The following is a 576716-nucleotide window of genomic DNA, read 5'->3' as shown; positions in this document are numbered from 1 at the left end:
TGGCCAACCCAACCAGGGTGGATGTAGTCCACCCCCAACAACAGATGAGGAGGTGCTCTATCTTGCTTATCAAATGATTACTTCAGTTTCTAATAGAGATGATTACATTTAAAATAAACATATGTTTATGATAAGTATTATAGTAGCACACAGGGAAGCCAAATGAGACCACGACCCTATTGTGCTAGACACTGTACGATACTTTAGAATAAGAGACTCTCTGCCCTGATGAGCTTACAGTCTAAACAGACACCACAGACTAAAGGTTTGAGGGAAGGGACATAACATAACAGGTGAGAGGAAAGAGGGATGGCTAGCAAATGTCGTGCTAGTGCCATGATTCTGCGATTGTTTGGGTGTGGGATTTTGTTGGGAGGGGATTAGCTAAACAGGGACATAAAGCCAAGGAAAGGGAGGGCAGGTAGAGTTAAGAGAAAGTGAGGAAGGGGGAGGGTGGGCATTGGAGGGCGCAATAGGGGAGAGAATGTCCAGAGTAATAACTGAAAGAGCTGTCGGGCACTCCCTAGGTCCCAGCTGGGTCTCAGTCCCTGGCCACACCCCATGGTCTCAGATTCCTTTCTCTACAGCCAATGGCTGAGTTTCTTGCTGGCTCCTCCAAGCATATCATCTGTATTGTATAACAATCTTCATTTTAAAAGATATTGGCTCAGTTATGTCTCTGAGCAGTGGGGAAGAATGTGTGCCCATACCCACCGAAGGAGGCTGGAGGAGTTATGCACCATATTTTCAAGTGCTTAGTAGCCTAATTGGGACCAGATTTTCAGAAGGACACAACAGGCTCAATGCTTTGGGAAAAGTATGTCTCTATGCCTTTGAAATACATGCCTCCTGGAAGCCAACTGGGAAATGCCCTTTGCTCCACCTTTTCAATAACCCGTGGTGGGATGGGGGTCATATCCTTTCTGGGTATAGCCCCTGTGACTCTTGGTGGCTATTCTTATAACCTCCCCCTTGTTCTTCCAAGTGCCTGTAGCCATATCATGGCTATGTTCTTCTTGAGTGTCCTAGAAGGAGAAGGGCTCCCGATTGTCATCTTGCCTGTCTAGCACAGCTACACAGGACACACAATCTAACCATCTACTCTTGATGTATTATTTTAAACTCAAATTTATTGTTGTTCAGTTTATTTACAAATTTGAGGGCTGTTTTGGAAAACCATGCCCCCCCCCCCCACACCAGATACAAGCTGGCAGGCCTTTCATGCTCATTGCTACGAGAGACTATGCAGTGAGTCTGCCTTCAAGGACTTCCTGTGCAGCACTGAGTGGCTATAGTTACAGAACAGCTCTTTGAAGTGGAAACACCACAAATAGGATGGCAATTCAGCCCCAGCTCAGATAGCCACTAAAGAATTAGAAAATACTATAGGCTATCAATATAGGTCCAGACTCAGAGCACACTTAAGAATCCATTTTAAAAAGGATGCCAAGTCTATGCAGTGTCACCAATACCCACTTCCCAGACAAAGTACATCCATTCAAGTTAGTGGAAGTTCTGCCTGTTGGAGCAGAATCTCGAAGTGCTGGAAGTTAGCAGTTGAGACTGTCTCATATCAAATGGGATCACCAGGCTGCAAGCAGCTCTGTACATTCTAGGAAGCAGCAAATAAAAGGGCAGATCTGGGCTCAAAAACCAGTGCAGCTAAAAGATCCCCAATAGCTTCCAACAGGATACAGGAAGTGTTTTGAGTGTCCCCCTTTAATACTTTGCAAACATCTTTGTTATACCTATTAGACATGCTGTATAAATTTCTCACTCTAACTATGAATGATTCATTGATGAGTGGCTGCTTTAATGTTTTAAATGAAAAAACCCCACACTGTTAGAGATGTAATAGAATAAGCTCAAAAAACATTGTGTGCAATTCAACACTGGGATGTTCATCTCATTGGCTCCTACTGAAGTCATCTGGAACCCCACATGATTATGCAAGGATGGAATTTGGTCCTAAAATTACATTGTCACAGAAAGAAGATGCTACATTAACTCTTAGTTTTGACATTTCAAACCATATCCTCAGCAGGTGTAAATAGTATAGATGTGGAACTTCATTTGTAAGTTTTAAGAAACTCATTATTAAGGATTAATCTCTTTATTCAGGTGCTGAGCCAAGAGCCGTACTGAAAATGAACTTCAATCCTCATTATCAAGACAGTTATGCCTATTTCTGAGAAGGTAATTCATGTTCTTCAGTGCAGTACCTTTCCAAAGCAGTTTTATGGAATTGTACCAAGCAAGTGATTAATATCCAAAATATTAAACACAGACCTCCAAACCTATGTTACTTCTAAATGAGATGAACTAAAATCCAGCATAATATCATCTAAATCAAATACAATTCTGATTTTTATTCATCTTCAGCATGAAGTAACTTCAAAAATATTTACTGAAGAAAATTAATATAATATTGTCACCCTATTACTTAGAATAAAGAGTGATAAATGTAACAAGCTGTATTGCTATCTAGGATTCATTATTTTACACACAAGGATTAATGCATTGTAGCATAACAATTGAAAATTAAAGTTTAATTGGGAGGAGGGGTGAAAGACGATAGGAGGGCTGCAATGGGCAGATGTATGTACTGTCTCTTCAGTATTTCATGGAGTGACAGTGTAGTGAGTGGAGGATGGCTCATGGTTACCTATATTACTGTATTCTGTACTTCTGATTCCTTAAGCCTGATGGTTTTATGGCCACTAGTCTACACTGGACTACAACAACACAGTTTATTCATGGGGAACCAAATCCTGAAGTCCATTCTAAGAAAAAGCCAAGGGCTTTATAGCTTCATAGAGTCGAGGACTGGAAGGGACCTCGAGAGGTCATCGAGTCCAGTCCCCTGCCCTCATGGCAGGACCAAATACTGTCTAGACCATCCCTGATAGACATTTATCTAACCTACTCTTAAATATCTCCAGAGATGGAGATTCCACAACCTCCCTAGGCAGTTCACTCCAGTGTTTAACCACCCTGACAGGAACTTTTTCCTAATGTCCAACCTAAACCTCCCTTGCTGCAGTTTAAGCCCATTGCTTCTTGTTCTATCCTTAGAGGCTAAAGTGACCAAGTTTTCTCCTCCTTATGACACCCTTTTAGATACCTAAAAACTGCTATCATGTCCCCTCTCAGGGCTGGTCTACACTGGGGGGAGGGGAGGTCGATCCAAGATACGCAACTTCAGCTACGCAAATAGCGTAGCTGAAGTCGAAGTATCTTGGATCGAATTACCTGGGGTCCACACAGCGCAGGATCGACGGCCGCAGTTCCCCCGTCGACTGCGCTACTGCTGCTCGCTCTGGTGGAGTTCCGGAGTCAATGGTGAGCGCGTTCGGGGATCGATATATCGCGTCTTAACGAGACGCAATATATCGATCCCGGATAAATCGATTGCTACCTGCCGATACAGCGGGTAGTGAAGACTAAACAAAACAAACCCAATTCTTTCAATCTTCCTTCATAGGTCATGTTCTCAAGACCTTTAATCATTCATGTTGCTCTTCTCTGGATCCTCTCCAATTTCTCCACATCTTTCTTGAAATGCGGTGCCCAGAACTGGACACAATACTCCAGTTGAGGCCTAATCAGCACAGAGTAGAGCGAAAGAATGACTTCTCGTGTCTTGCTCACAACACATCTGTTAATACATCCGAGAATCATGTTTGCTTTTTTTGCAACAGCATCACACTGTTGACTCATATTTAGCTTGTGGTCAAGTATAACCCCTAGATCCCTTTCTGCCGTACTCCTTCCTAGACAGTCTCTTCCCATTCTGTATGTGTGAAACTGATTGTTCCTTCCTAAGTGGAACACTTTGCATTTGTCTTTGTTAAATTTCATCCTGTTTACCTCAGACCATTTCTCCAATTTGTCCAGATCATTTTGAATTATGACCCTGTCCTCCAAAGCAGTTGCAATCCCTCCCAGTTTGGTATCATCTGCAAACTTAATAAGCGTACTTTCTATGCCAATATCTAAGTCGTTAATGAAGATATTTAACAGGGCTGGTACCAAAACAGACCCCTGCGGAACCACACTTGTTATGCCTTTTCAGCAGAATTGGGAACCATTAATAACAACTCTCTGAGTACGGTTATCCAGCCAGTTATGCACCCACCTTATAGTAGCCCCATCTTAATTGTATTTGCCTAGTTTGTCGATAAGAATATCATGCGAGACCATATCAAATGCCTTATTAAAGTCTAGGTATACCACGTCCACAGCTTCTCCCTTATCCACAAGGCTCGTTATCCTATCAAAGAAAGCTATCAGATTGGGTTGACACAATTTGTTCTTTACAAATCCATGCTGGGTATTCCCTATCACCTTTCCACCTTCCAAGTGTTTGCAGATGATTTCCTTAATTACTTGCTCCATTATCTTCCCTGGCACAGAAGTTAAACTAACTGGTCTGTAGTTTCCTGGGTTGTTTTTATTTCCCTTTTTATAGATGGGCACTATATTTGCCCTTTTCCAGTCTTCTGGAATCTCTCCCATCTCCCATGATTTTCCAAAGATAATAGCTAGAGGCTCAGATACCTCCTTTATTAGCTCCTTGAGTATTCTAGGATGCATTTCATCAGGCCCTGGTGACTTGCAGGCATCTAACTTTTCTAAGTGATTTTTAACTTGTTCTTTTTTTTATTTTATCTGCTAAACCTACCCCCTTCCCATTAGCATTCACTATGTTAGGCATTCCTTCAGACTTCTCAGTGAAGATCGAAACAAAGAAGTCATTAAGCATCTCTGCCATTTCCAAGTTTCCTGTTACTGTTTCTCCCTCTTCACTGAGCGACGGGCCTACCCTGTCTTTGGTCTTCCTCTTGCTTCTAATGTATTGATAAAAAGTCTTCTTGTTTCCCTTTATTCTGGTAGCTAGTTTGAGCTCATTTTGTGCCTTTGTATAGGTATCTATACATTTGGGGAAGTGTTGCCCTTGTCAAAATAGTTTTTTTGTGAAAACATGAAAACATCTGTCACAGGTAAATATTTGCATTATTTTTAAAATGGTAGCTTCTTGCAGCTCTAATTTTAGAGATAATGATGTGTAGCTTCAGAACAAATCTAACCAGTTGGCCTATCCTTCTATAAGCTATTAGTGCTCTACTATGCATGTGCCATATATTCAATACAGATGAAAGCATATCCATTCCCTTCACTAAGTATGCTCTGTGGAAGTCTGACTAAACTTCCTAAAATGATCACCATAGCTTTCACTCTATTGAGCATGCTTGCTCTAACAGTGAGTGTAGCGTGTGATCTGTGAGTGAGTCTGATGTCTGTTTCGGGACAGTCTTATGGCTAATCTAAATGTAAATGTCAGTGCTTTATAATCTTAGCATGGGAAATTATACGGCATGAAAATTATTTGTAAGTGTTAGTTAAAAATAGATTTAAAAAGAACACAGCAAGTTATTGTGTTATTTCTTATTATTGGCCAATGATGTTAGAAAATTTCACTTCAAGCAAATGCTGTGCTATAAATGAGGCTGTAGGATCAACAGTGGAGATTTAGGACCTGATCTGCAGCTGATGCAAATTGCATCACTCCATGAATCATTGAAGCGATGAAGATTTACACTAGTTGAGGATCTGGCCCACAATTAATAGCATTGTGCTCTTGAAGCTCTTTCGATGAATGTTATACAGTAGAAATTATGAATGAGATCAATGTGTCTCATTTAGACCTGGCTGGAGGATGGACAGCAATGTCTTTTTGCAACAGATTTTTAGGTTTCAAAATTAGTTTTGCTCCACACTGGAACGAAACCTTTCAAAAAAATGTGAAATGGAGTTGTGGGGAAATATCCATTTTCTGCTTGAAAAGGTCAGGCTTTCAATTTTGGTCTCCTGCTCATCAGATGTAACCAGAAAGCCCTAGACCTCAGAAATGTTCCTAGCAAAAACTTAAGTCAAAATTGATTCAAAATTAAAACATTTTGTGGCTACGTAACAGCATATTATGATGACAAAACATTTAGTTGAAAGTGCTCCAATGAGCTCTAGTCTCATTGTTTCTTTTGATTTAGAAGAGTTATAAGGCTGGATTTTCCTAATACTGAACCTTCCCTCACCACATTTGCACTCAGCACAGGAGTCAGGCATAATCTGCTCCTTACATTCCTGGTGCACAAAGAAAATCTACGGTGATGCTAGACTCCCCATGGAGGCAGGGGCAAAATGAGACTGGGAAGAGCTTTGGCTGTCACAGGCAGGCTAGCATGGCTGGAATGTGTCTTGCAAAAGGTGGGAGCAGAGACCAATCATGCCTTTGTTCCCCACAAACATCACACCTGCCTCATCTCAATACTTCTAGGAACAGCTATTGTTGTGCACAGCCCTTTGTCATCCAAATGCTGGTACTATATTAAAGACATTATCTTGTCCTTAACTTACTATGCAACGATCTGAAGAGAAGTGCCAAGAGAGTCAGTCTGTTTTCACTCATGAACCTATCCAGTGAACTAGCTTTCTTTTCATATCTGGGGCTCAGATACCGCACCCCAGTGGTGAACACATTAGGTATTACCTAGGTAAGAGTAGACCTAAAAAAGTCCTTTACAGAGAACATATTATGACACTGTTATCACTGACCACTTCATGCTGTTCAACTCTTGATGAACCGAGTACTTTCCCTGTTGTTAAATATCTGAAACAGTATCTTTACATCCATTGATTCCAGCATAAAACAAAAGTAGAATTTTCTTCTTGGAGACCACTGGAACATGCTAGCTCCCATCTATTACACAAAGATAGCAATGAGTCTCTTGGTTGATGGAGAGACAATCACACTTCAGCATGCATAATTTAAATCATGTTTGAAAATGCACAAGATGTCACCCCATTCTGCCATTAATAACATAAGAACATAAGAATGACCATACTGGGTCAGACTAAAGGTCCATCCAGCCCAGTATCCTGTCTACCAACAGTGACCAATGCCAGGTGTCCCAGAGGGAGTGAACCTAACAGGTAATGATCAAGTCATCTCTCTCCTGCCATCCATCTCCACACTCTGACAAACAGAGGATAGGGACACCATTCCTTATCCATCCTGGCTAATAGCCATTAATGGACTTTACCTCCATGAATTTATCCAGTTCTCTTTTAATCACTGTTATAGTCCTAGCCTTCAAAACATCTTCAGGCAAGGAGTTCCACAGCTTGACTGTGCACTGTGTGAAGAAGAACTTCCTTTTATTTGTTTTAAACCTGCTGCCCATTAATTTCATTTGGTGGCCCCTAGTTCTTATATTATGGGAACAAGTAAATAACTTTTCCTTATTCACTTTCTCCACACCACTCATGATTTTATATACCTCTATCATATCCCCCCTTACTCTCCTCTTTTCCAAGCTGAAAAGTCCTAGCATCTTTAATATCTTCTCATATGGGACCCATTCCAACCCCCTAATCATTTTAGTTGCCCTTCTCTGAACCTTTTCTAATGCCAGTATATCTTTTCTGAGATGAGGAGACCACTTCTGTACGCAGTATTCAAGACGTGGGCGTACCATGGATTTATATAAGGGCAATAAGATATTCTCCGTTTTATTCTCTATTCCTTTTTTAATGATTCCTAACATCCTGTTTTCTTTTTTGACTGCCTCTGCACATTGCGTGGACGTCTTCAGAGAACTATCCATGATGACTCCAAGATCTTTTTCCTGATTTGTTGTAGCTAAATTAGCCCCCATCATATTGTATGTATAGTTGAGGTTATTTTTTCCAATGTGCATTACTTTATATTTATCCACATTAAATTTAATTTGCCATTTTGTTGCCCAGTCATTTAGTTTTGTGAGATCTTTTTGAAGTTCGTCACAGTCTGCTTTGGTCTTAACTATCTTGAGCAGTTTAGTATCGTCTGCAAACTTTGCCACCTCACTGTTTACCCCATTCTCCAGATCATTTATGAATAAGTTAAATAGGATTGGTCCTACGACTGACCCTGGGGGAACACCACTAGTTACCCCTCTCTATTGTGAAAATTTACCATTAATTCCTACCTTTTGTTCCCTGTCTTTTAACCAGTTCTCAATCCATGAAAGGATTTTCCCTCTTATCCCATGACAACTTAATTTACATAAGAGCCTTTGGTGAGGGACCTTGTCAAAGGCTTTCTGGAAATCTAAGTACACTATGTCCACTGGATCCCCCTTGTCCACATGTTTGTTGACCCCTTCAAAGAATTCTAATAGATTAGTAAGACAAGATTTCCCTTGACAGAAATCATGTTGACTTTTGCCCAACAATTGTTATTCTTCTATGTATCTGACAATTTTATTCTTTACTATTGTTTCAACTAATTTGCCCGGTACTGACGTTAGACTTACTGGTCTGTAATTGCCGGGAACACCTCTGGAGACCCTTTTTAATATTGGTGTTACATTAGCTATCCTCCAGTCATTGTGTACAGAAGCTGATTTAAAGAAAAGGTTACAAACCATAGTTAATAGTTAATAGTTAATTTCACATTTGAGTTCTTTCAGAACTGTTGGGTGAATGCCATCTTGTCCCAGTGACTTGTTACTGTTACATTTATCAATCAATTCCAGAACCTACTCAATTGACACTTCAATCTGTGACAATTCCTCAGATTTGTCACTTACAATGGATGGCTCAGGTTTGGGAATCTCTCTAACATCCTTAGCTGTGAAGATTGAAGCAAAAAGTCATTTAGTTTCTCCACAATGACTTCATCGTCTTTAAATGCTCCTTTTGTATCTCAATCGTCCAGGGGCCCCACTGGTTGTTTAGCAGGCTTCTGCTTCTGATGTACTTAAAAACATTTTATTATTACCTTTTGAGTTTTTGGCTAGCTGTTCTCCAAACTCCTTTATGGCTTTTTTATTACATTTTTAAACTTAATTTGGCAGTGTTTATGCTCCTTTCTATTTACCTCACTAGGATTTGACTTCCACTTTTTAAACAGATGCCTTTTTATCTCTCACTGATTCTTTTACATGGTTGTTAAGCCACGGTGGCTCTTTTTAAGTTCTTTTACTGTGTTTTTTAATTTGGGGTATACATTTAAGTTGGGCCTCTATTATGGTATCTTTAAAAAGTGTCCATGCAGCTTTCAGGGATTTCACTCTAGTCACTGTACCTTTTATTTTCTGTTTAACTAACTTCCTCATTTTTGCATAGTTCCCCTTTCTGAAATTAAATGCCACAGTGTTGGGCTGCTGAGGTGTTCTTCCCACCACAGGAATGTTAAATGTTATTATATTATGGTCACTATTTCCAAGCGGTCCTGTTATAGTTACCTCTTGGACCAGATCCTGCGCTCCACTCAGGACTAAATCGAGAATTGTCTCTCCCCTTGTGGGTTCCTGTACCAGCGGCTCCAAGAAGCAGTTATTTAAAGTATCAAGAAATTTTGTCTCTGCATTTCATCCTGAGGTGACATGTACCCAGTCAATATGGGGATAATTTCACGATTATTGAGTTCTTTATTTTGATAGCTTCTCTAATCTCCCTTAGCATTTCATCGTCACTATCACTGTCCTGGTCAGGTGGTCGATAATAGATCCCTACTGTTATATTCTTATTAGAGCATGGAATTACTATACATAGAGATTTTATGGAACATGTGAATTCATTTAAGATTTTTACTTCATTTGATTCTACATTTTCTTTCACATATAGTGCCACTCCCACCTCCCTCCCTCTCCCCCTCCCCCCGCGCACGACCTGTTCTGTCCTTCCGATATATTTTGTACCCCGGAACGATTTTGTCCCATTGATTTTCCTTACTCCATCTGGTTTCTGTGATGCCTATTATATCAATATCCTCCTTTAACATGAGGCACTCTAGTTCACCCATCTTATTATTTAGACTTTTAGCATTTGTGTACAAGCACTTTAAAAACATGTCACAGTTTGTTTGTCTGGCCTTTTCTGATGTGTCAGATTCTTTTTTATGTGAATGTTTCTCATCTGATCTGGCCCATACTCTATCCTCTTCCATTCTCTCCTCCTGACTAAAACCTAGAGAATCTCTATCAATAGACTCTCCTCTAAGAGAAGTCTCTGTCCAATCCACATGCTCCTCTGTAGCAATCGGCTTTCCCCCATCTCTTAGTTTAAAAACTGCTCTGCAACTTTTGTAATGTTAAGTGCCAGCAGTCTGGATCCACTTTGGTTTAGGTGGAGCCCATTCTTCCTGTATAGGCTCCCTCTATCCCAAAAGTTTCCCCAGTTCCTAATAAATCTAAACTCCTCCTCTCTACACCATCGTCTCATTCACGCATTGAGACTCTGAAGCTCTGCCTGCCTACCTGGCCCTGCGTGCGGAACTGGAAACATTTCTGAGAATGCCACCATAGAGATCCTGGATTTCAGTCTCTTTCCTGGCAGCCTCAATTTGGCCTCCAGGACATCTCTCCTACCCTTCCCTATGTCATTGGTACCTACATGTACCAAGACCACCGGCTCCTCCCCAGCACTACACATAAGTCTATCTAGATGCTTCGAGAGATCCGCATCCTTCGCACCAGGCAGGCAAGTCAACATTTCTCCCGGTCATCACAAACCCAGTTATCTGTTTCTAATGATCGAATCTCCCATTAGTAACACCTCCTTTTCCTAATTACTGGTGTTCCCTCCCCCGGAGAGATAACCTCAGTGCAAGAGGATACCCCAACATCATCTGGAAGGAGGGTCCCAACTATGGGAAGGTTTCCCTCTGCTCCCTTTGACTGCTTTCCTTCCCTGAACCTTTCATCCTCCTCAGTAGCACAGGGGCTGTCTGACCAGAGGTGGGACAAATCTACAGTGTCCTGAAAAGCCGCATCAACATACCTCTCAGCCTCCCTTAGCTCCTCCAGTTCCGCTACCCTGGCTTCCAAATCCCGTACGCGGTCTCTGAGGGCCAGGAGCTCCTTGCACCGAATGCACACATACGCCACCCGCCCACAGGGCAGGTAATCATACATGCTACACTGAGTGCAATAAACACAATAGCCACCACTCTGCTGCTGGGCTTCTGCCTGCATTCTCTCCTACAGCTACCTAGGTCAATGAGAGGATTTTTGTTTAAATCAAGAAGTTTTTATTATAGTTTAGTTTAAAGGTTTTAAAGAATGGCAAGTGTACCTGAAATAACATATCTATATTCCTTATTATTAGATGATTTCACTATTTTCCAGTCATGCTTAGCTCACACAAAAGAATATTTCCCTGATTTAAAAAGGCAATTCTATATTATTAGTGTGTACTAGAAATATTTTAGATACGTAGTTAAACACAATGCAAGATGCAAGATGTATTTTGAAATCTGTCTTATTTTTATCTCTAGTGATCAAGATTATCCTAGGATTTCTCTGTGTGCAGTGAAGGTAATTGAATCTGATCTCTACGTAAAGAGCACCATTTTCTTTAATAATTTCTAGTATTGTAGATGAGTAGTACATTTCTGATACAAAGCTATTTAAGGTATTAATCACTTATATGTATCCCTGAAGAGCTTATAGAACTCTCTCAAACATTCTACAAGATAATGTAGTTTGTGTGTTGTAACATAGCATCTTGTCTCCCCCTGGAATGGAGGATTTGCTACAGGCTATTGACCTGCAACTTAATTCAAAGAGGAAAGGGAATCGCACTAACTGAATCCTAACACGCTCTAAAAAAAAAATACATTTTCATTCTTATTAGTCTGTAGTGACCATCTTAGTTTTCTGTCTGGAACATTGAGGATATTTTTGCCTTTGATCTTTCTTTCCAATGTCACATCCCTGATGCCTCCAAGGCTTAATATCAAAAACTTTAAAAAAAGCCAGGTTGTACCATTTTCTAAGCACCACTGCTGCTGAGGCCCCAAGTCATGCCTTGGCCTTTTCCATTATTGATTATTGCAATGCCTTCCATTTTTGATTTGCCAGTTACTAATCTCGGTTGACTACAACTGCAGAAAAGTTCTCCTGGGAGATGGCTAGCTTATGTTAGTCAGTACATTATTCATAGGTTATAGTTTATACTCACTACACTGGACTGCAGTTAAACATTCCATTGATTTTTAGGGATTTGAATGATACTCATATAGCCTACATCTATATTCATCTCATGTTGCATTGCCTCTGCACACCTCTATGATCTCTCAGTGCTTTGTGTTTCTGAATGTGTCCTGAATGAGTGGCTAGAAATCTACTGATGCCATAATGCCATCTACAGGTTAAAAAAAGCTACCTGTTTCTCTTGGCTGACCCTATTTCACAATTCCCCATAAGACCACCCGCCAAAGACAAACAACCACACCAAAAGCAGAAACTAACAAAACCCCACACCATAACTGTCAAGAAGGAGGAATAGCACAACAACTTTGGTTTTAGTTCAAAAGTGGGTGAAAATAAAAATAGGTGAAAAAAATTAACTAACATCCCAGAACAGGGATAGAGGTTGGGTTCTGCTTCAGTTCCACAAATTAACAAATAATTGGGTGGCTGTGTGCTAATACTAGTATTGATAGGCTGGAAGGTGTCAATGGCTGCAAGCAAGAGTACACGGGCAATTGCTGAGCCTGTTAAAATTGATGGGCATGCAGGTCACCCTCCATTCAGGCTAAATGGAAGAAGTGATTGAGCTCCTTTATGGAGTAAGATAGTGAAAACAACAAAAGCCACTCCCTAAGGTACTGGGCCACATAGGAAAGCTTGAGCAAGAACTCAGAATATGAGGGGTTTCCCTTGGTGGACTGATTTCAAACTGGAGAGAGACCAGAGGAGAACAAGAAAGATGATGAGGTTTAGAAAACCTGACCTGTGAGGAAAGGTTAGAAAAATTTGGGCATTTTTAGCCTTGAAAAAAAGTAGGCTGAGGGGAGACCTGATGCTGTAGCCAGTTCTGGTGCCTACAATTCAAGAAGGATGTTGATAAATTGGAGAGGGTTCAAAGAAGAGCCACAAGAATGATTAAAGGATTAGAAAACCTGCTGTATAGTGAGAGACTCAAGGTTCTCAATCTATTTAGCTTAATAAAGAGAATGTTAAGGAGTGACTTTACTACACTCATGGGGACAAAATATTTAATAAGGGGCTCTTCAAACTAGCAGAGAAAGGTATAACACAATCCAATGGCTGAAGTTGAATCTAGACAAATTCAGACTGGAAATAAGGCATAAATATTTAAAAAGTGACAGTATTTAACCACTGGAACAATTCACCAAGGAATGAGGTGGATTCTCCATCCCTGACAATTTTAAAATGAAGATTGGATGTTTTTCTAAAAGATCTGCTGTGGGAATTATTTTGGGGAACCTTTATGGCCTGTGCTATACAGGAGGTCAGACTGAACGATTGTAATGGTCCATTCTGAACTTGGAATCTATGTTAAAACAGTCTTCAAACATATTAAGAGTTGTTATAGAGAGGACAATAATCAATTGTGCTCCACATCTACTGGTGGTAGGATAAGAAGTAATCTGCTTAATCCGCAGTAAGGGAGATTTAGGTTAGATTTACGAAAAACTTTGTAACCATAAGGATAGTTAAGTACTTGAATAGGTTAGTAAGGGAGATTGTGGAATCCCTGTATTTGGAGGTTTTTAAGAACAGGTTAGATAAATACCTGTCATTTGTGGTTTAGGTGTCCTTGGTCCCATCTCAGCTGGTGGGGGGTGGAGGGGAGGGAGTTGACTAGTTGACCTCTTGAGGTCTCTTCCAGCCCTATATTTCTATGAACAAAGCATTATAAACAAACAGCTTATAGCGAAGGGTAACATGAGATGATACTAAGTATGCAGGCAGGCTAAGTTAAATAGGCTTTCCTCTTCAGTTACAGGAACAGACCAGATCCTTCTTACAGTCTCCTAGCAAGCCCCCCAGATCCTCCTGAGTCTGGGGGTGTCTCAGACTGGTTCTCTGAGTCTGACCCACCCTGTTCAAAGCTAGTGCTATTAAGGCTGTTCACTCTGGCATCATCTCTTAAGGACTGTTAAATAGAAGCTGTTGGGGGCTTAGTAGAAAGGGCCTCTTTCCATACGTGGATTGGCTGTTACCCAGTCAGGCCCAATAGGGTTAAATATCCATTCCATTATGCAGAAGCATCAGACTCGTGACAGATCCAGATGCAATATTAATAATTATTAAAGAATACTCCTTTGTTTGTTATAATCATACACTGACTAACTCAGGATTATTGGCTCTTTTTTTGTATCTCATCCTACAGACTATCAATACAAAGGGAAGATGTATCTTTGTAAAAAAAAAGGAGGCACTCAACACCTTTTGCACAACACAACATACTTCAATTAATAATAATTGCAGTTCTAGTGCTTTCTATGCAATGGAATAAAAGATTTTTTAAATCAATGTTTTTATATACATTTAAGAAACAACCCCTCCCACCTTTCAGAAAAAAAGATGGAATAAAGCTTGATACTAGGCATCTGAGGTGAATTACATTTTAACAAAAGCTCCCCACTCTTCCAGTCCAAAATGTTGACAAGACTGTATTTTACCCCTTTCATTACATAGAGTTGTTAGCATGCAGCCATTATTTTACAATGTCTTGATGTTTTTCCTGAACTCTTTGAAGTGGCTAAGATTCTGCTATGTCAACACGGCATTCTCCATATGCTTCACTACCTGCATGTGGAGGAGAGGAGCTCAGCTACCCCTAATTAGCACAGTGTTGTTTCTGTTGCTTGTTCTGCTTTATTTTAAAGTATTTTTAGAACTTGTTAGGCTTTAAAGAGACTCTCTTTCTTGGATAGGTCCAAAAACTGTTGTGTGGGGGACCATGTTCATGCCAGGCTAGTGCAGAGACTCCTGACCATATGCTGTTGGCGAGTCATGGATGGTTGAGTAGAAGACATGCTGGTGCATTAGCTCCCTGCTGCTGTTGAATAGGAGGACCCTTAAAGGCACCAGATCCATGCTGGTGTAGCTTCCAACAGGAGTGTGGGCCAGCGAAAATAGAGGTGTTTCTTTAAAAAAGCATCATGGTAGTCTGCCACCTATGTGACTTATATCTTGCTGTGGGACAGCAGCTTGGCTTACACAGGAAAAGTGCTGGCCAGAGAAAGGATAAATTAGAAAACAGACTGATTGCTGTTGTTCACAAGAACGCACTTCTACTGATCAACATCCAAATCTTGGGTGTTTTTATTAAAATTGCACTGAATGTTTAAATAAAGAGAGGGCTGTATTAAAACATATACAGTGTATAAAATTCAGATGAGTATCTAAATCCATATTTAGGCACATAAAAAGTGGCCTGATTTTTCAGAGGACTGCCACTCCTCCTCCACTGTCCCCTCCCTCCTGTGAAAAATCGTGTGTGGATACATCATGGAGTTGGGGCTCTGAGTCAATAGAAGGCAAGCATCAGCCAATGTACCCCCTTGAAATCCATCATTGGGGCAGAGACCATATTTTTGTTCTGTTTGCACAGCCCCTAGCACAGTGGAGTCTTTGTCCACGACTGGGGTTTCTACATGCTACTGCAATATATATGAATAATAATAATTAACTAACCCTAACCATGTCCATATTGTGGTATCTCCCCTCTATGAGGATACCTGGGGTAGTGGGTAGTGCAGAGATATTGGCAACATGGCTTCTGAAAGATTTCATTCATTGGAGTCATGCTGAAAAGTAATTTATATTCCATACTATATTGCGGTTGTGCTAGAATAGATGTTTGTCATTTAATTTCAATTAATATCATACCACTCACAGTTTACTTCTCTGTCACCATTTTGTTCAAACACACACACAATTTTCTTGCTGGAAACATAAACAAAATCAAATTTCTGCCTCCTTTTTGTGAGACAGCTTTGCTTGGTTGGATAAGAGCCCATTTTTATTCAGTAAGTTCATCTCTATCGCTTTTTTTTTTTTGGTGACCAGTTTTTATTCTTAAAAAAATATCAATTTTGAGAAGTTTTTCATTTTATTGTGGCAATTACTTACCAAGTGTCTTCTCTTTGCTACTTCCTAGGAGTGCACCTAGAAGTAGGAGTGCTACTTCCTAGTGAGTTTAACTTGTGATGATCTCTCCTGCCCTTGGACAACTGCTTAAATTTAAGCACAACAGTAATTCCATCGATTTAAAGTTAAGCACGTGTTTAAGTGCTTTGCTGAATCAGGGACTTAAATTTCGCTCTTCTTATTTGAGTTTCTTTATTATCTGTTTGCAGCTTCTTATTGGAGTTAGAGACGACAGAATCTTCTGCTCTCAGACCGTGTTTTAGCAGGTTGTAACTTCTGTTATCTGGCACGTGCAAAAAACCCTGCAATAGCTGATGAGTTGTACACTGGAGCTAGATGTGGCAGGTTTCAAAATATTCACAGAGGTTTTGGACAAGTATTTGGTAATTAAAACTATTACCCAAAGGTATTGGTTTGGGCCAAATATTGTATCATTAAAATTCAGCACTAATGCAATAGTACAAAAACAATCCTACAAAAACATAGGGAAACGAGATAAAAGAAGAGCAGTGATAAAAAGGACTCCTGCTGGGTTTTCTCTTTTTTCCTCATCCCTTGTGTGTCCTGGGAAGTATTTCAGATTTAACTTTAAAAATAGAGAGCTTAACTAACAGTAAATGTCAACCATGGACAACATATATTGATGTGTAGGCAAAAACAATTTTTTGATGCAACTGGTCACTGAAGCCTCTAGTTTCTAGTACATTAAATGTTTTTTCCTTTTATTCATGGCTTAACTACTTGTTCACATATCTCTTGTGCTGTGCATGTAGCCTTCTTCAGCTTCCTTTAGATCACAAATGTTTTCTAAGCACAGTGTTAGAAAGTTATGCAGTAGTCTTTCTTTGATCTAAGAATCAAGGTAGCAGAGCAGTACCAGGTCAGTGCTAATTATACATTTGATTAATATTTTTTCCTGCAAAAGGAAGTGACTTAGAACAAGATTTAGCTTTCTGGTGTCAAGGAGTGACATTTTACTTCATGTTGGTGCAACACCTACCATAACAGGGTCTTATCATGACTATGATTTCTAGGCATTAATGTAACACAGCTGTTAAACTGGCAGATGGTAGAACATTGTTTGAGAACTCCCCTTTTGCCACTCACGGTCTCAGCATTGTAATCCTCTCTCTATCTTTTTGGGTATGAGGGTGAGTTATTGAGAAGGTTCTGACAGGTAACTTTGGTATTATCTGAGCTCCTCGGTGTCTTTAAGTCATACAGATTTAGTTTATTCCTCTCAGCCTTGTTGTTCTCTGTATATGACATGGAAAATGCATCAGTCTTCCACTGGTTGATTGCACTCCTATCTGCGAGCAACGGTCAGATATCCATGCCCCTAACAACTAATATCCATGAGTGTGTTTCAAGATATGTCTGCATCCCTTGATATTGTTGACCATGACTTTTTTTTTTAAACACTCAGGCTATGACTACACTACCATGGTAATTCAACCTATACTATGCAACTCCATCTACATGAATAACGGACCTTAGGTCAAGTTATTGCTGGGTCTACACTCCTGTCAACTTACCTTACTCTTCTCATCGGGGTAGAGTACAGGGGTCGACTGGAGAGTGATCTTCACTAGACCCACTAAATCGACCTCTGGTGGATTGATCTCAGAGCATCGATCCCGGCTGTAGTGTAGATGTAGCCTCAGTTGTGGACCATTGCTAGGTTCATTGGGTTCAATGGGATAGAATGACTAGTTGATCTATTTTCTCTTAAAGCACTGATCTTCTGCCCCAAAGGATTTTTCATGTAAGGTCCTTCAGGGGTCAATTTTGTCACCGCTCTCCTATTTAACAATTTTGTTTTTCTTGTAATTGAAGCAAAAAGGAAGCATATTTATATCTATTGTGACAGAGTCTGACTGTACAGCTATAAGAGAGTGATCCTATTGGATTCCAGGGAAGTGGGCAGGCATAAGCCTGCACACAGCTAAAGGACCCTCCCCCAGCCTTTGGGGAGGACTCATTGAGCCTCGAACTCAACTGATTACGGGGGACAACAAAAAAGAAAACAAGGGCAGGTGTGAAGGTCAAAGGGTCAAAAAAAGGGAACCTGAAGGAGACACCAAGCAGAGAACCCTGGATAGCGACCACTGCTCTTTGAAGTTGTCAAGGGAGCCAGTGGACGTCACTCAGAGGAACTCTGCTTGGATGTGTGAAAGGAGGGGGAATTGGAAATAGGCCCCACAGTCGCAAAGAACCCTCTCAGCTAACATCCTCTCCCTAGTGTTGTAGATTGCCACTTTGGCCATCGCCAGGAGGAGATTGATGAGAAGGTCCCACGACTTTGTGGGACCATGGATAAATGAGAAGGTAGGGAGAGAAGTGCAGCCAAAAACATAATAAAAGATCTAGGAGCAGCTGGAATGGGGGCTGTAACCTAGCGCACTCCAGGTAAATGTGCGTCAGGGTCTCCCTCATGCCACAGAAGAGACAGGCATCAGGGACAGAGGTGAACCACTCCACATACACACCCATGCTCATGGCTCCGTGAAGGAGCCACCAACCGATACCCCTGGCCGTGGGACAAAGGTGGAATACAGGCTGGCCCACCGGGGTTTCTGGCATTAGGTCCCACCATTTAGTGTCAGGGTGGGACACGAGGATGAGGAAATGAAGAGTACGGAGCATAAACGTATATAGATGTGCCCTTGGCGCAGTTTGAAAGCATACCAGTGGCAAGTTTTGCAGTCGGCTTGGGGTATATGGATGGGGCGGCTGAGGGGGCTCACAGGGCAGGGGCCCTATGAAAAGGTCCAGAGGGCCTACGGTGTAGGTGGGTGGGGATCACCCTCCTGCAGGACCTATTTGAGGTAAGCCTGAGAAGCGGGCAACAAGGCTGCCCTCACCTCCTGAAGTTCACACCGGGGAATATGAAGGGTGGAGAGCCCTATATGCTGAGCCAGGACCAGCCTCTGGCGCACTGAGGGGGACTCTGCCACCTGCACATGGAGTTGGGGATTGTGTAGCAGGGGCGCCGTAAGAAGATCTGACCCCTCGGCGGCTGCCACAGACCTGGTGGCCAAAGCCAGTTTCCAGGTCCAGAGAAGGAGAAGGAGAAGATCGTCAGATCAGAGAGGTCTCACGGAAGACCTCTTGGATTGAGACAAAGGAGCTGCCAGTCAGTTCGGCGCTCTCGGAAACAGCGGAGGAAGGCGTGGTCCATGCCAGACTACCTGCACCATAAAGAAGTCTTTGCAGGGCCTGGAGGCAGAAGACATGTATCTGCGTGCACAAGCAGGCCCTGTCCCCCTTCCTCCAGGGGCAGATGCAAAACCCCCGCAGAGACCCAGTACCACGGTCCTGGCCAAAAGAACTCCAGTACCAGCTTCTGGAGATCAGCCAGGAAACCCAGGGTCGGGCACAGGGTGTTGAGCTGGTACCGGAGCATGGATAGGACCAGTTGGTTGAGCACCAGTGCCCTCCCCGAAAGGGAGAGGCACCAGAGCAGTCCCATCTACTTCTGCAGCCGCTCAGCCACCACGCCCTCTAAACCTTGCCAGTTTTCTGTCGGAGACAGATGCGTGGCAGAAAGATAGACATGGCCAAGACAGAGCAGTGGACTTCACCAGATGGCTTGAAGTGCGGGTGGGAGGGAGCTCGCCTGCCACCCATCCCGACCACCAAGCCAGAGCTCTTGACCCAGTTGACCCGGGTAGAAGAGGCTGCCAAATAAACCCCTTGACAGGCCTCTGCCCGCACCAGGTCACCCAGGTCCTGGACCATGAAGAGCACGTCATCAGCGTATGCCAACAAGATCGGCCACATCTCTGGCTCACAGAGCACCATTCCCATCAACCTTTTACAGAGGAGACAGAGGAACGGCTGAATGGCCAGAGTATACAGCTGGCTTTACAGCAGACAGCCCTGACGTACCCCTCACCCAAAGCTGACAGAAGCGGTCAGGGTCCAGTTGAGCCTGATCAAACACTCTGCGGAGGCATACAGGACCCAGAGAAAACCCATGAACTGGGGCCCAAAGCCGAACAGCCGCAGAGTGCCCAGGAGATACCCATGGTTCATCCAGTTGAACGCCTTCTCCTGATCAAGAGACAAGAGGGCGAATGACAAACCATCCCTATACCCAAGCTCAAGGAGATCCCGGACCAAATACAGATTATTGAAGATGGAGTGGCCCAGGATAGTGCAGTTCTGGTTGATGTAGACCACATCCGCCAGCCCGGACCCCAGCCGCAGTGAGATGGACTACGCTAAGACTTTGTAGTCCGTGCTATGGAGTGAGATGGGATGCCAATTCTGAAGGTCATGGAGGTCTCCCTTTTTAGGTAGCAAGGCAAGCATGGCTCGCTGGCACAACAGAGGGAGGACCCTGCTCCCCAAGGACCCAGCCCAGATGGTGACAAGGTCTGGGCTGAGAATGACCCAGAACACATGGTAGAACTCCGCGGTCAGCCCATCCATGCCCTGAGATTAATTAGTGGGCATGAGGCAGAGGGCTCTGGTCGCCTGCGCTGACCATTAGGAGTTCACTCCAGAGCACCCTACCAGCATCTGTGTCGATCAGATCCAGGGAGAAGAGGTTGGCGTAGAAGGCCCTGACCCTTTCACACATCTCCTCCATATTTGTGAGGGGAGTGCCGTCCTCTGCCAAAAGGCAGAGGACATACTTCTTAGGCCCCCGTTTTTTTCTCCAGGGTATAGAAGAAGCAGGAGATGTGATCCATCTCCCAAAGGAGACAGATGCAGGATCAAATGAATGGACCCCGGGCCTGGTGATGCTCGAGGGCCCGGAATTCCTCCCGTTTCTCCTGGCATGCTCGGCAGAGGGATGGATCCTCAGGGCTGGTGGCCAGATGCCTCTCGAGCTCCGAGACCTCCTGCTCCAACTGCTCTATCACCACATCCTTCCGCTGGCTGGTGCCTCGGGTGTAGTCATGGCAGAAGAGCCAGGCATGCACCTTCCCCACATCCCACCACCATCATGCTGACGGAAAAGTGCACTTCTACCCTCTCCAGGCCAGCCAAAACTCCCGGAAGGACGCTACAAAGCCCACATCCACCAGCAGGTTATTGTTGAAGTGCCAGTAGGTTGGCCCCAGCCTCTCTGAGGTGAGAATGGAACCAACTGAACACTTGAGGAGTGGGGTCACAAAAGACGATGACGAGAAAAGTAAATGCGGTCCATAGCGTGACCGATTTTCCTCCACCCATAGATGAACATAGAATCGTCATCTGGATGATGGTCACGCCAGAAATACACCAGGAAATGGTGATCTACCATCTCCCGGAGGGCATCTGCAGCAGTCGGGCTCAACTCAGTCCGCATGCAGCCCCGCTCCCCAAGGGTACAGTTGAAATCCCTGCCCAGGACCAGGCACTCATGAGGATCCAAGGAGCTGAGGAAGGTGGACGCCTGCCGGAAAAAGTGCCCCCATTCCAGGCCCAATGTCAGGGTGTAGACATTAATAAGGTTCAGTGTTAGCCCTTCCATATGGACCCGAAGATACAGCAGGCGACCAGGCACAACCTCAGCAACCTCCAGCACCTCAAGCCGTAAGCCAGGGGAGAACGGGGTGGCCACTCCAGCCGTATTAACTGTGAGATGACTAAAATACACTCTATCCCCCCACTCCAGCTACCAGTAAGCTCCAGTGGCCGGAGCCGTATGGGTCTCCTGCAGGAAAACCACAGAGTACCCACCATCCCGAAGGAAGGAGAGCATCTGGCACCTGCGGGAGGCCCATTCTACAGCCCCGGGTGTTTAGTCTGGCGAAGATGATAGGTGCCATGGGGGTGGGGATCCTCATGGGCAGGAACGCCAATGGCCCCCAATGGACCAACCACAAAGCTATCAGGGAGTCACAGAAGCTGCAGGCCTGTGACCAACCACAAAAGCTATCAGGGAGTCACAGAAGCTGCAGGCCCACTGGTAGACCATAGTGGCCTGTCTCCTGGTCCCTTTAACCTCCCCCAAAATGGCCCTCATGGCCTGGAGGACGCAGTGAAAGTCTCCCCAATGCTGGAGAGCAAGCTGCACCTTGTTCCTGGAATCATAAGTGTCCAGGAGAAAGAGGTGCAGCTCGTCTCACAGTGCATTGGAAGAACCCCGGGCATCCTCCGGTCTGGTCCCCACGACAGCCCCTACAGAGGGCTACAGAGATGGGCAAGCAGAGGGCAGACAATCGGCGTGGCGCCCATTCTACCATTGCTGCACAGCCTGTCTCGGACCTTCGCACAGGAGGGGGTGGCAGCTCCTAAGGGGTTAGGAGAGTGGAACACGAAAGCCGCCTCCCGAGGGCCATCTGATCAAAGGGGAAACGAGACGACTTGGTGGTGGCAACAAAACAGGTGGTGGAATGAGGAGAGGCAGGGACAGTATCAAGGATTGGAACAGGATTGGGATCGGGGCAGAACCGGGATAGGGGATGGGAGCAGAATTGGGAACCCTGGCAGCCAGCCCACTAGGGTGTGGCACCTCTCAACCAGCCACAGGGGTTGAGGGAACAGGAATGGAAGGGGAGCCCTCAATGATGCTGGGTTCGGACACCATAGCAGACTCAGCGCCCACAACCACGGCATCAGTGAGCAAGATTTCAATGGTAGGATCCCCAACAGGACAGGATGGCAGCTGCCCTGCATCAACAGGAGGCGCTCCTGATGGCTTGGAGCCTGGCCGCTCGGCACCGACTGTCACCTCGGTAGCCATGATCAAGGTGTCATCTGTGGCTGCCACAACTGCCCCAGCCAGTTCTACTTGTTGGGCCCCACCAGAGGGCGGGCTGGAAGGCTCGGCAGCATCGGTCCCCTTCATAGTTTTATGGGGGGCCTCCTCCTCCTCCACACCGAGGAGAGAAGGTTGAGTTTGTGCCATCCACTTATTCCTCCTCCCCTGAATGAGAACCCAGCCCTCTAAGGTGTTATTGTAGGGCTGGCCAGCAGGCAAGGTGATGGTATCGAGGGTCGAGGAGGCAGTGGAGGGGCAGTGAGGGGAAGGGAAAAATCACCCTGAGACAGGCCTTCTCCCTCGCCTGGCAATGGCTCTGTCTCCCTCTCCTCCATGTGCTCCGCTGAACCGCGTGTGATAGAAGCGAGGCCCACTCGCTCACCTGGGCACACAAGGGGGGCCGCCCCCGGGGCCCAAGAGGAGGTGACGGCAGGCTTTGGAGGAGGAGGAGTGACCGTGGGGGCCAGACAACCAGGGTCACCAGCGATAACAGGGCCAGCGCCCTCCTGGGGTTTCGGGGTCCCAGGTATCCCTCCGTCCCAGGCCAGGGGGCAGTCCCTCCAGACATGCCCCATCACCTGGCAGAGGTAAGACCAGGCCTCTCCCAAGGAATAGAGTACCCAGTAACAGGCCCCTTGATAGGGCACCAAAAGGACCCCTCGAGCTCCTCTTCGTCACACGCCAGTGTCAGCATTTGAATCTGCACATGCCAGCGGAACAAGAGGACGTGATGGAGGGCAGGGTCTTTACAGCCTAACGGGAGAGGGCTAATAACTGACAGGGGCTTCCCCAGGGTGGAAAGGAAAGGCAGAAGGGCAGCATTGGGAAGGAAGGGTAGGACAGAGGTGAAAACCACCCACATGCCCAAGTCCTCCAGGCGCTCAAGGGGGATGTACACTGCCTCCTGGGCAGTGGCCTGTGATGCTAGGAAGAAGACCACCTTCCTGTATACCTTAGAGGCCGCCACCATGGCCGTGGGCACCACTACCCTCACCAACGCCCGCACATAGGTCTCTACATGGGGTGAGGCGGGCACCAGGAGGCAGCGGACGCCGTGCTTCCTGGTTAGAGTGGGAAAGGGGCACCTGCCGCCAGGGATGGAACCGGAGGCAGTGGCTGAGAGAGATGACGAGATGGAAGGTGGAGGGGCCGCAGCCACCTGGGTGTACGCTCTTGAGGTCAAGGGAGGGATACCCCCAGAGCTGGTGGAAGGGATGGCAAGGGGAGTGACAGGAGGGGTTGAGGCCAATGGTGGGGCCAAGGCAGAGGGGACAGTCCCTGCTACAGAGGTTTTGGCCTTCCAGACAGGGCCTTTTACCTTTTTTCTTCCCCTGGCCTTTCCTACCAGCCAGAGGGGTTCTCCCAGAATTGGAGGGGACAGACGACATGGCAGCAACGGGATCCGCACCTATGCCCGCTGCCGCCAGTGGTGCCCCAGCAGGGACGATGGCAGATGGTCTGCAGGGATGGATGGGCAGGGGGCAGGTGGAGGGGGGGTGGCAGGATCTACCCGGGGGGGACCACCCGCCTTTTCCCCTGACATACTCAGAGGGCATGGAGATGAGCAGTGAAGGGGGGGAGGGGAAAGGCCAGCCACTCCTCCCCACTAGGTTGCAGGCAGGGGAGGAGGGCGCTAATGCAGGGGGGAAGGGCACCGAGATGCCTTAATCAGGCAGGGAAGCAGGGGGCACGAAAACTGACAAGTGATGGGAATACTGGCTCCTCCGGCTGCACTGGGAAGGGGAGAGCTACAATATCATAGGGGATGCAGTGAATAAAGGGGTTCAACATAAAGGGGGAAAGGGCACAAGCGCATGAGGGAGACATGGGCGCATGGAACAAGGGGGCTGGACAAAGGGGGATCAGTTGAAGTCAGGCTGGAAAATGGGTCGGGGCTAAGGCAGGAAAGCCAGGGGGACTAACTGTAAGGGTTAGGGCAGGATAGGGAGACCAGCAAACACCTAGGGGCCAGGGTGCTGCAGGCAAACAGCCAGGGGCCAGGGCAGGGCAGGCAACAAGGGGAAGAGGGGAAAAACTGCTGCAAGGAGGCTGGTGGGTAAAACTGAGGGTGGGAAAGTCCACCAGCCGAAAGCAGCAGGGGCGGGCGGGCAGTCCAAGCTGGGGGGGAGACGTGCGCCCACGTGTGCTTAAAAAGCTCCGTCTATGTTGGCTGCTGCAATAGTCCCAGATGATGGAGGAGGGCATGGCAAGCATCTGAGTCCTGGAGCGAGGAATGGAGGCAGATGATAGGTGGGGATGGTGGAGGAGGCAGCGGTGGGGAGAGGGGGAAGGGGACAGATGGACTAGGGGGAGGACTCCACATCAACCCCCCCTCCCCTCCCCTCCCTGTCTACCGACAACAACATTCTTTTTGTGCTACTCGTGCTGTCAGTGATGAATGGCTTTGGGAAGAAGTCAATGAGAATGTGAACACCTCTCCCTTTCTTTCTTACCTTGCCCCTTCCTCTTTCAACTCCTAACTCTACAAAAAGCAATTGTGAGCTGGCCACTATTCTTCACTGTCTTCCAAACTCTGAGATGAATTTTTTCTTTGAAGTGAAGTAGCTTTATTCAAGATTTCACTTCAATTTGCATTCATCATTTTTAATTTCAGCATCAGATTGCTCTGCAATTATAAGGGCTAAAATTGGTAAATGAAAGATGCTTGTATAATGTTTTTTCAAAAAACCCAAACCCACAGCTAGTCGCTTGCACTCACCTCTAATGATTATTGCTATTTCACTATGGCACAGAGGGAGGAAGTGATTTCCCTATGAGCACACAGAAAGAGCTTGGAGTAGAGCCTACTTCCTCAGTCAGCTGTGCGCAGTGTCTACTGAGCAGAACTGAAGGGGAAACCATTTGTGGTTCCCTGATCCTGGAAGTGGGATAGTTTAGTGTCGACCCAGGGCTGCTGTTTCAAAGACTCATATGCCAGGTGCAAACTGATGGATCGGAAAATAGTCTGGTCACGCCGCTTGCTTCCCCCTTGGGTACACCCCTCAACACATCCCCTGTGCTGTGGATGTTAGGTGAGTGGTATAGCACCTAGGGACTCTGGCACTACACCATCTGGAGATGCTCCCAGGCTGTGGGAATTCCCACTTGGGGAGATACAGATACTTTCTGGCTAGTCTGTGCTGTGGAAGTAGCTTAGAAACACCAGAGCAGGGATCACTATTGAGCACAAGATTTTCTGATTTCCATTTCTGAGCAAAGTCCTAGGGTGAGAGTTCTTGATTAAAATTGGGTTTCATTTTTTTTAAGTACGAGCATTAGTGAAACTATAGGGTTGTATGACTGTAAATGGGGGCAGAAATTGGCCCTAAGAAACCAATCATACAGTTCTTGCCTTTTTATAATTTAGGACCTTTGCAGCTTATGTTATGGGATCACAGTACTGTAGTATGCTGCAGAAACTCGTCTCTTCAGTTGTTTGTGTGTTTATATGCAGCATAAACAAAAGTAAATCTCATCACTGTACTAATGAATCACTGTTGAGTTTCCATAGCTACCTGAAGACATATCATCTCAGACAAACATTGCCAGCTGTGTGATCTTGTGTACTAAATAGCAGTTTGGGGCTACTTTCAAACAGTCAGATGTTCTATTTTTGCAAACAAGCTCATTGATATGTTACTTTAAAAAGGCCTTGAGTTGCATTTAGTATCAGAAACAAGATGGTTTCAGAGTAGCAGCCGTGTTAGTCTGTATCCGCAAAAAGAAGACCAGGAGTACGTGTGGCACCTTAGAGACTAACAAATTTATTAGAGCATAAGCTTTCGTGGACTACAGCCCACTTCTTCGGATGCTAAAATGAAACCTCAAGGCTACAGAACAAAAAAACAAAAACAAACAAACAAACAAAAAAGCAAGGCTGATTTTCTGCTCTGAGAACTTCTGAATTTCCCCCATTAAAAGAAAAACTGGTTGGATGGTGTGTCACACATTTGATTCTCCAATATATGCCATTTGATGGAATGTAAGATACCTGTATGTTCTACAATATAGTTCTAAAAAAATAAGGGTTCTTTAGGCATGCTATCACCATGCAGTGCACAGACACTTGGGCCATGTCTATATTGAGGGGAGGCTTTCAAAGGCACAAATGGGAGGCACCTGCCCAACTCCTATATCTGTGCTTTGACTCCTAGGCATATTTAACAGAAATGGTGGTAAAAAATGCCAGAATGTACTGGAGCCCTCTTTGGACTAGGGTCTAACACCATTCAGTTAACACCAATGGAATTTTTTTTCCTGAAAGTCCCTAGTGTAAAAATGGCTTCAGTTTCAGTAATGAAGGGAACAATAAACAGGGTCATTTAGCAAATTAAATTTTGTAGATACTAACATTATATAAGCCTTTGATAATGGTGTTTTAGCTAAGTACCATCAGGAACAAGACCATGCGTTGAAAATGCTGATCGAGAAACAGAGAAGTAGTCTTATTAGGATCATGCAGGAAAATATCTGACAGATATTATAGTGACAAATGCTCATACACTTAATTTTGCTGTTTGCTTCTGAAGATTACATTTGAAAACATCCCAGATAAACTTTTTGCCAATATGTACGTTTGAATTTGTGGTGAAAGTCACCAAAATTTAAAATAATCCAGGAAGAAGGACAATGTTTCATGGAGAATATTTTGTACGAGGACACATACTAGGCAGCACCAGACACAAGAGGTTATGTTAAATGACAAAAGTTTTGAAATGGGGCAAACCTAGGGTGCATCCGGCAAAGTATTGCCATAGAGATAGGGAAGTGTTAGTACCATTCTGCAAGGCACTAGTGAGACTTCATCTGGAATACTGTGTGCAATTCTGGTTTCACACGTTAAATAAATATGATTTTAAACTGGAACAGGTGCAGAGGAGGGCTACTAGAATGATCAGAGGAATGAAGAATCTACCTCATGAGAGCAGATTTAAGGAGCTTGGCTTGGTTAGCTTAACCAAACAAAGGCTGAGGAGAGATATGATTGCTTTCTATAAATATATCAGAAGGATAAACACCAGGGATGGAGAGCAGTTATTTAAGTTAAGGGCCAGTGCTGGCAAAAGAACAAATGGATATAAACTGGCATCAACAAAATTAGGCTTGAAATCATCAGAGGAGTGAAGTTCTGGGACAGCCTTCCAAGAGGAGTAGTGGGGGCAAAAAATCCTAACTGTTTCAAGACTGATCTTGATAAGTTTATGGAGAGGGTGGTATGATGAGACTGCCTACAATTGGATATGGCCCATGTGTGACTGTTGTTAGCAAATATCTCAAATGGCTGGAGATGAGACACTAGATGAGGAGGGCTGTGAATTACTACAGTGAATTCATTCCCAGGTGTCTGGCTGCTGGGTTTTACCTACATGCTCAGGAGGTCAGGAAGGAATTTTCCCCCCAGGTGAGATTGGCAGGAAGCCTGCGGCTGAGGGGCTCACCTTCCTCTGCAGCATGGCACATGGGTCACTTGCTGGTTTGAACTAGAGTAAATAGTGGATTCTCTTTAACTTGATGTCTTTAAATCAAGATTTGAGGACTTTGGTAACTGAGCCAGAGGTTATGGGCCTATTACAGACGTGAGCGAGTGAGGTTCTGTGGCCTGCAATATGCAGGAGGTCACCTGGATCACCTGGATCGATCAGTCTTCAGCTGTCGTTAAGACTGCGCCGATCACAACACGTCTGCCATTCTTCTCGCATTCTTGCCTTTCTTCTCCACGTTCATCCGAAACGTTTAACAATGTCATCTTCCCATCTTCGTGGAGGCTGACCAGGTGGTCTTTTCTTATTATATCTGCTTTCCATGACAATATCTTTCACACCGCTGCATTCTCTAGTTATTTCATTTGGGATACAATCCAGAAGGGAAATTCCCAACATAGCTCATTCCATTGCCCTTTCAGCTACCAACAGCCGCTGTTCTCTCTTCGTCAGTGCCCACGTTTCACTGCCAAACAGCATGGCTGGCAGCACTGTTGAATTGAAGATATTTGTACATGTGGTCTTGTTGATTTTTCCTTTGAGGAAATCCTTGATGGAATTAAACGCATACCATCCTGCCTGAATCCTTCGCGAGAGTTCTCCATTCATGTCTTGGTGCATATTAACTTCTTGGCCCAAATATATGTACTATTCCACTTCTTCAATTTCTTCTCCTGTTACCGTTATTCAGGCTTTTCATAAGACGCCTGATCGCATGTATTTCATTTTGCAGCGGTTCATTTTCAGACCGACCTGACTGCTTTTCTTGTCGAATCTTCATAGCAGGCTCTGCAGTTGGTTGGTGCTTTCGGCAATTAGTATGATGTCGTCCACGAATCTGAGATGAGATAATCGTTCTCCATTTATGTTAACACCACTCCTCCAATTGATCTCATTCATAACCATTTCAAGGCAAGCGGTAAATAGTTTCGGTGAAATCGTATCTCCTTGCTTTATACTTTTCTCGATTGGGATGTGGAGGGGAGTTTCGAGGAAAGTAATGTCTGTTGTACATCCAGTATTCGCTTCGGACTTCATTGATTACTGGTGGGGGACACATTCTTCTGACTCTTGGAGCGTTGGGAGAAGGACTTTGATTCTTGATTTGAACAGTTCTGTATAGAAGACCTTGCAGACCTCCTCCATCCCTGCTCTGTCAATTACTGTCTCTCCATCCTTGTTCTTCAATGCTGTTACACTCAATCTATACTGCGCCAATTCCTGCTTGCATGTCCTGAGGCTCTTGCATGATTCAGCTGTTTTAAGGAGCTTTTCTTTCCGGAAGTTCTCAAAGTCGTTGTTCAGTTTTCGCCGTATAAGCTTGCACAGAATGGAGTACTCAAGGTTGTTATCCGAGCTCCTTTTCATATTTCTCCACTTCTCTAACAAGCTTTTCATTTCATTCGAGATTCTTCCCTTTGCCTTCTTCATTTTTTCAATTTCAGCTGCTTTTATGCAATGTCTCAGCTTGTCAGCAAAGATACTATAGTCCTCATCACACTTTTCCGTCTGGCTCCAGTCAAACCCAGAAATCGTTTTCTTCAGCTTTGCTTCATCAAATGTCTTCGGACGCTGTTTCCTGTTTGCCATCTGTAAAGCTTTCTTTTCCACTACTTCATCAAAAATCAACTTCACTCTAAGCAGGCGATGGTCACTGCCGGTGTTGAAGGGCTGCACCATAGAGAGTCTATTAATCTATGGGCAGGTCTACACTAGAAGCGCTACATCGGCTCAGCTGCACCAATGCAACTGCGTTACTGTAGTGCATTTGATGAAAACGCTCTATGCTGATGAGAAAATGCTCTCCTGTGGGCATAGTTACTCCAGTTCCATGAGAGGTAGAAGCTATGAAGGCGGGAGAGTGGACAGCGCTTAGGTCACTGTAACTTGCATCACTTGAGGGGTGTGTGTGTCTTTTTCACACCGCTGAGTGACGTAAGTTAGATCGACTTAAGTGGTAGTAAAGACCTGCCTATGCTGATTTAGCAGGACATTGGGATTCACCATGGAGCCTGATGTACATAGTGCATTAGATAGCAATGAAGTAGTATGATTTTGAAAATCCTTTGACTTTGTTCAGTAAAATATGCACTTTCTACGAAGAGGAAAATATTCCAGGCCATACATTATCATTCTGAAATCCTACCAAGGTAGTCAGAACTATGTAATTTGCAAAGTGCCATCCAGAAAAGGGATGTCAGATACATATTTACCTGCACATATTTGCAACATAATCTGTGTGGGGAATATAGTGTGCTAGATTGTTCTCAAGCCACACCCACGTAACTCCTTTGATGTCATTGATGTTGGAGGAGTATTCTGAATGAAGAATTTGGCTTGGACAACTTAGCCACAGTATAGTTTATACAGTGATTTAAATAATAAGTTTCATGGTTTTTTCCCCTCCTTTACTGGACAGTCAATGTTTGTTAAAGGTAAAGAAAGGGGGGGTAGGATTGCACTTAGAAGAGCTGGAAACTAGGGTTGTCGATTAATCACAGTTAACTCACATGATTAACTCAAAACATTAATCACAATTTGAAAAATTAATGATGATTAATCACAGTTTTAATCACACTGTTAAACAATAGAATACCAATTGAAATTTATTAAATATTTTGGATGTTTTTCTACATTTTCAAATATTTTGATTTCAATGACAACACAGAATACAATGTGTACAGTGCTCACTTTATATTATTTTTATTACAAATATTTGCATTGTAAAAATGATAAACAAAAGAAATAGTATTTTTCAATTTACCTCCTACAAGTACTGTAGTGCAATCTCTTTATCATGAAAGTGCAACGTACAAATGTAGATTTTTTTTTGAATAACTACACTCAAAAACAAAACAATGTAAAACTGTAGAGCCTACAAGTCCACTCAGCCCTACTTCAATCAATCACTCAGACAAACAAGTTTGTTTACATTTATGGGAGATAATGCTGCCCGCTTATTATTTACAATGTCACCTGAAAGTGAGAACATGGTGTTCATGTGGCACATAGCATTGCAAGGTATTTACATGCCAGATATGCTAAACATTCATATGCCCCTTCATGCTTTGGCCACCATTCCTGAGGACATGCTTCCATGCTGATGATGTTCGTTAAAAAACAGTGTTAATTATATTTCTGATTGAACTCTTTGGGGGAGACCTGCCTGTCTCCTGCTCTGATTTAATTGCATTCTGCCATATATTTCATGTTATAGCAGTCTCAGATGATGACCCAGCTCATGTTGTTCATTTTAAGAATACTTTCACTGCAGATTTGATAAAATACAAAGAAAGTACCAATGTGAGATTTCTAAAGATAGCTACACCACTTGACCCAAGGTTTAAGAATCTGAAATGCATTCCAAAATCTGAGAGGGAGGAGGTGTGGAACATGCTTTCAGAAGAGTTAAAAGAGCAACACTCCGATGCGGAAACTACAGAACTTGAACCACCAAAAAAGAACCTTCTGTTTGTGGCATCGGACTCAGATAATGAAAATGAACACTGCTTTGGATCTCTATTGAGCAGAACCCATCATCGGCATGGACACATGTCCTCTGGAATGGTGACTGAAGCCTGAAGGGACATATAAATCTTTAGTGCATCTGACACGTAAATATCTTGCAACACTGGCTACAACGGTGCCATGCGAACACCTGTTCTTACTTTCAGGTGACATGAAAGCAGGAAGCATTATCTCCTGCAAATGTAAACAAACTTGTTTGTCTGAGCAATTTGCTGAACAAGAAGTAGGACTGTGTGGACTTGTAGACTCTTAAGTTCTACGTTGTTTTATTTTTGAGTGCAGTTATTTTTTGTACATAAGTCTACACTTGTAAGTTCAACTTTCATGATAAAGATATTGCACTAAAGTACTTGTATTAGGTGAATTAAAAATACTATTTATTTTGTTTTTTTACAGTGCAAATATTTATAATGTAATGTGAGCACTGCACACTTTGTATTCTGTGTTGTAACTGAAATCAATATATTTGAAAATATCCAAAAATATTTAAATAAATTGTATTCTATTATTAGGACTACGATTTTGTCACGGAAGTCATGGAAAGGGGAGGGATAGCTCAGTGGTTTGAACATTGGCCTGCTAAACCTAGGGTTGTGAGTTCAATCCTTGAGGGGGCCACTTAGGGATCTAGGGCAAAATCAGGACTTGGTCCTGCTAGTGAAGGCAGGGGGCTGGATTCAATGACCTTTTAGGGTCCCTTCCAGCCCTATGAGATAGGTATATCTATACATTTGGGGAAGTGTTGCCCTTGTCAACATAGGTTTTGGGGGGGAGGGATAGCTCAGTGGTTTCCGCATTGGCCTGCTAAACCCCCAGGGTTGTGAGTTCAATCATTGAGGGGGCCATTTAGGGAACTGGGGTAAAAATCTGCCTGGGGATGGGTCCTGCTTTGAGCAGGGGGTTGGACTAGATGATCTCCTGAGGTTCCTTCCAACTCTAATAGTCTATGAAATCTATGAAACCGTGACGTCCAGAAACCTCCATGATTTGAGACCCCCAGCGCCTGCGAGCTGTTGGTTTACCCCACCACCCCTGGTGGCTGAGAACTGCAGGGACCTGAGTTCCCAGCCTCAGAGGGTGGCAGGGGTTCCCAGAGCTCCCAGGCAGCGGGGAGACCCCAAGCTCCTGGCCACCGGGCAGTAGGGCTCCCTGTAGCTCCCAGCTGCTGCCAGAGTGCTTGCGGCTGCCGTGGGCAGTGAGCCCCTGAGAGCTCCCAGACACCATGGGTGCTCCGCAGCTCCCAGCCATCATGTGCAGCTGAGGCCCTGGAAGCTTCCATCCACCACTGTTAGCAGCTGGGGTGCCCCAGATTCTTTGGCAAATTCTGCAGCATCACACAATCTGAGGCTTTGAATATTTTGAAGAACTTAGGACCTGGAAGAGGATGAATAGCATAAAGGTGGACGTTCATATTTAAGACTTGTTCTGAATTCCTCTGTGGTCACTTATTGTCAGTGTTCTCATGAAAAGCCCCACTTTGAATAGCTTACCTATTTGTACATTCAAAACAATGAATAGCATTTGAAAAGATTCAGGAAAAGCCACAGAGTTTTTGAAATCAAATGATCAAATATGTGAGCAGGTATATTTATTCACACACTTACTATAGTATATAGCGTAGACTAGAAAAGTAGTGATAAGAATAAATCTAACTGAAGGATGACACAATGTGCCCAATTGGTCTGATTCATGGGGAATGCATTGAAAGAGCATGGATCATGTAACTGAAGTCCTTTGATTTTCATGTAGAGATCCTATGTATTTCACCGGAATCCAGCATTATTTTTGAAAACCTGTAGAATTATTTATTGCACAGAAACCCTTATTCATGAGATAGTGAATTAGCTTTTCCAGAATCAGTATTTTTAGCCTTCTACCACAGATAGGTCAAGTGGGGAATTAAATAGAAAATTACAGAAAAACACAGTCATGAGAGATGCCAGAAATAAAAATGATCCATGTGTAACAGCCTGTCGTGCAAGGTTACCAAAGCAAATACGCTGGGGACATAAACTCAAATGTAAGAATTCATCTGGAAGTTATTAAACTGGGTACAATATACTTTATTACATTTACTTCACCCAGGTTGGTGGCATTTCTATAATCTGTAGCATTTAGCTATTCCTTGAGCCTTTCAAGCATGTAGTTGGGAACTCCACTAAATTGACTCTTGTTGTTTCCAGCTCGTCTTTCAAGTGGTTTTATAATATGTCCAGAAAATTGTCTTTGTCCAAGATTTTAAAATGTGACCAGTGATTTTGGGTGCCCAAATTAAGAAGCCTCTAAAGGCCTGATTTTCAGAAGGTGGTGAGCAACTACCCTATGAATATCTGGTGCCTTTTAAATTTCTCAGATTAGGCAACCAAAAATTGAGGCACTCATAATCACTAGTCACTTCTGAAAACCTAGGATACTGTGTCTTTTTGGATTCTATCAACAAAATGTCCGTTATGGTCAAAGATGGTAAAGGTCTATGGCGAACTAATTGTCTTGTAATCTAGACATAGAACTTCTTGAGCCATAATCAGAACCAAATGGATAAATGTAACTTCCTGTAATTTCAGCAGATGTCTTTTATTACATGTGCTGCTCCTCCATTTTCTGTGTGTACCGCGCCGGAATGAGTGTTTGACATGGTAGCCTGCCACTGACTGTCAGGTTTCTGTGTACGTACTCTCACCCTTTCTAGAGAAGAAGGCAGGCTTTAGTGTTCCTTTTGTCATAACTGGTCTGGCAGATTTGTTTGGCCTTACATTTTCCTGAGCTGTAGCTGGACTGATGACTTTTGGCTTCAACTACTGATTTGTGAAAGGCAAAATTGAAGGCAAACAATGACTCAGAGAAGCAGGTGATCTCATGCCACCCACTGATATTCCTGTTCTCCAACATAGACAGGTATGGGTCTCTAGAACTCTGCTTGGTTGGAATTATTAAATATTATTATTATTATAAAAATGATTTATTAGTGTTGATTAGTAGCACTAACCGAGATCAGTGCCACTGTGCAAAGCACAATAAAGAGAATAAGAGTTCCCTGCCCTGAAGAGATTACCATCTAAATAGGCAAGAGACAAAGGGAATATTGCAGATGGGAAGCACAGAGACAAGAAGTGACTTACTCAAGGTTGCACAGGAAGTCTGCAGCAGAGCCAAGAATTGACCCTATATCTCCTGAGCCAACATTCAGTCTCCTCACCAAAACACTACATGTTTGTCTACACCTGTTTGGGACAAGTTCACCAGAAGTCCATAAAGGGTTGATAGACTGAGAGCCGGGCTTGATTTAAATAAGACAATAGGTTTTGGTAGAACATATACTATGGCACAAGCCCATTTACATAAGAGCAAAGTATTTATTCATTATTATATAATCAGAAGTATGTGCAGTCTTCAAGCTTCCCCATGCCTTCAGGTAGCCACAAAACCAGAAATGAGTTTTTTCCTTTGTTATTCAATGAGGCAAGCTAAAGACTGAACTGTGCAAGATACAGACTTCCTGATAACATTCAAATGGAAAAAAATCTTTTGCAGTTTTTAGAGGTTATAAAAACCAAGAATGTCAACCTAAGTTCTAGCTGTTAAAAATGAAAACTCCCAGAACAAACTTCAGCAACTTTTTCCCGCTAGCATAGAAGACACGTTGTTTTGTTTTCTAATAGGCAGTATCACACTTGTAGGCTAAGTAAAGTTAGTGAAAAGAGACATGCTAATACTTGTGTTTTTCAATTGGTCTGGCAACTTTCAGAACAGTTGCCTGGCCTTGAAATTCAACCGTGATCAGTGCAAATTAATGCACACTGGAAAATTAATCCCAAATAGAAAATATATAATGATGAGTTCTCAAAGAGATCATGGAGTCACCATGGGTAGTTCTCTGAAAACTTGAACTTGATGCTCATCAGTGGTCAAAAAGGCTAACAGAATGTTAGGAACTATTAGGAAAGGGATAAATCTTGCCCAAAGTATTCACCTACTATTGCTCCCATTGAAGTGAATCACTTCTTACAATATTTTTTTCCAGTGTGGAACACAACATAAATGTAATGGTAAGGTGAGAACTGAAACCCACAAAGCCAGGAAATTCAGAGAAAATCTAGTTTAAAAATTCCACTATTTTTCATTTTGATAAATTGAGTTTTGAACTTCTGGCAAATTATGTGGAATATTTGCAACTTTTTGAAAAACTTCTAGATATTTTGGTCTCTCCAAGTGCTTTAAGATTTACTTCTACCCGTATAGATTAAAAACCTGGTTTATTATGAACAGCAATAGTTGCTTGATGAAAGTCAATGCAAATATTAGAATAAGGGAGCAAAGAAGTCAGAAACATTATTTGTGTTGATTTGGGGGGGACAATGGGATGAAGACAGTGATGTGTTGTGTTTAATTATATGGATAAAAACCATGCAGAATGAGAAGGAGAATCCTCATTCTCCAGGAGTCTTATTTTGATGCAATTATTAATGTTTGACATGGAGGATAATTTGTAGTTTTAAAATACTGTGCATATACTGATAAGCTTTTTGAACAAACCCTTAATTCAGTTTGTTTTTCATGCCTTATTCATCTCTAATTCAGCAAGGCCCATCTTTCCCTATAAGCCTTGAGTTCACGCAGATAAAAGTGAAACAGGTGCACATCTGATATGGAGGCACAAGGAGTGGAAATGCAGAGGGAGGCTCCGAGTTTACTACAGTCTATTTCTTTAAGCTATAATTCACATATATAGTTTTTTCCACAACAGCTATTGGTCTCTATCTACTACATAACATGTAGTTAATCAATCACTCCAGCTATATGTACCTGCTTGGTGAATTATGGTTACCATGTCTTTAAAAAAGTATGGTACTCAATCCTCAGTGTCATGGGAGTCCTTGCTATGCCAGCATTAGGTGTGGTAGAATAAAGGGATAATCAACTCAAAGTTTTTCAGAGACACTGTACCTGGGAAAAAGAACAGGAGTACTTGTGGCACCTACCTGGGAAATGTCAGTCAGATACTGTGGGATGGCAAAGTAAAAAAACTGTAACAGCAAGCCTTGTACTGGAAAACCATTTGTAAAACAGCTAGACACTTACGTTGAGTGTCCTCTGGAAAGCAGTATTGTCATGTCACTATTTAAAAGCCCTCATGTGCTCATATTGGCATGTTATATGTGGCAACTCTTATCTTGAGACTCAGCTGAATCGTCTCCAATTTCTTCACCCTCAGTTTGCAAAGACTGACAATTTACAGAAGTTCTCAGTTTAGACTTATGGTTTTGATCCTGGTTTTGTTCTTTGTCCTTGATTAAAGTCCAAAGCCAGCACCTTCCACACGGCTATACAACCTGAAAAGGAGGGTCAGCTGCAGAGAGTTCATGCAGGAGAGCTTTGTAGGTGTTCCTTTAGTGGTAGCACAGAGGTGGATTTGAGAAGCAGTTCAGGAATGACTATATAAACCAGGGGTCATTAACCTTTCAGAAGTGCTGTGCCGAGTTTTCATTTATTCACTCTAATTTAAGGTTTTGCGTGCCAGTAATACATTTTAACATTTTTAAAAGGTCTCTCTCTATAATATATAATTAAATTAATATATAATTAAATTTATATTATAATTTCATCAGATGCAAATATTTTGCAACAACTGCCAAACATAGAACATTGTTTATATCCATGCTCTCCTCAACTGCAATGCTAAACACTGCTTGCTGTGTATTTAATGCAGTTGTCTGCTTTTTGTTAATGTTTTCTGCCATTTCACTTACGCGAATCTCAACTGTTCTGGCAGAGATAGGCAGTTCTTTTATTCTAGATATACATCTTTATTTGGCGAATCATTGAACAAAACCTCCAAACTGCTGAGAAAAACTTCTTTTATATATTTCCCGTCTGTAAACGGCTTTTGTTTTTTTTGCAATGCACTGTGTAATCTTGTAACTTCCTTCTGTGGCTTGATTTTTACTTACACTTAAGCATTTAAAAACACTGCTTTGCTTCTCATATCCTGCTACTGCCTTTTGATCGATTCAGTCTTGTCTGCTTCGTCAAGAAAGGTTTTCTCATGCTTCGTTTGAAAGTGTCGTCGAACACTTGATGTGCGACAAATAACACTTTCACAACAGAAAGCACAAACAGCACGGTCCTTCTTTTGAATAAATCTAGATGTGTCTGTCCAAGAAGGCTGAAATGAATGGACATCTAACTTTGCTTTCTTAGGAGCTGACATTTTGTCAAATGTACCCCTCAACTTACAGTGGAAAAAAAATCACAACAGACGGCACGCACAACGTCAAATGCAATGCATTGTTCCACGTGATGTGATAGTGATGTAAGCAGCAAATCTGGATTTAAAAATATCCCAGTACAGTGGTGCTGGGACAATATTTAAGGTGGGGGTGCTGGGCTGCGCCCCCTCTTGCCCCTGTCTGCACCCCTCACTGCCCAAGGCTGGGTCCAGTGGGCCACAGCTTGGGGCAGCTGCAGAGCTCCAGGGCAAGGCCAGGAGCAGAGCCCCGGATCAGCGGCCGGGACCCCAGGATGGCCGCAGAGCCCCCAGGACTGGTGGCTGGGACCCGGGGCCAGCAGCAGGGTGAGCGGGGCCGGCGGACGGGACCCGGGCAGTGTGAGTGCCATTCAAAATCATCTCACGTGCTGCCTTTGGCACGCATGCCATAGGTTATTGACCCCTGATATAAACCTACCAGCCAAAATGCTCTGCTATATTATAGTGCTCCAGGAGCATGGAACAGCCATAAAGTGCCTCAGCCGATACCTGGCAATTGTCAGTGGTTTTTATCTCCTTCAGTCTTACCGTGCATTCTTGAGCCTAGTTCATTAACTCATGCTTTGAGGGAAAAGTAAAATGGCAAAAACAGAAAGTTTTCCCTTTACAATCAGCGATCTATTCTGTAGTTAAAGAACAGAGCTTGATACAGATGGTACAGATAGGTGCCAAACTCCATGAAAGGGGCAAGGCTTAGGACACTCCTCTCACCTACATTCGCCAATAGATGCCGAGGAGGCTCCTTGTATAGCATGCTGACCTTTGTGGATTGCATTCTAATACACCTTTCTCTCACCACTTTCATTGTATAGGGAGCCTAGGAGCCTAACTCAGGCACTATGGATCCCTGTGCTATTCCTGTGATTTTCTAGGTGCCTAAACGTTTTATGGGCAAAAGCCCTCAGAAGATTGGCTTGAGCTGGGGCTTCCTGGCTTTGCAGCAGCCTGTCAGGGAAGCAGGTGAGCTGGCAAGAAACCAGGAAAACCTGCCTCATTTCCATCAGAAGGTTTGATGGAATCAACATGTTCCTATACAACAGTCTGATTTTGTTGAAATGCCATTTTCTGACAGAAAAATGTTGTCAAAAAGTTTCTGACTAACTTTTGTATGGGTCACACTGAAGCATGTTGTATGAGTCTGGTAGTAATATTTTATTTAATTTAAATTGTGGAACAGAAATATAAAACCTTGTTTTATTGCATTTTAATTCATTTCCCATGGGGAAATTCTGTGTGTTGGGGGGGGGGGAGGGATCCAATATTTTTGTAGCTTAAGTAAAAATATCAAAATATTTCATAGAACTTATTAAAACTAAGGCCTTGAAAGTTCTGCCAAGCTAACATTCAGCATGGCTAAGAAAGATATAAATTTTATGGAAAATATTTCCATCAGGTAGCCTACTGAGGTAAAGGGTACCTACTAGTAGATCTTTTGAAACACACTTTACATCTACAGCATGCTGCCCTTACAAAGATAGCCATAAGGTCAAAGTATATAGACAAAAGTGACACCATCTTCCCCCTGAAGCTTTACGCAGCTTCTCTTTAGAACATCTTACACCCATCGCACTTAGAAGAAAAACTTAGCAGATGTAGAAAATAAATAAAAGGGCTTAAATTCAAGTCTCTTGTTTTCTAGGTATGCAGCCTGCCTTCAAGCCAAAGAAGCAAGCCAAGGGCATTCTCTGCTAGCGCAAGCCAAGGGCATTCTTTTATCCTTAACCCTGGCTTTCTTACAATACCTCGGGCTATGTGAATTGGCATTATCTATGTGAACACTTCAGTGAAAAATCGTTTCAGTAGAAGATGCTAATAGCATAAAAACCCATGAGTTTATTTCCCTTATACAGACAGCGTCTGCAGCTCTGACTATCCTTAGCATTTGTACAGCCAATTTATTTTTGATTTTCTCTGATTATACATTATTATTTTCAGAACATGGCACAACAGTATATGTGTGACTCATTTACGTCTACATGAGTTCTCTTCTTTTAAACTAGCTATGGAAAATAATACACAGAGTATCCCCTCTTCTCTTCACCCCTATGCTTTCAAGGTGAGGTCAGAGCTTTAAAATTCCAAGGAATCACTAGTGAAGTTCTAAATAGGAAAACTTAATTAGGAAAGTGGAGTAGTTTTGACTACAGCCTTGGTATATAATCAGTTTGATCTTTCAGCTGTATCCTTTCTTGAACATTTTTGGGGAATTGCATTATCCATGTCACTGTACCTCTAAGTCTCTGGGCAATATCATTTGAATGAGACGGCAGTTTTAATCAAGATATATCATCATTTGGTAATGGGATTTTTAAAAATTGTGGGCTACCTTTTTGAAAAGGCCTCAACCTGACTTCTGATTTGGGGCACAATTAATTGCCCATGGAAATATTAGCACTTAAACATCCAATTACCTGGTCAACAAGCACAATCAGGCAAATGTCTAAATGCTAAAGCATCTGCACCCACAGATTTGCACTCACAAAACTGGAAGATTTTTTTCTAAACAAATAAGACTCTTAATTATCTGACCCTTTTTATATAAGCCACATGCTGACGTATTTAATTTTTATTTACATCTTACATAGGCAAAACTTTCATTGACTTCAGTGAGACTCTTGCCTGAGGCTTAAGGAAGAACTTCCATATTTGATCCAATGGGTAACAGTCACCTCATTTCAAAATGTCTCTCAAATGCCCTGTGCATCGCTAAGGTTTAAGAGGGTTTAAACGGTGCACAGAGCATTGTGGGAGCCCTTTGCTCTGGGATGAATTTTGAAGTCCTCTATAGGCAAGATTGAGAAAATATTCCGCAAGACAGACTAAGCTTGTTATCTTTAGGAATGTTATCGTCTGATTCCCTATTCATCAGTTATGGAAAATGAGAGAGGAAATGGTAAGAATCAGTTCTCTTATCCATTTTTTAATGTAGTGAAAGTTTGGGTCTGTAGGGGAAACAAAAATTGACTTAACTTTTTGAGATTAGCAATTTTAGGCATATAAAATTGTGTGTATTCAACTTGAGACACATGAAAGACAGGGCCAGCTCCAGGCACCAGCCCACCAAGCTTGTGCTCGGAGCAGCACCTGGAGGGGGGCGGCGCAGTGCGGAGCTCCGGCTCCGGGGAGAGCGGGCCCACGGCCGGGGCTCGCCGCCCTCCCTCCCGGTGCTCTGGCCGCCGGGAAGAGCGGAGCCCCGTCCGGGCACTCCGCCCTCCTCCCAGGGCTCCGGCCGCCCTCCCCACGGCTGCCGGGGAGAGCGGAGCCCCGGCCGGGGCTGGCCACCAGGGAGAGCAGAGCCTCGACCCTCCCATGCTCTCCCCTGCCACGCGGGGGGAGGATGTGGCGGCAAAAAAGCCAGAGCTGGCCCTAATGAAAGAGATCTGATGTTTTTCCCAAAAAATGGTGAGTATCTGCTTTCTGAAATCTAGTTCCCTTTAAGGTGTTGGTCACTCAAAATCACTAGTCACGTTAGAAAATTCAAATATAATTTCTCTGTTCTTTGTTCATGAACGTTATAATTGTTGATTGTCAGATGGAGAGGAGTCTATTTATCAAAAGTCTATTTATCTTTTATGTGTAAAAGTGGACATTTTTTTCCTTAGGAAGGCTTTATAAAAATCTGCACTAAGCATCTAATCAAAAGCCCAGTGGAACCAAGAAGACTCCCTGTGACATTTGTGGACTATGAATCAGGTCCTATTGATATCTGGGACAGAATTTTTGTTAATTTCTAAATAAAGAAAGTGTTCATGTTCATAATTTTTAAGATTTTTTTTAGTTCTCCAATTTGTTGCTCATTAAGATTTTCCAAATTGTTTTTATGCAAAACATTTATTGGGTGAGGATCAACAATCGCTGAGTCAGCATTATCTAGCACATTGTCAAAGTCTTCAAAGTAAGAATTAAAGAACTCCACTATTCCTCCAATTTTGTCTTACTTTGTGCATGGATAATTTTGTAAATAATTTGGATGGAATCTGTTGTTTTCTTAATTGAAATACTAGAAGTCTGCTGGCTCAATTTCCTTGCTCAAAGAAGTCATGTTTAATGTAGCAGTATCACTTATCCACATTGTAATTCTGAGCATATTTGTTTCTTTCCTACAGAGTTTTGGTTCATTTAGGTCTTTACTAGATTGTTTTGGCTCATGTTTAGATCCTATCAATGGTCACAGGAGGGGAAGGGAGCCACAAGGGGTCTCTTAAAAAAGGAGTTTGAACTATTAATGTTTGGTAAGTAGTTTAGTAGAGCAAGAATTCAGAGAAAAGGTAGGAGAATAAGGCTGTTGTGAGCATGATCTATACCTTGTCTAGGATCTAAAACTTAGCTGTGAACTAATGTGTGTGATTCAGTTGTTATGCTCCCTACAGACATCTATGGAGAGATGGAAGCACAATCAGTAAGAAGGGACAGGGATCACAGAAGATAAGAAGGACCTTTTTTTGCTTTATTCGCCTTGGCAGCTCTTGGAAACCAACCAGATAACAAATCACTCTTTATAACAGTTGCTCTCATGATGTAAGATGAAAAAATAATGGGCAAAGGAAAAAGGCTCTTTATGAGATCTCTATTGCATACTGCCCTTTAACACTCATTTTAAAGATGTGTCTCTTTATTTGCTTATAAAGGAAGTGATTTTAAACAGTTTTACTATTTCACCGATGAAGAAGGAAATAAAGAAGAGAGATTTCTTATTAGGACAACACACAAAGAATACATATAATTCAGTAAAGCTTTACAATTGGGTATAAACACACAAAAAGCAGTGTCACCTCTAGTGAAATAAAGAATCATATGCTCTCATTTTTTTGAGCTGTTCAGGTCTGTGACTGTCTTCTTTTGTGTCTTGTACAGTGCTATTAGGTTACAGTTCTTTACCTACTAATAGTTTTAATTCAGAAGAAAGCTATGGTATTACACTATTTTATTTTGGTTCCACAAACTAGAGTATGAGACTTTCAGTGAAGGTACCTAAAGGAGGATGACTTTCTCTATCTGACCGCTTCAATAATACATAACTATTCAGCTACATTTTATCTTTCTTAATCAATTTCCTGCCATTGCCAGGGCCTTGGGCATTGGTGCATCTTGGTCCCTTCTATTCTTTGCCTATGACACTTAATAGTTTAGTCTCCTGTGAGCTATAATACCTTGGTCTAATTTCAGTTGCATGGGTGCTGGGTGGTGTTGGTGGTCAGACTAGATGATCTGGTAGTCCCTTCTGGCCTTAAATTTTATGATTCTCTGTGACTCTATTTAGTAACTAAGCAGTCTAGAAGATTCTGTAATGTTTTGCCAGCATGTAATGTGATTGTATGGGTATAAACTGGAGACAGCAGCTCCCCTAGGAACAATTCTTAGTCAAAGAGATTCAGACAGAACAAGCTTTTAGCAGTAATATGTTCCTCATCTAAAGAGGTGTATCACAGCTGATAGTAAGCATTGCTTTAAGATCTAACAAATATATATATATATATATATATATTCAGATAAACAAAATAGAAGGCTGCCTGTACTAACACCACCATGTGACTCCCTATAACAAGTGGTGTTTCAATTTTCAGAATGTTGAAGGGTGGAAATGCTGTTCTGTTGTATGTAGATTCTCATACTTATGTTCATCACTGTAGTATGAGTACCTTCCAGTTGTGCACTGAGCAACATGACTAACCTATATCATTGACAAAAATAATCATAGAAGGAGTATCAGATCGTGTGAGTTACTGGATACACATCCTGATCAGATAAGATTAAGAACAGTAGGGAAGAAAAACAAGTGAAGTTCTGAGGTTCTCAGAGTTGGCTCAAGTTTTTCGGCCAAAACCTTTTTTCATCTGAAAAATACAGATTAAGTCTGCTTGAGCAAAACATTGTGGATTCAGGTCAAATTAGATGAATTGTTTCATTATTTAAAAAATTGTGAAAAAAACCTCGTTTATTGACATTTTTGAAACAAGATGTATTTGAAACATCTGTTGCTGAACTTTTATTTTTAAGAAAGGTTTAAAAAACTAAAAACAAAACTAAATGTTCTGTTTTGGGTAAACATTTTGTAATATCCAGTAGATTATTTACTTCCCCACTCTCCTGCCATATCTTGCCAGTGAGTATGGTTGTTCTATGGGTTTTTTTTTCTTTTTCTCCTGAGGTTTCAGTAGTGGCCATGGAGAATATCCAGAGCCATTTCACAGTCTAATGGAAGAATTCCATCTCCTCAAACCCTATAGAGTACCCCTCTACAGAACCCATTTTATTGGGCTTAAAACAGGAAAGGGTATTTTCAACAAAAAATCAATACAATTAGTTTAAGCCTTTCTATATTCCTTTCTGTCCTTTGACTGTTCATAGGTAAATTGACGGTCTGTTTTATAAGTTCTGCCTTTTTAGGTCTAGACAAGAAATTCTTGTCCCACCCCTAGCCCCAACAATGATAAAGAAGTTTCCCCAAACCACACATAATCCTAGATCTATAAAGACAAAAAAAAGTATTTTTTGTCCAGGTAACCAGGGTTCATTTGTGGCTTTAAGCCACAGACCACAGGAGGAGACTGTATGGAGATGTATGGTCCTCATGGGAGCTCTAGGAGGTATCATGACTAATGATGGCACAATGACTACAATAGTCTTGGATGAGCTCTGCTACTCTATCACTTTAGAAGAAGGCCAGTACACCCTCCTCATCTCCATGATTACTAGTGAATGTGGGCAGAGGGGGATGCTGAGGTAATCTGTTCCTCTCTATCTAATTTAGGGAGGCTAGTTCTGGCAGAAACCTGGAGTAGTCCGCCACAGTGGGGAGCACAAGGGCTTCCATTGTGCCTGGTTCAGACCATTCAGTTCCCATTGATCTTCAGCAGATAAATTCAAAAGAGTCACACATTTCCCAGAACAGCAAGAGCACAGAGACATTTATTCATGGGTCTGATTCTGATCTCACATCAATGTCAATCAGTGAAATGGCATCTATGTAAACTGACATGAAAGAAGAATCATGCCACTGCTATAATTAAACTACTGTTCCATGTCCACACTATGCTCCTTGTGTCGGTAGAGCACATCTACAGTAGCAGCTCTTGCAGCGACACAGAGCAGTGCACTGTGGGTAGCTATCTCACTGTGCAACTGGACTCAGGGTGTTATAAGAAGGGTTAGCAATGCCTCATGAGGGCAAGTTCAGCATCACGTGATGCAGGTTTCTCAATCTCATTATTCCATGGGCATCCTACATGTCCAGCCACTTTTCAACTTCCCTGATAACCTGCTAGCCAGCCATCTGTGTCAGAAAGCATGGATCCTGCACTGCTGTTCAGTATCATGCCGTCTGTTATGAATCATCAGTGATTTAGATAGTGGCATAGAGAGCACACTTATAAAATTTGCAGATGATACCAAGCTGGGAGTGGTTGCAAGTGCTTTGGAGGATAGGATTACAATTCAAAATGATCTGGATAAACTGGAGAAATGGTCTGAAGTAAATAGGATGAAATTCAATAAGGACAAATGCAAAGTACTCCACTTGGGAAGGAACAATCAGTTGCACACATACCAAATGGTAAATGACTGCCTAGGAAGGAGTACTGCGGAAAGGGATCTGAGGATCAGAATGGACCACAAGCTAAATATGAGTCACCAGTGTAACACTGTTGCAAAAAAAGCGAACATCATTCTGGGATGTATTAGCAGGAGTGTTGTAAGCAAGACACGAGAAGTAATTCTTCTGCTCTACTCCGCGCTGATTAGGCCTCAACTGGAGTATTGTGTCCAGTTCTGGGCACCACATTTCAGGAAAGATGTAAACAAATTGGAGAAAGTCCAGAAAAGAGCAACAAAAAATTATTAAAGGTCTAGAAAACATGACCTATGAGGGAAGATTGAAAAAATTGGGTTTGTTTAATCTGGAAAAGAGAAGACTGAGAGGGGACATGATAACAGTTTTCAAGTACATAAAAGGTTATTACAAGGAGGAGGGAGAAAAATTGTTCTTCTGAACCTCTAAGGATAGGACAAGAAGCAATGGGCTTAAATTGCAGTAAGGGAGGTTTAGGTTGTATATTAGGAAAAACTTCCTAACTGTCAAAGTGGTTAAACGCTGCAATAAATTGCCTAGGGAGGTTGTAGAATCTCCATCATTAGAGATTATTAAGAGCAGTTTAGAGAAACACCTGTCAGGGATGGTCTAGATAATACTTAGTTCTGCCTTGAGTGCAGAGGACTGAACTAGATGACCTCTTGAGGTCCCTTCCAGTCCTATGATTCTATGAACACAAGGCCAGAAGAGGGGTAGCCGTGTTAGTCTGAATCTGTAAAAAGCAACAAAGGGCAACTTGCATCTGAAGAAGTGAGGTTCTTACCCACGAAAGCTTATGCTCCCAATACTTCTGTTAGTCTTAAAGGTGCCACAGGACCCTCTGTTGCTTAAGGGCAGAAGAGGAGCTCAACGGCGGGTGGGGGACTAACTAGCTGAGGAAGGCTGTGAAGGAGCATTTTAACAATAAGTCACAGCAATGTTTGTTGCTGTAGTTTGCTGAGCCTGGCATTGTTTGTTTGCACCGTGCTACCTCCTTCCTCCATCAGTAATTTAACCCTGTGCAGTTTACAGCTATATGAAAAAGTGAATACCAGTGGTGCATGTTTTTACTTGTCCAGGGAAAGTTTTAATTCAGTTTCTTTAAAACTATGCCCTCTTTTTCCACAGCCTGAGGCTCAGCACCTTGACCTCCACCCTGATTGCTCCCCCCCATATACCACACCCTGATCCAAGCCTCCAGCTTCTCCCACAGCCCCCACCCTGACTGTTCCCCTGACCAGCCCTCCACCCACACACCACCACCCTAACCCCGTCCTTGTAGAAGCAGCATGTCTGCAGCTCTGCACCAGAGCAACTATTTGCCTCCCTTGCCTTCTGCTATGCCTGCTGCAGCTTTGTAATTTTTACATGGCACCGCTGCATGTCCCTATCTTAGCCCTTCCCCTCCATATCCCGAGCAAGTTCCAGCAGCTGGAGTGGAAATGTGCCTGCACTGCCTTTTCTCCTTACAGACCCAGGAGATCCAACACCTCCTGTGTACTCCAGGCAGGAGCCGGCATGCTCAGCTGGGCAGTTGCTATATGAGCTCTCCACACTGAGCAAACAGGAAGAACAATTTCAAAACTTCCTGGGGATTTAAAACAGGAGGGAAACATGCCTGTGTGCCTGGCTGCAGGGCAGCAGAGTTCAAAATGGTGACCAGAGAGGTCAGGTGGGCATTGTGGGATACCTCCTGGAGGCCAATTAATTCGACATAAGCAACACAGTGTCTACATTGACGCTGCATCACTCTGACAATGTCACCCTAAGCTCTAAATCTCTCGCTTAGGTGACTTTATTATGTCAGAGAGCATAAACTACCTTATGTTGACTTAACTTTGAAGTGTAGACAAGCCCTTACTCTTAATCCCTTCTCCTTTTTTCCACAAGATGACCTCTGATGCAATTTTGACAACTGTATTCTGAGATGAAGTTACATATCCTGCCCTTTGTGCAAAAGAAAGATCTATCAGCATTGTATCCGCTCCATCTTTCATGCCTCAAGGTTATACCAAGAGATATCTTTTTGTCAATCTATGCCTGGTTAAGCTGCTTTGGCAATTACAAGATATTTGTCCCCCTAGGGAAAGTTAAAAAGTCCTTCTGCACGCCTCTCCAAGGTTGCTTATTAGAGCACTTGAAAGCAAGTTATTACTTAAACAGGTAAGTAATTCAGTGGTCTCAGAGAAGCTTCACAAATTTGTTGTGACAAACCAAAGAACCCTTAAGGGGCTCATCAGCCATCAAACTCTCATATTGCAGGCCTAAAAACATCTCTTTTTTTCCACTAAGGAATCAACACAGTGAGCAGACATCCAATTCCTTTGAAATTAGGAATGAGATCATTCACAGAATTATTGATGAAACAAGCCTGCTTAATCCTCCTCTCAGTTCAGGAAATGGCATTTACTTCCTTGGCAGCTCCATCCTCACAGAATTTCTGTGCAGCAGAGCATGAGGCACCAGCCTCGCTTCTGCTCACAAGCCTAACCATCAAATTGTAAAACAAGAAAGGTACAGCAGAGCCAGACACATTTCTGTGCCTGTGTGTTTCTAACCTTTAATTCTAAATCACACATTTCAAAAACCTCTGCAGCTGCTGCTAACATTTATAGGATGTGCCTCATAGCACTGAACACCAGTAACCAGGGGAAAACTATATCACAGCCTCATTTGTGTATGAGGAATTCAGCCTTCACATTCCATTACCATCTGACCATGTGAAATTTGTGCATTAAAACATTTGGGGACTTGGGGTATAGAACTAGATTAAGAGTTGGAAGCAAATATCTGCTTTAGCATGTGCAACTGTATCATCCATCCATCCATCCATCTAGCTATATGTTATTATTTGGCATTTGTGTTGTGGTAGCACCAAGAGGCCTCAGCCTGTCTGGTGTCAAATTGTGTTAGGTTCTGTACAAAGGTATAGGAAGTGACAATCCCTGCCCCAAAGAGCTTACAGTTTAAAAGTTTAGCTATTTGTTGTGGTGCATCATAGTTCATGGAGCTGATCAGAGACTTGCTAGAACAGGGAAGCTGCAAGTTATTTATGGACACCACTTACCTACTGGTTTAGCTGTGTTGATTTTGAGAATATTAATAGTTTCACATTTCTTTTTTCAAATGGTTTGTAATCTGGTTTAGAAATTGATCCTTTTTCATATCAAGATTTAAACATGTAATAAATCAAAGCTTAACCTCCTTATTTGAAATTTTAGTGTGTGATCCAAAGACCGTTGGAGTTAACGGCCAGTGGTGGATTCTCCCTCACTGACAATTTTTAAAACAAGACTGGATTTTAATTCTAAGAGATCTGCTCTTGGAATTATTTTGAGGAAGCTCTATGGCCTGTCAAGTATCAGAGGGGTAGCCGTGTTAGTCTGGGTCTGTAAAAAGCAACAGAGAGTCCTGTGGCACCTTTAAGAGTAACAGAAGTATTGGAGCATAAGCTTTCGTGGGTGAATGCCCACTTCGTCGGATGCATGTAATGGCATTCACTTACGAAAGCTTATGCTCCAATACATCTGTTAGTCTTAAAGGTGCCACAGGACTCTCTGTTGCTTTCTATGGCCTGTGTTATACAGAAGATCAAGATGAGATGATCACGATGGTTCCTTCTGGCTTTGGAATCTATGACGGGTGTCTTTCTGTTAATTTAAATGGCATTAGGATCCAACCCTTATGTCAACCATAAAAATTAACTGGAAGATCTGCTGTATGTACAATAATGCACAAGTCACCATACTTCTTTGTATAATAAACTCTTATCCTAATGGATATGTGGGTCATTTAACAGTGTCATTGTGTTAAATTGAAAAGTCTGAGAGCATAAATTTTCCATCGCACTCTTCACTACCAGAGAGAGGTGTTTCCAAATCTTAGTACAGTTTGATGTGCTGAAGGGAGCTTGCAGGGGCTCCAAAGTTCCTCTTGTTTATATTCCTTAAGTAAATTGAAGGTCAATTTGGGATGATAGTTATGCCTCCGCTGGCATTCATATCCAATACAGATGCTGTTAAATCATTTCTGCTAGAGATGACTGATCCCTGTGGCTCCAAGATATTCCTGAAAAACCTTGGAATGGACCAGATTTCAATAAATGGCACATGCACCCCTCCCTCCAGGATTTCATCACATTGATGGATGAGTGTGTATATTTTATGGGAGCCCCATATTAAAATATTGGGAGCTGTGATCCTGAGTCACTCCTGGGCTCAGGATGTGCCATGACCAAGACCTTATTCCCATGTAAGGAAACAAACGTGGGGTTATTTGGCTGTAACTCCCTTCAGAAAAGTGCACCACTGCCACAGTCTCATCCCACAACTCAAGCAAGGCACTGATAATAAACTACAGGCTCACACGAGGCCTACTCTACCTGCCTCAAGGGAGGCTCTGGTAGGCAGCAGTGTCTCATGCAAGTCTCTGTAGCAATTCTCAACAGTAGCCCTGCATCAGGCCTACCTTCCCTTAGGAGCACTGACAGGTAGCAGCATGTTAAGCAGTTCCTGGCCCCAGCCAGGCCTCTCACAGAATGCAAGCTGGAATTCTGCTCTCTTTCCTAGTCAGCTCCCTCTTCCCCCGCTCCCCCACCCCGTAAGCCTTGCTCTCCCCTTCTAAGCCCTCCCTCCATAGGCACTGATTCCATGGGTGCTCCAGGGCTGAAGCACCCGCCAAAAAAATATGGGGTGCTCAGCAACCACAGGTTCAGATTAATCTTTTGAGGGCCCCAGTGTCTGGACCATGGCCCTGCCCCCCACTCTGCCCATGCTCTGCCCTGGGGCCCCACCCTCACTTGGCCTCTTCCCCCCAAGGTCCCGCCCACTGCTCGCACAGGGGGCAGGTGGCAGAGAGGAGTGAGCAGGGGGGCAGAGGGTGGAGAGGAGTGAGTGGGGGGTGGGACCTCAGGGTGAAGAGGCCAAGTGGGGGTGGGGCATCGGATGGAGCACAGATGGAGTGGGGGGCAGGGCTAGGGTCCGGGTACCAGGGCCCCTTCTTTGTGTGGGCGTAGTACCATGGTGCCATTGAAAACTGCACACCCACAAGCCCAGTGCTGCTGACAGTTTTATCCAGAAAACTACAGTGAGACATAATGCCTTTCAACTGGGACGTTAGTGAACCTAGCTTGTATGTGAGTGCAATGATTTTAATATACTGTAATTCATAATAATGTAATTATGTAGTTCATTATTATTTTAATAATGATTAAATTATTAAGTTACCAATGATAGACACATATTCAATAACTAGAATATGAAAGAAATGTGTAAATATGCTAAAAATAGCCTCCCCCAAAACTGACATCACACACACACCTCTTTAAAAGCACACATCGGTAAAAACAAAATTCAGCCCCGTACCTCCCTCTAAATCTGACACCTACTGCAAGTATGGCAAGGTAGGCTGATTGAGCCCACAACAGCTCATTAACCCTTTCTTGGCCTGCGTGGGGTTTATATACCCGATCACAGCAGCACATCTCTGTTGTTGCAGACACAAAGGATGGGAATCATAAAGGTATTTAACTGCCTAACGCCCATTGATTTCCCAAATACACACTTTCCTACGGATACAGTATGGACATGGTAGAGAAAGACAGGAATTGGTGCTGTATGTGCATGTGGTTTGGGCTAAGGGGTGTTAGTAGGAGCACAGGCTTTTTATTATATCAGATAAACTAAATCCCATCTCTCTAGCATTAAAGCTGCAATAGTGTCATTCAGGTTGCTTTCTTTACCAGCTACCCTGGACCCAAAACACATTCATGGTTGGCCACTGGCTTTCAGTCTCCTGCCATTGGAAATTACTTCCAATGATGATAGTGTCTCCAACTGCATAAGTTCACACAGCTTTTTAATACCCATTTAATTGATTGTCTAAACTCCAACCCAAATTCCAGATTTTATATCTTCCAAATTGCAATTTTCCTTCATCACAAATATTGCGATCCATATGCATATCTCACAGAGAAAATACCTTTAGACACTTCAAGAATCATAGAATCAAAGAAGATTAGGGTTTGAAGAGACCTCAGGAGGTCATCTAGTCCAACCCCCTGCTCAAAGCAGGACCAACACCAACTAAATCATCCCAACCAGGGCTTTGTCAAGCAGGGCTTTAAAAACTTCTAAGGAAGGAGATTCCACCACCTCCCTAGGTAACCTATTCCAGTGCTTCACCACCCTCCTAGTAAAATAATGTTTCCTATTATCCAACCTAGACCTCCCCCATTGCAACTTGAGATCATTGCTTCTTGTTCTGTCATCTGCCACCACTGAAAACAGCCGAGCTCCATCCTCTTTGGAACCCACCTTCAGGTAGTTGAAGGCTGCTATCAAATCCCCCCTCACTCTTCTCTTCTGCAGACTAAATAAGCCCAGTTCCCTCAGCCTCTCCTCGTAAGTCATGTGCTCCAGCCCCCTAATCATATTCGTTGCCCTCTGCTGGATTCTCTCCAATTTGTCCACATCCCTTCTGTAGTGGGGGGACCAAAACTGGACGTAATACTCCAGCTGTGGCCTCACCAGTGCTGAATAGAGGGGAATAATCACTTCCTACAATCTGCTGGCAATGCTCCTACTAATACAGCCCAATATGCCGTTGACCTTCTTGGCACCGAGGGCACACTGCTGACTCATATCCAGCTTCTAGCCCATTATAATTCCCAGGTCCTTTTCTGCAGAACTGCCGCTTAGCCAGTCTGTCCCCAGCCTGTAGCGATGCATAAGATTCTTCCTTTCTAAGTGCAGGACTCTGCACTTGTCTTTGTTGAACCTCATCAGATTTCTTTTGGCTCAATCCTCCAATTTGTCTAGGTCACTCTGGACCCTAACCCTACCCTCCAGCGTATCTACCTCTCCCCCCAGTTTAGTGTCATCTATGAACTTGCTGAGGGTGCAATTAATCCCATCATCCAGATCATTGATAAAGATGTTGAACAAAACCGGCCTCAGGACCAACTCCTGGGGCACTCTGCTTGATACCAGTTGCCAACTAGACATCGAGCCATTGATCACTACCTGTTGAACCAGACAATCTAGACAACTTTCTATACAGCTTATAGTCCATTCATCCAATCCATACTTTTTTAACTTGCTGGCAAGAATACTGTGGGAGACCGTATCAAAAGCTTTGCTAAAGTCAAGATATATCACATCCACCACTTTCCCATATCCACACAGCCAGTTATCTCATCATAGAAGGCAATCAGGTTGGTGGCATTACTTTCCCTTGGTGAATCCATGTTGACTGTTCCTGATCACCTAATCCTCATCATGCTAAGATCAAGTGGCTTGACAGTCAGAAGACTGTTATTTAAGCACAATCTATATTATGTAGGTACTAATGCAGGTTTCTTCTATCTGTGTACTTTCTGTTTCATCTTTCAGTGCATGATGCACAAAAACATGAGTTCTTTGAATTCACCTGTTCCTCCACCCAATATTTCTTCTTTCACAACAAGCAAATACAAAATACAACTATTTTCCAGAGTAGTTACATTTGATGAACAATCTTTGAAATAGCAATGATTTGAAGATCAAACCATAAAATGATGACAAATATCACACAACTGTGACATGCTAACAACATGTAACAGTTTTGGGATATTTGTCATCATGCAGAGAATTTCAGTGTGGGATCATTGAGGTTTTTTCATATGACGTATGCAAAATGTTGGAGAGCGATCAGATGTGTTGATGAGGGAGATATTCATCTCCTAATCTAAATAGGCTAGTAGTTGAGGCCAATTTATACAGCATCAGTTTGGAAAAGTACAGCAACAATCTAGCTATATGAATGTAAATAAAATACTCCCCCACAGTAACAGGGGGTAGCCGTGTTAGTCTGTATCCACAAAAACAACAAGGAGTCCGGTGGCACCATAAAGACTAACAGATTTATTTGGGCATAAGCTTTTGTGGGTAAAAAAACCTCATTCCTTCAGATGCATGGAGTGAAAGTTACAGATCCCAGTCCCTATTCAAGCCCAAATTAATGGTGTTAAATTTGCAAATGAATTTTAGTTCTGCTGTTTCTCTTTGAAGTCTGTTTCTTAAGTTTTTTTGTTCAAGAATAGTGACTGTCCCCATATCTTCTCTGGCAACACCATCAGAGGACCCAACCCCATCAGCCATACCATCAAGGGCTCATTCACCTGAACATTTACTAATGTTATATTTGCCATCATGTGCCAGCAATGCCCCTCTGCCATGTACATTGGCCAAACCGGACTGTCCCTATGTAAAAGAATAAATAGACACAAATTGGACATCAGGAATGGTAACATACAAAAGCCAGTAGGTGAACACTTCAATCTCCCTGGACATTCTATAACAGACTTAAAAGTGGCAGTGCTTTGAAGTGCGAGTGTGGTCCCAGCGCTGCAGATACTCCACCTCCCCGAGGGGATTAGCTTACAGCACTGGGAGCCTGGCTGCCAGCGCTGGGGCACTGTTTACACTGGCGCTTTACCACACTGTAACTTGCTGCGCTCAGGGGGGTGTTTTTTCACACCCCTGAGCGAGAAAGTTGCAGCGCTGTAAAGCGCCAGTGTAGCTAAGGCCTTACCCATGAAAGCTTATGCGCAAATAAGTCTTTAAGGTGCCACCAGACTCCTTCCCCCACAGTAACTTCAGCAGTAGTCCTCTAACTCAGTTAGTTCCCTCTCCCCCCTCCCCGCCCCGGCTACTGCCAGCGTGAGCATTCAAACACCAAATGTCCCTTTACCAAATCCCTTCCCCCTTTGCTATATCCCACTCATGGTTGGCGTCAGTGGGTAGCACGGTCCCAGAGTTTGGGATGCACTCAGACAGGCCTCTTTCCAGACCCTTCAGAAGTGCTACCTGCTACTGCCCTGAAGCTCCACCTCCTAACTTAACTACAGTGATTTCAGCTTTATTTAGTGGCTGGGTAGGAGGGCCTGTTCAGATTTCATTAAGCTCTACTGCTGTCCACATCAACAAAGAGCCCCCCAAGTGGTATAGAATCCTTAGAAGAGGGGAACCAGTTGCACACAGAACCCTTGAGCAGAATCCTTGACACATAATAGAGGCTCTTTTCTCCTCTCGCACTTTGGTTCCCCTGCCCAACCAATTATGAGTTTGTGTGTGTTACAGTGCCTCAGAAAGAGTAATTAAAGGAATTATAGTATAGCGGGGTAGACACCCTCTTCTGCCCTGAGGGGTTTAAAACAGCCTTGGAGGGCTGTGGGAGGAGAAAAGCAGCGAGGCTGATTGGGGGAAACAGCCTCAGCTGGGGGCCACGCCCCAATCAGGGCCCAGCTGGCTCTGTAAAGGCTTGAGCCAGGAGCAAAGGCACACAGTCTCTCTCTAGCTGTAGAGGGAGACGGGCCTGGATGCAGGGAGCTAGAGACAAGGTACCGGCAGTGGAGCAGGGCTGGGGGAAGGCCAAGGGAGCTGGGGACCTCCAGCCAAGAAACGCCCCCAGGCTGTGGCCTAGTATAAGGCCAAACAGGTACTGAAGTTGTAGGGGACAGCCCAAGGCTAGACAGAGGCAGCAGGCCCAACCCCCCTTTGCCAGGATGAGTGGCATACACTGCAGTCTGCCCCAGGGAATGGGGCTAGTTAGTGACTGGCAGTAGCCTTACACTGACCTAAGGTGGGGATAGGGGCTGGGAGTTCCCCTGGGTGGGGAGATCCCGAGACTGAGGGGTTACTGCCAGAGAGGCAGCACCCCAGAGAAAGGGGCACCGGGATCCTGGGAGGGACACGGGGGCCAGCGGTAAGGCGGATCACCAGCCTGCAGAGGGCGCTCCGGAAGCTGGACGAGCTAATTCCTGACAGAGATGAGTAGGAGGTGCCGCAGGGGTGAGTCCCACATCGCTTACACATGGTGGAGAATGTGGGCAGTGCGGTCCACCCTGGAAAAAGGGGCTAGGGCAAGAACTGGGACAATTGCCTGAGATGGTGGGGAGACAGAAAAAGGGGACGATGGATCCCGGGTATGCTGGGGTGTGTTATGGGGAGAGCCCAGGTGCCATCCCTGACTGGGCCCCGGGGTCAATGCCCCAAAGGAAGGGGACTGACATCCTCCAGGGAATCCGGAAGGCCCAGGAGGGATTGTAGGAGGCGTGGGAGGCCCTCCATGGCCAGCTGGCCCAGCTGGCGAGGGAGCAGTGGGCCCTGGTGAAACTCCTCCACCAGGAAGTTAGGAGGAGCTGCCGACAACAGGGAGCAGGGTGTGAGGAGCTGACTGCCAGGGCCAGGAGGCCTGTGGCAGAGCGTCGGGCTTGCTACGCCTGCAGTCGGACAGGAAACTTAAGATGGGACTGTCCCTACACGGCTGGAGGCAGGGAACCTCACCCCGCACTGGGACGGCACCCAATCCTTCAAGCAGTCCGCTGTGTAAGGGAACCCTGGTGGCTACGGGTGTGTTGGGCCTGTGGGCGAAGGGGACACCTAGAGCGGGAGTGCCCCGCCCCAAGGAACACGGCCCAGGGCAACTCAGGGAGGGTTGGCCTGCGGAGGGATGAAAGAAAGATGCCGAGGCCTGGGGCAGCACAGAGGCATGCCTGCTGGGGCTGCTGGGCACCCGGGCATATAAAGAGACACTGCCCCCATAGGGGAACTGAGGAGAGGCTGGAGGAGGTGCTTGTAGGACCAGGAGGGCCAGAACTGGAGATGGTTGCAGCTGGGATAGAGGGGACCCCAAAGGAGGTCGGGACCCAGATCACCCCTGGGCCAGTCTCCAGTGAAGAAACCCAGACTGAGTGGGCTCAGCAAGAGGCTGGGGCTCCGGTGGTCTGGGAACAGGAGACAAAATGGACCCAGACTCTGAGGGAGGAGGGTCTGGGAGACACAGGCCTAAGGGCGTGGCTCCAGGCTGCAGACCAGGCCTGCCGCGAGGCCGAAGAGAGAGCCCTGGACCTCGCTGACGAGTATGGTGCCGTTGTGGAAGAGGAGACCCATTTGCATAAGCGGCTCAAGGAGTTGGAGTGGAAATGGGTGGCTCAGGAGGCACATGGGTGACCGGTCCAGGCCCGAAAACCCCCTCACCCCCAGGGATGGGGATTTTGAGGGAGATGGTGTAGTGGGGTGGACACCCACTCCTGCCCTGTGGGGTTTAAAAGAGCCCTGGAGGAGGGCTGTGGGAGGAGAAAAGCAGCGAGGCTGATTGGGGGAAACAGCCTCAGCTGGGGGCCACACTCCAATCAGGGCCCAGCTGGCTCTATAAAGGCTTGAGCCACTGAGGCAAGGTGGGAATAGGGGGTGGGGTTTCCCCCGGGTGGGGAGATCCCAAGACTGAGGGTTACTGCCAGAGGGGCAGCACCCCAGAGAAAGGGTCATGGAAGGGACACGGGGGCCAGTGGTAAGACGGATCACCAGCCTGCAAAGGGCACTCTGGAAGCTGGATGAGCTAATTCCCGACAGAGACCAGCAGGAGGCACCGCAGGGGTGAGTCCCACATTGTTACATCTGGGTAGAAGACTTATGCAAATAAAGCCTTCACTTAGCTGCAATTCTCTAATTCACCAACAGATGGGGTCAGAGAGGTCCTTCCTCTCTGGAGCTTCAGGCCACAGAGATTACATATATGTAAACCTTCTGCCCATCTAAGTTGGCAGCAACAAGGGCCGGGTTCTGTATCTAGGGGTTCCATTTCAATAACGCAATACAAAACCGGCTCGAGCCCCCACCCAGTGACCTGGGACAATTACATACCACCCCCTGGGTGCCTCTAAGAGGCAATACTTCCCCTCTCACAAGCACGGAGTCTGAGTGTAACAGAAAATGTTTAATAACGTGAGGTAAACGACATCAGCATTAAATTGGAAAAACACCACCACAAACAGGATTCATAACACAAACCATGAGCAAAAAACCCACCCCAACAAATTGGGCTGTGTCCTTTCCCTTTGGTTCTTGAATCCAGCAACCCAAAGATCACCCAGAGTCCCCAAAGTCCAACACCCCCAAAGTCTCTTGGGTCCAGCAACCACCCAAAGTCCCAAAAGTCCAACAGACCCCAAAGTCTCTGTCCCTGGTCAGTGCAGCCCCAGAGTAAAAGGGGGGGGCATGCAGGGTGTTAAGGGGCACCTTACGTGATCCGAGGCTGGCTGGCCGTCTCTCCGTGGGGTTCCGCCACAGCCTTCACCATGAGCCAGTCCACTTCCTGCCGTCCCACAAACTGCTCCGCTCCGCTCCCCGACCTGTGAGCCGCTCCAGCCGTCCCCGCAAACAGCTCCGCTCGCCGTTCCTTGGGCCACTCCAACTGGCCCCGCAATGCTCCGCGCCGCTAGCTGCTCCTCCAGTCGTCCCCACAAATTGCTGCTTAGCAATATAGCTTCAGGCTCCCCCACTAGTTAACACAGCACTCAGTGATCTCAGCTCTTAATAACTTTAGCTCTTTTGTGATTTCAGCTCTTAGCAATTTCAGCTCATAGTAGGGGAGCCCCAGTGCTAGTGCACCATTGGCCCAAAGTGAATTCAGCTCAGCAGCCTGTAACTAGACTCTTAATGCAATCAAAGTTAGCTCTGACATTCAACAGTGGAGAGAGGCGGTAATGCAATTGGTGTGTCAAACCCGCGGGGGGGGAGGGCATACCATCAGGTACAAATACCTGTCCCCATCCTCTCTCAATTCACTGGGTTTTGTAACCCATGCCCCTTGTCAAGCAAGTGCTACTTAGGTAATGGTGAAGGACTCACTCAGTCCTTCTGTCATACAACAGTTCCACTGGCCTTGATTCACAGAATCAGGGTAACAAAACTTTATTCTTCCTGCCCCAGTAACAGAGAAAACTGGGGATACCACACCAGCCAAAGTAACCACTTTGAGTTGCTGTTGTTTCATGCCTCGCGGGTGGGTGTGCCTATGGAAACAAGATCAGCCCCTGGAGTTCTTTTCCACACTCGCCATAATTCACCACCAGATGTCAGGGTAGAGCTCATCCTGACTCTGCTTACATATAGATTTTGAAATGTCATACCTCTATTTTTCATTTGTATGTGTTAGCAAGACGGAATTCTCTTTGTCTAAATGCTCAGCATGTATCAGATGATAATGACCTTTTAAATTAGTCTAGTATTTTATTTCCAATATTTAGTACCCATGAAAATACCCAAGTTACACTGGAGGGTGTATAGAGATCTATCCATAGAACATGTTCAGCATGGACAACAGTAGAGTAGATCACATCCCACCATCCAGATAAAATATCTCACAGGAAAAAATAAACTTCCATCACATAAAATAGAACAGATAATGGCTGGCAAGCTAGTGGGAGAACAGGGGAATAAAAATACACTTAATTTAGCACCATGAAGGTTCTCCCTATTGCACTGTGTTGCCTGGGTCACAGATTCAAATCAGACTCTAATGGTGAAGAAAAAGACACTTGGGGAAATACCATCTGTAGCTATAGAGTAGTTGGCTGAGAGTATTCCACTGTTTGGAGGATACTTAACTGGTTAGCAAACCAACCAGACTTTCCTTAATTTTTCAGACTCAAAGTTCTGAAATAAGAAACGTGCCATGTGATCATGGCTAGAGCAGCTGACAAATTGTGATAACTGCTCCTGATTGGCTAAGATTTACACCTACAGGCCTATTGTCTTTGTTATTCCATCCTCATCCCCTGCTCACTCGTTTGTCTCATCAGCCTGTTATGTCTTCTGTTTTAGATTGCAAACTCTTTGAGGTAGGACTGTCCGTTACTATATGTTTGTACAGTGCCTAGCACAATGGGGCCCCAACCCAGTATAAATGTTAAATAACAACAATAATGATCTTTTTCAATGCAATTCAAAAGTCTTCATTTTCCAGATATTTGCAAGGCACCACAAATCAAGGTTTCAGCTCTATCACATTTTAAATGTAGCTGTATATGTCCTTTTGTGAGGCTTTGATAAAGTGAAATATTTCAGAATAAGCCCAGGGTGTTGACAGAGATTCCACAACATCCCTATGCAATTTGTTCCAGTGCTTAACTACCCTGACTGTTAGGAAGGTTTCCTTAATGTCCAACCTAAACCTCCATTGCTTCAATTTACACTCATTGCTTCCTGTCCTATACTCAGAGGTTAATGAGAACAATTTTTCTCCCTCCTCCTTCTAACAACCTTTTATGTACTTGAAAACTGTTATGTCCCCCCTCCTCAGTCTTCCCCTCTCCACCCTAAACAAACCCATTTTTTCACTTTTTTTTCCTAGGTCATGTTTTCTAGACCTTTAATAATTTTTTGTTGTTCTCCTTTGGACTTTGTCCACATCTTTCCTGAAATGTGGCACAAAGAACTGGACACAATGCTCCAGGCCTTATCAGTGCATAGTAGAGTGGAAGAACTACTTCTTTTTTTCCTTACAACATTCCTGCTAATAAATCCCAGAATGCTGTTTGCTTTTTTTGCAACAGTGTTCCACAGTTGACTTATATTTAGCTTGTGATCCACTATAACCCCCAGATACCTTTCCGCAGTACTCCTTCCTAGGAAGTCATGTACCAGTTTGTTTTCGTGAAAATTGATTGCTTGGTCCAAAATGCAGCAGCAAGATGTGCTGCTTAGGTTTCAGACAAACCATCTCACTATAGTTGATTGGGAAATAGTTTTCCTGTTCTGTGCAAATGTTTGAAATATCAAAAAGTTTTCCCATCCTGAATCAAGATGAAATGTCAAAATCCCCAAATGTTTTGCCCCCCAAAAACATTAAAAACCAGTTTGGGTAAATTGAAATGTTTTGTTTCAATTGTTTTGAAATGTTTTGTTTTGATTTTGATTTTTTTTCACATTTTTTGTAGTTTAAATGTAATAACATATCTAAACAACAAGTTGTCCTTACTCAAAAAATCCTAACTTTGATTTGAAAATGTCAAAATGGGACAGGTAATATAATTCAGTGTGGGAAATTTGGGGGAAGCACAAGAGAGGCAATCTGCAGATGGGAGACATGGTGGTCTAGTCATTCCAAGCTGCCTCAGGTCTCCCCTTCTTGATGGCAAGAACATATTTGTATTTTGATATAATTTGGGTCCTATCCTTAGCCTGTCTGGCTTAAGGGATACATATTCTCCATCATGTTCTGCCCTTTAGACTCTGAAATTTGTGTTTAAGTAGCCACCTGACTTGGGGGATTTGTTTTTAGCAGGTATATATTTTTGACACTTTCCTTTTGCTTTACAATAGGGAGATGGTTGAATATCACAGTAAGCAAAGGAGCAAACCTCACTGAAGTGGGGCTGATGGCTCAGGCAATCAGTAATGGGATATCGAACCTTTCACTTAGAAATCACTGGTTTGAATGCAGCTGTGTTTAGCAGTGTTCAAAAGTCATTATCCTCTGATTGCTGTTCACAGTATGTGAAATGAGTTGGTTGTCAAAGACCTGTTTGCAAGAGACAGGTGTTCACATCACAAAACCACCACTATGGTCATCACAATTGGCAGCCTCAGCAGAGAAGCCAATGATTCCCTCCAAGGCAGGGTTCAGCCACATTAAGGGAAGATTACGGGCAAGTTTGCACTGCCGCAGCAGTCTAAATTATAATGACTCAATCTTCCACCACTTTGAACAGAACAGTTGCTGCTGTTCAGTCTCTAAGGCTGTCAATCTGGCACTTCCCAAACATTGAATTCAGTTTAAAAGAAGGAGAAGGAAAAAAAACCTTTCCATGAGTGCTGCAAAGTTAAACTCTCCATCACTTGAGAGGCTAATGGAGAGCAGGAGCTCAACATTGACACAGGATTGAAAAAGGTAATCCAGCTAGTAGCCCATCAGTAGGAGCTTTAACTCCTGAAAGGGTCATAAAGGTTTCTTTTTCCTCCCTCAAATCCAAGTTAAAAGACAGGGATTTTAGTTTTGTAAATTTGGACAGCTCAGGTTTGCTTTACAAAACTGTCAATGCAATGGCAATTTCTGTGTTCAAAACCATTCCCTGTCCTCACAGCACATTTACTATTCTTGTTGTTTGTATCAAAAATAACTTTTCCAATAGAAAATCATTCTTTAAAGGAATCCAGCCATCTGTAAGGAGCTGCTGGGGAAGCAGCAGCTAATCTGAGGGGGCAAAGAGTCCAAGAGAGTTGGCTGTATTTTAAAGAAGCCTTATTGAGGGCACAGGAACAAACCATCCTGACGTGCAGAAAGAATAGCAAATATGGCAGGCGATCAGTTTGGCTTAACAGTGAAATCTTCGGTGAGCTTAAACTCAAAAAGTAAGCTTACAAGAAGTGGAAATTTGGACAGATAACTAGGGAGGAGTATAAAAATATTGCTAGATCATGCAGGAGTGTAATCAGGAAGGCAAAGGCACAATTGGAGTTGCAGCTAGCAAGGTATGTAAAGGGTAACAAGAAGGGTTTCTACAAGTATGTTAGCAACAAGAAGAAGGTCAGAGAAAGTGTAGTACCCTTACTGAATGGGGAAAGGCAACACAGTGACAGATGATATGGAAAAAGCTGAAGTACTCAATGCTTTTTTTGCCTCGGTCTTCACAGACAAGGTCAGCTCCCAGACTGCTGCACTGGGCAACACAGTATGGGGAGGAGGTGAGCAGCCCTCAGTGATGAAAGAACAGGTTAAGGACCATTTAGAAAAGCTGGACATGCACAAGACCATGGGTCCAGATCTAATGCATCTGAGGGTGCTGAAGGAGTTGGCTGATGTGATTGCAGAGCCATTGGCCATTATCTTTGAAAATTTGTGGCGACCAGGGGAGGTCCTGGACAATTGGAAAAAGGCAAATATAGTGCCCATATTTAAAAAAGGGAAGAAAGAGAACCTGGGGAACTACAGACCGGTCAGCTTCATTTCAGTCCCTGGTGAAACCACGAAGTAGGTCCTCAAGGAATCCATTTTGAAGCACTTGGAGGAGAGGAAGGTGATCAGGAACTGTCAACATGGATTCACCAAGGGCAAGTCATGCCTGACCAACGTGATTGCCTTCTATGATGAGATAACAGGCTCTGTGGATATGGGAAAGTGGTGAATGTAATATATCTTGACTTTAGCAAAGCTTTTGATATAGTCTCCCACTGTATTCTTGCCAGCAAGTTAAAAAAATATGGATTGGATGAATGGATTATAAAGTGGATAGAAAGCTAGATTGTCTGGCTCAACAGGTAGTGATCAACGGCTCGATGTCTAGTTGGCAGCCAGTATCAAGCAGAATGCCCCAGGGGTTGGTCCTGGGGCCGGTTTTGTTCAACATCTTTATCAATGATCTGGATGATGGGATTACTTGCACCCTCAGCAAGTTCACAGATGACACTAAACTGGGGGGAGAGGTAGATATGCTGGTGGGTAGGGATAAGGTCTCATAGACTCATAGACTCATAGACATTAAGGTCAGAAGGGACCATTATGATCATCTGGTCTGACCCCCTGCATGCTGCAGGCCGCAAGACCCTTCCCTGGACTCTACCGTTGAAGTCCCCAATCCTGTGTTTTAGTGACTTCAATCGGCTGAGACCCTCCTGCTAGTGATCCCTGCCCCATGCTGCGGAGGAAGGCGAAAAACCTCCAGAGGCTCAGCCAATCTACCCTGGAGGAAAATTCCTTCCCGACCCCAAATATGGCGATCAGTAATACCCCGAGCATATAGGCAAGAGTCTCTAGCCTGACCCTTGTTGGCCATTATGCTGTTCATGTACCATTGCTTGGTTTTCCTTGGCTACTATGTTTTATCATTAAACCATTCCCTCCATAAACTCATCCAACTTAATCTTAAAACCAGACAGGTCCGTCGCCCCCACCGTTTCCCTCGGAAGGCCGTTCCAATATTTCACCCCTCTGATGGTCAGAAACCTTCGTCTAATTTCAAGCCTAAACTTCCCCCCGGCCAGTTTGTATCCATTCGTTCTCGTGTCCACATTAGTACTAAACTGGAATAATTCCTCTCCCTCCCTTGTATTAACCCTTCTGATATATTTAAACATAGCAATCATATCCCCCCTCAGCCTTCGCTTTGTCAGACTAAACAACCCAAGCTCCTCTAATCTCTTTTCATACGACAGGTTTTCCATTCCTCTGATCATCTTAGTCGCCCTTCTCTGCACCCTTTCCAGTTTGAGTTCATCTTTTTTAAACATGGGAGACCAGAACTGCACACAGTACTCCAAATGAGGTCTCACCAGCGCCTTATACAACGGAAGCAGGACCTCCCTATCTCTACTAGATATACCTCGCCTAATACATCCCAAGACCGCATTGGCTTTTTTCACCGCCACGTCACATTGCCGACTCATAGTCATCCTGCGGTCCACAAGGACCCCTAGGTCCTTCTCCTCTTCCGTTACTTCTAACCAATGCGTCCCCATCTTGTAACTAAAATTGTTATTATTCGTCCCCAAGTGCATCACCTTACACTTTTTACTATTAAATTTCATCCTATTTCTGATACTCCAATTCACAAGCTCATTCAAGTCTCCCTGCAGAGTATCCCTATCCTCCTCCGAGTTTGCAACTCCTCCCACCTTCGTATCATCCGCAAACTTTATCAGCCCACTCTTGCAATCGGTCCCGAGGTCAGTTATAAATAGATTAAATAAGATGGGTCCCAAAACCGAACCTTGAGGCACTCCACTAGTAACCTCCCTCCAACCCGACAATTCACCCTTTAATACGACCCGCTGCATTCTCCCCATTAACCAATTCCCTATCCACCTCTGGATTTTCATATCGATCCCCATGTTTTTCATTTTAACCAATAGTTCCTCATGGGGTACTGTATCAAACGCTTTACTGAAATCCAGGTATATTAGGTCCACCGCATTTCCCTTATCTAATAAGTCCGTTACTTTCTCAAAGAAGGAGATCAGATTCGTTTGGCACGATCTGCCCTTCGTAAAACCATGCTGTAATTTATCGCATTTGCCATTAACTTCAAGGTCCTCAACTAGTTTCTCTTTCAGAATCTTCTCCAGCACCTTGCACACTACTGATGTTAAACTAACAGGCCTATAGTTACCCGGGTCACTTTTTTTCACTTTCTTGAAAATAGGAACCACATTGGCTATTCTCCAGTCTAACGGGACTACCCCCGAGTTTACAGATTCATTAAATATAGTCGCTAATGGGCCTGCTATTTCCCGCGCCAATTCCTTCAATATTCTCGGATGAAGATCGTCCGGTCCACCCGACTTAGTCCCATTAAGGCGTTCTAGTTTTGTTTCTACCTCGGATGCGGTAATCCCCCATCCCGTATGCCCCTCTGTAACGGTGCTAGTATCCCTAGAGTGACCTAGACAAATTGGAGGATTGGACCAAAAGAAATCTGATGAGGTTCAACAAGGACAAGTGCAGAGTCCTGCACTTAGGAAGGAAGAATCTTATGCACTGCTACAGGCTGGGGACAGACTGGCTAAGCGGCAGTTCTGCAGAAAAGGACCTGGGGATTACAGTGGATGAGAAGCTGGATATGAGTCAGCAGTGTGCCCTCATTGCCAAGAAGACCAATGGCATATTGGGCTGTATTAGTAGGAGCATTGACAGCAGATCAAGGGAAATGATTATTCCCCTCTATTTGGCATTGGTGAGGCCACACCTGGAGTATTGTGTCCAGTTTTGGTTCCCCCACTACAGAAGGGATGTGGACAAATTGGAGAGAGTCCAGTGGAGGGCAACGAAAATTATTAGGAGGGTGGGGCATGTGACTTACAAGGAGAGGCTGAGGGAACTGGGCTTATTTAGTCTGCAGAAGAGAAGAGTGAGGGGGGATTTGATAGCAGCCTTCAACTACCTGAAGAGCAGTTCCAAGGAAGATGGAGCTAAGCTGTTCTCAGTGGTAGCAGATGACAGAACAAGGAGTAATGGTCTCAAGTTGCAGTAGGGGAGGTCAAAGTTGGATTTTAGGAAACAATATTTCACTAGGAGGGTGGTGAAGCACTGGAATGGGTTACCTAGGGAGGTGATGGAATCTCCATCCTTAAGGTTTTTAAGGCCCGGCTTGACAAAGCCTTGGCTGGGATGATTTAGTTGGGGTTGGTCCTGCTTTGAGGTCTCTTCCAAACCTAATATTCATATTCTATGATTAGCTAAAACTATACAAATAATAAAACAAACCTCCAATCCTGGCATGCACATGCTTAACATGCATGTGAATTGTTCCATTGATGTTATTAATGTTAAGCATGTGCATCAAAATTTGCAGGCTCAGCGCCTACAGTAGTACAAATTATATAAAAAACAATTGCTTCTTTATAACATCGTTTGACTGTTCCTGGGTATAGTATAAATGAACAATTGGTTTTTATAACATTTATAGTATTGTAGGCACTGAGCTTGCAAACTTTGATGTACATGCTTACATTAATGGAACAATGCACGTGCATATTAACCACATATATTTCTGGATTGTAGCATACATACAATATGCGCACCGTAGCACAGGTATAAATAGCTGTATAGAAGGAGGCACTGTTTAGGTGAATAGAGTAAAGACATGCCTGAACCTTGCGGCTATGTACCCTGTATGGCTCTCTACTCACCCAAGCAGTGCCTCCCCATCTGCACTGCTATTTTTAGCAATGTAGTGTCCCACAGCTACCTCCCTGCTGCTGGAGCCTTTCCTTGCTGCAGAGGCCTGTTGGAGCTTTTCCCCACTACTTCCCCCATCCTAGAACCTTTCACTGACACATGTAGCTGTGTGGATGCTGCCTGCTTGTCACTGCAACGTATAACTACACCGGGGTGAAAGTGAGCCGGTACAGGCCGGTACTCTGTACCGGTAAGAACCAGCACCGACCCATACCCAGCCCATTAAAGCGCTGCCGTGGCAAAGGACCTTCCTTAAAGCACTGCCATGGCAGCACTTTGATGTCCCTGCCTCTTTTTCCTCCCCTGTCGAGGGCCCTGCCGGTAGGGTCCGTACTGGCAGGGCCGCCGCCGAGGCGGGGGGGGAAGGGTCAGCAATGTTAAAGCACTGCCGCGGCAAAGGACCCTGCAGCGCTTTAACATCCCTGCCCGTTTTGCCGCCCCCCCTCCCCTGGCTGCTGATGGGCGTCTGGAGCTCCGGGGCCTTTAAATCAACACGGGATCCCTGCGGGGGACGCTGACCCTCCCCCCAGCCCTGCCCCTTCTGCACGAGGCCCCGCCCCTCCTGGGGGCCAGAGCCACCCCTGCCCCGTACCTGTAAGTGTCCTCAGTTACTTTCACCCCTGAACTACACATACCCTGCACACTATTGCAAGAGGTGTGCGGTGTAGTGTAGCCTTAGACTGTAAGTGCTCCTCAGCTAGGCAGCTGTTCTTTGTCTGACACAGTTCTCCTAATGGTGTAATGCCATGTTCAACTATGACACTATATGAACAATAATGATGTGTCATGGTGAATCACTTGAGTTCACAGCTGGCCCTTTACACGGTACAAAGAGCCATGTATGCAGTCTGCAAAACAAAACTAAATTAATTTGCTTATCACAACAACTAGGTGAACCACAGAAGCTAACCGAGCTGAGCAACAAAATAAACAAAAATTAGCAACAGCATGCCCCTTCCTAGAGCAATGCCCTGCTGCTGCAGGGAGACAGATGGGTCCACATTCTTATTCCATATTCTCTCTACCAAAAAAGTTAGTTATGTCATCGGTATAATAAACGGGACCTTCTATAGCAACTGCTCTGCCACTGCTGTTTGTCTTTGCTCCTTTGTGTGCAGAGTCTGATTGGAGGCACTCATTTGTGCAAACACTGGCATGGAGGAGACAAAAAAGGAAGGAAGCCAGCAGCACTGAATCAGGAGCAGGAGAATAGTGAGATGATTGTTATTTCCACATTTGGCCCGGCCTGTACCACAGATACGCAGCCTATTACCCCTGCATCTTGCTCTTAAACTGAAGCAAAAATCTACCTAGACACGTTCATTTTGGTTCATCGACTCCCTTTTTCATTGTGTGCCTCTTCTTGCTTGCTGGGGCTCACATTCTCCCTCTCACACCTGTAAGTGCCTCGACAGAGCTTTTTGTAAACAAAGCAATATTTACTAATTTCAATAATTTGGGAGTTATATTACTAAAAATTAGATAGACCTCATCACTGTCCTGTGATGTTGGTAAGCGACATTATCCCCATTTTACACTGAGACACACATAGGTGACATGATTGACCCAAGGCCAAAAATTAATCAGTAGCAGAACAAATCATGAGAGTCTGTCTCAGAGACCCGTTCTTGATGAATTAGGACAGGCTAACTGAATATTTTTCTCTTTCTCTACAAAATAAAGCTGTATACAGTTAGTAAGGGAAAGTCATTTTTCCTTGGGCAGTCTAAGAAAACTTAAAAATGGGAAAGCTGTGGACTGTTAGCACTGGTCTGGACATCTAGCTACCAGCTCTGCCACTAATTTGCTGTGTGGCCTTGAGTGATGAAATGGGAATTATCTGTAATATTTTTATGAAGCCAATGTGTGCTTCAGTTTCCCTCTGTGCTTTGCATTGCTACCCAGTGGGGGCAAAAGGGTTAAGTTTGCTTTTGGGGCAGAACAGGAGACATGAGGTGTGTGTGTCACTATCATGACTATGGCTATGATTTAGTCACGGGTATTTTTAGTAAAAGTCATGGACAGGTCACTGGCAATAAACAAAAATTCATGGCCTGTGACCTGTCCATGACTTGTACTATACATATCCCTGACTAAATCATAGCTGGAGGGGGGCAGGGGAGGGCTGCTCTAGGGGGCAGAGGTCCACTGCTGCGGGGCAGGGCAGGGGCCAGCAGCACTAGCTTCAGCCGCCCCCATGGCTGCCCACCCGCCTCTGCTCCAGCTGCTGGTGGCCACAGAGCTTCAGCTGTTCCCACCTCCCCCGAGACCGCTGCTTAGGCAGTCCCTGGGGCCAGCCATGCTGGCCGCTGCTCAGTGGTCCCTGGAGGCAGCTGCCTGGGGCTGCCCAAGCAGAGGCTGGTGCAGCCGGCCCTGGGGCCACTCCAGCAGTGCCAGTGAGGCTGGCTGCAGGGCCGCTCGAGCAGATGGCTGTGGAGCTACTCAAGTCAGCTGCTTGGGTAGCCCTTGGGTCAGCCGCCCTGGCCGCTGCAGAAGTCACAGAGCTCTCGGAAAGTCATGGAATCCATGATTTCCATGACCTCCGGGACAGACACAGAGCCCTAAACATAACCCATCTGGGTCTATAGGAGCAGCTAACGAGGCCAATAAAATCAAGGTGGACCTTCTTGTCAACTGTTGGAAATGGGCGAAGTAATTTTCCCTCTCTTGATATTCACCCCTTCTTGTCAACTGTTGAGAATAAGCCACTTCCACCTTAATTGTATTGGCCTCATTAGCACTGAACCCCCACTTGGTAAGGCAACTCCCATCTTTTCATGTGCTGTAATATTTATGCTGCTTACTGTATTTTTCACTCCATGCATCTGATGAAGTGGGTTTTAGCCCACAAAAGCTTATGCCCAAATACATTTGTTAGTCTCTAAGGTGCCACAAGGACTCCTTGTTGTTTTTGCTGATACAGACTAACACGGCTACCACTCTGAAACCTAATCTCCTTAGACTCTTTAAAAAATCTATTATGTGCTATATGCATTTTTAGGCTCCTAAATACATTTGGAAATCTGGTTCTTAGTGCATATCTGTAAAAATTAGAACAATAATATTTACTTATCTTTGCAAAGTCCTATTCAATCTGAGGATGAAAAGTGCACATATATAAGTTTTATTGTAAAAAATCACCAGCCAGCCAGATAAAGCAGTGGATTAGTCCATCAGGGAATTGTGAGCCTTCATAAAAGCCACTTGGAAAGGTTGCTAAATTATTTATTGGAAATAGACTCAAATACATTTAGGTTAGGATTGTTATGGGTGTCTCAGGTGCTCGACTCCCATTGGCTTTCCATTGAAAATCAGAGCCTTAATTAGTATGAGACTTCCAGGCCTAACACACAAAGGATGCTTCATTTTCACTGTCATGGATTTTCTTTTAATTCACAAGGCACTCGGGGGGATGACCCAGGTCATTATAAACCAGTTAGCCTGATATCAATCTTGGGCAAAACAAATGAAAGGTGGTATGGGATTCAACCAATAAAGAATTGAAGTATGGGGATATCATTAATGCCAGCCAGCACTATTTTATGGAATATAGCTCTTGTCAAACCCTGCTTTCATTTTTTGACAAGATTACAAGGTTGGTTGATAATGGCAGCTGCATAGATGTAAGGCATTTGGTAAGGAGTAGATCTGAAGCCTTAGACTTTTGTAAGGCAATTGACTTGGCACTGCATGACATTATGATTAAAATATTAGCACTATAAAATATTAATCAAGCATATGTTAAATGGATTAAGAACTGGCTAACTGACAGAACTCAAAAAATAATTGTCAGTTAGGAATCCTCTTGGAATAGAGGTGTTTCTAGTGAGGTCCCTAAGGGATCTCTTCTAGGCCTGATGTATTCAATAATTTTTATAAATGATTTGGAAGTAAATATAAAATCATTGCTCATAAATCATATGGATGGCACAAATTGGGTGGAGTGACAAATAATAGTAACAGAACAACCATACAGAGCAATCTGGATTGCTTGGTAAATTCAGCCCTTTCAAACAAAATGCATTTTAATACAGCCAAAAGCAAGGTCATTTTACATACTATATTTTAATATAATACAAGTCAAAATAAAATTAATCTAAATGATAAGTTGAAATGATATGTTTTTACCTCATGGAAATGACATGTTTTAATGTTCCCAAATTGATTAAAAAAATTAATTTCACAGGAAATTTCATCTCTTCAGTCCAGATCCATAATCCCAGCCTTAATTCTTGATTTCAATGGAAATTAGGATCTTAAATACCTGTGTGGATCTGGGCCTGTGGGATGCAATTCAGAATGGTTTCCCTTCCTAAATGTTGGGCTTTTCCCACAGGATGAATCATAGAATCATAGAATATCAGGGTTGGAAGGAACCTCAGGAGGTCATTGAGTCCAACCCCCTACTCAAAGCAGGACCAATTCCCAACAAAATCATCCTAGCCAAGGCTTTGTCAAGCCTGACCTTAAAAACCTCTAAGGAAGGAGATTCCACCACCTCCCTAGGTAACCCATTCCAGTGCTTCACTACCCTCCTAGTGAAAAAGTTTTTCCTAAAATCCAACCTAAACCTCCCCCACTGCAACTTGAGACTATTACTCCTTGTTTTATCATCTGCTACCACTGAGAACAGTCTAGATCCATCCTCTTTGGAACCCTCTTTCAGGTAGTTGAAAGCAGCTATCAAATCCCCCCTCATTCTTCTCTTATGCAGACTAAACAATCCCAGTTCCCTCAGCCTCTCCTCATAAGTCATGTGCTCCAGCCCCCTAATCATTTTTGTTGCCCTCCGCTGGACTCTTTCCAATTTTTCCACATCCTTCTTGTAGTGTGGGGCCCAAAACTGGACACAGTGCTCCAGATGAGGCCTCACCAATGTTGAATAGAGGGGAATGATCACGTCCCTCGATCTGCTGGCAATGCCCCTATTTATGCAGCCCAAAATGCCTTTAGCCTTCTTGGCAACAAGGGCACACTGTTGACTCATATCCAGCTTCTCGTCCACCGTAACCTCTAGGTCGTTTTCTGCAGAACTGCTTCCTAGCCATTCAGTCCCTAGTCTGTAACAGTGAATGGAATTCTTCTGTCCTAAGTGCAGGACTCTGCACTTGTCCTTATTGAACCTCATCAGGTTTCTTTTGGCCCAATTCCAGTTTCCCACCAGCTCTGGACATAATAATACAGACTGAAATTCTGGGACAAGAAAATGGACTTGGGACATCTTCCTTGGTAATTCCCAATAGTTCAACTATATTGAGAGAAAGAAATAGGCTCTATAAGATACTAAGTAACGATACTCAAGAGATTTCTCTCATGCAAGATTTGACTATCATCTCATTCTTAAATGAGACAGAGAAACAATTCTTTTGGGAAAAAAAAAACTTTTATAGCAAACCATAGTATGCTGGAAAAAAATGTGATCTCTTCTTCTGGATTAAACATAGCCAAACTATAAAATGCAATGAGTAAATTCAGAGAGGTTTTCACATTATTTGAAAGATAAGAAGATGGATCTCAATAGGATTTGGTTCTTGTTTCTTGTGTTAGGAGTAATATAATGAATTATTTTGTTAAAATGTTTTCTCTTTAATGATTTGGGCTCAAATCCTGTACTCAGTGTTGCTCACACACTTCCTACTGAAGTCATCTGGAGAAGCATTAGGGCTGTCAAGTGATTAAAAAGATTAATTGTGATTAATCGCACTGCTAAACAGTAATAGCATACTATTTATTTAAATATTTGTGGATTTTAGAGCCTTCAAGTTCACTCAGTCCTACTTCTTGTTCAGCAAATCGCTCAGACCAACAAGTTTGTTTACATTTGCAGGAGATAGTGCTGCCCGCTTCTTGTTTACCGTGTCACCTGAAAGTGAGACCAGGTGTTCTCATGGCACTGTTGTAGCCGGCATCACAAGATATTTACGTGCCAGGTGCACTAAAGATTCATGTGTGCCTTCATGCTTCAACTACCATTCCAGGGGACATGCGTCCAAGCTGATGACGGGTTCTGCTCGATAACAGTCCAAAGCAGTGTGGACCAACGCATCTTCATTTTCATGGTCAGAGTCAGATGCCACCAGCAGAAGGTGGATTTTCTTTTTTGGTGGTACTGCTTTTTTAAGACTTCTGAAAACATGCTGCATAGCTCATCTCTCTCAGATTTTGAAAGGCACTTCAGATTCTTAAACCTTGGGTCAAGTGCTGTAGCTATCTTTAGAAAACTCACATTGGTACCTTCTTTGTGTTTTGTCAAATCTGCAGTGAAAGTGTTCTTAAAGTGAACATGTGCTGGATCATCATCCGAGACTGCTATAACATGAAATATATAGCAGAATGCAGGTAAAACAGCAGGAGACATGCAATTCTCCCCTAAGGAGTTCAGTCAAAAATTTAATTTAACACTTTTTTTTTAACTAACATCAGCAGCATGGAAGCATGTCCTCAGGAATGGTGGCTGAAGCATGAAGGGACATATGAATGTCTAACATATCTGGCACGTAAATACTTTGCAATGCCGGTTACAAAAGTGCCATGCAATTGCCTGTTCTCAGTTTCAGGTGAGATTGTAAATAAGAAGCGGGCAGCATTATCTCCTGTCACTGTAAACAAACTTGTTTGTCTTTGCAATTGGCTGAACAAGAAGTAGGACTGAGTGGACTCGTAGGCTCTGAAGTTTTACATTGTCTTGTTTATGAGTGCAGTTCTGTAACCAAAAAAATCTACATTTGTAATTTGCACTTTCACGACATAGAGATTGCACTACAGTACTCATATGTGCGAGGTGAATTGAAAAATACTATTTCTTTTATAATTTTTACAGTGCAAATATTTGTAATAAAAATAACAGACGCTGATTTCAATTAGAACACAGAATATGAAAATATAGAAAAATATCCAAAATATTTAATACATTTCAATTGATATTCTATTGTTTAACAGTGCGATTAAAACTGTGATTAATTGCAATTAATTTTTTGAGTTAACTGCGATTGACAGCCCTAAGTAGCATCTATGTATCAAAGGAGATAATTTAACCCCTGACTTGTAACACTGTTGTGCATGTGCTGTCCCTAAGCATCTCACATTCTTTTCCCTCCTGTCTTTATACATGTCATATGGAGGGAATCTTTGTGCTTGTGAAAATGAAGAACTGGAAGAACTCACTAGAGAAAGGAAGTAAATCTTGCTACCGGTATATGCAAAAATAGCCACATGTTTGGGAATAGTGGTGAGTAGGTGATCACAATTTGACATATACTACTGTCATTGGACAGGATATCTCACACTCAGTCAATCCAGTGCATAACTAGGACACAGGGAGTAGGTTTTTATTTTTCCAGAGCTGCATGGACTCCCTAATCACCGCAAGCTAAAGCTTGTATGTGGTGGCCACAGAAACACTGTCTTCCTGGGTGGCTGGAAATGCTTTTCTCCTTGTGGATAATATTCTCTTGGAGATGTTGCATGCAGGCCATTAGCTAGGCCTCCAGCCCTATGATAAGACTCTTCCTAGTAGACTGGATGGGAGATTCTCACACCATATTTAGCCTTGCCACTTCTTTTACTTATGCACTTAACTCAGCAGAGGTTAGGATTTAGCCAATAATATGAACAGGCATTCTGCAGACTCCCACACGCAGCAGCAACCAAATTTCAGTCCAGGTTGCCAGAGGAAAAAAGGTTGTTTAGTTAACCCATTGTGGTCAAACGAGAGGTTTTCTGTCACTGCTTCTCTGCTATATTTTTATTATTAAATAAGAATACTTTCTTTTAATATGTAAGTTTATTGTTTTTAATATATGTGTCCTACTCTTAGCATAGGCATGTAATTCCTCTTCCTGTGCGCTGGAGAAAAGAGCTCATTAAGGGGAGCACCGACCCCTCCATTGGACCCTTACCAGAAGAGATATCAGCATTTACCTTCTCAGTCTTGGTGGAATGCACCTTTCTTTTTCACATTTCTCCTAGCAACAAATGCAATGGTTCTCTACATACATTTGCAAGGTTATTTATATTTCTTCTTTTCTTCTGGTAATCAGTTCATGAATAAATGGAGAGAATGGGTGCTGGGGAAAGCTTTAAGAAAATTGATTATTTAAAAATATATACAGTGGCTCCAGAAGCCGTGGAAAATGAGGGATTTATGGAGCAGTGAAAGTAGGATACACTCAGGAATAAAACCCTAGTTAAAGATTTCCTGAATTGCTATTGAAATGAGAGCACATGGTACAGTGGGAACAAGAATGCATAAAGACATCATTCATTACAATCTTCTCAATAATATATTTAAATAGGACTCTCCCTTCCACCTGCAGCATTCTCAGTAGAAAATATTGCACTATCTAAAATCTCCTGGTTTCCTTTAGCCATGGGACTTTAAAATGATTCTGCCACCAGAGGAGCATGTAATGTGCTAGTCAAAGTGTTAACTCTTCTTGGTTGATTTGAAATTCATGAATTAATTTTATGACACACACAAAAAAATCTCAAGCTATTTATGGTTAAAGTTGCATTTCCACAGAGGACAATTATTAAGTTATCTAGGAAAAACAGCATTTTTGTCTCTGCCCCCAGCTTTTATTACAAGAGAGCTCTCTCTCACGTTAAATAATCTGTGCACACTGGTAAACATAGCTGGATAGCTTTACTGTTACATATAGCACTCAAAGCATGTCTTTGCTTTGTGTATTTTCACTTTAAAATTCTGTGGAATTATCTGGGAGGGGGGAAGAGCCCTTTCTGTCCTTTATTTGGACCTTTTCAAAGAACGAAGGTTCCATTAAAACCCTCTTTGATTTTTCTTTCCCACAGAACTGCATTAAACAGCGCTAAAGCAATTAGACTGTCCTACTGAGTGGTGTCTCCTCCAGTTTGCAAACAGCTCAGAAAGGTTACCACATTTGCATAATATCCATACACTGCAGTAACCTTTCCAGATCAATCAGTGACTCCTGGCGTATTCTGTTTTTGTTTGCTGTGTTTTGGAAAGGTTCCATATACGTATATAGCGAGCGGGACACAGAAATGCAGGATTAAGTTCTGGAAACACAGGAACTCCAGTGGAAGGAAGCCCCTCACGTTGTATTAGATGAGATATTTTCCATCATATTATTATGGCACTGGAGTATTGTTAGACATGTTCAAAAAATAAATATAACCCTCTTATTTTATACTTAGTTCATAAAGCTGCAGCCCTTTTACCTCCCTTAGATTACGCTGGTCCCTTCAGATCTCTGTGAGTGACTAACCACCTTCCAGAATAATTGTGCCCAGACAATGGTATCTTTGGAATGTGCTGTAGTTTACCATCCAAAGGTGGAGCTGCAGTATTCATAAAAGAATTATTCTGACCATTCCCTGTGATCATGATTCTGCCTCTTCCCCCCAGGCACCAACAGAAACAAATTGGAGGGAAAGAAAATCCAGCTACTAAAAAATCTGCTAAATGCTTAGAATTTTGTGTACATTTATCTTCCCTCTCCCACTCTCCTCGGTCCTCTGCTTGTTGTCAAGGTAAGAGGACAACTTCCCTCTGGCAACTGCAGTGCTGATCTCCCTAATTTCTCTAAAGACATTGTTACAACATAGCAGCTGACTCTCTCCTGCTGGCCCCCAAGAACAAGCAGCATCACTTCTGCAAAACTCACATTGCTTGCAATAAATGATTGTTACAAACAGACATCAAAAATAAGCAAAAGGCCATTTTGAAAGGCAGAGATGGGTTAATGCACCTCACAGTAATTCAGGGTAAGAAAAAAACAACAACACCTGACTAACCGCCCTTACTGAATTATAAAGCATTGCTCTGGAAGTTCATGTTGTTCATGTTTATCCAGATGAGCTTGCATTTTTATTGAACAAAGCCTGCCAGGGATAGTTGAAATGCCCCACACTAAAGTATTTGGAAAATTGAATTAAACTGTTGACTCTCCTTTTTAATCTGATCAAAGGGACTTAATTAGTTATTGTTGCATTAAGCAATGATGAGCAAGTGAGGGAGAATATTCACACTGCATAACAAATTCAGGCACTCTATTAGATTATGCAATTTCAACAAATGGGATTCAAATCGGATTTGTGGACACCATCTTCATAATCAAGCACTGGTGATAAAGACTGGCTGGCTAAATGCACGGAAAACTCAATTAGTGGCAGTGCTGCAGTATCACTCAAAAAGCAACTTGCTAACTATTGACCTCTTCTGATCACTAGAGGCAAACATTTCTTCCATGGCATATTTTAAGCACCACCTCATAGTTTACAGTTTTATGGCAACTGCTTTCTCTAATGACTCCCCAAGTCTCAGCTCTCCAGACTACAGCATGTGTAGAATGTGACTGTCCACCCCTCATTTATATAAATAAGCACAGCCAAATGCACTTTAATACAGCCATCTGCAAGGTCATAAATGGGGTTGTTCTAGGGCATAATCCAGACCAGTGGGGGGTTGTGTCTCCACGTGCCCTGCAACTCTGGATGCCTTAATGCTCTCCTGTGGTAGCTCCCTTGTCTGGGAGTCTACAAGCATGCACTGAGTGTCTGTGTGGTAAGCAGTCCTGGACCAGCAACTCTGACTCCAGCAGCCCAATTGTTATACCACAGCCACACTCTGGTCTCCGCCAGCCTTGGTCATTATTAGCCAAATGACCCTAACACACCCCAGTCTCGAATTTCCCCTGAGCTGTCTGCTCTAAAATGTCTAGCCCTCTCCTGGACCACTCAGAGAAATAATGAGGTTTGTTTGCTCCTCTAAAGAGATGACACCCAGCATCTCAATCCAAATACACCACTGAGTCAGTTTAGATTAAAATAAAACAAGTTTATTAACAACAGTACATAGGTTAAGTGAGGCCAAGTAAAAGAAATAGAGGTAGAGATGCTTACAAGCAAATAAACCTGAAAAACACTTTCTAGATACTAAGACTTAACAAAACTACAGTATTGGTTCAAGGTAAGATTCCTACTAAACTTCCTTCCAGCAAGATGACTGACCATCTCCTTGGTTAGAATCTCCCACAAAGTCCAGAGTGCTCAGTTCCTTTTTCTTCTTAGGTAAAAGATAACTTGGGGTTCTTTGCCCCTCTCTTTTATAATCCAGTGAACATCTGAAATGGATTCTTCTGAAGGTTATCCCCCAATATAAAGTTTATTCAAGCTATGAGGAAAGAAACAGAGACTTGTGCTAAAGCAAGTTCCATGCTGGTTTCTTCCCCCCACTGGGGTTTGCTAAAATGCAAGTTCCTGCCCTCTCCAATACAAATGAATGGCTACTTGCCATGTGATTACTAATCGACTCTGATGACACCTGGCTGGAGGCATCAGCTTGTCCTTTAGGAGAAAATGTTTATCCACTCCCCAGATGTGTTTGGTAGACACATTTTAGTTTCACATTTCCTTCATAGTTGTGTGGCCCCTGGGGTGTTTACTGTACATACACCACACAATAATATTCATGATAAATGATTATTTCCAATGATACCTTACATGATGCATATCAGATATAGTTTATAATTGGGGTACACTGAACGGGTTAGGGCAGCTGAAACTCAGGACCAGATACCAGTGAGCCCCTTGCCCTCTTGCACTGGGATGCTGTTAGGGTCACGCATACACCTAGGAACAAAGAATACCCAGAGAGTGGGGGACAGTATCCTGGACAGTTGTGAGTCTGAAAATGATTTAAGGGTCATAGGAAATGTTTGCACAGTGAGCAGCAGTGAGTCTCAGAGCCTAGGGTTGACAGACTCAGGCTCACAGGGCTCATGCTATGGCACTAAAAATAACTGTTTAGATCTTGCAGCTTGGGCTCTGAAGCCTAGTGAGTGGGTTGGGGTCCAGCCGGAGCTGCAGTGTCTGTAGGTATTGTAAGGCCCCTCTCCAAACCTTCCAGGAGAGAAAGAAACAAACTTGTTGTGGTGGATTCTGCCAAAGGTCTATCTAATACAGAAGCTGAAACTGTGGCTACTGCGCTATTTACCATTTTTAGCAGAATAAATCTGGTCAGACCATGGTGCAAATTTCATGTCTCTAGTTTTCAAAAAGTCATGGGCATCATGTGGAGTGAGGGACATAAAGGCCATCTCCTATCATCCAGAAACTAATGATCTATTAGAAAGATTCACTGGGCCATTGTAGGCTATGCTGATATGATACCAGGTGAGAGAATGACTGGGATATGTTGTTCCCTTATTTTTTATTCATGTGGAGAAGGGTACCTCAAGAGTCTATGAGGTTCACCCCTTTTGATCTCCTTTACAGGAAACAAGTGAAGGGACTCCTGGTTTTAATTTGATGCTCTTGGGAGGGAAGTACAGAAGAGACAGGACAGCCAGTAGGGGAATATGTCACTCAATTTAAAGAGAATTCAAGACTTAGCACATCAGAACCTTGAAAGGAGTCAGGCATCCCAGAAAGCTTGGTATGAGAGGCATGCTGAAGAAAGGCCTTTGGAAACAGGTGATTTGGTGTTAGTGTTGATTCCAGTGAGGAAGAACAAAATTCAAGGTTGCTGTGAAGGACCATTTGAGGTAGTAGAGAGAGTGAATGAAGTCATTTATGATGTAAGGAAACCCCCTAGCAGGGGAGCAGTGCAATGTCAATAGATTGAAAGCTTACCACAAAAGGGAGGTGGTAGTGAATATGCTTTGTTGTGCTGACGAGGGAACAAGTAATGCCTCTGTCATTGATTTGGTCAGGGAGAATAAGCAAGAGTCTTCTCAGGAGAGCATTGAGATTTGGGAGGGTTTGAACCCAACCTAAAAGCAGGAGATGTTGGCTTTTTGAAACACCACAGGCAGGTTTTTCCAACCAGCCGGTTTAACTGACAAGACTGTGCATTCCATTGAAACTACAGCACCTATCCTGCTCCTATCAGAGGACAGGATTATAAAGGGAAATGCAGAAACAGATTCAAGAGGAAGTGGAAAGCATGCTGGATATGACACTGATTACTAAATCAAAAAGCTCCTGGGTGTCTCCTATTGTGATGGTACCTAAAGGGATAAAACCTTGAAGTTTAGTTTTGTGTGGACCTTAAATGCTATCACCCAACCTAACCCTTACCCCACACCCTAGATAGAGGACTTACCGGATCTATTGGGGGATGCAAAATTCATAAGCATTCTGGATTTAACTTGTGGGTATCGGCACATTACCTTAGAGGTTGATGCCCAGGAAAAATCAGCTTTTATAGTGAAATCTGGCCTGTATGAGTTTATTGACAGGCCCTTGTGTCTCTGTTTCCTCTGAAAGTCCATCTGCCAAGCTGTTCCCAGTGGTGGGAGAGAGGTATTACTTCCTGCTAAGTCATGGGAGGGCAATGTTCCTCTATCAGATGTGTTTAAATGGTGGAGACAGTAATGGTCCAGCCCTCACCCTACCTCTCTCCACACCTTTCATGGTGTGTATCTAGTACCCACCATGTCTCTGGGAGGGAGAAAGGACAATACTTCCCATTGGGATTCTGGCCAGCTCCTTTGCAAGGGTGTGGGTAGCATGGTGGGAGACGTACTTCTTGTCCACTTCTGACCCCAAGTATGTTGTTGCTTCCATTGTTCATGTGATGGTCAATGACAATAGAAAACAGGTGATAAGATTGTGGTTTATAATTCTCCATTCTTTTCTGGGAATTATCTTGAAATTCCTAGTCAGTCTTCAATATCAGTGGCAGGTGGGTGCTGCAAGCCTGCATCTTTAACAAGTTTTGAAAACAAATGGGTGAGGAATTATATTCCTCTGACTCATTTTTCTGTGCTGTGTCAAACCTTTTTAGTTAAGAGTAGAGATGGGCTAATCTAAAAATAGACTATCACCCTGTTGTGCAGTGCTGTCAGTCGGAGCTGCATTGAGTTTTTAGGTATATCTATCTCTCCACCTCTCTTATGGGTTTATACCTCTATCACTGAGCGCTTTCCAGGTAAAATCAATAGCAATAGCGAAGTCGTAGGAGACTTCATGGAGTCTCTGACTCCTCTTTCTTTTTGAGGAAAAAACTCTCCTTGGGGTGGAATCTGAGGTTTTAGTTTGCTTGGTAAGGGTGTAATTGGTAGAATGGGATCCAGTTCTGTGTGCATTGTCCCAGAGGAGTACAGCTGTCTCTGTGGTCATAGATTGAAATTTGGCTTTTAATGTATCAGGGGTGTGATCCATTAATTGCTGTGAAGATTAGGACCAAAGCTGGAAGCTGAGTGGGAGCCAGTGGAGGGACTTGAGAGTGGGCCTGATGTACTCATGGCAGCCTAAACCATAGAAAAGGTGGGCAGCGGCTTGCTATACTAGCTAGGGTTCGGGTTCCATCTTCACATCCAGCTTCAGATACAGTGAATTACAGTAATCCAGCCTGGAGGTGACAAATGTATGGATCACTGGGGCCAGGTCCTTGTCTGAAGAAATGGATGAAATTTTCTAGCAATCTGGAAATGGAAGAAGACACTTTTAAATACTGATGCTACCTGGTCATCCAAGCTTAGCGAGAAGTCAAACAGGATCCTGAGGCCTTACACCACTTTGATGAATGAGGGCTGTATGCCTTCAATGTAAGGTGCAGACAACATCGCTTCAGTCTGGGAGCAGACGGAGCCAGCTGCTCTTCGTCCAAGGGCTGATCTTTTCTAGGCATTCTGATATCTTAGTAGTGGTGGTGGTGGCATCAGCTGAGAATTGAGATACATAGATCAATGTCATCACCACACTGGAGAAGCAGGTACCCATGATTATATTTCTACAGCAGTATCTGTAGTCAGGCAATATTCCACACTGTAAAGCTGTTTTCAGGGCAACCGAGGCAGAAATGGTGGTGTGGAACTGTATTACCAGTGATCATTTTAAATAAAAGTGATATATTCCTTACTTATTCTGCCTAACCTCCTATTACGATGACTCTGCTTAGTGTGCCAATGTCAATGGCACCTTGAGGTATCAGCTGTGTAAGTGCTGATTGCTCAAGTTAAAGCTGACTGGGCCATGTTTTAACTAAATACACAGGCTCTTGAAAAAAAACCTGTATATATTTTACTCCCAGTTTTACGTGTAAAGGTACAACCCTGCCTTGGGGATTATGAAAAGACACATTGCTACAATGGAAACACCATGTGGGATTAGTCACAAGGCATTGCGGAACTGTGGGCTGCACAGGTGGTACGGGGCTGCTATGCCATTATAAAAGAGTGTTCAGAAGGGAAATGGCTCTATGGACCCATCCCAGTCTACTTTGGAGAAACTAAGGTCAGCAATGGTCTTGCATAATCCTTGCAGTTAGTAGTTTGTAAGGACCACATTGCGCCTGGTACCTGCACAGCTAGCAAACATTTACTCTCTCCCCTTATTTATCCTTCCCACTGTGTCAAATATCCGTGCACTCTCGCTGTGCATACTTAGGTGTCTGTGAAAATGTACATCGAAAACTGAGGGTGTCTAAAAACTGAATGTTTGCTGGGCAAGATGTCTGCTCAGATAGGACACACACACACTTATTTCTTCTCTGATAAAACACTGTTTGCCTCATTTGAGGCTTAAATATTTTAAGCAAAGGCTGGAACATTGAGAGGAAAATTGCATCCATTTTGAACAGCATGATGATATGGAAGTTCACAGGATAAGCAAAATGGAGTCTCCTTGCTGCCCCCTATACAAAGACTCCTGATAGGGAAGCAGACAAGCCAGTCGCTGCTGAATATATTGGAACGGAAAGAGTGGATGTATCTCAGCAGATCCCTCCTGAAAATAGAAAAAGGGAAAGGGATAGAACTCAAGGCTTCTTGGAGATTCCTGGGAAAGAATATCAGCTTATGGCTTCATGTGGAAACTATGCAAAACTTCTCAGTTTCCACAGTCTTCCACTTGAAGTTTGCAGTTGCAACTGAAACAGGGACACTTGGGGGAATTAACCCACTGCCCTACAAATCCATGTCACATTATATTGGCCTTTGATCTGCCTTCTAGCTGTTGGGTCACTCACCACGACCTCTCACCTCTTCATGAGCCGCCATGGCATCTGGTGATACATCTTCTTGGACTGGGAAGCAAGCAGCAGAGGCAATGCACAATTTTCCAAGCGGGCAGTGGGGAAGGACAGTTATGAAATTAAGTGGGTGTATCCATGTGGAGGAAGAATAGTCCAAGCTAGACCAAGACTCAGGAGACCCAAGTTCAATTATGCACTTTACCACAGACTTCCTCTGTGACCTTGGGCAAATGTTGATAAATGCAAAGTAACGCACATTTGAAAACATAATCCCAGCTATACACACAAACTGATTGGATTTAAATTAGCTCTCACCACTCAAGAAAGAGATCTTGGAGAGATTGTGGATAGTGTTCTGAAAACATCCGCTTAATGTGCAGAGGCAGTCAAAAAAGCTAACAGAATGTTAGGAACTATTAGGAAAGTGATAGATAAGACAGAAAATATCATAATGCCACTATATAAATCCATGGTGTGCCCACACCTTGAATACTGCATGCAGTTCTGGTCATCTCATCTCAAAAAAAGATATATTAGAATTGGAAGAGGTACAGAGAAGGGCAACAAAAATGATTACTGGTATGGAACAGCTTCCATATGAGGAGAGATTAAAAAGACTGGGACTGTTCAGCTTGGAAAATAGACAGCGGAAAGAGAACATAATAGAGGTCTATAAAATCATGACTGCTGTGGAGAAAGTGAATAAGGAAGTGTTGTTTACTCTGTCACATAACACAAGAACCAAGGTTAAACCATCAGGTTTAAAATATGCATAAGGCAGTACTGCTTCAGAAAATGTACTGTCATAACATCCCCTTGTTGACAGGGGATGTTGTGAAGGCCACAAGTATAAATGGGTTCAAAGAAGAATTAGATAAATTCATGGGGATACGTCCATCAGTGATTATTAGTCAAGATGGTCAGGGAGGCAACCCCATGCTCTGGGTGTCTCTAGGCTCTGATTGCCATTAGCTGGGAGTGGACAACGGGGAATGGATCACTCAATGATTGCTTGTTCTGTATATTCCCTCTGAAGCACCGGCATTGGCCACTGTCAGAGGACAGCAACAAAGAGTCTGACGAAGTGGGCATTCACCCACGAAAGCTTATGCTCCAATACATCTGTTAGTCTATAAGGTGCCACAGGACTCTTTGTTGCTTTTTACAGATCCAGACTAACATGGCTATCCCTCTGATACTTGTCAGAGGACAGGATACTGAGCTAGATGGACCATTGGTCTCACCCAGTATGGCCATTCTCATGTTCTTATTTGATCCCTCAGTTCCCCATCTGTACAATGGGGATAATAGCAGCTCATATAGTACGGTGATGGGAGCCATATGAATACACGAGAAGTCATTCTTCCGCTCTACTCTGCTCTGGTTAGGCCTCAGCTGGAGTATTGTGTCCAGTTCTGGGCGCCGCATTTTAAAAAAGATGTGGAGAAATTGGAAAGGGTCCAAAGAAGAGCAACAAGAATGATTAAAGGTCTTGAGAACATGACCCATGAAGGAAGGCTGAAAGAATTGGGTTTGTTTAGTTTGGAAAAGAGAAGACTGAGAGGGGACATGATAGCAGTTTTCAGGTATATAAAAGGGTGTCATAAGGAGGAGGGAGAGAACTTGTTTACCTTAGCCTCTAAGGATAGAACCAGAAACAATGGGTTTAAACTGCAGCAAGGGAGGTCTAGATTGGACATTAGGAAAAAGTTCCTAACTGTCAGGGTGGTTAAACACTGGAACAAATTGCCTAGGGAGGTTGTGGAATCTCCGTCTCTGGAGATATTTAAGAGTAGGTTAGATAAATGTCTATTAGGGATGGTCTAGGCAGTATTTGGTCCTGCCATGCGGGCAGGGGACTGGACTCGATGACCTCTCGAGGTCCCTTCCAGTCCTATAATCTATGAATCTATGAATACCTTATGTATATAAAGATATCTAGCACTGGACTCCGATCTGATCAGAAGTGGCACTGAGATGTGGGTGTGGGTGCATGTCGTGGACCCTGAGAAGAGTAGGGCCGTACCAGTGTACTCAACTCTACAGCTAGCCAAGCATGTTTGATTTTCGTTGCTTAGTTTTTGTCATGTTTGTGATCGGTGACCAACAGCCTTTTCCTAGCTGTATTACACACAGTGTAAATCCACCTTTCACTTTACAGCCTCATAATGTTCCCCAGTCCTTAATTTTGTTACCCTCGGGATATGGGTAATTTTCTGACCTTTGCAATAATATCAGTTCACTGAATAGTGGTAGGAGGTAATTTGTCTTGGCATAGCCTTCTCAAACATGTTGAGTTCTACTACTACAATCTATACTTATGCTAGACCCTAGCTTGTTCTGAATCCATGTAGCCTGTCTTCAATGATCCTTTCCCCTGGACTGGCATCATCCTTTTCCTACATCTGTACTGCCTTTACCCATGTCTTAGCAGATAATGACCTCTGTCTCACACTCATTCTTTCCTTAGCATAATAAGGATCTGTCACACCAGGTCTGAGAGCTCTGGTTATGTGCAATCTGCTGCACATTGTGTCTGGGACATGAAAAATTCATATAAAGTTTATAGACCACAGAAGCGCTTTGCATGCTGCCCACTTGAAACAGATCTTTTTATTGCATCTTTTAACCCTTTAAACTGCAGAGGATGGTATTGTCATTCTCCAAAAACACTTTATAAAGGATGCTTCAGCATGAAAGGTGCTATATTACTTAAGATTAGTATATGAAACCAAAAGGAAGGATGGTCCAGTGTTTTGGGGACTAGTCTGGGGTTTAGGTGACTGAGGTTCAATTCCTTGCTCTAACTCAGATGTCCCTCAGGCAAGTCACATAGCCCCTCAGTTCTTCTTTTGTAAAATGGGGATAATAACACTTCCCCACCTCATAGGGGTGTTGTAAAGATAAATACATTATGAGGTCCTCAGATTCTGCTGTGATGGGGGCAACAGAAAGACCTAAAGTAGAGTTGGAAGTCCTGTGGCTTGAAGCCCTAGAGGGGAGGGAGCTCACTATTACCATCTGTTGGTGAAGAGGAGGAAAAAGCAGGCAGAAGCTCTGCAGGGAAGGAGCTCTCTGCCAGCATCCATTGGTGAACAGGGGAAGTACAGCTCCACAGAAAAAATTATTTGCATAAGCTTTCCAGAAATCCTCCAGGTGACACTGTGCGCTAACTCTGAATTTGTAGGGTAATGGGATTGAACTGAGGGGGTGGGGAGGAGCTCCCACTTTGGGACAAAGACTGCTTAAGGGTCCTATATGGCATTGATCCCACTTCACTGAAAAATTCATGACAAGAAGCAGCAGGATTTGGGTCTAATTAGGTGGGCAAGATGCTGGGTAGATGCTAGGGTGATGGAAGTTCTCCCCTACAAAGAGGATCTGCAGACCATCCAACGGCTGGACTACCCCATTCATATAGTCCTCGCACTCTCTGACCTCAAAATCACCAACCTCATCTTCTGTGCTCCTCCCATGCAATGTTACACTGGAGGATTGCATCCCATTTCTGTTCTCGCTCAGATACTTGTTTTCACCACTTTCCAGTGCAAAATATTCCCATTAAAAAAGCATGTCTGTCTCTTTGGCTTGTTCCATGCTTTTCAACTGATAAAGCAATATAGAAAGCAATATAGAAAGCTTTTCAACTGATAAAGCTGAGGCAATACCATTAATATTGAGAATTCCCAATAGAATAGGAAGACACCATAGTTACAGGCCAATTAATGGAAACATGAATATTAAACTGCAAATATATGGGCAGTTGTTTCAGTACAAAATAGAGAAAACAGTATCATACTAGTAACACAAGAGTAGGACTCCTGCAATAAAAATATGTCTGGGAAAGAGGGAGATTTATTCCATTAATCTTACTCTAATTTAAGATCAAAGACAACCACTTTAAGAGGTTGGGACATTTCCCATAAAATAAATTTATGTACAAATTGTAAAATATGTAGTGAATTCATAACACCATCCAGATTTATTAAGACATGGTGGCGCTATAGTGGGTGTTGTACAGTATTCTCAATTTTTTTTTTTTAAAGCTATAGGTAGTGCCTGCTGTCCTATAACATGGTTCTGCATGGACTTGAGGCCCCCATTCAGCAAAGCACTTAAACACATGCTTATATGACAGCTTTCATCTTGGTCGACACACCAGATATTGACACCAAGAACTCCAAAATTATAAGCGTGAGCTAAACAATGAGACTCTTTAGCTAAAGCTGTAATAGACTTGTATGTTCTGCAGATCAGGAACAGAGGGGGACCTGTAACATATTCACTAGTGGTTTAGGCTTAAATCCATTAAATTAAATGAGACTTGAGTACATGCTTAAAGTTAAGTTTGTGCACTGCTGAATAGGATAAGCGCCCATACTTTGCTGCATTGAGGTCTAAGGGAATATCCACATAGAAAACAGCATCGGACTGAGACCAATCATTTTGTTACTTATTTTAAACATTCTCTCAGAATAAACTCTTACATAGATATTTGTAAGATAGTTCATTCATGTGCATTCCACAAATAAGCATATGCAGGGGAAATCACCTTCACATTTAACAACTGCCAGGTGTATTCCAAGTAACACCTTTGACTTCCTAGAAAATTAAAATGAAAAAAATGAAAGTTTTGTTCACTTTCTTTGCACCAGTGGATCCAGCTTTTCAAATAAGCACCCCATGTGCTGAGCTCTTTTGAAACTTTATTAAGCCAAAGTTACAATAAAATGTTAACATGCTACATTGTACATTACTTATTAAGGATCGGGGTAATATTCAAAGAACCTTGCTAAAGATGCTGGCTTGTTGGCTGGGGAGCCCTCCTCCTTTGCCCGCGTTTGAAAATCTAGGGTGGAATTCTGTGCTAAGGTGATTTGAATCACCTTTGCAGCCTCTCAATCCTGCTCCAGAGTTATTGAGACATACATTGGGGCCTAAGTCCAGCAGCCTCCCAGACTCTCCAGAGCTCTGCAGGCTGTGGTCCTTCCCAACATGTTCATGTCCTTCTTGCTCCAGCACACCTGCTATGCTAAGGCTTGCAAAGTTTCCTCAGAAGGCAGTCTTCATGGTACCTATGTGAGGGGAATTCTCCAACAGCCAAATCCAGGGCATAAAGGGATGGCAGCAGAGGTGAAGAGCTCTCCCTGATGCATGAACAGGACTTGAACTCTTTAGCTAACTCTGCCTCATAGAAAGAGAGTGACGTTTGAAAAATAAACTTGCATGATCAAAATAATTGGCTGCATCTTGTCATAGCCTTGAGTGTGAGCTTCTTGGGGTGGGGACTGTCTTTTTACTGTGTCTCCATACAGTACCTAGCAATGTAGGCCTGACCCTTGATTGGGGCCCCAAGTTGCAACTGTAATACAAATTGTGAATAACAATAATAATCTCTGATGATCAGTTCTCTCTGCATCTACAGAGACTCAGAAAACTATGTTGCAGTGGGGGAGGTCCAGGTTGGATATCAGGAAAAACTATTTCACTAGGAGGGTGGTGAAACACTGGAATGCGTTACCTAGGGAGGTGGTGGAGTCTCCTTCCTTGGAGGTTTTTAAGGCCCGGCTTGACAAAGCCCTGGCTGGGATGATTTAGCTGGGAATTGGTCCTGCTTTGAGCAGGGGGTTGGACTAGATGACCTCTTGAGGTCCCTTCCAACTCTGATATTCTATGATTCTATGATTCTAAACTCATACGGGGGATCAGCATAGCTCTTAATTGTCCTATTTGTGTGGAACCTTTTGTGTTTTATCCCATTTGGGGGAGCATGTTCTGCCATCCAGTCATTTCCTCAGACTGTACCAACACTACTCCACCTATTCCCCTTTCGGAAACTGTGTTTATACTTCTACCTTAGCTGTGTGCAGGGCCACCTGAGCCAAGGCAGCTGGGAAAACTACACACCTGGCTCTCCCTAGGACTGCCTGGGAAACTCAGTCATCCATCTCTCCTCTGCCAGCACAGACTTCCTCCATTCACTGTCTCCTCCTTTCTGTATGCCCTGCCGTCAATGAGAGCAGTTTGCAACACCACTAGAGATACAGGACAGAGAAGGGATAAGGCAAGGATTTGCTGTTGGACATAAAGATGGAAGGTTGTATGTCTATGTCTAACAATGCAGCATATATCAGGCATTTCTGAGAGGTATGAATTCTTCGGCCTAGAGTGATTTTTTAAAATTTAATATCTTGTATAGGATGTGATGTGTAGAATGTATATTTTAGGTATTGGGACACGTGAAAAGATCTGTGCTTGTCTGTCAAGGAAAGAGAAAAGCCAGGTAAAAAAGTTGGTCAGCAACCTGATCAGGTAAACAACCTAGTCAGCAGTTCAATCCGATGAACAACTTGGTCAGCAATCCAATCAGGTAACCAACTGAGTTAGCAAATTAATCTTAGGGCAGGTCTACGCTACAGAGGGGATCGGCGCTCTGAGATTGATCCACCGGTAGTCGATTTAGCGGGAGAGACCCACCAAATCGACTGAAGATCACTCTCCAGTCGATCCCTGTATTCTGCCCCCGACGAGAAGAGTAAGGTAAGTCAACTGCAGATTTTCTCCCATCGACCCCCCTCTCTCCCCCTGCAGTGTAGACCCCTTGGTAACTCAACCTAAGGTACGTTGACTTCAGCTACGTTATTCCCGTAACTGAAGTTGCGTAGTGTAGGTCAACTTACCGCGGTAGTGTAGACATAGCTTAGGGTTAGGCAGAAAAGTGTTTAGACAATGCATAATAATTAACTTTGTAACAATGTATTTAAGGCAAGCACCTGAATGTGGGTGTGTGCTGGCATTTAACACTATGCTGTGCCCTGTGTCCCTGGACTGATCATTCACCGAAGCAGTGAATAAATGACATACTTCTTCAGCTCAAGAGTCTGTCTGTGTGTTCTGGGTAGTGGGTAAAAGAACCTATCAACATCTTGTTAAAAGGACAGCTTAAAGCTTTTGAGAAATAAAACAAATTAATTATAAGGAATTTGAATGCGGTCATGATATTATTGTTTCTTTCCGTTGTATTTCACTTTTATGATTTAAACATACCATTCAGACCCTGCAGATCTTCAAATTCTGGTACTGTGCTAGTCACCCTTTTTTGAATTATTGTTTGATTCTTTAAGTATACAGCAATGCTTTTTTCTGGGTTTAATTATTCATCAATGTTCCTTGTCTTCTGGGTGTATATGTGCAATATTTATCTGGATCCACAATCTCTATATTTGCTCCTTTTTAGAGAAAACTCCATTAAAATAAACAAAAAGATGATGGTTACAATGAGAGAGACATCGTGATAAAGCTACTATCCTGTTGAGAACAGAGCTGTTCAGATAATGAAGAAATTGTTAGTGCCACCTATTGGCAGAAAATGCAATTAGGAAAAATGAGACCTTAGGATACTAATGCAAAAAATTCTGGTAATATTTCATTCAATATTATATCTGCCTTTCAAAAATCAATCCTTGTATATAAGGATCACACTCTTTCTTGTGTTTTTTCTTGTTTCCCCCCACAAATATTCTAGAGAATATGTTTATTGGCAGAAATATTTGCATAAGGAGGGAATTTTCAGTGGATCTTGGAAAATATATGGGAAGTGTGCATTTTGAAATTGTAAATGCTGCTAATCATACTGAATACCTTATTCTAAAGAGTTATGCTCATTCAGTTTGGGAATGAAAATATACCATGTGCTCTGTATGTCCCATCAGGTGATATGGGATAAAGAAGTTAAAACAGTAAATAATCATAGATGAACTTGTTGTTATGTCCACCTTCTGGGAATGATCCTGCTAAATACCTACTGCAAGGTACTAGTGATATGCTGAGAACTGAAGGTACTCAGCATCTTTCAGAGATGCTCATGTCCTCTTTTTATTCCCGTCTTTTCTTTCTTTAATTAACGTGACATATCAATGTTTATGGAGATTGACTAGGACAAGGGTCAATGAAAGTCAGTTTTGGAAGGCTAACAAAGATTGAGGAATGATTTCAAGGAGCAGACTGAGGTTTTATAGCATGTCATTTCAGGGAGAATATTTCAGAGAGCCCAATCCTGGAAAAAAAAAAAACTTAGCCACATGGGTAACTTTGCCCAAACAAGCAGCCCTATTGACTGCAGTGATTATATGCATGCACTTAAAGTTACAATGTGTATTTGAACATGAAGAACTTGGCCCAGAGAGTGTAATTTGTAAGGCAATGAAAAGAGATTTATCTTTACATTTTAATACATGATACATTTAACAAATGATAAGGTTTTCCTTGAATAATGATCACTAAGTAGTAGTTTGGGATTTTTTCGGTTTGCTACTCTATGGGTTGGGTTATTCATTTGATTATTTGTAAGTAAATGGACTTCTCATATTAAATACATCCTTTTTTAGAAATTATAATCAACTTCAAAGAAAGATTTTTGCCTGAAAATACTTTCCCCGGAATCCTAAAAGAGACTCCTAAGAACTAGTCAGTTCTTAAGTTATAATATGTATCAATAGACATAACCATATTGTCATCTTTCCAATGAGGCAAAATCAATAGGGTCTATTCTCCAATTATTTATCTGTGACGTAGATATTGATGTCCATGTATTCAAAATGAATTTGTTATTCTTAGTCATTATTATAGTTTAGTAAATGTCTTGCAGAGATGGTTACTTTTTCTCGTTTGACGTCAATGGGAGTTTTGCCACTGATTTCAATGGAGCCAGGATTTCCTTCCAAGTACTTAAGTTTAATGACTTATTAAAATACTGGCACATCACCTGAATTATACTACATCAAACAATTGTGTTCATACTATATTCCAGGGACCTTCTATTTATAAAGCTAAACCATATGAACGCAGATCGATATAAGGCAAAGCTACATGGCCCAACTACAGATTGGATCCTATTTTTTCCTAAACATTTTAGAATACCCTGTTCTATGGGGATTTTGTGCTATGAAAAATTTCAAACTTACATTAGAATTCATTATTGCCAGTGACAATTGCTTCCAGCAGATATATTTCAGTAGACTAATTTAGAGTAATCAACTAATTGATCACATCCTCAGGCTCAGTGCTTCCATCACTATTTTCATTTTCCATTTTGGAGTCTCAAACATTATTAGTTTCTTTGCTCCTTCTCTATAAGAGAGATTTCTTTAGCGAGGGCTAAATGCACAAATACTATAACTATTGCCTCAACATATAAATCAGCAGAAGTAAGCCCTTTACTTTTTTTTTGCTTCATCTTTTAATAGGTTACTACGTAAGGAGACCCTTATGTGTTGTTCAGTAGTAATAGTATTTTTCTTAGTTTGGCAAATAGCAATGCTCCCCATGGAACTCTTCCAGACTTACAGCTTTGCTGGACAGTTCCCCAGTGGCACTAGACTTCACAGCTCTCTTAGCACAGAGTTGGTTGATGTTATGGAATCTGTAGAACATTGCAGGACCCATTGCAGTTACTGTGGCCATTAGCTTTCTCCTGAGGGATTTCATTCTTTTTATTGAGAACTTGCAAACTAGTAGCATACTAGTGCTGTAGCTCACACAAATGGGAAACAATTGCAAAAGCAAAGTTATACGGGTAGAGTGTGGTGTAGATAACAATAACGCCAATGCATATAGTGCTGTAATGCAGCATGGCATTTTGTACAGGCTGGTCAATACTAATACAATCAGCAGTGGTAAGCTAATGAGTGAGAGCAAAACAACTTTGACTTTTGATTTGAAGAATGACAGTATCACACAATCACATTTCGTATACATTAAAATTGGAACACTACTGTTGCTCAGAATAAAAATCTAATTAGAAAGCTCAGTCAAGCCAATCGTCCTTTTATTCTAATTGATGTAGCCACCACTTCAAAAACTTTACTCTTTTAAATTCACCATAAACATTGTGTTTCCAGAGGACAAAGACTGAGATACCTGTTTTAAAGAGAGTTTGAAGTACACTGTAATGTTGGCTGGTTTTTTTAATTAAGCAAATATTAAAGAAGACTTTCCTGGCAAGTTGTGGATCAAAATGTTGGAATTCCCTACTGCAGAAATATGTGCTATGAGGCAGATTTATTTTAAGATAATTCCATGAGAGAAACCTTAAACTGAAAACCCTCCAGCGGTTTGCCAAAAATATTGTAATTTAAAATATTCTCAGGATTTTTCACCAGGCAACTGCAGTGGAAATCATATTCACTTGTCAAGACTGATATGTTAATAGATTAATCACAAGACATATTCAAGCACCTCCCATCACAATCCACACCTTCCCCCTCCACCCCAAAAAATCTAGCATTTTAAGAATTACAGTTAGCAGGACAAGAACACATATGATCTCTTTAAATGCTGATATAGTTTCTGATTAAATTTATGGGTGAAATCCCATTGAATTGAATTCTCTGAACCCTCTCCAATTTATCAACATCCTTCTTGAATTATGGACATCAGAACTAGACACAGTATTCCAGCAGTGGTCACACCAGTGCCAAATACAGAGGAAAAATAACCTGTCTACTCCAACTTGAGATTCTACTGTTTATGCATCTCAGCATCACATTAAGTTTTTGGCCACAGAATCTCATCCAGAGCTCATGTTCAGCTGACTATCCACCATGACCCCCAAATCTTTTCCAAAGTCACTGCTTCCCAGGATAGAGTCCCCCAGCCTGTAAGTATGGCCTACGTTCTTTCTTCCTAGATGTATACATTTACATTTAGCCATATTAAAACTCATATTGTTTGCTTGCTCCAAGTTTACCAAGTGATCCAGATATCTCTGAATCAATGACCCTGTCCTCTTCAGTAATTACTACTCCCCTAATCTCTTTGTCATCTGTAAACTGTATCAGTGATGATTTTATGTTTTCTTCCAATAAATATAAATAATAAAAAATAAAATAAAAAATAAAATAATAAAAATGTTAAATAGTATAGATCCAAGAAGCAATCTCCATGGGACCCCACTGGAAACACCTGTTTGCTGTCAATTATCCATTTGCAGTTAAATTTTGAGACCTATCCGTTAGCCAGTCTTTAATCCATTTAATATGCATCATGTTAATTTTATATAATTCTAGTTTTTTAATCAAAATGTCTTGTGGTACCAAGTCAAAAGAAATCTCAATGAAGGCACTGAAATAAGCACTAAGTATACGCATAAGAGTTTACAGGCCAGGTTCCAAATTGTGCTCTTCGTGATAAATACTAAGTTTCATAAAAGTCCACTTATCCTAGCACCTTTTAATTTCATAACGAAACAGCTCTATTTAGGAGTTGCTTTACTAATAATTCAATATTTAACAGAACGCAAGCAGTAGAGTGCAACCTGTGATGGCATTCAGTCTGCAGTAGAAATAATGGCATACAATAGCCTCGTTAAGTGCTGATTAGGGGTTTCTTTAGCAGGAGTTCAATATTTAACAGAAAGCAAATACTACACTGTCTTCTGGAAGTGAGGCACCTATTGTGGCATCCAGTGTGCAGTAGAAAGTACAACAGTCTTGTTAAGTGCTGATTAAAAATAAATCAATCTAATCCAGCAGTTTTAGGAATTCTATCAAAAAACTGGGAGGGCTTTTATACAATGCAGCATTAACTCAACTCCACAGTGTGCTGAAGGAGAATTTTATAATGCAGTTTTAGCACAGCATTCCCCCAAACCTTCTAAATAGGTTTCTTTTGCATTTTTTTCCCTGAGGGAGAGGCCGATAGAATGATTTCTTCTAAGATGTTCCTCATTTTAACTTTCTTCCACAGAAGAGCCCTACTGCAATGGGTTACTGGTTCTTTGAGGCCAGAGGAGATAGTTACCCCATTCCATGTGTCCAGGAAAAGTGAATGAAGGCCTTGAAGCAGTCATTTGGACAGTGGCAGTTGGTCCCAGGGAATCATCAGTGTCTGGGAGAGGGAAGGTATAGGAAAAACCCAGACCACTGTTCCCTTTAAGGGCCCAGGACCTGGAGCCTGTAGAGTGGGCCAGAGAAGGTTCCCCTGTCCTCCAGCTGGCTCAGACAGGTGTTTGGGATAATCAGACACACCTGAGAAGGTCAAGGAGTGATCAGATGACTCAAAAAGGAGCTTCAAGCCCACTTAGAGAGAAAGCTGCTGAAATCACCTTCTAGGAGAAAGAAGTCAACCAGCATACAGTCCCAAGGAGGTGGGCTGTACAACCTCTAAACTTGAGCAGTGAGTTATCGGTTAGGGAGGCAAGAACTTAAAGCCACAGTCCCAGACAGGAGGGCTGTGAGCTCCTAGACTTGAGGGATTATTTAGAGGCTAGGACTCAAAGCAGAACACAGAGGATCTGGGAAGCAGGGCGGTTAAATCCCTGAATTTAAGAGGCTCTACAGGACAGGGAGGCCTGGATTGTGCACACACCAGCCCCTGAAACTAAAGGGGAACTGAGTAATCTGAATGAATTAGCTCCCAAAATAAAGAGAGTACTATTTTAAAGACTCACATGTATGTGAATTATTTTTGAAACTCAGACTGAAACTGAGGCAGGGTGCCTACATCGCCACCCCAGACCACAAGAGGCTGCTTTGGAACCTGTTACAAAGGTCTCAAGGGACATCAGAAAGTTATGTGAAACAAGCTGCTGCAATGTTCCATAAGACCAGAAGTATATGACAGATTGGCCTGAGCCTTGTGTAGTTACACAGAACCAAAGGACTAGACCCAGAAGACAAACTCAACAGTAGCGAAGCTTCTGTCCGTGCTCCAGAAGATATAACCCAATGTGATCTGTGATACAGATGTGATATTCAAGCATGTTCTTTCTTCTCCTGCCACAATTAGCTGACATGGATCAGAATTACAAAAAGTTAATTCAAGTGGGTTGGAAAATGGGAATTTTCCCCACGTGTGGGGGAAAAAAAATCCCTTTTAGATTTTTTCTGTTGGGAAACAATGGCTTTCCCACTAGAAAAACTTTAAAAAAGAAGTATACAAAAATCCATACTTTGTCTTCCAATGTTACCTGTCGTAAAACAGTAAGAAAGTGTTGAAAGCATTACTTTCACAGATGAAATAATGCTTTAGCACTTAAAAGTGAAATTACCATTTAAAAGTGAAAGTGTCACTTTTAAAAGTGAATAACAACACCTTTAAAATGAAAGTGCTACTTTATCACTTTTTTAACATGCCCTCTTTTCTATAGGAGAAAAGTAAAGAATTGGATAAACTAGCTAATTTCCTCCAAATTTGAAAAAAAAAAACTGTTTTAATAGCTGAATTTTTCCTCAACTTCTTTTTTTGAAAAAGCCACTTGTCAGAAGTGAGATTTTTTTTCTGTGAAAAACTTAGTTTTCAACTAAAACCCGACAAAAACTTTCTGCCAAATTTTGATCAGCTCTTGTTAATAACCATGCCATTGCTTCATGTGATTGTTATTATGTGATATAGCAAACTGTCACTGAAGGGGCAAAGGAGAGAATCTAGAAGGGTATCCTACTTCTATTAAAAAAAACCTCTTCCCTGAAGCCTAATACAAAGTTCAAAAAGAAATATAGAGAAAGAAAGTCCAACTGAATGCTGCTAACATGGAAGTTAATCCGGAATAAGGTAGTGTATGAGGCTAGGTCTACACTACCCGCCTGAATCGGAGGGTAGAAATCGACCTCTCGGGGATCGATTTATCGCGTCCCATCGGGACGCAACAATCGATCCCCAAATCGACGCTCTTACTCCACCAGCGAAGGTGGGAGTAAGCGCCGTCGATGGGAAGCCGCAGCGGTCGATTTTGCCGCTGTCCCTACAGCGGGGTAAGTCAGCTGCGATACGTCGAATTCAGCTACGCTATTTGCGTAGCTGAATTTGCGTATCTTAAATCGACCCCCCCCCGTAGTGAAGACCTGCCCTCAGTTTAAATTGGCTTAACTATTCTTGATTAACTCCATGTGTGGATGCTGTTATTCCAGAAATACGAGTGATAAGGCAATAAGAAATAAGGCACTTTTATTCTGGAATAAGAGAATAACTTCATGTATGAAAATCAGAAATAGCTATTTCAGAATAACTTTCCAGGTAGACAAGCCATTACTTTCCTGTTTTCCTGCCTTTTTATTCAGAAGTAGAGACCTTAGTACACTTTAACAGTTAAATTCCTTAGTGCTCTTGATCTTCTCTGGATTCAGAAGAGGCCAGCAATGTCATTTGAAGGCTGTCATCTTGGAATCAAGTGACTAGACTTGCAAGTGCTGTTTGTTTATAGTTTCACTCAGTACCAAATTATGGCAGAAAAGCAACACTGCAGCTTTTCATTGAGATAAATTAGAAGGCTGGTGGGGAAAAAATAGTTTGTGTTTTTTGTTTAGTTCTGTCTTTCAGTTGATCATCCTTCATGCATGCTACTGTCAGTGGCTCCTTATATCCTGTTGCTCAGAAGAAACTAAGAAGGTATTGCAAAGTAATGGTTAAAACCCAAGAGACACTTAGAAAAACTGTGATTGAATTTAGAGCTCAGAAATGTGAGTTTAAAATTAATTTTATTTTATATCAGAAATGTTGACCAGTGGATTACATCTACATTTTTCCACAGTGTGTAACTGGAATTTAGATGAATAAAGGATAATATTTAACTCTTCTGTTTTTTGGCATATTGTGAAACCAAAATGTTCAGAAGTAGTGCTGGTGGGACCGAGGTTCATTTCTATCTGATGACTGCTGTTTTTTGTGAAATGAATATGTGGTATTGGCATCCTTCTTAGCAATTTCTGCAGAAGCCGAGGACAGAACAGGGCATGAACTAACAGTTCTCTTCTCACATCTAGAAATGGTCCTTGCAAAAAAGGATCGAAGTGTGTTTAGGGTGGTGGTAGGAAGCTTGCATTGCTACTCTTTGGTCTCTATCTGACCTGTGGTATTTGCAGGCAGAGCAATTCAAATCTCCAGAGCTCTCAGACACAAGCACTCAAGTTGGGATTTCCTAAAGCATGCGTGTTAGGAGCTCAAATCTCATGGACTCACCAAAGTAGGAAGGGAGCAGTCCCTATGTTCCCAAAGGCCCACAGTGGAATTCTGCCTTGGCCAGTACATGGGCTGTAGAGAACATCCCTCCATCCCTGAGGCATGATGCACACCTGCATAAAGGCTAAGCAGAATCTCACTTTTAGGAAGCAATCAAGGCCTTTCCAACATACATGTGTTGATTAAAATCAAGTAGAATAGCTGGAAAAGTGAAATATTTGTGAATAAGAAGGCCCAGCTGACAAATATCCCTGGGATTCAAAGGAACTAGCTGATGGATTTATGAAACCATTCACAATTAATTCTCAAAAATATTGAGAATGGGGAGGATTCAGAGGGTCTCAATGAAGCAGATATGGTCACAACCTTTAAACAAAGAGGGGAAAACTACCTCTTACCATCCAATAAGTCTGTCTTCAAGTCCCAGGAAAATAATGCACTAAAAATTGAGACAAAAATCTGTAAGTGTTTAAAGGTAAAAGACAAAAAAAATGTTTAACCATCATAGAATATCAGGGTTAGAAGGGACCTTAGGAGGTCATCTAGTCCAACCCCCTGCTCAAAGCAAGACTGATTCCCAGACAGATTTTCGTCCCAGATCCCTCAATAGTCCCCTTAAGGATTGAATTTATAACCCTGGGTTTAGCAGGCCAATGCTCAAACCACTGAGCTATCCTTCCCCTCAACTCATTTAAGGTTGCTAAGTGTTTGATATTGTGCAGTCTATATGGTTTTATAAAAATATGTTAATGAGTGAATATAATGTAACTGGAATATGCTTCATGCAAAAGGTCTCTTGTAAGGTATCATTACAAAGCTTATAATCTACTGAGTGTGATCATCCTAGTTGTATAAATGTACCACTCTTGTATCTGGGACTAGAAATATGAAATATAACTCTGAGGGCCTATTGTAATTATGCAAAGTGTGGGCCATTAATGGTGGTTTGGAATCTTAATGGCTCCCATCAACCAGGACAATTGACTGGGGCTCTGTTTGCAAGCAAACCTTCCTGTGAGTCAGGCTGGAAGGAATGAAGGCTTGGGGTTTTACAGTGACATGTGATCATGTCACATGAACTGTAATCCATCTTTAACCTGGTGCTTTTCCAGTGAGGAGGGGTGGAAACCCAGAGAGAGACAAAGGATTTCCGCCTTATGTAAAAGATATATAAAGGGGTGGAACAGAACAAAGAGAGGAGAACCATCATGAAGAACCCCCTAGCTACCACCTGAGCTGGAACAAGAGCTGTACCAGGGGAAAGAATTGTGTGCAGGCCTGGAAGGTGTCCAGTCTGAGGAAAAAACTTACTGAAGCATCTCTGAGGGTGAGATTATCTGTATTTAGTTTGATTAGACATAGATTTGCGCATTTTATTTTATTTTGCTTGGTGACTTACTTTGTTCTGTCTGTAAAAACCTCAAAGTGAGGTTTTTACTCACGAAAGCTTATGCCCAAATAAATCTGTTAGTCTTTAAGGTGCCACCAGACTCCTTGTTGTTTTTGTAGATACAGACTAACACGGCTACCCCCTGATATTTGTTCTGTCTGTTACTACTTGGAACCACTTAAATCCTACTTTCTGTATTTAATAAAATCACTTTTTAATTATTAATTAACTCAGAGAATGTATTAATACCTGGGGGAGCAAACAACTGTGCATATCTCTCTATCAGTGTTGTAGAGGGTGAACAATGTGTGAGTATACCCGGCATAAGCTTTATACAGGGTAAAACGGATTTATCTGGGTTCAGACCCCATTGGGAGTTGGGCATCTGAGTGTTAAAGACAAGCACACTTCTGCTAGCTGCTTTCAGGTAAACCTGCAGCTTTGGAGAAAGTAATTCAGACCCCAGGTCTTTGTTGGAGCAGATGGGAGTGTCTGGCTCAGCAAGACAGGGTGCGGGAGTCCTGAGCTGGCAGGGAAAACAGGAGCAGAGGTAGTCCTGGCACATCAGGTGGCAGCTCCCAGGGGGTTTCTGTGATCCAACCCATCACAAAGTGATAAGTGTATTTATCTATCACATAACTTACAAAACCCCAAGAACTTGAAAGCAGAGGAAAGAAAAGTGAAGCACTGCCTGGATCTTATGCTAATAAATGGGGAGAGCCCAATGCCTTGTCACCTCACCTGTCCATTGGGCTGGCTGGTGGAGGCTGACCCCCCAAGCCCTGTCCCTTCCACCTAAGGGCCCGCCCATTATGGGGGCCCAGAGCCAGGAACCCATCCTGGTAAGTCTTCTGTGTTACTTTAACCCCTGTTAGTCACCATCTCCTTTCTGGGCTGCTCCTGTGACATCACATCAGTGCCCTGTCCTATACGCAGGGCTCATGGCAAAGCCACAGTTTAGCCCTTACTGGACTATCATGAATATCAGGAAAAATTCATAATAGTGAGGTCTAGTAGGACAGTGGAATAGTTTCTTAAAGGTAGTGCTGGAAACCCGATCACTGGTGTTATTGAGAAATGGACTGGACATAACGCTCAAGAGTGCACTGTAGGGTACAGGCCAGTTGAGAATGATGGAGCAGATGACCTACGGTATTTCCCTAGGTGTTTTCCATTTTCAATTCCCGTGCTTCCACACAGGTTATTATTAATTGTGTGTCTGTCTCAGTGAAATGTGGCTGGTACATGCAGATGATGCAAGTCTAATCCATTTGAATAAGGATTCACATTTGGTAAGTGTGAAAGAGTTGTTTAAAGAGGCGATTTGGTTATTTCTATGGCTATACAGGTTGAAAGCAAAATTCAATGGTAATATATACAACATCTTGCAGGCTTTCGATTTTCTCTCCAAATGCATTTTTATAGCATAAAAATGAATTCCTTTTATCCCAATTTTATGATTACGATTATTTGAGCAAATATGATCATCTGTGACTCCCATGCTATTATGTGACTCCCTTGGTAGTGAGCGCAAAGTCATTTTGACATATGGCTTACGGCTTAGATGGCATTTGGTTTAGTCTTCCCTGTGGAATTTGAAGTCATGCAAGTCCTACTAAACAGTTCTGAAGGAAATCAAGCAGAAAATACTCGTTTACACTAAAAGGCCAGATAAAGTGTATAAATTAGAAAACAATGGAGGAAAAAAGAATATGGTAAACAGTTCACAAAAGTGCAGACTGGGCAGCAGATAATTCTTTCTACATTTAAATTACAAATTTGCCTGGCTTTTGAACTTTTTCAAGTAAATATAGCCCAACAGAATGTTCCCCAGGGAAGATGCTATCTTGGTTTGAAACCAAATGCCATCTGAGCTGCAATATATTTCCAATAAGGCAGATTTATTTAAAACAGTGTTTTTTATATTACATGCTAGGAAAAAATATACATAAGAATTCAGTATAACCAATAGAGCTTTACAGCAACATGTAAGTTATTCTTTCAAATATTGCCAATTCAGCATATTTAGCATGCTCTTCTTTCTAATATGATCTAGGGGATTAGCTTCATGATAGACAGATCAGTATTGTCTTCACTTAAAATACTTTTATTGCAAGGCAAAATTTGTATTTTCCATCCAGTACTGATATTATCATCTTTTATGAGTCATCTATGTTTTCTTTTTTGATATTTTAATTGCTTTTCAATACGAATTCATGTTATATTTTGATATGATTAATAGAGCTCTATAAAGAGGATAATCACTATTTTTTGTCATCTGGCTACTTTCTTATTATTGCATTGCATTTTAATATCTTTTTCAGAGAAGTAATGACATCCGTGTCTGTTTCCTACTGGTGTAAACTGGCATTGTGCCACTGAAGTTAAAAGATTTATGCCGATTTACACCAGCTGAGCTTTCACACTTGCCATTTTCATATAATTCATTCTTTCACCCTAACTTACTTCGTTCCTGTCCTTCACTCAGCAGTCTTCTGTGGGAAATTGTTACTGGTATTAAAGTTAAATGTTATACAGTTTAGGGGAACATAAATACGTGTGTATAGATATTTTAGTCTTTTAAAGTATTTGAATGGATCCGGATCTCTGGAAAAAAGAGTCATTTAGTATTTGCATTGAGGCCCTGCTCAAGGTTTATTGTGATCTAAATATTTAATAATGCTACTGATAATAGAGAGCAATGTGTTGGACAGGATTTTCAGACCTCCCTGGGCACATGAAATACGTAAATAGCTTTAGAACTCCTCAGCTGATCATAAGATTATGGAAAAGAGAAGGCATGGTTTCTGGAGTAGCTAGCTTTGCTTTTTTAGTGATAAAAACAAGTTCTGTTATCATTCTTTTATTGATATCTTACCTGTTATACCAATCCTGTAAAGTCCAATAAAAATGATAAAATAAACTAGCCCCCTATTTTTGACAATAGAAAAGTGAGCATTAACTTGCCACAAAAAGGGCATGACATGGAAGAAAATTATGTCTGAATTATCTATCATACTTGGATGTCCCTCATTACCATAATATCTCAGAACTTCACAGTCATTAATATATTTATCCTAACAACCTCCCTGGCAGGTACTGAAGTGCTATTACTCCCATGTTTAGAGACTGGGACCTGAGGCATAGAGAGGCTATGTCTCAGATCTACAAAGGTACTTAGGCACCTAAACTGCAGACTTAGGCACCTAAGTCCCAGTTTTAGGCTCCATTACAATCACAAAACTCCCTCTTAGCTGCTGCCTAACTGTGCAGGTGCCTAAACTCACTCTGTGCCTAAGTTTTCAGGGTAAAAGTTCCCTAGGTGCCTATGTTACTGCCTCTGGACATATGTACTACTGCCTCCCTTTAGGCATCTGGACACCTATCTCCCTCCTAAGCCGCACTGCAATCCACAAACTGGGGAAAGGGTAGGCAGAGGAGTACCTAACTCACCTGAAGTAGCTCAGAGCCTGCCTACTAGGTCAGGTCAGGTCAGGTCCCATTAAAAATCCAGCCAGAAGAGGAGGAGGAGGCAGTGATGATGATGGTGGTGTCCATTATATAACTTTCAGCCCAGTGGTTAGAGCACTCATGTAGGAGATGGGAGACCCAGAATCCAGTGCCCCTGTTCCAATCACACTTTATTTATTCAAAGGAGAACAGCTTAAGGGAGCCCCATATCAGTATGTTCCATATCCCAGTGGTTAGAGCACTCTCCTGCAGGGGGAGAAATCCATGTTCATACCTCCTCTCTCCCATTGCAGAGCGAGGAATTGAACCTGGGTTACTCCCATCCCAAGTGAATGCTTTAAGTTGGGTGGCATCATCAGTTATTTTGTGTAGACCGTTGCGGGTGCCTAATTCCTTCTTCAAGAAATGCCTTAGGCATCTGAGCTGCCTGGCTACAGGTGGGAGGTTCCCAGTTGTGGATCCCTAGCAGAGACAAAGGCACCTCTTTGCAGATGGCATTTAACTCTGTGAGAGGGGTGCCCTGCCTAAACACCCCCTCTTACCGGCATCTCCCATTGGCTAGCTCTGGTGGCTTCCTGCCTAGCATGCTGGCTTTTGTGGATTGCATTCTAAGGCACTTCTCTCTCCCCATGCATTGTATAGGGAGCTGAGGTGCCTTAATGCAGGGTTTGTGGGTCACAGTGTTGTTCCTGTGATTATCTAGGCACCTGAAAGGTTGGCATGACGATGCTGAATATTGCAACACCTAAGTCCCTTTGTGAATCTGGGCCTAAGTGAATTTCCCAAGGTTACACAGATAGTCTGTGGCAGAGCAGGGAATTGAGCTCATATCTCCCAATTAAGCACCCAAATCCTTCATTGCTTTAGCTTGACCCAAGCCATCTCCTTTGGTAATGCAGTTCCACTGGAGCCATGCTACCAGCAATTCCCCCAGCCATGGTTTCCTCTGCAACACCAGGTCACAGATTATATTATTTTATTCTGTTTCATTTCTTTGAGGATTATGAAGGGGCACTCCCTCACTCTGGTGCTGAGGATACTAACGAGCTCTTCTGGGCCTGTTCAGCACAAACCAGACACACCTGCAAGGCTTGCGATGCCTGGAGGGGAGGATCTTAGAAAGGGAACACCTGCCACAGGAAGGGGTAGTGAACAGGCGGAGGGCTGCTCCACCTCAGAGACTGCTAACCACAGAAAGATCAGTCAAGAGGTTTCATGGGCCAGCTGCAAAGCAAGATGCCCCAAGAGGAGGGGTTGAAGGTAGACCCTAATAAAAAAACAATAGACCCACTGATAGGCCAAGCCCAAAAAGCTGAATTCAGAAAGACTGCCTGAGAGCCAGGCCTTTTTTTGCTTTCACTCAGGTTCCCCTTTCTCATAAGGAGGATAGGACAGTTCATTTGTCTGTTTGTTTTACTTAGACAACCCCTCATATGCTATGAAGTGCCAGGAAGGACATTATAAATGACTTGAAGTAGTCTCTTGATGGGACTCAGGGGAGTCCCTACTCCACATCACACACACACACACTAGGAAAAAATAATGAAAAACACAAAGAATCAGTGGGAGAAAGGTACCTGGAAAGTAGTCATTCTGAAAGAAGTGGTAGCAGACATTACATTTAACAGACGTTGCAATATTTACCAAAAAAAACATAGTCTCATATGAATTTGGGCTGCATGTGTAGAAGAATTACACTCTAGGACAAAGGGGTAGTACTTTCTCTCTAGACAGCTCTGCTGTCATCAGACCAGAAATGTTGGGCCATGACCTCAGCTCATGTTAATCAACATAGCTTCACTGGCTTCAGCAGAGCAACACTGATTTACATGTGCTGAAGACAAGGCCCATTGCGTTTGACTCTGGGCATCTCATTATCAGAAAGATAATCACAAATTGGAGGGAGATCAGAAAAAAGCTGCAAAAAAGATTAGGCTTCTGGAGTGATTGATGTATGAGGATTGATTACAAGTGCTAACTATTCACAGCTTGGCTATGAAATGACTTAAAGGGGGACATGGTAACAGTCTATAAATATTTGAAGGGTCTAAACACCAAGGAGGGAAAGACAATTTTTTAGCATTATACAAGGAGAGCAATGGGCTGAAATTAGGAAAGGAAAATTATTAACTGAATATCAGAAAAATATGTCCTTAAAGTGAGATTTTAGATGTGGAAGGATATCCCAACAGCTGTGGTAGATGCTCCACCACTTGGAACATTTAAAACTAGACTTGACAAAAAGTTTATAAAGATACAGTAGGATCCTGAATTGGTCTAAGTGAAATTACATTATCATACTGGTTCCTTATGGTCTTAACATCTAAGAAGTCATTTCTAGCATTAGCTGCTATGAGTTCACAAAGTGTTAGTACAAGTGAAACCAACAAGTATTACATTTTTATTGGTTTCATTAAAATACAAAAAAATCGGAAGTAGAATGGAAGTAGCTTGGAAGTAGAATGTTTTTACTTTGTTTGGCCAAGATAAAAAGGAATAGGGATGTATAATGTCCTATAGATATTGCCTCCAGATTCTTCACCAGAATTTAGGAACAACCAAGGAAAAGGCTGGCCCTGGAGAAACATACCTAGATTATACATTGAACTGGGGACAGAATGTTGTGAGTTTATGGAGCACATACACATAAACAGAGAGATGACCAATAATGCTTATAGTTTTATACCTTACTAATGCGTTTCAATGAATTAGAGGCATTGTAAGAATAAAATGTGTGGAGGATCTTAAAAACAAACAAGGACATTTTGAACTGGATTCTGCAATGAATAAAAAGCAAGTGAAAGTTTGAGAAAGGGGATGATATGTCCCTGTTGCCAGTAGAAGCTGAGACAGCACATTTTGGACAAATCAATATTTGGAAACCATTGGAGTCATTAGAGGTGATAAGCAGATGAACAACAGCTTTAAATTCAAAACATGAGCGGTGAAGATATATCTGATGTTTCAGAGGTTATATTTAGTTGTCTTCTGGATCTGAGAGATATGGAAAATGAAAGAAAGTATGAATTCAGATAAAAAAATGAGAACTATGGCTATCTGATTCTATTTAACGATGTAACAGATTTTAAGGCAAGAAATAACCATTATGGTCCTCTGTTTTGATATCCTGCATAATACAGGTCATAATATTTTACCAGTGATCCCTGCCCAACAATTTAGGGTTGAATAATATCATCTGTTTTAGAAGGACATTCAGTCTAGATTTAAAGACTCCAAGTGATAGAGAATTTACTACATCTCTCAGTAACCTGTTCCAATGGTTAACTACCTTCTGTGTTTATTAAAAGGTCTATGGCCTTTGCTGTCTTCAGTTTCCAGCCACTGGCTCTTGTTATGCCTTTGTCTGTGATGTATGACTATAGAAGGATTCTGAGATTTGGTTCTAAATATTCTGCTGCCTATAATATCTGAACCTTAACAAAGCCTGCCACATTTAGTCTTCAGAACTGTCAGCCTGACACAGGAGCTGAGCCTTTCCTTGTGTTGGCAAGCTTCACCCACCGCCCCAGGATTTAAATCGGCTGACACTTTTCATAAATGCCGAATTAATATTTAAACAAATAATTTTCTAAAATTGCATGGAATTATTGCCTTTGCTTTTAAAATAAATCATTTTGGAAAGACAAAGGGGTTGGAGGAAGCCTGTAGCAGTACATCATGTAAAGAAATATTTTAAACAGATGTAAATACAGGCTATATAAACATGTATTCAAGGAAGTTTTTAAAATGTATGATATTGACGTGACAGGCCATAGTGACTCCATGGGAGACATTTTGCAGCTTTGTAATATATGCCATATTGCACTGACAGAAAAAAACAACAACTCCAATCACCACCACTCATCATTGTAAATTACATCTAGGTAAACACCAACATCTGCTTCCCATGCAAACCGTCTGTCATCACAGGTCCCATTACATTATTATGATTAGATAAGAAGGTTTAATAACCATTACAGACAGGCGAATAGTAAGAGTTGTCAAGACTGGGACAACAGCGGGCTGACTAGTGGTTGGCTCTGACCAGTAGGTATGACCATCCCTGTTTCAGAGGCCAAAGCTTGAATCAGGAACTAGGACCCGAAGTAGGGATCAGAGTATTGTCGGGCCAATTGGTGGGGCTGGTCATCATCCCCAATCAGTATTCTCTTGGGTGGGTGCCTCTAGGAGGGGTCAAAGTTCTGCTAGCCCCTTATTTCCAGTAGTTGAATGTGGGCTGCCCCGTAGTGGCTAGGGTGTGAGGGCTGCTTGGGAACTCTTGAGCCCAGGTTCAAGATCTGTCAGTCCTTACAAGAACTTGCTCCATAAATGAACAGATGGGTAGTAAATACATGGAGCAAACTGTACCAGCTAACATAGGTAACTTTGCGTATTAAAAGGCTACTAAAATATGGATCTAATATACAACACTATTTAAATACTCATATCAGAAAGCAATACAAAGCAAGCCAGAGAGACTGTGTGTGTTCAGTGAGAGTGTGTTGCTGAATCTTTGTGTGAGTAGTCAGTGAACACACATAAGAAATGTTTCAATGTACCTATAATATGCTGTTTTATTGGTTCTTTGACATGTTTTGTAATTGTTAATGTTGTGTTCTCAGGCCCAGATTATGGCCCAGCCTTATGTGGCCACACAGGACATAGGAGAAACATTAGGACCAACCACTCCCACATACACTCCTCTGCATCTTCCCCAGATCTTGGGTCTGCAGACGTGGGAAAGAAAACCCAGTTTTTGCAACCACCTCCTCTCCCCATCAAGTGGAAAGGCAGGAGGCAGAGAAATTCAGGAAGTAGACGGAGAGTTTATTAAATGCCCTATAATGCACAAGGCAATAGGGCTGACCTGGATGAAAAGGAAGTAACTGTGCTTGGTAGAGTGCTGGTCCAGATAATAGTACTTCCTTCCCACTCCCAACTCCACCCCTTAAGAAAGGGGGAACAGAGATGAAATTGAGACTGAGTTACAATTCTTTCCCTAGGCTGTTCCTAGGATGGCCAGTGAGCAAAAGTTCAGTCTGGCCCTTAACTCCAGCATTATTTTTAACATTTATGTGCATTTAGAAAGGGAAAACATGGATATGCAGTGAACTGCTGTGTGTTTATGTGTGTGAGAGAGAGTGTATGCAACAATTAAAAAAACTGATATTCTAATGGTTTAGAAATGATACTTAGCACTTCTTTCATGCTTTACATCTTCAAAGCATGGTACAGACTTCAAAGGCCATTTTTGTATGCTAGACAGACAAGCTGGGTGATGTAATATCTTTTATTGGACCAACTTCTGTTGGTGAGAGAGACAAGATTTCCAGCCACACAGAGCTGTTCTGCAGGTCTGGGAAAGGTACTCCCAGTATCACAGTAAATGCAAGGTGGAACAGATTGCTTTGTGTATGTAGTTAGCACATATTTTAAGGGACCATTCAAAGTACAGTGGCCAGTTAACACCTCTGAAGTCAGGACAGAAAGAGGGGGTTAGTGGATTACAGATTGTTGGAATAAGCCATAAATCCAATGTGTCTTTGTTCGGTCCATGATTTTTAGTGGCTAGCAGAGTTTGGAATTTAAATACCGAGGCTTGTCTTTTGAAAGTGTTATGCAGGGTTCCTTTGAGCATGAGGACTGATGTATCAGATATAGAGTGATCACTGTGAAAAGTGTTCACCCACACTTTTCGGTGTTTTTGTCTTTTATCATTTTCCTATGTACTTGTGGCACCTTAGAGACTAACAAATTTATTAGAGCATAAGCTTTCGTGGACTTTTTATTAGAGCATATGCATCCGAAGAAGTGGGCTGTAGTCCACGAAAGCTTATGCTCTAATAAATTTGTTAGTCTCTAAGGTGCCACAAGTACTCCTGTTCTTCTTTTTGCGGATACAGACTAACACGGCTGTTACTCTGAAAATTTTCCTATGTGAGTTCATTCAAGAGGAACATTTAGTGCACTGGATGAGGTATACCACATGTTGTGATAGGTATGGGTAGGATCCATAGATCTTGAAAGGTGTGCTGTGGGGGGTGTTGATCATTGTAGCAGTGCAGATATGTTTGCAGGTTTTGCATCTGTTATACTGGCAGGGTCTGGTGCTGCTTTGAGTTGATATGTCCTGCTCTGTGGGGAGCTTGCTTCTGATGATGAGCTTAGAGATGTTGGGGGGTTGTTTGAATGCCAGAAGTGGGGGCTCAGGAAAGATTGCTTTCAGGATGAGATCCCCATCATGTATAGATTGAAATTGTTTGATGATATACTATATGGGTTCCAGTGTGGGATGGTAGATGACAACTAGGGGTGTGTGGTCAGAGAGGGTTTTATTTCTGTATTAAAGTACGTTCTCTCTGGTCTTTGGGTGACCCAGTCCATGATGCAATCTACTTCTCTGATGGAGTGTCCTTGTTTGGTGAAGGTGGTTTGAAGTCTGCTAAGGTGCATATCTTGGACTTTCTCCTTGGGGCATATTCTGTGGTATCGATGTGCCTGGCTGTAGATAACAGATTTCTTGGTGTGTTTGGGGTAGTTACTGGATCTATAAAGGTAAGTGTGGTGATCCATGGATTTCTTGTATATGGCTGTCTGTAGGGTTCCACCGTTGAAGTTGACCATGGAAGTTGATGCTATATGGGAGAGCTCCAGAGAGAGTCCAATGGACAGGTGGTGGTTGTTGAAGCTGTGGTGAAAATCTATGCCATCAGACACATGAAGCTGGATTTTTATTTTATTTATTTATTTTTTTGTTGACATCTGTCTGAATCAGTGGATTGCATGCACTGTGCATTTCAGTCACATCTAAATGAAATTTCCGAGATTTCATTATATTGAGATCAATAATATTTCTATTTATTATTTCTGTGTGTCTAATAACCTTTTAATGATACTGTTTTACTGTGATCCTGCTCATTTTCAGTACAGAAGAGAACTAGTCTCCATTCGATGTGTGAGGGCCCCTGAGGGGTGAAATGCACACATAAATCCCACCATATACACTGGAACATAGTCTCGGTGGGTGTGCATAGTCCCTATTCATGCTAGTGAGAGCTCTGCTCACATGTGGGCAGGATTCCAAGGGCAATGGAACTTACCAAACAATGGGGGTGGGATTGGGGGAATATGGAGAGTGGGTTCAGAATCCCTGTATACCATGAGACCAGATCTGCCAGGGCTTCCTGTGCACCCCCGAGTGTTGTGGGAGCCAGGTAGGGTTAATGGGTCCACTGCTATGTTCCGAAGAATCAACAGGGACAACTGTAGCTTGTGATGCAGAAGAGTTCTACTGGTACCCTATATCCTGAGGGTCAGGATTCCTTCCCTGCCTCCAGCTACTACAGAACTTCTCCGCTCCAAACCTTGCTAGGACACCAGGTCAAGATGTAGCAAATGGAGAGGAGCTTTGTAGAAAAGACCCTTTTAAGTACATGTAACAAGGATACTAACACATGCTTCTCAAGAGAAAAAGGCACTATGATCAGAGCTATTTCAACTACTTAACTAGTCATAAAAATCAGGGTTTGTAGGCAAGAAGCCTGTGGGGTTTGGGTCTGAAAATGTGTTCCCCTTGAGGCTTTTAGAGGGCTATGCTATTTTTGATTGTATTGTTTGGATGTGCTGCTGCTTAGCTCTGAAAGTCTAGCCCTGGCAAAATAGGTCAGGCACCTCAAAGAATCACTTTAATGAAGAGGAATCATGGCTGCTCTGAACATGTGTGTTAGGCTCTAAACAGCTGTTGTGTAACCAGGCCCCCAGAGGCTTTTCAAAGGTTCTAATCAAAGTGCTGCTGCAGTAGCAGACATCAGCTGTTAATGTCTGAGCTATTCCCCCTAGATATTGCCTTATTAATCCACCCTATGTGCTAACGGTATCATCATTCAGAAATTATAGATTACTAGAATTTCAGCTCAGAGTTAGCTTCCCAGGTTGAGAATACTGTAAGAGGCAGTGCGTCCAGCACCATCAAGAGGAGGAATTGTATGTCAGTCTTAAGTAGACCTCTCTGAATCAGAAGAAGCATCCAACCCTCTTTGCTCAAGTGGAAAGACAGATTAATGCAAGTAGGAGGTCAAATATGCTCATTTTTCTGTCCCATTAGCAGAATTCACCTGTGGGTCTATGTGGTGCCCATTACCATGGTATCTCAGTGCCTCACAATCCTTAATGCTCACAGTGCCACTGTGGGGTAAGGAAGTAATATTAACCCTATTTTCCAGGCAGTGAAGGAAGTCTGTAGGAGAGCAGGAACTTGAACCCAGATCCTACTCTAAGGCCCTCATTACTGGGCCAGCCTTCCTCTTCTGCTAGCACAATCAAGTTCAAAAGCTTAGCACTAAACAACAGCCTAAGTTATATGAGCTAGGATGAAATATGTTTAAAAGAAAAGCTCTCATTCTTGAAGTCATTGGCTATCAACTGTGTGGAGTTCAGTTGAAGCTGTATACATTCTTTAATTGCCAACTACAAGGCTTCTTGCACTTCCTCTGAAGTATGTTGCCACAGTTGGTGATGGGAGATGGAAATAGATGGATGATTGTTCTGCTCTGTAATTGCTATGTTTCTGTGCTCTTTGTTGAGTTTCTAACATGTGATTAGAAGCCTTTTTAGGTAGCGGCATTATGTGTATATTTATTGATTTGCTGAAAGATAATTAACAGAGAGGCTTCCCAGATGTTTATGGTTTTATGAATAGACTCATTTTGTGATTTGTCATTTTTACTCTTTAAATTTTATCAGGAAAAATGATTAGGGGAAAATAGAAACTACTTTTTTCAGTCAGTTACATATCAGATAATATTGTACAGAAGAATAAATATCCTCTTTATACCTCAACATTATATTTTGAATGTTTATGACAATGTGCTTTGTTATAAGTAGTTAATTCTCTCCTTTAATATATGCAAATGTTTTCCTTTGACAATGAGAACACAATTATGACACAATTGCTGCTTACCCACATTCGTTTGGCTAGTATATCCATCGTGGCTAATAGCCATTGGTGTACCTATCCTCCTGGGGCTTATCTAAGGCTACGTCTACACTGCACTTTCTTCAGTAAGACTTCTGTCAGTCAAGGGTGTGAACCCCTCCTCCCACCCCCGACCGACAAAAGTTTTACCGACAAAAAGCGCCAATGTGGACAGTGCTTTGTCAGTGGGAGATGCTCTCCCGATGATGAAGCGACTATTCCTCATTTGGAGTCGTTTTATTTTGTCGGCAGGAGAGCTCTCTCCTGTCGATAAAGAGCGGCTACACTGCGGCACTGCTGTAGCGGCACTGTTGTGTGCTGTAAGGAGTGCAGTGTAGATGTAGCCTAATTCTTTTCTGCATCCAGATAGACTTTTGGCCTTCTGAACATCCCCTGGCAACGAGTCTCACAACTTGACTGCATTGTGTGAAGAGGTACATCCTTTTGTTTGTTTTAAACCTGCTGCGTATTAATTTCATTAGGTGACCCTGGGTTCTCGTGTTATGTGAAGGAGTAAATAACACTTCCGTATTCACTTTCTCCATACCAGTCATGATTTTATAGACCTTTATTATGTCCCCTCTCAGCTGTCTCTTTTCCAAGCTGACCAGTCCCAGTCTTTTTAATCTCTCCTCATATGGAAGCTGTTCCAGAGCTTTAATCATTTTTGTTGCCCTTCTCTGTACCTTTTCCAACTCTAATATATCTTTTTTTCAAATGGGACGACCAGAACTGCATGCAGTATTCAAGGAAGGGATATAAATCCTCAGACTTCAGGGCATAAACCAACCTCTGATTATTAGAGATTAGGAGGAAGCTTTCCCTGGGGGCATGTTGCCTTGCAGCTACCTATGGCAGAGTGTCTTGCACATTCTTCTAGAGCATCTGGTACTAGCCACTACTGGGGACGGGCCATGGATGAGGTGAACCAATGGTCTGACATTGTATGGCAATTCCTGTGTTCCTCCCCTGCAACAGGGACTGGGCTGGCACCCACTGAATGCAGGACTGGGGAGCTATAAATATGGTGTTCACCCTTTTACTTCTGCGGATATAGGTCTGTTGTTTCCACAGGGTCTGATCCTGTGTGCTTACTGGGGTCAGATTCTGAAGGCTTTCCTCACATTGAATAATACATCACATGGGGAGTAATCCTGTTGTTTCCAGTAGTTTCCCAGTGACTGTTCAAGTAATAATGTAATCCTCAATGTAAGTGTGGCAAAATTTCACCCTGTTTGAGAGTGCTAATGTAATGCTGACAAACCCCAGTGGAATCGAACCTGGGGCCTTTGGAGCTTAGTGCATGAGCCTCTACCGCATGAGCTAAAAGCTCATTTAATCTCTCTCTCTAAGTGGTCTCGCTGCCACTAGATGGAACACAACACCATACCCATAAGGTGTGTGGGTTACACTAACATGGTGTGAGAGCAGAGGTAGTATGCAGTGCTTTTTCCTAGCCCGCCTTCTATATTTTCTTTAAAACCCCTGCTCAAAGCAGGACCAACACCAACTAAATCATCCCAGCCAGGGCTTTGTCAAAAACCTCTAAGGATGGAGACAAGTATCAGAGGGGTAGCCATGTTAGTCTGAATCTGTAAGAAGCAACAGAGGGTCCTGTGGCACCTTTAAGACTAACAGAAGTATTGGAGCATAAGTTTTCGTGGGTGAATGCCCACTTCATCAGACGCAAGGCATTCACCCACGAAAGCTTATGCTCCAAACTTCTGTTAGTCTTAAAAGTGCCACAGAACCCTCTGTTGCTTCTTAAGGATGGAGATTCTACCACCTTCCTAGGTAACCCATCCCAGTGCTTCACCACCCTCCTAGTGAAATAGGACTTCTGCAACATTTACTATGTACTCCATGCAAACATACCGAGCACTGAAATACAGATTTAATTTGTTGAGTGCTGTGACTCAGGTTATTGAGAGCTCCTTAAATCAAAGCGCTGAGCCTTGAGAGTGAGGTTTCTAATTATGAGCTTTATTGATCATATCTGCAAGACACCAATATCCATGCAGAACTAACTAAACTCCCAAAGTCCTGTCCCATCATGCAATAGGTTTAATTTAACTCCTTGGATGGCAATCTCTTCTTTGGTTGTTCAAAAGTCTTGGGGAAGCATCTGAAGGGGATGTCCCCAGGACAGTACAAGTGCTATTGTACATTAGCTTACATTGAAGCTTACACAGGTAGTAAATGAGTGCTGAGATGTTCAGTGTAGAAATTATTTAACCAGAAATTCACTAGACACACAATTTCAATTCTTTTACCATCCATACATTCATAGAATTGTTAGGGCTAAAATACACCCATAAAGGAGTAGGTCGTATACTCCAACAATCTGCTATTTTTCTAGAGCTCTAATTACCTTAATATATTTAGACCATCTCCAATAATTCCTGCTGTGTAAAGGACAGCTGCCTCCTCCATAATATACACGTTCTTATTCCTCTCTTTCCTGTACTGAACATTACAAGATATTTTTCTCTTGCTTCCAGTTAGTGCTTAGCAACCAAGGTTTCAGAAACCACAAATAGTATAGATTTCTAAGACCTCCCTCTTCTCCTGCCCGCTGATTCTCACTATTAAGACTGTTCCAATGATTTGTTATTGATATCTTAAAAATGGCCTATTAAGTGACATTTCTAGGGATTCGGAATCATCAGACATGAAACAAAATAGCCTCACTTCAGTTCTGACCTCTATTACCTTTAGCAGCAATCTATTATAGAGATATGAAGGCTAAAATAATAGCCGTATTTTCAAGAGTGTTTCTCATTCATAGTGTGCTAGAAAATGGGTTACTGTATCTCTACTTAGCAAAAAGAAAATATGTAATATGAACCTTTCAAGGATTTGGAAGCTCTACATTTGAAGTTCCTCTAGTACATATAGCTTCCTCTACTTACAATGTTATTTTTGAGATGCGAATTCTGTGAGTTATATTAGCATGTTAATTTTGAAGAATGGGATGGCAATAGACTTTGAATAGAGTAGTAATGAGAGTACATAGCGAATGGAAAATAATGGGCTTTTCATTTGCTTTATTTCTTTGGATTTGTACAAAACACTAAAGGTCATCAATGCCCTTAACGTTGGGAATCCATTGTATTGTATTTTTAAGCAGACCTAACTAATACAGTAGCACTGTACAATATTACCTACCACCAGCAAACCAGAAACTCAAAAATTTACCCCATCTCTTTCCACTCTAGCAATTCCATCTCCCATTTTTCAAAAGCTTTGGGAAAAAATGTAAGCTTTGCTATATGCCCTGATGGTCCCCAGATTTTAGTTATTCTGGACCAAATGGTAAGGAGGCAAATTCCAAAGCTGGGAGACCCCTCGTATTGAACACTCCAGTAGCTCTTTCTTATATAGACAAATATTTGTTTCAGCTCAGACCCCTTGGCTGGTCTCAACTGAGGTGGAACCAAACAGTAAAAATGATGTGTTCTCACCAATAGAGAAGGACAGAGCTCCTAAAGTTTGGCATTAGGGGACAGTTGAGATAAGGATCCAAATGTTCAGTGGCCCAGATACTGCAAACACTCCCTCTCCCACTGAAGTCAATGGAAATTCTGCAGGCAGAGCACTTAAAAATCTGGGACTGATTGGGTATCTGAACCTTAGTTACCATCCTTGAATCTTCCAAATGTGCAAAATTCAACTGAGCATCTTGTAGAAGAGACTTTCTTGCAATATTTCTGGCATTTCTGGTTTATCCAGGTGTCCTGTGAGAACAGCTGTTTTCACAGTATTTTGATGCGACCGGTTCAGGTCCTGAACAGAATGTGGAAGTGATGGCAGAGAAAGAAGTAGCCCCAAACACAGATACGTCTATGAACATTTTATAACCACAAAGAGTTTTGATTCAAATTCAGTTCTCACAATGGGCTAAAGTTCAGTGTGCAGCAGAGATGGGGGTCTGGCCAATCTTTCTCTCCATCAATTCCTACTAGATATTTGATTTTAAAAAGCCACTCCAATTTTGCCAATACATAACTTGTTAAGCACACGTGAATTTAAGAACAAACTGTTTGCAAACAAAATTAAATTCTTAACAAATTGTGATCTCCCTTTTCCAGCTGGAAAGAAGGAATATTTTTAATCAGTTCTCATTTGGCAACAGTCTGATCACATACTTCTTGAACAGACGTTAATGTGCTGTTTTTAAAAGATTGGTTAAAGAATATTATGAAGTCAGGAAGTACAATCACATTAAACACACACACAAAAATCAGTAGATGATTCCCCTTCAGACGCAACAATTAGGCTCCCTACCTTGAAGAACACTTATGCAGATTCATAGTTTTAAGCATGTCAGTAGTACCATTGGCTTCATGAGACTACTGCACATGCAGACCTTAAGGTCAGAAGGGGACACCCTAATCATCTAGTCTAACCTGATGCACATCGCAGGCAACAGAATCTCATCCTCCCACTTCTGTAATTGACCCATAACCTCTGGTGGAATTTCTGAAGTCCTCTTTTATTGTTTTAAGGACATCAAGTTACACAGAATCTACCATTTACTCTAGTTCTAACCTACACGCCATGCTGCAGAGGAAGACCAAACACCTCTAAGGTCTCTGCCAATCTGACATGGGGTACCGTTCCTTTTCAGCCCCAAATATGGTGATTAGTTAGATCCTGAACATGTGGAGGAGACCCACCAGTCAGACACCTGAAATAGAATTTTCTATAGTTACTCAGAGCCCTCTTCATTTAGTGTCCCATCTCGAGCCACTGGAGATATTTGCTTAAGTACTTTACAGGCCCTTGGTGCTAAAGAATTAGAGTAGACAGTTAGAGTCTTTGAGCAAATTCTAATTTAAAGATGCATGCATTCCTTTGTTAACATTTAGGAATGTCCCCCAAATCTGGGAAACTATAGAGAAGACCAATCTTAATTAAAAATCAGTTCTACCATAATTTGGTCCTAATGTTTTCAGCCCTTGCTTAGGCAAAATTTCCAAGATGGTAATGGGAGTTTTGCCTGAATAAGGAATGCAGGATCAAGTCTTCATGTTGCTCATAACCTTTCTTCTTCTAAATAAGGATTTGAATTGAGTTAATATCATGTTTCAATGGACAAAGGATTTGTTTAGTAAGTATACATGCTAAGAACTATTTATTTGGCATATGCAATCTGGTCAAGCCATAGTGTTCTTATCAACAATGTTCAGGGCATGAAGACCTCCAGGAAGTTGAGTTATTTTGCAGTCCTCAGCAATGTATGTCATTGTTTATGGCTGCCCACATTGACATAGTGGACTGTCTCTATAACACCATCAAAATTCTGTTGCAGCACAAATTCCATGTCCAGTATGAAATCGGTTGAGAAGGCTCCATTCCCTTCATGTTAAATCAAACTTTGATTGATGTTGAGTGGGGTCTGAGACAAGATAATTATTTGTCACTTACTCTGTGGACCATGAAGCTCACCATGCATCCTCTACCATAAATCCCAATAAACGTATCCACAGTGGGTGCCATAGGGGCAGATGACATGTGGTGGATCAAGCAAGTCTTTAATTAACAGTAGATGTGGCATATCACACAATTTTGTCATGAGCTTTGCTATACTTTCCTCTCTGTGAACACTGGGTGGAGCAATACTGCAGAGAACTGGTAACTATGGTAGGGGGAGTAGATTTAAGTGTGCCTGAAATAATATACATGGTGGAATTAAGTTGTACATTGATCATCCTTGTGTGAGACAAGTGAGCCCATACTGAAGTGTAGTACTCTGCTGCTGAATAACAGAGTGCCAAGACTGAACTGCATAACATTTGGGAGTTGGCGTCCCATGTTGTTCCGGACAGTTTTCCAAGAAGGTTGTTGAATGTTTTGACCTTAGTCACTGTCTTTGCAAGATGATCATGATAGGTGAGAGTTCCATCCAATGTGCCACCTAAATAGAGTGGGTGTGAATCATGCTTTTTTCACTGACCACTGAGAACTATATTCAGCTCTTTGCCCACTTGTGCATGATGTAAATGGAAGATACTTGACACAGTCTTACTTCCAGTTGGTATCAGGTGCCACCAACAACAATAATCGGCCATAGCCACCATATCTGCCTTCAAAAATGCTCTCAAGTATGTCAAGGGAGTGTGGCTGAGTGCCGAGGCATATGTCATAGGCATAAACAAACTTGCGAGACCTAGTATCAGAGGGGTAGCCGTGTTAGTCTGAATCTGTAAAAAGCAACAGAGGGTCCTGTGGCACCTTTAAGACTAACAAAAGTATTGGGGTCATAAGCTTTCATGGGTAAGAACCTCACTGACTTGCATCTGAAGAAGTGAGGTTCTTACCCACGAAAGCTTATGCTCCCAATACTTCTGTTAGTCTTAAAGGTGCCACAGGACCCTCTGTTGCTTTTTGCGAGACCTAGTATATGGTAGGTTTCAGAGTAGCAGCCGTGTTATTCTGTATCCGCAAAAAGAACAGGAGTACTTGTGGCACCTTAGAGACTAACAAATTTATTAGAGCATAAGCTTTCGTGGGCTATTGCCCACTTCTTCGGATGCATATAGAGTGGAACATATATTGAGGAGATATATATACACACATACAGAGAGCATGAACAGGTGGGAGTTGTCTTACCAACACTGAGAGGCCAATTAAGTAAGAGAAAAAAACTTTTGAAGTGATAATCAAGCTAGCCCAGTACAGACAGTTTGATAAGAAGTGTGAGAATACTTACAAGGGGAGATAGATTCCATGTTTGTAATGGCTCAGCCATTCCCAGTCCTTATTCAATCCTGAGTTGATTGTATCTAGTTTGCATATCAATTCCAGCTCAGCAGTCTCTTATTGGAGTCTGTTTTTGAAGTTTTTCTGTTGTAAGATAGCCACCTGCAGGTCTGTCATTGAGGCTGTCTGGAGGTGCTGCCTTCCATGCCTTGCTCATCCACACCTCATTCATTCAACAGGGCAATTGATTAAGAGTGGGGGGGGAGAGCTCTTGTTCTACTGCTAGCAAAAAGAAATGTTTCTTCTATCTTATTCTATCCTTAGGGGCTATAATATTATACCAAGGGCAATGCAAAGTTTCTAAATGAGGTTTTGATACAAAGTCCCATGAAAGCAGAGGTCACACGTGGGTAGACCCACCACAAGGTTATATGAAGAGGCACAATGTAAAGTCATATGAAAATTATCAGAGACTTATCTACACTTCCACTGGTTTTTGAGTATTATGATTCCTGATGTCAGATTTGTGTCCATTAATTCAGGAGAACACTTTGGAATCCATTTTCGATGAAAGTTGTAAGTGCCAGCACTTGATCACATGCACTATGATGATGGCAAAAACCAGCTTGCTCTGGTGCCAGCATGCCTTCCACAGATGGTGAAATTCTTTGCAAAATCAGATGTTCCGGCACATTAAAATATATGCTTAGAAGTGAAATTGGTCTGTAGCTCAAAGGCAAGTGTGGATCCTTCCCAGGTTTCAGCAAGGCAATGACCTTCTCTTGGTGCCAGATTCTAGGTAGTCTGGATTCCTGCAGAACTCTGTTGAAAAACCGAACAAACCATTCCAGAGCATGAGGACCCCAGATGTTTCATGAATTCAGGTGCAATTCTATCATATATGGGAACTGTACCATTTTTAAATCATTCAGTACATTATCAAGTTCCAGACTAGTTAATAGCTTCATATTACTATCGGCTGAATTACTCCTTAGGAAACACCTCCACTTGTCATGTACCTATCATATGACAACTCTGTTAACAGGAGCTTTGGCAACCTTTAACAGATAACTGGCAATTTGATTTGGAGTAACTGCTGGCCTGCTTTGTGCACATGGACATTGAGATGGACCTAGTCAACGAATTAAGCTCCAGCTCTTCTGGCTTGACTGTGTAAAGTCAAACACCACTGTTGCTTCTTTACATCAAGCCTGGCAAGCTGCATCCAGTGATTCTATAAAATGGTCTGCAATCTCCGGATTATCTGGTTCCTCATACTGCCACAGCAAGTCAGCACAATCCTCATTCAAACAAGGAATATACACTGGTCGGAAGCTGAGTGGAATTGTTGCACTTGCAGCTTTAAAAATGGCACAATAGAAATGACAGTTTGCATCTTCCACAGAGATGATATTTAATGGGATGGTTACAATGCTCTCTTCTAAGCAGGGCCAGCTCCAGGCACCAGCCCTCCAAGCATGTGCTTGTGGCGGCACCTGGAGGGGGGCGGCACTCACCCGGGAAGAGCGGGGCCGCGGCCGGGCTTTCCGCCCTCCCCCCGGCGCTCCGGCCGCAAGGAAAAGCGGAGCCGCGGTGGGCTCGCCGCCCATCCCCGGTGCTCCGGCCCATCTGTCTGTACTTGTGCAAGTTTCTAAGCTTTGGTACACTCCTTATAAGCAGAAGACTTGTTCCCACTTGAATCAACGATGGACTATGTTGGCTATGTGGAAAATCATTAAGTACCGTACACATGACTGGCTGCGGATGATTGGCAAACGATGTGAACCAGCACAGGTCAAGGCAATAGTCCCTATTCCAATGTGTTGAATGGAAGGTATCACACTGCGTAGGGACATGGACCAGTGTGAAATCATTCTTTGTTGCCCACTCCAACAGTTGTTCACCGTTTGGGTCTGCTGCCCACTTCTTATTTACAATGTCACCTAAAAGTGAGAACAGGCGTTCGCATGGCACTTTTGTAGCTGGCATTGCAAAATATTGTTTTATTGTTTTGTTGTTTTATTTTTGAATGCAGTTATCTTTTGTACATAATTCTACATTTCTAAGTTCTTGATAAAGAGATTGCACTACAGTATTTGTATTAAGTGAATTTAAAAATACTATTTCTTTTATTTTTACAGTGCAGATATTTATAATAAAAATAAATTTAAGGTGAGCACTGTACACTTTGTATTTTGTGTTAAAATTGAAAATAATATATTTGAAAAAGTGGAAAACATCCAAAAATATGTAAATAAATGGTATTCTATTATTGTTTAACAGTGCAAGTAATCGCACAATTAATCGTCATTATTTTAATAGCACGATTAATCACGATTAATTTTTTAATCGCTTGACAGCCCTAGTCTAAATCATTTACTGTAGTTGCTTACATTGACTTTTTTTATAGCATTCAGATATGAAGCAATAGGTTGCCTCATATTTTAAATTTATACACTGACTTTAAAATGGCATAATACTTTGTGTAAACTATTCAACAAGCAAGTGCATGCTATTTGTAAGAGATTCGTTTCAAAGGGACTTATAGCACCAGTGGTGAATTGATAAGTTATATAAAACATATTTTCAAAAGCAAACACTAGCCATGGGATTTACAGTGAAGAAGGCAAGCTGTTCACTACTGATTTGTGTGCTTAGTGATTAATTCTGTACTCTCAAACTCTGTTTACGTCAGTAACATGTGAAAATGTGAAAAAATATGGCGTTTGGTGATTAATTTTGTGGATTAATTTTTAATGCAACTTGAACTGCGGAATGCAATGCAACAACAAAGGGTTAGATTGTGATTGACATGACTCTACAGGGCCACAGTAGGAGACTAGAGGTTTTGCCGCATTAGGGCTACCTGTTTTTTCACTCCAGGTGTTGGTGGGAGCTATTGAGTGGAGAGGGGAGAACACATTGCTATGGCTCCTCCCCTTCTACTTGCTGCACAATATGGGGGGAAATGCGCTGTCACCTGAAAATGGCTATTGTAAATTACTTCCCCACAGGACAACCAAGGAGTAGGTGACAAACTCTACCTATGAGGAGTATCTCTGAGTCAAAATGCTTCCTGGGGCAGTGCAGCTATACAATCTTTCCCAGGGCGGAGCTGAAGAGTCACAGTCTAGCCCTTCGCAATTAAAATTATGAAATTCAAAATATGTAACTCAACGAAAGGTTTGTCGACACTGCAAACCACTTGTGGTGGCACGTAGGGCATGTAGCTATGTGCCACAGTGACAAGCAGGCTGCATCCACGCTGCGGTGTGTAGCTGCACATGTCAGCGAAAGACTCTGGTGTGGGGTAAAGGCTCCAGCAGCTCCCTGTGGTGGAGAAAGCTTCCGGCAGCAGGGAGGCACAGGACACTACACTAATAAAAAGAGCGATGTAGATGGGGGAGGCATTGCTTGGGAGAGTAGGCATGTCTTGTCTCTACTCTACTAAGCAGTGCCTCACCATCTACAATGGTATTTATACCTGTGCTGGGGAAGCATGTAGTATAGGTACTCTACATGCCTCCAAAAAGAATGTGCAGCGTAGACTACCGTGGGAGATATCACTGCATGCGACTATCCAATACAACTGCAAATGTTCACAATGGTGGGCACCCTTTGGTGAATGCAAGTATCACCTGAAATTGAGTAGTTGCACCTTTCTTTACTTGATTGCAGGTACAGACCAGGTAGTTAGAGATGCAATTACTCTCTTCTGAACCTGAAGCCATTCACTTTGGACCTGATTCTACCAATCTCACACATACTGAATTGTATCTTACTTCATGAGTAGTCCCATCGTACGTCTAACTGCCCTATTTGCACCTTCAATTAGCTAGTGTCACATGATCCTAAATTATTTGGCCCAAAGGCTATTATGATATAACACAATACAGACAAAGCAGATGTTCTTTTATTGGAATTTGGTAGCTTACTTGGTTACCATCCTCTCCCCATTTGAGATGATTACATACGAAATCAGTTCTGATTCTGTATCTTTTACGCCAGGTGCTGCCCTAATATTGAATATCTGTGCCTCTTGATTGAACAAATGCAAACTGATTGTTGACAGCAAAGGATACATTGATATGATTTGGTAACACTGGCAGAAGGCATAACTCTTAAGCTCTCTAGAAAATGCATTGGCAACATGGTTGATCTATGTTTTCAAACACAGATTTAAAAATATACTTTTGCCAGGTGCAGATATAAATCAATGGAAGGATTTTCTTGTAAACACAATGCAAGAGACAAGCATTCATCTTCCTCCTTTTCTGATTTTATGTGTAGGCTAGGTATGTATCAGACAGAAATAACCATCCAAATATAGGTTCCTAAAATGGCCTTGTAAACAATGGAAAGAACAATAAAACACTTGGCTTCCTTTCTAACAACAGTACTAAGGAAACTGTAATGTGTAAAATGGACTATTTCAATTAAACGATTTTACCTCATTCAATGTACCAATATTTCTGCCACATGGATTCTTTAGGTAGCTGAATCCAGTATTTAGTGAACTATTATGGAGAAATGTATTTAGAATTAAGCTGTCAGTATAGTCTTGTTTATGTAGTAACTGTGGTCTATGTCCCCAATATGTTGCGTTATTGCTACTGGACAGCACAGTTTCTGAACACCTATATCCTCAAGTGGTCACTGTTTGGAGCTGCTCCAAGATTTGAAATATTAGAAATGGCCCCACTGAAGATGGTGAATAGGAAGCAGCTGAAGTGGCCAGAGACGCATAAGGGGCCACTGACCTGACCATTTGAGCTGGTGTCTGATTACAGGGTAGAAACTAGAAGGGCGGACGACATACCAGTGGTGGCATCATGGTTCTAGCCAGTGACAGACCTCCTTTGTGGGGTGGCGGGTTGCTAATGGTCAATCCCAGCAATTCTAAAAATGTCCTCATTGGCAAGTGGGCAGTACAAAGGAGAAGCAGGCTTCTTCCTGCTGCACCCCTGTCATTGCAAACATCTCATCCTCCCTGGCATGGCATTGCTGTCCCTATAAGGGGAGTCCGGGCCCATGAGGAGCTAATTTAAGGGGAATAAATCCACATATTCAGTTAATTGAATGATGATCAACTGGTACTGATAAAAGGCCATCAGGGATCTCTTGCAGGAAGATGGTCACAGAGAGAAGCTCTCCTATGGGATGGGATCTCCTGGAGACTACAGGCCCCAAGAAAGAGGACTGTATAACCCCAAGCCCAATGGGAGAGAGACTTTATTTCAAGGTTATTTTGATTTAATATCTGATACCCTTTTGTACTGTGCAGAGTTCTGCTTTGAGAAAAGAGAAGTTGAGGCAGTGAATGCCACACTAGAACAGCAGGGGGTGCTACAGCACAGGCATACCCTGCCACAGTCCCTTTCCCCTCTGTTGATTGGTTGCATGGGTTTGTTAATTTCCTTGGTGTGGGGTTATGCATCATGTGGCAGGTTGGTGCATTTTGTAGTCATTGGGTTGTATGAGTACAAATGAATTTAGAAGTTCATATTGTTAGTATACAATTTAGTTGCTGAATCAGCACAAGTTCATATAACTTATGGTTTATTTCACAGGATCACACCTTTGGATAGTTAATCCTGGCAGCAGCACATAGATTCCACTTGGCAGGGCTAGAATTATTAGAGATGTAAGTTAGGTCTCATGACCCCACTGGAATTGGGTTGAGGTCATACAATATTCTTCCTGCTACTACAGTCCTTGGAATATTGTGCCCCAGTTACAGCCGAGGGTTTAAGTGATCTGGCTATGTCAGGATGATTGGGATTGTAGCACTGAATTGGGGGAAAGACCAGTGATAAGATGGGGCGGTGGTTGTCTTCCAGTCTGATAATGGGACTGGGAAACGTTGCCTTTAGGAGTTAACTTGTTTGATTAAAGGTTATATTAAAGTTGCAGCCACTTGACCAAAATTCCAATGCCTGTCATTTTACTTCTTGCATTTGAACATTCAGATGATCGCACAGCTATGTGTATGTGTATAAATGCATACGCAATATATGGCCAGATATTTAAACACTGGCCTTCCTGTCCACGCAATGTACAGGCACAGATTGTGGACAGAGGTGCACACCCATAATTATTGCTGATGCAACTTATGCCATTTATATTTAAAGTACGTGATTATACCCTGCACTGCATTGCTGTCTTATGTGGGGTAATGCCACATAACTGTAGTAACTCAGTGGTGAATCTGTCCCTATAAGTCTAAATGACACAAATTGTCTGCACAATTATATGTGCTTACAAAATTATTGAAGGAAAAAAGAGGTCCAAATAAGGCTAAGCTGTAAAATCAAGCCCATAATGTATATTCAAATATTTGTTTTTTGTCTGTTGTCCTTTTCTCATTTGTTTCTTCCTATTTTAACTGTCAAAATTTGATCAAATATCTAAAAACTGTATTTTTACAAAATGTTTTCCCAGTGCCTTTTTCCACAACACACACAAGCTTTACCTGGTAAATAGATTTGGATATCAAACACCTGTCAAACTATCTACGTAATTTGAAGGTCAAACAGCCAATCAGTAGAAGCAAATAATGGGTGTTTCAACTCCTGTATATTTCTTTTCACCAATACCCTTTTTCACCCATGTTCTCTTTACTTAGCGAAAGCTGAATATATATGAGAAATTAAACCATTTTTGAATTTGGTTCTTAGCAATTGTAGACACCTACCAATCTGGCCTATTATGGTTTGCAGACTTTAATTATATCTGTTATGAGATATAAGTGCTTCAGTTATACTTCAGGAAAAAGAATGATTAATAGTTTAGGATTTTTTTCATAGTCTTTTCTCTTCTGTTTCTTCCTCTAATAACTCTCGTTATATGATATAGTAATTTTAATCTTCATCAACATTTGTTCAGCAAGCACTGGGCTCAGCATCAAAAATCAATGTGCAGCATGAAAATAATAAACTAATATGTGGACCTTTACTATGAGATGTGTCAAAACATCAGAGGGATTAAAACCATTGGGCCTGATTCTGATCTCACATACATTGTCGTCAAACTAACGCCTGGTCTATACTACAGTGTTAGATCGACATAAAGCAGCTGAAGTCAACCTAATTATGTTAGTGTACACACTACAGTCTTGCTCCCGCCGATGTAAGTGCCCTACTACACCAAAGTAAAATTCCATCTCCATGAGAGGCGTAGGGCTTATGTTGGTGTAATTAGGGCAACGCAGTGTCCCTGTAGACCAGGGGTGGAGAACCTGCGTCCTGCAGACCTGATCTGGCCCGCTGCTTAATTTCATTCGACATGCTGCAAATCTCTGTGCCGTGGGCCAGAAGCCCCGAGCCTCGCCTCCCACCCCCCCATCCACGGGGCTGGAATCATGAATGCCAGCTTGCTCCACTGCAGGGGGCTGCTAGGGTTGCCAGGCTATTAAAAGTCCAGTTGGTTCTGCGCAGCTCCCAGAATTGGCTGGCATGTCCCTGCAGCCCCTAGGCACAGGGTCAATCAGGGAAGCTCCACGTGCTGCCCCTGCCCCCAGTGCCAGCTCCGCAGCTCCCATTGGCTGGAAACAGTGGCCAATGGGAGCTGCAGGGCCGGCACCTGTGGGCGCAGGCAGCGCGCACCTCACAGAGCCACCTGGTCCATCTAGTCTAGTATACTGTCTCTGACAGTGGCTAGTAGCAGGTGCTTCCAAGGAAGCTACAACATACCCCACAGTAGGATACTGTTGAATAATCTGCCTCCATGAAGGTCTCACCTTAATTCCTAACAGAGACTGGTTTGAAGCCTGAGGTTTTATATCCTTTCCAGATTGTTTATTGACATTAACTATTGCCGCTAAAATGTTAAGGCCCCACACTTAATATTTAAAGGCGTGCCGAGAAACTACTTTTGCATACGAAATAAGACAGGGCCTTCCACCCATTAAATTTATGAACCTTGTCCATCCTTGCCAGGTACGTAATAGTCAGCTCCAGGACAAACAGTTCACACACTTGTAGTCAGCATTCCTTGCCTCAATATTTTTCATTAAGAACTATGGATTATTCCTTCTAAGAAGGACCATGAAAATACACTCTTGGGTTGGAATGACTATACTTTCCCATTCTTTCACCATTCGTTCTAACTGGAATAGATCAATGTTCAGAGAGCTCCTATGTTACAAGGCATCCCAGGCTTTGTCAGGAAGAAAGTCTTGGTTTACAACGTTAAATTATTTCTCCCCTTCTTCGAAGTCAGGATGAATTTGACATTAAATGTTTCTCTGCAATATCAGATGTGACTGTTCACTCTGGCTCCTTCTAGCATCTGAGCAGAGTTTAGGTGGGGATCATCTTCCAGAAATGAACAGTGACCAATCTTGTCTCCCCCCTCCCAACTCCAAATGAAAGACATCAGGGGATACATAGGTTCTGTGAAACAGTTCACTTCTTTTAGTAATAAGAAATATAATTGAGAATGGGCTCTAGCCACAAAGTTCAGAGACATATCTGAATGTCACCGGTTCTGGGGGTAACTGAATCCTGAGTTTTGGTTTGGAGTTAATATAAGTGACTGAACCAAAGATAACGATGATAAAAAAAAATTGGACAACACAAAACAACATACCTTGAACAACACTTTTATCAGATACTTTCCCATTTCGATTTACAAAACTTCAGTCTGGGTGAGTTTCTCTTCAGAAAGGGATGCTATTTATCTCTGTGACCTTTACGCAGCCCAGCTAGTATATAAGATTTGTAGAGAACCGATAAGGGCACATATTGTGTGTGTATTGTGACAGAAGTCTGAGTGGCAAATGGTTAGGAGCAACAATCTAGGCTCATTGTATAAACTATATTATATTAACATATTAAGTTATGTAAAGAGCAGGTTATTATGATTATTTATATTAATTCTCAGCAACGTGCCTGGTGCTGTACAGGACACAAAATGTGACACGTCCTGCCCCAAGGACCTATAATCTAAAAAAGCCAGACTTGCAGAAGGCAGATCCCATTGGGAAAAGTAGAGGCAGAAGAAACCTGACGTGGAGGCAGAGTTTGGGATTTTTTAAATCATATTCGATCACTTGGTAGCTCTCATGAAAGATGTGAGCTTTTAGGAGATGCTTACATGAGGATATGAAGATGGCTTGTCAAATTGGGATGCTCAAGGCTTCTAAGAGTTACCCAGGATACAGGCGGCTGATGGGCCAGCCAAGAATCTAGCCATATGCTCTGCTCCACTCTCTCAAACTCTTGGCATATCCCCAGTATCTGCCCAATGCCAAAAGGCAGGATAGGTAGCATTGAACTGGCTACCACTGGCTTTGCATTATCCAAGGAGTTCCCTTTGGCTATCCCTTTAGGGAAACTTTTAGTCTGCTTTGCAATGATTTAACAGCACAAAACAGACAGAGTTTTGCCAAAAATTGAACCCCAGTGACTAGCAGTACACTACTCTGGTGAAAAGTTTGTGTAGTGATACTTAATGACTATATAATGAATAATTTGTACCTTTTTTAATGCTTACCTCGAGGCTAAAATGCTCATCCCAGTTACATATAAAGTATGGTAAAATACAGTCTGTGAAATCACTATGAACTGAACATGGTTTGTGTCAGCCATTTCAAAGTTCAAAGGAGAATTTTTATAATCAAAGGAAACATTTTCATTTTCAGAAAGGAACATTAACATTCTTTCCCCCTCTAAAACATGGATATAACAACACTGAGATGGTAAAGTGAAAGTGATTTTTTTCAAAATATTTTGCTGTCTCATGGTCAAGGATCCGATTCACCCACAAACTATAATAATAAACAGCACTTCTCATTAAAATATTTTACACACTTAAATTAATTAATCCAAACAACAACGTTGTGATGCAGATAAGTATTTCAATCCCCATTTTACAGATGGGGATATTGAGGTATTAATGATAATGGCTTGCAGAAAGCATAGAGTAATCAAAGCCAGGATAAGACTTCTGGAGTTTGTAGCTCCAGTTCTTGTATTCAGACAAACCGACAACATCGCTCTCTCTATTGTTCATTTCTCAAATACACATAAATGCTAGTTTTTGGACCAGCACATATAATAGTGAATTTAGAGATGGAGAATTCCAAGTAGGTTAGCTAGTGCCAGTACACAGTTGCTTCCTACTTTATATTCCCCAATGTTTCATGCAGTCTACTTTTAAATAAATGAATCTTCCTCCACTTCCCACAACTGCTTCAGCATTTGCTACACTTCAATTTTATCTGATATTCAGCCTAAATACTCCTTTGTTTAGTTTCATCCTATAATAAAGTTGAACCGAGGATTCAGATGCTAACTCAGCAGTGCAGGAAAATGCACCAAATTGCATGTACAAATACACTGAATCATCTCCTCACTATGGATCCCTCCAATGAGTATTTCTCATCCTTATTATTGCATTCTATCTATCTACCTCTGAATAGACAAAGGAAGATCTTACTCTGATAACTGTCTGTCAGAGTGATGAACTGTTCACTGTGAACTGTGGAGAAAGTAAATAAGGAAGTGTTATTTACTCCTTCTTATAACACAAGAATTAGGGGTCACCAAATGAAATTAATAGGCATCAGGTTTAAAACAAACAAAAGGAAGTATTTCTTCACACAACGCACAGTCAAACTGTGGAACTCCCTGCCAGAGGATGTTGTGAAGGCCAAGACTGTAACAGGGTTCAAAAAAGAACTAGATAAGTTCATGGAGGATAGGTCTACCAGTGGCTTATTAGCCAGGATGGGCAGGGATGGTGTCCCTAGCCTCTGTTTGCCAGAAGCTGGGAATGGGTGACAGAAGATGGATCATTTGATGATTACCTGCTCTGTTCATTCCTTCTGGGGCACCTGGCATTGGCCATTGTCGGAAGACAGGATACTGAGCTAGATGGACCTTTGGTCTGACCTAATATGGCCATTCTTAACTATAACTTTTTAGCTGTCAGATGAGGAACAATACCCCAAAATGAGAGACATAAGAAATATATGAATTAAGGAAGCTTAATGTTAGATGGCATTAGTTACCTTAATACAAATAAAAAGCTACAATCTCATTTTCCTGAATCATGATTTCTACATTAATAACGTACTGTATTAAAGGTGAGAACACAAGGTCTGGTTGGGTGTTAAATGCATTGAAAATGGGAGACAATTAAGTGTGCTGTGAGCAGCCATCTATTCCTGTAAAACAAACCGCTCACAAAAAGGCAGACGTGCATACAGAAATAGGAAGCCTGTACAATGCTGCCACTGAGAGCTTCAAAGCATTAAAAGGAAACAATCACTTCTCTGTACTCACTTCCCCCCTCCCCAGTGTCTACATGACAGACAGCCACATTTCTCAGAAATGTGTCTGTCACAAGTACAGCCAGGGCAAGGATTGGCTTTTAAAACCTTTTTGAAATCACTTGAGGGTCATTTCCCTACTCAGTAGAAAATATGAAGAAATTAAGCAGGAACATGAGGCACAAGCATCTACACAGATATTAAATGCACTCTCACTTGTGAAATGCTCTAGTTGAGAAACAAAGCACTCAACAGTCAAGACACTCCAAATATCAAGGGGTCTGATTCTCCTCTCATTTACTCCACTATAATCAGGAATGACTGGAGACAGTGAAATTCCTCATTGGTTTTATACTAATGGAGAATCAAGCTTAAGTTTTCTACTACTACTTTTACTCAGCACCATAGCATAGCCTCTATATGTTACTATATGTATTAAATAAATATGGTTGTGAGCTGCCAACACTGCAGTGTACCCATTAATGAGGCATTCTTTAGTGAGGAACCATTAACAGAGAGTACTGAATTCAGGAAGTTATAACAGGTGTTCAGGAAAGCCCTTTTCAGGCCACTTTAAATCACTGTAGACTAAATGCCAGTTTTGATGTTTATTTAATGCATTCTAATAGGCATGAGTGAAAATGTTGTGTTTAAAAGTTTATAACTTTAGAAATACTGAGACAGATTCATTCCTGCATTCTGGCCCCACTGCACTGCTCTGGGCCATTAAACAGCTGGATCTGTTCAGCTGGGACACTCCTCAGCTGAAGCAGACCCAATGTAGCTGACCCTGCAGTCCCTCCACTATATGGCCCTAATATAGGAGGAAGAGAGAAGCATGACTGAGAACCATTATCAGTTGTTGTAAGTCAGAGCACCCTAAACTCACCTCGACATGTTGTAGTACAAGGAAAGCTGGTGCACACAATATATCGACTGCAGAAATGAACTGGTTGAGGGGACCACTGAGAGTTTTGAGACTGCAGATAATAAAAAAACGAAGTGATATGAAAATGGCTAGGGCAAGAGATGACACTGTTATAGAAAAAAAATCAAGAAAGACAATTGTGATGGTTTGGATATATGCCAAGAATGGATTAGGAAAGGATATCATACATGGAGATACAAACCCAAGTGCAAAGAACTAGAACTAGAGGAAGACCAAGGATGCCTTGGATAGACACATTTAAGAATGACACAGAACAAAAAGGTTTAAAGATGAGCAAAGCGGGGAAACTGGTACAAGACAAAAAGTGCTGGAAAGACTTCTTTGATTCCTGTCTGTCAGCTCAACAGTGACAATGGGACCCAATGAAGAAGAAAGAAGAAAATCACATTGGCCCCAAGAATCAGGGAGCTAAAACTGACTCCCTGTTGGAGCCTTGTTCTGCACTGAATGAATCTTTGCATGAGGAAATTCTGGGCTACTATGCCAATTTTCTTCAAACTTGAATTGCTTCCTTCCTGGAGACTATGAAACAGACAAAATCTGAAGTTTCTAACCTACCTAAGAGAATCTGGACCAATCATCCAATAAGACAACATGCTCTGAGAGCCATCTGGGCCACCATACTACCTCCAAGTGTATCTCCATGGTATCACTTACAATGGGATGAAGTTTTAAGCCACAATTTAGCCTTGGTCACTTTAGTTAGAATTTAAAAGCATAAGAACAGACATACTGGTTAGCCCAAAGATCCATCTGGCCCAGAGTCCTATCTTCTGACAGTGGCCAGTGCCAGATGCTTCAGAGGGAATGGACAGAACTATTTCAAGTGATCCATCCTCTGTCATCCAGTCCCAACTTCTGGCAGTTGGAGGTTTAGGAACTCTTGGAGCATGGAATTGCATCCTTGACCATGTTGGCTAATAGCTATGGATGAACCAATCTGCCCAGAATGTATCTAATTGTTTTTTGAACTTTTGGCCTTCAAAACATTCCCTGGCAATGAGTTCCACAAGTTGACTGCATTGTGTGAAGAAGTACTTCATCTTATCTCTTTTAAACCTGCTGCCTATTAATTTCATCAAGTGACTCCTGATTCTTATGTTTTGTGAAGGGGTAGATAACACTTCCTTATTCATTTTCTCCAGATCATTCATGATTTTATAGACCTCTATCATATCCCCCATCAGTTGTCTTTTTTTCCAAGCTGAACAGTCCCAGTCTTCTTAACCTCTCTTCATATGGAAACTGTTCCATACCCCTAATCACTTTTGCCATCCTTCTCTGTACCTTTTCCAATTCTAATATATGATTTTTACAACAAGGTGACAAGAACTGCACTCAATAGTCAGTTGTGGGCATACCATGGATTTATATAGTGGCATATGATATTTTCTGTTTATTATCTATCCCTTTAATGATTCCTAACATTTTGCTAGGGGTTTTTTGACTGCCACTACACCCTGGCAGATGTTTTCAGAGAATTATCCAAGATGACTCCAAAATCTCTTTCTTTAGTGGCAACAGCTAATTTACATCATTTTTATGTACATCATTTTGTATGTATAGCTGGGATTATGTTTTCCCAATGTGCATTGCTTTGTACTTATCAACATTGAATTTCACCTGCCATTTTGTTGCCCAGTCACCCAGTTTAATGACATCCCAGGAAGTTGTCCCAGACAGTCAAAGCTAGATGTAGTAACATAGCATTTGGTAGCGTGTGTTCTCAAGCCATACATGGGAAAAACAGAATCCAGTAAGTAGGGGCATAAATGTCATGGTGAATCTAGCCATTACTCCCAAAGATGTCCTGCAACTCCTTGCATTCTAAAGCCTTGCCAACATATTGGCATGATATGTGTTCATATTAGTTAATATTTTTTATTCAGATGAGGCAGGCAGATATGAGAGATCCACAGTTAAACAGCATTTCATTTATTCAAATGTCAGCAGGTGTAGGAGTCTGGAACTTGCTTATCCTGAGTGCTGTGAATTTTGCTTCACAGCTATGGAGATCCCCTAGTGACTTTTTATACACCAACACAAAATGTCATCTAATTAATGCTGTATTAGAGTTTTGACTCTAGAGCCATATGTACCTTACAATGTTTCAAGGCCATGCTCACCTCTCCCACATGTTTCCTTCTGCTCTGAAGATCTGACTCAGTATAATTTCCTCATGCAGACAAACACATAGTTGCTTTACTAGTCTTCTACTTTAATGGGTCATTGCATTCACATTGCATTTGTATTGTATTTCTGAAATATGCAAACACAATACCCTTTTTGCAAATACAAAACCTAATAGATTAGGAAAAATAATTGAAACTTATCTTGCTTGAGCAGGGTTGGAGTTATTAATTCTAAACTGATCTTGGGGAATGTGTTTATCCTATTCTAGGAACATAGGGATAAAACGAGAGATTAGATATTTGTTGATATAACTTGTCCTTTTGGAAACAGCAATACAATTATGACCCTCCTGCGGCTCTGCACGTTCCTGAGGCTGATGTGGGGCTATACAACCTTTTCTTTTTTAAACTCTTGCAGAGGAGTAACCACATTGTTATATCATGAAGGAGGTTTGGAGATAAATGGCACAAAGGTTGCCAAGCACTTATCAGCTCTTTCTCACCATGAGCTATTCTTATTCATTATTTATATTGCAGTAGCACCTAAAAGCCCCAACCCAGATCAGGGCCCCATTATGGTAGACAGAGATGGACTACAGCATTGGCAGTAAAGGCCCATGCCTCGGGTCCCAGCTCCCAGAGTTGCATGATGAGATCAGAATCTAAGCTTTCCTTTAAAAAAAAAACAAAAAAAAAAAACAATATATTTCTAGACCTCCTGGATGCAAAGAAAGGTTTCAAAATGTGACTCAAGCATAATTGATGCCTGCCTGGCTTTGCAGCCAGGCTGAAGCAATAGCACCAAGAGTTGCAAAATGCTCTATTCAGTCTTAACTCTAAAACCTGCTGCCTCCCCGAGGGGTAGGGTCACATCACAGGGGCCAGATCATGACACCAGGATGCCCTATATGTGTTATGTCTAGTCCCCCAGCTTGCCTTATTTTAACCTTGGTGCTAGGCATTGTACAAACACATAGTAAGAGACAGTCCCTGCCACAAAACTTTTATAATCTAGTACAGAGCCAAAAAAATAATAAAACCCATCTCTTCTAAAAATGAAAAAGAAATGAGAATGAAAAAAAAAGCAAAATCTTGAGGTTAATGGTTGTACATGGTGGTTTTTGCATGCAGAAAACTGTCATTTTTGACAAGCTGTTTCCAAGGTGAATTTCCAGCCTGGGCAAATAAGGACAAATCTAGATTTTCCCCCGTGGCTAGAATTTTCACATGAAAACATTATGCTGTGTCAGCAGGTGGAAAGTCACCATTTTACTTTGGATTAAATACAGTGTGATTCTCAGTGCACAGCTTCACTATGGAGCAAAATCAGTGCTGCTGCATCAATTTAGCAGGCCTGGTGAAGGCGTGGTAAATCAATGGAAGAGCACTCTCCCGTCGATTTCTGTGCTCCACCTCCCCGAGAAGGTAAGTTGGCAGGAGAGCATCTTCCTTCAACATTCACATAACAGAAGTAGCGTAGCTTAGATCGATTTACTGCGGTAATGTAGACCAGGCCTCAGACAAAAATACAGCTCCTTTCACATGCACTTTTACCTTTAAGTTCAGTAATTTTCACAGCACTCTTCTATTCACATTTTAGTGTACATTGATTTTAGCTACAATTGTGAGCAACCTGCTGTGAGATTGATTGGAGAAATCTGATCACCAATTCCTTTTATCATCTGACCCTCATTTCCCCCAAAGGATTAAAATATTATTATACATTCACCTTGCTGAGGGGAGTAGTTCCTAGTGAAGGTAGTGGAACTCATCATGCATAAGGTAAACAGGATGTGGCTCGTGTATAACCCATATGCATTGCAGTATGTGTGTACAAATTTAGTTGTGCTCTAGGGTTCATTTCTTCCTTCTTGTGTGTAGTAGTAAACTACCACATGTGAATCAGAATTAAATCCCACCTTGCTGTTAGTTCCTGAGCATGTAATATATATTAGGTTCGACGGGGACAGGTGAGCAAAGCCCACAGGTAAGTGGGGAACATGGAGACCGGGGAGATGGGTCGGAAACGAGAGGGAGTGTGGGCTATATTGGCAGAGAGAAAGGAGAGTCAGGACAAAACTGGGAGGAAAGATCAAACCAATATCTTAGATGCCTATATACAAATGCAAGAAGTATGGGGAATAAGCAGGAAGAACTGGAAGTGCTAATAAATAAATACAACTATGACATTGTTGGCATCACTGAAACTTGGTGGGATAATACACATGATTGGAATGTTGGTGTGGATGGGTACAGCTTGCTCAGGAAGGATAGACAGGGGAAAAAGGGAGGAGGTGTTGCCTTATATATTAAAAATGTACACACTTGGACTGAGGTAGAGATGGACATAGGAGACGGAAGTGTTGAGAGTCTCTGGGTTAGGCTAAAAGGGGCAAAAAACAAGGGAGATGTCATGCTAGGAGTCTACTACAGGCCACCTAACCAGGTGGAAGAGGTGGATGAGGCTTTTTTCAAGCAACTAACAAAATCATCCAAAGCCCAAGATTTGGTGGTGATGGGGGACTTCAACTATCCGGATATATGTTGGGAAAATAACACAGCGGGGCACAGACTATCCAACAAATTCTTGGACTGCATTGGAGACAGCTTTTTATTTCAGAAGGTTGAAAAAGCTACTAGGGGGGAAGCTGTTCTAGACTTGATTTTAACAACTAGGGAGGAACTCGTTGAGAATGTGAAAGTAGAAGGCAGCTTGGGTGAAAGTGATCATGAAATCATAGAGTTTGCAATTCTAAGGAAGGGTAGAAGGGAGAACAGCAAAATAGAGACAATGGATTTCAGGAAGGCAGATTTTGGGAAGCTCAGAGAGCTGATAGGTAAGGTCCCATGGGAATCAAGACTGAGGGGAAAAACAACTGAGGAGAGTTGGCAGTTTTTCAAAGGGACACTATTAAGGGCCCAAAAGCAAGCTATTCCGCTGGTTAGGAAAGATAGAAAATGTGGCAAAAGACCACCTTGGCTTAACCACGAGATCTTGCACGATCTAAAAAATAAAAAGGAGTCATATAAAAAATGGAAACTAGGACAGATAACAAAGGATGAGTATAGGCAAACAACACAGGAATGCAGGGGCAAGATTAGAAAGGCAAAGGCACAAAATGAGCTCAAACTAGCTACGGGAATAAAAGGAAACAAGAAGACTTTTTATCAATACATTAGAAGCAAGAGGAAGACCAAAGACAGGGTAGGCCCACTGCTTAGTGAAGAGGGAGAAACAGTAACAGGAAACTTGGAAATGGCAGAGATGCTTAATGACTTCTTTGTTTCGGTCTTCACCGAGAAGTCTGAAGGAATGCCTAACATAGTGAATACTAATGGGAAGGGGGTAGGTTTAGCGGATAAAATAAAAAAAGAACAAGTTAAAAATCACTTAGAAAAGTTAGATGCCTGCAAGTCACCCGGGCCTGATGAAATGCATCCTAGAATACTCAAGGAGCTAATAGAGGAGGTATCTGAGCCTCTAGCTATTATCTTTGGAAAGTCATGGGAGACAGGAGAGATTCCAGAAGACTGGAAAAGGGCAAATATAGTGCCCATCTATAAAAAGGGAAATAAAAACAACCCAGGAAACTACAGACCACTTAGTTTAACTTCTGTGCCAGGGAAGATAATGGAGCAAGTAATTAAGGAAATCATCTGCAAACACTTGGAAGGTGGTAAGGTGATAGGGAACAGCCAGCATGGATTTGTGAAGAACAAATCATGTCAAACCAATCTGATAGCTTTCATTGATAGGATAACGAGCCTTGTGGATAAGGGTGAAGCGGTGGATGTGGTATACCTAGACTTTAGTAAGGCATTTGATACAGTCTCGCATGATATTCTTATCGATAAACTAGGCAAATACAATTTAGATGGGGCTACTATAAGGTGGGTGCATAACTGGCTGGATAACCGTACTCAGAGAGTTGTTATTAATGGTTCCCAATCCTGCTGGAAAGGCGTAACGAGTGAGGTACCGCAGGGGTCTGTTTTGGGACCGTCTCTGTTCAATATCTTCATCAACGACTTAGATATTGGCATTGAAAGTACGCTTATTAAGTTTGCGGATGATACCAAACTGGGGGGGATTGCAACTACTTTGGAGGACAGGGTCATAATTCAAAATGATCTGGACAAATTGGAGAAATGGTCTGAGTTAAACAGGATGAAGTTTAACAAAGACAAATGCAAAGTGCTCCACTTAGGAAGGAAAAATCAATTTCACACATACAGAATGGGAAAAGACTGTCTAGGAAGGAGTACGGCAGAAAGGGATCTAGGGGTTATAGTGGACCACAAGCTAAATATGAGTCAACAGTGTGATGCTGTTGCAAAAAAAAGCAAACATGATTCTGTGATGTATTAACAGGTGTGTTGTGAGCAAGACACGAGAAGTTATTCTTCCGCTCTACTCTGCTCTGGTTAGGCCTCAGCTGGAGTATTGTGTCCAGTTCTGGGCGCCGCATTTTAAAAAAGATGTGGAGAAATTGGAAAGGGTCCAAAGAAGAGCAACAAGAATGATTAAAGTTCTTGAGAACATGACCTATGAAGGAAGGCTGAAAGAATTGGGTTTGTTTAGTTTGGAAAAGAGAAGACTGAGAGGGGACATGATAGCAGTTTTCAGGTATCTAAAAGGGTGTCATAAGGAGGAGGGAGAGAACTTGTTCACCTTAGCCTCTAAGGATAGAACCAGAAACAATGGGTTTAAACTGCAGCAAGGGAGGTCTAGGTTGGACATTAGGAAAAAGTTCCTAACTGTCAGGGTGGTTAAACACTGGAACAAATTGCCTAGGGAGGCTGTGGAATCTCCGTCTCTGGAGATATTTAAGAGTAGGTTAGATAAATGTCTATCAGGGATGGTCTAGACAGTATTTGGTCCTGCCATGCGAGCAGGGAACTGGACTCGATGACCTCTCGAGGTCCCTTCCAGTCCTAGAATCTATGAATCTATGAATCTATATGTATGGCTTGATCCTGCAAGATACCCTCAGTTCCTTGGAGGTGTAGTGCTCTTATTATTGCTGTACTGTTTCATAGCTCTCAGGAGTGGACAATGCCCATCATAGTAAATATAAGACCCTGAAGGGTGTACAAGTTAATTTCAGACATGATGTAATAAAAGAGAGTCACTAACACAGTAGGAAGGGACTGAGGGAAGACAGACAAGACAAGAAATATTATTGCATTTATTTAGAAAGGAGTACAGGAGAGTGTTCTGCAGCCTAACACTGAAGGAGCTTGGCTTATTTATACCAGCAGAATATTCGGCCCTCTGTTTAGCATTTATAATTTTGTAAATCAGTGATTCTTAAACTTTAGTCTATGGTCCATTGGAGGATGGAGAACACTTCCAAGTATCCTGCAAAACCATTCTTGTCACAAGGTGAAGTATCTTCATTTAAAATATGGGATTTGATTTCACAAGGAGCTGACCAACAACTGTGACGTACTGAGCATGCTCAAATCTAAATGAAACTCATTTCCAAGAAACGAGTAAATCAAATACATTGTTATTTAATGACAGTTTTATTTATACTGGAAAAGAAATTGCTTCACTATACACTATGTTGGCCTTTGCAGAATAACTACAAAATCCTACTGTTGTAAACTTAGTCCTCCTTATCCCAAGTTGATGGAGCTATGCTGATTTACATCAACTGAAGATCTGACCCAGGAAGAAATGTCTTCCTGGGAAATATATAGAGCTAAAGAAACTGACAAGACTTATTAGATTCTTCATTTCTGAGGGACCTTCACTTTCGTGTTCTGAGATGTGATGCATTTTTATTAAATACACTGTCATATCACAGTGCAAACGTGTATCCGAGTCGCTGCCTCATTTTGAAATAATGTTTTTCCATATATGTCCTTCCTGTTTGAATACAGTGTTGGTATTTTGGATTATTCCCTATGGCATTCTGTACCTCCAAGCAGGACCCTGGAACGCCCGTAGTCACCACTGTCATATAATTATGATATATGCCATACAAAGCATGCCATGTAAGATATCATATGAAAGGTCATAATCTTCTGAAACCAATTGTTCTGTCAAAATATGTATATCATCAGTGTGTATGAAGTTATGAGATGTTGCTATATGATTATAATTGAAATATGTTGTAAGTTTGAGAATTATCTACTGCCAGTTCTCCAATGACAACAAAGGAGGTGATCCACTCCCAGGAGGGTGCTACATGACCATTAATCAGCAGGGGAATTGTAAACAAGGGATTCACAGGGCTGTAAGAGAGGCACCACACAATGGGATTGTTCAAACCTGTGACTCAGCAAAGCCAACCAGGACATGTCTGGGCTAGTGTCCACCAGGCACATGGACTGAGGATATAAAAGAGGGGACAGTGGCATTATGCCTTTGACTTTCTCCTCCCCCACCCATGCTAGAAGCAACAAGAACACTGGAAAGACAGGTATCAGGGGGTAGCCGTGTTAGTCTGTATCTACAAAAACAACAAGGAGTCTGGTGGCACCTTAAAGACTAACAGATTTATTTGGGCATAAGCTTTCGTGGGTAAAAACCTCACTTCTTCAGATGCAACTGAAGAAGTGAGGTTTTTACCCACGAAAGCTTATGCCCAAATAAATCTGTTAGTCTTTAAGGTGCCACCAGACTCCTTGTAGTTTTTACTGGAAAGACAAAGACTTGAACTGAGGAGACTGGTACCAGGCTTAAAGGGGGGGTGAGAAAAACTGCTTGATCCAAATACTGTCTAATAAGGTTTAAGATTTAGACTGTGCGCTTACCTTTTATTTTTTTTTGGTAACTATCTCTGACCTTTTGTGCATACTATTTATAATCACTTAAAATCTACCCTTCTATAGTTAATAAATCTATTTTATATTTTACCTAAAACAGTGTTTTGGTTGGGAAATCTCAGCTCAGTTTACAAAGGCTAGTGTGTGTCCTCTCCACATCAAGGGAGGGGCGGACTGGGTAATAAACTTTTACTGATCAGGTTTCTGACAGGGCAAGGATGGGGGCTTGAGAGATTTGCTGGTGCTTTTCTCTGTGTGATTTGTGAGTGGCTCAGGTAGCATTCATGCAATTTAGATGGGTGTGGGGCTTCACATGCTGTTGTACTGAACGATTACAGTGCCCAGAGGGATTTGCTGCTTGTCACTAGCAAAGCATTGTGAGATACAGCCCAGGCTGGAAATTTAAGGGAACAGAGTGGTACCCAAGTTCTAGGTTGTACCCTGGGAATCCCATCACATTCCCCTTCCTTAACACATCTGCAAATTCCAGATTGAACCATAGTTATATAATAATGCTGGTGAAGACATCACATGATGCAATGAAGCAAATGCAGTGCCATAGAGCACTGGCTTTTTTTCATTTCCTTCCCAAGGCTGTTAGGATTTCCTGAATACTTCACTGTTCCAGCATTTTTACATTCTCTGAACAGACTCTTCTTGACTCAGAAACTTACCTAAAAATATCAAGCAGCAAAAGAGAAAACAACCCACTTGTACATCCATGGGAGTGGGCTGAAACACTGTCAGACAAGCTATTTGCTTGGACAACACTCAATATGCTCAACCACCTGCTGCGTGAATGAGCTCAGACACTGAGAACTTCTCTAACAATGCGCATGATCCTAAAATAAATTTTAAAAGGCAATCTCAGCATTTCTGAACAGATGGATGAAATAAAAGGACATCTCCTCAATCAAGAAATCCCTGGCTGATTTATTCTTAGTAATAATACTTACCACTTACTTATCTTCAAAGTACTTTGCAAACATTAACTAATGCTCACAAAAACCCCTGTGACATAGGTAAGTACCATTATCCCCTTTTCACTGAGAGGTTACATGACTGAAAAGCCACACACAATGAATCCTTTCAAAGTCAGGTTTAGGATTATTGCAACCCAGTTTTATACTCTCACTTTATATGGAGTGAAACATCAGTTTAACAGATGACAGATATGAGCACTAAGGAAATTGAATTGTCGTTAGAAAAAAATGATTATTTACCGTAAGAAGTGCAAGAAATCTATGAACAGCTAAGAACTTCAAAGTTGTCAGAAAGCTGCATACTAGAGGTGGCCAATAATTCACTGTGAATAATATTAGCTGAGAATTTTGGCAATTTTTCCTTGAATAATTATTTGTGAATACATTTAGTGGTGGATTCTCCACTATACTGATACCTTTAAAATCAAGATTAGATTCTTTTCCCTAAAAGGTATGCTCTAGGAATAATTTTGGAGAAGTTCTATAACCTATGTTATACAGAAGGTCAGACTAGATGATTCCAATGGTCCCTTCTAGCCTTTGAATCTATGACTCTATTTTTTTTCCAGTGCATCTGACTGCAAATGAGAAGATAAGGTGTTATTTATATTATGGTATCACCTAGAGGCCCAAGTCAAAATCAGGGCTCCATTGGGTAAGCCACTGTGGTAAGCCATGGTCCCTCCCTCAAAGACTTCATAATCTAATTTATTTTTAAACAAGGCACAACAAGTGAGCATGACAAACCCTAGGAGAGACAGGAGAGGGGAGGACAAGGATATGATCATACACACTTACATACGCAGTTAGCCAGTGCACTATTTCATGCCTCCAAATCATCAGAAAATTATTTTGTTTGGTTCTTATTCATGTTATTACAAGCTATCACTTTAATGGGTTTCCTGGCTGTGCTTGCAGGCTAGGAAGCTCTGTAGGGAAGCATGCAATCTGAGTTAATCTACAGAAAGTGAGCCTAGAGCTAGGTGGGGTGAGTTGTTGCTCTCTGTTTTAGCAAGCAGCCTGCTTTGTCTCTCTTTTTGGCTCCACTCATCCTTAGCTGTTTCCCCCGTTGCTGCCTCTCAGGAAGCCCTTTATATTTCTCAGCGTTAACTGACTGCTGCATTAACCCTTTAGGATCTGGGCTAGGGAGTGCCCTGGTACTCTCACACCCCTCTCCCCCACCCCTCCTGAGAGTTGGGCAGAGAAAACACTCTGGAATCTACGATCACCCCTTCCTGGGGGGGGAGCATGGGGGAAATCTGCCTTTGCATTTCTATGTCCTGGTCCAGGCCTGTGGTGCTCTGCAGAAGAGAATGACTGCAGGCCTAGATATCGGCATGTGAGTCTGGAGTTATGATGTTTCATAGCCTGCAACCATTTAAGGGGGGCATGGTCCATGATTAGGGCAAAGGGTCCTCCAAGGAGTTAATGTCATAATGACTCCACCACCCACTTGACTGCAAGATGTTCTTTTTCTATCACAGCGTAGTTCTTTTCTCGTGAGGGAAGCTTTCTACTGAGATAGAGGATGAGATGTTCTCAATTCTCTGTCATTTGCGCTAGAACTGCCCAAGACCCCCCTCAGAGGCGTCAGTTTGTAATATGAATTATTTTGTAAAATCCAGGCTCAGCAGCACCAGTTTACTGCACGAGGTACGCTTGACTATGCCAAATGCATCTGCACAGGCTGGTGTCCACTAGAGCTTTCAGGGGGCCTGTTCCTCAGGAGGTGTGGGTTGGGGTGGTGGGAGGAGGGCTACAATGGACTAGCCAGGGACAAAATACCAGTAGTTCCTACTAACCTCAGGAATGACTTTGCCTGACTGGGTAGTAGGGATTGGGCACTCTACCAGGGCTTTTACCTTGCTGGCTAAGGATCAGATTTGCCCATTTCCCATGGTAAATCCTAAGAATTTCATCTTGGCACAACCCACCTTGCACTTTCCAGGGTTGGCCATTAAGCTTCCCTTACAGACTGCAGGATGGTGGCAACGCTCTTGAGATGCTGTTCCCAAGTGCTAGAACAGACAATATTGCAAAGATAAATTGCAGTGCACTGCTGATATGGCTGTAATATCCTATCCAGAGTCCAAACAAGAGGGTTCGAAACAGAAATAGGACAAAAGGGGTGATAAAGGCCATCTTATCTTTGGACTCTGACATGAAAGGGTTTTGCCATCAGTCTTTTGTAAGGTCTTATGTGGTAGTGAACCAAGCCCTACCTGACCTCTCCAGTATCTCATCTGTTTGGGGCCTGGGATATGAGTCAAACTTCAATACAGCATTAACGTTTCTAAAATCAGTATAAAAATGAACTCTTCTGTCTGGTTTGGTTAGTAGAATAATTGGACTGCACCATTTACTTTGCTATTCCTCGACTACCTCTAGTTCCAACATAATTTCTAGCTCCCTCTTGACCATCTCCCACATTCATTCAGGGATCTGGAAGCTTCCTGTCTTTACACTGGCACCTGGGATGATTTGTATGTGGTGCTCTATGAAATGAGTCTTCCTAGGCTCAGTAGCAAAGACATCACTAAAGTTGTGAACTAGCTGGCAGGCTTCCTCTCTGTGAGCTGGTGTGTTTGTCTAAAGCGGTCCAGTGGGATAGAACCCCACAAATGGTATCTGTGGGTCTAAGTCTAATTCTTGCTGGACTGGATGTGTGCAATCTTTAGCACAGAAAAAGGAGAGTAAGTGAAAAACAAAAGGCAGAGAGATAGACTTCAGAAAATGAGAACGACTCATTGGGTCACTATCCGACCTTGTAGTATGTAAAATACAACTTTTTAACAATAGACAAAGAAAGATAATGATTAATCTGAGTCCAGCACGTCCTAAGAAAGATCTTCTGTTGAATAAATCAGGACCATAGGTCAGCTCAGGATTATTTAATTTTATGGCCAATATTTTTTTCCATTGGGATACAGTTAAAGTAGTTCACAGCTCAGTTTCCCAAGAGGAGTATAATTTATCTAGACTTAATGCTGCTGCCTTCCTAAGATAAGAATACAATACTATAGCAGGCCTATCATGTTTATCAACATCTTTCCGAGGTTATAACAAATAAGATAATTCCAGAATGGATAACACACTAGGACTGAACTGGTATTCCCACAAATACTTTGTGAAGCATAGAATATCAGGGTTAGAAGGGACCTCAGGAGATCATCTAGTTCAACCCCCCTGCTCAAAGGGGGGCCAGTCCCCAGACAGATATTTTTACCCCAGTTCCCTAAATGGCCCCCTCAAAGATTGAACTCACAACCCTGGGTTTAAGCAGGCCAATGCTCAAACCACTGAGCTATCCCTCACCCCGATGTTTTCTGTAGATGGTATGAGTTTTGCAAGAGCAAAGCTGGTTTAAATGTGCCTGCTTGAATCAACTGGGATCAAGTTAGAGCTCCTTAGGTCACACAGTGTTTCCGTATTATTGATTTTTTTTATTCATTAAGAAAGGCAGAATTTCACCAGATGATCGATCGACTCCTTGTGGAATAAGGGATGAAACGTAAAGGCTCAGCTGAATGTTTCTGGAGGTTTGTGTTGTGTGTTCTGTCTCTTGTTCTTCCCACATTAGATCTTAATGTCTATACCTGGGAACAAATGCACTCAAATTGCTACTGGTTGAGGTCCTGATCCAAAGTCCATTACAATTAATGGGAGTCTTTCAAATGACTTCAGCAGGCACGGGACCAGGTCCTAAATGAGTACTAACTCCATACTGCATTTCCACTGCAGTAAGCAGGCAGTAAATCTGATTAAACTAGATCCTTCTCACAAATAAGCTCCTGAAATGTAACCAACATCTCGCTTTTGTTGAAACTGATCTGTACTGGCCCACAGCTGGGCATATTGTTATCAGTACCAGTGAACATTTGGATTCAATTTGCTCAATGCACAGCAGTTTATTTGAGAAAGAATCACATAAGTGGTAAGAGGTTATATAATATGTCTCCCTAATAAGCCTCAGTTCCCCAAGCATAAACCCTCAGTAACTATGTTGGCCTTACACAGTATTATGATTGGCAAACAAAGCAGGTATAGCTACCAGTCCTAGATGGGGACTTTTTTTCTTCTCTTCTCTTTTCTTCTCAAGTACTTGGTCTGTCAAATGTCATCCTTGGTTATCCCGAGGCCCTATGGTTCAAAAGTCCTACAAAAGTCCCTCGTAGCAGGGTTTTGGCTACCCTGAGACCTTCTGTCTTACAGTGTCATGGACCTCTTCAGATGTTAATTGGGGAATTAACTGACTAACTCTGCTTAGCATTTATACCTCTTGTTCTCAAAGGAGTCACATCCCTGCTTTCAGGGGCAGGAACTGTCTCTTATTCAGTCTTCGTACAGTGCCAACGCAATGGGGCCCTGTGCTTGGTTGGCCCCTAGTCACTACCATAATAAATCAAATACATTCTCTTCCTCCATGTCCTACATCACCTTTTGAAGTCTACTCATGTAGGGACATCATAGCAAAGTGTGAGCTCCTACTGCTAAGAAGTATTTTGGGATTACTCACTAGCACTTGGTCAGTCAGCTAGCCCCAGTTCAGCTCAGAACCAAATGAAGTGTGAATTTGAACTAAAGAGCAGTCTGAAAAGAATTTACAGAGATATTTAAGCATACCAAAAACAATGTGTCAAAAGTTGGCTGGCCATTTTAAAGGGATATCGGTCTCAGCCCACCTGTGACTCAGCTGATTTGCTTCCCCAGGCAAAGAGAGTGAATGAAGTCACATGATAGATGGTCATGTGACTAAACCAGGCCTCTGGGGGCATAAAAACAGAGACCTATGGATGTTCAAAGTTAGGACTGCAAAGCGAAGCTGCCGGATGAGAGAATCTCCTGCAGTGGTCTCTGCTGAAGGATGTCATGGCTTGATGGAAAGCCCTAGCTGGAGGTTTTGTTTCCCTTTTGGGGAGGAGGCAAATGAGACAGGCCAGGCCAAGCCAGGTCACATTCTCTTCTTCAGAGGCTCAGAGAACACTAAGAGCAGTACCTCAGGGAGAAGGGGCTGTGCTGATCTTAAGGCTGGGGTGGAAGGTTTTTTGTGTTTATTTTTTGAAATTTATGTTACTAAACTGGACCCTAAAAAGGGATGTTATTGGAATTGTGGAAGCATTTTTGTGAGTTTATTGAGAAACCCAAAGGGGAAACTGAGACAGGAAGCTGCAGTATCAACTCTGACCATGAGAGGGTGTGTAAGATGCAGCTGACCCTGTTACACAATGTTACCACAATGTCTATATTGAGCAGGCTTAACAATATTTTTGGCACAGATATAACACAGTATGTTCAGTGTTTGTAACACAACCTGGAAAAAAGTCTATGACACTTATTAAACCTGACATCACTAAAGGCCTGATCCTCTAAAATTAAGGTAGGACTTGTTCTGCCAATTCATATTATTTTTGCACAGAAATGGCCCGCACAATTGATCTTTTGAATCACCAAAATTCATTGCACTATTCAACCCTGCATATAGATTTAGGTCAGGGGTAGGCAACCTATGGCACGCGTGCCAAAGGCGGCACGTGAGCTGATTTTCAGTGGCAGTCACACTGCCTGGGTCCTGGCCACCGGTCTGGGGGGGCTCTGCATTTTAATTTAATTTTAAATGAAGCTTCTTAAACATTTTTAAAACCTTATTTACTTTACATACAACAATAGTTTAGTTATATATTATAGACTTATAGAAAGAGACCTTCTAAAAACATTAAAATATATTACTGGCACACGAAACCTTAAATCAGAGTGAATAAATGAAGACTCAGCACACCACTTATGAAAGGTTGCCGACTCCTGATTTAGGCGCTTAGAGCGAGCAGGAGAATAAAACTTGAAAAGATTTATGGGAAATAAGGGGAAATATATTCATAAGTCACAAATGGACTGCAAAAGCCTGGGTTCGTGTCACAGAAATACAAGACAGTTCATTAGCTTGACAGACAGTGCTGGGAATGAAATGGAATGGTCAGGCATCACTAATGTGATTAACTCACTTGATTTCATGGTTTAAAAAAAGTAAATGAGTTGTCCCAAATGTGATTTAGTGTTTTAGTAACTTATGCATCATGGATCAGTAAACACTTATTGTTGAGGGTTACCTTAACCTTGAAATATTTAGGCTGTGAATCAGATTTGCTTTGGGAAGAAAGGTCTTGTTGCAAATTCAAATTCTTGTTTCAAAACCCTCTTGGTTATACATTTTGTATTCTGAGGCAACTGGACTGGTAAAGTTTTTCTTTTCTAGTCTATCTAGCTAATTCACATTCCTATATTACACCCATCACAATGGTATCTGAGGTCCTATAAGTGATGTATGATGCAACGTGACTAGCCTCTGTCATGTGTAGATCTTTTTATAATCCACTTCCCCCGCGTAAGTCACCATCTCTTCTTGCCATTTTTGAATGTGTGAATGTGAGTAGCGAAAGGTTCATTTTTGGCAATAGGAAGCCGTTATGCCCTCTTATTATATGTACTCATATCTCTGGGACGAGTCTGGCATGAGAATTCAAAGCATGAGTAGAGGAAACATGCTCTCCTAGCTGTTAAATTGTCCAGATGTGAAAAGTTACAAATCCCAAGTAAACAATTCCCCAATTCTGGATATCAGTCTCTTGTGTCATATAATCTGATTAGAAATCCCATTGCTTAAAAAATAGAGACATGGCCAATGAGTTCCATGTACCTATCAAGCCATACAATGCTATACTGGCTATTATGACACAGTCTCTGACTGTAGAACAACTAATGCTGACCTGTGCTGTAGCACAAAGAAAGTGTGGAGATCTACCACAGAGGATCATAAAGGAAACCATTGAGGAACCTAAAGCTTGGCCAAATTACCATGTGACTGTGAGAAGTTGCTAAATTGGCCCACAATAGCAGTTAGTTATAATCTTAATTACTAGGGCTGTCAAGTGATTAAAAAAATCAATCATGTGATTAATCGCGCTGTTAAACAATAATAGAATACTGTACCATTTATTTAAATATGTATGTATGGGTGTTTTCTACATTTTCAAATATATTGATTTCATTTACATCACAGAATACAAAGTGTACAGTGCTCACTTTATATTTATTTTTGATTACAAATATTTGCACTGTAAATAACAAAAGAAATAGTATTTTTCAATTCCCCTATTGAAAGTACTGTAGTGTAATCTCTATCATGATGAACTTACAAATGTAGAATTATGTACAAAAAATAACTGCATTCAAAAATAAAACCATGTAAAACTTTAGAGCCTACAAGACCACTCAGTCCTATTTCAGCCAATTGCTCAGACATACAAGTTTGGTGACAATTTGCAAGACATAATGCGGCCCACTTCTTGTTTACAGTGTCCCCTGAAAGTGAGAACAGGCGTTTGCATTGCATGGTTGTAGCCAGTGTTGCAAGATATTTACATGCCAGATGTGCTAAAGATTCATATGTCCCTTCATGCTTCAACCACCATTCCAGAGGACATGCGTCCATGCTGATGACGGATTCTGTTCGATAATGAGCCAAAGCAGAGCAGACTGACTCGTGTTCATTTTCATCATCTGAGTCAGATGCCAACAGCAGGAGGTTGATTTTCTTTTTTGGTGGTTCCACATCGGAGTGCTGCTCTTTTAAGACTTCTGAAAGCATGTTCCACACCTCATCCCTCTCAAATTTTGGACAGCACTTCCGATTCTTAAACCTTGGGTCGAGTGCTCTAGCTATTTTTAGAAATCTCACATTGGTACCTTCTTTGCATTTTGTCAAAACTGCAGTGAAAGTGTTCTTAAAATGAACATGTGCTGGGTCATCATCTGAGGCTGCTATAACATGAAATATATGACAGAATGTGGGTAAAACAGAACAGGAGACATACAATTCTCCCACAAGGAGTTCAGTCACAAATTTAATTAACGCATTATTTTTTTAATGAGCATCATCAGCATGGAAGCATGTCCTCTGGAATGGTGGCCGAAGCATGAAGGGGCATATGAATGTTTGGCATATCTGGCTCGTAAATTCCTTGCCACACTGGCTACAAAAGTGCCTGTTCTCACTTTCAGGTCACATTGTAAATAAGAAGCAGGCAGCATTATCTCCTACAAATGTAAACAAACTTGGCTGAACAAGAAGTAGGATTGAATGGACTTGTAGGCTCTAAAGTTTTACATTGTTTTGTTTTTGAGTGCAGTTATGTAACAAAAAAATCTACATTTGAAAGTTACATTTTCATGATAAAGAGATTGCACTACAGTACTTGTTTGAGGTGAATTGAAAAATACTATTTCTTTTATCATTTTTACACTGCAAATATTTGTACTCAAAAATAATAAAACAAAGTGAGCACTCTACACTTTGTATTCTGTGTTGTAATAGAAATCAATATATTTGAAAATGTAGAAAAACATCCAAATATAGTTAATACATTTCAATTGGTATTCTGTTGTTTAACAGTGTGATTAATCACAATTAATTGTTTTAATCACAATTAATTTTTTGAGTTAACTGCAATGAATCTACAGCCCTATTAATTACTGAACCCATTTTCTGGTTTTCAGGGAGGACAGTATACCGTGTCCAAGCGTTCTATGCTGTAGATCTCCAGAAGACTAGACACAGACTCAGATAACAGTCAGAATCACACTGAATACTTCAAAATTTGCAAATAAGAGAATTTACAATGCTGAAGCTTTGAAAAATAGACCTTATCATTAACTTTCAGAATACAACTGGTGGCTGCTTTGCCCCTCTCTTAGACTTAGATAGGGTTACCATATTTAAACATTAAAAAAAGAGGACACTCCACGTGCCCTGGCCCCGCCCCTGCCCCTCCCCAGCCCTGCCCCAACTCCGCCCCTTCCCAAAGTCCCCGCCCCAACTCTGCCCCTCCCCTGAGCGCCCCGCATTCCCCCTCCTCCCTCCCAGACACGTGAAACAGCTGCCCGAGAGCTACCAGCTTCACAGTTTGCCGGACAGCCCCCAGACCTCCAGACCCTGCGCCCCCGGCCGTGCGCTTCCCCAGCGCAGCAGCAGCCGGCGCCCGAGAGGGGAAGCACCAGGCCGGGGGCGCAGGGTCTGGAGGTCTGAGGGCTGCCCAGCAAACTGTGAAGCAGGTAGCGCTCGAGCAGCTCGGCTCTTCAGCTACACAAGGCTGAGGTGTCTGGGGGGAGCAGCAGCAGCCACCACCGGGGGGGAATCTGCCTGCAGCTCGCAGGCTGCCAGAGCCGCTCTAAGGTAAGCAGAGGACTTGGGCAGGGATGCTGGCAAAACAAAGCTGGGAGTATTTTCCCGGACATGTTCGGCTTTTTGGCAATTCCCCCCCGGACGGGGACTTGAGGACCAAAAAGCCGGACATGTCTGGGAAAATCCGGACGTACGGTAACCCTAACTTAGAGGACACAATAGTGGAACAGCTCTGGGCAGAGGCAAAATACATCATTCATGCCATGAGGGAGAAGGTTGTAGGGATGAGGTTGTATCCAAAAAGGAAAGACTGGGTGACACCAGAGATCAAAAACCTATCAAAAAGAAAAATAAATGAAGTATATAAAGAACACCTGGAAGCTGAAGATTGCCCCCTGAACAGAAAAACAAATACAGACAGCTCAACAAGGAACTAAAAGGAATGGCTAGAGAGAGCAGGTGAAGACATCGAAAAAACACTTTAAAAAAAATCAATGCAAGAGGGCTTTTTCAGAAAATTAGACTACTATCAACGAAGCTGACACCTGTAACGTGTCTGCTAATAGATAAAGATCAAAAGAGGGAAAGAATATTTTCCTCAGTTATTGAATGTCAGTAGTCCTTGAGGCCATCAACTGCAAAGGCAGCCATGAAGAAGAACACATATTGGAAGTGAAAATTGAAGCCACAATCAGGTCCCTGAAAAATAGCAAGGTATATGGTCCACATGGTCTACCACCTGAAGTGTTAAAACATGGTAGAAAAGGCTTGGTCATGCTCCTTTGCAAACTATTTAACCTTATTTGGATGAAGGGTGAAGTCCCTGAAGACTCAATCACTGTCCCACTTTTTAAGCAAGGTAACCTGACAAATAGCAACAACTACAGAGGAATAAATCCTATGAGCATTCCTAGCACGCTATTCTGATTCCTGGCTGATTGAAAGGAAGAGCAGAGGAAATCCTTTCAGTCGTAAGCTGGCATCAGATCTGGATGTTCCACTGCCAATCAGATACTTGTTTTTTGTTAAATCTCAGAGAGACAATGAGTTCAACAAACCCGTTTTGCACATTCATTGACTTTAAGAAAGCACCTGAATACATTAACAGATAGCCTGTGTGGGAAGTACTCAGGTGGTATGATTTTAGAAGCAAGCTAATCCAAATACTGCAGAGTCTGTACAGCACAGCTTTACATGCAGTAAGAGTCATTGGGGAGCTGACAGGGTGGTTTGAAGTGAAAACTGGAGTCAAACGGGGTGCATACTCGGTCTAATACCTTTTGCTCTGTACTTAGAAAACATCTTGTCCTACTCCTTTAGTACCAGTGAAGAAGGCTGCATGATATTAGGGCAAATGATCAATCACCTTGACTTCGCAGACAATAATCCTAATAATGCCTATGGAGGAATACAACCAAGAAACAGCAATTAACCTCTGCACAACAGTCAGAGAATGGGGATTAAAACTGAATGATCAAAAGACCCAACTAATGGTAACATCAAAAATCAAGAAACAGTCTAAACAAGTCATTAACAGTGTAGACACTGAACAAGTAGACAGCTTCTGCTACTTGGGTTTCATTATAACATGATAACTGCTATGAACATGACATCGTCAAGCGGGTAGCTGCTGCCAGTAGAACATTTGTATGCCTGAATCAAAGCTTTTAGAACCTTAAATCGGTGTCCCCAACAACAAAATCCAGATGATATACATTGCTCCTTGTACTCATATTCCTTTGGGGTTGTGAAACCAGTGTAATGACAACACATCTAGAGCAAAAGCTGTTAACTTTTGAAATGAGTTGTCTGTGCCATATCTTAAGCATGACAAGGCTAGATAGACTAAGAAATGATGACATCCATGGAAGACTGAAAGTGCAGTGCATGACTATAATCATCAAATAGAGACAATTACAATGGTTTGGCCATGTTGCTGGAATGACCCGATACTGAATGCCTAAAATTGTTCTTTATGGAAGAATAGCTGGAGAGAGGCCAGGGACTTCCATGGAGACAGTGGTATCATAGGTATATCAGACCATCCAGGCAACCCCCAACAAGTTCCAGTGGTGGCTCAACATAGATGTGGAGGGAATCTCCTCAGAACCTATCCAACTTTAAGGATGGCGCAGGAAAAAGGAAATGATGAATGAAGACAAATGTCCAGATCATGAAATACAGGGATTTTTTATTATTGAGATTCTTCTCTATATTTGACCCAATGTCTAATATTATAAAACTCTCTGATAAGTGAGGAAACAAACCATATGCACTCTTACTAGAATCTGTAATAGATTTTTTTGATAATGGACTTGGTTAAAAAAGCAAGCAGACAGGATTGTAAAATGCTTTACTTTGGCAAGCTTGAACTGAGATGATGGAAGAGCAAAAACTATCCAGTGTACACTCGACAACTGAGTGTGATGTTTTGAATGCTCTTAGACACACTATGTTCCGTTCTCCCCTGCATTAGGAGTTTGAGGCCCAGCTCAATGGGAAGTTAATTGAAATTAATGTGAGTTAGGAATCTAAATATATTTGAGTATCTGGGCTTGATTGCTGTATTGATTGTTACAAGTTTGGTTACTTTGTGAAATGGCTCAGGAGAGCGTATTGGTAAAGGAAGCTGTGCTTGGGCACCCCAAAATCAGTGTTGTTTATTATTACACATTAGGAAATATTTATATTCTTTCCTCAAAGGACATAGTGTTACATCCCTTCACTTCATCCTAACACCAAAATAGTCACAATCCTTACATGGTAATCTTGTTATATGTGTTGGCTGTTTAATTGCATATCAGGAAGAAGGGGTTGAAGGTTGGAATGTAGGATGGATGGGCAACTTGTAGAAGACTGAACAGTGCCATAAGGAGCAGGAATCCTTTACCTATAAAGGGTGAAATCCTAGTTCCACTGAAGCAAACGGGAGTTTTGCCAATGGCTTTAATGGGGGCAGGATTTCAGCCAAAGTGCTTTAGACAGTGCTTTATGGACAGCTGTAATTTACAGAACAGAAAAATTGACACTCACCAAGAAGACAAAGCACAAACGAAAAGCTGCACAATAAAGCATGTAGAGGCAAAACAAACAGATAAGAGAACAAAAGGAGGTGAAGGACATCATGAAAGCTGTGAACAAGTAGTGTTGCAGGCAGGAAAGACAGAAGATGTGCTCTGATGGCAGAATGAATAGCTGAGTTCATCAAGGGCTGTGATCAAGAACAATGGAGAAATAAACTTCAGATATTTACAGATCGTACATGGCTATGATACCCTATGGTAAATTCCTTTGGTAGTTCTATGGTGGCACTTTTGTCTTGCAATGAAGTACAGGTATTTGTGAACATGAGCTAATAATTGCAGTGTTTGGATACATATCGCAGTTTACATATTAATGGTATTGTTTAGATCAATAAATGTGTTTATTTGAATATAGTGTGTGCGTGTGTGTGTGTGTGTGTGTGTGTGTGTATTTAGGTATAGAGATATCAGAAGTTTCACTCAATTTACCAGAAACCATCATCCTGGGTAGTGTGAAGAGGTTCACTCTGCAGTACAGTAATATCCTGTTAAACAGAGAGGTCTGATGACTATATTACTGTATAACTTTTCTCTCATGTTTATCATTTTGTCTCTGATATCTTCATGGCAATGATTTATAAACCCTTGAACTATCTAAGTACATTTTTTTAAAGTGTGCACATAAATATAGGTAAAATATTTGCTTTGTTGTTATATCTGTATATATATTTCCATTACCCAATCACTGCACACTATTTAAGCACCATGCAAAACCCACGGATGTCTTTATACCTTGGAATGCACCATTACCTCCCATATGGAAAGAGAGGGACAAATTCACAATTGGCACAAAGTAAGACAGGGGTCCCCAACTTGGTGCTCGCATACTGGCCGGCAGACGAGCATCCGCCGAAATGCCACCTAGAAACAGCGTCATCCAGAGGCGTCGCAGCCTCTGGATGACGCTGCTTCTCGGCGGATGCTTGTCTGCTGCCACAGTCCTCCGTGTCTGGCACCCACCAGACGAAAAAGTTTGGGGACCACTGAAGTAAGAATTCAGTGGGGTTGCACCTATTTGCCCCAGAATTGGGCCCAGAAAGAGAATTGTACTCTTGAGGTTCGATCCTGAAAGGTATTGAGTGCTCTGGGACTATTCACATGCATAAAATTTAGCACATGCTTAAATGCTTTGCTAAATCTGGGCCAGAGTGCTTAGGATTGTGCAGGACCAAGACACCATCGTAAAAAAAATGCAGTCAGGATTACAGTTTGTACATATGGTCATGGTTTCCATCAAGAATAACTCAGTATTTTATTAGCAAATAATGAGGCATTGCAAATATTGCATCCCTGAGTGCTGTTATGCATTGGAAAAGAATGATAAACCAGCTAGATGATGTCATTACCATCTCCATGGTGCTGTCACAATGTAAAAACTTATTCAATATAGCTGCCTATTTAATAGCACAACCAGCTCTCACAAGTTCAGATGATTATTAGAGCCAGGACAATCACCTGGAGCTGTGCCAAATAGATTTGGTATTCATTTTTGTAAATAATATTACCCATCCCAGTCCTGTGATAAGAGATTGCATTAACTGTGTGATATTGGGGGAGGGGGAGGTGCAGCATTTATAGTGTCAATGGAAAAATCCATGAGAACATAGATGATAAACTGTGCTAAATAAGCCATGACTCTGATGCAGTCAAGAATGCCCTTGGTCAAGCTGCTGAAGAACAAACTTGCTATAGTTAATCCATTTGCAAAGCATTGGAAATGGAAATAAATGCTGAAAGTGAGGGTATGGGGCTTTCCTGAGTCAAAGGATAACAATTAATGATTTCATTCTGGTTGGTATTTCTACTTTAAGAGCTGATCTACACTGGGGAGGGGGAGATGGATCTAAGCTACGCAACTTCAGCTACGTGAATAGCGTAGCTGAAGTCGAAGTATCTTAGATCGATTTAACTCGGGTCCTCATGGCGCAGGATTGACGGCCACGGCTCCCCCGTCAACTCCGCTACTGCCTCTCGCTCTGGTGGAGTTCTGGAGTCAACAGGGAGCGCGTTCAGGGATTGATTTATCATGTCTAGATGAGACACGATAAATTGATCCCCAGTAGATCAATTACTACCCGCCGATCCGGCGGGTAGTGAAGACGTACCCTAAGTCAGCCTGATTTCTCAGCTGGGCTGTAATTTCTATCTGTCTAGATATTTATATGTCACCCCCTTATCACTGTAATTCCTCCATGTCTTGCAAGCAATAATGAATTTATCCGCACAATCAGGCAAGGGAAGCAGTATTTGTCCCCCTCTGAAGCTAAGAACTGAGACTTAAGTGACTTGCCCAAGATCTCAAAGGAAGTCTGTGGCAGACCCAGGAACTGAACCTGATTTTCTGCAGCCCAGCAGAGTATTCTAATCACAAGGCCACCCTCCCGCTTTCTAGGGCACACTAGAAGGAAGACAAAGGAAACAGCTTGTTCCCTTTGCTCCTTCCTGTTGCAGCCTAGCATGTTCTCAGGAGGGTTAGCCCGTGCTAGATTTCACATTTTGCTGTTTGCCTCTACTGGGCGTCCCGGATCAACCACAGTGTGAGAGACCCCACTGCTGGCCAACATTCACTGCCGCTCCAGTGCAGGAGCACTCCTAGTGCTTTGAAGCCCTGTTACTGCCAGACTACCACACTGCTGGCATGCGTAGTTCTCCTCCCATGACATAGGTGTAAGCTCTGACCATATTTTTGTTCTGTGTTTGCACAGCACCTGGCACAAGAGGGTCCTGGTCCATGACTGGGCCTTCTAGGTACTAAATGTAATGATGACAGAGACCCCGGTCGCCGGCGGGGGGGGATTGAACTGGGGGTCTCTGGAGCTTAGTGCATAAACCTCTACCACATGAGCTAAAAGCCAACTGCCTGTTAGCTAAGGCAGTAGAGCAGACTCATTTAACTCTCTCTCTAAGTGGTCTTGGTGCCACTAGATGGGACAGAACACCCCACCCAGAAGGTGTGTAGGTTACACTAAGGTAATACTAATAATTGGTGGATGGTGCTCCCCTGCTGCTTGAAGGTAGCTTGGCCACTGCAAAGAGACTTCTCCCTCCTTTCCTGGCGTTCTGCCAGTTACATTGCCCTCAGGACTGCAGCAGTACAGCATTTGGAAGGGGTAGCCCTGTCTTTCTTCCACTGAGCCCCTGTGATTGCAGTGGACTCCTCCTGTGCCCTCCTCTTTACTCACGTAGCTCCTTCAGTGACTGGGGGTGTGTCTACACTACGAAATTAGGTCAAATTTATAGAAGCCAGTTTTATAGATATCGGTTTTATACAGTCGATTGTGTGTGTCCCCACATAAAATGCTCTAAGTGCATTAAGTCAGCGGACCGCATCCACAGTACCGAGGCTAGCGTCACCTTCCGGAGCGTTGCACTGTGGGTAGCTATTCCACAGTTCCCGCAGTCTCCACCGCCCATTGGAATTCTGGATTGAGATCCCAATGCCTGATGATGCAAAAACAGTGTTGAGGGGGGTTCTGGGTACATGTCGTCAGGCCCCTCCCCTGCCGTCAGAGCAACGGCAGACAATCGATTCGCGCCTTTTTACCTGGGTTACCTGTGCAGACAACATACCACGGCAAGCATGGAGCCCGCTCAGCTCAGCTCACTGTCACCATATGTCATCTGGGTGCCGGCAGACATGGTACTGCATTGCTACACAGCAGCAGCTAATTGCCTTTTGGCAGTAGACGGTGCGGTATGACTGGTAGTCGTCATTGGCTATCTGGGTGCTGGCAGACATGGGGCTGCATTACTACACAGGAGCAGCTCCTTGCCTTTTGGCAGTGGATGGTGTATTACAATTGGTATCCGTCATTGTCGTCGTACTCCTCAGTGAGTTCAATCAGAGGCACCCGGGAAAGTTCTTCAGCAGATTCCTCTAAGAAATACTGCACCAAACTTTCCACGCTGGGCATCTGATTCTTGATGATGATGGCTATCAATCGTAGTACATCATTTTCTGCCAAGCACCCAGAAGATGCTGATGGCTATCAGTCATGCTGCACTGTCTGCTGCCAGCTTAAGATGTAAAAAATAGATGGACCAGATTTGTTCTTTATTCATTTGCTTTCCCCTCCCTCTGTGAAATCAATGGCCTGCTAAACCCAGGGTTTTGAGTTCAATCTTTGAACACACATTCTGTGTGACAGTTGTTTGTGTTTCTCCCTGATGCACAGCCACCTTTGTTGATTTTAATTCCCTGTACCTGTACGCCATGTCGTCAGTCGCCCCTCCCTCCCTCCATCAGTTTCGCACCTTTTTTCAGACCAGACGCCATAGCACTGGGATCATGAAGCCTGCTCAGATCGCCGCGGCAATTACGAGCACTATGAACACCATGCGCATTGTCCTGGAGTATATGCAGAGCCAGGACATGCCAAAGCAAAAGCAGGACCAGCCGAGGAGGCGATTGCAGCACGGCGATGAGAGTGATGAGGAAATTGACATGGACATAGACCTCTCACAAAGTATTTGGACATTTAAAAGTGCGCTGGCGCAGCTAACTGACTCGGATAGACCTTAGCGAAACCAATATCCCCATTGTTATTGCTGCTTGCTGTGCGCTCCACAATATCTGTGAGAGTAAGGGGAAGACATTTATGGCAGGGTGGGAGGTTGAGACAAATCGCCTGGCTGCTGATTACGTGCAGCCAGACACCAGGACGGTTAGAAGAGTACAGCAGGGTGCGGTGTGCATCAGAGAAGCTTTGAAAACCAGTTTTGTGACTGGCCAGGCTACGGTGTGAAACTTCTCTTTGTTTCTCCTTGATGAACCCTCCCCCCCCACCCCCGGTTCACTCTACTTCCCTGTAAACCAACCAGCCCACCCTCCCGTCCCCCTTCGAGCACCGCTTGCAGAGGCAATAAAGTCATGGTTACTTCTCATTCATGCATTCTTTATTAATTCATCACACAACTAGGGGGATAATTGCCAAGGTAGCCTGGGATGGGTGGGGGAGGAGGGATGGAAAAGGACACACTGCAGTTTAAAACTTTAACACTTATTGAAGGCCAGCCTTCCGATGCTCGGGCAATCATCTGGTGTGGAGTGACTGGGTGGCCAGAGGCCCCCACACCGTGTTCTTGGGTGTCTGGGTGAGGGGGCAATGGGACTTGGGGAGGAGGGCTGTTGGTTACCCTGGGGCTGTAGCGGCAGTCTCTGCTCCTGCTGCCTTTCCTGCAGCTCAACCATACGCTGGAGCATATCAGTTTGATGCTCCAACAGCCGGAGCATCGACTCTTGCCTTCTGTCTGCAAGCTGATGCCACCTGTCATCTTCATCCTGCCACTTGCTCTGTTCAGCCCACGATTCATCCCGTCACCTCTCCTCTCATTCAAATTGTGCTTTTTTGCACTCTGACATTGACTGCCTCCACTCATTCTGCTGTGCTCTGTCAGCGTGGGAGTACATCTGGAGCTCCGTGAACATATCATCCCAAGTCCGCCGTTTTCTCCTTCTAATCTTCGCTAGCCTCTGCGAAGGAGAAACATTTGCAGCTGGTGGAGGAGAAGGGAGAGGTGGTTAAAAAAGACACATTTTAGAGAACAATAGGTACACTCTTTCACGTTAAAATTTGCTGTTCACATTACACAGCACATGTGCTTTCGTTACAAGGTCGCATTTTTCCTCTTATATTGAGGGCCTGCAGGTTTGGTGTGAGAGATCACTCACATAGTGCCAGGCAACAGAATTTGGCTTGCAGGCAGCCATGGTAAGCCACAGACTTTTGGCTTTTTTTAACCTTCATAACATGTGGGAATGGTTTCAAACAGCAGCGCCCTCATTTCCCATACCAAGGACCCATTGGGTTGGCCATTTAAAATGGGTTTGCAATGTAAAAGGAGGGGCTGGGGTTTCCGGGTTAACATGCAGCACAAACCCAACTACCCCCCCCCACACACACACCCAATTCTCTGGGATGATCACTTCACCCGTCCCCCCCACCGCGTGGCTAGCAGCGGGGAACATTTCTGTTCAGACGAGCAGGAACGGGCACCTCTGAATGTCCCCTTAATAAAATTGCCCCATTTCAATCAGGTGACCATGAATGATATCACTCTCCTGAGGATAACAAAGAGCGATAAGGAATGGATGTTGTCTGCATGCCAGCAAACACCAGGACCATACGCTGCCATGCTTTGTTATGCAATGATTCCAGACTACGTGCTACTGTCCTGGCGTGGTAAAGTGTCCTACCATGGCGGACGGGATAAGGCAGCCCTCCCCAGAAACCTTTTGCAAAGGCTTTGGGAGTACATGAAGGAGAGCTTTCTGGAGATGTCCCTGGAGGATTTCCGCTCCGTCCCCATACACATTAACAGACTTTTCCAGTATCTGTACTGGCCGCGATTGCCAGGGCAAATTAATCATTAAACACGCTTGCTTTTAAACCATGTGTAATATTTACAAAGGTACACTCACCAGAGGTCCCTTATGTGCCCTCAGGGTCTGGGAGCTCGCCTTGGGTGAGTTTGGGGGTTACTGGTTCCAGGTCCAGGGTAATAAACATATCCTGGCTGTTGGGGAAACCGGTTTCTCCGCTTCCTTGCTGTGAGCCCTCTTCATTGTCTTCATCATCATCTTCCTCGTACCCCGAACCTGCTTCCCTGTTGCATTTTTCTCCATTGACGGAGTCAAAGCACACGATTGGGGGAGTGGTGGCTGCACCCCCTAGCATCGCATGCAGCTCCGTGTAGAAGCGGCATGTTTGCGGCTGTGCCCCGGACCTTCCATTTGCGTCTCTGGCTTTGTAGTAGGCTTGCCTTAGCTCCTTAATTTTCACGCGGCACTGCTGTGCGTCCCTGTTATGGCCTCTGTCCTTCATGGCCTTTGAGACCTTTTCTAATATTTTGCCATTTCGTTTACTGCTACGGAGTTCAGCTAGCACTGATTTGTCTCCCCATATGGCGAGCAGATCCCGTACCTCCCATTCTGTTCATGCTGGAGCTCTTTTGCGATCCTGGGACTCCATCATGGTTACCTGTGCTGATGAGCTGCGTGGTCACCTGAGCTCTCAACGCTGGGCAAACAGGAAATGTAATTCAAAAGTTTGCGGGGCTTTTCCTGTCTACCTGGTCAGTGCATCTGAGTTGAGAGTGCTGTCCAGAGCGGTCACAATGAAGCACTGTGGGATAGCTCCTGGAGGCCAATAACATCGAATTCCGTCCACACTACCCCAAATCTGACCCGCAAAGGCCGATTTTAGCGCTAATCCCCTCGTCGGAGGTGGAGTAAAGAAACCGGTTTAAATGGCCCTTTAAGTCGAAAAAAAGGGCTTCCTCGAGTGGACGTGTCCAGGCTTAATTTGATTTAACGCTGCTAAAGTCGACCTAAACTCATAATCTAGACCAGGCCACAGTGAAGCAGTTTACAAGATATACATAAATGTGGGTAGACAAGTCTGGCAGCATAAGGGCTCTGCTGTCTGTTATGGGAGTACCATCTCATGGCAGGGCCAGGCCTTCTGCTAAGGTAAGTGGTTGGTGCAGCAACCTGTGTTGTGAGCTCAGCACATAGGCGCACCAGCGTTCAGAGCAAATACAAAGGGTTAGCAAAATGGCCACATTTATGACAAGTTCCCTCTGAATGCTGGACAGACTCTGCCTACACATTGACTTCTTCAATTCTCTAACAATTGCATAGGCTAGCCATGTGTTATGCAGCTTGGGTCCCTTTTTTATGCTGTTTTCAGCATGTCCTGCTATGAAATAATCTCCTTCACTGTTTTTTGACTACCCTCTTCACTGAAAACCTGAATTTGCAATTTCTTATCTGCTGCTTTGCAAATTTGTAGGACTTTTGAATTTAACTCTGACTCAGAGCAGATGCTTACGTGTTTTCCCATCGCTTCAGGTACCCTCTAAAAATAGGACCCCATAAATTACACAGAATTAATCTCACTGCTTTTATTCACAAATTTTTTTTCTAAAACTATTCAACCAGTTCGACAACCAAATGCCTCACCTTTCGTAGCGGTGTTGGGTCAAAAGAGCAGTGGAAGAGCTTGGAAGCAGCCTCATGGTGATCAGAATGCTGGGGTATTTTTTTAAAAAAGGGGGAGCATGAAACACCTGTTCTTGGGGCGAGGGATCTGGAGGAATCTAAGGTTTCTGGGACAGTTGAAGCAGGCTGAGCTTAAGCCTGGGATGACTTTTTTGGGGGGGGTAGAGGGAGGCAGAATAAAGAAAAAACAGCAAGCGAGCACAGGCAGCACCTCCCCCCCTCCATGAGCGCTGCTGTGAGCAAGCCAAACGGGCAGTGGTGGAAACAGCTGGTGGAATCTGGAGGGAGGCTCCCCAGCACTGGGAAAGAGGTCAGTAGTGAGCAAGGCAATAACTGGCACTAGAAAAGATTGGACACAATAAATGGGGGTTGGGGGTGAGCAGTGGTTAGGGACCCCAGCATACATGTTGCATTGGAGGGTGCTAAAAGGGAGAAAGCCCAGTTCACAGGGAACAGGGAAGAGATAGTAGGAAAACAGAGATGGCAACAAAAGGATCAGTACCTGGAAAGAGGAAAAGGTAAAGTAAGAACAGTACAGTTACACAAGAGGAAAAATAACTAAAAAGTCTCTAATCTAAGAACTTTATTAGAAAAACATAGTTAGAAAACTGAGAAAAGTAAAACAAGAATGAAATAAGCTGTAATAAGAGAAAAATTGTAATTCAAGAGACACAGATTTAAGAATAAAGGAGACGTGAGCAGTAGCAAAAGAAAGAAAATAGTAAGGCCTGTAAAACAAAACATCTAGACAGCATCTTAAGCTATACAAGGTGAAGTGACAAGAACAGGGAAACTGTCAGAGAGCAAAGGGCCTGTAAACCAGAAAGGAGCAGAGGGATAATTGTTCAATCAAGAAGCCAACACATAGTATCATGGCTTTATTTAAGCTGGAACTCAAAACAGTAAACAGAGATTGCACAAGATGATTGCTCACAACTCGATTGCTATCAGCTCTCCAAACTCAGGGCTTTCAGAAGCTAAAAGCTGAAAAAGGAAAGCATAACAGTGGGATTCACATTCTAGTGTTTTGTGCCTTCTAATTCAAAATTCTGTTATTTCATAAGTGTAAGTTGTTACTTATAAAGTGAATTTAATTAAGATAATAGTTAAAATACAGTAGATAGCAGTAATAGATGATAGTAGTTTATGGTGTAAGCCTAATAGTAGTTCCTACTAAAACTGATTTACTTGTGATTATTCTCCACTTAATTGATTTCTACTTTACCCCCACTGATTAAGATAAAACATAATTTGGCCTCTAGATTGCCTCTGCCTCTCTTTATTGCTCTTATTCTGAACACCTGCCTATCAGGCTTGTTATACATGCATGAAATAGAAAGCATAAAGCCCCTGGCCCAAGAACCTTACAATCTAATTTAAGACATGATGTAATGTGTCAGAGCATTCAACAGTGGGATTGATGACTAGGAATATGGAACAGGGAGGATGAAGGTTGCAGCAATAAGATTACATGTTGACTTGTGATTACACAATTCTTGATGGTTCTGCTATTTAAAAAATATTATTTTATATGCTTTTTATTATTTTCCTTTGCCTCTTCTGTCCTGCACCTGACTGAGGAAGCGAGTCTTGAGGAATGGTCTGAATCTTATAGGTGCAGAACAGTGATTTTGCTCAATGTATTTGTTTAGGAACAAAGTATGGACCCTGAGCCTGGAACCCTTTTCACACACAGTGCTCAAGGCGACCACTCTCTCTTCATCCACATTTCACCTCAGACTAGGGCAGCATTTTTCAAAGTTCGGGTCGCGACCCAGTACTGATCGTGGCATGTCAGGCACTGGGTCACTCTGGTCAGCACAGGGATGGTAAAAGTCCCATCAGCAGAGCTGCCCTCCCATTGGCCAGTTCCCAGCCAATGGGAGGGGTGGTGTCTGAGGGCGAGAGCCACACGGAGCCGCTTGCGCGCCTCTGCCTAGGAGCAGGACCTGCTGCTTGCCTCTTCCAGGGCGCAGCACGGTCCGCAGTGCCAGGACAGGCGGGAAGCCTGCCTTAGCATCCCCACTGCACCACTGACTGGGAACCACCCCCAACCCCACACCGCAATCCCATGCCCCAGCCCTGAGCCCCTCCCAACCCAGAACCCCTTCCTGCACCCCAAACCCCTCATTCCCAGCCCTTCCCCAGAGCCTGCACCCCCAGCCCAGAGCCTGCACCCCCTCCTGCAGCCCTGCCCCAGCCCAGAGCCCCCTTCCACACTCTGGACCCCTCATTCCTGGCCTCACCCCACAGCCCAAACCCCTAATCCCCAGCTCCGCTGAGTCACAGGCATCAACAATTTTCTTCAATTGGGTCCCCAGAAAAAAAGTTTGAAAACCTTTGGAATAGGGTGATTGAATTGCAAGTGTGAAAAATCGGGACAGGGTGGGGACAATAGGTGCCTATATAAGAAAAAGCCCCAAATATTGGGACTGTCCCTATAAAATCAGGACAGCTGGTCATCCTACCTCAGACCACACTTCTGGTGCCAAACTTACCAGATGCCCCACCTTAACTAATTGTGTTATTATACACATCTTAAGAAATACTTGGAATACTCAGTGATAATCTTCTGTTCCCCCAGAGAAGCAGCCCGTCACCATGCATATTTTTGTCTCTCCTTACAGAACCATGGGGAAGGGCAGTGTATTGCTTTGGGTTCTGTACAGAACAGACTTAGCATTTAACAATTACTCTGTGTATCTTATTTCTAAGAGAGTCCATTAATGGCTTCATAGTCATGTTGAACTAGAGCAGGGGTCGGCAACCTTTCAGAAGTGGTATGCCGAGTCTTCATTTATTCACTCTAATTTAAGGTTACGCATGCCAGTGATACAATTTAATGTTTTTAGAAGGTTTCTTTCTGTAAGTCTATAATATATAACTAAACTATTGTTGTATGTAAAGTAAATAAGGTTTTAAAAATATGTTTAAGAAGCTTCATTTAAAATTAAATTAAAATGCAGAGCCCCCGGGACTGGTGGCCAGAACCTGGGCAGTGTGAGTGCCACTGAAAATCAGCTTGCGTGCTGCCTTTGGCACGTGTGCCATAGGTTGCCTACCCCTGAACTAGAGTCATGGCAAGAGAGAAAGCTGGTGTCTCTGAAAGCAGGGTAGCAGAGCCACTCCAGCAATTCCATCACTCCTTGAAGAGACAGATATGTCAACAATGCCACGTGATCAGTGCTGAGGTCAGCTCATATCGAAGAGACTCAAGAGAGGTTTTATCTCCATTCATCACCAGAAGATCATTGACAACTGTATGAACATTTCATTTGCACCAGCTAGTGCTGTCTCTGTCCTAAATCCAAACCTAAAATCATACAGATGTGGACCATTTTGTGTAGGCATGAAGATATCGGACTCTTGGGTGGCCTGATCTGGTGTTCTGGGACAGGAATTTGGTGTCCAAGGGCAGTGGACAAGATATGAGCATGCTCTTCTTCCCCAAACTCTATCGTGCAAGGACACAGACATTAGTTCATAGAAAACAGGGATATTGTCTAGTCCCTCCTTCTTGGTCTTGTGGCCTGTTGTGTCTTTTGCTCTTTATCCACCAAATGAATATTAAGAAACCACACAGGCATAGCTGAGTCCCAAATAACCATACTAACTAAATATACACAAACTGCAAAACCTAGCTACACATGTACTGATGTTCTGGCTGGTTTCTGACTGTTTCTAAACATAAAATACAGTGAGCACTACTAGAGAGCTCACAAATTATTTAAAAAAAAGAAGAACAGGAGTACTTGTGGCACCTTAGAGACTAACAAATTTATTAGAGCATAAGCTTTCGTGGACTACAGCCCACTTATGCATCCGAAGAAGTGGGCTGTAGTCCACGAAAGCTTATGCTCTAATGAATTTGTTACTCTCTAAGGTGCCACAAGTACTCCTGTTCTTCTTTTTGAGGATACAGACTAACACGGCTGCTACTCTGAAACCTGAAATTATTTAAAGCCCCTCTACCAAGTCACTACTTGGCAAAAGAGCAATTTTATCTCTAGATAAACTTAAGAATCTGATTATTTTGTTTCATATGTAGAATATAACTTTAAAGGGAAGAAATATGGATTTTTTTTATAAAAGTAAAGCTAGTAGCTTTTTAAACCCTGACTGTCATTTTCAATGTATATAGTAACCATTTGAAGCTATCAAATGTTGCTGTATTGTGTTTTGGAGAAAATTATTTTGCTCGATTCTTTATTAACAGAAAAGCAAGGCATTAAGTTACCTAAGTAATTACGCAGTGAGATCTGACTTTAAAGACTGACATGAAAATGAATATGATACTGTTAGAGATAAGATTGAGCAGCCAGTAAATGTTATAATTTTATGATTCTTTTGTTTAAAAAAGCCTTATTTTAGGCCTTAGTATCCTTGTGAGATATGTGGTTCAGTGTATCTATAGTTCTAAAAAACTGTGTGATAGAAATTCAGAGTTAGATAATATGAATTAATTAAACCTTTTCAAATGGTACTATGCAGAAAAACATACGCCACAGACTCTTATGTACTGTTGCTCTGAAGCATTGGCATAGAGGTTTAAAAGGTCTTTTAAAAGTCTGATAAAAACTGGGTGTTTTATGGAGAAGGTAGAGAATCCTATCTTAACTTGATCACTTCTGCACACAGTCATAAAACACCAAGAGCAGCACTACAAAAAGGAAGTTAGAAAGATTTTCTGTTACTGTTATTCATAGATTCATAGATTCATAGATTATAGGACTGGAAGGGACCTAGAGAGGTCATCGAGTCCAGTCCCCTGCCCGCATGGCAGGACCAAATACTGCCTAGACCATCCCTAATAGACATTTATCTAACCTACTCTTAAATATCTCCAGAGACGGAGATTCCACAACCTCCCTAGGCAATTTGTTCCAGTGTTTAACCACCCTGACAGTTAGGAACTTTTTCCTAATGTCCAATCTAGACCTCCCTTGCTGCAGTTTAAACCCATTGTTTCTGGTTCTATCCTTAGAGGCTAAGGTGAACAAGTTCTCTCCCTCCTCCTTATGACACCCTTTTGTATACCTGAAAACTGCTATCATGTCCCCTCTCAGTCTTCTCTTTTCCAAACTAAACAAACCCAATTCTTTCAGCCTTCCTTCATAGGTCATGTTCTCAAGACCTTTAATCATTCTTGTTGCTCTTCTTTGGACCCTTTCCAGTTTCTCCACATCTTTTTTAAAATGCGGCGCCCAGAACTGGACACAATACTCCAGCTGAGGCCTAACCAGAGCAGAGTAGAGCGGAAGAATGACTTCTCGTGTCTTGCTCACAACACACCTGTTAATGCATCCCAGAATCATGTTTGCTTTTTTTGCAACAGCATCACACTGTTGACTCATATTTAGCTTGTGGTCCACTATAACCCCTAGATCCCTTTCTGCCGTACTCCTTCCTAGACAGTCTTTTCCCATTCTGTATGTGTGAAATTGATTTTTCCTTCCTAAGTGGAGCACTTTGCATTTGTCTTTGTTAAACTTCATCCTGTTTAACTCAGACCATTTCTCCAATTTGTCCAGATCATTTTGAATTATGACCCTGTCCTCCAAAGTAGTTGCAATCCCTCCCAGTTTGGTATCATCCGCAAACTTAATAAGCGTACTTTCTATGCCAATATCTAAGTCGTTGATGAAGATATTGAACAGAGCCGGTCCCAAAACAGACCCCTGCGGTACCCCACTCGTTACGCCTTTCCAGCAGGATTGGGAACCATTAATAACAACTCTCTGAGTACGATTATCCAGCCAGTTATGCACCCACCTTATAGTAGCCCCATCTAATTTGTATTTGCCTAGTTTATCGATAAGAATATCATGCGAGACCGTATCAAATGCCTTACTAAAGTCTAGGTATACCACATCCACCGCTTCACCCTTATCCACAAGGCTCGTTATCCTATCAAAGAAAGCTATCAGATTGGTTTGACATGATTTGTTCTTCACAAATCCATGCTGGCTATTCCCTATCACCTTACCACCTTCCAAGTGTTTGCAGATGATTTCCTTAATTACTTGCTCCATTATCTTCCCTGGCACAGAAGTTAAACTAACTGGTCTGTAGTTACCTGGGTTGTTTTTATTTCCCTTTTTATAGATGGGCACTATATTTGCCCTTTTCCAGTCTTCTGGAATCTCTCCCGTCTCCCATGACTTTCCAAAGATAATAGCTAGAGGCTCAGATACCTCCTCTATTAGCTCCTTGAGTATTCTAGGATGCATTTCATCAGGCCCGGGTGACTTGCAGGCATCTAACTTTTCTAAGTGATGTTTAACTTGTTCTTTTTTTATTTTATCCGCTAAACCTACCCCCTTAGCATTCACTATGTTAGGCATTCCTTCAGACTTCTCGGTGAAGACCGAAACAAAGAAGTCATTAAGCATCTCTGCCATTTCCAAGTTTCCTGTTACTGTTTCTCCCTCTTCACTAAGCAGTGGGCCTACCCTGTCTTTGGTCTTCCTCTTGCTTCTAATGTATTGATAAAAAGTCTTCTTGTTTCCTTTTATTCCCGTAGCTAGTTTGAGCTCATTTTGTGCCTTTGCCTTTCTAATCTTGCCCCTGCATTCCTGTGTTGTTTGCCTATATTCATCCTTTGTAATCTGTCCTAGTTTCCATTTTTTATATGACTCCTTTTTATTTTTTAGATCGTGCAAGATCTCGTGGTTAAGCCAAGGTGGTCTTTTGCCACATTTTCTCTTTCCTAACCAGCGGAATAGCTTGCTTTTGGGCCCTTAATAGTGACCCTTTGAAAAACTGCCAACTCTCCTCAGTTGTTTTTCCCCTCAGTCTTGATTCCCATGGGACCTTACCTATCAGCTCTCTGAGCTTCCCAAAATCTGCCTTCCTGAAATCCATTGTCTCTATTTTGCTGTTCTCCCTTCTACCCTTCCTTAGAATTGCAAAGTCTATGATTTCATGATCACTTTCACCCAGGCTGCCTTCTACTTTCACATTCTCAACGAGTTCCTCCCTATTTGTTAAAATAGTTAATGTATTATAGTATAATGGTATCCGCTAATAGCTGTTACTAGTATATATAATTCACCCACAGCTGACATTTCATTTCACTGTATCATAATACTTACAATTAATATGTCTCAAGGGGCCTACTTCTGCTATTGACCACCTCCATCTATGCAGAGCCCCAATGACTTAAGGGGCGGGGGGAAGGGGGTTGCATGGGCCCATGCAGGTTTTTTCATAGGACAAAAGCTTAAATTTGCAAAAACTTGACCATGCTCTTGACGCTTCTTTATTTTATTCCTGTTCACCCCCTTTTTCCTTATTGCATCTTAAGGGACTGATTGTTCAGTGTTACTGAACAACCACAATTCTGACTAGTAGTGGCTACACTCAGCACCTCTGAGAATCAGGCCCTTATGTCTACATTAAAAGGTTGTGTAAAAGAACTGTGAAGTTAATGGGAGTGTGTAATGGCTGCACAATAAACAGCTGAACAATTCCTCAAGAAATACATTGTGCACTGCCACATTTTAACACACATGCAGAAAAAAATCATGATCTTGATTCTCTTACACTAGGATCTCTTTACAGAGTTTTGACAGTATTAAAGGGATCTCAGTGTACATGAGAATCAAGACCAAGATGTGTAATTTTGTCCAGCTAATTTGGAATTATACTAATCTCTTATTTCAGCCCTTGCCCTACACTGCAGCTGTTATTGCCTTATAAAGAGTCTAATTAATTTATTCCTGCAGTATCTGTCTAAGGCAATATCATCAGCCCTAGTAATTAATATCTACTTGTATCATTCTATGAATGTCACTTGAATGGAGTTCTTCAGGTTTTTCCATGATTATCATTTCTAGGGAAAACACTTCTTTGGTTTCCACAGTATTTAGCATATTTTTTCATGGGGTTTTGAAGCGATGGCAAGATTCTGTTTGAATTCAGAAAAATGAAGTGAAAGAAATTCTCTCAAAATGGAAATGAATGCATATCTTATACAACAGTAGTGTAATATAAAGTTTCTGGTAGACATGTAATGAGTAAATCCAACAGCACTGAGCAAAACTGTTTGGAAAGTGTCTCACCATGTCCTCCTTCCCCCATGGAAAATGTTGACTTTTCAGAGACAAAATCAAAAACCAAGAACTTGTCGGAAAACTAAAAATTTCTATTTGGAAATATCTTGCAGTGTTTCATGGGAGTTGTAATTAAGGTGCCTCATGCCCCCATTCTCCTGGCTGCACTATGGGCTTCCCTTTTGCTGAGTCACAGCAGTGCATCATGGGAGTTCCTAGCTGTGGTATATCATGGTTGATGAAGTCCACCTGGAGAACCTAGTCCATAGTTCAGAATGGAGGCATGAGGTACCCGAACTACAATTCACATGAGACTGGTTTTGTCCAAAAAAATTGGCTTAATGTCAAAAACTATTTTTGATTTGGGGATTTATTTATTATTTAATATACAAATGTTGCTTTCTGAGGAAAATTTACACACTTTTCACACAAAAATGTTTAGCTGAAAACTCACATTTCTGCTGAAAAACAGTTTTGACAGAAATTTTTCAACTAATCCTAGATGTGAGTGCAGATGCAGAATGCCATTTCAAGAAAGCATTTAGTTTACTCTATAGGATTAGAAACATGCGTTTGAAATATTGGAAAAATAGAAATAAAGAGTAATGAAAATCAGACCTCCAAAACCTTAAAGACTTATAAAAAGAGTCTTGCTTCCTACACGTAACAAAGCCATGTCTCCAAATCTATCCCAACTTCTCATTCTGCAAATGACACCCTTTGGTATCCACCATCGAATACTCAAAAGGAATCCTCAATAATACAGTGAGAAGATAAAATTTGACTCTGTCCTGAGGGTTGCCAACTCATAAATTGGCTGACAAGAGGTCATTTATTTTTATGGACGTTTATGTTTTGCTATTGTTCCAGACAGTGCTTCACTAACAAAAATAAAAGCCATTGTATTATGAATACAATTGCAGCCAATTTTAGTTCTGCATAACATTTCTTTACATGCTACTTAGGTTGTTATTTATTTATGGCCAGATTGTCAACCCCTTACTCCTATGAGTGACTGGGTACTAATGTGAGTATTCCCATTGAAATCAACTGGAGTAGTTGTAAAGAAGGTATCTACTCAATGTTAGTCAAGCACCCAGAAACTTGACCTTCACAACATTTCATCCTTTTCTTGGTAACAAAATATTTTAAGCCATTTTGTATTTCTTTAACCCATCATGAAATACTATTTCAATGTACTACTTTGCCAAATGTACTCAGATTGAGTAATGTCTTATTCCCACTGAAGTCAATGCAGATTCTGCTCAGTAGGAGTGAGCAGAGCAGACTATGGGCCTGAACATTTTGCTATGATAGATCAAGGCAAAAAATTGAGATGATGCTACTTTTATATGTTGATGTATTATAATGCTGGGCATTATCTGTAGTGATCCAACCCCTTTAAAATAAGGCAGGCAGAGTGCATATTAAGTTTCACAAATGTATCCCATTTACATTTGAAATCCCATAGGCCTTTAAAGGTCTGATCCTGCATGGTACCATGTGCCATCGAGTGCCCTCAAGTTCCATTTGTTTTTATGAGACCTAAATGTGCTCAGCACTTCTGAGGAAGCTTCCAGCATCTTGCAGAATTGAGTCTTCGGTGGGAAACTCATTAAAAGCAAGTAAAGAACTGTAGACAGTTTCACAGATCCAAGTCCTTCACAACAATAAAGGAAGATAACTGTGCATCCACAGTTTTCAAAAACCCTTTGTGTGCACTGAAAGCAGGGAATTAGATTAGAAATCCAATAACAGAGTCTTGCATATGAAAGACTGTATCCAGTTCTGTCCCTCAGCAAAATGAAGCTATTCTCGCTAGTCCTATGTCTGACTTTCTGCAAAATAATAAAAATAATCTGTAAAAATAGTAACCCATTTAACTAGTTAAAACAGGATAATCAGAGATGGAGGGAGTTGCCAATCAGCCATTTTTATGGACACCAGGTATTTTTCCAGGGACTTCACAGACAGGATCATTTACTAACCGCTGCCCCAACCCACCTCTTTATCTACTGTCTAATGGACACTTGGTTGTAATTGTTCACCCTGCAAGTACCTTCACCCTACCAACACTACAAATACTAGCTGCAAATCTGTAATAACCTCTTTTACATATTTCAAGTAACAAGATAAAGACCATATGTATTTTACATAGTGTGACCGGGATCCCAGGGGAGCCAGCTGAGGTCACTCAATTAGGGTGAACTGCAAATAATGGGGCAGACAATCCCCAAAGCTGGTGGATATTCCAATACTTAGATTCACCAAGCCAGGACAAAACAGCTTGTGTTAGACGTCACTAGTTACTCAGAAGTCAATAACCCAGTTCCCTTAAATTAACCCAGCCTCAGGCCTCCACCTAGGCATCCAAGTCAGATATGATGAGGATTAATGAAAATCTTATTCACCATATAAAAGAAAAGGTTCTACCAAGCCCAAAGGATCAGACACATTACCTCCCACAGTAATGAATATTTCCGATCTTACCCAAATAACGCTCACAGCAAATTCTTATTAACTAACCTAAAATGTATTAAAAAAGAGGAGAGAGAGAGTATGGTTAAAAGATACAAACAGACAGGAGTTCAATTCTTGAGGTTCAAATTCATATCAGAGATGGTGAGCTTTGTAGTTGCAAAGAGTTCAGACTTTAGTCCATAGGTTATAGTCCAATGTCCAATATCAAATTCAGGTGTTCCAGCTTAACTGGGATCTCAATCTTGTGACTCAAACTTCCCTGATGAAGTTTAAGCAGATCTGAGATTAAAAGGATTGGGACCCAAGAGTCTTTTATACAGTTTTCTAGCATCCACTTGACCATACAAGGTAAACAATAGGCTTTTGATGTAATCTTCTGTTTCCTAAGCACCACCAGTAATTAGTTACAAATTAACATAGGGCAATTTATCCATTAGGCAGTCTATCACAAACTTTAAAGAGACATATAGACAATGACATTATTTCACCCAAGATTCATCTAAATGTTAATAGTCCCTTTTGATCTCTGAATTAATAGTTATAGTGACAGACAGGAACTGTCTGTTTACATGGCTAGCATCTAAGATACACAGAATTAGCATCACTTATAACTTCTAACAATATAGGTTTGCATTTCAAAGTTCTAACCTATCTACCGTGAATGGCCCTAATTACCATTCACATACTTTCTAAGATGACTTTAAAGGTTGGCTTTGGGTCATTCAACCTGCAAGCTTTTTAACCCTTTCTGGCCAGGTATTATACTTTGTATAAGATTTGTTGCAATTATATAACAGTGGTAGCAATAGTGATTTGCATGGTTATATTTTAATTACACAACATCAGACATAGAAAATATAGGAGATTGCATATCTGAATACAACCTACTTCATTTCCAGTAGGTAAGAATTTGGAATAATATGCCACTGACTGATAGTAATAGCTAAGGAAATCCAGATCACACCTCCTTATGCACCATAGACACAGATCAATGTTTCATGCAGGATGGCAGGATACAGGAGCTGGGATTCCTTAACTCTGCATTTCCATGTTTTCAAATTGGCTTTTATAAAAAGTAACCTTAGCACTTCACAACTTTCTAACAACTGTTGTATACTAGTTGATTTTTAACTAGACATCCTCACACTACTGCTGAGAATTTACCTCTCTATGTCCAGCTTAACCAAGGCTTTTACCTGGGAACAAACTGATCTGTGATGTCAGACCTGTCAGTGCCCTTCAGAGATCATACTGAAATTCAGTATCTAGCAGAGACTGTAAAGTGCTGGATTCACATATGCATCTTTCCCACTATGTGCATTAAGTTTAAAATCCACATCCCACTATCCCATAATAGTTGGTCAAGGTGCTGAGGAGATGTGCACATCTTACCTTTGGTCCATGGAACAGCTGCCGAGCTGCTCCCTGGAGACTATAGTGGTCCAATGGCTGAAGTAGCCTATATTGAGCATTTACAAGGGTCCCACTACAGCCATCCCCAATCTTTTAGCTGCATAACTGCAGCTGTGAAGGATAGGACCAGATTTGTCCCTACAAGAGTGTTTCCGCAGACGTGCACAGGCTGAAATTGTGGACAAACAACATCACTTGTCCCATAACCTCAGCCATACAGAACGCAATGCCATCCACAGCCTCAGAAACAACTCTGACATTATCATCAAAGGGGCTGACAAAGGAGGTGCTGTAGTCATAATGAACAGGTCAGATTATGAACAGGAGGCTGCCAGGCAACTCTCCAAGACCACATTCTACAGGCCACTATCCTCTGATCCTACTGAGGAATACCAAAAGAAACTACACCATCTGCTCAAGAAACTCCCAGCTACAGTACGGGAACAAATCTACATGGACACACACCCAGAACCCCGACCAGGGGTATTCTATCTGCTACCCAAGATCCATAAACCCGGAAACCCTGGACGCCCCATCATCTCAGGCATTGGTACTCTGACAGCAGGATTATCTGGCTATTTGGACACTCTCCTCAGACCCTATGCTACCAGCACTCCCAGCTATCTTCGAGACACCACCGACTTCCTGAGGAAACTACAGTGCATTGACGTTCTTCCTGAAAACACCATCCTGGCCACCATGGATGTAGAAGCACTTTATACCAATATTCCACATGAGGATGGACTACAAGCTGTCAGGAACAGTATCCCTGATGAGGCCACAGCAAGCCTGGTGGCTGAGCTTTGTGACTTTGTCCTCACCCACAACCACTTCAGATTTGGGGACAACTTATACCTTCAAGTCAGTGGCACTGCTATGGGTACCCGCATGGCCCCACAGTATGCCAACATTTTTATGGCTGACTTAGAACAACGCTTCCTCAGCTCTCGTCCCCTAGTGCCCCTCCTCTACTTGCGCTACATTGATGACATCTTCATCATATGGACCCACGGAAAGGAGGCCCTTGAAGAATTCCACCTGGACTTCAACAATTTCCACCCCACCATCAACCTCAGCCTGGACCAGTCCACACAAGAGATCCACTTCCTGGACACTACAGTACAAATAAGTGATGGTCACATAAACACCACCCTATACCGGAAACCTACTGACCGCTATACGTACCTACATGCCTCCAGCTTCCATCCAAGACACATCATACGATCCATTGTCTACAGCCAAGCCCTAAGATACAACCGAATTTGCTCCAACCCCTCAGACAGAGACAAACACCTACAAGATCTTTATCAAGCATTCGTAAAACTACAATACCCACCTGGGGAAGTGAGGAAACAGATTGACAGAGCAAGACGGGTACCCAGAAATCACCTACTACAGGACAGGCCCAACAAGGACAATAACAGAACACCACTGGCCATCACATACAGCCCCCAGCTAAAACCTCTCCAGCGCATTATCCACGACCTACAACCTATCCTGGAAAATGATCCCTCACTCTCACAGACCTTGGGAGGCAGGCCAGTCCTTGCTTACAGACAACCCCCCAACCTGAAGCAAATACTCACCAGCAACTACACACCACACCACAGAAACACCAACCCAGGAACCTATCCCTGTAGCAAACCTCGTTGCCTACTCTGTCCCCATGTCTACTCTGGCAACAGCATCAGAGGACCCAACCACATCAGCCACACCATCAGGGGCTCATTCACCTGCACATCCACTAATGTCATATATGCCATCATGTGCCAGCAATGCCCCTCTGCCATGTACATTGGCCAAACCGGACAGTCCCTCCGCAAAAGAATAAATGGACACAAATCGGACATCAGGAATGGTAACATACACAAGCCAGTAAGTGAACACTTCAATCTCCCTGGTCATTCTATCACAGATTTAAAAGTCACTGTCATTGAACAAAAAAACTTCAGAAACAGACTTCAAAGAGAAACAGCAGAACTAAAATTCATTTGCAAATTCAACACCATTAATCTGGGCTTGAATAGGGATTGGGAGTGGCTGGCTCACTACAGAAGCAGCTTTTCCTCTCCTGGAATTGACACCTCCTCATCTATTATTGGGAGTGGACTACATCCACCCTGATTGAATTGGCCTTGTCAACACTGGTTCACCACTTGTGAAGTAACTCCCTGCTCTCCATGTGTCTGTATATAATGCCTGCATCTGTAGCTTTCACTCTATGCATCCGAAAAAGTGAGGTTTATACTCACGAAAGCTTATGCCCAAATAAATCTGTTAGTCTTTAAGGTGCCACCAGACTCTTTGTTGTTTTTGCTTAATTATTGTATCTTTGATTAATTAATTACATTTCTGTCATGTCTGCAAAAGTCCACTGACTCCATAGAGAGCTGTATAAAGTCTGTCATGCATTATAGATCTTGATGGGGCTTGATGGACCCTTTAGACATTCAAAGGGTGCAGCCCTAAAGGTGCCGAATATCTCCTGAGAGATGCTAAGAATCTTCTGCTCCCATTGTATTGAAGATGTACTGCACCTCTCTTGATGTCCTTTGCACCACACAGGGGTGTTCAGCAGATTGCAAGATCAAGCCCTATATTAACTACAGGGCTACAATAAGGAATGGCAAGAACCACTATAGAGAAAGATAGTGGTAAGCAGAAAGAGGGCAAGGGAGGGAAGACAGCAAAGCAGAAAAACATAAAGGCTCTTTCTGAGTCTTGTGTACAGGATGCAGTATATCCTGAGAAATACATATCAGCATTGCATTAGCATAGCTAGGGACAGTTGCATATAAATCACTGGTTAAATGGATTAGACTGGCAAATGAAATAAAACATTGAAAACATTTTATGTCAGGTTCCCTACAACTGCAAGGAGTAGTGTTTTAAAGTCTTTGAAGTGTACTGCACCACAAAATACATACCACAAGAAATATTTCAGCAGCTTTCCATTCAGGTCACATTCATCATGATTAGTTTGAGGGTGCCTAACATAGTCACTCTCATCATGTGACTAGGCTTGTATACAGGCATCAGCTGGAAAGACAGAATTGAGGATGCAACAAAGGAAAAATGCTATATACTTTTTATATACGATCAGCTGAGGGTGTATTTTATTTGTTGTTAATTCACATACATAAAAGATCAGGTCTCTTGCCTTATTTTAAAAGCTAAGGCAACAACAGTCAGACATTTCTATGTATAAAATTTTATAAGCAGCATAATGTAATGCAATGTCAATTATTCTGTACTAGTGCATACCAGAAAAGGTGCCATTATGATTTGAAGATAACAGGCCTAATACTTCCTCCCCATGCAGCCCAACTCAAAACTCCCAATGAAAGCACTAGGATCTTTGAGTCTACTACTCTTTGATACACACATAGCCAGACCCTCAAGATTATAGTCTCTTCTTTGACACTCAAGCAGCACAAGGGGGGACTTAAAGTAGCCTTAAGATAGTAATGAAGGGTTTCCTCTAGTGTAAGGGAATCCTAGGTTGACATACCTGTTCCTGATCCCCTGGAAAATGGGGTGTTCTAGTCTCAGCCAGTGGCAGGGAGAAGGATTGAGAAGCCCAGAGGTTGAGCTCAGCAAGTGGAGCAGTTCTTTGGGAACCATTATCTGCTCTGTGCTAGTTAGAGTGGATGGGGCGGGGGAGACTGAAAGGATTCGTGAACTCACCTATGCCTCCCTCCCACACTTTGGGGTCTGATTCTTAATTTTTTCTTAGGGAGTTAGAGAGTTTAAGGCCAGAAAGGACCATCAGATCATCTAGCCTGACCTCCTGTATAGCACAGGGTAACAATGAAACCAGGGACCTGCACACTACACCCAACTACCAGAATTAAACCAAAGTATAGCATCCCTCAAGAGACTAAACAATTGTGTGCCACAGGCAGAGAACAGGAGGGACTGAGGTCCAAAGCCCAAGGTCCCTGCAATAGCAGGGAATTAATCAAGTGAGATATACCCAGAAAATCCTAGCAAGTGACCTACACCCCACACTGTAAGGGAATGCAAAAAACCCCAAAGTCACTGCCAATCTGACCTGGTGGAAAATTCCTTCCTTCCACATATGGCCATTGGTCAGACCGTGAGCATCTGAGCAAGAACCAGTCAGCCAAGCACTTGATAAAGAGAACATTCAGTACAATCTGAGAACACCAGCCCATCCCGTCTAATGTGCTAACTCAAACTGAGGCCATCTCTGATGCTCCAGAGGGAGGAGGAAAAAAAACAGCCAATCCCACAACATCCAGAATACATTGGGGAATAAAAATTCCCTTCCTGATTCCTACAGATGACCCACTGAAGACATGAAGCATGAGATTTTAGGAATGTAAGACATGAACCAGAAGGGACTCCTACCACAACAAAAAACTCAGACACAATTCCACCCATAAATTTGAGAAGTTGTGTCTTAAAACTAATTAAGTTGCTTCCCTCAACAACTCCTACTGTGAGGCAATTCCAGAATCTCATTCCTCTGATGGTTAGACACCTTTAATTTGTAGCTTAAATTTATTCATGGCCTGTTTATACCCATTTGTTCTTGTGCCAACATTATCCATTTAGATTAAATAGCTCTTTTCTTCCTGACCATTCCCTTCTACTTCAAAGATAAGTGAACCCTGTTTTAGAGCCCATGGTTAATATGCATGTATATTTGAAAATGGTAGCTATGGATTTTATCTGTGAATACTAGCAACTTTAGTAAGATTGTTAGCTCTTTGGGCAAGGGCTTTCTATTTGTTCTATGTATGTATAGTGCCTAGCCGAAGTCCATGACAGTACGCAATACAAATAAAGAAGAAAACTGAGCATTCGTACAAAAGTTATGATAGGTTGCTATTATAAATAACTTACTAATTATGATTGTCTCAACCAGGCATCACATGGGGCAACAAGATCTGTCAACTGAACAATAATAATAATTTACAGCAGGAAGCCCATTTGTTTCCACAATTAGTAGCTTAAACTCTGAGCTTTATTTATATCATGCTTCTAAATACCTGGAGAATTGGTCACTATCAGCAGTTAGGAGTTAGGTTGCTGGTTAGGCTTGCGATGAAGCACAAGGCAGTGGATGCTTTCACAAGCCTCATATTCATTGTTAATAACTAAGATGATGGGGATTAAAATTATTAAACACTGATTATGTTGCAAAATAATGAAATGTGGGTCTCAGGACACAGCTGAGTACCTGCATTTGAAGGAAATATTTATTTTTACTCATCAAATGTATTCAATTACTGAAGAGAAAAATTACCAAAAATTCATCATGCAAACACTCATGATACATGAACAGTTGCAAAATTTCATAAATTATAGCTTTTGTTATAGTGTCACAGCCACTTTGGTACAGGTCTGTTGCATCTTACACGCATTTAACATGCGCGATTGCAACTTTACGCGGTCGGCAAAAACAAAAACAAAACAAAACAAAAGAGAAAAACAACAATTTTAATACTATACCTGTAGTGCGGGCGATTTCGCCCGCCATTGAACTCAATGGGGTTTTGGCTATACGCGGTTTTCGCTTTATGCGCTAACCGCGGAACGGAACCCCCACGTAAGATGAGACAGACCTGTATACATTTTGGTGGAATGTGCACAAAATGAGGTATACAACTGTTAATGATAGAGAGCTAGGCATTAATTCTCTACACACCAGCTGAAAATGCACCTCACAGCTTCTGCAAGGTTTACATGACTTCACCATCCTAAAGCAAGAAGAATTTACTGTCAACAGCTCTAGGAGCGAGGAATTCTGTACACACTAAAGCAGGGCCAATTTATTTGATGCATTTTGCCTTTTTCTGTCATTTTTTTATACCTGTTTTGTTGAACAATTGTGAAAAAACTCTTTGTAGCCCTTATTTTCCAACTAAATCCAAGCTGTACTGAGGCCTGCCAACATTAAGAAAAACTACTGTTTTAACTCTACAAGTATAGGGTTAGTGTTATAGTAAAAGCAGTTGTTCCCTAGTATGGATGGAACTATACTGGTATAAAGGTCCTTATACTGGGGAAGGTGAACAAGTTATATTGGTATCAGGCACCTTTCTACTGATATAGCTGTGTTCACACAAGGGGGCTCGTGCCACTTTAACTGTTTTGGTACAACCATCATACCCCTAACCAAAATAGTTAAAGCAATAGAAAACTGTATGTACACCAGGATTTAGGAGAGTGTCAGCTGCAGGAGGGAACCAGTTGCTGTTCCTTGATTCAGAAGAACCACTCAGTCCTATCACAAGTTAGGGCTGCATAGAGGCAGTAATAACTTATCCCATTGGTATAAGGTTTTATGTGATACTGACTGGCCTTAGCAGATTGGAGATCCATCCCACCACCTGAATACATTTCAGAGGGGTTGTTTCAAATATACTTGTGACTATTTGTTATTTGTCATGTGACTGCTTAGCAAAGCCACATGGTAGTTATTTCTATGCCCTGATTTGACAATGAACTTTTGGGTTGGGGAAATCCAGGAGATATGAAGATGGACGCATAAACTCTTTGGCACCAAAATTTTCACAAACCCATTTGCACAAGTACTTGTGATACTAACATTCTCACAAACAAACAAAATCACTGGTATGAATGTTAGCAGAAATTTCCGTTAAAAGATTTGCAAGTATCATTCATACCAGTGATTTTAGGAGGGAGGGATAGCTCAGTGGTTTGAGCATTGGCCTACTAAAGCAGGGTTGTGAGCTCAATCTTTAAGGGGGCCACTTAGGAATCTGGGGCAAAATCAGTACTTGGTCCTGCTAGTGAAGACAGGGTGCTGGACTCAATGACCTTTCAGGGTCCCTTCCAGTTCTATGAAATAGGTATATCTCCACATATTTATTTTACCATTCATATAGAATGCCCAAGTCACCTGAAAGAGTGCTGGCAAATACTTTGCTGAGCTCTAGCGCACAGATATATTTGTTGTGATATGCTAAAATACACCATGTCCAGACTTACCAGGAGAAATTATCTTTGTGGCTTCACCAGCTATTCGCAGTACAGTACATTGACTAATCTAAGAAAAAGGAAATCAAAGGGTTTTAAGTAGTTTAAAAATTATCCTTGACAGATTCTTATTAGATGATAAATGGCTTTGCAGCAAAGTACATCTTCTCCCAATGGGATAAAAATGGGAACTGTATACACAGATTGAGCTTCTGACTTTTGAAAGTAAAGATTCATCCCCTTAAATTGTAACTTCCAAAAAGCACTACATGGAATGATTTAATTTCACCAACTATCTTCCCCTTTTTAGCCTCCTATTGTGCAGAGCCCTCAAGGGCACTTCCTTCAAATCAAAATCCAAGAATCATGCATCAAGACATATCTGCAAGGTGTTATCCCCAAAACATCAGAATATTAACCGAAAGGGTAAGGGCAGCAGTATGTGCCTGTGCTACATGTTTTCACATCTTATCTTTCTGTGACCTTAAATTGAACCTGAAGTCTGCATTCAGTATAGATTAGATTTGTCCTAGCATGGCTGCCTCTTGGGTTTACTCAGTGTGTAGTGCTGCATGGTTGATACCTGTTTGCTTTGTTGCTATAGATGCTGGCTAAAAAATGTCAAACCTAGGTGCCTAAAATTAGGGTCCTAAATCCAAATATAAGTGACCCCATCTCCGCAGGTCCTGGAACCCATACATTGCATTGAAGTCAATGGTTGCTGTGTGCATTCAGCCTTGTAGAAAATCAGAACGCTTTTATTTATGTTTAAATATGGATTTAGGCACCCTTGTCTTCACTGACACTTTACTCCTATAACTTGTGTAGCTATGATAAAACCTCAGCGGTCAGTGGGGTTTCAAAGGTGTGGGTAAGCTTAGAATGTGCCCCATGAGGACCTCTGGCACAGTGCAGGTGCCTGTCTCTCTAAGTGTACCCCACCCAGTTAGCTCTTGGGCTTCACCTCTCAGGGTGGAATCACACATTTCTTCCACACTCAGACCTGGTCCTAGGCTGCAGTACTGTGTGTACAACTATTCTCTCCCTCCATGAGCTTGTGACCAGTGCATTTCAGTGACCAGCACAGGCTTCTTAAAACAAAACAAAAAAATGTTTTTGTCCATAGGAACAAGGGATTTTGGAGAAAGGAATTAAAACAATGAAAGGCCCCCTTATATTTACAGTATATCTTACTTAGAGTATATCTATCCCTCTACAAGAGGATCCTGGTGGTCTTAGCCCCAAACCCTGCACAACAGCTGCTGGGGTTTCCTTAACTCAGAACCTCTCTCCCGCCTCAAGTCAGTGTGTGTCTTATAACTGACAAGATCTTCGTTCTCTGTCTATAAGCTTGCCTCAGACTCCTCCCCCAACTTGCCAAACTCAGCTGGTTGGTGACACTTGTCTTTAAACTTTGCTGAGAAATGAGTGTCTAGATCCATAAACACCCCTCCTGGGATCCATTTCATCACAACCCTGCTATCAGCTGAGTCATTGCATTCATATCATAAACATCACAATAACACAGTCAAAATACCATATTCATAAATTACTACAGGAAAGTAAAATCTCTTGATAAAATGTAAAAAGAAGAACAGGAGTACTTGTGGCACCTTAGAGACTAACAAATTTATTAGAGCATAAGCTTTCGTGGACTACAGCCCACTTCTTCGGATGCATATATGGGCTGTAGTCCACGAAAGCTTATGCTCTAATAAATTTGTTAGTCTCTAAGGTGCCACAAGTACTCCTGTTCTTCTTTTTGCGGATACAGACTAACACGGCTGTTACTCTGAAACCTGATAAAATGTAAATATTCTTTCCTTTGGCCTTAGAAATCTTTCCTTCTTTTAGTATAAAATCTGTGATATAAAGTTTATTGGTTCCATTCCTTGTCCCTGTAGGAATTTTGCCATTGACTTCAACCCCAATTCAGTAAGGCACTTAAGTACCTGCCTAACTTCAAGCTGAGTGTTACTCCTGCTAACAACCTCAAAGTCCAAGTTGTTGGCTCACTGGCAAGGCCCCTTCAAGGTGGTGAAACAAGTAGGGAAGGTTGATTATGAGATCTGGCAACCCAGGAAAAGGAAGTATATCCAGATATATCATGTCAACCAATTGAAGGTCTGGAAAGGGCGAAAGGGCCTCCTTGTCACCCCATTCCCCCTGACCCGGAGCTTGGATCTCAGACCTCAACATCACAAGACTACATGACAGTATCTGTAGGAAATGGTGTGCAGCCCGCACAAGAGTGACAAATGCTCCAGCTGATCAAATCATTCCCAGCGGACCCATCTGATGATCCACCACATAGACACCAAACATGGGAGGAAGGTATTCAAGAGCATACGGCCACTCCCGAGGAAGATGTGGGAGATGGTTCACCAGGAACTTCAGGCTATGGTAGAATTAGAAGTCATCGAAGAGTCACATAGCAAGTGGAGGAGCCCCATCATGCTTGTGCCCAAACTGGATGCCACAACACAGTTCTGTATCGGCTTCCAGAGGATAAATGCCATGTCAAAATAAGACATGTACCCCATGCCTTAGGTCAATGAACTGCTGGAAAGACTGGGGGCCTGCTAAGTACATATTTCTCCTCAACATGATGAAGGGATAATGTCAGATCCCCTGGACAACCAAATCTAAAGAAAAAAAAAAACACCTTCACACAGTGGGGGCTGTTCCAGTTTAGAACAATGCCCTTTGGACTTCATGGGGCTACCTCCACATTCCAGTGGCTGATGGACCGAGTGTTATGGCCACATGGGGCATAATCCGCTGCCAATATTGATGATATAGTAATCTACGGTGAGAGCTGGACAGAACACATGAAGCATGTGGCGGCAGTAATATGGGCTCTCAGGGAGGCAGGTTTGTTGACCAACCCAGCCAAGTGTTGACTGGCTGCCCAAGATGTCCCCTACATGACCTTTGGGACGAGGTCCAAGCCCTAGCTAGCTGCCCTCTCTTTTCCACAAAGAGGCAAGTTCAGTAGTTTTGGGGATTAGCAGGTTTATCCCAAACTTCTCCACCCTTGCTGTCCCTTTGATGGAACTGGTAAAAGACACTGCAGCTAAGAAGATCCGGTGGACCAAAAAATGTGATAAGGTGTTCAGGGCACTACAAGATCAGCTATCCCAGGAATCAGTATTATTCCACCCAGACTTCTCAAAGCCTTTTGTTCTTCAAACAGACACCTCCAATGTTGGACTCGGAGCACTAAAGAATTTGAAAGAGAAAAACACCCTGTTCTCTATTTTAGCAGGAAGTTGTTTCTGTAGGAAGTAGCCAACTCAGTCATCAAGAAGGAAGCTCTGGCTGCGAAGTGGGCTATGATACCACTTGTGGGGACAGCCCTTCCTCCTGGTAACTGACCACACACCACTCTGTTGGCTGAACTTGATGAAGGACCGTAACTCAATGCATTTTGCAGGGTATTTCTCCCTACAGCCATATAAGTTCCAGGTGGTGCATCATGCAGACATGGAAAACAAAAATGCAGGCTTCTTTTCATGGGATAGGGGAACATGAACTGACCCCAGGACCCCACAACCCAGGTTCTAAGGGGAAGGGTCCCACCACACTGGAACAGAAGGGGTTAAAGGACAATACTGGGACCAGCTAGCCACACCCCTCCAACCCTGCAGAGCATGTTCCAACTGGAGATGAGGTTGAAAAGGGAGCAACCCCACTCAGAAGGAACCTATGCTGCAGGCTCCTGCCAAAGGGGGATAGAGACACCTCCCTCAAGTACCCGGAGTATATGCTGAGCCTGGTTGTGGCTGATGGTTTGGTTTTCTTTTCCCGTATCTGGGACTAGAAGTGAGGGACGCAGTTGTAGGAAGTGACTCAGGGAGGGTAGCTCAGAGGGTCCCCCCCCCCCAGAGGTCAAACACTGCAGACCCTCCTAGCACACTGGGTCAGAGCTCGGTGGAGTGGGTGGGCCTGGATCAAGCCCATAACTTCTGTTTGAGCTAAGACATATCTCTGAGATAGATAATAGCTGAGTGCCTTCTACAGTTAGGATATTAGCCATATTATACAAGACGACTAATGTCTATCAATTGTGGTTTCTCTTTCCCTGGAATGAAATTGTGTTTGGTGAGGGGTTTAATAAGTTAACATGCTGCTTTTGTTCTTACAGAAGGAAAGAGAGGTCAAAGATTCATCATGGTAACTGCACATCTGAAAATAATTGAATTTGATTTGATGTATAACGGTCCCAAACTTCTTAGGTGTAGTTGCAGAATACTATTTGTTAGTATTTGTGAGTAGTCAAATAATGAATACAATATATCATTAATTCTATTTTGCTTTTAAAAATGATTGCCAAATGACAATTATAAATAAATTATTCCGCTAGCTTTGGAACGCTCTGCGGTGGAAGAAAGAAGAAAATGGCTTAAGAAACCCAAATGATCGTTTGGTTTGAAATATTTTACTCACAACTAAGGATAGTGGTTTTAGCATAAACAATGAAAGGCAAGCGTTCTCCGATTCATGTTCAGTATCTTCTGGTTGGACTGCATAGGAAACTGCTTGTGAAAGTCATCGAGCCAGCTGAAAAGGCTGCACCTGAATACCTGAACCTTCTGCCAGACTTTTCAGTTTCAAACACATTCAACAGGACACTTGAGTGCTCAGTGCCAGAGAAGTTCTTTCCTTTGTACTATCTCCTGTAATTTACATGAAGTGTCTCCTTCCCCTGGTGCCCTTTCAAAAAAAAAAAAAAGAAAATCTTGTTGCCTTCAATTTTTAATCTATGGTTACAAATATATTGTAAGGTCAGGTTAATGTACTTAGGCTGCAGTAGTACGCAACTGCACAGTCTGTCTAGAAAAGGGTCTGGAAGGATCTTATCAAAACAGAATAGAGTCAGCAATCTTAGCTTTTGTACATTTTACATAAGTACCTGGGGATCACTCTAGGTTGACTCACTGAATCTTGGGGTTGCTTTTATTTCTGCTTTTGACTAGTGCCTGAGTTAGAGAATGATGGCAGTTAACCTAGGGCTTTTGATCAATCGTCTTTGGAATGCTGTGAGTGTGATTTCCTTCCCTCCCCCACCCCCGTTTCACATCAGTTAACCTGTGATTGGGAAGATAATTGCAATTTCTGGTATTTTTGTAGACATTATTTCTACAGGTATTCATCTATCCAGGGACACTAGTGTCCCATTTACTGTTCTATAAATGATGCCTTTTCTGCTGTTATGTGTCATTGCCTCTGGGCCTGACAGCTCCTTCTGACATGACCATCTTTTACCATATGTCCACTGCCACATTTCTTACACTTTACATTATTTTTTCCTGGTATTGATCATGCCATATAACGTATCAGCTAGTTCTTCAACTTGCTTAATTATTTATCTTTATCTCTTAGTCATGAGGTTTCTTTTGGGTAGTTGATCCATTGGTAAAGCTATACTGGTCTAGATGTCTCATGGCTTTCTCAATGTGTGCATAAACTACATCCACTGTCTCTTTGTTACCTACTTATTTGGAGATGCTTCTAACTGGACTACACATTATTTAATAGTCTCAGGTATATGGCATCCCATGAATATATTAATCAATACTTTTAAATTTATTATTGTGTTCTCTTCATTCACACTGCCAAAAGCATTATCCAAAAGCTGATCATCTGTCATCTCAATCCTTTCAACCTTCTCCTCTCTAATTTCTTACCAAGCTCTCTTTCAATCCATCCAAAAAGTTTCTTTAAAGAAATAGCAACTTGGCCCTTTGCACTTATGTCCAGAGCCTTCTCAAATCCCTTCATGGATTTCCCTTTACTTCTCTCTTCAAATGTAGCCTCCTTGTCTACCCCTTCAAGACCCTGAATAGTTAGCTCCCAGCTAACATGCTACCCTCCTCTCTTTTCATTATCCCAGCACCATTTCTGCCCACCCAAGTGCATGGTTAATCATTTCCTTCATGCCCTTTGTGAGGCTGGTTGACCAGGTCATGCTAGAGCGTATGCAGGTCAATTCACTTGTGTAGATCAAAGTAATTGTTAAATATATACGTCCGTATTCAGATGTTTAAACTTCATGAAAACGAATGGGATGTTACATGTATTGTTTTCACTTATCTGTTCCTGACATAATATAATAGCAAACATTTACAGGGTTAATACCCTTGTAACTAAATTACCCATCAAAGAAATCTTATGAAATGCTAATGAAGGACTTAAGGACTTTAACTGAAAATGCTCATTTCAAAGCAGGTGGCCATTATGTATATGGTCAGAGATCAAAAGTCTAAGTGTATTCCTCACTCTCTGTCATCAAAGGAAAAGCCCACATGGGTAAAGACACTGTCAGCTTGTTTTCTGTGTGAACTTACTATAAATATGGATTCAAAAAAAAGATCCTTTATCTCTGAACTGTCTTGGACTCTTACAGGGAAGTACCAGATGCAAAGCGGAGATCCGCAGAAGTTATTCTGGGTACCCTGAAAAGTCTTTTGGGAGACTGGCAGTTTATTACATCTCTACCATCATTTGAACATACAAACTGTGATTCACCTGTGCATATATTTTACCTGATTTAACCTCTCAATAACTCATTTCTTTCTCTTAGCTAATAAATCTGGTTAGTTTACTATAGAATTGGCTGCCAGCATTGTCTTTGGTGTAAGATCTGGAGTACCAATTGATGTTGGGTAAGTGACTAGTCCTTTGGGACTGGGAGCAACCTTAAGTCCAGTTTGTCTGGGTGGCAAGATATGCCCTAAGGGGACTGTCTGTGACTCCATGATAATACTGGTATAGTGATCCAGGCATTCACATTTTTAATTGGCTTGGTAAAATCTAATTGTAGAACATACCACCAGTTTGGGGTGTCTGCCCTTGTTTTCTAACAGTCTGCTCTGAGATAGGCACTCACAGTTGTAAGCCACTCCAGACAGCGTGACACCCTTATCCCACTTTTATCTTTGTTTCTTCTTCCATGCAGCCCTCTATGCCTGTTACTAGAGCTAGTTGAAATATGGGGCTTTCCCCCACCATCCTCAGAAAACAGAAAATACTTTTAATCAATGTTTCTTGCCAAAAATTTCTACTTTTCATTGGACCCTCAAACTGGGTTTTTGGTTTTCCAATTCAAACTCCATTTAAGGAAAGCAGACACATTCCATCAAGATTTTTGTTGAGTCAAAGACTCAGTTTTAAATTTGGAAAAAATAAATGTTGATGGAAAATTTTCAACCAGCCCTCCCGATAACCAGCTTGCTGCTGACCCATATGAAGCCTCCACGTGCACACCTTTTGAATATCTCTCTTTATAATTCCCTTCCAAAAGGCCTATAAATCCCAGTCTATATCACACAACCACAAGAACAATAGATGGTGTCATATCTTCAAACAAACAAGTAGAACTACAGGACACATACTGATTGTAACTGCTATATCAATTTGCTTTTTTGTTTAGTCCCTTTCCCAATACCCTATTTCTTAATTATCTATTCAGATGGTAAGTGCTCTTGAGTGCGAACTTGTCTGAATATTTATGTATGAAGTGCCTAGCCCATTCTTGGTGTTATATAAGTACTTTGTATTATTTTCAGGATTGGGCCGATGAAGTGGTTTTCAGACAGTACATTTTTGATACACTCATTATAAGGTAAACTACTTGAGTCTCAAAAGCCAGACATATGATTGAAAGTGCATTCATAGCCTGCAAAATGACTATATGAAAATGGCCCTGTTTCACCCTTTTGGAATTATTCCATATCACAGTGAGCTCCATATCTAATTTGCTCACTTTGGGCTAAGCACTATTAAGCTCTGCCCATTGTAAGGGGTACTTACAGGAAGAGAACAAGGAGGCATTCTACCTCAGGGAGGGATGCACACTACTACACTTCAAGGGTTGCAGCCTGCTCCTCCCTGTGAGTCATTTGAGCTCCATGGGCCAATGTGTAAGAAGGATCAGGGCTATATTCCTCTTCCTCCTTGCTCTTCTCCCTTTGGGTAGGGTGACCAGATTTCCCGATTTTATAGGGACAGTCCCGATTTTGGGGGCTTTTTCTTATATAGGCACCTATTACCCCCTACTTCCTGTCCCAATTTTTCACACTTGCTATCTGGTCATCCTACCTTTGGGGCCCTAGTGAAGTAGGAGCAAAGCCGTCCTTGCACTCTAGAGACTGAATTCTATTCAGCTCATATGCAGGCATGGTGTGACCTAAGCCATGCATTTAGAGATGAATCAGAATCAGGTCCTTCTTCAAGTACTAAAATGGCTTTCCTAATTGCCAGTCCTGCAAAGTCAAACTACAAACTCCATCTAAAAATTATGTGTGCTGTTTCTGGCTTGCGCAGCATCACCAGACAACCTGAAGTGGGATAGTTGATGGTTCTTTTGATGCTGAATGAGCCAGAAGAGAATCCAGCTAAGTTTACCAGAGTGGAATTAGTTTTGTGCTGCTCAGAGAAAGACAAAGGAGTGAAAACTTATTTTGCCAGAAAATTAGATCTGCTCCCTGGAGCAATGTATGCTAGCTGCCTGCCATTCCATCTCCTGGTCTCCCTTGCACCCAATCTCATCACCTCCCTTACTCTTCTCCTTAAACTCTCTCTCTCCTCTGGCTCTTTCCTCTCACAATACAAGCATGCTTTAGTCTCTCCCATTAAAAAATACACACAACCAAAAAACCAACCAACAAACAACACCCTTGACCCCACTGGCCTCTCTAGCTACTATCTCGTCTCACTTTTACCTGTAAGCTAATTGAACATGCTGTCTCAGTCAGGGCCGGCTCTAGGTTTTTTGCCGCCCCAAGCAAAAATAATTTTGGCTGCCCCCCGTCCCAGCCCTGGGCTCCTCACTGCACCCCCCTGCTGCCCCAGCTTTGGGCTCTCCCCACCCACCCACCCACACCTCCTGCTGCCCCGGCCCTGGGCTCTCTCTCCCCCTCCCCCACCTGCACCCTCCTTCCGCTGCAGCCCCGGGTCACTGGTAACTCGCTCCCACGTCAGGTCATTCTGCATGAATTTTACATGTGCACGGAACACAGACAGGATTGGTTCCCATATGGTTACAGAACTGCAGTAAAGTGGAACAATTTTCAGCTTTTGTGATTGGAGGATATCTGGATGCATATTATAAGACTGTCCTACATAAATGAGGAAAAGTTGAGGTGCCTTTATTATTCTTTTCTTCCACTCTTTCTTTCTATGGGGAATTTGCCAATGCAATATCACTGTCTTCCTTTTAAACAAACAAACAAACAAACAAACAAACAGAAAGTCAATGGCTGTTGAAAATAGCAATTCCAGTCCTAATAACCACCGGGAAGCATTTCTTGCTCAATTTTATCCTACTTTTTCTACAGCAAGTTACAGTGGATCAGTATATTTGATTTGGGAGAAATGAAGTAACAGCCGCCCAAACTGAGCTTGAGCACTCCTGAATTTGAGGTGTTCAAATCTGGAAGGCAGGTGCTGGGGGGGGCTGTGGCTCCGCGGGGAAGCACGGCAGCATGTATGCAGCAGTGTGTCTGGCGCTGCGTGGAGCCAGACATGCTGGTCTGAGTGGCACGATAAGGGGGCTGGGGGGCTTGGATGGGGCGGAGGTTTGGGGGGGGGCAGCAGGGGCAGGGAGAAGGGGGGGTTAGATGGGTCAGGGGTTGGGGTAGCAGTCAGGGACAGGCAGCGGTTGGATAGGCATGGGAGTCCCGGGGATTTGTCAGGGGACAGGTAGGGGGTGGAGTCCTAGGGGGGAAGTTGGGGACAAGGAGAAGGGAGGCTTAGATAGGGGGTGGGGTCCTGGGGGCCAGTTAGGGGCAGGGGTCCCGGGAGGGGGTGATCAGGGGACAGGGTGCAGGGGGGGTTGGATGGGTTGGGGTTTCTGTGGGGGGCAGTCAGAGGGAGAGGATGGTGGCAGGGTGGGGCTACCCTCCCTCCCTGTGGAGTGTCCTATTTTTTGAATGTTAAAATATGGTATCCCTACTCACAGTGCAGCTCTCCATTCATAGCAGGCTGCAGCATGAGGTCTCAGCTACCTCACTCCCTCCCCCTCTTTCCTGTTGGTAGTGGCCAAGGGAATGCTGGGAAATGTAGTTCTTTCCCTGCTCCAGGGCTGGCTCTATAGGCAGGGAGCTAACCAAGGAACTACAGTTCCCAGGGCCCCCTGTTGGTTCTCAGCTCCCGTGCTGGATCCCTGACGCCCCTGCAAATGGGCTGCCCCAAGCACGTGCTTGCTTTGCTGGTGCCTAGAGCCGCCCCTGGTCTCAGTCGCTGGCTGGAGGAGTTCTTCTCCTCCAATTCCATCCTAGACCTCCAATCTGACTGCTGTCCTTTCACTCCACTGCTCTTTCCAGCTCTCTAATGGCCTCTTCCCAGTCAAAGCTCTGAACCAGTACTCTGTCCTCATCCTCCTTGACCTGTCCCTCACCTCTGACATGCTCCTCTTCTTGAATTGTGTCTTCCCTTGGCTTCTGTGACTCTGTACTTTCCTGTTTCTCCTCCTAACATTCACTGGGCAGTTCAGCAACTTGTGACCATTTTTTAGTAAATTGCCATTCACAGCATGGCCATCTAATAGTTATTCCCAACCTGCATTTGAGTAGCTATGAGCTCTCCTAGGGGAGACCCAAGTCTGAACTACAAGTATGGTTGCTCACTTGAAGGGTGATCTATATGTGTGGATGATGCAAAGGAGTTTAAAGCTACTGGGGCCTCAGCATTTTGAAAATTAGCCCATTTATTTAGGTGCCAAAATCTGAATTTAGGCGCCTAACTCTAGGAACCCATTTTCAAAAATGTCAGTCATAAATCCAAATGAAAACTAAAGTATTGGGAGAGAAGGACAAGGTTTTCCGGGTAAGAAAAACATCAATACACCTCTACCCCGATATAATGCGACCCGATAGAACACGAATTCGGATATAACACAGTAAATCAGCGCTCCAGGGCGGGCGGGGCTGCGCACTCTGGCGGATCAAAGCAAGTTCGATATAACGCGGTTTCACCTATAATACGGTAAGATTTTTTGGCTCCCGGGGACAGCGTTCTATCGGGGTAGAGGGGTACCTGGAAGTTAAGCCAGATTTCCCTTCAAAGGGGCAACAAGTGCAGGGCCCCACACTGCATTGAGGTGTTTGTAGTCAGATCCATGAGCAGGAGGAGAGCCTGTAGTCAGTGAAAAGGCTCCAATTATAAGCACGTCTCTGGAGCAGAGATAAGATGTACCATTGATTGCTTGTACTGTTGATTGCTTGTATCCTTAATACAAAATGACTAAAAGATCTGGTTTGTTCCTCAATAAAGCTTTACTATTAAAGAAACAAAAAAAGCTATCTGATTATAATGAGATTGGGCACTCTTATCCTGAATCACATTTGAACAACTGACCTAAAAGTGAATAGTAAGAGGATGCTGAGCATATCTGCAGAGCCATTCATTAACCTTTATTTCTATGTATTTCTTGTCTTCACGTCATGACTTCTATCCTTGACACAATTATTAGGAATATTGGTACTCAACTGGGTGACTCACTCAAGTCCATTTCTGTTTATTTTTTATCCTCTAAATGTAAGATCTTGTGGGGCTTTTTTTTTTTCCGAAGTACCAAGGATATGTCATTAACATTTTCCCACTCATCATCTAAAACAAGTTGACAATTTCAGTATTCCCCTATACACACTCAGAAATAGTTCTTGAATCATTCATCTAACAACCTTTTAAAATAGTCATTTATTATCCCGTCTTTGCGGGGGGGGGCGAGGGGGGAAGTCACTGGAACACAGCCTCTCTTTACATCAAAATAACATTTATTTGCCTTTCTCTAGTCATTGCAATGACCACCTCATATTAATTTATTTCTAGTTTTAGATATTTTAAGCCACATAGTGCCAAAAAGCTTTTTTTTTATAATTTAGCCCCTCCCCACCCTCCACCACACACAGAGTGTTATTCAGTCCTCTGGCAATACTGAGTTAAATGCAGAAGCAATGTAATGTTTGACAAGGTAAACCGTATAAAGTGCTTAATCTTGCACAATCTATATGATGCATACTTGAAAAAGAGGTGTGGAATCCATAACGGTACTTCCATCAGATCTAAGCACTGAGCACTGGGAAGTTTCCTGTAGGTAAACACAAAGACATAATCCTAGTCTTGTTCTTGCTTCCCCTTAATGCTCAACATTTCATCACTATACATTTAGCTCAATATTGGCCTCTGAGGTTGGGTGTCTCAAGTTGGGCAGCCCAAAATTGTGGCACCCAAAATCAGAGGCTGATTTTGAAAATTTTGGGCATGTTATTTATTTAGCCAAAAAGTTAAAAGACTAAATGGATGGAAAGTCAGTCCTGGAAATCAGTGAACTCGGTGGACAGGGAATGTTCCTCAAGAACTCCTGCTTGTGTAATCTACATGCTTTTATACTACCACATTTTATTTTTCTTAAAGTACACAGAAAGGGAGAGCACCAGTGGGGTGGAGGTAGAGGGGCATTATTAGAATCATCTGTGTTTATGCACATGCATAGGAAGCACAATTACAAGTGGCTAAAAAATAAGCATACAAAACAACCCAAGAAAGGGGAAGGTGTGATGAAAGTTACTGACAGGCTCAATAATTGTTTAAAGCCATGTGAACGTCACCAAGGACAGTTTTATGTCTCAACGTGTTTCAACCCCACTAGTTGAGCCAGACAGAGGGATTAGGGGGAGAAGGCTTTACCTACAGAGGAGATGATTGGAGTACCAATTAACTGAACAACAGAAGATAAAACGCTAGAGTTACATTGGGGTTGTCAGGACTGGGCCTCAAAACCTGTAACCTTTTGGCTACAGACAGGGGTGTGCACAAGGGGGAGCAAGCAGGGGCACCCCCAAAAAGTGTCTGTGTGTCCCTGCAGATGGGGGAGGGAAGAAGCAGCAAGGCTGCTGGCGGAGCTCCTCCTCCCCTCCTCACCATCAGTAGCTTCTGTACTCTTGTTATGCTCTGTGTGTGTATTTGTAAATATTTTATATACTATGGGCCAAATTCTCAACTAGTGTAAGTTGTAACTACTGACATCAGTTTATACCATCTGATGCTATATATACTTATATGCATAAAGCAACAGAGGGCCCTGGGCACCTTTAAGACTAAAGGTGCCACAGGACCCTCTGTTGCTTTTTACAGATTCAGACTAGCACGGCTACCCCTCTGATACTTATATGCATAGTGCTTTCAAAGTAAAGGCTACATTTCTTACAGAGTTTAGTTTGTGACAGCCAGCTGTTTGGATAGGACATCACTTCCTTCTGCTACTCAATGCATTAAAATACTGATGGGAAGAATACCTTCAGGGAAAAGTACTATAGAAATTGAAATTGTACAGTACATTGTCTCACTTCAGCTCCAGTCTTCCTTTCTTAACATTTTTGAGATATACAATGTTAAATTCTAATCCCTGAGGCAAATAATGTTGCACTAGCAAGAAAAATAAATAAAAATACAAATTTAAAGGAAAGGAAATGGTGAGTACTTCTTTGAGCCCTATGACCACTCAGTATGGACTGACCCAAAACCTTATAAAATCAATGGGAATCTTTCCACTGACATTAATGCAGGGGTGCTGGAACAATTTGATTGAAAGCCACTCAATCAAGCTGTAAACCCCGATTATGATGGAAACCACATCAAGCCAGGGGGTGCAGCAGCTCCCCCAGGATCCCTAGTTCCAGCACCTGTGCATTAATGGGCTTTGGATCAGGCCTATTGTACCTTAATAGTGCACTCTGAAAGCAGGTGGGAGCTGGCCAGTTTTACAATAACCTTTCATATCAATGTTCAGCACACCACTGTTGGAAACAATTCTTAAATACTGTGCTCCGATGAAGATCTCACTACACTTGCAAAAATAGCATATGTTGGGATCTTATAAAGATTATTATGGAAAAACTGATCAGAAATTATTATGCTATTATTTATCAATCTTCCAAAACATGGGAGGGAGATGAGCTCTGTAGAATTGAATTTTCCAGCACCACAAATTATTGCTCTATTGCATCAGATAGTAAGTAGGTAACCAAAACTAGTGAGTAATATCATGAATGTGGCAACATTCCTAGCAGTCTTAAATTAATTACCTGGTTAACTATTACAAAGGATTTTTTTTTTTAACTGAGAAGCTCGGTCTCTTAAAAAGAAGTGTAACGAATTAAAAAATGACTCCAGAGGGTAACCCAGAATAATGTTTTAAGAACAGTTGCAAATTAGTATCCACCTGGACTAAGCAGCAGTCCTTGTAAGTTAGGTTACATGTCAATATGAATTAGGAAAAAATCTAAATGTTATCTTTATTTCTGTGCTTAATGCACAACTGCAATTCATCTGAAGCTTAGTGACTATGTATCAATGCATATTTAACCATGGAGTACAATATGTAATTTAGAACTTTCAAAATGTATAGCTCGTGACCACTGCTGATCCTTCCAATTTTAAACTGAAGTGGGCACCAAAGGTGGGGCTAGTACTGGGCATGCCCACAGCCACCATACACAGCACTAAAGTAATGGGAAGCTATATATATTTTGGAAAGCATTTCATTGTTGCATCTGGCTTCTCTTGCTATGACAAATCTTTGACAATTTACCACTGTAGCTTTATATACCATTCTAAAGTCATGACTCTCTCAATAACACAAATACCGCACATTAATCCACAGGATGCATTTGACGATTCAAAGCTAATACTAATCTCTCACAATTCACCCGAAGTTGTAACCACAGCAATCCTTTTCTCTCCCTTCTTTCCACTAAAGCAGCAAAGTGTGACATCACAGCAATTTTTTAAATGTTTCCCCTCGCAAACATAGTGTCAGCTAGAGCAGGGGTTCTCAATCTTTTTCTTTCTGAGGCCCACACAACATGCTATACAAATTCCACGGCCCATCTGTGCCACAAAAAACTGTTTTTTGCATGTAAAAGCCAGAGCCAATGTTAGGAGGTAGCAAGCAGGGCAATTGCCCAGGGCCCCACACCACATGGGGCCCTGTGAAGCTAAGTTGCTCTGGCTTCAGCTTCATCGCCAGGCAGTGGGGCTTCAGCTGTCTGCCCTGGGGCCCAGCAAGTCTAATGTTGGCCATGCTTGGTGGACTCCCTAAAACCTGCTCACAGCCCCTCAGTGTGCCCCGGACCCATGGTTGAGAACCACTGAGCTAGAGGAAAGCTGTATGTAAGTGTAACCACAGCATCATCCTTCTTGGGTAAGTGGCTGCAATTTTATACGCTGACAAATCTATTTCAGGAAAATAAATTCCAACCTTTCTCCTCTCTAACACCCTCTTGCTCTTTCTTTCACTCATTCACTTCCCCTTCTCTCAATTCCACATTCATTTATTCCCACTTGCCTTTCTTCATATGGGTCCTGATTCAGAAAAGCATTTAATTTGCAGTGAAGCATTTAAAAAGCTCAAGTTTAACTTTGAAGTCTTTAGGACCTGAATCAGGGCCCCATTGTCACCTACCAGCCCTGGACAGTCAGACCTGGTGGTGGAAACAAGAGTTCAGCCTACCAGTTAGAGCTGGGTGCAGGTTGGGCAGAGTCCAGGAACAAGCCGAAGGTCAATGCCAAAGGGACAGAAGACAAATGCCAGAGCTGGAGGGTAAACTAGAGTCATAATACAGAGCCAGAGCCTGGGATCAGATGTATCAGATACGTAGATGAACACTGTTTGTGGAGGAAGAGTCAACATGGCTTTTGTAAATCTATTACAATTCTCTGAGGGGTGGAAAAAAGATAATCCAGTGGATGATTCAGAAAGCCCTTGACAAGGTCCCTCACCTAAGGATCTTAAACATAAGAACAACCATACTGGGTCAGACCAAAGGTCCATCTAGCCCAGTATCCTGTCTTCCGACAGTGGCCAATGCCAAGTACCTCAGAGGGAATGAACAGAACAGATTATCATCAAGTGATCCATCCCATCGCTCATTCCCAGCTTCTGGAAAACAGAGACTAGGGACACCATCCCTGCCCATCCTGGCTAATATGAATTTATCCATGAATTTATCTAGTTCTTTTTTTAACCCTGTTATAGTCATGGCCTTCACAACATCTTCTGGCAAAGAGTTCCACAGGTTGAATGTGCACTGTTTGAAGAAATACTTCCTTTTGTTAGTTTTAAGCCGGCTGCCTATTAATTTCATTTGGTGACCCCTAGTTCTTGTGTTATGTGAAGTAAATAACATTTCTTTATTTACCTTCTTCACACCAGTCATGATTTTATAGACTTCTATCATATCCCCTTTAGTCATCTCTTTTCCAAACTGAAAAGTCCCAGTGTTATTAATCTCCCCTCATATGGAAGCTGTTCCATATCCCTAACATTTGTGGGGGTCCCTCTTCTGGTCCTTTTCCAATTCCAATATATCTTAAAGGAAACTAAGCAGTCATGGGATAAGAGGGAAAGTCCTCTCATGGGTCTGTAACAAAGTGTAGGAATAAATGATCAGTTTTCAGAATGGAAAGAGGTAAATAGCAGTGTGCCCCAAGGATCTGTACTGGAACCAGTGCTGTTCAACATATTCATAAATGATTTGGAAAAGGGATAAACATTAAGGTAGCAAAGTTTGCCAATGATACAAAATTACTCAAGACAGTTAAATTCAAAGCACTCTGATGATTTACAAAGGAATTTAACAAAACTGGGTGACTGGGCCACAAAATAGAGGAAATTCAATGTTGATAAATGCAAAGTAATGCATGTTGGAAAACATAATCCCACCTATACATACAAAATGTGGGGTTTAAATTAGCTTTACCACTCAAGAAAGAGAGCCTGGAGACATTGTGAATAGTTCTCTGAAAACATCTACTCAGTGTGCAGTGGCAGTCAAAAAAGCTAACAGAATGTTAGGAACCATTAGGAAAGGGATAGATAATAAGACAGTAAATATAACAATACCACTATATAAATCTATGATAGGTCCACACCTGGAATACTGCGTGCAGTTCTCATTGCCATGTCTCAAAAAAGCTATATTAGAAATGGAAAAGGTACAGAGAAGGGCAACAAAACTGATTAGGAGTATGGAACAGCTTCCATATGAGGATAGGTTAAGACGATTGGGACTGTTCAGCTTTGAAAAGAGATGACTTTTGGGGATATGATAGAGGTCTATAAAATCATGAATGATGTGGAGAAAGTGAATAAGGAGGTGTTATTTACCCCCTTCACACAACACAGGAACCGGGGTACCCCAATAAAATTAACAGGCAGCAGGTTAAAACAAACAAAAGAGAAGTTCTTCTTCACATAACACAGTTAACCTATGGAACTCATTGCCAAGGGATGTTATGAACACCAAAAATATAACTGGGTTCAACAAAGAATTAGATAAGTTCATGGTGGATACGTCCATCAATGGATATCAGCCAAGATGGTCAGGAATGCAATACTGATGCTCTGGGTCTCCCTAAGCCTCTGACTGCCAGATGGTGTGACTGAATGCCAGATGGTGTGACTGAATGGATCACTTGATAATTGCCCTGTTCTGTTAATTCCCTCTGAAGCATCTGGCATTGGCCACTCTCAGAAGACAGGATACTGGGCTAGATGGACGACTGGTCTGACCCAGTATGACCATTCTTACGACCAGTACCAGAGAGAAAGAAGCCAAATGCCAGAACCAAAGGGTCAACCAGATGTATAACCCAGAGTCAGAGCAGGGATCAAAACCAGGAATCTGAATCCAGAGGGGAGCAGGGACAGGAAACAGAGACTGGAACATGTTGGAACAAAGCAGGAGCAAGGTCTAGAACAAGGGCAAGCACAGCTGTAGGCATGGAACACATTAAGCAGCCACTTATCTGCTGTGAGGGCAAGGCTTACAACAGGGCAGCTAACCCCGAAGTCATTCAGGGGTTGTGGCCTCTGTCAGTTCCAAGGCAGTTAAGTTGGGCTCACTGGTTGCCTAGCAGCCAAGTTAGTCAGGGAGCAGGCGAGCAGCTGGTCCTAGTAGGTCTTGTCCCTGATACCTACTTTGCATTCACTTTCCCACCAACCTCATTCAGTCAGACTCTTGTCTCTCACTCCTTCCCTTTCTCCCACTCCAACTCTCCTCTTCCTCATGCATACTCCCACCCCTCCTTTCTTACCTCCTTCCTCTTCCTCTCCACACAAGTCATCTCCTCCACCACCACACAGTTTGGTTCCATTTTGCCTTCTCCCTTTTCTTGTCCTCATTTTTTTTCCTTTCAACTCCTCCACTTCCCTAAAGCCTGTCTACACCTTAGTTTTGTGGACAAAAGATAAGCTGACAATCAAAAACCAAATAATTACATCACTTGTGCATATTCACACTATGCTCCTTCTGCTCGACTGTGAGAGTAATGCACTGTGGGTAGCTATTCCACTGTGTTATTTGCTACCTTTTTCAGCTAGGAGTTGTGGGAAGGTGGAGTGAATTGCAGTGTATCATGGGTGCAGGTTCAACGTTCCATGATGCAGTTCTTTCTGTCCAAGCATTCTATCAGCTTCCGACTGCATTTCACAGCATTTTTCATTGGCCCCCGTTTACTGTTTCCTGCCACCTCTGTCTGAAAGGATGGATCGCACACTGCTCTCTACTATTGTAGGCACTCTTATGAACACATTGTGGATGGTCATACAGTATGTCATGCGCTCCCAATCTGAACAGGAACCAGAGTTGCCTGACCTGCTGTGTGCCATGGAAAGAAATAACACCAGATTACTTTTGGCATTCATACAGCAGCTAAACATAGTGGACCATCGCTTTTGGGCTGAGGAAACAAGCACTGGATGGTGGGATTGTATCGCTATGCAGGTCTGGGATGATGAGAAGTGGTTACAAACCTTTTGGATGCAAAAAGCCACTCTCCTGGAACTGTGTGAGGAGCTCACTCCAGCATTGTAGCACAATGACACCAAAATGAAAGCTGCCCTCTTGGTGGAGAAGCACATGGCAATCACTGTGGAAGCTGGCCACTCCAGACTGCTACTGCTTGGTTGTGAAACAGTTTGGAGTTGGGAAGTCAAACGTTGTGGCTGTATTAAGACAAGTGTTCAGGGCGTTTATTCTTATCCTGCTATGAAGGACTGTGACTCTTAGCAATGCATGTGAAATAATGGGCAGCTTTGCAGCAATGGGATTCCCTGACTGTGGGGGGGCGATAGATGGCATGCATATTCCAGTTTTGTCCCGGACCATCTTGCGATGGAGTACATCAATAGAAAGGGGTACTTCTTTATGGTATTGCAGGTGCTTGTGGATCATCATGGGTGTTTCACTGACATCAACACATCTAACCTTCTCTCACAACCAATTATCCTCTTCAATCAACTCAATAAATCAATCAAATTTCCCCTACCTTCTATCATCACATTAATTCACCTCCATAGAACTAGTTATCTTCCACTATTGAATCTGAAATCATCGGAGACGCTTAAAGTGATCTTTAATTTAATAAATTTAATATTCTAAAATAATGTTAGTTACAATACAATACAATACAGACCAAATAAACTATTTCACACCATCAAATCAATGCAAACCCTTCCACCAAACTAATACATTCACTCCCCAATCAAATCAATTCACCCTCACTCCCTCTCTATTCCTAGTATCCTGCTACCATCTTTCTCTGGTGGCTGAGTCAGACAGAAGCAGCAGAATATGGCTTCCCCAAGCCTTAGCAGGTGACTTCAGGCACATTCCCACTTGTTAGTAGGACCAACCCAGGGAACATAACAATCACGTTCATGGGATGTTCTTGGGATTGACTCTGTCCTTGACTATGTATGTCTTTTAATATCTTCATAGTCATTTATTACATCTGATTCACTTTCTATACTTTACATCACCGAGGGCCTGTCTACACAGCAGTTTACTGTGTTGTAAGCCAGCGAGTGAATCTATAGTGCACCAGCTTGCTGCAGAGTAACAGCCCATGTGAACACTGCCACAGTGCAGCAAGAGTCCTCGAGTGCAGGTTGGTGTAAAGCCCCCTGGGACATTCACGGCACTGTAGCAGTGTCCACATGGGATGTTGCTGCACAGCACTCTGGCTTGACATACAGTTACTTGCCATGTAGACAAGCCCTTAGGTGTCATTTTTTTGTTGTGGGTAGAGGGAAGGGATGTTATCTGAATGCATTTCATATCATCTGAATACAACCCTATATTAATAATCAATTTGTTTAGTAATATTTCATCATATTACTTCAGTTTTGATCCTAGAAAATATTTCAAACAGAATTTCACATTGCAGTTATTTCATTGTCCATAACTCTGAAGTAAAATCTGCTTTCCCCAAAGACCGTGATGCATTACATTTGAAATGCATAATGACATTGATCCTGCTACAAATAGGAGAATGTTCAGCAGAGAATAGAGGCTCAGAACCAAGTATTCTTGATTCCCCTCACATACACTGTATATGTGCTCAATCTCTGTACAAATACATTCATATATCAGAGTGGTAGCAACGCTCTTTCTCAAAAAGGAATAAAGCAATTTTTAAAAAACATGCTTAGCTCAAGAATAAAGTGTCTGAGGAAAATTGCATGCAGCTTGAAATAGAATGGAGGCTAGTGATGAGGTTAAGGTAAAGATCTTTTCCTGGATAGTTATAACGCTATCGGCTAGACACTGGAGACAAGTCACTGTGCCTGACAGGTATGTATTTCAGTTGTGCAACTTTGCATGACCAAACTGAGGTTGGATTTTTTAAGCGTGTAACGCACACAGAGTGACTGATGACGATCTGCCTGTTTGTTAAGCGTAATATCTTTAAAATGGAGGTTCTCCCTGCTCTCATACCCATGAAGATCCATTGTCACTTTTTGGAAGACCAAGGGTGAAGTCCTAGTCCCATTGAAGTCAATGGCAAAACTCTCATTGACTTCAGTAAGGTGAAGATTTCATCCAATGATTTTTTTCATGCTGTCCTGGGTGGAATGGAGTGAACTGTTCATAGCAAATAATATATCAGATGAATGGAGCTCTTAAAAATATCTATGAATTTGTTCATTATTGAAAATTGCTTGATGTACACTTTAGAAGAATGTATTTCAGCGAATGGGATTGCTCAGTTGGATAAGGATACTCACACACATAAGCATAGAAGTGGGCCCTTGGCTGCCTCTTAGCCACCTATAATTACATAACCCTTTTTCATTTATTTTAAAAAATCCATAAGGGTCTATGGTTACTCACATGTGTAAATGTTTGCACAATCAAGGCCTAAAAGAGGACATGCTAGCTGTCCCTTCACTTATACAGATGTAAACCTCCATCAAAGTAAATGGATTTACCATAAAGCAAAATTAGTGTCAGTGAGGGAAAAATCAGTCTCAGAACTTGCACAGTATGGTCTAGATTTCAATTCTGTTGAAATCAATGGAAATTCTACCACCGACTTCAGCCTTTCCCATTAAACCAACTCAGTCAAATCTTAAAGAATCTGCTCTCTGTAATAAGATAAGAACCAGCGAGTATAAATATAACGGAACTTGGTATTTTATATAAAACCATTTGTCACAAAGGACCTGCAAAGCACATGAGAAGAGAAATGAAAGGAAGAAAACAGCTATTCAAAATTAACATCTAAGACCAGTTCTCTCTCTGACAGTTAAACAAACGAGAATGCAGAACTCCAAAGAAGTCAAATATTTCTAGTGCTTAAATGACGTATGTGCTTAAGTGATTTGCTAGATCAGGAGCTTACGTGCTCTGCACTTTGGAGGTTGAACCTCTTATTTCCTCTCTCAAGAAAGAAACAAAAAGTTTTTCACCGAAAAGGCATTGTTCAAATGTATTTCTGCAATGTTCTCATCTTTGTAATGGATAGACCATAGATCTTTCGAGCAATCCTTCATATACTCTTTCATTACAAAGGAAACCAAAAGTTTTCATTTTAGACAGAGCCAAGGCCTCAGTGATTTTTGACCAAAAAAATAATGTGATTAAGTATCAGCAAATCCAATCTATGCACAGCATCCAGAATATCTGAAGGAGAAGATCCCTTTAAAATCCACATCCAAACTGTAACTGGACTGCATTCTTTGAGTAGGAAAGATTTCGCCATTTGATTATCAAATTCATTTTGGATGTGGAAAGATTTAATTGTATCCATTATTTAGGTATAAGGAAATTTCACTGATTGTTTGGACTTCATGAATCAAATCTGAGGTCATAAGAGGGATTTAAGTGGTGCCAGGACTTTATAATTCCCTCTGGATGAGGGTGAAATTCACCCTGCTGGTAAGTGGTGAACAGGCAAATTAGATCTGGCTATTCATCAAGGCAGATGTAAATAGATGATTTTGTACTTCACTTTTCTTCAGTTCTTTTAGGAAGCTCTACTCCCCCCAAGTCCAAGTATAACCTGTAAGAATACAGAGTGCATTAATTAAATCTTTATTACATAGAAAGATAAATGCATCCTTAAGTACCTCCTTGTATAATAATGTGCAAGGAACTTATAACTCTTGGGGACACTAGAGTAGTGAAGTTTTAATCATTTAAACAAGGTCGGATATAATTCAAACACTGCTATCTTGATTTTTTTTAAATGTTTAAAGTTCTAAAAAAATGTATGACTTACTTATGATCGTAAATTAATATTTTTACACTCATTTTCCCTAATGTTACACTAGCTTTTCATAGCATCTTCCCCAAACTGATGAGTACTACAGCAACCTTGTATAAATGGATAAATCCATTAGCGATGGCAGACTTCATATTTACTATAGCATTTAGTTTTGCCATTTATATTATGACATATGGCTTGATGAATGCACCCCGTAAGGCCTAATCCTATGAGGTGCTCAGTGCCTCCATATTGTGCAATTTGATGTAACATAACTTACTAGTAGAGATGGTCAAAGTTTTTCATTCTAAACATTTATAGGTTTTGGGGGTTGTTGTTTTTTTCCCCTCCCCCTGTTCTTTCCAGTTTCTTTCATTTTTTTCAGCCGTTTTAGTGGCAAAAGCTAAAAAATGGGGAGGAGAGAAAGAACAGCAACAAAATGATAATAAATTGGTTTTGATTTTCTCATGTTTATTGAAAATCCACAATATTTTGCCCAAAATTTCAAAATCTAACTTTTTAAAAATCTTCTATACAAATGCTTGCCATTTTTATTAGGTATACATATTATTGTAAAGTTTCAAAGTACTGTATTAACATATATTAATGAATCCTACCAAGATCTGTTGTTATTACCCCCATTTTAGAAATGGAGCAGCTGGGACACAAAGAGGTTGCTGTCAAAATTTTCAAGTCAATGGGACCTCTTGGTGCTTGGCACCTTTGAAAATCAGGCCAGCTATTTAGATGTCTCTTTATGGATTTAGATGACTAACTTTAGGCAGCTGGGTTTTAAAATATTGGCTTGCGTTTCTTTTATCTTTGTTCTATCTGTATTTATAAATGAGATTTGTTGGTGTTTACTTGCAGTAAGTAAAATCCTTATTTGTCTGTCTATTAGAATCTTCCTGGGGGAGCCAACCTTCAAGTGTATTTCTAAGGGCTTGCCTACACTGCCACTTAAAGATACTGCTGGTGGTGGCTCCAGCCCAAGCTATACTTCGTGACTGACATGGCTGAGCAGGTCATTGTTGAGCAATTTGTCCACCCTGATGGAGGGCCTGGGTTCGTCAACATTGACCCACCACCACCCTGAGGGCAGCAGTGGCTTGATGGAAGACTTTCTGGCCACAGAGGCTGGCGACAGAGGCTGCAATGCCAGCCAGGAACCTCTTATGCTCATAGAAAACCCTAGCCCCAAGGCCACTGCATGACCTGATCCAAGCTGTGACAAGGGCTGTAGCAGCAGACACATTCCACAGACCACCCTGGCATCCTGGGGAGCCCCCCCAGCCACGAATCTGAGCCCACTGGATCAGCTGCAGAACCCCAAAACCCAGTCCAGCCCGTTGGATGTTGGGTCCTTTTTTACCTGCAGCCACTTCGTCCACCTCCAGCAACAATGCCTGGCCTTGGACTACATCTTTGGCCAGGACTACACTGGGGAGTCCCATGACTACCAATGGCCTGTCACCCAGGTGACTGTCCGGTGGGCCTAAGTGGGAAACAGGTCCCTGCCCTCGTAGATTCAGGCTGCAGACAGACCCTTGTGCACCTGAAACTCTCTCCTCCAACTGACTTTTCACTAGACAAGATCCAACTCCTGTGTATCCACAGTGACGTGAAGTCCTACCCCAGTGCTCAATTCCCCATAACCATGGATGGAATGACCAGGGTAATGACAGTGGGACTAACCCCAAAGTTTCCCTACCCAATCATTTTTGGACAGGTCTTGCCGGGTTTTACCAGAATCTTACAGGCTGCGAGCCTCCGAGGCCCACGTACCCAGACAGCCCTCGAGGGAGACCCCCTTGAAGACCTCCTCTCTTGGGGGAAGGGATAGCTCAGTGGTTTGAGCATTGGCCTGCTAAACCCAGGGTTGTGAGCTCAATCTTTGAGGGGGCCACTTAGGGATCTGGGGCAACATCAGTACTTGGTCCTGCTAGTGAAGGCAGGGGACTGGACTTGATGACCTTTCAAGGTCCCTTCCCGTTCTAGGAGATAGGATATCTCCATTAATTTAATTTTAAAGGATGAGGGATCTGAGAGGGCCAAGCCATGCGACCCACCAGCCCAACACAGGGGCCCAGATGCCCCACAGAGAGACGGTCTGCACACACAGCCTGTGGAAGAAGCACCCCCAGACATAGCTGCTGATTTCAATTGGGACCAGAGAGAGGACCCCACTCTCAGCTGGGCCTATAAACAGCTGGCCTATGTCAATGGGGGAGGTGACAGAACTTCACTGAGCAATCCAGTGGCCCTGGTTTAAACTGACCAGAGATTGCATTGGGTTGACTGAGACCCTTGAAACCAAGAGCCCGGATTCCAACTGGTCGTGCTCCAGTGTCATGGGCGGGCTGTTCTGAAACTGGCCCACGACTTCTCTGTAGCTGGTCATCTGGGGCAGGAAAAGACCATGGCTCAGATCTTGGCCCAATTCTTCTGGCTGGGGTTGCATTGAGAGGTCAAGGACTACTGCACATTTTGTCAGCTTCCGGGTGCAGAAGGGCTGGCTGGTCCCCCTGCTATTGGTCAGGACCCCCTTTAAGAGGGTTGCAATGGACCTGATGGGGCCTCTCGCCAAGAGTGTCTCCAGGTTCTGCTATATCCTGGTGATTATGGATTGTGCCACCCATTTCCCCAAGGCCATCCCACTAAGGAACGCCACTGTTCTGAACCATTGCAGTGGAACTTTAGAAGATCTTCACCCAGTTGGACCTGTCTCAAGAGATCCTGACCTACCAGGGGACAAATTTTACATCCCAGCTACTCCACCAGGTCTGTGGTCTCCTGGGAATTAAGAAGCTGCAGACATCAGCCTATCACCCACAAACTGACAGGCTGGTTGAGTGATTCAACTGAATACTGAAGGACATGCTCCACAAGTTTCCACACAAGGACTTGTCAGTGGGACCAAATAATCCTGCCGCTGCTGCTTGCCATCAGGGACATGCCGCAATCCTCTGCAAAGTGCTTGCATTTCAAACTGCTGTACAGTTGCCAGCCCCGGGGGGTGCTTGACCTAATGTGGGAAACCTGGGAACAGACACCATTGCAAGTCTCCTGAAATATGTGCTACAGCTGCAAGGGTGTTTGGCTCGCTCCAGAGACCTGGCAAGGGAGAACTTGCAGGCCACCGACGAGCCGCAGGTGAGAACACACAACCAGGGAGCCTGGACACAGACCTTCAAACCCAGTGACCAGGTCCTCCTCTTACTCTCCTTGTAGGAGTCCAAACTTCTAGCCCGAAGGCAGGGCCCATATGAGGTGATCTGCTGGGTGGGGCCTGTCACCTAGGAGATCCAACAACTTAACTGATGGAGGAAGCAGCAGCTGTACCATGTGAACCTCCTGAATCCCTGGCACAAGCAGGAGGGGCTGCTGATCACCTTCTACCCCTCCGAGCCAGACTTGGGTCCCCATGGCCACTAACTCTGAAAAGCCCTTAGTCCGAGACACCCTCACAGAGGAGTGGTGGAAGCAGACGAGAAGCCCGTTGAAGGCCTCTTCCGGGACCTTCATAGCCTTATCGGGACAAACCACCCTGGTCCAGCACATCATCTTGATTAACCCTGGGGAGATAATCTGCGAGGTGACATGACCCCTCCCATGACAAATGCAGGAGGTGGTAGTGAAGAATATCCAGACGATGATGGACCTAGAGGTCATCGAGAGGTCCCAGAGCAAATGGAGCAGCCCCAGAGTGCTAATCCCAAAGCCGAATGGGACCCTTCTCTTCTGCATCGACTTTCGGAAGGTCAATGCCAATAGGGTCTGGCACAGTGTTCCCATTCAGTGAAGGGGTCACATAATTTGCCAGGAATCAAAAATAATCTATGGAAGCCTTGCATTCCCCAACCCACAGATACCCATGTCAAATCTTAACAAAAGATTCAAAAACACATATTTAATTTTTATTACTGAGCTCCCTGGCCAGGGATGTGTGGTGAAATCCAGGTATGAGTGTCATTTCCAAAGGAAATGGAATGAATTCACATCAAGATACAGTGTAGGCACATTGACCTGGCCACCCAGATTATGTTATGCACATTTTAAAACTTGTAACATCCAAACCAGCATGGAATCCCAGATTTCTTTCACCATTCCCAGAAGCTGTGCTGGCTGGACATCATTTCAGAATTCTTTCTAACATCTGTAAAAAAAAATGTAACATATAAAAAAAAATGTTATTCCAAGGTACAGAGGCTTCAGGGACGAAGGACATTAAGTGGACGGTATACCTGAATATCACACAAAGTCTCTTTTGGAAATCCCAGTAATACGGTCCCATGCAAAATGTGAACACCCACATCTTAGCTGATCTCAGAACTGGATAATTTTAAATCAGTCTATGCATCCACTTAGTTCTCTAAAAAGTCTATGCACCTGGTTATTATTTTTAGAACATCAAGAAAACTGCTAAGCACCTTACAAAACAAACAGACACATACTATTACCTGAAGAGTTTACAATTTAATTAGAGAAGATATGCAGTCAATAGGATACCAACCAGTTTGGGCAAAGCCCTATGCATTTCTAGTCCATTCTTTGTATGTGCTGAAAACCATGCATCTAGATCTACACTGTGTATGTATGTTTTCTGTATACACAGAAACAAAGAAAGGTTCAGTTTCCCCCTTATTATCCACTAGTAGAGAGAACATGATCTCCCACTTCTCTAAACAAAAAAGACTTTCGACCAACTTAGCATCAAACCATTCCTTTAGATCCCCCACCACTACATTGTGCTATACCATGTGACAATAGCATTGTTTTCAAGCATCAGAGCAGATCTTAAACTATATGCAACAAAGAGTAGGGGAAGAATCAAACCCCTTGTACCTACACTGACCATGTAAAATCTGAATTTTGGTTTTAAGTGCTTTACAGCATTCAGTGACATTCACTGTACATTAATTTCTCATATGGAATTCTATATTTAGGTTCATTTAAAACTGGTGGATTTTGTCAAGGTAATGGGTCCCTAATGGATTGTACAGATACATGTTAACTACTTTTTATGTGAAATAATTTAGAAAAGAACAGAATATCAAGGGGAATATCTGGAATGCTGAGCTGAATCCAATTGACCCAGAACAAAAAATGGAACATTTTCCCCTAAATTAATTAGGATGATGAAATTTTAGAAAGGGGACCATGTACTATACGAACATAATTTTCAGTGAAAAGAGCAAACTATGTGATCTGTCATCTATTGGGCAGGAAGGATGGTCTAATGGCTGTGGCATTTGACTGTAACTGAAAAGACTTGGGTTTGCTTTGTGGTTCAACCAGATGCTTCCTATACCTGCATAACTTGCTTTATCTACACTTGGGTCTCAGTTTCATGACCATAAAATGGGGATACCCATTCTCCCCCTCACAGGAGTGTTGTAAGGCTAAAACCTATTAATGATTGTGCGGCATTATAAAGATGAAAGTCACAAGCACTTTGCTAGTTTTCCTGCAGAGGATCTATGAGTTCTAGGTGATAAACTAGTTTTAAATTATATGGCCAGAATTATGTAGCTGGGAAGCCCTGTTCCCTAAATGCAAACACACTCCCATGTAGGTCTAGGATAATTGCCTGCATTATTTTAATATTAGATTCATTTGATGTTGCTCCCAATTTTCAGTGTTCTGTAGATTTTGTTAATGAAAACTTAGAAGCTGGGGAGGAAAAACTGGAAATTGAGAGGACTGGGTAGAAGACAACTGAGTGTTTTGGCATCTGGAAAAGCTTGAGAGGCCAATGATATTTCTGGCAATTGGGAAGATGATACAGGACATCTTCTCCCCCACCCCTTTTGGGCAGTGAGCAGAGGTGATGCTGACTTGAAATTTAGGGGTGGTGAAATATGAATTCCTTGTTTCATACCATAGCAACATTTGTCAGCAACTAGCTGCCACATTGCACTCTAGAATATGGGCAATTATACTCACCATGATTGGTCATCTCTTTATCTGGATGTTCCTACTAAAATGACCAGCACTGAAATAGATATTAAAAAACCCTAAATAAATTGTAATCCTTAGAGGTTTCTGAGTTAACATCCCATTGAAATGAAGGGGAACAGTTCCCATGTTTACTAGAGCTAATGTTTCAGGCTGTCTGCAGACTCAGGCAAAAATCACTGCATTGGTTTACATTTGAGTCTCAATTTGAAAAAAATATTTTCACTTTGCTTACATGTATATTTGTTGGTAAGAAAGGAATAGGACTCTTCAAGAATTTTAATGCCCAAATGACATCTGTATCAACCCAGTGGGTTAGAGGGAAACAAATAGAAACAGAGTGGCATAACTTGTCATCATTTCATAGTAGGCAATTTCAAGGTCTTGATCCTGCTAAGAGAATTGCATGGTCAGATCCGTATGCCCAACTGGAACCAGGATGAGGGTCTGTGCAAAGGTAGGCTAAAGCCCACACAGTTGCTGCAGGATCAGGACGTAAGATTCTGGATGAACATGTGTCCGGGGCTGCCTCTCATCTCCTCTCCTGCATGAAGAGGACAATCCTGATGTGTCTATTTTTGAATTCTGTGAATACATATTAGTTGATACCTCTGAGGCTAGGTTTGAGGGATTGTTGGTTACTCCTGTCTTATTTCAGATATTCATGTATTGTTGTTAAAGGGGAATATATTGGTTTTCCTCTTTATATCCAGGGAGATTTTTAGCAAGTGGTACATAGGCCTAATGCTAGCCCCCTACATAGATGAGAATAAGCCACCATTGTCATTCCTATCTCTTCTGTTCTAAGAACTATCACTGTGACTTTTACATCCATTACGGGTAGTTATGCAGGCAGTGTGGAAAGATAAATGATGTTGTAATAAAATAGCAAGACAGCAAGAAAAACTGCACCATATTTAAAAAGATAGTTTAAATCTATGTTTAGAGACACAAGGGGTGAAGTTTTATATTGTAAATGGGAGGGGGACATCATCATAATATTGAAAAACAACTACAAAATAAATTGCACTTATTAAATTGTGTTGTAGCTAGAATATGATCCATATAAACAAAGAACAAATATAACATCTAACATTGATTCTAAAAGGAGTAAGTAAGGGACATGTGCTGAGGGTTTGATATTGAAAGGTAATTCAGGGGCAAAAAAAGAGGGACACAAACATTGGTCTCTGCTACCCAAAGTGAAAAGCAGGTCAATACACCAGGTGATAAAATGAAGAGCTTTCTGTTGCTGAAGACTCCAAAGGAGCCAGCTGCTGTGTAAAATATACCTCAGTGCACATAATGTGTAAATAGCTACAGAATCACATAAAACTCTAGCTGTCAAAGAGGGTCCAAATCCTATCATTTCTTCTGCCACAGCTTTTCTAAGATCACTCTTTCCTTTCTGTTCTACTCCAAAAGCTCTCAGTCCGTGCTCTGATCATCTATTTTGATTATTACAATTTCTGGTCTCCCCAACTACACCACTGAACTCTCTCAGTCCATACAAAATGCAATTCCCAAGGCAATCTTCCTCACCATTTTCTGACTCCCTCAATTGGCTCTCTCTGCTCCATTGTGTCATATTTAAATTTCTCCCTCCCCTTTGTGGTGTATTGAAAATTGTGTTAAAATTAGATCACTTTAATGTCTCAGGGGGTTTTCTGGTCCTGCCTACAGGCTTGTGGGCTCTGTAGGGAAGCAAGTGGTCTGGACCCAGTAGCAGGCAGTCTGCAGACACATAGCTTAGAGTAAGTTGGGGTGAGTTATGCCTGGCTGTTTTAGGGAGCAATCTGCTTTGTCTCTCTGGTTTGGGGCTCTTGTGTGTTATTTTGAATTCTAAACTAAAAAGCAGTGTCACATTACAACCTTACAGCAAGAGTATTTATATTTTAATTTAACTTCACTATGTGTATGCCATGAACATAACACCCTTCACTTTCAAGGCTCTACATAACTCAACCCCCTCCATTTAATTATCCTTGTTTCTTCTTGCATTGCACCAGCAACACTTAGCTCCACCAGTAAGACCACACTCAATTCCCCATTCATCCACTTCTCCTACAGTGATCTCTGGGCTTTTCCCACATTGCCTGCTATGCCTGGAGCAGTCTTCATGACCAGATTTATCAGACACATCTACCATCTCATCACTCAAATCCTTTCTCCCATGAAGAAATTCCACCATGAGAAAAACGTTAAAGATTTTTTTCCCCATTGAAACAAAACAAAAATATGAGAGTGAGAAGATGTTTGCCTATCATTCCTCTGCTCACTTTGCTTTTATGGTAGAATCAGAGTAATAGAAATGGTTTGGTTTGGTTTCCTTTGCTTTTGCTTCCTTTACGATGTTGTTGTCTTTCCCCCACCTGCATCTTTTTTTTTTTTTGCCTGCTTAAGCCCCTCTCCTTCAAAATTTTAGGCATGTGCTTAACTTTAAGCACATGAGTAGTCACACTGAACACGAATAATAAAAATAATAAATGTACGATTTATATTAATGAATAATTTCCCAAAAGCTGATTAATCTATGACTTTAATGGGGTGTATCTACTCCTCAAAATTCTGACATCCTAACAATAGCACATGCAGTCAGATTCTGCAAGCCTTCTGCCCCTGTTCTCAAATAGTTCCCAGTGAGCTAACATGTTACCAGAGTGACACTTCTTAACCCTCCAGCCATGTTTTTGATGATGTAATTCTCAAATGAAGAGCTCAGAAATGAGTGTCATGAGTGCAAGTCATTCAGTGCACATGGTGGAATAAACAAAGCTTCATTAGAGGTGTAGTCAAAAGGGACCCATCTACCTACATGTGTTTTTACACTTCTTGCTGCTACTCTGAGCTCAAATACAAAATTCACTGTTCAGAGAATTTGAATCAGAGTCTTCCCCAGTAAGAAAACCTGGGAATAGCACCATGGTATAAAGAATGGTCTTATTGAGCTGCCTACATAATTCCCCAATCTTTATTGCAATACTTGATACCCGATCATACTAAAAAATTTTAGCCCAATACCATTTTTTCAGTTGATTTGTTATCATACGTGGTTTCTAAGACTAAGCTATAAGCTACTCTGTACCTAGTGCTGCATGGAGTATAACCTGGGAACAAGTTCCAGAGCACAGGGAGTCCCTACAGACTGATAGACATTAAGACTATTGGGTGGTCCTGCATTGTCTAATAGCAATCAGTAAATAAACCTCAATTTCCTCTGTCCTGGTTGACCTATGTTATACTTCATCCAGACATGCATCTGACGAAGTGGGTATTCACCCACGAAAACTTATGCTCCAATACGTCTGTTAGTCTATAAGGTGCTACAGGACTCTTTGTCACTATGCTATATTTGTTATCCCTCTCCACTCCTTTCCATCTGTTCTGGGTAAGGAGGCATATCTACTACTAGTAGTTATGATTTCTGCATTAGAAAGATAACACCAACTGTATTCCCAGCGATCATCCAGAGCAGGGCCGGCTCTAGGCACCAGCAAAGCAAGCATGTGCTTGGGGCAGCCCATTTGCAGCGGTGGCAGGGATCCAGCATGGGAGCTGACAACCAACAGGGGGCCCTCGGAGCTGTAGTTCCTTGGTTAGCTCCCTGCCTATAAAGCCAGCCCTGGAGCAGGGAAAGTACTACATTTCCCAGCATTCCCTCGGCCGCAATTAACAGGAAAAGGAGGGGGAAGGAGTATGGAACTGAAACCTCATGCTGCAGCTTGCTGTGAATGATAGGGACAGAGCCAGCTCTAGGTTTTTTGCCGCCCGCCACCCCAGCCCTGGGCTCCCCCCGACCCCTGTGTTGCCCCAGCCCTGGACTCTCCCCTGCCCACACCCCCTGCTGCCCCAGCTCTGGCCCCGACCTGCACTCCCCTGCTGCCCCAGCCCTGGGCTCTTCTCCCCCCCGCACACACCCACACCTCCTGCCGCCCCGGCCCTGGGCTCTCCCCCAAAGAAAGAATTGGGTGGACTAAATGGACAGTGCACCTCTCTATCTGAAGCCTAGCAAGGGAGATCCCATTAGAATTTAAAATGAAAAGTAAGGGAGGGGAGGCTCTACTAGGACCTGGGCAGCTTTAGATACAGTACCAGGCACGTGGGAGGATTTACACTTCTGAGCCATGGAAGCAGAAATGGACTTTTCTTTTCCAGATTTAGCTAATATTCAGAAAGGGAATCTAGCACCTGCCTTCCAGATTTGAACACACTCAAAATTCAGGAGTGCTCAAGCTCAGTTTGGGGGGCTGTTACTTCATTTCTCCCAAATCAAATATACTGATCCACTGTAACTTGCTGTAGAAAAAGTAGGATAAATTGAGCAAGAAATGCTTCCCAGTGGTTAAGACTGGAATTGCTATTTTCAACAACCATTGCTTTTTTTTTTTTTTTTTTAAGTTTTAGTTTTATTTGTTTAAAAGGAAGACAGTGATATTGCATTAGTAAATTCCCCATAGAAACAAAAATTGGAACAAAAGAATAATAAAGGCACCTCAACTTTTCCTCATTTATGTAGGACAGTCTTATAATATGCATCCAGATACCCTTCAATCAGACAAGCTGAAAATTGTTCCACTTTACTGCAGTTCTGTAACCATATGGGAACCAATCCTGTCTGTGTTCTGTGCACATCCAAAATTTTTGCTGAATGACCCACCCTGGGAGTGAGTTACCAGTGACCCAGGGCTACAACGGAAAGAGAGTGCAGTTGGGGGGGGGAGGGGAAAGAGCCCAGGGCTGGGATGGGGGGCAGCCAAAATTTTTTTTGCTTGGGGCGGCAAAAAAACCAAGACCCGGCCCTGATCCAGAGTGCATCAGGCTGTTAAAGCTGTACTCACTCATTGATCCCCTCTGTAAAAGTCTGAGTAGGTGTATGGTACACTCCTAAGCAGAACATATTAATAGAAGAGTCTCATGCTTTTCAAGCAGAGAATGACATTCAACCAATGTAGTCCTTTGGGACAACCCAGATTTATAGGATACGGCTGTATAAACATTGGGAGCTCTACTGTTTTAAACTTCAAACTTCCAGCTTGTTACACCCCAGCAGCACCTGTTCCCTCCCTCCCCCCCTCAACACACATAGATTTTAGGAACTAACAAGAAAATAGCCTGGGCCCTATTTTCCCCAGATTAGTCGTGAGGACCATTTGTATGTGGATAGTTATTTTTCAGAGATCCTCTTAGTCAATTACTTTGATATATCATAGAATTATCTGGCACAACGCCACCTACTAGAAAAACAGCTCCTAAGGACTTATTAGCATATTGCAGAAAGCTGGGGAAGATAAATACTCTGCAACATAAGGAATCATAAACCATAGAAAATTGATAACTGCTACTTCACTATGAAAGAAAAGTGACCCTACATAATCCTTAAACTACCTTAACCCCATTTTCCCTATCTATGTTCTTCAATCTCTACTACTACCTTTCCCACCAGGTTACCCTTTTATAGGATCTTATTTCCCAGCATGCTTCTGGGATTGGGATGGGGATTGGCCCTTTAAATTTGGCAGACTCAATCAGCTGCAGCCCTAAAGTGACTGTTTTGGAACCAACTGCTTTTTCTCTTTTGCAGCTGGTAAATACCTATATTTTTCCCTTTATTATTGTAATAGTGAAAGCACATTGTTATGTTCCAATTTTCATGCATATTTAGAGTAATTTGCTGGAGAAAATTTTTAAAAATATTTGGATAAGTGTAGAAGTATATATGAGGGGGTGACCAGATTGGACCAGAACCCTGAGGCATAAGATGCAACAAGAAAAGACAGGGATGAAGTCAAGAAACATGGATGACCTAAAAATCTACTTGGCCAAATTTAACAGCTCTGTGATAAAAGACCAACCAACAGTGTTTTAACTGTGACTTTAAAGGTAATTGCATTTCTGGCTGTCTAAGTATCCCTTAAGGAAGAGCAGCTCAAAGTGTGGGACAGTTCATGAAGTGGAAGGTTCTGAACATCACTTCAATTTTGAACATAAAAGTTGTTCTCTACTCAGGGCTCAGACATAACTCAGGGTCTATTGTAAGACAAACATTCTTGGAATGAGCACCACCTGTGCATAATGACATTCAGAATCAGGCTTTTTTTCTGGAAAGTTTTGTGCATGTGGCTAGTATTCTTCTATCAAATACTGGACATATTGACCATTGTGAGAAGAGACAAAATCTTGTTTGAGTAGCATGGTATATGATTGGCTTGGGGCCGTGGGGGCACAAAAAGCAGGAGGGAAGCTACATATGGATAAAAATGCTTCTTGTTGTGGTATGTGTTGGCTTCACTTAGATGGCCAATTAAATCGGTGGGGCGCCACACAGGAGTCAATTGCACAACTGAGACCTTAAATAATGAGGTGGTGCAGAAGGCTGGTTTAGTGGTTGAGGTGCTAGGCTAGACCTCTTGAGAGCTAGGTTCAATTCCCTGCTCTGCTACAGACTTCCTGCGTGAATGTGGCACCTCACTTAGCCTCTCTGTGTTTTGGTTTCTCTAGCTGCACAATGGGAATAATAGCACTTCCGTGTTGTGAATACAAAAACATTAAAGACTGTAAGGTGCTCCGATATGGTAATAATGGGGGCTGTATGCAAAACCTAGGTAGACCGAGGACTGCAGGTAAGGCACCATGAGCAGTATGGATGGACTAATCAGTCTATCATATTGCCCTGAAATGTCTGTTTATAGTAGGAAAAATGTAGATGTGTCCAAGTTCAAGAATTATGGGTACCAATATTAGTGAAGGAAGGTTCTCTTAAATCACCTCCTCCTGCAGAAGTAGAAAATAGATGCAGAGTCAGGCAATCTCACTCCACAGGCATTATCAGAAATATTTAGAAAACAGGCTGTTTTTTTCACTGTACTAGCTAGAACAGCATACGCTGGCGATCTCCAACCAGGCAGATTCCTGCAACCTCAGTCAGCTCCATTGAAGTGAATGGGGCTCTGCACAGATGCAGGGAACTCATGGCACTCATTACAGGACCAGGAAGTATGTCATGTCCACAGCTGAGCGAAGCTATCAGATTCATTTGCAAATCTTTGTATGCAAAAACTGATGTGTGCATGAGCACATTGCAAGTTTGATCCAAAGTGAAATCTCATCATTTCAGACAGCAAGTACAGCTTTTCAGGGTTTGTGGCAAAAATAGTAGCAACAAAATCCCCCTAGGGCAAAACTGTGATGTCTATAAATATGCCCCATTACCAATATGCATTTTTTGCAGAAAAACATGCTTCTACAACCACATGGTTATTTTATGCTTTTCAAAACTAACTTCACCACACAGTGATGTATGAGATACTGCAGTTATTTTCTATGCTAAAGTTCAAAGAGAAATTAGTTTGGTTTTGTACTTTCATTGTTGTATCCCGGCCAGACACACTGGGTGGGGTGTTTGAGGCTGCTTTCCTTTCTTCTCTTGATTCCTGGAGCCTCGTAATGAGTTTCTGGAGAAGGCTTGCTGCAGGGGATCCTCTGTTGCTTTTCGGTTTGGAATCAAAACTGAGGCTGGGCTATACTGACGATCCCACGGTCTCACATCCCATTGTGTGGGGACCACTAATAAATGTTGTCTTTTTCTTTAAATAGCCATTAACATAATTAGAATTGGAAATATGGTGCTGTTGCTAACATTGTGAAGTGTGCATTATTGGAAAATCATTTGTAACTATACTCACTATCAGATGTGACAGGCACCTGCTTTCTCTGTATGTGAAACTGGATTTCGTGGAACTGAAGTTATTCAGCACTTTGCAGGTTCAAGTTATTTTATGCACTAGTAGTGTTTCCAGTAGCACCCACTGCAAGTAAAACTGACAAGTCCTAGCATACTCAAAGCCAGTGCACAGCAGGGGGACCACATTGTTTTTTTTACTTAAAATGGGTAGGCAAAGCCCTGCCTTGATCAGCCTTCATTTAATTTACACTAATTTGGATTTAAGAGATTCAAAGTAGAAAAAAGCATTTGCTTCTCTCTACTTCACTGAGAGCCCTTGCTGCGTGTTTCCTCCTTCAGTCTCTGTTCTAAGAGTAATCAGTCATTGATAACTTCCTGCAATATGTCCATCATGTTGCTGCTTTAAATTCTTCATAATACACATTAAATAAGCAGTGCAGCAAGAATGTCTCTGTTACTGTTTGGAAAATGTCTTTGTTGCAATGATAATTGTTGTCTGAAAACTAACAGTCATGTTTCTAAGTGGGCAGGGGGAAGAGTTCCATTAAATAATCCCTTGGAATACATCTGATACAATATACAGAAGTGTTTGTAAACACATACAACATTCACAGAGCTACCATTGTACTAAAATTTTCTCCACTGCACTGAATGTAACTATTGTGACTGTGGAACAATATTTTAATTTGTCATTAAAACTAAGATAGCAATACCAGAAACATTTTGAGGAATAAGTGGCAGCGGCACATACATAAGGCATCCAAGAGAAAAGCTTGGAAAAACCTTTTGTGTCCTATTTGTAAATAGGTACAGCACAGACTTGCTGTATTTATTTTGTAGCAACCTACAGACTCAAAAAGACAAGGGCAAAAAAAAAAAAAAAAGATAGACATAACAAAACATATTAGCCAGCAAAAAAATCAGTAGCTGAAGGACAAAAGAAAAAAATCTGCTTGGAGGAAAAAATGATTTCCCTGCAAAACAGCATTTTACTGTCTGATTCTAATATTTTCCTGAGTGTTGAAACTTTAGTAAGCAGAAGATTTGCACAATTTTAAATAAAAGACAACTCTTTGCATCAATGTAGATAAATACTTTTCTGCCAAATTCCAGTTCCAGAGACTCCCCTTGACCTCAGCAGGCATTAGATTGTGCCCTTTCTTTGTGTTTTATCTGTTTTTTATTCCCAAATGGAAAAGCCTATTGGTGTGCCTGCTGAGAGCCTAAAGTAATTTTCAAAAGCACTCAGCTTTGGCCTCACTCTGCTCCCACTACAGTCAATGGAAAAACTCTCTCTGATATTAGTGGAAACAGCTGAATCAAGGCTGTGTGCTTTGAAAAATCCTATCCTATTCTGTATGGCTTAAAACTTTGGACATGAGGATCTTGAGCTGGCAGGGTGTGGCTGGCCAAAATAAAGCTACCAGCCGTGAAAGTGCTGAGAAGCAAAGCATCCATGGCGCCTCACGTACTGAGGAGTTTCACATATCTTGCCAGCATGATGCATTTCATGCAGTTGTATGTACAGTACGGGGACACAGGTAGTGGGGAAGTACTTTCTATTGCCAATTTAGGACACTAATGTCTGCTCCCATATCAGGTATAACTGGAACTCTCAGCACTGTCCAACGTGTGCACACATTCTTGTAGAAATCTATGCTTTGCATCCTTGTCATTCTTGGCTGGTGATGTCCACTTGGGAAGTACTGGCTGAGATTGTTAGCACACCCTTTCAGGAGGACGGAATGTTGATTACTTCAAAGCCAATGTATTTAGTGTCTGTTCACAAAGCAATATACACAATCTAGCCAACCATCGGGCAGAATCTAAACTCCCATTCTTGGTTAAGATTATAGAAAAGATGGTGAAACAACTCTCACAGTGTGAGGATACATTTGTCTTCAACTTGTCAAGTGGGTTTCAACTTGGGCATGGCATAGAGACCACATGTGTGACATTAATGGAGAATCTTCTCCTGGTGATGTGTACTGACCAGGTGTCCTTGAAGATATTATTACTTCTGGCAACTGCCTTTGATATAATTCTTATGATGTGGTGTTTGCATATTGGCATTCCATGGCAGGAGTGGAGAGGGCTGCTTTCAGCATGGTTGTCTTCCTTTCTTGCAGAAAAATCCTATAGGGTAATGTTGGACAATTGTTCTTTTAAACTTGTTCTCTTGAGTGAGGTACCACAGGGTTCTTATGCAATGTGTAAGTGAAACTGACAGTTATTGAAAAGAGATGGGTTGTAGCATATTGACTATGGAGACGACACTTAAAATTATAATGCTATCTTGTCCAGGGGCCTTGAGAGTTCAGCTGAGCATCTTTCCTAGTGGCTGGGTGACACTGGGCATGGCAATGAGCGATTTGGGTCTGCACCAGATAAAATATATGTGATTACAGTGAGTTGGGGTGACAACTGGAGGATTTAGCTGAGATTGTATTGGCCCTCTTGACAGAAGTTGTTCAGATGCTGTTTACCGCAAAGATCGCAATTTGGGAGTTGGGAGGATTCCCATTCCTTTATAGAAGATACATTAACAGCAGTGAAAGACTATTTTCCCCATCTGTGTCTGACAAGAAAGCTGCATCCATTCTTTTGATTACCTTGCTACTCAAACCCAAGCCTTTTTCACCTGTAGATTGGATTGCTACATTGGTCTCTATTTGGGACTACACCTTCAATTCAATTAAGTGAAGAATGCAGCAACTCACTGTTTAAGTGAAGTGGCCCACTGTGTGCTGCCTAAAGCAGGGAGAATAACGGATTTTGGAGGTTGCAGACCACTCCAAAAAAGAAGGAAAAAAATGTGTTCAGCTCAAACTGAATTTGAAAGTTCTGAAAAATTTCAGTCAACTGAAAAAGTCCGTTGTGGGTCAAACAAAACATTTCGTTCTCCCTGAAACATTTTGTTTCTGGGAACTTGCAAAGGAGTAGATTCACAAAACAACTGGAGGAAGAGGAGTCTCCTTTATAAGCTTCAGACCAGTGGGAGAGCGGAGTACAATTTCCCCCTCTGTTTCATGTGGGGCTGGAATTTGATCTCGAATCTCCCACACTGCAGGAAAGTGATGGCCGACCCACTGGGCTATGAGATATTTTAAAGTGGGTCATTCTCAAGCTCTCCTGTTGAAGCTATTCCACAGTTCATAAATAGAACAGGAGTACTTGTGGTACCTTAGAGACTAACAAATTTATTAGAGCGTAAGCTTTCGTGGGCTACAGCCCACTTCTTTGGATGCATATAGAATGGAACATATATTGAGGAGATATATATACACACATACAAAGAGCATGAACAGGTGGGAGTTGTCTTACCAACTGTGAGAGGCCAATTAAGTAAGAGAAAAAACTTTTGAAGTGATAATCAAGATAGCCCAGTACAGACAGTTTGATAAGAAGTGTGAGAATACTTACAAGGGGAGATAGATTCAATGTTTGTAATGGCTCAGCCATTCCCGTCCATCTCCCCTTGTAAGTATTCTCACACTTCTTATCAAACTGTCTGTACTGGGATATCTTGATTATCACTTCAAAAGTTTTTTTCTCTTACTTAATTGGCCTCTCACGGTTGGTAAGACAACACCCACCTGTTCATGCTCTCTGTATGTGTATATATATCTCCTCAATATATGTTCCATTCTATATGCATCCGAAGAAGTGGGCTGTAGCCCACGAAAGGTTACACTCTACTAAATTTGTTAGTCTCTAAGGTTCCACAAGTACTCCTGTTCTTTTTGCGGATACAAACTAACATGGCTGCTACTCTGAAACAGTGCATAAATAGTCATTGGAGCCAGTCAAAAGGAGTGAGACTATTTCTATGGCCTGGGGGCTAGGTCCCTCTCCTGGGAGGTGGGTGACCTGAGTTCATGTCTCTACTCTAATGACTAGCTAATTTATAAAAAGCAGAACAGTTTTAACAGGGGAGACTGGGAGACCCAACTCAGAATATCCCATTATACAGTGGCTAAGGCACTCTTATGCAATGTGGGAGATCCCTTCTGCGCAACAGGCAGAGGGAGCAATTGAATCTGGGTCTCCCACAAGAGTCCCATAAACCCTGAGCTAAAGCTTATAAGGATGACACCTCCTCCTCTTCTGTCCATTTTGTGAATGGCACTTCATTTCCCGCAAGAAATGCTTTTGGCTGTAACTAAGTCAGTGAATTTGTGTCAAATTCACAAATAGTTTTTGTGGCACCTTAAATTGCATTTTTGGCAAATTTACTGTTACATACACAGACACTGCCAGAGATCTGTAATGGCTGCCTGTTAAATTCTACTTGGAAGCCAAAGTGTTTTTAAGCTATAATGTGTGAGGGGCTGCAATTGTGATCAGCAGAGATCAGGTGCTGGAGAGAGGACTCCCTTAGAAGAGAGAGGTGTGGGCAGGATGTTCTCAAAAAGAGGCCTTCAGCTCTGTGATTTCCTTCCCACCATCACTGCCCCACTGATCAGGAACAGCCTGGATTTGTTGAACTTTGGGACATGCTGCGACTCTCTCATTCTGAGCAGGCATTTGGGGTTAACTGCGGGGAGGGGGTTGAGATGTGGGTTTCTTTTGGCAGTTTGAAGGAGGGGAAGGTTTAAATTGGTTTGGACTGTGTTGTTCCCTGGAGGTTGATTACATGAGAGGTGGAATGTGCTACTATTTTGCTTCTGAATGATTGTGTAATGTATTTTTAAGACAAAGAGAAGGGTTCCTAGGGCCTGGGATTTGTTTTTCTTTTGTGTGCTATTTCAGTTTAATGCAGTAGAATTAAAACAATGACAGCCATCACCACCTGGACTAGCTAGAAGGTCAGTGTTCTGAGAGACAGCCTCTTAAACCTTTCCTCTCCTACCATCCTCCCTTCTCATTTCCAAATTGGCCTCACAGCTAGTGATGCCCCTTCCTTCCATCTTGCAGAAAAAGCTGCCATAATCCTCCCTCTCCACTTTCTTCATTTAACTTGCCCCTGTGGTGACCATTCTGAATGTACTGACGTAACATCATGCTAACCACAAATTCTACATTCAGGCAATAAAACAAACCAACAACAATGAAAAGCTAAGGCCTGGTCATTAAAATAAAACACACTTTGTACATGCTGTAAAGCCTATCTTTTCTATTAAATGTTTGGGAAAGTGTGGTGCACTGAGGGCTTCAGAAACAGAGACCTTACAGTCTAAGTGTCAGACATGGTGGTGGCAGTTGGATGAGACAAAGGGGATGGGAGATGATAGGAGGAAGAGATAAAACAGCTAAACATAGTTAAGCATAGAGATGGACGTCTCAGCTCATCACTTGCCCATATGCAAAAACAAAAAAAACCTGCCTAATTCAGAGAGGATTTCTAATTTAGCAATATTCTCCTCACTCCAACATGTTCAGATCAGGTGGTCATCTTCATGTGCTGATTTCAGATGCATGAGGCATGTGGAGTGAAATGTATAAGTTTGAACAATAGCAGGCAATGACAGAATAAGGAAGTTTGTATAATGATGTTATGCTACCAGGATCAAGACAATAGCTTCAGACCACTGTTTTCAGGAGCACTAAAAAAAACCCCTAAACTCTAGCCTATTAGAGCAAATCTATGCTTTCACACACAGAATATTCTGCATACTAAATCACATCCAGTATATTTCAGCACCTTGGCCAGCACTCTGTTCCTATCTTGCACCTGCAGCATATGTGTCACTGGAAGCTTGACCTGAAGTCTAATTTCATTCCCATGACTGTACATGCTGACCAGTAACTGATAAATGTAGTAATAGAATTGTTGTCAGCCACAAATGGGGTGCAATTTCAGAACTGGGTGAGGATGGGGTAGGATAAATTGTTTTAATTACATTTGTAGATATTATATTCAATTGGAGTTGTGGATGCTCAACACCTCTGTTCTAATCTGTGCAGGTTCTTATACCACAGTCATCACTGTAGTATCTGAGCATTAAGCAATGAGTAACATCTATCACGTTTTCTTTTCTTTTTCCTGGGAAGAAGCATATACTGTGGAGTGTCTTGCTTAATTAGGGTTTTTTTAAACATACATAGTGCTGTGTGTTTTGTCAGATAAAATAAGTCAAAGAAATGTGCCTTGCATTTGGAGAAGAAGGTTGTGAGGTTTGTGATGATTCTTCGTTCCTGGGGGATTTCAATCTTAGATCAGCCCCCCAAGAATGTTGTCTCCTGCACAAATGAGCTTTAACCTTATTGTAGAGACTTCCAATGTACCAGAGGAGTGAAGTTGTTGATCAGATCTCTGTCCTGGAGCTTTAGGTGGTTTTTTGAGATGTCTTAGGCCCTGTCTCTGGAAGCTAAGGACCGAGACCTGGAACATGATTCAAAATTCTACAGGAAGCCAGTGCAGGGAGTGGAGGGCACTCTGGATGTGCCCCCAGAAGCACCTCTGAAAATCAGGCTCAAGTTGGGCACCCAAAATTTGAGAAACTGAAAATGAATGGCTGCTTTTTAAATTTTTGGGCTATAATGTCAGGATATTTTGTAACATGCTGAGATTATTGCTTTGCCAGTAAATAATGGTGATGAATGCTTCAAATAAAATCATGCAGGTTTAAAATCATTATATTAGCTAACCTATCATGACATTTTTGTACTGTCTAGATTTTTCTATTTCTAACTGGCTCTGATTCATGAATCACTGTAAAAAGAATCAGAAATTGAATGAATTTAAAACCCTCAAGGGAAGGTAAAAATAGAGGTGACAGCCAAGGTCAGCCAACACACAGAGATTTAATTGTTACCTCAGCATAATTGTAGCAGATCTTCTCACAAGAAATCAAGCACACCATCCAAGTGATGTATCAGAAAAAGGGGGAAATTGTAGTTGTTTAACAAGCTGTATCTCAAAATGAAGTGCAGAACATTATAAAGACCAATGTCTTATCTGATGTGTATTGGAGTTTTTGTCTGAAGATTTTTTTTGTCTGGCGAGAATATTTACTATTCTGCCAGTGGTGGCAAAACTGAAAAATCCCAGTGAATACCAATTTTTATACTGCACATGTGCTTTATGGTTTCTTTGATGCATAGTTTCTGTGCAAGTGAAATTTGTTTGCCAAAGATCAAGAGGTGCTTGAACTTATTTTCAGGTTATTATACCATACGCATCATTGTGGTATGTTGATGTCTCTCCTGACATGCAAAAGTTATTTAAAATTCAGTGGAATTTCAGTTCTAGTGTCCTAATATACTCACTGTCCGGCAAACATTAGTTGATAATGTGTTTTGGGAGAGAATGGCATGTGGACACCACTGTTTTTTCTTTCCTCTCTCCATGTGTGCCCCAGTGACATCACTGTTACAGCCCTGGTCAACTCTCCCTGCTAGTCACTCACCAAGTTACTGTACTGGACCAATCCTGGGGTCCCACATGCTCTTGGCTTGCTGGGGCTGCCCAGAGTTTAGGCACTGTCTCTGACCTGGCTTCAAGGCACACACTCCAGGTGCAGACCCCATGTCTGATATGCCCCTTTTAGAAGTTGGGACCTCACAGTCCAACTGCCTAAGCCTTGAAACTAGTGCTCGCTTTCCCAAGCCTCTCTTTACATGCTCTGAGTTTCACAAAGTTTCCCTCTTTAGGGGCTACATCACAGTGTAGGAAAGTAACAGACTCTGGAAAAAGAACAGGAGTACTTGTGACTCTGGAAAAGGATGTCTAAAGACGCACACATTTTATTCCTATAGGGGAAAAATACATATACAGATCTATAGAAAAACAATAAAATCTCTGCCTTAGTTTAACTACTACTTTGAGAACGCTTTGATTTAACATCAGTCCTTTCAGGAGTCCCATGTCTTCCTGCATCCCTCTCCTCCTACTCAGCCTTTGGGTTCTGGTTTCTCTCAAGATGGCCAGGGAGAGAGCCTCCCTTTTATAAAGTTGCAGTCCCCTTTGCCAAATGACCACCCTGGGTCACTTCAGCTGCCTGTCAAGTGATCCATTGCTTGGTTCCTAGCTCACTTGAAAGGACAGGTTTCTTTGGATGTTAGCTAACTCCTTGTCCAAGAGTGCTTGCATTTGAATAGGAGACAGTTCAGTTTAATGACCCTTGATTGCTCCATATTCACCCTTCTGTCAAGTTCAGTCCAAGATGGAGGCAAAATGAAAACAGGGGAGGCACAGTACACTGTTACAACCAAAATGACACTCAGAAAAAATGGAGTTTGTAGATACAGACATACGGTAAATCATCACAATTACTAGTGAATCAGAAATACATGAACATAAACCCTTTTTGTAACACACAATGTAAAATATAATATACACATATTTTCTTAACCCCCCCTCTCCCTGCCATACACATGTCCAGTAGCTTCTTTCTGTAGTCTAATCTGTGTAGCTAATGGAAATAAACAAACAGCTGGTTGATGGTAAGGCAGTTTCAATACGCTCTACCCTTGCTGGCATCCTTTTTGAACTAATGCTTTCATGGGAATAACAGATCTTTGAAACTTTGGTTCTGTGCCACCATTCTGCATGCAGATCTCTGTTAAATCCATGGACATTTTTGATAATCCTCTATGATGATCTACACCCTCAATTATCAAAACTGAAATGCTAGAGACCTAAGGCACTGGTTCTCAAACTTTTTTTTTTCGTGGACCACTTGAAAATTGCTGAGGGTCTCGGCGGACCACTTAATGATCTTTCAAAATGTTGTTTGTACCATTAGCTAACTATTTAAAGTGCTTTGGATAAAAACACTATATAATATATATATATATATATAAATTAAGATAATAATTAAGTTTTTTTGTTCTACAAATAAAAGCACACAGCTCATATTTTAATATCAGTAGTCTTACCTTTCTAATGCGATGGATGTGCCCTCTCTCCCCTACTGCAACAGCCCCTGAGCTAGAGCTGGGAAGGAGGGCCATCTCTCCCCAGCAACCGTGGAGCTGGGAAAAGTCGCCTCTTTCTCTGGCTGCCGCAGCCCTGCACATCCCAAATTCGCCCCACCCCCTCTTCTCACCCCACTGCCCCCTCCCACCTGTCCCTTATTCCCCCAAGGCCACCACCTCACCCTACATGTGCGTCTTCTCCAGGGTTCAGGCACCTAATTAGTGAAGCCACACCTGTGCGGCTCCACTAATTAGGTGGGTGGCCCTTCATTCTCTCATGTGTGGCCACCCAGGCACACACCTTAGAGGGAACTATTCATGGACCATCTGAATAGTCCGTGGACCAAAGTTTGAGAACCTCTGCCCTAATGTATGCAGAACAATCTGTTCCTTTGAATAACACCCCAGCTGCCAATCAGGGAGTGGGTGTACACTGCCTTACCATCGACCAGGAAAGCTTTTTTTCCCCTCAGCTACCCCCTGATTGACAACTGGGGTGTTATTCAAAGAAACAGATTGTTCAGCAGACATTGGAGTGTCTAGCATTTCAGGTTTCATCCTTACTAGCATGCCCAGACATCTGTAGATTTTCACCTTGAATCCGGGAAGAAATGTTTCCCTCTCCGGGTTATTTTGACCTGGGTTGGGAGAAAGGTGGGCCTTCCTAAAATGTACCTGTCAGAGGATATCTCAAACTTGGTAGAATGTGGCTTAGAGCAGAGTTGTACCACACCTGGCATTGCAGCTTTATTGTCTTAAACAAGGCATCAGTTGGTGTCTAGATTCTGGAAAATTATGGGGAGAACTCCTGGGACTAATATACTCTGCCTGGTAACAATTTGGTTAATACTGGACTTTAATGTCATGACATGACATGCCATTACATATCTTAGAAAAGGTATTTTAGATTTTGTTTAGATTTGTAACATTTTTAGTTATTTTCTTCAAGACCTGTACAGTTAGACTCATGGCAACTAAAGCATGTGGTGGAGAGATGAAAAAATAGTTTCCAATACAATTTTTTGAAACGCCTTCATATATTTTAAGGCCATGTAACACAGATGATGCAATCAGAATTCCTAATAGTGTGGCACTGAGGCTATAGTGTTTAACTTTTATAAGAGCTGCAGAGCTCACTCCTAGCTTTGCCACTCATGAGTCAGACAGTTCTTCCATTGTTTGTGCTGAGCACCTCTGAATATGAGACCCTCAAGTCTGCAAGCTAGGCACCCAAAACATAGTGGACGCTTCTCAAAATTTAGGACAAAACTTTTCTATCACACCAAGCCAACATGTATTTTCTCTCCATCTCATTCTCATTTATAACATTATGGCCCCAGTCTTGCAAAGACTTACACATGTGTTTAATTATACTCACTAAGTCATTTCCCTGAAATCAATAGGATTTCTCAGTATTTAAATCTTCACAGGATTGGGGCCTGTATGTCCATACATATGCCATACACAAATACCATCCTCATGATCAGAAAGCTATACAATATAAATCTTTGATTTAAAGCACCAATCAAAATTACTCTAGCTAAAAGGTTTTACCAGACAAGAAATGTGAATGCAGTCATGTGAATGCAGATGCCGCTGTAGCTTTTTCATAATTACTAACATTACCTTATTATCTCTAGTACTCATCTTTGAAAGAAAAACTTTCAACCTTCCAGCAACTATCCCAAAGAGAATAGCTTTTTTGTTTTGATTTTTTCTGCAGCTTAATGCCACCACTCATCCTATATAAAACCTAAGGTGACTATAGCCAACTTCTGTTCCTGTTTTTGGGGGTGGTGCGGTGGGGAATCTTTTTAGAAATTCAGATAAATCAAAACAAATTGCTAAGCAGTTTTTTCAACTATGCATCTGAATGCCCTGCTATTTTATTACATTTCTTAACCTTGACAGCAAAATTATTTTATCTAGTCTAACAAGTTGCCATATTTAGCCACAAATTTTCACTGCGGGTTTTCTTTCTCATTCAGATGAACAGTATTATTCATTGTGTAGCTACGCTGGTAAAGGAACAGGAATCATCCTGTCAGAAGACTAGCTTGTAATTTGCCTTTTCCTAGTCCAGCATTAATTTAATACTTTGTATAATATAGCCATAGATATTGGTTAAAACTTGTCAGTTTTCTGCAAAAACAATGTAGTTTTATATTCACATTAAATGCTTTTCTACTCTGCTACAGATCTGAATTGCTGATTGGGGTTATTTGTCACTTATGACACTTCAAGCAGGAATGATTTGTTTGCATAACGTATGCCAGATTTTGCTGTTTAATAATTAATACCCCTGATAGCATACAAAGCCATCCCCTGCTGAGGCAAGTCCATCAGAGAAGTAAAAAAAGACTCCTAAATCTCTGTGGATCAGATTCTGATTGTGCTTAAATTACGGTACATCCAGAATAACTCCAGTGGATTCAGCTTTAAACCACTCTGCATATTAATTACCTGTAATGAAATGTCTGGTCCTCTTTTAATATAATTCATGCTTTCTTGTTTTTGAATTTGCCACCTTTCCAACAGCTTTATGGCATCCACTTCCTCTATCCCTCACAGAATTATCTATCCCTCCACTATATCCCTTCTTAATTGCTTCTTTTCAAATTAATACTAGGGATTTTAATGTGTCACCATAGCAATATAGCCCATGGAGTCTTTCTCTTACTAGCAGCCATCTTCTGTATCTTTTCTGATTCTTCACTATTTCCTGTAATATGGTAACCCACCCTGCAAACAACATCCCATGTTTAGTCTTAGTAGGTAGCACTTTTGTATATATTAAACACAAAAAATGACATTAAAAAGAATGCTATTTAGGTTACGAAGTCAAGCACTTGCAAATTAGAAAACACCAGATTTACTATTGGGAGGTGAGTTGCTAGATACAGAAAGTGGTTGGGGGAAGCCTAGTCCAGTCTGTCACTCTATCTCCATTCTGTCTCCAGAGATAAGAAAGCTCCTGCTCCATTTGTTGTCCCCAGAGGTAGGGATTGGCCCCAGGTCAACTTCTGGATCTGGAGGAGTTAGTGGAGGACTCCAGCCCATCTCTCTCTTCCCTCAACTAGGAGTTAGGGAAGTGCCTTGTGGGCCCTTGGAGAAAGGAGGAAATGTGCCACTGGGGCATTGGGATGGTTTCAGGGCTTTACCAAAGGGTGGGAATTCAGCTCTTTTACCCTCTCCTCCCTTCCACTATGGCCGATCCCTGGTGTCCTTACCCAGTGTGTGATGATGGTGGTGCTACTGCAGATATATAAGCCTGGCCTCAGAATGTGCAGTGATTTGAGCAGGCTGCCAACATTTTTCTGAGGAACACAAGGGCGAGAAGGGAAATGGAATTTTTCAACATTATATCTCAGCCAAATCTGGATGGAATTTCCTGGGACAAAGAAAAGTCACTTCTGTAGGCCAACGGGATTTCTCCTGCTGAATATCAAAAGCCTGCTGCAAACAATGGAGTCCTGAGAACTTCTCAAAGCTGCCAGAATCCTGTAAAATGGAAAGTATAAAGCAACCTAACATACATCCCTCTATAATAACCAGTGTTTCTTCTAATTGGAGCATTTGGCATGGTCCAGTGCATAAAGTACAAGGTCAGAAGGCCTGGGTTCTAATCCTGTCAAGTGAGGTGCTAAATGGCTGCTTTGTCATGGTTCCTTTGCTTGCTATGCCAATGTAAAGAACCATTATACCAATGTAACTGTGTCCACTGTTAGTGAGATTGTACTATTTTCACTAAACCAGTCTAGTTAGTTTGTATAACTTTCTGGTGTGCACAAGGCCTAGCTGGCAGTTTATCAAGAATGTGGTGGCAGACAATATCAGTCTCTTTTGAATATTTCAAGAGCAAATTTAGCAAGTGAACCATCAGACACATGGAATAGACAATTGTGTGTGGCCATGGGGACATGGGGAAATGGTGCTCCTGGTAGTTTTTCTGAGTTAGCATTCCCAGAACAAAGTAAGCAGGACCTCTCTTGTTCTCAGAGCCATGACTGGCCCAATTCACCTTTCGCAATAATTCTGAGGGCAAAAGTTGCTTAGAAGGACAGTTTGTCAATTTTAAAAAATATGTCAGTAAGTGGCAAATATACGCATTGTCCTTCTTAATTTGTCTATTAGAACGTAAGAACATAATAATGGCCAAAGGTCCATCTAGCCCAGTATCCTGTCTTCTGATAGTGGCCAATGCCAGGTGCCCCATAGGGAATGAACAGAACAGGTAATCATCAAGTGAACCATCCCCTGTCACCCATTCCCAGCTTCTGGCAAACAGAGGCCAGGGACACCATCCCTGCCCATCTTGGCTAATAGCCATTGATGGACCTATCCTCCATGAATTTATCTAGTTCTTTTTTTAACCCTGTTATAGTCTTGGCCTTCACAACATCCTTTAGCAAGGAGTTCCACAGGTTTGACTGTGTGTTGTGTGAAAAAATACTTTTTTGTTTGTTTTAAACCTGCTGCCTATTAATTTCATTTGGTGACTCCTAGTTCTTGTGTTGTGAGGAGTAAATAACACTTCCATATTTACTTTCTCCACACTAGTCATGATTTTATAGATCTCGATCATATGCCCCCTTTAGTTGTCTCTTTCCCAAGATGAAAAGTCCCAGTCTTATTAATCTGTCCTCAGACGGAAACCGTTCCATAGCCCTAATAATTTTTGTTGCCCTTTTTCTGAACCGTTTCCAATTCCAATATATCTTTTTTGAGATGGGGCAACCACATCTACCTGCAGTATTCAAGATGTGGGTGTACCATGGATTTATACAGAGGCAATATGATATTTTCTGTCTTATTATCTCTCCCTTTCTTAATGATTCCCGTACTGTTCGCTTTTTTGACTGCCACTGCACATTGAGTGGATATTTTCAGAGAACTATCCATAATGACTCCAAGATCTCTTTCGTGAGTGGTAACAGCTAATTTAGACCGCATCATTTTATATGTATATTTTAGATTATGTTTTCCAATCTGTATTACTTTGCATTTATCAGCACTGAATTTCATCTGCCATTTTGTTGCCCAATCACTCAGAGATCCTTTTGTAGCTCTTCGCAGTCTGCCTGGAGCTTAACTATCTTGAGTAGTTTTGTATCATCTTCAAATTTTGCCACCTCACTGTTTACCCCTTTTTCCAGATCATTTATGAATATGTTGAATAGGACTGGACCCAGTACAGACCCCTGGGGAACACCACTTTTATTAGCTCAGAGAACTAAATGTCAAAATTTTTCCTAAAATAGAAGGTGCATAAATACCACTTATAAAAGTCATAGGGCAGGGCTTACTGCTTCCTACCCCTGCAAAGGTGAGGAATTGAGTTTCCTCCAGGTGCAGATGAGGTCTGTGTGCTGTTCCCATAGTTCACAGAAGGTGACCTGAGAAGGTTGCTATAAGAACCTGGGGGTGCTTGGAAAATGAGACGTATTTCGGGACTGGAAAAATAGCACTGTCAGAATTGCAATGGAGTTTTGAACTGACCAGCCACCCAGGGGAGGCCTGAGTACCCACCTGCATGCTGTGCACCTCATGAACTATGATTACATTTTCAGAAGACATGAATGGCTTCAAACTACTTTGAAACTTCCCCTGTTTGAGCCCCCCAAACTGGCCAGACAAAACCTCCACTTGGCTGCCTAAAGAAGAAGAGCCTTAGCAAGTTCTCTGCATGCCTTTGTCTCAGCTTCCCTATCTTTGAGGGGGGCAACAATACTTCTGCTCCTTTGTAAAGTGCTTGGGGTGAATGGGTGACGTGTACTATAAGGGATGAGTAGTTGTTATTATCTTTGTGCTCATTTATTGTCTGAACAGACTTTTCTATTTTGTTTGTTTCTGTAACTGCTACACCAGACATTTAGCTGATGGCTTTAAATTCATTTCCCACTCACTCTCACTATCCTTTTACTGATTAGGGTCTTTGCAGCCTTTGACCAATCACAGCATAATCCCTTTAAAGATGGCCCTCATACCAATCCTGGAAGAACTCCGCTTGACACTTCTGTCTTCCTCAGTCTGTATTCATTTTACCACTATCCTCTGATCTTGGTCACTAAGCTAATTTTTATCCAATTGAACATTTCACCATCAATAACTAGCATCATATACTCCCTTTTTATGTAGCTCTATATGAAAAGACTCCTTGATGTCCAAGTAGATTATATCTCTTCCCTCTTTCCTGTCAGCTCTCATTGTCACTCACCCAAAGAAGTTAATCAGATTTCTTGAGCAAGACCATCTTTTCATAAATTCATCTTATCATTGACCAGTCTCTGTTCTCTTTATGAAAAGAATCTGGGGAAAAGAAAACCGAGAAATAGAGAAAACATACAAAACAGCGAGGTAGGGGAAATGGGATAGGTTAGGAATGTGTGACCAGTCACTTTATTTTTGCAGCCAGCTCTGTGTGCAAAATACTGGAGCACTGTTTTAGCAGCTGTAGGCAGTGGGCCATATTGCAGTTTTAACTTAAATTGATATTGGGGGCTGGATGGGCACCACCAGCATTTAGGGTGTTAGGCATTGCCAGAATAATTATGGGGGTTTGAAAACTGGAAACCGATCAACACAGGTTGTCTAGGATTTCTCCTAATATGGAGAACAATCTTACAGGTAAAATCCACATGTAAATCACATCCAGGCCGTATCTAAATCTCAGCAAATTTTCCTGTATAATGTCTCTAAGGTCTGTCTTTTCCTCTCTGACCTCAGAGTTAAAATGCTCCCTTTTGCATATAGACTATAACATTTCATTACATGACCACATACTGTTTTTGACACAGGACCCATGGTTCATTCAATGAACAGCTTGGAAGCACAAATAGGCCAGATTAAGATTATACAGGTAACTGCAGGTCCTGCATTTAATAACTTTTGAGCGCTTGACTTAACAACCTAAATGTTCTTTTAATGTTTTTATATATATTCTGTATATTACATAAAAATATATTGTTTTGTGTCTCTAGGTGCAACTTAATTCAGCCCCCTTGTGTATATGCATTATGAAAGTCTTTAATTAGATTATCCCAGAATATTTCTTCTAGAGCACCTCTGCCTCATTCAGTATATGGATGATTATTCAATATTTCTTTTTAACCTCCCCATTCAATGTATAACTCCAGGCCCTATTTAAGGCACACTATCCACACTGAATGCAAAATGAATTTCCCTCTGGGATTTTATGAAGTGCTTTGACCATAATATCTTAGTGCTTCACAAACCTCTGCCACAGACTTCCACCTGTTGAGCTAATAGAATAACTGTTAATAACAGAAGGCTATTATCTTCTATATCCTCTGTGGTCCAAGGATAAGGCACATTTTGCCAGTAGGTTACACAGCTATTTGCGGACAGCATTGGACTGTCTAGACTGAGGACTCGTGGGTTGAATTCCATCTTCTGTAGTGGATTATGCTCTAGTGGTGATAGACCCTTCTATTCCTAGCTTATCCCCACCCCCTCCCTAGCTGCTGCTCCCTTCCCATCAGTTCCTCTCCAACATCTACCAGGACTCCTGCCCATCCCCCCTCTTTCTTCTTCTATCCACTGCACATCCCCTAGCTCCTATCACCCTCCACCCCATTGCTTTCTTCCACCCTCCAGTTTCTGCCCCATCCCTCTCTGAAATTATATAACTCCAGACCCATCTGCTCCTATCCACCCCCACCCGCTTCTGCCCTCTCCCCCTCCCCCAGCCCCAGGCTCCTGTTTCCCCATCTCTCTGACTTGGCTTCTGCAACACCCTCCCTCTCCCCCATACCCCAACTTCCTTATCCTTATGCATTCCAGTGTGGCTACTTCCTCTTCGCTGCCGGGGTGCCAGCAGTGGGAGCATTGAGAAAAAAGGAGATACAGACTCCCTGCTCTCAATTCTTGTGCCTGGTGCCACACCTGCTCAGAAGCAGCAATTGCAAGGAAAAGCCTGCTCAGCCCCTGCAGTCCCAGGATGAAGCATGCTTAGTACTTCTATGGGGATTGTGCATGTGTACTCTGGTCAACATGTAAAAGCTGTGAGGGGCTGGAGCGTTCCCAGTTCTGACAGAAACTTCAGAGAATTTAGCTGTAAAAAACTCAGAGGTCTCCGAGGAGTATGTGCAAACAGATTTTTGTGAAGGTTAACAACTTGGCCAAATTTGAATGAATTATCACAGAGATGGCAAAATGCACAACACTGACATCCTGGTGACACCCTGCTAAATTTCTCCAAAGCATGGAAGTGTTACAGCTTCTCAGAAAAATGGTTGTAAGAATTTTTTAACATCAGCAAAGAAATGTTTGGGTTTTTTGTTTTCCACCCAATCTTGTTCTTAGAAATGGCCAAGCTATATTAGCTGAAGCTTAAAATAAATAAATAATTCAGCCTGAGACAGACACCCAGGATGGAAATTTTCAACCCAAATAGTTAAACTCTGGCAAAGTTATAAGCAATTGAAAACAGGGTCTTATAACGGGAAGTGTTGAGCAACCTTACTTGTAGGCAGCACTGCCAGCTATGCCTATAACACAGATATCAAGGGGTAGCCGTGTCAATCTGTATCTACAAAAACAACAAGGAGTCTGGTGGCACCTTAAAGACTAACAGATTTATTTGGGCACAAGCTTTCATGGGTAAAAACCTCACTATGCATCCGAAAAAGTGAGGTTTTTACCCACGAAAGCTTATGCCCAAATAAATCTGTTAGTCTTTAAGGTGCCACCAGACTCCTTGTTGTTTTTATAACACAGATGTTTTCCCACAGAATTGTTCTTTTCCCTTTTCTATTCCTTTTTACATAGCCTGTTTCACTTTTGTCTGCTCTTATGTTTTACCCTTTCTCCCTTCTGCTGCTTTACCCCAATCTCTGCTAAGCACAATCCAAAACCAATAATACTTGAGCTGATTCAACCTATGAACACCTGATATTAAAGGGGCCATGGCATTAAATAAAAGTGAGTTCACCCACCCTTAATTTTGGCCATAGACTTGTGCTTTTAAAACAATCCAGTATTTTTAAGTAATCCCAGTTTATTACATTTATTTTTCAAAGCATTCAAATATCCTCTGAGAAATCTTAATACAATATCTCCCTGTCTGTGGGAAAACTTCTGAATCACATATTTTATGATGTTGCAAAACTCAGATTTGGCTCAATACTGATCCCATTCAAATCAATGGCAAAACTCCCGCTCCAGCATGAGCCAGATTTCTCCATTGTTATTTACAAAAATGTCTGTTTACAGTTTACCATTTACAGTGCATTATAATTCTCCCGTTTGGATGCAAATACTGTGATCCTGGCTTTATGCCACTTTCATCCTTTTGGTAATATACCAACTTGATACTTACTGTCTCCATTCAATATTCTTTTTAGGCAGCTAAATACCAAGAACAGTCTACAGCCTTTACATAGTGCTTAGATAAGATAAAACATCACATGTTTGAAAACTGTGTTCAGGACAGAATGACATGTTTATAGCAAAAGACTTTGATAGCATTTAGCTAAACTGGTGAAAATTATTGCACAACAATGCAAGGGAAATTTTTCATCTGTCATTTCAAACCACCAAAATTCTAATATTTTCATGAAAGTCGCGGAAATTGAGGCAAAAATTGAGGCATGCCCGCTTCTGAAAACTTTGGCCAGTGACTTTATCTGTCTTGTCTCCTTTGCCTTGTTTTTAGATGACTGGCTGTGCTGCATTTTATTTGACTTACGAAGTTTTTTCTGCTATTAGCCTCAGTTTTATAACTATCACTCAATTATTGACTTGAAAAGTTAAATAACTCAAAGAAATATTTTCCTCATTCTTAATATTCCCAGTCAAAACCTTTATTTCAAAACATTACATCAATCAACAGTGTCTGTCGGCACATATGTTAGACGCTTGGCAGCAGGTCATATAATTGTCATTCTCTGAACTGTTGCTTGATTTAATAGGCATCCATATATGCTAGTATTTCACGACCAAAGGGTTCAGAAATGCATATTATAGTTGTAAGCTTTTTTAAACCATTTGACATGGTTTACATTTTAAAATTATGTGCAGAATATTTGATACCATTCTGAAGCTTTAAAAATCCCATACTTACATAAAACTATCTATCTAAGTACTTATTTGGTCCCCATTACCAAAGTATCTCAACAAACATTACTGGAGGTATCCTCCCAGCAGTTCAATAAGTCAAGGAAGTGTTAGCCCCATTTTACAGATGAGAAACTGAGGCACAGATTTCAGAGTAGCAGCTGTTAATCTGTATCTGCAAAAAGAACAGGAGTACTTGTGGCACCTTAGAGACTAACAAATTTATTTGAGCATAAGCTTTCATGGGCTAAAACCCATTGCATCCGATTAATTAAGAGTGATTAATTTGCACAAGCTCACACACACACACACAGAGAAAATGTTTTAAACTAGACAGTGAACACAATAGCCAGACTTAGAATGAATCAAGTCTTTCATCTTATACAGTGCTGTCACTCACCAACCCAAGTGTCTCTATGGAACTAGATAGAAGAGGACATTTCAGCTCCTTCCCTGTACGACGGAATGTTCAAACTGTTACTTATTTCAGGTTCCACTGCCCTGCGAGTCAGAAGTCAGTTCATCTGTCCAGAATATCTGACAGTCACTGTCTTTAACAGTGGCCACGCCTGAGTCTGGTTGTTTTATAAATCCAGATTTTATTGGAAATTTATGCAAGTAAAGCATTAAAAAAAGAAGTTGAACCCAGACATGCCTTTGATTAATAGAATTTATTAATGCAACATATCCCAAAATGTTTGTTTTCATTTGTGCAGCTATTGAGATTGGGTTTAATGTAGAGTGAAATTTAGTGGCCTGTGATGTACAGAAGGTCACCCTAGATGATCTGATGGTCCCTTCTCACCTCAAACCCAATTCATCTAGTTGTGTAATTATTTACTTTTAAACATCAGGGTCAATCTAATACACATCAACATTTTCTTTAATTGTGAGCCCAATTTTCAAATGTGGACACTTTCATAAACCATCCAAATCTTGTTGGAGACCCTCCCAGATATCCCAATAAATAGCACATTTGTGCCCAAGTGATAATTAGTCCTCCAAATGTCAAATTTGAACAATTCCTTTCCATTTGTTTAAGGATAAACCCTCTCCTATGCTGATTCATGAAGGATGGGAGCCTCTCTCCTCTGTGGAAGCCTATCCCCAGTGCCTGCAGCAGGGTAAGATCTCTCCCTAGTGTTATGGAGACAGCAGCAGTCAGCACACACAGCTCTGAGAGGAATAGTTTATGTGGGACTGTCCTGGGCCGGCTCTAGGATTTTTGCCGCCCAAAGCAAAAACAATTTTGGCAGCCCCCCCCGCCGGTTCTTTAATTACCCCACCCCTGGCCCCGCCTCAACTCCGCCCCTTCCCCAAATCCCCAGCCCTGCCTCCTCCCCCCAGGCTCTCAAGCCTGAGAGGGAGGGAGGGAGGGGGAGAAGCGGCGCCTGCGCCGCGGCCACTTGGAGTCTCCCCCCCTCCCGGGTTTGAGAGCCTGGAAGGGAGGGCGAGTAGCGGCGCGCGAATCAGCGGTTTCACGCGCCGTGGCAGCAGCAGCGGAGGTGAGCTAGGGTGGCTGGGGCACATTTTTAGGGGTGGCATTCTGGTGCCGGCCATGCCGCCCCTAAAAATGTGCCGCCCCAAGCACCAGCTTGTTTTGCTGGTGCCTAGAGCCGGACCTGGTGGGACTACAGACCCTCAAAGAAGGCTAACAATGAAGAGCAATCAATGATTGTTAGCCTGGAGGGTCCCCCATTCAAAAGCAAGTATCCTAAGACAAGCTTGCTGCTGTCCTGGGCAATCAGTCTGACTCGGTGAAGGTGTTACTAAGCAAGAGGTCACCCGAGAGGGACCCGAATTCACTGAGGAGAATCACCTGACAGGAGGTAGGGGGTGGAGATAGGGAGGACTGGGACATTATGAATGGAAGCTCTCTCACCAGCCCTTAGAAAGAGGGGAGCAGACCAGTGTCAGAAGCTAACAGGCTGGGCAGAAGAAGAGGAATCTTAGACCCTGTGAAAAAACACTGACCAAATCCCCAAGGATACTTGGAGGGTTGAGGAAACTGAGGCAGGGATTGGTGTGCAGAGGTTTGTTGTTTTTCCATAGATCTGTATATATCTTGTGCTGTCTAAGAGAAAAGTGTGTGTTTAGAAATCCCTCTGCAATCTGTGTGTTACCTGCTCACATTATCTTCTCCCCCCACCCTGGTTTCCAAGGGAAACAGTAAATCAGAGGGTCTACAGCTTTGGTGGAACTCTGAGAGCATGCAGTAGCTATGGGGGAGATTGGGAGAGCCAGCATTAGTTTCAGGGTCTAGACAGTTGGACTGTGGGGTCCCCATTGCCCAGAGAGGTATCAGATATGGGGTCTGCACCTGGAGAATGTGCCTAGAAGTCCAGGGCCACAGAGACTGGGCCCATACTCTGCTCAGTCCCAGCAAGCCAAGAGCATGTGACCCAAGAATTGGTCCAGTGCAGTAGCTTGGTGAGTGTCCAGGAGCTCAACCAGGGTTGTAGCAGCACCCTGAAATCCCACACGGGGATGGTGCCTCAAAGAACTCTTCCCCAGATTTAAACAGATGTAAATCCTTTTTCATAAATGTAGTCATTAAAGTGTGCTCTGTGTCTTAAACTCCTGAGAGGCAAATAAGCTGTCAAACTTCTGCTTATCGAGAATGTTCTGTTAAGGTCTGTATTATAATATCTCTGTGGGCAGGGCCGGTGCAAGGAAGTTTCGCACCCTAGGCGAAACTTCCATCTTGCACCCCCCGCCCCCCCAGCCCTGCGGCAGCTCCCCGCCTCCACCCTGAGGCGTCGTCGTCCCCGCAGCAGCTTCCCCCCCTGCCCTGAGGCGCCCCCCCACGACAGTTCCCCCTCCTGGGGAGCCGTGTGACAGCTCCCCACCCCAGCTCACCTCTGCTCCTCCCCGAGCACGCCGCCCCCGCTCTAATTGTCCTCCCCTCCCAGGCTTGCGGCGCCAAACAGCTGATTGGTGCTGCAAGCCTGGGAGGCGGGAGAAGTGGAGCGGCGACCGCATGCTCAGGGAGGGGGCGTAGGAATGATGTAAAAAAAATTGGGGGCACCGCTTTTTGGTGCCCCCAAATCTTGGCGCCCTAGGCAACCGCCTAGTTTGCCTAAATGGTAGCACCGGCCCTGTCTGTGGGGGCGAAGGAAGAAACAAGTTAGGCACCACATAACTAACTTCTAAGAGGAAGATTTATAATTGGCTATAAGGTTGTGGTCCAGACATGAGATAATAATTTGGTTTCAATATTAAGCGACTTAACTGGATTCAAATTATAGATTTGATTGACTTGGGTTAAATTCTTTAGTAGGGATTTATAACCAAACATACAGCCATCTTCTTAGAATTTATATAAGGACTGATTATTTTTGCTATTAATTTGATGATTTCGCTTCAATCCAGTATTGAGTCTACCTTGGTTGATACGTTGATTTGACTAAGATTTGATTTTTAGTAGCAGCAGTATCTGTATAGCCGTAGTGCCTAGACATCCTAGTCATGGACGCTATTGTGCTAGGTGCTGTACAAACACAGAACAAAAAGATGGTCCCTGGCCCAAAGAAATTACAATCTAAGTATAAGACAAGAGAGAGATACATGAAATTAATATGAAAGTAATCAATAGTTTACTCTAATATTATTGATAGTAGTTTAACTCTGATGATACAGTTTCTTGAGTTTATTTTTTGTTAAATAGTTTTAATAAAATTTATAAAAAGATACTGACTCACATTTTTTCCAATAAGTAATTTGAGTCCACAATCTTTGAGAACCTGGCTAGCTAACCGCAGACAACGTAAAAGCCTGACCAGATCCCCCTAATTAATCTTTGGTTCTCACAAAGTTGATCACCACATCATCTTCCCAGGAGCGCATGGTCTGCTGCGTAATGGTCGTGTCAGCAGTCTTTAAGAAACAGATTGTGCAGCAGCTGTGAGGAGTAAGCGGCACAATCCTCCCCTAAACCATCCTGCCCTGCAACTGCAGGAGACAGCATTTAAATCATAAATATTCCACAACTTCTGTCTCCTCCTCACGTGGTCCCCTCAATGGTATTTTCCTATGTCTGCTAAGGTTTGGATGATGGAGAAGGTACATAAATGTTGATGTCTTAAATGTCAACCTTCAGCATTTATATTCTTAGATGTATTGCTTTTCAAGCAGGAGAATTTAATCTTTGTACCCAGCACATATTAAGTAAACGAAGAAGTATAGTTACAGTATTTATAAAGATTAAATGATACCATTGTGGCTGTGTACGATTAAATTTATATAGCTACACGTCTCAGTTTTGCAATCTTTAGAATTTGGTCTCAAGACCTCATTTTAAATGCAATAAAAACTATATTTTATCATCAGAAAGACTAGTCAGTTTCTGATCTTTCTCCCACCCTTTTGCTCTGAGTTACAGTATAAATTGCATATATTCTGTTACATTCTATATATTCCATAACTGTATAAAAATCATTCATCTTGAGTTGCACCGTAAATGTGATTACATTTAATCAAATAAAGATGCTGTACTTTGGATAGCAGCTTCATTAGAACTCATTATAAATAATCTTTAAGTATCTAAATTTTACTGTAGTTCAGACTACTATTTATTTAGTTCCAGTAATGTGTGTAGACCCTTTTTTATGTGCAGAATGAAAATAATATCTTACATTTATATCATGCTATTCATGTCAAAATCATGAGCATTCCTAATCTATAGTGCAAACTAAATATATATAATAAAGTGATTCCCCTAACATTGAAGCACAGTCATGACTGGGCTGTAAACTAACAATTGCTAAAATAAACACATGAAAACTCTGAGTGAAAAGGAAAATGAATTGAAATTTCAGGGAGCATTTACCTCGATTAAATATATCTTCAACCGCCTCATCTGATCAGATCCTTACTTTTATAAATGTTAACTGCAGTTATTACACATTACAGTAATGCCTACTGTCCCAATCCAGGATTGTCACCTCATTGTGCTAAGAACTGTACACATGTAGTAAAAAGTCTCTACACAATCTTTCTATTCCAAAAAATGGAACATCCAATATCACAGAGGAATTGTTCAATCCAGGACACTTGTTCAATCCCGTCTCAGAGGGATGAATACTGATAAAGGAGGGGTGGACAGATTAGATACATAAAAACAAGTTGTAGCTATTTCTCATTACGTGACTATAAAAAGCAGATTCTTGGGTTTCAGAAATTTAGCTTGCAGCATATGTCTCATTAAAGGCTGCACTCTACCCTTGATCTCTGCAGGTAACTTCCATTGACATTAAAGAGAGTTCTGGCACAAAGAGAGGCTTTCAGTGTCTCTTTCAGGAGGTAATGTAGTATAAGGGTTTTCTTTTCCTAACACTTTTCAGCAAATACACTGCAAACGTTGTCTGCTCCTGATCATTAAAATTTGGGACTGTATCAATCTACCTAGGTTGATATATATAAATAGCTATGTTGTCTGAGTATATATCCAACACTGTCTATACTGGACTCTCCGATACCTAGCATTATTCATAAACGTTCCTGTAACTTGATGGAATTTCCAGAAGAGTGGCAGCACTTCTATTGGTGCTGAATTTTGGTGAGTAAAAAATGATAGTAAATATTAAAAATTCTCAGCAAGAAACGATCACAGATTGCAATAAGAGCAGACAGTGTTGCTCAAGGGACACATACCTCCTTCCATGCCGACTAAAGCAGCACTTACAACTGCAATAGGATAGTTTTACACATGTGCCCCTCTGTACAACCATCACAGTGACAGAAAGATGAGTAATTGGTCACCTATTTCCAGCTGCTCATTTATGCCTCCTGTTGCCACATGTTAATAGGGTCAAAGGAGATGTTCCCAGTGCAAATCAGAAGTTATTATAGGGCATAGTGCTAAAGTGAAGAAACTAAAAACTTCCATCAATCCTATTAAATATTTCCATAACATTTAAGGATAGGCCATCAGCTGGGTGTCATTCTGTGGAGTTAGGGATTACCATATTATTGTGGCTAAATGGCACAGAGTAGAAGGAGCAGTGGTAGCAGGTGTTAGGAGCCCCATATAAATAGCTGCAAAAAGGAACTATGCTACATACATTTAAGCTCATCTACTGATACCTTATCTATTAACTATTTACCCATATACAGTCATAGGGCACTCCTGGAAAGTAGTCTTAAAAGTAAAGTCAGCGCCCAATCATGCCCCCTGGATCTGCATCTCTGAGTATTGATTTCCCTCTCCCATGTTTAAGGGGGAATTGGCTGCCCCTATAAAAGCACTCCCCTATAAAAGGCTCTGTAATGGCGGGAGGGATGGGCTGGGGGCAGATTGCGAAGGCTGGTGGGGAATTGGTGTATACTTCCCTCCCATTTGGGAAAATCTTCCTTTAAGGAAGAGATCCCAGGGCAGTTGCTCTTCCTGGCCAAATGCTGATGTGTGTGGATTTCCTGTACTCCACAGAATTTTGGGGTAGGGCCTCAGTGAAATGAATATAGAGAAATCTCACGAAGGAAATGCTTGCTGATATTTTCTCCATTTCCATGGGTTTTCCCACAGGAGGGGTAATTGGGGGCCTTAGTTATACAGAACCCAATCACATGAGGACATTACATCAATAAAACTACTACTGAATTCAAAGGACACTGCATCTGAGTAAGGACTTTCATGACCCTGAGTGTATGAGTGTTGCAAGAAATCTCCACTGAAGAGCTGCTATGAAAGGGCTAGATTCTGCCACCCTGGCTTTCATTGAGTAGTGCCTTTATTGTTGTTTTTGTTATTATATTTATATTAACGTAGCACCTAGCAGCCCAGTCATGGAGCAGGACCCATTGTGCTAGGCACTGTATACACACACACAACAAAAAGAAGGTCCCTGACATTGAGGCTGCATTGTATTTCTGCTGTACATTCTATTAGGTTTGAGAAGACAGAACAACACTTCTCTCTGAGCCCATCCACTCCGTTAAGGAAATCACTGACTGCTCATGGAGTAATGTTCTGCTCAGCCTGAGTAAGAGAACATGACCTACAGTGATGATAAAGGGAGGAGAGTTCCAGGTATCACATGTATACCTCGTACATTAAGATTCTTTCCTCTCCTCCCAGTTTATTAGTAACAGAAGAGGAGGAAAGATCGGGGAAGACAAAGAAGTCCTTGATTCTACCTTGTGCTTCATTGGTTTGTGCAATATATTTTCTTTAGAGAAAAAAGCAGCAATGATGCAACTGGCTATTTTTATAAGAAAAAAAGTCAGAGTATTTTCAGAGCTACTATTTAAAACCTAATGTGTAATTCAGCATGAGAGAAATTGCAGTGCTAGACCATAGAGCATCAATAGTAAAGGAGAATTGAAAAAGGGATAGAAGATTGGGAAGTAGGGCATGGAAACCCCTTCCCCCATGGACTGGAATAACTTCTATTCTCCCTTTCTCATGCTTATCAATATATGAAGCCAAGAAGAGTGTGATCAGGAGAAGTGGTTGTACTAGTTGTAGTATTGTTACAAGCAATATGAAATGTGGGCATACTGCCCATCAGATGGGACAACATATTTAAGAAACATTTAAAGGATAATCAAATACTGCTGAAACCCTCCAGCAGTCTGCATGCTAAATACTGATTGACCAAATGCAATAAATGAATCTCTAGCATCTCATAGATAAGTTCCTGGCCATTTGTCATTTAAAAAAATCCCAGCACGCTTTTTGCAGACCAGAGGTGTTTGCCCAAAAGTCATAATAATAGTTCAGTGTGAGTAATTCCATTCATGCCACCTATAACTCACCCTGCATTTTCATTAGGATACAGTCTTTTACTTCACTTACGGCCCCAACCTCATGTGTGGCACTGCATTCTGTGTACTGTTAAACACAGATCAGCTTGGAGATGGCCGCGTTCATTGGTAGAGGAAGTGGTTTGTAAATTGGTTTTATAAAACCCTCTGGCATCCTTCTGGATGGTAAAACTGTTCTATAAATGTAAGTATGAAATGTTATTGTAGCTGTGTCGGTCCCAGGATATTAGAGAGAAAAGGTGGGTGAGATAATACCATTTATTGGACCGACTTTGGTTGGTGAGATAGACAAGCTTTTGAGCTTACACAGAGCTCTTAAGTGACTCATTGACCACCATAATTATATTAGCAAGGTACGAGAGTTCATTTATGTTGTGGTTGGCATACAGATCTACTTATTGCAAATGGGAGAAGCATTCTGTTCTCCATAGCTCTATTTTGCTTGCATTGGAGTTGGTTAGAAAACTATTAGCCGTTTTCCACCTGATAATGTAGTTCTGTCAAAACTGAAATGCTTCATTAAATCACATTGATTTTGCCAAAATTTCATTTTGGAGAAAAGCTGAGGGAGGGAAGAATTCCAGAAATATCTAAACAGACACCTTTTTGTAACAATGTGTGTATTTTTTTTAATTTTGACATGATTTTTCATATTGAATATTATTTTGTTATATTACATATTTCAATTTTGACTTTATTTTATTTTAAAATAATTTTGTCAAAATAAAACATTATAATTGATCCAAAATGTTTTCTTTTAATTTTCTTTCACAGTGAATTTTGAAATGTTCAGGTTTCATTCTGATTCGGATTGAAGCCAGATTTCAAAATCTTGAAAAAATGGAATCTCTATTCTCCACATGGTTCTAGCTTTCATTCTATGGAGCACGGAAGCCAAGAACTGCTGCTGCCTGTTCACTTCACAGAAAGGGAAAAGGCGTTCTGAGGGTTTCTAATCCTCTGTAATTGTATGTGGTAACAGGAAAGCTAAATCCCATGCCTTGTGAGAAGACGGGATGAATGGGGATTTCTTGCTTTTTTCCTGACTGACCAATTGAGATTTATTCTATTTTTTTTTGTCTGTAAGGAAGATGTAGTGGTATAAATAGTAGAATATGGTGAGGCACAGATTAAGCCAGTAAAGACTTAAGGGGGTGGGTATGTATCTGGAGTACACACCCTACATGTTCTTTGCTGGACCAACCAATGCCTCCTGTCTACAGTGGTTTTTTTAGCAATGTAGTGTCCTGCTGCTGGAGCCTTTCCCCTCTACAGGGTAAGACTCTGGCAGAGGGATGCAATGGGGAAAGGTTGCCAGCTCCTTGCCACAGGGACAGATTCTGGCAGGAGTGAAAGGATCTGGCAGTGGGGAGGCAGCAGGGAAAAGCCACTTTTGTTTAGTTTTGTGGTGGTTGTGGTTTTAATTTCATGATTTCTTTTTGTTTTAGCTGGCTTTTATCCTCCCTCTGCACGACCAGCCCAGGGGGGATAGAGACCTCAGTTTGTTGTGAATCATGACTGTTTCACCCGTTGCTATGGGTTTGCCTCCAAACTCTGCGCCTGTGAAGGGAGTGTGTTTTAGCTGTGGGGAAGGTGACTGGGTTTTTAAATGTGAAGTGTGTCTCCCACATAAGGCAAGGCTATTGTGTTGGTTGCCATGCTTAGCCTGGTTGAGCAGATGGTTGTGAAGGAGATTGTTCTGCCAGGTGATTTTGTCCCCGAGGTACCCCTTTTAACACCTACTGTTAAAGTCACTATCTCTGAAGTAGGGTTGCCAACTTTCTAATCATACAAAACTGAACACCTTAGCCCTGCCCCTCTCCTGAGCCCTGCCTCACACTCACTACATTCCCGCTCCCTCGGTGGTTTGCTCTTCCCCACCCTCACTCACTTTCACTGGGCTGGCGCAGGGGGTTGGGGTTTGTGAGGGAGTGAGGGCTCTAACTCTGGGATGGGTCCAGAAATGAAGGGTTCAGAGTGCAGGAGGGGGCTCCGGGCTGGGGTAGGAAGTTGGGTATGGGAGGAGTTGAGGGCTCCAGCTTGGGGGTGTGAGCTCTGGGGTGGGGCTGGGGATGATGGTTTTGGGGTACAGGAGGGGGCTCCAGGCTTGGGGGTGGGGCCCAAGGGATTTGGAATGTGGGAAGGGGCTGCAGGTTGAGGCAGGGAGCTGGGGTCTGGGAGGGGGTACGGGCTTAGGGGTGGGGATGGGGATGGGGATGAGGGGTTTGGGGTGCAGGAGGTTTCCCAACAAATGGGAGTGCAGAGCCAGTGCATGTGGAGCCCCTTGCCCCCTCCACACCCCCCCCCCTAGGAGCCAGTAACTTGCTGCTGGCCGCTTCCAGGTCGCAGCGTGGTGCCAGGACAGGTAGGGACTAGCATGCCTTAGCCCTGCAGCACTGCTGACTGGACTTTTAATGGCCCGGTCGGCAGTGCTGACTGAAACTGCCAGGGTTCCTTTTCGACTGAGCGTTCCGGTCAAAAACCGGAGGCCTGGTAACCCTACTGTGAAGTCCCTCCTATTTTAGGAAATGAGCAGCTGGCTAGAGACCTGGTGAGTAATGGCAAGATCACTAGCCCGATTAGGAGGATTCTTTTGGGCTGTAAAGCCCCAGAGGTTCAGCATGTTTTGTGCTTTTGTAAGCAGGTTTATGTGATATTAAACCATGCTTACAAAGTGTTAGAAGTTTCCCTTTGGAGTGCACGACTGGAGTATGACTACATTGTTTTTGTTGCCACTGAGGACATGGCCTATTTTTGTTGTAGAAGTCTGACACACTTGGTTAATCAGGGCCCTAAGAGGAGGCAGGCTGCCCCTGAGAATGCTAACCCTGTGCCTGGAATGTGGAGGTTTCTGAGAGTAAAGCGCAGGCATAGACTGGGTCCCAACAGGCTCCAGATGTCTCTGGGGATGTTGGTTCTGGGGGGTTAGTGCTCCTTTTACAATTTGAAGGAGATGCCATTACTGGTTCTGTAGGTCCTGACTCAGTGGCCCCTGCAAAATGGATCCTTAGCCTATTGCTATGGTATCCATGGCCTTGGCTGAGGATTCTGGCTTTCTGGCAAAGCCCCAAAGCAAAAAAATGACCATTGAAGGCTGGGGGGTGGGGCACTCCCGTTTCTGAGGGTGCTGCAAAGTGGGCTAGTTTGGTCAGCGTGGTTGGGAAGCACACTGTTTGGGGGTGGTTCTTTGGCTTGGGGCATAGAGAATTCTCAGGTAGTAATTTTGCCCCTTTGGTCCCAGCAACCCTATCCCTCTGGTCTCTCTGAGGTTCCCCTCTCGAGGTTGGTGTCAGCTCAGAGTCTGAGAGTGTGGGGGATGACAAACGCACATATTCTTTGGATCCTGAACTGTGTGTCTTTGACCAATGGAAACATTGGGGATTAATGGATGTAGGAGAATTTGGTGGCTTTGCTTGAGGTTTTCTGTTTTTATTCTGTCTCTTATTTTTTCTGCTGAGTACTGGTGTGGTGGATAATATTGTATGTGGCTCTTTGAATGTGAGTGGGTGCAAGGACATTAAAAAACATATGGCTCTTTTTGAGTACATGACCCTGGAAAAAGTGGACATTTTATTTTTGCAAAAAGTGCACACAGATGCAGGCAACCATACCAATTGGCTTGCTGATTGGAGACGGGAGGTTTGTCTGAACCATGGTTCCACTGCAAGCACAGGGATTGCCCTTCTCTTTGTGAACAGGGTGATGCCTGATTCAGTGGTTATGCAGGAAGTTGTTCCAGGACATTTATTGATGGTTCAAACTACTTTTGAGCAATATCATCTTTTTTTATTAATGTCTATGCTCCTACTGTAGGGAAAAACAGGGTGTGTTTTTTTTTCAGAGATTGTGTGCTCTTTTGACAAATTGTTTGACAAGTGATATTTTAATTTTGGGGGACAATTTTAATTGTACTCTTAGTGAGAGTTTGGATAGGAATAATTTGGAACTACATTCACTGTTTTTTTCAGTGACTTCAAGGCCATCATCCATACTGGAATTTTAACACTCACCTTTTACAAGATGTTTTCTTTTGGGACTTTGATGGGGTGCCTGCCCCACACTGGGCTCTAAGGGTAAATAGAGCCCTAGGGAGGTTGCGCAGGAGGCAGCCAATCAGAGAAGGATTGAGAGGAGCAGCCAGTCAGGGTCCAGCAGGCCCATATAAGAAGAGCTGCATGGCAGCGCAGTTTCAGTAGCTGCCTGGAGTTTGAGGAGAGAAGATCAGACTCCTAGCCAGAGGAAGGAGCACCAGCACCCTGGACAGAGCAGTGCTGCTAGCAGTGACCAGGGAGAACTAAAGACAGCTACAGATTGGCTACAGGTCCTGAGTCAAGGGTGAAGAGGGTGCTGGGGGGCTGTGGGGAAGTGTCCCAGGGAAATGAACTGAGGAGTCAGAGGGGACGCAGGAAATGTCAGCCATCTATAGAGTCTCTGAGCCAGGAGTAGTGGGCAAGCCTGTGTCTCTCCCCCACCCCCTGCTGGCCTCTGAGGAAATGGCCATACAATTGGCTGCAACTGCCACTGAAGGAAGTTACTGGACAGTGGACTGCAAATCCCCTGGAAGGGGGTAAAGCAGAGCATGACATGGCTGGAGGGCTGTGTCATGAAGAGGATGCTACAGTCCTGGGAGTGATATGGGTCCTGGGGCGGAAGTGACAGCAGCGAGACATCATCAGAAGAGGGTGCACTGGCTAGCAGAGCTAATCCCCAGGACAGCCAGCTGGAGGCGCCATAGTGGTGAGTGAACTCTGTCACAGGGACTGTCAGTTACTTTGGGGGAGCCTGGGTTGTCTCAAAGGATGTTTCCCCTCCTTGAGGCAATGGTGCAAGATGGTAAAGTTAATACCAAATATTTTAGTCAGCAGTACACATAGCAGACAATGCTTAGCCTTTGCCAGAGTATGGCAGAGTCAAAGTTGGGGACTAGAACTTGACAAAGCTTTCATGGCAGTAACGATGCTAGGTTGCATGAGAGCTTGTAAATAAAAACAGCTCTTCTGGGACCTGTTGGATAAAAAAAATTCAGGGTGCACTGGTTAGGGCCCAATTTCAGGGCCTTTCTCAAATGGATACGCCTATTCATTTTTTCTTTGGCATGGAAAAGAAACATGCAGAGTGGAAGATGATTGGCCATTTCAAGATGTCGTCAGACCGAGTGCTTTCAGATCCTGTGGGGATTAGGAACCTTGCTGTGAATTTTTTCTCAGAGCTGCATGCCTCAGAATCTGGGTCCAACTGAGACTTGGTGACTCCTTGAGGATCTTCCTAGGATTTCAGCATGGGATGTGGACAGATTTGAACAGGACCTGACACTCTCAGGATTGATTTCTGCCCTAAATGGCTTTGCTCCAAAGACACCTACTATTGAGGGTTTTCCTGTTGAGTTTTATAAAGCCTTTTGGACCCTTCTTGGGCCTGACTTGCTCCAGGTTTCTCAGAAGAGCATCAGAGAGAAGATATTACCACTTAGCTGTCATCAAGAGCTTCTTACCCTGTTGCCAAAGAAGAGGAACCTTGGTGACGTGAAGAATTGTAGCTTGGTGTCCCTGCTTTGCTCCTACTATAAACTTTTTTCAAAGTCCTTGGCAAACGGACTGAAAACTGTGATTAGTTTGGTCATGCACCCTGATCAGACCTATTGCACCCGCCTTCTGGCTCATTTTTTATGATCTTTTCCTATTATGGAATGTAATTTTGGGATCAAAAATGTTTGAGTTGCATGTTGGGTTGATTTCCATTGATCAAGAGAAGGCTTTTAATCAGTTAGATTCATTTTGCATCCTTTGTGCCAGGGGTCGGCAACCTTCAGCATGCGGTCCATCAGGGTAATCCGCTGGTGGGCCATGAGACATTTTGTTTACATTGAGTGCAGGCACAGCCTCCCGCAGCTCCCAGTGGCCATGGTTCGCCATTCCTGCAGCTCCCACTGGCTGGGAACTATGAACCGCGGCCACTAGGAGCTACGGGAGGCCGTGCCTGCAGATGGTCAACGTAAACAAAATGTCTTGCGGCCCGCCAGCGGATTACCCTGATGGACCGCATGCCGAAGGTTTCCGAACTCTGCTTTTGTGCCCAGCTTTGACTCCTGCATTCAGTTACTGTATAATGATATACATAGTCTACTTAAGGTCAATGGTTTTTTGAGGCCCTCCCCCCCCCCGTTTGAGTGCCCAGTCTGGGTTATTGTATGCTCTTTCTATTGAGCCTCCGTAGTCATGTTGTGAAAGATTCTTTCTGGCCATTCTTTCACTATTCAAGCCTGCACTCCAGTAAGTCTCCATACATGCGAATGATGTGACTGTGTTTATTACTCATGATTGTGATGTCCAAGTTTTGAGTGAATGTCAGCACTCTTTTGAGCAGGCTTCCTCAACTCACACAAATTGGGAGAAGAGTGACTCAATCCTGCTGAGGGTTTGGGTGATCTCCCACCCCCTGACGTGGCCAGACGGGCTATTGTGGAGCCGAACTGGCAGTAAGGCACTGGGAATCATGCTGGGACCAGATGACAATTTGAGTCGGAATTGGGAGAGAATTATGGAAAGGATTGGGAGGACATTGCAAAGGTGGACATGGTATTTGCCTTTACTTTCCTTCTGAGGATGGATATTAGTCATTAACAATTTCATTGCCTCTATGCTGTGGCAGAAGTGTATTTGGATCTCCTTCCACTCTTTTTTTTAAAAAGTTCAGAAGGTATTTTTGGATTTTTTCCCCTGGGACAGCCATCATTGGCTGAGGCAGAGTATTTTGTTATCTGCCTGTTGTGAAAGCGGGTGAAGGTCTCATTGATCTAATTGGGGATTGGTCCTGCTTTGAGCAGAGGGTTGAACTAGATGACCTCCTGAGGTCCCTTCCAACCCTGATATTCTATGATTCGATGATCTTTTGAGCAGAGTCACTACTTCTCAGTTATAGTCTCTGCAGCAGCTCTTGTTTGGGGATGAGCCTGTTTCTAGGAAGCAACTAGGCTTTGCCTTTCTTGGGTGGGTAGGGGATTTGGGTTTGATCTGGAACTTTTTTTTGGTCCCTGAATGACTCAGTTTTAAGGTGTTACCCTGTTTTTATCAAAGCATTTTTAACACTTGGAGATGTTTTTAAGCTGAAGCCTCAGGATAGGTGGCTGAAATTCCCAGGGTTGCTTGCTGAAGCCCTTGTTTATAACCCTGCCTGGAGGATTTCTAGTCTTCTTTCTAGGAGTCTTGTCTCTTTGCTTATTGCAGCTGGTTCATTTAATTGATTTTACTTATTTTCCCTCGGTCTCAGGGGATATCTTGGCTATCAGTCTTGGTTTTCATTCCATTCGCTGGGTTTCTCAGCTTTTACCAGAAGTAGAATAAGCCCTTCCTAGTGGCATTGCCAGGCTAGACAGTTGCCTCCTTGAGCAAGCTACTCCTGATTATAGTAATATTTCTACTTTTTGCTTGTTGCTCCTGCTATGGCTTGGGATGACAAACCTAGCAACTGGCTTGTTTTCAGTGGGTCTTCTGATTTTATTTCTAATAGCTTAAGCCAAAAAATCACTGTATATACTTGTGGTAAAGATTCATCATTTTCAAACACTTATTGATTATCCCAGTATGGTATGGAGACGACAGCTTCTGGTGATGGACTCCAGCCAGGCTGGCAAACTGTATACAATGCTCCGACTGTGAAGAGGATGGGTAATTTCCAGTGGAGAGTTCTTCATGGGACTGTTGCCATGAATGTGTTTGTACATCATTTGACGCCAGAGGTATGTGTGTCATGTCCTTTTTTGTGATATGGAGGAGACTGTTTTTCTCCTTCTTCAAAGTTACAGCTATTTTACTTCAGGGTATTTTTTGGTTATTGTCCCTTGATTTTTATCCCACTGTATTTGTTTTTGCTCCTATGTGTAGGTGCACCAATAGATCTGTGGTATGCCTTGCAAACTTTATTGTGGGTCAAGCAAAGATGGCCATTAAAAAAGCAGACAATGTACATTATTTGGTACTGGGGTTGCTGGTGTTTTGGGTTTTTTTTTAGATTTTTAGTGGGTTTGCACCTTCATCTGGAGTATAGCTATTATACTCTTATAAGTAATTTGGATCAATTTAGTCAGCAGTGTGTCACAGCTGAGTCATGGGCAGCCAGACCTAGTGGTCAGAGCCAGAGTCCACAGTTATGAGTCAGGAACCAGAGATAGGCAGGGTCAGGATACCAGAGCGGCAGAGACAGGAGACAAACTGGAGGTCAGGAACCACAAATCATATGCCAGGATACAAGCTGGGTCAGGATGCCAGGAAATCAAGCAGCAGGAGCAGGAAACACAACAGTCCCAGAGCAGGGTAGGGCCTGGAATTCAGACCGCTTCCTATTCCTGCTGCTGGTTTAAGTGGGGCCAGTGGGCCAATCTGCTGCTCTGAGGCTCTGGCAGTTCGGCCCAATGGGATGGAGCCTTACACTGGGGCTTGGCTTCATTGGTCCTAGGTAAGCCATCGTCAGCAAGCTACCAGGTGTGGACTAGGTTCGAGACCCATAGGTCATGACATGGTGGGTTATTGGAAAGCCACTTTGTACTGTTCGGGATGTGCAATTAGTTTTTAATTTCGAATTTATTTTCTTGGGGGTTTTTTGTGTTTCTGTACTGATTTTATTAAAAGTGTTTTTAAAAGTCAAAAGTTTCTCTCTCACTCTCTCTTCCAGACCCCATGCTAGGAGTGATTTGTGTCATGGCAGATTTGTTATTTTAAATTCAGTGGATTCATGTTGGTGTATATCTTTTTCCATTAGGGCAAAAAAGTGATAAAATATTCTTTGGAGACACATTATCTGGGTATACCTAATATTTTAGGAATCAGCACACGAGGAACAATAATATGGCCAAAGGACAGGTTCTAAATTTCTTGCAAAAGGGTTACATAGAAAAGTGAGACAATCCAGTGGGAAAATATTTTTGCAAAAGGGGTAATTCTGAACTTTTATTATTTTATCTGTCTGAATCCATTTTAATTAATATCACCATGAAAAATTCAAATAGGTTTCAAAGTTTATTTTCTGTTTTAGTTTTTATCATTTCAGTGAGATTTTTATAAAATAAAGCTAAAATTAAACCGAACTCTGTAGCACAACCTTACCTTTGGTGCAGGAACCACTGCACTAGAATGTCAAATTAACTATGTACGTGTCCAGGAGCTGCAGGCAGAAAGCAGGCCTGGGAATCTGACACTGCAATCTTCCTGCCTTCATCTCCAGTCAAGAGACTCCAGTATCCACAGCTTTTCCCACATACAGCTGAATTTAATCATTAGGCTGGCACGTTAAAAGCACAGATTTCAGCAAGTAGTGCAAAACATAACAGCAGCTTTACAGCAGCGCCTGAAAAAGGAGGAGCAATTAGAAGTGTTCGATGCTGACATTTCTATGAAATAGTCATTCTTAAAGCTTTCAGTTGCCTCTAACTAACATTACTGCACTGCATTTTGAATAAGTATTCCCTGTATCAGAGAGCTTCCAGCTGTGGTCCAAGTCCCTTCTGAGTGGTCCACAGGATGAAATAGTTCTATAATGGGGGGGTGGGAATTGGGGATTTTGGAGGAGAGCTGCTCCATAAGGGGATCTCTAGGAGTCTGCAGAACAAAAAGACTAGAGAAACCCTGCCCTGTATTAAGCTCCAGGAAGTTAGGAAATACAATATTAAAAATATCTATCTATAGTACAACAGTAACACAGTTAGGTTTGCAAAGATAATTTTTTTCAAGAGAAAGTCCTGTAAAAGTACCTGCTGTCAAAGTGCACATTTACTATTCCTTAGACTGCTGTTCTAGCGACTTATCCAATCTGAAAGAAGAATGAAGTTGGTTAGGTACAGCATGTGCAAAACCGTGCATGCAGCTACTAACAGTATCAATGCAATAAAAAGAAAATATTATAAGTAGCATATGTTAGTCTTCCATCCACTCATGCAGCATGGCCTGAAAATGAAATTTTCCTTTTGGACTGTAGGAATGAATTTGATTCTCTGTCTCATACTGCCTTGCATGAAAAATTAATGCAAATGGGCTTAGATAGGAACACGGGATTGAAAACTGACTATAAAAGACCTTAACCAAGAGGAAATCATAAACAACTATGCATGGTATGGGGGAGAAATCTCCTGGGAAGCTGTAAGACTGGGTGTCAGGCCAAGTCTTATTTATGTTCACTAGTGTTTTAAAAAAGGGAAATAGCACATTAACAGAACTCTCTGGTGATTCTGCACTAGGAAAGGATACAAACATTTGCACAGGCAAAAAACAAAATGAAAAAGGGATCTTCATATGTTAATAACATCAGAAGAAAATGACAAAATGAGAATCAAGTTGGAAAAAAATACAGGCTAATATGTCTGGGGAATAATAACCCAAACCATTTATTTGCTGAAATATGGGAAGAAGAAAATCTAAAATATTCCCAGAGTGATAGTGGGCAGGAAATTAGATGTGAGTTTGAAATGTGATATGGCAGTAAAAAGTCCAATGTGGTTTTGGGCTGCATAAGCAGAGGCATTACACAGCAGGGAGACATTGGCTCCTTATAGGAATAGTTAGTTCAGTTCTGGGCACCGTACTACTTGGGAAGATACTGATAAACTGCAGGTCATTCAGATAAAAATGCTCATGGGGTTTGAAAGAATGTAAGAAGAGATTTAAACAGCTTAGTATTATTGACTAAATTTTATAGGGTTTGTGTCACTAAATCAGGAAGGAACTTTGGTGCAGGGGGATTTGTGATCTAGTCATGCTGCTATCAGGAACTTCCATTTGCCCATGGCATGCAGCATAAAGACAGCCATGAAGCCATTGGTCGCAGCAGATTTCTTATGCAGATGTTGTAGGATTTGAATTCTTCTGGACCCCACATGCTTGCAGACAAGCTTGATTTATCTTCTGTACCATACAGAATCATCACCACTCAGCTGTGTCGTAGGCCTTATACTACTAACACCTAATGGAAGTGGTCCTTTGGCACAAGTGACAACTGTGTGCATTTGGAACAAGAAAACTGGCATATCGTTACCAAGAAGTTATCAATAGCCATTGTGTGCAGTACATTCCTGCACTGACCACATGCAAACATATTTGTTATTCAAACCAGGCGTGAGCCTCTGGAATGGAATATGGGAGGTGCTGGGCTGTAAAATGAAAGTGTGCTACCCTTTTTCACATTTCCCAATAAAACTCTGACATAGTTAAATTGATTTACAAAACATTTTTATCACAGTATTGTGTTGGATTTTAAAAACTGCTCATTTTTGTAGTACTCTTACAAAATAGATGTTGTATGAACCCTCATTAGGACAAAAGCAATCAATCAAAAGAATAATGCTTGGATAATGAAAACTGTTGGTAGCACTGTATAAAACTGCAGAGCAGCAGGTGCCTGAGCCTAAAGGAGAATGGAACAAAATGTCTGTGCTGTTTTATTTCTTCAAAATGTGGTGCAAATTAACTAATTAAACATACATGTGAGATAGCACAGGTGAGACACTACCTCAGTGTCTGGCTTGCAACTCCACCTCCCCCCGCCCCTTGTAAGCACTGGGGAGTTACAACAACATCCATTAAAACAACGAGGAGTCCTTGTGGCACCTTAGAGACTAACAAATTTATTTATTTTGGCATAAGCTGATGCATCTGATGAAGTGGGTTACAGCCCATGAAAGCTTATGCCCATATAAATTTTAGTCTAAGGTGCCACAAGGACTCCTCGTTTTTCTGATACAGACTAACACAGCTACCCCTCTGAAACCTAACAACATCCATGTCTCCCAACTGCTATCCCTTTTGGGTTTCTTTCGCTTTAGCACCTCTTGATATCCTTTGGGGTAAGGTCTATCTCCTTCGGCCTATGCATAGGAGTGTCCAATACCTTTATTATTTTACTAATGGGTCCTATGCTACTGTAGGCCCCTTGTCCATCTTCAGACTAAACTGTGACTCACTCTTCTTGCTTCTAGACTGGATTCCTATTTGCCCAATGGTTTCTGCTCTCACCTCTTGTGCCTACGTTTGGTTGAGAATCTGGACATGCCCAGAATCACTCAGATACATAGGCCTGAGCACAGTCATTTTTCCACCTGCCCAAGATGCCTGCAGCTGCATTTCCAAGTGGGTTCAATTCCTCACTTTTGCTCAGTTTCACAGGTTGCTTTTTGTTTTAGTTAAAAAAAAAAAGTTTACCAGTGGATTTTGGTGACTGAGTTCAAATAATCAAAAACTTCTGAAAAACCAGCTGTGTATCTCAACGATATTACTTCAAATGTATCCCTTTACTAATGTAATTTGGTGTTGCTTATTGCCTGATTGCTACTTTTGTTACTTTCTACCTAATTCCTTTAACCAGCTTTATATCGGCAATCTATCGATAGCCACATAATTAGATCTGTAACCTGTAGGAAAAAGTCAGCTTACTAAGGTAGGTTGCGTTGTAACTAATTTATAATAAACTTAATATTAACTACTTATACGTACAGCTGTTGTCCCACCAAGCATATTCATGAGACCATACAAATGTGTCCAGATACAAAGATGATGAGAGCCATATAGAAATACTTTTTAAAAAGAACCTATTTCTGGTGTACATTTTTGTTGAACTGAACTAAACTTTTATATATAAAAGTTTTGTCTTTCTTGATTACCTGTTTGCACTGAGGATGCCCCCATGTCTTATTACACATAAATGCATAACCAGATAGCACCATTTGCAGCACTAAAGAAAGAGTAACACATGGTCAATGATTAATTAAATCTTAGAAGTACAGTCCAGTAGTGATCTTATAGTACCACTACAGGAACTATTTATCCCCTGTTTCACACCATAAAGCTGACTTTCTATTAATCAGATTATTATACACATCTGAGTTCCTTTTAGGTTTACCAAGTAACAACAAATCTATCTGTATTTCTTGATTTTAAGTGATTGAAGGCCCCTCTGGCAAATGTTCTGAATTACATGGTGTCGTGCTTCAGGGTTTAAATTACCTATAGTGAACAGTAAGGTAGTTATCACATGAAACAGATGATGGAACCAGATACCTTTTATATAGAGAAAAAAGAAGAACAATATCTCTACAAAAGATGTCCAAAGCAAACTATCCTAGTATTCAAAGGGCCTGATCTTGGCAAGGTCCTAAGTAGTGATGCAGTAGGGTGGATAATGGAGAATAAGACCTTCTCCAAAAGATATGCACTTATCGTTTGCTTACACCTCCCCTGTGTGCATGTGGGTAGAGAAGAGGCTTTTGCCTGTTAGTCCCACCTCATATATGGGTGGGGAAATGGGTGGAATCATGGCTCTGGACTTCAGAAAAGCAGACTTAAACTCCCTCAGGGAACTGATAGCCAGGATCCCCTGGGAGGTTAATATGAGGGGGAAAGGAGTCCAGGAGAGCTGACTGTATTTTAAAGAAGCCTTATTGAAGGCGCAGGAACAAACCATCTTGATGTGCAGAAAGAATAGCAAATATGTCAGGGACCAGCTTGGCTTAACAGTGCACACTTCGGTGAGCTTAGCTTCAAAAAGGAAGCTTACAAGAAGGGAAAACTTGAACAGATGACTAGGGAGAAGTATAAACATATTGATAGAGCATGCAAGGGTGTAATCAGGAAGGCCAAGGCACAATTGGGGTTGCTGCTAGCAAGGGATGTGAAGGGTAACAAGAAGGGTTTCTACAGGTATGTTAGCAAAAAGAAGGTGGTCAGGGAAAGTGTGGTACCCTTACCGAATGGGGGAGGCAACATAGTGACAGATGATGTGGAAAAATCTGAAGTACTCAATGCTTTTTTTGCCTCGGTCTTCACAGACAAGGTCAGCTCCCAGACTGCTGCACTGGGCAACACAGTATGGAGAGGAGGTGAGCAGACCTCAGTGGTGAAAGAACAGGATAAGGACTATTTAGAAAAGCTGGACATGTGCAAGTCCATGGATCCAGATCTAATGCATCCAAGGGTGCTGAGGGAGTTGGCTGATGTGATTGCAGAGCCATTGTCTATTATCTTTGAAAATTGGTGGGGATCGGGGGAGGTCCCAGATGATTGGAAAAAGGCAAATATAGTGCCCATATTTAAAAAAGGGAAGAAAGGGAACCCGGGGAACTACAGACCAGTCAGCTTCACCTCAGTCTCAGTCAAAATCATGGAGCAAGTCCTCAAGGAATCCATTTTGAAGCACTTAGAGGAGAGGAAAGTGATCAGGAACAATCAACATGGATTCAGCAAGGGAAAATCATGCCTGACTAACCTGATTGCCTTCTATGATGAGATAACTGGCTCAGTGGATATGGGGAAAGCAGTGGATGTGTTGTATCTTGACTTTAGCAACGCTTTTGATATGGTCTCCCACAGTATTCTTGCCAGCAAGTTAAAGAAGTATGGATTGGATGAATGGACTATAAGGTGGACAGAAAGCTGGCTAGATTGTCAGGCTCAACAGGTAGTGATCAGCGGCTCAATGTCTAGTTGGCAGTCAGTATCAAGCGGAGTGCCCCAGGGGTCGATCCTGGGGCCGGTTTTGTTCAGCATCTTAATGATCTGGATGATGGGATGAATTGCACCCTCAGCAAGTTCACAGATGACACTAAGCTGTGGGGAGAGGTAGATATGCTGGAGGGTAGGGATAGGGTCCAGAGTGACCTAGACAAATTGGAGAATTGGGCCAAAAGAAATATGCTGAGGTTCAACAAGGACAAGTGCAGAGTCCTGCACTTAGGAAGGAAAAATCCCATGCACCACTACAGGCTGGGGACCGACTGGCTAAACAGCAGTTCAGTAGCAAGGGACCTGGGGATTACAGTGGATGAAAAGCTGGATAGGAGTCAGCAGTGTGCCCTTGTTGCCAAGTAGGCCAACAGCATATTGGGCTGTTTTAGTACAGAGACTGCCAGCTGATCGAGGGAAGTGATTATTCCCCTCTATTCGGCACTGGTGAGGCCACACCTAGAGTATTGTGCCCAGGTTTGTTGGCCCCACAGAAGACAAAATTGGAGCGAGTCCAGTGGAGGGCAACAAAAATGATTAGGAGGCTGGGGCACATAGATTCATAGATTCTAGGACTGGAAGGGACCTCGAGAGGTCATCGAGTCCAGTCCCCTGCCCGCATGGCAGGACCAAATACTGTCTAGACCATCCCTGATAGACATTTATCTAGCCTACTCTTAAATATCTCCAGAGATGGAGATTCCACAACCTCCCTAGGCAATTTATTCCAGTTTTTAACCACCCTGACAGTTAGGAACTTTTTCCTAATGTCCAACCTAGACCTCCCTTGCTGCAGTTTAAGCCCATTGCTTCTTGTTCTATCCTTAGAGGCTAAGGTGACCAAGTTTTCTCCCTCCTCCTCATGACTTTTAGATACCTGAAAACTGCTATCATGTCCCCTCTGTCTTCTGTTTTCCAAACTAAACAAACCCAATTCTTTCAGCCTTCCTTCATAGGTCATGTTCTCAAGACCTTTAATCATTCTTGTTGCTCTTCTCTGGACCCTTTTCAATTTCTCCACATCTTTCTTGAAATGCGGTGCCCAGAACTGGACACAATACTCCAGCTGAGGCCTAACCAGAGCAGAGTAGAGAGGAAGAATGACTTCTCGTGTCTTGCTCACAACACACCTGTTAATACATCCCAGAATCATGTTTGCTTTTTTTGCAACAGCATCACACAGCATCACACATCATATTTAGCTTATGGTCCACTATAACCCCTAGATCCCTTTCTGCCGTACCCCTTCCTAGACAGTCTCTTCCCATTCTGTATGTATGAAACTGATTTTTTTTTCCTAAGTGGAGCACTTTGCATTTGTCTTTGTTAAACTTCATCCTGTTTACCTCAGCCCATTTCTCCAATTTGTCCAGATCATTTTGAATTATGACCCTGTCCTCCAAAGCAGTTGCAATCCCTCCCAGTTTGGTATCATCCGCAAACTTAATAAGCGTACTTTCTATGCCAATGTCTAAGTCGTTAATGAAGATATTGAACAGAGCCGGTCCCAAAACAGACCCCTGTGGAACCCCACTTGTTATGCCTTTCCAGCAGGATTGGGAACCATTAATAACAACTCTCTGAGTATGGTTATCCAGCCAGTTATGCATCCACCTTATAGTAGCCCCATCTAAATTGTATTTGCCTAGTTTATCAATAAGAATATCATGCGAGACCGTATCAAATGCCTTACTAAAGTCTAGGTATACCACATCCACAGCTTCTCCCTTATCCACAAGGCTCATTATCCTATCGAAGAAAGCTATCAGATTGGTTTGACATGATTTGTTCTTTACAAATCCATGCTGGCTGTTCCCTATCACCTTACCACCTTCCAAGTGTTTGCAGACGATTTCCTTAATTACTTGCTCCATTATCTTCCCTGGCACAGAAGTTTAACTGGTCTGTTTCCTGGGTTGGTTTTATTTCCCTTTTTATAGATGGGCACTATATTTGCCCTTTTCCAGTCTTCTGGAATCTCTCCCGTCTCCCATGATTTTCCAAAGATAATAGCTAGAGGCTCAGATACCTCCTCTATTAGCTCCTTGAGTATTCTAGAATGCATTTCATCAGGCCCTGGTGACTTGCAGGCATCTAACTTTTCTAAGTGATTTTTAACTTGTTCTTTTTTTATTTTATCTGCTAAACCTACCCCCTTCCCATTAGCATTCACTATGTTAGGCATTCCTTCAGACTTCTCGGTGAAGACCGAAACAAAGAAGTCATTAAGCATCTCTGCCATTTCCAAGTTTCCTGTTACTGTTTCTCCCTCTTCACTAAGCACTGGGCCTACCCTGTCTTTGGTCTTCCTCTTGCTTCTAATGTATTGATAAAAAGTCTTCTTGTTTCCCTTTATACCCGTAGCTAGTTTGAGCTCATTTTGTGCCTTTGCCTTTCTAATCTTGCCCCTGCATTCCTGTGTTGTTTGCCTATATTCATCCTTTGTAATCTGTCCTAGTTTCCATTTTTTATATGACTCCTTTTTATTTTTTAGATCATGCAAGATCTCGTGGTTAAGCCAAGGTGGTCTTTTGCCACATTTTCTATCTTTCCTAACCAGCGGAATAGCTTGCTTTTGGGCCCTTAATAGTGTTCCTTTGAAAAACTGCCAACTCTCCTCAGTTGTTTTTCCCCTCAGTCTTGATTCCCATGGGACCTTACCTATCAGCTCTCTGAGCTTACCAAAATCTGCCTTCCTGAAATCCATTGTCTATTTTGCTGTTCTCCCTTCTACCCTTACTTAGAATTGCAAACTCTATGATTTCATGATCACTTTCACCCAAGCTGCCTTATACTTTCAAATTCTCAACAAGTTCCTCCCTATTTGTTAAAATCAAGTCTAGAACAGCTTCCCCCTAGTAGCTTTTTCAACCTTCTGAAATAAAAAGTTGTCTGCAATGCAGTTCAAGAATTTGTTGGATAGTCTGTGCCCTGCTGTGTTGTTTTCCCAACATATATCTGGATAGTTGACGTCCCCCATCACAACCAAATCTTAGGCTTTGAATGATTTTGTTATTTGTTTATGACTTATGAGGAGAGGCTGAGGGAACTGGGGTTATTTAGTCTGCAGAAGAGAAGAGTGAGGGGGGATTTGATATCAGCCTTCAACTACCTGAAGGGGGAGTTCCAAAGAGGATGGATCTAGGCTGTTTTCAGTGGTGGCAGATGACAGAACAAGAAGCAATGGTCTCAAGTTTCAGTGAAGGAGATCTAGGATTTTATACTAGGAAAAACTATTTCACAAGGAGGGTGGTGAAGCACTGGAATGGGTTACCTAGGGAGGTGGTGGAATCTCCATCTTTAGAGGTTTTTAAGGCCCATCTTGACAAAGCCCTGGCTGGGATGATTTAGTTGGTGTTGGTCCTGCTTTGAGCAGGGGATTGGACTAGATGACATCCTGAGGTCTCCTCCAACCCTAATATTCTATATTCTCTGCTGCCCAGTGCAACAGCTAGCATGAAGGAGGGGAATTCTCAATTGGCATAAAGCTGGTGGAGCTGGCTCCTGCCCCAGCTTCTTTATGCCCAACCCACTCCTGTTGTATACACAGAAGGAGAAGATGGGAGGCAGTGTGTAAAGTGCTCTGCTCCTCTACAGCAAGCCTCACCTGCCATTTGGGTCCCTTAAAGACCTGTAAGCAGCTTTTGTAAATTACAGCAGCCACTAGGCTGTTCTAAAATCTAACCAGGGCTGTGATTGGACTGGGGGCGGCTTGAGACTAAGGGAACTGTAACCAGCTTCCTGACATCCTCCTCCTGCACCAAGCGTAGGAGATAATCTGTCCCTTAATTTGTTGAAGATATTAGTATCCTTAAGATATGTTAATGGTGTGACAAAGCTCTGTCCTTGTCTCTATGGGTCCCACGTATCCTGGCAGATTTTGCTAGCCTCAGAGGCTCACTGTGACTCTCCATGTAGCCCTTCTCTCTCTCGAGTCAAGGGTCACAGCTTATTGAGCCATTTTCATCATAAGCCAGCAAGGGAGGTGAGGAGAAGCAACCCTCCCTCGCACAGTCTCTGTTGTCTCGCAGTCTCAGTGATTGATCAGGGAGGGGAGGGGGAGCCCGGTCCCGCCCTCTACTCCGGGCTCCAGCCCAGGGACCCTAATAGTAGAAGCCATGGTAGCTGACCTTTTGGAAATAGGATGTGTACAATTCCCTGGGTCGCTTCCCCACAGCAGCCCCCAACTCAATATTTCCTTCACCGTTACCTCAGGGCCTCCTTCCTTGCACCTGATGTGGATTTGTACTGCTTAGTTCCTCCAACAGCGCAGCTTCCTACTACAGCTCCTGATACATGCACTTCACTGACTAACTGGGAGGCTTTTAGCTAGTTCCAGCTAGCCCCTGATTGGCTTCAGGTGTCCCAATCAACCTAGCTATCTCCACTGCTTTCTAGAAGGATCGTAATTGGCCCCAGGTGTCTTGATTAACTTGGAGCAACGCCATTTGGTTACCATGGTACCAGGGATTTGTTTAGCCTGGGGCTAACATACCTGTTCCTCACTACTTTACTATACCCATCTGGCCTTTCTCTGTCTCAATGGTCACTGTTTATAATCCCTGTATACTGACTGAAGAAACCATTGACACAGGGAAATAACTTTGCTTAAAGGAAAATATAATGCAGAAAATAGTCAGAGCAGTGAAAGGGACATTGGCACCTTAACACAGATATATGACACTTTCCATTTAACTCAGAGGCATGAGACCTGAATGTTGCACTCCCGCTCACATTTGTAAAAGCCAATTTCCATTCTGTTGTGTTCTCAAACATGGCATTCTGAAACAGTACGGTGAAAGAAAGAGTATCATCAATATTCTGTCTATTACAGATGACAAGCCTACATTTGTGGGTTACGGTAATCCATCCAGGTCCTCCAGGGAGTATCTAAATCCACATGATGTTGCCGAGTGCTAGATTTTACACTGGGTCTCTGGTTTAGTTGAATGATGAGTAAAACTTCTTCTAAAGGCAGCTTGCTATTTGCTACACATCTGAGAGAGCTCAATAATAGTTTATTCTTTTCAAAGACAATTGTAACTTTATACCTTACACACACTTGCAGCTGGATATTTCAGATGGCAGAATAGAAGTAATTTAAGCATTTTGATACACATGCATTTCTGTCCAAAATCTTTCTGCTTTTGGAAATCTACCCCAATGCCACAAGCAGACCTGATTTTGACACTTCTTGAAAGTTGTAGAATGTCAATGGATCAAAAGTTAATTATAGAATTTCCTTTTCTACATTTCAAGACTCTTGATTTTCTGTAGTTCTTAGAGATCAACAAAGTCTTTGAGGCAGAAATTCCATTTGTTAGTGTAAGATGTGATTCTGGATTGATGGCAGTGTATGGCCCACAATGTAGATGTTAGTTAGATTATGTACTTGGACCTATGAAAAGAGATGTTTTAGGAAAAAAAATAGAGTAGGATCTGAATGTATTAGTATCTTTCTTAAGACCTACTTCTACCACAATGCCCATAAAAAATGATCCTAGCATTAATGTGTGTGTGTGTGTGTGTGTGTGTGTGTGTGTGTGTGTGTGTACACCATATCTTTGAGTAAGGGCTTAATGCAGATCACCAAAATCAATACTTTCCACTGTCTTTCCATTGATTTTAATGGAACTGGAATTGAACACTAAACATGTAGACCCAAACTCTCTTCTTCATAATTCCACAGATGACAATCTTATTGCTGTAACCCCTGCTCACCCAGTAATTTCTTCCCCATGTTATTGTTTTATAGCTTCATGCCTGAAATTGGGCCCTGATCCTGCAAAGACTTAGGCCCATGCTTAGCTTTGCTCACTGTAAGTAGGTTCCATTGAAGTTAATAAGACTTCTTGGTGCATAAAGTAAAGCATGTGTAAGTTTTTGTAGAATTGGGACCTTAGTATCTGAGCTCCTGGGGACAGGCACCATGTGTAATTTACCACTACAATAATTTATCTGAAAAAGCTTATAGTGGAACTTGGTCTCACATTTCTAAATATAATCTTTAAAAAAAAGTAACCTTTGGACATTAAATACGGTCAAATATGTGCACATGACTCACATTAACACTAACTGATGGATTGTTTTGATGCACTGAGACTTTTGTATTCATCTTGAATCAGGGAAAAAATCCCAAAAGCAACTCGTGTAAGCATTGACCATTTGGAAAGCTCTCAAGCACATCTATATCTTTTTATCTCAAGCTATTGTTGTTGTTACTATTACCTGTACCCTCCTTAGTCAACACAAGCTTGTTTCTTTATCCATCTTTTGTCTCTTGCCATAAACCTAGACTGTGAGCTTTCTAGGGCAGGGACTGCATTTGATTCACACCCCTATGCAGTGCTTTGCACGATGGAATCCTGGTTCTTGCTGGGGTCTGCTAGACACCAATGTAATATTGATAATCAGAGACAGTAGAAAACTTTCAAAATTTTGAATTTCTATACAAATTTTCATCAAAACTTCCAAGTTTGATGGAGAAAACTAATCAACATTTCTGACAAATGTTAACAAATATGTTGTCCTGGTTTTGAGCTCTTATAGAGTTAAATGAAAACTCTTAAATTACAATCTCTCAAAGAAATTACATCCTGTTTTTCAACTACCACTAATAATAATAATAATTAATAAATAATTTATCCATATGAAGGTGTTTGTATATGAACATTTTTTCCTGTTTATGGTCATTTAGTTATTGTATTTTCTCAAATATTTCCAGAGCTACCAAAGAAAACCTCTCCTATATTAAAAGTACAGCAGTGCAACTTTGGTTTAATGTAATATGGATGCAGAATGAAATTCATACCTCTTCAAATAATTTTCACTTGATTGTATGATACACTATATATATATATATTGCAAGACTTTTATTTTTTATTTTACAATGTGACTATCTCCAGTTTCAAAATTAGCATAATATATTTGTTCCTTCATTTGAACCTGTTTCATATAGATATATAGATAGGCTTTATTTGCATGCAACAGGCATTCTCCACATGTGAGGCTTGCTTCCCTGGCAAGATGCTGCTCTCTTCCAAAGGCAGTTCAATAAAACCCAGTGAAAACAACAACAAAGGCATTTTCCCCCTTGTTTTACTTCTCTGCCCCCGAATTTAGGAGTCCGAAAAAACAAAATCATCTAATCTATGCTGAATACAATAGGTGGTTCTGCTTTTGCTGAGTTCTTTGCAGAAACTAGCCAACAAGGCAAGAAATCATAGCAGGCTGCTATGTTCAGATTTTCTAAAAGTAACACTAAAATGTACTATTTTCCCCCAAATACTAGTAACAAGTTACTCCACATGTGTATAGATATTTTTTCTCTGCCTTAGCAAGGATATGGTACAAGAAAGGATTGTTTTGAATTCATAATTAATTATTTTTTAAATTTATTTTTTTTATAATAAGACATTTAGCCAACTTCTAAAAACACATTTAGGCAAATTTCAAAGGAATTGATATTTGCAGCTTCTATTGACTTAACTGGAGAATGCAGATGCTCTTCATCATATGGGTGTAAGAAACTATTCTTAAGCACCCTAATTTGAAAATGGTCCCACAGGGAAAAAATGTACATGTAATACTGTTATAAAATATATATCTCCACTAATGTGTAGCCTACATGAAATTTGTGGAATTAGAGATTCTAGAAATGTAAAAGATCTATTGAGTAATATAGTCCATCTCTCTGATAATATGGGTTGTTCCCTAGTGTACATTTTCTAATGTTTTTGTCTACTCTTGTTTTAAATATGCCAAATAATGGTCCCATCAATTTCACACTGGTTAATAGATGTGACGCTCAGGATGTTTTTCCTGACAGTCACCCTACATTTTCCCGTTCTTAATTTCATGCTATTGCTCCTACTTATAGACTCTTTTATCATGCTAAATAATTCTCTGCCTCCTTAGAGATAATAGCCTCCAAATCTTTGTAGGCTGTTAGCATGTCCCGATGTAGACCTAATTTAGCTGAGTTATACATGTTTAACTATTTCATCTTTTTTTGTAAGTCTCAACTAAACACTAAGAACTAAATACGATAATCTAGATGCAATCACACTAGAGTTGCTTACGATGGCTATCTGTCTCCTTGCTGCATGATGTAATGCATCTACAGAGTGTTTGCCGCACAGAAGTGCATGGGCCTTTTTTGATGCTATGTTATATTGCAAAAGCGTGTCTAATCTGCTGTCCATTATCACCCTTCTTTGTATAACTAATTTCCCAGGTTCTCCCAAAATATTTTGTGTTTTGAATTATTTTTCCATGATGGACTACCTTGTCTTTGTCCAAAATGAATCTCATTTGGTTTTCAACCTATGAGCTTCTCAACATGATTGAGTTCTTTTCAAATGGTCAATTTCTTAAAAAAAATATATGGTTCTATCTCATAGAACTGGAAGGGACCCTGAAAGGTCATTGAGTCCAGCCCCCTGCCTTCACTAGCAGGACCAATTACTGATTTTTGTCCCAGCTTCCTAAGTGGTCCCCTCAAGGATTGAACTCATAACCCTGGGTTTAGCAGGCCAATACTCAAACCACTGAGCTATCCCTCCCTCCAAGTAATAACTTTTTATTATTTCTCTGTCTTCAGTAGTAGTTGCAACTCTTTCTAACTAAATTTGAGAACCATTTATTTATTCACTCTTCCAGATTGATGAAGTTACCTAGCACATCCTTGTAATACCAGGGTAGATTGATTTAAATCACCAATTTTAATCATTATTTAAATCATCAGGCAGGAAACCTTAATTTAAATCACAGATCTTAATCTTGTTTTGCATTTGTACGTTTAGTTATTTTCCTAAACAAGAGTTCATTCTCATGGTTGGTAACCATTAACACATGTTGATTTGTAACTAAATTTAGTCTTCAGATGAAATGGAGTACTTCTTTTTGCTAACCAGAAGGACACACTAGATTCATACATGTTTGTTTAAACAATTATATATATATATATATGTATATATATATTTTTTTTACTTGTAACCTCTGTCAAGCTGCATTTTCTGGAAATTGGAATTCAGTTAAAAATACACAAAAACATTTTAAAATTTGTTTTTAGTTAAATAAAACTATCCCAATGTACTAGATACATAAAAAAAAATTATCAAAACATATTTTGCATTTAAAAGCATAATGCTTCTGCCAGGTGGAGTCAGCAGCAACAAGGGCTAGGTTCAATATCCAAGGGGTCCCTCTTAACAATATAACACAGAACCAGCTCAAGTCTCCTCCCAGTAATCTGGATAAATTAAACACTGCTCCTGGGAGCCTCTAAAAGGCAAACTTCCCCACTCACAAGCACTAAGTCCATATATAGCAGAGAAAACTTTTAATAAAAAAGAGGAAAGAAACCTGGCATTTATTTGGGAAACCACAACCATGATTCATATATATCTGGCCATGAACAAAACTCCTGCTCCAGAGTACATTGGGCAGTGTCCTTTTCCTCCGTTTCTCACCTAGCAGTGTGAAAGTCCAACAAACAAATTTCCCTTTAACATGCCACTCCCCTCTTCCTCCACTGCACCCCACTTACAGCTGCTGTCCTTGGTCAGCAGAGACCCAGAGTTCAGATGGTGCCTATAACTCTTAGATAGATCCCACATCACCAGGCAGAAACACCTGTCCTCATCCTCTATCTCTCACTCCACTGGGCTCTGACATCTGAACCCCCTGCTTAGCAAGTTCAGTTCAGTTGAGGGTGACTCCCTCAATCAGGTCAGTGACCGTTCTGCTGCCCTTTACTCATACAAAAAGGATAACAACATTTCAGTACCCCTGCATTCAATAATAGTGATTTGTAATCTAACACCAGGCAAAATTGATCACTTTGGTAACACAGCTCTGGATACCTAGGCAGGGTGGGTGTGGTCATATAAATACAGTCTGGTCCTGAAACCTTTCCCCCCCAACTCATCGTTAGCTGTCAGGGGAGAGTCCATTCAGACCTTCCTTATAAAAGTAACTGATCTATTAAACAAAGGAAGTATTAATTAGAATTTGTGAATTGATGAATTGTTTTTGTTCCCCGTGGGCCCAGATTTTCAAAGGTGTTTAGGCACCTAAAGATACATTGATTTGTATCCATCCTATTTCATATACAATATGTCTAATAGATTCTTAGATTTTAATGCCAGAAGGGATCACTTTGATCATCTAGTCTGACCTCCTACATAACACAGGCCCAGAACTTCACCCAGAAATTCCTGAATCAAGCCCACAGTTTGGATGCTTTATGACCCCAATGTTCTGTTTCAGCTAGGCTCCTTAGCCAGACTACATCTTCTGTGACGCACCATGGTCTTCCCTCTTGCTGAGGGGCTGGGGAGGCCCTGGGCATGGTGAATCATGAGCAAAATATAGTCCAGGTGTAGAACACAGCTCATAGAAGAGAAATGGGTACATGAACAATCTGAACTACTGTTCCTATGAGGTTGTGAATCGACATTTCAGAATCAATTTTTTTCTGTTTTCAGACAAATTTCAAATTTTTGATTTTTTTCACCACAAAGTCAACTGTTCTTTTGCAGAAATATTTTCCAATTAACTTTACTATTGATGTAGAACAGAAAAGCAAATAGAAAATTTGAACATACTATAAACTAGTCAGTTTATCCAACTGGTATGTAGCAACCATAATGCAATTAAATGTAATATCCTTCTAGGGGGAGAAATACCAAATATACCCACCACAGTAACATTTCTTCAAAAAGTGGAACAACACAAAAATGAGAAGGTTAGTTAAATGGAAATTGAAAGGAACAGTCATCACAGTGAAATGCCTGCACGTTGCATGGAAGCTTTTTAAAAACACATGCATACCCCAATTTTTTTTTTAAAAGGACCAAAAATGCCATCATGGCTAAACAGAGTAAAAGAGGTGGTTAGAGATTAAACAATACATCCTTTAAAAACTGGAAGTGAAATCCTACTGAGAAAAATAGAAAGTGTCAAGTCGCAAGTCAACTGTTAAAGTATAATGAGACAGGCCAAAAAATAATTTGAAGAGCAACTATCGAAATTCACAAAAACTAACAGCAATTTTTTTAAAGTGCCCCAGAAGCAGGAAGCCTGCCAAACAATCAGTGGGGCCACTGAATGTCTGAGGTGCTAAAGTAGCACTCAAGGAAGACAAGGCATTGCAGAGAAGCTAAATAAATTCTTTGCATTGGTCTTCAATGCAGAGGATGAGAGGGAGATTCCCACATAACAGCCATTCTTTTTAGGTGAGAAATTTGAGGAACTGTCCCAGATTGAGGTATCAATAACTTTCATTTAGTTGCATTGTTTTGATACTTATTGTATTGTTATGCTTGATGGGTATCAAGATATTAATTGGTTTCAGAGTAGCAGCCGTGTTAGTCTGTATCCACAAAAAGAACAGAAGTACTTGTGGCACCTTAGAGACTAACAAATTTATTAGAGCATAAGCTTTCGTGGACTACAGCCCACTTCTTCGGATGCATCTGAAGAAGTGGGCTGTAGTCCACGAAAGCTTATGCTCTAATAAATTTGTTAGTCTCTAAGGTGCCACAAGTACTCCTGTTCTTTTTGAAGATATTAATTGAAATTTAATACGCCTCCAGAAAAATCTTCCTAAATCTGAAAATTCTTAAGATTGTAGCAACTATTATATTCAATATCACTAAAGGAGATAAAGATGCTGAGCAAAAGAGTTGTCTTGAATGTAATAATGTCCTTTCATTTAAGACTAATCCTTCTCAAATGATTGTTTTGGGTTGTTTTTCTGGGTAGATATCTACAAACTTTTCTCAGGCTAATAAAGTTAGATCAAAAGCTTGTTAAAAAAAATGTTGAGGGTGGGGAGAATTTACATATAACATACTCTATGAAGGCCTTTCTGAGAGTGTTTTCCTTTTACTGGTTACTATGCATTAATGTCTGTTTTCCTTTAGGAATCACTGGACCTTAAGTCAAGAACACTAGACAAATTTTTACTGCATTACCAAATTCCATAAATATTGTTTAAGTAGGTGAATAGCTTTTGCTGAAACTTTCCAGAAATATTCAGATCTAATTACTGACTAAGTTTGTAACATTGTAATCCAATAAAAAAATTTTAGAAAGTTATAAGCAATTACAAAAGAGGATAATAAAATGTGCTTGTCAACCTTAATTGCTGTAGTAGCTACTGCAATTACTACAGTAAAATAAGAAATCCTTACTAGTGCAATCTGAGCTATAAGGAAATAGTTCAGGTAATATTTTCAATGTTCCTGGTCCCTTTTAATATTTGTTGACTACATTTTAAACTACAGTATTGTGATACTCTCTTGAGACAAAACTAGATGTTGATACACTGACACTTATGTTGCATACTCCATGACCACTACTGCTGAATATACCTTAGTATTATTAACCTGTGAAAATACTTAAACATATCCTGCCACGTTGAACTTCATAGAATCGTTCAAATCATTGTTTGTTGCAGGTCATTAAGAAACTAGTAAACAGACTATTTAACAAAGATGCAAATGTAAATTTTCCATGACAGTAGTCACTGGTATCCTGCTGACAAATGATAATGTCATTGCAATGGTGTCCTTAGAGCACAGTAATTACTGTTGTATTCATGAGAGTGTGTGGCTTGAAGTTTACCTGATTTGAATACGAACAGCACTCAGTAAAGTTCACACATGCTCTGTGCACCAGGTGCATGTGCTGCATGAATATGTTAGTAGAAAGTCTCTAAAGAAATAATTCATTCAGCTTTTACTGACCTGGGGGCACTATAATGTGCTCTCCCTGCAACACAAGATTCTTCCTAGAATGCTACATAATCCTACATTATTAAAGTGTTGCTTTAGTTCCTTACCTTACAAGATAATGCAATAAGAGGGAAATGTTTCATGGAGTAGAAAGTGCAGTACTTGCAAGGAATTATAATAACCTTTAATGATACCTTTATAAGAGCTCTGCCTACCTGCACAAAACAGGCCTCTTGTTGTTTAAAACAGGGAACACTAGTAAATCTACAATATTGATGAGGTCTTGACTCCTGAGGAAGCATATTTTGAATTAAAGTATAATTGGATTTTGATCATACTTGCAAGCTTCCCCCCAGCACTTTTCAATTATCTTGAAGGAACACATCTGGCCTTTAGCAGTCTTTAGACATGTTTGACTATAGTATATGCTGGGAATTTAAAAATAGTGCTTTAAGTCACAGAGGGACAGATTCTTTCATCCTTACATTGGGTGGTATCTTTTGCCACAAGCTGTTACACTATCAGTGAGACAACTCATGGATTAAAGTGCCAGTCAGTGTGGTTTCAGAGTAGCAGCCCTGTTAGTCTGTTCTTCTTTTAGTCAGTGTGGTGGAGATGGTAGAATCTGGCCCAAGCCATTTTCAAATAATTATTTGCACAAGCAGATCTATTTATGGTTGGATTACACATATTGGAGCAGATTTTAAAATGATGTCCCAAGCGTACACTTTCCATGAATATCCCTGAGCTCCATAGAATATGAATTGTTTACTAAACACACAGTTGAAAATCAATTGCTTCAGACATTGTAATATTTAATATATTTTAAGGCTAGAAGGGATCATTATGGCCTGATCTTCTGCATACTTTCATCCAGTGATAAAATAGGACATATTCATCTTTATCAGTGGAGGGCATATCATTTATTCCAATTATACAGCTTCTCAGAATGATTAGAACCAGAGAAATAATATTAATCAAAGTATTTTTAAGAATATAAATTTTGTATAAATGTCTTGCAAAGTTATAATATCTAGGGACACCAGTGGGCTTATTGATCTGCTGGGAAAGCTGTTTCTGGCCCTGTAAGGTCTTACCATATGGGAATACCTGATTGACAGAGCAATGATCTAATCAGGAGCTTGGATTATTCAAATATGTGGTAGTTAATGGCAGTTGACCAGGGATGAGATGCACGGAGAAGCTTAAAACTTGTAGAAAGTAAATGTAAAAATAAAAAAGTAGTTTGCTGAATTTAAAATGCATAATTAAGCAGGAATTATATGAAATTAATTTTAATTAGGTAGAATAACAGAACATAGTTTCCATGTTTAAGAAAAGCACTATACTGGTAGTTAGTATAATTAACTGAGAAATATTTTAACATAAATAATACACCCACTGATGACAGGAGGATGTAGTGATGGAATGGTGGCTGCACATTTTTATTTCCTCACATGCCGGTAAGGACTAATTGAAAATAGGAGAGGACAAACTAGACAAGAGAACTCAGGTACATAAAAGTATACTACACATTATTAGCAATAAGCAACACTAAAATTAATTTTCTATGAGCTGTTTAGAAGATATTGATGTGCTCTTAAATGCTGGAATATGATTTTGTAAAAACAGCATTTTGAAGTTTCATGGTCATTGTGCTTCAGTGAATTTCCTAGCAAATGAGACTCATGTTAGTCAGGAAGATGGTTTTCCTACTCCCAGACCAGCAATCTCCACTCAGTTTCTGAAATTTAAGTTGGCTTCTTTTGGGCTTATGCATCATGCCCAGCAATGAAGATTCTGCAGCTAAAACTCAGTTCACAATACTGATGATAATGTTGTATGAGCCAGAAAATAATCTAGGAGTAAAAAAACAGGTAAAAATTTTTGTCCCTAAAAAGGGAGAAATGGGTCAGCACAAAAAGGGAGAATTTTAGGGGCAGGATTGGTTTGTTTTTCATCAAAACATTAGGAAATTTCCATGCAAAATTCAGCTTTCCAGTTAGGTCTAATTGGAACAGCTGGCCACAGCCCCTGTATTAGAACCAAAACTGTAGACTGCAGTAGTGAATAAAAAATTTTTTAATGAAATTTAGAAACCCACAAAAAAAATGTTTTTTCATTGGAAAAATTCTAAAGAATCATTTTTTTCACACATTTTCATTAAAAAAGGGCCATTTTCAGCCAAAATAAACAAAATTAAAAATTCTGATCTCTCAGTCCAACCTTCTGCTCCTGGGTCTTGGGATGTTTTTTCTCCCATTCACAGTGCATACTGATTTCAGTTTCATTGCATAGCTCTTAACAAAGCCTTTGTGACAAGGTACAAAAGCATTACCTTGTTCCTAGTTAACAAAAGGATTCATTCTCTGTGACAGAATATACCCTATGTTCACATCCTGCACAGAGTTGTAATAATGTTTATACAAGTATATCTTGTGAGGCATCATTTAAAATTCATAATTTGCTGATCAATAATATCATGGCAAACTGCATGTAGCAACGTTATATGTGAAGTTATAAGCTGAGATCATGACTAAAAGTATGTTTTCCAGATAAGTCTGGAGAGTGGCCAAACCAGTTCCTCAAAGACAAAGGGCAAGGGTGAAAGTAAATTGAGCTCTTACTGTACAGGGCCAGCTCTCCCCACCCCCCCACCCCCCGGAAGGGGCAGGGCCTTGGGCGGAAGGGCCGGGGCTGAGGGTCAGCATTCCCCAGCCAGTCCATCTGTGCTGCCTGGCCCACACCACCCGGAGCTCCAGAGCTGATTTACAGGGCTTTAAAGTCAGCGGTATGGGCTGGTACCAACAGCCACTACTTACCGGTATGCCGTACCGGTCTGTACTGCCTTACTTTCACCCCTGACAAAGGGTAAACTAATGTGTGAGCTAGGTGTAAACAAAGCGGATGGACCATTACCTGCCAAGTGGCCATTCTTTAGCAGAAAAAGGGGCAAGGCAAAAATCAACATTTCTAGCAAAGAAATAGCATGGAGCTGATACCCTGCTCTCTCCTCTCCTTGCCCATCACTTTCTCTGTACTTGAAAAGAAAAAGGAAGTAGCCATTTTGTCTCAGGGGGAGGAGTCCTGACCTAAAGAGTTTGGTCAGTAAAAAAGCATGTGGTGAGAAACCTTTGCTTTGAATCTAACATTGTTTGTAAGGCATTATTAAACATTTTATCTTTATTTTTCTTGTAACCATTTCTGACTTGTATGTCTCATTACTTGTACTCACTTAAAATCTATCTCTTTGTAGCTAATAAACTTGTTTTATTGTTTTATCTAATCCAGTGTGTTTAACTTGAAGTGTCTAGATAACTATTTACAATAATAAACTGGCATATTATTCCCTTAAAGGAATAATGGACTTAATATACTTCTACTGTTCAGGAGAGGATTAGCCAGTACAGAAGATACATTTCTGGGGGAAGATCCGGGACTGGTAGTGTGTTGGGGTCACACTGCAGGATAACCCAGGCTGGTAAGAGCCAATGTGTGGATGACTGGACGCAGCATACACAGACGTAGCTGGGAGTGACTTACATGCTGGAGGCTGTTTGTGAGCAGTCCAGGTTGGAGGCTGCAGGAGCTAGGCACTGTAAAGGGCACCCCAGATTGCAGGGCAGGGGTGACATAGCTACTCATTAGTCTGGATTGTGACCCTGTATGTCACATTCTCTTTCTCCCTCACAAAGGTGTTTGGGGGAAGGACTGTGAGGCCTTGTCTTCCCTAGGAGAGTCAGAAGTCCTAGTATAGTTAGGCTGTTGCTGGCATTTTAAACACCATTTCAGTTACCTTTGTGAAACAGGTCTAATTTACATGGTACATAGAAAGCTGATAGCAACCGATGATTGGCTAACACTAGAGCTCCCAATCTTGCTACTACTAGTAGAGCTGAACCAATATTAGCAAAATTTCCTAGCGTAGATAAGGCCAGGAACAGGTCACAGGAATAGGGTGCTCCTAACCTAGTGAGTCTTTCTAAATTTTTTCCACCCTCAAGCAGTGAGGAAATTGTCCCATTCTGTCAGACCTGGCAACAACAATCCATGCATTTGTGACATCTAGCACTGGTTACTGCAATGCACTGTACTGTGGAATGAATCCACAAATATTAAAGAAACCGCAGTTGGTTTTATACCAGTAAAATTCCATTGACTTAAATGGAAATTGTCTCAATTTTTATGCCAGTGTAAATTAGAGGAGGCTCGAGCCCTGAAGAAGTCAATGGACAGTTCATGGTTAGAGAATGGAAGCCAAGGATGATCAAAAATTTTGACCACATTGAGGGCAGAAAGTACGGTATATCATACCTATTTGCCTCAGGGATAACATAATACTAATAAGAAATATCATTAAAATAATTACCCATTCTGCTCTTGCATATGGTGAAAGACAAATAAGTTAAGAATAAGACTAGAAACAAAGCACAGGCAAAGCAAAATTCATCCAGCTGTTGGAAGGAGGGAGAAAGAGACCTCAGGTATATTGGTAACCTTCCCAGTATGGCTGATATCATTTTGCCAAGGTGCTTAGAGACCACGGGGAAGGGTACAGTATTAGAGTCCTAGACACATTATTTGTATTTATTATTTATTTGATATTGCCCACAAATGTTAAAGCACTTCACAGAAGATAGATACTTGCTCCAAAGATCTTACAGTTTAAAGAATCTATTTGATGGATGTTTGAAGTATAACATACATCACAAAGGGAAGGGGTAAGCAAGAACAGATGTTATGGATAAAGCAATCCACATATCTTCTTACTGTTTAGCAACTACATTGTGAAGGCTGCACTGAAATTTGTACATGAAGCCTGACTAACTTCTATCTTTTTCACACTTCAGTAACTGAATCTAGTCTCCAGATCTAGCACAATATTACTTCACATGGCATGCCAAGAGGGCGGTGCTATGGGGGAAGTCTTTCATGCTCAAATGCCTCAGCATGGAGACACTGGCTCTTTTGGTGCTGGACTTTAACAAACCCAGAAAACTGGCAGGTAAGGTCCCCTGGGAAGAAAATCCAAGAGCAATAGGAGTTCAGGAGAGCTGGCAGTTTCTCAAGGAGACAATATTAAATTACAAATTTCAGAGTAGCAGCCGTGTTAGTCTGTATCCGCAAAAAGAAGAACAGGAGTACTTGTGGCACCTTAAATTTGTTAGTCTCTAAGGTGCCACAAGTACTCCTGTTCTTCTTTTTAAATTACAAACTATCCCAATGTGAAGGAGAGATAGGAAGAATAGTAAGAGGCCAATATGTCTCCATCAGAAGCTCTGTAATGACCTGAAAATCCAAAAGGAATCCTACAAAAAGTGGAAACATGAACAAATTGCTAAGGAGAGGTACAAAAGAATAGTACAAGCATGTACGAACAAAATCAAAAAGACTAAGTCACCAAGTGAGTTTCACCTAGCAAGGGACATAAGGCGTACATAAAAGTTCTTTAAATACATTAGGAGCAAGAGAAATATGAAGGAAAGTGTAGCTTGTCTACATAGCAGAAAAGGAGAGCTAATAACTGATGACATCAAGAAAGCTGAGGTGTTTAATGGCTCTTTTGCTTCAGTCTTCACTAAAAACATTACTCAAGACAATGTATTCAAGTCACCAGGGCCTGCTGAAATTAATCCTTGAGTACTTAAGGAATTTGCTAAAGAAATCTTGAACCCATTAGCAATTATCTTTGCGAACTCCTGGAGGATGGGTGAATTTCCAGAAGACTGGAGACGGGCAAACATAGTACCTATCTCTAAACAAAGAGGACCCAGGGAATTATATACCTGTCAGCCTAACTTTGATACCTGGAAAGATACTCGAAGAAATTATAAGTAAACAATTTGTAAGCATGTGGAGGATACTAGGGTTATAAGAAATAGCCAGAACAAATCCTGCCAAGCCAACCCGATTTCCTCCTTTGAAAAGGTTATGTACCTATGGGGAAGCAGTAGACATGAACATTCTTGACTTTTAGTGAGGCTTTTGATGCAGTCCCACATGCCATTCCCATAAACAAACTGGGGAAATGAGGTCTAGATGAATTTATTATAGAGTGGGTGCACAACTGGTTGAAAGACCATATTCAAAGAATAGTTACCAATGGTTCACCGTCAAACTGGGAGGATGTATTTAGTGAGGTCCTGTAGGGGTCAGCCATGGATCAGGTAATATTCAATATTTTAATTAATGACTTGAATAATGGAATGGAGAATATAAAATACTTTAAAAATTGCAAATGACATCTGGGAGGGATTGCAAGCACTTTGGAGGACAGATTAGAATTCAAAATGAGCTTGACAAACTGGAGAGTTGATCTGAATTCAGCAAGATGAAATTCAATAAAGACAAGTGGGAAGGAAAAATCAAATGCACAATTATAAACTGGGGAATAACTTGCAAGTGGTAGTACTGCTGAAAAGGACCTAGGGGTTATAGTGGATCACAAAATGAATATGAGTCAGCCATGTGATACAGCTGCGAAAAAGGTTATTATTCTGGCCACTGTCGGTAGACAGGATCCTGGGCTAGATGGACCTTTGGTCTGACCCGGTACAGCCTTTCTTATGTTCTTATGTTCCCAGGCTGGGTGCTGCAGGAAGGGGGGAGAGCAGAGGAGCTGTTCTGTTGTTCACAGATCTTGGAGTCATCGTGGATAGTTCTCTGAAGATGTTCATGCAGTGTGCAGAGGCGGTCAAAAAAGCAATCAGTATGTTAGGAATCATTAAAAAGGGGATAGAGAATAAGACGGAGAATATATTATTGCCCTTATATAAATCAATGGTACGCCCACATCTTGAATACTGCGTACAGATGTGGTCCCCTCATCTCAAAAAAGATATATCGGCACTAGAAAAGGTTCAGAGAAGGGCAAGTAAAATGATTAGGGGGTTGGAGAGGGTCCCATATGAGGAGAGATTAAAGAGGCTAGGACATTTCAGCTTGGAAAAGAGGAGACTAAGGGGGGATATGATAGAGGTATATAAAATTATGAGTGATGTAGAGAAAGTAGATAAGGAAAAGTTATTTACTTATTCCCATAATACAAGAACTAGGGGTCACCAAATGAAATTAATAGGCAGCAGGTTTAAAACAAATAAAAGGAAGTTCTTCTTCACACAGCGCACAGTCAACTTGTGGAACTCCTTGCCTGAGTAGGTTGTGAAGGCTAGGACTATAACAGCGTTTAAAAGAGAATTGGATAAATTCATGGAGGTTAAGTCCATTAATGGCTATTAGCCACGATGGGTAAGGAATGGTGTCCCTAGCCTCTGTTTGTCAGAGAGTGGAGATGGATGGCAGGAGAGAGATCACTTGATCATTACCTGTTAGGTTCATTCCCTCTGGGGCACCTGACATTGGCCAGTCAGTAGACAGGATACTGGGCTAGATGGACCTTTGGTCTGACCCAGTACGGCCGTTCTTATGTTCTTATGGGTTGTATTAACAGAATTGTCATATGTCAGACACGGAAGGTAATTGTCCATGGCACTGGTGAGACCTCAGGTGGAATACTGTGTCCAATTCAGGGTGACACACTTTAGGACAGATGTAAACAAATAGGAAAAAGTCTAAAGGAAAGCAGCAAAAATGGTTAAAGGTTTAAAAAACCTGACCTCTGAAGAAAGGTTAAAAAAAAAAACAAAAACGGGACATGTTTAGTCTTAAGAAAAGAAGATTGAGGAGTGATCTGATCACTTTCTTCAAATATGTTAACAGCTGTTATAAAAAGGATGTGATCAATTGTTTCCATGTCCACTGAACATAGGACGAAGTAATAGGTTATTTTGCAGCAAGGAAGATTTAGGTTAGATATTAGGAAAAACATTGTAAGTATAAGGGTAATTAAGGTCAGGAACAGGCTTCCAAGGGAGGTTGTGGAATCCCCATTATTGGAGGTTTTTAAGAACAGGTTGGACAAACACCTGTCAGGGATAATCTAGGTTTACTTGGTCCTGCCAGAGCACAGGGGACTGGACTAAATGACCTCTCCAGGTCTCTTCCGGACCTACATTTCTATGATTTGGATTCATTAAATATCAATTATTATTAATGAGATCAGCATCCTTCTCTTTCCCTCTCCCTCAGAGTAAGTTGCCCCCTAAACTCTCTATAGTCCACAGGTCAGGAAAGTGTAGGAAAGGGCTACTGATAGCAATAAAGCAGCAGTGACCTTGGTTACCCCCTAAGCCTTCTCTCCCCGTCATCTCTCATCCCCTCTCCTTTCGCCCCCTCTCCAGTTACTTCCCTCTCCAGCAGAATTTGCTCAGTGGATTTTTTTTTCTTCTGCTGCAGTATCTAAAGTCCCACGTTTGCTGCTAGGGCTGTGCCTGAGAGCAGGACTTGGCTGCAAAAGAAGGGCTCTGTTCTCCTGGGGACAAACTTCATTGCTGCTGCTGCTGCTCTAGCCGGGTGTGTATATGCTGGTGGGAGAGAGAAGGCGCATCCCCCTTGCTGTCCTCTGGAGCCTCCGCTGCTGTGGTTGCTTTATTTATCTGTGGCTGGAAAGGCGTTTCGAGAGTGGGGTGCACTGGAGAGAGACCGAGGAAGCCGTGTGTGTGTGCGCGCGCGTTTCTCTCTCTCTCTCTCTCTCTCTCTGTGCTTGTGTTTATGGGGGGGAGGGAGGGGGGAAGATAGCGCATGTCTCATCTCTCAGTGCAGCCACTAGACGCTCCCACCACCACCAAACTCTCCACCATCTTTTGCATGTGCAACATTTGCAGCCGGACAGAAACCTCTCCCAGGGCTATGGAGACTGCGGGAAAAATCCGGCTCAGCAGGATGGATTGCTAAAAAACCATTAAAAAAAATTAAAAGAAAAAAAAAGAAAGAAAAAAGGAAGGAGGGGAAAAAAACTCTTCTCTTTTCTCCCCCTCCCCTTTGAATTCATTTTTATTCTTAATTTTGTTTGTAGCCACCTCGTCCTCAATGCCTCTCTGAGCAGCATCTAGCGAGAGAGAGAGAGAAAGAGAGAGAGAAAGAGAGAGATAAGGAGATACAGAGAGGCAAAAGAGAAGATGAGGATTATTTGCAGACAGCTTGTCTTCTTGTTTTCTGGCTTTTGGGGACTAGCAATGGGAGCTTTCCCTAGCAGTGTGCAAATAGGTAAGCGCTGCATTGGGCTGGGTGCATGTGTCAAGTGTTCCAATCCTTTCCAAAGTGAGTTAGAAACCAGGGGCTGAATGAAGCTGCAAGATTTCTCCCTCTACCCCCTCGGGAAAGCGTGTGTGCGCGGGGTGGTGGTGGTGAGGTTGTATGGAGAGGGGTTGGTTTTCTGTGGAAAAAATCATTTAAACTCCGTGATCCTTGGGGAGGGGGTTGTGCGGTATTAGAATAAGTTGTGAAGATTCTCTTTCCCCCCCCCCGCGCTCTCTTTAATTGAGACCCCTGTTTCTTCTGCTTCCTGGGGGGATGGCGAGTTGTTGGAAAGCCGGTTTCCCATTTATTTGCCATGGGGAGCGAGAGGCTGCCGGCTTTTCCTTTCCCTTTCCATAGTTCGAAAGTTTAGGATTTGGGATTGTGCACCCCCCCCCCCGATCCCGTGTCTCCCTCCCCACCCGTCCCCACTCGCTCGCCCTCTCGCACATTTCCCCTTCCCTTCTTTTCTGACGGGGCGCAGTTATTTGAATTCCTTCCAGCTCAGCTCCATCACTGCATCATTTCTCGTGCACTCCGAAAGATGCTGCTAATAAGCCTGAGCTGCTGCTGCTCTCTGCCCGCACCTGGGCTGCAGAGGAGCAAAGTTCATCCATTACCTGCCTGCTCAGTATAGAGCCTCCTTGTTTCTAATCGAAGAAGCTTCGCTCTCCTTAATCTGCCCGCCACTTACAGCGAAGGAGGATGCTGAGTAGCTGATTTAGCAACGCGTTCAGTATCCTGGAGATGGAGGCTAGATGGTTTCAAAGGTCACTGCAATCATGACAAATCTGGGTATTTAAATATGAAAGGCTAGGAACCGCGGAAGCAGGAATAGAGCCTGAATGCAGCTGGGAGATTAACATCGCTTTAGGACACTGATTTAAGGAAGTGGCTGTGATTATGAATATGATTAGTTCATGTATCCCTAGACGTGCTAGGACCAGTATTACTGAGTAGCTTTGGGAGAGGTAGTTGGCCGGTTTCATAGTATAGTGGTTGGCTTGTAAATAATTGACTCTTGCTTCCTTTGCTGTTTTTGTAGGTGGTCTCTTCATCAGAAACACAGATCAGGAATATACTGCTTTTCGATTAGCAATTTTTCTTCATAATACCAGCCCCAACGCCTCTGAAGCACCTTTTAATTTGGTTCCTCACGTAGACAACATTGAAACAGCTAACAGCTTTGCTGTAACAAATGCCTGTAAGTAAATGTGCCATTGATCTGGTCAAGTTATGAGTAAATTTACAGTGAAATTAAGACGAGACCACATAATTACCTTGTATAAAATAATCTATTTCAAGTCAGCTGCTCTGTTAGAAAAAGGGCGGGGGGAGAATCCTCCTTAGTTTCTAACCTTAGCAACATCCCCTCTCCTGCTTTGTGCTGACTAACTGAATGTGACATTTACTTTAGTGTTATTACTGTAGTTTCTTGCTTTCTGGTTTCTATGGAGATGGATTTTGCAGTTGTAAAGAAAAATTGTGAATTATGAATGTCTCTGATGCTGTTAGGCATGGTGCGTCTTGCCTGCGTTTGAAAAGACACCATAATATTTGTGATCACAAGTGCTCTTCTAATGGCTAAAAGGGGACAGTGAAGCAATGGTGTGCAGGATAATATATTTGAGGAGGTTGACGCTGCAGTTGATCTAGTGATGTCACTCAAGCCTGCCCTGCTCTTATATTCTGGGTTGTAAATGTCTCTTATTATCTCCTAATGCATACATCCTGTGGGTATGTCTCCATGCAGCCACACATTGGTGCCAGATCAAGTTAGTATCCGATCTACTTGATTTCACAAACCACCCCAACTGGAACTATTATTCCCCTCCCCCAGACTGTGCACACTTTCTCATTAAAAAGAGATGCTCTTGCCAAATGGGATACATATTAAAAAAAAAAAGTATAGCTGAATTTCCACATTTACAGCACCTCTGGTTCCTTCAATACTGGGTAGAATACCTGCTTAATGCTGCTTAATGTCTGAGAGCCAGGAAGAATTTGTTTTTCTGTCAGACTTCATAAGAGGTATTCATTTTACAGTGTAGGGCAAAATGATTTAGTGGTACAGAGCTTAATACCTCTAAAATCGCTGCTCCTTCTGTATACATATTTTAGGATTCAAATTCCATGTTTTTTTTCAGTGGTTTCCCAAGAATGAATTGCCCCAGGAACTAAGAGCACTGAGCAATATTGCTTACAGAGAATTTAAAATAGAAACAGATTGGAGAAGGTTTTCTTGTTCAGTGTGCCTTTAAAATGCATACAATATTTCTTTAGTTATCTGGGTTCTCACATCCATCTCTTTCATACTTTTAATATATGTGTATTGTATGCACAGCACATTTCACATTTTAGAACATATGGGCTGCCTGTTAAATGTAGGTATATAATTCTTTGCTACTCCAAGTTTCAGATGACCATGTCACCTCATTTAACACAAAAAGCTTCTATGTTGGCAAAATGGCACCAGTGCATATGTACAGAAAAGATTTATGCCCCCCCTGAGTGTGAATTCTGTATTAAGCAACGTATTAGTTGTTTAATGCTAAAATCAACTCCAAATTAAGTAAAGGATGAAGGAGTTTTAAAAAGTGCTTTTAAAAGTAGATAGAATGATATTAGATCCACCCAAGTGTGTTTCACTGAGAAATAGTGCATTGCATATGATCTTTTGCAGGCGCGGCTCATTTATTATTGAATTAGAATTGATGCAATGGATTTTGAAATATTTTTTGTTTTAGTTTTTGGTTTTGGTTTAGGTTTTTCTAAGCATTTATACTTTAAATTATAACTAAAACCAGTTGTCTGTAAATCTGCCTTCACTTCAGTCCTTTCAAATGATTTTAATGGCTGTTATTAAACTTTGAGCCCAAAACTATTGCTACAGTATTAGGTAGAACAATACTGGGTTTAATAATAACTCTGATTTGCATACATTTAAAACTTGTCTCTGTGACTGAACTAATTCTGCATATAAGACACCAACATTTTAGGTACAAAAAGTATATTCTCTAACTTCCTCTTCATTTAAACTGTTCACAGTTGCTCCTTTAGCTCTCTTTCCACCATCTTCCCCATGTGTTATGTTTAGTTTGCATTATTTTAACTGATGAAAAAACGGTACCTTTATATTTGCTGCCACTTATGGAAAGAGTGATTCAGACCCTGATCAAAATTACAACAAAATGTATAGCGAAGACAGTCTTGCAATTCTAAGCAATTTAGTGATTCATAGATGCTAAATATGGACAATATACAGAAATGAAAAAACAAACAAGTATATGTATATGTAATTATACATATGTCTGTATGCATTTGGTAGCCCCAACTCTGCTGGCCTTATTCAGGCAAATCTCCCACTTAAATCAATATGTATTTTTATCCAAACATTAGTAATTGTATTTATGTCATATTTTACAGTTCTCTATGCCAATAGGTCTAATTGTGTTCCTTGTATTTATTTTTGTCTAAAATATTTGAATAGTGGGGAATATATATATATTTTTAGAAGCGCCCCTCCCAGTGAATTACAGCCAAACTGACTGACGAATGAACATATCGCATGTCCTTTAAGCTAAATTTGAGCAGAATCCTGCAAAAATCAATTGTCTGATAGCTGGAGGACACGGGCGTCCATGTGATTGAATTTGTTGGGTTGACAGAGGCTTCCAAAGCACAGATGTGTGAGATTTTCTAACCTAATTAAAGATAAAAAGTCTGTATTAAGTAATATCATGGCAATCCATATATATATATGTGTATATATGAAATAATACCTCTGTACTAAACCAATGTGGAAATACTGGCTTTGGCTCTTATTGTATAGAATTAAATTAGAGCACACATGCCTCAAAATGATACAATAAAATAGGCTTAAAGCTACTGGACTGAAATGAATATTCATGTGAGGTCAAGCGTAAAGATCTAAGACGTGACCAGTTAGCTTTATTTTCATTTCTATTTCAATGCAAAGGTTACTCATAAAACTGCAGTGTTTGGCCCATTCCATGTATTAAGGACAATAAACAGGACATATTATAGATTTATGGCTTGTATGTTGGTCATGGCAAATCATGGCAAATCATGTGAATATTTTGTTTGTCTTTCCAATAGACTAAAACAGTAGAGTGTCTGCTTCTTATGTACCATGATGTTTATCCAGGAATACTTTTGGAATTAAGATCTTTCTCTGTGTTCAGTTTTATATACATTGTGATGGTCTGTATTTGTTTTGGCTTTTAATAGCCCCAGAACCATCACATTTTTTCTTATAAATCCAGCATTCTTGAGAAACAGGTCATTTTAGCAGACAGATTTTATTGTAGTTCAAATAAAATTGACCTGATTTGCACCAGCATGGGTTTACCCCCTGTGCTCGTGTCTTATTTAAATCCTATTCATTTCTTTTATATTACATGCATTATTCAGAGAATCTCTTTTACTGACAGAAGGAACTGAAATTATTGCAAAACACGGATCTTACAAGATTTTGACTCATCAGAACATACTAATCATAAAAAAGCTGTAATATTTGACTAATAGCATACATTTGTTTGCACATTGTATGCAGACATTTTTGCTTGTGATTAAAGGTCCAACTTCAATTATGTTTCAGATATAAAAGCTATGCATTTATGTTTGGAGCAGATAGTACATATTTATTCCTTAGCTAAATGTAAAAGGACTTCTTTCATTACATGCTATCCTCTATATTTCACTAATGCACTTCAACAATTCTATCAACATAATATGACCATGTTTTAAAGCCATTTGGATACTTTAGAGAAACAGCTCAAGTTGTATAATTCTACAAAAAGCAATTTGTCCACCAGAAGTGTCCATGTCTTATGCTGTGGGTATGGATATTCTTCAGCTGCAAAATTAAAACCTCTTAATGAGTAGCCAGTCTTGCAATGCTAGTGGAGGACAATGCTGAATCAGAAAAAAGTAATATTGAAAAAGTGTGGTCAACATTTTTCTAAAAATAAAGTCTTTCCTGAGTGAGAGCTTCAGGTTTCCTTCACATGCACTCTTAGCCAGATCAATACATTAGTGATAAGTATCATATTTGCCAAATTGGCCACTCTTCTCCTACCAGACCACGTTATTCTGCTCTTAACCATGACTTTAATCTCAGACAGAGACTATCCAGCAAAGGATATAACTTTTTTTTTTTTTATTAAATATCCCCTGGTAAGGAAAAAACAGGAGCTTATTTTCTGTAAGAAAAGTCAATAGGTAGGACTAAATTTCCTGTTTCACCAGGAGTTTTAATTTTTGCCCGTTCTTATTTTAGAATGTAGTGCTCCTGACTAATGCAGAATTGATGGCCCTACAAACAGAGAGGGTCTGATACTGTCTCACTGAAATGAACAGAAGCTCACCATTGACTTCAGAGTGCGGGATCGGGCCCCATACAGAACAGACAGGCAGAGTGTATGCTCCCCTGCTCTCACTGATCTGTGAATGTACATTACCCTGACATGGAGCAGTTGGGGCTGGGCGGGTAGTGTGGTGTCTATGCCCTTTCCATGATAGGCCTTTCTGCTAACTCTTCCAAAAGGATTACCAATCAGATTTAATGATAATGGTGGTTTTAAATTGTGGATATCTGTCAATTTGACTTATTTTACATAAGCCACCAAAGAGCCCTTGGGTAGTATCAGCTTTCATTTGCCAAGCTGCCTAGCAATGAGATTTTCATTAAATTTGCTTATTAACTCAGTTTAAACAATTACACCTCAGTTCAGCATTAGGAGTGTAACCATCATTTAATAATCAACTTTGTTTAAAAACATAGTGGTGTTCTTTAATTAGGGATCAAGGCTGCGTGGGACTGACTGGCAAATTACTTATTTTGCCCTCAAGAATAGTACAATATTCCCAATGGCTAAGATCTGGAGTGTACTGAAAACTAGTACTGTATAGGCAAGCTTAAACTGTGGGGGTAAATATCGTGTCAGATGGACAGAAGACTAACTAACTGTTTCAGAAGGATTAGATCTATTACAAAATCCCATTCCAAAATTATTATTTTTTTAGTAAATGAACTTTATTGTAAGTTAGACCCTTATTACTTAAACTGATCTCTCACATGATTTCTTTAACTATCACTTGCTGATAGATTCAAAGACTTTAAGAGGAGTTATGTACACACATGAGGAGAACAAACTCCTCATAGAGCAAATGTTATAGCTTAAGTCTTTGTTTGCATGCTCTCTGTGAAACAATTCTGCAGCAGACAACAAATCCACCTTCAATCGTTCCATTTTTAAAATAAGGATTTAGTTTTCAAGGTTATTGTCAGGAAAATAAATTATCTGGCCTTCACTAAAACATAGTCAAATTTCCTCAGTGAGAATTCAAAAAGAAACTCTCTTCTGGCATGAAATAAGGCATTCATCATAGCATTCTTCATCTTATTGGATTGACTAAAAGTATAACCTCAGGAGCATTGTTATAGGATACAAAAATCGTTTCATCTTCCTTTTGGAAGATTAGTAGGAAAGATTCAGTTTCTCTATTTCTTCTGCAGATGCCAGTGCAATGCAGTCCCTCTTGCTCAGAACGAACCAGTTTAACAAGTAAATTAAACTGATTCACTTCAGCAATCTCAGGGCACATCTACACTATGGGTGCTACAGCTTCCTGCATTGTCAGACAGGGCCGATGAGAGGGGGTGGGGAAGCCAGTACAAATTACTAGGGCCCGGCGATCCGGAAGGGGGCCCGGGGCCGGCTTCCTCGGCTTCCCCCCCTTGTCGGCCCTGTTTAGCCGGTCCGCCCTTGCTGGGGGGGCCCGAAAAAATGTTTTCACCGGGACCTGAACCCACTCTTGACGGTCCTGTCGACAGAAGGGGTTTGTCCATCAATGTAGGTAAATCCACAAACCAAGCAGCAGTAGCTAGGTTGACAGAAGAACTCTTTTGTTGACCTAGATGCATCTGCATCGGGTATTAGATTGGCTTAACTATGGTGCCCAGGGGTGTTATTTTTTCATGCCCCTGAGTGATGTAGCTATATCAATCTAAATTTTAGGTGCAGACCAGTCAAAAGAGCTCGTGCACTTCATTTTTAGGTCATGATTGTTTTGAGATTGTTCCTGAAAGGGGGAAGCAGTCTGGTTCCATTTCTGAACAATTTGGGATCATTTTGGGTGAATTGTGCCGCTCCCGATTTGAAGCCGGGGAACTTGTCTCGATTTCCAGAATTTACTTCTACTTGATAATATGGAAGCTTCAAATTGCACAGGGGGGAGAATGGGTGCTGAAAGAGCTTAAGCATTTAACTGCAGCATATTTAGCAAATTGCTGCATCACCTTTCTAATCAATGTGAGGCTTTTTAACCATTCTTGCACCAAAGGATGAAATGGGCCAGCCTTGGTGTGTGGAAGGCTTGGAGTGTACTCTTTAATAGTCGTATACACTATTCTTTCAGCAATAGCAGCATCATTTACATTCACCTGTTATTTTTATTATTTAAAAAGGTTAGGCCAAATATTCCTCTTGTTTGGGTCTTGTCCCTGCTTGATGTTAATGGGAGTTTTATCACTGATTTCAAGTGATGGCATATCAGGCCTTTACACCAGACCAAGCCTGATGAAGTCAAAGAGATTACACAAGTGTAACTAAGAAGCAAATTGGAGCTGTGCTGTAGATTTCCAGTCTTGTGTGTGTTGTTGACTTGAGGCTATAATTTTGGACTAGTACTGTACAATATCATGCTCTCTGTTAGCATGTGTAGTACCTTCTACTACTTATACAGGCAAAACTGTACATCAGTTATCTGTATTAATGCGTGAAGATAGAGGGATATATTCTTATTTCATTTACACCCACTGTAAATCAAGGGTAATTCTACTGAACTCAATGGAATTACTCTTGATATATGTCAGTGTAATTGAGACCAATATCTGGTCCCGAAGGTGCAATGTTTGGTTAATTTCAGGGCTAGCCATATCTCTGTTTGCCAAAAATGTGTGTGTCTTTATGTAGTCTTACATTTTAAAATCATAAGAGCTTTCAAGTGGCCTTTAAAAATGGATAATTATTGGTATGATGAATAAACAAGTATTTTATGGTCTGGATTCTCTAAAATGTTGAGTGCCAACAGCTTCCATTGTTAGCCACCTTAGTAAGATGCCAGATTTCAAAGAGAGCATATCTTCTGTTTAATCATCTAAATAGAGACCACATTTTCCAAAGTACTCAGCAGCTCCTATAGTTCTCAGTGAGAGCTGCTAGGTGCTGAGTACTTTGGAAAATCTGGTCCTTATGAAAAGTCTTTGACTCTCTGTAGGTCAACTACAGCATCTTAATAGTGTCACTTCCCTGCATGAGCTTTTGTTTCTTTCATATTCTCCCTGAATGGGGAGGCTCCAGGGGAAGAAGTTCAGTCTGTGTGACTTGCTCACATAACTGCTGATTTTTTTTTTTTTAAATAGAAGCCTGGGGATCTAAGGTGGCAATTGAGTGTCATCTTTATCTTGGCTATACAGCATAGAGACCCAACCTTTCTCCCCTCTTACTAGTTTCTCTTAGAAGTGCTGATTGTGGATAAGTTTTATGTTGACCTCACCAGGGACTATATCATGGCATATTTGTGAGCTGCTACTATTGCTGTTTCTTGGCTAGCTACACTAATATTAACAAATTCCAATATAAAATATTGCCCCTCTTCCTATAGTGCTTATCCTGGCAAAACTCCCCTTGACTTAAATTGGAGTTTTACCTAAGTAATGATTGCAGAATTGAGCACATTACTATTAAGCAATAATATGAATCAGATTTTACACAGTGTAAACAGATTCTCTCTGTTTTGATTAAGTGTTTGTCTACTTTTAAAAATGTGTAATATAGATCATTGTTTTCTTGTGTTCCATAGTCCATTTCACCCCTGTATTCATGTGCAATCATTGCTCCTGAAAAACGCAGTCTGGTGCAGTACCTTTCTGTATTCTAAAGTCATGGACATCGTGAGCGTGACTGCAGATATTTTCTATAAATACAAATAGAGCACAACAGAAATAAAAAGCACTTGAAAAAGAAAACCCACACAAGCTCATTTATTGGATGCTTTGGTGGAAAGGGGATTTGAACACATTGTGAAAACTAACATTAAATATATTAGCTTTTAGCTATTCAGAACTACTGCAGACCTTCTCTGGGAAAGATTCAGCGCCTACTCCGTTTGCAGTCTTACCACTGATATCAGTGTTTGCACAGTAATCTTTCATGCTCTTAGAGTTTGAACTTAGTTGTAAACTCAGTTTATGATTAGCTGATGAATGGCTGTAGAATAGGTATTTTAGGGAGGCAGGGAAGCAGCTTGGTTAAGTTGTTGAAGAGAATTCTGACGTTGGGCAAGACAATTAATATGCCTTTGCCTCAGTTTCCACATATTTTACATGGGGATAATAATACCTACTTTTGAGGTTTTGGGATAAGAGGCAAGTTATGTATGTCCGTATTATTATTATTTATTTTTTATCATATGAGGTACTTACATTTTGGCAAACACGCTCCATTTTCTCTTGTCAACCTTTCACTGATGTAGAATGACCATCCCATCACACCTCAGAGTGGGATCTGTTTCCTCAGTGGGTGAAATGTTTCATGTAATACATATCCTGGGGAAAAGGCTGTCCTAAATCAAAGGCGCTATAAAATGTAAATTATTATTTGTCCCCAACAGTTTATTATTCATCTTTAACACTCTTAATCGGCAGTCCTGGCATTCATCATACTGATAGTTAATGTGATGTATGAGTCTGGACTATACTGAATTCCTGTCTGGGGAACAATATAGGGTATAAGCAAAAATGTCAGTTATTTAAACACAGATACAATCATGTAAAAAGCATACATAAATATCCACAGCATACAAAAATTATATTCAAAATGTACATTGGTCTACTCAGCCCTCCCCTAAGAAGTTGATGGAGGGCTTAGGAGCCAGAGCTTGCAGATCTTCAGATCCTCCCTTAGTTTTTATGAATGAATCAATGGATTTTCACCTTAAGCCTGTCATTAGTGATTTCCCCAGGCCCCTTTGGACTGGAATGTTTAGGAATCTTTTGCTAGCAGTGGACTCAAGTCTTGATCACCACAACTCATTTAAACTCCAAAGTAAACATTCGGAATTTAGGAGCACAAGTCCCAATGAAAGTCAAGGGACTTGTTCTCTTGACGAACTCAGGTGTTTTTCAAAATCATTTTTTTCCCCCAAGTGCCTAAAAATAAGTCAGTTCCATCATGGCTGCTTCCATTTCAGATTGGTAGTGCACCTGATTAAAGATGAGTCTGCCTAGGTCAGGTCCATGCAACAGTGTAGAAATCTGTTGTGGCCCCAGTTGAGAGTGGCTTAGATCATGATTTCTTCAATTATTTTGGCCGTTCTCAGTATCCTTGCTGTTCTCCGTCCTGGGAAATTAAAGCAACAAGATAAGAATTACCCTTTTAAAAGAAATATATTTATATGTAAATGTCTATGGTGTGAGCTCTTATAGAAATAAGATGTCTGGTGGAGGCACAGCTGGTTCAAAGCCAGTATGGGATATGCACCAATAGCTTCTGGCCATGTTCTGCTATCAGCAACACTTCGAACAAAGAAGGGCAATAAAATAAATGGTGGGGGGAGATAGCCATCCACCCTCAAATTATGCTCTTCATAGATTCCTAGATTTTAAGGTTAAAATGGACCATTATGATCATCTTGTCTGACTTCTGCATAAGAGAAGCCAAAGAACTTCACCCAGTAATTTCTGCATCAAGCCCATAACTTCTGTTTGAGCTGTAGCACATCTTTTAGAAATAAATCTGAGCTTGATTTAAACACTTCAGATAATGGAGAATCCATCCTGGAAAAGTTATGTCATCATCCACATGTCATTTTGACACGTCATCCACCATCTCTCCCTTTGCACTGGACATAATGGACATGCACAATAGGAAATCAACTAAAATGTCATTCTGCCTACCAGGTTTGTTATGGGTCTTATATTTAGAGAATTGTAGGTGTCAGCACAACCTTAATCCAGCTGTTGTGGTCCATATATTCTGGACCCTAAAGATCTATAGGTGGTTGGTTGTCTGTATGAATTCCCTGTCAAGAGTCAAAATTGGAGGCTAAGATTTATTTAGTGGCAAGACATTTTTGCCTTATAGTGGAATAAAAATGTTCCCTTGAGATACACTTCCAGTTGGCCCAGAGAATTGATTTTTTTTCTACCTAAAGCAGGAACATCTCCTAAACCCACAGCACAGATTTCTAGACTAGGAACCATGGGAACAAGAGCTGAATGAATGCATCTGAAGGATATGGATGAATACTCTTGCAAATAAAACAAACTGATCCACATCACCAGTATTCACAACGCCTTTTCCTCACTTATTTGCAAATGTAACCCACCAGTCAGGGTGTGTTACACGTCCCCCTCTTTGTCTGATATGAATCTGTTACATCTCGTAGCTACGGAGCCTTGGTATTCAGCTTAAGATGTGAAGACCTATGCATTTAGTTGTGGAGTCCCTTATTTAATCCCTGGTGTGTTGGACAAGATGACAGCCTGCCCTCAAACATTGTGAGGAATGAGATTTTATACACAAGAGTATTTGCAGAAAGCAAAAGCACAAATAATCGAACACTAGAAGTAACCCCATAGCCATCTTCAAAGATTTGTTGAACTATTCTGAATAGCAAACAGTTTTGTAAGTAGGAAGAGGGACTGACTTTTCCTGCTTATATAGCTTAGGTCATTAAATCAGGGAACTGAAATAATAACTAGCTTTGACCATTGATCACATGGCACAAATAGCAAATCACCAACAGCAAATACTGGCAGTGTCCATTTTGCAAACAATCCAGGGCTAAATTATGTTTGCATAAATTATTCATTAAATAATTATTATTAACACATCTGCAAATATCACGATTTGTTCATGGATAATTCATGAACAGAAGAAATAGGCTAAATTAATGAAATAATATATTTACAATGAATAATTCATTCAGCTTTGCTAGAAATTCTGCCTGGAGATCTGGACTCCAAAGCACATGTTGTGGCAAATACTTGTCTTCAGCTCTTTAAAGACCTTGTTACAGTCAGGCCTGGTCATTAGGGTCTAATGAGTCTAAGCCCCACCAATAGTGTCACCTGCATAGTATGGACTGTGTACTGCAGGATGCATTACCACCTGCTGCACAGAGTGGCTCCTGGTGAGGCTGGAACTTCTCCAGTCCCTGGCGGCTGCACGTATATCTGTTCCTACTAGTGAACTTCTGGCCTGTAGCATATAAAGCCCAGGCAGCAGAAAAGAGGAGGCACAAAGGGGGGATACAGACTTTGGAGCTATTTGAGATCATATGCACATGCTCCTTGCTGCCTCTGCTCTTGAATTTTCAGACCCAGAAACAAGAGCGGAGGTTCTGAGCTGGGGGAGGTGAGCTTCTGAGTTTGGTGGGTGTCACATGGGTAGGGAAGGAGCTGTGAGCCTGGGGATGGGTTTTGTGGAAGAGCAGGGGAGAGGGGAGGAGTGTTCTGAGTCCTGGGATGTTGGGTGGGGGAGCATTGTGATGTTTGAAAAGACTAAGGAGAAGGGTGGAAGGGGAATGGGTCACCAGTCCAAAGGGTGATGTGTGGCCAGGTATTTCTGTGCTGAACCAGAGGGATCTGAGGGGATTGGGGAGTTCAGAACTGGACGTGTGGATGGGCTGGGTTGGCAGGTTGAGTGCAGAGGGGAATGGAATGAGCTGGCCAGTGAGGCTGTCAGTTAACAGATATGTATGTCCACGGGGTGGTAGGATCAGAGGTAGACTGCAGAAGGAGAATTTGGGAATTGGCGAGAATGGTGAAGGGGTGACAGAGGAATAAATAATATTTTCTCCCTCTCTTCCCTTTACTGTAAAGGGCCCTAGCTTTTAATTCTGAAATGGGGACAAGCTGTGAGAAGGAATATCAGTGCCCTCTTTACTTCGCACTTCCCCACTGACCTCCCCTGTCCCCCATCAGAATGCTCCCCAGTGGCATCAGCATGTCCGTTTTTCACTTGATCAACCCGCTGAGGATCGTGCATGTGTGTTAGAGAGAATTTGCAAGCAACAACCTCATCATTTATTTTGGGCCCTGGCTGCCAATGGATGCAGCAGAAAAGATTCTTCATGATCTCCCTAATAAGTACTTGAGAGGTGCTAGAAGGTGGCAAAATGGCAGACACCTAGAATTGGTCAAGGGAGGAATTCCCTCTCCCTACACTCCCCCACACACAAACACACACCTAGGAACAGACAGTTCTGTTACAGTTACGGCATACTGTAAAAACATTTTGCAGAATGACATTTTTATTAGGCTTTAGCACAGAGGTCCTATAGAACATATAAACTGAGTCCAGATACCTACCAGTATGATGGCATTAGCCCTTTAAGGAACTGTGGGGGCGGGGAAACAGAGGGTAAAGAATTTGTTTTCCTGTTATGCATCGGAAAGAACTGGGGTCTTTGCAAAAGCTCAGAGAAAATTTGCCTGTTTGTGCTTCCTGTCCTTCAGCATCTCTGATTGTCATCTAATGTCTTAGCTTGCTCCCATCTCAGCCAGTCCACCATTGATTCATCCTTGATCAGTATTTTAATATTTTTAAAGGTGCGGATGGTGGTTCTACCACAAAAGACAATCTGTACAGATGGATTGGATTTCTCTCCTCCATTCTTCTTTGGGATTCTGACAGATATGGAAGGAGTCCTGCATTCTCATTTCCTGATGAAAGCCCTGAGTGCTCATCATTCTTTCAGTTACTGTTTATGATAGGAATCTTCTGCACTTTAGTTCTGCTGGCAAGCAGAGCTTCAGATCTTAATCGCACTTCCTTTGCCAGCCTTTCACATACTATGCTAAATGGGAAACTAGTGGAAAGTCATCTGAGCAATCACAATAACAGGATCATAATTATAATGCTCTATACTCATACACAACCTGAGATTAAAATGAGGTCAGTCGTGACACTATGCATGTGAAAAGGTGCGGCTTTTCCCTATGTTCTGTGGTCAACAGGAGCATCTGATAATGACCATATTGTCTGGCTCCCTCTGGGCTTTGGCATCGTCACTTTGAGCCTAGCTGTCAACTTGTTACACTAGTCAGCATTTAGATGCACAAATAAACTCATTGAAATCAGTGGGGCTACTCACGTGAGGAACTACTTACCAGTGTGAGCAGGGAGGGGGGTTTCACTGCCTGATATTTAAATATGGAGAGATATTAAAGTATATATTGTAACATCTATCTACCTTCATTACAAAGGAGATTCAGTTACAGAAGATATATTTTTCACTCGATTGCATGTGTAATTTCACATTAATGAGAGTTAAATATGTGCACCAAGAGTTGTAACCTATAGGATCAGCTATTAGAATATTGTTTTATTAAGCTATGTATTAAGATGATGCACTTCTTCACCCTTCTGTCCTTTCCCAGTCCTTTCTGTCAAAGTAGTCTCCAAGAACTGTTAGAAGTTATTGACTGTGATAAGCGAGTGGTTTGTACCTACTTCAGTAAGATCCACTGGGCCCTTTCCCAGCCACAAAAGCATTTTCCACAATTAATTAAAATTTAAAAGTGTAACTTGCATCTACTTTTTGTGGTAAACCACAAATGCTTCTCAAAAGTTTGCACCGGTTATTGCAGCAAGTAAACTCAGACGATGATCTCCTTAACAATGTGTGTAATTGTCACAAACTGATGCAATATTTTCCTCTATGAGAAAAGGTAGCAAAGTGATTTAAAGTCATATATTCGTATTGATATTTAAAGGTATTTTTTTAGAATGGTACATACCATTCTATTGGTATATTTGGCCTAGGACTTTAGGGCAACCAGCATTCATTGGCTGGCTCAAGCAGCAGCCATTTCCCCTTCTTATTCAGCCTGTTCAACTGTTTAGTATGGGAGGGGAACAGGACCATGAACCCTAACCCCTCCCTGCATGCTACTTACCTCCAGCAGCACTGATTTGCAGCAGGTCTTACACTAAGGGGAGTACAAGGGCTGCCACCTTTGGGTACAAGAGACCAAAGTGACAGGTCACCCTGAAGCAAATATTATTTTAATTCTACCCAGAGTCCCTCCAGCATTTTAGGAAAGGGTTGTCTGTGGAGTAGGCTACAGGAAAAATTAAGCAAGTAGATGAGAATCCAAAATGTTTGAATACCTTAAAAATTCTTGTGAATCCTTAATTTTGGAGTTATCTTGGACTGATCTAAACATATAGGAGATGCCTTGAAGGAAGAGAATTTTAGAGCATGATGGGTCTTCCATCCATAGGTGTTTGGGAGGAAATCCCTAATACCACGCGAAAGGTGTATATTTGGAGGAAAATTGTTAGATGCAAGTTATTATCAAGTTCAGGTTGGAATTATTGTTGCAAAAAGCTTGTGTAGATGTGTGGCCAAGAGGGAGCTGTCTCTCTGCAGAAGTTTTTACACTTCTTTCAGCTAATTCAAAGATCCAAATACTAAATCTAGCACTCAGGGAGAGCTTGTGGATTTATGACAGTCCCTGAAGGACTTTGGCTCACAACTATTCATATAGGTAATTTATAAAATTTATGATAGAAATAATAATTCTGCGATAATATTCTTCATTTTGCTTTTTCAGCACACAGTGTGTGAGAGAACAAAACCAAATGGAAATTTCTTAGACAAAAACCTGGGCTCAGTTTTGCTCTTGCTTTAATCTAAAGTAGTTCCATTGACTTCCTGGGGGTTATTCAGGATTTATAATGGTGTGATGGAGAACACAATTCGGCCCATAGCTGCAACATGTGTTGTTCAGGTATATTGTATTTTGTGCAGGGATCTCTCTAACAGTTTTTCATTTAAAAAAAAAACCCAAAACTTACCAGTGATGGTGTTGGAACACTGCCCTTTCCTTCTTTCTAATCTCATTCTCTCAGATATCTTACATGAATATTTGGAGCATTGACTAACCCCAGTATGTTATATTCTTCAAAGAGTGTCCAGGATCCTGTGTGGAGAGAACAGGGCTACTAGGTCTAAAAAGGAGCTGTTTAATGAAGGGTTGGGAGCATGGCTGGATCAGGTCTCTTGCCTACAGTGAATCATAGCTGGCCCTACCCTTTCCTTGCTGGGAACCTTCCCGCCATCTCAGACTGCTCTCCCAGCATGACCAGCTTTCCTCTAATATCTGGTTCCTCCCTGGTGACTCCTACAGAATCCAGAGAGGAGGCAGGACTGGCATGGAGTGAGGTAGAAGCAGCAAGAATCCGGTAACATGAGCAGTGCCAACAACATGAACCCATTGGCTTGTTGGAGGTGTGATGTTACTTTGATGCTCCTGAGTGGCAGGAATGGTAGGGGAGGACCTCTCCAGGAGAGGGAAAAATGGAGGAGGACTGGGCAAGAAGATACAATTGCTGGCAGGGAGATGGGAACCATATCTCCCTAGCTCCCACTCCTCATCTTAGAACCCAAAGGAGGAGGAGTCAGTCTTAGGATCCTACGAGTAATAACTAAACTGAATTTGAATTTCATCTGAAACAACCCTAAATAAAACAAATGAAACATTTGTCATGGCACATTAATGACTGAGACAAACTTAAATGCAATCATGAAGGACTTTCTCTACAAGGGAAAAGGGCACTGTTAACAGAGAGTATTTGAATTTGTGGCTAAGGTAGTCTTATTTAAATAGGCAAGCCATGACCAGAAAGAAAATCCTGATGCAGAGGAGAAGGGTGGAAGAAGATATTTAACAAAAGATAATTTGTGTGATTGTTAAATCAGGTAATGAGAGTGAAAAATCTAAAACATAATAGTATTAGGAATAATAGAAAATGCCTCAATATCAGGAGATGGTCAATGGGAGTTTTACTTGAGGTAAGGGCTCAGGTAGGATCTCAGGATCTGTTACATTATGAAAAATACATAGTTTCTATATTTTTTAAAAAATGTTAACTTTTAGAGAAGCTGACAAGCTCCTTTAGGATTCTAAAAATAAACAAAATGGGGGATCGCCGATACACCAGAGATTTTTAATTTCTGCAAGAAACATACTGGGATGAGTGTTGTTCTGGATTGATGCCATTTCATGGCTCATTAAAGGCATGAAGAGATGTTGCTGCTTCACCATCGCACCTTAGATGTGCAGTGATCCAGTGCAGTGCATGTGCCATAGTGCTGCATGATTCTGTTATTGCTGTTTTTGTCCCTAGTTCAGCTTTATGTTAGAATGTATTTACCTATGAATTATGTCCTGGCTTAAGAGTAGTGTTTGTGGTATTATCAAACTAATGGGCCAAATTCTGCATAAGAACATAAGAACAGCCATACTGGGTCAGACCAATGGTCCATCTAGCCCAATATCCTGTCTTTCGACAATGGCCAGTGTTCATTCAGAGGGAATGAACAGAACAAGTAATCATCACCTGATCCATCTCCTGTCACCCATTCCCAGCTTCTGGCGAACAGAGGCTAGGGACACTTGGTTGTGTTGCTGTAAATCCTGAATAACAGCACTGAAGTCAGCAGGAGTTGTTCCTGATTAGGGAATACCAGATCACGACTTAGCTAAAGCCCATATTCTGCCACCCTTACTGGTGTTGAGTACTATCTTACCCTGTGTGCCATCCCACTGATTTCAATGAGCCTGTGTCCAGCATAAGGAGCTACTCAGCTTGAGCCAGGGGTCTACTTAGAGTAAGGTGCTAATAAGCATGCATAAGGATGACAATATCTGATCTTAAATAGGTGCCCTAACCTATAAATACTACTGATCCCACCGTTTACTGCTATGAATAGTCTAATTAAAGTCATGATAGGAAGCACAGGCTGGATAACAAGTAATTACTGAATCAGACCCTAAAAGTAGGTGATTTCTATTACTTGTTTAAGTGATTTGAAATTAAAGGCAGTTAAACAACATCTCTGGGGTTAATATGATGTTGCCATGTCTTAAAAGTGGAGCTGTTAAGTTCTTCTACCAAGATTTCTTGAAATGCTGCCAAAAGACCAAGAGAGCTCTGTACTTTGCCTGTAACACAGAGCAACAGCTTTGTATCACACATTTATTGTGCACTTGCGTAGCGAAGACTGTAAATACCAGCTTTTAATTATCAAGTATATTTATAATTCATTAATATGAAGTAGATAAACAGACAGTGCTCGGTTTGGAATGCAAAAGGGATAAATAGAAAATAGTTGGCTGCATAGATAATAGGCTAGATATTGATGTAGAGTGTGGGAGTTTTATTTCCCGTAATTTTGGTTTGCCGCAGTTACTGGTTTGAGCTCTGAAATGTGACTGAGGGAGAGGTGTTTAGAGTGAAAGTAACTTACACTGCTGTAAATGTTGTCTTCTGAAATTAAGATTTAAATTCTTTGTGAATATAAGAGCAAAAAATGAAAACATGAGTTAATGTAAATAAGATTGTCAACATTTATTGTAATAGATGAAAGACCTGTAAGATTTTATTATATTCCCCAATAAAAATATTTCTTCAATGAACTTTCATTTAAACCTTTAGATATTTTGAATAAAATTATTCAAGAAGAAAATGTTATAGGAGAGTACTATTATGACACAATTCAATTGCCCTTATGATAAATACATATGCCCACATTTACAAATTTGAGTTTCTATAATTTAAGTATCTAAATCCATATTTAGGAATCTAAATAAGGCCCTGATCCTGCAATCACTTAAATACACACACAACTTTACTCACATGAGTAGTGCCAATGCCAATGAAGTGTTTTTTAAAGCTGCCCCAGCATTTGCAGCTGTCACTGATGTCAGTGGGAATTTGCAGGTGCTCAGCTCTTTAGAATATCAAGTCATATAGGTGCCTAAATATGGATTTAAGAGTGAGATTTTCAAAAGCACCAGGGGACTTGTGCTCCTACATTTAGGTGCTTTTGAAAATCCCATCCTAACTGCCTAACTTTAGGCATCTAAGTTGGAAATGTTGACACGGTGAATTATAGGGATTTGCTGCCTCTTTTTCTCACATATATACATCATGGGCTACCTTAACTTTTGAATTAAATTCAAAGCTGTTGAATCAGAATCTGAGGGAAATAATACATGCAATATATCATACATGCAGCTTCTTAGCTGAGCCTGGATAATGGAACATGCTGTTATCTAACCATCAGGCTGGCTTCAGCGGAGCAACTGACTGTAAGAAAATGACAAGTAGCTAATTTTAGATGATTAGAAATGCTCCTTGTGAATTCTTTTTGACCTAAAGATGAATATAAACTGAACCACTGCAATATACATGACCGTGCCTTCAATTATCAGCATCAGCCAAATGTAGTGTTTAACCTGTGAGTAGATAAGGGAGATGGGGATATAAAGTGAAAGCTTCCAACTGGGTTATAATTAAGACTACAATTCTAACATGGAAATTTCTAGTAAGTTTCACTGCAGAGCTATGGGAAAAGTGATAAGTCATGGATAAGTCATCAAATAATGTAGTTTTCATGACAGCAACATACACAAGCATATAGTCAGATACTGAAAGGTTAGGCCTGGGGAGGGCAAGTTGGAGAACAGGCCCACCCTGTGGTTACTCCATAGCAACGGCTCCTGTCCCATGGGGCTGGGCCTGGTTTCCCACTCCAAGTGTTACAACCTGGTACACAGGGTCGCAGCACAACTCGGGTTTGACCTGTCTGCTCCTCTGCCTCCATTTACAGCAGGGTGGATGGGCCAAACCTAATTGGCTCTTCATCTCCATGCTTCAGGTTACAGCGCCACTCAATCTGGGGGCCTAATAAAATGTGGTTTTACAGTTGCTTCCAAAGTTTACTAATGTTATTCAAATTCACAATTTCTGTGACCATTGTTACCTCCATGATAAAATCATAGCCCATATTATAATGTAATGTTCTTCAACAGATGTCTCATGTACAGCATATTATATTTGCAATATCGGATACATTTTTAATGAAAATTACATATCATTTAGAAATTTTCTGTCTGGATTCTCCAAGGAGCCAAAGAGAATTAGACACCTAGTTCCCATTGAAATTCATTGGGATTTGGGAATCTAATTCCCATAGCCTCCTTTGAAAATCCCAACCTATAAAGCTACATTTACAATCTTTGTTACCCTTTGTCTAAGAATGAGATTTTTCCCAATGTGATTATATTAAAAATTGTTTTCTGCTTTTCAAGTATCTTTCATTTGATGATCTCAAAGCTCATTCATTATGTGAGTCTCTCTCTGCGCACGCCAGTCAGGTAGGGATGGGATAGAAGAGACCATCTCACCCACCAAAGAAATCCAGTCAACTGCTGAGTGGAACATAGTTGTTAATGATGCAAAAGAGTACCTAAAAGTTTGGGGCAGGACTTGTGTCTTCCATTTTGGGTGTTTCTGGGTGCTAAAGAACATAATAACATATGACTGGAAGGGACCTCCTGGATCATCAGGTCTGGTCGTCTGCTAATGCAGGTAATCTTTTCATATAATCCCATTCATAAATTTATCAAACTGTTATCAAGTTGTCAGGCAGGGGCTCCAATATTTAACTCCAGGATGATCTGTAGAACTTACAGGCAATAAGATGGCTTCTCCATCCCCACTGCCATAGGAAGCGGTGCAGATCTAGGCCATCTCCTAGGGTTCAGAAACTAGGAGCCTGATTTTCAAAAGTGCTGAGCACTCTCCACTTCATTTGAAGTCCAATGGGAGATGTTGGTGGTCAGCCCTCTGAAAATCCAGGCCTAGATTTTGCTCACAAAACGCATTTTCTCACAAAATGCAGCCACTCCCTATTAAATTGAGCTAAAAGATATCTGGTGACCTATCTAATATGGGGTAGGCTCTGCCAGTCAGGAAAACTGAAATCATATAAGGTGACTTCAACCGTTTGAGTTCTGCTTTAGTTGCAATATGGGAACATAAAACACACTTTAAAACTCACTTCAAAAATGTTAGGATGTCTGGAAAGTTCAAAAAATAAACTGTCCAACTTGACAGGCTGTATGTTCACAGAATCCCCCAAGACACAGAAATAGGCACAATGAGCGTATTTAACTCTGTCAGATTTGCCACAGCTCTACGTGCCAATGAGAAAAATATGTCATCATACCCAGATTTTCTCAACAGCAGCAAGCTGTTGTTGTAATAATTGACAACAAATGAAAAACAGAACAAAAAACCAGTGTGTTTAAACTACTGTACTCAGCTCTGACAGTTATTTCATGTCCTACCTTTAGTCTCTTTTTTCTTACAGCTTTTTATGGGGCATTTTTGTACACCTCTACCCTGATATAACACAACCCGATATAACACAAATTCGGATATAACGCGGTAAAGCAGTGCTCCGGGGGGGCAGGAGGGGGCAGAGCTGCGCACTCTGGTGGATTAAAGCAAGTTCGATATAACGCGGTTTCACCTATAACATGGTAAGATTTTTTGGCTCCCGAGGACAGCGTTATATCGAGGTAGAGGTGTACTTGTGAATTTAAATGAACTGATAGCTATCAAAACTGAAAGCATTGATTTGTCCAAAATAGAAGTACAAAGCATGTGGGTACATGTTTTGCTTTATAAGGAATTACATTGTAAATTTAACTAGGGGTAGCCAGGTGTCTGGTTTTTGACTGGGCCATTAACAGTCTGGTTGCTGAAGTTGGCAGGCTCCGTCTGGCTCTGAGGCGTAGGGGTGGCCAGGGGAGCTCCGTGCGCTGCCCCCACCCTGTGCGCCAGCTTTGCAGCTCCCATTGGCTGGGAACCGCGATGGCAGTGCATACTGCACAAAGCCGCCTAGCCACCCCTGTGCTGCTTCTGGGGAGCCCCCCGAGGTAAGTGCTGCCCACAGCCCACACCCCCACACACACACCAACTCCCTGCCTGAGCCCAGAGCCCCCTCCCACACTCTGAACCCCTTGGCTCCACCCCCCAGCCCAGAGCCCCCCAAGCCCTTCATCCCAGAGCCTGCACCCCAATCCTCTGCCCCAGCCTGGAGCCCCCTCTCACACCCTGAACCCCTTATTTCTGGCCCCACCCCGGAGCCTGCACCCCAAGCTGGAGCCCTCACCCCCTCCTTCACCCCACCCTCCTGACCCAGCCTGGTGAAAATGAGCGAGTGAGTGAGGATGGGGGAGAGCGAGCGACAGAGGGAAGGGCATGGAGTGAGTGGGGGGTAGGACCTTGGAGAAGGAGTGGTGTAGAGGTGGGGCCTCAGAGAAGGGGCAGGTTGACAGTGTTCGATTTTGTGCAATTAGAAAGCTGGCAACCCTACATTTAACGATTCTACATTTTAAAAAATTATATACACGTAAATGTCCTTGAGTTGCATCCCACAGAACATCTGATTTCCTACCTTTTCAACATAGCCTCATTTATAGGCAGTACAGCCATATCATGGTGATAATACTTAGTTCTTACAGGCCTCAGTCAAGCAAAGTATTTAAGCACATGACTTGAAGTCAGGGCAACTAAACACATGCTTAAAATTAAGAATGTGTTTAAGTGTTTTGCTGGATCAGGACTATATATCACTTTTCCTCTTGATGTCTCTGTGATTTATATAGGAAGGCAAGTATTTTACAAATGGTGAAACTGAGGCACAGAGAGGTGTAATGACTTGCCTAAGGTCACACAGCAGACCAGTGGCAGCATCAGAGAAAGAACCCCAATCTTCTGACTCCCTGAGAAGTACCCTGCCAACGGTACCACCCTGCAGAGCCATCCCCTTAACTCAATATATGCTATATTCCCAAAGGCACTTACAGAACTAATTAACCCTTGAGTTGTATGCTTTACTTTAAATTCAGTGCAAAGGTTGGTTTCCGCATTGAAAAACAGGAATGATCAATTCTTTAAAGAGCAAACACATTTTATAAAATGACAAATATTTAAGTACCATTAAATCTATAAATATACATGTATGTATACATGATTTCTTTGTGTATTCTTTTGGTGCACAGGTTACACAAATCAGTATTCCTGGCAAGGTATTTTGTTTGCCATAATGAAATTTAAAAAGTAGTTAGCTTTTAAGTACGTGATGTATAATATTTTATTGTTTGATTATTGAGCCTTCGTCAGTGTTTCCCAAAGTGTATGTGTGTGTGGGGGGGCACTGCACCTGGCATAAAGGACTTGTTGAGAGATGACCTCATGCTGGATGAACCTCTCAATTGTTCTCAAGAGTAAAAGCCAAGAATATTGGTTTTCATTATTTTTTAAAATCTGTTACAGTTGCAGAGAAAACATGAAATGAAAGTATCCGGTGCAGACATCTGCCTGAGCTTGCAGCCAGCCAGAAACAATAGCTCTGAGTGTTAATTGCCCCATTCATTTCAACGGGTGCTAACTCAGATGCCAGTGATGACACTTTAAATGTCAACAATGTTAACTATTTCTCTGCTAATCAATACAAATAAGAAATGAGAGGAAGTATATTAGAGAGATCTAAAATAAGGGAAGGACTTTTAACAATACATGGCGAAGCAGAAGATGGGGTACAGTTGGTTTCATTTTCCTGCAGAGGACTCAACTTTCAAAAGTTTGGGAAGTACTGGCTTAAGTGAAAAGCTGTATGTGGCAAGACTTTGGGCTGGTCTACACTGGGGGAATAGCGTAGCTGAAGTCGATGTATCTTAGATCGATTTACCTCGGTTCCTCACGGCGTGGGATCTATGGCCGTGGCTCCCCCGTCAACTCCGCTTCCGCCTCTCGCTCTGGTGGAGTTCTGGATTCAACAGGGAGTGCATTCGGGGATCGATTTATTGCGTCTAGACGAGATGTGATAAATCAGTCCCCGACAGATCGATTACTACCCTCCGATCCGGCGGGTAGTGAAGACATACCCTTTAATTCTCAGTCATGTGTCCTACTTTACACACACTAATTGGCCTGAGTCTCCCACTGCCTTCTGTCTTAAGTACCTATTTATGCTTGTGCAAAGTGAGTAGTGAAAATGTTTCCCAGTCAGAATGGCAGTGTTTTTTTCACCCACTTTGCAAAGATGCAGATGGTGGCACAAGGTGCAAGGCAGGAGAGCATCAGGCCCTAATGGGACTGTTAATACCTCAGTGCACATGTAATCATTAATGGGAGATGTGCATGTGCATCAAGAGGAAAATATACCCCCTTAAACTCATAAACATCAAAGTCTCTTTAGTTATTACTGATTATGAGCTTCAATTTCTTTTACTCAAGTAAAGCATAGATAATTAATGATTTTGTGTTCTGATTAGAAAATTAACATTGCTAATACCATTACTAGATAACTGAATTTTGGTGTTATAAAAGCCTTTTGAAATGTGATTTGACAGAGCATATATCAGATTAAATTGGATTGATTATGGGAGTTTTGAAGTTGTTGATTTCTTTGAGAACAAATGCTTCTGTTAATGAAGCATTATATTATAACAGTAACCATTAATAGCACTATTTTGCTCAGCCCACAGCCCATTAACCTGAGTGGGTAATAAAGTGTATAGAAGTAGACACAACAGGAGCAGCACAAGGTAGAACACTCAATGTAATCTGCTATGCACCTCATTATGCAGACCTAATTTAGTGGGGCAAAGGGTGTCTGTGTGTACTAGTTAGCTTGCACTAATCAGACCTGTTGCTTTTGGGGCTACACAACACTCCAAAGACATCAGGGAAGAAGCAATGCCATGAATGGCTAGTAACACTGGTGGACAGTAGTGAGAAGAGCATCAAGCAGAGGGATGGTGCATTGCACATATTTTGCTCCAGGAACTCCAGGAGAGATTGAGCTTCCAGAGCTTCCTTGGGGTAAATAGCATGTCCCAAAATGTATTGAGACAGCTAACCACGTGTATCCCTCCACAGTCCCATTTGGACAGCTACATTTCTACCTAGAGGCCCACCGTAGCTGCATTCCATTCTTGGGCGCCAAACAGACAAAAAATGCAACTTCTAGAAAGGTGGTTGTTGGCCTCCACAGCATCTTCTAGAGACTTACTGCACATTGGAGAGTTCTGTTCACTTCTTTCCTCAGCAGTCCCGAAACTTCCCTTTTCTTGAATGCAAACCACAACCCAATTACCCAAAGCCACCAGTGCCTTCAAAGGATGGTTAATTTCGGGGTTAATCTATACAACATCTGTTAGTGTAACATCTACACAGCTGTTCACTAAGTTCTAATGTATTATCTCTGTGAAATCCCATAGATAATATGCAGCGCTTAAACTGTTGGATATAACTGCATAGATATAACTGAGGGTCTGATTTGGCCTGCGGAGCTGTTTTACCGGGGATGATGCATGAACAAAAGTTTGCAGAGCTGGCAGTTGGAAAAAGCATCTTTTGAGAATATTGGATAAGGGAGTCAATACGAGATGACAAATATGGAGCCCCATGATTTTATCTTTAGAATTACTTTTGAGAATAGAACTGCACTATAAAAAACAGGTTTTCCTAAATCAGCAGCTACCCAGCTTGGTATTCTGGGTGATCTGGAAGGGGAGTAGCCTGCAGGAAAAAAACATACTGGTATGGGAGATGCATTAAATTGTTATCATTTTGCCATTTCTGCTCTGCTATATATAGGAGATAAGATGAATTCTCTTATTTTGATCTGTGTATTTTTTGGGGCAGCTGGCAGGTTGGGAATGTGAAAAATAATGCACTTTAAGGAAGTTTCTATTTATTTACTGGTCCCGAGCATCAAGGGCTTGACCCTGGCTGCGGATGGCTGAACCTGATCTCAGTAAAGATTAACAGGGCTGAAAGCAACAACCCGAGTCAACCTTGTGTGCCTGCGTAACACTGATAAGACTGTGTGTTGCTCTGTCCCGTGCTCTTATTGAGAGAATGTGCATTTATTTAATTTCCTAGTTCTATCAGCCAATTTCCTGTTTATTTTATTACGTTCCAATAAACATTTTCTTGGTTTTGTCAAGCTCCTTCCTAACCCACAGCCTAATTCAAATTACTTGCTAACAGGTTGCATTTATGGCCCTGGAGCATTAAAATTCTGCCAGTGCTGTAGCGTAAATGTCATTGGATTACTAGTCCAAAGAGTGCACCATTTTTACAGGACAAGTGAAATACGAAATCTCCATGAAAGTATAGAGAAGGCTTCAGATCAATACCTCCTCTTCAGAAGCATCTGTCTCTTCAGTAATAGGCCTGAGGCCCCTTTCATGAACACTGGCTTAACATTGGCTGCAGTGGCGTTAGTTTGTATTTACACTAGATTGAGAGGGGGAGACTCAGGTCCTATGAGCAGGTCTTGAATGTCAAGAGTCTGTCCTCCATCTTAAAAAGTTCTCTCCAAACACAAAATCAGCACTTGCAGCAGAGCAGGACCTAGAAACACCTGAGCTTTCAGTTATGCGTGCGCACACACATATACTCACACATGGACTTCAATCTTGTTTCCTTCTAGTATAAATGAAAGGAAATTGCTCTAAGGTAGGTAGGGCAAGTGAAACAGGGCAAGGAAAAAAGGTACATGGGAAAAGACAACAAATGCTGGAAGAAGGTTGAATACCCTTCTCTAGCCTACTCTCTCAGAAGTTAAGAAAGGAGAACAAAAGGGGCAGGGAAGGGAACTTGCTGACATAAGCTAAGTAAGACTATAGGAAGAGCAACTCTTCATCACTCATGCCCCCTTGTGCACTTTCTCCCTTGAGTTGCCAAATCTGTGATTCTGAGACAAATAATTAGCTGCTGGTATTTGCCATTTTAAACTTCATACTAAAGGCCTTATGGTACTACCAGTTCCTCAGAGCAGATCCCCAGCAATTTGATTTGATTTATGAGTTCAAAGGTTTGACACCAACACCTGTATCTTGAGTATCCCTTGTGATGCTCCCATCCTATAAAAAGTGGGCTCTCCAGATATATGTATTGTCAGCTCATAAAAGGGGAGTTACCCACCTCTTGGTTAACAGTAACACTATCACAACACTAAGCTACATTAAACCACTGGAAGGATGTGGATCAGAGTGGTTAGCCTCAACTGTAACAACTTGCCCTCTTTACCTGCCTCATCTGTGACGTCATTAGGGAATTGTCTGGCTATTTATGATTTTCTCAACTGCCCATTCCATCAGAAATTCAAATGCAAAATCTAGCACTCTGGAATATTGTTGATCTTTGACATTCCCTGGAAGATTTGGTATTGATAAAAATAGATTAAAATGAGATCTAGATAATGAAGTAACATTGTCTGGGAGAATTTTGCTCTACCTTAGATGAACGATCTAAGCTCCTTATTTTCCTCACACCAGCACTCTGAAATTTCAAAAGATCAGAATCATCTCAGAACTATATTTGACAGCTAATTTGGGATCATCTTTTAAAACGTTGTAATTCTAAGATAAACAAATTGGATGCAATTTAAATGGGTTTTACTATGTTGTGCATGAGTGGATGGAAATTGCTTCTGCAAAAAGAAAGATGCATGTAGCATTTTCTGGCATGAAGTCTGTCATGTCAAATACATTGCTCAGGTGTGATGTAATGTTCAAAACTTACTGTATAATGTTGCAATTAACTATCAGATATATAGTATTGCTTGGATATCAAAAAGGATGTGGAATCAGTTCCCTAGTGAAGTAGTGGAAAGCCCATTGTTTGTTTTAATCTGGACAACCAAAACACTTAATACAGTATAGGAAAAATCATGCATTGGAAGAGAGAGAAGGCAACTGGATGGTCTAATAGTTAGCTTTTATTTATCTCTGATTTGTCACGTTATCCTCAAATAGGAAAATATCCACTTTTAGGGAAGAAAATTACTTGATAGCTAGTTGTGTGTTCTGAGGCCAGAAGGAGCCCCTGAAATTACCAATAAATGTTAAAATCTAGTGTCAGATGTGGGTCTATTTGTTGATTGAATGATGACCATTTGTTTTGGAAAGACAGCTTTGCAAACCCTTCTCCAAGCCAGACCCAAATGGTAAGAAAAATGAGCCAGATCTTCACCTGGTGTAAACTGACATAGCTAAGGCTGTGGCCTCATGTGGTTGTAAATTGGCATGACAGGTGGAAAATCCACCAAAGCCTTCAGCTTCACTCTTTTTTTTTTTCCTGTACAAAACCAGCATATGGCCCTTAATGGAATCTTAATTTTCAGGACTCTAGTGTAAATCTTGAAAGGAATCCTAGCTAAAGATCTTTGCCAATAAGCCGTAACTACTCAGTCTAGTTTTCTGAAAATGTGCATTAAATAGTTGCCCTCCAGTTGTGGTGATTTGTGAGATATAGGTAATGGATTAGTACAATCAGATACAACATATGCCTTGAAAGACCAATTACATCACTTCCAAGATTCCTTGTAACCACATGGGATGTAAAAAAAAAAAGTTTGAATTCTTTTCAACAGGCTAGCTTCTGGTTCTGCGGGCACTGGATAAGCAAGATCTTATATCAAGTCTCAGAAAAATTAGACAGATGTATTAGTAATCTTACTCTAGTCTGTGTGCTGACAAGCAGTGCATGAATAATGAAGAGGTCTTTCCAATGTGACCCTATTAGTGAGCAATAATGAACAAAAATCTGCATTATCAGTCAATAGTAGGTACCAGAATTAGGATAAAGAGAAGGAAAGTTGAGCTGTTAAGTATGTGTATGTAACATTTTAACCAACTGAGGTGGAAGAGAAGGAAATAGGACATCAGAGGTATTCCTTTATATTTGCAATTTAAATGGAAATATTTTTTCAGGTCATATAGTCTGCTGTGTGACTGTAAAGACAGGCACAGTCAATCCTTGAAGTTTTATACATTTTTCTTGAAAAAAAAACAACCCTTCATGCTTTCATGCTCTCCTAAAAAGGTAATGAAAATATTATCTAGAAATAGAAATCTGTTTATCTTTTAGGTATCTGTTACTAACTGCTACCTCAGGATTAATAAGCAACAGATATTGGTCATTGTGAATAAAGTCTGTCCTTTCTCTCTCTGACACATGTAAACAGATCTGTAAATGTTAGCTCTGTGCCTCATCTAATTCTTATAATAAAGATTGCTGTGTTACTGTTCCTTTACAGCTTCCCTAACCTCCAAACAAGGTAAAACATTTTATTGAAACTCTTCGTCAAACAAATAAAACAAATAAAGAAAAATACTCTTCGCTCACTGAAAAGCTTTTTTACTGAAAAACATAAATCTGGGCTGATGAACACCCTGCTATTAACACAGCTTGGAATCCTTGAGGGGTTCTTGTAGGCCAAGTAGGCCTTTTGATTAATGCAACTGAACTATTAAACTATTTGTTCTTGGAGCTACAGGTCCTCCAAAGGAGACCAGTTGAAGGATTTTGGAATTTCCTTTAAGATCCGGTGGCTCTCAGTCTCTGGTTCTGTCCACCTGCCATGCACATGAGCTGAAGCTGAACCCTACTCATTTCTGGAAGCCTAATGGGAGATGTCTTTGAATCTAGCGTTCCCACCAAAAGACTGTGTCTGGAGGCCCAGATCCAAACTTAGCATTAGTTTAATTGGGAGACAACTCTTTTGCAGCTCATGGAGTTGCCATTGCTTTCACCAGGCATAATGGCGGCCCTCAGTTTTACTCTGAATCCTGTGGCATCATTACGGAGATGGTGGAGGAGGTAAGGAACTCTTTAATGCTGTTCTGTATAATTAATTTAATTTAAATTAGTAGATTTAGTCTTGAATAAGTTGTAAGGCCAGTCCTGTGATTTGCACTCAGGCCAATGTCTCGTCAATTTCAATGAGAATTTGGCTGAGTTGAGGCCATGGCCTCAGGCCGTGTTTTATTTTATTTTTTTCCGGTGTGATAATGATTTGTTACTTTGGGGCTTTTCCCCCTATGATCCAGATTCAGACATGACCCAGGTCATTATCTGGAAGGAATGGGCTCCTGGGAAGGCCCTCCAGCCCAGCTAGAGTCACCCCTCACCCTCCAAGTCTCCACTGTCACTTTTGTGGAAGCCATGCCTTAGGAGAGTACAGGGAAAGAACAACTTGAATGCAACGAATGGTAACTCCCTCTCTCCCCCATTTACTTGTGGCTGCGTAGTACTCATGTGTAAGGAAGCATTTACTTTTCTTAATGTGATTTTATTCTAATATTTCTATCTTTCAGGATCCTGGAGTGTGGGCTAGAATATATGAATCTCAGAGTGGGGACATGTAAGTGGCTTGCATCTGTCTCTCTCCTATTTGGTTGTTAGTGTTGGAATATGCTTGTTTTCTTCTCTAATTTTATTTTTATTTTATTTTTCAGGATTCCTGAAGAAACTGGTCCTAGTTGTTTTTCTGTGTTGCTAGAATCTATTTATTACATCTAAGTTATTGAGTTGTCTATTATTATAAGTTTAAAGCCCAATTCTGCAGCCCTTCCTCCCTTATCCCAAATGGGGTTGCCACATAGAGTCCTACTGAAGTCAGTGTGACTGCTCAGAAAAATAAGGGCTATGCTACGTGACCCAAGGCTGCAGGACCAGTCCTTGCATTTCTGTTTTAACCAAAATCAAAGTCAACAGACCTTAAACCAGCCATCTACACTCCTCATCTGCTGTTGGGCCTGCTTAGAAATCATCTGCAGGGAGATTGTCAACTGCAGATGAAGAGGAGGAAAGGAGGGTCTTGTCATAGGCATGTGAGCAGTGTGTGGTCATGGCTCCACACATTGCTGAGCATCATTCAGGAAGGGGAGGACTCAAGAAAAAGAAGCTACGTTTGTTTACATGCCATGGAAGTTCCCTACATCTTAGAGCAGCTGCAAGGGAGAAGAAGCTGGTTCCACCCCTGCCTCTCCCACCTATGAGTGGGGATGAGATTAGAGAGCCAGGGAGGGTTGCAAACCCTCCTCAGTTGTGCTTAGATGGGAACAATCATACTAACACTGACTACTAGTGTTACTGTACCTCTTACCTTGGACTGGCTTCTCCTCCCAAGTCTGTAAATGGTCAGTGAATCTTCCATACCCTATCTTAAATAAAAGAACACAAATCATACCCCATCAGGAAGGCAAACCACAGTCTGGCCACACTGCCTTCTGATACTCCAGCCCTTGTTATTAGACCCCTTCTAAAGAGAGGGGACAAGAGGAGGGCCAGCTCACTGAGTAGACCATGGTACTTCTGTGATTTAAATCACTTTACATCGTATATACTAATCTGAGGCACCAATGACATCATGCTCTTTGGCACGTCTCCTGGAAACATGGATTTTCTGTGCTCTGAAAAGCATGCTAAAATAGTAGGATGGATGATGTGGCTCTGGCAGAGACTAGGGTTAGCCACCCAAGCTTGGACCCAGAGGGTCACACTGATTGTTGAACTCAGGTGGCTAGCCCGACCCACCTCCCATACCGTAATGTACTTTTTGTGTGCTAGCTAGAACAGAGCTAGCATGAGTCTGTCATATGGGCTGGGTGGCTCACTCCCAGCTACACTATAGACATGCCCTAAGAGGTAGTTGTGTGATCTTCTCATTTCATGTTGATTTCCTTGGCTTCTGCACACTGTCCAAAAAGACGTGGCTGTGCCTTTGGACAGTGATAAAGTAGTGTATTATCCTGTGTGCCTGCATGACAGGGAACCAAATCTGTATGTCGTCATGATGCTGATCCTGCAACACTTACACACAGGAGTAACTACACATGTGAGTAGGTCTGTTGAATTTAATGTGCCTTAAACTGGACATGCACAAGTCCATGGGGCCGCATCTAATGCAGCCAAAGGTGCTGAGAGCGTTGGCTGATGAGATTGCAGAGCCATTGGCCATTATCTTTGAAAACTTGTGGCAATCGGGGGAGGTCCCAGACAATTGGAAAAAGGCAAATATAGTGCCCATATTTAAAAAAGGGAAAAAGGGGAATCCAGAAAAATCCAGACTGGTCAGCCTCACCTCAGTCCTGGAAAAATCATGAAGCAGGTCCTCAAGGAATCCATTTTGAAGCACTTAGAGGAGAGGAAGGTGATCAGGAACAGTCAACATGGATTCACCAAGGGAAAGTCATGCCTGACCAACCTGATTGCCTTCGATGTTGAGATAACTTGCTCTGTGGATATGGGGAAAGCAGTGGACGTGATATATCTTGACTTTAGCAAAGCTTTTGATACGGTCTCCCACAGTATTCTTGCCAGCAAGTTAAAAAAGTATGGATTGGATGAATGGACTATAAGGTGGATAGAAAGCTGGCTAGATCATCTGGCTCAACAGGTAGTGATCAACGGCTCAATGTCTAGTTGGCAGCCGGTATCAAGCAGAGAGCCCCCAGGGGTCGGTCCTGGCACCGGTTTTGTTCAACATCTTCATTAATGAGCTGGATGATGGGATTACTTGCACGTCCAGTAAGTTCACAGCTGACACTGAGCTGGGGGGAGAGGTAAATATGCTGGAGGGAAGGGATAGGGTCCAGTGTGACCTAGACAAATTGTAGGATTGAGCCAAAAGAAATCTGCTGAGGTTCAACAAGGACAAGTGCAGAGTCCTGCACTTAGGATGGAAGAATCCCATGCACTGCTACAGGCTGGGGATTGACTGGCTAAGCAGCAGTTCTGCAGAAAAGGACCTGGGGATTACAGTGGATGAGAAGCTGTATATGAGTCAACAGTGTGCCCTTGTTGCCAAGAAGGCCAACTGCATATTGGGCTGCATTAGTAGGAGCATTGCCAGCAGATCGAGGGAAGTGATTATTCTCCTCTATTCAGCACTGGTGAGGCCACATCTGGAGTATTGCATCCAGTTTTGGGACCTCACTACAGAAAGGATGTGGACAAATTGAAGAGTGTCCAGCGGATGGCAATGAAAATGATTAGGGGGCTGGGGCACATGTCTTATGAGGAGAGGATGAGGGAACTGGGCTTATTTAGTCTGCAGAAGAGAAGAGTGAGGGGGGATTTGATAGCAGCCTTCAACTACCTGAAGGGGGGTTCCAAAGAGGATGGAGCTAGGCTGTTTTCAGTGGTGGCAGATGACAGAGCAAGGAGCAATGGTCTCAAGTTGCACTGGGGAAGGTCTAGACTGGATATTAGGAAAAACTATTTTGCTAGGAGGGTGGTAAAGCACTGGAATGGGTTACCTAGTGAGGTGGTAGAATCTCTGTCCTTATAGGTTTTTAAGGACTGGCTTGACAAAGCCCTGGCTGGGATGATTTAGTTGGGGTTGGTCCTGCTTTGAGCAGGAGGTTGGACTAGATGACCTTCTGAAGTCTCTTCCAACCCTAGTCTTCTATGATTCATGTTCATATAGATTTTACTCATGTGTGCATAAGTGTTTGCAGGGCTTGGGCCTGAGTCACCTTTTCACATAAGAGATTGTAGTGGGGTGGACACCCGCTCTTGCCTGAAAGGGCCTGAAACAGCCCTTGGAGAAGGCTGGGGCAGGGGAAGCTGAGCTGATTTGGGGGAAGTGACTGCAGCTGGGGCTACTCCCCAAACAGACTCAGCTGGCCCTATAAAGGCTGGGGAGCCAGGAGCTCAGACAGAGTCTTTCTCTGCACTCAGAGAGAGAAGGGCCTGGCTGCAGGGAGCTTGAGACAGGGCACCTGAGTGGAGCAGGGCTGGGGAAAGGCTGAGGAGCTGGGGAGCTCCAGCCTGGAAAGCCCCAGGCTGCGGCCTAGCATTGGGCCAAGGGGTACTGGGGGTTGCAGAGGGCAGCCCAGAGGTAGGCCAAAGCATCAGGTCCAAACCCTCCTTGCCAGTGATGAGTAGGCTGATACTGCAGACGTGGGGCTAGACGATGACTGGCAGTAGCCTTACACTGAGGCGAGGTGGGATTAGTGGGTGGGGGCTCCCCTGGAATGGGAGACCCAGCGTGTGGGGATGCAAGGGGCACCAGGGTCCTGGGAGGGACACAGGGCCAGTGCTAATGACAAGGTGGATCACCGGCCTGCAGAGTGCGCTCTGGTCTGGATTGAGCTAATTTCCGAAGTAACCAGCAGGAGGCGCCACAGGGGTGAATCCGACCCCTTACAGAGATGCAATACACATTAAACTTTTTTTTTTCTAAACATTTCATGATGTCCCAATTTATCATGTCATTTACATTTTACTTTTTTCGTATGAGGTGATATTTTAACTGATATAAAGGCAATTATTTGGGCATATTTGGATAGAAGCATTCCCGTGTCATTAGAAATGTCTGGCAATAAAATAATTAAACATTTGTGTTAAACATGGAAGTGATAATTAAGCAATTAATTGTAAGCATCGGCTCCTTTTCATTTCAATGTCTGATAAAGCTCAATAATGCTTCTTTTAATGATACAAAAATGAACATTGGTCTATATCTGGTGACATTTGCAAGCAATTTAGACTATCAGCGTGAATGATTTATTTTACTCTTTCAAATATCAACAGTTGCTCATAAATTGCCATTATTCTACAGTTTACCTTACATATTATTACTAATAGAGAGAGATACTTACATTTGTACATTGGCACAGTAGGTCTATACTGAGGAGTTTATCTATGACAAGTCAAATAACAGGTGTTTATGTATTTGGACCAGTGCCCACCGGTACACTCCAAAGTTATGATGTCAGTGCCATATTTAATAACGTTCATTAGCTGAATATAGTTAGAAATGTATATGAAAAGATTCTAGGCAAGCAAGCTCCATGGACAATAACAGTGATGAACTGAAAACATCAGGTCTGTTAAATTTTAATGTTTGTGCCAAACTCTGGTCCCAGAGCTCCAGGAAGAAGCAAGGCAAAGACATATAGTGGTATCCTGTATCTGTCTGTGTCACTTTCCACATGGTGCAGCTTGACTACTGATTGACCTTAGGTTGACCTTGTCATATGTACTGTGGTGAGCTGTTACTATATCTAGCTGTGAATACTTAAAACCAAACAAGAATCGGGGCTAAAACAGCTAGAAAGCCTTGAGAAATATTCTGTAACTCACAAGAAGTAGAATGAAACTGGTTCAGGAACAAGGCATGTTGGAGTGGCAGAAATTAGTAAAATTATTCTCTGAATTAAGTGTATTGGGCCTTTTACAGAAGACAAAGACTAGACAAAATTAAAGATTTTACATCTTTTTATTATTTTGTCTAAAAAAATATGGCTATGAGCCTTTAAAATACAAATTGTGCCATATGTAGAGTGTAACTTTTCACAGTTCTGTCCTAGGCCAGGTTTACTGACTGATTTTAGATAGATAGGTCAGTAGATAGATAATTCAAGTAAAACAGACTGTCAATGTCTGCCAGATTCCCTTTGAACTCAAGCTATAATTAAGTTTAACCCACACACCTCCTGAGGGTGGTGTTCTGTCCCATCTAGTGGCACCGAAATCACTTAGAGAGAGATTAATGAGTCTTCTTTACAGCCTTAGCTAAGAGCCATGTGGCTTTTAGCTCATGCAGTAGAGGCTCGTGCACTAAGCTCCAGAGACCCCAGGTTCAACCCTGCCTGCCTACGACAGGGATCTGTCGGTGTTACATAAGCAACACCCAGTCCAATATATTCCATCTCTTCATTATGATGTGGTACTATTAACTTAGACGTTTACAGTGTGAAAATAGCAGTCACATATAGTGAGTACCAATACAAAGTCAATCTTTACCACAGTGCAATATTCGCCTTAGATATTTATTAAACTTCAAATCATCAGGCACTGGGTGATGGTAAATGTTCTTTTTAAGTGATGACTACTGTCAAAGAAATACAGGTGCGAACACCGTCAACATCTGTGGTTGGCACAAGACTCCTGGAGTCTGCATATGCTCTCGTTATGTGCGCTGTGCCACTAGTGCTGAGTAATGATATCCGAGTGTTTTTCATGCCTGATTCTATGACTAGCAAGTGGTGCCAGGAATAGTGCCTCAGTATAATGTTAGTTTATAAGCATCTAGCTATATATTGTTTGATGAGGAAACTTGGATTATGAATTACTATCATATGTCTACCTCAGTTGGTCCTATACAACTTTTGCAGACTATTAAATGGAGGTGAAAGAGACTGTTAATGTCAGGGGACCTAGGCAATATCAGGAAGGTCAGTGTAATAAAGGAGCCAGAATCTGAGTGTGCACCCAAAAGTTTCTTGCTTATAAAGGTGTAAAATCTTGTTGTCACCAGAGAAAATTCATTACTTGGAGATAATGAGCTAGATTTGGACTTTGATATGGGGATCATATTTTACAAAGAACAGCATAACTTTGTGTGGGGGTGGCAAAGAGTTTAGTGGCATTGACCACTGGATATTCACATTGAATAAAAGTAGCTGTAATGATTAATTAATGAGGAAAACTGATAACACAAAATTAAAGGCCAGATACTATGAGAAACTTGGCTAAAGAGTATAAAATAACATATTCTAATTAGAATAAAAAGAACACGTGAGTTGTTAGAAATATACCAGTCCAGATGCAAAAAACTCATTGACTAAAAATGAAAAAATCTTTTATACATACGTGGGAGAGAGCAGATTAACTGCATCATAAATTTCAGCAATTAAACAAAACACATTTTATAGCAGGTTAGCTAACAGATACTGCAAATAAATCAGTTTTTAAGCATAAATTCATTTTAGCATTGCAGTAACAACCCTATAGTTAAGGATGAAATGACAAATCCATTCTCAATCACAAACACATAAGATATAACTATTGCTAAATAATAATACTTAGAACTTCAGTTCTTTTCTAGTCAGAGCACTATACAAACAAATTAATGATCACATTTATTAAACATAATATTAAAATTAATTTTAAATACTTTGTGGATAGAAACATCTCACCGTTGGTCTGAAGCCAGATGTCAATTTGTTTCAAAATCAGAAGAAACTTTGAGCTACTATGGCGTTCTTCTGGTGTGAAAATAGTTGGTTTGGGTCATTCCAAATAATGTTTTGAAGATTTTTTTTTCCAATCATAACTAAGGAATTATTTTTATTTTAAAGACTCAGCATGTATAGTGTATATCCTTAAATGAAGAAATACACATTTTGTCTTGTTTGAAATTGTTTTAAATATAATATGCCATTTAAACTTTAAAGATAATATATGATGTGTTGACTCAATATTACAGTTAGAGGAAAGAAATTGTTTTATTTCTTTTGTAGCAGCAAAGAAAAGACTTGATCAAAAACAATCAGAAGAACTATGTCACAATTTGAAAAAACTGGATTAAGGTTGTGCTGCCATCTCAGATCCTAAACTGCTCCATAAACTTCACATCAGATATTAAGGAAATCACTTATGAAGGGGTTGGGCTGCCTTTTTTTTTTTTTTTTTTTTTTGGCTCCACTTTGACTCAGGAGTTTTTTGGGGGGATCTGGCGAAAAAGTCCTGAATCTATTGGAGTATTGCCTAGAATCACCACTGCCCCGCTTTCCCCAGAGTAAGAAACAAAAACGGGCAGTTCCAGACTTACATTTTCCTTTCTCTCTCCTTTCTCTTTGCTTCTAATAATGGCACAAGGATTCCTACTGCTCCCATTTTATTGTCCCTTCCTTTGCTCCTGTGTCCCTTCTCTTGCCTTTCATTTTTTATCTAGCCTCTTTGGTGAGATGCGGGATGGGGTTGAGGGGGGGTTCCCTATTCCGTCTTCTTTTTGTGTGTGGCTGCATATTTGCCTTGTTTTTAAAATTAATACAAAATCAAATCAGAAAGATGTGATTTTGGGTTACAATAGTTAGAAGAGTGTACTGCAAGTATACTCTACTTTCCTTATGGATATAAGCACAGCACACTGAGTTCTATGGTCTAGGTGTTCATGGAGAAGATAGATGCTGCTTTGTTATCATGCAGAGAAGGGAAAGATGAGATTACTAGAGCTGGTTGCGATTTTTTCATTGGAATAGATTTTGACCAAAAATGACACACACAAAAAAAAAACGTTTCAACTACAATGCCTGTTTTTGTGGAAGAAATTTATTTTGGTAGAAAGTTTCCAGTTTCCTGATGAAAAACTGGAAATCAAAAACTTTTCAGTTTTGGGTTAATTTTTTTTATCTATTGGTTTTTGAAAACTGAAGTTATGTACCCAAAATGATTTTCAAAAAATTGAAATGTTTGGCTTTCTTTTTTTTCTACTAAAACACTTTTGCAGACCTGTTTTAATTGTATTCTATGTAGATATTAGTGGATTTGATTCTCCATTGCCCTGCACCTTGTGTAGTCATTTACACTGCACAAAGTGTGGGAATAAAGCCAACTCAGATTAGAAACATACTGTTTTTACTCACTTTTCATTCCTACAGAACAAGTACAAATGACTGCAAAGGTGCAAAGCAGTGGAGAATCAAGCCTGGGGTTCTGATGTGGGGATGATATGCATAGCTCTAACTGGAACTCAGCCCCCACATGTTTTCCTTCTAACAGAGAAAGCATTAGACAGTGTTGAGTAGAACTGTCTAGTTGAGATAATATGGCACAAAATGTTGGATAGAAACTTCCAGGATTATTTTTTATTCATATTGTGGTAGCACCTAGAGGCCTCGGTCCCCATTGTGCAAAGCAATGTGCAAACAGAGTGGCCCTCGTCCAAGGAGACCCCCTGAGCTAGACAGCAGTGTGTGTGGGGAGGGCTTTGTTAGTTAGTTAAATCCCAGCAAGAGTTTTCAGAATCAGTTCAGGGAGGCTCAGAACCATAAAAAGAGGCAAGGCTACTTTCAGGTAGAAGTGGCTCTTTAAAAGGCAGGATATATTGTCCTAGAGAAAGAAGAACTGTCCTGTTTATGTGGGTGAGGGGGTGAGGCTTAAGACATGTGAAGAGGGACATGGCATAGACCGTATTAGGCTGTTCTTGTTATGTTTGTATTTGTGAGTATAGGTTACACATGTACCCTCTATAAACAACAATAATAATCCTGAACCCCAAAGAAATGTGTGAGAGGCTTCATTTTTGTTTAACCTGGATATCCTGTGCGTTTTCTCTCTGGACGCTTAGCTCCTAGCCCTGCCACAGACATAATGTGGATTTGTGACTTCCTTGGGAATTTAGTCTATAAACCCATGAAAGATATTCATTCATATACTCAGTTTTCTAAATCTGACAGATTTATTATGGGTATGATACTTCACTGAATAAGTAACACAAGTATATTTTCAATATAAGTTACTGGTATAATTTAAAAGTATTGTTTTAGAAGACCATGTAAGCAGGAAAGGAGATGAATGAGAATTGTTTATATCAAACATTAGGGGGAGACTTACAATATTTTATTAAATGTGTATGATAAAAAGCATGTCACATTCTGCCTTTCCAGCTCACTAATGCCTGCAGCCAAAAAGCCAGATAAGGAAAGTTTTCATGTCACTGGGAGACATGCCACAAAATGTGGCAGCCATGGGTACAACATTTTATTCCTATATTTGTGTTATTTGTATTGCTGTAGCTTCTAGGACCCCATCATCAACATGTAAGTATAAGAAAAGAGACAACAGGTGAATACAGACAGACAGACTGGAGAACACAAGGAAACAATGAAACAGTGTTGGTCAGCATGATAGGCAGCAGTTAAGGATATTGGTCAGGTGTATATATAGGACCAGGTGTAAAGAATTACTGGCCAAATGTGATTTATTATTGTGGTAGTCATAAATATTATATAAGAAAGGATACAAATATACATTTTGGCTCATATTTTCAAGCGTGGGTGCCTGAAGGCAGGCATTTAAATCACCCACTGTTCCTACTGAAATTAATGGGAGCCGTGGCTTCTCAGTGTCTCTCAAAATCAGACAACTTTTATTTAAATGCCTGATTTTAAACACTCAGATTTGAAAATATTAATCTTTTTTCCTGTTTATACATAGGGTATGTTATCTCAACTCTTTGCAGCCTGAAGTTTCTTACAAAGTGTATTTATTTCTCACATAATATTAATCTCAGACAGGGCCGGCTCCAGGCACCAGCCTACTAAGCATGTGCTTGGGGCGGCACCTGGACAGGGGTGGCGCTCCGGCTGGCCGGGGAGAGCAGAGCCGCGGCGGGCTCGCCACCCTCCCCCGGCGCTCCGGCCGGCCGGGGAGAGCGGGTCCACGGCCGGGCTCGGCGCCCTCCCCTGCTGCGCTCCCCGCCGGGGCGCTGGGAGGCTTTTTTGCCTGGGGCGGCAAAAAAGCCAGAGCCGGCCCTGATCTCAGAGTTCTTGTATATCATCTAAGAAAAAATTAAAAAGGCCTTCTGAGGTTGAGCAGTGAGAATGAAACAGCAGACAAGAAGAAAGCTATACCTGCTGATAGGTGTGGATTCAACATATACCACCTTTGCCAGAAGCACTAATATAAAGACCCTACCTAAAGATATGCCAAAACAAATGGAACAGGATGTGATGTCAGCTCTGCTGCCCTTTCAGGGTAAATTCCTGCCCTCTGCAAAGTCTGCTGCAGAGAGAAGAGCGTATGGGGGGTGGGGGTCTCTTCTCTCATGTAGCAACATGACAGGGTTCCAGACTGAATACATAACAAAACACTTGGTTGGGAACTGGCTACTACCCAGCTTGGTGCTCTATGTACTGACCTTTTGATCCTCTGTGAAAGGATAGAATTTTGCCAAAAGACTACTATGTTATTTGGATTTACACGGGTGTAATTCCATTGGCCTAGGTGCAATTACTCTGAGTTTACTCTGATATAACTGAGAGCAGAATCTGGCTCAATGTATATAATGAGACCTTTTTGCAATATTAGATTTTTTTGTAATGTTGTTCTGTGTTGGCCCCAATTCCCAAAGCATAATTATATGTAAGTTAGTAACAGGCTCAAATTATTCATTTTGTATCCTTAATCCCACCTATCCCGAACAGATGGACTGTATGGTGACTGACAGGCAGAGCAATGAATCAGAGCTTATAGATGCCTTTGGCTCCTGTCTGCATTAATGTTCCCTTCGTCTCATTTCCCCAATGTCTCTTATGCCTCTCTTTCTAACAGGCTTTCTTTCATGATTTTATTAAATATTAATTAGATTGTAATGTACTCAAATTAAACTACAGGAAAAATTCCTGTAACTTTCTGCTTTGAGCTTAGCAAAATGCGTCAGAAAATGAATGTAAATGATAGCACAAATTTCATACAGTCAAACCCATTTCTAGCAGGCCTGTTAATAGCACATTCGCCTCACTGTCATGAAACCTCTCAGCAGTGAATATCTTTACACCATGAACCCCGGATAGCCTCATACAAACTAGAGCCATAAAAAATGGTAGAACTTTTTCCTTTATCCCTCTTCTTTTTGCATTGTTGTAATATCACCAGCAGAGGTTCTTTTTTTTTGGGGGGGGGGGAGGTCGGACGGGGGGGGGGGGGGGGAGATCATCTGCAGGTGACCTAATCTGGAAGCTTGGGTTTTGGTAGTGGGCAGGAATGGCCTTTTTATTTTTGAACTATGAATTTTTCAGTCAATTCTTCTGCAGTGGCCTCTGTTCCAGACCACCTTGAAATCAACCAGTGCTCTGAGTGCAACATGGCTATTCAGATGCCTGCATTCAAGAGAGTCAGTGAAGCTGTGCTTCACAAACTGTTTTTCGCTCCTGTACATAAGCAAGTGCACTTCAATAGAGGGGGACCAGGATCAAAACACAGAATCTGAACTTTAATCTATTTTTATAATGGGCCAATACAGAACCCTAGATCTGCACAGTCCCAAATTTGAGTAGCAAAGGAGGAGTGTAAACGGGGTCTATCCCTTTCCAGGATTTGAGGTGTTAAGAGTCAGTGTTCCAGTCTGGCGAATTGTAGGCATAGGTTCAAGGTGTGAACTCAGATCAACCTGGATCAAGGTATTCAGACCCTAACTTTATGCTTTTTGCCCTTCTCAGACTTCAAGATATTGGTACTAGTATATAAAAGGCTAAATGAGTTTCTGTTTCAGAACCATCTGTTGCCTTATGCCATGTAAGAATATCTAAGATAGATACAGTAAGACTGTAACTGTCAATTCTCTAAGGAGATAAGGGAGCAGGTGAAGAGAAATCGGACAATTTTTCCCAGTGGCTGTCTATCAAAGCACAGTACATGACTGACATCATTTAAGACTAGGGCTGTCAATTAATCACAGTTAACTCAAGTAATTAACTCAAAACAAATTAACTTGATTAAAAAAATTAATCACAATTTTAATCACACTGTTAAGCAATAATAGAATGCCAATTGACATTTATTATAAATATTTTTAGACGGTTTTCTACATTTTCAAATATTTTGATTTCAGTTACAACACAGAATACGTGTACAGTGCTCACTTTTTGTTATTTTTAATTGCAAATATTTGCACTGTAAAAAAGATAAGAAATAGTATTTTTCAATTCACTTCATACAAGTACTGTAGTGCAATCTCTTTACCATGAAAGTGCAACTTACAAATTTAGATTTTTTTTGTTACATAACTGCACTCAAAAACAAAACTATGTAAAACTTTAGAGCCTACAAGTCCACTCAGTCCTACTTGTTCAACCAATCGCTAAGACAAACAAGTTTGTTTAATTAATAATTTAATTAATGGAGATATCCTATCTCCTAGAACTGGAAAGGACCTTGAAAGGTCATCAAGTCCAGCCCCCTGCCTTCACTAGCAGGACCAAGTACTGATTTTGCCCCAGATCCCTCAGTGGCCCCCTCAAGGATTGAACTCCCAACCCTGGGTTTAGCAGGCCAATGCTCAAACCACTGAGCTATCCCTCCCCCAACCCACATTTATGGGAGATAATGCTGCCTGCTTCTTATTTACAGTGTCACCTTTGGGCAAAAAGGCATTTGTATGGCACTTTTGAAGCTGGCGTTGCAAGGTATATATGTGCCAGATATGCTAAACATTTGTATGCCCCTTCATGCTTTGGAGGACATGTTTCCATGCTGATGATGGGTTCTGCTCGATAACGATCCCAAAGCAGTGCAGACTGATGCACGTTCATTTTCATGTTTATCATTTTACGGTGCAAATATTTGTAATAAAAAATAATATAAAATGAGAACTGTACATTTTGTATTCTATGTTATAATGAAATCAATACAATTGAAAATGTAGAAAATATCCAAAAATATTCTATTCTGATATACTATTATTGTTTAACAGTGTTATTAAAACTGCAATTAATCATGATTTTTTTAAATCTCATGATTTATTGAGATTATTTTTTTCATCATTTAACAGCCCTATTTAAGACAATATTTTAGTTTTGATTTTTGAGGAATCTTCTGAGTGTTTTTGTCTGTCACCATTCTAATAGGTTATAGGGTTGTTTGTTGCCATTTTAGAACATTACTAGCTCATATGTCCTTATCTATATAATTATTGTACATTTTGCTCAGGCAACTAGAGACATTTGTGTATCCATCACTCATAGCTGCCAGGTTTTGTGCAGCTCCAGCTGTGATATTTCTGGTCAGAGGGAACAAGTTACAGGCTTACCTTTCCGGGTCCCAATGAGGTGTGGAGGGTGACCGGAACCTACACCTTCTCCTCATCCCAGGGTGACGAGGGATGCAGTGAAGAATGGGGTGTTGATGGGATTCTGCAGAATCCTGCAAATGGGTTGCTAGGGAAAAGGGAAATTGAGAGGGGGTTGTTGAGAGGTAGAAGTAGCTTGGGGAATTGTTGGAGGAGGTTGAAACTGAGGGAAGAAAGGATATTGGACAGGGAAGCCTGAGAAGTTATTGAAGAAAGGAATGATTACTGGCCTAGTGCATGTGGAGGGAAGCAGTAGACATGACTGATCTTGATTTTTGGTAAGGCTTTTGACACAATCCCATGTGACATTCTCATAAATAAATGAGGAAAATGTGATCTAGATTAATTTACTATAAGTGGGTGCATAATAACTGGTTGAAGGTTCTCAAAGAATAGTTATAAATTGTTCACTGTCAAACTGGGAGGTTGTATCTAGTGGGGTCCCACAGGGGTGTATCCTGGGTCTGGTACAATACAATATTTTCATTAATTACTTGGACAATGAAGTGCTTATTCTATTTGCAGATGACCCCAAGCTTAGAGGGGTTGCAAGCACTTTGGAGGACAGAATTAGAATTCAAAAGGACCTTGACAAATTGGAGAACTGGTCTGAATTCAGTAAGATGAAATTCAATAACGATAAGTGCAAAGTACTTCATGTAGGAAGAAAAAATCAAATGCATAACTACAAAAAGGACAATAACTTGCTACGTGGTAGTACTGCTGAAAAGGATCTGGGGATTATAGTAGATGAGCCTTCCCCTATTTTGGTCCTTCTCCCCTTTAGCTTCCTCCTATTGGGATCTGTTTTGTTACCCTTAAGTCCCTTCCCCAGATGCTGTTGTCCCTTAATCACTTAATGCATTACTGAAAGGAACTCAGATACTACAGAGGTGAGTAGTAGAAGAAGCTGTTAGAGGCAGGGCTGGTAGCACTGCCAGATATTAAGCTTGCCTAACACTTCTAATAATACGTTGTTTCCAGTTGCTTATAACTTAGCCAAAAGTTAACCATTTGAGCTGAAATGTTACATACCAAGTGTCTGACTTTGGCTGGTTTTTATGTATCTATTTATTTATGGGAAACTTTAATCAAAGTGGTTAATCCATTGCTGAGAATGAGGCTAGGGAAAAATACATTGTTTTGCCTGTTAAAATGTTAAAAAAGAATTCTGGTGATCTTTTCTTTGAACAACTGCAGCACCTCCATACTTTGGAGCAGGAACTTGAAATTTGGCAGGGGGATGGAGACCTTTGTGTCAGGGATGTGTCTTATGCTATCTCTGTGAATGTCCACTCAAAATTGACCAAGTTATGAGCCTCTGAAAAATTGCAGTTTGCATGTACTCAGAAGATACTTCTTAGATTTTAGCACCTTAAAATATCCAAAGAATCTGTACTAGCATGCCCAAGCCTCTCACAGCTCCTGAGGCTGACCAGACTCTGCGTGCATTATTGCCACAGAGCAACGGTGCATGTGCCAGCCCAGAGATACAAGGGGTGAAGCTGGACTTTCCCTGTAATGGCTGCTCTAAGTTGAGGTGGGGCCAGGCTCCAGAAATGAGAGGAAGGAATCTGTTTCAGTACTGCCAAGTTTTGACATTTTATCACAACTCTAGCAATTTGGAGGTGTTTTTACCTGCCTCATGAAAACATGATGAAAACTGCCAACTTGCGAATTTTTTCTTATTCAAAATCCCTGTTACTGTAAATAGGGCTGAAGCACGCAAGATGGCCACTATTGCCTTAGACTGTCTGCATGTGGAAGTGAGGCTGCCCACGATTATGTTGGCTGCAACGAGTTTCAGGCCATTCCCACAAACAAAATGGCTGCCACTCTGTGGTTCAGGGGGCTGGACAGGGCACAGGGACTGTGAGGAGCAGCAGAGACCCTGTGAAAAGAACCTGGGGAGAATGATGGTGAGCAGAAAGCAGCTTTAGGAGTTGCAGGGGAATGTTGGGGGCAAGAGGGGACAGAGCAGCAGAGGCACGGCAGGGAAGTGGAGAGTAGGCTTGTGAGCAGGGAGAGGGAGGGGGAAAGGGTTGCCTGGAGCAGTGCGAGGAAGAGAAGGAATATGGCGGGGTGCTGCCCAGACTCAGGGAGAGAAGTTGGGGAGTAGTCAAGGAAGTGTTGCTTTTTGCAAAAAGCTAAACTAATCCCATATTGTTTTTACTGACACTATCTGAGTTGTCAATGATTGCTATAAGTGTAAAGTTCTTTAATATGTGTCTCTGTAACTCATCAACCCTAAAAAGTGATAAGTTCTATGTGCGAGTGTGAATCATCATCAATTAATTAGGTCAGTATCTCAAACTATTTATCATCCAGTCCATTTTTTATCAAAGGAAATAGACAAGGAGGGGAGATAATCAAGTCAGTCAGAAGGAGTGGATGGCAGTTCCCCTATGTTAGGAGTGAGGAGGAAGCCATCTGATTTGAACTCAGAAGGGACAAAAACAGATGAGGGAAGAGGGGAAAAAGTAGATTGGGACAAGGTGTCTGATGCAACTGGATCTGGAAGGAGGGGAGAGAAACTGTGACTGACTGCAAGGAGACTGGGATTGTGAGCTGGAAGGAGAGGCTGCAGTAGTTGGGCAAGGGGGCTGGGACTGGAAGCTGGGGTGGGGGAAGAATGGAATTGAGAGCTCGTGAGAGAATGGGCTAATGAGATCGGGTTGGCTGGAGGTGGGTGGAACTGAAATCTGACAAGGAGAAAGGGGAGATTTGGGGCTAGGAACCAGTGTTCAGGAAAATGGGCATGGGGAGACAGATTGGACAAATATCTGGAGTGTGCATGGAGGGGTGAGGACAGGGACTGACTGGACAAAGAGACTGGGAGAAGGAGCCAGAAAGGGAAGAGACTGGGGTAAGGAGCCAGGGAGAGGATAAGGGAGAGACTGAGGTTGGATGAAGAGCCCAGATTGGGGAGACTAGGACTGGGAGCCAGTGAGTGGGAAAGGGGAGAGACAGATCAGATGAGGAGCTGCGAGGGGGGAACTGGGACAGTCTGAGGAAAGAGACTGGGGATTCTGGGGATTGAGCTTTTGATATCCTCCTGCCTTTGGTTTTATTGATATTTTTGCTATCTTGTCTGAGCTTGGTCTCTTGGTTTGATTTGCAACATTACATTATTGTGTCAGAACATCACATACTAATGCAATGTCACAGTGTCCTATGTGGAGCAGAAAATGTAAGGGTTTGTGGATTTTAGGTGTGATGGGAGAACAGATTTTTAACTGCAGCCTGAAAACTATCATTTTTGAAGTACTGATAATTTAGATATTTATATGAAAGCAGCTTTAAAAGGGTGCACCCAATCTTTAATCAATTTTCAGACCAGACTTGTTTAGAAAATTGTCCCTGGACAAAAAAATCTTTGTTTTTCTAACTGTGTTAATGTCCCCTCTTTCTGCAGAATCTAAAATGAAATATGGAAATAGTTTGGTTGAAGTATATCGTGCATTTTGTTCAATCCAATGCATGGGTTATGCCTTCTGCTGTGCATACAAACTAGTAGACATGTTCATGAATTTACTAATTACTGATACTTTCCATGGCTAGTAAAGAAGTGGAAGCTTTGTCAGAATGCTGCCCATAAAGGTTTCTGCCATAAAAAGAAAATAGGTACAATTACAGTGTCAAAGAATTTCCTTTTAAACAACTAGAAATACACAAATGTGTGAATTGGACTGAATAATTTTAAATAGTAGATATTCAAAATGAACACCACTCTATCTACTCTATTCCATAACCAAACATGAGGATATTTTCTCTTGCAGACAACTTATTTCATTTCATTGTAACACATGTATAGTACAAGAAAAAAATTGCATCCTGTTACTAGCAAGCTGAACATGATGTGGAATCAGGGAGCAGTCTCTCAACAGTAGACAGGAATAATATTGAATGGCATTATTTCCTCTGTGACATTAATGAGCAGATGAATTGATCAATGCTATTTTTTTCTCTCCCAGTTGTCACTGGATATATCCCCACATCAAACACCAGTCAATATGTCTTATTACCATGTTGTATTATCTGATGTGGATAACACAGTAACAAAGTAAGCAACAGAAAAATATTCCACATGACTGTGCTGAGATGAATTTTTTTTATTAAATTTAAGTAAATGTGTGTTGAGATCCATTCTTGAGAAATAATTTTCATGTCTGATTAACAGAGTCCTCTTACTATGTTTTGGAATCCTAATTCAAGCTGTATGGTTGACATGTTGCCATTTTGCCTGAGGGAAGGAAGTCTGGTCTAGTCAGCAGTTCAATCACATGACATTTACATTTCACTGCATGAGCATGCATTGTCAGTTATCTCTCTAGCCTTTCCACACTCAACTCCTGTTAATCTTGTTGGGAGTTACACACACGTTTCAAAGGAAGTGTACACTTTTAATCTCTAAGACGAGGCTGGAATGTACAGTAATGTAGGTGAATAAAATTAATCTTAAAAATAAAACAACTGCTGACTCAACCTAGAGGATCAAGAGAAGTGAAAATTCAGCAGTGCTAGCTCCTCCTCATCTTCCAGCTGATTGAAAGTATTAACCTTCTCCTACTAATCCCTGGAGACTTGTGTAATATAAAGTATAGGAGATATAAGTGTCTAAGTAAAAAGAAAAATACTACAGTTGGAGACTATTTAAAGAGCAGGTCCTCAGGATATCTTACCATAACTGACAGACGACAGACAAGCTCAGAATGTTAATGTTTACTTTATATCTGAAATCCAACAAGACTATTCAGGCAATAAATCAAACATGGAGATGCTTTATTTAGATTTCCTTCCCTTGGAAAGAGATGACAAGGGTATCTACATAAACTGTATTTTAATATTTGTGTGTATTTTGATTACTTGTGATGAATGGTCCATAGAAGTGGAAAACAGTACTATTTCACTAGATTCTTAAATGAATCAAACTGTACCATACAGTCTCTATGGATAGAAATTCCAAGCTTGAATAATAAGAGTATAGCAGTAGGAATATACTATCAACCACCTGACCGAGATGGTGATGGTGACTGTGAAATGCTAAGGGAGATGTGAGAGGCTACAAAAACAGAAAACCCAATAATTATGGGGATTTAAACTATCCCCATATTGCCTGAAAACATGTCATCTCAGGATGGGATGTGAGATAAAATTTCTCGACACCATTAATTACTGGTTCTTGGAGCAGCTAGTCCTGGAACTCACAAGGGGAGAGGCAATTGTTGTAGCACAGGATCTGGTCCACAAGGTGAATATAACTGAACCCCTCAGTAACTGTGACCATAATGTAATTAATTTTAATATCCTTGTGTGGTGGTAGAGGGGGGGAATACTAAAGAAACCCACCAGAGTAGTATTTAACTTCATAAGGGGAAACTACACAAAAATGAGGAAACTAGTTAAACAGAAATTAAAAGGAACAGTCACAAGAGAGAAATGCCTGCAAGCTGCTCGAGACTATTTAAAAACACCATAATAGAGTCTCAAACTAAATGTATACCCCCAAATAAAAAAAAAAACACAGTAAAATGGATCAGAAAAATGCCACCAAGGTTAAACAATAGTGTAAAAGAGGCAGAGGCAAAAAGTCATCCTTTAAAAATTGAAAGTCAAATCCTCCTGAGGAAAATAGGCGAATAAACTCTGGCAAGTGTAAAAATATAATTAGGCAGGTGGAAAAAGAATTTGAAGAGCAACTAGAAAAAGACAAAAATAACAGCAATTTTTTTTTAAGTACATCAGGAGCAGGAAGCCTGCCAAACAGTCAGTGGGCACTGGACGATGGAGGTGCTAAAGAAGCACTCAAGGAAAACATGGCCATTGTGGAGAAACTACAAGAATTCTTTCCATCAATCTCCACTGCAGAGGATGTGCGGGAGATCCCCACATCTGAACCATTCAATTTATGTGACAAATCTGAGGAACTGTTCCAGATTCAGATGTCATAGAGGAGGTTTCGGAACAAATTGATACTTTAAACAGTAATAAGTCACCAGGACCAGATGGTTTTCACCCAAGAGTCCTGAAGGAATTCAAATATGAAATTGCAGAACAACGAACTGTGGTATGTTACCTATTGCTTAAATCCGCCTCTATACCAGATGACTGGTGGATACCTAATGTAAGGCTGATTTTTAACAAAGGCTCCAGAGGCAATCCTGACAATTAGAGGCCAATAAGCCTAACCTGAGTGCCAGGCAAATTCATTGAAACTATCGTGAAGAATGGAATTATCAGACACACAGATGAACACCATTTGTTGGGGAAGAGTCAACACGACTTTTGTAAAGGGAAATCATGCCTCACCAATTTATTAGAATTCTTTCACGGCGTCAAAAAACGTGTGGACAAGGGTGATCCAGTGGATATAGTGTCAAAAAAGTTAACCATGTTAGGAACTATTAGGAAAGGGTTAGATAATAGGACAGAAAATATCATAATTCCACTATATATATCCATGCTATTTTCTGCACCTTGAGTACTGTGTGCAGTTCTGATCACCCCATCTTAAAAGAGATCTATTAGAACTGGAAAAAAATACAGAGAAGGGGGATGGAACAACTTCCATATGAGGAGAGATTAGAAAGACTGGGACTGTTCAGTTTAGGAAAGAGATGACCAAAGGGGGAATATGACAGAGGTCTTTAAAATCATGAATGATGTAGAGAAAGTGAATAAAGAAGAGTTAGTTACCCCTTCAAATTATACAATAATGAGGGATAACCCATTAAAGTAATAGGCAGCAGGATTAAAACAAGCATAAGGAAGTACTTCTTCACACAACACACAGTCAACCTGTGGAACTCAGTGCTAGGGGATGTTGTGAAGGCCAAAAGTATAACTGGGTTAAAAAAAAAATTAGATGATGGATAGGTCCATCAATGACTACTAGCCAAGATGGTCAGGGACACAACTCCATGCTCTACATGTCCCTAAACCTCTGACTGCCAGAAGCTGGGAGTGGACGACAAGGATGGATCACTCGATAATTATCCTCTTCTGTTCATTCCCTCTGAAGCATCAGGTACTGGCCACTGTCAGAAGACAGGACATTGGGCTAGATGGAGCATTGGTCTGACCCAGTATGGCCGTTATGATGTTCTTACGTGTGCTGATATGCATTCAAATCCTTTGAACATTATACAATGTAAAAGACTACTCAACATTAGTATGTGTAGAAGAATCTGGGCCTTAATAGGTAGGTTAGAAATGGAAAAAAATTGTAAGAGATGCTGTCTTTGATAATTTAAAATCAACATCTTCCCATATAAAAATTAGGTATTAGGAATATGGTGACCATTATGAGAGAGTATAGTTATGGGAGGGATGGTAATGAGATATTCCTATAGATAGTTAATAGCACAAAGGCAAACACATCTTTAACAGCATATAAAGCTCAACAGGGATCCTAGAATCTTCCAGAATCTTTCCACCACTTACAAGATAATATTTCTCTATAGATCTGTGATTTTGTCATTTCCCAAAAATGATACCTTGCTAGTCATTGAAAATTGTTTTGTGAGCCTGACAATTCGGAATTGATTGCAACAGCCAGAAAGTCACTCTTTTTTATTTTTAATTGTCAAGCAAGTGTGTTCTTTTAGTGAGCCATTCACAAACGTTATCTCATGGAAGTAGCATGGTTATTTTAGACTTAATATGAACAACACATTGCATCTTGCTTTACAATTATAAAATCTTTCAAAACACAGACGGCTGTATTTGAAGTATGACTGACTTTCGATAAGTCATTACATAATGCTTTTTAAAATGTATACATAGTCATCTGAGTGCCAAAATCTGACCCTTGTGGATATGCTTTTGGGTTCAAATTATTATTTGCCATTCAGAGAACTCAGTGGATCAGTATTGTGAATAAAATTCCAGAATGGAAATTACTGGGTCTAGTTGTAGATATTGTAGTCATTAAAGGTGTATTATGAAAATGTAAATACAATGAGAAAATACATAAAAAAATGCTCTGTGCACTAAGGTACTCAGGGAGAAATTGCCTGAGTCATTAAATGTCTCATTTCATTCATTGCATAGAATCATTAAAATGTTTTCCTCATGGAAAAGGTAACAAGATGCAGCTGCTATTTTAGTCTACAAATGAAAACAACCACCCCATATACCTTCCTATAATTTAGCATAATTATAACATAACAAATATCCCATTAATACACAATATTTTTATTTGTTTTTGCAGCCTATAACAAAGAGAGAACATCTCAAAAATATACTGTATGCATACCCTCAGAGACCATAAAAACATTTAGTGCCCACCATAAAAGTGTTTATGATGCCTAAACATGTATATTGAATACTGTTCCACAGAAAGAAAAGAAAAAAATAGAGCAAATGATAGCAATAGTTAAATATACCAAAGAAAGGGAAGAACAGGTGGCAAACAGAATATCAGAAATTGTGAGTTCCTGCCAATCACTTCAAGAGCTAGAGTGTTCCAAAGTGATCCAAATGGTACAACCTAAGAGAGCCCCTATAAGCACAGAGACCAGATTTAAAATAAATCTTCTACAGTTCTCAATTTCTAATTATTTTAATAAAAGGACAAATTATTCAGGATTCTCTAAAAGTAGTTAATTTACATAATTAGAGCTGAACAAATAATGGGCAGCAAAAAAAAATTTTAAAAAATCCATGAATATGATCCCTTTTTTGAGAATTGTCAACTTACATACTCTATTCACTTAAATGACTAGAAACATAGGGGCCACTCATCAGGTGAATTAAATTGGCATAGTTGCCTAGGGCCATTTTTAACTCAGGTGTAATTAATAATAATGATTGAACACTTAGTCCTTAATTTTCATCAGGAAAATTCTCTCTAGCATGCCTTTAACCTTCCTAGTTCAAGCTGCATATATATTCTCCTAAATTACATGATTTTTATGCTGATTTCCTCTTTAAAATTATGCCTTAAAACTAATTTCATTTGATCAGCCTTCTAGCACTGACCGTGTATTTGGCACTTGTGACTGCTAATCTGATTTCTGAACATTGTTTGTGTTGTATGACTAATTTAGATTAAAAAGTTTTCAAAGGGAGGGACTCTATCTCTTATGTTTGTAAATGACCATCCACTTGCATCAATAGTGTTATATAAAGACATAATAATAATGACCTATGCAATAAACATACCAGTCTCTCTTCAATCCACTAAAGACTGGTAGAGATGATTATGTTCCCAAGATGAAAGGAGTGGAAGAACTTTCTTTAGATCACACTTACTAATAGAGTAAATAAAGGGGCGGCAAGTTCTACTAACCTTACTAATCCAAATGGTTCCTTCGATTGCAATGGATCTATTTGCATGAGTAAGGCAGGCACTCAACTACCGTTCCATTCTTGGCAAAGAGTCGTTCCTTTTTCAGAGGATGGTCATATGTTCACTGCCCTCCACCCCTTCTCCCTGCTGTCCCCTGACACAAGGATGCTCCACAACCCCACAGATCTCTACACAGGTTCCTTGGGGATAGATAGCAGGGAATGGGCAATTCATATTTTTCTCTCATCCTCTGAGTGGGTGGGAAATTGGAAAGGAATGGGTACTCAAGGGAACAGCTACCTGACTGAGGAGGATACTTGATCCATGGGCAGCTTGCTTGGAGGGCTTTTCTCTACCTTTGCTTGTTCTGAAACACCAGGCAAGCAATAGCAGAGGATAAAGGAGCCACAGCTAAGGGTGGCAGGGAGGCACTTATTGACAAGTGAGTGAGCCCTCCAACCCGTCAGAGACAGAAGAGGCATCAGTGCTCCACTCCGACACAGATCTGCAGGGCCCTTGAGGCAATTACGGTGGCTGCAAGCAGTGGCTGGGATATCCACTTCCAGTTGCTTCTGAGGGACAGCAGAAAGGTGCTGAGGGCTCAGGCTCAGTTGGTGTATCCAGTTGTAGGACTGGGGAGAAAGTGGTCTAGATGGCAAGTGTCTCTTCACTCAGGCAGCATTGCTGGAGGGGGGTATAATGAAGGGCTCCTGGAGGGAGGATTTCCCCTCTGGTGGGACTGCGTGCTTGACGCACATCCCCATGAGATATCTGCCTGGGAACAGGATGCCTGGGTCTTATCTATGCCCAGTCTAGGACTTTAGGGACTACTTGCCCTTATGCACTGCTTTGCCTCATTCATTTGCACACAAGGACGGGGAGACTCTTACTACCCCATATCCTCTTTCCTCTGGCCAATGCTTTTATGTGCCTCTAACCAACCAAGTATATTATAAATTCCTTTAGGGCTGGTACAACCTTTGCAGTTGAATCTGTTGGTGCACGGCAGGCCAAGATTCAGGCTCTCTGTAGATGACAGGCTGATTGCAGGCTGCCCCAGCAGAATTAAGCTGAAGTCACGATGCATTCTTCATGGCTGATAGTTGTTTTATTTCTTTACATGGTTCCCAGCTTTGGGATCCCACTCCTGTCGTTGTGTGGATCTGTGATCGCAACTTTGCATTTTGAAAGCTGGAGGCAAGTCAGGCCCAGGGATCTCAGCTGAGATGTGATATATCCAGATCTTCATCCGAATTGGCATGGCATCAGGAGATTGCTATGAAACCAGCTCATGTCTATAATACTTTCACTGCAGTGAAGATTCAGACAAATTGTAGGAATTGATTTATTGGCAGGGGCGGAGATTTTTTTGCAGGGACCAAAGTTAATGTAAGAGTCAAGTATAACTGGGGTTTTGCTGTATTCAGACAGCCTTGTCTAAGCACCATAATGGTCGTGGTCTGATTCCTTACCTTGACATTTGGCCCACGCAAGATAAATCAGTGAAAGAAGGTATAAAATGGGAGGACACAACATTTCTACTACTTCTGGGTTGGATAGTAAAGCTCAGGAAAACAATGCACCTGTACAGTTCTGTGGCCTGAATTTGCAGTGGTGGACTACAAGGAACTGGTGGCTGGGGGGAAAACAGTTACTCAGTTTGAACTCTCGAGTTGTTTTATTATCTGGTTTAAAATAAAGCTTCAACCAGAGACTTTTAATCATGCATCAGTGGGGGCAGGATGGCACTTGGCAGCTAAATATATATTTTCTTTATGTGAGACTTTTTTGGGCACAGGGCTTTATTTGAAATGTCCCCTTCTCAGTTCATTCTGGCCTTTTCTTTTGTAAATAGTCTGTATGGATTTAAAAAAAAAAAAAAAAAAAGTCATGAGCTACTTTGCTCATTGTCCCAAACAAGTTTGAGGCATTAACGAAATTAGCATTTTACTTTACAATAAGGAATAATTTGATTATGCAGCAACTCCTAAATGTAGCGGCATGCCATGTTTTCCAATCTTTTGCAATATTTCTTAGCTACTATCAATAAAAATAAAATTGAATGAATGATGCATGTAAAACAGGCATGTACAGTAAGTTAACTTTGTATCTCGATTTTCCTTTCACGTCTCGTTATAGAAATAATATTCTTCTTAAGTCACACATATTTCTCCCTAATGCACCAAGGAAACTGCTCCCCATTTCCCGTCTTCATTTTCAATCTTCACATGTGTAGTAGTTTTGGGCCGCGGTTCGGCCCTCAGCGGAGCTGTGGGGTAGCCCACCGCCTCGCTACAGTCAGAAAAGGGCCCCAAGCCCTCAATCAGGGCGGGGCAGTAATCAAATAGTCAGGCAAATACCCAGGCCCTTAAGCAGGGGCTGGGCCAGAGTTTGTAGCAGCCCAGGTCCTAGGTCAGGGCGGGGCAATAATCCAATAGTCAGGCAAATACCCAGCCTCTCTAGGCCAGGGAAAAAGAGGGAGTCTGCCACCCAAGGAGTGAGTGGCGGGGGGGCACAGACCCTCCCACTCCACTGCGTCCCAGCCCGGGGCCCTGGCAGCGACGGACATTCGCTGCTGTCAGTGGGGATCCTGGTCGCAACACACTGACATCGGCTCTGGCAGTGCAGCAGCCAGACTGGGGTCGGCTGCCCCCGGGCTACTTCCACACTCCCCCTCGTATGGTACCTGGGCCGTCTTAGTGTTGTCGGTGCTCTCCACCAGCATGGGCTCCTCGGGGTAGGTAGCGAGGGGCAGGCTTGGCTCCTCCTCGGGGTAGCTGGCATGGGGCAGGCTCGGCTCCTCCTCGGGGTAGCTGGCATGGGGCAGGCTTGGCCAGTCCTCTTCGGGGTACTTGGCACGGGGCAGGCTCGGCCAGTCCTCCTCGGGGTACCTGGCACGGGGCAGGCTTGGCCAGTCCTCTTCGGGGTACTTGGCACGGGGCAGGCTTGGCCAGTCCTCTTCGGGGTACTTGGCACGGGGCAGGCTTGGCCAGTCCTCTTCGGGGTACTTGGCACGGGGCAGGCTCGGCCAGTCCTCTTCGGGGTACTTGGCACGGGGCAGGCTTGGCCAGTCCTCTTCGGGGTACCTGGCACGGGGCAGGCTCGGCCAGTCCTCCTCGGGGTACCTGGCACGGGGCAGGCTCGGCCAGTCCTCCTCGGGGTACCTGGCGAGAGGTAGGTTCGACCGGCCCGGTGAATCAGCAGGCCGCTCGCGGCCTGCGGCTGTTTCCCAAGCGGGAGCTCGGCCAGGGACGTCTGCTCTCTCCGCCGGCCTGGGCTCCACTGAGCTCTGCAGGCGGGCTTTTATACTTCCGGGTCGGGGCCGTGACTTCGGAGGGGCGGGCGCTGGACCCGGTGGCTCCGCCCACGTTGGTAGTATGGGAGGTTCGGCCCTCAGCGGGGCTGTGGGGTAGCCCACCGCCTCGCTACATCATGTCATGTCATTTCCCATATTTCACAAGTTATTTGCAGTTTAACCTTAATCAGATTTGCCTCTCTGCCAGTGAGGATTTTTAAATACATCTTAGATCTTTGAATCCCATTAGGATATTTGTGGCATAATTACATTTGATCTATCTTTCTTTGTTTATGGCATTTTATGCCTAAAGGCTTGATCCTGATCTCAGATCCACCCATGTCTAGCACCAAAATATCTATGTATTTGAGGGGATAATAGCAGTCTCCATTCAAAACAATTATTCTTCTCTCCTTCCAAAAGTGTGCTAGGTGAGAAATTTGTGGTCAGTATCTGTACTGAAATGGGGCGGGATAAAGAGATGGTTTTACCAAAAGTAGGAGATTTTAGCCCTATGCACCAGTAATTTGCATATGCCTGTGTGAAGATAGCATATAAGAAGCACTTTACTTGCTGGAATAAACATGGCCTTTCAGCCCTCCAGATACATGCCATAAAAATTGCCTAGCTACTTGTGCTTTTACAGACCTCTTACCTAACTCCGAGATCCAGATATAAAATCCAGCACTCAGGGAAGTCATGTGGGTTTGGGGACCCTTCCCACAGGACTTTGTTTTCATGAATCAATTAATCAATCACCATCCATAATAGGTCAGGATTTTTCATCCATGACAAATCTAATATGTATCAGAGGGGTAGCCGTGTTAGTCTGAATCTGTAAAAAGCAACAGAGGGTCCTGTGGCACCTTTAAGACTAACAGAAGTATTGGGAGCATAAGCTTTCGTGGGTAAGAACCTCACTTCTTCTAATAATCTAATATGGTTAACCTTGTGTAAGTTTTCAGAGTAATTTTACTGTTTACTCACAATGTTCTTCTTTTTAACACCAATGTTTCAGGACATGTTACATGTACTTTAACACAGCCTACTAGAAACTGTTTATAACCAATGTGAAAGGAAATTATAGCATTTTGTTGCACATGGCTTGTTTCTCGATGAGATGAAAGGCACGTCATACTCTTTATTTTTATGACTGAGACATTCCATTGCTGAAAGGGCAGCTTGTGATATATTTTTCACTTCACTGAAACACATGCCACAGAATGCTACAGCCCTAACTGAAAAAATGTTGCAGTGCATATTGATCAGATATGTAGTGATTAGATTGTTGGGTGATTCATGCTTGCAATGATCAGGAATAGAACATAGAGAAACTGGGGCATATATTATGTTTCCTAGTCTTGCATATGTTGGCAAAACTCTTTAGTCTCTGCAGTTTCAGCAGACGATTGTGCAAGAAACAATGTTAATCTCTGTCACTATGCTTTTCCATCATGTCGGCAATGAAGGCTGGTGACATTTGGGCAAAACTGACACACAAAGGTATACTTAGATACCATTCGTCCATAAATGCTCATGGAACCGCATCTGAATAGGATAGAGAGAACAAGGTATAAGGTGGACAAGACATGAGTGAAAATAGACTCACATTTGTGTAGATATTAGTTGAAATCTGAAAATATATTGGCCTGAAGCATAGAGATGCAAACCCAGCCGGTAGCTGAAGTGGTTCTTATTTTATCCAGGCTGATTTGCTCATTTCTAATTTATACGTGGTATTAATGTCATCCAAGAGTTACCCTTTATTATTGAATATACTTCAGCTTCATAAAAGCTAATTTTGATGTTTCGGCACTGTTAAGACTAAATAAGACTAGCATTTCATGCTTAATCCTCATGACTATTGCTTTTTGGTGGTTTAGTTTTTGATACATATAAAATAAGTCTGGGGAAGTATTTATTTTCAAGCACTCTCTTTGCATGACTTTGTACTGATTTTGTGTTTTCTGAATGAAATGAAAAAGTTCATATGGTGGTACATTTGAATCACTTGTGGGAATAGTTTGAAAATATACAGTAATGGCAAAAAATTGCATGTTTTATGGTGTGATGTCATGTAGCAGTGGCATGCTAGATGGCAATTTGCTGAAATCTGATAACTGTCAATGTTCAATAAACAAAATATAGTACAAGTCTAAGCCATATTTAAAAGGATAGTTATGAAAGGGTGTACCAGGCACTTCTAGGCCCCCTGCTGGAGACCCTGTGGTTTTAGTACACCCCATCCCAGGGAGGAGCAGCAAAGGTGGGTCCTCCATGTCTGCCTGGAGAAGCTGCATAGAAACAAACAGTCAGAGTCTAGCAGGCTCAGATAAAAGGAACTGCACAGACTGAGCAGGTCAGTTCCTGGCTGGGGCCAGAGGAGCAAGGAAGGGTGCTCTGCTCTGCCCTGGCCAAAGGAGCATGATGGACTGATTTACTGTCCCTGGTAGGGTTACCATATCTAATAAATAAAAAAAGAGGACCCTCCACGGGCCCTGGCCCCGCCCATTTCCCCACCCCACAGCCCCGCCCCAACTCCGTCCCTTCCCCGCCCTAACTCCGCCCCTCCTCCCTCCCACTCCCAGCCACGTGGAAAGGGCTGCCCAAGCGCTACTGGCTTCACGGTTTGCCGGGCAGCCCCCAGACCCTGCGCCCCCGGCCGGTGCTTCCTCAGCGCAGCTGGAGCCCGGGAGGGGAAGCACCCAGCCGGGAGCGCAGGGTCTGGAGGCTGCCCGGCAAACCGTGAAGCCGGTAGCGCTTGGGCTTCGGGCAGCCCCCTTGCCTCCGGACCCTGCGCCCCCGGCCGGGCACTTCCCCTCCCGGGCTCCGGCGGCACAGGGTCCGGAGGTGTGGGGGCTGCCCAAAGCCCGTAGCGCTCGGCTCTTAAACAGAGCCGAAGAGTCGGGGAGGAGCAGAGCCGCCACGGCTGGAGGCTCTGCTCCTCCCCTGACTCTTCGGCTCTGTTTAAGAGCCGAGCTGCCCCAGCACTACCGGCTTCGGGCAGCCCCCATGCCTCCAGACCCTGCGCCGCTGGAGCCCGGGAGGGGAAGTGCCCGGCCGGCGGCGCAGGGTCCGGAGGCAAGGGGGCTGCCTGAAGCCCATAGCGCTTGGGCAGCTCGGCTCTGGAGTAGAGCCGCCATTTTCCCGGATATGTTCGGCTTTTTGGCAATTCCCCCCAGACGGGGGTTTGAGTGCCGAAAAGCCGGACATGTCCGGGAAAAAGAGGACGTATGGTAACCCTAGTCCCTGGGAATGAGAGGACCTGAGAACTGTAATGCTAAGTTTATAGGTCAGAGGAAAGGGACTATGTGGAAAAAGGCCCAGGGGACAGCATCAGTGAATTGGAGGCAGTGGTATGTGGCTACTGTGTATAGGGTCTCTGGGTTGGAACCCAGAGTAGTGGACAGGCCCAAATCCCCCCTCTAGCCAGTGCTGGAGAGACCTAAGTCCCGGAAAAGGGACACGGCTAGTTTAAAAATCTGAAGAAAAGGGGCTAGATTTAAAGGACCCAGAGGCAGGGCTGAAGGTCCTAGTGAGGGCAGACAGCTTTGCTGACCTCTTTGCTACTCCCAGATGGGTTTCATTCAGTTTTGATTTGTGACTTAGTGCCAGGACCAGGAAAGATTGCAGCACCACACCCTGCTGCCAGGAGGCACTCATGAGAGGTGAGTTTCCCCCATCACAATAATGCACATAAAACATTCTGAACTTAACACAGTAGTATAGGCAAACATAAAATATAATTCCTTGATATAAGCTTTAGATGTAGATTATTGATTTAATGCTTCAGAGGGGTAGATAATATATAGTTATTTTTAAAAGACTCATCCATTTCTGCTGTACTGGAGCAGCATCTTGACAGTATTGAGAAAGTGTAGGTGTTGGAGTTAATTTTCTAATGATCTGTTTGTTTAAGTGGTTATTAGAGGTTTGCATACGACTCTTATATCACATCTGCAAATTTTCAATTATTATAATGTACAAATAATCTCTACTGATTTATACAAATGAATATTGATTATCACTGAATTATGACATAATGGAAAATGATTAATACAGGATGTCACTTAGACTAGAACAGAGCAAGAATTACTAGTATTGTTTGCATTCCAGTAGTATCTGAAATGTACTAAGCACTTCCCAAACACAGGGGAGTGCACAGTCCCTGCTTTAAAGAATGTACAGTTTATAAAAGGCCGGGGAAAGGGATACAACGCAAAAGCAGAGGGGTCAGGTTGATGATAGGCACATGTCTTATTAATGACAAGTTTGTTCCTTTTTTATTCAAAATTAAACACACTATATTCTTCTTCCTTTGCTCTCCCTCCATAATTCATCTTTCTCCATTGCCAATAGTTTGAAAATACACAGATATGGGAAAAATATCATGTATAATAGCATGATCTCATGTGAGCTTATTCCCAGCTTCAGTTCTAGTATATTTATGTCATTTCCTCCACGTAGATGAGCAGTACAGTAACTGAGATAAGTCACTGAAATGATGACTAGTTTATTGTAGGTGGGGTGGAAAAGTGTAGGGATTTCAGTGAGAAGGTAGAGGTTTTGCAGACCAGCTCATGAAGGGCAATACCTATGTGGGGGCAACATGGAGGAAATTATGGAGACATTTGTGCGAGAAGCAGACAAATGAGGCAGTGAGTTTGGCATCAACGAAGGAGCGGCAAGGCCACAACACATTAGGAGACGAAGGTGGGTGTGGAGGTTTGAGCCTTGGAAGAGATGACAATAAGCTTTACTTTGAGGCAATGGAGGGATTCAAAGAGGGAGTGTTATGGTGAGAAAGAGCAAGGAAGAGGCTCCTAGTGGCTTTCTATTACTTAGACTGGAGGAAAGAAGTGTGCATCCTGAGGAGGCCAATGGGGTGTGTGTGGGGGGGGAATTGCATGAAGAAAGATGGCTTATGGTGAGTACGTGAATGAAACACTCTTCTGCTGGACAGAGAAAAGGTTGGATCTTAAAAATGTTGTGTGAGAAGCAGCAAAAAGAGTCAGACATGGCTTGGGTGTATTGTCATATAGCGCTAGGACTCCTAGCATCCCTCACAGTTATGTCAAGGGAACTAAAAGGTATACTTGGCTTTCAACTTATGTAGGACATGCGCTAAAAGAAATGGAAATATATCTTGGGTATGACCCATTTTCATAACCTATTTGTACAGCTGCATAAGGTAGTTTTTAACCACATCTGTGGTTGTTAGGTTAAATGTGATTGGTTCTGTTACTTGAAAAGCAAGTTATGAAATTGTAACTGAAACTGCAAGAAAGGAATAAGTAGGTAGATGTGTTTGGAGGAACTGAGTTGGCATAGTTATGACAAGAGAAATGGAAAATTACTTGCAAATGAACCTTGAATTGCCTATGGAATATCTGAGGTACATAATTCATCTCGCAGGTGTATAGGAAATATTAACCACAAATGTAACCTATGATTGGATAATGTAAATATATACGCAATGGCAAAATGTAGTGGCCAAGTAAAATATTGTAAACAAGCAGGTTATAAAATCCCAGCTGAGAGAGAGAGAAAGCTGGAACCAAAGTAAAGTTGCAACCTGTCTCCCCAAATTGGGTAAAGTACCCTTTCTGTATCATGTAGATTAATCTTTAATGTATATGTAGCGGGGCGCTCCTAAAAAAGGCTAGGCTGATTGGGGAAGCAACCACAGCTGGGGCCACACCCCAATCAGGCCACAGCTGGCCCTATATAAGGGCTCAGGGAGGAGCTGGGTGAGTCTCTCTCCAGCTTTGGAGGGAGAAGGGCCTGGCTGCCTGGGAACTCAGGGTACAGAGCAGGGCTGGGGAAAGGCAAGAGGAGCTGGGGAGCTCCAGTCTGGCAAATCCCCAGGCTATGGGCCTGGTTAAAGGCCAAAATAGGTACTGGGGTTGCAGAGGCTGCAGCCCGGGGTTAGGCAGAGGCAGCTGGTCCGACCCCCTTGCCAATGATGAGTGGCCTTTTATGGACTGCAGTTTGCCCCAGTGAGCAGGGGCTAGATGACGACTGGCATAGCCACTGAGGCAAGGTGGGTGAGAGGGTTGATGATTCTCCTGGCAGGGGACACTCAGAGAGTGGGGTCCTGTCGGGGCAAATCCCCAAGGTAAGGGGCACCGGGGTCCGAGAGGGACACCGGGGCCCTAAGGCAGGGGAGACACTGGCCTGCAGATAGTGCTCTGGGCTGGACAAGAGCTAATTCTCAGGATGACCAGCAGGAGGTGCCGCACCGGTGAGTCTCACTCCGCTACAGTATAATAATTGATTAATAAATTGACTGTGGTTGGTTATTTGACATCTTATTGATCTATATCTAAATTGAACTTTAACAGGTCTGTGGGCAGAGGAAAAGGGGTAAAAAATGATCCAGCAGGTTACAGGCCTGAGTGAAAAGGAGGATGTTGAGGTACTCCACAGAGCCAGAAAATGTAGGGTCATTCTGAAGGAAAGATCAGGAGTTCAGTTTTGGCCAAGCTGAGTTTAAGCTGATAGTGGAGAAATCAGCCAGAGATGTTGGGTGGACATAGGCTGACATATGGGATTGGAGAGTTGGTTTTGATTTGAGTCAATGGTGAAGAGGTGGTAGTTAATGATGAGAACAAACAGGCTCACCCAGAGAGAGAAGAGAGGGGCTTAGTATGGAGCCTTGTTGGGAAAGTGGGAAGTGGGAGAGAGAGAGCAGGTCCAAGCAAAAAAAAATATATATATATATGCTAAATGTTCAGAGAGGTAGGATAGGAGGAGAGCCAGAAGAAGACAGACTCATTAACTCCTGGGAGCAAATATAAGTGATCAAATGAAGTAGAGATCAGAAACTGTGGAGACATCAGTGAAGGGAAGGCTGGCCCTAAGATGTGGCCATGGAGTTGGTGACAAGAGAGAAGAAGGAGGGGGAGAGCATGATAGATTATGCCTCTCTCTTTGAAGTGCCTCCAAGTCTCATGAAGAGGACCGAGAGTTCTGGGAAGGAGCTAAATATTGCAAACTAGTTAGGGAAAATGTGGGAATGGGAAATCAATGAACGTGAGCGTGTAATACATTTCTTCAGCTATGCCAAATTGTAACTTTTGTACTACACCTCTACACCAATATAACATGAATTCAGCTATAACGCAGTAAAGCAGCGCTCCGGGGGGGGTGGGGCTGCATGCTCCGGCAGATCAAAGCACATTCGATGTAACGTGGTTTCACCTATAACGCGGTAAGATTTTTTGGCTCCTGAGAACAGCGTTATATCAGGGTAGAAGTGTATTATAAGTGTGGGCCAGATTCTCAGTTTGTGAAAATTAGCACAGTTCCACTGGCATCAATTTTCTCCAGTGGAGGATCTGGCTTTCAGTATATAAATATCATAATAGCATTGTAATCTAAAATGTCTTTAGAAACTCAACAAATAACCTTCGTGTATCCTATACCAACAGAGGCCTGAACCTTGTAAATGCTAAGCACCTTCAATTCCCATTGACTTTAGTAGGCAACTTGAATGATCGATCCCTACACAATCATGTTGCTTCAGTCTAGCAAGGAAGCAGCCTAAGATCTGATCTGTCCCATTCATTGAGACATGGCCTGGCTCTCTTGCCCTAGTAACATGTAGCAGCTTTGTAATGATACACAAGAGGAGATTTTAAACAAATTAATGCAAAAGTACTTGTGCCTTCATGGATTCTGGTGATGAAAGGAAGCAAAGACACTTTTGCATAGCATTTCTTAGTAGATTGGGGTTATGAACTCCTGTAGCAAGCATTGTTCTGAGTACAGATTTACATGTGTTTTAAGACACATGCACGCACTGTTCAAAGTAAGAAAAAATGTGAGCCAGGCAAACTTAAAATTAAATTCTAAAATATTCACTAGGAACTGGATTGGTTACAGACTAGAGTCTTTCCCCTCTAGATGTGTTCAAATGCAGACAAAAACAATCGCAACTGGAAGGTATTATAGTCAGTCTGTTTGTCTGTGCATGTGAATGTGTTTGAGGTCTCAGTCTTGATTCTAGTGGAAAGCTGTTTGCAATACAAATCCATGACCACACCTGGCATTCTTGCTGGCAGTGTCAGAGCAGAAGTGTTATGAAGAATGGGTTAGATATTTACCCTGAAAATCAACCCTTTTACGTCAGCATCCAGGCCTATCAGCAGAGTTCTGCCATCTGTGCTTATACTTGTTCTGTGGGTAAATGAGTTTACCAAACAATCAATTGATTCCCAGCCCAATGGCGCCTCCTTTGTCTCAGGGGCAGGCCTTTTTTCTAACTGGGCTCTGGGATTCAAACAGACTGAACATTTAATTAGCATTATAAATATATATATTTTTAAAGTATGTTTAATAAAAAAAGGATTTTAATCAAACTTTTAAAATAAATTCAAAGTAGCATGTTCACATATCCATCCAGTCCCCAGCCTCCTTGAGAGCCCCTGAATGATATCAATCTCAATGGTAGATTTTGTCATGTAGAAATCTCTGAAATAGGGATTTGCTTGCAATCTGGCATGTTTCATGGACTCTAAATTGACGTCTTAAAGATAGGAATGTTTAAAAAACATAAACACGTTTATTAAACAGTTTTGTTTGTTCATAAAGCTTTAGTGCTATTGAGATATATCAGATTAACAGCTCTAAAGACTGAAATTTCTCTCACAGTACTGAATAACCCCTATGTCATAAAAGGTTTTCATCACAAACAGGGTGGCAGGTTTGTCAGGGAGGGAAAATGTCATGGATAACGTGATTTTCCCATTTGTCCAGGACTCTTCCCCCCCCCCCCCCCCCCCCCCACACACACACACCCGCCTTTGTCGGTGGTTAAGGAGTCTGCTGTGAATAGGAGCAATTGAGATTCTCAGACATTGAGAACATGCAGATTTAGTGAAATTCTTTAGACTCTGAGCTTTCATTTCTTAAAAGACTCCTTTATATTATACTGTTGTGAAGATAGCCTTCACTGTGTAAATGATCCTACTACGGTCTGGTTGAGTCCACATCCAGACAGCTTTTGACAGTAACACCCACAGAGGTGTGAGCTTTCTGTCTTCATCTTAATGAAGTCTAAATCTCCCAGAGGCCTAAACATATGATCATTTAAATGCTATATTTAGCAAGCTGTCCAGAGCTTGAGCCATTGAAACTTAATTATAGAACATTTTGAGTTCTTATTGTACATCCTAAAGTAAACTATTCTGAATTTAAAAGTGTGTGTGTGTGTGTAATACTCCTTTTAAATTACTGTATACTGTGAATGGTTCTTAAATGAGCTATTGATGGTGATGAAGGTATATTTATAGATTTATGGTGGCTGAGTTATCAAATCTATCTTTATTTACATAGTTTACAAAGAGAGCTGACTGAGCAGGTAGTGTCAGTCTTTTGAGTGGTACAAGTCAGTCGCCACGAAGCTATTCACTGGGTGCCCTCCGTGTTCAATAGAGATTTTCCTTATATTTGCATAGTGTGTATACATTCATAATTAAAGATTTAATCAATATAATGTATGCATATTGTATGGCATATCTGTGTGTGCATATTACGTATTCACAAAATCTCTCAAAAAACATTTGTACAGAAGATTATTCTCCATTAGGCTCTTCAGTCTGTGGTCCATCTGGTTCATCTCCTGGAGATTATCATTATACCCCAGTAGTTACTGGGCAGAAGAAACAATGTGGGCATCGTAAGGAGCCAGCATCGGATGTAGGTGGCCCTAAACTGAGGCTCATGTTACTCACCTGCAATGAACAAGTCGATCATCGCTCAACACCTGATGACAGATTAAACTCTCAACCTGGAATACATTACTAAAACTGATAGGCTTATTCAGTTGAACTTGTGATGGCACAGCTCGGGCCAGCTGGAAGGAGACTAGATGATGCAGTAACTTAAACACCTTGTGTCGTGGACCAGGGTGTGGGAGATCAGGCCTAGTGGTCATAGCAGTAGCAGTAATATATGCTGGTGGGAGTCGGAGCCAGAGTCAGGCACCAGAGCCAAGTGTCCGAGCCAGAGTCAGGCATCGAGCAGGGTTGGACTTCACAGGAGTACGGCTGGGACAGGAATGATTGCAGCTTTGGGAGTGAGCATTGAGCAGCCAGTGACCTGCCACTGCTGCTGAGTTTACGTGCAGACCTATGGGTTCCTTGCAGCCAATTGGCTTGGCTGGCCAATCAGGTGGTTCAGCCAGAGCCCAGATGAGCTCATTAACTGTCTTGGGGGCTGAGCTGGCTAGTCTTAGGCTGAGCTTGAAGGAACTCAGGCCCATGTTCCTGACACCTTGCATCTGCCTTCAGATCCAAGAGAGACCAGCACTCAATAAGAGACTCATTTAAATGCGCCCATGTTTCATTAGCCAGCTGTGGCACAAAAGCCAAAATACAAATTCTGGTGCTATGTAGAATTTCTTCAGAAGACAACTGAGCTTTCTCACCTCCTATTGGAATCTCCTGCATTCATAGTTGTGGGGGACTTTGACTACCTGGATGATTCTCTTCAACACACAGCTCAATCTTATGGTGGCTTCCATGAGGTCTTTGAACCAAATCACACAGCCAGAAATACTCTGGACTCTAAGTCTTGGACATGGAAATTAGAAGTGTAGTAAATACAGTACTATCATGGTCTAATCATCGCCTGTTTTAGGTGCTCTCATCTGCCTGCCATGTGGTAAGCCAGCGATGATGGTCCACTTTTGGAGACTTATGAATCTTTGATACATAGATTTTTAGGGCCAGAAGGGACCATTATGATCACCTAGCCCGGCTTCCTGAATTACCCAGGAGATATAACTTCAGCCAGTGAGTAATTCCTGTATCCAGCCCAAATAACTTGTGATTGAAGTGGATGAACTAGGTTAAATGTATGAGCCCCATGGGCTTCCAAGCACCTCTGCAGGGGCATGGCACCTACCTACCAGATCAGTGTAGTAATAGCTTGATAAAATATTACAACCATCTGTTGTCCTCAGCCATTATTGTGCTGGCTCCAAGCCACCTACACAGTAGCCACCCATCTGGGCTGATGTGGTTTAGTGATAATCAGACAGATGAAGCGGGGGAGGAGGTTAGTGTGCTGCTGGAGGAGACTGGCTCTGAATCTGATTGACAGTAGAAGATGATGAGTTTGTACAATCATATACTCCAGTGGTAAGGATACTAAGCAATCTTGTACTCTGCCACTGCATCTGTGAAGTCTTAACCCGTGGAAGTCACCTGGATGGAGAATTATCTAACAAATCCAAACTGCCTTGCATCTAGTTTCAGATCCTGTGACCTCCCACTATGAAGAGAAGATGGAAAGCATTATAAAGAGGATGAGCTGCACTGACAGAATAAAATTGTACCTTGCAACATCCATATCAATTGCATCCCAATGTGGGAAAGCAATGTAATTGCACGCCAAAAGTGTGCTATGATTAGAGCTGAGCAAAAAATGGAATTTCTGTCCTGTGGGAAATGCCAATATTTCAACATCTGTTTTCATCCCAAATTGGGTCAAAAAGCTGGAATGTTGACACTTTTCACAGAACAAATTGTCACAAACAATTTTGATTTAGAAACTATCAAACATTTTTTTCCAATTAAAGCAAAACATTTAAATATTCCTGAATCAGAATGTTTATTTCAGTTTGTAAAACTGACCACAAATACTTCATTTTGAGTCACTTCGCTATTAAACTGTAAGTTTCTTATTGCGGGGTATTGACACATGGAAGTGGCAGTTCAGGTTGCCTGATGCCCCATTCTCCCCTGTGTGTCAGGCTTCCTGGAGGACTACATCTCCCATGATTGTACCCACAGCTATGTGACTCCCATAATTCACCTTGCCATTAGTCAGAGAACAGATTCTGTGGCATCATAGGAAAGTCCAGTTGGGGACCCTGCCCATAGGAGAAAATGGAGGGCCCAAAATACAAATCATGAGACAATGCACCAAAATAGAAAATGAAGTTTAATGTTGAATAGACCCGAAACTTTCTGGATCAGTTCAATGAACTGAAATATTTTGATTCAGGTCAAAATCACTGGAAACATTTTTTTCCCCCTGACAGAAGATCAAACATTTTTGGCAAAATCAAAATTTTCCCAAACAAAACTTCTATTTTGTGAAAGCTACATTTTCTGATGGAAAATTCCTGACCAGCTCTAGCTGTGATTCAGTAAGCAAAGATAAGCATCTACTACAGTTTTTGGCAGACTGTTAATCTATTATGTCATACCTGTCTTTGTAGCTATAGTACAGCATTCCTACATATAATTATCTGCTGCCATGTTCAGAGAGGCTCCAGTCTAGTAAACTACTTAACATTTAAAATTAGGCATGTTGTAAATATTCCCATTGCAATAAATGAAATCATTTACTTGGTTAAAACTATGCATGTGCTTTGTTGAATCAGGACGATAGTAGGGTTATTTTTCTGATTATAGTCATGCTACAATACCTATAAGTGAACTTGAAGTTTTTATGTTATTCTGGTGCATCTTATATTAAAAAGTAAAATGTTAATCCCCAATGAATATTTGTCCAGGTATTGCATCTTTTTTTCCCCAGTCCCTGTTTTTGGCACTTGGAAGCTTATGAGAATGGTAGGCCCAAATAGCAGAAAATTATGTCAGTAGGTAATGTTCTGTTCAATTGGACAAGTGTCAGATTTAAAAAACCCACCTAGGTTAAATTTAATTTATTTTAATTATTTTTCTCATGTTAAATTAAAATATTTTAATAAATTTCTTCTGAACCAAAAGTTTTAGCATATTTGCATATGAGCATATGTAACTAGATTTATACCTCTTTATGTGGGTGCTATTTTGGCTGCTACATTACCACATGCCTTGTTACCAGTTAGATATTTAAAAATATATGTGGGGTAGACAGCATCAAAGAGGAGAATGATTTCAGAAATGAAGGGGAAAACATATCCCCTGATAATCTCTTCGCATTCTAACTTGGACAGCTACTCCCACTGCAGCCTGTTACTTTTTCTTAAATAAAGAGAGTCAGAGAAATCATTAAAAATAGTACATAGTGTAACTAGAAACATCCATCAGCATTTTAAAGCAAAAAATGTCCAAAATAACAAATCCTTGAATGGATACATTTTGCACAGAATACCAGTGGCTTAGCACTGAAGTTAAAATCCCACTCTGCCTCCACATAGCGTGGCCCATTAACCATTAAAACACAAATTACAAGCATCCCACACACCAATCTATCAAGATAGACAGAAAAAGAAAAACATGTCAGCCAGTTGGAACGCTCATTGGATTTGATTCTGCTTTCATTCACACTGTATTCAATAGAGTTTCTTCACTAGAAATTGGTGTACCATAAGTGAATTCAGAAACAGGCTCATTGTCTTTCACGCTCACTTTTGGTCCCAGTTTCCCACCTATGCCTAGACTTGTGAACCAGGTATGCGCTTAGGTCCTCTTACTTCCCAGCTTGGTCACATAAAATCAAGTGATATTCTAGTCCTTAATAAATACAGATACTTTCTAGCCCCAACCATGTTATATTTACCACAGCTATAGTCTAAACCAGCTTAATTTGTCCTCTCCCAAGTACGAACCTTGCCTACCCGGCATAAATTTAGAAGCTGCTCTGCTCAGGTGAATAGCTGAACCCACATGGGACATCTATTGATGATTCCAACCCTTGAAAGGGTAGAGCTTACATGACAATGATATAAAGTGGACAGGGCCTTTCATTGTACTTTCTATACTTGCAAAACAGAAGTTATCTTAGATGTAGCAGAAATCTCTATGATACTCCTTGGATGTTAATTTCAATAAGTAAATATTAAAAACAGAAAATACAGCCATGACGTGAAGAGAATTCCTATTAATTCAGTACATTGAATGGTTACAAAAGTAGGCCCAAGTCTTTAAATAACCAGGATATTTGTTAATGAAATTAGCTACTAGGCATGTGCAATAACTGATTTCCATAGTGTATTTTACCATTCACCTTGATGGGTCTTAACATTGTCATAAAGTTTTCAAGACTAATGTCAGTACAAAGCTGTGGAGATGACATTACAATGTCAAAATATGAAATGAACAGATATCAGAGCAAGTCTCTGGAAACAGCTTTATGATGTTTAAAAGAGACGAAACAATATCATCACAAGCTGTTTTACCATTAATTTAAAAAACAAAAAGGTACTTGAGCAGAAGCAGAAAGAATGCTAAAGTTTAGACATTAATCTGGGAGTCATGGTATGAAATCACAAGATAAGGCTTCAGTATGGCACTTAAACCCTATTCTGGTGTGTCTAGACAGAAGCTGCATACAGTACAGAATATAAGAACTGTCTTATTCAAAACATCCGTTGATGTGTATAGTTATTAGAGGGTGATTTTCTGATGTTGAAACATCAAGACCTCAGGACAGATTGTGGCCTTGAATGCACACAAGGAGTTTCCATTGACTTCATGGGGAGCTAGCTACACGCAGCTGGGGATGGAATTTTGCCTCATCTTTTATGGCAATTGAATGATTTATTCAATCTGATTTGTATTGTACTGGCACATGGTCATGGTACTATCCAGTAATAAATCGTCACCAAGTGTTTCCATTCCAACTAATAAGTAACTGGGGATAAAATAGGGCATAAAATTGATTCAGTGGGCCAAATATACTTGTTGATAAGTAGGTACAACTACGTTTGACTTCAGTGGAGTTGCACCTGCTTTTCCCTAGATCTGAACTTGGTGAAATAAAGCTATTAAGCGTAATATCTGTGTACCTTCTGGGCCAGAGTTCCAAAATTATGATGTGTGTGCATTCATATTCAGTTGCTGAAAATGTGTTCATTGATTTACTTTTAACAGTTCTGGGCTGTGTTTGTAACTGTTTTTTATTATTGTGAACACTGTTGGACCTTCTGGTGGGATGAAAAAAATGATGAGCTCATACAAGTCAACCCATATTTTAAAGCGTTGACACTTATTTTGCCCTATTTCTAAATTGCTATGCCCCTTGCCAGACTTTTTAAATTCCCTTTCAGTGGTTGCTCAACTCTGGTCCAAATTCAGCCCAAACAGAAACTGGTATACCTTTATGGAATTGTATCAGCTTCTCCCAAGGCTGAATTTGGCCCAATATGTAAAGCCCTGCAGATACACAGACATCTGCTTTATATTCACAGATATTCACATCCGCGGATGCGGATATCCTTGAGTTATTTTTGCGGATCGGATATGGATACAAATTTTGTATCTGTGCACGGCTCTACCAATATGTCCTGTGATTTTTTTTTTTCAGTGTAGTTTAAATGAGACAAATAACTTAAACATCTGCATTGTTTAAACTACAAGAAATTCCAGCCTGGCAAAACCTTACACTGCCTGAGAGGTCAAGATATGTTCCTTTGGTTGTTTAAATGTTGGGAGACATCTAGCTCAGACTTAATAAATGTCAGACCAGTAGTCTGTGTACTGGAACTAAAGAAAACCCAAAATAAGGGGATTAATGGTCTGGAATTTTGTGTAGCTCCTTCCTTATTTCAGTTTCTGGTGTGGTTAATCAAACACCAACCAAAGACCGCTTTTGGAAGGAGGTCAGATGACCTTGACTGTGGTGTTAGAAACCTGATGTAGGAATGTTTGGAACCATGCTGCATCTCTTCTTGTATTTGTCAGTGATGTTGCTATAGGAGCATAATTGTGAAAACATGACAAACAAACTAGGGAAGAACGTGTGGAAAAAGTAAGGTATTTAAAAAGGCAAACTCCATATGCCTCTATTCAGTGTTTCCCATTTGTGGCAACTCTTCTATTTCTAATCAACCAGGGGAAAGTACTTGATGCTCTAGCTATAGTAGCATCCATGTTCCTTTTTGCTCATAAGTAAAACTAATTCATTATGCCAAGGGCAGGTAGTTTGATTCTCTACCACTGTAGAAAAGAAAAACACTTTATTCCATACATTGTTGCCCAATTGATTGGGTTTAGATAAACATTTTCACAATTTCATTCAAACACCCCATAGTTGGTTAGGAAGTCTTTTCAGAATATATTCAGTATTATGTCAATATACTAGGTATTTTCTAACGTTGAAGACTTAAGTAATTTTGATCTATAATCTATCTCAATGAAGTACAGGATGCAAATCACTGTGGCATCTAGGTGCTAATGATACTGGCCCATGCTAAAAATGTTAAGTAAGACCTTATATTTCTAGGACAGTAAAACATAACATGATATTTGAAATCGGAATTGGCTTGAGGCCACCAGTAACTAATGTGCTTTAATGGGCACAGAAATATGTGTAGTGAAGTCTGTGTGTGTGTATACACAGTGAAAGAGAGTGCCTAATCTTGCAGTTCATGCAGGCAACATTTCTGTTGACATTAGTGAGAATTTTGCCTGAGTAAAGATTGCAACATAGGGGCTCAGAATAAGCAAAGTAAGGGTCAGAAGAAAAAAGGGTTAAATTGGAAATCACATATCCGAGTATTTCTTACTAGAATAATTTCATGTTGTGTGGAAATTGAAATCTTTTTTGCTTGTTTAATAGCTAAATAGATATGATTTTTTAAAACTGTAGCTACAGTGGTCATTCTGTGTGCCGATAAACAACACTAATCCATTATGCTAAGGACAGTCAGTTTGATTCTGCAGAGCACTGCAGAGAAAAAGCAACACATATAGCAGCGTGGCTGCACTTGTACATTTTGCCTGATGGATTTGGTTTGGATGCACATTATCACAATCACGTTTTATCCACCAGCTCTTCAGTTTTATTCATGATATGTTGGGCTTTTTAATAACAAGAAGAATATCTCAGAATTATGAATTAATATATGTAAATTAAGACCATAAAACATTTTAAAGATACATGAACATTAACAGGATTTGAAATTGGAGGTAGCTTGAGGCCACTGTTATAACTAACAGGCCATTTAAAAATTATTAGCATCAGGCCCAGTGGACCAGTAGTAAAGTACAGCTGCATTTGCCGTACAAAATCTAAGCTAGCGGCCCCTAGACCTTGAGTTTTACTCCAGTGATCACAGCTGTGAGCTATGCTGAACTAATTCAGCTTTTTTTTCCTGCACATGCCAGCATAAAAACAACTAGCCTTACATAATGCCTGAGGCAAAATTTACAATATTTTGTTATTTGTAAAGCAGTCTTTACAGCAAAATAATTTTAAGCAGTTCTGAGTGTATCAGAAACGATGTGTTCGTACATTATTTACACCAGGCTGTTAAATGTGTTATTTATTAAATCAAAGCACTTTTTGCAGACAAAGATGGAGATGGAAAGAGAAATATGTATAGTGCAGACAGTTCACTTTTATGATTGCTTTATTGAAGAGAGGAAAGGATTTTGATGTTATAAAAAAGCAGAGGTTTAATTTGAGTGAATAACATGCTACTCTACTTGAGCAGTGAAGAGAATATTAGATAAAATGAAGATCATTAAAAGCACCCTGGGTAACTACAGTATAGTGCAGTATTTCATAATAAGAAACTTCATTTCAATCTGCCTCAGTTACCCCAGCCCTCACAATACACCCTTATTTGGACCATTCATGGAAGGCAGCAGAGGTGCTAGCCAACCAATCACAGCTCTTCTCTTATCTTTGCCCTCTCTTAAAAAAAAAAAAATTACCACCACCAAAGTTCTCAGCACTCTGTGGGTCCCAAATATAGACACACCCTTTCAAGGTGCCTTTCAATATAAGGCCCCAATCCCATAAAAAGTTACTTGTGTAAAGTTCCCTAAGCAGGCATTCCTTTAATGTCAGTGATCTTACTCACATGAGTAAAGTTTATATAAATGAATATGTTTGCAGGATCCAGGCCTAAAATCTTGACAAAAAGCAAACAAGATGTGCTGGGAAATCCAGAGGCAGGAATTAATATAATATGCATTTGCAATCTTAAAACAGGCAAGAAAAGAGATAGCAGGTAGGAAGAAGTGGAGCAGCAAATGTACAGCTGTGTAGGCAAATATTAGGTATGTAAATTTTTCCAAGTAACTCCTCAAGCAAGTCAGTGTCACTTAACTCGTTTTGAATAACTTCTATTTTTTTGTTGTTTCATTTTACAAGTTACTGTTTTCATGAACTCACAACTGGTGAGTGTCACAGAAGAAGCGATGCAAGCAGCACATTGTCCCAGGGGCCAGCAAGGAACTGTACCATCTGCCTAGCCATGTGGTAGCAGAGAATGATGAAGGGATAGTTTCTGGGGCAACAGTTTATTGTTTATATGAAGGGCTTGGTTTATGACTTTGTGCTAACATGTTGCATTTTCATTTTTTCTGTAATGGTTGACATTTTGCAGTCACAGTTCTATGTCCAGGTGCGTTCCCACCTTATTGTATTTCAAATATGCAACTTCCAATGGTGTGAATGAGCATAGCTCCGAGAGAGGTACATTCTAAACCAGTGGTGGGCAACCTGCAGTCCATCAGGATAAGCTGATTGTGGGCTATGAGACATTTTGCAGACATTGACCGTCTGCAGGCACGGCCCCCCAGCAGCTCCCAGTGGCCTCGGTTTGCCGTTCCTGGCCAATGGGTGCTGCAGGAAACCCACCACTGTTCTAAACCATTTCAGACTATCAGAGTGGTGTGTTTGTCTGCCAATCTGGTTGATTGGGAAATGGGGAAATTTGAATATTCCAGGACAAGAAATTATGTTCTCTACCTTACTCATCTGGACCATGTGTATTTATTATTTCTATTGTGGTGACACTTAAGAGCCCCAGTCATGGACCAGGACCCCCTTGTGCTAGGTGCTGTACAAACAGAGCAAAAAGATTCCCCAGAGAGCTTACAGTCTAATTATGTCTCACAAATCAATGTTTTGTGCATGGCTGGGTATGTTTATGATTATGACAACATAATAGCATATTCTCTGCCTGTGGCACAAGCAATTTGATTAGTTTTAAGAGAGAGCTGGACAAATCTGAGTGCAATTTTCTGACGGGGTTATTTGTAATGTTAGGAGGCAGGGCTCAACAGCCTAAGGGCTCACTTCCTGTTTGTCATATGTTTCTAAAAGCTCCTGTTTCAGGGATTCAGCTGGTTACCTGCCAGGGTCAGGAAGGGATTTCATATACACACCTCCTATGTATTCTGAGTGGGTTTTTCTTAATCTCCTTCTGAAGCATCAGGGATGGCCATGGCTGGAGATGGAATGTTGGCCAGGGAGGGCCAGGGCCCTCCAATGACACAGAGCATGCTCTCTCTTAGGTGTTTGGCTGGCTGGTTCTTGCTCCCATGCTCAGCGTCTCCCCGATTGCTATGTGTGGGGTCATGAAGGAATTTTCTTCCAGGTCACATTGGCAGTGCCCTTGGAGATTTCTTCCTTCCTCGGCAGCATCTCAATCCTTCCCCTGCCATTCTTGGGCATTGGTGTACCTTGGCCTGCCTATTCTCTGCCTGTGGCGCATAATAGTCTATTCTCCTGTTGGCTGTAATATTTTGGTCTAGTTTTGGTTGTTGGATTCAGTGTGTGGGTGCTGTGTCCTATGACATACAGGAGGTCAGATGATCTGGTGGTCCCTTCTGACCAAAAACTCTGACTCTAACTTTCCCATCCGCACTGGTCAGACTTTCAACAGCACCTACATTTCAAAGTTGTCCTTTGCTTTTGTGTTGTGATGCATTCAAGTAATAGTTACGTCTTAGTCAAAATTTCAAACTTGATTTATTTTTAAAGAACCAAAAGTAAAAATACATCTGAGCTAACGCCTATCCAGTTTTGCAATGGAAATTTGTCTGTGTTTGAAATAAACCCGTTAGGTGTCCAGTACCAGTTGGACTCATGGTAACTTGAGGTAGGTGGAAAATGAAGGAAAAAATTGAAAGAGTTATTCTTAATCCTCATTTCAAAGGGAGGAGACTCCTGAAAGGGCATGCTCCACACAGGTTCTTTGACTCTGAAACCTGCACCCCAAGTCAGTGAATTAGAGCCTGAAGTCATTAACTTTGTGGGCACGCTGCACAAATTCTTTCTCCTCAGTCTTTTGAAAAGCAAGCGGATTGAGGGTTAGTAGCAGTGGGAGAGGATGGTCGTTATTCTACTTTGGGTGTAAGCTGTCTTCACTCTGCCTCATCTTGGTTGGGTAGTTCATTTGTTATGCATTCTGAATTGTATTTCTATTTGTAATGTTTAATTACTGTGTGGGACCTAGAGCTATGGAGAGAGGTCTTGTGTAGAAAAAGAAAAAACAAATGATTATTTTCCCCAGGTATGAAGATACGGTTTGGTGACAAAAAGGGAAACCAGTCAGAGGTACAGCTCCAGTATGGCATGCTGATAATTTCATTTTAGCATCTCGAGGCTGTCTTATGCTTGGTTCCCATTGGCACAATTGTGGGAGGCTCTGCTACCTTAAAGAACAGAGAACAAATCTAAAGGCACAGGTGTGGGGGGGGTTAGGAGGGAAATGATAGCACAGACCTTAAGCCCTTGTCTTTTGGTCCTCCACAAAGTGCAATTCCCTGATGTTGTTTTGACATGATGTGTCCATAGTAAGTGGAGTCTACATGTCTGAAGAATCCCTTAGCTATGATCATTGCATTATCTTGGGAAAATAGACAAGCTGCAAAATGTGGGGGGAAGTCAGTGAAGCTAGATCATTGGAACAACTGAGTCTACAGAATGGAACAATAATTCAACATAGTGGAAAGAGAAAATATCTGAGTGATGTCTAAACTAACTAAAACCCAGGAGAGAAAAAAAAGTATCCTAGTGAACTAAGGCCTGGAAAAACAGGACAGACCCAGACATTTAGATATGCTTTTCTTCCATTAAATAAAGACTAAACAAGCCATCTACACTCAAGGGAGGACTTGAGTTCTAAATAAAATTATTTTAAAAACCCAAGACGCTGGAGGATTCCTGCCAAATGGGCCAGTAACTGGTCATAAAGATACTTATATTGATACTTGGAATAAATACTTTTATAGTTCAACTTCAAGACTCTTTACAAACACTAACACCTCTGAGGTAGTTAAGCATTATAATCTCTGATTTACAGATGGGAAGCAGAGAAGCTAAGTGACTTGTCCATAGCTAGAGGAAATTGATGTGAGAGCTAGGATAAGAATTTAGGAATCACTGGCTCCTAACCTTGTACTTAGACAATCTGTATCTCTAACAATACTATTTTCAACTTTACTCTGGTCATGTCTAACATACGGAAAGGAATTCTAAAAGCAAAGAAAACAATGAGGTCACACACGTATGATGATGGAATTGCACAAATATAACTGGGAGCATAGTTTAGCTATGAAGGAAGGAAAGAATCCATCTTAATGCTAAGATTCCAAATTTGCAGCGCCAGCTGTAAAAATAAACAACCTGCCCCCCATATTTTTACTAGATAAAATTTGGGATGCAAATAATTGACACAAAAAGCTTGGAATGCTGCAATGCTGTTATTAGTGTCACTTTTCAGAATACAGTCACACTATAAATTAAAAACAGACAAGTAAAATACAACATATCATTACATTCCAACTAGCACATTTTTTTTTAAATAACTCTGATCAGTGATAACTGCAACCTTTCAATAAGTTTTACTGTGTAGGAGCTCTGAACAATTTTATGTATGACTTCTTTGATGTTTTCTCAAATGAGTCCTCCAAATCATGCAATAAACACAATGACTGAACTAGCACGACCTAATTAGAAAACATTGGGCCAAACTGAGCAGTTTTTATTCAGCCCTTCCTCAGGAAAAATTCCCTGGCTGAAATCCTGGCCCCAGCCAAGTCAAGGGGAGTTTTGCCATTGAAGTCAGCTGAGCCAAGATTTCACACCCTGATTTCAATGGGACCCTTTCCTCAGTAACAGAAGTCTGCAGGATTTGGTTATTTGCAAGTTATTTATTCAAGCCACTGAATATAGTAGGTAAAAAAAGTATCGTCACTATTGGCATTGGTCAAATTTCATAGTTTTCTAGAAGTCTTGAAGTCTCCTCTCTCCCATGAACTACTTTTCTGCCAAGAAGCGCCATGCATGCATCCATCCTTTGGCAGTTGTGTAAAGTTATAGGTTACCCAGTGAGGTTAAAAATAGGAGTCTGGAATAGTGATGTTCCTGTGTGCCGATGGTTTTTTTTTACATACATTATTAAAGTTGAAAGCATTTCACTCCTTTCACCTTTGTGACCCCGCATTTTGTGTCATTCATCTTGTACCATGATTCTTTTATTTGTAATTTGGAACACAGATAACTGGGTTGGTAATTGGGGCAAGGACCATCTTTTTGTTCTTTGTACATCACCTAGCGCAGTGGGATCCTTGGCTATGACTTGGGCTTCTAGGTGCTACTACAAGGCAAATAATTAATAATATACTTAAGAAAATCATTTGCACATAGGAACATTTTCCACTTCATGTGTTTTAATCCCTGAAATTCCCTGTTGCTTTTAGAATACTTGTGGTGGGTTTTGTACCTCGCCAACCCCTTAAGTCGGGGAAGGGGGGGGGAGGAGGGTGAGAGGTAACCCCACCTCTCTATAGCAGTTTTTACCACCCCTCCCCAGCAGTCAGTACAGTGTGGCCCAATGGCCAGGGTCCGTATACTGCCTCTCCCCGAGTGGGGTAATGCAGCCTAGCGGCCGGAGTCCATGCTGCCCCTTTTGGAGGCAAAACAGGGGATCAGGTAACTGGGGGCCATCAAAAGGGGCAGCAGCCCTTGGTAGGGGGGCCTGGGCCCACCCAACTCCACCGGGCCCCAACCCAGGGCCCTGCCAGTGGCGGAGCAGTCCCCCACGGAGTCAGCAGGGAATCCTCACAAAACAAGCCGACCTCATCATGGTGGCAGGTACCATGCCCCTACCTTCCCTGGGTCACTTCCGACTGGTTCTCTGGCAGCAGTAGTCCATATGGCATCGGGATCTCCACTTTCCCCAGCACCAGCCCTGATAGCTGCAGGCCTCTGGTCCAGGTTCCTGGCTCTTCAGCCCTATTAGGTAAGGGCTGTAGCGGCTCCTGGGCAAGAGCCTCTGTTGAGCATCCTCCCTCCTCAGCAGCCAGCCCTGACTGAGCAGCTCTGCAGGCTTTTATACCTGACTTCCAGTTGGAGCATGCCCAGCAGAGCCTCAGGGGCGGGGCTTCCTCTGCTAGGAGGGAAGGATTAACCCCCTCAGTACCAGTGTGGGACCGATCCACCCTGTCACAATACTCTTCATTTTGGGATTTATTCACAACAGCCCTATGTCCTTTTATTGCCAGCAGCTGCTTTGGTCTCCCAATTAAAATAATAGAACAGGATGCAGTAGGAAGAAAAAAGAGTTCTGCTTTTATATCTTGTTGGGTACAGTAATATTTTTCCCTTCAGGTCAAGAATCCTTCCCCACCACTGTTTTCCTCTCTCCCCACTAGCCTAATTCTTTCACAGCTACAGTGTCATCATATAGTTTTGTGACATCATAATTAATTGCCGCGGAGGAGAAATTAGACTTCAAACTCTTTCCGTCATTTAATTAGATACATTTCTTGCAAGTCAGCAATCATAGGAAAGGAAATGCAGAAAAAGTACTTGACATTTAAATGTCAGTTTAATCAAATTATACAGTTTTCTAAAATGTGATCAAGTGTAACTGGCTGTAAATTTAAATTGTTTAAATTATTTGATAATGCCCAAAATATAATACTTAGTCCTGCCATCAGTGCAGGGGACTGGACTATATACCTCTCAAGGTCCCTTCCAGTTCTATGATTTTATATAAGATTGGAGTCTTTTAATGTGCTTTTCTAACCTACATTGTCTGGAGGATGACAGTTGACTTTACTGGTCTTTCAACAGGGATCCATTGATCCATTCCTCATTAACAAGAACAGATTTCTTTTAGCATTTTTGTTTTTCAAAACAAAAGCAAAGGAACATCTCTATTTTTACCATTGAAAATAGAAAACTTTTCCCCAAATTCTGTTCTGCCTGCCTACGCTGAATGAGATTAAGAATAGATGTTACTGTAAAATCAAAATATTTTCATTGACATTAGATTGGGTTCTAAATACCTGTGAATCATATACAATTTAAAAAGAAGTAAATCATGTTAGAATCCTAGAATCATAGAATATCAGGGTTGGAAGGGACCTCAGGAGGTCATCTAGTCCAACCCCCTGTTCAAAGCAGGACTAATCCCCAACTAAATCATCCCAGCCAGGGCTTTGTCAAGCCTGACCTTAAAAACCTCTAAGAAAGGAGATTCCATCACCTCCCTAGGTAACCCATTCCAGTGCTTCACCACCCTCCTACTGAAAAAGTTTTTCCTAATACCTAAATCTAAACCTCCCCCACTGCAACTTGAGACCATTACTCCTCGTTCTGTCATCTGGTATCACTGAGAACAGTCTAGATCCATCCTCTTTGGAACCCCCCTTCAGGTAGTTGAAAGCAGCTATCAAATCCCCCCTCATTCTTCTCTTCTGCAGACTAAACAATCCCAGTTCCCTCCGCCTCTCCTCATAAGTCATGTGCTCCCTAATCATTTTTGTTGCCCTCCACTGGACTCTTTCCAATTTTTCCACATCCTTCTTGTAGTGTGGGGCCCAAAACTGGGCACAGTACTCCAGATGAGGCCTAACCAATATCGAATAGAGGGGAAAGATCACGTCCCTCGATCAGCTGGCAATGCCTCTACTTATACAGCCCAAAATGCTGTTAGCCTTTTTGGCAACAGGGGCACATTGTTAACTCATATCCAGCTTCTTGTCCACTGTAACCCCTAAGTCCTTCTCTGCAGAACTGCTGCCTAGCCATTCGGTCCCTAGTCTGTAGCAGTGCATGGGATTCTTCCTTCCTAAGTGCAGGACTCTGCACTTGTACATGTTGAACCTAAGCAGATTTCCTATGGCCCAATCCTCCAATTTGTCTAGGTCCCTCTGTATCCTATCCCTACCCTCCAGCATATCTACCACTCCTCCCAGTTTAGTGTCATCTGCAAACTTACTGAGGGTGCAGTCCACACCATCCTCCAGATCATTAATGAAGATATTGAACAAAACCAGCCCCAGGACTGACCGTTGGGGCACTCCGCTCGATACCGGCTGCCAGCTAGACATGAAGCCATTGATCACTACCTGTTGAGCCCAACGAGCTAGCCATCTTTCTGTCCACCTTATAGTCCATTAATGCAGCCCATACTTCTTTAACATGCCAGCAAGAATACTGTGGGAGACCAAATCAAAAGCTTTGCTAAAGTCAAGGAATAACACGTCCACTGCTTTCTCCTCATCCACAGAGCCAGTTATCTCATCATAGAAGGCAATTAGGTTAGTCAGGCATGACTTGCCCTTGGTGAATCCATGCTGACTGATCACTTTCCTCTCCTCTAAGTGCTTCAGAATTGATTCCTTGAGGACCTGCTCCATGATTTTTCCGGGGACTGAGGTGAGGCTGACAGGCCTGTAGTTCCCTGGATCCTCCTCCTTCCCTTTTTAAAAAACGGGCTCTACATTAGCCTTTTTCCAGTCATCCGGGACCTCCCCCGATCACCATGAGTTTTCAAAGATAATGGCCAATGGCTCCGCAATCACTTCCGCCAACTCCTTTAGCACTTTCGGATGCAGCCCATCCGGCCCCATGGACTTGTGCTCATCCAGCTTTTCTAAATAGTCCTGAACTACTTCTTTCTCCACAGAGGGCTGGTCACCTCCTCCCCATGCTGTGCTGCCCAGTGCAGAAGTCTGGGAGCTGACCTTGTTCATGAAGACAGAGGCAAAAAAAGCATTGAGTACATGAGCTTTTTCCACATCCTCTGTCACTGTCTTGATATTGTGACATGAAAATTCACAGATTATATTAAATTGGCAGGAACTGTAAATACCAGTGAGTTCAGAGGAATATTAAAAAGGGAGCGAGAGAAATTAAAAACTTGATTAGAAAATAATAATGTGATTCAGCTTGGAAAACTGCAAGCTCCAAATGTTTGCGGGGAGGGAGAAAGCTGGAGAGCAGTAACGCTGAAAAAATGTAGAGGTGATAATGGACAACGAATTAAACATGAATTTGCCAGGACATGTAGCAGAGAAAACAGAAGTGCAATTTTAGTGTTCATGTACATAGGCATCACGGGACAAGGTGAAATTAGTGTCTCTGTATACAGTACCTGGAATATTGTTTTCAGATCTTGTCTCAGAGAGACACTTACAAATTGCAGGGAGTTCAGATAAGAGCCACAAAAATGTTTAGGGGGCTGCAAGATATTGAGTGAAGATAAAAGATGAAGGCCCTCATCCAGCAAAACCGTTAAACTGGGGCTGTCAATTAATCACGGTTAACTCATGTGATTAACTCAAAAAAATTAATCGCGATTTAAAAAATCAATTGCAATTAATCTCAGTTTTAATCTCACTGTTAAACAATAGAATACCAATTGAAAGTTATTAAATATTTTGTATGATTTCTCTACATTTTCATATATATAATGTACTCTGTGTTGTAATTGAAATCAATGCACATTATTTTTGATTACAAATATTTGCGCTGTAAAAATGATAAACAAAAGAAATACAGTTTTTCAATTCACCTAATACAAGTATTGTAGTGCAATCTCTTCGTCGTGAAAGTGCAACTTACAAATGTAGATTTTATTTTGTTACATAATCGCACTCAAAAACAAAACAATGTAAAACGTCAGAGTGTACAAGTCCACGCAGTCCTACATCTTGTTCAGCCAATCGCTAAGACAAACACATTTGTTTACATTTACAGGAGATAATGCTGCCCTCTTTTTCTGGTGACATTGTAAATAAGGTGAGAACAGGCATTTGAATGGCACTTTTGTAGCCGGCATTTCAAGGTAATTACGTGCCAGATATGCTAAATGTTCATATGCCCCTTTATACTTCGGCCACCATTCCAGAGGACATACTTCCATGCTGATGATGCTCGTTAATTAAATTTGTGACTGAACTCCTTGCGGGAGAATTGTATTTCCCCTGTTCTGTTTTACCCGCATTTTGACATATATTTCATGTTATAACAGTCTCGGATGATGACCCATCACATGTTGTTCATTTTAAGAACACTTTCACTGCAGATTTGACAAAATGCTAAGAAGGTACCAATGTGAAATTTCTAAAGATAGCTACAGCACTCGACCCAAGGTTTAAGAATCTGAAGTGCCTTCCAAAATCTGAGAGGTGTGGATCATGCTTTCAGCAGTCCTAAAAGAGCAACACTCCGATGCAGAAACTACAGAACCTGAACCACCAAAAAAGAAAATCAACGTTTTGCTGGTAGAATCTGATTCAGATGATGAAAATGAACATGCATCGGTCTGCACTGCTTTGGATCGAACGGAATATCGAACGGATATCGAACGGAACCCGTTGTCGTCATGGACGTATGTCCGCTGGAATGGTGATTGAAGCATGAAGGGACATATCAATCTTTAGCGCATCTGGCACATACATATCTTGTGACACCGCCTACAATGCTGCCATGAGAACGCCTGTTCTCACTTTCAGGTGACATTGTAAACAAGAAGCAGGCAGCATTATCTGTTGCAAATGTAAACAAACTTGTTTGTCTGAGCGATTGGCTGAACAAGAAGTAGGACTGAGTGGACTTGCAGGCGCTAAAATTTGACATTGTTTTATTTTTGTATGTAGTTTTTCTGTACATAATTCTACATTTGTAAGTTCAACTTTCATGATAAAGAGATTCCACTACAATACTTATATGAGGTGAATTGAAAAATACTATTTCTTTTGGGGTTTTTTTTAGTGCAAATACTTGTAATCAAAAATAAATATAAAGTGAGCACTGTACACTTTGTATTCTGTGTTGTAATTGAAATAAATATATTTGAAAATGTAGAAAACATCAAAAAATATTTAAATAAATGATATTATTTTATTGTTTAACAGTGTGATTAATCCTGCAATTTATCACAATTATTTTTTAAACGCGTGATTAATCACAATTAATTTTTAATAGCTTGACAGCCTATCTTAAACACATGCTTAACTTCAAGTATATGAGTGTTCCCTTTGAAATCCATCTCTGAATGAATCAGGACCCAGCAGCCTACAAGTATTTGAACGTAAACACAAAGGAGCGAGGAAAGTTATACAGTGATATCAGTAGGGGTAATCAAGGGAATATAACTGAATAAGAATTTAGGCTGAATATTAGAGGAATCTTTCCAACAGCAAGACCTATTAGGCAGTGCAGTAGTGATTAAAGGAGGAAAGTGGTAGAAATTCCAGCTCTAGAACTCATTAACCCTAGATTGGATGAAACAATAATGCACAGCAGAGAGCAATCCTGCAGCTGAATGGTGTAAGTCTGTAAACCTGTGTGCAAACTCACCGGCTTGGGAAGGCAAAAATAAAATCCCAGTTACTGGTCAGTTGGTCCTCCTGCTCTCAAAACTTTCATTAAATTTAGTAAGTTCCAGTCAATTGTAGTTTTGTCTGGCAGAAGAACTGCAGCATTCCCATAATCATGACTCCCCAAATACGGAGAAATTGCTGGGGATTTTTTTTTTTAATTATAAGTAGTTTTTTCTTTGACTAAGAAAAGCCTGTGATTAAGTTGCTATGTTTAAAATGCTATTTTATGAGAATCAACTGCAGAGTTCATAAGCAGCCCTCCTACTTTAAATAGCACTGATGTTTTGAAAGCGGGGAAAAAAGTGAAAAGAGCCTATTTTCTCCCTTTTCAAGATAAAAGGAAACAGGAAAGCTGACTTTGTAGAGAATTGGACCATTAAAGAATTACTTCTTAAAACAAAATACAGACTTCTCTTTGTTCTGTTTCATTAAAAAAACGGGATGTGGAGGCAGATTTTATAAAAGCTTGCACTCTTTTTGTCAGAAGCAAATGCTGCAGAGAAATGCTGTTAATTTTTCTTGTTGTTGTTCCCTGAACTTTGAATATAGATTGAAGGAAATGACATGTCACACAATGAAATAGATCAGTTCTGAGAGCTAAGTCCAAGTTCTCATGACACCTAATACACATAAACCGTCAAACTAATTGCATCTCAAGATTTGTCCTGTGTTCATGGTGAACCTTGGTCATGCAGTTTTGATGCTTTTACTCAGCGTCGGAGTTGAGAGAGTACTCATCGTTTTGTAAGAGTTCAGAGCACCACAGGTCCTAAATTAGCACTATACTTTTGGGATGAAATCTTGGCTCTGTTGAAGTCAACGGGAGCTTTGCCATTGACTTCAGTGGGACCAGTATTTCACCTCTGGTCTGCAGTAAAATTTGTGTAAGGTCTTTTATGCCTGTTTAGGTTCCAATGCTGCAAGTATTCACCACAGAGTTCTGAAGGACCTCAAATATGAAATTGCAAAACGACTAACTGTGGTGCATAACCTCTCACTTAAATCAGCCTCTGAACCAGAGGACTGGAGGGGCAGATAATGTAATACCATTTAAAAAAAAAAAAGAACTTCAGAGGTGATCCTGGCAATTGCAGGCCCAAAAGTCTAACTTCAGTACTGGGCAAATTGGTTGAAATTATAGTAAAGGCCAGAATTATCAGACACATAGATAAACACGGTATGTTGGGGAAGAGACAACACAGCTTTTGTAAAGGGAACTCATGCCTCACTAATCTATTAGAATTCTCTGAAGTTGTCAACAACATGTGGACAAGGGTGATCCAGATGACATAGTGTACTTGGACTTTCAGAAATCCTTTTGACAAGGTCCCTCACCAAAGGCTGTTAAGCAAAGTAAGCAGTTATGGGATGAGAAGGAAGATCCTCTCATGGATCAGTGACTGTTTAAAATATTGGAAACAAAGGGTAGGAATAAATGGTCTGTTTTCACAGTGGATATAGGCTTAATAATGGGGTCCTCAGGGATCTGTATGGGACACGTGTACTGTTCAACATTCATAAATGATCTGGAAAGGGGGGTTAACAGTGACATGGCAAAATTTGCAGACAATACAAAATTACTCAAGATAGTTAAGTCCAAAGCTGACTGTGAAGACTTACAAGGGATCTCACAAAACTGGTGACTGGGTGACAAAATGGCATATGAAATTCAATGTTGATAAATGCAAAGTAATGCACATTGGAAAACATAATCCCAACTGTACATACAAAATGATGATGGGATATAAATTAACATTTACCACTCAAGAAAGAGATCTTGGAGTCATTGGGGATAGTTCTCTAAAAACATCCACTCAATATGCAACAGCTGTCAAAGAGTTAGCAATGTTAAGAACCATTAGGAAAAGGTAGATAATAACACATAAAATATCATAATGTCACTGTGTAAATCCATGGTATACCCACACCTTGAATACTACACGCAGTTCTGGTCGCTCCATCTCCAAAAAAGATATCTTCAAATTGGAAAAGGTGCAGAGAAGGCTAACAAAAATGATTAAGGGTATGGAACAATTTCCATACAAGGACAGAACAAAAACACTGGGGATGTTCAGATTAGAAAAGAGATGACTAAAAGGGTATATGTTAGAGGTCTATAAAATCAGAGATGATGTGAGAAAGCGAATAGGGAAGTGTTATGTGAAGAGGTAAAGAGAAGAAAAAGAGGTCACCTAATGAAATTAATAGGCAGCATGTTTAAACAAACAAAAGGAAGTACTTCTTCACATAAAGCACAATCTGTGGAGCTTGTTGCCATGGGATGTTGTGAAGGCCAAAAGTATAACTAGGCTCAGAAAAGCCTCAGAGTAAGTTCATGGAAGATAGGTCCATCATTAACCAAGATGGTCATAGACACAACCCAATATTCTGGGTGTTCCTAAACCTCCAACTGCTTGAAACTAGGCCTGGACAACAGTGGGTGGATCATTCAATAATTGCCCTGTTCTGTTCATTCCCTCTGAAGCATATGGCCACTGTCAGAAGATAGGGTACTAGGCTAGCTGGAACATTGGTCTGAACCATTGTGGCCATTCTTAGGTTATAAAAAGATGCAAGTGGATCCTGAGCCCTGAAGGAGTCCCATTTTCTTCACTGGGGCTCTGGGTATGTCCCAGAGGGGGTTGATTTATTGTGTCTAGTCTGGATGCGCTAAATCGACCCCCAAGAACTCTCCCGTCGACTCCAGTACTCCACTGCCGTGAGAGGCACAAGCAGAGTCGGCGGGGGAGTGGCAGCAGTCAACTCACCACAGTGAAAACACCGCAGTGAGTAAGACTAAGGATGTCGACTTCAGCTACGTTATTCACGTAGCTGAAGTTGCGTAACTTAGATCGATTTTCCCCCCCTTTTTGCCTCCCCCAGTGTAGACCAGGCCTCTGTGTGGACAGAAGAGTCCACCTCTGTTTTAACTTTCATTACAAACTCCATTGAATTAGAAAAGCCTTAAGGGTGAGGCCCCATGATCTAATATTTTGGTCAGTTTTCAAAAATTAGATTAGCCTCTGTACCATGTAAGATATGTTTTTAGTCATGCAGGATATGGCAGATATATGTTGCATGTTTGACTCTCTATGGGAAATCCCCTATCAGAACAAGCTTTTGCAGCATGAGCGAAAGGTGTAAGCACAGAACTGCAATGCAAGGGCCCAAAGATAATGGGTTATTTATTGCAGATAGAACTATAAAATACCAAAGAAAAAAATAAAATATTTGTTCAGCATTCAACAAATGTGAATTTCATGAGCAGAGTGGCTCTACCAAGTAGAGGAGCTGAAGCACATCTTAGAGAGAAAGTCGTTCTATCAAGTAATTTTAAAAATAGACTCAGTGGAAAATGTTTCCTTGTGTAAAAGTAGCTCCTTGACTTAAAATTATTTGCAGTTGTACATACAAAATGTTTCTGTTGAAAGGGCTTTAAGGTTGATGCAATTTTCTTCACAGAAATTTCGGAAAATCTAACTTGCTTTCAATTCTTCAGCTGAAAATGTGAGTTCTCATAGACTCATAGACTTTAAGGTCAGAAGGGACCATTATGATCATCTGGTCTGACCCCCTGCATGCTGCAGGCCACAAAACCGTCTCTACCCTTTCCTTGACTCTGCTGATGAAGTCCCCAAATCCTCTGTCTTAGTGACTTCAATTGGCAGAGAACCCTCCTGCTAGAGATCCCTGCCCCATGCTGTGGAGGAAGGCGAAAAATCTCCAGGGCCTCAGCCAATCTACCCTGGAGGAAAATTCCTTCCCGACCCCAAATATGGCTATCAGTAAGACCCCGAGCATGTAGGCAAGAGTCTCCAGCCTGACCCTTGTTAGCCATTATACTGTTTACCTACGATTGCTTGGTATTCCTCAGCTAATATGTTTTACCATTAAACCATTCCCTCCATAAACTTGTCTAACTTAATCTTAAAACCAGACAGGTCCCTCGCCCCCACCGTTTCCCTTGGAAGGCCGTTCCAATATTTCACCCCTCTGACGGTCAGAAACCTTTGTCTAATTTCAAGCCTAAACTTCCCCACGGCCAGTTTATATCCATTTGTTCTCGTGTCCACATTAGTACTAAGCTGGAATAATTCCTCTCCCTCCCTTGTATTTATCCCTCTGATATATTTAAAGAGAGCAATCATATCCCCCCTCAACCTTCGTTTTGTCAGACTAAACAACCCGAACTCCTCCAGTCTCCTTTCATACGACAGGTTTTCCATTCCTCTGATCATCCTAGTGGTCCTTCTCTGCACCCGTTCCAATTTAAGTTCATCTTTTTTAAGCATGGGAGACCAGAACTGCACACAGTACTCCAAATGAGGTTGTCAGCACTTGTGATGGCCATTTGGGTCTTGTTGCCTCACCACAAAAAAACCTGCTACACACAGCTGTAGGAGGGGAGAGACATCTGTCTGAGAGGCACTTAACAGAAGGCCAGTTCCAAAGCCCATTGAAGTCAGTGGAAAAATTCCCATTGATTTCAATGGACTGTGGATCATGTTCAGAATTTTCTCCAGTTTGTTCTGTTGTGAGGGAATGGATTTTGCTCCCTTACCAAGGATGAGCAGGGCTTCAGCCATCCGATCACATCAGTGTCTGCACAAGTGGGAAGGCCCCTCCTTTCCTGTTCCTAGATATCACCCAATATAGACAATTTTAAATAAATTGTCTATATAATTTAGACAAAATACTGTATTACAATGTTCAAATTGATTGTACATTTTTTCCTGTTAAAATCTAATTTGCAGCTAATTCAATTTCCATTTCTATTCAATATACAATTAATGCATTGTAAGTTTTAACTACTTCATGAATTGTCTTAATAGAAATAGTCTTTCAGAGATAATCCACAAGAATTAGCTGTGGACACTTAATAATTAAAATATGTAACACATTTGTTGCTTGCTTTGCAATATGTTCCCACATTTGCATTTATGTAAATAAAACTGAACTTTCCAAATTACCGTACGATCTAGCACACTAAACTGAGGGTTTCAGTGTTTCTAAGAGAGTATGTTTAAATGAGCTGGTAAGCCATTCATGGGGTGAAGTTATAGTTGCATAAGGTGTATTGCTCTGGGTTAAATGTAAAAGATATTCATGTGGATTTTTGAGGCCTAACGTTTTGGTGAAAAGAACTGTTGTCAATCCATATACTGATCTTTAAGTAGCACTTCCTAAGGAGGCATTCCTGTAACACTTAAGCATATGTTTAACTTAATGTGCATGGGTAGTGCTCTTGACCTGACAGGGACAATTGACGTGCCTAGTTAAACAAATGTTACAAAAAAGAACTAGATAAATTCATGGAGGATAGCTCCATCAATGGCTATTATCCAGGATGGGCAGGGATGGTGTCCCTAGCCTCTGTTTGCCAGAAGCTGGGAATGGGCGACAGGGGATGGATCACTTGATGATTACCTGTTCTGTTCATTCCCTCTGGGGCACCTGGCATTGGCCACTGTCGGAAGACAGGATACTGGGCTAGATGGACCTTTGGTCTGACACAGTATGGCCGTTCTTTTGTTCTGATGTTTAAGTGGGTGTAGGATCAGGGCTTTCACCACAGAATTATAAGGCATAGTCCACAAAATATTACATTAATGTTAAAAAAACATACGAAGAATTAGGTTGTTTACCCACGAAAGCTTATGCCCAAATAAATATGTTAATCTTTAAGGTACCACCAGACTCCCTGTTGTTTTTGTGGATACAGACTAACAGACTATTAATTTATTAATAACAATAATAAATTATATTAATAAATTATATTACAGTAGCACATACAGTTCCCAACTGAGATAGATGTCTCAGTTTGTTAAACACGTACAAACACATAGGAAAAAACTGAACCTACCCTAAACTATTTATAATCTAAATAGACAAGGCAGACAGAGAGTGGGAGATGAAACAGATGTGAAATGACTTGCTTCAGGTCACAAAGTAGGTCAGTGGCAGAGGTGGGAATAGAACCTAGCTCTGATTTCCAACCCAACACCTTATCCACTGAATGAAGTTACATTGTAGGAGGTGAAACTTTGATAGGTCAAATATTTGTTATTCAATTTACTTTTTTGGAAAAGACATCTTAATTTAGCCTCTCCCTGCCCACATTTATCATTATCATTATTGTTTTACTGTATTTTTTACAGTATTATTATTTATTTTTTAGTATTTATTAGTATTTAGTTGAGGTGGCACCCAAAAAGAGTTTTCCGTGTTCAGAGGAAGATGCATGTCCTATCCTGGAGAATATATAATATAAAAGACAAGTACAAAGGGTGGAGAGAAGGAATTCAGCATAACAGCAAAATGTTCAGGATTATGATAGGCATACATTTTACCAAACACAATCAGTAAACCTGTAAATAAATTAAAAACATCAAATTCCCTTCCTCCATCCCCAATTTACCTATTTCACCTTTCTTCTTGAGCCGTTTCAGACCAGGGTACTCTCATCCACAAGGCAGTTCATAAGACATTAGACTAGTCCTCAAGAAGATGTAAGGGCTTCATCTACCCATTTTCTCTGACACCATTTTTCTCTATTATGTTCCTATCCATTTTATATCTATTTAATTGATGGAGGTCCCTCATTAGAGCAGTCTTAGTATAGTGGCTATTTGTTAAATATTAGATTGTAGCAATATATTTTAGGATTAGTTATCCTAAACCAGCCCACAGGCCAAGCATATTTTTGAAGTAATGTGCCAAATTCTTACGTGGTATAACTTTGAGGCAAATGGAGTTTAAACCAGGAATAAAATTAGCCCACTTAGCATGTATTCTGTAGCTTCATTGTTCATATATCTGATACCAGAAGTAGAAATCACGTTCCAGAAGGATCCGTTCAATCGGGGTGAAGGGATATGATGACAAAAACAGAGACGTTAGAAAAGAGAAAATGTATGTAGAGCTATCCTATGAAAAATAAACACAAATGTGTTCAGAAATGTTAATAGGGAGCTCTGCCGTATCAAGACAAAACAATTATAAAAATATTGTTTCAAAGAATGTCTTTTTTTCAAGTTAATGCTCCCATGTGTAGTTAGTGAACCATCCCATGAGTGGTTACTGAAAACCAGTTTCATCCGATATAGAGGTCTTCCAACCCCAAGGGATCAGCCATGTAGCCAGGTCAATATATAACTCAGATCTTACCCATTAACATTATGATGTCAATCCTTTAGTAACTAAAATCTAAAGATTTATTAATAAAAGAAAAGCAAAAGAGCATTAAAATGGTTAAGGAATTATATACATACAAGTGATTGCAAAGTCCATATATCAGGTTTGTAGCAGTGATGGAATAAACTGGTAGCTTGCAAAAATCTATTTATTTTTATTATTTGTATTGCATTAGCACCTAAAAACCCCAACTAAGACCGGGGGAGGGGAGTAGTGGGGGGAGATCGCTGAGCTGGGCATTATACTTACACATTTGTCTGAGCTTTCAATTCTCCTCTCTGTTTACATGGGTTTTTCAATGGTGAAACTCTATTTTTTACACTCCATTTCTTTCAGTGGAGCTACTTCACATGTACACTAGGAGAATCGGGCCAAATACTATACAGCACTGAAGAAAAAATATTTTCAGTGCTGTGGAAATTATTTCAAATACACACACACGCTGGGTTCTGGTGGCTTCTGAAACATAGAAGACAATGAAGGCCGCAAGAATGCTACTACCTAATTCCTGCATACTATCATGAGTATTTGCTCTTTCAATGTCCATGTGAGAAACAAAGATTTGCTTATATAGCACAGAAAAATACCTGAGTATATACTACAGAAAGATGGACTTGATGGTCTAATTGACTGTTCCCTTCTGTAACTTCTGTGGTTCTGGGATATATAACAATGTTAATGATTATGTATAAGTTACAGTACATTGTTGTTGTTTTTTCTTATAATGCAAGAGTAGGAAATTATTCATTTTTACTGTAATAAATTGCTAGTGAAGAACTATTATCCAGAGAAAGTAGCTGCATAGACTGTTTTCATAGAATCCTAGAAATGTAGGGTTGGAAGGGACCTCATAAGGTCATCAAGTCCAGCCCCCTGTGTTGAGGCAGGACCAAGTAAACCTAGTAGACCAAGTAAACACCATCATTGATAGGTGTTTGTCCAGCATGTTCTTAAAACCTCCAACGATGGGAATTCCACAACCTCCCTGGGAAACTTATTCCAGAATTTTTTTCCCCTTGTAGTTAGAAAGTTTTTCTTAATATCTAACCTAAATCTCCCTTGCTGCAAATTTAGCCCATTGCTTCATCCTACATTCAGTGGACATGGAAAACAATTGATCAGCATCTTCTTTATAACAGCCCTTAACATATTTGAAGACTGTTGTCAGGTCCTCCCTCAGTCTTCTTTTTTTCAAGATTAAATGTGTCCAGTGTGCTAACCTTTCCTCATAGGTCAGATTTTCTAAACCTTTTATTATTTTTGTTGCTCTCCAATTTGTCCACATCTTTCCTAAAGTGTGGTACCCAGAATTGGACACAATACTCAAGCTGAGGCCTCACAAGTACTGAGTAGATCAGGACAATTACCGCTCATGTTTTACATACTACACTCCTGTTAATACACCCAGAATGATATTAGCCTTTATTACAACTGCATCCCATTGCTGACTCATATTCAATTTGTGATGCACTGTAATCCTCAGATCCTCTTCAACAGTACTACCATCTAACTAATTTGTTGACCATTTTGTAGGTGTGCATTTGATTTTTCCTTCCTAAATTCAAAGAGTTTCACTTATCTTTGTTGAATTTCATCTTGTTAAATTCAAACCAGTTCTTTAATTTGTCATGATTGTTTTGAATTTTAATCCTGTCCTCCGAAGTGCTTGCAACTCCTCAGCTTGGTGTCATTTCCAAATTTTATGAGTGTGCTATCCACTCTATTATCCAAATCATTAATGAAAATACTGAATAGTATCCAACCCACCACTGACCCCATGGGATCTCACTAGATATGCCCTCCCAGTTTCACACAGAACCATTGATAACTACTCTATGAGTATGTACACCCATCTTCAACCAGTTGTGCACCCATCTTATAGTAATTTCATCTAGACCTCATTTGCTTTTGAGAATATTATGTGAAACTCTGTCAAGAGCCTTACAAAAATCAATATATATCACATCTACTGCTTCTTCCAATCCAGTAGGCCAGTAATCCTGTCAAAGAAGAAAATTATGTTGGTTTATTATGATTTGTTCTTAACAAATCCATGCTGGCTATTCCTTATAACCAACCTTATTATCCTCTAGGTGCTTACAAAATGATTGATTAATAATTTATTCCAGTATCTTTCCAGGAATCAGTTAGGCTGACTGATCTACAATTCCCCAGGCCCTCTTTGTTCCCCTTTTTAAAATATGTTTGCCCTTTTCCAGTTCTCTGCGACCTCACACATCATCCATAAGTTCTCAAAGATAATTGCTTAAAGTTTCAAGATTGCTTCAGCTAGTTCCTTATGCAACCTAGGAAAAATTTCACCAGGCCCTGCCAACTTAACTTATCTAAATATTCTTTAACCTGCTCTTTCCCTATTTTGGCTTGTGTTCCTTCCCCCTTGTTAATATTTAATTGTATTGAGTAACTGGTCAGCATTATCCTTTTCAGTGAAGACTGAAGCAAAATAGGCATTAAACACCACAGCCTTATTGATGTCATTAGTTATTATCTCTCCTTCCCCACTAACTAGAAGGCATACACTGTTTGTCACCTGCCCCCTTTGAACCTAGCTTAAAGCCCTCCTCATTAGGTTGGTGAGTTGGTGCGCAAAGTTCCTTTTCCCCTTCTTGTTCAGGTGGACACCATCTCTTCCCAGCAAACCACCTTTCTGTAACAACATCCCATGGTCAAGGAAACCAAAATCCTCCTGCCATCTTGCACAGCCATGCATTCATCTCTAGGATGCACATATCCCTTCCTGGGTCTTTACCCTCAACCAGGAGGATGGACCAGAATTCAGGACCCCTGAATCCTTCAACTTTGTTCCCAGAGCCCTGTAGTAATTGCTGATCTATTGAGGGTCATATGTGGCAGTACCATTAGTGCCAACATGGAGAAGAAGCATGGGGTAGTGGTCAGAGTGATGGATGAGTCTGGGCAACCTTTCCTTAATATTTTAGATGCTGGCTCCAGACATGCACTATGCCTCCCAGGACATCATGTCAGGTTGGCAGATGGATGTCTCTGTCCCTCTCAGAAGGAGTCCCCAACCACCAGCACACTACACCTTCTCCTGTTAGGTGAGGTGGCTATGCACCTCCCAGCCTTGGGTGCAGGTGGCTCCTTCTCCTCAGCCATTGAGATCTGCTCCTCACCTCCTGGTTGCCAGTACAGCATATCTGTTCTTGACCACACAGATGGGGGATTTGGGTGGGGTCAGTGCACTATCTACTGCCTGAGGTGGCCAGCAGCCACTCTATTCCTTGCAGAACAGCCACTCTACTCCTTCCAGAGCAGCCAGTTCTCCTTCCTTCTCTGCTACTGCTGTAGTCAGCTAGCATCCTCCATCCAACAGGGGGGACTATAAGTGCAGGCAGAAGAAGAATTAGCAGTGGTGGCAGGGCAACACACTGTTTTTCTTCCTTTGCGGGTTCTCCCTTGTTGAGTTCCTGCAGATTAAGGAAAGGAAAGAACAACACCACACAACGCTAACTTCCTGCTTTCCTTCACTTGCAAACTCAGCTAGCTAACTCTCAGTGTCCCAGTTGCCTTTATCTCACCAGCCATGTCTCTTCATGTGCATGGATCATTAATGGCCTGATCCAAAGTCTGTTGACTTCAATGGGCTTTGCTTTGGGCCCTGAGAGGGCTTATCAGCAAATCACAATATGCATTGAACATCATTTGTCTTGTCGTTCAGAGGTTGGCAGAGCATAGAGAGAGATGATTTGGGGCAAGAGTCTGATGTCCTTACTTATGCTGAGTTAATACCTTTTTCTAGAAGTGAACTAACAAGTCAATGGGAGCATTCATGGAGTAAGTTGCTATTCAGCATATGTAAGGATGAAGCTCTAATGTAGAGAACAGCTCAATTTATGGAAAAGGAGAATAAAAGTCTTAAATTGTTTCAATTTACAATGTTCAAGTTGCATTTTTGGTTACAATGAACTTCTGCTAACAGTGAAATTGATATGATGAAGGGGAAAAAAAGAGAGACTGCCGCAAAGCACAACCCTCCTTTTCCATTTAAAATAAAATAAATGCTCAGAGTTGCCTAAAGAACTGATATAAATCAGTGAAAAATATAGGTAGAATGGCATGTAGTTTGTAATAACAAGCATATCATTCGCAACGTAAGATACTGCAGATTGACTTTTCCTTTGAATGCAAAATGTTAATTTCTTATTTAATTCATACATGCTGTTTTAATTAGCACAAAAAGCCAGAAATAAATTATCATTTATAATCAAGTGCATCCAAAAGGTTTGGTGCTGTTTTGTTTCAAAAACAAATCCATATAAAAATTGAGGTTGCTTACCTATCTTTAAATAGATAAGACCAAATAAATAAGAATTTTCATATATAAATGCTGGAAAATTATAAATATATGATATATATAATGTGTTTGTTTAAAGGTTTTGTTACTAGTTGAAGTGTGTTTTGTTCTGTTGCAGTTTGCTCCCAGTACTCTAGAGGAGTTTTTGCCATTTTTGGACTGTATGATAAGAGATCAGTACATACCTTGACCTCATTCTGCAGCGCCTTGCACATCTCCCTCATCACGCCAAGTTTCCCCACAGAGGGCGAGAGCCAGTTTGTGCTGCAGCTGCGACCATCTTTACGGGGAGCTCTCCTAAGTTTGCTGGATCATTATGAATGGAACCGTTTTGTCTTCCTTTATGACACAGACAGGGGTAAGTAGCAAACCTTTCTTATCACTTTGGTTTGTTTGACTGTTGTGACATCTGTGCATCTTTATAGTGTGTTAAGCATTTTGAAAATAAAATAAAGTCCATTGAACTGAAATCATTTGAGTGGCTCTGCATCTAAAGGAAGAATTCCTCCATCTGTAAGTGCTGAGCACTTGTGTATTACAAAATGTGTATATTATGTAATACACTGTACTGAGCCGTAGCTCTAAATTTAAAAGGCAAAAATGTTTTAAGTGATATTAACGTCCCACGTACACAGATTGATAAAAAATAATTCAAAAGTAAAGCTTCTTTTCTGTCTCCAACTCTACTCATCTGGCAACAAGTTTTGAATTCAGTGACCACAACGTAAATCTGGACTCATCCCCTTTAAGTCATTGGAGTTCCTCTGGATTCACACTGGTAGAACCTGAAATCGGAGCCTGGCCCATTGTGTATCACCATAGGGGAGGACCAGGTAGTGGAGGGTTCATCCAGGGTGACTGTATCCTGCTGTGCTGGGACAGAGGAGGAATGTTGATGTAGCGGGGGCCCCTACACTGGGGGACACACACCTGGGAGAGTACAGAGCAGCATACCATGTCCTCTTCTTTTTCAAGTATCTTTTAAAATCCATCACAGCCCATCCACAATGTAACATCTCCTTATAATTGTACATTGCTTTGAAAGATGATACCATTTCTAGCAGAATTGCCTATTTATACATAGCTAGAGAATATCACAGGGCACCTTAGAATCTTCCAGAATGATAGATAATTGTAAGTATGCCTACTGTATACTGACACCTCAAGCCTTACTGCCAGCTTGGGGAAGCAAAATGTCATCATCCACAATCCTGGCATTCATCCTGCTAGCAGAGCCCTTCTCCCCCCCCCGCCCCCTCCTTTTGTGAGTGGGGCCAGGATTTGGCCCATAGTGACTAGGCGTCTATGTGAGAGGCTGGACTTTTCTCTTTGTGTTATGGGCTTGTCTACATGGGGAAATTGACCAGCATAGCTACAGAGAAATAATTATTCCACTACCACAATGCCTGTCAGTTTACCTAAATAGACAAGCTCTATGTTTTAGTGAATTCTGAGCTTAGTTCTGTATTGCTTGAAACAATAGTTTGGCTTGTAGTTGGGCCAAAATTAATAATACACACCAAGAAGTGGGTTCAAGCTTTTCCATCGTTTATTATTTGGTCTGAATAGATCTGGTGTAACCCACACACCTCTTGGGTGTGGTGTTCTGTCCCATCTAGTAGCACTGAGACCACTTAGAGAGAGAGATAAAATGACTCTGCTCTACAGCCTGAGCTAACAGCCAGTTGGCTTTTTAGCTCATTCTGTAGAGGCTCATGCACTAAGCTCCAGAGATCTCAGGTTTGATCCCGCCTGCTGATGACCGGGGTCTGTTGGCGATACACTGGTATAAAGCTTTTTGCCCTTTTGTGCATCTCAAAAATGAAGTTCTGAGAACTACTGTAGTAAGTGTGGAGTCATTTAAAATTGTAAGTCTTACTAAATTAAAATCTGTTCTTTGATCCAGGAGCAGTAATAAAGAATCAGACCAAGAAAACAATAGCAGAAAAGTGCAACAATGTTCCATTCAATAAACCAACGACATTACTGAGGCAAAAGTCCACAACCTGAATTCACCCATTTAATCTTTACTTCACATACTTAATTAGATAGACACCATTCTCAAGCACGCAATGTCACACCAAGGTCAGTTTGAGAACATCATTTATAACAATATGCTTAGCAAATTATTCTTAAGGCACTGAGCTCAGCAACTTTGAAATCACCAGTATATTTTTGATATAGAGTTGACATATTTGTCTGCTGGCAGAGTGGGGATATGGCTCTGGAGAATCTTCATTAGAACAGCAGATTTGTTTTTTGTTGTTGCTGCTGTTTAATGTAGGAAAAAAAGAAAATGAATCTTTTCATTTGTAGATGTTTTGGTCAGCTGTAGAGAAGATGGCTCTTAAAGATGGCATATTTCCCATAAGAAAATTCAGAAAATCATATTGTTACCAAATTATTTTCACCATCATTTCATAACAGAAGACGAGCTTCATTGAGATAATGATGCAGAGCCAAGATATGACAAAGAACGAGTAAACCTAAAGAGACAGAGATGAATTCTGCTCTCAGTTTCAATGATGTAAATCTGGAGAAACACCACTAAAGTAAATGGAGTTATGAGGTTTATAATTGGTGTAACAGAGAGCATAATTTGGCTCCATCTCTTTAAGCATAGAGAATTAAATGTAGGTGGGTGGTGTAATTTGGAAGGGGCTACAGCTCTGAAGGGCTGTATGGCAGTGGGAATCAGGCTGGAGCCCCTACATTTTTATTTGCAGACATTGTTTTTATTATAGTGGTGCAAAATGTATACAACATGGAAAAGAGACTTTGTTCATCCCTGTCCATAGCCCAGCATCCCCTTTCCTCCTTTGTCCTGGGACTGGGTGTTTGAAAATCAGTCTAATAATGGGAAAGTGACTTCACTTTAACTATGGCGCAACAGCTTCTGGTTAATAATACATATAGGTGTTAGTAAATCATTCAATATGGTGTCTCTCAAAATTTTATTTAAGAAAATTCATTCACATTAGCTTGGATAAAAGCACTGTCAAATGGAGCTGAAGGACAATAAACACAAGATTGTGCCCTCAGGCAATCTGTTGAGTTAGGGTGAGTTGGACTGTAAGGAGTGGTCCTAGGTCTGGCCTTATTTAGCATCTTTACTAAAAATCTGAATGAGTTTGAAGACATCATCTTAATGAAAATCAGAACACCACAGCAAATGGGGAGATGTTGCAACCAACCGTTAAGCCAGATATAAACAACATTAAGACATCTAGAGATATAGAAATACTGAGATGTCAATAACTACCTAGAAACATTTACATTGATATATCTGGAGTAAAATAATCTGAAACAATTACTCATTGGTAGGAGCATAGAGTACATAGAGAATAGAAATGCTTTAAAAGATCTAGTGAACTTGTAACGCATTACTTCAGCCAAAAAAGGCATTGTACCTCTGAACTGAATATTTAGTAGCACAACTCTTCCGAATGTAACACAAGTGGGCCCATACCTAGAATACTGTTAGGTACCCAGATCATTTTTATTATTATTATTATTTTACTAGCAAAAAATTCTACTTTCTTGATGGAATTCAGAGAAGAATGAGAAAAATTATTAGGAAGCTGGAGTTATTGATATAAAGGAAATAATAGGTACATGGCAATTTCCAGAATGGTCCATTCCCATGGTCTGTTTAGTCCAGAAATCTCTCTCTGACAAAGGCCAGGACTAGATGCTTCAGAGGAAGACAGAAGAAACCCAAAGGAGGCATCTGTCTCCCATGTAGGTCTCATTCTAATCACTGATAATTAGCAGTTCCCTTAACTCCTGAAATTTGAGGTTTTATCTCCCTTCCAATATGCTTCTTGTCAGCATTAATTATTAAAACTCTGGGTATTTGTGTTATCTCTATGAACATCCAATCCCTCTTTGACTCTTGCTGAATTCTTGACCTCAATGACACCTTGTGGCAATGAGTTCCACAGTTTAATTACATGTAAAAAGAAAGATTTCCTTTAATCAGTTTTGAATTTGCCACCTTTCGATTTTATTGAATGTCCCCTTGTTCTTATGTTATGAGACAGGGATAAGGGAAGTTTCCTCACTATATTCTTTATATACAGCATATTCCCAATTATCCAGTTAGCATGCAGGCCATGGATATTGTTCAGCTAGTCGGGAGTTTGGATAATCGAGAGGGAAGGAGCGGCAGTTCAGGGAGCCCTCTGCAGCTCCGCTCTCATGGCCCTATTCACTCACTTCTGTAACAGCAGGGCTGCCCAGGGCTCCCTGTGCTTCCACTCCTGCCCTCTCAAATAAGTGGGACACACCTTGGGGGAGTAGAAGTGGGACACACCTTGGGGGAGTAGAAAAAGTTCTGAAAGATAACCTGAAGGGGCAAGATTGAAGGAGAGCATGTGAGTTCAAAAGGAGTGGCATGTTACAGATGGATAAACAAATGTATCACCTGTGGTCTTTCAGTCCACTGCCACACACATCATGTACCACAATGTCCAGAAATACACCCACACCGGTTGCATAAATAACTTGCGTTCAATAATATCCTCTCAGACATATTGAACAGAATACCTTCCCCTTCTGCTCAATCCCCATGTCTAAAATAAATGACACCAAATTGTTTTGCTGATGTATTTCTTTCAGACTCTGAAATACTTGTAAGTCATTGATCTAAGATCCATTTGGAGGATCTAATGGGAGGATTTGAATCTGATACATTGTCCCTGGAAGATCCTTAAACCTCGCCAAATTTTCCTGAGGGATTAGAAGCTAAAATCTAAAAAGCGCACCTCAGAATTTATGGATCCAACTCCATCAAGGACACTTTGTTTGCGTTAAGGATCTGCCAGGGACAACATGTCAGATTCATCAGAGACTATTAGCCAAATGCTGCTCTCAATTACACTGACTCAAGGGATTGCACCCATGTAACTAGTGAGAATAATCATTGGTTCGAGATGCTGATATTTTCCATTACTCTAGTTTAGATAAATAGCATTTCTATTTCAAATTGTTAATTCTAATAACTTCAGAACATTTAGTTTTATTGAATCTGGCACGTACGTATAAGTGAGTTGCTACCTCCATATCTATCACATCTGTTTAAAAATAGAAATTTGTCAATTGTAACTGTTTACTGTAGTTCAAAAAAGTAGCTAAAATACAGTAAGAAAATCATTTACTTGAAAAACAGAAGAATTGACTGTAGCTTTCTTGTATCCCTGACCCAGTATGTCTAATGTTATTTCTGCATCCTATATGCTACATCCTATATGCAGTGAGAGAGGTATTTTACCATCCTTTGATCCTAAATAAGGAGTTGGGATATCTAGATCAATGTGAGAAAGATGTGTTTTCAATGTACAAAATAAATTCTCTACAAAGAAGGAAATACTACAGGAGAATTGGTGCTGTGATTTATTGACTGGGTACCAGCTGCAGCTTGTTAAATAATCTTTGGGCCAGATTCTGCTCTTTTTTACACTGGAGTACATCTGAACTAATTCCATTGTATAAACCAGTGTAAATCTGAAATAACACAGTTGGCTTCAATGAAGTGACTCTAGAGTTAGACCAATGTAATTATGAGCTTCTCTTCTATGTTTGAGGCTATTCTAGGCTATCACTAAGCTTCGGTCAGGCAGTTGATAGATACAACACCCAGCACTGCAGACATCCAGAGGACTTGAAAAGAGTCAAACAAGGAAGCCAGCCACACATCCAAATATGTCTGCTTTAGAAATTTATTTCATTGTGGACATCTGAGTCCTGCAGCTGCTGTACATAGTCTTTTATGTGGCCACAGGTGTTGGCTTCAATACTGGAGCACAGAGTGGTAGAAGACAAAGGCGAGCATAGTAGAGACTGCCAAGTACTAGACATAGTGCCAAGTTAATGCTGAATGTAAAATAAATACTTGTGACTATATGTTTCTAAATGCATTTTTATTTAGAAAAATTCACTTGTCTCTTGGGAAGCATTATCTATTTATGGATAAATGTTCAAAGTTGTTATAAGGTACAATGCCGGCAATTTTTTAAATCAACAAGAGTGCCTAGAAAAGCATGAGCATTTAAACTCAAAACTTCTTAGTTTTATGTACTTCACCTTGATGTATCTTATGCACACTGTGTTAGCCAAATTCACCCCTGGTGTAATGACTTGTTTGGAATTACAGCAGGAATTAATGTGGATCATTTCAATTTGCTCAAACAGAGGAACAGAGGTATATTTAAGTCATGTCCTTCAGTAATTATGGTTGATTCATATTTTCATATGTATCTATGCAAATATGTTTTTGTTTGCTCTGTTCCACTTTAAAAAAAGATTTCCATGCTTAGATACGTTTAAAGTGACTGAGCGGTGACCACAGTACTACAGATGCTACTTTTGCCTCTGCATTAGTACTTATAGTTAATGGCACCAACAGCTGCTTCTGTTCCCCAACTACAATGAATATTTGAGGGCTCTATTATTTTGCAACTGAAAGGAGAGTTAGCAAGGGGTCTTTTGGTTATAAATAAAAGCTGAAAATCCCTCTTTTGTAGTGCTACCTTTGTGGCCTTTAATATTAATTCACACCTGGACACTGCAGGAAGTCCCTTTGTGGCAAAGGACCTACATTTTCTTCCAACGCCACTTCCATCTTGAATGGCAAGCACAGCATTAATTGTGAATTTGTAGATCTAAGTGTGCTGAGTGGCAGTGTGGCACCAAAGAGAGGTGATGTGAAGGAAATTTTCATGTAGTGTTAGCTGTAGTGTATAACTAAATCTATTGGGGGTAGTTGCTGGGTGAGTTGGCCCTTTAAGAGAGATTCAAGTCCAGCTCTGGCCCTATTCCCAGTATAGCTGAGAACCAAGGCATTTTGGAGTTTGTGGTCCAGCGAGACCATAGGAGCTGGATAAGCTAGGCAGTTATGTATGAGGGAAACTTTGGTAGGAGAATAATTAATTGCAGCATGATATATTCACGAGCAGTAGAGCAGTTTCCTAGGAGCATAGAAGTGTGTATAGGAGGCACAGTTTGGGTAAGGGGGCAGAGAGGTTTTTGGTCACTCCCCACTCCTGCATATCTGTTGGAAGACATCTCTGAACCAGGCACTAAACAACTAGAGTCCATTTCTGTAACCCTGTAAGAGTTCTTAACGGCTAAGAAATGTGACTGCTTGTTTATGAAATCATTTGATTTAGGTTAATGAAATCAAGTGGCAGGGGGGCAATATACTAATGTCAGATTGTTTAAAAATCATGACTAAGGTAATATTTGTTTATTAAATGTAATAATCTGTGAAAAGCAAATTATTCCTTCATTTTAATGGGATGCTCCTAAGAAATCAGATCTGCAGGTGGGGAAGTTATTGTAAATTGTTATATTTGTGTTTAAAACAAAAGCTTGTTTCCTTATATAAGTACTCATTCCACAATTGCTAATTTTGTGAGTGATTTAATCTTTTCTGAAGGGTTATTTTATAAACTTAATCTGCAGCTCAGAATAATTGCTGGGGCAGAATGTTATGTATCCTGGACATGTAGTTACTTGTAATTCAAACTTCACATGTCCCCTGGTAACTAATCTCTAACAATTTGGGCTAATTGCCAACCTTGCCAACAAAAATACCATACTCAAATTGGCAGCCAATGTTAGCAACTGTGGGTAATAGTAGTAACACCTATATATTTACATAGAGACACATAACATAAAATCAGCACTTGTCTGCTAAAATCTGGATGTCACATAAAGTCCACCTTTTCTAAACTGCAGACATCCTTCCTTGTTTGGAACTTGCCTCCACCTGTGAATGATATCTGTGCACTACTTTGCTTCCTATTCTTTAAAGTGGTGTAATAGCATCAAAAGGGTGTGTTGGTTTGTGCTAATGTATACACAAGAGTTACTCTCTTTTTCCAGCTTTCTTGCGTTGCCCTGACTTTTGCATAGCAAATGTAGCAGATTGTCTCTCTGTGACTTCAAGTCCTGTGTTCTTTTTCCCACCTTACCTTTAAAAATGTGAGAACGTGGGAGAACAGTTACTTTTCTATTAGCTATTCCCTTGAAGTGCAAGACATAGTGATATTGTAGAAGGAGCTAGAAGCCCTGATTTTTGTGACAACTGTGTTTTTTAACCATTGGAGAAAGGGAAAAATAATCTCCCTGGTGACCTGTTATTCTGGCAGATATATAGTGGGCTATTGTGATTTACCAGAAAAAAAATATTGCTGTTGGAAGGCTGCAGTGTAGTATTTCAGAGAAGTGTGCAGAGTTACATAAGTTACAGAGTTCCTAGTCAGTCTTTCATTCCATTTATCAAAGTGTTTATGTGACAGCTGCCATCTTGGGCAATATCAGAGCTAAATATGAGAATCTCTACAGTTTGAGCTAAAGAGTCAGGCTCTCAAGCTCTAACGGACCCATATCACTCATGGTTTGGGTACAAAGGAGGCTACATTACACGCACTGACCCGTAGGTTGCATAGTGACTCTGGACAGAGGTAGTTCATCCTGAGCTGCTGAGGCCCATGGCAATTCAGATCAAAATGGACTCCAAGAAAATGGCCTCCTACTATGGCCCGCACGCCAGGGGTTGAACCGAGGCCCACCAGAGCTAAACGTCAGTCTCTATAGCTTCAGTCCAAGAGTCAGACTGTTAAGCTGAGACCCCATTTCATGGGACTGGAGAAAGGGTAAGAAATGTTGAGCAAATCAAGTTAATTCCTATCCAGAGTATTTTCATAATAATGATATGCCAGACTATATGCTCCAGTAGAGCACTTTGTGTAATCTTCACTGCATTGATACTCCATTAATGAAAAAGCTCTGTACAATACCTGTTATCAGTGTAATACTGCAATAGTTCCCTGTAGGAATTGTACAAGATTATGCAAATACAAGGAGTAAAATCTTCCACTGGCATAAAACAAATCAGTTCTATTGATTCAATGGAGAAATGTTGATTTACACCAGTTGGAGGATCTGACCTGAGAATGGGTATTTCAATCTGCAGAATAAGTCAGTTCATGCTGCCCACCTCAGCTCATGCTCAGGTTAAATCCAAGCTGTCTTAGACAAACAAAAAAAATGAAATTAAAAGAAATACATCCAATGGTGGTGATGGCAGCAGGTGTTGCTTGGAATACCAAATATATTTTCTATTGGATGAAGTACCAACTAATTATTTTCCTTAAGAGGGGGAAATCTTTTCTGTGAAGTATTTCTCTGAAAAATGTAATTGATACATAGGATATAAGTTTTGATATCTGTCTTCTAGTACCACTAGTGACTTCGCCTCATCCATCCTCTGTGCCTGTCTTAACCAAGAAACTTGTGGTTTCATCTCAGATTTTATCATCCAAATATGTCAAAGATGAAAATGCGAAAAGATATCCCCTAGTTCAACCACAAGTGACTGGGCTTGAAGCAGGAGTCACGATGAAATCCATAGCCTGAGTTATGCAGATATTCAGAAGAGCTTATTATAATGGTCCTTTCTAGCCATAAAATCTATTAATATATGAAATATCCTCAAACACAACTACACATCAATCTTCCTCCTCAACTCAGAACTATCATTTGTCCCCACTGAACCTTCAACATGAACTCTCTTGTCTCCTCTAGATCTCCTATGTTTTTAGGTTCCCATTACCACCTCTGCATCCCTGACCATGTACACCACTGTAACAACTCCCTCTTTCCTGAAATATTCACCTTCTCCTCCCTTGACCATTGTAACTCTGTTAGACCCTCCCAAATCCCAGCTGTCTGGACTCCAGTATGTGCAGACTGCTGCTGCCCACTTTTTCCACACATGCAGAGTCCTCATTTAACTCCATGGTCTCACCATTCATCTCAGGACCCCGTTCCATGTTGCTCTCCCTATTTTTAAATCTTCCAATGGGCCTGAGCTCTGTGTAATCCCCTCTCTGATCATTTAGCATTGACTTTTTCTGCCCACTACACTATTGTCACTGAGGATGCAAGAGTTTCTTTCTTAGCATCCCCTGTTACCTAGAAAAGCCTTTTTCTGTCTCTCTGTTTCATAAGCTTTCCATCTCTTTCCAAATCCAAAGGTTGTATTGCATTTAACAGCCTATCATTCACTCCTTGGCCCACACTTTCCTTTTCCTCCAGCAAGTTCCAGTAAGCCTGATTTATTTTTCAGAATAGTATTTGAGAACCCTGGAGCATCCTGTTTGCTTCTATTTTTATTTCTACCCTTCACAGCTGTCACAGATTAAGGTTTGTAGTTTGTAAGAACTTTCAGAAATGTGGAATCTGCAGATCGAGGGACGTGATCATTCCCCTCTATTCGGCATTGATGAGGCCTCATCTGGAATACTGTGTCCAGTTTTGGGTCCCACACTGCAAGAAGGATGTGGAAAAATTTGAAGAGTCCAGCGGAGGGCAACAAAAATGATTAAGGGGCTGGATCACATGATTCATGAGGAGAGGTTGAGGGAACTCGGATTATTTAGTCTGCAGAAGAGAAGAATGAGAGGGGATTTGATAGCAGCCTTCAACTACCTGAAAGGGGGTTCCAAAGAGGATGAATCTAGATCAGGGGTCGGCAACCTTTCAGAAGTGGTGTGCTGAGTCTTCATTTATTCAGTCTAATTTAAGGTTTCGTGTGCCAGTAATACATTTTAACGTTTTTAGAAGGTCTCTTTCTATAAGTCTATAATATATAACTAAACTATTGTTGTATGTAAAGTAAATAAGGTTTTTAAAATGTTTAAGAAGCTTCATTTAAAATTAAATTAAAATGCAGAGTCCCCCCAGACCGGTGGCCAGGACCCGGGCAGTGTGAGTGCCATTGAAAATCAGCTCGCGTGCCGCCTTTGGCAGGCATGCCATAGGTTGCCTACCCCTGATCTAGACTGTTCTCAGTGGTAGCAGATGACAGAACAAGGAGTAATGGTCTCAAGTTGCAGTGGGGGAGGTTTAGGTTGGATATTAGGAAAATACATTTTCACTAGGCGGGTGGTGAAGCACTGGAATGGGTTACCTAGGGAGGTGGTGGAATCTCCTTCCTTAGAGGTTTTTAAGGTCAGTCTTGACAAAGCCCTGGCTGGGATGATCTAGTTGGGGATTGGTCCTGCTTTGAGCCGGGGGTTGGGCTAGATGACCTCCTGAGGTCCCTTCCAACCCTGATATTCTATCATTAAAATGTTTCTAAGCCTGTAGTTTCCCAAAAGTGTGTGCATTGGAAGGTGTGATTTGTTCTGTATCCAGCGTGAAAAAAAATCAATATTTGTCCTAATATAGTAACAGTTTAGATTATGAGTGAAATTAGAAATACGTCTGTGAGAGAAATAAATGCTTTAATGAATTCTTTTATTTAAGGTGATTTAGAAAGATAAAATTATATCTTGATTTTCTCCTTGATTTCTGTTAAAAAGTACAGTTGCTTCCTGTGTGCATAACATCTACCAGTCAAAAGAAAAACTGGTTCAGTGCTATAGGTTCTTTCACAAACGCACCGTCAATCACCATACAAGAGAAGTAATAGGAAATGAATAGAAGTGCAGTATTTAGTCTGCTCCGAGAGGTACAAAAGATTGAATTGACAGTTAATTAAAATGCTGAATTACAGAATCTCCCCTCCCACAAGATACACACTTCCAGTATGACCACTACACAGCTGTTAAACTGGGTGTTATCCAATCAGACACAGGCATAGCTTTTTCCTTTCACTTGGATAATTCTGAATTCCTTTCACAGGAAGTAGAATGTAAGCAGAGAAGTTTTTTTTTTTAAATGGCTTATCCTAGAAATGAATCAACAAAAAACAGTACATCTGCGCATCAACAACACCAGAAACCAGTGTACTTTATTTACACAACTGTTCTTACATATTTGGCAATTGGCATGCCTAACTAGATTGTAAGATTGCTGAAAAATATTATTGGTGTACTCTGTTCAGTTTCAAAATATATTAAATATTATGTGTCAGATATATGTGTCAGTTACTGACATAACTCTGTTGATTTCAAAGGACGCATGCCAGTTGACACCAGATGAGAATGCAACCCCAAGTATCTATCTGAAAATCTAGGTACAATAATTCAATGATTATTTTAAAAAGGTATTAATGTAAGTATTGTTGGCAAATGTGAGTGTTAGGGCAATAAAAAAATTCCGTTGATGGAAGTGAATTCGGTCAGAATTGCAAAGAATGGGTTAACTATACAAAGACAGAACCTCAGCTGATTTGAATCAGTATAGCTCCGTCAATAGAACTATGACCAGGTGAGGATCAGGCTGAGTTTCTGTAAAAAAATAGCTTTATAACCTCATTTTAACTTTCCTGCACCATGGGCTAGATCCTGTGATTTATCCTTATTACAGCAAACACCCTTTTTTAAAAAATAGAATAATATTTAAACCAAAACCCTCCCATGGCTGATAAATCCACATATATTAGTAGGAGTTCTCATTTTCAGAGGTGGGCCTAATCTCAGCTTTTGAGTTCACCTGAAATGATTTGTCTAACTTAAGGCTTTAGACACTTAACCTTATTGATCTGCTTTTGATAGAGTATAGGGATAATTACACCAGTAGCATCCTCTTAGCTAAGAGTTGGATACACTGGTGCCTGAGACACTTCAATACATTCCTATTCTAAAAGGAAAAAAATTGCACCACAAATAGTGTTAGGAAATGTTGACCACTGTTCTTTAGTGACATTGCCATTCCAGATTTCTCCCTAGAAGAGAAAATAGAAGCTCTCTTTTACACTGTTAAAATCTCTTGTATTTTACCCATCATCTATCTTGTGTCCAGGTTTCAATATCATGCTGATAATAATGCCTGTTTCTTAGGCAACACTTTTCACCAGTAGATCTCTAAGGAAGTCCATGGCAGAGCATGGAAATGAACCCAGATGTCCCACAACCTCGGGCAGTCCCCTAACTACAGGACTATCCTTCTTCTCAGAGGAGTATGGTAGCTGAGCACCATATAACATCTTTGCTGATCTTTTGTAATTTACTGGAAATCTTCTTACTTAGTAACCAACACTGTTAAATGAAGCCAGTGTGTCACCCCAATCATTCCTCAAAGTCAACTTGGAAACTAGGCAGTTTCCTCGGTAAGCTCTGTATGAAACAACCCGCTTCAACAGTCTAAGTTCTGAGGAAGTGGAGAGCAGCCTTGATGGATGATTAGAGCTGCTGTAAGTCAACATGAAGGATAATTATTTTTCTGTAAGTGTAAAAGAATTTTAGTTTGCACGTCTGCTGTGTCGATACAAAATATTACTGCCAATGCCAAATGCATAAACACCTGTGAAAAGAACCATGGAGAGGATTATCCCTCCCTTTCTTACACATATATTTGTGAAATACACATGGTGTATGGGACTGTCTCCAGTTTTTTTTTTCCTCTTTCTCTCTGCATATCCCTAGCTGTTAAATCAGTTGTCTCTCCTCTCTGCCTGACCTGTGAAAAAAGACATCTGTTATGTATATAGAGGCCAAACATCAACATATGACCTGCTTCAGTTACCAAGTGCCAGCTTGCTTGTATACATTTTTTAACCAATTAGCAGTCCTATTCTTCGGTCTTGTCACTCAGATGTGAAACACACTTTTTTCCTATTCCTTATCCCTAGTCACCAGTCTTCAAAGAGCCATTTGCTGATTTCGGTCCACCTTTGCAGTTGTAATGACATTCTTCCCATAAGTCTCCCTTGCCAGTTTTTAAACATTTCGCCAAGTACAGAAAGTTAATAACAAGGTATAAAACATCTCTTTTATAACCCAAATACCCCTGTGTCCAGTTCTTCCATTATTATGTCATTTTTCTGCTGTCCGGGACTTGAGAAAGAATACATATACTGCTATCAGCTGAAAAGTGTGTTAAGGCAAACAGCACACTTTATATAGGCTACCATTTTGCCTTCACTGCTTCTGATCATTTAACAACTGGAAGGCCAGAACTTCCAGTCCATGTTGTGCTGCTCAGCTGCTGCAAAGTGAATGAATTACATCCATGACCAGTGGAGAATTCCCCTTGTGCTGGTGTAAGGCTGGCAGAGGCCGCAGAGCAAATTCCTATCTCTCCCATGCCCCCGCCGCATCTCCAGCATAGGGGATCGGAGCTTCACTACACCTGTCCTCCACCAATGTAAAGTCCCTCAGCAACCTCACACCAGTGGTATAAGTTAGAGCAGGCTCCCAGCTTTTCTAACTTCTGCTGGGGCACTCCCTTCCTCCCTGGACACCACGGAAAACGGAGCACTTGATTTTTCAAGTGGAAAATGGAAAGACATACACTTTCTATTAGGTTAACAACTGAATGATTGGAGAAGAGATTGTAGCAAATGGAATGAACGGACTAAAACCAAATCATTGCTACTATTTGAAATACTAGATGAAGTAACTCCCCAATTACAGTGCTTCATCTTCGCTGTACTCATTAGACTTCTATACTTCATGCCTTCTCTGTTTGTTATATAATTGTATCATTTACCTGTAATAAAAAGCATATTTTTTTGCTCCATGGTACCCATTTTGCAGAAGTTGACATTTCTAAGCAAAACCAAACCACTCAGGAACACCGCAGAATTTCAAAAACAGACTGTGGAAGACACCTTCAGGCAGGCGCCTCCCTCAATCGGTGTTGTCCCTTTAAGGAATGCCAACAAGCATTTATTTTAGGTTCACAAAGGAACATATGATTTTCTCTCGTTGTGTTTCAGCAGTGATTCATCCCACATAATGTCCTCCTCACTGGCAAGAGTCTATTTGGGTCTACTTCAGCTCTGTCCAAAAGAAAGAACAAGGGGATGGGGCTCGCTTCAGTCAACCACAGTGATTTTTCTTTTACCTGCCCCAAACTTCCCTCACACCCTGTCCCCCCCCGAGCCCCCAAGCCACTCAGAGCATACTTTGGTTCATGTGGCTTGAGTCATATGAAATAAGACTGGAAGGGACCTCCTAGGTTATTGAGTCCAGTTCCCTGCTAGTGCAGGCAACCCCACCACATAATCCCCAAATCCTTTCCTCAGGAATCTCAGGGACAGCTTCCCTCTCCCTCTTGGTTACTCTGGGCCCTCTGGTTCTAGGATTCCGCAAATGTCCCTCGAGGCAGAGTGTCGGTTACCCCAATGACTTCTGTCTCGGTCTTGAGCTTCTTCAGATGTTAATTGGGGAATTAGTCTAACTAATTTACTTTGCTTAGCATTTATACCTTTTTTTCTCAAAGGAGTTGCATGTCCCAGAAATATGCCTTGTGGGCATTTATTACTGGTATATTCTAATTAATATTTTGGAAGGAGGAGCTGCAGAACAGACCCAGACCAAAACTCACTCAACGTTTACGCTCTCATCAATCATTCACTTAGGCTCTTAGCGTGATGTCGTCCAGGAAGGGTCATTTTGACCCATGTTAGCTCACACCAAGCCCACTGATCGCATGTTTTTACGTCTTCTTTATTTTGTGAGCTGGCTCTCTGCTGATATATTTCAAATTTCATTTTTTAAAATACACGCCCATCGAGCCGTTATTAACCATTCAAGTGCAGTTTTAGCACCTCCAGTAGTTTTCCACATCATTTATCTAATGCTAAGAGAATCCTGCTCTGAGACTCCTCTAGCAAGTTCAGGCATACCAATCAAACCTCCCTCTCACCCATGATGTTTAATTTCAGTTTCCCTTTTAGAGCAAGTGTGGCAAGCTGCTAATAGCATTTTAACTACTGGAACAATTTACCCATAGGGGATTCTCCATCACAGACAATTTTTAAATCAAGATTGATTGTTTTTCTAAAACATATCTTTTAGGAATTATCTGGGGGGGGAAGTTCTAGGGGCTGTGTTATACAGGAGGTCAGACTAGATCATCACAATGGTCCCTTCTGGACTTGGAATCTATGACTCTGTAAGCAGGGAGGGGGCATATTTGCCAACCCCCTCATATCCCACTGACACTGGATGCTGCTGCCATAATTCCTCATCACTTATAGGTTGGGCAGCAAGCAACATGCCTGTGGTGTGATCATTAAGTAATTGGTGGATTTGAAACTACTGGCTACTTGAATTTACTTGGTGGGCTCAGGGAGGTGAGCACCCAAGGAGCCAGCTGCTTAGGAAGGGAACGCTCCTCTCACTCAGGCAAATCGTGAAAGAGGTTTTTCTTCCCAGAGTGCCGGAGAGAATATATCTGAAAATGGGGCACAGATATGCAGCTGTTCCTTTGGGTGCATGATTCCTACCACAAGGAAAAAGCAGAGGGGAAGAGGTGATCTGGGGGCATTGTGTCCTCATCAGTTGGGATGAACACCTCTGTATCTCCAGGCATTTGACGACTTCAGTCTGTATAGTGAATCATAGGATCTCATTTTCCAGGTGACAAGTTAATAATTTACTTTTGCTCTGTAGCTGTGTGTTTACTTGGGGTATTTGGCTGAGGGGAAAACAACGTTTGTTTAATTTACACTAAAATAATTCCTGACCATAAATATGAGATTTCCACACATTTTTGCTGAAGAAACTTGTGGTGTGAATAACTGGATAAATGAGACCGATTCTTAGCTGCACTCAGTGGCCATAGACAGTCCAGTTGTTGCTCTGTGCTCCTAAGTTAAGTTCTATATTTGTCCCAACATACTTTTAAAGCAATCCATCCACCAGTGGGGTTTGCCAGAGTGCATAGTGTCCTAATCATGCTCCCTTCTACCCTGACATGCCCAATATGCCAAGGGATAGGGATTGTCCTACTGTCTGGAGTGGCACACAACCATGAGTGCAGACTGTCAAAAAGCAGGGCAGACACCCCAGACTGGTGGTATGTTCTGTAATTAGATTTCACCAGCCCATTACCAAACGTGAACTCCTGGATCACTGTACTAGTCTTGCCATGGAGTCACTTCCCATTGGGCACTGCAGTTTATCTTGTCACCCAGGTGAGGTGGACTTAGTGATAAATGGTCACTTACACCAAACATCACAAAAATTTCAGATTGTTCCCAGTCCCAAGAGACCAATCACTTACCCCAGATCAATTTGTACCTTAAATCTCACACCAAAGACAATCCTGGTAGCCAATCCTATAGATTCACTAAGTAAGAATTTATTAACTAGGAAAAAGAAATGACAGTTATTTACAGGTTAAAGCAGGCAACATATAAGCACAAATAAGTTACAATCTTATGATCCAAAAGGTGACACATGTAGTTGTCTGTCCAGTGAATGTCTTTTAGTGCTAACCCAGGTTGACCATGGGGATCTCTGCTTTTGTTTCTTAGCTCCAGCCTTTGTGAGAGTCCAAACAACAAAGAGAGAACCATTTCTTCTTGTGAGCATCTTTATATGCCCTTCCCCAAGAGTTCAAACTGATGGGATGATGGCTCCTGCACATAACTTCTTCATGGGTGGATGGGGCAATCAACAAAAGTTTTTTGTCCTACAGTGGCCCATTTAGTCTTGATAGTCCTTCTTGATGTACAGGGAAACCAGTCTCTGTTCCTAGGTTAACAAGTTTAGAGCAGGCATTTTTATAATTATAAAGCAAAACTTTCCTATTACCTTATATCATGGGATACAGACATTACAAGTAAGATTAATGCATGCAGCAACTTGCAAGCATTTTACAGTCTAAACACATCTTTACAAATCTAACACCTACCTTGAACAATACAGTGAGCTGCTCTGGTTTCCAGCTATGAAATTGTCAGTGCTTAGCTGATGCCTACAATCTAGGCAAGAGCTGGCAACTGTTTTACCAGCATCACAGAGATAATTAGCTATAAAGAAGTAAGAACATAGTTCAGGGTCTCTCCTACTCTGGCCTTGTCTTCATTAGGGAAAAAAAGGTAAAGTCCTGTTGAAGACAAGGCAGTTTGTAGTTTTCACCTGAGTCAGCAGGTCAAAGTTAAAGAATATGGGGAGTCTAGTCTATAACTCAACCCACTAACTTGTGTGAAAACTACAAACTTTTGTCTTCACTAGCATTTTAACTTGCGTTAAAGTTAAGAACAACAGCCCTTTTTTCCTAGTGAAGATGCAGTCTATGGTGGAGGGGGGAGAGGTTTTTCCATGGATACAGTTAATCTATCTCTCTGAGAGGCAGTAACTAGGTCAATGGAAGATTTTTTTTGTCAACCTACCTGTGTCTATAGTGGGGGGGGGGAAGTTAGGTCAACCTAAGTCACACAGGTCATGAAATTTTCCACAGTCCTGAGTGATGTAGCAAGGTTGACTTAAGTTTATCGGTGTAGACCAGGTCCATGTATTTGAGTTGCCTCTGATTTGCATCTTTTCCAGTCATTTACACCTGTTAAAGTGGGTGTAAAATGCGATCATTCTGATTTGAAAGCATTTTATGCCCACTCAGCATTCAGTTTGCACAAATGTAAATGATGACACAAGGCCTTGCATATTGATTTCATATGTTGGTCATCAAGATTTATTGTCCTCACAATTAAATATTGACTTTGATGTATTGGCCAATCTTTACCTCTTCAAATAATAAAGTCTCGGCATTCAACCTTAACAGAAGTAAATATCTACTTATTATCTCTCTCCTCCCTGAATGGATTGTTATATTACATATGACAATATATTAATTTAATTTGGCCTTAATCTGAAAGTTACATACATTTGAATTTTTAAGTAAGGTATTTGAAATGAAAATGATGTATTAAAGATCTCTGGTGAGATTTAATGGAGTTATAAAAATAGAAAACAGCAAGCACAAACTCATAAATATTCATGGTCAATGTTCCTATCCTGCTCTTACATTCATGTAGAATTACTCTCCTGTCATAGGCTCAGGAAGCTTGGTCTGCTTCAAGTTTATATGAAAGCATCTAATGTCATCCTACAGCAGAACACATGATATATGAAAAGTTCCCTTTAAAAAGATTAAGGCCTCAATTCTGTAAGGTATTTGCGGCTAACATTAAACACATGATTAATTCCACTGAATTAAAAGGGACTGCTTTATGCTGAAAGTTAGGTACACACTTAAATGCCTTGCTGAATGAAGTTCTGAATAAATAGGGGAAAGGAGGCCTTCTAAAATATTAGGGAAGCCGGCATTCAATTTTTTGGATACCACTAGTATAGGTCATCAATCAGTGAATACTTTTGGAGCCTGATTGTCCTCTCAGTTACAATGAAGTAAATCAGAAGTAATTTCACCAAAGTCAATGGAGTTACACTGGTGAAAAATGAGAACAGAATCAGGCCTTTTTTTGTCTAAAATGTGAAGCAAATCTGTTAGTGATGTTTATTTCTATATGGACCATAGCACAGCTTGAACAATGAGAGTAGTTGCAAGCCCTAGGCAGTTGTTATAATATATATATATATATATAGAATGCAGGTAGAGCCATTCTATAATTCAGCACTCCTTCGGTGTGGAAAGAGCACTGAAAAAGTACAAAGAAAATGTATTAGCTGTGTAGATCTTTTAGAAAGCTATTTTCAGTTTAATGATTGGAACACAGTAGTTGCCTTTTTACAAAGGAGCATATAAGGCTATGAAACTGCTGACAACAACTGCCTGATGTAAAACAAATCGGGAAAATACACACTGGAGACTTGCTGAAATGCTCTCTTTTTTGAAGTTACTGATTTTTTAGAGTAATTCAGATTAAATCAGATTAAGATATCTTGCTGGATGTGAACCTGGATGACTGCATTTCTAAGGTTCAGTTAAAGTATCAAACTTCTTCACTGATGAATTGTGGTGGGTTTTGGATTAGGTGCTCGGAGCCAGATTCTAAATTCTGATGGTCAATACAAATTGCTGTGAAACCCTCTAAAATTGCATCTCTGTGTTCTCTCTCACTAACACAGCAGATTTTCAAGTTATGCATTGATACATACCATATCAGACCATAGAGGTGATGGTCTGACACTTAATATACAAGGTTTATTAATTAACCCATGCGTTTTTCTTATTCTTCCCCTTGACATTCCTAGACCTGCTTGTATTTAAATTGTATTTGGCAATTTTTTTTAGCAGAAGAATTGCTGTTATGTGTTTTCATTTTCTCTTCCAAAGATCAGATAATATGCAATACAGACTGAAACTTAATTTTGACTGATAAAAATGTGGGGAACATTTGATTCAAAGGTAGAATGGAAATGGTCAACTGGATTGCAGCTACCTTGAAGGAAAAAGGCATAGTAGGGGGTCAAACTGCTGTTTTGGGGGAGTGGAGTAGTAAGGTAAAGGGGTACTACTACTGATGAAATACAGGGTATTTGAGGAGCTAAACATTCTGAAGAAAATTACTTAAATTAAGACTATGATGACTATGGTGTCTATGGATGACAGTCCCCAGGGCAGAACCTGAGATAGAACATTATTGGTGCAGTGGCCTAGGCTGAGAAACTCCCTGCCAGTGGAGACTGGGATAAATTGAAGCCTTGCCAATTGTAGAGCATGTTGTAAGACATGACTGGCGTGGCTCTAACCTCATGAAAAAAGCTAAGGGTTCCTACAAATGTTCTTGTGGGAGACAAACACCAAAGATATCCTGTTTGAAACCATGACTAACCAAGAGAGAAGTGGAGGGTTTACATCTTATTCTTATTCTAGGGATGAGGAATAATATGAAAAAGTAATGCCTTTATAAGAAAAGAATATAGATCAATGGTGTGGCCTCATCTAGAATACTATGTACAGCACTAGTCACCCCATTTCGAAAAGGATATTGCACAATTAGAGTGGGTTCACAGAAGAGAGATGAGAATAATCAAGGGCCTGGAAAAACTCTCATATGAACAGAGATTGGTTACTTTAGAGAGGAGGTGAATTAGAGGAGACATAAAAATACATAAAATAATTGAGGGTATAGAAAAGATAGGTCGGTAGCTTCTGTTTTCCCAGTCTTATAACACAGAAATCAGGGGACATTCAATGAAATGGAAAGGTGGCAAATTCAAGACTCATAAGAGAAACTTTTTTACATAATATGTAATTAGACCGTGGAACCCATTACAATATGATGTCATTCAGGCCAAAAAGTATTAAGATGCAAAGGGGTTGGATGTTTATATGAATAGCAAGAACTTTCAGAGTTGTTATCATTAATGCTAACAAAAAGAATATTGGAAGGGAGATAATACCATATTTTCAGGTTTTAAATCAATTTCTAAATTTTCAAGATTAGGATGAGACTGGCGTGGTGAGAGATTACTTGACAACTGCCTGCTGTGGGGTTTCTTGCACCTTCCTATGAAGCATCTTTGCAGGTCACTGTTGAAGACAGGAACGTGGATGGGGTAAATGACAGGTCTGATCCAGTATGACAATACCTATGTTTCTAAACAGAATTTGATGTTCATCTTGTTTATGTAAATGCCTCATAGATACAGATATTGAGCCTCTTTTTCAGAGTTGCATGGCTTTTGATATGGTTTCCAAAGATCAGAGGGAAAGATCCTCAGCTGATGTAAATTTTGATAATTACATTGAGTTAAACTCTTCATTCTAGGTATCCAGTTGAAGCAAATAAATTTTACTTTAATGAATTAGCTTCCATGGTCCCTGGTATTAAGTTGTGAGAGTTACGTTCAGGTGATGCCATGGAAGGTTCTTCATATTTTCTTCATCCAGTTAAGATGACTAATGTTTGTGTGGAAAAATGGCAAAGGTTGAATCCTTCAAGCTAAGCACTAAACTACTTTTACAATGATGAAGTTATCCCATTTGGGAGTAACCAAAGATAGATTTTAAATAGACTGATGGAAGAAAGGAGAATGAGTGACCTGTCAACATTGTACCTATGCACCAAAGATGCTTTGTGAAAGTGTCTGCTATGTACGGTGCTTTAAGAGGTCAAACATTGTTTATTCATTGACAGCAGAGTAGAAAAATATTTTACTCAAATATTTTACAGTGGACAACTTAGTGCCCAAACCATGGAACTACTTGTATTTTTCATGGTCAGATTTAGTATGCTCTTGTACTTTGATGATCTGGAAAAATGGGATGACATGTCCAAATATATGGTGGTAGAGGTTCCATGCATTTTATAGCAGGTAATCAGTTATCCAATGCAAAGAGTAAAATGTCTGTCTAAGCCTCCTCTCCCCTATGGTATATCAAAAAGCAAATATTTTGAATATGGAAATCCAAGTATTGATTTAGCAATAGGTGCTTCTAAAAATTGAATACTATAGTGGCAAATATTTGGAAATTTTTATATAAAGTTTCAAAGTGAGATGAACACTTGTTCCCAGCTCTTCTGTTGTCTTTATGGAATCTCATAAATCTATATTGCCTAAAATACAGTGCCTATAATAGAGTCTTAGATTTTAACACAAAGGCCAATATTTGTGTGGAAAATTGGCAGAGAATGATCCTTCAAGACAAGCCTTTAACTGCTTTCAGAAAGCCTAAACATCCCATTTAGGAGGAACCTAGTTACGTTATGTTGAATTAAAAAGTGTGGATAGCATTAAGAATAGAATTAACAAACATTGGCAGTTGGTACGTTGGAGATTCTCTTCCATAGTTAATTCAGGTGTTTGATTAACAATCTGCTGTTCAGAAGTCTTTAAAGTTTGTATTAGCAAGTATTAGTATTAGTGTTAAGCTTAAAGCCTTTAAACAAATGTATTTACGCTCATTTATTCAGAAGGTACTTTGTAGGAGATTTAAAGTTATTGGCCTAAAGTTTTAGACACTACTAGTGATTTTGGATGCAGCTGTTGTGTTTTTTCACCTTAAGGGAGCCTGATTTTCAATAATGCTTAGCAACCACCTTCTGAAAATGAGGATTCTTTTAATCTCTCAAGTTGGGCCCCCAAAATTGCTGGGCACTTTTGAACAGGTAGGCTACTATTTTCAAACCTGTCTTCTTGACAAAAAATAGTTTTATAATTGTCATTTATAAGCATATCCATGGACCTTTCCTACAAAATATTTGTAAGAATCAATTGAGAGGGAAAGAACTTCCAATGGAACATAATGATTATCAGTCTCTCTCTTGCCTATAGGTTAATTAGAATAAGTGAAATGGATGATACTTTTTGCTCAGCGTTTTAGGGATAAGGACATATTCTTTAAAAATATCACAGCTAGTGAACAAAGTAATGAATATTAGAAATAAACATTATATATTTCAGAGAGAACTTTCCTAAGATCAGGTCTGGCAAGGTTTAATTATATAGGGCCACATTCTCCCAACCTTGCTGACATTAAATAGACCTTACTCTGTTAGTAGTGTGATTGACCCTTAAATAATATAGACTTCAGTGAGGCTCTTGGTGGACTGAAGTACTACTCAGTATGAATAAGGGTGAAAAAATGTGGTCCATAATAGTCAGAGATGGGAAAATGTCGAAAGTTTGGAGATTTGAAGCCAGATTAACTAGTACCTTCTATCTAATATCACTCGCTGTTTCAAGGACACAAAGCAGCCATGAACATTTATTATGGGCACCATGTGAATAATAGAATCATAGAAATATAGGGCTGGAAAGGATCTCAAGAGGTCATCAAGTCCTACCCCTTATGCGGAGGCAGAACCAAGTAAACCTAGACCAACCCTGATATAAGTTTGTCCAACCTGTTCTTAAAAACCTCCAATGAGGGGGATTCCACAACCTCTCTTGGAAGCCTATTCCTGACCTTAATTAACCTTATAGTTACAAAGTTTTTCCTAATCTCTAACCTAAATCTTTCTTATTGAAAATTAAGACCATTACTTTTTGTCCTATCTTCAGTGGGCATGGAGACAATTGATACCCATCCTCTTTATAACAACCCTTAACTCATTTGAAAATTGTTATCAGGTCCCTGCTCAGTCTTCTTTTCTCAAGACTAAATATGCCCAGGTTTTTTTTAACCTTTCCTCATAAATTAGGTTTTCTAAACCTTTTATCATTTTTGTTGCTCTCTAATTTGTCCACATCTTTCCTAAAGTGTCGTGCCCAGAACTGGACACATACTCCAGCCAAGGCCTCATCAGTCCCGAGTAGAATGGGACTATTAATATGGATCCTGGACTTCAGAAAAGCAGACTTGACTCCCTCAGGGAACTGATTTCAACTACCTGAAAGGGGATTCCAAAGAGGATGGATCTAGACTGTTCTCAGTGGTAGCAGATGACAGAACAAGGAGTAATGGTCTCAAGTTGCAGTGGGGGAGGTTTAGGTTGGATATTAGGAAAAACTTTTTCACTAGGATGGTGGTGAAGCACTGGAATGGGTTACCTAGGGAGATGGTGGAATATCCTTCCTTAGAGGTTTTTAAGGTCAGCCTTGACGAAGCTCTGGCTGGGATGATTTAGTTGGGGATTGGTCCTGCTTTGAGCAAGAGGTTGGACTAGATGACCTCCTGAGGTCCCTTCCAACCCTGATACTCTATGATGGGCAGGATCCCCTGGGAGAATAACATGAGAGGGAAAGGGGTCCAGGGGAGCTGGCTGTATTTTAAAGAATCCTTATTGAGGTTGCAGGAACAAACCATCCCAATGTTTAGAAAGAATAGTAAATATAGCAGGTGACCAGCTTGGCTTAACAGTGAAATCCTTGCTGATCTTAAACACAAAAAAGAAGCTTACAAGAAGTGGAAGCTTGGACAAATGACCAGGGAGGAGTATAAAAATATTGCTCAGGCATGCAGGAGTGAAATCAGGAAGGCTAAATCACAATTGGAGTTGCAACTAGCAAGGGATGTTAAGAGTAACAAGAAGGGTTTCTACAGGTATGTTAGCAACAAGAAGAAGGTCAGGGAAAGTGTGGGCCCCTTACTGAATGGGGGAGGCAACCTAGTGAAGAGGATGTGGAAAAAGCTAATGTACTCAATGCTTTTTTTGCCTCTATCTTCACGAACAAGGTCAGCTCCCGGGCTACTACTACTACACTGGGCAGCACAGTATGGGGAGGAGGTGACTAGCCCTCTGTGGAGAAAGAAGTGGCTCAGGATTATTTAGAAAAGCTTGATGAGCACAAGTCCATGGGGCCAGATGCGCTGCATCCGAGGGTGCTAAAGGAGTTGGCGGGTGTGATTGCAAAGCCATTGGCCATTATCTTTGAAAACTCATGGCGATTGAAGGAGGTCCTGGAAGACTGGAAAAAGGCTAATGTAGTGCCCATCTTTAAAAAAGGGAAGAAGGAGGATATGGGGAACTACAATCCAGTCAGCCTCACCTCAGTCCCTGGAAAAATCATGGAGCAGGTCTTCAAGGAATCAATTCTGAAGCACTTAGAGAAGAGGAAAGTGATCAGGAACAGTCAGCATGGATTCACCAAGGGCAAGTCATGCCTGACTAACCTATTGCCTTCTATGATGAGAAAACTGGCTCTGTGGATGAGTGTAAAGCAGTAGACGTGATATTCCTTGACTTTTGATACGGTCTCCCACAATATTCTTGCCAGCAAGTTGAAGAAGTATGGGTTGGATGAATGGACTATAAGGTGGATAGAAAGCTGGCTAGATCATCTGGCTCAACGGGTAGTGATCAATGGCTCCATGTCTAGTTGGCAGCCGGTATCAAGCGGAGTGCCCCAATAGTCAGTCCTGGGGCCGGTTTTGTTCAATATCTTCATTAATGATCTGGAGGATGGCGTGGATTGCACCCTCAGCAAGTTTGCAGATGACACTAAACTGGGAAGAGGGGTAAATATGCTGGAGGGTAGGGATAGGATACAGAGGGATCTAGACAAATTAGAGGATTGGGCCAAAAGAAATACGATGAAGTTCAACAAGTTGAAGGACAAGTGCAGAGTCCTGCACTTAGGATGGAAGAATCCCATATACTGCTACAGACTAGGGACTGAGTGGCTAGACAGCAGTTCTGCAGAAAAGGACCTAAGAATTACAGTGGACAAGAAGCTGGATATGAGTCAACAGTGTGCCCTTGTTGCCAAGAAGTCTAACGGCATTTTGGGCTGTATAAGTAGGAGCATTGCCAGCAGATCGAGGGACGTGATCATTCCCCTCTATTCAGCATTGGTGAGGCCTCATCTGGAGTACTGTGCCCAGTTTTGGGCCCCATACTACAAGAAGGATGTGGAAAAATTTGAAAGAGTCCAGAGGAGGGCAACAAAAATGATTAGGGGGCTGGAGCACATGACTTATTAGGAGAGGCTGAGGGAACTGGGATTATTTAGTCTGCAGAAGAGAAGAATGAGGGGGGATTTGATAGTTGCTTTCAACCACCTGAAACGGGGTTCCAAAGAGAATGGATCTAGGCTGTTCTCAGTGGTAGCAGACGACGGAACAAGGCGTAATGGTCTCAAGTTGCAATGGGTGGAGGTTTAGGTTGGATATTAGGAAAAACTTTTTCACTAGGAGGGTGGTGAAGCACTGGAATGGGTTACCTAGGGAGGTGGTGGAATCTCCTTCCTTAGAGGTTTTTAAGGTCAGGCTTGACAAAGCCCTGGCTGGGATGATTTAGTTGGGGATTGGTCCTGCTTTGAGCAGGGGGTTGGACTAGATGACCTCCTGAAGTCCCTTCCAACCCTGATATTCTATTACCTCCCATGTCTTACATACGACATTCCAATTAATCCACCCAGGAATAATAATAGCCTTTTTCTCAGCTGAATTGCAGTGTTGTCTGATACTCAATTTATGATCCAATATCACCCCTAGATCCTTTTCAACAGTACTACCAGCTAGCCAGTTATTGCCCAGGTTGTAATTGTGCATTTGATTTTCTTTCTTCCTCTGTACAGTACTTGGTTGAATTTTGTCTTGTTGAATTCAGACCAATTCTCCAATTTATCAAGGGTCTTTTGAATTCTAATCCCGTTTCCCAAATTGCTTGCAACCCTTCCCAGCATGGTGTCATCTGCAAATTTTATAAGCGTACTCTCCATTATCCAAGTAATTAATGAAAATATTGAATAGTACCGGACCCAGCATTCACCTCTGCAGAATCCCATTATACATGCCCTCTCAATTTGATAGCGAACCATTGATAACTACTCTTTTGAGTATGGTCTTTCAACCAGTTGTACACCCACGTTATTGTAATTTCATCTAGACTGCATTTCCCTAATTTGCTTATGAGAATGTCATGTGCATCAAAAGCCTTACTAAAATCAAGATATAGCATGTCTACTGGTTTTCCCCTACTCACTAGGCCAGTAACGCTGCCAAAGAAGGAAATTAGTTTGGTTTGGCATGATTAATTATTGACAAACCCATGCTGGATATTCTATATAACCCTATTATCTTCTAGATGCTTACAAATGACTGTTTAATAATTTGTTCTAGTATCTTTCCAAGTTAGTCTGACAGGTCTATAATTTCCTATGTCCTCTTTGTTCCCATTTTTAAAGGTAGTGTGACAGACCCAGACCAGTGGGGTACATGAGTCTGGTAGAAGGCAAATACACTGGTAACTGGATGAGTAGTTTTCTGTTCCCTGGGTGACCAGAGAAGGGGCTGCACTAGAGTAATCAGGAACCTGCTAGAACCAGTTAAAGCAGGCAGGCTAATTAGGACACCTGGGTTTTAAAAAGGAGCTCACTTCAGTTTGTGGTGTGAGTGTGAGGTGCAAGGAGCCGAGAGTGAGAGGGTGTGCTGCTGGAGGACTGAGGAGCACAAGTGTTATCAGACACCAGGAGGAAGGTCCTGTGGTGAGAATAAGGAAGGTGTTTGGAGGAGGCCATGGGGAAGTAGTCCAGGGAGTTGTAGCTGTCATGCAGCTGTTACAGGAGGCACTATAGACAGCTGCAATCCTCAGGGCTCTGGACTGGAACCCGGAGTAGAGGGTGGGCCCGGGTTCCCCCCAAACCTCCCAATTGACCTGGACTGTGGGTTCTTCCAGAGGGGAAGATCTCTGGGCTGTTCCCCAACCCACATGGTGAATCTCTGAGGTAAGAAAATCTGCCAATAAGCGCAGGACCCACCAAGATAGAGGAGGAACTTTGTCACAGTAGGTACTATATTTGCCCTTCTGCAGTCGTCTGGAACCTGAGCTGTCCTCCATGAGTTCTCAAAGTTAACTGTTAATGATTCCGAGGTGGCATCAGCTAGTCCCGTATGTACCCTAGGAGGAATTTCATCAGGCCCTGCCAATTTTAATACATCTAGCTTAATTAAATATTCTTTAACCTGATCATTCCCTATTTTGGCTTGCATTTCTTCACCCTTGTTCTTAATATTTATTGTATTGAATAAGTTGTCATCATTAACCCTTTTAGTGAAGACCGAAACAAAAAAGGCATTAAACACCCCAGCCTTATTGATGATATCAGTTATTAGCTCTATTTCCCCATCAATAGGACCTATGCTTTCCTTCGTCTTTCTCTCGCTCCTAATGTATTTAGAGAACCTCTTCTTATTGCCTTCCATGTCTCTTTGGCAGGTGTAACTAATTTTGTGCCTTAGTCTTTCTGATTTTGTCCCTACATGCTTGTGCTATTCTTTTGTACTCTTCCTTAGCAATCTGTCCATGTTTCCACTTTTTGTAACATTCCTTTTTGATTTTCAGGTCATTAAAGAGCTCCTGATGAAGTCATAATGGCCTCTCCCTATTCTTCCTATCTTTCCTTTGCATCAGGATTGTTTGCAGTTATACTTTTATATGGTCTCTTTTAAAAAACTGCCAGCTTTTCTTTCTTTTTCTTTTCTTTTTCTTTTTTTGATATTCTTCCCATGGGATCTTATCTACCATTCTCTGAGACGATTAAAGTTTGCTTTTCTGAAACACATTGTCCTTATTCTGCTGCTCTCACTCCTTCCTTTCCTTAGAATCATAAAATCTATCATGTTGTGGTCACTCTCACCCAAATCACCTTCCACCTTCAAATTTCCTCCCTGTTGGTCAGAATCAAATCTAAGATAGCTGTCCCCCTGGTTACTTTCTCCACTTTCTGAAACAAAAATTTGTCCCCAATACACTCCTACCCCAATATAACGCTGTCCTCGGGAGCCAAAAAATCTTACCGCATTATAGGTGAAACCGCGTTATATCGAACTTGCTTTGATCCGCCGGAGTGTGCAGCCATGCCTCCCTGGAGCGCTGATTTACCGTGTTATATCTGAATTCGTATTATATTGGGTCATGTTATATCGGGGCAGAGGTGTACCTTCCAAGAACTTGTTGGAAATTTTGCGTTTTTCTGTATTACTTTTCCAACAGACGTCTGGATAGTTAAATCCCTCCCTTATTACTTGTGTTTTGGATATTTCTGTTATTTGTTCTAGAAATGCCTTATTCCCTTCTTCATCCTGATTTGATGGTCTACATCAGGGATTCGGCAACCTTTGGCACACAACCCATCAGGGAAATCCGCTGGCAGGCCAGGACGGTTTGTTTACCTGCAGCATCTGCAGGTTCAGCCGATCGCAGCACCCACTGGCTGTGGTTCGCCGTTCCAGGCTAATGGGGGCTGCGGGAAGCAGCGGCCAGCACATCCCTCAGCCCACGCTGCTTCCAGCAGTCTCCATTGGCCTGGAACGGTGAACCATGGCCAGTGGGAGCTGCGATCAGCCGAACCTGCAGACGCTTCAGGTAAACAAACTGTCCCGGCCTGCCAACTGATTTCCCTGACAGGTTGCATGCCAAAGGTTGCCGATCCCTGATCTATAGTAGATCCCTTCCATGACATCAGCCCTAATTTAACTCCTTTTCTCTTTACCTAAGGACTTTCAACTGGACTGCCTCAACTCCTTCTGGACCTCAGAACAAATATGTATATTCTTGATCTATAATGCAACAGCTCCTCTCTTTTTATCCTGCCTGTTTTTCCTAAACATGCTATACCCCTCTATACCAATATCCCAGTCATGAGATTTATCCCACCAAGTCTCTGTGATGCCAATTACGACATAATATAGCTTAAGTACTAATGCATTCAGTTCTTGATGTTTATCTCCAATACTCCTTTCATTTGTGTATAAACATGATTTAACCCTCTGGGTTTAACCTCGTTGTTCAGGATGCTGTCACTTTGATTTTCCTCTAAAATTCCCAAACACAGCTGAGATGCCATCTGAGTAATAAATAATAACACTGAGATTTTTTTTTGTTTTTCTTATATTTTCTACTTTTTATTTTATAAGACTAGGTTAGGTCAATACCTTCTATTTTAACAGTATGTAGGTTATACTTTGTTCATTATTTTTGTTATGTGTTTGCTTCTCTTGTTTCAAAGTGAAAAACATTTTCTCTGCTTCTCCAAAATCTTTCTAATATGGTCATTGCAGGGCAGAGGGAGACTTTCTTGCAGTTTTGAACTTTGTCTCAAGATACCTGTCATTGGCTCTGGTCATCCCCTGCAGCAGAAAAACCCTCAGAGAGGGTCTCAGTGGGAGGAAATTTCCATGAAGATCCCCTCTTAGAATTTCTCCACTTTCTGTCAGGAGTTGTGAGGTTTGCCTTCCCCCATCTCACCCCACCCCAAACAATAAGGTCTGACACACAATCCCACACATTGTATGAAGTCTGGACCAACAGAGCTCCATCTGCAGAAACCAAAATGGAGGGAAATGGTGCTTGTGAAGTGGCTGATTTCCCCTACAAGGTGGGATATGTAGATGCTCTGCATGGATCTAGAGAGAAAATCCAGGCAATTCTTTTGGAATGTTGTGGCAAGTACCTCTTTATTACAAGGAAACTGTGAGTCATTACGATATGAAGCAGAAATACCCACTCACAAGTTCTAGTTAATATAAATATTTTTATATTTTATGTATCACAGCAAAGTGCTTTGCAGTAATGACTTAGAAATGGGTTGTCACAATACCTATATATATTCATAGCAGCATAAAGCAATAGCTCACATACACAGTCTGTTCAGAAATCTCCTATTTGTTTTTATTGGGTGGAGGAACATTAGCCAGAAAATTAACACCAAAGTAGCCATTTTTTAATTTTCTCTCCTTGGAGCCATTAGAAACATACATTTATAAGGGACCACCAACACCTCCGTATTGCATCCAGCATTTAAGTAAGTAACCTATGTGACAAAGTTCTTCCTCTATCTTGGTGGGTACTGCGCTTATTGGCGGATTTTCTTGCCTCAGAGATTCACCATGTGGGTTGGGGAACAGCCCAGAGACCTTCCCCTCTGGAAGAACCCACAGTCCAGGTCAATTGGGAGGTTTGGGGGGAACCCAGGCCCACTCTCTCCTCCGGGTTCCAGCCCAGGGCCCTGTGGACTGCAGCTGTCTATAGTGCCTCCTGTAACAGCTGCATGACAGCTTCAACTCCCTGGACTACTTCCCCATGGCCTCCTCCAAACACCTTCCTTATTCTCACCACAGGACCTTCCTCCTGGTGTCTGATAATGCTTGTGCTCCTCAGTCCTCCAGCAGCACACCCTCTCACTCTCAGCTCGTTGCACCTCTTGCTCCCAGCTCCTCACACGCTCGCACTACAAACTGAAGTGAGCTCCCTTTAAAACCCAGGTGCCCTGATTAGCCTGCCTTAATTGATTCTAGCACCTTCTTTTTAATTGGCTCCAGGTGTCCTAATTAGCCTGTCTGCCTTAACTGGTTCTAGCAGGTTCCTGATTACTCTAGTGCAGCCCCTGCTCTGGTCACTCAGGGAACAGAAAACTACTCATCCAGTGACCAGTATATTTGCCCTCTACCAGACTCCTGTACCCCACTGGTCTGGGTCTGTCACACCAAATATACCAAAATGAAATAAAGGATAACATTCCTCTTGCTGTTTCTTCATTTTGGAGGAATCCACACCAGCTGCAATTTCAAAATTAGAACTTTGGATCCCAAAGAGGCAGATTTTTTCTGTAAACTAGAGGAAGAATTTTTTATTATCTGTTTGTACTAGAAGTACTGATTTGTTCTTCCAAGCTTTAAGCCACTGTTTGGAAGAGACCATTACACCCTCCATTCTTAAAATGCCATAGCTTCGGCAGTTGTGCTCAACAGTGTCTTGCATAATTTATTCCCCCCAGGATATACTTATGCATCCATTCTTTATTTATATTGGTTTATTTTACTATGGTAGGCTCGTTACAATTTTATAAATGGATGCACAGATAAAAAGATAAGGAGAGTTGGTGTTATTGGAGAACAGTATTGAGCAGTGCTCACCATGAGTAGAATTCCCTTAGTTCCATTCTGTATTTTGATTAGAAAGATTTGAAATCCTCTCTTTTGTTCCCCCTTCTCTTCATTGAATTGTAAATAAATACGTTTCTTTAGCCATATGCTGAAAACATGCAGCACCTTACACCAGTAACATGAAGCTAAATTGATATGAATTAATAGATGTTAGGACCAGAAGCCACCACTCTTCTTCTCTAGTTCTGACCTCCTACAGCAGGGGCAGGCAAACTTTTTGGCCTGAGGGCCACACTGGGTTTCTGAAATTGTATGGAGGGACGGTTAGGGGAGGCTGTGCCTTCCCAAACAGCCAGGCGTGGCCAGGCCCCCGCCCCCTATCCGACCCCCCTGCTTCTCATCCCCTGACAGCCCCCACGGGACTTCTGCCCCATCCAACCCCTCCTCTCATTCCTGACTGCCCCCCCAGAACCTCTGCCCCCATTCAACCCCCATGTTCCCCACGCTCTGACCACATCAACCCCTATCCACACCCCCACACCCTGACCACAACCACGAACTCCCCTGCCCTCTATCCAACACCCCCCACCCCCGTGCCTGCCTTCTTACCATGCTGCCTGGAGCACTGGTGGCTGGCGTCGCTACAGCTGTACCGCCCAGAGCACCAGGACAGGCAGCCGCGCCGCCCAGCTGGAGCCAGCCACGCCACCGCGCAGCACAGAGCACTGGGTTAGGCCCTGGCTCAGCAGCTGCACTGCCACCCAGAGCATTGCGCCAGCGGTGTGGCGAGCTGAGGCTGCGGGGGTGGGGCCGGGGGCTAGCCTCCCAGGCCAGTAGCTCAGGGGCCGGGCAGACCGGATGTGGCCCGCAGGCCATAGTTTGCCCACCTTTGTCCTAAAGCAATCCAACCCATAGAATTTCATCCAGTTATTCCTGCATCTAGCCCAAAAATTTGTGTTTGAGCTACAGCATGACAGAGGCAATGACACATCTTTTGTAAGTGATGTATTTTAATCGTGAACAATAAAGTGCCTCACCAATCACCAAAAAATTAATTTGATGCACAAAATTAAGTACAACAAATTTTTACTGTGGTGGATGTGTTGGCCATTTTTTAGATGGAAAGCCATTTTGCTAAAAGTAGGTTTTATTCAGTGTACTCTTACAATGTCATTTTCAACAATGTATAATGTCATAGATGAAAAGAGCCAAATTTTCTTGATTTAAATTGAGCTGCGTCTCATAATTTGCACCAGCAGATAATTTGGCCTAACATGTATTTTCCTTGGGTAGACAAAACAATTATTCCTCACAAAGAGTTAATGGCATGCCAAGCCTCCATTGTGGGGAGGGGAGTGGAATCGAGAGAGAGAGAGAGGAAACTTATTTTGAGTCATTTAAGTATGATAATGACTTTTCTCAATCTTAGATTCAGTGTCATTAGTACAATATTATAATATATAGATATAGGTTCCTTTCCTTTGTCCTTAGTTAACTGGAGAGACAGAAAACGGGTGGAATAGCCATCATGGGTTAAACTGTGCCAGCTACGCACAATCTTAAGCAAGAGCAGAAACAAGCCCTTTGTTCCATAATGTGCCGGGTATTGTGCAGACTTCAATATTTTTTGGGGAGTCCATATCTCCTCACCTTCCCCACCCATCCCTTTGGGGGCAATGGGTGCTAAAATCCTTGCAACCCAATGAGCTTTGAGATTGGGACTGTACTTTTCTCTGGTATGTGGTACACAAAGAGGCAGAAACAGAAGGCTTCTTGCACCCTTCTTCCCCCTATGTACTCACACAAGGGCCAGGGACAATCTGACTGCATGGAAATATCCCCATGCCACTCAGAGACACAAACACCCACAGCTAATGACTCGAATGTGAGCTTATGTGCCTGCGGAGATGAATAAGAGGAATGAAACAAAGTCAGTCACATCACTGTGTATGGGGCTATAGGGGAAACAGTCACCATGGGGCTGCTACTTCTCACTCATGTCAGTGGGTAGGTGGGGCGGAGACTGGACAGAGCCTTGGCTCTTCCCCCCAACATGTTGGCCAAGGCAGCTGAGCTGGCACAGAGGGGGAAATAAAATGCACCAGGTATAGGCCTGGCCAGGGCCGGCTCCAGGGTTTTTGCTGCCCCAAGCGGTGAAAAAAACCAAAAGAACCCCCGCGATGGCGATCCGCGGCAGCTCCACTGCACCGCTTTCTTCTTCGGCGGCAATTCGGTGGCAGATCCTTCCCTCCGAGAGGGACTGAGGGACCCTCCGCCGAATTGCTGCCGAAGAGCCCGACGTGCCGCCCCTTCTCCTTGGCTGCCCCAAGCACCTGCTTGCTCAGCTGGTGCCTGGAGCCGGCCCTGGGCCTGGCACTGCTTATTTCCCTGCAAAGCAAAGAGAAAGCAAGGACTGAACTGTGACTTTGAGTCACACTTCTGCCCTTGGGCTGCCGCTGTGGCAATGCAGTTATTTATTGCCCCCAACCAGGGCTCACGTTAAATGCATGATCTAGTTCTAATACTGAAGCTCCTATCTGTATAACTATGAATAGATGAATTAATGCAGTGACTGTTTATATGTAACTGTAGTGCTATTGTCTGTCTCAGTGCAAGTAACGCAAGCTGCAATGCTTTAGAGAGGATGCTTATCTAATATTTTCTTGAATTCAGACTTGATTTTCAGATTCTAATTTTTATTTCACAAGTGCTTTAATTGGATAATTTTGTGACTGTGGGCTGTGTATAAAGCTTATTACTCGGCTGCTTCTGTAATGACAATGCTAAATTCAGTGCACTGAATGTCTGACTTTTAAGTTTTCTGGTGGGCATGTATTGTAATGGTGTTTATGACATGAATTAACATAATTATTCCTGACATGTTGCTTGTATCATTTTATCTTTTACCCAAAGGAGACCGCTCTTTACTTATTTCTGCTGAAAATTGTATCATCTCCTATATACGGTATAAAATTTCACAAATGGAATTAAATGCTGTTGTAAACCCTGACAGAAAATATATTTTATTAGAGACACGGTATTACTGATTGAGTTATTACGTAGGAAGAACATTTTTGATCTTAGCATAGCTCTTCCAAACCATCAGTGTATTAAACGCAAAAATATAGTGTTCTGAGTGAGATTATAGATGTGCAAACATCAGAAAATTCAAAGGTATAGTTCCGATAGTGATCATAACTCATCCTCCTTGGGCATACATGGTATGTAGTATAGTTTAGTACTGTAGGTGTTAATTTTAGTGCTTTAATATATAGCTGCTCTTATAGTTACTTCAAGAACCATAAATTCAACTTTCCTGACTTGTGTATGTTTAAAATTTATATTTTGGCATTGCATTCATAAAGGGTAGTTTGTTTGTTCATTTATTTATTTTATTGTTGCATCAAGATTATTTTTAAGTGAGGAAAGGAGCAAAAAAAGGAAGGGAGATGCTGGTGTGTTTATACCCTACTTATAAATGGCATCCCAAAATGGCCGACAGATCTAAGATAGAGAAGCATCCCTGGGATTCTGAGGCATTTTTAACCCTGGGATTGTGGTGAAATCAACGCTACAATTTCAAGATACTTGCTTCATGGGTTTGCAAAGATCTGTTCTATGAGGAAATTTGAATAAGGAAGGGTATATATATTCGTACACAGACGTCCTACTCTTACCATTGCTCGTGTGACACTATCACCGCTAGAGACTGAGACACCTGTGTGAACACAAGATAAAGGCACTAGAGAGAAAGATGGAACAACTGCAATTCGTCAATGATAGAGCAACTGCACTGCTGTAATCAGGGCTGGCTCCAGGGTTTTGGCCGCCCCAAGCAGTTTGCTTGACAAACTGGTGCCTGGAGCCGGCCCTGGCTGTAATTTGAAAGCCAATGTGTGGTTCTGGCTCGGATTTGGAGTCACTCGGCTGGGACTAGATTGGTAGAAGGAGGTCAGGGAAGGGGAATGAGAGGAAATCTTAGGAATCTGACTCTTTTTTAGGAATCTGACACACACGTCAAGGCAAAACACAAGATTGAGAGCATCAACTCTACAGAATTAAAACAACTTTCAGCAACAAGAAATAAAAAGCAGAATATCAGAGTACTTAGGGCTTCATTTTGCAGGCTTTATCCTGGTTCACTAGTACATTGCCTTGGGCCAAATTCCACCACCAGAGGAGTATCTATTCAGTAAATAGGCCCATTGAAATCAGGGGAAGGCTTGCAGAATAAGGTACAGCTCCATGTGAATAAGGATGACAGAATAGGACCACTGGGGACAGATTTTTATACCTCTACTTACCTGGAATAGTAACCTAATCTTCTAATGGCTCTTGACATCAACGTGAGTGAGGATATGAGAGTCCAGCCCTTTGTGAGTAAGGAATATATCATTCCCTACATATGTAGAGATAACTGGCTGTTTGTGATTACTTCCATTTAAACTATTTTGTGAAGCACTTAAAACAAGGTATTTCAGTACTATGAGAAAACAGTCCAGTTAAGAAAGGTCCTGTACAGCAAGAAAATGTAGTGCTACCTAGTTAAACTGCTACCAGGAAAGATGAAAGAAGAATAAGACCCTAATAAAGAACAGGTAATGCACAAGGATTTTTGGATGTGTTCAGTGTTCTGACTCTGCTCCCCTTGAAGTCAATGGTAAAACTCCCATTAACTTCACTGGGGTTGAACTGGGCCTGTGCTGTGAGTGCTTTTGAAAATCTCTATCCATGTGTAATTGGTTTACCTGGCGTTATAACGTCTGGAACTTGTGTTATGTCACTGACAGAAAAGTTGCAAAATTATGGCCTATCCCTGAACAGTATTTTCTATCAGTGCAACCTGCCAAGAGTTGGTAAACTAATTCCTGATGAATAATAATTAGAGTGATTACCATTTAAAGAGTCAGCATTTACCCGCAGTTACTGCTGAACAGCATCTGATATACTGCAGTTATTTCACATATCATTCTCTGGTAACTATGGGCAAATGTTGTTTTGATTGGTAACCACTGTACATTGTGCATATAGAATACAACTAAGTGTATTTGACGTATTATAGAAAAAATATGTTCACGAGAAAAATGGTTTCATAGTTAAAGCGCTAGACTAGAAGGCCTGTGATCCAGAATCAGTTACCAGTTCAGCCACAGACTTCCTGTGTGACGTTGGGCAAGGTCCGTAATATCTTTGTGATTTATCTCCACAGCCATAAAATGGGGATCATAACCCCTTCCTTATGCAAAGATAAACTCATTCAGGCTTACGAGGTGTTGAGAAACTGTGGTGAGGGGGAGATTTGAATACCTAGAAAGATTAGATGAGAATGATGGTTCTGGATGAGGGGAAGAAGGAGGTTTTATGATAACCGATGGGAAAATACACAATTTTCCTCAACTCCTGCTTCTTCGGAGGAGTCAGATTCTAGGACCCATTGATTTAAAAAAACAGAAAAAATAGTTGTAACTTCTTCAGATGCTCCCCCGCCAAATACCATGTTTTAGAAGAATAAAGCATCGTGTGTGTAAAATAATTCTTTTTGGATCAAAACCTCACTGTAACTGCAATATTGGGAAGATTCAGTGTTTTAAAGGTATTTGTGTAAAAATCATTTATTGATCTGGGATCTGCAATCAGTATAAGTATAGACCGAATATAATTGTACTGCAGAGACTGATGCTGCTCTTCAGCCCATCAGACTAGCTGTGGAAGCCCTGGGCCACTGTGACTCCACCTTTTCAAGTGCACAGTGAATAAACTACAAGTACAAAGTGTGCTGTTAGACCAGCAGCTGGCAGAAGCAGTGACTATAAACTGGATTGATGTAGCTATTGTTCTGCTGTGCAACTGTATAATTCAGCAGTATGATTTGATACTGACAATGAACTCCTCTCAGCTCCAGATTCTGCAGATGTTCACAAGCATGTCAAACCTCTTATGTGGTAGGGCGCGCTGCACAACAAAATGAGAATATGGAGGTCTAGGCACTGGCATTGATGGAGCAGAAAGGTAAACAGCACTAATGCCTGATGATTCCACTTCCACACCTGCCAAGAATGATTTTCAAAGCATGAAAAAGACAACTAGATCAACAACCCCGCACCTCTGCAGTGGAAACAAATTAATGAATGATATTAACAAGGACATGATACTACGTGAGAATGGAGGGCCACCTGGGTTTCCTCGGCAACTGGTATTTGATTATGTTGTCTCATGGCACCTACTAAAAATAATAGTAATGACAATGCTAACATTTCATTGTTACCCAGAAGATATTTGCATTGGCATTCTAGTGACTGAATAGTCATATTTCCCTCTCATTTGTCCTTTTCTTTTCCTATCCCTTTTTGTCCTGTTACTTTTTTCTATTTGTTCTCTTTTGGATTTAAGCGCTATATTTTGGTTGGCCTTAATTTTGCTGCCAGTGGAGTAAGAGGGTTGTAATAGAGCCACCAGGATTTTCCAGAAGGTTCATTGTGGAGCACAGCCCCTGAGTTCTGGCTATTCACCATTCCCTCACAGACAAGAGGGGCAGGGTGTGGATAGAGTTATGGCTGGACCCTGTGGGAAGTAAGCTACATCCCGTTTGAGCAAAAATCTTTCTCCCTGGGGGATCAGTAGGGGTATGTGACACCACAGTCAGAAAGGAGCCTTAATCTAGCCCTTATGTTACAAGCTCTTTCAGGGGAACTTTTTATTTTGTTGTAAAGCACAGTTTGCATTTAAGGTGCTATATGAGGTGTCTATATCTATCTGTTTCTCTATATATCTTTATAGGCCAGTGGTTAGGGTGCTATCTTGGAGACACAGGTTCAATTCCTTACTTTGCCACAGACTTTATGAACAACTTTGTGTCTCTCTGTGCCTCAATTCCTCATCTGTCAAATGAGGGCAGTGAGACTCCCCAACCTCACAAGGCTGTTGCGAGCATAGTTGCAATAAAGATTGTGAGGCACTCAGGTGCTAGGGCAATGGGGCTGAATGACCACCTAACTTAGATATAAATAGAAATATTTTTTTCAGATTCTGAAATCCATGGCCATGGTGGGTGATTCCACATAATGTATAACCAAAGCGAAGGTTCCTGAAGTTGGACTTACAGATGGGACATAACATTTAAACTGGGGTGGGAGGTTAAGTGATATTTCACATTCTCCTTTTGTCAGGTGATGTGGTTTACTGGCATTTGGCCAAATCTTGCTGGCTAACATCTAATTTCATATAACCTTCTCTTCTATTTCGCTCTTAAAAGTTATGTGGATGATGGTGGTTAAATTATGCAAGCTGAAATGACAAAAACACTAAAAGTTTTAAATACATCATCAGTGAAACAAAGGATTTTGTGTGACCGGTGCCAGAGTAAACTCAGTCTCAGAATTGCAGAGCTGCTTCTGAATTATGTTCCTGTGCTTTCTGCTCTGTCCCAGGCCCTCAAGTTTTGTATTTTGAAAACTGTGTGGGGCACTTGCAAAATTTCAGATAACAGGACCACAGAGGTTTCCAGATCTCCATTGATATCATGTCTTCATTACCGCTTCCTGATAACCTCTTTGAGGCAAGGGGAGAGGGTTCAGGAGTTACACGGGGGGATAAGGAGAGAAATGCTGAGTTAGTTGCAAAGAAAGTCCCAAGGATGAAGGATCTGCATGTGGCTCTCCAGTTATACCATGTGAATATATTTGGATTGCCTACATTCAGTTGTATCTTCTCCACTTCTCTGTGAATGCAGAGGACTCTCAACATAGAAGAACAGGAGTACTTGTGGCACCTTAGAGACTAACAAATTTATTAGAGCATAAGCTTTCGTGGACTACAGCCCACTTCTTCGGATGTATATAGAATGGAACATATATTGAGGAGATATATATACACACATACAGAGAGCATAAACAGGTGGGAGTTGTCTTACCAACTCTGAGAGGCCAATTAATTAAGAGAAAAAAACTTTTGAAGTGATAATCAAGCTAGCCCAGTACAGACAGTTTGATAATAAGTGTGAGAATACTTACAAGGGGAGATAGAGTCAATGTTTGTAATGGCTCAGCCATTCCCAGTCCTTATTCAAACCGGAGTTGATTGTGTCTAGTTTGCATATCAATTCTAGCTCAGCATGCTCTCTTTGGAGTCTGTTTTTGAAGTTTTTCTGTTGTAATATAGCCACCCGCAGGTCTGTCACTGAATGACCAGACAGGTTAAAGTGTTCTCCCACTGGTTTTTGAGTATTTTGATTCCTGATGTCAGATTTGTGTCCATTAATTCTTTTGCGTAGAGACTGTCCGGTTTGGCCAATGTACATGGCAGAGGGGCATTGCTGGCACATGATGGCATATATCACATTGGTAGATGTGCAGGTGAACGAGCCCCTGATGGTATGGCTGATGTGATTAGGTCCTATGATGATGTCACTTGAATAGATATGTGGACAGAGTTGGCATTGGGGTTTGTTACAAGGATAGGTTCCTGGGTTAGTGGTTTTGTTCAGTGATGTGTGGTTGCTGGTGAGTATTTGCTTTAGGTTGGGGGGTTGTCTGTAAGCGAGGACAGGTCTGTCTCCCAAGATCTGTGAGAGTAAAGGATCATCTTTCAGGATAGGTTGTAGATCTCTGATGATGCACTGGAGAGGTTTTAGTTGGGGGCTGAAGGTGACAGCTAGTGGTGTTCTGTTATTTTCTTTGTTGGGCCTGTCTTGTAGGAGGTGACTTCTGGGTACTCGTCTGGCTCTGTCAATCTGTTTTTTTCACTTCAGCAGGTGGGTATTGTAGTTTTAAGAATGCTTGATAGAGATCTTGTAGGTGCTTGTCTCTATCCGAGGGATTGGAGCAAATGCCTCCATATATGCCATCATGTGCCAGCAATGCCCCTCTGCCATGTACATTGGCCAAATAATATATCCAATGTGATGTATGCCATCATGTGCCAGCAATGCCCCTGTATTCAGGAGCTCTTTGGGATGGATGCAGGTGCAAAGGAACCTCCATTATGAAGATCCTCCATTAGGGTAGGTGCAAGGCTCTGGGGCCTACTCTAGTGGTTAGGATGGACTAGTGATCAGGAATGGGTTCTGCTGCTGTTCTGTGGCCTGTGGAGAAAGAAGTTTCCTCCCTCCCTTGGTTCTGCTGAGTTTCCCATCACCCAACCAAGTTACTCATACTGCATACAAGAGGTGGGATTGGGGGCTCAGTGCACATGAACAAGTCAGTAAGGAAAAGAGTGTACTAAGTATGAGCAATATGTTCTTATTCTGTTGTAACTGCTTTTAACCAATTGTTTTCAAGCCTAGTAAAGCAAATTCCTAATTAAGGATAATAAACCTGACAAGTTTAAAGTTTGAAATCTAAACTAGTTTTGAGTGATCTGAGCTCATAAAGTCATCTGGATATTTTCTTAATACATTTTCCCTCATACTTGGATAAAGAAAAAACAACCAAGCATAATTACACCACACTTTCCAGAATCATTTGCCTTTTAGCATTGATGATGATTTATTATTTGTATGACGGTAGTGCTGAGGAATCATGTCACAGATCAGGATCCCATTGTGATGAAAGGCAATCCCAGCCCTAAAAATCTTGCAATCTAAGTGTGACACATGAGGGGTTCACCCAGACCAGTAGGGGGTATATCACCATCTGCCCTGTAACCCTAGGTGCTTCTGTGCTGTGCAGCTTTGTCTCAGAGCCATGGCACCAGCAGCCTGCTCACAGCACCATGGCCTCGCCCTGGCTTCCACTCAGCCTAGTTACTTCTGGCAAGGTGACACCAACAGCCCTCCCCATAACAGTCTCCCCATAACTGTCTCCCCTGCAGTGCTCACCCCTCTCCCTGTAGCACTCACAAAACCTTATCAAGTTCACAACTCCTTTTAAGAGACAATACACAACTCCAGCCTGTTAGTTGTACTGTGGCTGAGGATTTTACTCTTCAGTTTGAACCACTGGACGGACATGGTTGTAAGAAGATAAGATTACGTTTATTAACAAAGAACATGTATTGGGATAGAAATGGTTATAAACAAACAAAAGTAGAAAATACACTTCTAAACTACGAGAGTCTTTTGTTCAGAATAGTTTTCTCACCACAGTCATTCTTCCAGTGCAGCTGGCCAGTCCTTAGATGCATCACGGAGCCCAAATTGTTGGTTTATTTGTTTCCTCAGGTGAAGGAATAGGTCAGGTCAAAACAGCTCTCTCTCTCTTTCTCTGCTTATATTCTCAAAGTTTATCTTTGTTTTCAAAGTCAGGAAATCCTCCTGAGAGCTCAGCTTGCTGTGTCCACCATGGAGTTGATGCCATGTTAATTTTTGCAGTCTCCTTCTCCCGTCATGCTAGTTCACTGGCTATCATCCCCACTCGCTAGTTTGATGGCTTTGTTTACCTTTCATGTAAACATACTTCCATTGGCTCGCCTTCCTCGATTTACTTTGGAGACACATTCAAGCAGACAGAACCACATTCCGTTGTCTAGGGCAGGGTGCCTAAAGTCCTACTTGTTAAACAAATTTTAAGAACATATTTCCAGTTCATATGTATAATTCTTTAAATGTTAACCGTACATACATCAGGCAAGAACATTAATGATCAGTGAGTTACTAATTTTCCAATGATATATTAAAAGACACCTTTTCAATAAATATCATGGCAACAGTCTATGGGTTACACTGAGCTGTTCAAGCCAGCTGAGACTCATTGTTCCATATCAGGGAGCCACCCGCCTTCTGGCATTGGGATGCTCTGAAGGTATAAGACAAGAGACAATAGATGGATACAGACAGCGGGAGTACAAGGAAACAATGAGACAGTACTGATCAGTATGATAGGCAGTGGTCTCAATGCACCAGTGGCTTCACTGATGTCAACTTTTTTGTAGGCATCATGTCAAAGGAGAGTTTTAAGGAAGGTCCAGAAGAAGGATAATGAGGTAGCTTTGTAGATGCTTATGAGGAGCTCCTCCCAAGTGTGGGGGCAGCATGGGAGAAAGCAAGAAGCTTTTTTGAAAATGTAACAAGTGGGCAATGGAGGCTGACATCATTGGCCAATCAAAGGTAGCAGTTGACATCTTAATAGTGAACCTGTCTCTCCCAAATCACAGGAAAGTACTCTAACCACTTGGCTAAAAGTCACAAGGGAGGTGTGTTTCCTCTACCCTCCATCCCCCTGGTGTTTGTCAGTATTCCTTGGCTTTTGAAAATGTCTGAAAGTGAAAAAAATTGAGTCAGGTCAAGGCAAAACATTTTGTTTTGACATTGCTGAAATGTTTAAATTTTTGGATTCAATCAAAACTATTTGGTGAAATCAATATGAATTTGTGAATTGTTTTGGGTCAACAGAAACAACACATTTTTGGTGAAAAAATGTCACCCAGCTCTAGCCCCATCCCATTAGTCATACAGTTAGCTGTAAATATTTCTATTTAATACTACATTTAGAGTATGATATGTAAGAGGACTGGTGCTGCTTTTTCAAAGCCCCCTCTGTTTTATAGAAGTAAAAGATAATGAGAGCTATAAAAAGTCTTGAAATCACATCCAATTTGTCAGGCCCACTATATGAGCTAGTGCCAGAATGGAAATGTACCACATTGACTACTGATCATTTTATTCCACTTTTAATGCCTTGAAATGAAAAAAAGGAAAAGAGAAAATGGAATATAAATCATGTATTTTGGGATATTTTATGTCTTATTTTATTGGTCTTTTTACATGTGAAAAATTCCCAGCTAAGTCAGCAGAGTATTCAGATGACTTGCTTTATCCCATATTCAGGGATTAGAGGATTCTCAAAGACATGCTGCAAAATAATATGTTGTTTTCTGATGTAAATTTAAAGCAAATAGTAATGGAAAGTGGCGTGGTTCAAGTTCCCTTATTTGTAGTGCTTCAAAATACAACTATTAGTTGTTGTTCATACCACTGTAGTATAACAGCATTTCTGTTATGATGCTATTTTTGAAGTTTAAAATTTGCCCACAAGGGTTTGATTTAGTCTGAGAACTGATATACAAAATGTAGACCAAGTCAGCTTGGCTATTTTTAAGAAAAGTAATGGGCGAGGGAGGCTAACGAGAGATGTTAATCCTTTCAGACACATTTGTGTTCTGATAACACAAAATTTAATTTGGTTTCTAATCTGAACTAGAGCCTTTGGGCATAAAAAATATAAAACTTTCCAGTTACTTTGTTTAGCATAACGACTATTGCACATATATACACAATTCTCATAAGAAAGTTGGAGATGGGCTAAGGGCCAAGGCCCCATGTGAACAAGGTTCTTATGCACATGTCTAGCTTTAAGCATATGAATAGTCCCATTGAAACCTTGCTAAGCTGAGACCTGAGAATAGGAAGCCAAGTATTTGGGATTTCACAGGAAGCACCCCTAGCCTATGTCAAAAGAGCTGATGGATGAGAGAAGTCCTGCCTTACCTTGACATCACCGGAAGTCCTGCCTTACCTTGACATCACAGAACATGATGATGCATTGGAAATATTAAACCCTTGTCCTTCTGGGATCTGGTCTAACTCCTTTTGCCCCTTGATCCCCTCAGATGGGAGGCCCATGTAACCTAGGGAGAAATACCAATAGGATTTGATGTTTGGCCTCAAACCCCTATCAGTGCCTGATAAGTAGCTCCACCCCTTCAAATGATAAACAGCTAAAATAAATAAAAGCTGCATGAAAAAAGCTAAAATGTAAAACCAGAGGGAGATGTTTTAAACTATGTGCAAAGAAATCCATAAAGGAAACTGTGTCTGTTTGTAAATTTAAATGTTAACTAAAACTTCCCAATGTGTTTTAATTGGAGAGTGTTGTTGTCATAACTATAAAGGGAAGGGTAATAGCTGTCCTGTGTACAGTACTATAAATCCCTCCTGGCCAGAGACTCCAAAATCCTTTTCCCTGTAAAGGGTTAAGAAGCTCAGGTAACCTGGCTGGCATCTGACCTAAAGGACCAATAAGGGGACAAGATACTTTCAAATCTTGCGGGGGGGAAGGCTTTTGTTTGTGTTCTTTGTTTGGGAGTGTGTTCGTTCTCGGGGACTGAGAGGGACCAGACATCAATCCAGGTTCTCCACATCTTTCTAAACAAGCCTCTCCTATTTCAAACTTGTAAGTAAATAGCCAGGCAAGGCGTGTTAGTTTTCCTTTGTTTTTCTCAACTTGTAAATGTACCTTTTACTAGAGTGTTTATCTTTGTTTGCTGTACTTTGAACCTGAGACTAGAGGGGAGTCCTCTGAGCTCTTTAAGTTTGATTACCCTGTAAGGTTAATTTCCATACTGATTTTCCAGAGATGATTTTTACCTTTTTTCTTTAATTAAAAACCTTCTTTTTAAGAACCTGATTGATTTTTCCTTGTTTTAGATCCAAAGGGGTTTTGGATCTTGATTCACCAGGAGTTGGTGGGAGGAAGGAGGGGGGATGGTTAATTTCTCCCTGTTGTAGATCCCAGGGGGGGGGTTGGAACTGATTCACCAGGAGTTGGTGGGAGGAAGGAGGGGAATGGTTAATTTCTCCTTGTTTTAAGATCCAAGGGGTTTTGGATTTGTTTTCACCAGGGATTTGGTGAGGGTTTTTCAAAGCTTCCCAGGGAGGGAATCCATTGATGGTGGCAGCCGAACCAGAGCTAAGCTGGTAGTTAAGCTTAGAAGTTTTTCACGCAGGCCCCTACATTTGTACCCTAAAGTTCAAAGTGGGGATCTCAGTCCTGACATGGTGGCAGCGGTGGGATCATTTTAAACCCAAAAACCAGTGAGATTTTTTTTTCCTTCTAGCTGCTTGGAAAGCGGAGCTGGAAGTAGATAGATGCATATCTTATCTCTCCTTGCCTGAAGGCAGAGGAGTTAAGTTTTTTTTACAGGTCCTTTGTTAAGAGAAGGGTTCAATTAGCAAATGACTGGTAAAAGGTATTTACAAGCTGAATTGTTTTTTTTTTTTCTTTTTACATCCTCGGGAGTAGCTAGTTAGAAAGTTACTGTTAACTCTGCAGCAGCCAGAGCTGAGAGCTTCCCAGTTTGTCAACTGCAAAGGGGGTTACCCAGCACAAGAAAACAGGAAAATGACTACCAAAGAAGTAGCTAACAAAATAGAACTGGCCAAACTAGAAGCAGAAGAAAATGAAAGAAAACATCAGAGACTGCTTCAATTAACAAAACTTGAGACAGAGCAGAGAGAAAGAGAAGAAAAAGCCAAAGAGGAGGCCCACAAGAGAGAGATGGAGCTGAAAGAAAAAGAGATGGAGCTGAAAGAAAAAGAGATGGAGGAGAGAGAAAAAGAAAGGAAGCATGAACTGGAAGTAGCAAAGGCTAAGCAGGATGCACCAGCCAATGCTAACAACCCCCCTCCAGGTACCACTTCCCATCCCAGAAAATTCCCCATCTACAAGGCAGGCGATGATACTGAGGCCTTCTTAGAAAATTTTGAAAGGGCCTGCCTTGGATACAGCATCACTGCAGACGAGTACATGGTAGAGCTGAGGCCGCAGCTCAGTGGACCCTTAGCAGAGGTGGCGGCTGAAATGCCTAAGGAACACATGAACAGTTATGAACTTTTTAAAAACAAGGCCAGACTCAGAATGGGGCTAACACCCGAGCATGCCCGTCGGCGGTTCAGAGCCCTAAAGTGGAAACCGGATGTGTCATTTACCCGTCATGCCTACCACATTGACAAAAATTGTGATGCCTGGGTATCAGGAGTAAATGTTAAATCTCTGGAAGATCTGCTTTCCCTAGTAAAAATGGAGCAGTTTTTAGAGGGTGTTCCTGAGGAAATAGAAAGGTACATCCTAGATAGGAAGCCCAAAACTGTAACTGAGGCGGGGGAGATTGGAGCCCAATGGGTGGAGGTGGCAGAAAAGAAAAAAACTAGTAGCAGTTGGAGCGAATATCAGAAGGGGCAAGCCGAAACAAAACCTTACCACCGGGGACAACCCAAGGCCCCACCCACATCCCAAGGGAAACCCCAGACGCCTTCTCACCCCACCACACCAGTCTCCACCAACCAACCTCGTCCCGGTGATACCTTAGCAGGGCGATGTTTTAAATGTAATGGACTGGGACATATAAAGGCTCACTGCCCCAAGAACCCCAACCGATTACAGTTCATTACACCCCAATCACACCAAAGATCCCCAAACCCAGATGCCTCTCTCATACCCTCGGAGCGAAGGGAAACCTTGAGAGTGGGCGGAAGGAAGGTTACCGCTTGGAGGGACACTGGGGCTCAAGTGTCAACTATCCACCAATCCCTAGTGGACCCCAAACTCATCAACCCAGAGGCTACAGTGACAATTCAACCCTTCGTGTCACAATCTGTAACCTTGCCTACAGCCACGTTGCATGTCCAGTACAAGGGCTGGTCAGGAATGTGGACTTTTGCAGTCTATGACAATTATCCCATTCCCATGCTGCTGGGGGAAGATTTGGCCAACCATGTGAAGGTAGCCAAGAGGGTGGGAATAGTCACCCGCAGCCAGGCTAAGCAAGCTTTCACCCCCATCCCTGTTCCTGAGCCGTCCACCAGGGCCCCGTCTGTGTTACCGGAGACCCAGACAAAGGTGGTGGAACTGGATCGTCTGCCAACGACTGCAACAGCCGTAGTGGATCCAATCCCAGAGACCCAGCCAAAGCCAGTCCCAGAACCGGAACTGGCAACGCAACCAGCACCAGAACCATTGCCAGCCCTGAGTCCAGCGCTTGCAAACCCGTCTACAACTCCAATGCCAGAGGGCACCAGCGAGCCTGAACTGGCAGAAGCAGCAGATAACCCTACCCAAGAGGCTCAGCCAGAGCCTGAGTTACCACATAGTGCACCAGCGGACAGCGGTTCACAGTCAATGGAAACAGCCCCAGCACCTGCATCACTTCCAGAGGGACCAAGCCCCAGTCCACAGTCCAAGGAGGAACTGATGTCTCCAGCATCAAGGGAACAGTTCCAGGCCGAGCAGGAAGCAGATGACAGCCTTCAGAAAGCTTGGGCGGCGGTGCGGAGCACCCCACCGCCTCTCAGCTCTTCTAACCGATCCCGGTTTGTTGTAAAACAAGGACTTTTATACAAGGAGACTCTTTCTGGTGGGCACCAGGAAGACTGGCATCCTCAAAGGCAGTTGGTAGTTCCCACTAAGTATCGGGTAAAGCTCTTGAGCTTAGCCCATGATCATCCCAGTGGCCATTCTGGGGTGAACAGAACCAAAGACCGGTTGGGGAAGTCCTTCCACTGGGAGGGAATGGGCAAGGACGTTGCTAATTATGTCCGGTCTTGTGAGGTGTGCCAACGAGTGGGAAAACCCCAAGACCAGGTTAAAGCCCCTCTCCAGCCACTACCCATAATTGAGGTCCCATTTCAGCACGTAGCTGTGGATATTCTGGGTCCTTTCCCAAAGAAGACACCCAGAGGAAAGCAGTACGTACTGACTTTCATGGATTTTGCTACCCGATGGCCGGAAGCAGTACCCTTAAGCAACACCAGGGCTAAAGGTGTGTGCCAGGCATTAACAGACATTTTTGCCAGGGTAGGTTGGCCCTCCGACATCCTTACAGATTCGGGAACTAACTTCCTGGCAGGAACCATGGAAAACCTGTGGGAAGCTCATGGGGTGAATCACTTGGTTGCCACCCCTTACCACCATGAAACCAATGGCCTGGTGGAGAGGTTTAATGGAACTTTGGGGGCCATGATACGTAAATTTGTAAATGAACACTCCAATGATTGGGACCTAGTGTTGCAGCAGTTGCTTTTTGCCTACAGGGCTGTACCACATCCCAGTTTAGGGTTTTCACCATTTGAACTTGTGTATGGCCGTGAGGTTAAGGGGCCATTACAGTTGGTGAAGCAGCAATGGGAGGGGTTTACGCCTTCTCCAGGAACAAACATTCTAGACTTTGTAAGCAACCTACAAAACACCCTCCGACATTCTTTGGCCCTTGCTAAAGAAAACCTAAAGGATGCTCAGGAAGAGCAAAAGGCCTGGTATGATAAACATTCCAGAGAACGGTCCTTCAAAGTAGGAGACCAAGTCATGGTCTTAAAGGCAATCCAGGCCCATAAAATGGAAGCGTCGTGGGAAGGACCATTCACGGTCCAGGAGCGCCTAGGAGCTGTTAACTATCTCATAGCCTCCCCCACCTCCAACATAAAGCCTAAAGTATACCATGTTAATTCTCTTAAGCCCTTTTATTCCAGAGAATTAAACGTTTGCCAGTTTACAGCCCAGGAAACAGATGACGCGGAGTGGCCTGAAGGTGTCTACTACGAAGGAAAAAAGGATGGTGGCGTGGAAGAGGTGAACCTCTCCATGACCCTTGGACGTCTGCAGCGACAGCAGATCAAGGAGCTGTGCACAAGCTTTGCACCAATTTTCTCAGCCACTCCAGGATGGACCGAACGGGCATACCACTCCATTGACACAGGTAATGCTCACCCTATTAGAACCCCACCCTACCGGGAGTCACCTCATGCCAAAACTGCTATACAAAGGGAGATCCAGGACATGCTACAGATGGGTATAATCCGCCCCTCTAAAAGTGCATGGGCATCTCCAGTGGTTCTAGTTCCCAAACCAGATGGGGAAATACGCTTTTGCGTGGACTACCGTAAGCTAAATGCTGTAACTCGTCCTGACAACTATCCAATGCCACGCACAGATGAGCTATTGGAGAAATTGGGACATGCCCAATTCATCTCTACTTTAGACTTAACCAAGGGGTACTGGCAAGTACCACTAGATGAACCCGCTAAGGAAAGGTCAGCCTTCGTCACCCAGGCAGGGGTGTATGAATTCAATGTACTCCCTTTCGGGTTGCGAAATGCACCCGCCACCTTCCAAAGACTTGTAGATGGTCTCCTAGCGGGATTGGGAGAGTCTGCAGTTGCCTACCTCGATGATGTGGCCATTTTTTCTGATTCATGGGCAGAGCACATGGAGCACCTGAAAAAAGTTTTCGAGCGCATCCAGCAGGCAGGACTAACTGTTAAGGCTAAAAAGTGTCAAATAGGCCAAAACAGAGTGACTTACCTGGGGCACCAGGTGGGTCAAGGAACTATAAATCCCATACAGGCCAAAGTGGATGCTATCCAAAAGTGGCCGGTTCCAAAGTCTAAGAAACAGGTCCAATCCTTCTTAGGCTTGGCTGGATATTATAGGCGATTTGTACCCCACTACAGCCAAATCGCCGCCCCGCTGACAGACCTAACCAGAAAGAACCAGCCAAATGCAGTTCAGTGGACTGATGAGTGTCAAAAGGCCTTTAACCAGCTTAAGGCAACACTCATGTCTGACCCTGTGCTAAGGGCCCCAGACTTTGACAAACCGTTCCTAGTAACCACAGATGCGTCCGAGCGAGGCGTGGGAGCAGTTTTAATGCAGGAAGGACCGGATCAAGAATTCCATCCTGTCGTCTTTCTCAGTAAAAAACTGTCTGAGAGGGAAAGCCATTGGTCAATCAGCGAAAAGGAATGCTACGCCATTGTGTACGCGCTGGAAAAGCTACGCCCATATGTTTGGGGACGGTGTTTCCAACTACAAACAGATCATGCTGCGCTACAGTGGCTTCATACCGCCAAGGGAAATAACAAAAAACTTCTTCGGTGGAGTTTAGCTCTCCAAGATTTTGATTTTGAAATACAACACATTTCGGGAGCTTCTAACAAAGTGGCTGATGCACTCTCCCGGGAAAGTTTCCCAGAGTTAACTGGTTAACAATTGTTTTTGGAATGAAACATATTGTTAGTTTTTATATAATCAGTAGTATGTCTAAAGGTACATGTGTCTTATTAACTCTGTTTTCTCCTAGAACTCCAGGAAGAAATCACAGCCAGTGTGGAACCGAACATCCAACACTATCTGTGATTTGGGGGGCGTGTCATAACTATAAAGGGAAGGGTAATAGCTGTCCTGTGTACAGTACTATAAATCCCTCCTGGCCAGAGACTCCAAAATCCTTTTCCCTGTAAAGGGTTAAGAAGCTCAGGTAACCTGGCTGTCATCTGACCTAAAGGACCAATAAGGGGACAAGATACTTTCAAATCTTGCGGGGGGAAGGCTTTTGTTTGTGTTCTTTGTTTGGGAGTGTGTTCGTTCTCGGGGACTGAGAGGGACCAGACATCAATCCAGGTTCTCCACATCTTTCTAAACAAGCCTCTCCTATTTCAAACTTGTAAGTAAATAGCCAGGCAAGGCATGTTAGTTTTCCTTTGTTTTTCTCAACTTGTAAATGTACCTTTTACTAGAGTGTTTATCTTTGTTTGCTGTACTTTGAACCTGAGACTAGAGGGGAGTCCTCTGAGCTCTTTAAGTTTGATTACCCTGTAAGGTTAATTTCCATACTGATTTTCCAGAGATGATTTTTACCTTTTTTCTTTAATTAAAAACCTTCTTTTTAAGAACCTGATTGATTTTTCCTTGTTTTAGATCCAAAGGGGTTTTGGATCTTGATTCACCAGGAGTTGGTGGGAGGAAGGAGGGGGGATGGTTAATTTCTCCCTGTTGTAGATCCCAGGGGGGGGGTTGGAACTGATTCACCAGGAGTTGGTGGGAGGAAGGAGGGGAATGGTTAATTTCTCCTTGTTTTAAGATCCAAGGGGTTTTGGATTTGTTTTCACCAGGGATTTGGTGAGGGTTTTTCAAAGCTTCCCAGGGAGGGAATCCATTGATGGTGGCAGCCGAACCAGAGCTAAGCTGGTAGTTAAGCTTAGAAGTTTTTCACGCAGGCCCCTACATTTGTACCCTAAAGTTCAAAGTGGGGATCTCAGTCCTGACAGTTGTAACTGAAACTCCTATGATCTCCCCAAGGCACTCCTTACCGAGGGAAGGAAACCAGTAAGATTTAGTATATGGCCCAGAACCCCGAAAACCAGTGCCTGCGAAGCAGGGTCACCCCTGGAAATTATAAAGGACTACAGCTAAATGCATGAAAAATTCAAAATCCAAAAGAGGGGGTGGTTGTTTAAAAATATGTGCAGAGACTTGTTAAAGGACAAAATGGATGTTTTTTTTTTTAAAGGTAGAATCTAAGTGTTAACCAAAAACACCAGCCAATATGTTTTCCCAAATGAATAATTAGAGAGCAACCTAATCAAGCCCCTGTTAACCCCAAGATCCTTCCATCCTTATCTCATCCAGCAATTTCATTGACATAAGTTAGGGCCACCTTACTACTCACATGATCTGGGTCAGAATTCTGCAGATTCATATGGCAGGGTAAGAATCCACTGACTCTAGCAGATACTGTCAAATGTGTGAACACACAGAGAGCCCTTGAAGATGTGGGCTCCTGCACATAAAAAGTGTGTCCCTTCTGCATCACCCTCCGCAGTGCAGCAGAACGCTGCTGAGTCTCAGACCTGAGCCGGGGCCTGCAGGATTTAATTCTTAGCACATGAACCACCTATATGTTAGATTTAACAAGTGCAGATCAGGAACATTGACTATAGTAAATATGTTTTTAAATACCTGCCTTTAAACATTTTAACAATTTAGCTCCTAATTAAACACTGTCTAAAAAAGAAAAGAGTGGGATTTCCCTCTTTTATATTTGTACAAATGGGGAATTTTAGGGCTTTACTAGACACAAAAGGAAGCCTGAGTGGAAATTGGAAATATTTCCTATGTAGGTAGGCATTAATTTTTCAAAATATTGTATTATATCAATGGATTTTTTTCAGCATTAATTTGACTGGTTAGTAAATATTCTAAAGTGTGGAAAATTAGGGGGTGTGAATCAGGCAGCTCATCTGAAGCCACTGTTCTGCCTTTAAGCTGTAAATTTCCTTTTTCTTACTCTTCAAGCTCAGTTTTCCCTGTATATTAGGGATTTTTCAAACAGCAGTAAGACAATTCTGAGGAGAGTGTGGTTCTCATGAGATAATCACACCTCCGGAGTACTGAGTCTGCCTGGCTACCCTTTTTGCTTCAAGGTACCATAGGATATGATTATCTCATGAGACTCAAACATTCAGCCATGTTAAGATGCTTAAGTATTTCATAGCATGTTTTAATTGTTGGATTTTCCCCCCAAACTTACTACAAATAAATGCTTTGCAATTGTAGCCCAGTGGGCTAGCTTGCCTTAATTATATTTACTGGTTTGCATTATATTCAGCCGTAATGCAAAAAACCTACAGGCCTGTATCCTGTAAGACATTAACTTCAGCAAGTTAACATAAGGCTTGAGGCCTATGAACTTTGAACAGAGAAACTTTGCAAGGATAAACAGCCTAACGAAACCCCCAAGTATTTGGGGAGCTGAAAATAGAGTTTAAGGGAAAGTTCTAACCACAGGTACATAAGTTAACCACAGAAGTGTCCTGGCAACGAAGTGACATACATAACAGGTACATGAGATACATCTAAGGCTAGCCTGCTTGCTTGCCTATACATCTTTCTTATAAGTTTCTTATTTTCTTATGGGTTGGTTTATTTGTTTTATTATAATAGGTTTATCGGTTTATATTATAGTATATTTTGGTTGTAACACATGAATGGTGAGCTAAGGCAAAGTTAGCATACATATGTTTGGGACCTTTCACCTAGATAGATGGTGATGAGCTAAAACATAAGGTCCATATATGGCTGTGATCTTTAACATGGAGGATGTGTTTAAACAGGCTGGTATAGGGGCTTTCCTAAATTCATGCCCTTTTAAACTTAACAGGTACACCACAACTTGGAACTTGGAAAGAACCAAAATAACCAGTTACAACAGAAATAACAAATGTGATACCTAATCACAAAAGGGCCATGGTAACGAATGGACGTATATGATAATAAGTTGAGATAATTGATATACTAACCTATAGGAAAAAGACACTCCAACATCAGTAAGGTGAGGAAATACAAATAAGGTGTAACCCTTCTGCCCATCTGAGTTGGCAGCAACAAGGGCTGGGTTCAGTATCTAGGGGTTCCGTTTCAATAACACAATGCAAAACCGGCTCGAGCCCCCACCCAGTGACCTGAGACAATTACGTACCACCCCCCCCGGGTGCCTCTAAGAGGCAATACTTCCCCTCTCGCAAGCATGGAGTCTGAGTGTAGCAAAGTCCTTTTAATAAAGGAGGGAAACAATGCGGCATTATGTAGGGGAAACACCACAAACAGGATTCATAACGCAAACCATGAGCAAAAGGCCCACCCCCAAGTAAGTTTGGCAGTATCCTTTTCCCTTCAGGGTTTTAAGTCCAGCAACCCAAAAATCCCCCAAAGTCCCAAGATTCCAACAACCCAAAAGTCCCTGTCCCTGGTCAGTGCAGCCCCAGAGTTCAAAAGTTTAGCTGCAGAGTTTTACCTCCCAGCCTGGGTAGAAATGGGGGTGATGGGGATATTAAGGGACACCTTACGTGGTCCGAGGCCGACTGCCCCGCCTCTCTGTGGGGTTCTGCTGCAGCCTTCACTGCGAGCCATTCTGTCAGCCATCCCGCGAACGGCTCCGCTCTGCCAGCCGCCCCATGAGCCGCTCCAGCCATCCCGCAAACTGCTCTGCTCCGCTCCACCAGCCACTCAGCAATATTTCTTCAGCCCCACCGCCCCCGCCATTTAACATAGCACTCAGTGATTTCAGCTCTTAGTGATTTCAGTAAGTAGTAGAGGAGCTTCGGTGCTGGTGCACTATTGGCCCAAAGTGACTTCAGCTCAGCAGCCTGTAACTAGACTCCTAATGGAAGGGACGTGGTGCTGGCCCCTTCTGAGAGCGGCGCAGGGCCCGCAGCGCCACGGGGGGCAATCCTGCGGGCCGGATTCAGCCTGCGAGCCATAATCTGCCCACCCCTGGTTTAAATGGTGATAATCCTGAAATATAAAGATTTTTTGGGGATTTGGAATATGGATTAGACAAACATTTAGTAACTGCATTATTCATTTTTCTCTCAAAGGTGACATGCCAGCCCCAGATACTAATTACTGTATTAAAACTTTTAATTGACCCCTGGGTCTTTAGTTTGTTGCTGCAATCTTTAAAGCTCTGTATGTGGGTGTTTGAAACTATCTGTTGTAGTCCTATTTACTGCAGGCACTGAGTTAAACATCCTAGGAGGAAGTTGCAGGCCACATTGAAAGTAATGTAAAAATGCAAATTTCACCCCCAAAATTGAAGGTGAGGCTCCAGCTGCATCAGTTGCAGAAAGAGACAATAACAAAGATGATTACTGCTGTTAGTACCCTCTAACTGCACATCTTCTCTTCATTCCAATCTCTACTCAAAACACAATTTTTCAATGAAGTCTTTCAACAATAATCCAGCAAGAAAGGAAATTGAGTGAAATTCACTCCGCACAGACACAGTCTAAGCCATTGGGCTTTATCTAGGTGGGGGCTGAAGGATGGAAGCTGTTTCCTAACATGAAGCCAGGATGAAGCCCCTACTCAGCAACTTCTTCATTTTATGGGCTGGAATAATGGCTGCAGTCCTCCAGAGCCGGACTGCCCCTAGTTCTAGCTCATTACAGCTCCGATAGATCCCTGATAGGACTGAATTTAACCCTATACATCATTTTGACATTTTCTGCTTCCTGGTATATTGTATCTATATTGTCTTTCTTTGGACGATACTGCATCACATTTACTGTTCTGTGTCAAACACTGTTGGTATTTGACAAATTAATATTAACAATAATAAGATCCTTGGATAAAAATGGTGCAAACTAGTATTAATAACATAATAATACAAAATATTAATGACTGATGTTTTACAATTATCTATTTTTATCAATTTTGTTCCCTTTTTTTTTACATTTGCAAGTTTTAATCTGAATATTCCAGGTGGAGTCTAGCACAAGTGCAAGCTTTATCCAACACAGTCTTCATGATTCCACTTTTTTTTCAGTGTTACTGGCTGTATTGCAGGTCTACGTAGATAAAGGAAAGATCAGGCTGCTATAAGATAAGAATTCCACTGGATTCCAGGTTCTTGTGTGGAGAGGTGAAATTCTGAAAATCAGCAGACTGCCACTTCCATTCTGCCTTTCCTTCTCCTTTGCTATTCTGACTTCACTGATTAAAGGGAATTTCTCTGTTCCACTCTAGAGGTAGAGTAACTCCACTATGAGACCTTTTTGAGTAAGGAGATGGGCAGACTCTACAGGAGTTCTTTTTCTATTTGTTTTAGTACCTTACATTGCTGGGGTTACATTCTCCCATCCCTGATACCCAAGTAACCCAGTCAGGTGACTTTCTCTCTTCTCACCATCATGTTTTCGATGGGGAAAAAGAAGTGGGTGTTTGATTCAGCAGAAGCAGGGAAAGGCCTCTTTAAGAAATGTGTCCTAGCCATGTGACTTGTTTTTCAGCTAGAGAACCACTTGTTCCATATGAGGATGTTGGGGGATGCAGTGTGCATTACCTGCTTGCATCACTTTGAATCCCAGTTGTTATATTCAGTGGTGAGCGAAGTGGAGCTTGACTGAGCTCAATCAAAAGAGAGACCTCGGATTTGCAGGTTTCACTGGGACTGTTCATGGGGAAAGGTTCCACTCTTAAGCCCAGACCCTGCCATTGATAATATATTTGTGGGAAGACTGTGGAGCCCCATTGACTTCAGTGGAACTCTGATTGAGGAAAAGTCTGCCCACGTGGAACTCCATCGACGTCAGTGGGGCTCCACGTGGATGCAGCATACTGCTCACAGGCTATCAATTGCAAGATCAGGCAAAAGTGCATCAGGCCCTCAATGTTAGTCAAATTACAAGAAAAAGACCCTAGATAAAATGTTCTGTTTTGAGATCACATGGAGATTAAGTATCATAAAAATATTTCTTTCTTTTTTCATAATTAATCTCTTTTAAATGTATTCAAGAACAATAATAGGTCTTTGGAAAATGGAAAGATGTTTTAAGTCAGCATAAGGTACCAGGCAGCATATAGGAATATTTGGTATATTACTACATTTTAATTATGCATCTTAAATACATGGGGGCAGAGTATCTGTAGTTGTCTGTGTGTAAAAGATGTTGGCATTTTACTCATTCTGCAGGACATAAAGCCTTTGGAGTGCTGAAGATGCAGCACAATGGAAAATATGTTTTTTTGGGAGTAATGTGCAATAAAATACAAAGAGTTATTTAAAGAACAGTGTGGTTTCAGATTTGAGTATTACTGTCTTGCAGCATAAAGACCTTTTTTGCTACCAGTGTTGAGTGGCATGAGACCACAAGTTCAATTCCCTAGGGGTTTCAGTAGACATGCGAGCCTGGAGCATGCCTGAAGCAAGTTACTGTACCAACAAAGAAAGTTGCCTATTCAAACTGAATGTTTAAATGTCATTTTGCTGCAATTTTGCCTTAATGAATTCTAACATCTCCCTGGTAAATGTTCTGTAGTGTTTATGACTGCAATAGGTTCTTTTAAAACTTCCTTTTATGCAAAAATATTGACTGTGTCTTAGACTTGTAAGTGACTGAGGATCATCCATGACAAATTTTGCTAGCTCTACTTACTGGATATGTTTATATACACCTACCTGTATAATTCTTACCTGTCAGGAAATAAAATTAGCATACTGGTAATATGAAAATTAAACATCAAAATATCAGAAATTCTAATGGGGGAAATCTGAGATATGTATTTGGTACAATGCTCGGTTATATTTGAATTATTCATTTTTTGAAACAATGCTTATTTAGAAAACAAAAAGCTGCAGTTTGACACTTCTAAGGCATGGTAGCAAAATATATGCAATGCTCCTCCAAAGTATATCACAGCTGAAATGTTGTGACCATCCAGAATTTGTAAAAGTGGATATGAATCATATGCAGGGAAAAGTTAGTGCTGGGAAATCTAAAAATGAAATAAAAATATTTCTGGAAAAAAATTAGCTTTAGTCAGACTAAGGTTTTAGCCTCATTCCACATTACAGGTAAACTCCAGTCTCTGGTACAATTTGGAGCCATGTTTGTGTCCAGCTTAGGAGATAACTGTGCTTTAACCAGGAATGGATTTGTAGCATATACAGCCCTTAGCCCAACACTGAGGAAACTAAACTTACTCTTATTTAATGTGTGATAATTTGGCATGAATAACTAAGGCCTGACTGGATGAGCCAGCTGGCCCTTTGTTAGTTCCTATCCCTCAACTCTCTCCAGATTGAGTGGAGAGAGAATTGGGGAGGTGGAGCAGCTTTGTTATTTCCCTTCAACTTCAAATGTTAGCGGCTTGCTGATCAGCAGACTCATTTGAATGTCTTCAGCCTTCTGTGTTAGTACTGGGGTGAACATAATTTCAGAAGAGTTAAGGTGTAGAAGCCACCTTGTTATACCTAAAAGCTCCCTGATGGATTAAGTGAGTTATTCTCTGATCTGGTGCTGGAGCAACACAAGTTATCAGCACAATCATTAAACACAGAAACAAGGAATTGCACACACAGTCCAATATCCACATCCACACCAACCTTAACTCATATACCTCACTGCCCTTCCCAATGCCTTTAAGCTCTAGCCGTCGTAAGCCTGGAGGGCAGGTTAAACACTTTGAAGATATTTTGAAAAAAATCTGTACAAAACTAATATTTTTGACTTGACTTCTGAGCAACTGGTGACTGATCATATTGCATGGCACCACACCGTAAGGGTTGGTGTGAAGGGTTCGGTCACAGAGATCCCCTTGGGACTGTCACCTGATGTGCTGAAACTACCTCTGAGCCCATTTTCTTTGCCAGTTTGGGACTCCAGAACCCTGTCTTGTTGAACCAGACATGCTAGCCTGCTGCAACACAGACCCAGGTCTGGTCCACACCTCCAAAGCTGCAGACTTCACTGAAAACAACTCAGCAAGTACTCCTGTTTCCAGCACCCAGACACCCAACTCCCAATGGGATCCAAACCTCAAATAAATTCATTTTACTCTGTATAAAGCTTATAGAGGGTAAGCTCATAAATTGTTCACCCTCTATAACACTAATAGACAGATATGCACAGCTGTTTACTCCCCCAGGTATTAATCACTGACTTTGGGTTAATTAATAAACAAAAGTGATTTTATTAAGTATAAAAAGTAGGATTTAAGTGGTTTCAAGTAATAACAGACAGAACAAAGTAAATTACTAAGCAAAATAAAACAAAACACGCAAATCTAAGCCTAATACATTAAGAAACTGAATACAGGTAAATCTCACCCTTAGAGATGTTCCAATAAACTTCTTTCACAGACTAGACTCCTTCCTAGTCTAGGCCCAATCATTTCCCCTGGAACAGACCTTGTTAGTTCCAGCAGGCATCTTAGGTGAAAAGCAGGGGATTTCACATGACTGGGACCCCCCTTGTTCTGCTCCACCCCCTTTTATAGTTTTGGCCCAAGGTGGGAATCCTTTGTCTCTTTGGGTTCCCACCCCTCCTTCTAAATGGAAAAGCACCAGGTTTAAGATGGATTCCAGTACCAGGTGACTTGGTTACATGTCCTGTGAGACCCCAAGCCTCCATTCTTCATGGGCTGACTCTCAGGAACAAAGAAAGGCTTGCAAGTAAACAGAGCCATTTACAACCAATTGTCCTAGTTAATGGGAACCATCAAGATTCCAAGCCACCATTAATGGCCCACACTTTGCATAATTACAATAGGACTTCAGAATAATACTTCATATTTCTAGCTTCCTATAAAAGAATGATACATTCATACAAATAGGATGAACACACTCAGTAGATTATAAGCTTTGTAATGATACCTTACAAGAGACCTTTTGCATAAAGCATATTTCAGTTACATTATATTCACACTCATAAGCATATTTCCATAAACATATGGAGTGCAACATCACAGTGGGTGTCCACAACTTGAGAATAATCACATGGGGCACCTGGAAGCACAGCACCAGGCACAGAAACAACGTGCAGCTCAATCAACACAAGTGGGCAAATGGCTCAGTGGCCGGTGCTGTGAACGTTGTTCTTCCCAACGTTGGTCTATGGAGTCATTAGCACAAACTCTGATTGTCAACGTCATCCTCAAAATTGAGATGTCCAGAAGCATCGTCACCAACACCTACTTGCTTTTGGTCTGACTATATAAATGTTAGAAGCAGATCTCAGAAAGCACATGTATCTTCTTATCCCCTGCTCTTTTGTAGCTCAAACTTTGTGGGAAACAGAAAATACATTGTGCCTGGATAATAAATTTGCATTTCACTCCACTTAGTAAAGATGATCTAAAATCACAATATAGGTAACGTTCTATATCCTGTGGTATAAAACAGCTGATGAACTGAACAATTGGGATCAATAGAAAATATAGTGGCAGGCAATGTATCATGGTGCTCCTAATAGATCGCATACCTTGTGATCATTTAGTAAGCTTGCATTCTCAAGAAACTCCAACACATGCACTGTGAGTATAGTAATAACCCATGGCCAGAGATGAGCAAAGAACAGGAAGGGACAGAAACTGTAAAACTGGAGTTTGTCTTTCACTTACAGTTAACCAAGAATCGGAGATGGTGGCCACTACTGCCTTTCTGCTGGAGCTCTGTCTTGGAAAGCTAAACAGACATTTTTTAAATGGGATAAGCAAAGTCACAGAGCCTCTAGTGCAGAAATACAGGGATACATTAACAGAGAGAGACTGGAATTTTTATTTTCTAGTGAAAATCATCCCCCCTTGGGTTTAAACAGTGGCCCTGCAGTGGACACCAATAAATACCCATAGTATAACTTTTTTGACATTATGGCTCTGATTCAGCAAAACTCCTTAGCACAAGCATGTGAGTAGTCAGGCTGAAGCCAGTGACACATATGCTTAAGTGTGGAATCAGAGCCTGTATACCACTGTCAATTACTTTTTCTAGCAGCACAGCAATAGTTTTTTAAAAATTCAACTCCAATCAGTGCATTAAGGAGTCTTTGAATTCAATGCTCTTTCCTAAATGTTAATTTTGTCACAGTTCAAATATGGGACCAAATCCTGCTCACGTTGAAGTCAATGGGAGTACTTTGAAGAGTAACGCAAACACGACTTGTCCTATAATTCACAACTAATACTAACCAAAGCAGTATTTATAGTATTTTTCTCTTACTCTTCAATGAATATCACTATCTAGAATGTGTTCTATGCACTTTCCCATCTCCACTACTGCAAAAGAAATGACAAAGCACCATGTCAAGTTAATTAGTGACCCAATTGTGCTGTAAAAATTTCTTTTTATTCCTTTACCGTCTTCTTTTGAACCTCCATTTTTGAATAACTAATTCTACTTGAATATATCTGTAGCCATATTTTAAAAACAATTCTTGGTTTATTTTTAAGATAATACATAAATATGGAAAAAATGCTTTTAAAATATGGCATTATCCCTTGACAATTGTTTCTGACCCTTCTTTTTGGATACAGCAGGATTGCGAGGTCTTCTGGGAGAGAGCTGTGTCTTTGGATGTGTTTGGACAGCACCTGGCACAGTGGCCTCTGGACACTACTGTAATTATGTATATAAAAATAACAATTACTGCTTAGTAGGACTATAAAATTTTAACCAAGCTCCCTATCACAAGACATTTTGTACAGACATATTTCATACATTTCATATTTCTTGATAGTTGTCTCAGGCTCAAACTAACCTTTTTGATCATGAAAATGAATTAACACTCTCCAGAAGACTATTCTGCTAAAAATTGACTTATTCATTTAAATTACCATAGAGAGGAAAGTTGAATAGTGAATATTAACATTATTTTCAAATAGAGATAAAACCTAAAAGAAACATTTTATCAAGTAATTACTACCCCTTTTTTCTTGACAGAATATGTTCTTAAATTAAGAAACTGAGAGGTTTTTATGTGCTCATTCAATGATATACACGTCAAGATGCCATCATCAATAATATGCTAAATGCAAGTACAGACAGATTTTTGTAGAACATTTTCCACTAATGAATACAGTACCATCTACTGTATTAAATTAAACTAAGGAGGAATCTCTTCTTATACTGCCATGAATGTCTTTACTGGAGTCACAACATGGCAGCTCAGATGATGAGACAGAACATGGGTGAAATTCATGCCTGAGATAACTCAGCTGAAGTCATTTGGGTGTGACACGAGGGGCAAATTTGGAATCATAACTCAGATGATTGCACCTGAAGTTCACGCTCACAAAACATCTCAAATAAACATAGTGTTCCCTCAAGTTTCATTTGTTTTGTTATCTCATTGATCTATATCTTTGTCCCACCATCCCTTGTGTTCGTGTGGTCTTCAGTTATTCTGTTATATGTATACGGTAGAATAGATAATAAATTCCTTCCTTACTTACTTGCTTTTAGTGCTAGATTAAAAAAAAGAATATATTGAACATTTCAAATGTGTTACAGGTTATAGATTCTGGTCTTATACACCCAGTGCTCTGTAATTTGATTTCTGTTAGCACTGAACATTGGGCCAAAATTCACTAGTTTGTTTACTTTTTCAGAAGAATTATTTCTGTCCTTGGTAGTATAATTAGCATTGTCCTGTGTTAGAATATTGGAAAACCAGTGCCTTTTCCTCTTAAGGTTTCATCATATGGGCTCCAGAAAGAAAGCTGGGAGCCAAAGTGCAACTACTTAGCATTCAGTATATGTTCAACCATTTACAAAGAGGATTTTGCATGAGGAATTGCATTCAGGAATGCATCTGAGGGCTAAGACAGAGCAGTGGTTAGCCACTGTTATAGCTGCTGAGCATTGGATAGCGCTTTGTTACTGACAAACCAGTAATGTGAAATAAGCTGAGAGATGCAGTACGGTAGGTTGGTGTGCCAGCAAGTGCATTGTGCCTAGCATACCTCACAAAGCATTGAGCAGCTGGCTGAGAAAGATAGTTTTCTAGTCAGCCTTGGGCCATTTCAGTGTCAGTGGCTGGAGCACCTGGCTCACCCTCCTATCAATTTCTTCTACATACAGCTCTTTGAGCGCAGTTCTACTCTGAAAACTGACTGCAGAAATGGCATGGCAGGATTCCATATTAATTGTCTCTCAGGGTCTTCGTGATCAACTGTCCTAAGTTTAAAAGTAAAACAATTTGGAGTTTTTTCCCCCTACTGGCCGGCCCTGCAAGCTCAAGTAATCAAGTAACCCTATAATCAGAATTTAGTAGTCAATTCAATGTTGATGATTCATAAGAAGAAATAGAATCCCTCTGACTCCCTCTCATTAGCTATATTGGCTCTCATCTCTTATGTAAAAAGGTGTGCTTTCTACATACTCACTTTCCAGAGTAGAATCACACTTTTAGCATTATCAAATAGGCACCAACTCCCAGAGGGTAGTAGGAATAACTACAATTTCTAAAACAGGTTTCTAGGCACACTATTTTGTTCTCTGGATTATGATTAAGGATATATGCACTGGCCACACCCTGTCTCCACTCTACTTTATACTCATTTCCTGCCCCATTGCTTAAGGGCTATTAACTGACACCAGCAATGGCCCATATATCAGCTGAGAACAGCTGGAGCATAGTACATGCCAGTATCTATCCCTCCCACTCCCAGCAGGCCCCCTGCATTAGGACCTGCGGGGAGTGGCTAATATGCCAGCTGTATGGCTACAGGGCAAATTAGAGAGGTAAGGTGGGTGAGACAATATCTTTTATTGTACTAACCTCTGTTGGTGAAAAAGACACGCTTTCAAGATTACACGGAGCTCACTCCTGGGGAATCTCCAGGCAGGGACCTGGGGGTGGTGTCTGCTTACTTTGCACCTCTCACAGAGAATCTGCCCTGAAGGATTGATTGGTGCCCATGTCACCTTTTTGGAATAACATTTGCCTCTCAGTGTTAAGCAGCCTAGAAAATTCAAATCTACACTGTTTCTCTTGAGAAAAATGGCCAGGAGAGGTAATTTATAGTGTTCAAGATATCCTTTGATAAAATAATTTCTCATCCCTCACACTGAAAAGGACAAAGAGAGCAGAAGCCAAAATAGAAATGAAAAATATCATTAGGAAGCAATTTTTCATAGCAATTTTTGAGCAATAATTATACAGAATGCTGTTCCTGACACAAGTTCATTGGGGGTAGGGTAGCATGGGTCATTCAAGAGGGAATTAAATGACATCCTAACAAATGATAAATTATTGACTGAGACAGATTTTAATCTCTTACACCAGGGCAAATCTGGAGTAACTCTAATAATTTCAGTGGCATTACTTTGGTTTTGTATTGGTGCTACTGAGACCACAATACATCCCGTGAACTTTTATTTGTACCAAAAATTGTACAGAATTCTGCTGTAAGCATTATAAAGGGCTTTTACATTTGTTGAATAGTCATTGACTCTCCACCTCAGATTTCCCTTACATGGGAGAATTCACACCCTGTTAGAGTCAGTGCTTTTCATCTGGGCTCTTGTGTCATCTCTGCTAGCCAGCTCCCAGATTCCCTGGACATGTGTGTTAAAGGAGATGCCTAGAGCCTCAGCCCTACCACTTTACTGGGTCCATGTCAGGAAGGAAGAGTCCAGCACGCTACACAGAGGCCTTAGAGCTGAGCATGAGTGTTACTGAGGGAATTGGTGGCTAGTATTTTGCGGTACTTTTCTTCTCCCCTCACTTGGGTCATGGGAGGGAGTGTTGCCCCCTCAGTTCTTGGATTTTTTTTTTCAGAAATAAATTCCATTACTAGAAGGTTTGATGTACTTCCTCTGGTTTATTTCAATAGCTGGTATTCTCTCTAGTTCTCCTATGTGTATGGTTAGTGTGGAGACAGGCAGCAGCACTAGAGAGAATGCCAGCTGTTAAAAAAAACCAGAGGAAATATGCCAAACCTTCTAGCAATGAAAAGTATTTCTGGACGGGGGGAAACAAATGCTATAGAAAGAGTAGCATAGGTCATGGGGGAATAGACAGGAGACGGAAAGCTATGTGTGGGTGGTAGAGAATTGGAAAGGCCAGTTGGGAGGGCACAAAGAGAAGGGATGAAGTGGAGGAGATAAAAGAAAATGTCAGGGAGTATAAGGGCATGGCAGAGAAAAGTGAGTGGTATGGGGAGGTAGAGGGAAAACCATTTCCATGCAAAATGGCCTGTGCTGTCTGTGTAAGGATCATAATACAATGAAACACCATGTCCACATCATCTTTGGATCAGTTATTGATTGAACAGTGGAGTCTTTTCCAAACATTTAAGACTGAGGTCATTTAAAACTTAGCAGAGTCAAAATCAACAATCCATTGGTATCAGGAATAGCTTGGTGAAAATTATTCCCCACATCTTACTGTGATCTCCATCTTGGTCTCCTTTTATTCACACTAATCCCAGTTCTTAATGTCTATATTCTTCACCTGTTATCTTTGCCTTCACCTGTTATGTATTCTTCAGCTGTTATGCACATTTCCATATTTTCTCCTAAATGTCAGTTCCTACAGCTGAAAGTTAATATGGGACAATTAAATATATTCACTCTACCAAAGCCTTGAACATAAGTTTATGATTACTTTGAATATAGCTTGCCTCAGTAGGACATAATAAATTAGTCTAATCATATGGCGAGTACTTACTTCCTCCTGTGTTTGTTCCTGCTAGGAACTGAAATTGTCTCAGTAATTGTATGCAAATCCCTTCACCAGAATAATCACAAGAAAATTATGTGCTTCTACCCTTTGCTATAGAAGCAGAAAAGTAACCTAACCTCACTTCCAAATCAACTTAAACGAGCTGTTGTGTCTTCCTATATAAAATATAGACAAAAAATTATCATTATTTACAGTACAGACTTTGGTGTGTTGAATGTACCAAGCTAATATTTCGTTAGTATTGTGTGCCGTGTTCATTTGGCACTGCTTTTGTAATATATACAATCCAATATCCATATTCTTCTTTGGATCCAAACTACAAAACAATTACACAGAGGTACTGTTGATTTAAAAGGTGAATGACTGTTTCTGATATCCTATCTAAAACTAGGATTCCACATCTTGTTTATTTCTGATTTAACCTTAAAAAATTACACATTTAGAATTGTAGGTGCAGAGTTTTAAGAAATATACATATGTAAAATGAAATTGGCAATTTGTCCTGCATTGTGGTAAATGCTTCACAAATCCAACCAAGAGCATTGTAGAGTTTTATCAATGCAGTATTTAATGGACACCTTGTTACATACTTATATAAAATAATTTCCTTACTCTGTGGCTAGTAAAAGTTAGGTATTTACTCAAAATGTATAAATTGGTTGCCTTTGCTCACACTGAAAGACTTTGTAAATAATGACAAAAGAGAAAATTTCATAAATATTCATCTCTGACGTTTCCTCCTTCTGTATTTTTTGGAAGGGAAAGTGGTTCAGATATTCATGTGTTTTATTTCCCTGACCCCACCCTTAAGGGTATGTCTGCACTACGGGATTAATCCGAATTTATATAATTTGAATTTTGGAAACAGATTGTATAAAGTCGAATGTATGTGGCCACACTAAGCACATTAATTCGGCGGTGTGCATCCAAGTACCGGGGCTAGCGTTGATTTCCGGAGCGTTGCACTGTGGGTAGCTATCCCACAGTTCCCGCAGTCTCCCCCGCCCATTGGAATTCTGGGTTGAGATCCCAGTGCCTGATGGGGCAAAAAACATTGTCGCAGGTGGTTCTGGGTACAGCCTCACCCCACCCTTCATGAAAGCAATGGCAGACAACCATTTCGCGCCTTTTTTCCTGGGTGAACACTGCAGACTCCATACCATGGCAAGCATGGAGCCTGCTCAGCTCAAGACAGCAGTCATGAACATTGTAAACACCTCACACGATCTCGTGCAGTTTATGCTGAGCCAGGACCAGAAAAACAAGGCGAGGAGGAGGCGGTGACGGCAGCGCAGCGACAAGCGTGATGAGGACATGGACATGGACATGGACACAGAATTCTCTCAAACCGTGGGCCCCGGTGCTTTGGAGATCATGTTGTTAATGGGGCAGGTTCTATCCATGGAATGCCGATTCTGGGCCCGGGAAACAAGCACAGACTGGTGGGACTGCATAGTGTTGCAGGTGTGGGACGATTCCCAGTAGCTGCGAAACTTTCGCGTGCATAAGGGCACTTTCATGGAACTTTGTGACCTGCCCTGAAGCGCCAGAATACCAAGATGAGAGCAGCCCTCACCGTTGAGAAGCGAGTGGCGATAGCCCTGTGGAAGCTTGCAACGCCAGACAGCTACCGGTCAGTCGGGAATCAATTTGGAGTGGGCAAATCTACTGTGGGGGCAGCTGTGATGCAAGTAGCCAAAGCAATCACTGAGCTGCTGCTTCCAAAGGTAGTGACTCTGGGAAATGTGCAGGTCATAGTGGATGGCTTTGCTGCAATGGGATTTCCTAACTGTGGTGGGGTGATAGATGGAACCCATATCCCTATCTTGGCACCGGAGCACCAGGTATCCAGTACATAAACCGCAAGGGGTACTTTTCAATGGTGCTGCAAGCACTTGTGGATCACAAGTGACATTTCACCAACATCAACGTGGGCTGGCCGGGAAGGGTTCATGACGCTCACGTCTTCAGGAACACTAATCTGTTTAAACGGCTGCAGCAAGGGACTTACTTCCCGGACCAGAAAATAACCGTTGGAGATGTTGAAATGCCAATAGTTATTCTTGGGGACCCAGCCTACCCCTTAATGCCATGGCTCATGAAGCCATACACAGGCAGCCTGGACAGGAGTCAGGAGCTGTTCAACTACAGGCTGAGCAAGTGCAGAATGGTGGTAGAATGTGCATTTGGCCGTTTAAAAGGTCGCTGGCGATCGTTACTGACTCGCTCAGACCTCAGCCAAACCAATATCCCCATTGTTATTTCTGCTTGCTGTGTGCTCCACAATCTCTGTGAAAGTAAGCGGGAGACCTTTATGGCGGGGTGGGAGGCTGAGGCAAATCGCCTGGCTGCTGATTACATGCAGCCAGACACCAGGGCGATTAGAAGAGCACACCAGGAAGTGCTGTGCATCAGCGAAGCTTTGAAAACCAGTTTCATGACTGGCCAGGCTACAGTGTGAAATTTCTGTTTGTTTCTCCTTCATGAAAACCCGCCCCCTTTATTGACTCATTCTCTGTAAGGAACCCACCCTCCCCCTTCCCCCAGCTTGCTTTCAAAGGAAATAAAGTCACTATCGTTTAAAAATCATTTATTCTTTATTAATTGATTATAAAAAGAGGGAGAGAACCCGGGTGGGGTTTGGGAGGAGGATCGGCGGGAAGGAAAAGGCCACTAAAAAAGGTTTAAAAATGACAGCCTTTTGCTTGGGCTGTCCACTGGGGTGGAATGGGATGGTGTACGGAGCCTCCCCCCCGTGTTCTTACACTTCTGGGTGAGGAGGCTATGGAACATGGTGAGGGGGGAGGGGATTATACAGAGGCTGTAGCGGGACTCTGTTATCCTGCAGCCATTCCTGAAGCTCCACCAGACGCTGGAGCATGTCTGTTTGCTCACGCAGCAGCCCCAGCGCTGCATCCTGCCTCCTCTGATCTTCCTGCTGCCACCTCTCATCTTGAGCGTCTCTCCTCTCCTCACATTGGTCCCTCCTGTCCTCATGTTGGTCCCTCATGTCCTCACGTTGGTCCCTCCTGTCCTCACGTTCACTGGTTTCTTTCCTATACTTTGAAACCGTGTCCTTCCACTCATTCAGATGAGCTCTTTCACTGCAGGTGCATTCCATGATTTCTGCGAACATCTCGTCTCGCGTCTTCTTTTTCTGACGCCTTATCTGAGATAGCCTTCGGGACGGAGAAGGGAGATAAATTTTGCAGAACAATGCTTATACTCTTTCACGGTGACCAACACTGTTCACATTACATAGCACATGTGATTTCTGTGCAAGGTCACATTTTGCCTCTTAATATTGAGTGCCTGTGGCTTTGCTGCTAGAGATCACAGACGCAGGTCCGGGCAACAGAATTTGGCTTGCATGTGGCCATGGTAAGCCATTGTCTTTCGGCTTCTGCACCCTCCTTTCCCACATACCAAGCAAAAGCCCATTGAGTGCTGCGGTTTTCCTGTTAACCTTCAGCAGCAGAAAACAAACTAACCCCCCACCCCCATCCAATTCTCTGGATGATCGCTTTATCCCTCCCCCCACTGCATGGCTGGTATCAGGGAAGATCCCTGCAGGAACCAAACTAACACCCCCCACCCTGCCATGAATTCTCTGGGATGATCGCTTTACCCCTCCCCCCACTGCGTGGCTGGTATCAGGGAAGATCCCTGCTAGCCAAACGCGAAAAGCTCTGGGCCAATTCCCTCCCCCCCCACGCTTGGCTAACTGCAGGGAAGGATTTCTTTTCAGCCACAGGCAAACAGCCCAGTAGGAACGGCCACCTCTGTCCCCTTAATTAAATTCCCGTATTTCAACCAGGTTACCATGAATGATATCACTCTCCTGAGGATTACACAGCAAGATAAAGAACGGATGTTGCTTGAATGCCAGCAAACACCGGGACCAGACGCTGCCAGGCTTTGTCATGCAATGATACCAGATTACTTACTGCAAGCATGGTGTGGTCAAGTGTCCTACCATGGAGGACGGAATAAGGTTGCACTGCCTAGAAACCTTGTGGCAAGGCTTTTGGAGTACCTCCAGGAGAGCTTCATGGAAATGTCCCTGGAGGATTTCCGCTCCATCCCCAGACATGTTAACAGACTTTTCCAGTAGCTGTACTGGCCGTGAATGCATCCCAAGTCCTCAGGGCAAAGTAATCATTAAAAAACGCTTGCTTTTAAAACAAGTTTTATATTTTAAAAGGTAAACTCACCTGAGGTCCCTTCCATGGGGTCGTGGTCTTGGATACTGGCTTGGGATGGTTGGGAGGGTACTTCAGTCAGGCTGAGAAAAAGATCCTGGCTGTTGGAGAGAACAGAGTGCTGGGTGCTCTCCGCAAGCTCGTCCTCCTCCTTCTCCTCCTCCTCCCCGTCTGCAGAATCCTCAGGTGTAGCTGATGAGATTATCCCCGCCTCAGAATCCACGGTCAGAGGTGGGGTAGTGGTGGCGGCCCCCCCTAGAACTGCATGCAGCTCAGCGTAGAAGCGACATGTCCGCGGCTCTGACCCAGAGCGACTGTTTGCCTCCTTTGTTTTTTGATAGGCTTGTCTGAGCTCCTTGACTTTCATGCGGCACTGATCTGAGTCCCTATTGTGGCCTCTCTCCATCATGCCCTTGGAGATTTTTTCAAAAGTTTTGGCATTTCATCTTTTCAAACGAAGTTCTGCTAGCACTGAATCTTCTCCCCATATAGCGATCAGATCCAGTACCTCCCGTACAGTCCATGCTGGTGCTATTTTTCGATTATCAGCCTGCATGGTTACCTGTGCTGATGAGCTCTCTGTGGTCACCTGTGCTGTCCACGCTGGGCAAACAGGAAATAAAATTCAAATGTTCGCGGGGCTTTTCCTGTCTACCTGGCCGGTGCATCCGATTTCAGATTGCTGTCCAGAGCGGTCACAATGGTGCACTGTGGGATAGCTTCCGGAGGCCAATACCATCGAATTGCGTCCACACAAACCCTAATTTGAAATGACAATATCGATTTTGGTGCTACTCCGCTCGTCGGGGTGGAATACAGAAATCGATTTTAAGAGCCCTTTATTTCGAAATAAATGGCTTTGTTGTGTGGACGGGTGCAGGGTTAATTCGATTTAACGCTGCTAAATCTGAATTAAAGTCATAGTGTAGACCAGGCCTAAAAGCTTCACAATCTATTAGCTTTCTCTCTAGCAAAGGAGAATTGTGGGAGTCAGGTTACTTCACTAATTTAGGCCCAAGTCCTACAAATATTTGCTCATGTGCATTATGTTGCTATGGTATGTACTCCAATTGATGTCCCATGGAATGCTCACGTTAGCAATGTTAGGCAGATGCGCAGATCTTTTGTGGGGTCAGGGCCTTATTTTCCTGTGCATTGGTGTGTTGTGCTGCTACTAAACCATAGCTATAACTCACCTGGCTATATTTTTTAAACAGACCAAAATAATGTAGTAATATTTTTGTGACAGAAAAACCTCAGAACTATCTAAATAAATTGTTAAACTATTTCACATTATAGTCTTATGGTTTATTTAGACTTTCAAAAAGATCAAAACTAGGGTAGTTGTTTTTCAATATATACATATTCATAATCCAAAAGATAAGATTCATCGGTTTTAAGGCCAGAAGGGGACCATTATAATAATCTAATCTGACCTGTATAATACAGGCCATAAAATTTCACCCAGTAAGACATGCATGAAACCCTACAACTTGTGTTTGAGCTAAAGCATAACTTTCAGAAATATATCCAATCTTAATTTCAAGATTTCAAGTGATGAACAATCTACCACATTTTTGGTAAAATAGCCAATGATTAATTTTCCCTTCCCTGCTAAAAGTTTGCACCTTATTCCCAGTTAGAATTCTTCTAACGCCCAGCTGTTGGAACTTGTTAAGGCCTTATCTGCTATGTTAAAGAGCCTGAAATATCAAATATCTTCTCCCTGTGTAGATACCGATAGATTATCACTAACATGCTTCTTAATTTTCTCTTCAATAAGTTAAATAGAGTTAGCACTTCTAATTTCTCATTGTCAAGCATGTTTTACAGGACTCAAATCATTTGTGTGGCTCTTCTCTGAACTCTCTGAAATTTTTCAACATTACTTTTTAAAATGTGGACACCACAAGTGGACCCAGCAGCCAGTGAGTGGTCTCACCAATGTCTCATATAGAGATAATATCACCTCTCTATTTCCTGTTCTCTGATCTCCTGTTTATGTAGTTAAGGATCACATTAGCCCTGTTAGTCATATCATTCCATTGGAAGCTCACATTCACTTAGCTGTCTATGAATGTGAGATGAATAGTGAGGTGGCAAAATCTGCTGAAAACACCCAATGAATCTGGACCAGTCTGGGCCTCTTGCCCCCTCAGCTCATTCACTGGAGTGCTGTTTAGTGAGACATGATTGTTCTCCACCTGTTCTTGTTGTTTATTTGTAAGCTACATTCCTTTCTTTTTGCTCTAACTGGCCTCATTTTTAGTTTTAGTATAAAGGGTAGTGAAATCTTTGAACTTTTGCAGGTACTGTTAAAATGGCTTGTCACCGACTCTTTTTTCCCCTCTAAGGCTTGGTCTACACTACCCCCCTAATTCGAACTAAGGTACGCAACTTCAGCTACGTGAATAACGTAGCTGAAGTCGAAGTACCTTAGTTCGAACTTACCTTGGTCCACACGCGGCAGGCAGGCTCCCCCGTCGACTCCGCGGTACTCCTCTCGCCGAGCTGGAGTACCGCAGTCGACGGCAAGCACTTCCGGGTTCGACTTATCGTGTCCAGACTAGACGCGATAAGTCGAACCCAGAACTTCGATTTCCAGCCGTCGAACTAGCTGGTAAGTGTAGCCAAGGCCTAACAGTCTAAAGCAGCAGAGTGTTGTAGTCTTTGCATAAGGCTCAAATTCTAAGAGAGGATTCCACTGAGGGGATGAGTGCTATCTCCCAGCCTTGTGGCCTGAGAGATCTGGGATTATGCTGTGTCATGGGATTTGAGTGTAAACCATAGTAAGATACCTTTGAAGACTGGTCTGATGCTTCACTCCTGTAGGGTTGGTGCAGCCATTTCTTAATCCTGGTCTGAGTCAGATGGCCAAAACTCAGAAAGCGAGAGGCTAATGTAGTCTTAGGAACATGCAGGAAACCTTAGCATCACCAACCTTGTTACAAATTTGTATTTAATTTGTGTTTTTTCCCTTGCTGTGGGGACTGCTCATTCATACTCATATTTAATCAGACTATGTCTTAATAAAGCTGTAGCCTATATATCATTTTTTTTCTTTAGCATATCCTCATTTGGCAGTTTACAGGCTTTACCATGTTTGATATTATTTTAATCAAGAGACGACCATATTGTGACTATCATGTCCAATTCTTCTTAGTCTCTCTTTCAAGGAGATGTCACGTGTGGGGTTTTTTTTTTTAAGTTAAATATTGAGTGTAGGCAACTCTGAGAGATCTGGACTGTAACCAAAAAATTAAAGTTCAACAAAATGGTTAAATGGGATAGAGGAATATATATTACTGGGAAGGAATAGAATTCTGTTGCAAAAATTGTATTTGGCCATGTAATTACATACTGTATCATAATGTATACTCACAAGCACGTGGAATTAAAGTTTTGGGGGCAGCCTTAAATTGGTATTTTGTTAACTTGAGTACCTGACTTTACAACCTTAAGATTGTTCTTGTATTTTAATTTTTTGCATATACTAGAAATTATGTATGTATGTATGTAACTATGGGCACAGAGAATGATGCCCATAGTTGAGCTTGCCTGACACTTTCTGTTTTAAGACCCTATTTTCTTATAACTTTCTGCAACGAATGAGGCAAGGGCCCTACAGTGAACAACCTTATCCAGTACACAATGTTGATTCATTCCAGAGCACAGTCCTGCCTGTGCACTGAATGAGGCAAGTGTCCTGTGGGAAAAAATAATATGTGATCATGTCATTAAAGACTGTATCATAATGTATACACACACAAGGGGGCTGAATTATGGCTGCACAGACAACCCTAATTCTAGAATGTCAACTTTTGAGTGAATAATTGTGGCACCTTAGAGACTAACAAATTTATTTGAGCATAAGCTTTCGTGGGTTACAGCCCACTTCATCCGATGCATCCAAAGAAGTGGGCTGTAACTCACAAAAGCTTATGCTCAAATAAATTTGTTAGTCTCTAAGGTGCCACAAGTACTCCTGTTCTTTTTGCGGATACAGACTAACAAGGCTGCTACTCTGAAACTTTTGAGTGCTTGACTCTGCGACCTTAACATTCTGTAACATGGTCTTTTTGGATGTTATTTATACAAAGTTATAAGTGCAGCTATTGTAGCTGTTATAAGAGAAATAAAGAAATTGTCCCAGAAATTAATACAAAAATTCCACAAAATTAAGACACAGCCAGAGGTGTCACATATTGGGGCAGTAGGAATCTCTGGCAAAACCAATATTTGCAATTCTAAGTACATAAATTGGGTGTTCTTCTCATTTATCTAAAAGTATTCTCTGGCAATTTACTCACCATGTCTGCTAGCTGTAGAAGAAGGTAAGGTACTTTGATCTTATAGCTTTAGTTAGAAGGCAAAACTTACTGAAGTGGGAAAAGATAATGACATCGGAGAGGTGAAAATAAAGAGCATATGGAAAACAATTAGAGTGCCTTCAACACAAGGTCTCTCGACTGGATCCTCTCAAGTTTTCCCTAACCTTTATCACTTGGTAGATTGATAACTCACCTTCACAGTACATTTCCCATGAATGTTAGCAGCCTCTGAAATGTGAAAAAAAGAGAGAAGAGCTTGCTGCAGAGCAGCTGCAGTGCAAACAGGAACTGACATTGTCTGAATCTTTGATCACAAATTCTAGCTTCAGAGTAGCCCAAGCCACGGTTTGAACAAACTCACTGAAGGGCTTGTAAGGGAATATCCTACTATGTTCTGTAGTTTCATTGAAACCTTTAAAAAAAAAATTGTGGCTGCTCTATATGGATAGCATTTTCTTGTTGCTGTAAGTTCTCCCCAGGAAAAGCAGGTACACCTACTGTACATGAAACTGTGAGTACAGGAATCCTATGAAACTAAGAAAAAAGCTCTGGACTACCAATGAAGCTCATTTTGTATATGTAATGGAACACTGACAAGTGTTGCTCCATCATACAAAGAGACTGCAAACAGAGAAAGGCAGGAATTAGCAGTGGGCCTGAGACATGAAGTTTGGAACTGAAGCCAAATTTCTTGTAAATGTAGAAGTGTTTGGTCAGGCCATTATGATACATACCTCCTTTGTAAAGCATTTTGAGATCTACTGATGAAAAGTGCTATATAAGAGCTGGGTATTAGTATTTAATATTTATTATTACAGAGCGAAGAGTGATACACACAGTTCACATGACGTACTGGATCAAGGTGAATAGTTCCTTGATTTTGGTTCAGACCCATCTTAGAAGGGTGTGTAAAACTATTTTCATGATTTAAAGAAGGAATGACTTAGCTCACAAGTAGAGCTGTACATAACTTGAATAGCAAAACTGGTTTTAGATTTTTGGGCCTACCAGGCAAATTGGACAAAGTTTGTTTGAATCTTTCATTGAATCTTCTGCCTTTGGGTTTCAAAAACAGCAAAAGTAGGGGATTTGGCAAAATGTTCCACCCAAACAATGAAAACATAGCAGGGCCGCCCAGAGGATTCAGGGGGTCTAGGGCAAAGCAATTTTGGGGGCCCCTTCCATAAAAAAAAGTTGCAATACTATAGAATACTATATTCTCATGGGGGCCCCTACGGGGCCCGGGGCCTGGGGCAAATTGCCCCTCCCTCTGGGCGGTCCTGAAACATAGCAATGCAATGCAATTGCTGCTGAAACCACCAAAAAATCCAGGTTTTGTGATAGATCTTACAAATCTCACTGGCTTTGCCTGAAGTTTTGGGATCGTATGTACAGAAATTCAAAACAAAACCATAAAACTGTGTGAACTGAAACCACTGGAAAGGGAGCTGTAACTCTTAAGAGATTAAATTGATACATTTTGTGCAACATTGTGTATAAATGGTGGGACAACATGGAGCCATGGGTCTATCGATCGGCCTACGTATTCATTATATGGCAGTCGTCACCATAGTAACTCAATTTTGCTTAGTCCTCCATACCATGTGATTTAACTGTTCATTGCACACCCCAAATTTATTTCCTAAGAATTACTTAACCAATAATAAATTTGCTTTTAATGGAAAAATCCACTTCTGTGGAGGGCCCTGTGACAGCACGGAGGTCAGAAAAGGCAAGCAGCAGGTGAGCCAAACCAGAATATCTCTGGCTCCTAGCAGACAGGGTAAAAGAGGTGAGGAGGGATGGTTCAATGGTCAGGGTACTAGCCTGGGTTGCGGGGGACCTGGGTTCATTTCTTGCTCTGCCACAGCATCCTGTATGCTCCTGGACTAGTCACTTAGGGCTTGTCTATACTTACGCGCTGGTTCGGCGGCAGGCAATCGAACTTCTGGGTTCGATTTATCGCATCTTGTCTGGACGCGATAAATCGAACCCAGAAGTGCTCCCCGTCGACTCCGGTAATCCTGCTCGGCGCGAGAAGTACGCGGAGTCGACGGGGAAACCTGCCTGCTGCGTCTGGACCGCGGTAAGTTCGAACTAAGGTACGTTGAATTCAGCTACGTTATTCACGTAGCTGAAGTTGCGTACCTTAGTTCGAATTGGGGGGTTAGTGTAGACCAGGCTTAGCCTCTCAGTTTGCCATCTGTAAAATGGAGATAATATCACTTCCCTACCTCAGAGGTGTGTTATGTGGCTACAGCACTCAGACGCTAAGGTGATGGGGGCCACATTAATACCATAGATAGATACAGACTGTGATATGATTCCAAGTGTATTAACCCTGTTTTCCTGCACCAGACAGTGCAATGAGCTTACTAGTTGGAATAACATATGGTGTTAATACGCATAAATTGCACTCTGTATGCTGCATAGTTTTATTAATAGCTTATTTCCTGCACGGCAGCTCCAAAGTTAGAAATAATGCTGTAATTTATATAATTAATAATTATGTTGTAATAATTTCTATTTGAAATGTGTGGCCACTTCAGTGACTGTATCATGGGAAAACAATTCTGAATGAACTGCATGAGTAAAGAGGAAAAAAACCCTTACAGAATAAAAAGTTTCCATGATTTGAATTATTGGAATTCTAATTATAACATAGATAATTGATTACTGGAACATTTTTTTTTAAATATCACTCTCCAACAATGTGCAGTCCAACAGAATGATAGGCAAAGCAAATATCTTCGTGATCTCTTTGATTTATTCTGACATAATCTAGCAGAGTTAGACATTAGATTTTATTTTATGTTTAAATTTTAATAAATAAAATTAGGGAAGTCATGGCTAAGACACATTTATTTTGTATGGAAATAAATATATTCCTATAAGAAACAAGCATTAATCATTGTTCTGTTCTTCATACGGTGCCATAAAATGCATGGCATTTTAAATGACAAATGAGACTTGGGACCCGCTTGGGAAAGCTTACAAATCCCTGGGCTCAACAGTCAGATCTGTGCAGATGGGCACTCAGGCCCACACAGATCCTACATTGCTCAGCGTGGTTTCAGGTGGATCTAGGTGCAGCACACAAGCCTATGTTTAAATTAAACATGATGCAAGACTTTATAGCAGTAGTTCCCAAACTGGGGTTCGCGAATTGTTACGGGGGGTTCTCAGGGAAAAATTCCCTAATGGCGGACAGAGCTGTCCCTAGGGACTCCGGGCAGCATGGGGCCAGCAGGCCGGAGCCCCAAAACTTCCAAGAGCTAAGCAGATCAAAGCAAGCATCTCTCTCACACTGAGGAGACTTCACCTCCCTTTCCATTTCTTATAAGGAGTCTTGAAGGTTGATATTTTTTGCTGTTTTTAAAATTAAATAGGCAGCTAGTATTGTTTTTAAAATTATTATGAAGAACAAGTTTAAGCTTTGTTGTAACATGCGTTGTTTGTCTGGACTTCTCAAGATCTGAATGCTTGTGTAGGAGGAACTCTTTGAGTTGGCTTCTTAAATACCTTCATGCTGTTTCACATCTGATACTCCTTGATGAAACATAGGAGCCTTGTCTTATAACAGGCTTATTCAAAGTGATACAAGCTATGAAAGTGAGATCTTGGAAGAGTGTTGCCGTTTTCATAATACAATAAAAATACTGTAATGATAAATAATAATTAATAATACATAGTGTGTAATAAGCATGTCACAAAAACAAATTTTATATTTCCAAGATCACTGCTTTTATAATTTATACTCAGGTAAAGGAGAAAATCCCTGGAAATATTATTTTTAAGAGGGGGTTCACAAGACTTGACATTTTAGTGAAAGGGGTTCACAGGTTGTTAACGTTTGGGAACCACTGCCTTACAGGAATGTGTTGTGTTGGTATATATGGAACGGGTTAGTTATAGATAGTATACCAGTAGATGGCGCACAAGAATAGGTAGCATAGTTCCTGGGTTTTGTAGGACCAATAAAACTTGTTGGACACTGCAAATAGCTTCCTCTGGCTGCTTTTTGTGTCAACAACAAACCTCATGTCAGTTTTTCTGCTTCAATTCTTCATTGTGGCTGCCCAGGGGCATCGAGTCACAGCAGTAACTGTGTTTAGGAAATGGAGGGAGTGAGAGAACGACAGAGAAGTGTGACAAAACCAAGACTTTAAGTGAGTGCATACATTTGTTATATTTGAATACCAATAGCTTCGCCGCTTTTTTTCAGTAATGTGTTTGTTGTGAATGCCTTTAACTTTTTGTTTTGTATTCCCGAATGTGCGAACTTAGGTAATGGGGTGGATGAGATGGGAGTATAGGAGAGGGGAGAGCATGAGAAATGGGTTGATGCTGAAGTGCAGTTAAGGGCTGGGGAGAGGGGAGCAGAAGAGGAGGATGGAGTGTGAAAGTCAGAAGGAAAAAGACTAGTGCAGATTGCCTGGATGAAATGAATTGACACCATCTGAAGTGAATCAAATGGTGAGATAATCAAACAGTGGCAGTGGAAACACAGATGACCAGTCAGGGATAAGTGTAACGGTGCCTAATGCCAAGAGAGTGGTGTAGTAAGTGTGTGGAGTTTAAAGGCATCAGGAGGATGAAAAGTGTTGACTAAGTTATCTGGCTGTTAGCAACTGTGAGAGGATGCCCCTGCTGCTGGTAATACTACTGAAGAGGGCTTGTCCAATGGTAGACAAGAAGACTGTTCCAGAAGACTGTTACTGCTGCTGAATGTGAGGGAGCTGCTGGGACCCCAGTGGAGGTCCACTGAAGACAGAGAGGGATGCTGGTGGGATGCTCCCTTGCTGTCCTTTTTCACCAGCTAGGACACATACATACAGAGAAGTTAGAAGGGCTACAATAAAAGTATAGCCACATCACTGGAATAATACTTGGTACTTATCTTCAAAACGTATTGCAAACAGTAACTAATTAATATTCAGAACACCACTGCGGGCAAATAAGTTTTATTATCCACATTTTGCAGACAGGAGACGTGAGCAGAGAGGTTAAGACCAATAATTCCAAAAATGTCTGTAATCCTTCTGGCTGGTGGAGTCAGGAGCAACCAGGGCCAGGTTCAATATCTAGGGGTTCCTCTTAACAATACAAAACAGAACCAGCTCAAGCCCCCACCCAGTAGCCTGGGAAAAATAAACACCAGCCTGGGCGTCTTTAAGAGGCAACACTTCCCCACTCACAACCATTAAGTCTGTGTATAATAAAAACTTTTATTAAAAAGGGAAAAGGAGCCCAGCATTAATCTGGGAAAACACCACAACCCCATGCAAAAGCATGTGACCATAAGCAAACATCCACCCCACAGTATGCTGGGCAGTGTCCTTTGCTTCCGTTACCCATCTTGTGGTGTGCAAGTTCAGCCAAATGTGTCTTTAACATGCCACTCCCCTGTCCCTCTGCTGTACCCCACTCACAGGAGGTTGTCCTTAGTCAGCAAAAACCTAGAGTTCAGAGATGCATTCACACTGGTTCCCCCCTTCCAAAAAAGGGATGTGTGCATGCCAAGCAATGCCTCCACTGCAGCCACCTCCTCTGCAGCTGACTCAATGCTGCTGTTATCTCTGCCACTGTTATCTCTGCTGCAGCTGACCACGTCTGCCACTGTTATCTCTGAAGCTGTTATTTCTGCTGCTTGCTGCTACTTCTGCTATGCCACATTTTCAGATTTCCACACTTAGCCCAGATCTTAGTGATTTCAGGGCCGGCTCCAGGGTTTTGGCCACCCCAAGCAGCCAAAAAAAAAAAAAAAAAAGCCAAGATCGCGATCTGCGGCAACAATTCAGCGGGAGGTCCTTCGCTCCGAGCTGGAGTGAGGGACCGTCCACCGAATAGCTGGACGTGCCGCCCCTCTCCAGAGCGGCCGCCCCAAGCACCTGCTTGCCAGGCTGGTGCCTGGAGCCAGCCCTGGTGATTTCACTGGATAGCAGGGAACCGCTGTGCTACTGCCTCTTCATGGCCTTTCCCTGCAACTCTCTCCCTATACCAGGTCTAAGGTTTAGCTGCTAGATCTGCTCATCAGTGATTTTAGTTCTAGTAACGCTGCACTCAAACAAGGTCTCCCAATTGAGTCCAATCAGCTCCGTCTTTAAACACTAGAGAGGAGAGGATCAAATAGTATCTAGGTCTCTTTAGGCAGCACCCACACCATCAGGTAGGAACACCTATCCCCACATGCTCTCCTGTTCAGTGGGATATGGTATCCCTACTCCCTGCTTAGCAAGTGAGGTTCAGCTTAGGGTGACCCACTCACTCAGGACAGGCTAAACACAGTTCTGCTGTCCGTTACACACACAATAACGGTAACGACATTTCATTACTCCTGCATTCAATACAAACGTGAATTGTAACTCAAAACTACCCAAAATTGATCATGTTGGCAAAGCAGCTCTGTCTGCTGAACACCTAGGCAGAGTAGGGGTGCCTATGCAAATACAGTCTTCTCCTGAAATCTTTTCCCCCAGTGTATCACTAGATGTCAGATGAGAACTCATTTAGACCCTGCTTAAATGTCCAAAAATTTTGAGTATCTCCATTTTGTTCAGTGCCCAACTGAAGATAGGTAGGTGTCTCAGGCTGGCCATCCAAAAATGAAGGCACCCACAGTCAGTAGTCATTTTTTGAAATTTTGGGGTTGTAAGGCCACATGGCAAGTCAGAGCCACTATTAGAACACAGAAGTTCCCAGTTCTGAGCACAGACCACAGCATTCTGTGTCACACCCAACTCTGTATCACAGACGCATATACTGACACCAGCCTTCACTTGTAGTCACTCCTGGGTAGAACTGTGTAACAAAATCACAAATTTAGCCAAATTTCTCTCTGTCTCTCTCTCTCTCTCACACAGACATACACACAAACACACGTGCACTCATACACACCTCTTTTCTGGTCAAAATTGAAAATTTTGATAGAAAATGTTTTTGAAACTTGAAAATTTGCATTCAGTTCTATTCCTGATGTACCACATCTAAGTGATTTCTGGAATAGTGCCAGGATTAGTAGTGTCCCTTATCAAAGTGTCTACCTGGAAAAAAATTGCTGGTTGGAAACTGCAGTGAAGGGAGCTCTTTTCACTTGTATTGTAACCATGTCAAAGTATCCCAAAACTCTGTGTATTGCCATTGATCAGACTGAACATGATGTTCCCTGAAGAGCACTTCAATCTGCTTCCTATATATTGCATGTGTTGCAAGTGATCTGGGTATTATGGTGATTTATGAGGACAGAATCTTTTCCTCACAGGCTTTTGAGGAGAGGTGGGCTGAGACTTTCAGGGATTTTTGTGTTTATTTTATTTTATTTTATTCTTCTATGCTGCTGGATATTTATATGCCAGGGTGGGATTAGCAGTCATTTATATGCATATTTTATTTTATGGGTTGGGCACCTAGGAATATTTTAGATGCCTGAGTTAATAAATAGTGAGAGAGAATATTTAGGAGCTACTGTATTGATGGTTAAGAACAAAACATTATTATAACACCCTGATAGGGTCTTGAGACAATGGGCTACTGTCTGGAGATTCCAGGGCTGCTTTATTCAGCCCAAACACATGGGGCTTTAGAGCCATCAGGCCCTATCCTTCTTTGTTAGACCAGTATTTACAGAGGACCCCTTTGCCCAGCTAGGTGAGGCAGGGCCAAAAAGGCTCATGAAAGTATGCATCCTGGACACCATCCTGCAGTAACTTAGGGAAGAGTAGAAACATACAATATCCTCTCCCAATTGGTGGGAAAAAGAATTTAGCCCTCCCAAGAGTGAAGAAGGTGTATCCCCTTCCATCCATGGTTACTTTTATTGCTGCTATAGGGTCCACAGGTGAATCTTGTGTCAGGATTGTTGTACTAACATTCCTGTTTCACACTCCTTTTCCTGAGGGGAGGGAAGAGTAGAGTTAAAGACAGTGGCAGTGTTGCTAGCTCTCACAATATTTAGTGCCTTACTTTAAAGCCCCATCTCCTAGATTCATGTGACTTTGTGAGAATCTCAGCTTTCATCTAACAAAGACAAAGGAAGTTTCTAGCCTTCACTGTTGGAAAGAACATTTTGAAAATGTGAAGCCTCAAGAGAGCAACAGAAGATAAAAGAAAAGAGCCTGACAGTTATTATTTTTTAAAATCTTATAATTTTTGAAGAGTTGGGGTTGGCCATGCAGCCATGATTTACTTGAATTACTCTGACTGCACCACAGCCTTAAATGTTAAAATAATAATAATCTCCTCCGTCTGCAACATTTCCATACAATTCTTGTCCTGAGAAGGTAGATCAGAATGTTCTATTATGGAAAATTATATTGTTCTCTCTGTAAAAAACCTGCAAGACTTGTCACGTATCAAATCTTTTTACTTGTTGCTGCTGCATAGGATTATTTTCAATTAAAACCCCCCACATAATCCAGAGGGATGGGAGGGGGATAACCCAATTAAAAAATACTCTTTTATTTTCAAGGTGCCTTGTTGCAGTCTCATTAACAATGGTCAGATATATCTGTGAACATTATAATGATATGCATGTTCAGCTTTAATTTTCTGGTGGAATAGAGTACAATATAGTGACTCTCCGTTTTCATAATTATTTCAGATAACATTGGTGACTAGGATATCTTTTTGAAAAGCAACATTCGTTTGTTAAAATACCACAATTTCACCTATCTGTAAAATGAAAAAGTAAGGTTGTGTTGAAATGTTAGAGTGTTCTTTTTGTAACCATTCCCTGCATACATTTTTGTTTCAAAACATCAAAGTAGCAGTGCTTTTACTATTCATTGAACAATTGTGAATTGTATCTACATGTCAGGAATGACCTACAGAAAGCAGCTGGCAGATTTTTTAGGAAGCATTCTCAGAGCCGAATGAGCTCACGGAAGAAGGGAAAGGAAGCTTTCTTTACATTTAGGAAGGCCAAAATAGTGGTTTTAGTCAATAGTATTGCAACTAAATTTACTAGTTACTATTCATAGATTCATTGATTTTTAAAGCCAGAATGGACAATTAGATGATCAACCCAGTTACCCCTGCATTGACCCCAATAATTTCAGTTTGACTAAAGTAGATCTTCCAGAAAGGCATCATTCTGCAGTTAGACTGATAGTATGTTAGCTGGTACTTAGTATGTACTGTGCTGGGAAAGTTCCCCTGCATTTCTTTATTTGCTTCTTTCATAAGCATTTTGTAAAATGAAACATCGCCTAGAAGCACATGGATTGGGTAGCTAAAATTGTCACTTAACAGTCTTAATTGTTACGTTTTAAAAAAACAAGTCTTTGTTTTGTGTAACAAATAATATTCTACAATATGTAGAATCGACTGTATCCATATCACAGTATCTCAACAAAATGAACTGTACATTTATGTAGCATAATTTAAGACAAACAAAGAAGTTACAGCTAAAAATAGAGAAGCAGAAAAGAGATGCCTTTTAGCATAGAGCTATAAGATCCAACCCAGCTGTCCTTACTCAGGCAAAACATCCACTGAAGTTTGTGATTTTTGCCTGAATAAAGATGCCAGGTTCAAGTCCTAAATTTGTAGAGATTACCCTGTGGTCATTTTAATCATTTGGAATTTATGCCGCTCTGGGTAGAGTTCATTTTTTCTGAACAGTACATCCAATTATTTTTTGGACAAATAGGCATACTCTTCAATATGTCCAAGTTTGATGCCAGCTGAGGCTGCAAATGCCTGCAGTTCATTCCATTTAAACTCCAAACTTGTCAGCCTGCAAAATTATATTATTTTCCCCTACACATAAAATACACAGCTATGTCATGGATACCATACAAAAGGATTTTGACCTGAATATATAATAGTAGCTTCTCTGAGATGGAGAACTTGTATTCCATCCAGCTGATCGCAGCTCAGCTTTGTTGTGTTATATGTGAAAGGCATATTGGCATGAAAATATAGCATGGTTGCCAACTAGTGACAAGAAACTATACAACTCTGCAATGTCTAAATGAAGGCAGTTGCTAATGAAACATGGCAAGCTAAACCTTGATCCACAGTAGAATTAAAACTTGAGTGTTTGGCTAGTAGTTGTCATTCGCTGTGCTGGGAGAATTTTCTGCCTTGATCAAAGCACATCTTCATAAAGTTGTCCAAACTTAATAAGAAAAGAGTGAGAGGATATCAATTGCCATTTCAAACAGCATTCATTCTGAATCAAAGCAAATGTTAGTCTGTGTCGAGAAACTGAATGAAATAAATGTTGACTGTGTTGATATCAAAGATAAAGTCAAAGTTACACCATAAATGAGGTAGGAACATCATGATGCAGCTCTAAATAAAAAGATATATATGGAAATGTATAGAAAATGAGGCAAAAAATACAATGGTTAGGAAAGAATCTAGGCATGATTTGAAAAGATAATTACAGGCAAAAAAAGCAAGAGTAAATGTAGCAACAGGAAGAGCAGAATAATTGTGAAGTAATTAACTAGAATTCTTCGTTCTTCTTTGGTGGAAAAATAACTGATTTCAGGTTAAAAATGAACCCTGGCAATAGAAATGTTTTACTGGTGATTCTATCAAGTAATTTACTTTAGCAAATTATCTTAATTACAGACATGTAGTCCAATTCATACATATTTCTTAGTGTACCTATTTCTTTAGAAATGGTCCTGTGGAATGAAAATTATTCTTTAATCCTTTGTGCAGAATGCAAATATATTTTACTTGTATTTTTATCAACCCAGACTTCACTTATCTTTTTGAAATAAATGTTTTGTTCTCAGTGATAAAGTGTACTAAGGTAATCTCCATCATCATAAAGCTATGTACTTTAATCTCAATTATGTCATCTGTATTTGAGGGGGAAATACCTAATAATTATAAATGATACTATATAATCTGTGTATTTTTGAGTATGAGTGCTTGATTTCATTGGAATAGGAACAATCTGATATGAATTCACCTAGACTATTAGGAGTTGAGTGCAAGAGGTAATAGTGCGTGTCATGCCAAAGACAATTTCTCCTAGATTTACAGTAGCTCTCTAATTTGACCTGTGACATCCACATCATGAGGAATTAATGATGTTCTTATAGGTAATGTAGAGGCAAACAAGTCTATAGTATATTTGTGGGTCTGCTAATATTTAATTATTTTTTGAATATTCCTGTTCTTTGGATGGGTAGACCTATCAGTGCCTTTATATAGTATCTTTCCTGTAAAAGGATCCCAAAACATATTGTAAACTACAGTATTTATAGGGATCAGTTGCATACCAATGAAACGCAGCCATCTCTTCATAGAACAGCGATCCATTCTGCATCAGTAGCATTACATATTAGCTTTCAGGAGGTGAAATGAATATTTTTTCCAACTGAAACTAGAGTGAGGATTTCAGGTAGGTAAAATATAGCCACCCAAGTCAGAATATAGCCATGGTTCTGGACAGGATATCTGGTCTGAACGATGGCATCTCCAGCAGCACAATGTCAACTAGCAGCCCCATGCTGATTTAATACTCACTCTGGATTTGAGTTGTTGGATCTCTGCTCTTTTAGATAGAATCTCCCAGTGTTTTAAGAATCTTCAGTTGCCCTGGGTGAATGAAGGAAAAGCAAATGGTTCTAAAAAAAGATACTGGCTTTCCCCATCTGCTAATGGGCTTTGCAGATGAGACATTATAATTATAATGCCTATATACTGCTGTAGAAGGTGCATGACCAACAGTGCTGCTTAGGGATCAGGTGGGGGTTGGCAGGCTGCCTGCTGTTGATGCACAGTACTCTCCTCCAGTGCCCCCACCCCAAGGGTTTCCAGTCCTCCCCTTTAGCAGAAGCGTTTGGGGGCAGGGCCCTTGAACAGTTACAATCTTTTCCAGCTGGCCCTTCACACTAGGGAAAGGCTCTTGCTCTAGTATTGACCTTTTGGAGTGGATAAGAGAACCCGGGCCTGCCCTCTCCACTGGCTCTGGTCTAGGGCCCAACGGTGGGCAGCTACACCCAACACCTTGGGGTTCTAAGCCACTGCCTCTCCCAGACCACATCCTACCCCAGTTTCCTTCGGCTTCCCGAAGTAGATTACTCCAATCAGTTCCCTGATCTGCACACTCCTTTGTGGGTTTTCACAGGTCTGTGTTGTCAGGTCCTGGGCAATGAATCCTGGGCAGTACTTCCCCCTCAGAGAAGCCATCTGCTCCCTTCCACTGCCTGTCACTGAACTGCTCTGCTCCCCTTTTCAGAGCCCTGCCTCCAGCCTGTGCAGGCTTTGCAGGTGTGTCTGTGTGCAGTTGCTTGAGCCCTGAGCTGGTCTTTAACCCCTTGCTCTTCCATGTGGGGTTTGTGCTTTTCATTCAATGGCCTCAGAGCGCTTCACAAACATTCACTGGGTAAGCTTTACAATCTCCCTGTGAGCTAAATCGGTGTCATCCCCATTTATCAGTTCATTGCTCACAGTGATGGCCATCATATAAATGCTTGTAATAATAATTATTAATAAGCTTATAGATAGTTTAAGTGCTGTGCCTGAAGTCATAGGTAGCCAGTAGCAGTGTTAGACCTAGGAGCTATGACTCCTCCCAATCCCCTCTCTATTAGACCATACATTAAGGGATTTGATATTGATTAATAACAGTTATGATTCATAAAATGCAAAGATTGTGTTGTTAGTGTATTGTATCCTTTTCTTTTAGGTTACTCAATACTTCAAGCTATTATGGAAAAAGCGGGACAAAATAGCTGGCAAGTCAGTGCCATATGTGTGGAGAATTTTAATGATGCCAGCTACAGGAGGCTTTTAGAAGACCTGGATCGAAGACAAGAAAAGAAATTTGTAATAGACTGTGAAATAGAGAGGCTTCAGAATCTTTTAGAACAGGTAATACAACTTTTAATGTCACTGTAAACCCATTACTATAGTTCCACAAGAGCAGCCTCTAAGCTTTACCCTTCATTTATTTTTGCCAGGAGAGAGAGAAGGGGGCGGCCAGGGCTTCAGTGGGGCGCTGTCAGCGGCCCCAACTGCTGAGCCGCCTGCCGGGAGGGCTCCGCGCCACTGTCGGCTGGGAGGGAAGGATGCGGGCTGCCCTGCCGGGCTTGCTGCAGGGCGCTCCGCACCGCCACCCCCTACAGGGCGGCCGGAGCGGAACAAAAAAAAAACAAAACAAGCGGCTGTGCTGCCCTAGGATTGTGCCGAATGCCGCCCCGTAGAATCTGCCACCCCAAGCACGAGCTTGCCCGGCTGGTGCCTGGAGCCGGCCCTGCTGGCAGGTCAGAGACAGCAGGCAATGCTTGTGCTGCTCAAACATCAGCCCAGAGCTTTAACACATCAGTGCTTGGGGAGTCTTGAACCAAAGTCTCTTGGCTGGCAGAACAACACCCTGCTGCCAAGTTGTTCAAGAAGAGTCCCCCAATCTTCATTTTATTATTAAATTTAGATTCGATTTTTTAAATCTAGATTGAATGTTTTTCTAAAAGCTCTGCTCAGGGAATTATTTTGGGGAAGTTCTATGCCCTGTGCTACACAGGAGGGCAGGCTAGATGATCACAATGGTCCCTTCTGGCGTTAGAATCTATGCATCTATTTTAATATATATATATATATATATATATTAAATGCCAATTTTATTTGAAGAAATTGCTTATGTTTATCCAGGGTTATTTACTGTTTTCCAAACATCATAGACAACATATTTCCAGCTGTACAAGGTCTCGAAATCATTATTATACACATTTAAAAGGGGAGTGTTATTATCCATAGCAAAGTATTTGTGAAAATGGAAAAGAGTGAAATAAGTGATCTTTTGGAGAAGGGATGGAGGGTATGTTCTTCCTTAGTTAACGAAGGCAGCAGTTATGTAAAGGAAAGACTATGTGCTTAATTATCCACTGCCTTGTACTTTGTATAGTCATTTATACCTGTGCCAAGTGGGCTTAAAATGTTATCATTCTCATCTGGAGAATCTGGCCATATCACTGTCTCTCTCTGAGCTATTTCTTAAATGACAGGGGGGGAAATAATAGTTAGAAAAGAGCATTTTGCTAAGTAATAGGAAAATAACTTGAGGAAGTATATTCTTTTTGTGTCTCACTAATCCCACATATTATGCTGATGCTCTGAACATGCACTTTTCAGTATCTATTGCCACTGTGTGAATACTACAGTGAATGAATGCCATCTAGTGGTGCTAAATTCTGTTTTATTGTGCTACTTGCTTTATTTTATTTCCTTATTTATTTATTTTTTATTTTGCAAAAGATATATTAGAGGTTTATAAAGTTTTTATTGCATAAAACTTTAGTGATGCAGATGCTGGTATGAGCAGCAAAACATAAAATGCCATTTGTGATTCAGAAATGTGCAAAGTAGTTTTTTTCTGAAAACCATTACAGATTAATTATTTTAACGGCAGAAACATGAGAGAAAGAAACTAAGAATTAACGATATGGCACTTCTAAATTTAACAAGGATTATTTCAAATAGGTGATGCCATACATATTCATTTGGCCAAATCTTGTGCCACTGTGTCATTGTGTTTTAATGCACACTTATCGTAGCTTATCATCGAATCCTTCTCCTATCCAATCTCTTTTGTAATAAAACAAAAGAGCATTGGTTTTTAGGACTGATTTTAAAGTGTGTAGGGAAGCAATTTTTTTCCTGAGTTTTTGTGTGTGTGTGTGAGAGAGAGAGAGAGAGAGAGAGAGAGGTTCAAAACCTGGAACAGTTGGCCTACAGAGAGAGTGGTATATGTCCATATATATTTGAACGCATATTTCTGCATAAACTCATGGATAAATTGATCATCTATTGCTTTAATGGCAAGTAAATACATATTTTAGAGCATGCTATCATTTTGATTCTGATCTCACTGATACTGGTTTTACACTGGTGTGACTCCATTGACTTCTAGGAGCCACTCCTGATTCTCATGTCAGCAACTGAGATTGGAATTCCTTTTTAGAATAGTTTGCACTCTTTGTTTGGATAGGCTTAGGCCTGATTCTGCACTACCAAAATCAGTGGAAGTTTTGCCATTTACTTTAAGAGGACTAGGATCAGCTACGTTGTATGGTAGCTAACACAAAGTGATGGCAATTTAAAATATCAGGCCCTGACTTCTTTCATTTTGCATAAGGATTCCGGTAGCCTGTAGATGATAGATGTGGTGACTTCACAGAAGAGGAATTGACTGAGTCTCAAGCTCCATAAATGATTCAATAGGCCTTTTTTTCCCAGACTTTTTGAGAAATGAAGTTTAGTTGTGTGATGTACAAGTCAATGTTCTGTAGTGTATATTAGCAGAAGTAAGTCTTAGTAAAATGAGACCTCAGCGCAAAGTGCTCTGCTTTTCAATTTTTGCTGACTAAGAGTGAGAAACTGACTTATTTGTGTGGGTGTAAATTAATGTGTATTAAAGAAGTGTAGGCTAGGTTCAGAACAGTTCTTCTTAGAAGGGGATGTATAATATGCTGTATGTCCTACCCTGAGATAGCTGAGATTCTGGTTTATGATGACTTCATTAGCTATGTGAAGACAAAAGTAAATGTAAAGAGAAGTTAATTGTTTAGATAGATAGATAGATAGATAGATTAGATGCATAGCACCTGTTCCTTGGGAAGGTAGCTCTGAAAATCCAGTACAATGATTGCTAAGGTTGAAAAGGACAAGCATGAGGATTCTGCTACTGCATTTGGAGGATAGGGAACATGAAAATACCCACTCTTTTATGGATGTATAATGTGTTAGTTAAGTTTTGAGGGTATCCCCAAAGAATCATCTTGCTCAAAATCCTTATGCTGATGGCATGGTATAAAAACCAAGATAGAAAAGTAAAGCCAGCTCTTTATGATCTTGGTGGACAGGTATAGGATACAAATGGACAAGGAGGAAGTTGCTTCATACTTACACTCCAAAATGCTAAGTCCAGCTCCAGTTTAAAATATGCCTCTATGCTGTTGTTGAAATAAGACTCCAGTGTTTTTGACTTTCCCAATTCCCAGAGATCTACTTTATCCAAATCTATTTCACAAGCTTGCTCTTTGTAAGATCTAAATTAGACTTAATTGTCCTCTAATGTGTCCTCATAGGAGATGACCATCTGATAGGGTCATCCTGTTTCTAATCCAAATCCACAGACAGATGTTAGCAGGTATAAAATAATTAACTTTCACTCTCCTGCCTCAATTTATACACACGTATATTACTAATAAGTAGTTAGCTGACCTTTTTGTTTCATCTACATTTACACAGGCATAATAAAAACAGCCAACATGTGTTCACTGAAAATTGTAAATGGAGAAGTATACTGAGAGATTAATACACTCTTTGTCCACTTTGCCTAAAAAATCATATTTGATTGGCACATTTATTCCATAGTTTTTAGATATATATCTGATGCACAAAATCAGGAATGGTGTCCCTAGCCTCTTTTTGCCAGAAGCTGGGAATGGGCGACAGGGGGTGGATCACTTGATGATTACCTGTCCTGTTCATTCCCTCGGGGGCAGCTGGCATTGGCCACTGTTGGAAGACAGGATACTGGGCTAAATGGACCTTTGGTCTGACCCAGTATGGCTGTTCTTGTGTTCTTATCTCAAATATTTATCACTTAGGGCTACATTTCAAAAATGTTGTTGTTATTGTTCTTAATTTGTATTACAATAATGCCTAGAATCCCCCTCTGAGGTCAGGACCCTGCTGACCTAGGAGCTGTATAGACACATCGTTAGAGGCTGTCCCGACCTGAATGAGCTTGCAGTTTAGAGAGACAAGATAGAAGAAGGGAAAGGGAGGGACAGAAATGGGAAGTGACGTGTCCAAGTTCACACACAAGTTGGCGGCAGAACCCAGGGTTACTGACTCACAGTCCATTGCCACAGGATCATGCTACCTCACGATTTTGCCTGTGCCCATTCTATGAAAAATTATGCTTTCAGTCACAGGTGTTTAAGAGCACAAACATTTTTTTTGTGAATTAGAGGACAAAAGTAATTGAATGAGACTGAGGATACTATCACCTTAATCATGTTGTGCTTCTAAACTGTGCTTCCAAATTGCCCTCCTAAACTAATTTGCATGCCTACATTATTGGTAAGTGCTGTGCAGCTTGGCTTTCCATTTCCTAACAATCAAACTGCTAATACGTGCAGTGACGACTAGTGATTTATAAATGGAACAGTCCATGGCAACAATAGTGATATGCACTACATAACAAGAATCAACATCAGTATGTTTCTCCCACGTTTCACTAAGAGTGCTCATTTCTTCTTCTTGTGCATTGTAAAACAGTGTCTCCCTTTGTATTTTCAGCTTGTTCAGTAAAGCTCAGCAGCCAAGTGGAGGTAAATTCAAACTGGAAATATGAACGTGTATCTTTTAAATGAGCGGCAGCTCATTATTTTAATCCTATTATAGGTGTGCTGGATTTGGATGCTGAACTCCTATTTCACCACAAATGTACCCATGGAACAAAAACCATTATCACAGCGACCCCAGCAAAGCAAATCAGGGTACTCCCAAGTAACAGCAACTGCAAAATTGTAACTAACATTCCTATCTGCTTTGTTATGAGGTAGCACGATCCAATCTGTATATGCTGCAAAATCAAGGATACTACTCAGTTTACTAAAGCAAGAAGAAAATAGATGTGTAGCAAAATGCGCTCACTGTTTAGGGAAATGTCAGATCACCTTGTTCTAAGACTTACTTGGTTTAATCAGTTGTATTAGTTTGCTTTCCACGTTCTAGTGAATACTTCATATATTTCTTTTTTTATTTCTTCATTTGCCCACTTTCAAACGAGGCTGAAGGAAGATGCCATTAAAGCTCACATGAAAATGTAGAAATGGTCGAAGAATAACATAGGCAATAAACTGTAGAGTCAATCTCAATTATTTTAATTTAAATATATCCTATTTGTTCAAATATATTTGCTTTAATTGCTGTTACTTCAAATGTATGCAGCACTCAAAAAGTGTATTAAGACATATGAATCCAAAGCACCAAAGAGATTTTACACTCTAAACAGACAAAATACAAGGCATGCAGAAAAAGATGATGATGGATATTCACTATTGTTAGTTCCACAGATTTTGTAACATAATTTTGTGGTTTGGGGGTTTGTTTGTCTTTTTTTTTAATCTGTACTAAAGGAAAATGTTAATTTAATTTCTAAAAAGAAAGGAAATGCCAAAGTTGATGGTGCCTGTCCAATCTTTACTCTGTCTGCTTGTGCAAATACATACAATCTTTGAATACATGCAGTCTTTAAACGCGTTGTCTTGCACTATTTGTGCACAGGAGTGGTCAGTCAATGCTCATATATGAACAATGCACAGTTAATATGGTAGGGATATAGCAAGACTGAGACAGGGTGTTACAGATCTGACCCTTATTTCTGGCCAGATTTAGGGTCCAACTGTCCAACACTAATCGCAGTAGTGCTTATATGAGCAGTCCCATTGAGCTCAACGTAAACAAAAATGTCAGAATCAGGCCAAGAATTTGGTTTGAAATAAGGCACAGATCCACATAGACCTACCTCATTCTCTGCTTACTGTTCAATTGCACATGCATAGATGGGTCTTGTGGAAAATAGTATGTGATCAGGTAAATACTCTTTCATAATTGAATTTTGCAAATATAAGGCCAGATTGTGGTTCAACTAATGAGCCTGCACTGGGCAGCAAGGTAGCTGTTATTCTCCTGCTCTGGCTACCTGCATCATAGGCAACAGCATGAGATCATCCTTTGGTGGGGTTGCTACTCACCCTCCCCTGGGGATGAAAAGTTGATGGTGTCAGAGAGTGAGTGGAGCCTTTGTTCTGCTCTCCAGTGCACTGGTCAGTGGAGCTCAACTGAGATTAATTTGCCCCAGGTATAGGGCGGGTCCAGATTACTTCCCTCAGGAGTAAGGAGTGAAAGAGAACCAGATTGAGACTCAGAGTCACAATCTGGTTCTGATGGTCTGCTCGTGGGGCAGCACAGCTGCACACTATCCCCATATAGGCTTATGACGCAGCCACAATTTAGCCCCTAGAGACTATCTCCATCCCAAATTTCAAGCTTATACCCCCAAGCTCCATTGCACTGAAGCTGTCAAAAGAAAAGTGCTGAGCTCTCCCTCTTGATCTATGTGTGTGCACATTTGTGGAAATATATATGGCGGGGCTATATTTTGTTTGTTTGTTTGTTTGTTTACCTTTCTTTGTATTTGAAAATGGTTGAACAGTGTTTTGTTAACTTGCCTTTACCTGCTGTTCAGCATTGACTGTGAACTACTGGAGTTTGTGAAAAATCCTGCACATGAAGTGCAGCTAGTCCTTTTTGGTGTGAACACCTCGGGGCTGGAGGAACCATTTTTTATCATTTTTATGAGCTTTTTACTTAAATGAAAATGTCCACAATGGATTCTACTATCTCCTGTCCCACTCCCTTAAAAATCTCTGGGCCAGATTATAAAAGGCCATAGTTTGTGAATCTTTGAAAAACTCCCACTCACTGCAATGATAGTTGAATAGGACCCTTATTGCAGTGGTTACTTCTTTCCTTAGAAATTTATATCTACTTCCGGTGTCTTTTTTCTCTATCTTTTTTATCCATCTTTTCTCTTCTGTCTGTAGTAATCCAGGTTGCATTGGCTTTCCCATCTTCTACCTTGCACAGTCCAAAACTCTTACATTTGCTGTATGAGAATCTTTAAATATATCTCATCTATAAACACTGATCTGTCTTTTCTTCAACGTTGCATAATATAACAGGTTAGTTGTCAAGATCAGCAATCTGGCTCCTGAGCTGTACAGCAGGTTGATTTCAATCTTTTTTTTCCAATACAAGTGCCCAATGCAACCTTTTCCAAGAGACCAGCACCTCTTCGTTCAGCTCCATCAGTGTTCTGCATCAGCCAGCCCTAACATCACCACTCATACAGAATTGCCTTCACCTTTAAAGACAGAGGTGAAAATTGTTATTCAGCGTCTGACGTACATTCAGCTGTTCAATGGAATTATACACATTAGTAAAGAGAACATTCACAGCATCTAGTACCATTAACAATGAAATCTAGGAAGTAAAACAATATTAACATTGTAACACTTAAATTTTAAAAATCAGAAGCCAAGTTATAATTAATTAATATGATTAAGCAATATTGTCATGTGGTTACAACAAGGTGCTGAGAACCAGGAGTCTTGGAATTTGTCCCCAGATCTATGACCAACTCAATGTATGTCTTTGAGCAAGTACTTCAACATTGCTGATCTTCAATTTCCACATTGGTAAAGTGCTTTGTGATGAAAAGTGGGGTTCAGATCCAACTCCCACTGCAGTGAGAGATGAATCAGGCCCTAAGTGTAGAGTTTAATTATTATTTCTACCACCAAACTAAAATTGAATTGGCTGAATACAATTTGTGACTGGGGAAAAATATGGAAACCAACATATATCGTTTGCTCTATTTCCTGCACTCTGCCAGTGATAGCATTATTTCATCAGGATTAGCTACCTAGCTGCAGGTTACACTGCTAACATGATAAAGTTGTAAATTTAACTGTTCATTAATTAAAATATATATCTATTTGGCTTATTGGTTTTGTTTATTTAGGTTGTTCTGCTAACTTTAACAGAGTACTTGGTGTTTGGCCAAATTACGCTTAACTCATTCTCATGATTTACTGAGGCTATGTCTACACTACACAGCATTGAGCGACATGGCTGTGTTGCTACAACTGTGCCGCTAAAAGTCATGCAGTGCAGCTGCTGTTTGTCGGCTCACTTGCAGACAAAAAACTTCCACCCCCAATGAGCGGCGTTTGCATTGTCAGCAGGAGAGCGCTCCTGCCAACAATGTGCTGTTCACACTGCCAGTTGTCATGGCAAAACTTTTGTCTTTCGGGGCGGGGGACGTTAACACCTCTGAAAGACAAAAGTTTTGTCATTCAGTTGCCAGTGTAGACATAGCCTCATGCCTTTACATTCAAGTCAGTTGCATAAAGAGGATCCCTGTACCCCTTAGCACCGGCTAATCTAGTGTCTCCCCTTCTCATATTTTCATGCACAGCCTACCCACTAGCCTGGAAAATGGGCTCTCAGATTGACTCTGCACAAATAGGACTGCAAAGCAGCTCACTGGTCAAAGTTCTTGGCACCTGAACAGTTCTCCCTGCACTGTTCTGGTAACTGCACCACTCCTGTCAGCTGCCTCTGTGCTACAATAGCAGCTGGCTGTGCTTAGTTCCCAAGGAAGGCTGTGGATTTGGGGGATTCTTCAACAGGTTTCTTTCCTCTCTCTCTCTCCTTCTTCTTCTTCTTTCTTCCCCAGCAGCGTAGACACCTGGATTGTAGCAGGGTGAAACTGAGAACAGCCAGTGCAGCAATCCCTTTGGAAGCCCATCACTAAGCCCTCTGGGGAAGGGACCTTCCTCCCTCCCCCACCACTGCCTGTGGTCAGCAATGAATTGGGAAAGGCCCCTCTGGCCTTCCTCGTTTTCTGTGAAATGTTTGAAATTTCTCATTAAGTTTTGCACATTGGATATTTCATCCATGTCTAGATGTGATGTAATGGTGCAGCAACACGGACAAGCTTAAACTACACCAGTAATACGAAAGCACATTGTCACAGCACTGCATAGCTAACGAGTTTTGGACCCTAACAGAGGGTAGTTTCTTGAAGGAAAGAGAATGAGTGGGCAGCGCAGCAGACAGACAAAGGATTAATAAATTAACCTAATCTACCTTTATTTACAAATACACATTTTCCACAGATGGGCTTGGAACAGAAATGAGTTCAAGTAGCAAAAGCAGCAGAAAGTGGCAACCTGCCAGGGTGTTTCTTACTCATGCCTTCTGAGGCAATTCTGAGGGTTTTTTATTCCAGCACAGCCAGGTGTTTTTTCTGCACAACTCTGACTACTCTGTTTATAGCAGTGGTGGGCTCTATATTTGAAGTTCCTCTCTTCTGTGCTTAGTCAGGTGCTTTCAGTTACCACGTACTGTGGATGTGTAGTGCCACCCATGCTTGGGCTGTGCCACTGCTTTGCAATAGAGAAGGAAACCCACTTACTTGCTAACAGCCCATTGCTTATCTGTCTGTTGCTTCCTTTAACTTCCTCTTCAATGATGTTAGGGCAGGGGTGGGCAAACAATGGCCCAGGGGCCGCATCCAGCCCTCCAGGCGTTTTCATCTGGCCCTTGAGCTCCCACCAGGGAGCGGGGTCTGGGGCTTGCCCTGTTCTGGCGCTCCAGCCGGGGAGCGGGGTTGGGGGTTTGCCCCACTCTGTGTGGCTCCTGAAAGCAGTGGTATGGCCCTCATCCTGCTTCTATGTGTAGGGGCAACCAGGGGGCTCCGCATGCAGCCCCCACCCCAAGCACCGCCTCTGCAGCTCCCATTGGTCGAGAACCATGGCCAGTGGGCGCTACAGGGGTGGCACCTATGGATGGGGCAGCATGCAGAGCTGCCTGGCCGCACCTCCATGTAGGAGCTGGATGGGGGACGTGCCGCTGCTTCTGGGAGCTGCTTGAGGTAAGCGCTGCCTGGAGCCTGCACCCCTGACCCCCTCCCGCGCCCCAACCCCCTGCCCCAGCCATGATCCCCCTCTTGCCCTCAAACCCGTTGGTCCCAGACAAGAGCACCCTCCTGCACCCCCAACCCCTCATCTCCAGCCCCACCCCAGAGTCCACACCCCCAGCTGGAGCCCTTACCCCCTCCCGCCCCCAACCCCCAATTTTGTGAGCATTCATGGCCCGCCATACAATTTCCATACCCAGATATGGCCCTCGGGCCAAAAAGTTTGCCCACCCCGTGTTAGGGCATCTGTACTATAAATCTCTACCACTCCCTCAAACAAGAACATCCCCATCAACTTTCTTAAGGACTTGCTGTGGAAGGTAAGCTAGTTTCTCAATGGCTTTTTTATGGGTTCTGAGTGGCTTTGTAAAAGATTTATCCCAGCTTCATACACTGTATAAATTCTCATCTCTTATGTGGTTTATATTGTTTCCCCTTCTGCCACAATATTTCTGTTCAAGTCTCAATCTTTTATCTTTTACAAGCCTCCACACCTTTTACAATGTATTACACAGGCCTCGCTTTATTGTGTGGCTTCTTTTTCTTAGGCCAGCGGATTGTCACACTATCCTGAAAGGGAAAGCGGCTGTAAAATTCCCATTTGTTATGCACAGCTTTAGCTTTTAGCAGGTGTTTAACTTAAAATAAGGCCTTTTCATTCCAGTGGCACTGACTCCCAGTCTTCTGGAAACCAAAATGAGCAGGAAGTTTCAAGCTGTAATAGTGAGGCATTATTTTTAAATGAGATGTGTTATATTCATTCATTTTGTGGTATTAAAGAGGGAAGGCTGACTCAGAGGGCCTGATTGCTTATGGAAATCAGAACTGGCTGAACTGAAGTCAGTGGAATTTCCACTAGTGCAAGTGAGAGGAGAATCAGAGCCCAAAGCTGCTAACGCTGTCATGGCTCTATCTTCTTTTGATTAAATCCGTTTCTGAATTTCCAAATAGGGTTGCCAATAGTCCTGTATTACAAAGGATGTCCCTTACTTAAATAGAAAATTGCCTGTCCCATACAAAATCAGTATGGGATGCCTTTTATCCCATATTTCAACAGCAGGGGGGCAGTATTCACAGGTGCACAGGGAAAGCAGATGGGGCCACACTCAAGTGCCAGGGTCAAGAGGGGAGTGGAAAGCTGCACCCCCGTGAGTACTAGCCCACTACTGGACAGGACCCCCTGCTGAGTCCAGCCCTCGAGGGCAGCCCAGTCTGCTTTCCCAGCACAGGCTCTGTCTGGCAGGGTAAATGGATGGGGCTGTGTGCCTGGGAGCTGTACTGAAGTGCCAGGATCAGGAAGGGGCGCTGTGTAGCAGGGGTGTAGCCTCCCTGCTCACAGAGTGTCTGCCAATGTCCCCCACAGGGGGCACAGCACCGCAACAGGCAAAGACCAGCAACTGCAGCCTCCAACTCGGCTCCTGGTGCCCCTGCAGAACCTGAACAAGAGTCGTAGAGGCTGCTGGCCCAGCACCTGAGGCCCTGGGTTCTCTGCAGCATCCAGAGCTGGAGAGAGAGAAACCCTAGGAAGCATGGGGTCGGGGGGAGAAGGGACTTACCCTCAGAGGTTCAAGTCAAGATTGGGTACATCTGAGCTCTGTCCTGTAGTTTTTAAATACAATGTTGGCAACCCTATTTCCAAGCAAGACTCCCAGAACTGTTGTTGAGCTAATATTAAAGAGTCATGTTAAACACATTGTGTAAAAACCAGGCAGTGCAGAGTTAAGACTGAAAAGCTAGATCTGATACTTACCTCACTTACATCACTTTTATGTCACTCTCACTCCATTGGCTTACATGAAGTTACTCTTGACTTACACTAGTACACAGGAGATCAAAATCAGATTATCTATTCTTAAATTGAATATATTAGATCATCAGTTAAAGACCTATCCAGTATTCTGTTCTTTTTAGGTTCTCATGCCTAAGATACTTACATGCATTGTAGTAGGTTATTGATAGAGTTTTATGCATTATCTCTAAATGTTTGTCCTTTTGTAGGATTGAGTCAGGATTCTGAGATAATAATGAATTCAGTTCAATGTGGTTTAATCTTTCTCTTCAGTGCATTCATATAAATGAGGAAAGAAGACAGAATAAACTGTAATAGAAATTATGGAGTTTTTACAATAGACTATTACCATTTTTAAGGATACATAAAGATATTTTCATGTAAAATCTCTCTCTCTCTCTCTCTCTCTCTCTCTCTAAGAATTGGAAAAAATCCTGCATTGCTACTTGGGCATGGATTTGATGATCTCTTGGGCTTTTTTGTATTTCTAATTCATTTCACTCTGCTGTAGTATTTAGTAGAATCAAGTGTTCACAGTGAATGATGTGCTGAATGAATTTTGCCTCATTTTCTGCTCATAAGTTGTTTGGGAGCCGCTTACCCTTTTTTTATTTATTCATTATTCAGAATTGTTTATTTTATTTATTTATGAATTTGTTTGGATTTAAATACAACAGCATGACAGAACTCCAATTCTAGGCTTTAGATACCCTTATTAATTTTAAAAATGCAAAATTGATATCATGACCAAAGCAAAATAGTGGCGTGTTTTGGCCTGCTGTCCTTCCCACTCTAGACCAACGTAACCCACCCATCATTTTCCTCCCTAAACTCTCTCTAAGCTGCTTCAGCCTTTTCTAAATGCCAACTCCAGCAGAGATTAGTGTCCCTCAAATATCAATACATTCACATTATTTCAGATGAAGAGAAGAAGGATGGTCTTGCGGTTAAGGCTCCTGGCTTGGGACTCAGTTCAATTCCTCGCTCTGCTATAGCCTTTCTGTGTGACTTTAGTCAAGCCACCTAGTCTCTCTGTGCCTCAGTTCCCCATCTGTAAAATGGGGATAATATTCTTTCTCTCACTCTCTATTTATAATGTAAGCTCTTCAGGACAAAGACTATCTTTTACTACGTGTACATACGGTGGGACCCTGATCTCAGTTGTGGCTACCAGCCCCGCCATAATACAAATAAAGTAAAATAATAACTGAGTAAGAAATTAATTTCAAAGTCAAGGGGCCCTTGCAGAAAATGTGCTGTCCTCAGCTCCTTTTATTATATAGGAGGGGCTCCAGTTTGAGTGCCTCCATTGATTTTAGCTGCAGCAATATAGTACGGGGAAAAGGTGGTCCCTCAGATAGTAAGGTCCTCTGTCACGCAGGGTTTCGTAGTCAGAACCAGCCCCTGAAACTCCACCTAGAAGCCAATAGGTAGTCAGTGTAGATTCTGGAGTGCTGGTGTCATATGCTCGTAGTGAGGTATTCCATTAAACAAACATTCTGCTTCCAAATGGCAAATAATTCTATAGATTGTTCATGAGCAGCTCATCATAAACATTTTGAGATTCAAAATCAGAACCATGTTGATTAGTTTTGACTGAACATATAGGTCACATAGCATTGCCTCTTTTCCCCAGTTGGATGAGCATAACTCTTAGAATCTGATTTTTAAGAAGTTCAAAATTTGCATTCCACATATATTTTCCAATATTCACTTAACATTTGCTGTGTCCATAAACAGTTCTGACAGCAAACTTGCATGCTAGAATGTCTGCAGAGATCACATGCCAGAAAGGCACGAACATAACTGAAGCAAATTCAGTTAGAAATTTTACTCCAATATTTGCCATAATATTTTTGCAGGATTTGCTCATTTCTATTATTTTAACAATTTTAGAAATGCTTCTGAAACATATGATCATAAGTGGGTTTATGATGAGCTTGCTTGATTTGACTGCCGCACTGTAATGGCCAGTGAAGTCTGTGCTGTCAAAACTATACAGGGCCAGATTCTCAGCTCGGGGAAATTGTCATCACTCCACTTATCTCAATGGAGCTATAACATTTTACACCAGTTGAGGATCTGGCCCACAGTTTTTAACATGTCATTTGCCTTCTATGTCAAGTTAGTCTCTTTCTCAAAAAGTGGACATTTCACGCAAACGATGCTTCACAAATTATTTAACACAGGATTTTGCAACCTATATCAATTTCTTTGCACTTTGGAGGTGTACGTATACCTGTCTTATGAGTATTACTGATGGGAGTATAGATATAATGGCAGATAACTGGTGTAAGGGACGGCAGCTGCATTGAAGCCAATGGAGTTGCAAGTTACTTATTCCAACAGTGAATTTGGTGAACTCGTATGCACATTGGACAATGCTATGATGACAGGCTTCTGCATATGTGCAGTAGGCTGTTTATAAGGACTTGATTTGATTAACTGAAATGAAGGCGAGTTTAACCACTGACTTTAAAGGGAGCCTTATTGGACTGCAGATGAGTGCTCAGTTTACATTATGAACAGTCAACCTGACACATGTTGTTTTAAAAAAACGAATCTGATTTTAATAATTGGAACAAAAGGAGCATTAGAAGCCAGTAGTGTTTTGGCAGTTAGCAGAGGGAAGGAACATAGTTTTCTTGTATACCTTATAACTTAAAAATAGCCAATGTTTTTAAGCTCTCTGGATCACTGATGCCAAATTTCTTGGATTCCTCTATTTTGCTGCACCATGAGAAGGGGATTGGTCTGTTAGAATAACAGTGGGATTAGGAATCAGTCAGTCCCAAATCCTAATCTGGATTTAGACACTGAATTGCTCTGTGTGCTTTGGCAAATCTTTTAATCTCTCGGGCATTTATCCCTCATCTGTAAAATGGGCATATTAATAATTATCTACTGCATGGGAGGATTAGTGCGTGTTTGTTCTGTGCTTTGACCATGGACAGTGCTGTATGAATGCTAAAACTGTAAACTCTTCAGGGCAGGGTCTGTAGCTGAGGAGGTTCAAAGCAACAGAGGGGATTGAGCTTCGCGTCTCTCCTATTAATTATTAAATTCATCCCTCCCCCTCCTGGAAAATTTCAGCCGGTGTATGTTTTCTGTGTGTTTGAATTGCAGCTAAAATGCTTTGGGGAGTTGGGTAAATGAGTAAATGAGAAGAAACAATTAATATGTTTGAGCCTAAAGCATCGTTTTTATAATGGAGTTGTGAAAGCCCTAAATAAGAGTTAAGAGGACTCTATTGTTGCTGAATAAAAAAATGCATGTTGCAGGTGTTGCTATAGTAAACCTTTAGTAAAAACAGCTTTCACTTTAAAATTAAGCCATTAACATCTGTCATGCTCTGCAGCTAAATATATTCACTCTTAGCTATTCTAGTAAATAATCCGGGATCCACATAGCAAATGCCATCGGAGTTGTCACTAATTATTTTGAGTATTGGCCAAGGGTTGATTTGGGTAGAGAATTATTTTCTTACCCGCAGTGCTGGTCCTTCCAAGTCAAGGCTGTGACAGTTGGCAGCCGGGGGGTAATTTGCACTGCTTCACTCAGTTCTGTATCATTTCTCTCTGTGGACCAAATACTCCAGGTTAGTTTGGGCTTAGCCCTTATGCGTGTGTACAGAGGGGTGGGTGGAACAATCAAGGAGTCCCCTGCCGCCTGTGAAAGGACCTGTTGCAATTGCAGCTGATCCCCAAAATGAGCAGAAAGAGCTCAGAGCTGAGTGTGAGCCACACCACCTAGCACTCAATTCTTATTTAGTTTTCACTCACGCAAGCTACCGTTATCTTCACCTTCCTGGGTCAGGACTGAATAAAGTACTTGACCCTGTAAAAACAGAGAACTTCTGTCCCAAACGCCCAAAATGTACCATGTTCCCCAAGCATGGAAAATAAAAATAAAAAACCAGCCTTTAGTCTTTCATGGTATCATATGACCTCCGGTGTCTGGATATGTATACTGCAGGCAATTACTACACTTGCTAGAATAATATACTGCAGCAACATGTTCAATCATATGGAATGCATTCAGATTGCAGAATTGTCCATTAATTATTTTAGCTATTTGCATTTTAGCAGGTTCTAATGATTAGGCATTAGGAAAATTATAGCTACCTCAATCACTTTCATGGGGGAATGGGGGAATCTCAACATTATGGCGCTAAAATTACATTTCTCATAATCATATGATGATTAATGCTCAGTTAAAGCAGTACAATAAGATATAGTTTGCTCTTTCTTTCCCCCCACAGATTGTGAGTGTTGGAAAGCATGTTAAAGGCTACCATTACATCATTGCAAACCTGGTAAGATCCTTTTGTATAATTATGTCAGTGGTTTACAAGTAAAACACTCAACTGTGCTGTGGAGCTATAACACTACACACGAAGTTTGCTATTTGTAACCAATATACAATTTACCATAATAGGTTCTGTGCAATGTACTGAAGAATGTGCATTTTTTGTTTTGACTGCTGCCATTTGCATAACAGAAAGCCCAATTTTGCCTTAAGATACATTCCATTAAAATCATTACAGGATTAAGGGGCTGCCTTGGTATAACGTAGCACAGAGTTTGATCTATATATAATAGTACACTATCATTTTGTACTCATTTTTATGTATTACTAGAATAACAAGGTTCAACATAACTTCTTCACATCCTTCAGGGTAGCATATGTTTTGCTGTAGTAAGATAAGCTACTTCCAGTAGTATTACTGATTCAGTATTTTCCCTCTAAATCCACATTATACATTTGCGCAAAGAGTGTTCAAAGAGGAAAGGAAATGAGTAAATTAAATATTTAATTATTAAAGCAATCTCTTTGTTTAAACTAAACATCCTCATGCAGAGAATATAGATTCTGGTTCTGAAATACATTTTTGTTTGCTTGTTTTCTTACTCTTCTCACACTTAAAGAATTTGAGCTGACAAAATACTCTGTTGTGCTGCACTGTACTTACAGCTTCAGTTAAAAAAAAATTAAGTTTTTTTCAGACCTTCAGCTTTCAAAACAAGATAAGTCAGTCCTCTCCGGGCTCTTGCCAATTAGACTTTTGGCACCTCAAATGTATATAATTCTTCAAATTATTTTTCCTATGTAAGATGGTTAGAGGAGAATTGAATTGTTCAGTGGATTGATAATGGGATATGAACTGAAGCTTATTCCCCTCTGGGTTACATGTGAAAGTGACTGGAAGCTGCAGGTATCTGGGGTGGCTGTTCAGTAGCCTGTGTAAAATGAGTTGATGATCTGACACCTTTCACATGCACTAAAATTCTCTTTAAGAGCTTGATCCAATGCCTTTAAAGAGGGTCTATCTATTCACTTTAGTTGGCACTGGGTCAGGTCCTCAGAAAACTTTTTCTAAATCTTGCTTTTTAAGTGCAATGTAATAACACTACTTGGAATAAATTAAAATTTGCCAAAGCAGTAGAAGTTTAAAAAAAATTGAGATGTTTCAGTGGTAGTTTGGTTGGGAAAGGAAGACTTGTGGGGGGTGGTATTTTGTGTTGGTCAGTTGGCTAGTTTGATATTTTTGCATTCCTAAAGTGAAATTAATCCCTAAAAGCACCTTTTATTAAAGGGGTTGGATTTATACTCACTGAACAAATTAACCATAGAAACACATCATTATGGATGTGCCTATAATTTAATTTTTCTTTCTATGTTGACATTGAGGTTTAATATAAACCTCAAATACAAAAGAGGAAATGGTTTTCTGATGTCTACAGTTAAAACTTCATAGTAGGCTTGGTTCTGATGTCACTTACATTGGTTTTACACTGGCAGGCAGACCTACAAACTGTACATATAAATTCTGATATCCCATGACACCATTATATATGTTGGATCACTCATCTATCTTCAGTTTGAACAATTGGTCTCAGACAGTTTATACTTACAAAATAGTGTCTCCTTCACTCTGCAATATCACCTTGAACAATGGGCATAATGGATTAGGCCTCAATCCAATACCCATTGAGGTAGTTTGGAGTCTTTCCTTTGACTTTAATAGAGACTGGATCAGCCCCTTAATATTCTGAAATTGCTTTGCAAACATGATGATCTGAATTTGTCTTCTCAAACATTGTCCATCATTCCCAGTAATGCCTTTTCCAACTGTTGATACATATCTATTGCATTTGAACAGTGATCTGGTAATTTAAATTCACCTTTTTTTTTATCATTCAAAGTAACATTATGTGCTAAGACTGAAGTTTCTTCCCAGGTTTTAAGCCTTTACTTGTCTTAGAAATCTATTTACCTATTTTCTCTCTGTCTGTTCATTTATGCTCACTTGCTAACCTAAAACACGTCTGGCGCAGAACAATGTGCTAGGGCAAACAAAATGTTAAATTGATTTTCTAGGGATTCAAAGATATTTCTTTGGAGAGGTTTATGCATGGAGGAGCCAATGTAACAGGATTTCAGTTAGTAGATTTCAGTACTCCTATGGTAACTAAACTCATGCAGCGCTGGAAGAAGCTGGATCAGAGAGAATACCCGGGATCTGACAGCCCTCCAAAGGTACTTGTTAATTTTACATGCTACCAAGGATTTCATTCAAACATTTTAACTTATAATTCACATAACTGAGTTCATGAATAAATGCTTTGTTTCATAATATTGAGCTATAGCACAAGATATGTGACCTCACAAATACTGATAACTAATTAAACTCAGCATTGCAATTATCTGATAGAAATATGAACTGCTACAACTTTTACATCTTCTGTCACTTATTCTCCAATTAACCCCCTTAATGACAAGAAATAGAAATCAAAAGTTTATTTAAAACTGACATCCTAACTCCAACCAATCTTTCATGTTAGCCTTATCATATTATATGCACATTGAACTCATAAATTTCCAGGCAGCAAGCTGTCTTCTGAATCTGAGATATAATAATAATTAATATATCATCCCTATGTTGTTGACTATCTGGAAATTACACCCTACGATAATCCTGGTGTAATGCTTACAAGTAGTTAGGATCTTACAGTGCAACGGCATGCCTTTCTGGTTCTTATCTGTCCTGTCCAATACACGTATCAAAATCTGGCTTCTTCTACAGACCTAACATTTTCTTGACATGCAAGCCACAACTTGGCTGTAAAGATGAGTGCCTTAGAATTAATTTATTATTAATAGTAATAAGTTGTATTATGGTGGTGTCTAGAGATCTGATAGGGATTGGGACTCCATTGTGCTAGGCACTGTACAAACACATAATAAGAGATAACCCCTGTACCAAAGAGTTTACGACCTAAACAGACAAGATAAAATGTGGGAGAGGAAACAAAGAAGTGAATTGAGTTACCCAAAGTCACAGAGCAGATCAGTCTCCTGACTCTCAGCCCAGTGCCTTATCCACTAGACTACCCTGCCTTTGAGCATCTGTGTACTTTTCACCTGTGTCTTCAAACTAACAGCTGCTGCATACTCGATCTTCCATGTTTTTTGCCTAGAACTGATACTTTCCACTCTGACTTCTCTAGTCTCCTTTATTTCACTATAGCCTATTTTATGAGAGCAACTAAGCAGAAATTTTGCAAATGGAATGAAAAATACTAATCCTGATTACGCTGCAATTTAAGTAACGGGGTTCTCCCACTCTTTCCAGTGCATTTATTCATGATCCTACGCCTGCTCAGTGAACTACCAGTTCTTCTCTCACCTTCAGTAAAGATGGCTCGGCAGGTGTTAGTCTCAAAGGGATAAAATAAATGACAAAAAGTTTGAGAAACAGAGATCATTGTTTTAATTTGTCTCCTGCTATGGTTCCTCAGAGAGATCTTTTGCTGATCTTCTGAAATACAGTTTTAAAGCTGAACTGTTGTAGTATGATCTCAACTCTGAGAGCATGCATTCCTTGCTTAGATGAAACTTCTATTGACTTTGATGGGAGTTTTCTCTCAGGGTGCATAACAGGCTAAAACAGAAATATATCTAAGTCTAAGCTGATTTTCTATAGTCTTGCCACACTGAAATGATGCATTTGACTCCCTGTTTAGTACACATCTGCTCTGACCTACGATGGGGTACTTGTGATGGCTGAAACATTCCGTAACCTTAGAAGGCAGAAAATTGATATTTCACGGAGAGGGAATGCTGGGGATTGTCTTGCTAATCCTGCTGCACCATGGGGCCAGGGGATTGATATGGAGAGAACACTCAAACAGGTAAAATTATGCTTAATTCTAGTGACCTTGGTGAATAGTAGATCAATTTGCTAGTTCTGTGATGTGGAAGGTATAACACCCAACAAGGTGTGATGGGCATGTGGGGACGTCTATTTTCAATCACCACTTGAAAGCACCCAGTAATAGTTTGATTGGCTTCACTACTGCTGTTTTAGTTTGTTGGTTGAGAGAGAGGGTAGAGAGCTTCTCAGTTATTCAGATACATCTTTGATCCCTCCATTTGTCAGACAAATTATATTATCAATTAAGCACAAGATCTGTGGCCTGACCACAGAGCAAACACTTTGCCTGGTATATTGAAAACTCCTCTGTTATACTGTAAGAAATGGAATATTCTCTACTGAAGTGCTTAGTTTGCCAACTGCTTTGTGCACTGTAGTCTAGGCATGAAAAGTAATATTCATTTAAAGAAAAAGTAAAGTCCAGGTAATACAAATAGAAGAACGTGTAATTAAATTAATGTCAGAGAGTTGTTTTATTAACCAAACTGGGATGTGGTTTGCATCATCCCAAATGCTTGTAAAGTACTCCCAGTGCAAATCACATAGGTAAAATTATTTAAAAAGAAGATATCCCAGAGCCATTGTTATTGATGTCAGAAGTTTGAATTTCTAATGAATATGAATGCCTAGGAAGTTCCAGATCCCTGTCAAGATGATTTAGCCTTTCTCTCCAAGAGTGGAGATTTTTTTAAAAAAAATCCTACAGTAGAATTTAAATCATTCCAATTGCAAATGAGCAGACTCAACTCAGGAGCAGACACTGAGAAGAAGTGACTTCTGACAGAACTGGCAGCTTTCTGCCTACTAGCAAGGGTTTCAGTCTTGAAGAAGAGTTGGATAAGGCTGAAATGGACAAAGACAGAAGGATCTGATTTAAAATGCACGTCCTGACTCTTATGAAAAGATATTAAACATTTAATGTACTTCAAATATTCTGTGAAGAAAGTGTCCAGATCTATAATATTCTCTAAAGGCATGAAGTCAAGTTTCTATGGTGAAGCTGACATCAGGATCATAAAGTCTGAGTAATGGGTCTATATGGGCTTGATTCTGTTACCGTGGAAGCCAATGGAACACATCCACTGACATCATCAGGATAAGGACCAGAAGCTGTGTGCCTATCGGTGCAGTGCCATAGCACCCACAACCCAGGTGACGAGCCTAGGCTGCAATTCAAGCCATGCCCTCACTGCATCTGCTGCATCAGTCTGTGGGCTGAAATTGCACTCACAGTTCCAGAATCTCACTTGCACATGGTGTTTAGGGCCACGGGGAAAAAAGGAATTATGGATCCCACAGCCTCTCCCCGTCACCCTCTGGACTAAAGGTGTTGAGACATCTCCACTCCAGGCCACCCTCCCCTCACACAGACATACCAGGCTTCTGTAGTACAGAGGGCTTTACTTAGGCTAGGGTTCAGCAACCTTTCAGAAGTGATGTGCCGAGTCTTCATTTATTCACTCTAATTTAAGGTTTTGCATGCCAGTAATATATTTTAACGTTTTTAGAAGGTCTCTTTCTATAAGTCTATAATATATAACTAAATGATTGTTGTATGTAAAGTAAATAAGGTTTTTAAAATGTTTAAGAAGCTTCATTTAAAATTAAATTAAAATGCAGAGCCCACCGGACCAGTGGCCAGGACCCGGGCAGTGTGAGTGCCACTGAAAATCAGCTCACGTGCCACCTTCGGCACACGTGCCATAGGTTGCCTACCCCGACTTAGGCCCCCTGCGGCAGGGTGAATTTCACCCTTGTGAGTATTGTACTTCAGTACACGCATGTCTTAGTATCAAGATTTGAGCTGGAAAAGATTCAAAAGGCCAAGTAAAATATCCTTTTTAGTTAGTTAGTTTGTTTTGGACCAAAGTAATATATTTACAGTATACTGCAGTGAAAATACATGGTCCAAAAGCACAAGACGAATGTGTTCCGTGAGTCATTTAATAATGCCCAGCTACTGTGCAGCAATTGGGTGCAAAAAGCACATGAGGCTGGAATTTCTTTTTTAATTTTTAGGTTCGAATACAAGGGCTGACCGGAAATGTTCAGTTTGATCACTATGGTCGCAGAGTCAACTACACAATGGATGTATTTGAGCTGAAGAGCACAGGCCCTCGTAAGGTACGTGCTGGTCATATCTGTCTGTCTATTGAAATACTAAATAAATAAAGCCATCAAAATAAGGACTTGAGATCTGGGACTAAAAAGCTCTTGTGTCAAATTTTTCCATGGTGTAAGCAGGTGCAATACCACTGATGTCAATGAAGGTGTAGCCACTAGCACCAGCGATGAATTTGGCCCATTATTTTTACAGTCTTTGTTAAATACACACAGTATGTTACAGATTATGTGGTATTGAGGTTTGTGAGGTCTTTTGAGAGTGTAAAGTAAATTTTATAGTAGATACATTTATTCTGTGCAACAATGTAAGAGGAAAATGAACAAAAACAAGGGTGTGTGTATGTGAAAGTTGTTTAATCAGGCATAGTCTAATGAAAAACGGCTTAATGGGGTTTTGTTAGGGTGCCTGGGAAGTGAAGCAGGGTCAACAGTCTGAGTAGTACATGCCTACTGCACCTTATCTGCAGTAAATTATCGACATTTTGCAGTTGTGTTTTTATCTTATAGATGAACATAAACTAGAAATCTTAATTAATATAGGTTTTTTGAGGGTCAGGAGGAAAGGAAGAGAAAAATAATTGCTCCAGCTAATTACATTTGCTTTAAATACAACTGGCCTTATTTTCATCATTATTTTGTATAAACATTTTAAAAGGTCACCATAGACAAGTACACTTTTTTGCATGCCCAGTTGGCATGCGGACAACTCAGGCAAATGCTTGTAGGTATGTGCACATAAATCCTCAAGAGGTGTTGTTCGCATAAAGGAGAGTGCACCCTTGGAAAATATGGGCTTTATACTTTGTAATTCCTTTTGCTTTCTTGCTGAAGCTTGTAAATGTTTCATGAATATAAAATATATAATGAAAAAGAGAAAAGGGTAATTGGGTGCATGCATTCTGTTCCTATTTGGAGTGCCATGTCCCGTTTTATTTGCCAGACCATCCAAAAAATATAGCAGAGTTTGAAAGGGGGCAGAGAGATGAGCCAAAGGTGTATAGTATCAGGGGGTAGCCGTGTTAGTCTGTATCTACAGAAACAACAAAGAGTCTGGTGGCACCTTAAAGACTAACAGATTTATTTGGGCATAAGCTTTCGTGAGTAAAAACCTCACTTCTTCGGATGCATAGACTCTATGCATCCGAAGAAGTGAGGTTTTTACTCACGAAAGCTTATGCCCAAATAAATCTGTTAGTCTTTAAGGTGCCACCAGACTCTTTGTTGTTTCCAAAGGTGTATAGGAGAGTAGCAGCTCGTGAATTAATACTGAGACAAATCAGGAATAAATTAAGTCAAAAGTCCTTCACTGTTAGATACACAGGAATTTTCAGAACAGACATGCTCAGCAAATGATACCCTGATGAATTGTCATTCCCAAAAGACAAACAGTTCAACATCATAGTGATATGGGGGGAAGAGTACTAAACAACAGACCCAGAGCCCAAGCTTTGGTCAAGACAAATTAACTGAAAAGGTATACAGGTAATAGCTATGACCCAAATCAATTTATTAGGCTCCACCTAAACCAAAGTGGATCCAGACTGCTGGCACTAAACATTAAAAAGGTTGTAGAGCAGTTTTTAAACTAGGAGATGGGGGAAAGCCGACTGCTGCAGAGGAGCATGTGGATCGGACAGAGACTTCTCTTAGAGGAGAGTCTATTGATAGAGATTCTCTAGGTTATAGTCAGGAACAGAGGATGGAAGAGGATAATGTAAGGGCCAGATCAGATGAGAAACATTCACATAAAGAATCTGACGCATCAGAAAAGGCAGACAAATAAACAGTGACAAGTTTTTAAAGTGCTTATACACAAATGCTAGAAGTCTAAATAATAAGATGGGTGAACTAGAGTGCCTTGTGATAAAGGAGGATATTGATATAATAGGCATCACAGAAACCTGGTGGACTGAGGACAATCAATGGGACACAATCATTCTGGGGTACAAAATATATCGGAAGGACAGAACAGGTTGTGAAGGGGGGGAAGTGGCACTATATGTGAAGGAAAATGTAGAATCAAATGAAGTAAAAATCTTAAGTGAATCCACATGTTCCATAGAATCTCTAAGAATAGTAATTTCATGCTCTAATAAGAATATAACATTAGGGATCTATTATCGACCACCTGACCAGGACAGTGATAGTGATGATGAAATGCTAAGGGAAATTAGAGAGGCTATCAAAATTAAGAACTCAATAATAGTGGGGGATTTCAATTATCCCCATATTGACTGGGAACATGTCACCTCAGGACGAAATGCAGAGACAAAATTTCTCGATACTTTAAATGACTGCTTCTTGGACCAGCTGGAACAGAAACCCACAAGGGGAGAGGCAACTCTAGATTTAGTCCTGAGTGGAGCGCAGGAGCTGGTCCAAGAGGTAATAATAACTGGACCACTTGGAAATAGTGACCATAATGTAATAACATTCAACATCCCTGTGGTGGGAAGAACATCTCAACAGCCCAACACTGTGGCATTTAATTTCAAAAAGGGGAACTATGCGAAAATGAGGGGGTTAGTTAAACAGAAATTAAAAGATACAGTGACTAAAGTGAAATCCCTGCAAGCTGCATGGGTGCTTTTTTAAAGACACCATAATAGAGACCCAACTTAAATGTATACCCCAAATTAAGAAACACAGTAAAAGAACTAAAAAAGAGCCACCATGGCTTAACAACCATGTAAAAGAAGCAGTGATAGATAAAAAGACTTCCTTTAAAAAGTGGAAATCAAATCCTAGCGAGGTAAATAGAAAGGAACATAAACACTGCCAAATTAAGTGTAAAAATGTAATAAGAAAAGCCAAAGAGGAGTTTGAAGAATGGCTAGCCAAAAACTCCAAAGATAATAACAAAATGTTTTTTAAGTACATCAGAAGCAGGAAGCCTGCTAAACAACCAGTGGGGCCCTCGATGATAGAGATAAAAAAGGAGCGCTTAAAGACGATAAAGTCATTGCGAAGAAACTAAACAAATTCTTTGCTTCAGTCTTCATGGCTGAGGATGTTAGGGAGATTCCCAAACCCTAGCCGGCTTTTGTAGGTGACAAATCTGAGGAACTGTCACAGACTGAAGTGTCACGAGAGCAGGTTTTGGAATTCATTGATAAACTTAACATTAACAAGTCACCGGGACCAGATGGCATTCACCCAAGAGTTCTGAAAGAACTCAAATGTAAAATTGCGGAACTATTAACTAGGGTTTGTAACCTGTCCTTTAAATTGGCTTCTGTACCCAATGACTGGAAGATAGCTAATGTAACGCCAATATTTAAAAAGGGCTCTAGAGGTGATCCCGGCAATTACAGACCGGTAATTCTAACGTCTGTACCGGGCAAATTACTCGAAACAATAGTAAAGAATAAAATTGTTAGACACATAGAAGAACATAAATTGTTGGGCAAAAGTCAGCATGATTTCTGTAAAGGGAAATCATGTCTTACTAATCTATTAGAGTTCTTTGAAGGGCTCAACAAACATGTGGACAAGGGGGATCCAGTGGACATAGTGTACTTAGATTTCCAGAAAGCCTTTGACAAGGTCCCTCACCAAAGGCTCTTACATAAATTAAATTGTCATGGGATAAAAGGGAAGGTCCTTTCATGGATTGAGAACTGGTTAAAAGACAGGGAACAAAGGGTAAGGATAAATAGTAAATTTTCAGAATGGAGAGGGGTAACTAGTGGTGTTCCCCAAGGGTCAGTCCTAGGACCAATCCTATTCAACTTATTCATAAATGATCTGGAGAAAGGGGCAAAAAGGGAGGTGGCAAAGTTTACAGATGTTACTAAACTGCTCAAGATAGTTAAGACCAAAGCAGACTGTGACAAACTTCAAAAAGATCTCACAAAACTAAGTGATTGGGCAACAAGATGGCAAATGAAATTTAATGTGGATAAATGTAAAGTAATGCACATTGGAAAAAATAACCCCAACTATACATACAATATGATGGGGGCTAATTTAGCTACAACAAATCAGGAAAAAGATCTTGGAGTCATAGTGGATAGTTCTCTGAAGATGTCCACGCAGTGTGCAGAGGGGTCAAAAAAGCAAACAGGATGTTAGGAATCATTAAAAAGGGGATCGAGAATAAGACGGAGAATATATTAATGCCCTTATATAAATCGATGGTACGCCCACATCTTGAGTACTGCGTATAGATGTGGTCTCCTCATCTCAAAAAAGATATACTGGCACTAGAAAAGTTTCAGAGAAGGGCAACTAAAATGATTAGGGGTTTGGAGAGGGTCCCATACAAGGAGAGATTAAAGAGGCTAGGACTTTTCAGCTTGGAAAAGAGGAGACTAAGGGGGGATATGATAGAGGTATATTAAATTATGAGTGATGTGGAGAAAGTAGATAAGGAAAAGTTATTTACTTATTCCCATAATACAAGAACTAGGGGTCACCAAATGAAATTAATAGGCAGCAGGTTTAAAACAAATAAAAGGAAGTTCTTCTTCACAAAGCGCCCAGTCAACTTGAGGAACTCCTTACCTGAGGAGGTTGTGAAGGCTAGGACTATAACAGCGTTTAAAAGACAACTAGATAAATTCATGGAGGTTAAGTCCATTAATGGCTATTAGCCAGGATGAGTAAGGAATGGTGTTCTTAGACTTTGTTTGTTAGAGGGTGGAGATGGATGGCAGGAGAGAGATCACTTGATCATTACCTGTTAGATTCAATCCCTCTGGGGCACCTGGCCTTGACCACTGTAGGTAGATAGGATACCAGGCTAGATGGATCTTTGGTCTGACCCAGTACCACTGTTCTTATGTTAATTTTATGGAGATGTCCTATCTCCTAGAACTGGAAGGTACCTTGAAAGGTCATCAAGTCCAGCCCCTGCCTTTACTAGCAGGACCAAGTACTGATTTTGCCCCAGCTCCCTAAGTGACCCTCTCAAGGATTGAACTCACAACGCTGGGTTTAGCAGGTCAAATGCTCAAACCACTAAGTTATCCCTCCTATCCATATGGTCTTATGTTAATGTGTGCAGTTGTAGTTTGCAAGCATGACAAATGACTGAACTCTGATATGGAGAAGGTGGACCTGTCCTGGTCCTTTCATGAATCCTTCTGTCATCTGACAATGAATATGTTTAATCTGGCTGCCACTCCTGGTCTAACTGCCTCTGGTTTTGGTTGTCCCCACATTGTGGACAACAGGCAATAAGTGCATGTGGCTGCAGCACATAGGAACTCAGGGCTGAAGTTTCTATTATCTTTCGAGTGTTCTCTGTATATTCCACTCATAGGATGCTCTGACTGGTGCAGCCTGTATGGTAGAATTCTAGTTGGTAGTAGCCCTTGGAGCATTCATGAGCCTCCCTTGCTCTTCCCTTCAGTGAACATTAAATATCCCAGGGCATGGGTATGAAAGGTCATGGCACTTCAACCTCCTCTATTCCTTCTAACCACCACCAGCTGAACAGTTAGAAACTTGCTATCAGATACTTCGAGATCTATGTTGGCTAGTTAGTTTAGATATCAGTAGTTAGTAGTTGTCTGTAGCAATTAGTAGTTATCTGTAGCAGTCAAGTTAGTGATAGATAGCAATCAGGATGTCTGAACTGGAGGCTAAAAAGCCTGTATTTAAGAGATGTCTCATGTCCGGTGGTGTTCCTGGTGTCAGACACACATGACAGATGTCTGGCATCTTTCGGAGAGGGACAATCTCCTTCAAAATGCTCTGTTTCCTCAACTTTTACTACACAAGCAAAGAAGGAAAGACAAAACTTCCAGCGATTTTACTACAAGAGGCGCTGTCAGTGAAAACATCTGGAATGGAAAGTGCACAGAGACCTGCTTCGCGCCAAGCAATTCAATCAAATGGGACAGATCCTCCATGGTACTTGGTACTACAGGATCCAAGAAATGTAAGGATCTGAAGAAAAAGAAATCCATGATGGTGTCAGCCTTTGTTTTTAGAGCCAATTTGATTCAGGAGGACTCATCCTCAGTGCCAAGTATGCATATCCAATGCTGGTTGATGTCTGCCTCTTTGCAAAGAGCAATCTGTGAGAAAAAGATTCATCTAGACACACTTTTTGAAGAACATTGCTTGGATGCAGGATCTTGAGGTAGGATCAGGAGATGTTCTTCAAATTTGATCGTGTTGGATCCAGATGAACTGGTTCTGAAAAGGAAAACTAAGTACTGAGGATGATGGGATCCAATAAAGATTCAGTACTCAGAGCCAGCATGGTACTGACAGCAGATAATTGTGCAGGCAGTGGTTCATTGTTCAACTCCATCACCAATTTTGTTAGTAACTGGCCAGGTATTACTTCTGAGTAGGTATCAGATGTTGTGTTACAACTGATCCAACTAGCTGCTTCTCCAAGAATCAGCAGAAGGCTGAAAGAAATCAGGATTTCCCCAATACTCCCGCCATCTAGGACTTCTTCACAAGAGAATCATAGAATATCAGGGTTGGAAGGGACCTCAGGAGGTCATCTAGTCCAACCCCCTGCTCAAAGCAGGACCAATCCCCAGACAGGTTTTTGCCCCAAATCCCTAAATGGCCTTCTCAAGGATTGAACTCAGAACCCTGGGTTTAGCAGGCCAGTGCTCAAACCACTAAGCTATCCCTCCCTCCAAGGTTTACTTGCCACTCTCTTTCCAAGGGGGTTATTATCTCTGGTTCCATTCAAACCACAAAGGGATTGAGGTCAGAAAAGAGATACACATAGGAGACTGGATCTGGAGAAAGAGTATTATAGACAGATTCATATATATCCACCAGATCTGTATGCACAAAGGTATTGTCAACCAGACCCATCAGTGGGTTTTTGACCTGACTGGCAAGTATCCCTTTAGTACACTGGCCATCTCCAGCACCTAATCAAGAAGATCCAATATATGGAAATAGACCTTCACCAATTCAATACCAGGAGAACATTCAGTTGTTGGATCTGAAGGATACATATTTGACAACACAAACAATGCTGGATAAGTTACCTATGGAAGTAAGGGAACCATTGTCTGAGGAGAGGGAATTACTGGAGCTGAGGGAGTCTGAACCAGATTCCAAAGATATGTCTTCTCCAGATGAAAATGTGGAGGATACTTCAGCATTATCATCAGTCAGAGGATACTGTGGCTTTTCATGAGCTAGTAACATGCATGACAAAAACATTAGATGTTCTCTCAGTTTTGCTTGAAGAATCAGCCCATCCTGGTTTTGACATTTTGGGGGCTGCTGTTAGACAACGAGCTACACTTCCTTTAGAACTGTTGTTGAAGCCAACAAAATCAATTTGGAATACTCCCTCATCTGCTCAGCCTTTATCAAAAAATGCAGATAAATTATATCAATTTACACATGAAGGGCTGGCTTATGTTTTGTACCCATCCATCTCCTAATTTGTTGTGGTTGAGGCTTTTATTTAAAGATCGAAAGATCCCCAAATTGATTCTATTCTGTCTTATAAGGAGTCGAAGAGGTTGGATATTTTTGGAAGAAAAATATTTTCTTCAGCTACGTTAGCCATGTGCATATCTAATTATGAAGCTTTCATCGCTAAGTAGCGATATCATCACTGGTGAAAAATGTCTTTGTTCCTCAATTCCCTACTGGAGGGACACAAAATGTTAGCCAGTGCTATTTTGACTATGGGATGAAATGTGGGATGAGGGCTGAACAATTTTAAGTCTGGCTTTTGACTCTTCAGCGAGGACAATAGCTTCAGCTATCACATTAAGAAGATGTGCATGATTAAGATTCGTGGGACTTTCTCATGAGACAAAGATGAGAATTGAAGATTTTCCTTTTGAAGGAAGTCTGTTTAGTATACAGACTGATGAGATACTGGAGAAAATGAAAAATGTGAGATCCACAGCCAGATCTTTAGGTTTCTTTAATACAGCAAAGAGATCATATTCAACATACCACAGACATGATCAACTTCTTCTTTGTTATTGCTTCCTTACAAATATCAAAGGAAGACCTATCATTACCAGCCTCAGTGTCATACCCCCCACCCTCAGCAACTACAAAGATAGAGGCCATTTAAACTTTGAAATAATAGGGCGAAGACTTCCACTTCTTCATCTTTGGCGATCCCCGCAAGATCACAGATTTGACATGAGGACACAGAGTTTTAAATCAGTCCAATTGGGCTTTGTTTATCCACAGTTTGGGGACCATTTGTCTAATTTTTATCAACAATAGGGGTTGATAACATCAGATAGGTGGATCCTAAAAGTTGTTGCATGCAGTTACATGATTTGATTCAAAACCCTTCCATCCTACAACCTTCCCATTTCCTTCCAGGGCAGGTAGTGAGTTCACAGTGAATAGTTAAAGAAAGAGATTCATTCTCTATTGGCAGCACAGGCAACAGAGATCATACAACAAAGTCAGCTAGGGAGGGGGTTTATTCTTATTATTTGCTCATTTCAAAAAAACATGGGGGCCTTCACCCTGTTTTAGATTTAAGAATATTAAACATGTATATACAGAAATTTTGTTTCCACGTGTTATCTCAAACTTCTATAATCCCTTCTCTCTTCCTTCAGGGTTGGTTTTCAGCTTAGATTTGAAAGATGTATATTTCAAAAATACCACGTCACTTGAAATATCTGTGTTTCATGGTAGGAGATGACCATTTTCAGTACAAGGTTCTCCCTTCAGGTTGTCTGCAGCAGCCAGGGTGTTTACAAAATGCCTGTCTGTAGTGGCAGCACACCTAAGAAGGAATGGGATGTTTGTGTACCCGTACCTAGATGGCTGGTAAATAAAAGCATAATCCTATTGCATGTAAGACAATATGTTCCCTTTTTTGCCAGTCTGAGGTTACAAATAAAGTTCATTCTAGTCCCAACTCAGCAAATTCTTCCCAATTCAGCAAATCCTATTTATGGAAGCCATTCTAGATTCAACTGCGGCAACAGCTTTTCTCCTAGAGGAGAGATTTATAAAAATAAAAATTTCTCCCTCTCAAGTTACCACGTCCATCAATTCTCTTTTTTTTTTCTGGTTGCTGGGTCTTTTCATGTCAGTCTGGGCAGTGACACAATGCATTCATCTTTAGATGAGAGATCTTCAACACTGGTTAGCGATAAATTACAAATCAGGTTTAGGCAACATGCATCACAAAGTGATCATTCCACAACAGGTGTTGGCATCACTTTTGTGGTGATAAACACTCAAAATGTAATGAAGGGCAAACCTTTCAATTCCCCTCTGCCTTCAGTAATATTCACCTCCGATACATCTACACTGGGATGGCGACATCTATACTGGCATCTGGACAACAAATTGATCACTGATCAACAAAAGAAAAGACCAAAAGTTCCTACCTATTACTATATTAGAGCTGAGGACGCTCAGACTAGCTCTAAAGAAGTTTCTACTTCAGGTACAACACATTAGTTCAGAAGATAACAGGCAATACGAGGGCGCTATATTATCTGCACAAACAAGGGGGGACTTATTCCCAACAACTATGCATGGAGGCAGAGAACCTTTGGAAATGGTGTATAGAACACAACACTGCTCAAATAACAATATATATATAGTGGGGGAACAAAAAACTCTTGCAGATCATCTGAGCAGGTCAACATATTATATGCACGAATGGTCCTTGAAGAACGAATGGTAACACATCTCTTCAGTTCATGGGGAAATCCGATAATAGATCTTTTTGCATCCAACAGTAACGGCAAGTGTCAAAGATTTTATTTGAGATCAAATAGAGATAGTGAGTCAATATCAGATGCATTTACCCCCTTTCCCCTCATTCAGAGAGTGAGAAACAGAAGGCCAGGATGATTTTAATAGCGGCAGCATGGCCCAGACAACAATGGTATCCGCACTTAATTCACCTGTCAAGAGCCTGTAATGGAGCCTCTGCCACTGCTACCAGACTTGTTGTTTCAATAACTTGGGATGGTTTATCATCCGAATCTTAGAATCATAGAAGATTAGGATTGGAAGAGACCTCAGGAGGTCATCTAGTCCAATCCCCAGCTCAAAGCAGGACCAACACCAACTAAATCATCCCAGCCAGGGCTTTGTCAAGCCCGGGCCTTAAAAACCTCTAAGGATGGAGATTCCACCTCCCTAGGTAATCCATTCCAATGCTTCGTCACCCTCCTAGTGAAATAGTGTTTCCTAATATCCAACCTAGACCACCCCCACTGCAATGTCAGACCATTGCTCCTTGTTCTGTCATCTGAGTAGTTGAGCTACTTATAAGGTCTTAATAATTTATACCATCCAATAAGATATCCTGTACCATCTTTGGATCTGAATTTAGTACTGTCACAATTGATGAGTCCTCCTTTAGAACCTTTGGGGAATTATTCTTTATTTCATTTGTCTATAAAAACCGTATTTTTATAGCAATCACTTTGGCAAGACATATAAATGAATTGCTTGCGTTAATGTTCCAGTGTTCACTGTCTCCATAAAGATAAAGTGGTTCTTCATAAACATCCTAGGTTTTTACAGAAAATGGTCTCTGATTTTCACTTAAACCAGTCTCTGATTTTAGCGATTTTCTTCCCAAAACCTCATACTCAGGATGCGGAAGCTAAATTATATACTCGAGATGTTAAAAGAATGCTGGCATTTTATTTAGACCAGACTAAACCATTTAAACAGTCCCCAAAATTGTTTACTGCTTGTGAAAAGAAGTTCAAGAGAAATGCTGTTTCTGTACAAATGTTTTCTAGAGGGCTAGATTCTGTATTGAGGAGGAGTATAAATTGCGAAAGTTGTCCATTCCTCAGGGAATTAAAACTCATTCTCTAAGTCGAAGGCATTCTCTATGGCTTTTTCTAGATATTTTTCTGTGGTAGAGATATGTAGAGCAGCAACTTGCAATGCTGTTCATACTTTTATTACACACTGTTCCTTAGCTTTAGAGTCCAGATCTGATGCAAAATTTGGCAAGGTAGTCCTTCAGTCCTTATATAAGTCGGACTCTATGGTCCCACCATCCTGACTTGGAGTACTGCTTATTAGTTTATCCCATGAATGGGAGTATGCAGATGACTCCCTGGAGTCAAAGGAGAAATGAAGGTTCCATACCTATAACCGAGGTTCTTCAAGATGAACTCTGCATATTCACATTCCCCACCTGCCTTTCCCTTGGAGCCCTACTTACCAAAGGACTTGGAATCATAGGGGAAGAAACTTTGGTGGCTGAAGCACCGAGATCTTTTAAACCCTCTCCCTGGAACGCTTGACATTCATTGAAGAGAGGGACAAAAGACACACATGAGCACTCTAATGCCTACTACTAGCTTTAATTCTACCATTCAGACTGCACAGGTCAGAGCATCCCATAAGGGTAAATATGCAAAGGAAGAATCTATGTTACAGTTAAGTAACCATCATTTCTCTTTGGTCCATGTGGCACAGGGCAATAAAACCTTGAGTTGACGGGGGAGGTAAACACTTTTACTGACCCCGTATCTTACAGACAACATGCAGACTGAGACGGATGTCTGACAATCAGATTTGAGATAGACACCAAAGCCCTGGCCCATAATCTAAGGAACTCAATAGCTGGCACTCAAGGAGCATATTTGGCACTGGGCCAGATCCTCCACTGATGTAAATCAGCATAACTCATTGATTTCAACAGAACTGCACTGATTTACACCAGCTAAGGATCCAGCCCATTATATCACCTTGCCATCAGCTGCAGATAAGCATAGTTTACAATGCAGTCTACGCCATTCTGCTCTTTCCCAAGACATAACCCCGAGGACTCTGACAGATTTGGATACCCATAAGCCTACAAGCACTGTACCTTGTCTATTGCATGCTTTTATTTCCACTTATATTTTCACATATTTTGGGTACTTATGGGGCCTCTAACATGCAGCAGGATGCTTTATTCCTATCGCATAGAGTAATCAAATGTCATGCTTTCATGCAAATTTCATATATAAGGTGTAGACACAGAGGTCAGAAAGGAATTCTCCCTCACGAAAATTAGCTAGATGCTTGCAGTTGGTAAGATGCATTATGAATGGATGCAGGATTTAGGGAAGGAGTGTAATCAGCTGCCTGTGAACAATACCTGACTTGTTGGATCAATGCTTTGATCCAGTATGACAAATCTTATATAATATATGAGAAATAAAGATACCTAATTGAACTAAAGGTCTGCTTTCCATGCCCTGCGTAAGATCACTGATGAGTCATCTGGCAATATCATTTCAGCACTTCCCTTTCCAGTCATAGTAACTCATGAATCAGAGTTTTAGAAAAATGATTTTTTGTTGCCCGCAGCTCTAATATCCACAGAGAGAGCATCACATAAAACCACAGCTTCTCAGAGTCATATGTTTCTATATAGTGAATGCAGATGGAGTAAAAAATAAATCCTCCATGTTATCTGTTGTATTCTTCATTTCTGAAACAGTAAAGCCAAGACTTTCAAAACTGGATGCATAAAATTAGATCTGGGTTCTATCCTAAATCCAAATTCAGGCAGCTGAGCTGGTAATCTGATTTTCAAAAGCCAACTGTTCCCCATGACTTAAATGTTATTGCTGGGTGACTTCAATGGCTGCTACTGGGTGTTCAGCACTTTTGAAAATCAGGCCACTGATCTAGCTGCATAAATAGATTTAGAAGCCTAACTTTGAGCAGCCAAATTCAGCACTGATGTATGTGGGTGCAACTGTTGTGATGTAAATAGAATTGCACTTGCTTACACCATATAGGGCTGAATTTGGCCCTATATTTTTTTTTTCATTTATAATAGTTGAACATATTATCCTTGTGCCATCTCATAGCTGTCTTGGTAAATATTTTTTTATGTATTTGGCCTTTATTCAGTAATCCTAAACAAGAGTTATCTTCGGGCAGATTCTGCATTTGAGGGAGAGACACGCATACACACAGTGCTACATGTACTTAGAAAAACTGCCTGCCACTCCTCTAAAACCTACTTCCCCTTTGTCAGTGTTTTGATGTGATGCTTAAATAAAATAAAAATGAATTAATGGAGATATCCTATCTCCTAGAACTGGAAGGGACCTTGAGAAAGGTCATCAAGTCCAGCCCCCTGCCTTCACTAGCAGGACCAAGTACTGATTTTTGCCCCAGATCCCTAAGCAGCCCCCTCAAGGATTGAGCTCACAGCCCTGGGTTTAGGAGGCCAATGCTCAAACCACTGAGCTATCCCTTACTTTACAACACAGCACATCATTTGAGCTTTTGCTTCACTCCTGATCTTCTCAGCAGTGAGGAACCACACAGTTCAAAACAATCATTCTTCATTATAATGAGCTTCCAAAACAGCCAGGTTTCAATATCCATGTTCTGCCTTCATTTGGTCCCAAATTTTGACAGGAACTTGACATTTTAAGCTATCAGTTGTGTATGTGAATCCATGGCTGTCTGGATGAAAAAGTGTATTTTCTAGCAATGTAGCCTGTTAATAAAAGAAAACTGCCTTTTGCACTAAATCAGCAATGTTTGGAATTTCTTGTCAGCTGTGGACACCTAAATCAAGATGCCTGCAATTTTTACCAGTGGGAGGAGGGAAGGGAAAGATGCTTCTTACATGTAGTGAAGGACTTACAGTGCAAAATGTTATTTGTTTATCAGTTTGTTTCATAAATGGGGAAAAAACAGAATCTCTTTCATTCACATTAAATTACTGCGTGTATTTGTACATGTTATACATTGTGAATCTTAGATGTTTCATTGCTGTGCTGCAGTGACCATTCACTGTTGATATGACTTTTGTCTCCGTAAATTAATTTCAACCTCCAAAAGAAAACAGCAAATGTAAAAATCACATTTTTTAATCCACACAGGATTGTTAATGAGCACAGTCATGGGAGCCAGAAACACCTGAGTTCCAGTCCTGACTCTGGCACTGATTTACTATGTGGTCTTGAGCAAGACCCTTCACCTCTCCATGTTATGTGGAGTTGGCTTTCTGTGTGGTAATGACCCAATGTTTGCATGGGAAAGATAGTAAGGGTTGAAGACATTGTTGTCCATGTCACTGATATGATGACATGTTCTAATACTGGGGTCTTGGGCCTCAACAGCCGAGTAACGGGTCTCCAAGTTATTTGTATCACAGTGCGTATTTGTGGTTCTGTTAACAAAGTGAAAGCCTTTCCATCTCCTACACTGACTCTGGCCCCTCACAATTTGTTACTGACTAATACCCAGCCCTGTGTCCTGAGCATGCTTTGCACAAACTGGGCAGTAGAAAACAAAGGGGTAACCTAATTCCCTTCCCCCATTTTATAGTTGTTACAGGGGCTTCCTTCTCCCAGATCTTGGTCTTGTGAAAGCTGGGTTCACCAAGGAGGGAGGGGAAAGTGGCTGCTGGCCAATCTTTAGGCATCTCACAAATGTGCGTACTGCCAAATGACTCCTGGCCTGCAGGCCTCTGGTGGGGTCCTTTCAAGGTCAGTGCAGCTACTTGAATAATTACTGAAGAGAGGGAAAGGAAACTTTCCTGATGTCCACCTTGCAGGTGTCCCCTCTGGAAATGAAACCACCAGGAGACTTCTCTCTAGTATATTAACTGTCCTACCTAAAGGCCACCTCAGATGATCTTATTGACCCAGATGAGTGTTAATGATAGTAGTGTCATTGTACACAGTGACAGTGGACATGGTGAGGTCACAGGGTGTGGGAGATGGACTGAATAAGTGACATTCAGTTTAGCCAGTATTTTCAAAAATAGATAGGTGCCTAAAGTTAGGATCCTAAATCCATATTTAGGCGCCTAAGTGAGTGGCTTGATTTTTACCCACTCAACTGCTATGATACAAGCCAAGCGGAACTGAATGCTCAGCACTTTTGAAAATTAGGCCATTTATTTAGATGCCGAAACATGGATTTAGCAGCATAACTTTAGGCATCTATTATTCACAGTTTTAACCTCTCCCTTTAATCTGTTGCTGCTTCACCCACACATGTATGTCTGTCGACTCTTCAATGGATTATGAAAAAAATTCCTGTTAAATATATAAAAATAGGTCAAAAGTGACATGTTGTAGAAAGACTAAATTGATTAGTATTTCACTGTTTTTAGGGGGGTTTTTTTCTCCTGAGAACTAGTTCATCTAATTTAAAAAATTAAGGGCAAATACTCAGTTGGAATAAATTCTCATAGCCTCACAGCACCCTTGTGAGGTAGAGAACTGCCATTATCCTAATTTTATAGATAGGGAAGTGAAGTACAGAGAGGCTAAGTGACTTGCCCATGATTCTGTGATGGAGCAGGAAACAGAATCCAGATTTCCTAAGCCCCAGACCAAACCACTGGACCAGCCTTTTTCTCTATAACCCTGCATGTCTAAGACACAGATGGTGAAATAATGTGAAATAATGATTGACCTTCACCCCATGCAGAGAGCAAGCACAAACCCCATGTGCTGCTTATGTCCCACTTAACCCTCAAACCACATGGGACTTAAGCTGTGCAAATGCCCTGTTGTGCCCCTTTGCTTAGGGATGATTATCCCCCCCCACACACACCCCCAAGACATGGAACCCAGCTATTGCTGTGCACGATAAATAGCTGTGACAGGTTCATTCTTTGTTTAAATTGTACCATTCTGGAACAGCAGCTAAACCACAATAATACTATTCTTCGTGAAACATCTTATGTTTATTGTTTTAAGTTACTATAAAAATTACGGTTTGTGTTGTAGGTTGGTTACTGGAATGACATGGATAAATTAGTTTTGATTCAGCATGAACCTTCCCTTGGAAATGAGTCAGCCATTGAGAACAGAACAGTAGTTGTAACTACAATTTTGGTAAGTTTTTTTCAGTGGTTTTTCTGGTATATGATCCAGACTACTTTCTGGTTATAGTCTCATTTAGTCTGTCAGATCTGGGGGGTTAGTGGGAAGGTAAAAGCTGCATATTTTAAATTTCTTGATTCTCAACTCTGTACAGAATATTTCTGGTGCACATTTGAAATCTATTTTCTCAAATCAAATGAGGGTAAATTCATCCGCTTTACATTTTTATTCAGTTTTTCCCATTGTTCACTGAAATAATTCTCAGAAATGTAAATTAATTCTATCAACCTCTGATTGATAAATTGTGGCTTTCAAGATGTTGAAATAAAAAAAATGCCAACGGGAACAAATGAGAAAAGAAAATGAAATCAGGCTTCTGTACTACCAGGTGTCATTCGGTTAATATGCTATGCTTAAAAACAGCTCTATCTATTAGATTTTAAGAGCCTGATCCTGCGATCCTGGCACAAGGAACGCAGGATCTGCCTTTAGTAGTGTGTAAACTTCTAAACTGTATCCAGATAGTTAGCCCATGTAATAATGGGTTATTTGCTTTTCTATATAAACAGTACAGTAAACCTGGAAATTGAATTGGCATGTCTCACACAAGCCATTTCTTAAAAAATGAGTCCTGTTATTGTTTAAGTTCAGTGTTTCAATGGAAAAGAAATAGTTAATTTTAACTGAATATTTTTTCAGTGGTGCATAGTCATTCATTTTAAAGAATTCCTCAGAAAAGAGGAAGATGTGATTACTACATTAATCCAAATTATAGAAGAAATAAATATATAGATTTCAAAATTACTTTTTCAAAGGAAGTCGTACAAACATATCTTTTAAACCGAATATCTAACGTATTTTTACCTCTGAAGTCAGATGTGCCCTTTAAAGCTGATGCTTGTCAAAGCAGACTGGCAAAGGGTGACCTTTACCTGATTATTTTAAAAATTTCACACCTCTGTTCACTGCCCTTTTCACCTATCTCATTAGACAAGACTTTTTTTTTAACCATTCAGGATAAGGTATGTCTCAAATGAGAAGAAATATTCTTTTTGTAATGTCAGTGTTCTTAAGGAGAATTATCTAAATTGATGCTGAGTTGAAAATAAACCAAGGGAAAAAGTAAAAGTGTTGCTGGGAAATGTTCTGATTCTAAGAATGCAGTTAGTTACCATATTGTTTGTATTATATACGAGGGTTTATGCATTAACTAGGTCCTGACAAATCTCCTATTGAAGGTTATCATTCTGGGATGCAAACCGAACAACGTACTATACAGCAATTCAGAGTGTAACTCCTAACCTAATTGTGTAATTTTTTGCATGGGACTTTTAAAAATATATGTATTTTTTTCCTAAAAAAGATACGGTAATAGAAAAATTATACTTCAGTACAGTCCTCCTCTTTTCAGCCTCTGATGAAGAATCCTATTTTAAGAAATTGATCAAGGAAGAAAAGAGTCCCACGATGCTGCGAACATTCCTAACTAAGGCTCAAGTATTAACCTGCAGTGTAGTAACATTGAGCTAATTTTCCCATATGGATTACTGTTCCTCTGACTGGATGGCCAGGCACTGAACCACCAAGAAAAGCTCTGTGACTATTCTGAAATGTCTAGAACAGATGATGTTAACCTTCAACTTTGCCGAGCTGAGAAGAAAATGATGTGAATAACAAGTTCTGAATTGAAAATTTTCCTCTCATACCAATCCTCATATCTTTAATTGGGGCTCCCATAAATGAACAGTGTAATTTCTGTAAATAGGTCCAAACTTAGGAGAAGCAAGTAAAAAAAATATTAAAAGGATGCCTGTTTGCCAAACGTATACAAGGGGAGGGAGGGAAAGAGGGTGCTTTTTCAATGTATTACTTTACCTGTCCTGTTTGCATATGTGCATAATAAATGTTATCTTTAGCAGAAGTTTTCCAGTCCACGTATAAAAAGGACTGGTTGTATCATTTTTCAAACCAAGATGCTGAATGAATTTTACAAAGCATGCCCAGTTTTCATGCAGCATGTCATTTTGGAATAAATACAATTATCCAAAAATATACCTATTGACCTAAAGTGACCTGCTCAATGCTTTGATATCCAGATGCAAAAGAAATCTGATTGGAATAAAAATATATGGGAAAATTCTGTCTTTGGCTAGTCATGCATATCTCCCATTGATTCAGTAGGAGCCGCACAGTTGGCTCTGAAAGCAGAATTTGACCCCTAGTTCTTAATAGTCATCTGCAAAGGCAACAGATGTAGAAATCTACAAGCTCTTAATCACAAAAAAGCAATATATTAAACTACAGTACATTTCAGAATCTTGTCATTTTGCTCTTCCCTGTACTTTACTCATTCGCAAATGCAAGACAGGGACTGGTGACCTCTTCACTGCCCTCTTCATATTGAAGGAAAGCTGATTCAACGTACATGAAAAATATAATTTTGGCTGCATGCGTTCCTTCCAGTATTAAACTGAAAAGCTTCTGTGATCAATGCTGTCAAGTTTTTCAGTCTGTGGAAGACCGATATCTAGGCATAGTAAAAGATTTAAGAGTTGTCAGCATGGCATGCTTTAATTTTTGTGTGAAGTAATATAGCACTGATTATTTCACTTTACTGTCTTATTTTGTATGTGTCTATGCTTAATTTGCTGTAATTTTACATTTTATTATTAAATATAAGATATGTAATAAAAGAAACTAGCTCTATACCCAAACAAACAAGTTTGATACTTTCAACTTTGGCAAAATACTATGGTCACCTGTAGTACCGTAAATATGCTTAGATTTTATTTTAAATTTTTGATTTATCATAAAGAAAAATACTCCTGGGAGATTGCTAGAGTGAAAAATTGAGACCTCTATTCTAGTGAACATTCTTATTTAACTGATATTTAGTTTAAATATAGCATGGTACAGTGAGCTTTAAGCATTTTTTTCAACACAGTACTTCAATATAATATCAACATAATAGGTATCAGAAGGCTAAGAGTGTAAATTACAAACCTTGAACCCAAGAAACATTGCAGTTAAATAAAACAAAACCGAAGCCCCTTAATGTCATTTCTTGGTCAAGTAGTTCTCAAGAAATCCAGCATTATGTACCATCCACAAACCAATCGTACATTTTAGAATCCCCATTGACTTCAACACAAGTTTTATCAGAATCAATAATGCAGAACTGAGCCATTTTCTTGCACAAAAATCTTTTTTCCACATTATAATTTATTTTTGCAGTGTTTTAGAACGTGTAAAAGGGACTTCATTAAAATAGGCCAACCTTAACCAAACAGTGTCAAGGTTAGTGTTTTTTTCTGACTTCCATTATTAAGTTGTGGGCATTTTACTATACACATCAATCAGCAGGAATGTAATGGAATGATTTGTTTCTATCTGGAAAGATACTTGTTTCAGTCACCCATTTGTATTTCAAACTGTTAAGTATTGTTATAGAATTGTGAATATAGAAGTAAAGCTTGTGTCATTTTAGTGATCTATGTTCAGTGCTCGTCACTGATCATTTCAATGTGGACTTTGTATGTAATTTACTTTCCTACAGATTATCATTAAACAGCTCAAACATTACAATGTTAAGTCCCTTTCAACAATAGCATATTTTGCACTAAGTAATTCACATCTATGTTTTCATTAGCAGGTTAGAGTTTATAGTCCTAAACTGTAATTGTGACTGTCTTCTGCAAGAAATTCTGTAGAACAATCGATCTATCTCAATGGGATAAATAGAATTTAGCATTAAGATATGACTAGGTGTGTTTTATCGATTATTATGTGTCATCGTTACAGAGTGTGAGCTTTCAATGTCATCTATATAATGTGTAGGTTAATGATCCAGTAAAACTTGCCCTTTCGTGTCCTAATGCTATTATAATTAGAGGCTGCAACAAAACAGTGGTCCAAACACCCCCAAATTTTCAAGTGGAAATTCAAGCCCGCTTTCTGATCTGAATGTGAAAATGGCCTTTATCATAATAATGCATCAGACTAAAGGCCTGATCCAAATATCCCTAAACATTCAGTTTGTAGTTTGAGCATATCTCTGATTATAATATAGCTCATATGGTAGACACATTTTTTATATATCCTACGTAAAGTAGTAGAAAGACGAGGACAACCTAGCAAGAGAAAGGTAGTATGTGTTCCTGCTACTTTAATAGTATTACACCTCTGCCTCGATATAACACTGTCCTTGGGAGCCAAAAAATCTTACCACATTATAGGTGAGACCGCATTATATCGAACTTGCTTTGATCTGCTGGAGTGTGCAGTCCTGCCCCCCTGGAGCGCTGCTTTACCGCGTTATATCAGAATTTGTGTTATATCGGGTTGCGTTATATCGGGGTAGAGGTGTATTTCACATTTGTGGATTTCACTCTATTGTTCTTTCCAACTACGATCAGGGTCACATTGTGCTAGGCGCTGTACAAACACATAGTAAGAGCCAGTCTCTGCCTCAAAAAGTACAGTCTAAATAGGTAAAACCGACAGAGGGTGGGAGGGGAAAGAAAAGCACAAAAAAGTGAAGTGACTTGACCAAGATTTCCTGACCAGGTTTCTTGAGTTCCAGTTCAGTGCTCTATCCACTGGATGGTACTGCCTTCACTGAGATCCCCTCATGTCCCTCCTGATCTCCCAACAACACCTTTCCTCAGCAGTTCTTCACAGGAGCATGAGTTGATGTGAAGATTGAATTTGCCTTTTTAAAAGGAAAACCAGGAGTATACAGAGTTTCCAATTTATTTTACTGTCTAAAGGCTACACCTTCAAAGCAGTCCAGCCCTCAGGGAGGAACACATGGAGAGTAAACGGCTGGGTGCTGGGTGGGAAGGGGATGTTGAAGTGGCTTCCTCCGTGCTTCCTCCACACTCGGCGCCTGCCTGAAGCAGCTTGTGCCCGGTGTGTATTTAATGTTACATGTTGTGTTTTGTTCAAGAAAAGCTGAATCCAGCAGTTTAACCAGTCTCTGACTCGGCTTTTTTAAAAGAGAGTAAAAAATGAAAAGGTGCCAGGCCAGTGCAGTTGAAGATTATAAGGAGGTTCTGTGAAGGAGGGAAATCTGACAGGGCCTTGCCACACTTTAGCTAAGCCACTGCAAAGTGATGCATTGCCTTTGTCCTTGTTTTTTTGTTTTTTGTTTTTTTTTTTTTAAATCAGTTTTGTTTACAGAATGGGTGTATAGGGAGGCCCAAATTATGGTTAGTACTGCACATATGAACAGGAAGGAACATAAATGCATTCCTAATTTTAAGCATGTGAATAGTCCCACAGAGTCAGTGAGGCCACTTGTGCTTAGCCATGTGCTTAAGTACCTTCCTGAACTGAGTATGTAAGGAGATTGGGGGGTGTAAGGAGCTCCTTCCTCCCACCCCTCTTCTCCTCTGTCTGCACACAACAAGGGTGTGATTGAATTAACAGTGGATGGGAATGCCAGGAGTGGGTGCAGGCTAGCATAATTGGCAGCACTTACCACCCTCCGGAAGGTATGTCTGGGTCAGGCCAAGGTCATTGCCATCCATCCTCCCCATTCTTGGCCTTCAACAGGCAGCACTGGTGGGGGGGAGTGGTGAGTACCCCTTTTAGAAATTGTAGCAAGTGACACTGTGCGGTGGTTTTCCTTCAGTATCCAGGATGTATTATGTTATGCACAGTACAACTAAAGTAACGCATTGCACTACTGCATGAGTCCTAGAAGTGCTTCATAAACTCCAGCCCTCCAGAGGTTCACGTGTGATCTGCTGTTGCCATCCTCCTGGGGGGGATTTAAAGATGTATAGAACATCACCTGACCAGTCAGGATATGACTTTGAAAGTCGGCGTCCAAAGTCATCATGGACACTTCTCTATGCTCAGGGCCTTTTTTAGCTGTCCTTAGTGGCAAACACTCTAAGCTATGAAAAGCCTCAAAGGCAGAAAAGGTCACAGAAAAGCCATGGAAAGGGGACTCCACCCCAGGAGCATTGCTTGGTGGCAGCACAGACTGTGGTAACATTGAAGAGATGACCGGGGAGGCAGACCATGGCTAAGGGTAACACACGCATAATGTGCTCAGAGACCTGCCCCTGGGTTGAAGAGAGAATTGCTTTCTCCACCCTCCCTGAGTTGTGTTGGGCCTTAAACATGGGACCTTCTCCTCATGCAACTTGAATTTAAGTGAAAGAGCTGGCTCTTTCCTTTCAGATTACACAGTCAGTGTTCTTTCTCAAACTCTGCTGCAACCATGGGACCAGCCAAAGTTACAGAAGGGGTGCACTTACAAAAATAAAAGGCTAAGGACACTAAAAAGATACATAACTCACTGCTTTTCCTCTTCTAAAACATAGAAGTTTGTGTCAAATTCCGCTCTTGGATGCATAGACAAGGAGCCAGTTGCTATCAATGGGAGCTGTATGTCAGTGTCTAAAGGCAGAATTTAACCTGAAATATTTACAAATACCAGGTGCTTATATTACGGTTAGCTTACACAATTTCCCTGTCACACTTATGTGTTTAATATTTGGTGTGGGGATATCAGACACTACAAAATTGCTGCTACTTACCCATGATGTCCATGTGATCATTTCAATAAAGAATACTTAATGTACGCATTTGTACTTTTACTTTTGCCTATGTTCTAATTAGGCATGCAGTAAAAGATGTGAGTATGGAAGAGGGCTACACTGGTCACTGTTAAAGAATCAACATTTGCCAACTGTTATCATAGGTATCTTCTATACTGAGGAGAGGAGAAAACTGTGGTGACTCAGAAGTTTTTATGAGGTAGACTTTTGGGAAATGGAGTACTTGTGGCACCTTAGAGACTAACAAATTTATTAGAGCATAAGCTTTCGTGGACTACAGCCCACTTCTTCGGATGCCTATAGAATGGAACATATATTGAGGAGATATATATACACACATACAGAGAGCATAAACAGGTGGGAGTTGTCTTACCAACTCTGAGAGGCCAATTAATTAAGAGAAAAAAAACTTTTGAAGTGATAATCAAGCTAGCCCAGTACAGACAGTTTGATAAAAAGTGTGAGAATACTTACAAGGGGAGATAGATTCAATGTTTGTAATGGCTCAGCCATTCCCAGTCTTTATTCAAACCGGAGTTGATTGTGTCTAGTTTGCATATCAATTCTAGCTCAGCAGTCTCTCATTGGAGTCTGTTTTTGAAGTTTTTCTGTTGTAATATAGCCACCCGCAGGTCTGTCACTGAATGACCAGACAGGTTAAAGTGTTCTCCCACTGGTTTTTGAGTATTTTGATTCCTGATGTCAGATTTGTGTCCATTAATTCTTTTGCGTAGAGACTGTCCGGTTTGGGAAATGGTTACTTTAATGGCAAGTATTGTACTTTGAACTGATTATCAAAAAAGATTATGTAAAATAATTGAAGATATCATGTATTATAATTTTCATAAAAAGAAGAATACTAAATTCTGAATCCACAGGGTGTCAAAAAAGACAATATAATAATATGGGAATATTGTGACATTTCATTTTGTGCAATCACATACCATACATTATCATTACAGTGTAATTTACATACAGAACATAATATCCATTTTTCTGAGACAATTTTACTTGCAATTTTCTAGCTCATTTATGTTATAGAATGACTCTACAGTGACTTCTTTTTGCATACAGTATGCAAAGACAGCATTCTTCTAACATTACGCTTGTCTGTGCATATTCCTTGGTGTGTCCCAAGAAACAGAGAACCTGCACTGTCTCTGTAAGGGGGAAGTAGGTATTTCCTCATGAGCATATTAGTGGTTTCTATTAAAATGCAAATTGCCTTCTAGTAGCCAAGGCATGGCCAAATATTTTAAACAATGGAAAGCAAATAACCAACCAGACTATGCATCTGACTATATATGTAGAGGAGCCACAGCAAGTGAAAGGATGTACATAGTTAAGTCAAAAAGGTTAGATTATGTCCTTACATTATCCAACATGCATTTGCATTATGTAGAGCTCCAGTCGTTAGTCAGCCTTTTAGCTTATGATATATGGCAAATTTCTATTGTGAGCTCTCTCACTTAAAATGGTAAATTTCATATAAATGCTTGAATTGTGTGTTTATAATAAAAGGGTTTTTAAGGCTGATTTTATAACATTTATAAGCAAGTTAATAATGTCAATAGAATATATATATAAATAACATGGATTTCTGTTAGTGCTTGGAAATATACATGTGCTAGTGCTATCTGTGAGCTTTTGATAAAATACATATAGTGTTCAATCAGTGGATTACATGTTGCTATTCAGAGTCTATGCTGTATACTTCTCCTTTACAGTTCTACTTCTTTCATTATAGGAAGCCCCATATGTTATGTTCAAGAAAAATCATGATACATTTGAAGGGAATGACAAGTATGAAGGATACTGTGTAGATCTGGCATCAGAAATTGCAAAACATATTGGTATCAAGTACAAAATTGCCATTGTCCCTGATGGAAAATATGGAGCAAGGGATCCAGAGACAAAAATCTGGAATGGGATGGTGGGAGAACTTGTTTATGGGGTAAGCATACCAATTTTTGAAGTAGGATTTAACTTCTCATAACATTAGTCATAATATTTGAAGTATATATGCATTTTATTTGATCTGGGGCAAAGAAAAAAATAAAACAATCGGAATTCAGTTTGAGCATTCATAGTGCTTTCTGTTATTTTCAAGTTAAAATCACAGATATTTTTACATGTTCTACTATTTACTCAAATAATCTGTTTCTTTTTCATATTAGTAGATTTTACAGTTATTAGACCATTGTGATCCTCTGGTCTGATCTCCTGCAAAACCCAGGCAATAGAATTTCACCCATGTTACTCCTGCCTCAAGCCCAATAACTCAGCATTGGATGGGGTCTATCTTTTAGAAAGACACAAAGTCTTGTTCTAAAGATTTCCAATGATGTAGAATCCACATGGTGATTCACAACTAGATTATTCAAAATTAAACCAGCATTTTTCAGAAGAATAGCATCAGTGATAGGATTTAAGAGTGAAAATAACCAGTTCTGAAACTATGACTATACATTCTGTCACGATCCATGGAAAGTCTCATCAGAATAGCACAAAAAGTAAGATTCACAAATACAGATAAAACAGGAACATGGAAAGAAACAGATTGTGGTTCCAAAAAGAGGGGAGAATATGTAAGGAGACTTGCAGCATTTATTGTTACCAAACCTAAAGAAAGCTCAGAGAGCCACCTAGTGGCTCTTCTTCTTGGTGATAACTAAAAAATAATCCTGAAATTATCTAAGTGAGAAGGTTTACACTAGCATGCACTGCTGTGAAGCTTGCATGAACCTGTCTAGAAAAGAAAAGAAAAGAAAAGAAAAGAAAAGAAAAGAAAAGAAAAACTGAGTGAGTGAGCAGAATTTCACCCTAAACTCCACAAATTTTCCAGGATCCATCCAATTACAATGAAGGCCAGGACCATGCATACCAAAGCCCTGTGCCTCTTTCCAGCTCCCCAGGAGCCTGGTTCCAATGATGCAGTTTTGCCAGATTTTCCCCCACAGGCAGCAGCTCTTGGAACCCCCATGCATGGACCTGGTGCTGTCCATGCACTTCAGGAGAGTGGGAGATGGTGCCACAGATGTTGCTGATTTCTCTTTCCACATGAGAGTAGGGAGATTACCTGTGCAAAGAAGAACCTACCTGTGCAGTTCCCAAGGAACTATCCCCATCTCTGTTTTTAAAATGTGGAAAGGTGCCTGAACACCATCTAAAGTGTGAGCCTCTTCTCTAGCAGCATGCAGGCAATGCAACTGTAAAATTCCACCAGGAAGGTAAAACATGACAATTTAGCAGAATATCTTTATTACAGGAGTTGCAAATGAAGAGCCAAATCCTCAAGTGGTGTTAATCAACATAGTTCCATTGACTTAATTGGAGATGCACCAGTTGGGGATCTGGTCCAAAATGTTAGAAAAGTTTGAATAGATTGAGACATATTTCATAAAATATATGAAGAGCCGGTAGAAACTTTTTAAGTGCACCCAGTATAGTTGAATCATGAGAGAGATGATGGCCTTTCATATAGTTAGAACCAATTCAGAGAACTTGCAAGCAGAGTTTGAAGCCTGTTTGTCCTTGAATAATCTATCTCATAAAAGGCAACCAGCTGCAGTACTGACCAAAAAATACCAAGGGTATTTAGCAAGCTCAAACAGCAATTAGTGCCACCTAGATGCTAACTTCAATAGAAATGAAAAAAATGCAACCTGCGTGCCATATCCGGTGTTGCAAATGAACTGTGTGAACCAGACACCCCATGCATGTGATAAATACTTATTTTTCTGTCAGGGAGGGAAGTGATGAAAAGTCTCATGACACTTAGCAATTGAGTGTAATAGTTCTTGTGCAGTTCCCATTTTATCATTTAGGAAGAATGGAGACTCAGTTTGGTTCTAGGAGTGGACTATTGGAGTGTGAATGAGGCCACCATAGAGCACACCAACTGGCTGCGCTAGAAGAACAAACGATAGTGTGCTTCCTATCTCTGCCTTTATTTGCTGCTATTATTTACAGAGTTTGTGTCAGCAGTTCTTGTTCCCATTGCTCAGCCCAAGTCAATAGCTGCTTAGGATCTCCATAAAAGAGGGTGGGGAGAGATCCTCCATCGCCAATCACTAGAGTACCTTGAGCACCTTCCAGTAATGTATTAAGTGATGTGACTGACATCTGCCACATGCAACTTGTTCTCCTTCTTATCCTCTCCCCAGTGGAGAACTATGCATGCATTGTCGTAATGTTTATTTTTCTAGGGGTTTGTTTTGGTTGGGGGTTTCTTGGACTCCATAAATGCTATCTAGAAATCCCAGTCTACTCTTCTGATCTATCTGAGTGACAGTAATAGTCTCGACAACACTCTACAGCCCTTGATAACTAGCTTATTCACAGAAGCACCTTGTGGTGATGAATGCCGTTAGCGATTTGCAACAGGTGTTCCTGGATGCACTAGCAGTCAACCCCAATTAAATATTCATTCTCCTGACACAGAATGTTATTCTTTCACTGTGTAATGAATAAGAAGGTCATTACCCATTTCTGTCAAAGTCTGAGAAGTGATGGGATTCTAGAGTTCACATTTTTTTAATTTGCTTTTTCTAAGACAGCACAAAATGAGTGGTGGTCTGGGGAAAGGCTAAATATTATATTTACTCATAGGGATGGAATATAGCACTCCAGCAAGTAAAACTGTCCTTAGCACCAGACCTAATCTTGCCATGATACCTAAAGTCTGAAGGATCCATAACCAATCCATGCTTGATAGTAATTCAGCCTTGACTGAAATATTGTCAAAGATGCAGGATTTTCAAGTGTATGCTGTTGCTGTTCAGCAAAACTCCAATTTCACCAGGCACAAAATAACGTAGAACCTCAATTTTATGAACAGCCAGTTATATGAAAGAGGTGTTGATGAAGAACAAGCCAACATCCCTTCACATACCAATGCCTTCAATGCATTGGAAAGCACTTTGCAGTGCTCTGAAGGACAAGAAAGAAGTGATGCACCAGACCTACTGTAATTTTGAGAGGTTCAATTTTATGAACTCCTCTGTCCCCAATTAGTTTGTAAAACAGGGGTTCAACAATGTTGAGTCATTATTTGTATGGACTATTGTTCCTTTTAGTAATTGCTTAAATCCATAATTGTATATCTTTACTTTTTCTGGGGAAACCATAAAGTAGGAGGTTTAGTGTTTTGGTGAACACATCATACTGAAATAACTGTAAGAATGTCTTTCTTAGATAACCCAGAGAGCAACCCTCGTCAGAATAAGAGTTTATGCCTGCCCTAATATGCAAAACAATATACTTGTGAAAATCACACCAGCCACTGCCAAGTTTTGTGGACAGACTGTGGCAGTGGCTGGTGAGAGACTCTAGAACTTGAGAGACTTACCAAGAGCCGTGGTATACTCCCAGTATCTGACGTCTTAGGTGATACAATAATCAATAACCAAGTCTACTATTTACAGTGAGAGTTAGTAAATATGCCAAGATATTGTCAGTATACAGAAGACTAGAAGTTTCTCTGAGTCTTTCAGATATCTAATTATGAGAGTGCTGCATTAGCCATTCATGTTCACAGTAAGTGAAACTCCAGAGAAAAGAAGATATGGCATGGTGTTCAAATTCAGCAATTAAACTGTTCTTCTGCAAAGAGGGGATTTGTATGTGTGATGAAATGCAACTTAGAGAAAACAAGCAACATTTAGAGTAATTGTGGGCTGTTTCACCAAGTAGACAAATCATCATGATATTGCCAACCCCAGTGTTCTAAAATCATGAGTGAGGCCCAAGAAATCATGAGCTTAGCCTAAAAATCATGAGATTTTATATATGTGTGTGTATAAATATATATATATATAGGGTTCTTTTTCTTTACTTTCTGGTTTTTGAGAAACTTCCTTATTTTAATGAAAACTGACATTCTCATGTAATCACAGTGCTCCAAGAGCTGGGGCTTTAATAAAACCACCAATTTTGGGAGATTTGCAATAAAATTGTGAGAGTTGGCAATGCTGTTGTAATGTTTACCCAAAACAGGTATTGCTCTAATAGCTGCCATGCAAGCAAGTGAGATTTTCAAACATATCTGAAAACAAATTGTTGCTATGAAATTGGTTCAGCATTTTCAGTGGCTGAATTCAAGCTGTCTTATTTCACACTCTACTGACTCATGTTATCAAAAGTTCTAAAAGTCTCAAATTACAGCTGTATGGTTGCCTCTAAGGGACAACCCACTACACATGTATTCTCCAAAAGCCTCTTCATGTACATATGTGTATATGAATGTGAATAGATGAACTAGATCAAATCCATTATTACTTTAATTCCAATTGAACTCAGTGAAGTTATACTAGGGATAGTTTTAGCTTATATTGTTTCAAATTTGCATAGTGAGAAAATTACTGCTTGGTGTATAATTATTTTCAGTTGGTGCTTAAGTTAAAATTGTACGGTGGGACTTTCAAGCACAGATATAATCTAAGGATCTGGCAGAATTTCTGCTATAAGTCTCCATTTTCAGAGGTTTATCATTTGGCTACAAAACTTGCTTCTAGCTGGAATGTTTCTCATTCCTGAACAATTTTTAACATTTAGATTTTTTTTTTTTAATTTTAAGAGTTTTTAGGCATTTCAAATTTTACAGGACTACAAAAACTTACAACATTTCAGATTTTCTTTCTGATTTTGTATCATACAATCAACTTGCTCAGAGGTTAATTCAGCAAAGCATTTAAGCATATGTTTAACTTTCATCATGTGCTGACATCCCATTGAAGTCAATAGGACTTAAGCATGTGCTTAAGTACTTTGCTGAGTTGGGATGGCCTTAATCACATGCTAAACATTTTAAGTGTATTGCTAAATTGTGGCCTATGAGCCACATTCCTAAGGATGCTAGTCCATAAGATGAATTTGCAGCATTTTAGTACTTATAAAATAAAATTAAGACACTGATGCCATGGAGGCTTGGGAGTAAGTCTTGGCTGCCCCTGTGTGGATGTCTTGGGGATTTGAGAGGAGGACAACAGAGGGACACTACGCATCACATGCACACAGGAGCCAGGCAGAATGCTGCCACTAACAGTCCCAGGGTACTACTCTGCACCATTGATCTCGGTGAGTGTTTTCCCCTTGATTTTAAAGAGTACAAAATTAAGCCCCTGAACACAATAGTGGCCCAACTAACACACCCAGTAATGCTCCATAGCTTAGACAAGGCATGGCCAGTCAGGTTGGTTGAAATGCGAGGGACCTGCCCTCTCATGATATCACCTGGAGGGAAGTGTGGTGATGGTGGATGGCAGAGATGCTTCACAGTACCACCAGCCAGTTGCCACATCTCCACTGCCCTGACCCATTCCATGCCTCTGGCTGCAAAAGCCAGGTTTTAGCCCTTAAAGCCTAACTACTGGGCCAGATGCAGCAATTGCTCATCATGATGTTTTTTTACAATGTATTAAGTGTTTTAGGCCCATAATATAAAAAATAATGTTAGGGAACTATCAAATACACATGTATACTACAGATAATACCCAGTCATAATCTATGGTGCCATTACAGTGCATGCTGTGAATGTGTGTTAGCCACACACATCAGTCTGCTGTTATTTTCCTTCATACACTGTATATTTTGGATTTGGGGCACAGTACTATATTTTAATAAAACATCCATCAATGTAGTCAGTGTGCTGCATCAGCATGACCTCCCTACACAAGATCTTTTACTTTTATAGGAGAATTTTATTCCAGGTCTAAATTAACAAATCTAGTATCAGAGGGGTAGCCGTGTTAGTCTGGATCTGTAAAAAGCAACAAAGAGTCCTGTGGCACCTTAAAGACTAACAGATGTATTGGAGCATAAGCTTCATGGGTGAATACCCACTTCGTCACCCACGAAAGCTTATGCTCCAATACATCTGTTAGTCTTTAAGGTGCCACAGGACTCTGTTGCTTTTAACAAATCTAAGCAACCTGGCATAATACAAACAGGCTATATGTCAGCAGACAGCATGATAGATTCTTCTTTTTCATTCATGAAGGATAACCATGCATAGTGATTTCATCTTTTTTGATAGAATGTCTATGCAGATCCACTGGCCAAAACATCCCAGCGGGGCCGGGAAATAGTCCAAGGCTGCATCCATGAACTACAGTGATCCCTGTACAAAGGCAATGCTAGAGCTCCACTCCTGGGGATTGAAGATTTATTCCAAATGAATCCCAGAGAGATTCCCTGTACAAAACTATTCAACTCAGGCTTTGCATAGGGGTCTGGAATTTGGCCCTATGGGGCTTTTCTATGCTTCCTGTGGGAAGAAATAACTTATCACCAGCTCTATCATATTTGTACTTATTAAGGAAACGAGAGAAATTTAGGTCAATATCTTATTTTTTCATAAACCAAGATATACATTATTTATTTTTATTAAGTATTCGTGCTAGAGACTCACCTAGAAACCCAGTCAGGATTGGAATTTCCAATATAAATATACTAGATCCATGTATTCATGTGTTCGTCTCAAATTCAGGTTTTCCCCATAAACTGTAAAGGTGGTGAATGGAAGCACCACACTTTTTCATTTCCATTCCTAACATGCTGCCTTTTAACATGATCTAAGATAACACCAAAACATATTAACACCCTGATCCTACAAAGACTTAGGCACATACTAAACTTTACAGGTTTAAATCTTTGCACCATCCGGGCCTTAACTTGTTTCTTTCTTTCATTTCTATGTTTCTCATACTATTTGGAATGCACATTGGTATCATTTATTTGCTTCTTTTCCTGCAGGAGGGATCATTTCAGACAGAAAATTTAGTTATAACTGACTATCTCTGGTGGGTTTGTAGACAGAACTAGTACTCTGCACATTTGGTGGGGATAGCATGGTTATAATTTTGTTTTAGGTTTACCTGGTTTTTTACTTCTCTTACTTTAGCAATTGAGGTAATGCCTCAAATGATCTGTTTTAGGGTTTTATTCGGCAACCCATCACCATAGTATCTGAGCCTTCCACATTATTTGTACACTGAATTATCTGTATACTGCCTATAAAAATATAAACCTGCATTTTATTTTAATAATTGATTGCATTAATGAAAAGAACACATAAATAAACCTAACAATGTGCTGGTGTTAAAGCTGTAATTTTGGAATTAGCTGCTTAGACGATTTTATAAACCAAATTCAATTAATCTATGCATCTATATTTCTTTTTCTTCTAGAAAGCAGAGATTGCTGTTGCACCTCTGACCATCACTTTGGTACGAGAAGAGGTCATTGATTTTTCTAAGCCTTTTATGAGTTTGGGGATATCCATTATGATAAAAAAGCCCCAGAAATCTAAACCAGGAGTGTTTTCCTTCTTGGACCCTTTGGCGTATGAGATCTGGATGTGCATAGTCTTTGCCTACATTGGTGTCAGTGTGGTCCTGTTCCTAGTTAGCAGGTTTAGCCCATATGAGTGGCACACAGAAGAGCCAGAGGATGGGAAAGAAGGACCCAGTGATCAGCCTCCCAATGAGTTTGGCATATTCAACAGCCTCTGGTTTTCCCTGGGTGCCTTTATGCAACAAGGATGTGATATTTCCCCAAGGTTTGTGTCAAATCTTTTAACTTTTGCATTTTATCTTCAACACTGATGATGCTGGGGTGCATACGTTCTTCCTTCTCTTCTTTTACTGGTGGTATGTAGAATGTTTGTAGAGTTTTTCCATTTAGAAACTATAGAGTACTAGAGAAACTGCTTAGGAATTTTATCACTATTGGTACTTTTCAAACTTCAGTGTAAATACATCAGGAACAGTTACTTACTTTCTCAGCTGATAACTTGTACGCATTGGGGCAATTCCACTGACTTCATTAGAACTATACAAGTACTAAATCTTGCCCATTGTATCACAGTAGAAACAGTGTGCCGTTATGCTGACTATTTGACCTCCATGAATGAATTTCCTCGTTTTGTTTCATATTAAATTGTAAAAATAACAAGGAGTCTAGTGGCACCTTAAAGACTAACAGATTTATTTGGGCATAAGCTTTTGTGGGTAAAAACCTCACTTCTTCGGATGCTGATCAGGTGGTTCCTCAGTTTCTTTGAGAGTGTGTGGCACAGTCTCTCACCATAGTCAGTGTAGTATGTTGATTGCAATGGATTTTTTACCTTCAGTCCATTTGGTATGATGCCCATCTGTTTGCATTTGGAGAGGAAGATGATGTCTGTCTGTATCTGTGCAAGTTTTTTGTTGTGGTTGATGGATTTCCACTCCATACGGCTAAATTTAGTGCCTTGCATGGTGTCAAGCTGCATCCGAAGAAGTGAGGTTTTTACCCACGAAAGCTTATGCCCAAATAAATCTGTTAATCTTTAAGGTGCCACCAGACTCCTTGTTGTTTTTGTAGATACAGACTAACACTGCTACCCCCTGATATTAAATTGTACAGTCACTGCTTGCAGTGAATCACTGTGTATAAGAGAGAAAATGCTTTTAGTGACTGTTTCTGATAAATACTATATAATTGCCAAACTTAAAGAGTTGGACCTGAGCAACCAAACTTCTGCGGGAATCAGTCACCACCAGCTCATTAAACGTTAAGGCCAATTTTTTCCCAATGTGGATGCCTAAACTTAGCATTCACAGTGGGATTTTCAAAAGTGTTCAGCACTGGCCTAACTCTGCTGCCGTTGAAGTCCATGGTAAAACTCCCATTGATTTCAATGAGAGCAAAATTAGCCCAATGATGAGCATTTTTCAAAATTTCACTCTAGAGGCAAAATCATGGATCTTGGATCACATATTCTCTTTGCAATCTAAGAGAAATAACCAACTTAAAATGCATCATCTCTTTACCATTTAAATACCTTTGTTTTGTTTTTAAAATGTGGTATGGATTTGTTGGTCAAAATCATGACCCAGAAACAACCATCTTGTTAGCAGACATTATGAAAACTTAGAAAGTTCTGCTCAGTTCAACTATATTCTTCCTAGTCAATTTCTTAGCCCTTTCTTGGGCAGACTTCCACCTGTGTAAAATGTCAGCAAAAGTGAGTGTTGGGTTTCCCAATGGGGACAACCTAGTGGCAAGTACATAGGATTTGGAATCAGGAACTTCAAAGTTCTCACCTTGTCTCTGACACTGAATTCTTGTGCAGTCTCGGGAAAGTCACTTACGGTAAAATTTTCAAAAAGTGTCTAAATGACTTAGGACCCTAAATCCCATTTTCAAAAGTGATATAGGTAATTCAAAGCCTTTCTCATTGAAAAGTCAATGGAACTTGGATTCCTAAGTATTTACATCCCAGATTTAAGTGTTGCTGTGCTCAGCATTGCAATGCCGCACTGATTTAGGAACATCAATCCCTTTTAAAAAGGAGATTTAAGTTCCTAAGTCAGTTAGGTGTTGCAATGCTGAGCACAGCAATACCTAAATACATCTACACATTTGGGCCTTAGTCACTTTTGAAAATGGAAAAAGTTCATTGAAATCAGTGGTTGTTAGGCACCTAGGTGCTTTTGAAAATCCCAGTAAGCACCCAACAATCTGGCCATAAATTACTTATGTGTTTTTTTACAATTTACCCTTTGGCCTTAGTACTTCAGCCTCTACTCAGATAAGTCTCCTTGAAGTCAAGTTTTGCCAGAGTAAGGACTGCAGGATAGGCCCATTAACCCATGTACTTCAGATCTCTAATCAGATTTCTAATCTGTAAAATAATGATAATCCTTCTTCAGCCAACCTCATAAAACTGTGGTGAAGATTAATGAAATAATATTCTTATTAACAGGAGAATATTCACTGTTAATATGAAAAGTATTATATACAGTACAATGTGAATATTATTCAACAACCAAACATGCTTCTGCTTGTGGCCTATTCAGGAGTCAAAGCCAGGTTTCTAGAGGTGGTAGAACTAATTCATTGCACCACCTAGCTCCTAGAGCCTTTCTACTTTCATATTATTATGTTGTATTTTAAGGCAATGTATATGAAATAAAACAGTATGTATCTCAATTTTGTTTGCTACACTAAATAAGGCTGTGAAGAGTACTGTTTCCTTTCAGAACATATGCTTAGATAACACACAGAGGAGGAAGGATGATATTGTGCATAAGGCAACTGAGCAGGAGATATAAGAGCTGGGTTCCATTCCTGGCACTGCCACAGACTTCTTGTGTGACCTTGGACAAGTTACTTAAACTCTCTGAGCCCAATCCTGCTCCCTTTGAATTTAAAGGCAAAACTCCCTGACTTCAATGGCAACAGGAGCAATCTTTTTTCTGCCTGTTTTCTCATCTGTATAATTGGCAAAGTATTTACATCAGAGAAGTGGTGTAAGGCTAAATATTCATTAATTTTGCAAAGCATTTTCCTCAGATGACAGGTGGCACCGAAATGGAAAGTATTATTTATTACTTATCTATTGTCAATATTCCTGTTGTTATTATGCACAGCTTCTTAAATAACTACATGAAACTACGGGTTTTCAGAGCTGCGGGAATATGTACTCGGGTTGTTTTCCTATAAGTGGAAAATTACATATAAGTGGCAATTGCGTTCTAATACTACATGCAACATATTGTACACTCACGGGAGCTTGGGGACTTTGAGTTTTGTTTTATATTTTAGAAGGAAGAATAGAGCCCACCTTGCTTTACTATTTTCACTCTCCAAAAATAGATACTTCTTGTTACAAATCCCTATAGTGTAGTCTAGCAGCCATTTCCTGTATTAAAAAGTATCAAGAGAACAACCACTAGAGAGCATTCGCAATGCCTTGTACAAATAGCACTGTTTATATACTGCATTTTAAATTCCAGGCCGCATAATTTATGAGGGGAGTGTTGTTATGAAATATACAGTAGTATATTAAACTTATAAAATCTCACACCCATTGACTGTTACTTATTAATAAATACCCAGTAATAATGATCTCTCTCACTCTCTCTTTCTCTTTCTCTCCTTGACATAAGAGATAGGAAAATGTGCATTATCTTATTCATGTTTAGATCCCTCTCAGGTCGCATTGTTGGAGGTGTTTGGTGGTTCTTCACACTCATCATTATTTCGTCATACACTGCTAACCTCGCTGCTTTCTTGACTGTTGAGCGAATGGTCTCGCCCATAGAAAGTGCAGAAGACCTTGCCAAACAAACCGAAATTGCATATGGAACACTGGACTCAGGGTCAACAAAAGAATTCTTCAGAGTAAGTTGGCATGCTTAATAAGGGCCATCCTCCCTACAGACAAGTGTACGATGAAATGTTCAGAATGCTGAAATAATGTTCCTTTACAAATAATTATGTTGTGGTTTGTAGTTCCTGCAATACTGAGGTAACAATTTTTACCTCCAGCACCACTTGTTGGCATTTGCAGTCATTTTAATTTGTGGAAAGCTTATTGATCTTGACACATCAGGCAAGGGAACAGCCCTGAGGGATGGTGGAACCAGAGATAATTAGAGCAGCATTGCACTACTGATTCATCTCAAGCTACAGTACTGAAATAATATCCAGCATTGAATGAGCTGTGATGATGATAAGGAGTCTTGCTGTTTTGCTTCTACCTATAGATTTTGCTGGGAACTCTTTTGCTGAGGGGAGGCATATGAAGTCTGGTGACTGGATAAAAATTTTACTAATCGCTGACTTACATAGAACATGGAAAATGTGATGTTTTTGTGGGTTTGGCGCATTAGAAAACAGCATAAATGACCAGTCATATGAATTTGTTGTGTGCTATCTCTATTGATTAGTTCATTTTCATTTGCTTTCCTATATCAGTGTGGTAGGGATGTATTGTTCTCTTCTCCCAGCAGTTTAGAGGCAGAAAGCACTGACATTACCAACAGTACATAAGAACACTGATCGCTCCTTCTGCTTAGTTTTCTGTCTCTAGCAGTTGGAAGTACAGCCCAGTTGTTTTTAGCTAGACATTGTCAGCCAGTAGCCTCATCTGAGATTAATTAAATGCCAGGTGTTAGCTAAAGTTCATAGAGAAAAGATGTTTTCAGTAGAAACAAGGAGTTGGAATGTTGTTGTTTTTCTTTTCATTAAGTCTTGTTAAAAGGACACTGTCAAACGCTGGGATGTTCCCCTCTTCCCTCCCTCCAACCCCCTCAAAATAAAAAAAAAGACAGACCATTGGGCTTCGTCTTCAAACTGAAATCTCTCAACTAGGTATACATTTTTAACAAAACTTAAATGTGGTTCCTAAATTACTGACAATATCCCTTTAAGGATTCGACATAGAATCTGCTAAACATTCCTAACATATCTATAGTTAGGTATTTTACCACAGGAGATGCATGGAGATATTTTAGAAGACTTTGTAAAAATGTTTTAGTATTATTTTACACCAGTATTGTGTACATCAGTATGGTAGATACCTTACTGAACATAGAGCTAGAAAGGTCCCTGACTCAGAGATTTTACAATCTGGGACTCTGATCTTGCAAACACCTATTCATGTGTTTAGCCTTATGTGCAATCCATTGTTCAGTGTGTGTTACGTGTCCCCTCTATGCCCACTCCATAGAGAAGATGGGTCTGTTACAACTTATAACTCTGGATCTGGAGGTTGGCCAAGATGATGGCTGTCACATACATGGGGGCTTGTCTGGGATTTGAACTCCTTTGATCCTCTAGATGAGCTTCCTTTGTCCTGAGGCAATGTGTAACCCTCTGACCACCATGGGTTACAAGGACTCCTTGGTGCCTGAGCTACAAAGTCTGGCTCTTTAACTAACTGCTGAAAAGTCATGTTCTAGTTTTCCAGGTTCGATCCCTGGTGTAGACCAAAATGGTGACCATTGCATGTGAGTAGTTCCATTAACTAAGCTAACACAATAAGGGTAATTAAAATATATAAATGGCTGAGGAATAAGACAGGTTTATATATTCTTAATAGTTCCCTGTTATTTTTTAATAGACTTAACATGCCCATCGTAAAATCTCATTTCTTGTAGGCAATGCTGCAGAGTGAGTGTATAGGGATTTGGAAAAAAAAAAACAAAAAAAAAGAATGGGACCCTTTCTCTGAAGCTTCCATAACACTTTGACAAACTGCAATTTTGAAATAATGAGGTCAGCTCCTTTGATATATGGACGAACTACCAATCTCAGCCACAATACTTTTGTCATTTTTTTTTCTAATCATGCTGTAAAGATAACTACTATATTGTGCTTTAACTCTGTGTTCTATGTAAATAACAATAGCCATTTTTAAAAAGAAATAGCATTTTTGAATCCACCTGTGGTAAACACCATTCTTTCACTTTAACCTTTGAAAATTAAAAGAAAAGCAGCAAGATCAACTGTGTCTCAACATTTCCCTCCTTTCCCCCCCCCCACGTATTTTAGAACATAAAAGCAAACAAGACAAAAGTAGCCATAAAAACTAAATGTAACTGCACATAGAAATGTGGAGCTTTAACAAGCACTAGGCTAGCTGGAGCACTTTGTTTAAATCATGTTGCTAAAGGCTTATCTTCAAAAGGGTTCTGATCTATGCAATGGTGCCGTGTCTATTGCTAAAAATACTTAACAAGAAATATAGGAGAAACAATAAAGTATTTCCAAAGGGATGCAAACATCTTCACTTAAATGTTTTACAATACAGACATTGAGATCCAGCCTTGATAAACATTAAAAGAAAACCCCACCTGATTCACTCAGTCCAGCATTCTAAAAGGTTGGAAGACAAAGAGCACTTCTCATCATTTTGGGGCTTCATGCTGTTGGTTACCATTTTATTAATAATTACCATCTCGATGAAAAATGATCACTCATGACCCTGACTATATGGGGTCCAAATGTCAGAAAATCTAAATTAATTTGCAATCTGCTTTAGTTCTGATTGATCAGCAAAGAGAAAAAATATTGTTTTTAAGTCAACTTAAAAGAAAAACAGAGTTCCTTTCTGACTGTTCTTAAAGCTGGCTGGAAGCTGTGAAAGCTGAATGTTGAGAGCAGTTTGCTCAAAGGCAGAGAATTAAATTTCAGTTGTCTTGCAGAAAAAAAATCCTATATGAAAGGTAGCATTGTCAAGTATGAGAATTCAAACCTCTCACTATTTCCTTATATTATAGTATGGAAAATCTATTGGCTTTCTGTCTGGTTTTCAATCTAGTTTAGCTTATACTGTATATTGAATGTTAATGCTGACAGAATTATTCAGCTGAAAGTTGCAGGCTTGACAGTGTTTCTATATAGATGAGGACTTGTTAGAACTTCAGTGCTTTCTGTTGTTTGCCTGGTGGGAGAAGGAAACTGAATTGCGAAAAAGGTTTTTTAAAAAAGACCTTCTTTAAGAAATGTAGGCCATGATTTGCCAAGACAGAAGAATGAAAATTTTACCTTAATTTATTATGTTTTAGTTTTACGAGAGAAACCAGTACACTATATTTCCTTATCAAGAATCTAGCACTAAACACTTCAGGACTATTGGGAAGTAGAGATAGATAAAGACACGTCAGCATTCTTGATATGGCGCCTGATGCAGCACTGAGGTACTCCAGTTTTATACCACTCTAACTGAAATCAGTGGAGTTACCCCAGTGTAAAATAGGAATAACACAGTGGTGAATCAGGCCCAGATCCTGCTCCCTGTTACACAGGTATAAATGCAGAGTAACTCAATAGTTATCATTGTTTAGTCTGCAGAAGAGAAGAACTACCTGAAAGGGGCTTCCAAAGAAGATGGATCTAGACTGTTCTCAGTGGTACCAAATGACAGAACAAGGAGTAATGGTCTCAAGTTGCAGTGGGGGAGGTTTAGGTTGGATATTAGGAAAAACTTTTTCAATAGGAGGGTGGTGATGCACTGGAATGGGTTACCTAGGGAGGTGGTGGAATCTCCTTCCTTAGAGGTTTTTAAGGTCAGGCTTGACAAAGCCCTGGCTGGGATGATTTAGTTGGGAATTCGTCCTGCTTTGAGCAGGGGGTTGGACTAGATGACCTCCTGAGGTCCCTTCCAACCCTGATATTCTATGATTCTATGGTTTATGGGCACTATGGAAGTAGTATGAATTGATACCAGGGTAATAGCGGCAGGAGCTGGTTCCATGGACATGACTAGCTGTGCAGGTATTTTTGATGGTTGAAATTTTTTAGCTGTCAGTATTTTTTCCATGATAGGATAAAATGGAGTGTATGCACCAGCTGAAAAAAATGAAGAGATTTTGTTAAGCTCCTACACAAGGCATATTCATGAGACACTTGTGGTAAAATGCTGTTCACTAGCAAACACTGATAAATGTTCCAGCCACAAAGATGTTTCCTTTCACCATTCTCCTGTGCAGCTGAGACATTGTTCTCTGGCCACATTACTAATACAATTATTCAGTAATTGGTACAGATGAATACTTCAGGGAGTTTTTCTTTATCTTCTACAGAGTTTCCATACTGACTCTTTTTAAGGTAAATCAATTTAAGTGAATATTTAATTCCTTAGTTCCATATTTTCTTGTAAAATCTCCCCAGTTCCACCCACTCTGCCTGTCATGGAACAAGGTGCAAGGTGCTGAGAAACCTCAACTCCCACTGAAGTCAGTGGGACATTTGTAACTGTGCTAAGCATTCACCAGGGAGACAGATTTCCAAGTAATCTACAACAAGCTGTAAATTTATCATACATTTCTGGCTGAGGTCTGCACCACTGGTACAATCCTGAGATGATAGGAGGAAGGGCTTGGTAGGCTAAGGGTCACTGATATTGGAATTCTTTCTCCCACAACACAAACAAAAGACCAAGATGCCATGTCTTTGAGATCAAAGCTCAATACACCATTTTGTTTTGTGTGCACATCTGAGTTTTGTTTATATTTGTTTTTAGTGTGGGGTGTATTCCAAAGTAACTACTCAGCCTTTACTCAAGCAAAACTTACTGAAGGCAATACGAGTTTTGACTGAGTAAAGTTGAGCATTAAAACTAAGTAAGGCCTTCAAGATTTTATCCAGTATTTGTGGGAGGCCTGTTTTCTTTTTCTCTTTCTCCTGCTCTGTGGATTTTAAGGGATATATTGCCCATTTGTAAGTTTTGGCTTGAATTTTCAGTCACCCTAAAATCCTTTTACTCTGCTCTGAAAGCGAAAACTACCTTTGTGTAGCTGAGACTTCAGGCCTATGATTGCAATTATTTTATTAAGGCTCCCAGAGGCTACAGGGTGCCTAAAATTAAAGTTTGTTGTTATTATATTATTGTTATTTACTGTTTCTTTTAAAATAACCAAAGTACTCAAGGCAATCTCTTGCCCAGGTAAAACTGTCCAAAAACCGCTGGTGTGAGGGATCAGGTTTGATCAATTGTACATTGAGTTGTGGTGCATTCGATGCCTCAATGTCTATGGTGTATCTAATTTCTCTTTAATTTTCTCCAGAGATCAAAAATAGCAGTGTATGAAAAGATGTGGACCTACATGAAATCAGCAGAGCCATCAGTGTTCACTAGGACTACAGCTGAGGGAGTAGCCCGTGTTCGCAAATCCAAGGGCAAGTTTGCCTTCCTCCTGGAGTCCACCATGAACGAATACATTGAACAGCGAAAGCCGTGTGACACCATGAAAGTGGGAGGAAATCTGGATTCGAAAGGCTATGGAGTAGCCACACCCAAGGGTTCTCCATTAAGGTGGGTGGAATAGTATAACAATATAACATGTGTTGTTATAGTATTCCACCTTCCCTGATGTCCCTGATATAGTTCTTTTTGTGTTGTGTGTGAACATGGTATGTTATGTTTTCTTTTACTCCATTTCATATTTTTGATCAACAAGGAGGTAACAGTTTCCAATAGTGATGTAGATTTAATAGCTATAGTTGACGTATCTTTCAAGGCCATATAAAAACCAAACTGGTTGAACACTAGCTACTTCGTCAACCTAAACAAATGTTAACAGCAGCTGTTCTAGCTCACCAGCTTATTTCACCAAATTCAGCCCTAAGGTTCATAATATCAGTAACATTCCTACATTTTATGTTTTGGTTATTGACTTCGGCTGCTATTTTCTAGATAAAAAGCTGCTTGTAGCATCTTATTTCAAATGTCACCATTTAGGAGATAATCAGTACCAGTGTTTAATTTATTAAAACACCTTCTTATCTAGAAAAAAAAAAAAAAGCTAAAATTTGGGTTTCTAGCATTATGCCTTTCAGGAGTTCCTTCAGACTTACTACTACTCACATTTACATGAGCACTCTGAAATTAGAAGATAAAATTATTCCAAAATGACTTTAAAAGGAATCAGGCTTATTCAGTGAAATAGGAGAATTTCTGGATTACAGGCAAAGCATACTTGTTTTTTATTTAAATCTTTAAGATAATAAAATTGGAGGTGTCAGATGTGTGGTAAAATTGGAAGCATTTTAACACACATCTGATACCTCTAATTTTATTATCCTAGAGATTTAAATAAAATAAATGTTACCTGCATGATCACCACTCTGGGTTACTTACAAGAGGCTCTGATGAGGCAGATGCATGGAAGAAATTAGGTGGGTTGAAAGTGAGAGTTGCAAGGAACAAAATAAGAAAAGTGTGTGCAATCAATGGTACTAGTTAGGAGGAAATAGAAAAGAGAGCCACCTGTCCATATGCCTAATTTCCATGTCTACAAAGAAAAACCTTATAATTGGTGTAAAGATAATGGGTTCTGAACTCACTGGTTTTACACCATTTTAACACCATTGACTTCAGTGGGGTAACTCTTGGGTTACACTTGTATAAGTGGGAGGAGAATTTGGCTCATTTTATCCACACCAAAAGGAAAACAGCAATGTAATGTGAATTAGAGCATGCTCAAGGAAAAATAAGGCCAGTTATTTTGGTGCCCAGATATGAATTTTGGTCCCTGACTGTAGATACCATCAAGATTTGAAAGTGTGGGCCTTTGCAACTAATGAAGTGGTAACAGAAGGTAGCCTAGAAGAAGATAGAGAGAAATGAAAAAAGAAAAATGTTAATAATGAAGAAGGAAATGGTGGAATGTCATGGGGTAGGGGTGGTTATTAAAGTTAAAGGGCAATAGAAATGGGAAAAGCAAAAGCAAATTCATTATGTCAGTGTATTTTTGGGATTCATAAGCCAGAGATATTTGTTATGTGTTAATATCTCTTTCTCACTGTTTCAGGCAAACTACAGCTACAACTGCTAGGCAGCACTGCAATTATGACTAGAACTTGCATCTCAAATAGTAGAGAAATACCCACTGATGATGTACCCTTGCTTTACTATGCCAAAGCCTGAGCAAAATCACTAGTATGCATCTTAGCGGCTGTCAAGTCTCTTAGCTGTGGATTGTTTCCCATGCATGTTTTATAGGGCTTTTTAGTCAATTTCACTGTCTTCTTCACAGTGTCTACCACCAATGGCAAGAAACAATCAGCTGTAATAACCGTTAGCCAGTGGAGATTTTTTTCAGTTTGGTGGATTGGACAAAAGCAGCTAGGGGGAAGGGAGACCAAGCATGAAGCAATTATGTATAAGGTCAGGGGTAAGGGAGTCTGGGAATATAGTACAACAGATGGAACAGAGGAGGCTTCTCAAGTATGTATATAAAATGCTTGCAAAGATCCAGGTTGACATCCTCTCTCCACTGACATCAGTGGCAAAGCTTCCATTGTCTTCAGTGGGGCCAGGATTTCACCTGAATGAGTAACACTGTAACAGCATCCCTATGATAGGGGATGAGATCAACTGCATTTGTTTTTTGAGTTCCACTTTAGTGCACCATAAAAATAATTCTACCCAACATAAAAATCAGACCAAACCTTCTTTCAGGCTGCCCCATCTGGCTGTCTTAACATCCATGCTTTTCCTGAGCCTTTCTTTCACATGTGCTGAGCTGCTTATGCTCCCACTGAAGCAATTCCACTCCATCTCATCCCCCCTCAGCCCAAGTGATAAAACCTCAAGTAACAGATCAGTGCTCCTAACCTATAGAAAACCATTAAGAAACCCACTTATTGTTCTGAAAAGATATATGTGAATAACCAATAATACCTCACATTCATAACACATCCATCTATATAATATATACAAGCACTAGAGATGAAGGAAGAGTATTATTTCAAAGGTAATTTTGTGTTAACCATGTTCATGAGCTGCCTATGTTTATTTGCTATGAGCATTTCAGTACTCAAGCATTTATTCACATCAATTTTCAGGAAAAGTAAATTTTTAGTCACCTGCTTAAATATTTTCTGTGCTGAATTTTGAAATGAAATATTTGCAATGGGAAGTCTGGGGCCTGGCCTGGTTCTCCTTTCCTTTACACTGCTGTAAATCGGGAGTTTCTTCACTGAAAATGCAATAACAATTGTGTCAAGCTCATGTAAGCGTAAGGAGAATCAGGCCATCTGTCTCCACAAGTGAAGTATAGAAAGAAACAGGGAAAAGCTATTTTTACCTGTTACATAGTCAGAAGGAAAGTCTGCGGTATAAGACCAGCAATTTATGGGATTCCCTACTCTCAGATTAATGGAATCAGTTATTCATTACATACAGAAATACTATGCATATTCATCACCCCACTTCTGATGATGAAATCCTCCTGTTAGAGACCTCTGTGGACTGATCTCTCATGTTGCACATGATCAGGACAGTGGATTTCAATTCAATCCTTTCCCTTTGTCTATGGAAGCGGGTTTCAGACTCCAGTAGGGCTCAACCAGTAACTAGTGGTTAATTTTAATTGTGTGCTCTTGATTCTAGGGACACATTATGATACATGTGTATCATTGAAGTGAAAAAAATGGGAACTGTTGGATGGGAATTTGTTTTGTGCCAACCAGGTAGTACCATGCTATCAGGTGTCTCTCCTTCCCTTCTTTTTGTGGATATCAATTTATTTAAAGTGCCATTAAAGTTTGTCACCCTTGGAAGAGAATTTGGAACTAAGGGCAGAGGCAGACATCAAAAAGTCAACATTTGCTAACAGGTACTGCCAGTTACCACAGTTATTTCTCATTCCCAGCATGCTGGGGATTTTCAGTATGTCCAATACTACTGTCGGTACTTAGCAAATGATGACTTTTTAATGGCAGCCAGTGTTGCTTTTCTCTCATACGTGGCGAGTTCAGCAATGGTTGATAAATGCTGTCCCCATCTAGCTCCTCAGTGAGGTCTGCATTTGTGAGGCGTGGTGGCAGAACACACTCTTTTGGCCAGACTTCATGTCCCCTATGAGAGCCCTACAGCCAATAAAAATCTGTTGTGCTGGCTGCTCTAACCTATGTTTCTGGAGCTGCGCTATTGAAGAAGCAAAAGGTCTCCATTTCTGATTACAAAGATGGTAATTTCTGTTGCTTATCTCAGCTATGCCTCCTGAATCTAATGGGAAAGTTTCACACTTAGCCATTAAAAAAACTTCTTATGAATTTTACAATATGTTTTTATATTCAACAACAAAACAGGATCTGTGTGCTGCTCAAATGTTAGGCCTTGCCTGTGCACTCCTTCCTGTACTGTATTGGCACCACAGACAAACACTAGAAAAGCAGTGACTCTCTTACAGTTTTTCACCCCATAAAGAAATGTTTGGGATGCTAAAAGCATCCTGAACTGTCTTCTCAATGTCTCATGTTTTTTGTTTGATTGGACACAATTTTGTCCAGTTCCACAAAAGTACAGTGAAGTACCATGAAGTTGAAAGGTTCTTCACTTAGGAGGAGGCAAATTGGTAGTTTGGATTGGGGAAAGATCTGCATTGGACAGAACTCATGTGTGCAATCGCATGTGCTTTGTAACACACTGCCCTCACCTGTGTGACTTAGCCTGATCTCCTGTGTGACGTTTGTTTCCATTAGTAGTTGCCCCAATAAAAGGCCATCCTTTCACTGCTGAATTTCTTTGTTGTACTAGGCGTGCACAAAGAGGGCAAGTAGGGGCACGGGCGGGGGGACTGAACTTACTCCCATTGAACTCAGTAGCTTAATCTCACTGATTTCAACTGAAGTATCAATGCCCCATGTGGTATTTGGATCAGGATTAGCATGGAAGTAAAGTAAGAGGGCATCATACCCTGAATTAAATTTGATGACCAGACAAATATTCATATTATTGTATATATTAATTGCACTACTATGTTTCAAAAAGTATCTTGCCATTATTTGGAATGTCAAACTCCTATTGACTCTGCATGGAGCATTGGCAAAGCTGGGTTCCCCTTTTCCTCCAAACTGATGAACAGTTTGTATTTGAATACACACTGCCTGCACTTCACCACATATTGTCTCACCGCTTCTCCCAGAAACTTCAGATAGATATTGAATAATGCAGATTTGAGGGTTAAGTTTTGTGAGACATGTGAGATCACCAAGTTTAATTACCATCTCACCTGCAGTCTTTAAAATATGGGGCTAGTGTAGAAAATAGAAATAACGCTATGATCAGATGATATTTAAAATGATAGTACATAGTCAATAGTTAAAAGAATTTAAAATGTTATTTGTACCCTATAATATAGAGTGATTCCAAAACTAAAATTAATTCTATAACATTTTACATAGGTTACAAAACATTTTATTGTCTTGAATTATAGTATTATTCATTCTCTGTCGCATTAGGTAATGCTCTTCCCTTGGCTTTATGCATAACAAGGGTTGAATTATCACCTCAATACTCATACTTCCTCATTATTGCTTTTAGTACATTAAAATGGGGCAAATTTTGCAGCTCTTGTGGTGTCTTTACTCAGATAAAACTCACATTTACCGGTAAGGACTAAGAATTGCAGGATTTAGCCCACTGTGTGGAAAGCAAAATGCACCCATTTCATCAGTATACAGTACAGCTATGTGAAAATTCACATAGATAGAAACATGTCTTTTACACTCTTATACTTTTACCTTAGGGCCTGATCTTGCAGCCACTGAAATCCAAGGCAACATGTGCACTGACTTCATTGGTTTCAGAACAGACCCCTATAGAATCCAAAGTTTGTAACAGGGAGCTGTGCAAAACTGGTGAAATTTTCCCACTAAATTTCATAGAAAAATCATTGCCAATTTCCTTCAAGTGGTTTCTTTTCCCATAAATTTTGCCTTTCCTCAAAATTTGGTGAAGATTGAAATTTCCAAAACTTCCTAAGTCCCATTTTCAAATGAGACTTAGGTTCCTAAGTATATAAGTCACTTCTGAAAGTGGGACTTGGGTGCCAAAGTCACTTAAGCACTTTTCAAAATTTCTGCATTGAGAAAGTGCAAAATTTCAGGTTCTGATGCTGGAATTTCAAAGGCACCATTGGCTCAGAAATGGACCTTTTTCATGAAAAACAGATCCACTTTCATGTGAAAAAACTAAGAAATATTGCGAATGTTTGGTGAAATGGGCTCCATTTTGCAATCTGCAACAATACATGGAAAAAAACACATTTTGAGGAGTTTCAGCTTTTCTTGAAGTTATTACACATGTAGACAATGATAGAGGCTGGCCCTTTTAACTAGCTAGAAAATTATGAACAGTTCTGTTGCATACACTCTGGATTTGGCTAGGAGACTGGCAACAAAAATCTGTTAGTAAAGGGTTTCAGGTATTTATTTAATCAGAGAAACCATTTCATTTGCCTCCTTGCAGATGTGTCCAACTGCATCCCTGGCAAAATACAGAAACATTCCTTTGAATTGCTTCAAAGAGCTGCACCTGATGTATTTCGTCACCCATAGCTTATACCTTCATTGCCACTCAAAGCAGTTCATCACCATTAGACTTCAGGGACTATCCATATAGGAACAAAACCCTTTTTAGTAAATAGCAGAGACTTAGAAGTCATGAGAATTTGTCTTCTCAACTCCAGTACTTGTACCCTCATTCTGCAAATGGGATTGAGTGATACTAGACAAAAATGTGTAAGGTACATAATACATAAGGTACATGTGTAATGGGGGAGGAGGATAGCTCAGTGGTTTGAGCATTGGCCTGAGCATTGGCCTGCTAAACCCAGCGTTGTGAGTTCAATCCTTGAGGGGGCCATTTAGGGAACTGGGGTAAAAATCTGTCTGGGGATTGGTCCTGCTTTGAGCAGGGGGTTGGACTAGATGACCTCCTGAGGTCCCTTCCAACCCTGATATTCTATGATAACTCATCATGTAGACACTCAGAGCCTGATTCTGATACCCTTGCTCATATTGTACAGTACCTTACTCCAATATTAGCCCTACTGAAGTTAACAGGACCATTTATAGAGCAATGTGCTACTCAATATTAGTAATTGTGGCGGAATCTGGGCCTAAGATACTACAGTGATGCGTGCTACAGAAATAGCAATAAATAAATCACCTAGGAATGTATTTTTAACTGAAAATTTTAATTTCCTTTGGCATTTGAAAACCACTTCTAATGACAGCCATTGTGCTGAAAAGTGGGTTCACCTGTGACCCCAGCAGCATGGAATTCCAATGTAAGAGGCTGAAATACCATTCTCTATTCAGCTTTCAATTTCTTTAAACGTTTGCACAACAGCTTTGTTCTCCAAAATTAAGTGATGATTAAAGAAGGAAACTCGATGCTGTTCTGCTATGTGACACCTTGTAGCGCAAGTGTTTGGAGATTTCTGAAGCTCGCTATGATCTTTTTAAGCCTGTAAGGGCATGAGATGGGAAAAAGCTGGTTAGTTAATTATTATTGTGGCATTGTTCATACCAGTTCATGACAGGCTGTGTCAATACCAAAACAGGATTTGCTCCAGGCTCTTTTTTATCGTACGATATTCCAGCAAGGAATCAAAGCTTTGTGAAATAAACAAACAGTGTGTCCATTTTTGAGTTATTTGAAGTTAACAAAATGGAAGTTTCATCAGCTTCATATTTTCTTTTGTCTTCATTTAACCCAGAAATCAGACCAAATTACATTGTCAAGGTGTTAATCTAGATAAGCGGCATGAAACCTAAAGAAGCCTAGATTGCAAAAGTAATCAGAGAGCCTCATTAAAACTACCAGTACAAACCAGAATCTCTCAGAAACTACCATAATTTCTGTATGCACATCTATAGTAACTTTTATTCAAGGATCCCAAGGTGCTCTGCAAACACTAATCTTCAGATTACCCCTATGAAGTATGTAAGTATAATCATTGTTCCCCATTCATAGAGGTACTAAAAAAGTATCCTGCTTGGTTGCAGTAGACTTTGCTTGTCCCCTACTCTCACTCTTCGCCAGGTACTTGTACACCAGCACAACAGAAGGTGGGATGTAGCCTGTTATATTTTAACAATGCTTCCAATTATTTTTCTCTTTTCTCTTCACTATTCTTCCTGGTTGTTCAGGTGTCAATACCTGGGAAATTACCAGGCAGCCTTGCAGCCTGCTATCATTGAAGCTCATGGCAAAATTTCCACTGATTTCAATGAGAGCAGGATGTGGCCCTAAAAGATGTATCCCACTAAAATAATAATGTTCAAATAAATGGCAGGTGGAATAAAGACAGGTAGCAGACTGCCTAAAATACATTCAGCAGCTTGTAAAAATAACTCTCCAGGTAACCGTGACATTTAAGAAGCAAATAGAGAGACTAAAAAACATTGTAATAATCATCTATTTGGTGAAGTAACTGCCAACTTCCAATTTGCATTAAGTGCTAGATGGACCCCACAAGAGTCACAGGTTGGCCATGCAGACATGTTACACAGGTTTGCAGTATGGATCTGTTAAGACATTCATCCTCAAAAGTAGTCTGAATGTTTTCTTTCCTTTCCTCCTGAGTGCTGTTTTAAACCAAGAACAATGTGTGAGATCAGCATACGGTATCATACTGGGTGACAGGGTAGGAGTCAATAAGCCAATACCTAAAATGGGAGGAGGTAGAAGGACAATCTAGTAGATGGACACTGAGTTAGGACTCAGGAGACCTGGGTTAGATATCTAAATCAGACACAATCTTCCTGTGTAACCTTGAGCAAGTCATGTAAGCTACTTTGTGTCTCAGGTCCCATCATGAAAACTGGAATGATATTTCTCTACCACATAGGTGTGTCATGAGGATAAATGCCTGTGAGTTTAAAAGATTGTGGGATGGAATGATGACATGCTACAGGACAATGATTATTCATTTGAACTGGTTTATATGGTGTCTGACAGGAATGAGGCTCAAAACCCCCTACCGTTTCCTCGGCTGATGTATCTTTAGGGTCCTTACTTGAGTTTTATTCATTTCCTGCTCAGCCATATTCCATCCCACTGACGTCATTGAGCAGGGACAGAGTCAAACTTGAATAAGTTCTTTGGGTGTTATTTAGCCAGGTCTTTCAACAAGTTACCGAAAGTTGAACAATCGAACATGACCTTCTATCAGGTCAGGCTCATTCTTGGCAACTTCCCTCAGGACTCTGCCAGTTTTCCCATACTCAGGGCTTTAATACAGTTTATGCACCATCCTCTGAAAATGTATACACCACCTTAGAGTACAGAGCAATTGGCAGAGAGTCTAATATGGCCTGAGAGAATGGAGTTCCACAGTTGAGTCTTAGCTGATATAAGTTCACCTTCTATTGTTCAGCTTCCATTATTTCTCTTAGAAGGATTGAGGGGAGCAAACCACCACCAGGACCAAGGTAAGAGAGAGATTTTCTTTCAACACATAGTGAGTACAGTGTATTTGAAGGAAAATCCTGCTGCTTCGTAATCTTCTTTCATCAGCGCTAGGGACAAGCAAGACCTGCAGGTGAGAATAGACTGAACAGCTGGCAGGCCACCTATCTACATAATAGGCATTCCAAGTACATAATTACACATCAGGCTCCTTTACTAGGCTATTGCTTATATGTTTCAAGCTAGTGAAGCCAAAATTTTCAAACGTGTGTGCCTAAAGTTAGGCACCTAAATCCAGTGGAAGACCTTTAGCTCCCTTGATATGGATTTAGGTACCCAATTTACACCCATAGGCATGAAAATTTCAGTCTGGATTTTTTATAGTTCTTTCTCGCAAGCCATTTGTGTAACTCAAGCAAATGCCATTATTTAAACTTTTGGATCTTCAGGCTCTGATTCTGCAAAGGAGTTTTTGCAGGCTGGCCTGTGTGCCCAGGTGGCATCCTACTGACCTACAAAGAGCAGCTTGCAGGACTGAGGGGTAATTTTGAATATAATTAAGATTGGGCTCCCTCCAGAAATACTTGGAAATTGTTTTAGGTGAATGACAGTTATTTTATAATCTCATACATTTTTTAATAATGCAAGGCAAGGGAATTTAGAAGTACTGGTTGGGGAAAAAAAATTCCTGGATATTTTGAATTTCTCTTGAAAAGCCAAAATCCAAATACCAGAAATAATTTGGTTCTCAGTTGCCAAAAAAACAAAAATTTTCAGCCAAAAACTACAGATTTTGGCAAAAAAAAAAAAATAGGTTTTCAAAAAATCAAAAAGGAAAAGTGGATACCTCTGCAAAAAACTTCATTTAGATGAAAACTCAATTTGCTATGGAGGAAAAAAAAGTTTTGATGGGAAATTTTTAACTAGACCTATAATTTAGTTTAGAAAAATCATATTTATGTTGTGACACAAGCCAATAAAAGCCAGTAAATTCTGAACTGAGACCAACGCCCAGTTCCTTTCTGTTGCCAATGGGGCTAATTTGTTCTGTACTTTTAAGATTTAACTTTGAATATCTTGAGTGTTTTTATCAGTTTGTGTTACACATTTAATTTTATTTCACATTAATTTGTGCGTGGCTGTGCAGAATAACCTTTAATATTCATATATGTGTCGTACTTAGCACTTGATGGATTTCATCAGATTGGTTTTAAAAAACACGTGTTTCACAAAAACAATAAAATACTAATGATTTTTTAAAAGATCATTTTTCTTCAAGTTTGCATGAACACATGATCATTAACTCTAATCATAATGAGCTTCAGCGCCTTGAACTCAAGCTATGAAAGCCTTGAATTGCGACCAGAAGTGAAGAGAAAGCCATGGCAGTCTATGGAGCACTGGGATGAAATGTTTCTGGCAGCTAGCACCACTAAATAAACAGGCTGCTGCTTTCTGCACCTCCTCTAGCTTTTGAAGCATCTTCAATCATAGATCCATATAGAGTGCACTGTATTCATCCAATCTGTAGGCCACAAGGGCATGAGTTACATTGTCAAAAAAAATGGGTGCAAATGTTGTGCTAAGCGTGATGAAAAAATGGTGTCTCCACACAGCCACCTGGAACTCCAGGAGCATTTGGGGAATTAGTAGTAGCTCACTGACAGAGAGTAATTAAATTCCCTCAATCTTGGGGCCAGACATTGTCCACAACCAACTTTTGAAAATATTCTTCCCAACCATCCAGCTTCAACTCTTGTATCTGGATTGAGTGTCAGCTCACTCTCATCTAGGTCCTAATCTTATCCAGTTATTAGGAAAGCAAAGGGAATCCATCTGGGCTCAATAAAAAAGAGATGTAAAGCTCTGTGTCATCCACATAATAATGGCACAACATCCCAAATTCTCCTAATGGCTTCATATACATTTTCAATGGCTGACTGCAGAAATCCTCATGGAACCCCACATAAGAGAGCCTAGGAATCAACACAACCCTCTGGAATCTCTGAATTATAAAAATAGGACTATTTCACTGTGATCCCATCTAACCTTGCCAGGGTCTCCAGACAAGCCAAGAAAATCTCATGCTCAAAGATTGTTGACAGAGTTAAAAGAATCAGCATGGACTGTTAAACTTTGTCCATCACTAGGAAGAGACCATCAGCAAATGGGAGACCACTTTGGTCTTTATTCCATACCCAGACTGAAAGCCTGTCTGGAAGGGATCAAGTTAATCTGAGAGTCAGTTTAGATTGGAGGAGAGAGTGCAGGAAGTTTTAGGAAATCTTGGACTTGCCACTGACGTGCTCTGTGGCTTTGGGGAAACCACTTCATCTTCCTGATTTATCATCTGTAAATTGAGGTACGGTAATTACGTTTGCTCCCCAACCTCAAAGGGATTTTGTGATGATTAATTACTTAATGTGTCAGGGCTTTGAACATGAAAAGTCTATCTGATGGCTAGATCTGGTGCCAAAATTAACCCCACTACAACCTTCTCAATACCCTTGCTTAAAAAGAGCACAAGCATATAGCTAGAATTTAAAGCCCAAGCAATGGTTTCTTGAACACAGGCATAACCACCTAATGAGAGAAGCTGGCATCCTGCCTTCCTTAGAAAGCCATTAGCAGCAATCTTAATCAGCAATGGCCCCAATACCTCCCTGTTTGATTTTACTAACCACAAGGGGCATGTGTTCAGTGTATCACCAATTACAAGATCCCTACATCCACGATAGAGTTCAATTAATAACTTTCGTGGCTTGCTTTCTGTGATACCTGGCTGCTTGTGTTCAGAGGATTGCAATAATTAATACTGCTGTGCTCACTTGTCTGCATTTAGCTTTGCTGATAGTGACAACATTATGTGGGTGGCTGCTGGGGGGACTGGATTGCCCTTGTCTAATAATTTCACCTGATGTTTGATATTCAGCTGGCTTCAGGTCATTTTAATTATCAAAGCATTGGTGAGTGGACTGTGGATTGATATTCTCACTCTGGTTGCTGGCAAAATTTGCACTCATTTCAGTCTATCAGAACTTCGTCATTAACTCCTGAAAGAAAGCCCTAGGAATTCTTCCAACTAATTCATGGTTTTGTTGCTGACCAAATTAGGCTTTATATGACATAGCTGTATTTGTTTCATTTTTATAGTATTGATCTGTCATTAGACAACACAAAACTCAGCACTTCACTCAGGTTTCAAGTTATCCTATATTATTATTTTCATTGTGGTAGCATCTAGAGGTTCCAACCAGGGAATAGGGCCCATTGTGCTAAGCACTGTACCTACGTATAATAAAATGGCTTTAAAGAACTTGTACTGCAATTAGTTTAAGAAACTATTTCTTGGTATTGATGATCTTACCAGTTATTGCCTCCCCTCTAATCCTCCTTGTTAAGGAGCATTACTGAGAGAGTGTGATAAAGCAACTGGCAATACCCGGAGATCTCAAATTTCCTTGACCCTTTTCAATCTAGTTTTAGGTCTGGATATGCTGCATCAACCACATAGGTTTATTAGTTGATGGTCTCCTTCTGACAATGCATAAAGATCACGTTTCCATGAGGATTCTTTAGATGTATCAGTTGCTTTTAATGCAGTTGGCCATGAAGTGTTAACACATCTTGGACCTGACAGCGATAAATGAATTCACAGGACTCAGAAGAATGGTAGCAGGCAATTGGTCTTTTGTCCCATGGCTGCCAAGTGTGGAGTTCTTTTATCACTGCACCTGATCAATAAAGAGACAATTAAACTGCTTGGGTTGCAGTGCCATTAGAATGTGGATGATACTCAGTTTACATTTGTTTAATCTGGTTCAGTCATTCATCTTTCCCAGTGTCTGGGTGAGATTGGAGCTTGGATAAGAGCTAGTTGACTGATAGTTCAGAAAAGACAAAGGTAATCCTGATCAAAAACAGCCAAAGAAGGCTTAACTAAGGAGTATGCTATGTGTCTAAAGTTTATAGTCTAGGAGTTCTGCTAGATCATTGGTTGTTTCTGGGTGTACAGGTAGCAGTAGTGCCAAGAGTTCACTTTTTCAGCTTCACTCGGCAAGCAGGCTGCAGCTTTTCCTCTCATTGTGGATCTTGCCATGATTATCCATGTCATTGTCACCTCCTAACTGGATGAGTGCAGTGCATTCTACATGGGTCTACCCTTGAAGACCACTCAGAAATTCTAGCTAAGGCAGAGTGCCTCTGTTTCCATTTACTTAGCAGTGTTTTGCATATGAAGCATATTACACATGTATGCCACAGATGACACAGAATCCCATTTCATTTCTGGGAGGAATTCCTGGTGTTGGACATGATCCATAGAGTTTTTTATGATTTGGCTTAGAGACCACCTCTGGCAGTTAAGATCAACTTGGACTCTCAAGCTGGCAGGCCCTAGGTTTGTATGACAAGGGCATGATCAATGATGGGTCTTCAGTTCTGGAGATCACTTTCTCCTTAGCCTGAAAAAGACCAAGTATGTTGATTTTCATATAAAATGCTAATTATCATAGCAACTCTTATTACAAATTTGTTTTTCCACCTAAAAGGAAGCCTGTGTTAGGCAAATAATGAAAAAAAAATGAGAGAGAGACTTAAATGTAACATAACTAACACCCAACCAGTGACCAGTTGACAAAGAGATGAGAAAAGTGCTAGGGTATGCTTTGCAAATTAATATACAACACATTGAATGTACTGAAAAATGCACTAAATATACTATTTAGGGAAATATTAGCCACCCAGTATGGTACATAAATAACAAGAAATAATCTGGGAACCGAGATATTAATTGTTGCCAGGCATTACATCTCACGAAATAAGGGTAGCCATTTTTTCATAAATATTGGCTCTAATTATTTTTAATGAATTCAATTCAGCTATTGTTGTTTCCCTTTTGTGTGACTGAGTTTTACTGGCCCAAATGTTCATAGTAAATACATTTCAAAGTTTCGAGAATGTGCATCTGTGGAAATGCAAATCTAAATTTGGACACTCCAGCTTTCATTCCACAAATGATTTTGCCCTCATCCAGTTGGAACAGAAACAATACTGGGTGATTTAACTGACCAACCACAATTAAACAACACAGTTGAAATGTTCAGTATTCTGAGCCACTCTATAGATTGACAAAATTCAGAAGATGTTTGTCACATAATTTTAAATGGCATATACATTTCAGGAGACTGCAAAAGCATTCCTCAAGTAGGAAAACAGGTTAGTTTAATCAGATACATTATTATTAACCTCTACCAGCCATGGCCTTACTGGCACAAAATATTATCTTGATTTGCTGCATTTTTTTCCTCTGTAGTTCTCCTGTATGCGTCTGCCATGAAAAGCCTCTTGCTGTTTCTCAGAGAAAGGTTCTGATTAATTAATTTGTACTCTGTATTTCATTGTAAACATCCTGAAACCCAGGATATTGTAATGTAGCTGATAGACAGGACAAACTATCAAACTGCTATCACCAGGCACCACCACTAGGAAGGAAGAGAGGAAGGAAAGGTTTGGCTGGACATCTCACAGGGAACATACCAACAGGACAAAGAAGCCTTTTTAAAAAACCTTATTGAGGGCGCAGGAACAAACCATCCCAATGTGCAGAAAGAATAGCAAATATGGCAGGCGACCAGCTTGGCTTGAAATCTTCGGTGAGCTTAAACACAAAAAGGAAGCTTACAAGAAGTGGAAACTTGGACAGATGACTAGGGAGGAGTATAAAAATATTGCTCGAGCATGCAGGGGTGTAATCAGGAAGGCCAAAATGCAACTGGAGTTGCAGCTAGCAAGGGATGTGAAGGGTAGCAAGAAGTATTTCTACAGGTATGTTAGCAACAAGAAAAAGGTCAGGGAAATTGTGGGACCCTTAATGAATGGGGGAGGCAACCTAGTGACAGATGATGTGGAAAAAGCTGAATTATTCACTGCTTTTTTTGCCTCGGTCTTCACAGACAAGGTCAGCTCCCACACTGCTGTCCTGGGTAACACAATATGGGGAAGAGGTGAGCAGCCGTCAGTAGTGGAAGAACAGGTTAAGGACTATTTAGAAAAGCAGGACATCACAAGTCCCTGGATTCAGATCTAATGCATCTGAGGGTACCTAGGGAATTGGCTGATGTGATTGAAGAGCCATTGGCCATTATCTTTGAAAACTCGTGGCAATCTGGGGAGGTCCCAGATGATTGGAAAAAGGCTAATGTAGTGCCCATCTTTAAAAAAGGGAAGAAGGAGAACCCAGGGAACTACAGATCGGTCAGCCTCACCTCAGTCCCTGGAAAAATCATGGAATAGGTCCGCAAGGAAACCATTTTGAAGCACTTGGAGGAGAGGAAGGTGATCAGGAACAGTCAGCATGGATTCACCAAGGGCAAGTCCTGCCTGACCACCCTGATTGCCTTCTATGATGAGATAGCTGGCTGGGGACCAATTGGCTAAGCAGCAGTTCTGCAGAAAAGGACCTGGGGATTACAGTGGACGAGAAGCTGGATATGAGTCAGCAGTGTGCCCTTGTTGCCAGGAAGGCTAACAGCATATTGGGCTGCATTAGTAGGAGCATTGCCAGCAGATCAAGGGAAGTGATTATTCCCCTCTATTCATCATTGGTGAGGCCACATCTGGAGTATTGCGTCCAGTTTTGGGCCCCCCACTACAGAAAGGATGTGGAAAAATTGGAGAGAGTCCAGCAGAGGGCAATGAAAATGATCAGGGGGCTGGGGCACATGACTTACGAGGAGAGGCTGAGGTAACTGGGCTTGTTTAGTCTGCAGAAGAGAAGAGTGAGGAGGGATTTGATAGCAGCCTTCAACTACCTGAAGGAGTGTTCCAAAGAGGATGGAGCTAGGTTGTTCTCAGTGGTGGCAGATGACAAAACAAGGAGCAATGGTGTCAAGTTGCAGTGGGGGAAGTCTAGGTTGGAAATTAGGAAACACTATTTCACTCAGAGGGTGGGTGACGCACTGGAATGGGTTACCTAGGGAGGTGGTGGAATCTCCATCCTTAGAGGTTTTTAAGGCCCAGCTTGACAAAGCCCTGGCTGGGATGATTTAGTTGGTGTTGGTCCTGCTTTGAGCAGGGGGTTGGACTAGATGACCTCCTGAGGTCTCTTCCAACCCTAATCTTCTATGATTCTATGACAAGAGCATTGCAGATAAAGGATGGTGCATTTTAGTCTTCAGCCAATTCCTTATCCACAGAGGACCAAATTCAACCTGATGTAAGTGGGAGGCATTCCAGTGACATCAATGGAAGTCACACCAATTTACAGCAGGGCTAGATTTCACCATGTCTCCAGCAGGACAACGTTCATAAGTGTACATAAATCTTGGAAAGATCACTTTCAAAAACACCAGAGGCTCTTTATTATGGTAGCCATTAGTATCTTGGATGTGTCATATTTCTGCCATGTGAAACATTTGATAATAACATACACTTGTGAATCAGCAATTTAGGAATTCAAAAGCTGGACTTGTGAAATCAGTCCAGTCTGATGTTTTCTTTCCCCTAATTCATATCGGCAGCTGGCAACAAGTTTTGAGTGGTTCCAGGAAGTAGCAGAATTCCTATGTCAGAATGGATAGTTCAGCCTGGGGCTGGATTGGCATAGAAACAATGTGTGCAAGACTTCTCTAGTGAGTAGAGTCTGTAAAATCTTCAGTCCTATTCCCTCCATTGCTGGGCAGTGTTTAGTGGAGTGAAAAATAGAAAGCTGCGGAAGCAGCTGCCATCCGTGTGTGATATCCCAATTGCCCTTACAAACTGACTTTGTGCCCAACAGTCCCTTGGCTTCAGAAGACATTTTGGAAAGTGATATGGCGGTCTCAGATGGGTACAGGATAATCCATTATTGCTATATCAAATCCTACTGAGGCCAGGAAGAGATAGTGAGGGAAGAATGCTTTTTTTCAGTAAGGGACTGCAATGTATGCAAGGCAGAATCTTCCTTTGTAGCCTCATCCTCAATTCAGGATAGTCAAAGTCCTCAGAAGAACAACTACAATGACTCACAAAATAAAGTTGTCGGTTTGTGTTCATCTAAGAGCATAGTGATTGTCTTATTTCAGCCACAGAGTTGTTATTGGGGCATTTAGTTCACTAGTTGAGGTACAACGCATGTTGGAGTTCTAGTTACTTCCATTTTGTCACTTGTAGTAATATTGCTGAAAGCCAAATTTGTCTAAATAGCAGTGGAGTGATGTGGTTAGCAGACAGTAGTAGCAGCCAAAGGTGTAAGGGTGTTAGCAGTAAGTAGGATATTGATCACAGTACTGTTGGTTTCAAAAACATTGCTCTCACTGTCTGCAACAAGAATTTGCTCAGCATCAGAGGTCAATGGTGGGTGTGTGAGTTTTAAATGAATGGTGAAGGCCTCTACCTTCACTCACCCTTTTGTGACAGAAACATAGTTGGCCCGGCAAAGATCACTTTTTCTTAATGAGAGAACATTGCATGCAGATTATGTCCTGTCTCTTCTTGTGACTATGGGAATATCAGATGTGGATTCACTATTATTGTGGGCCTTACCATACACATGCAAAGTGATGTTGTAGCAGATGAAGTGGGCAGGAGTTGGCCTTCTTCCACTTCCTTCTCTTTGATCTAAATGAAGCATAACAAAGAAAGGAAAGGAGAGGGTTGATGGTAGAGGCCTGTCTTTAACTAAAGAAGAATGGAGATCAGAATAGTAGTAATAGTTCCACATTTTGTAAGAATCAAGAGCATGTCAAAGTAATTTTGCACGGCCATGAGCAGGTGTTTGGCTTTTTCTTGGGTGACACTGATTTGCAGATGACAAGAACCAGCATTACACCCTCAGAAGAACATCAAAACAGCACCCTACTGCACTGTTATCAAATTCCTCATTTCCAGAATTTCCAGCTGCCATTGCAACTGCAGCAGCAGTAACAGCAACTCTTTAATATCCTACAACAGTGCAAGTGTAATGCCAGCTGTTGTCTAGGTCTTCCTAACCATCACAGTACTTGCTGTTTATTTTTATTCTTGAACCACACCTTAGCTCACTGTTTTCTCAATGAGGCAATTGGCTTTTTCTTTAATATGGAGCTGTGTTGCTTACCAACACTACCAATATCTGTCTCACAACTGCCCTAAATTTTGGCATAACAGAAGAGGTTAGTGAAAGAGAATCTCAATGCTCCATGCTGGAGCTAGGTTCTCAGCTGGGGTAAATTAGCATAGTTCCATTGGTTTCAATTGTGGCACAAATCAAAATGCCTTTATTCATGAAGAAAATATAATTTGCTAGCAGCAACTCTACTGCACAACTGAAAAGAACAACAGGGGCCAAAGCACATGTCCCTTGCCTTTCCTCTGAAGTGAAGTGGGGTTGTGGTAACTTTGGTATGTATATCGGTAAAAGATCTGTGGGATTTTTGCATAGCTATGGACTCTCAGTGCTTAGTTCTATAGTGAAGGTACTATAATAATAATTTTTCAAGCTAGATGACAACACATTAACTGAGCAGCATTTATGTTACATTGATTATTGTTTTATGATACAATGCACACAACACACGTGATGATGACGTGTTGCAGAGCCATCTGACATTGTGCATTTACCACGCATGTTTGACTGTCTCACTTCTGCCCATTAATGCATGACGCTGGGGCTTATATTAACTTTCCAAACCTCTGAACAGTTGCAAAAAACCACCACAAAACAGAAAAAATACATCCTGCCGGGAAAAACATCCTCATCCCCCAAATGTCATATAAATTAAAAGAGGAAAAAAGCAACAGGATCACCAAGATGTGCACATGGCTGCCTGAGTTACTGCACGACTGAACTTATTATTATCCTCTCTCTCCTTCTGCTGCTTCTCCCCTTCTCATGAATGACCCTTACTTCCTGTGTCTTGTGACGTTAAGATCATGTGCATTCCAGGCAGGAACCATGGATCTGATTCTCCCGTGCCCTTTATCTTACATAGCCATTTACCCCTGGACAAAGTTAGTGTAAAACACGACCACGCTGATATTTAAGCAATTGCTGGGCCTGACTGTGCTCACACATGATTTTTACCAGTAAAAGGAACCACAATCCATTTTAAAAGAGCTCCCCCCGATTTATACCTGTGTAAGGGTGAAATCCGCCCATGGAAAGCCAGGGTAATTAGTCTTTAGGCAAGTGCAGTGGAAAGGAGGTGAACAGCTGAAATGCACTTCTCTAAGCCAGGAGACTATTGTGCAGTCCATCCATCCCACACATACCCTATAGCTATTAATCCAGTGTGTAGGCTGGAAGAGTAGCTGCAGTCCCTCTGCACCATTGAACAAGATGACAGGGCTACAGGACTATGTCTACATATAGCTTGTGGCCTCTCCCCTGGCTTGCTCCCTGCTTGGCCTTCCACACAGGCCTATGTTGGACCAGCACCCTGGCCCTTTATGTGGTACACGGGGATGCTGAGGCAACTACTAGAAGTACCTCTGTGCTGCACCTATTCGGGGTTTAAACAGGGCAGGGAGCTTTGAACTGGCCACATCAGAGGTGAGAGAAGAATCAGGCTAGATATTGAACACCTTGCGTGAAGGGTGTCCATTTTAAAACATTACATTTTAAGTGAGTTCTTAAACTTTATTTTAATAATTGATTTTGAAAAAGTTGCATTGAATTAAAGTGTGGGAAACCTCGGAATCCTCACACTACCAAGATGGAATTTTCAAAGCGGTCAGCAGGGGTCTAACTCTACACTGCAAGAAGTCAATAATAAAACTCCCATGCATGGGCTACAGTTATAGCATTGCTGAGCACTTTGGGACTCCCACTCCCAGTCTTTGCTGGAACATTTATTACCAGTTTCAGACTTTGGACGGCTGCTGCTTATCAGCACAATCCTGCCCCTTGGAATCAATAGAAAAATTCCCACTGTTAGCGCAGGCAAAAGCAGCTCTTGACTCAGGGATACTGGTTTTCTGTTTCTATATTAAACTTTGCACTGGGTGAATATAAAGAATAACATAACCCCACATGATTGTCTGAGAGCCCCATGTTTATAACTAAGCTTTGTGGAAAGCACAGAGGGATGCTGAGGGGCTGATTCTTCTCTCTTGCTTGCCCAAGTCAGCTGTTATATCTGTCTATATTAAAGTATTTGTTTAATACCAGGAAGTGATTACAGTGGTGTGGTTGGAGACACCCACCCCCCACCAAAAAATAGCTTGGAGTTTGTGTAAATATTTTGAACAATAGGAAGCAGAGCCTCTGCTGGTTTACGTTGTCTTATAGCCACTGGATCTGCCCCTATGACTTCATTATTTCATTTGTGTTAAACACACACCGTTTTGTCACCTTTATTATTATTATTATTAAACCATTTCTTCTGTTTGACACCCATGTGGACACCCATGTGGAATTCTTTGATCCCCAAAGAAATGCCATATGTTTGAAGGCGGAATTTACCTCATGTTTATTTATAAGGTCCAGTTCAATTAAGCGAGTTGGATGCTGGGGGGGGGGGGTTCATGGGAATTGTAAATGATTAGTACCTCTGAAAATCAGCCTTCTTGTGTAAGTGGTTAACTATGGAGTAAGATCTCTAATTTTAGGCACCCACGTTTGAAAATGTTGACGTGTGATTCAGATTCCCAATCTGTAATATGGGGGTAACAAGCCTTACCCAGGTTATGAGGATGTTGTGACACTTCGTTCTTAATGTTTGTAAAGTGTTTTAGGATCTTCAGATGGAAGAAGTGATAGAAGTCCAAAGTATTATATTGAAGAATGTCAAATAGAAATTATATTGGTTTGTAATTACAGTATAGAAAATAGTCAGTATCACACTGCTAGTTTGAGAATATAGGACTAGATTGTTAAAGATATTTAGGCACTTAAAGATGCAGATAGGTGCCTAGTAGGGTTTTCAAAAGTATGTAAGTGCCTGTTTCCCATTATTTGTTGGAACTAGCAGTATCTGCATCTTTAGGCACCTAAATATCTTTAACTATCTAGTTTAAGGGCCCCAAATCAACAAAAGTACTTAAGCACATATTTAAATCCCATTAACTTCTATCCCTTCATTGAGATTTAAGAGTAGTTACATGCTTAAGACCTTTCCTGAGTAGGGGTGGGATTACTCATGTGCTCATAATTAAGTGTCTGGTGACACCTTAAAGACTAACAGATTTATTTGGGCATAAGCTTTCATGGGCATCTGAAGATATGGTTTTTTTAGCCACAAAAGCTTATGCCCAAATAAATCTGTTAGTCTTTAAGGTGCCACCGGACTCCTCGTTGTTTCTGTGGATACAGACTAACATGGCTACCACTCTGATAATTAAGTGTGTGTTAAAGTACTTTGCTGAACTGGGGCCATAGGACCTGATTCTGCTATCATTTGCCCCAGTGTAAATCAGGAGTAACTCCACTGAAGTCAGTGAAGTTACACCAGAATCAAAGATAAGTGAGAACAGAATCAGACCTTCGTTTCCTTTTGATGAAGAAACATTACCCCATAAATAACAACCAAATTGCTCAATTGTAATCTTATTATGGAGTCTAGTCCAACTTAAGCTAATAATTCTTTATTTAATATAAACTATTGGCCAAATTTTCAAAGAGTCTCAAAGCCAGACTGTAAATTTACTTGAATTTTCAATTCCATGAGCAATCTGTTCATGTCTGTTACTTGTGTTTTAAAATTATAGTATTTGCACATAATTTGCTCATGCAAATACCATTTGGGTGTGTAAATATTTTGTGTGTGTAAATACCAGGACATGAAGAATTGCTCCTGCAAGTGATTGCACATGCAAAATTAGAGGCTGCATTTTAGAAAGTTTGTCCTTAGACCTTTGAAGTGACCAGACTGTTTTCCTTTTAAATGTGCATCCTGCCTTTAGATATTTTTTTTTATTTCCACTGTAGATCCTTCAAGTCTTCTGAGAAAAAATATCAGATATACTTTGGATAGATCTTTCTTAGTAAAGGAATGCTTACTTCAGTCCTAATTTATTAAACATATCCAACTACTTTCATACAATCTGCACTCCATTTGTTTTGATGAATCGTCAAACACATGCAGATTGCACTGGTATTAGAATCTAACATCAGCACTTTCCAAAACATCATTAAAATAGGTAGCCAAAAAAACAGACGCATTTTTACTTTTTGCAGGATAAGATGTGATTTAAATTATTCTGTATGATAAATAATTTTAAAGGCTGATGTGAATAGGCTATAAACATGTGTCTACATGTATTTTACAAAATATCTCTGTGGCAGATTCTCGACTGCATCCAAGCAGAGCTGGAATGTAGTCAGAGGGGAGGCTGTCCAGGAACCAGCTGTGGCTTTCTGATCCTGAGCCCTCTGGTCCTGGTGCGAGTTACAGTGGTAAGGGGACAGCTCTAACTTGCACCACTAGCATAAGGTCCCTGAGCTCAGCTACTTCACATCCCTTCCCCACCCACACCATCCCCAGAACTGCCCTCCTATTATGCCATGAGTGGTGAGGAGCTGGGGCAGGAAACAGCTATGCCAACAGATAGCTCCTCTTCCACAGGTGGAATCCTCCATGGCTTTAAATCCACTTTTGTGCTGCTTGGGCCAGATCCTTAGCTGTTGTAATTTGTTATCACACCATTGACTTCACTGGAGAGCTGACAATTCCCACCAGCTGGGGATCTGCCCCGTCATGCAGTGCAAGGTGGACTTAGGAACCAGAGAATCCAGTCCTACTCTTTGACCCAGTTATGCCTGAACATAGACCTATTTATATAACCTCTTCCTAAAACATGTTTCTTATCGTATTGATCATGAGCCTGCTCTTAGTCTAGATTTATCTGGACTAAGAAGAAGGAAAGTACCTTTCATTTTACCTTTATCAGTAATGCAAACTGAAATATCAGACATACTGTTGGTCATTCAAGTCTGGAGTGAATACACTGGTTCACTAACTCCCTAGATTTGTACGACTAATCTGAGCAGTTGAAAGTAGTGATGGGCTCCAGACACAAAATTCAGATTTATATCCAGATTTCAAACACCCCAACTTCTGGGAATGGTTTTGGATCTGGGGTTCTGGTTTGGCCCATTGTAAAGATAGGATCAGAATCCAGGTTTAGATTTTTGATGGTCCCCGGGAGCGCAGGGGTGTGTGGATCTGGGGGTTTGGTTCAGACCAATTTTTAGGTGAGTTGGCTGTAAAATCCAAGAGTTCTTTTGTTGCTTTCCCAAGTGAGCAACAGCGCGTATTGGAAGGCACTTTTCTGTGCTGTTTTCACAGATGTCTGATTCATTCAACAATCAGAGTAACAGCCGTGTTAGTCTGTATCCGCAAAAAGAAGAACAGGAGTACTTGTGGCACCTTAGAGACTAATAAATTTGTTAGTCTCTAAGGTGCCACAAGTACTCCTGTTCTTCTTCATTCAACAATGTTAGTCAATAAGCTCAGTCTCTGACAATGCTAGAAGAGGAGCCACCTGGCTCCCCCATCTACTGTCAACCACCTTTCTCAATGTCTCCCAATGAGGACACAAACTCAGGAGGCCTCAGGGAAACCACTTTGATACACTAATATTTTTATCCTTCAAATGCTCTAAAATATACTAGCATATTTAAATGTCTCTAAAATGCTGAGCTATAAAATAATGCTATAGTTTAGCAATACTCCCTTAAAGTGTTTTCAGCAAGTCAGTATACTTCTGTGTCCACTATTTGGTCACTACTGCAGGAGAATAATATCAGGGCAAAATTCCACCATCATTTGCACCAGGTAAGCCATGGGAGATGCTCGAGTTCAAATGAAGGCAGAATTCCACCCAGGATGCCTACTGCTACTTTATTGAGTGACGTCCAGTGTAAATTTCATCTTGTTAACTACTGCCATGATCCAAAGGCCACTGAAGTCAATGAAAATCTTTCCACTGATTCTAGTGAGCTTTGGACTGGACTTATATAATGCTGCTTTTAACGGGAAGACAAGTTATTCCTTTCCAGACTTGTATTTATTTTTTGCAAAGAACTGTGCAGTTGCATAAGCCTTGTAGACAACCTGCACTGTTCTCTGTCTGTGTAGTTCTACTTTTTGTTAACTGTCAAATACATACCTCCAAATGACACTAGTAAATACAGTGAACTAATAGCCCAAACCATCTCGGAAGTTTTTTTGGAAATTATTACTGAAAAATTGATCTTTAAAAAATGTGGCAGTAAGTAAAAATTGAAGCTGTGCTTGCTATTGTTACTGTGCTCTTCCTGCATGAGGAGACATGTAATGGTTTAACAAATCTCTCCAGGATTCCCATGCTGTAACTATACCCTGTGTGTACCGCTGCTTTAACAGTACCCCAGATCCATACATTGAAAACACTGTACATGCACTCAAAGAATAATGAACTGAGGGATAGATTGGAAACAGTTGCAATATACGAGGAGGCAGATTGGGCTAAACGGATTTGACTATTGTGTCCAAGGATTCTGTTTTTCCTTTATTAATAAAATGCTTATGAAGATTTTAATAATTATACAAAGTAATAGTAAGTATTATGGGCCAAATCACAAAGTACTTATTCTGTTTTTGCTATTTAATCCTTACTCATGCAAAAGTTTCATATTCTTCATTGGAGTTTTCAATGGAAGTTTTGCCTGAGTGAGGATTTTAAGATTTGTCCCTATTTTGGATCACAATTTTGCCACTCATACTCATGTTATGTAGAACTTCTCCTAAGTAAAGAACTACTTAGCATGAGTAAGAGTGATGGACTCTAGCCCTCCAGGCTCAAATATATTTTCAATTCAAAGTAATCATCATCAAACCTGTTGAGAAATTTCTGCTTCACAATGACATTTCTGCACCAGATACTGCAGTCTGAGCATAGAATCTCTCTGTATGTTTCACTGGGAAGAGGGCAACACCTCTTGGGTTGTATATTTTGGGTTGTACCCTGATAACAAAGCAATAGAAAGAGCAGTGTGAAACTAACCTGTTTTTACATGGCCTACTAGATGTAACGAGGAATACGATATGTTAGAATTAGAAACAATAGCGCTTAATTTCAGAACAATGATTGCATCTTAAATTCTCATTTACTTCTCCATCCTTTTTATTTCCATTTTTCTATTGTGCTGTGAAACTGTCTATGGATATGGCTAATAACCCTGCTAAATAACCCTCTCATGAGTGGGTGGGGTTTTTGTATTTGTGGGGGGGGTTGTTTGTTTGGGGTTTTTTAGGACTTCTATCAAGCAGCTGCAGCTACTCTAAAAGATTATGGAAAACTTTTCCTCACTAACCTTTACTACTTTTAGGGATAAAAGTAGAATACTTGATAAATGAGAATAATGCCCCCCTTCCAGATTGAAATTTAAAAAGGGGTTTAATTCTTCAGTGTCTTTTAAAAAAACAAACGTGTCTATTTTTTATATACAGATTATAGCCAGAAGAAAGATCTAAGTTATATGAACATTAACCTGAAAAATCTTCTGAAACTTGAAGTACTAAGGGCAAAATCCTTATTATTAAGTTGTTAAATTTTTGCTCTGTTTTTAGGAAAAATTTTCTCTGAAGTCAATGAGAGATCTTTGCCTGAATAAGGACACAGTAAGAATTGATTAATGACTTCAGGATTTAAGGCTTTTTATCAGTCATAACTGAAGTAAATAGAAAGTCTCCACTTACTTGAATAGGCACTGACTGAGTTCTTAGCCCAGAGAGAATACTGTGGACATGTAATACAGTTTATGTTGAAGATCATAAAGATACTTTTTAGAAACTACACAATAGCAGCTAAACTATTATGTCTATAGCGGGGCCAAGTCAATCTCATTTAAATAATATGCATGATTCATCTGCAGTTAGGCCTTGAGTCAGCAACGCGCTTAAGCAAGGGGCTGACGCTAAGCACACAAGCAGCTCCATTGAAGTCACAGGCTTAAAGGTAGGCACTTGTTTAAGTGGGGCCTTAATTAGGGCTGCTCCTGAGAGGCAGCTCATTATCCCTACCACACCTATTTAATAAGGCCCAGGCTCTGCCACCCTGGTGTTCAGTACCACTGTCACTGGCACTACTCTTTTAAGGGCTGAGCAACATGACTCAGGTTTGCAGACTCTGGTGCTATGTTAGACCCTGTTCCTGCTGCCATTGAAACGAGTGCGAATTTTCACCATTGACTTTAATGGCAATAGGCTCGAGCCTTATATGTTAAACTTTTTCAAGACAGAGAGTTTGGTTCAGTATCAAGGAAACAAGGCTGCTGGGATCAGCTTCCATCTTGGCCTCAGTCCTGCAGTCCTCACTCAGGTGAAACTCCCATTCGAGTTAATGGAAGCTTTGGCAATTTTATGAATGTAGAGAGCAATCTAAAAGCACTGGCTTTGTCTCTAAAAGCTTAATTAGAAACCCATAGTAAATATCTCTGGTTTAGAAGCAATTGCTTCCCGGAACAAAAGGGACAAATGAACAATTTCAATTCAATCTTGCTATTTATCCTCTCCCTCTAGATCATGACCCATAATTAGAGTGCTTATATAAAATTACATTTGTCAGACTGGCTGCTAAATTCCCCTCGAAGGCTTTATCCACAAAGAACAGTCTGTTATCACACCCAGTACAGCTTATATTTCTCCTTTTCAGTTTCAGGGGAAGGCAAGCAATTACATTATCTGCATTGACAATCTAATATAAATTTAACTACAATAAAAAGAGGAGCAGGTCACATCTGTTTAGAAATAATTTCCAAAATTTCATAGTTAACCAGCAAAGATCTGTCCGGTTTCCAAGAGGGGCTCATATGAAAAGTCATTTCCAGGCAATAAAGGACAAAGGAGATGTTCTAAAATGGGAATTTACCCAATAAATAGGAATGTATCTGACCCTGTGTGAGGTGGAAAACTCCATGAGTTTGCACTCACTGTGTTTCTAATCTGTTCCTTCAACTCTGGAGCACGGGTGCCCCTTTCCTACTGAGCAGAGGGTTCCACCATCAAACTCAGATGGGATCCCCCGAGATCCATGGAATCACAGTCATCTCTTTGGAGATCCTGTCCAGCTTCATTCCCTCCTGATATCTCCTATGACTCTTGGCAGCAGGAGTCCTATAGGAGCCCTGCTGCCAAAGAATCTCCCACTTGCTGCTTCTCCCAGACCTTCCTCGCAGGGTTCCACATCAGTGAGAGGGACAGCAGGTAAGTCAATGTCCCCACTGAAGTCCTTCAGAGTTAGTGATGGGAAGATGCCATGGACAGAGGAAGTCCCCTTCCAGTCCCTGTCCAGCCTCCACAGAGGGATTTCAACAGGGACAAGCAATGGGAGGGGGAAGTGGTGCTTCCTCAGCATCACCATTTGTACATGGGGATAATAACATTTACCTTCCTTCCATGAGTGTGGTCAGAATTTATTATTTAGGGATAGATTCCTGCTAATCTTTTCACAGGGGCACAGGGGAAGAGGAAGGTAGTATGAAGCATCTCGAACTCACCCCGCCCACATACACACACATCTTGTGCAGTCCATGTAAGGGCTGGCCAGAATTGCAGTCCCTGTGCTCAGGAGATCACGGATCCTGCCCCTGTGGACGTGAATGGTGCCCCAACATTAAATGGACTCATGGCTTCCTGCCCTCACCACATCAGCTGGTAGATCTGGTTGGATGTCTAGGGGGTAATATGCTGCACCCCTTAACGGGAGGTAGCACAGTTTGTGCTCCCCACACCCTAGGAAACCCAGCATATGGGTAAAGTATAAACATGTGACGCGTTATTTAAACTCTTATTAATAATATGCATGATTAAATATTGATTTAGCTGTCTAGCTTTAGGCCTTGTGACACACATCAATTCATTATTTAAAACCTCATTAACAAAGATATGAGGCAGTGCATCCTAAACAGCTGTTAAGCCTCCAAAAAGGTGGTGAATGCAGGATAAATGCCTTGATAGATTTAATAATCAACCAGTTTTTAAATAACTGTAGTCCTTAGTTTAAAATGGGAGATAGATTTAAAACCTTTATTTTATAGCACTAACGATAACACTGCCTATCTAAAAAAAAAATCTAGACCCATATTGACCTGTTTCTATAAGTGTTCATATTCAAAACAGACTCAAGCTAACCAGAAATATAAATCCAGTCTGACTTTTATCATTATTTTGCGAAGATGCTCACATAACTCTTTTGGTTTTGGTTCATAGAATTTATAGAATTTTACTTGCTAAAAGTTGGGTCATTTAAAAAAAAAGTCTGGTGTATTCTGGAAACACTTTTTTTGCCTCTGAAAGTAAGCAAAATTATTTATACTGTCAGGGGGGTTGTCAAATGGAAATGAGAGGTTTATTTAGTGTGTGGATCCAGCTTATAAAAGAGCTTAAGTCCTCATTCCTTCTAACATCTTAACAGCTGTGCAGTTTCTTACAAAATATGTTTTATCGTTTCAAGAAATGCTGTTAACCTCGCAGTTTTAAAACTGAATGAACAAGGCCTCTTGGACAAATTGAAAAACAAATGGTGGTACGACAAAGGAGAATGTGGCAGCGGGGGAGGTGACTCCAAGGTTAGCCTCAATGTCACCAAAGCGGGTAAACAGTATGTAAAGTAATTGGTGCATCTGCTGGGGCTTTACCTGCAACCAACCAAACTTCAGTATTGCTAGTCACTGAGCTCAAGATCCAGACAGATGTATGCGATTACTGTCAAAGCAAAAATATTTGCATTCGTTGCAAGTTTCTCAAGTGGAACTTGTTAACAAACCAGTTTAAGCTATGAATTCTATCATCAATGCTCAGAAACCTTCCTCTGTCAAGAATAGATGACATGCGCCCTACGCAAAAAGATACAAGACCACAGCCATCTCAAAGCTAGGTCTAGTGAACAAGCAGCAGGAGACCCAGAAGCAAACATGACTCCTCATTTTCTGGACTGCATTGCTCCAATGTGTTTTTCCCTCAATATTAGAGGAAGGTGGAGCAGCTCAGCTCTGCGCCCTCATAGCAGCGGCTCAGGATGTACAGGCTCAGGAATTTTCTATTTATACAAATTTCCATTTCCAGCCAAAGTATCCAATGCACTGATGCAATTTCCAGTTAAAATAGCACACAGTGGAATGTTGTGATACATTACCTGGAAGCTAAAATTCATGTGTATTCCTTAGGAAAAAGGTTAACTGGAAATTGCACCTCTCTCTTATCCTTCGCCATGTCAACAGTGCTGAATTTTAGGCTGTTACTCATGCCCTGGATAAAGTTAACCTACTTTTCCTTCATTTCATCTAAACTGAGACTTTCAAATCGCCAGTCATATAACTTGTTTTGCCTTCTCACATCAGCATCCATTAGGCAAACTAATGTGTGCTGAAATGGCATAGAGGGAAAATTAAGATACTAAAAGTAGCCCTCCATGTGCCAATCAAACACTCTTCAATATATATTTGTGTGCATGTGCGTGTATGGTATATAGAGAGAATACTACATGGGTAACTGTGAAGATACAAGGCTATCTATATTGTGGGGTTCTGGTGACACTGAGGGAACCCAAAATGTTTAATTAGCCTTCTTTACAGTTTCTTACATTGTATTTTTTCTCCTCCCCTTCCTCAACCCTCCTTTCCTGACACTCTGCCCTTGCCGCAGAGACCTCTCCTTGTGCTGCTCTGCACTCACACAGATCTGGTGTCCTAGTCCTCTGTGCTTTGCCTTCCATCCGGCTGCTCTAGCAAGTTTTTTTCCCCACAGCTCTGCTGGCCAGCGGTTACAGTTTTAAAAGTGGTCTTTAGTTTCTTCTCCAAAGTATGTGGACATGAAGTTCATTAGCACTTACTGCAACTGCAGATAACTTCTTGTAAGAAAGCCTATCTGATAAGCCATAAAATTCTGACTTTCCCCCTTTTTTTTTATTTTTTATAATACTCCATCCAAGTCACCACTGGGCTGAAGTTTCACTCATTGTGAAACTTCACTGTTGGGCTTTTTAAAAAATACTGTATAATATAATATTATAGAAATGTCATGGAGGTGATACTACACTTGTGAATGAACACTTTTTTTTCTATAATGTAGCTGAATCATCCCGAAAAATCTCAGGTAAAACTTCCTAGCTGTAAGAACAGTAGGACAATGGAACAGACTGCCTCAGGAGGTTGTGGAAGCTCCTTCACTGGGGGTTTTCAAAAGGAAGCTGGAGAGCCATCTATCTGGGATGGTTTAAACACAACAAATCCTGTATCTTGGTGGGGGTTAGACTAGATGAATTTTGTGATGCCTCTAACCCTATGATTCTATTATCAGTTTGAAATATAAAACACAAAACTATGCTTAATGTTTCAAATCAGTATAATGAGATGATTACCTTAGAACTCTATTTGCCTTAACATCTGTTATTAATAACCCTGGTAGATAGGGACCACATGCAATGAGGTAGAGGAGGGCAGCCGGCAGAGGGAAAAGCAGGATGTCCTAGGATATCACAGGGAAGTGACTGCATGAGCAGAGGCAGGAAAAAGCAGTAGTCGGGAAGGAGAAAGCTAGGAATGCAGCTACATGAAGTGAGGTACAGGACCTGCATACCAATGAGAACAGAAAGAGAGTAGGGACACATTGCACGGGGGAGTGTAAAAAATGTGACACAGGGAAAGTTGAGACTGCTACATCACAGTAGGAAGGATGGTGGATAAAGGGAGTATTATCAGGGATAAACAACATTGGGGGATGTAATATATAAATGCTGATAGCTGCAGCATCTGTTTTCTTAAAAAATACAGATGCCTGAATTCTTGACTGGTTGATATAAATGTTTTATTGACATTTATCATCTACAAAATTCCTTGTTTTGAAGTAAATCTACACATCCACTAATAATCTTATAGGGTCTGATCCACTGACTCTTTTTATTGATTTCATTGGGCCCTGGATAAAAGCTTTTATGTTCTTTTTTTTTTTTTTTTTTTTTTTTTTTGCTCTCATATGATCAAGTTAGCAGAACAGGTTGTTCTGCTGTGCTGCTAACTGCTACAAACAGTAGTTCAAGTTCATGAGTCAGGCCCTTAATCAGAGTCCCTTTTTCGATTTGTATAAAATTTTAAAAAATGATTGGATTGAGTCCAGTTCTAGATTACAGTATGCTAGTCTCCTTGATGAGATTAACAACCTCTCCCCCACCATGAAAGCAATACAGCACTCTAGGCGTACCTGGCCAAACTGAGCTGTGCCCTCTGATATACAGCCAACCAGCCAGCACACACAACCCTAAACCCAAAGCATTTCTTCATGGTCATGCCTAGAGACACGCTGTAATCAATTTAAGTTGCTCAGCAACTCTCAGAAGGCGTTTAGATCTTGTGAAACCAGGCCCTTGCAAACTCCTAGATCCAGTCTGTGCTCTTAAACTAACGATTAGTATATAGTATGGCTGTACTAGCCCTCACCATTTTTGTTTTAACCCCAGCTACAAAAGAAAAGGTCTCCAACAATTCAGAAATAGAGTTCATTAGTGTTTAGTGGTTACCAGTTCCCTTCAAGAACTCCATGTCACTAATTTATAGCTCATATTGACTATCAATAAGATTTAGTGCTAACATCATTTTTGAAAATAGTAATTAGGTGCTTTTGAAAATAATAACTCAAGTCTTAAACATATGCTGCCACAGGTGTATCTGATAACATTAAACTCTTTTAAACATAGTTTTTGCCATTTAATTTCCATTTCTTTCTACAAAAATAGAAAACATTGACCAATAACAATAAAACTGGCTCTCTAGTTCTGTTTTCCACCCACATGCTAATACAATGTTCCTCTTCTTTCATTTAGTGGAGGGGATTGGCCTTAGGACAAATTAAAGGCCTACTCACAAGTGGCTAAGGAAAGTGCTCCTACTGCATAGCAATTATCCCCCTCTTTGAAATTTTGCAGTGGTTTTAGAACTCCGTGCTGTAGTTCTTACTGCTGCATGTGCCCATTAGCACAGTGTTGTATGATATTAAATTAGGATCATTTTTCACAATTAAATTATTCAAGTTTTATGCCATTATAATTTCAATGATGTTACCAGCATAAAAGTCAGTGTCTTAGCCTTTTGAAAATAGTTCCTCCCATCAGTAAATGAGTGACGATGGAACAGGAGAAAATGACAGGAAAGCCAGGTGGGGAGGTGGAAGTTGGTAAAATAAAAAATAATGAATGTCCTTAATTGCATATTATTCTTCCTGGCCCCTATCCTCCGGTCAGTACTTAAACAGCACTGCCACTGATTCTAAATTGTCTCACTCTGACTGTTGGACTGGAGACTTGGATCTTCTTCACTATAAAATCCTAAAATTCTTATGATATATAGTATATGCAATGTGACTATTTAGATAGCATGGGACAAATTCTGCTGTGTTACTCCAGATTCACACTTCTGGAAATTAGAGCACAATTTGCTCCTAGTACTGCATGTGCAAGTGAAAGATTTATACCACCCCCAACATAAATAATGGGTCACATCTTCAGCTGATGTAAGTTGACTTCAATAGAGCTACACCAGCTTACACTAATAGAGAATCTGGACCAACTTTTTTAACTTGAGTTCCTAACCACGTTTTTAAAAAAAAATCATATTATCATTTGGCAATAAAATGTACAGTATACAGGACTGAACTTGGTGGAACATTTAATTCCAGACGACTTATCCATTTTATGTTTTTGTACCACCCTTATCTAATATGCCATAAATCATATTGACTTAGATTCTGCCACCCTTAAAATCAATGGAGCTACTTACTAAATATGTTTCTACTCAATGTGGGAAAGGTTGGTAGCATCTGAGTGTTTGACAGGTGTGGTTAGAAAAAGGTAGGGTTTGAAGGAGAGATTTTCAAACAAACAAAGGGTTGCAACATACTCAATTCCCACTGAAAGCCAATGGGATTTGGACACTTAACTCTTATTTGTGCCTAAAATGTTAAAAACAAAACCAAAAAAACATTATTCTTTATGAATTTTGGTGAAGAACTAAAATATATACTAACTGTAGTCTGGTTTTGATAGACATTTTGCAAGCCTCTAAAGTTCCATTTAATTTTGAATGTGTTTTTAAACTCAGTCTCTCAGATCACTTTTAAATCTTGAGCTTTTCTTCCTACCTTTAATATCTACCTATGATATCACATGTGGCTCATTTAAAGATGGACACAAATACAATTTTAAAAACATCAAACATTTTTAAGTTCCCAAAGTGTCTACAGTATTTAGTCATGTGCCTTAGGAAAGGCTTAAGCTCAAGATGGTGCTGTTTACATAAAAATTAAAGGGCCAAATTCTGTCTCATCCACACACACAAAACTCCCATTGAAGCCATGTGCAGTGGATGGAAGTGTGTAAGGGCAAGCTTGCCTTAGCAGCTGTAGACTACTGATAGGGCATGTGGCTGAATAGAAAGAGCAATGCTAGAGAACACTGAAACGTGACCTCTCACACAGAGCTCACTGACTGCACTGCTATGGAGGAAATGAAATTCTGCCTCTATCCTGCCCATTGCAACCGGCTACATAATACAGAAGGCTGGTTAACGTGCAAATGTAATTTTCCCGTTAGAAAGTAAATCATGAAATCAGTTGTTCTTCTCAATGAAAAGAAAACCTGAATGTTCCTGCCAAAGCACTGTGTATGCAGAAGATACCTATGGGAGCAGAAAGGATGATACAGATGGATCAAGAGTGGGTGGGAAAGAAGAAAGAAACTCAAAATGTGGCAGGCGTTAGGCAGCTTTATGTTCCTAGATTCTGAATGCTTGTGCTGAAATATCAAGCAAAAGAGTAGAGAAATTACTATTGACTCCCCCTACACACAGGTAGCCACTGTTCTTGACAGCTCATATACATAATTCATTAATATCTAGTTCCTAATTTTTATCTTATTTAAACTAGTTGAATCTGGAATAACTCCACTGACTTCCGTGAAGTTGTTCTGGATTTTCACGGTGACAACAGAACCTGGCTGTCCCTTCTATGTATATCCTGTGATGTGGCTGGGGATAGAAAGATTCAAATGGGGCACTGAGCCAAAACATTAGTGGTGTTGGACAATAGCTATCCAAGCCATATTACAATGTCAGTTATGTCACACCTGTAGCAGAAGCAAACAGAGATCATATTAAGAGGCAGCTTGCCAGCATCCCAAACTGCCACCCACTAATTTTAGTTTTCTCAGCCGTGATAATCTCTGACTCCACTTGCAACCTGCACAGCCTGCTGCCAGGAAACCTGACAATAAAATGTAAGTTTAAATACTGAACAAGATCAAACGATATATATTTTTTTTGTAGTAGTATTAGTGTGTTCTGTATGAACTTAGTGGGGTTGAATTTGAAAGCATACAAAGTATTGTATTTGCTTATAGAGATGATTACAGAGTATATGGAAATGTATTGAAGGTAGTCCATATGAATTAAAGGTCATGATCCATAGAGCTAACATTGGAAGCCTGAATTATTATTTATGTTAATATCTAAATATATTTCTTCATGAGAATTCTGAGAAATATAGTTAAATCAGTTACATAAACATAATTCGAGCATGACTAAAACCCTTTTTCTTTTATAGTAACGCTTTTAATAGTGTCATTCATTTCTGACATAGTTCACTAAACTAATTAATATTTCAGTTGTTTTACAGTTATTAAAATTTTAAATCATGCATTTATAAATTATCATTTTAAAAACACTATGGGTTGTAGTACGTTACATGAAGAGTTCCATCAGAGGAATCTGGTGATATCTTAAACACACAAGCTCAAGTTTTTTATTGTATATCGTTACCGGAACGTGTTGATGCTATCATTTTCTGATATCTAAGAGCAGCCCATCTATTCTATAGTGTTTCAGGTTTTCTGCCTCCCTCTCTGGTATACACTATATATTCATACACACCTGCACATAAATATGTATCTATATGCGGGTCAATGTTTTGAGAGGGAAGGTAAATTAAAATTCTCATAACCAATTATTATTTCAGTTGTTTTCAGGATGAACTGCCCCAGTGGCATGAAGGGTGAGCATTAGTACAAGACACTGGAGCTTTTTAAAGGAGTTTTGGTAACTTCAGTGTAACTCCACAGCAGCTCATGACGTTGATGCAATGGATTATGTTTTATATGAAGACTAAACTTGGTTGGATTGTCTTAATCAAATAAGTAGGAGAGCAGGTTCCAAGCAATAATTTATTATCTCACTGGAACCAACTCACTAAATAAGTGAGATTTAAATAAAACCCAGATTTTATTTTCCAGGACCAACAGGTCAGTCCAAATGATATTGGATATGGAAACATGTACTAAGGCTTGACAGTCATTTTCCTTTATTCTGAGGTTAACAACATTAGGACCTCATCCTGTAAGTTCTATGCATGCAGAACTACTGCTGCAGTCAATAGGTTTTCTGCATGAAGGATGTTTATAGGTTGTGCCAATTAATACTGTAAACAAACTTCATGAGAATTAAAATTTCACTTATCTGTATCACTGTGAAGGCAGTAAATGAAATAGCTATGGCCAAGTTGTATTCTATATGAGTGTGTGCATGTGTATACACACACAAACTAAAATAAATTGAAAGCCAGGAACACAAAAGTCTTCTATCCAATCTCATTGTACTGAAGACATTTTAAATCTCAGAAGAATATGTTGTTAATACTGATAAGCCAATAGTTTTGGGTTCACAGTAATTGCATACTAGTTATTTAAAAATCTTCCCCAGCAGTATGTGCCTGTTACCTAAAGCGATGGAGCAGGTCCCAGTCATATGTCTGTTTCTAAACCTGGGCCTACAGTACATGACATAGCACCCACTGTGGCCTCTGCTCCGTCACTTTGCAATGCGATTCTATGTAGTTTTACTTGAATAACATAAAATAACATATATAATGTTATTTATGTTATTTTCCACGTGAAGAACTCCTGTAAACCTTGCCGTTTTGAAACTCAGTGAGGCAGGCGTCTTAGACAAGCTGAAAAACAAATGGTGGTACGATAAAGGTGAATGTGGACCCAAGGACTCTGGAAGTAAGGTCAGTCGCTGCAGTTCGGGACCTACTGTTGTGTTCACAAAGCAGTAAAGGGAGTAATGAACAAAATGACATGGAAATAAAATAAATAGCTGTAAACACTCGTTAAAGGATCAGCTAAAAAAAATGCTTCCCCCACCCTCCCTCAAACAGTTATGTGCCCCACTTTAATTTAAAGAAGCACTATTACTCTTCCAGGTTTTCAAATGAGGTTGGTGTAAAAAAGAAAATCATTGTTTCTTTCCTTTTGAAATGTAAATCACGTCCCATCTTCCTATATTTTTAAGGGTAATTGAAGAGCTGCAAGGTGAGTTATTTTTCCTCTATGTGGGGAAAGCCTCTTTCCATTAACTGCTGTGCAATTTATCCCTTTCTCCATTTGTCCTTCTTATTTGGGAGATGTACTAGCTGAGTTGTTTGTTTATATTCTGTGAAGGTGAACACTCAGGCATTCAAAACAACAGCCTGGCCTGGTTGTATAGGAGAAGGGCTCCAAGAAACAGGGATGGAGCTAATGTGAATTCTGGGGTGAAAGGGCTTCAACTTTTAGTACTCTTCTTCCTATAACTCCCAGTATATCATCTCTGGGTTTCAAATCCCAAGCACCCCCTTACCTCACTGCAAGCCCCAAAATTAATCTTCCCTAAGAGTCTTAGGGAGTACATCCTCCCCTTCCACTTCTCCTGGGAAGAAGGATTTCAGAAGCATATTCTTCTGCCCACTTCAAAGCCCTCTCAGTTAATTCCCATCATGCATTCCCTTATTCTGGGAAAGGTGACCATATTTTCTGAAAGCGAAAATGGTACACGGCCCGGGGATGGCCCGAGGCCTCAACCCCACTGCCTACTTGCACATTGGGCCGGCCCAAGACCCCTGCTGTCAGTCCAAGTGAGGCTGGCCTGGCCTGAGCCGCTCTCACGAGCCCTCCCTCCAGCACAGGGCTGGCATTGCCAATTGCCCCTCCTCCCCCTGTACATTCTTCCATGCTCCACTAGGGGTCGTACCCCACTTTTTTGGAAAAACTGGGCATTTGTCTAATTTGCTTATGGTAACTGATGATCAGTTGGCAAGAGCAAATGGGACAAATGCCCAGTTTTGCCAAAAAAGTTGGGACAGCCAGGACAGGGCTTAAAAAAGGGACTGTCCTGGCCAGAACGGGATATATAGTCACCCTAACTCTGGGTATCTCAGAAGTTTTCTCCTAGCTCCTCTTTCTACCTCCCAACCTTTGCCCAGAGCCTAAACAGGAATATGAGAGGCATTGGCTGGTTGCTGCTTCGTAACACCAAGAGTGACCCCTAAAGGCCAGAGGGAAAAAATAAAGTGAAAATGAGTTTGCCCCCTTATTTTGTTCTACATGGCAAGTGAAATTTGAGGAAGGAGTTTAAACCCACCAAGAGCAATGCAGCCCCTACTAAGGCAGAAACGTCACTATCATTATCACTGTATGTGACAGCTTAGGAGGCTTTCACCTAGCACTTATTTTAGGCCACCATTTCCCCTCAATAAAATCTTCCTTCTTCTTGGCCACAAACATCATGACAACAACTTACCTGCCAGCAGAGAAGAATGGTACAAGCGTATGCCAGCAGCCAGCCACAACCTGCATTCATGTCTAGGTCTCCTGTGCATCAACAGCAGTGTTATCTTCTACTTGTTGAGGCATTAAGCCCACATCAAATAGTGCATCTTTAAATTAAACATTTCTACAAGTAGTGTTTAGTCTTCATCATGAATTAAACCTTCATGCAGTTACAAGAGGCTAACCACTTTAGCTTATAAGACAGAATTTTATAAATATCTTAATGCAAGCAATGTAGTATGTAAAAGTCCAATTCTGAATAAATCCTTGGTCTAGAGACTTGTGCTGAAAAATTATGCACATCATTTTCAAACCCTAAAATACCAGACTCATTAAGATTTTTGCCAGAACCAGACTGAAATGTGCAATAGATATTTGCTCTTTTAAACCCATTAAGGGGAACATATATAAAATAACACCTACTTAAGAATACTTCACTCAAAGGGATAAGTATTGTTTTCTACATTATTATAAATACTTAGAACTAACTTCTAGTCATAAATTAATTTATCATTAAATAATTCTATTAATAGAATTTTGTATGTAACAAATCCATTACCATGGTACCAAAAAGATATAAAATAAAGTAAAAATAAATAAACAGCAGTGACTAAGGTAGTATGGGATATATTTTATGTTAATGAAATGTGGTTTTGCTTTAATTAAGAAAGACAGCTTAAGTGTCACATACTTTAAGTATTTATTTAATTAGCTGAAAGCCAGGCTGGCTGAGTCTTTATAGCGATGCATATCAAAAGTGAACACTATGTGTTAATAAAATTATGCAGAGTCCCATTTGACGTAAATGGATTTTTGGATTAGAAAGCTTTTAAATGATCATCAAATAAATCTAGTTTCATATTGCTATTAAAATTTTCATTAAATAGAGGTAGATAGATCATTGTTTAAAGTTATAAGTAATGGCAGTAGCATTTCACAGCTGTTAGCGAGTGACTGATTACATCCTAAAGTAATGATTTCCATGTTTGCCAGGAAGAAATGGCACTTAATATATATTTTATAAATTCAGATAGGCCGATTTTTTTGTGAAGAACTGTGTAAATGACTGTCAGTTAATTTCAGTTAAACCTCTTTTATGTATGTTTTCAGTGTATAATGTGTAGCTTTTGAGCTCCCAGTGTCTGACGTCAGTGGTTAATTCTACCGATTCTGTTTCCTCAGGACAAGACGAGTGCCTTGAGTCTCAGCAACGTTGCTGGAGTCTTCTACATTCTGGTTGGAGGCTTGGGCTTGGCCATGCTGGTGGCTTTGATAGAATTCTGTTACAAGTCCAGGGCAGAGGCGAAGCGAATGAAGGTGGCAAAGAGTGCACAGACTTTTAATCCAACTTCCTCGCAGAATACCCAGAATTTAGCAACATATAGAGAAGGTTACAACGTATATGGAACCGAAAGTGTTAAAATTTAGGGGTAGGACTTAGGGCCTACTACAGTGAGTGGGTGATGCATCTTGTAATGCAGTGTCGTGACCTGTCTGTCCAGTGGTGGTAATGCTTGCTTCTCAACAGAGCTTTATATTTTGGAAAACTTCAGTGCAAAGTGGTTCCGTTTTTTTGGCTGCAGATGTACAGTATACTACTCTATGTTGCTAATAGACATCTGCATTGCAAATGCTTTTTTAATATGTAAAGAATATCTTCTCTTTTTAAAAAAAAAACAGTTTGGTCTTACTTGTATCAGTTGGGACATTACAGCTATTTGACATTTTAGATACTAAAGCAAAAATAGAGTCTTTCTGTAGAGGGAGCTGCAGCTTGTTTGGGTTACTTCGCTGGCCTATTTTTCTGAGGGCTTTTATTATTATTGATTTACTATTTATTAGCCCTGTTTGTAGATTTTTATAGGGATTATAATCAAGATTGGGTTAGGTAGAACCTCAGTAAGCCATAGTCAAAGCTTTAGGGAGAGCAAGCACTGTGATATGATTCTAAATGTGATTCATCTTTTTTCCCTACCCTCCACCCCTCTCCCTTGATGAATGGAATTGGATGCTATTTTAGCATAGCATTTGTTTAGTAAGTCCTGCCTTGGGTCAAGCCTTGTCCCATTGCAATAACTATAAATAATGCCAATATTGCTAATGGAGTTTAGAGATTCACATCAGTTTTCAGCAGACTAAGACTGACTACCCCTTTATCCTGCTGAGGAGCAATAGCTTTTAGATGTAAATGTAGTGATTTCAGTGACTGAAATGTTAATGGTGTTTAGCCTATTATGATATAGCACGACAACGTAGGTGTGCGTGGGTGGTTTACTAATATAGTGAAAGAGCTGGTCACTGCAGTGTGAACCTGGCTATCTAACTACTCCTGAGATCAGCACTAAATCCTTTTTAAATGGCATATAATAACAAATGGAACTTGTATATTATTAATATTAATATTATTATTATTATTATATGGTGTCCAAGGTATACTAGATGCTTTATAAATTAAGATGCAGGTAGGATTGCTGCCTCCTAGTTGTTGCAGTCTAGAACTCTCAGTCCCATTCCATTAGCAAACCAGATTATTCCAATTTTGACAAAATGTTCTAAACTAGATTCTTCTGGAATCATAGAACTATGATGAGAATGAAACTTAAGTAAAGGGGTGTGAGAAGTAGATTTGGAATTTAAATTTTATTTTGCCACCTAGAAAGATTTAAAAGGAAAGAATTGTAGATAAAATTATTATTATTTGTATTTATTATTTATATAGCGCTGGAGCGCACGGCGCTGTACAATAGGTGAAGTGTGCCAAACAAATAACAGTTCCCTGTCCCGAGGAGCTTACAGTCTAAAGGCACAGCCGGTACAATACAGAACAATACAATACAGAACAAACACAGAATGAACACAGAATGGTGTATGGTCATTATAGCTGGAACGCTTCAAGGAATAGGTGGGTTCTCAGGGGTGTTTTCAAGAAGGTGAGGGAGGGGGCTTGGCATACATTGATTGGGAAACTTTTCCAAGCATAATATTTGTTTGTAGATTTCTTAGTGTTCCCATTTATTATTCTATATACACGCAGACATTTCCTTGCTATATTTTAATCATAACAGGGGCCTAGTTTCCCAATGATACAAAAGTGATTTATGCACCTAACTCTCATTAGTGAGAATGTGAGTCATGCACATTAATCCATAAACACAGAAAGGAGATCAATCCTTTAATACAAATCCAAATGTTGATAACAATCTAGCCTAGATTTGACTGTCCAGGTTACTTCAATGTGGCAAAACCACTGTGCCCAACATTAACAGCTGCTGTTAGATCAGAAGGCTAAGTAGTAGATGTCAAGGTGACCCCAACTGTTTAGGGTAATGTTCATTAACCCTGTGACACCAGGAGTTAGGATTTCCAGATGCCAACATCAAACACTGTACAAGGCTCAATGCCAACTCCCAGAACTAAAGGTTTTAAAAAAAATCATGTTGTGAATGTAATTAGACAAAATGCAGATGAAAAGCTTTTTACCCCTGCATTCCCAAGTGGTTTGCCCAACACTGAGCATGTTCTCAAGCTATGGCAGGGAACAAGGGTGTGCATGTCAAATAGGTAAGCAATGTATAATAATAATGATAATTAATAATAATAACAATGAATAATTAATATAATAATACATGCAATTGTTAGTTCATTTTAAAATGGGAATAATGAAAATTCATTTCAGGGACTTATAGGTGAAGTTACACACCATTAACTGTATTGTTGTTACTTAACACAACAGTACACCATGCAGGAGTAATCACACCGGTACCATATTCCTAATCAAACTCACAAAGCAGGATGCACCCAAAATGTATTCTTAAAAAATCCCAGCTCCCACCCAAATACTGACCTTGCCCAAAGTCACTTAGCATGTGCAATATGGCAGGATAATGCAGTAGGCGGTATGACTACTCCAGTGGTAGAATTTATTTAAATCCTTGTTTTCCATTTTTTTCCCCCTAAACAAACAAAACCAGAATTAGAATTCACCACATTTTTTTTAAAGAAATTTCTTCTTAGTCGAAAATGTTCTTTTTTCAAAGTATTTAGATTTCTTAGAATTTTTTTGCAACATTTTTATCAATTTTTAATTGAAATTGTTATTGAAACAATAGCATTTATTTTCTCATTTACTGAAAACTTGGGTTTACATAAATTAATTTTGCTAACCTTTTTGATAATGATTTCAATAATATTTAGCTACTTAAAACTATGTTAAATCCCAAAAAATGAAAAACTTTTTGAACCCTATGAAAAACACCCTCATAGTTTCAATATTTTTCAACTAGCTTATTCTGCTCGGGATATTTAATATAATACTTGCCTAAGAATTTTTGTCAAGTTCGTATGTATTTTAAACATTTCTCAAACAGAATACGTTTATACCTAGAAGACCATTGAGGCTAGTTGAGATCACTGAACTCTTTGGTAAAATATTATTATTCCATCCCCCAATTACACATTCCTAATGAGAATATCTGTTAAGTGTTAGCAGCCTACAGCCTATGACTATGATTACATACATTTCAGATTCTCTCCCGGAGAGAGCAGTCATACATGTGTTCACTATTCATTTCAGAACCTCATCTGTGCTCATTTAACCAAAAGTAAGTAGATCACTTTAGGACGATGGTCTGCCAATATATTAAAAAACAAACCCTCCATGGAAGTTATATGAGGTAAATGCCTGCATGAAAACCCAGGACGTTTCCGTTTTTAAGCCAATATAAAATATCTAATTGTGACTGTTCTAAAATATATTAATTAAAAAGGGGAAAGATCTTACACCACCTTAGCTGTGAGCCAGAGAGTCTGAATATGTAGGGCTAGATTGTGTCTCTGGATTACAGCCATTAGTAAGAGGCGACATGTTGCTGTGCCATTGCAGGGGCAGCACAAGGAGGGAACTGTGGTTTAGGGACACACAATTAAAAAAAAAAAAAAAAACTGTGAATGTCCTGAAGATCTGGATCCTGGTTTAAGTGCCTCTCTCTATCTCTCCCCAACCCCATACTTTTGGTTAATCTAATCAATTATTATACAAGTGGCCAAATGCTACAGCGGGCATAGGCAACTTTTAGCAGCATCTTTATTGCATTGATTTTGCACTTTCCATTTTCAGTTTCATGTCCAAATTAGAAAATGGGGTGCACAGTTTGCCTTTAATATTTTTGGAAAGGAAATGACCATATTGCCCAGATACTACTAATAGTCAGGGTTGTGTAAGAATCTGAATGGAATAAAATATCCACCCGATATTAAAGGTCCAATGCTCCAAGATGCTGAATGTTGTCGACTTCCATTTAAGTCAATGGGAGTAGGGCACTCAGCATCTCACAGGAGACACAACACCTTGTAGGATCAACACCTTAAAGAGAGACTTTCAGACACACAGTCTCAGGATTTAACTGCAGTCTTCTTATTTACTGTTCATGTTTTTTATATTTTTTTCTTACTACTTTTGCTACAATAATTACCAGGGCTTCTTCCCTCCCAGCCCAACTTCTCCTCCTAATTGATTCTGCAGTCAAGCCATGATGTTGAATTTGTGACAACACAATCAAGAGATGATTAGCCCTTCACTGTACCTGTGTTTTTAATTATGATATGATTCAGAAGCTGCACTAGTTTCCTTGCTCAATGGTCTCCTCGTGGTGATGAACAAATGTCTTGTACCATACTGATTTCATTAGCTATTTCAGCTGTTTCCCATTAGGAGTTGTTGGTCCATCTTTGGTCTCTAGTGGGAAAGGACACTTTTTTTCAGAAGCTTTGTTCTTCCATTCCAATCTCGGAAATTGATCATCATCCCCAAGGGCCTAGGAATCCACTAGGTTCTATTTTGTTACCCTTCCTGTTCAAAGTGTATGTGAGGGGCTAGAAAAAACAGTGAGATGGTTTGGGCCACAAAATCATTGGTACATGTAAAATATGAAGGTGGTCCTTATGTCTTTTTTTCTTTATCCCTGGATTGGTAAGTCTCTGTGCTTCTCTATTGCATGACCATGGTAGGGTCATGGATTGGAAAACTGGCTGAAGTTCAATCCAAACAAGGTGGAGGTGGTTCTGGTGGATAGGGAGATGTTTCTGGAAAACTTGTCAAGAATTATGCCAGCTCGCTCTTTTGAGAAATATGTACTCTGTTTGTCAAAGAGATTTGAAATCTAGGGCTTATTTTGGACATTACCAGCTCCAAAAATTCCAGATATCATCAGTGGAAAGTGATGAAGAAAAAAAAGTGTTGTTTTTTCTTGCAATTGACTTAGAGAATGTTTTATTTTAGACTGGACCTCCCCATTTTTCCATGTCTTTGTCATTTCCAGAATGAACTACTGTAATGTACTCTACTTGGGGCTACCTTAAAGGACCACCTAGAAGCTTCCACTAGTGCAGAATATACAGCCCATTAATTTAGCACTATGAGCTAAATTATACCACCTTACATTATACTCGTGCTCTGCAAGCTGCAAGCTTCCTATTTGCTTCTTGGTGCAATTCTAGTTGTTGATACTCCATAAAGCTAGGCATGAGCTGGGATCCCATGTACCTAAGAGACCATTTCTCTCTGTATATACTACAGCTGTCATAGACCAAGCTATCTTGTTAACTATCCCTGGATCTGAATGCTGTGGGACTGGAGCCACTATTCTTTCAGAGGCTGGACACTGTAACTGACTGTCCTAAAAATGGCTTCACCACAGCCCAGCTTTTTGGTCTTTAGGGAATGGTATAATGCTCTTCCGTTTGCTGAGGTCCGTTCCTGAGTTAGGTGGACTACAAGGGTGTTACATTATCTAGGTTTGTTAGGGTAATTGATTGGGGATGGTGCTTTTACTTCTGTGCTCTTTATGGTGGCACTGTAGTAGTTGTACAATTGGAGATTGTCCTTGGACAATCTCTCTCTTTCTCCCTGTCCCTCTCATGTACATATATATATATATAATAACTTAACAAACATAGGCTTAGAACTTCACTGCTGGCTCAGGCAGAAGGAGAAGCTGGGTTAGGTGGGACAAAGCTCATATCAGCAATAATAGCAAATAAAATGCAGAAAAATACCACAGTTCATTTCCTTTGTGTAAAAATCATTTTTAGCCATTTTTCCAATGTGAGTATCCCCCTTCTGTTCCTCTAATTTTCCAGTATGTCTCGGATTTTATCTTTGCCCCACACTTCATGGGTCACTTGTCTGTGTTATAGATAGAGCTGGTCAAAAATTAGAATTTCCATCTCATGGAAAATTCCAATATTTCAGAACTACTTTAGAACTGTTGTAGTTTGGGTGCCTCCTGCCCAGGGCCAGCCTGAGGGATGGCCCACCCGGGCGACTGCCCAGGAGTGCCGTGCAGCAGCACAGAGGTGTACACTGCCAGTGTAGTGTCAGGAACTGCTCCCGGCTGGCAGGCGAGCACTGGTGGGGGAGTGCCCAGATTTCTCCCTGCTTCCTCCCAGTGGAGGAACATGGGTGCGGGGGAGGGGAAGCAGTGACGCACAGATACTGCTCCCAACCCAATGTTCCTCCACACGCCCCTAGGAGGCTGTGAGGGGAGGAGCAAGGAGCAACACCAAGCACTCTGTGCATCCATGTTACTTTCCCTACCTGTGCTGTGCTGTGAGGTGAGTTTCAGAAGCTGCTGCTCTCCTGCCTGCCCCTTACACAGCCCAGGTGCAGAAAGTGACCTGGATGCAGGGAGCCCTAATGCCACTCCTTGCTCCCCCCCCTTATGACCCACTGAGGGATGCGTGGAGAAACTGCGGTTCAAGGGGGGAGCGAGCAGCAATGCCAGCTGCTCCGTGCATCCAGGTCAGTTTCCCTTTATGTGAGCGCAGGAGGGGGGTACAGGGATTAGGAGTGAAGGGGCATAGTGCAGGGGTCAGGGCGAATGGTGGGGTGGGGAGCCTGGGGAGCCCATGGGGGCCAGGGGCAATGGGGGGACAAAATACAAGTTCACCCAGGGTGCCATTTTCCCTAAGGCTCCTGCCTTCATTCTCCTCTCTGGGTTGACTACATTTGCCATTATGCATCAAGGTCATGGGAATCTCACAGTGCACCAGGCTGGTTCAACTGAAGGGGAGACCCTAGTATATCATGGGAAGTGTAATTCAGCCAGGGATCCTAACCAATAGAGGAGAAACGGGGGCATGAGGCATCCAAACTACAATTCCCATGAGGCACCCAGGCAGCTCAGCTGGGAACAAATTAATGTCATACTGACCTGAAACAAAATATTTGATTAATTTCAACAAACCAAAATGTTTCAGTTTGGGTCAACCTGATCCCAAACACAATATTTTGTTCTGACTTTCCCGGAGGAAATTTTTTAAAAATGTTGGCAAAATTGAAATTTTCCGGTGGAAAATGTTGCTTTTCTGGAAACTGCAATTTCAGTCAGAAAAAGTCAATGGAAAATTTCTGATCAGCTCTGCTTATAGCCAAGTGTTTAGGAAATGAGATTTATGGAAAGCTCTCTGTGATTTGAAAATAGTAAAAAAAAAATTTTTTACAAATACAAGCCATACATTTCTTTAGGTTTGAACAGTGGATTAAATTTTCAAAATGAGAGTTTCCAGATTTATAAAGTAATTTATGAGAAATTTTTATTATTTATAATTTTAGTTGTTTATTGCTAATCAGAGTTTAGAGTCTAATCCTGCAAACCCTTTGCACATAAGTAATTTTATTCATGTGAATAAGTGCTTGCCAGGCCCCGGCTATAAAGAGTATTATTTCTCGGATTGCTGCAGAATATCAGTGTAGTGTGAAGCACTTTAGATTAAGGTATCCCCTATATTAATCAGTTGAGCAAATGGGGATTTTATACTTTGCCTATAGAATTTGTCTTTCACAAAATTTTAACAGCAGAATCTTTTGTCTGATTTATTTTCTTTCCCCAGTGTAGTTAAATGCACTTTATATATATATATATAAAAAAACATGAAAAAAAATGCAGATGTCTAAAACTTGATATTTTGGTGTTTGTTGTGTCCTGGCTTATTGAGGAACAGAAATATTGTAACACTTTCTTCTCTTTTCCTTTTTTCCTGGATCCTAGCTGACCTTTTCTGAAGCCATAAGAAACAAAGCCAGATTATCCATCACAGGGAGTGTAGGAGAAAACGGCCGTGTATTAACTCCCGACTGCCCGAAGGCCGTGCACGCTGGAACTGCAATTAGACAAAGTTCAGGATTGGCTGTAATTGCATCGGACCTACCATAAAAACCAAAAAAATAATTGAGTGCCTTAATTAAACTGTGTTGGTGACTGATGGGCACACAGCACAGACTATAACGACATGGGAGTGTCATTGATGAACTAATAATTGGGCTGAGAATTGGAAAGTACGTCCAAATGCGCCAGATATCATCAGCAACAAAGTGTGCATGAGCTCAGCTCGGAAACCCAAACTCAGATTTTATATCAGGAAAATTCATAATTTAGTTTTGTTGGGGGGAGGTGGGCTGGGATGGGTATATTAACAGCAACAAATTTCACTTGAGTGGACTTAAAACTAATAAGACTTGCCAATTAGCGCATCAAACTGTGAAGAACATGCTCAGAAAGGACAACATTTTGGTCTTTATCTTGACAAAGTGGGGAAAATAGCTATAGAAGTCAATGAACATGCTAACCTGTGTCTCCAGAACATCAATATATACAATGGAAGAATATCCAGCTGTGGAAACGAATCACTAAACTGTGATAAGAAAATAATAAATATGTAAATCCTGTGAAAAAATAAAGAAATTATTTACATTTTCTTTGAAAAAAGAGGAATATTGAAACATGCTTGCTTTTTAACTGATGTAAATTCGGTAGAGGACAACACAATTCTTTTTTCTAACCATCTTAGGGAACAATTCATTGCAATAATTGATATAAAATGCCATCACTGTAACAAAATTCAGAGACTTTTTTTTACAAAAGTTGTTGGTCATCCTCTTGTTCGCTGTTACCTTCATTCTGTTACATCATTCAGTGTTTCACAGATTTGCATCTGTCTAACTAAGAAAAACAAAAAAATGTTTAGAGTACATCATCAGTCTGCAGTGTAGAATCAAAAGAGACTACGGGTCACTCATGTTACAAATATTATTTATAATCTTGTTCTGTGTAAAAAAACTGTGGTTTTTGTACCCACCAAAAAGAATAAAACAACAAACGTTCTTATATTATTGACAGAGCTTGAGTTGTTTTCTGATCGTTAGGATTGCCATCTGAAACAGCATAAAGAATGACTACATTGTGATTGATTTCTGCTGTGAAATTCAGGACCATATGAGATACAATCTAGGTTCTTATTACTTGCATATTTGTGAAGGGCTTTGAGATCCTTGGATCCTTGGCACCATAAAAGTGCCAAAATATTATTATTATTATTATTGTTGTTGTTATTACTGCTCATTAGAGCTTTCATTTCTGGTATGCTAGTGGAGTGTTTCAGTGCCAGCATTTGTTGTCTGCTTAATAAATACATATGAGATGCTGTGGAGTAAAAAAGATGGTGGGAGCAATCTGCTACAGTAGTTGATCAAAACGGTTAGAATTGAAACCCTGGCGCCTGCTCTGTAGATTGGACCCCTAAACAATTTTTTACTGAAAATCATAAATTGGATGTTCTTCAAACAATAGAATATAAAATTACCCTCTGTCAATAAAACTCCATTGAAAGCCCAGCAGGCACCAATGCAATGAAAGCAAACTACTGGCCTGCCCATGAGACCAGATTCTTCTTTCCTACTGGTGAAAGGAGCTGCTTCAACGCTGATTAAATCCAATGGAAGGGATCCCAATGACTGCGCTGGGTACTGGATCAGTCCCTAAATCAAAAGCAATTTTACTCAGATCAGTGAAGCAACAGTACACCAGAGTACAATCTGTGCAAGTTACATTGTCATTGGGTCCCCAAAGGCATAGCTGCTAATGTCTGTTTTTGTTTTTTTAGTGACACCTAGTGCCTGACATACAGTTATCCAAGCAGTGGCAGATTTAGAGTTAGTTGGGCCCTTGCACAGCTTCATTTTTGCTCCCCTGTCCCCCTTCGGACCCAGCCAAGAAAAAGAACATTCTCTCCTATCTTCTCCCCCCCTCCCCCGCCCTATTTTCATTCTTTTTTTCTTCATCCTCCTCCTATATTATAAGTAATGGGAAGTAAATGAAAATAAGTGCGGTACCTTGATTGGGGCAGGAGGCTGGGATGCAGGAGGGCTGGTGGGGGGCGGGCTCTGGACTGGGGCAGAGGGTTGGGGTGTGGGAGGGGGCAGGAGGTAGCACTTACCTCGGGTGGCGCGTCTCCCAAAGCGACCAGCACACACACCCCTCCAGCAGTGGCTCCTAGGCGGGGCAGTTCCTGGCCAATGGGACCTGCAGAGTCAGTGCTTGGGGCGGGGGTAGCACGCAGAGACACACACACACGCACACACACCAGGGGCTGCAGGGACATGCCGGACGCTTCCGGGAGCGGCGTGTTGGCACCGGCCACAGCACACAGTCAGTCTGCCTGCCTGAGCCCTGCTGAGCCGCCAGCCGGGACTTGGGGGCAGGTTGTCAGATATTTGTCCTGCATTTTGGGGGCCACCCTGTCGCTGGGAGCCCCATGCCACTGCACAGTTTGTTTCATGGTAAATCCACTCCTGTGGCCAAGAAGTGAGGTACAAAATATTAGTGCACACTTCTGAAAATTTTGGCTCCACTTCTCAGTTTGTCCACCTTTAAGATGGAGATAATACTACCCCAGGGTCTAAGTAATGAGTGTAAAGCATGTTGAGATCTTTGGGAAAAAGCACCATAAAAATGTCAAATATTGCAGTGCTTGTACTTACTATTTTATTTTATGTAGAACTGAACTGAGCAAACAAGAACTTTACGTATTTTAAAAGAGCCTTCCTTGCCCTTTGAGCAGACAGGAGATTATGGGAACAAAGAGTGTTGTTTTGCGAGATTGAATGTGAAAGATGCTGTTTATTTCATTCACAAGATCATGTTTGTTTACATATTTGCTCTAACCATGCCTGGTCCAGAATTGAATATCACTTCAGATACTGTCCTCTAGTTTTCCCCTTCACTGTTATTCCGGAGTCACTTAATAAAGTCTAAGCCCTTGCAAATATGTTGTCCCACTCCTTATTTCACTCAGGTGCAGTACCCAGCCTTCAGAATAGGGTTAAGACCAATTCTAGGACGCAATTAAGGCCAAAATGGCATATTTGTACAAAATTTACGTATCCGAAAGGGAAGTCTACCACCGCAATAAAAACTATTTTAAATGACAGTTATATTTAAAAGGCACAATATCTATTCAATACCCTAGAATGTAAAAAAAGCTAATTCTGTTACTAATAAATTTATATTTGAAATTGCATCCAAAATGGATAAACTCAGAAATGTTCATTTTTTTGCAATATCTTCATTTGAGGGTTTTTTTTCCAACCCTAAAGAAGACCAGAAAGCTAAAGACACTCCGCCAGACAGTCAGCAGACCCGAGATTACACTCAGCACATCTGAGAGTCAGGGGAAAGGTGGCTCAAAGCCACTAACTGATCTCCCAGTCCTTGGCTGGCTGGGGCTGTTTCTGCCTCTCCTCTAGCTGCCCTTTGCATTGTGCTTAGCTGAGTGTGAGGAGCTGGTCCATTAATTTTTTTTTTTTTTAGTTGCTTTTACTAGAGCGTGGTTGCAGTCTGAAAAGTGAAATTGTAAAAATGGCACTGAGGGTTTGTGATTTCTGCCACTCAATGATTTCAATATGAAATGTGCTCTGTGTGCAACCATTGCTGAGCATAACGTCCCACGGTTTGTGTCTACAATTTCATGTTTTCATAGAATTTAAGGCCAAAAGGCCAGACTAGATCATCTAGTCTGATCTCCTGTATAACAGAGATCATAAAATTTCACCCTGTTACTCCTGTATTGAACCTAATACCTTGTAGCTGACTAAAGCATATCTTTCAGAAAGGCACCCAGTCTTCGTGTGAAGACTTCAAGAGATGGAGAAACCACCACTTCTCTTGGTAGTTTGTTCCACTGGCTAATCCCCCTCACTGTTAGAAATATGAGCCTTATGTCTAATTTGAATTTGTCTGTCTTTAACTTGCAGCCATTGGTTCCTGTTATGCCTTTCTCTGCTCTTGAGGAGTCATGGTAACTAAAACAAGACAAGCCGTGTTTAACATTTTATCAACTGGTGAACTATCAACTTAAGACAAAATGGCTTCCATCTCCCATCTCCACATACACCTTATCATCAGACACCTTCCTGTTCATTCTTATTCCTCCTATACCTTACTCTGTCCCCTTGGCATATTGCATTCATTTTACACACCCAGTGAATGTCATATCAGATCAAATTACAGTGGGTGTAGTTAAAAAGATTTTGTTTACCTTTTTACTAGTAGGTTAGTTACTACTAGTTCTAATATTTCCCATTTAGTAAGTATAGGGAATATTTGCTCAAACCAGAAAATCTTACCAACTAGGAAAAAGGCAAAAGAAAATATTTTCACTTCATCTACTGTACACTACTTTACCACATTTACCCACTTTCCAAGCCACTTATACCTGACATGTACCTTACACCTCCATTCAATTTGGCCCCCGTGTCTGCAGTTGCATACTGGCCAGTATTATTCAACACTAAGATTAGCATTCTGCCCTTATATATGAACACAAAATTCCCATTTGCTTCAGTTGATCTGCCTGAATGCAGAGTAGGATTTGGCCCTAAGTCCTGAACACAGTCTTACATAAAGGGGTCCAAAGAGTTCCTGCTATTAGGCTACATCTCCACTTGGAGCTGGGGGTGTGATTCTCAGCTCAAGTAGACATACTCACACTCGCTCTGCTCAAGCGAGCATGCTAAAAATAGTAGGGTAGCCACGGTAACATGGGCAGTGGCAAGTGGCAGCATGGGCTAGCTGCCCCGAGTATGAACCCGCCTGGACCATGAGGATACATACTCAGGGTGGGTAGCCCAGGCTGCTGCTCACCACTGCCCAGGGCACTGTAGCTACACTACTATTTTTAGCATGCTAGTTTGATCAAAGCTAGCGTGAGTATGTCTGCTCAAGCTGCGAATCACACACCCAGCTCCAGCTATAGATGTAGCCTAAGAATATGTCTATGCTACAACCATGGGCTGTAGACATACCCGAGCTAGCTTTATCTCACTAGGTTGGGTCTTGGAGCAATGAAGCGAAGGCAGGGCTCACTTCAGCACAGGCTATTCCCACAAATAATTACACCAGGTTTCGGGTTGTACAGCCTGCTCTGAAGCTCACCCTGCCGTGGAGTCACCGCTCCAGTAGTCAAACTAACTAGACTAAAGTTAGCTTGGATACATCACCTTGAGCTGCAATACTCCCTGTGATTGCAGTATAGACATACTGGATTCAGTGACCTTGAGGGCTGCTCCATATTATCCAATGTCAGGGCAGAATTCAGCTCTTAATGTAATAGACAATGTCAGTGACATTCAGTGGCACCCATTCAAAGGCTACACAATCAAATGGCACAGGATTAGTTCATTCCGTGGCAGTGTTGATTGGCAAGAAATGCGGCATCTTCCCCCTTCCCCCACACTACATTGTACTGTGGAAAGGAAAAATTTTTTCAAAGAATCTGAGTCAGGTTAACTGCAGAGGAAGCCATCACCTTCTCAAAGGCCTTTCAGAAAATGTTAGTAGTTGGACAATGAAAAGAAAAAAGGTTGGGAGTTCCATGTGTGGATACCTAAACCATATAGACAGGAGAGAACTTATCAGCATCCAGTGCATCATCAAAACAATCTCAACTCATCAATCTGCCTCTCTCACATTACATTATCTTATTAATATGGCTAAGGATAGGTTTGAGGGGAAAAACATTACCCCATTCGGAAGGTTTCTCTGTCCACTTTTAGAATGATAAATAATGAAAAAGTAGACTATTAAGCAATGCTCACGAGAGAGCAGAAGATATGAATTCTGACATGTTATAAAATATATTAACTCCTTTTTCTTGGATCATCCATACCTGCTGTTATGTGGGTTGATCTTTCTTTATTATCAAATGGTGTCTTGTAAAGATGGTTGTTTCCGGTAGTACCAATCACAGATTGCAAAGTTGGTAGATGCTGTCTGTCTCTTTAATGCCATAATTCCACCATTCCTTGTTTCCAAACAATATTACTTGTAAAAAGGCTCAGAAGTAGCCTGAGATTATTCATAGTGTCTCCCAGTGACAGAGCATTAATCTGCAGAATGATAGGTGTGGTTAAATGTTCAGCAACGTGTGTGTGTTCTCCCCATGTGCTGACCTCAAGCAAACTGCCCAATGACCACAAGATCTGTTAAGGTATGAAGGCACCCAGTCAGGTTTATTGTCAACTAAGCATGGTACTAGTATCCCGCAGATTCTACTGGACCACTAGTACATGTATGCCCGTAACAATGGACCAGCTCAGTGAATGGTGGGACTGTCTGTTCCTTCCTTTGCTAGACAAAGACACTTCCTCTGAGATACATCTTTATACCCCGATAAAAACGAGCTATGTACTGCCCCTCTGACATAGTTAGTTACTGCCCCCTGATGTGGATAATTATCACCCATCACCTTGTACTTGTTGGTTCAGTTAAAGCATCTTTATTATGTACTGTATCAGAGGGATAGCCATGTTAGTCTGGATCTGTAAAAAGCAACAGGATTAAACAAAGACTGTGAATGGCTAGCCAACTACAGAAACAATTTCTCCTCCCTTGGTGTTCACACTTCAACTGCTAGCAGAGGACCTCCCTGATTGAACTAACCTCGTTATCTCCAGACTGATTCTTGCCAGCATATTTATACCTGCCCCTGGAAATTTCCATTACATGCATCCTATGAAGTGGGCATTCACCCACGAAAGCTTATGCTCCAATACATGTTAGTCTTAAAGGTGCCGCAGGACTCTCTGTTGCTTTATTATGTACTGTCATTCTGACCTTATCTTTTAGAAGGGTCAGTGTGTTCCTGTTATTCTTGGG

General features: G+C 41.3%; 1 protein-coding gene across 6 annotated transcripts; it reads left to right on the top strand.

Moving 5' to 3' along the window:
* Positions 1-277595: 277595 nt before the first annotated feature.
* Positions 277596-570895, top strand: GRIA4 (glutamate ionotropic receptor AMPA type subunit 4). 6 transcript variants are annotated; one of them, XM_054015559.1, is made up of 16 exons: positions 277596-277968; positions 279044-279202; positions 373897-374136; positions 460344-460528; positions 476267-476320; positions 478387-478545; positions 480033-480200; positions 482243-482347; positions 498010-498117; positions 506425-506631; positions 513866-514236; positions 517649-517847; positions 523019-523266; positions 559034-559148; positions 561910-562044; positions 569775-570895. In XM_054015559.1, exons 1-16 carry the CDS (start codon positions 277881-277883, stop codon positions 569937-569939), a joined length of 2706 nt encoding a protein of 901 aa, XP_053871534.1. In that variant the 5' UTR covers positions 277596-277880; the 3' UTR covers positions 569940-570895. The 6 variants fall into 6 exon arrangements, with proteins under 6 accessions (XP_053871534.1, XP_053871535.1, XP_053871536.1 ...); XM_054015560.1 differs by lacking the exon at positions 559034-559148 and adding an exon at positions 551554-551668; XM_054015561.1 differs by having other exon boundaries at positions 561910-562157; positions 569775-569863.
* Positions 570896-576716: the final 5821 nt, after the last annotated feature.

The sequence above is a fragment of the Malaclemys terrapin genome, chromosome 1 (assembly GCF_027887155.1).
Source record: "Malaclemys terrapin pileata isolate rMalTer1 chromosome 1, rMalTer1.hap1, whole genome shotgun sequence".
In the NCBI taxonomy this organism is placed as follows: domain Eukaryota; kingdom Metazoa; phylum Chordata; order Testudines; family Emydidae; genus Malaclemys; species Malaclemys terrapin.
This window is presented reverse-complemented; position numbering and strand designations above follow the sequence as displayed.

Excerpts from the sequence above, each read along its gene's own strand:
- GRIA4 (XM_054015559.1), top strand. The coding sequence starts at position 277,881 with ATGAGGATTATTTGCAGACAGCTTGTCTTCTTGTTTTCTGGCTTTTGG. Across the intron at positions 277,969-279,043 it reads CCCTAGCAGTGTGCAAATAG|GTGGTCTCTTCATCAGAAAC; the intron begins GTAAGCGCTGCA and ends CTGTTTTTGTAG. Across the intron at positions 559,149-561,909 it reads CCAAGGACTCTGGAAGTAAG|GACAAGACGAGTGCCTTGAG; the intron begins GTCAGTCGCTGC and ends CTGTTTCCTCAG.